At 35.9% G+C, this 576716-nt stretch overlaps 16 protein-coding genes and 1 long non-coding RNA gene across 28 annotated transcripts; 8 read left to right on the forward strand and 9 right to left on the reverse strand.

The window, feature by feature from the left end:
* Nucleotides 1-3702: 3702 nt before the first annotated feature.
* On the reverse strand, nt 3703-8042 carry LOC114932489 (uncharacterized). The gene is made up of 9 exons (XM_029304717.2): nt 7867-8042; nt 7363-7563; nt 6696-6950; nt 6140-6584; nt 5809-5936; nt 5300-5411; nt 4895-5014; nt 4373-4673; nt 3703-4114 (listed from the first exon to the last, which is right to left on the reverse strand). Exons 2-9 carry the CDS (start codon nt 7512-7514, stop codon nt 3954-3956), a joined length of 1674 nt encoding a protein of 557 aa, XP_029160550.2. The 5' UTR covers nt 7515-7563; nt 7867-8042; the 3' UTR covers nt 3703-3953.
* Nucleotides 8043-9159: 1117 nt separating this feature from the next.
* LOC114932543 (uncharacterized) lies at nt 9160-11671 on the forward strand. Its single transcript, XM_085479715.1, has 5 exons — nt 9160-9272; nt 9466-9960; nt 10258-10382; nt 10452-11087; nt 11178-11671. Exons 1-5 carry the CDS (start codon nt 9188-9190, stop codon nt 11649-11651), a joined length of 1815 nt encoding a protein of 604 aa, XP_085335841.1. The 5' UTR covers nt 9160-9187; the 3' UTR covers nt 11652-11671.
* Nucleotides 11672-12224: 553 nt separating this feature from the next.
* Nucleotides 12225-125347, reverse strand: LOC114932392 (serine/threonine-protein phosphatase 4 regulatory subunit 1). Of its 4 annotated transcripts, XM_029304554.2 has the most exons (11): nt 124049-125347; nt 115514-115685; nt 26645-26757; nt 19929-20071; nt 19691-19837; nt 16987-17157; nt 16168-16451; nt 15875-16085; nt 14705-15760; nt 14336-14612; nt 12225-13963 (listed from the first exon to the last, which is right to left on the reverse strand). In XM_029304554.2, the coding sequence occupies exons 1-11, from the start codon at nt 124116-124118 to the stop codon at nt 13752-13754; spliced, it is 2856 nt and encodes a 951-aa protein (XP_029160387.2). In that variant the 5' UTR covers nt 124119-125347; the 3' UTR covers nt 12225-13751. The 4 variants fall into 4 exon arrangements, with proteins under 4 accessions (XP_029160387.2, XP_029160391.2, XP_029160388.2 ...); XM_029304558.2 differs by lacking the exons at nt 115514-115685; nt 124049-125347 and adding an exon at nt 91498-92367; XM_029304555.2 differs by lacking the exons at nt 115514-115685; nt 124049-125347 and adding an exon at nt 46653-47048.
* A 19675-nt stretch (nt 125348-145022) lies between these two features.
* On the reverse strand, nt 145023-149531 carry LOC114932426 (RING finger and SPRY domain-containing protein 1). Of its 4 annotated transcripts, none has more exons than XM_029304616.2 (12): nt 149266-149531; nt 148490-148714; nt 148099-148419; nt 147855-148020; nt 147590-147772; nt 147433-147499; nt 147211-147351; nt 146966-147081; nt 146713-146856; nt 146338-146555; nt 145983-146243; nt 145023-145905 (listed from the first exon to the last, which is right to left on the reverse strand). In XM_029304616.2, the coding sequence occupies exons 3-12, from the start codon at nt 148308-148310 to the stop codon at nt 145818-145820; spliced, it is 1596 nt and encodes a 531-aa protein (XP_029160449.1). In that variant the 5' UTR covers nt 148311-148419; nt 148490-148714; nt 149266-149531; the 3' UTR covers nt 145023-145817. The 4 variants fall into 4 exon arrangements, with proteins under 4 accessions (XP_029160449.1, XP_029160448.1, XP_029160446.1 ...); XM_029304615.2 differs by lacking the exon at nt 149266-149531 and adding an exon at nt 149092-149229; XM_029304613.2 differs by lacking the exon at nt 149266-149531 and adding an exon at nt 149046-149229.
* A 261-nt stretch (nt 149532-149792) lies between these two features.
* hiw (MYC binding protein highwire) lies at nt 149793-333964 on the forward strand. Of its 4 annotated transcripts, XM_085479734.1 has the most exons (40): nt 149793-150226; nt 150848-150911; nt 150998-151237; nt 151328-151481; nt 151562-151764; nt 151848-152165; nt 152251-152418; nt 152509-152727; nt 152829-153030; nt 153099-156613; nt 156709-156976; nt 157070-157356; nt 157480-157805; nt 157892-157998; nt 158088-158297; nt 158545-158689; nt 322629-322851; nt 322923-323285; nt 323395-323601; nt 323813-324018; nt 324090-324240; nt 324313-324664; nt 324761-324941; nt 325292-325482; nt 325895-325960; nt 326342-326431; nt 326866-327095; nt 327190-328734; nt 328803-328974; nt 329087-329472; nt 329590-329719; nt 329786-330192; nt 330271-330385; nt 330484-330674; nt 330759-331184; nt 331282-331650; nt 331740-331964; nt 332054-332826; nt 332916-333283; nt 333367-333964. In XM_085479734.1, the coding sequence occupies exons 1-40, from the start codon at nt 150132-150134 to the stop codon at nt 333480-333482; spliced, it is 14004 nt and encodes a 4667-aa protein (XP_085335860.1). In that variant the 5' UTR covers nt 149793-150131; the 3' UTR covers nt 333483-333964. The 4 variants fall into 4 exon arrangements, with proteins under 4 accessions (XP_085335860.1, XP_085335862.1, XP_085335861.1 ...); XM_085479736.1 differs by lacking the exon at nt 326342-326431; XM_085479735.1 differs by lacking the exon at nt 325895-325960.
* Nucleotides 159671-177089, reverse strand: LOC114932424 (uncharacterized). Of its 2 annotated transcripts, none has more exons than XM_029304611.1 (3): nt 176994-177089; nt 170025-170818; nt 159671-163181 (listed from the first exon to the last, which is right to left on the reverse strand). In XM_029304611.1, the coding sequence occupies exons 2-3, from the start codon at nt 170235-170237 to the stop codon at nt 161730-161732; spliced, it is 1665 nt and encodes a 554-aa protein (XP_029160444.1). In that variant the 5' UTR covers nt 170238-170818; nt 176994-177089; the 3' UTR covers nt 159671-161729. The 2 variants fall into 2 exon arrangements, with proteins under 2 accessions (XP_029160444.1, XP_029160445.1); XM_029304612.2 differs by lacking the exon at nt 176994-177089 and adding an exon at nt 171149-171690.
* LOC146724457 (uncharacterized) lies at nt 217628-262468 on the forward strand. The gene is made up of 3 exons (XR_014924050.1): nt 217628-218265; nt 218699-218732; nt 262451-262468. It is a non-coding gene; the product is annotated as an uncharacterized LOC146724457 (long non-coding RNA).
* Nucleotides 299772-318719, reverse strand: LOC114932423 (uncharacterized). The gene is made up of 4 exons (XM_085479739.1): nt 318019-318719; nt 303712-304131; nt 302453-302745; nt 299772-302243 (listed from the first exon to the last, which is right to left on the reverse strand). Exons 1-4 carry the CDS (start codon nt 318235-318237, stop codon nt 300458-300460), a joined length of 2718 nt encoding a protein of 905 aa, XP_085335865.1. The 5' UTR covers nt 318238-318719; the 3' UTR covers nt 299772-300457.
* Nucleotides 333965-341294: 7330 nt separating the features above from the next.
* LOC114932587 (WD repeat-containing protein 47) lies at nt 341295-401660 on the forward strand. Of its 2 annotated transcripts, none has more exons than XM_029304863.2 (11): nt 341295-341983; nt 355762-356461; nt 356676-357267; nt 357562-357913; nt 364741-364851; nt 365230-365302; nt 392005-392204; nt 397416-397585; nt 397862-398169; nt 398666-398906; nt 399036-401660. In XM_029304863.2, exons 1-11 carry the CDS (start codon nt 341919-341921, stop codon nt 399179-399181), a joined length of 2958 nt encoding a protein of 985 aa, XP_029160696.2. In that variant the 5' UTR covers nt 341295-341918; the 3' UTR covers nt 399182-401660. The 2 variants fall into 2 exon arrangements, with proteins under 2 accessions (XP_029160696.2, XP_029160698.2); XM_029304865.2 differs by lacking the exon at nt 341295-341983 and adding an exon at nt 346375-346558.
* Nucleotides 351153-354604, reverse strand: LOC114932588 (uncharacterized). Its single transcript, XM_029304869.2, has 5 exons — nt 354519-354604; nt 353894-354268; nt 353357-353513; nt 352622-353190; nt 351153-352067 (listed from the first exon to the last, which is right to left on the reverse strand). The coding sequence occupies exons 1-5, from the start codon at nt 354537-354539 to the stop codon at nt 351450-351452; spliced, it is 1740 nt and encodes a 579-aa protein (XP_029160702.2). The 5' UTR covers nt 354540-354604; the 3' UTR covers nt 351153-351449.
* Nucleotides 401661-411564: 9904 nt separating the features above from the next.
* LOC114932544 (glutamyl aminopeptidase-like) lies at nt 411565-420065 on the reverse strand. Its single transcript, XM_085479716.1, has 13 exons — nt 419931-420065; nt 418664-419169; nt 417765-418214; nt 417134-417302; nt 416483-416633; nt 415561-415642; nt 414939-415303; nt 413851-414131; nt 413192-413379; nt 412737-413039; nt 412573-412642; nt 412247-412429; nt 411565-411822 (listed from the first exon to the last, which is right to left on the reverse strand). The coding sequence occupies exons 2-12, from the start codon at nt 419167-419169 to the stop codon at nt 412289-412291; spliced, it is 2706 nt and encodes a 901-aa protein (XP_085335842.1). The 5' UTR covers nt 419931-420065; the 3' UTR covers nt 411565-411822; nt 412247-412288.
* A 960-nt stretch (nt 420066-421025) lies between these two features.
* On the reverse strand, nt 421026-427681 carry LOC146724458 (aminopeptidase N-like). Its single transcript, XM_085479717.1, has 12 exons — nt 427534-427681; nt 426246-426759; nt 425459-425935; nt 424904-425066; nt 424240-424387; nt 423904-423985; nt 423046-423416; nt 422423-422703; nt 422138-422328; nt 421692-421997; nt 421534-421603; nt 421026-421276 (listed from the first exon to the last, which is right to left on the reverse strand). The coding sequence occupies exons 2-12, from the start codon at nt 426737-426739 to the stop codon at nt 421157-421159; spliced, it is 2703 nt and encodes a 900-aa protein (XP_085335843.1). The 5' UTR covers nt 426740-426759; nt 427534-427681; the 3' UTR covers nt 421026-421156.
* Nucleotides 427682-445629: 17948 nt separating this feature from the next.
* Nucleotides 445630-452496, forward strand: LOC114932627 (glutamyl aminopeptidase-like). Its single transcript, XM_085479718.1, has 13 exons — nt 445630-445752; nt 446500-446964; nt 447173-447613; nt 447717-447900; nt 448330-448501; nt 448664-448745; nt 449059-449429; nt 449827-450128; nt 450731-450918; nt 451300-451629; nt 451727-451796; nt 452016-452087; nt 452350-452496. The coding sequence occupies exons 2-13, from the start codon at nt 446522-446524 to the stop codon at nt 452455-452457; spliced, it is 2763 nt and encodes a 920-aa protein (XP_085335844.1). The 5' UTR covers nt 445630-445752; nt 446500-446521; the 3' UTR covers nt 452458-452496.
* A 1405-nt stretch (nt 452497-453901) lies between these two features.
* On the forward strand, nt 453902-460824 carry LOC114932630 (glutamyl aminopeptidase-like). The gene is made up of 13 exons (XM_029304926.2): nt 453902-454026; nt 454759-455226; nt 455435-455875; nt 455983-456166; nt 456567-456738; nt 456901-456982; nt 457299-457669; nt 458081-458388; nt 458942-459126; nt 459452-459781; nt 459881-459950; nt 460180-460254; nt 460475-460824. Exons 2-13 carry the CDS (start codon nt 454781-454783, stop codon nt 460592-460594), a joined length of 2784 nt encoding a protein of 927 aa, XP_029160759.2. The 5' UTR covers nt 453902-454026; nt 454759-454780; the 3' UTR covers nt 460595-460824.
* Nucleotides 460825-461982: 1158 nt separating this feature from the next.
* LOC114932545 (aminopeptidase A-like) lies at nt 461983-469442 on the forward strand. Its single transcript, XM_085479740.1, is given in 15 exon segments — nt 461983-462125; nt 462848-463339; nt 463552-464001; nt 464105-464288; nt 464684-464855; nt 465142-465223; nt 465535-465646; nt 465649-465922; nt 466514-466812; nt 467522-467706; nt 467853-468182; nt 468281-468350; nt 468575-468670; nt 468871-468945; nt 469151-469442. Coding segments are annotated over 14 exon segments (2907 nt in total). The 5' UTR covers nt 461983-462125; nt 462848-462869; the 3' UTR covers nt 469259-469442.
* An 11546-nt stretch (nt 469443-480988) lies between these two features.
* LOC114932628 (glutamyl aminopeptidase-like) lies at nt 480989-488172 on the reverse strand. The gene is made up of 13 exons (XM_029304924.2): nt 488016-488172; nt 486374-486841; nt 485725-486165; nt 485438-485621; nt 484866-485037; nt 484622-484703; nt 483932-484305; nt 483211-483518; nt 482473-482657; nt 481818-482147; nt 481651-481720; nt 481356-481430; nt 480989-481137 (listed from the first exon to the last, which is right to left on the reverse strand). Exons 2-13 carry the CDS (start codon nt 486817-486819, stop codon nt 481030-481032), a joined length of 2775 nt encoding a protein of 924 aa, XP_029160757.2. The 5' UTR covers nt 486820-486841; nt 488016-488172; the 3' UTR covers nt 480989-481029.
* A 50583-nt stretch (nt 488173-538755) lies between these two features.
* On the forward strand, nt 538756-540374 carry LOC114932599 (uncharacterized). The gene is made up of 2 exons (XM_029304886.2): nt 538756-539414; nt 539759-540374. The coding sequence occupies exons 1-2, from the start codon at nt 539274-539276 to the stop codon at nt 540320-540322; spliced, it is 705 nt and encodes a 234-aa protein (XP_029160719.1). The 5' UTR covers nt 538756-539273; the 3' UTR covers nt 540323-540374.
* Nucleotides 540375-576716: the final 36342 nt, after the last annotated feature.

A 576716-nucleotide genomic window follows, 5' to 3' on the forward strand; every position in this document is an offset into this window, starting at 1 on the left:
CAAATCAGCAGTCTTATTAAGAATCGTTTATAGATGTGTGAACTAAATTTCGTTTCGCTTTAAGTCGCACACTTTAAAAAATACAGCAGTTTAAACAAAACTTTAAAAAATGAATTTTTTCAAATTAAAAATAACGCGAATCCAAATCAGCAGTCTTATTAAGAATTGTTTATGGTTGTGTGAACTGAATTTCATTTCGCTTTAAGTCGCACACTTTAAAAAATACAGCAGTTTAAACAAAACTGTCAAAAATGAATTTTTTCAAATTGAAAATAACGCAAATCCAAATCAGCAGTCTTATTAAGAATCGTTTATAGAATTGTGAACTGAATTTCGTTTCGCTTTAAATCGCACACTTTAAAAAATACAGCAGTTTAAACAAAACTGTGAAAAATGAATTTTTTCAAATTGAAAATAACGCAAATTTAAATCAGCAGTCTTATTAAGAATCGTTTATAGATGTGTGAACTGAATTTCATTTCGCTTTAAGTCGCACACTTTAAAAAATACAGCAGTTTAAACAAAACTGTCAAAAATGAATTTTTTCAAATTGAAAATAACGCAAATCCAAATCAGCAGTCTTATTAAGAATCGTTTATAGTTGTGTGAAAAGAATTTCGTTTTGCTTTAAGTCGTACACTTTAAAAAATACAGCAGTTTAAACAAAACTGTGAAAAATGAATTTTTTCAAATTGAAAATAACGCAAATCCATATCAGCAGTCTTATTAAAAATCGTTTATAGATGTTTGAAGTGATTTTCGTTTGCTTGTATTCACACGCCTTAAAAATTACAGTAGTTTAAGAAACCTGTCAAAGATGATTTTTTTCAAATTTCAAGATTTTTAATTTGTTGTATTTTTATTGATACAGGTTTCGATTGCGAACGTTCCAAACAATAAGAATTGATTCTAAATACAACTGAGCATGAGTATTGAAATTTCTTAAAGTCGGTCACTTTTTAAATATTTTGTTTCCAAATCGACAACGATCTATCTCCGCTTAAAATTTATTGGCACTTGCAAATGTCGTGTTTTTAGTGATGTACATGTGGCATCTGAATTTAAAGAATTAATATTTTAATACGAAAACTATATTAATTAACGCTATGTGCGCGCCATTTCTCAATATTATATTAACTTTTAATAATTTTGAACTTAAATAATTTAGATTAAAAATACGTTTGTCCAAATTTTAGAATTAATTTTTTTAATATTAATATTATTATTCTCCTATTATTAATTTTATAGTTTCTAATATTAGTATTATTTTTTCTCAAGTTAGGTTTATTTTTTTCAGATTAGATGTTTTTCGTAATATTTGATTTTTTATATTAGTTAGTCAAAAAAAAATAGAAGTCGCTACAGTAATTCCCTCCCGAAAAATAAAAAAAAATTTCGAATGTAACATAAAGAAAAAATTAACTCACATTGCATTAAGTCGATTATCCAAACCTTTCTCCTTTTATCCATATATCCACTTTTATATTCCACTGCTGCTCTGCTGTCATCCCATATGGTTTGGCACTGATCACTGCACTGTTTTTTCTATTATTTTATATTTGCAATAATTATTTGTCGCACTTCACTACACACAGATGCACTTCGAACTAAACGGACGATACGGACGAAATAAACGGACGAAAAAATATCACTTGCGAATGCATTCGGCACTTTCGAGCATCCCGTTCGATCACGTTCGATATCGCATTCGCGAATAAAAACACGAACAAAATATCTGTTGAAAAAATACTTTTTTGATTCCGGGAAAACGAGCGTCCGAATATTAATCAGATTAAACGCATCGAAATGCCCTTAAATTCACTCGTTATGTCTATAGAGGTCTACGCGACATCTCCTCGCGCGCCGCGTCGTTTCGCGACACCCATAGCGGTATGTCGCGACATCTCCCGGCGCGCCGCGTTATTTCATGGCATCGCGAGAGAAGTCTCACTCAGAGGAAGTAACACTTGCGCGCTACGACCGTTACGCGGTAGCGTCACGAAAGCTCACCTAGAATTTGAATCGACGGATGAAGTCAAGCTTCTTGGACACTCTACAATATTCGGGCACTCCAAAAGATGCTTGAGCACTCGCGAAACTCCTCGTCGGGAGGATGATGCCGAAACACCGCACGATAAATATAGAAATATACTCCAAATACCGTCGAAATGATGTCTCAAGCCACAGTCCCCCTCCCCTTGACCCCACCTGTAGCTTGCAATCCCGCGAATTCGCGATAATCCGACTCCCGGGGCCCCGTCGACGTCGCGGGATACCCTTCGAGACGATGAGGTATCTCCTCGAGGCTCTCGGGCGAGCGAGTAGCGGCGAAATCTACACGAAAATCACGGCGGAACACTCTCAAACGAGAAACGCCCTCCTCCCCCGTCACTCCGATCACCAACTGGTCCCCAAGTCCCCATCGACGCCCGGATGCTCTTCGAGCATATTATTCGGTCCATCACGTCGAAAACCGACACTCCCGGACTTGCACTCCCGTTTATTCGCGTTACTCGCGGACGAAATCCAGACGAGACGCGGAGCATTATCGCGACGCACCTTTGCTCCTCCGCCGCTGGACTCGCACTAACTAATGGCGGCGCTGGCTGAAGTTGGTAACGTCGTGACGTCAGAATCGGCCGATTTCATGTATTACTACGCGCGGGAGTTTTCGACGCGTAAATAATAAATAATATATGATCAGCAAATGTACACAATTTTAATTCGCCAAATATTAATTATGTACATAATTTTATTATGAGGGAGTACATAAATTTAATTCCCGATTTTCTATTATGTACATAATTTTAATTCGTCGAATTTCTATTATGCACACAATTTTAATTTTTCATTTTTTATTATATATACATAATTTTAATTCGCCGTATTTTTATTATGTAAATAATTGAAATTGTACATAATAGAATTTCGATTAGAATTAGCGATTTTTGACAATTCAAATGTGGTTCTTTTTTCTTTTTAGAAAATATCTGGCTTCAAATAAAAATACTTATAAGGATATTTTTTCATAAATTAATTAGTAAAAACTAAGAATTTTTTAACATTATTGTGTTTTTTCAATTATTGCTTTTTTCAACGATTAAATTAACAATTGTAAAATTAATTTTATAATATTATTATTGTTTAAACTTATATTATATATTATAGTTAAGATCTCAAAGAATATTTATGAATTTTGTAACTATTGTAACTAAAAATTGTCGGTTCGATAACAATGCTTGAATAGCTTGCACGATCTTTGGATATCATAATATTTTACTTCAGTTTTTAAAATTTTGCAGAAATTTATGATCAATCAATGATTAATTCTGGAAAATAATTTACATAATTATATACAATAAAATTAACAAAGTTCAATATTGTAAGTATTATTACTATATGATTTTTTTGTAAATAAGATATGTGTAAATTGTGTTTTATATTTATATAATCATGCGTCATTAATTTTTTATGCGATGTATTATAAACTATTAAAAATGACAATTTAAAATGAAATTTGTCGATATGTAAAAGTATAGTTAAATGAATATAAACACATATACACAATATAATAATAAATGTAATATTTAAATGGCAAGATTTTTATTTTATCTATTTTGTATACATTATAGAACTTTATATACCATATACATATAATTGAGTAAAGAGTTTGTTTACCAATTAATGTAAATGAACGTAAAGAAAGTCAAGATGTCTTTATATTATAATGACTATTAAAATTAAATTAATCTTTCTAATATATTTTAATACATATGTATACGTCAAAGAAAATAAGAAAGTTTAATTATAACAAGAAAAATAAAAAAAAACATTTGTATATACAAATATTATATTTCTATAAATAGAATTATAATTATAATTAAATATTAATAAGTTTTGTATAAAAATATTTAAAATGTGAATATATCCTAAATATTTTAATGTTATATAAACTATTGATTACGCCTCATTTCATTAATTATAGCGACATCGGACGGATAATCTTTTGCTAGCGTTTCATTGGGTATATAATAATTGCCTTCATATCTACAAAAAAATCGTCCTATTTCTTGATGATCGATCCATTTTGAGCTATAATATTTCCATATTTTATCTGAAAAAAAATTTAATATTTTATACTGTCCTAATAGAGAGAGATTGTGGAATATATAATTTATAAAAATTTATCTAAAAACTTTTTTTAAATATATAATTAATTGTTTGGTTTCTCTTAATTGTTTATATTTTATACAAGATATTCGGTAATAATGGTCTCATCTCCCGTAAGGTAATATCTTTACAAATGATACTATATATTATATTTTATATATGCATAACACTATAGGTTTTTTATAAATGATAAATAATATACCTTGTTCCATATAACAAGTTATGTTATGCTCACAAAAAATTGCATAATATGGTTTATGCGTAGAACACGTAGAATCTGCACATGCCAAATTTCTGCATATCATGTTTGGACGAAAAGAGCACGTGTTATAACCCTTAATGCCTAATGTTGATGGATTATAATAAAGATTCCAACCAATTATGACACCAATGTGAGTGCCATTATGGATACACTCATGGCTTACAATCGTCCCGATCACAAATTTTAATACTGCCGATCTTTCTTCTAAAAATATTTTTCTCGGGGTTCTTATATTAAACAACTATAAAAAAATGTATCATTAGAGTTTAATTAATAATACTTCTTTTTTCAATTCATTTCCGAATTGATTTGTGTATATCCCTTTAAATTGCAGATAATTATATAACTATAAAATTATTAATAAAATAAGTATTAATCGCAAATAATAATTACATAAACAGTATTCATTCGTGTTATATATATTAATATGTAACAGACATAAATAGTAAAAATAATAATTACCAATATTGTGTCTGAAATATTTATATATTTTCCTGATATCATATCTCTCAGCATAATTAGCTGTTTCTCGTGAAGTGTACGTAACTGCTGATTTAAACAAGTACATAATTTTCTTATTGTCTTAAAAAAAAAAATAAATATTAAAATTATATAAATATTAAATATTAATTATTAAAATAAAGTCAATTAATAGTATTATCTTAAAAAATAGATTTATAAAATTACGATTACAGATGAAGAAATGTGAAAAACTAGCTGTTTTTAATTATCCTCATTTTTTATATGACATATTTTACAAGCAATTTAGATTTAATAAATTTTTATCAATGCTCATAATTGATTGCTATATAGTTATACTAATTGCTAAAATTAGTAGAAATAATATATAAATAGTTGTCAACAAACCAGTAAATAATGTTTTTCATAAATTTGACGATTATCCGTCCTTATCATGTTATTCAAAGTAAATTGGCCTTGTTCCAGTACCAAACTAAAATACTCGTGCTTTACTGTATTACTTAAACATGAACATTAAAATATAAAAAAATGTATACATATACAGACAACATATAAATATATACATATACATATAAGTATATACTCATATATACACTTAATCAATGATAATATAATTTCTAAAAAGGAAGCAATGTAGATAATGCGCATAAAAATTATATTTTCTAAATTATATTTCCGCAAATAATATATGCATGCATATATGCTTCAATATACATATTGAGATTAGAATAAAATAATGTCTAGAAGATAAATTTATAAATTATGTAATTTATTTTACATATAAATTATAATATATTAAATAAAAATTGTGCACGTACTATGTGATAAGAATAAGAATTAAAAGAAAGATTAAAAAGATTATCCTTCTCTCTCAAAAGTTAAACTTATATACTTACTTATTTACTTTTGGCTTTAAAAATATATGGAGCTCTCTCTCGGACATTATGTAAGAGTATATGCCGAATCTGCGCATTAGACTATGATATATTGTTAGTAGTAACATACTTTGGATCCCGGCTTCAACCTATAATATATAATAAGAATAGAAAAATTGATTAAATTTAAAATATTTAATGTGTGTGTATGTGTGTAATTATAGCATAATACAATAAAATTTAACATGCTGTGCAATACTTTTCTTATAACTTTAATAATATAATGTATATAAATAAATATAATATATATATATATATATATATATATATATATATATATATAATAACTTACATGATGGTCATGTTCAAAACTATATTCAGTTAACCATAGTTTATTTAATTTAGAGAAATATTTTTCAGAGAATATAATTTTTTCGATTGCACCTAAAATTGGCAATATTTGTTCGTACATCAAATAACTATGATTGATATTATTCTCTTTCCAATATAAACTACACACAGTCTTCACCGCGAATATACAATGTGTGGGACAGTCTTCGTAAAAACTGTGTAACACTTTTTTTGCAACGTTATCTAATGTTTCTTTTATGCGTGAGTAAGAAATATATTTTTGAGGTATGAACCATTGCACCATAATAGTAACCACTTGTTCTAAAAATTGTTGTTCTTTTGGTCCATTTCTCAATTTTAGATATTTGTACCTCATGCGTTGATGGATCAGTATTCGATAAATGAAAACACCGTAATGTCTTCGTGCTAAATCCTGACCAGATATCCTGATAAAATTTACACTGTTTAATATTTCAATTATTTAAATACATTGTTTTATATAATATTGTATTACACGCGCGCGTAACTATCAATTTAAAAAGTTTATTGAATTGTACCCGTCAGGTTGTGAAAACATTCTTAGAAACTCATTTACTATAAGATAATAGTTCGTTGAATACATGCATATGCGAAGAAACTTTGAAACCAAGTCTCTCTTATCATCATTACTGGTTTCATCCATGTATATACGAGATATTAATTCCCATATTTCTTTCAAAAATTTTAGGTTTATTTTTATTTGTTTCTTAAAATTTATTTGACCGCGATCTTCGTTTTTCATACTGCTATAAATTTTCTCCATAATAGGCCACCTATAAAATTGAAAAGTGAAGATACCTCAATTTTTTTGAAAATATCAAACTTTATTATTGTGCATTAATTTTTAATATTTTAACGTGTATAATATATATTTTACATATAGGAGAAATGTGCGAAGAGTGAAACATTTCGTTATGAATATTTATATGACTAATTAAGTTTTCATTTAACATTAAGATTTTTACGCTAAACTTTTTTGATGAGTATTCTTAAATTGAAAATATAGTTATACATTTTTACTTTTATTTCAATTCAGTCGATCATAACGAAGTGTTTTACTATTAAAAAATGCTTTAATTAAATTATTAAAATAAAAATATGATATCTCTATAATTTCATATTTTATCATATTTTGACAAAGCGCCCTATAAAAAATGTGTAAAAAAATATGTAAATATGACTTACCTGTGATTGAACTTTCGTCTCCAAAGTTGATTGCCCCACGCTGTTTCTCTAAATCTCTTGCACGTGGCAGTAAAATTCTCGATATCCTTGATAGGGAGTTTCATCAGAATAAGAATAATCACTTCGTTAGGCAAACTCATTATTGTAGCCATCGTGATAATAATTAAAAGACGAAACTTTTTTATGTTTTGCAAAATATTCCTATAATGAATCTTTGCAAGAAATTGAACGAATTTATCTCCTGATTTTAGAAAACTAATTCTGATCACTTTATGTCAGCGCACGATGAAATACCGCAACGTATGTTAAATCTGTTTACTTGTAGCTTGCAAATAAAAATGTTCGATTTCAAATTGATCTCTCAATTTTTCAAAATTTATTTTTGTCTTCACTTATACTTAGAAGCACGATGAAGCACTTGTGAACATGTAACATATGTCTTTTCGGAAACAACACATTTGATTAGCTTGCTTAACCGACAAAAATAAAGCAGAGTTTACATACCGTATATGTATACAATCTGTATCGTAAGATATCGATTACAAGCGTTATCTATAAGAACATTCCTCAGCTAATAACATGAAAGCTATATCCATATTAAAAAATCACAAAAAAATGTACTGTAGGGCCACGTGGGCTATGTATAAACGTCACCCGATGTATGCCTGACGTGCCGCAACCTCTTATATACTATACCGAAAAGTAGTTCCGCCGGCGTGGCGAGATATTAATACGTGTACCTGTGATTGGCTGGCAAAACGCAAGCGCTGTAGAGAACACGTGCTCCTCGTAAAATAAAGTCCGTCTTTGTTACATCCGGTCTGTTTTTTGGGCCAGCGATCGTCCGCGGAGACCAACACCACACCTATCCGTTCGGCTATCCATCCTCGATAAGTTCCAATCCTTTAACTTATAGTATATAAAACATTGCAATTGTGGAAATTGCATGAATATGATGACTTCGATTTCAATTATGATAAAATGTTATTATAATAATAATCGATATTCAAAGAAAAAGTATATATTAATTAAAAAACAATAGATTTTTGATAAAATAAGTTTTATATATTCTTTGTCGATAGTGCTAGTCAATTGCATTGCGGTTTTGTGTTGCAGTTTTTTTTTCCAAAAATGACAATTAAGCGAGGGGTTGGCCACTAGTGGTTGTAGTGTACAAAAAATTACCCTTGATATGTATTACCTTTAAATTACCTCAAATTACCTAATACTACTTCAGATTACTTAAGATTACCAACTATTACCTCAAATTACCTAAGATATTATCTTAAAATATTTAAAATTACCTCAATTTTCTAAGAGATTACCCCAGATTTTTCCAAATATCTTCGAGAATCATCGATTTATCAATAATGTTCACTAACTTCAAAAATTAAAGATTACCTTAGATATTACAGACTATCTTAAGAATACCTAGAATTACCCTTAGATTACTTAGATTTCCTATTAGGTTACTCAAGATTACCTAAGATTACTATAGATTATTTAGAATTACCTTGGATTACCCAAAATTTCCTTTGGATTACCGCTGAATTACCCAGCCCTTGTACGAAAAATTATCTCAGTGACCAACCCCTCGCAATTAAGTAAAATTGATATAATTTCATGTGACGTCGAGTGAACTATGTCACTTCATCTTTCTATCAAAAATCGAATTATAAGGAGGATTTAATGTCTCTTGACGTTATGTCTTATATCATTGGAAATATATGATACTCGATTTATAAACAAATTTGAAAACCCTCATGATTTTGAATTGCGAATATTTATTTCGTCCTATTTATCGGTGGCATAAAAATATCGTGTTATGCCGAGATTGTCAATTTACTCGGCAATTTTGATTCTGATGCTCCTCTTTGTCCTAACCGTGACAGAAAAAAAATTATATCCAAGTAAGTATTGAGTTAAATTCAAACTTTTTTCTCCTGCTTTTAAACATAACTGTGTAAATAATTGTCTTAACATCGAAACAACGCGTATATAAATGAATAAATTAATATTATATCATAACGATATTAATTTTTTGACATAAGCGCGATAAAGGGTGGCATTGTGCATTTTTATTTTTTCATTGCATTTTTTTAGAACGGAATATATGTCTCTTGGATCTTCAAAAGGAAGGAGTGACACATTATTCCCCGGAAAAATTTCGGAAAAGAAAATTACTTTCTAAAAATGAACTTGGAAATGTCATGGAGAATACGAAGAGACAGACTCTGATGAATTGTAATGGACCGATAATAATTGGCGAGGCTCTTGATAATAAGAATGATCATATTCGCGTTAAGAGAAACGGACCGATCAAGGATCATTCGATTATTCGTCATCAGTCGAATCATTCCGTGAACGTATTTGACATTTTTCCACGAAATTTTTGGAGCAATCAATCTAATCGAACTGCTTGTGTAAATATGCCGCATTCAAGACACAAAAGAGACATTTTGTCTGCAAACAGGCAACGCGCGAAGAGAAATATCAGACATTCGAAATATCGAGTTAAGACTGAAAATACTGGTGATAAGAAACACGACGCCTTGAGAACTTCCCGCAGATCTGCCATGAAAAATGCACACAATTCGAGTATGTTTCGTAATTTTTATTTTGATTATTTTTTATGTCACGTGTGTCTATTATTGCATCTACCCTGAGAAATATTATTCGATTTTAAATCTAAAGTTACATTATAATTCAAAATTAAATAATTATATATATATATATATATATATATATATATATATATATATATTAATTTATTAAAAGCAGAGAATTACTCTAAGAGAAGTTTACCCATTTTGATATAATAAGGTTATTATTTTTAAAATCAAATTTTTCATTTTCCCGGATCGCTAAGGTTATTTATCTTCTTCCATTTAATAGAAAAGAGAAGTAAAAAAATGGAAATTGTGCCTGCTAAAACAGTCGGTGAATCGTGGATAGAGAAAAGGGAATCCGGAAATGAGGGTTTAAGCACCGCTCTTTCTAGATCTAGCATTGCCGACAAGGTAAAAATCTTAATTATTCCAAGATAATTACACGACGTTAATTAACAATTAAAAAAATTCAATAAATAGGGAGAAGGGAACGCCGTTGCATTACCTTTTGTGCATACCGGAAAAGCGGAATTACGCGTTCGCATCGAAAAAATTCCCAAGAACGAGTCCCTCTTAACTAACAACTGGATAAATAATCATTCTATCGGAACTACTACTTGTCCTTCGACCGTGTTATTAAAATACGGCGACGAAATCGTCGACGACGTCAATGCGACGAATCTGGAACTCGTTCCGAATTTCGACTCCTCGGGGCGGGAAAAAGTTAATAACTTATCCGTGGAAATTATAGTGAAGCAGCTAGATTACGGCGATTCCGGAAATGCATCGTTCTATAACGCGGAGTCTCATCCAGTTGGGTCCGATCTATCGAGGAGCGATCGAGATTTGGAAAGTGGCAAACGCAATCGTGCCGAGATATTCGCGCAATCGTCGGACGAGGATGCAAAATCGCGCGCGAAGAGAAACCAGGAAATTACGTCTAGACGCTATCTACGAAGTGATAAGAATGCAGTGATAGGCTCGAAAAAGACTTTCAAGAACGGACAACAAGGAACATCGATCGAAGGTGTGAAGCGCGAAGAGACAAGGCACAAGTCTCGTGCCGCGAGATCGATCGAAGAAATTAAGGAGCTTGCTGAAAAATTAATCCTCAAGGTAAAGTCATGCACTGTATCGTTTGACGAAAAACTCGCTTCCACGTTGATCGAACCAGAAAGGTAAACTGGACTCCTCTTCTTTCTTCAGGTAAACGAGTTGCAAATGTATGTGAGCGACCGGATTAACGAAAGCCGCTCCACGACGGAGATCTGCGTTGACAGAAAAGCTATCGAAGGGACTCCGCGAAGGATCTCCTCGGCGAGGAAACGCGTTGCGGAAGCCCGAGAGTTCAAGCCCGAAGTCGCTAAGAACACCGATAGTCACCGAGCGAGAAATGGTGAACGGGTGACTTTGACAGGGAAGAGAGCGTCGTCATCCAGAATATCGTCCTTTGGCGGGTCGAGATTTGCAAGAGGAGAGAACCCAATGCAGAAGGGTAAATCGCGCCGCAAATGGGGCAGGTGGATGGACTGGAGCAGCTGCAGCGTCACATGCGGTAAGGGCCGACAGATCAGGTGGAGGCATTGTCTTCGCGATTGTAACGACGCGGAAACCGAGATGGAGGAAAAAGCGTGCCAACTGCCGGCTTGTCCCCCGGGTAAATTCCTGGGAATATTCTGAAAGTCCTCTCTCTTCGCCGAATCGAGTGACAATCGGTGCTTCTGTATATTGTATTGACAAGTTACAATTAATTAATTATATTATAATTAATTATAACTATTATTATTATAATTATATGATTATAATTAATAAATCGAAACAATACGTTGTATGGTGCAGCGATGATGACGAGTCGGTGTGGATGAGAAATTCGAAATTATTCTCGAGAAGGAAAGTTCGCAAAGCGATTTTTGTACATTATTTTTTATCTTTTCTTGTGCGAAAATGCGACAATATAATTTTTTGTGTAATTTTATATATGATTTTGGATCGCGAATTTACATTTTACCGCACAGAAAATTGTTGAATCATTACAAAGATGTAATTAAAGATGAGCAAAATGATACAGTTTGGGAAATAATTTGAGTAAGATATAAATAAAATATAAGCATTACATATATATATATATATATATATATATATATATATATATATATATATATATGCAAAAAAATTTATTTACAGCCTTGAGAACTTTCCTCATCAACTCATATAATACGGTTGTTGATCGCTTGTGTAATAAATAAATTAATGTATTTTTTCTAATTATTTTTTTATGAAATACATATTGTACAGGATAGTTTTTGAACAATGTCTCCACTTTTGCCGGTATTCACAAATAACGAGAGCATTCATTAAGATTTTCTGTCGCATCGTTCTGAATTATCTTTATAAAATTAATGAATGTTGCATAACAAACGTATGCTTCTCGTGCGGATATTTAAGTTTCTATACAACTTTCTTCTATCTCCTTCTCGATCAAACGCAAGGCTCTTTGCTCCATCAGTAGTTTGCACTTCTGCATGTTACAAAATCTGATATCGTACAATATTTATAAAGTTTCCTACGAAGTACATCCTCCTTTCTTACATTCATTTATATGATTTGTTTTAAAGTAAATGACGTAATAAAGAATTGCGTTTTTGTGCAATATTTTTATCTTATTAAATTAGGTATAGAATCAAAGTGTATTGTGAGCAATGTGTATTTTGTGTTTCGCTGAGAAAAATGATACAACAGTACTTTCTATAGGCAGCATAATTTGTTAAAATATTAAAAAAAAAATACAAATATATCATACCTATGTGAATTTTATTATAATTAGAATATTATCACGTTATTAATATAAGCCTTCAACTATCAATTATCAACAATGCAATACCTGTATCGCCTTATAGGACATTTTGCAAAAATATCCATCTTGACATGATCTTTAAATGCAAAATAAAATGCTAATTTATTGCGCATTTATTAATAAAGACTACGAATTTCGACACATGCCGATTTGTCAATATGTTAAGTGACAAATGTCTGTAAAATATTTTCATGCATGGCACCATTTCTAAGTATTATTTATAATTTAAGCAAAATGTGCTTTACATTTGTCTAATTTTTGTTTTGATGCTATGCTGAGTCTAATTCTCAGATTAGGTGCACAATAAAAATGCTACAAAATAACGTGAAACGCGACATAGTGCCGATAAATCGTACAATCGAACATTCGTGAAATGAATCAAGCGAAATAATGCATCGAGATATAACGCCTTGAATTATTTAATATATTCGGGAGATCAGCGTTACAAATTGATCACAATGGTAAAACACGCATTCCTCTGCGCTTACACATCTACATATACACTCATGCGTCAGTTATGTAATCGTATTGGTATACGATTATCGATATTCACAATTCTGTCCTAGATAAGAGGACGTAAAGGATGCATCAGTCATCATTGTATAATTGTATCGTACCCTATTATTCGATTAAATCGCGAACGCTACGTATTTGAGCTTTGTTTTAACACATTGTCAAAGTATTTGCAACTGCAACTATCCACCAAACCTGGTACGTTTGCGATACGAAATTGATACGAAGCTTGATCTTCATAGCCAAGTTAGTACCTAGCATACGTTTTTTTGGCTTATCATTTATACAAAAACTAGTCATTCGTGTGGAAGAACCGAAGTGCATCTTGTGATATATGTATATATATAAAAAAGTCGTTTTCTTTTTATTTGCATATAAAATCGCAACATGATCCACGAGATCGAGATAGATCACTATTTAATAAATTTTTTGAAATATGCTACATCAAATGCTTGTTCGACTTTTTGTTCTCGTCGATTATTTTCGTCGGAGGAACAATAAGCCAGTGCGTCCGGTAGTTGTTCTTTACCTCCAGCTAATATTCGCACATCTCGGTCAACGTCGACGCTCAATTTTAGAAGTACTGTTTCCACTTTCTCCATCGTCTCCATGCCCAAAGTGTCCACTAAAAATACAAATATACGAAATTGTATATTAATGTATCGATCCAGCGTAATGTATATTACAGGGTGTCTACTCAAATTTTATAAAAAAATTCTTTGAAAATTCTCGGTATTTTTGTTTAAATTTCAAGTAAAATAAGAAAATTTGTAGATGCTTGTAACTTTTTAAAAGTTTCTTATTGTCGATAAAAAATTACATAATATTTTAACGAAATATTGCAAAGATATGTTAGACATTTTCTCAAATGCTAAATAAGAGTAAAATTATAAAAGAGGGCAATTTTTTTAAATTCTCTGAGAATAGCAGATTTTTAAGGGTTTTCCTGGGAATATACACCCTGCATTACGACAAGAATATACACACGTATACTTACAACCCATCCCGATGACGTCCGTCGCTATAGTTCTCGCTACAGCTAACCTTACGTTAGGTACTCTGTCGGTGGATAGCTTCATCAAACATGGTAACATCTCTTTAGAAAATTTGCTTCCCGCGATTGCGTTGTTGCGGATCAAATGAGAGCACACAAGCGCATAAGTCTGTCGATGCATCCATCTTTTAGCATTTACAACCAAAGTGTCCCGGAGTTCGTGAATAAGAGACATAACCAGAGCATCCTCGGTGGATAAGTAGATCACAATTCGCGTGATCTGAAAAGATCGAAGCTTACGTTTACAAGATTGAACACGATTGTATAAAGTATAATATACGAAAGAAATCTAAAAAAAAAAAAAAAACTTACCAATTCAACTGCAACCTCCTTAACGGCGAAAACTTTATCTACAAGCAGTTGGAGGGACAGTGGCGCGATACTTTGTGCTACTTCGTTCGGACTGAACAGAGACATCTCTATAATCTCGAGCAATTGCGTACCAAGTTCCTGCTTGAATCTCCAGTTCGATTCGTTGTCCGTGGCGAGAAAGTCGTTCAATCTCGGCAAATATTGGCAGCGAATGTCGGGTTTAAGTATTTTCAAAAAGGTCGCGAGGTGCTTAAGTACACCTATTCTGACCTCGTCCAGATCCTTGATGAAGCCGTCGTAGATCGGCACGAGGTCGGTGGCAGTGAGTTCTTCGCCCAGGATCATGGCAATCTCGTGAATGCTCGACGCCAGACTATGCCTGACCTTCCAGTGCTTCGCACTCGACAACGATTGATAAGCCTTTCTCAAGTAGTGCCAATTTTCCGCGCCCAGCGTGAGAGCGACTGCGGGAAAACTGAAGGCACAATGATGCGTGATATCGGTGCCCACGTCCACACATTGCTCCGGATCGGCCATTGAGACGTAGTAATTGATTAATTTCTGAGGCACGATATCTTGCCCATTATCCTTCGCGTCCAAGTTGCAAGACTTGTCACTCTTGTCCATCGAGTTCAAGAGATATATCTCGAAATCCTGAGTGCCATCCGAATCCGTCGTGTCTTGCGACGACGGTGGACAATCTCCGTCGTCATCGTCATCCTTCTCCTCCTTCTGATTGTCGAGCTTATCGACGTCCGTATTTGAGTCGTCCTCGTCGCTCAAATTTACGACGGGAATGGGAATTTCGGAACAATTATTCTCGGCGTTAAATTTATCCAAGCTTTGTTTCTCAAAAGTTTCGTTATCGATAATCATTACCGTTTTATTAGCGTTATTACGATTCATCGCTGATTGCCTCGCGGCATGAGTAAGCTCGTCATCCAACGGTATACCCGGAGGGATGTAGTAATATAAAAATGGATTGTATTTCTCCGTATCATCCACGTCTTTCTTGAGCAGAGGAAAAGTTCCGCGCTTTTTTCGCAAGCTTCTTTCCTGAAAATCAAATCAGAGAATATCATTAATGTATATATATACACGTACAGTAAGGAGGAGAACAAGGATTACATCTTTAAGTAGCTTCAAAAACTATATTAATTCATTATGTACCTTGTATTTCATTTGCAATTGTCTATCGAAATAGCAGTTGTCTATCTTCTGACAATCATATCCCTCCAAGGAATCCGATGTCTTAACGTTGTCATGTCTCACATTCACCATAGGCAAGTAAAAAGAGCTTTTGGTGTTATCGTCCATATCAGATATTTGATTTTTGATCGCGCCCTTTGTAGGGAAGATTGCTTCATATGAATAACATAAGCTGCAAAAAACGTACAAATTAATTGAGATTAAATACGCAGCGTGAATCATGTCGAAAAACGAAAACGGACGACATATATTACCTGAGATGATTGTTCAGTTTACTGGTGTACACTAACTCGCCGTTCTTATTGTAACAGACGTCGGCGAACTGCTTGGCAAAGAGCGATATAAACGGTCCGAGTATCTGAAAAGCTGATGTTCGCACCCATTTAGAGTCGTCGTTCAAATGTTTGGCTAACATGTCTGCTAGTGCTTTTTGGCGCTCTTCGGGTGACGTACAGCAAGCAACCGGCAATATGACCTCGACGCATGCTTTTCGCACACCCCATACTCTATCACCACACAATTCCATGAACGTAGGAATCTATAATAAGGATAAAAAATAAAATTATTACTCTGTATACTTGATACCAATAAAGGATTTCATATCAAATATATAGGATTTGACTTTCGGTAGAATTGACTGTTTTTTTTCGTATGTTGTAGATAATGTCCTGCTGAATAAAAAATGTAATAGTCTCAAACCTAAATATAATTGGATAGTTATTAAGTTACAGCCAGTCAAACAGCTCGAATCAAAAATCCGAATTTTTTGTATCCGACTAGCTGTAAATCAGTAATTATCTATTATTTAGTTTTGAGCTTATCACGTTTTTTGTTCAACTAATTTTACCAAGATTCAATTTTATATAATTAATACGGGGTTTTTTAACTATATAAAATCTAGTCTTTAACTATATAAAATTCTAGATAAAATACAACATATAAAAAAAGGAAAAAAAAAGAAAAAAAAGAAAAAAAAAAAAAACAGTTGATACCACCGAAAACTAAAATTGGCTCTCTGTTAGTATGCGCCCATAGAATTTAGTGCTCAATTTTCATCATCTATTAATGCTCACCAATTTCGCCTTCACATGATCCTTTCCCACAGCGACGCACATTTCTGCAAAATGTGTGGCGCAGGTTCTCCTCACCATCATATCGTTATCCTCACATAGGTCCAAGTATCGTTTCAAGAAGATCTTCTCTGTAAGTTCGCTATCAATCAGCGGTGCTACTCGACACATGAACTGCGAATCAATATAAAATATAGAATGATTGAAAATCGAACTGTCACAAATATATTGTGAGAAATTCAATAAAAAGACATGCGCGCTCTTATTTATTATTTAATATACTTTTTTATTCAAGTTTTAAACGGAATTCTCTTAATTATGCGATTAAAAAAAAAGAAAGAAAACACTCCAGTTAAGTTAATACAAGTACGATTATATGTAAAAAAATATACAATATTTTTTTAACATTATTAAATAATTTCGAGTGTGTGAGAGATACATCGTTCCGTTCCGCTCATCAAAGCTGGCTGTGATATGAATCAATAACACCACATCACAACCACTCTGATGGGAGGAACAGTCGATTTTATGCAATCAGCCTGCAATCTGTCCTGTAAGAGTGTATATTCATAAATTAGCACTTATTTATATTAGCACGACGAGATATACATTTACATTCTCTTCATCATACGCGACAATATATTCCGATCTCGCTTATATAAAAAAAAGAAGAGAGAATTATTCGAATTATATATAACATACACGATAAATATAAATTATACAATTACAGCTAAATGACGATACGCGTTTCCTGCTTATCGAAATATAGAGAGATTTCTTTGGCACGTTCCGAATTCGTTGAATTTTGAATGCCGCAACGCTCATCAAAGCTGGCTGTGATATGAACCATCGTTACATCAGCATATTACAGCCACTTTGTGAGCAACGCGAACATACTCTCCTTCACCGTCGAAGATGTCAAACTCTGCGCGGAGAGATCTTTACATCCTTTTTCTGCGTTAAATGAACGATGCATAAAACGGCGATCCAAATCGTCAAAAATGGCTGTGATATGAAATTCAGAGCAACACGCCACAACCAATTTGACGATTGGATCGCGTTCCTCCTGTATCTGTTTGCTGGTTCATCAAAGTTTCGGGTAGCGATTCCTAAAGAGAGACTCCTCCTTGTGAAACGCATTTGACGATATAAAACATGTAGATATACAAAGTGTTCAAAAATTTATAATATAAATAAAGAGGGAAAATGCTGAGATTTGAGTGATCTTTCTTCGTCTTTTCCCCATTCTTCGTTCATTTTCATTGCGCGTTATCGATTCAACAGGTATCAGTAATGAAAAGTGAAATCTTCTCGACGATCGATTCTGCGGGCCAGCTCATCAAAATGGCTGTGATATGACTCGAAACATTCCACAACCAATTTGATGTATCGGACCGCAAAAGGTAAAATTTCCGTGTGTGCCCCGAGGAATGTCTCTTCTTCGCAGCCTTTTCTTCTAACGCGCTCGCGCGTTTATCCTTATTTTTTTGACGCTTTCACGACTCCGTTTGTTTTTAACCATCGGAGCGCGTTGAGAACGGACATAATTTTGATCATCAAAGCTGGCTGTGATAGTCGAACTCTATGACAAACCAACTTTGATGGTAAAAGTATGCCCCGTCTTTCGTCAGGATGCCGACATTTGCGATATTTCCCGAATTTCACGTTTCTTTCTTCATGCTTCCTTGTTTTTGTTTATGGAAATCTTCAAGCGATGACGGAGTCAAAGTATTCGCTCGTTCCTTTTTTAATCTTTACCCCCGAACTTCTCCGAAAATTGTCTTCCTTTCTCACTACTCTTTTTTCGCTCTCGATACTCGAGGATGCTCTTCGTTTTCCGCTGACAGATCGTATATATAATTTTCGCCGCATGATTTTCCAATTCCTCGTGCAAGATCGTCGGGACGAAACGAACACCGCATGAAAGACAAGATAGTGAGACGCGATTGCGATGAGAACATCTCACTACCCATGTCTTTCAGGAGGAATCCGTAGTAGATATTCGTAGAAGTTGGCGACCGTTTTCGTTTGCTTGATACGCATACGAAGAATCGCGACGCGTGTACATATTTCTAACCGTAAACTTATAAAGTAGATTGTTTGCCAAAATTTTGTTTCACGAATATCCAATAAAAAAAATAAATAAACATAAAAACAAAACGACATAAGACAAACTGTAAGTGAGACCAAAAATCATCCTTATAATTATATTATTTACTTGAGAATATTTGTAAATATAGAAAATAAAAGTCACAGAAAAGAGGAAAATTATTTCTCTCGATATAACATTTTTATTTACTTAAGAAAAAAAACGATATGTTTTTATTTTTTTAGTGACACGTCATCATTCTTGGTGTATTTTAAAAATGGTTTAACCCTTTGCGGCATAGTGACACTCCTGAGTGTCACCTTTTTCTGTACACTTTTTTACATTTTTGAAACACTATTTAATTAGTTTTAATGACAAAAAGCATATAAAATGTATTAGAGAACATCCCTTCATAGAAATAAAAAAGAAAACAAATGTTATTGTTAATTAATTGAACGTTATAAATAAATTAATAATTAATTTATTTTCCGTGTAAAGAAAAATGTATGCCGCAAAGGGTTAAGCAAAAGTACAAACATCTCGCTTACAACCTTCTTTGTGTCCTTTTCATAAATACACAACAGATTAAAAAAGAATAATAAAGCGAAGGAAACTTACGGAGATGTTCGCATTACGAAGGTGTTCATCGGGCGACATGTAGGACAAAAGTTCTACCGTGAGACAGACGTTTTGCTCGATTGTATCGTTGCTGAGAAGATTCCGCTTCAAGATCGTTATGAGCGCGCTTTGAGCCATTTGTCGTACCTGCGAAGCAAAAAATACTTGATAATGTTTATGTCATATCTCGCGATGTCGCGACCAGAAGACATGTATTTCAAAACAAGCGTCAACTTGCCTGATTGTCTGAATCGTTCAGGTACTGTATTATAATACAGAGCAAGTGGTCGCGGAGAACATGTTCGTAAAAATGCGGCGCCTCGAGACAGATGATCGCCACATTCGGGATTTGTTCGACCAGATCCGACCGGACCAAAGCATCTGCGAACAAAATGGCGCACACATTAGAACGTTCCAACATATGGAGAAATGGCGGAAAAGATCGCGCGCCAACTATTTCGTTGTCATTTTTTTCAGTTCAATCTCGAATGTTATTATATAAAATTATTATAGACATGTAAATATGTTTATTTTTAATACTTATGAGTATAAATAAAAATTTTCAGAGAATTTAACAAGTGTATATAAAATTAGTAATCAAGTTTTTATATTGTGGGAGCTGTATTTTATATCTTTTAAAACTAATGTAACAAGTTAATAATTATATTAATTTTTAAAGTAGTAAGCCAATTTTTAAGCAGCGCAAGAGAGAAGATATCGGATCTGAAGCAAGTTTGCAATATTAAATTAAAATTTCTAAAAAATATCCAACAAACATACATACAGTCGCCGAATAAACAAATTAAATCAATTATTCTCAAGATATTATCTAGAACGCCAAATTATTGGAAATATTTACATTAATTTTGAAGTAGCAAGCAGATTTTTAAAGAGCGCGGGGGAGAAAACATCGGATCTGAAACAAGTTTATAATATTAAATTGAATTTTCTGAGAAATCTAACAGAGATACATACAGCCGCCGAATAAACAAATTAAATCAATTATTTGTTCATTAATTTTATTTATATTTTTTATTAAATTTAAATCAATTATTCTCTAGATATTACCTAGACGCCATATTATTTGTAGTATGCTGTACTAAATAAGACTGACTCCGGCTAATTTTCGGCAAAGTAGACACAAAAATGAAATTCCACGAGAAGACTCCGTTCTTGCGCAGCGGAGGATTTAGAATAGAACGAGAGCACATTTCCACATTCCAATTTCCTGAATAGCCAAAAATTCTCAACAGAAAAATGGACCTGGAAGAGGGATTTGGGTCGGGACGATAGGCCCAGAAAGACCTAGAAGTTCGAAGGAAGGGGAGAAGGGACTTGACTGTGCACATATGCGAGAAGAAAAAGAATGCCAGGAAGAGAGGGCAAAAATGCGCATTTTCGGACTGCAACACTTCGTTCCCTCGGGGTTCTTCCCGCCGGTTTTCTGTAGGGAGGCTGGGAAATTCCTTTTTCTTGATCTCTCTCTCTCTCTCTCGTAACTAGCGACTCACAAACTCTCTTCGTCTCTCATATCTACACATCTTAGAGTCCATTTATCACTAAACTCAATCACCTTTTTCCTCCCTTTTCTGCTTATTTTATATCTTTGCCATCCAATTATGTCAAAAATATCCTGCTGAAAACGGTTCGGTTTGTTAGAGACCTTTATGAGAGAATATAACCTTTCTCAGGTCTCTTCGGAATTTTCAGTTGTTTATCAATAACTTTATAAACACTTTTTACATTATGATTCGTTAAACTGATTATGTTTCTTACATTTCAGGAATATTCTTCTGCGATATACGATTAAGTACTGAAAGAAATTATTTCTCTGCATATATTTATGTTCAAAGATAAAAAGAATCGTATGTAATAAATTTACATTTATAATTGAAAAAGTAAATTCTTAATGACCGTCACACGTAAGTAAAAAGATTACAATCGTCTTCTGCAGCGGCGAAGAGCTCTGAGTCTATCGAGATTTTATCACAGTTTCGAACCCCCTAATTTTCAACTACAGGATCAATGTTCCCGTTAAAAATCGAGGAGTAGGGGAGAGAAAGATTCGACTTTTTCCTCCTTCGGAAGGCGTATCTCGAGCATCCAAAAATACGTAAATCGGTGTCGCGTGCCCCGAATCGTGAACCGGTGTTGCTGCATCGCGGCCCCTTTCGCGTGTCCCCTATAGGAAAAATACGGTGGCACGTGTTACGGACAAGATGTTCCGTGGATCGCCCCTAAAAATAGGACACTGCCGTCTCTCGGGTGGTGCTTCTGCATCGGGATATAGCGCGTCGCATCCCTTATATTTCAAGATTTCCGGATGAATATCCATATGTACGGCGTTCCATCATGTGTAATATTCTTCCAACCATACCTTCTACATTAAACTCGAAGTCAATTTTTTTATAAATATTATATGTGAAAGAAAGAAAATATATTTTTTGTAAATGTATATAATTTTTGTAATTTATAATTTTTAATTTATTGAATATTCTTGGGATTTAATGTTAAATTATTTTCTACTGTATAACGAGATCCAAGAACTATAGGTAATAAAAATTCTATTGTCATCAAAGATTCTTCTTCTTTTATGGTTGAATCCATAAATATCGGATATATAATAATGTTTTATAGTTTAGAAAAATTGTCTCTTTTATTATTAATTTATTCTTTACGTTCTCTAAAATAATATTCATATGTTATCATCAGAGAATGGAATATAATTTATAGCAACTCTTCTCGAGCGACATAAAACGTAGGATGTATCCGATAAACTTTCCGTAAACTTAATTTTTATTTTACATTTATATAATAATTTGAGTTCTTCTTAAAATGTTTAAAATATATAGCTAACTTTTATTACACATATTCTTGATGTGAAATATTGCGTTTTTTGAGGTTTAATGTAAATATCGTATAATTATCGGCAATTAATTTTAATTTGTTAAGCGCGATTTTATTTGCAACAACCTGCTAGAAAAGAAAAGCGATCGAAACTAGTCAACTCTCGAGAAACACGTATTGACATGTTTCGACATGTCAAAATATTTTGTATTTCTTGGAAGCAGGTAAGAATTTTTCTCAAAAAGGCTCAGGAGGATCGATATATATCAAGATATTTATCGATAACCATTAAAGTCTTTTTCACAACTCCGAAAACTGTAAAACCTCGTAAAAACGATTTTTCTCTTCCTTTATACTCATAATCTTCTTACTACTTTAGAATATATTTCTTTTCAAAAATCACGATACTTTAGTCCATCTGATTTTTAATTGAAAATTATTTGACAAAATAGCAATTGATGTAGATAAATTGATATATTTCTTGTTAATCTTTTGCAAGTAATATTCATTTTTCTAACTTAGAAAAATTTTATTTAATATATTGGAAAAATATGCCTATGTTTGTTTTATTCAAAATATTTCGAATTTCGAAATCATTTCTAACTTAATTTATCCCGGAATGCAATTATGTTTTATAAAATTTGCTCTCTCCAAATGTGTTTGGATTTATATCTAGCGCAAAAGATATTCTCTATATTAATACAAACATCAATCGAAGCTTTGTCATCTCGGAACTTTATCACCAACAAATTCTTGTGTAATTTATATTTCATTACAAAAAAAATAATTTTATTTCCGATAAAACTGCAATATTTTCATTCTTCGAATTAATTTTTTTACACGGCTCGATGAGAAACAAAATAAATATTAAATAATTAAATTACATAAAATAAATTTAATTCTGGTTTTTATTATCTACATACAAAGCTGTCAATTTCATTCAATTCCGTCCAAATTTCGTCAATTAATAAATATGTTATAATAAACTTCCTATAATAACCAGTATTCAGAAAATTAGATTCTTCCTAAAATCCGTAATCAACATTGCCTCTCATATTTTTTCATAATCCACGAGGAAGTTTGATCATGTAAGAAATAATGCGTAAAGAGGATTTGCGTATCTCTCAGCTGTCAAAAAAAGTGTCATGCGTCAAAATCCCTTACAAGGGTCTGTGGATCCTGGTACCAGCATACGCCGGCTTTTACGCAAGATTCTTCGTGGCCGGAGATGGCGAGGTTTAAATTAAGAACGGAGAGAGTGAGTGGGTTTACGTCTAAGATCGGGGGTTGTGCCCTTTTGTATAAATATCGCGGCGGCTTAATGTCGTATTCCCGAATCCACGAGCGCGACTTCCGGCATCAACGGCGCGTGCCTTACCGGAAGCGAGGGCACACGTCTCTCTCTTTCTCTCTCTCGTTTTCTCTAAGGATGGAGCTTATTTTTCACTGTAAACCAGCTTTTGCTTCCCGCCCACGCTCGGGACCCCCACAAAAAGGACTCGCGCGCCCTCGAGAAACAACCCCGATGCAGTCGGTCGCTGGATATTTATACGTTTCCTGCGTGGTTACTTAAGCGATCTCCATTTAAGAAGATGCGTTCAATTTTGTAGCGAAACGTAAGATGCTATTTCGGTATAAAAAGGAAAAAAGTTATTCTTGGAAATTTGCTGACAATTGATGACACGTGAATATTTTCCTGTTGAAGTCCGTACAGTCGATTTCTCGCGAAATGCACGATATTATTTTTATAAAAAGCAAGATTTTTGGAGCATTTAAGAGATGTTCTACTATATCTTTTTACACATTCTGTTGAATCTCGGTCAAGAACTCGCTGATATTGCTAATATTAACGTTCCCTTCGGGTCGGCACGTTATTTAAACGAAGCCTGCTCAAAGAAAATTCAATTTCCAGCGAAGTGGATGGCGCGTTTTGATAAAAAGAGGGAATTACATAAGAACAAGCTTTAAAACGTGCAGTCGATAACTGTGCTTATACAGTTTTTATCAAATATTGGTTACGAAAAACGAAGAGAGTAAAACCAGTACGTACGATTTCGTTAGAGAATGTCTAATGGTCTTGACTGCGTTGATGGAAGAGAAAAATTTTAGAAATTTTTTAACATAACCGATAAAACATTATGAACATCGTGGAAATCAATATAATCGATAAAATTCGGAGAACATACACACAATCGAGATGAAAAATCGTGCTGAATTATTATCTCTTTTATTAACTAGATATTACTCGACACATTAACACATTTTTTACCAAAAATAAAATCTTAAAGAACTCCAAAAGATTTTCATAAAAGATTTTGCAGTAAAAATAAATTATGGAAAATATAGTTTCTTATGGTTTTCGATCTTCTGAGTGTTTCAAATTAAATTGTACTGGCCAGTTAGGTCGAAAATTTCATTATTAAACTTGCATCAATAAAAATTAAAGCAGAAAAGCACAAAGTAAAAAATCATAGCAACCAATCACATTTAGGCCAACAACATGATGCAAAGGATTTGACTCGGAATTTTCTCCAATCCTTTCACATTAAGCGATTATAAAAGTGCAAAAAAATGTGCGATAATGAACCTTAATTATATCTTCCTCAAAATTGAGACCATGTTTATATAACTTTTAAATGGCATACGCTATGTCGCTTATTTGCTAATAATATTAATAACAATCTTTGCATGTCTTGTTCGATGTTTTTGCAGTAAAAATAACCTTATTCGTAACATAATCGCCCAACTATCGAAGGAATCCTAACGTTCGTTAATTTTCCAATACAGATATCTATTTCAATAATTATGTAGCTTTATATATATTCGTGCGTAAGTAATTTAATTAATTTATTGAAATTTTCGACCTAACTGGCCAGTATAATTTAATTTGAAACACTCAGAAGATCGAAAACCATAAGAAACTATATTTTCCATAATTTATTTTTACTGCAAAATCTTTTATGAAAATCTTTTGGAGTTCTTTAAGGTTTTATTTTTGGTAAAAAATGTGTTAATGTGTCGAGTAATATCTAGTTTTTCGTGGATCATATATATTTTATTCTTTTCAATGTGTCTAATTTTATGTTCAAGTTACATATCAATCTCATGATCGTGCGCGCGCACAAATGTCCTAATTATATCTTCCTCAAAATTGAGACCATGTTTATATAACTTTTAAATGGCATACGCTATGTCGCTTATTTGTTAATAATATTAATAACAATCTTTGCATGTCTTGTTCGATGTTTTTGCAGTAAAAATAACCTTATTCGTAACATAATCGCCCAACTATCGAAGGAATCCTAACGTTCGTTAATTTTCCAATACAGATATCTATTTCAATAATTATGTAGCTCTATATATATTCGTGCGTAAGTAATTTAATTAATTTATTGAAATTTTCGACCTAACTGGCCAGTATAATTTAATTTGAAACACTCAGAAGATCGAAAACCATAAGAAACTATATTTTCCATAATTTATTTTTACTGCAAAATCTTTTATGAAAATCTTTTAGAGTTCTTTAAGGTTTTATTTTTGGTAAAAAATGTGTTAATGTGTCGAGTAATATCTAGTTTTTCGTGGATCATATATATTTTATTCTTTTCAATGTGTCTAATTTTATGTTCAAGTTACATATCAATCTCATGATCGTGCGCGCGCACAAATGTCCTAATTATATCTTCCTCAAAATTGAGACCATGTTTATATAACTTTTAAATGGCATACGCTATGTCGCTTATTTGCTAATAATATTAATAACAATCTTTGCATGTCTTGTTCGATGTTTTTGCAGTAAAAAATAACCTTATTCGTAACATAATCGCCCTTCGTTGAGTGATGTGGCACATATGAAAAACTTAAAAAAAAATTTGCTTTATACTCGTAAGTTTGCATACAAGCAGTGTCATGAAATTGCATTCTAAAAGTATATTGCTGCGAAAGATACTTTAGAAAAATTCACTACAACATATTTACCGCAATGTCTAAGCAATCGTACCCGATTCGCAATTTGACGTACGTGAGAGACAATTTGAAGATGTGCACTTTAAAAGTGTGCTATTAGTGTTCGCTCTGATGAATAATGGCGATCGATCAGCGACTTACCGTTATCGTCGACGACAAGCTGTACATGATGCATAACTTCATCGACGATCAGTGGTACATTATTGTTGACTGACGTGCGAAACATCTCCACCAATATGCGGCCCACCATTTGTCTGCAACACAGGAAATAAAGACATAAGATAAATACATTAGAACACACGTCACTCTACGCGTCATCTGTTGATTCGGATGTGTCGAGATACAAAATAATAATTATTATTATTCGATTTCTCAGATAGTATAAAACGTGAAGATTAAAAAAAAAACAGGCAAACTCCTTCATTAACGCAACGCTTTCGACGTAAATAAGTAATGATTTTAACGTGTATTACATTCGAGCAACTATCGAAGGAATCCTAACGTTCGTTAATTTTCCAATACAGATATCTATTTCAATAATTATGTAGCTCTATATATATTCGTGCGTAAGTAATTTAATTAAGTTAAAATTAATATACACGATCGCGACGAAGAAGCGACAAATTCAATGGATAATTTTATCCGTTGCTAACAATCTGATAAGATTTTCTCATAAGTTAACTCACAGTCATTTTAGAGGTTTGCATTATTTTCGATATATGTTTGCAGTTATTATACGATCGCTCTTTTACTTTAATATTATCTATTATGCTTTAATATTAGATACATGGGGTATCTCAGAACCTCCATACAAATACTTCACGAACGTGTTCTATACTAAAATATTAACAATTAGAATAAAATATTATCAAAATCACATTCTTTTATTAATTTTCTGTAGTTTATTTTAATAGAATTTTAATTTAAGGCTTAATTACGAAGATACATCATTCGTTATTTCTTATAATTAACAACACATATATCATCCATTCGCTAACAACTTTTATTGCATATATGCTATAAAATACTACGGTTAATTTTTAAGCTGAATTTGTTAGTCAATATAAAAATAAAATAAAATTGCCCTGATCAAAAATTTTTGATATATAATTATATATAACAATATAAAGTTCACATGTATACTTATTATTTATTATAATATATAATTATATATGATTTTATATTAATGGTAATTAGATCAGCTAACATTAATATATAAAATTATATGTGTAATAATATAACAAGTCATATAAAATTATATATAATTTATACAAATAACTTATACAGAGTTTTATATATTTCTGTATAATTATATATTGTTATATATTATATTATACATAAAAAATTTGTTATCGGGTGTTTAAATAGCAAAAGCTTTATATTGTGTATCATGCACACACATACACACATAAAAATTAAAGATATTTAGAAGTAGTTTGTCTTCATTTTAACAATCACAAGTAAAGAAATGTGTTCAATATTAAATTGTTAAAAGAAAGAGGTGCAAATATAAACTTTATACACATATTTTCCTGTATTCTTGGCATTTTTATTTCCGTTTCGTCTACCAACCCTTCACGTTCTTAATTTAAAATTTCAACGGGACTCGATAATTAAACACACAAATATAAGCGTGATTTAATCAGCATCTCTTCACAAACTTCGAGCCCGAAGAAAGAAGATAAAGGAGTCTGAAAGAAGATACCGAGAAGCAACATGTGTCCACCTTAACGATACGGTGTATACCCAGCGGTTAAAGCGCTAAAAGAAAAATATAAGAGCAAACGCCGCGGATTTCGCACACGTACAAACAAGGCGGCAGATTATCTTCATCAATTATTCATACTCGCCGGTTCGCGCGAGTATCTCGGCGCATTCGGCTCCCTGAAATTCCAGCGAACTCGAATAAGTTCGATATAATGAAATACATAAACCGAGTTAGGCTCCGGGATACGGCCGTCCCTCGAAAACTTTGTATTCCTGAAGAAGAAGATGAAGAGAAAAAGAAGAGAGAAACGGAGTATTCGAGGCAAACAAGCGTCAGGATGACGACGAAGACGACGTTTGCGGCCAGCGCACCATCATCGCGGGCCATGAAGGCGGCGGCCGTCCTCCTCGACGAGTGGAATCGAAGACGAAGAGCAGGAAGTGGAAGACGAAGTATCGCCGCCGCCGCCGTAGTTTGATCACGTCGCTACTGCGTTCCCACCACCCTGAGAGAAAGAGAGAGAGAGAGAGCCCATCATCTGTGCCTCCCCATCCGGCGCAACTTTTCCCTCCACTTCGGCATCGACAGGGCGAACTCCCCTCTCGCAGAAGCGCCGAGAAATGCGTGCGAGTGGGATCGCGAGGCCGCGGAAGGGATGGACGGACGGATGGTGGAGGCGACACCAACGGAACATCGTCGACGGTGCCCCACCAGGAACACGACGGCGAGTGGGGCAGAAGCGTTCTCCAAAGCAGTTGGAGAACAAGCGAGCAGACGGTACCGCCTGTGAACGCCTACCATTCTGGCGCAAATATGGCCGCCGACCGCTGCGGCGAAGACGAAGATGAAGAAGTTCGTTCCATGCAGAATTTTCGGGGGCGAGCGAGCGAGCGAGCTTTGCCGCGGCTTTCTTCGCGCTAACTTTCGACTCGGCGCACCAAGTGCGCTTGTTGGACGAAAAACGTCATGCGCGTTCACCACCACCCACCCTCCGACAGTTCCTTATTGTCATCCATACTTATTCTATGTATGTCCGCGGGGCGACGACTTAGGGTTGCTTTCGCTCAGACCCATGTTAGACACCCGCTGGTCCAAAATTGAAGTACACGCCGCTCTGACACTTTCCTAACGGCCTACCACGCGCATGATCGCCGTACTTCGCGAAGATCGATAAAGAACACGGCGTTTTCTTCCTCCCCTTCTGGCGAGATACATATATATATATATATACGATGTATATATTATATATATAATATATATGTACAAAGGAGGGCTGATTTTAGGAACCACTACAGCCGACGAGGATTCCTCTTCATTAATATTGATAGATTGAATATGCCGCAAGATCGAAAGAAACTTGAACGCTAACATCGATAATAGATCGATAATGCGAATCAAAAATCATCGAGTTTTCAAAGACATCGAAGGAAAATCAAGGAGAAAATCGTCTTTTCGTTTTATTTATTCTTGCTGTTTAATTCATCTAATCAGTGAGCGAATGATAAAACTGTATACTAGAACTTCATATTTTTGGTATCAAGGAAATAATTTTTATTATTATTTCGTGCATTAATTCATTCTCAATAGTCGAGACAAATTAAATTTATTTCATCAAGATTAAAATAAAAAGTAAAAGAATTTCTCTGGACCGATCATTCATTATCCTTCATTCCTTTAAATTAAAAATAAATCTATGCCGATTCTTCGATAAAAAAATAATTCCATGACATCTTTATTTTTAGATGTCACAAATATTTATACTTATTCGACTTTTAAAAAATTGTATAATTTTGATGCACTAAAAAAGTCTTTCATTAATTTTGCAAAGAGAACTCTACCGGCGATCGACTTTCTTTTAATAAAAATGTAATATAAAATAAAAGAAAGCAACTTAAGTAAATTTTTTTGTTCACATATGGTTTTTCAGGAATACAAAAAGGTATCATTAATTATAAATATTAATTCAGTTTTCTCGTAAAAATATCAGGTTAAACTAATCAGTCTAAAAACTTTGTAATCTGACATCATAAAAGCTTTATACGTGTTTGAAAAAGTGAGAATAGAATTAAAAATTGGAATAAATCTTTGATTCTTTTCCTTTCAAATTTAAATTTATAATATATAATATAAAGTAAAAGCAATGGTATTTAAAAAACTATTTCAATAAAGCATTTATAGTCTTTTATCGTGTAGATTTATTTGGGTTACTTCACCAACATTTCAAAAAAATCCATTGTTTTATTTAATGCAGTAAAAAAAAAAAAAAAAGGAAAAAAGTGAAATCGGGAAAATATATCTGAGCCAAAGAATTTCCTAACAAAATTAAACATATAAATGTCATAAAAAAGAGAAAGTGCAAGAGTGCAAACTTCAATTTAACTGCCATAAATGGCAAGAAAATAAATGTGGCGGGTACTACCATAAAGAAGACACGAGAAGAATTTCAACAATTTCAAGAGCGAAATATCAAGTTGATTGTGGTTTCTAGTTTTCTGTAGGAACCCAACTCTATAGAAAATCAAATTTTAAAAAAAAGGTATTGTATTTCTGAAATTCCGGAAAATAAACGCTGGAAAAATGGATCCGGAGATCCCTCGTTTTGAGTAATCGGCGAAACTATTCACATTGGAAAACGATCACAAAAAAGGATCAGAGCGCGTTAGTGACTGCGCATCAAATGTTACAAAGAATAATGTCAGTGAACGACAGGGAACTAAAGAAAAGAGCAAGAGCAACTCGCGCTCCTTTTTTATTGCAGCGAACAAATATTTCGTGGCCGATGATCCCGGGTCCCTCCTTAGTCTCTCCAGACACCTGCGTCCTAGCACGTATCTCCCTAAGAACATTCTGCAGGTTTAAGCCTTGTATACAGCCCGATAAGATCGTGCTGTCTTTGAATTCCCGCCTAGAAAGCTGGGCAGGTGCAACCCGTAGCGCGTGGAAGAATTTTTCTGCCCACCGAACGAGAGAAAGAGAAAGAGATAACAATCACGCGATCAATGACAATAAAATCCGTTAATTAATTGAGAGAGAATCTCCGAGCTCTCTAATTAGGATGCAATCGCTCCTTGAGCCACTGATTTGTTTTCACGTCATAATGGGAGATGCTAAACAATACAAGCGCGAGCCATGTTCATTAATTGTTTGCTGAAATATGGGATCAAAGAGAAAAAATTATCCAAGAAATTTAGTTTTCGATATATATATATATATATCTTCTACTTATAATTTTGACATTTTTTTCTAAAATAGATAAAAAATAATTAAAAAATGTAGAATTTTAATAATACAAATTTCTGTTAGAGTTCACTTTTCTTCAATTGAATCCACGTTGAAGGCTTCGCGAAAGGATCATGCGCGGTTGAGAGACCAGATTCGCGTCGCAGTCGAGACTACTTTCGCTGCGTTTTCCCGCCGCGAGTTTTCGAAAGAAAAAAGCTCGAACGATATATCGAACGAGATACGCGGCGAAACTGAGCGCGGCAAAACTTGTCCGATGTGCATCAGGACGGACATGCGATTCGCAGGCGACCAGTTTTGCGGAGCCGTTCACAACACACAGCCGCGGCTTTCCGTCTCTTCCTTTCACCCGCGCGAAGACGCCACGCGAGAAGATGAGGAAGAAGAACACGACGAAGGAAAAACAAGAGGAAAGAGAAGGCAAGAAAAAGAAGACAAAAAAAAAAAAAGACGGGGAAAGAGAGAGAGAGACGAGTCTGGTAGCCGGAGTCTCAGTGCCACGAACGGGCTATGGAGGAGAAGGAATGTTGTTGTTGTGCCGGGAAGCGTTTGCACCGACAGAGGGGGTGAGAAGGGGAGGAGGGGTTCGACGATATGACCGGCGGCATGGAAGAACCCGACGCAAAGGAGAGATAAAGAGAGAAAGAGAGAGAGAGAGAAGGCTCGAACAAGGGAGAGGCGGAGGAAAAAGGATGCAGAACAGGGAGAGAAAGGGAAGGACCGGTGGAATGAGATCAAGGGAGAGGGAAGACGAAGAGGGTGGCGACGCGCTGGCCGAAGCGCTGGAGGGGATGCGAAGTCAATGCACCGCGGGGGAATGCAACGCGCGCGCTGCGCCAGGCAATACGGGGCCCTACGTCAGAGAGTGCATTCTGCCTCACTTATACCGAGACCGCAACGTTCTCTCTCTCCTGGGCACAGGCGCACACACGCTCGCTCGGCCCGTTCGAATTCGTCGATGCGCCACGTTGTATGCAGCGCATCGGTAGCACCGCATTGTCGAGCTCTTTAAGATGCGCGGCCAAAAATCTTCAGGAAAGAAGACATTGACCTACTATATAATCCTTGCATTGTGTTGAACAATTTTTATCAATAATTATAACATTTTTTATATTTTAAGCTCGTGTCATAAATAATTAATATATATATATATATATAAATATACATTTTTTTCTCAATTTCCATTGGATAATTTGTATTGTTTTGTAGCATTAATGCGGAATTCAGCAAAGTGTACATATACGAAATGTTCTCTTAGAATTAACCCTGACAATTTTATAAGTTTCTCTTATTAATATTTAACATTTTAATAAAATTAATCAAACATATTTTATATCTTATTATTGTGGTATAGATATTAATATTTTTATTGTGATAAATAATAATCAGAGAAACTTGTTCTTTCAATTATCTTAGTTTATTCTTGCAATAATAGAATTACGAAATTGCTAATCTAATTTATATAATTTTGATTGTTTATCACTGATGTATTTAATTGAAATTATATTCAAAATTAATGTGGCGCAAATTATTCGATAAAACTGTTTCCTTTGTAAAAATTTTCACTGTTTTTCATTTATAAATTTTATAAATTCACAACTCTATTTAAGTAGAACTCTGATCTGAATTGTCATTATTCGTGATAAGAAGCTTATAGAAAGAAAAAAAAATAGCTCTAGAGCTCGAGAATTTTGTATAACATTTTGCTTTTAAATATTTATTTTATGATACTTCGCGTAATTAATTTTGTTGCCGATTCATGTCTATTTTCGTATCAATCATTTATCTTAATGCTTAAATTACGATTTGCGAATCTTTCACGTATTTATCGTATTACGTGAAATTGGGGAGACCTAATTAATGAATCTGCAGCTGGAGTGTATTATTATTGACATTAATGAATTTGCCTGATATTTGCTTAAAATATACTTAATCATCAGATATTAAGTAGCGTTAATTACTGTCACGCGGATGACTCTTCGCAATTAAAAATAAAGCAAATACATCGAGTCTTAAGACTCTCTGTCTTCCAGAAAAAAAGACAAGGAAGGAACACGGTCATTATACCGAGATAACAATTTTAACAGTTTATCGTTCATCGAATTCCTCCCTCTTTCTAGGTCATCTTCACTACCAATACTACTGTCACTCCTCATTAAAGTAATATCAACGTAAATGGAGCATCGCGATAAAAGCTTTCAATATCTCGACGTATCGCACGTGGCGTCTTATTACAACTGTGTTTATTATTAAAGCGTAATATTAAAATATATTTTTAATTAAACAAAAAACAAAGAGATAGAATTTTCGTTTGCATGATAGCGCAACACGGCGTGTGGTCCTCGCGTTTGACCTCCTCTCACGCGTGCATTCGCTCTCTTTTGCGACGCGCATTCTTTTCTACATAGGCAGATAATACGTACGCGAAGAGATGCAGGAGGAGAGAAAGACACCGCGCGAGCGAAGACGCTACTAGGCGCATTATTCGCGCGTATTCGTGTACATAAACGATATATGTACATACGCGCGCGCGCGCGTGCAAGGGAACATCGCGTCTCCGTGGTCGTCGTCGGAGTGGAAGGGGAGACAGGCAGCGTGAGTAGCGTGTGTACGCGCAGCCGGCGGGCGCATGCGCGTAGCGGCGAGCGAGAGGTGCACTGAATGAAGTCTCCCACCACCATCTCCGCCAGAGACGTCGCCGCCGCGAACGCACGCACACACGTACCGGGATCGGAGGAGTATCGGATAAGCGGCGAGTGCGTCGCGTCGCGCCGAGGGCGCGGTTACACGATGCGGCGCAGAAAACGCGTCTCTACCGCAAACTCAAAATGCACATTCTTTCTTCCGACCGAGCCTTTTTTTATCTAAATTAATATGTCCAAGCATGTGTATTTTTTAATACCTACACGGTGTGTTAGATATTATTTTTTATTGTAATAAATGTTAATCAGAAACTTTTACAAAATTCTTTCAATATCATATTGCCCCACGATTGCAATGATTTTCAGAGTAAATTTTAAAAGAAAATTCTCTCGGTGTAGGTATTAGAAAATGTATTTAGAAGCGATTTGAATGCTAGAAATGCGTGTGGAGATGGATTAAAAAAAGAAAGTATGTTGATGTCATTTAAAATATTTGTAAAAGCATCTGTATTTTTTTTTAGCAGAAATACAGTTTGAGATATATCGATGAATCGATCGATATGACGTCTGCTTCGCGAAGGTGAATCTTCCGTTCGTAATACGACACAATACCGGATGCCCGAGATCGTCGTTCTCGTTACGGCCACCGTCGCCATCATCGTCGTCGTCATTGTCGACCTCGATCCGTGTTACGAAAGCAAATTAGAAATTTGCTCTATGCGGAAGAATCGTTATCGGAATCGTTATTGCACACTATAGTTCGTTCGATGTCGAGGAAGAATACGATTCATTGAAAAATCAACAGAATCTAATGTACACACGTTGATGTGTATAATTAACATTCAATTTTAAATATTAATAATGAAAATAAAATATATAAAAAATTGATACAACTACATATCTTCCCACAGAAAATATTTACTTTAATTTATTCATTATTAAACTGGCCATTTAAATTGCAAGAAAGTCGGGGCAGAATTTCTGCGAGATTGTTTATCGCGCGCTTTACGAAGGGAGACTTTTCTCTTAGAATTTACCCTATAGAAATCATGGTAAAGAATTTCCCTTATTAATATATTTTATATCTTATTGCGTTAGATATTAATCTTTTTTTTTTTGCAATAAATATTAATCGGAGAAACTTTTATAAAATTCTTCCAATACCAATACTTGTCCTATACGATTGCAATGATTTAGAGTAAATTCTAAAAGAAAATTCCGTATATAGGTATCAAACAATACTTGATGACCTGTAAAAAAAAAAAATAAAAAAAAATAAAAAAGAGAGGGATCTAAGATTTGGCGCGATCGCGCGACGACATATGCCGGGCCGCGTGTGCAGCTGCTATGTCGTCCATGGGGTTTGGGTCGGTGGGTGACACGTTTCGTGCGTCGTGCACGGCTGGTACACACGCGGGATTCAGCGTAGGTATTGATTTGTGTAACGCACCCCCTCTGAACCCCGTCGCGCTCTTTCTCTCTTTTTCATGTTTACGCGTGCACACGCGAGCACTATGGCGTGCACACCCTCCTCCTTCCGTTTCCCCCCTCGTGCATGTGTGTGTGCGTGCGTAACATTCGCGTCTCTTTTCCTCCTAGTTACGGACGCGGTTCGGAGACCGCTTCTCCCTTTCTCTCCCCTTCCTCCGGACGCATCCCGTCGGCCATACACGCGGGGTGACTGCATCCTTTGGGTGGGTCAGGGCCAAAGAGACAGACGAGAATAGAGCGGGGATGTGCGAGACGAGGTCGAAAGGGGGAGGAGAGGGGAAAGAGAGAGAGAAAGGGAGTTTGTCAAATCTCTACCGAGGTCTCTGCACCCTGTGATTTCGCGTCAGCTGGCTCCGCCAGATTCTTATTACGGTTCATATTCGCATTCGCGCGACGCGCAGCTTAAGACTCGCCGAAATTTTTGCGCGGTTAATTATAAGGTGCGCCTCGATCGCTAAATTCATTTCGTTTACCTTTGAATGAGAAATTTTTTGTTAATAATTTTTTTCTTCAAGTTTAGAGGAGTTTAGGGAGTAGAGATTATTTAGGTCGCGTGTTTGCGTTATTAATAATTTAACTAAAAAATTGAGAGGTTTGAATATATTCTCTTGTGAATTATAAAAATGTCAGAGAAATTTATGTAATTACAAAATGGAGCAAGGCTTTACATTAAATACACGGACAGAATTTTATAAAAGTTTCTCCGATCAATATTTCCCACGATAAAAAATATTAATAAGAGAAAAAATTATATCAATTACATACGCAGTACTTCTATATAAACCAAAATTCTACAAATTTAGGAAACGAATTTCCGATTAACCGTTAGATTTTTATACGGTAGATAAAAATATGTAGGGAAAAAAAAATAAAGAAATTTTCGAGTAGAAAGTGAAGATGGACTCCGAAACGCAGAAGACCATCCTGATATCAGCAGCATCGAGGCCACGCGGATCGACAATCGATATCTCGCTCGGGTCGCGTTCCCATGAACGGGAGTTCGGGCGTAAAAGGAAGTGCGATCGAAGGACACGTGCAAAGAAGGCCAATGGAGAGTAGACCGATCTCGGTGGACGAGAAGGAAAGAGAAAACGAGAGGGCAACGACAACTGCGTACTTGTTCTGCGTACCGATCCGCACGCATACACGCGTGTATGCGTGCGTATCGCGAGGGCGTGGAGGAGAAAGAAGAGAGAAGACACGCAAAACACGGTGGTAGAGAAACGGACCGTTCCCGGGAGTGGCGGCGGCAGAAACGATGTAAAGGATGCGAGAGAGTGGCCCGCGGAGGCGGAGTAGCCGACCGGAGAAAAAAGAAACGAAGGACCGCGAAGGAGGAACGAAGAGAGAAAGAGAGAGAGAGAGGACTTAGGGAGAGGCAAACGGCCGAAGTAAACAAGTGGAAGCGGTGGAACGGGCATCGGTCAGCGCGGTGCATTTGGTGCATTCCTGCAGTCTGCGCCGAGGTCCGAGGAGAAGAAGAGAGATAGCGGCGAAAGCGATGGAGAACGGGAGGATGAGGAGGGAGTAGCGGTATCCGAGAGGGCAGAAAAGCGAAGGGAGAGCGAGACCGAGAGAGAGAGAGAGATGGATGGAAGGAGAGAGAAAAGAAAGAGCTCCGCAACGCGGCACGCCACTTTGGACCGACGGACGTAAACCGCATTCCCGGCCGTGACCTTCGCTAGGACATCGCCACTGCCCCCACCCCCGACGCCAGCTCCCTCTCCCCTCCTCGCCGTCATCCCCGTTCCGCGTCGTTCGTAGCCCTCAGTTTTCCTCTCGCCCTTCTCTCACTCTCTTGTATAACTACGACGATGCTGCGTGGATCGCACGCAGCATCGTAGAAATCGCTTCTTCTTCTTCCGTCTCTCTTTTTCTACCCTCGAGTATGCAAAAAACCACCCGGATAGCACCGTGTCCAAAATTGGTGCACGATGTCCCAAGATATTTAAAAAAGATCTTGAAGATGTCTTATGCACCAGTTTTGGACACGGCGCGCTGTCTCGGTTACGGATCCTCATTTTTCATGAACATATATCGATTAAAAAAAAAAAAAAAAAAAAAAATACTTGGAAATTGTCTTTCTATGATAACATTATGATGAATTTTTTTTTGAACGATTAATGACTAACACGACGATTGCAGAAAGATAATTTGTTATTACTTTTATTACCCCCAATCGGAAATGATAGATATGGTATAACTTCCCATCATCAAACTCTGGTGACTCATGTACATTACAATATTAAAACTTATGATGCGACAAAACATGGATGAACGAGTCATTTCCTACTGCAAGAGAGTCACTCTTCCATCCATACCGATTTCCGACTGTAAAAATTCGAACGGACGACGTGCGTGAAGATAATTGCGGCCGAAAAATAATCGACTTCGAGAAACTTGGTGTACACTTATCGTTCGCCGCTCGTTAGCTCCTAATCTCGCCCGATTAGGCCCAGTTTCGGCAGGCATCAATTAGCGACGGAATCTAATAAACTCGGGGAGAGAGAGAGAGAGACCCAAGGGCGATCGTGATTCAACGGGCGATGATTCAGAGAACGAATTTCGGAGAACGCGCGACGAGTCACGGAGCAAAGGCGACGCGGATTGATGCCTAATTCGAAGCCTCTGGGCTTCGCTGACGCTGTTTTAATTTTCCGCCATGGGCCGAAACCAAAGACTTCTCGAGAGCGAAGGAGAAGAAAGAAAAAAGTGCCGACGTACGGAGGGTAATGGATGACGGGTCCAAAGGAGGGGGCAACGAGGGCCCAGAGGGTCCAATTCTTTAGGGCGCGGCCCTAAAGAATTTCAAAGCTCTTCTTCTCTCCTCGCTGGTCCTCTAATTTACGAGCGGTCGTGCTCGAATTCGTGCAAATATTTGTCGAGGATCCGGGTGTACGCTCGAGAAGGAAAAATGTTCAAAATTGAAAAGAAGAATAGACGGGCGAGAGAAAAAAAAGAGGAGAACGCGAAATAGGAGGGAAGAAACGCAGAATGAAGATGTCACGAGGAGTCATTCATAGTTTCTTTGTGAGAATCCTTTTCCTCGCATTCTCGTTTTTCCCGCGCAAACCTAAGAACGCGTTTCGGACATTCTCAACCCAAATGGCGCGTTCCACTTCCAAAGGATACCTCTTTGAAAAAGCCGACTTCTAGCCGGAAGCACCTACTACAACAGGCGATATTCGTCCGCGAGGGCTAAGGAGAAAGAGAGAGCACGTTGAATATCTGGAAGTCGTGTTAACACGCGCTGCTGGACGCTACAAGCCCGCTCCAATTAGCATCTTCTTTTTCTTCATCGATCTCCTCTCTCTCTCCTCGTCTTTTCTCGCGCCTGCTCTCTCCTCTCGGCGGTATTCTTCTCGACCGAGAAGCGAGCGAGCACCTGTTGAACGGTCCCTCCCGAGGCGGTTATCGGAGAAAAGTATTGATTCGCGATGCCGAAAGAGCGGGATTTTCGGGGAATCGAGATGAGCGAGAAGCGAAAAGCTGCCAAAAAAATATAATGCCGTAAAAAATAATTACAAATTATATTATGAGAAAATTATACCAAATTCTTTTCATTGGAACCGAGTCGGAATTTTTGACGTTACAGATAGTGGCGATCGTGAATGCATAATTTCGGTTATTAAAATAATGCATCTGTGAGTGCAATAAAATGACGACCAGTTGTAATTGGAAAATATCATCAGTTACGAGCGCCATTCTCATTGATACGTCTATCTTGCATTAGCAGCAAGTTCAAAGAGTCAAGTGTAGGCATTAGTGATTCATAGCTCCAATGACGCAAAATACTGCACCAAATGCACTTCATAAATTATTAAGCGGCGGAAAACGGTGATGTAAATCTATACAGAATCGGTATCTTTGGAGAGAACAACAATTCCTTCTTAAATCTTTTTCCAGATGACACCTTTCACACAAGAAGCTTTTCCCATTAAGAAGAAGAGATATCAATTCGTACGAATAAAAAATTAAAAATTGGCGTCAATGGAACGAAAACAAAGTTTTGATCTTGCAATTCGTTATACCGATGAAAAAAAAAAAAAAATAATAAATAAAGCTCGCGTCGATGACGGTCAACATCATTCACTCGTACGCTCCTGGAACGCGGCGGCATCTTAATAATTCGGGAGAGACGCTCGCGGGAGATATGAATGGGAGAAGTAGGAATGGCGTGGCGCGTTGTTTACCGTCTAGCAGGAACGAAGAAGTGCATGCCGACAGAAAAACGACCGGGGGGAAAGAGCGAGAAGGTAGAAAAGGTACGGCGCGGAAAGAACAGAGAAAGAGAGAAAAAGGGAGGAGGAGACCGCTGCAGGGACGGATTTAGTCGGGAGAGCGTGTGCGAGGAGCAAAGGTATAGAGGATCTGGTACGAGAGACTGTGGGGGCCCCCAGGATTCGAAGAAAGAAGAAACACATAGAGTCAACGACCCAACGAGAGGAGCAGAGAGTATTCCGTCGCCGCGGTATTAAGTCGCGCTCGGGACTTTATTGCACGCTTCTCGCACGGCTTTCCTCTACTATTACCGATGTAGCCCGTTGGCGGTTACGCGCGATTAACGTGAGTCTTTTCATTCGATTACGGGGATCGCGCGAGCCAATAAAGCCGCGGACATTCGTGTAAACCAGCGAGCGATTTCCAAATAATGCCATCGCGCGCGCTCGTCGACTCGATCGAATCGCCTCGTTATTTCGGGAAAAATTGCGAGCAGAGAAAAACATTTTTTTTCTTCGTCATTTTATGTGCGATATATCTTTTTTTCATTTTACGTATTTTATATACGGAGCGAATTTTCTCTTGGAATTTACCCTGAAAATCATGATAATCGTGCGGTACAATACGGTATTTGAAGAATTTTATGAGAGTTTCTCTGATTAATATTTACTATATATTTCAGAAAATATTTTATATATCTAATCAGAGAAACTCATTCTTCTTGCAATACCATATACGGTCCCACGATTTTCACGGTATAAATTCGAAGAGAAATTCCGTGTATAAAAAATACACCGAACCTTACCGATCATATCTACAATATATTTCTAATTTGGTCAAGCTCGAAAGATGCAGCGGCAGTGCATGCGATCGTCCAACTTGTGTAAAAGTCGATATATGAATTTTTGTTGCGCGACACGGCGCGACGACGAGCATGCGACTATTTCCTGTCACATTCCTCGCCTCAGATTCCAGCGCGCGGGCTTCCATCGAGTCGTATGAATGACCGTCGCGGCGACGTGGATACACGGTCGTCGATCTCCTGACGTCATGTCGGCGGCGACAGCGGCGGTCGTGTTACGACCGTGCGACCGTTATGTGACCGATTGGCACACGACAACTACCGACAGAAAATGTCCAATGTGTGCACCTGTATTCGTCGCGTCGCGTCTCGTCTCGTCGAGGCGAGGCGAGTAGCTTTCGCGCTAGTCCTAGTATTAGTTTCAGTACATGTCCACTTGCCGGGGTCGATTTTCTAGAACAATGTCTCGAGAGGTGTTCGTCGAACACCTTCTCCACGAGTCGCAACCTTCAACGTCTGCGAAACGCGTTCTCACGTGAGACTCGACATGCGACTTTATCTCGCGATGAAATGTCAAAAATTTATTATTCACACACTGGACGTACAAGTAAATATATATTTGTGTGTAAATGAAGAAAAATCATGAAACAATTAATATCTACACGATAAGATGTAAAATGTTCCATTAATTTTACCATGTAGATATTAATAATTTTGTTATTAATAAAAATACATTGTATATGTACATATTATAATATTTTTATTATGGTCAACATTAGAGAAACTCCAAAAATTCTTATACCATATATATTGTCCCGCGATTACCACGATTTTCAGGGTAAATTCTAAGAGAAAATTCTCTCCGTGTATAAAATAAAAAAAAATATTCCGATCTTTTTTTAATTATCTTAGTATTATTCTAACGAGTCTTGTGATTAATAAAAAATACCTGTACGAAATCACAGGCAATTTTTCAGGAAAGCATTTATCAAACACATGTATCAAAAAAAGGTTCGGCCGCGGTTGTGCATATATAAAGAAGCAAAAGCATCTCTCGCGTCCCGATCTATCTCTTTCCTTATCTCCGACGACGACGTGCGCTCGCGCGTTACTCGGCCCGTACGAGTCAATTATGTGCGCGCTCGGCCGAATTAACGATACGGAGGGAGAAAGAGAGAGAGAAAGGAAGAATAAGATGCGCGTCAAAAGACGTATCGCGACGCGAACGTGGGATAAGCCGAAGGAACGAGCGCGCTGTCCGGGATAATTCCGAATCGGCGCGATTAAAAGCCCGGATGCGCGGTTTCGGCGAGCGAGAGATTGATACGAGATTAAAGATATACATATAAATAAAAAAAGGGTCGAGAGCGAGACGAAGGAAAACGCAAGGGAGAGAAGGAAGGGGTGAAAGGGGTCTCTGAGGGGTTATGGGATATGAGAGAAGCGTACGCAGGGGAGAGGTGAGGAAGGGGAAGGAGAGAGGGTCAGTAGCTCCGCGTTCTCATGCATTCCGCTCTGTCATGGCGGTCTGCGGCCGCTCAGACGCTCCTCCACGTCCGTCCTCGTCGTGTGCACATGCACACACCGGAGGCACCGGCCCCGTTGCCCTCGCTGAAAAAGGAGCGACCGAGGAAGAAGACGGAGAGGAAACGACGTGTTCCTCGGTGTGCGTGCGTGTACGCGATGTTTATTGAGTATTCGGTTCTCCCCTAAGAACACCGTGCTTTGTGATCATTCGCGACGGATTCTTACCGGCATTGCGGTGCACATACCGGTGCATCTTCGGCAATTTTCAACTAAAAACATCCTTATTTCTATATATATATATATATATTTGTATCACACGTGCAGGGAAAGTGGCACTTTGTGTGCGTGTTTTCTGTGCGGAAAGCGGCCGATTTCCCACGCCGCCATCTAGCGGCGACGCGGTGAGTGAATAAGCCGTGTTCAAAGTCATTGTCCACGGGCGTGGACAATGACTTTGAACACGGCTATTCCCGCACCGTGCCGCCGCTAGATGGATCATTGTTTCTGCAGCAATGTCTAATAATAAATCGCTCTGCACGTCATCATCGATACATATAAGTACGAACGGCTAATCTTCATTTTTACGGAATGTAACGATTTATTGTTAGAAAACACAATAGGACGAAATATATGATAAAGAGCGGGGAAAAAAAAAATTAGAATTCGCCACGCGATAATAAATTACTCGGGCGCGAGAGAGCGACAATGGTGGCGCGCGAGAAAGAGAGAAAGGGAAAGAGACCTCCGGGAGATGGGAGGAGACGGGGGTGCGAGACGGGGAAAGGGAGGGCGAGGAGCGCCCACTGCGCTAAATGCTCCGCGGCGAAGGCGCCCGCTCTCACGCTGCCCGGGCCCCCTTCTGTACCGCGACGTAAACAAGGCACGGGACCGTGGCCCCGAAACGATACGTGTGTGCGCGCACCTATATAACGCGGTCTCCTTTATTCTCCCGCGTTTGATAATTCAGCCGGTAAATGAGCGGGTTTCGCGCGAGTGTGTATATGTATTGTACAATTGCGTTCCCACACACACACACATATATATATTATATATATATATGTACATCTAAAAGGAAAAAATTTAATAAGCAGAAGTCGTTCGGAAAGATACTTTCTTCGCGCAAACTTTTATTTTACGACAGCGACAAAAAGCGGTGGAGATCTTTGTCAAGGTTTGGAGACCGAAATATTGCCAAGGGTGAAAAATTAATTTGTATGTATTTATAGGAAAAGATGTTTCGAACATCGCGTATCTGATATATAATGTAACATTTGAAGCTTGCAACATTTATTCAATGATGCAATCTGGTTTTTGTTTACACCCGAAAATATCTCCGAGATGATTTACGAAGAGTGCGCAGTTCTCGGACGAAAATAAGATTGGCGAAGATGTAAGAAGAATAGAGATTGATACCGATCGTAAATAAAATTTCGATATTGTAATACGAGCCTTCGACTAGTCTCATCAATCGATCATATTGCGATAGAATAGTTTGCAAATAAAATAATTCTCATCTTCTATACATATATATGTATTCATGAAGAGAATTTTCTTTTAGAATTTACCCTATAAAAATATTAAAATATGCACATAGTAAAATTAATCGAGTATATTTTATATCTTATTGCGATAGATATTAATATTTTTATCGTGATAAATATTAATCAGTAAAATTCTTTCAATACCATATTATCAGGGTATAAATCCTATAAGAGAAAAATGTTCTCCGTGTATTAATGCAGATTATTCCGCGATATGCAATCGATGAAAATTCTATAGTTTCGAAGAGTCTTTGATTCGATCGAAGCGCTCAATCTGTCTCGCCGCCTCTCTCATATCGAATTCGATTCGAACGATTTTCGCGAACGACAACGCCTCTTCCGCTTTGTTGTTATTCATAAAGGTCCCAGAGACGGTGCGCGTTCGCGCGGCACGCTACGAGAGTGTTTGGATTGCATCGGGGAGAGGGAGAACACACGGAGGTCGAGACTCTCAGGCGGTCCGAAGACGGCATTCCACTGGTACCTGTCCTTAACTCAGCCTCCTACAGTTCGCATTCACGGCTCACCGGCGAGCCAGAGGGGGAAGAGAAAAAGAGAGAGAGATCTCGGCCCACCTAACCATAATATAACATACGCATAAGAATCTGGAGGATCTCGGGACGCCGGAGCTTTACGAACGAAGGAGGCGAGAACGAACGTCCGAGGTAATAAGGCCCATGGATGAAAGAGAGAAAGAGGACTTTACGCGAAACAAAGGGCTCTTGCGAGTCACGTGTTCGCTCCCACTCGTTAAAGATAGTCGCGACTCGTTTCCAATTACGGGGATTAAATGGAATTCGACGAAACACACGCGGAAAGAAGCAGTTGCGCATAATGCTAATGAGTTCACACACGATCGAAATGAGCTTTAAGCAATTTTTATCACGAGAGAAGAAGCCAGCGAGAGAAGAGAGAAAAAAACAGAGAGTACTTATCCTACTATATATTTATGCCAAGAGACAAATGAGAGAGAAACAAGATAAGTATTCTATCTACACACGTAAACACACAAGCATAAATTTTGAAACCACCACGTAATGTGTCGGTGAGTTCAATGTTCGCGCCCAGATATAGAAAAGAAAGAAGAAATTATATACCTCGCGCAGAGAGATAAACACAGAAAAACAAATGCAGAGATTATTTTGGCGTATCTGCGCAGCATCGCGGAGGATACTATTGCACTCATCGAAATTACACCGGTTTCGATTCCCGCGCAAAGACGTGGACGAGAGAAAAAGAGAGAGAGGTAGTAGTTACGCGGAGCGAATGTGAAAAAAATGCACGGCAATGATATTCAGGAATGCGATGAGCACGATAAGAGAAACACCGCTGCTGAGTCGCCAGGTTGCGAGCGTGGAATTCTTGTTTGCAAATGCACAGAGATTAGTGTTGCTCGACTTACATTTCTTTCAAAAAATTGCATGCAAACGCGCGAATGTCATTCGATGCCTCCCCCTCCTTCCTCATTTGACGGTGATTACCTTTCCTATCGCCTTTTATGTTCACTTCGTACCGTAAACAGCTGTCATCGCGCAGATGCATTTTGATAATTCGACTATTAAGTGGAGTTAATGCGCGTAATAGTGTTAATTTGTATTCAATACGATGACATTTGATATTTACTCATATGGATTTTTTTTGCCTTCGAAGGACGAAGGAGATAACAACATGCTCGTTTTTTTTTTTATTTTTGACAGTTCGACGAAGGTTAAAAAAAACCTGTAAACAAAACTTTCGCTCGTATGGATATCAATTCTCTCCAGTTCCAGTCTCTACACAAAATAATAATTTTTTTCTTAGAATTTACCCTGAAAATCATGCTAATCGCGGGACAATATTGGAAGAATTTTATTCAAATTTTATTATTTCTCTGATTAATATTTACACCGCAATCAAAAATATTAACATCCACAATAACATATAAAATATATTCGATTAATTTACTATGTACATATTAATATTTCTCATCGTGCTAAATATTTAATCAGAGAAACTTATACTAACTCTTGTCCCACGATTACCATGATTTTCAGGGTAAATTTTACGGAAAAAATCTCCGTGTATTTACACGCATTGCCGGAAAAAGAAACGCAGTGTTAAAGAAGCCGTTAGAAAGAGAGAGAGAAGCGAAATGAGATAATGGGAATTGTATAATATACGTACTCGTCCCGACGTGCTATTTTACCAGTTGCAGTAGCGTAGAACATCTTTTCTCATTCGTCGATTCGTTTAACTTCTCTTCACGTCGTTTTTTTTTTTTTCGCCGAAACGTAGGTATAGTATAATACATACGTCGCATATATTTGCGATATACGCTCGCTCATTTTTTTTTCCCCCCCGAGAAAGAGCCATTGAATGTGGAGCGCACTGTAGAAGCAAGAACCGGCGCGGCGCGGCGGGAAGACGAGAAAGAAGCGGGGAAGGGAGCGGCAGCAGATCGTATTATGGGAACACACACGCCCGAACACGTGTGTCTCGCTTCCTGTGGCGGGCCGGAAGTCTCCGCGGCGCACTATGGCGCGCCGTAGTGTAGCGTGACCGAACTACGAGGGCCATTAGCGTACCTCAATGGCAGAGAGAAAAGGAATCCGATTATCGGTCAAAAACCACGCCGCGGTTCTTTTTTTCCTCTTTTGCCCCGTGTGATTTTTTTTTTCCAGAGTTTCGCGGCGATTCCGATTTTTTTTTCCTATTTTTTAAATTTTAATCTCGAGCAAACGAGGAGATATTATCGAGAGAACGATGGCTTGATATACATATAATTACGCCACGGTCCCCCTTCTCGTGAAATTCGCGAGAGCAGAAAGCGAGATATGGACGGACGTTTGCGCGTCGTTTCGTCACCCGCATAGCGTCACGATATCCGATCGTTAACGTTCGGTTTTGATAAAACTTGTACGCGAGGAACCGAAGGAAACCGCGACTTCCGTCGTCGTCGCGAACTCGCTTCTTCTTCTCGAAACCGTCTGGGGCTCACCTATCGTTTTGGCAAACGTAGTATAATTTGAGACAAATTGCCATGAATTGCACGGATTGGTATGTTAACAAGTTGCGCACATGACGCGGCATGGATGTATGACTCCGTCGTCCTCGACGTAGTTTCTTTTTCACTTTTCTCGTCTGCGGTATTATCGCATCACGCGGACAACAATCGTCGATACTCTTATTATTCCTCTTCATTGCGCACTGTATCCAAGTCTTTGCACTCATCGCGACGTGCGTGCAAAAAGCAGCGATAACGAATTGAAAGATATAAATAAATAAAAGCTGATATCTCGACTAGAGGATCGAGCGAAAGAGATGATGACGCGTTACTGTACACATCGAGCAACGATAACACGTCCGATCCACACGACGGACCATGCCACACTGAGGATGATCGCTAGCGCGTCACGCTCGCGCCAATGCGCAGATGCCAGATGCGCACTCGCTACTGCGCACAACGCGGCAAAGCGGCGGCGGCAGCAGCAGCGCCGCGTTCACTCGCTCGCGCGCAGGCGTGATGCGCGGACACAACACACGGGAGAGAAAAGAGAGACCGAGTGTATACAGAGTGGAGGGGAGAGTATGCGATGCCTTGCCCGTAGTAGGGAGAAGAGGGCCATAGGGGAAAGGGGCAGACCCGTTAGTTCTCAGAAGCGGACTGCCGCCAAACAGAGCTGCAACCGCGTACCGGCCTGGTGCTGGCTCCGCTTCTCTCTGTCTTTCTTCTTTTCTCTCTCTTTCTCTTTCCTTCACGAGACCATCGAGTATCGGCGTGCTTTGGGCCTGCTGGCACCGATAGCCTTCTCTCTCTCTCTCTCTCTGTTCTCTCGCGACAGACATATACACACACGACAGAATCGCGAGATGAAGCTTATGAAAAATGTACGAATTGACGCTTCAAATTCCTGCATATATAGTAAAGCGTTTGTCTATAAATAGAAGTTGAGGAATCAATTTTAATGAATGAATAACATAGAGCGGCGATGAAATAAAAAAAAAAAAAAAAAGATAATTTTTATTTTCCTATATAGAATATCCGAGATTTGCATATTATGACCCTCGGTCCTTTTAAAACGCGAAGGTCTCGCGGAATGTCGCGATTTATTTCGATATTTAAAAAATCACGCACGATTTTCGCCTCTTTCGCTCCTAGTCCGAAGGAAGAGGATCCAATCTCGTTCCTTTTCGACGGTCAGTCCGTCTTCCGTCATCCCTTCCTCTCCCTTCGACGACGTCGTCCGATAACACACGGGCGGTCTAAGAAAACTGCAAGACTCATTAACGGTTCCTCAACACGAAGCCCCAGAACGTGTGTGTATGTGTGTGTGTGTGTGTGTGTGCGCGCGTGCTGCGACGCCGGTGCATTCCATCGCTCGTGGCCGTGTGAACGACCGTAAGACATATACACACCGTACGTACACACACGGAGGAATCCACCACACACGGTGCGGTAGAAGGATCGTGCCGAGAATAGGGAATAAGACAACGAGAACGCGACAAAGATAGCCGTACCTTGTACCTGATATGCGCACTTGGACGTCAGACGATAAGCTATCTAGTTCTTGTCTGTCGTCATCAACGAGATACGCGAAAGCCAAGCCGGGATTACTAATCCTGGAGTAGCGCTTACATGCAACGTATGTACACATATACGCTGTATTACATCGGGGATATGCGCCTCGGATGTATCTTTCAAGCGAGATCATTTTTTTAAATGCCGTAAAACGAGGTTTTACGACACCCGCGACGAGTTTTACGAAAAATTAATACTGCTGATTGAAATTCATTAATTACTGGGATTATCACGCGAGAGAGCGACGAAACATATATTTATCATCGTATACATTCGTCTCTAGTATTTCTGATTTTTCAATCTGTCACTCACAGAATTATTACACGCGGAGAGAATTTTCTCTTAGAATTTATCCTGAAAATCACGGTAATCGTGGGACACAGATTTTGGAAGAATTTTACAAGAGTTTCTTTTAATTAATATTTACCACAATAAAAAATATTAATTAGGTAAAATTAATCGAACAATTTCTAAGAAAAAAATCTGTGTCCACATATTTTTCAAATAATTTCTTCAAATAACGCAGGATTTTAAATCTTTAAATTTGACGTCTCGAAGTATGACTATTAATGGGAAATAACATATTTTTTTTTTCTCCCGGGAGAACTCTTTAATTATGGAAAGGGAGTCTTGGGTGACTTTTATCCATGGCGCCTTAATAGGTACTCTTGCTCGCGCGTGGCTCGGGCTTAAGAGGCTGGGGCAGATGCATCCGAAGACGTTCACAACAGGAAATTCTCTTCTCTCGCATCTTGTTCCCCTCCGTGCATCGCTCTTCGTGTGGTATACTCATACGTATATATACGAGAGAGAGAAAAAGTGAGTGGGGACAAAGAAAGACAGTTCCTCCTGCTCCTTCCTCTCCTCTGATCCGTCGCGTTCTACGGTGTTGTTTCTCTCGCTGAAATCGTGCCCCCCTCTATATACATACATATATACACGCATACACATGTGCCATCGGGACACAAGCATACGGAATGCATAAATAGATACTCGAGGTGGCGCGCGTTATTCGGTCGGCAGGATCGGTGAATGGACCACGACGACGGCGAGAGAAGTAGGGTGAAAAAAAAAAGGAGTCAATGAGCCGCATTGCGTGAGCGTATAATTATTGTATGCGTAGTATACGCGACACCGGGACTCGCAAAAGAGCATCGTACTCGTAAAGATGCCATTTATATCATTCGAGAATCGACGAAGGAACGAAGAAATGTTTATGTTGAGAATGGAAGCATTTACTTACGCTGCGAATCAGAATCAAGTTAGAGCTTAAATAAAGTTGTCGACTTAAAATGAGTCGATTATATTCTACGTAAATTGCAAAAGGAAACAAATATAATTGATACTTGTGTAGATTATTGTAATCTTATGTATGAAAATTACTTTGGATTTTCTACATATATAAGAAATTTTCTTTCGAGATATATATAAATTTATTTAAAAAAATATATATTTTAATTATTTCCTTCTTTAATAGCTGAATAAATAAGATTTAAACTATAAAATTATACCTCGATTTTAATAGCAAATATAAACAAACTTGAATGGAGAGACGATAGTCTCTTCTATATAAGCCTTCTAACTAGTTGACGCTATAAACGAGGGTCTTTCCTCGCGTGAGCGATTACGGGAATTTGTGAACACGCGTATGCGTATTGTATAGAATATATACATACTTCGTAAACTGAGGTGAGAGAAGAGAGACAGAATGAGAGAGAGAGAGAGAAGTGAAGTTGACTTGAACGTGATGGAGGGTCGGTTACGAGCGGTGTATAATCAGACGCAACGACGAGAATGAAGCGGAAGCCAGACGTAAATAGTCAGTATATGAATATTTGATTAAGTATCTTAATGTGAACTCGCGTTTTTGAACAACACTGTGGTGCTAAATAAAACGAACGCTAGTATCAAAAATATTATGTGTGACAAAATGTAGACTTGTGTAGTATTTAGAAGCAACGATACAAATATTGAAACGAAAGTTGATGGGATTGGTTGAGCACTTTTTAAATTATGCATTTGTATAAAAATAATACACGCTGTTTTGTATTTCTATATGCTTGACAGGTGCATCGCGAAGAGTGATCTAATTTTCTGTTTCCTCCTTTAACCTTTCGTCGCCTCGATGTCATTCATTATAAAAATATCATTCGTTAAATCGCGCTGTAAATCGAGTAAATGCGTCTTCCCTCTAGGACGTCTAAATTCGAATCGTTAATTAAGCATTTAAATGCAGCGTGCTGTGTATATAAAGCATTGAAAATACCTAGTGTAAAAGGAATGCGCATGTTCGTGTTTAAACGTCGTGCACGGCATGTGTTCTAATAAAGCACGTGGGATCGACGAGGTGCGGCAAGCGACACACCCGCCTTCTGACTCGTCGGGGGTCAACCCTGATGAATGAACCGGAAAAAAATGTCAATGAGCGTAATTATTATTGCACGGGAACGCATGCGCGGGAGGCACGAAACGCGTTACATATATGACAACGAATTGAAAGGTATGCGTTAATATCGGAGCACGACACGATATTTCAAACCAAATTCAATGTGTAAAACATTACTGATGCCAATAAAATATTATGTGTACACAGAGAGAATTTTCTCTTAGAATTTACCCTGAAAATCATGGCAAGCGTGGAACAATATGATGGTATTTGAAGAATATTTACCACAATAAAAATATTAATATCAACCACAATAAGATACATGTTCGATTAATTTTACTATGTATATATTAATATTTTTTATAGTATAAATATTAATCAGAGAAATTCTTATAAAATTATTCCAATACCACATCGTCGCACGATTACTATGATTACCATGATTTTCAGGATAAATTTTAAGAGAAAATTCCCTCCGTGCACGATTCAGTATAATATGTGCATGTATAGAAATACTAACATGTTAAATTCATTAGCTATAATTATATACACGGTCGTAATTGAAGAATTTAATTCCAAACAAAAATTAATTATTAAATCTGAAATCCACATTAGAAAAAAAATTAAATTATATGTTGCTTTCAACTCTTAAAATATAAATGTAAAAGATTGATTTGATAATATATAAGAGATTTCTGCAATCGAAAATAAGATGAGAAATCATGCTTATGATGTAATACAAATAGCTCAACTCAAAAAAGAGCACAGAGGACGTGCTGTCAAATCTTTTTCGCGTATATGTATATATCGATCTCGCGTGTTTTCCGCACCTGTAAATATTGCAAGAGCGCGGAGTAAAAGGCAAGGCCGTGGCCGCAGGCGCAAGACGATTTTCGTTTTAACGATTTTTGCGGGGTGCAACGATATTCTAAGTACATTCATCGACGCCCTCCATTTATCGCGCACGCACGCGTCGCTCGCGTATGGATTACTTACTACGCGACAAATACGCTCGCCGGGCCGCATGAATGTAACGCCGTCCGCCGCCGCCGTACGTAGTACGGCGCGTACACACGCACGCACTCTCACACACGCACGCACACACGGCCGCGCGAGTGCATTCATAAAGTGCCGGACATACGGCGCGCGCGTGCGCCTTTTCCTCGACATCGCGCCACCCCTTTCTAGCCTCGCTCGCTCGCTCACCCTTTTGCTTTCTCCGCAGGATTTGTTCCTTCCTATCATCTGGTAGATGCATTTTTTATTCGCGAAACGAATAGTTTATCTCACCTTCACCTTACGCGAAGACAGTCGGGAATAAATTCTTTCACCTTGCGCCTCAAAGCGCGCTGATGAATATTAACGCGCGTTGGAATAAGTTTATAACATGTCATTTCCCTTCTAATTCACCTTGAATTAAACCATTATTATGTCTAGGACCATTGTCACATTAATAGAAGTCGGTAATGATTAATTTAGCTTAAACATACCTTACATACTTACTACACGGAGAGAATTCTCTCTTAGAATTTCCCCTGAAAATCATGGTAATTGTCGGATTGGAAATTAAATTTTACTGTATAAATATTAATAAAATTAATCGAATATATTTTATTAATATTTTTTATTGTAATAAAAATATTAATCGGAGAAACTTTTATAAAATTGTTCCAATACCATATTATATTATTATCATGATTGTCAGGGTAAATTCTACGAAAAAATTCTCTCTGCGTATATTTATTTATTTTTGACAACGCGTATTATAACGAACTATCCATCACTTTGCACTTATTGTCCACTGAAAATTATGGTGCTTCACATAAACTTGATTATGAATGCACACACACACGCGTAAGATTTGTAATAAGCAATTTAATAGCAACATATAAATTTATAATTCGCAAAAATCATTAGATGTGGACCGGTCCTTTGCGACGAATCGAAATTAATCGTATATAGATTCGCGGATATTTTCTACAATGGGACGACGGTGTTCCTTCGAGGTTGTTCGTTCGAAACTGCGAGTTTCCTACGTGTATAAAGCTCGCCATTCAGAATGCGAGCGTTTGCGTATAAATCGAAGGTATCGCGTGCGTGGACGTTTCACCTCCATTTTCAACACCTCCGCCTTGGTTGTCATTGAACGCGTTCGCGTCGCGCCATATCGGAACGATATTTAAAATAATTTCAAACTTTGCGAAATAATCGATAATCTCCTACATTTTATTGCCGTAAAATTGTACGTGAATTTTTTGTTCGAAATTCCGTATAGAAATAGTCTCTCGAGCCAAGAAACATCTTGATAATTAAATCGAAAGTAAAATTGAATTACATTCAATCGATAAATATATGATTCGATAACCCATTCGGACACTTTCTCGAGATCTAATTTGCTAAAAATTGTTTTCATCCTTATAACGTCGCGGATATCTTCGCGCAGAGCTACTACATCTCTGCCGTTTCATTTTAAAAGACATAAAAAATTCTCCGGAGAGCACCAGTATATATTTCTCTTTTTTTTCCCGTTATTCCTATAAATATAAAATTCAAAGGATCCATCTTTATAAATTAGACGGCCGAAAGGAACATTTTTCAGTCGAATTAAGGCGATGATATTTCATCCGACGCGCGCATTTGGCGGGAGCTCTCGGTTCGAGAGATCAGAGGACTCTTCTTCTCTCTCTCTGAAGAAGAGGGAGACGAACCTAACCGCGGATCGCGAATACACACGTCCGTTCTTTCTGCGTCGCGCACAAGTCAACCGACGAACTTTTGCCGCGAGGTCAACGGAACCGCGCCGCGCCGGAAGTCATCGCCGATTCTCGAATTGCTCCTGCGCCCCCTTTCCCCTTCCAACCCGTTGTTCTCCCTCCTTGCGTGCCCTCTGCCTCGCGTGAACTTTTAACCACTCGCGGAGGCCCCATCGTAAACAGACCGCGTAAAACCTCCGCGCATCCACTTTTTCCTCCTGCCGCAAGTCTAAATTTGTCTCATCGAAAGATCCCGGACGGAAACTCGCGTCGTTAATTTACCCCTCGACTCATAATGAGTCTTCAATATTCCATTTCTCTAGAATTCCATCGCCTCGTAAATTCTCGAAAAGTAATACTACGAGAAAATCGCGATGAGGGGTAAAAAGAGCAAATGTCAAAAGCTCACCGTTGAACTTTTAACAATTAAAATTTGTTCTAAAGAAAGCGAAGAGCTGCTTAAGAGTTTCTCGAGCACAAAAACTCCAATTTAAATGTATCTTTAATATTATAATCTATTATACTTATTTATAGAACGAATAATAAAATACACGTATGAGAAAGTCGGTCGGAAATTTAAATTACATAATAATGAAAGACCGGTCGTATCATTTTTCTTCATCCTACGTAATGAGATAATCTTTTCCCGAGTGTCGCTAAAAGCGTAATTTCAGGTCTCGGGAAAGTATACGAGAACGGACTCGTATGTGGGTGTGCGTATATATGCGTGCGTAGGGTGCCGGCAGCGTGACGTCATTGTAGCAACATCGCCACCGCCGTCGTCGCCAATAGAAAGAGCTAAGTCGGCGTGTGTGACGTACGGTATTGTCTTTCGGTGTGCGTCCATGCGCGCGCACATAAACGCGTATACATGTATATACGCGCACACGCTAATCTTGCTTCTCTCGCGCTGAAGCGAAGGAGAACGACGCCCCGGCTCATGTGTAGGACCGGAAGTGTGAGTATCCGGCCAGACTCGTGTGGGCTTCTCTACGCGCCGCAAGTACTCTCCTTTCTCCATCCTCTCTCTCTCTCTCTCTCCCTCCCTTCATTCTCATCTCACTCTCCTCGCAGCCTTCCATCAGTTCATTCGCTCTTTCTTTCGCTCGCTCCCGTTTTGTGCCTACAAGCACGACGCGCGCACACACACACACACACACACACACACATGATGTAAACCATATACACTCTTCTCTTTCTCCTCCGTGAATTTATTTCGGTGTTAATCTAATGTTATGTTGTTGTGCGTTTCTCGTCATCGTTTGTTGTTTACCGTACGTTATTATTGTTTGTCCGATATATTGTCGCTCTCCGATATTTTAATTTTTATTTGATTCGGAGATACGTGTTTGATTCTCTTTCCAATATAACTCAATAGCAACAAATAAAATGTAAACATACTGAATTTAAATTAAGAGAATTTATTACTATATATATTTGTGTGCGTGCGTGTGTTGTTTCAAACTTTAACTTACCATTCAACATTCAATTAATTAATTTCAATTCTCAATGTTTTTAATTTCAATTTTTGCATTCTTTATGCTTTACACGAATGAGTCGCGCAACTGAATAATATAATTTCTCATATTTTTCCCATTATTCTCCGCGATATTTTTACACGTATTTGTTTATTGTTTGACTAACGGTACAATAAAATTATTTTTCTTTCTTTCTCTTTATTTTCTTGCAACGGTGTCGTTCTCTCGCATTCTATGTATTTCTCGATGTCGCGTCGTAACGTAGATACACACGGAAGGTACGTATGTTTATAAATATACAGATAAGCGGACTCTGAACATTTCAACGTAGGTATCTAGCGATATACGATGCAGTTGGGACTATCAAGTAGTTACAACGTGCTACGATCTTGTAAACACGATTCGATACATAAACTTGTTTCGATAATGGAGGAACTCGATTACGTATATTTCAGTCCAAAGGGCATCGGCTAGAAATCACGCATTGAAACTGATAATCTTATTGAGTAAATCTCATTGAGTTCAATACTCGAGATTGTAAACACAGCAAACTGTACTTCACGTCGATCATCATTGCCTTATTGTAACTTTTAAGAAACATGCAAAAAAGTTAACTTTATTTTCTATATCGAGATATCATCTATTTAATTACAATAATTATAATCTGTAGTTTCAGTAATTGTTTTTTTTGAATTTAATATTTCATTTCTACAAAGAATATAAATTCTATAAGAAAATCAAAATGTGCATGTTTTTTTTTTTTTTTTTTTTTTTTTCATGAAAATGTATACTTTACTCAATACAAAAATTAAGAAAAAACCTGCAGAGAATTGCAATGACTTTTTTGCGCTATCGTAAATTTTCACATAAATTACCGATACGGATGAATCAAAGTAGTACGAAAGAAAGAGAAATTCAAGGTAACCGTAGGATACTTTCAGGAGTGAATCGATCGAGAACGTCCATTCTAAACCGTGGCTTTTTCTTTCAAGAAACCACAGATATATTCGAGATCGGTGTAGAACGCAAGTTCCATAATATTCAATCGATCGAAACGATATCGGTGAATTACATTACTGTTTATTATAGCATTAAAGTTTGAAAAAATTTTCCGTTTCCACATACCTCTTTAAGTGCACAATCAATGATGAAATAGTTCTCTACATATTGAAAATATTCTCACAGTTAAACATTTTATACCGAAATAAAAAAAATATAACGAAGAAACATTTGTATACACTTTTGAGACACTAAATCTTTAACGTGTCGAATATTTTTCGCTCGAAGCAATATAACGCAATTAAAAGATTAACGTCAAGTAGTCGAAAGACTTTGAAAAATATTCTCACATTGGAAACGATCGGAGAGGTAAGAAACGATAAGAGAGGCCGATGACAAAAAAAGGCGCTGAAGTTAAAAGTTGGAGGACGCCGCGGAAAATATATTCCAATATTCGATCGCATAGATAAATAAATACATACGTGAGTTCCTCTTCAGCTCTGGCTCGGAGGTACGCTTCGTTTCTACCCGCCCCGTCGCGGTCATACCCCAACGATCTAAAATCCCCATTCAAGAATCTAATTTATATTGAAGAATTCCCGAAGAGGCCAGACCGAGGCGTCGATCTTTGAGGCGCCGCCGTTTAAGATGCATTATGCTGGCAGGCGGTCGACAATAGCCTGGAGAGACGAGCGAGAGCAAAAGAGAGAGAAAGAGACAGAGAGATAGTCGATCGAACTCGAGGTGGAGAAAGGAGGGATGATCTTGATGGAGAACGTGAGAGAAACACAACGAGCGAAAACGAAACGGAGAAGAGAAAGCTGAAGAAGAAGACGAAGAAGAGGAAGGTGGAAGATACGGGAGAGAAGGAGAGACCGAGATGATACTTCTCGGCCCGGAAAGAAGAACAACGAGACGAATGTCGTGGACGGGAGAGTTACACAGGGCCAGAGGAAACTGGTCCCAAGACCCAATATGATAATCGAGCATGGGGATCGATGTGAACGTAGCACCTTGTAGGCATCCGTGAAACCATTGTGACCTCCCACTATTATCGTAGACTACTACACGGAGAGAATTTACCTTCAAAATCATGCTAATCGTAGAACAATATGGTGTTGCGGAAGAATTTTATTCAGAGTTTCTCTGATTAATATTTAGTACATAGTGAAATTAATCGAACATATTTTATATCTTATTGTGAATATTAATTTTTTATTGTGATGTTAATAAAATAAAACTCTTTCAATACCATATTGTCTCGCAATTAACATGATTTTCAGGGTAAATTCTAAGAGAAAATTCTCTCTGTGTTACAAGACTCGCGCGGTTGATTCGCTAAGTGAAAAGGGCGAGAATCTGCCGTTTATTTTCTCTCTTTTTCTTCCGTTCGAAACTACTTTCCCGAATGCGATATCGAAGGGCACGATAAGTAATTCGACATGTACAGGTCGGGATTTCGCGTCTTAAATTTATGGAAACGATTTTTTACGTTACATTTCAACTTACGGATTTATTCAAACGATTAATGAATAATATATTTTATATATTCATTTATATATAATCCTTTCATGGATATACGTGTATAAATATAACGATGCATATTTTTCTTCAATGGGGACACGATATACTATATAATTTGCAGTTAATTGCACAGCCACGAATTGAAGCGATTATTTACCGTTACCTGAGTATTTGCTTGTGCCCACACACACACGCATTACACGTTTAATATTATTATACGTAATATTATACATCTGATAATTATTGTGTACGTTTAATATTATTTAACAACATTATATTACTTACGTATTAAAATACTGTCGCTTGTTCGTAAATTTAAAAACACGACAATCGCGTTTTCGATATTTGATTAACAAATAGGATAATCGCGCGCGACCTTGTCTCTAATTAAGGAAGAATATATATCGTATAGATACCAATCTGTGCCGTCCTTGCGTTCCTTTTTTTCCGCCCGAAGATCCGCCGTGTCATACATACATGTAAACTAACGCTCGCAGGTTGTGCAAAGCTGAGACATTCTCCTGCCTTCTACAATTGCTCAATGTTGCGTTGAGTAACTCGCCACTGTTTCACTCGCGCGCACGCGAGAACGGTATAATAATCGCATTGGCATTTCTATTTCTACCTATTACGTTTTCCCCGCCACGCTATACATTTCCAATCGTCTTCGTGACGCGCCGCGCGTCGTTCATTACTAGGTCGACGGTTTTATACACAAACGTTTGCCCGTCGAAGTAGCGCGGGTCCGCGCTCTCTCATCACCCGAAGCGGAATGTGTACACGTACAGATGTGTATATATATATATATATATATATATATATATATGCGAGAAAACGGCTGCGCGATTAGCGTATCGCGCGTAACGAACGATTACCATGAACTCGTTTCTCTTTAACGCAAATTCGCGTTAAAGCGCTCCGGTACATCGAAATAATTGTATAGTATCCTTTCATATGTCGCAAAAGTTCATTGCGACGACGATAATTAACATGCGATTAACGTCTCTCTCTTACTCAGAGAGAATTTTCTCTTAGAATTTACTGAAGGAATTTTGTACGAGTTTCTCTGATTAATATTTACACCACAATAAAAATATTAGTATCCATATATGGTACCACAATAAAATATAAAATATGTTTGATTAATTTTACTATGTATGTATTACTTATTAATCAAGCGACGCGGTAGCGTCGCGACGCCAAAACATACTTTTCTTATCAAAATCTTCCGATTTCCATGATTTTCAGGGTAAATTCTGAGAAAATTCTCTCCGCATAAAGGTAACCAGAAAAACATTTATATGAATTAATCTAAATATATTATAATCTAATTAAACAATTTATAATCGAAAATAATACGCCTCTGCACAAAGTTTGACAGAATGCTGAAAAAAAAAAAAAAAAAAAAAAAGTAAAATTTGGTTTGACGTAAAGGGAGAACGATATTTGAATCGATCGATTTTATTAATCGACGCATCTCTATAACGGTGCATACGCGATGACGTTTCTATTACGCGCTTTCCATGTCACTCGCGCATTTGCGAAATGCATAGTTGTTGCTTAATCGCCGTCACTTCCCTTTGTGTATGCCCGGGAATTCGTATATATCGACTCGCGCGATGCTGCGGTGGCAGGCAGGCGTGTGTGCAATCTCGAAACCGTGTCGCGCCGCGATGTGTGCGCCGGATGCAGCCTGATACTGCGTCTGTCTCCATTGGCGGATTAACGCGACTATCGTCGGCGTATTGCCGTCTTATGTCAATATCCTTGGTGAATGGAAACCGCCGATGCGATATATACCGCTTATAAATTATACGTCATTTCAGTGAGATGAACAAACACACACTTTGCGGCGCAGCGTTGAAGAATAATAAATGAGAGAGAAAAAAAACATCGCTTACGTAAATTATATAAAAGAGCGAGTGTTGCGAGAGAGAAATTAAAACTGATCGCGATTATATATATCGAGCGATTGGAATAATCGCGAGGGTTCAAGTGGCGATTAAATTCTCCGATCGATGAAACATTCGGTTTATTTATTCGCGCTGCTGCAACGAGAGTGGGGGCGGCAAATATCGCGATGCACCGACGCGTTGTATGACGCGTGTGCAACGCACAGAGAGACCGCTATAGAGTTTGCCGGCGAGATGTTTAGCGCCGCCACTCTATCATATCGCCGACAGCCGTATATATCTTTTACCTGCATTCATATCCTCTCGCATATAACAACATCCTTCCTCCCGCCAATTCTAGCCTCCTGTCGGGAACGTTATTATCGTCGTCTGCGAGAAGATTGTTTAAGGTGCCGGCGTTTATTCGAGCTCGATATATGAATTTCGATTCTTCCCCGCAATCTCGTTCTAAACTGATAGCGTGAATACAATAAAACTCAAATTAAATTATCGAGATGGGTTACAGTTCGAATCGATGAAAAAATTCCAAGTAGAAAAATTCACGACAGGATTTCCTGTGTCGATTGCGCGTGATTCGTTTGAACAACTTGTCGACTTTCGAGTGCGAAGATAAACAGAAATGGAAATCGCGTCCGATCGACATATTACGCTCTTTCGCGCTCTGTGCTTCGATATCGAGTAATTCAGCTGCGCAATACGTGATTAAACAGAATTGAGATGGACGAGAGTGGGATGGACGTCTTTCAAGGAGGTCGCCTTTGTGCTGATACGGCATGTACAATGTTTTTTTTATGTCATAAACAAACACCGAAGAGGCCAATAACGGTCATGAGCAAGTGAACGGATGTTAATATCGATTTGCGAAATCATTTGTATTATATATAGTATATTTATTTCACGAATATAACGTCTCTGTTTCTCGCAAGTGTAGAAATCCAGTTGATACGATAATTCAATTCTTTTGGAAAAATATATATCGCATATATAAATAATTAACATTCTCCTTCGGTTTAATCCATAAAAAGTTCAAGACTCAATGCAGCAAATACTGTAAAAGACGTGCAGGTAATAGCGATCGAGAATGGCAAGCCAGGAATCTGCGAGTTGCAGCTGAAGGCTGCAGTCATGTATCTCGCAAAGTCTGACGTAGAACGAGCGAAGGCGGAAGATCGTTATAAAAACGGAAGGGGTTAAAGAAGAGGGATGGAATATAGCTTCGAGAAATCCATATACGGTTTCTTCAACTATCCGTTCTACGTACTCTGACGAAAGAAAATCAGCGAGCGAGTCGTGAGAGGAATAAAACTCGAGACGATCGCTCAAGCCCTTTTCTTTCGTATACTTAGGGATTACCTGTCTTTTAGAAACCGATTCCTTCATCTTTAGCGATCGATAACTCTTCTGCTCGCGAACTCGGTGAAATTTTCGCTAAATTTTTATATATAGGTATACTTATAATCAGTGCCTACCGAAAATCATGTGATAGTCGGTATTGGAAGAATTTTATAAGTTTTTCTGATTAAAATATATACATCCATATTTAATATGTACATATACATATATATACATATATATTTAAATTATAACTTTACTTTTTAATTGTGAAGACAGAAAGAATGTGATTTGTATAATAAAAATATTAAAAAATATAATATAAAATAATATCTAATAATAGAAAATATTGAAAAACGCTGTATATAGATATGTGCACACACAAATGCATGATGACAATAAAATTAAAAGACAATGACGTGCAATTTGAAAAATTTTAATTATCTTGACCTTTATCGTATCTTGACCGTAACGTTCATTCCGAATGGCGCATATTACGTATGCACGCAGGGTGCATCAGAGTATCGCGGATGACGAACCCTTGGCTCTTAGATCGAGGCGGGATTTTCTCTCACCGCACGATTTCATCTCGCGACCCCTCGTCGCAAGGTAAATCGAATTAACAGGCGGATCTGATCGGTACGATGGACGGGAATCGGCTTTTACGGAACGTTGCGAGAGCATACGCGCACAAAGTCGAACGTGCGTAAATGCGTACGTGCGTAAATGCGAATGCAGAAACACAAAAACGCGTTTATCGTATTCGTCCTTGGAATTCGCAGCGTCGCGCAAAGCGGTTTACGCCGTCCCGCGTGAAGGTTATTAATTTAACTTTTCCGATTAAACTTCTGAACGATTAAACGAATGGATTGAAATCTACGAATTCGCAATAGCGCGAATTGTAATTTTATCAAAGTTTAATAGGAGATGTAGCACGTCTTTCCTAAAATATCGAAATGAATATACATATGTCCATCCTTCCGTCTAACGCAATAATTAAGAAGAAAGAAGTATGATAATTCCTAGTTTAATGGTAAATTTACTGAATTCACGCGCAATGAGTAATCTCCTCCTAATAGCATTTTCACACAATCCTGTCAATTTCTCGAAATCTCTTGTTACAGGCCGCCCTCTCCTTCTCTCTGCCTTTCCCATGAAAGAGAACGCAGGGTCGTGGATCAAGTGCGGAGACGCGAAGGGCGAGGACTGTTGTGAGAGGAAAACGAGCAGGAGGAGGTGGCGAGATGGGGCTGAGATCTTTGGTTAAAGAAGCATTACAGCAGCGCCCGGGGGCCATCCATCATCCCAATAATTGCTTCCCTTCCCATCATCTAATTCCTATGGAACGCCACTCTCACCCCTGTACGCGCCACGACGTTCTATACAGAATATTATCGCAAAAACATTTCTTATTCTACGAAGGCTCGTGCTCCAGAATTCTCCGTTCTACGCCGAGCTACGCAAAACGGAAACATTAGCAATTCTTAAGCATCGCCTGCGTATGTGCGTGCGTGTACATATGTTACCCGGTATACGAGTATACTCTGTAATGTGCGGTAACGGCGGTTTCACCTCTGTTTCACTCTTTTTTTTTTCTTCGTCCTATCTTACGATGAAATTCGCCGACTTACGCGAACGCAACGTCATGGTATCGTAAACAATGTAAATTAACATTAAATCAGATTTTCGCTTTACTCACTCGGAAAGTCAATGAAGTCGAGATCGGCCGAGATAGAATACATTGAAGCTATGTTTAATTAACAATCTACGTTTCTCAATTATGGTGTCATTATCTGGTATTGTATTCATAACATTTTTTTTTACGCGTACAAACATATAATCAGTCTCCGTGCATTTATTTCCTCGTGAATTACCAACAAAACATGCGCTATCAAGATATCTATTTTTAACCCCACCCATATCCTTATCGCGCAACGTTGCAGTTTCTGCCGCTAAAACTTCCGATCGCGAAAAAGCCCTCGTGAAGACTATCGCTGAAAGCCAATCGGAGAACGAAAAGATCGATAGACGTCAGATCGGCATATTATATATGCACATGCATCCCCTTTCTCGGTGCATCGCACGCGCGTCATCGCGTATGCAAAGGACAAATAGCGTGCCGGGCGTCGTCGTAACAAGACGGACTTTCCGAGAGCGCATCGGAAGGAACGTCACCTTTTACCGAACGTTCCTGCCGAAAGCAACGTGATCGCTGGAAGTCGAAATTATACCTAACGACGCGCGGAAGCTATAAGAAAATCATACGTTGCGGGTGAACGACCGTGTCGCGTGGGTGGAACTGCGCAATTTCGCGGCGTTTACGTAGCTCATAAAACGCGAACCCTCTCGTTTTAACGTTTCTCCTTGCGCTCGAACTTCCGTTTCTTTCTCGGAATTGATATTTACGCGATTACACGTCGCCGCGTTAATTATCACGCGTGGCGCGTCCGACGAAATCCTCGAAAAGAAGCCCCTCAAATATATATTACGAGAGGAGCCACTCCACTATAACTCTATACTATAAAGAGCTCTATTATCGCTTCTCAACCCTTTTGTACGAGACGTAGTAATAGCTAGTAATTTTCGATGCAATTAAATTATTTAATCGATAATATTATTTCGCTATACGACTGATCAAATGTGTGTGTGTGTGATGATCGATTTAGAAATTTAAAAAAAAAGATGACGCGCTGAAGAAACTTTGAATATTTCCGCAAACTGGACGAAGGTCGATGACTAAGTCGGAAATAACGCGTCGCGCGTGAATGGTTGGGAAAAAATCATGAATGACGATGACGTATGCAGCTTAGCTATGCTGATACTCTTCGGGCCGGTTCGACAATCAGAATTTTGCGGAAAAGGTCGATTAAATCTACCGGATATGGAAGTGGTCCAGCGATGATAAACGCGCGGCCTTGTAAAAAGACGGCTGTGCTTTCTCGATAAAATTGCGCGGGATATAAAAAATAAAAAAAAATCCATATGTTATTATCAAGTTGCATATCAATCCAATCTATTTTAATACATTCAAACAGCTGGTGTGCATATTTTTTTCCTTTAAAAAATAATTGCTATATTAAAACAAAAATATATATACATTTTATAAAAAATTTCTTGAAAAGATGTTAGGTCTTTATACTCGTGTCTCTCTAAAAAATGCGACTAAGATAAAGTTAATAATCGTATACATTGCACATATTTGAGCAACTCGAATATTCAAAGCCATGGGGGCTTTGCTCATCAAAAGTTTCTAAAAAAAAAAAGAAAAAAAAAAGAAAAAAAAAGAAAAAAAAAAGAAAAGAAAACATTGCGGAGGCTCGTCACGCGCGGTGAGAGTTAACCTGGGAGATTTTTGTTCGCTACTTTACGAGAAAATCCCGAAAATTCTCGTGGAAGTTGGCGCGAGTGTGTACGTGTGGGTGGCCGTGTAGGAAGAAATTTTTTTTTCCTTTTCTTTTCGCCGCGAGCGACCGGGCGATCTTAAACGGGACCACTCACGAGAACAGTTTCTTGAATCAACTCGTCGAAGTACGGGAACTCCGAAAATGAGTTCGCCGAGTTTGCTCTTCGACGACGACACGGCCGAGCGGAGCTATCAGAGCGGCGACTCGTCTTGAATTTCGTCATGGGAATAGGTTGGAATGCGCATGTGGAATCGTCGGTGTGAAATGTATACGTATACGAGAGTGGCATACAAAGGTATGTAGAACCCATCCTCTCTCACTTCGGCGAGCGAATGTGTGCTGAAGCTGCGCCGCGACGTGCAACGGTGTGCGTGAACGTTGTTCACGAAAGAATCCCATTCATAGACGTAGAAACGAGAGATGAAGAGCGAGAGAGGCCGCGGTCTATCGAGAGTGAGAAAGAGACACGCAGGCGGTAGAGTAGGAGGAAGAGAAATAGGAGGGATTGGGTGAAGAGGGGTCGACGGGAACGAGAGGAGGAGCCATTTGGATTAGGCGCGGGCGCCAGGTAGGAGAGAAAGGCTTAATGAAAAAATTTTCCAACGGTGACGAGGAAGGCGCTGCGGTGGGCCTTTTCTAGGTCGCCTACGTTGTCGTGCCTGCGTGCGCGGTTCTGGAATTCGATCTCCGAATGATCGATTCAGGGGCCTGTCAAAAAAAAAAAAAAAGAAAGAAAAAAAGCGGACATGTATATCCCGGGAACCCCACCCATCCAATTGCGACTGCTACGAAAAATCTGAACTCAATTTTGGCAAGATTTTAATCTCCAATATTTTTGCTGCCCCGACAACTATGTCGTAAATTAAATCGAAATTAAACTTCCATTCGGGTGGAATTGCTCTTCAGGTCAATTGGTTGCCGCGATTTTCTTATTTCGATACTCATATGTTTGCTTGAAAATTTATTTGTCAATTTTTTAATACCGAGTGTAACTGTTATAATATTTCATCGTTTTTTTTTATTCATGTTGCGCTATCCATAGTGAAGACATAAGACAGTAATTGTAGATTCTATCAAATACTGCTTTCGATTGAATAAAGAAAAAAAGTACCGATCGTGTTCGATTCGTGAAAGCGCCTATAGTCGAGTCGAATTTAGCGACCCATCGACCTCTTACGTTCATTCTCGAAGTAGGATGACGTCGATATACGCTGCGAGAGAGAAATATTTAGTTCAGCGCCGTTGGAACGCGATATTGGCAGGGTCAAGACGAAGTCTTGCGGCCGTTTAAAAACATGTTTGAATAAATCTATCACGTGTGCGTCAGACACAAAAATCTCGAGATGATTATCTTAGAAAATCAAAATTTCGTCTTCCTACAAATTTATCACAGCAAATAAATACAGATTCAATTGTAAATAAATAAATAATGTAAGTGTCTAAAGACAGAAAATATTTGAAATAATCTGTTTGTAAAATAAATATATTGGATGTACGGCAATGTGACTATTTCTTTCAACTGTATAGAAAATACAGCAGTCTGTCGCTTATGGATTCTAAAATATTTAGATGTTAACGACCATTGATCGCGTTCCCATGAATCGAGTAGTGGTTGAGTAGTTACAGAATAAAAAAGAGCGATGCAGTAGTTCGTTTCCGCCGTGCCGCGATCATGAATGAAAACCGATTGTTTCGAAATCGGGATGCAGAAAGAGAGAGAGAGAGAGAGAAAGCGAGAAATGCCGGGGGATATGAGGACAGAAAAGAGACGGAAAACCAATAAAACGCTGCGAGACAGAAATAACGTGATAAATGGGAAGACTAAAATAGAGCAAAGAACGCGCGTTCCCCCACGCTCTATCTCCTTTCAGAATATTTTATATAAATAAGTGACGTAATATTATAAACTAAAATTTGAAAATATTATTAGATACATATAAATTTATTTTTGAAAAATATTAAAACTATGAAATTATATATTTAAATCAAATATTACTCAAATTTAAAATATATAATACAGTCAGTAAATTAAAGATAACTAAATAACTATGTAAAAAAAATTTTTTTAAATGTTTAGACGAAGAAGAAAAGTATACCTATGCTATTAATTGGAAAATTAATTCATCACGCAGACGACATAGACTTGCATATAGTAGTTACCACAAAACCCTGGCCGTGTCATGCACGCACTCAATGAAAGGAGCTTTGAACGTAGCAATGAAGTATCGCGTGCGCCTTTTTCTCTTAGAGAGAGGAGGAAAAACAACAACGAGAGGGAAATAATTATACGCGATGCCAAACTGATATTTACGATATCATACTCTTGTATAAAAAAAAAAGCAGAATGGAAAGATGAATGTAATTCTAGCAATTTTAATTTTTTTTCCACGCTATATAAATACAAAGAATGACTATCACGTTTAATTTCCGCCCTTTCTCGCCTTGTCACTACGATATCTCATATATTTTAAGAATTATTTCAATTTTTATTTGATATGTTATTTACGACTTCAAGTCGATTATCAAAGAATTACGTCCAAAGTAGGGCCAGTGTGTCGCGTCGGGTGAAATAAAAAATCCGGACACTTAATTTTTCTACATAAAGAGTAATATCGCGGTCTAAGGTTTTTTTGTCGTATGCGACATACCGCGGCCGCTTATCAGTCGGTGACCCAGTGTACGGAGAGCGATAGCCCTCGTTCTATCTGTTGCTCTTTGTTGGTCACGTGCAACTATAACGTCCTCTTTCACCAGTGGGAAGAGATGTTTTTTTTTTTTTTCGACACATCTTGTTTCCGAAAAGATACAGAGAAGGAAATACACTTTTGCTTCTCGCGCCTACAACGATTTGTATTGATCACGTCAATAAATATAAATTATTATTTTTATTTTTCTATTATACTTAATATGCGCTTTTATTAAAAATGAAAGTGCGCGTCGATTAAACAAATATATCGATTGTTGCGAGATTTAAACGGTATCAATGAAAAGACGGGTATTTTACCGGCAAACTTGGAATTCCATTCTATATAAAGACTCGCGAAATTGATTCCTCGCGAATGTTAATTGGCGGCGAAGGCGATAATAAATGAAAATAAATCGGTTTGTTCGCGATTACGCATCTTATCGCTTTGTCGCGGAAGGAATGCATTGATTAAAGGAAACTCGTGTACTCGCGCCTTTTATATTCAAATCCTCCCGACTTGTCTCTCCCTCTCTCTCTCGCATCCATCGTCGTAAGGATCGTTCTGCTGGGACGAGGATGGAATATAGCCGTTAATTATCGTGGTAACGTGGAATGCGCCTCGGTTTCCCTTTCTCTCTCTCTCTCCCCTACCTGTTCGTTCCGTCTCTCTCTTTCACGCATCTACTCCGCATCCATCGACAGTGGCATGGACCACCTCATTCATCCTATCTGCATTCCTTTAATGCTACCTGTAGACCATGGAATGTCCGCGCCAACCCATCGACCCGCGGGCGTTCAGTGCCGGACCTACGGTATCGTTTATCCCCGTTCGCGTTCGTTCGATACTGTTGGATTTCTACAAAAGCGTACCCCCGTCGAGAGGCCCAATATTTAATTCGCACGCGACGTCGTATCCTCGGCGCGTTTCTTTCGTCCTCGACGATCGCGCTCGGGTGTATAACAGGCTCCGCGTTCCAGCTATCGATTAATTTGTGAATATGCAATTTTCTCAACATAATCATTATTTTTGCAAATTATAATTCCGCTAAGAAAAGAAATCGAGTACAATTTGATTGCAGAAAATGATGGTCTATTTAAAATAATTCGATCGATTATATATACATGTTGTTTTTCTTATAGATACGATATTTATTTCATTTTAATTTCCTGCAGGACGGGATTTCATATTTTCGAATTGACTCGTGTGTTATTAAATCAAGATTTTCTTCCGACAGGTGAAATCTTATAGCGATAGAGGTTTACGTTCGATCTATGAAGAATCTGTCCGGAGTTCTTTCGTGGGATAAACGTCTTTCTGCGACGGGATGTTTTTAAGCGAAATATACCGTTCTCTAGTGTGGATTTTCCACGAGACGTTCGCGCGGGACTCTTTGAGCTTCATTCGATATGCTAATGCCCGGAGTTGAGGATATTCGAGGTAGACCAGGCGTCGCCTATCAAGCCCTCGGGTGCTTCTCCTTGTCGCTTATTTCATTCTTTCGTTGCTCTTTCTTTTTTCCATCAAGCACGTGCGTCTTCTCTCTCTCTCTTTTTCTCGCTGTGCGTCCATAAAGAAACGCCCGATCACCAATTATCGCGGACGGGCGGCATTAAGAGAGCAAAGAAACCCGTTTACCTTGCCGGCTTACAAGATCGTAGATCGCACGCCATCGTCATCTCGCGAGAGGAAAAAAAGAGAGACGTGCGATTGCGAGAAAAAAGTATATATAAAGTGGATTTTAAGAATTTGACTCTTACAGCGCCAGGGTGCCCAACAGACTCGATGCCAAAAATTCCCTCGCTTTTTCAGATTTTCCAAGACCAGAAATTAATTTTTTCCTGACTTTTTATAGTGTTTTTTTTTTCCAAATATATAATTTGCATTATATTTATGATAAATCAATTGAATGTTAAATCATGAAATCTCGAGATATTTTTGTCAACAATGAAAAAGTTCGAAAGTTAAAAGAACAAAAATTTAAATCAATTATACAAACTGCATTATGTACGATCACTTTTTTTATTTATATCATATCAAATTTTTTAGTTTTATCTCTATCATAAACACATTGAAATAAAATAACACGACGATGAATATATAAATATATAAATTGACAAACACGCTGTAGATGTTAAGAAGACGTTTATATTTATTTAATAAAAAATATCAAATTATTGAGACAAATGTAAAATAATGTGAGAAAATCCAGATAAAATTTCCCGACTTTTCCAGATTTATAAAATTGCCTGACAGATTCTCCTGACCGCTAGACACCCTGATGATCTCTACTGAAAGCGCAATACGACGCATTATGAATGAATATTCTTGCAAATTTTTTTTCCCAATTCAGCAGCGCCCGTTCGATATGATTTTCGATGTCGATGTACCTCTCTCTGAATAAGGCCCATAACGGATCCATGGGTGTTTGGATGGAGATAACGGAGGAGAGGAGAAGACGAAGGGAGACGCGAGAATATGGAGCCGCCTCTCATTATCGGCATCTCACGGTCGTTAGGAGCGTATCATAACACGATGTATAACTAGAGGTAGATTCGACGGAACGGAGCCCCGTGTTTCACCTTCGGGGCCTCTAGGCCCCGATAAAACACAATAAGGCCCCGAAGCTCGGCGATCGTGGCCGAGATACCGAGGGGTTCAGGCCGCACTCCTTCCTTTACTTCTCTTCTCTTCCAATCTCTTTCTCTCTCTTTTCCTCCACCGTCCACGTATACGTTTTCCTTTTCCTCCGTCTACTTCGCCCGTATATGTTCTCCTTCTCCTTATAAATTTTTTGTTGCTTTTCCATGCACGATGCTCTCTTTCTCTCTCTGCTTCTGCTTGTTGAGGGAGAAGAGTGCCTCTTACGGCTTCTACTCTTTGGTCGTGCCGCCGTCTCGTATCCCTTTATCTTCACCTTCCAATCAGCCCTTCTTTTTCCTTCTTCCTCTCTCAGTCTCGTCTCCATCCCTTATGCTTCTCCTCGTCTTTCCTTCGTCTTCTCTTCTCCCTCTTGGAGAGCTAGGTTAACGCTCCACGAGGCAAAAGAGCAATCAAATTTCTTTGTTACTTATATATATATATATATATATATATCCTACACGGTAATAAATTTTTCCGCAAAATCGATGGAAGCAAAGAGTAAACGCGAAAGATATTTCTAAATCAGGAGTTATAAATCTATCTCTTTTTATTATACGCTATATATATAAATTCATTGAAAATGTATGTTTTTTATGCAGAAAACACGGAGATAATTTATGAAGAAGCGAACGCGCGCGCGCGATAGTTTCGTCGAATAAAAAAAGAAAAAAAGCGTGATGTTTATCAGACCTTGATGTGCATTTTTAGAGCGAAGAGGGCGTCGGCCATACCGTTTTGTTCGAACAAGTTCGCAGTTTCTCGACGGAAAGAGCCGCCAAAGATCGCCAACCTAGCGGGAGCCGCGGCCGAGGATTCCTTGCCTCGGCACTCGGGCTCCTCCCTTGACGAAGGTCAAGACATACGAAATCTCCATTTTGCCCGAGGTCGCAGAGCGGCACCTTCGAAATTTCGTGCCGGACCTTCCGAGAATCGAGTGTGTCGGAGCCCTCTCGATCGGAAACGACCAAGCTCTCAAGTTTCTCACTTTTTTATGACGGCCGCTCGCGTATGGCGCTAACAAGATACCGTAACTGTTTTCGAGGCTCGCGTTTGTGCGCGGCGTGTTTAACGAAATCCGAGTATTTCGAACAAGGAAAGGTTGTCTTTCCTTCAAACGAGAAGTAGTCGATGGACTTATGGTATATATAAATTTTATTCGAGAAACTTTATTGGAACACGCGTGTCAAATTTTTCGTGTATAAAAATTGCGGCAAAATTTAATTTTAATATTAAATACAAATTATAAGAATTTATTAAATCATTTTATAATCTAGAAAATTTATATTTCCTGGTTGAAAAGTGAACGTATATCCTCTCTCGAAGGAAGTTTCACACGTGGATTAAAAAAATCGGACAAACTTGCGACTGGAATCTTTTTCATTGAAATCTTCATTCAAAAAGCCGTCTTTCTCACGCACCGATATTCTTACGCCTATAGGCAGATCGCCATCGCGGGATAGTTAAAAACTGGCGGCGAATGAAACGGGACGAATCGTCCGCATATATATGAGGATCGACAATGAGATTTCCGAGAAACGCGGACTTCAACATAAATTGTCAAACGCTATTTCATTTCGACAGCTTTCTCTGTGACCTTTCCCTCCCCTTCTTTCACTTTCGGATGTCGCCTTTCCCTTGCTTTTCTCGACGCGTCTCTTTTCCTCACGAGCTGGAAAAACGCGCTTTTTCCTTTTCCCAGGCTCCAGCGCGCGCTTAAGACTCCAGTGCAGTGGATGCATTTTTTTTCTGAAAGGACCTACCCCACGGTTCTCGGAATCGATGAGCCTTTCTCAAGACTGCCCTTTCCTCCATCTCTTTCTCCTCCTCCCACTACTACTACTACTACTACTACTACTACTACCACTACTACCACTACTACCACTACTACTACTACTACTACTACTACTACTACTACTACTACTGCTACTACTACTACTACTGCTGCTACTACTACTACTACTACTACTACTACTACTACTACTACTACTGTTACTACTACTACTGCTACTACTACGTCAAGTTTTAGATTCTTCCTCTCGCCACTCTTATACGAAGCGCCATCGAAATTTTTGGGACGTAACATAAAGTATCTTTACGAATAAAATTATATCAAAATTAACCAATAGCATCGGCCAATTTTTGCGGCTTCAGAAAGAAGGGATTTATTTATTTAAAAATGATTAAGGATATATTTGTGCGAAAAATATAAAATATTAAAAAACGAGAAAATATATGAAAAGGATGAATTTGTATGCGAGATATAAAATATATTATTGGAAAAGAGAGAGAGGAGAGAGCAAGAGGAAGATAAAAAAAGAGTATAATGGATACAAAAGATGTGAAGAATCATGATATCGTCTTTGTACGAGGGAAGAATTGGCGCCATTTCGTTGTCGCTCGTTACGATCCACAAATACGACGTGAGAAACCTGGAATCGTCTACCGGGTCGATCGAGGGTAAGAAAGAAACTAAGCGCCATCCAAGTTTCCCACGCGGCACCCTGCTCTTCGCGTAGGCGCGATGCGCTCGCAGTATCACAATATTCAAGATTATCCGAAAAAAGGTTGGATCACCCTCAGTTTTCATTATTCTATTAAAAAAAAAAGAAAAAAAAACCGACTATTCATAGAGATTTTCCCACGAATTAAAACAAATCAATTTCACGGTATTCTTCAGCATCACGAGAAATCATCAAGAAGTTTTATATAAAAAAATGTTACAATCTTTTGATTAAAACTGAATATCCATCCGTTTTGTGTCTTAATGTTGACAAAAGCGAATGGTATTGCTTTTGATGTTGCCGTTATCGCATAACATTCTGTGAAAGCACGCTGTCAAAACAGTACCCGGAATATCGACATTACGTTTACGATAGAAATATCTTATCATTAGAAATATCAGATTGTGAATAACATGTATTATCTTTCGTACGCGTTTCAATTTGTATCGTATTTTTTAGTTGATTCGCGCACACGATTGTTTTTTTTTTTTTTTATTTACGGTATAGAGAATCTAATCCGACAGATTTTTTTAAAAAAGCCTTTTTTTTTTCATAGGGAAGAAAAAACTAGACATGACTTTTACGTATATTATGCGAATTTATAACTTAACCCGAATAATCAAAAAGCATGTATTAAACATTGTTTTCATGTTTATATCTAGTTATACTGATTATAAGAATAAATACAGAAATCAAAAATATCTAAAAATAAATAAAAATACAAAAATAATTACAGAAAAATAAACAATTACAGATCGATAAAAAATAATATAATAAAAAAATTAATGACAAAAACAATACCGAGGCAGTTTTTTTTTTTTCATACAGATCCACGTGTCGGAATAGATTCGATACGATGATAAAAATCGAAAAAATGTTGCAGTGGCCTATGATTGCAAAGATTTGATCTGCGTCGAGAGGGGACCTAGCGATCGGGGGAAGAAGCGCGGCGAAAAAAAAAAAGGAAGACGAGGTATCTGTCAAGGAATCGAAACTGCGCAGAGCTATCCTCAGGAATTCCAATCCCGATTTTGGTCCCGAGAGAGGCCAAGGAACGCGCTCGGCTCCAAACGTTCGAAACGATGCTGCGTTCGCCCCATCGCTCCCCCTCCCCTCACCAACCCCCTCCCTCTCGCCCTGTTATCTCACTCTTTCTCTCTCCGTCTCTCCTCCGGATTGGTCCGCGAGCCCAGTCATTCACAGAAAACACAGAATGCAGACGGTCACGTGAGTCGTAGGTACCCAAGTGCCGCGAGGAAGGGCCCGAAGAATGAGGGAGAGGAAGGTAAGAATGTAGGTGTGCATGTGTGTGTGTGTGTGTGTGTTTGTGTGTGTATGCGTGTGTTGTGGCGCCAAGCGGTTCACCGCCTTATATTCTTCGTCGCGCTATGCAGAGGGATGGATGCGGCGGAGGTTTCGTTATTTCGACATCGAGCATCTACTTGATCAAGTGTCACCGAATATAGCGATCGAGATCGCTATTAGATAATTCAAAAATTCGGATAACAAAATTAACATTTAAAAATATAAAATTCTATTTTTTATTGCTTTTGCGAAAAATTTGCGCTTTCTTTATTTCTCACCGAACGCGATAGATCCTCACCGCGAACCGGTCGTAAATAAAATTGTGCCATTTTCGTGGGGGATAAATAGCAAAGATATCGCGGTATCGGATACTTTGAGACTTCAAAAAAGGAGATAAAAAAGTAGGTGTCCAAAAATTAACACATTGGAATGCGATTCCGACGAGCGGTTATCCGCGTGAAGAGAGAGAAAAAAGAATCGAGGGAAAAATAGAAATGGTCATCGCGCGTCAGAGAAACCCTTCGCGGGGTAGTTCTCACCCTTCGCATGATTCAGACACTCTGTGTCGGTGGCCCGATTCTCGGAAGGACCTCATTCGTTGCTCTCTCGGTGCTATATATCTCTTCCCACCACTCCCTCTCCCACTTATCCGATCCTTCTCCTTCTTCGAAGAGAGACTCGGGATGTTGGGAATAACTGCATACTTTTGTACACAAAAATATGCGCGCGTTAATCGTGTACGTATATCATCTGCAACGCTCGGACGAAACGTAATATTTCCATTTTCGGAAATCCGGGGCGTGAGAACGAAGATAAAAGAGAGAGTCTGATAAAGAGGGAGGACTTCCCCGGTCCTTCATACGATTATGGAGCGATTATGTGAAGAGGGAACGGAGATAATAGTTTCCCTACGGTTTCCGTTCGTTTACTTATCGCGATATAGAAAAAGGAACTTTGACAATTTTGATGACAAATACGGAGAAAAGAATTTTCTTCAATGTTATCGAAATTTGATAAAACATTCTTTAGATAAAACTATGATGATAAATTATTATTAGAGTTACAAAATCTTGTCACATTTTTTTCTCGATCTACAGCAAGAAAGAAACAATTAAATTTGTAATAATAAAAAAATAATGGCGACAAATAATTTTAAACGAACGTGAATTGAATAAATAATCTAGGATATTTAGGAGCAATGAGAGAAAGAGAACGAGGTAAATAAAATATATTCTTAACCATCGAAGTGAGAAAGCAAATCTAGAGCAGAACGATGATGAAGAGAACGAAGTAATCGCGAAGGAAGATAAAGCAAAATATCGAACGAAGAGGAAGTTGAGACGCCGACCTCCCGAGGGGGAGGTTCACCAGAGAGAACGAGAAAGAGAGAGCCTTTAGCGGGCTAAAAGAGGGATCTACGAAAGCATCCGATGGCGCCGCTCACGAGAGGGTTCGATAGAAAGGGAAATGGAGATCGAGGGCGTGTGAAAGACAAGGAGAGAGGTAAAGAGTCCCGAAGATGGACCTCGCCCGGCATCGTCGGTGGTGATACAGGAGAATACAGGGTGGACGAAGAGTAGAGAGTACGAAAGACGAGGAAGGTGCAGAGGAGAAGCGAGAAGGAAGGGGCCGGGTGTCGTGGAATGCGGCCGTAGTCTCGGTATATACGCGCGTCGATCCCGGCCTACGCCAGGGTATTTGTGTATTTATGTGGAACACCGGAGAATCCCGCCGAGACAGAAAGAGAAGGAGAAAGAGAGGGGGAGGAATAAAAAAAAAAGAAAGAAAGAAGGAACGCGAGAGAATAAGGAGAGCAAGAGAGGAGCCTTCTCCTGTGAAAGGGAAGAACGAGGACGGAGGGAAGAGCCAATGGCCAGCCAAGGTGTGCTGCCCTTTCGTTACGAGGGAGCGAGTAGGTAGGATGTAGGTAGGTAGGTTGGTAGGTAGGTAGGTAGGTAGGTATAGGTATATACACTCGAGAGAGAGAGAGAGAGAGAGCATCCGACTATGCAGCAAGAACACCAGGAAACAAACGACAGCCACCTCACCATCATCACCACATACCGTCGATCCACGCCGCCCATCGCGCGCGTTTCTCTCCTTCCAATCCTTCCTTCTCTCTTTTTTCTCGCGCCATGCCAGCTCTCTTCTCTTTCTCTCTCCTTTTCGCCTTCTCGCGCCGCTCTGTTCCTCGAAATTCCACCACGTCCCTGCTTCCTTTTGGAAGTCTTGGAGACACCGCGAGGTCAAAACACGCGTCACACTGTTCGAATTTCTGCGTAAGCAGTCGTCGATTGCTCGCTCGTGATGTTCGTCAATTTCTGAATCGTTGTTTGAAGAAAAACCAGAAATAGTTGGATACTTTTGTGTATATAATTATAATCAACCTCCGAGAGACACTCGTATATATGCATGTATTGTTATAGTTCGATGAGAGAGATCGCAAAATCAACATCCAACGCAAGGATGTTGATTTTCATACAAGGATGCTAGAAATCTCATCATTTTTTGCGGACTGTTTATCGGAACTGGTAATCTTTATTTACATATATCGATCGATCAGCATGCCTCGCGAAAATGCTATTTTCATAAACTCGTAAACTGAAACTATTTACTCCCTCTTTCTCACTCGTTACCCAGAACGCGAGCGACCGGTACGTGAGAGAATGCCGTCAATGCGACGACGACGACGGTGATTTCGGAAGGGAGCGAACGAGCCAGAGGGACTAGAGCGGGCTAGAGAGAGAAGGGAAATGTCTGGCGCAGGACCCATCGCGGATACTGTATGCGTCGAAGGAGGAGTACGAATCCCGAATACCGGCGCCGCGAACCAGTCTCGGCGAGAGACTGCAGAGCGCCGGTATTCGAACCACGTGGCCGCCTCTCTCTCTCTCAGCAGGTGTCCGCAGCAGCTCGATGAAAAAAATTACCTCACTTTTTCAGATTTTCCAACACGACATTTATTTTTTCCCCCGACTTTTTAGCATTATTTCTTAACCAATTAAATGTTAAATATCATGAAACCCTTGAGATATTTTTGTCAACGATGAAAAGGTTCAAACAAAAATTTAAATCAATTATACAATCTGCATTATTTGTCGCTATCGAACATATCGAAATAAAATAACACGACGATGAAAATGTAGATGTAGAACGAACACGCTGTAGATGACTCGATTTTTAACACAGAAAATTAGCGCGCTGATAAATAGTAAAATTTCCTCACAATTCCAGATTACAAAATTCTCTGCCCGGTTTTCCAGATTTTCCTGACCTGCCTCTGTACCTATCGGCGACGACCTGACTGGACTATGCGGTCGCTCGATCCCATGATCGCGTTGACAGCGAGGCAGGGTCGCGATTACGCGTATACGTTGACGACCGCACGCGTTCGCTTCGTGTGCGTTAATTGTAAATGGGAGTGGCGCGCCATATATTTATATAAAATTATTTTAATTAATTAATTCTCAAATTATGAAGTAAGAAGATATTTTATAGTAAGAGAAATAGCTATAAATTCTTTCGCTCTGTCAAATATTGTATTTCATAAATCTAAAATGAATACACCGATCTCTTAGCGATTGCTTTCTGTTTACGGTTTACGCGATTGTAGAAGGGAATAAAAAAAAAAATGGTCGCACTTCCCTCGAAATATATACACACCCGCGGTGTTTGAACGGGGAAAAGAAGGAAAATAAAGGAAAATATTTCGACGGGACATTCCTCGCGCAAAGCACTCAAAGTCACGACCACGGCGTGAGATTCCGATATGTCGTCGGTGAACGCGCTTTGCCGTAGGAGGAGGAGGAAGAATCTCCTCTCCTTGTCTCCCGCAAATCTCGCTTCTCTCTCCGGCACTCGTATACGTGTATACGAGGAAGACACAGTCACAGAGGTCGCGCCGTTTCTATCTTCTTGAGAGATTCACGGCGCGCAGCGTCTCGGGCGGTCCATCGGCGACGGTGGCTCCCCTCCGTGACACTTGAGCTTTCGGTGGAGGGACACACAGAGTGCGTACACAACGCATATATATACACACACACACATACGCATGCGCGCACGCACGAGTGTGCGTCGGCGCGAGAAGAGAAGAGAGAGGCGTCGCGCGCCGTGGGAACCGAGGAAAACGTTTCCCGCATACCACCCTCTTTCTCTCTCTCTCCTTCACGCCCAACTTGACTCACTCACTCTCTCTTTCTTTCTTTTTCTCTTTCGCCTCCTTCGCCACCAATGACGCGCGCGGAGCAGATACGCACGCATACATATATGCACGATCGTGCACACACCGAAAGAGAACGAGAGAGAAGGAAGGAAGATACGAGACCGAACATAAGACCACGTGATCGGGCCGTAACTTTCACAGACGACGACGTTTCCCGTCTCGCTCCCTTCGCAGAGCAGCGTTCTCCTCCCGCGCAGCCGTCTCTCGCTCGCTTCCTCTTATACTTATTCGAACGACGCAGTTGCTCCCGCGGTAGGTACGCGCAACTGCGTCGTAAGCTTCACCGCCGAGAACGAGATCTGCGTACGACGGAGCCGCTTCCTTATTCGACGCGCACCGCGCAATTCGACGAGAGAATAATCCTTTCTCGACCGCTCTCTCTCTTTCTCGCACTTTATAGTATCGCCTGCGGTGCGCAACACCGTTGTGCCACGTCTTCTCGCGCGGACATGACACGTCGGAAGACGTCAATGAACGAACGTAGAAGCCCTCCTTGTTGTTCGCATACGATAGCGATGGCCGCCGGACAAATAGCATTCGCGCGACTCGAATCGAGTTACAACCGTTTAACCCGTCGACGAGTAATCCAATTTGCAACACCTCGTGTCGAAGTCGCGATAACAAAAAATAATAATAGATGTGGATGTATATGTGTGTGTCGGGTATAATGTATTTCTATTCAATTAATTGGGGATGTATAGCTATATATGTATAAATTATATATCTTAATCTCTTCGTACGTTGCGCGTACGATATATACGATGCGGATAAATGTAGACCCGGGTCTGACGTTCGACGCGTCGATGCGTTTTGCAATCGGGAAAACAAGTCAAAAATATCATGCTGTTAGACACAAGGGGTTTAAAACTCGCGCGTGTAAATAAAATAAACGATTGCAGAACTCACCGCGTATGTGGAGCGTACAATCGCGGAGATAAATCACGCATATACATGTGTCGGGACTTACCTAGAACAAAAAGAACAAATATTTATAAATAATATGATAATAGTAAAGAATAAAGAACAATAGATATAAAATATCAAAGTATTTATGTGATGTTTTCCATACAAGTTTTCTAGAGAAATGTTTTTTTATACACATGTCTTTTACGTCTCATTTTATTATTATTTACGACGAACGATCTCAATGCTCCAAAATCGTTGAGACAGAAGAAAAACAATCCCCGTCAGACTCTGTTCGAAATTTTTTGAAATTGTATTTTCCTTCCTAAAGCTCGTAGGACCTCTTTTCTCTCGGTGGAAAGGAAGCGAAACGAGGGATGGCGATGAGAAGGAAGGGAGAGAACGAAAAGCGAAGAAGAGAAGGATCCTAGAGAATTAAGCGGAAAGAGAGAAAGAAAATATATAAGGGAACTCGAGAAATCGGGGGAGAGGAAGAGATAGAAAGAGAGCGAGATGAAGGGCGGAGAAGGCCGCGGTCCGGATGAAAGGAGACCGAGGGAGGTCGCCGCCCTTCCAGGAACCCTTATAAACCCGGACCCGATCTCTTCGGGCCTTTTTCTCTCCCCGTTTCTCCTACTACACGCCACGCAACAAGAGAGTGATGATTCTCTTGTGTGCGAGCACGAACGAACGCGCACGCAACGCGTGTATGTGCGTATTTTTCTACCACTACCACTTCTGCGGCGTCCTAACGCCGCCGCTTCCTCGCAGATCCCGAGATTTTTCCACCGATTAAACCGGAGCTTTCGTGGTCCATCGCGTGGGAAGCTACGCCGATCGGCATTCGCATATACGTCATTGAAAGGCTTTTAAAGAAATATTTGGCGTATTTTTAATACCGAGCCTGGCTGATTGAAATTTATGGAAACCGGACAAAGTCCGAGGGAAATTACGCGAATCTATATATATACATGTATCTCGTCGATTGGAAATAATATGTAAATAATTAATAAATAGCGCGCGCATCAATAATTTATAAAAATATACCAAACAATTTTTTTTCCTATCTATAACCCCCCAATTGCGTTTATATTTTTCCTTTACTCATTAAATTTTCATCCAGCGCAGCTTTTAATTCGTTAAGCTCAGCGAAAAATTAATTTATTATAATCGACAAAACCTACCTCTCTGTAGCAAAGAAAGCTGTTGATTTGAGCTTAAATCTAATCTAAACGTAATGCTTTTTTTATGGCAGAGAAACATTTCGCTGATAAATTTTTAACCGAAATTTCGAACCGTATACGTATATATATATATATGCCTTTCGTTCTGTTTACTTAATCGTGCAGGCACTTGTAATTGTAGATTGTTCGCATGAATAATAATAACTGTGCATCAAAAGCTTTCTCGCCATCGTCACAAACAATCTGGATCATAAACTTTGATATTTCACTACAATGCGATGTAGGAGAAAAATTGGAGCATTTTTTCCAATAATGTTTATAACAAAGTTATATACATATACATATGCACATATATATATAGAATAACGTTTTCCAGCACGGTCTTATATACCGGTCAGGACACTCAAAATGAAGTGTATAAAAATGCAACCAATATGGCGGCCAACTCAGGCCTGTCATATGATAATAAATTTATTATAATATATTTTACATTTTTTAAATAATAATTTAATAAAAACTATTCTTAATATTTAATATTTATTCCGACGATTTTTTAACCGTGTGTTTATTTTTAACATTTTTTCAATTGTGCACAAGATCTAACACAAAACTGTCAAAATAAATTGCGCTGGCGCACATTGAATAAATCGGCCCGAGTTGGCAGCCATATTAGTTACAGTACATTTTGTTATACGCTTAACAGCATACGTAATCGATATAGAAGTATCCTGACCTGTATATAAAACCGTGCTTTTCAGATATTTAAGAGCTTGCATTTGCAACAGCGGACGCAAGTATCAAAGAGGGTTGATCGTTCGACGAAAACGCGTGAAAAGACGGATTCTTCGAATCCGGCCGCGCGCGAACCTAAGTTAAGAACGTGAGGAAAAAAAAATCATTTGCCAACGACGACGACGACGACGACGACGCCGCGTGCGCCCCCGGGGGCGGATGAGAGAGCAGCGAGTAAAGTAATCACCGGCAAAATTGGTTGACGAGATAGTCAGATTGGCCGCTGGCCACTTGGCTGCTCGATTGTCCAGACACGCCTCCGGCGAAATGAAATTTGATTTTGTCGGGCAATTTCGCGCCCAAATCAACCACCTCTCTCGAACTCCTCCACCGGTCCCTAACCCCTGTCCCACCCCCTCCCACGGAGAAGCCGATCGTCGGGGCCCATGCCGTACCGGAACGAAGGGAACCCGTGGAGAGTCGTATCCTGTAACCTCGTTAAGAGCCGCACTCTCGCGGTATTGGCCTCATTGAACGCACGGGAGCATCTTTCTGAGCGTCGAGTGCACCCTTATGAGTTCAAAGGGTGGATAGCGGAGGGTTAGGTCCCCTTTACGCATCGAGCAGAAAAGGTGGCGGCCGAACACGGTGTGTGAAAGGACTTCTGGAAAACGTATCACCAGCTATGACGGAACACGCGCGAGCCAAACATTGTAAGACTTTGACGGAAAAATTTAAAGGGAGCGAAGAATATATATATATTCCAAGACTGTAGTCCTAAATTAATCTTTTCTGCCTCTATAGTTTCCTCCTTAATATTTTCAAAATATAGAACATTTAAAAATAATAAAATTTAATAAAATTAAGGGTATAATATAAAAACATACATGTATACGCGCATTTTTATTAATTGGATGTTCTTTTTCACTTGAAAAATGTCGAAAAATGTTTCGTATTAGTTATACCTTTGACGAATGATATCGCGAAACGTGCTGCTAAGTAAGTCATCCCAAGAACCGAATAATGCGCGAGAAACAAAAGGAGTTTCCACCCCGCGAGTTCGCGTCTCGGCGGACACGTGTTTCTTGATTAGGCGCCGGAGACTGCTGAGAATTCGATTACAGGAGAAGGTGCGAGTGCGCTTTAAAGGGACGGCGGCCCACGCATTGTGCCGTGCGTTTGGATAATTCAATTTCTTTAAAGTAATTACTTGTTGCTTCCACGTTAAAGTTTGTTTCCATTTCAAAGTGTGCGAGTAACGCGCCGATAACTTTACCTCCTTGTTCGCTGCTTTACTCGAACTTCTCTCTCTCTCCGTCTCTCTTTTCTCCTCCCCCTCTATTTTTTAACAAAATTGATGACGAATTTGTTTCAAAGTATAACAATAAATTTTATAATAATAAATTGGTAAAAAATTATAACGCTCTTGTATATTAAAATAAAATTGTAAAATTAATGTAAGAACAGGCACACTGAAGAGCATAAATTATTAGGATGTTAGTGAATTATATAAATTTTTATTACTTCCCAATTATAACATATTAAAACATATTAATACAATTAAATCAAACGTTTCGACTGTACGCAGTCTTCATCAGTGATGTCATATAGTATTAGTCAATTATAAAATTTTAAAAAAACATTTCGACGATGCGAACGATTGCAATTCATACTATTAATTATAAACATATAAAATAACTTGGATGATGCAAATCGTTCGCATCGTCGAAATGTTTTTTAAAATTTTATAATTGACTAATACTATATAACACCACTGATGAAGAATGCGTACAGTCGAAACGTTTGATTTAATTGTATTAATATGTTTTAATTGTTTTAATATGGTATAATTGGGAAGTAATAAAAATTTATAATATTCACTAACATCCTAATAATTTATGTTCTTGAGTTGGCCTGTTCTTACATTAATTTTACAATTTTATTTTAATAAATTTTATATTATATATATATATATATATAATATTAATATTATTTTATATCGTTATATTTAAGATTATTTACATAATCTTATTATTTATTAAATTCTTATTATTTTGCCATTTTTTCAATCAATTTAAAAACATTAAATTTTATTAATTGCATGTAATTTTATAATTTGCTATAGTTTGATTTAGATTTCGACGATGATGCGAGAGAAAGGAGTAAAGAGACTATATAGTATAGAATGCCGCGCAGAGCCGCCATTAATACGCTGCGCTAATATAAGATGCGTCAAATTTGAAAGCGACACGACGAAAAAAGAGCACACGATAAGATCATCGACAAAGGTCTTCAAAACGAATATTTCGCATGCATATGTTCGCAGAGATGGTTTATAACTTTGTGATTATTACTGGCGTCGTTTAATCGCCGATTGTATTCTGACAATCTAAATTTTACCGTCACGGTTCTAAAAACACGATACCGCTATAAAACGTGGACGGTATTGTATGCAAATCGAGTTTGTCTAAGAAAAGAGATGTTAATAAAGACAAAAGTTAATAACGACAGAATTTCTTAAAATTGACACTTTGCATTCGATATACTTCAACATTTTTTATCACGAGTTACCGTAAGTTTCAAAAATAAACTCGTGGTGCTTTTCAGAACAAGCGGCGCGTATATCTTCTTTGAAAATGCAATGTGCGCTCTTTTTTCAGTTTTATGCGGCGCTTTTCTCAAAACTGATGTTATTAATAAACATAAATTTATAAATGCAAACTTGTCGGCTGAACAAAACGATCGCGCTATTGCGGAAGTATATTCAATTGTCCGTGTACGGTCTGTCCGGTATTTCTTGGACAACTTTGTGACACCGATATGATAATCGCATCGGTATTTCTTGTCTTGTCGGCAGTATCATTAGTAGCAAAAACATCGAGAAAGAGAGAGAATTGATGAACGACACGGCAGTCGGTCGACAGTGGTAAGCAGAAAGTGAGCAGGAAGCGAGCCCTCATGATCTCGGTTGCCTATTTTTGGCCAGACTTCGTAGAATCGTACAGTTTCTCAGCCGAGTTTGTAGGCGCCGTCGTCGTCTATCATGCACTCGATAACACCGAATGGCCTGATAATAACGATATTACGTGCAGGCGCAAATAAATTTTCACGCGAAATCGAAACATTCCCTTCGCCCAAGGCTGACTATTGCGCGAAACTGATCGAAAAGTTTGACAATAAAATTCTATCACGATTCCTATCATCGCGCCGCTGAACTTTATAAGTCTCACTTGGCTTAATCAATCTCTTGTATCTTCTTTTCTGGGTTTTTTTTTAAATTTATAACTCTGTAAAAAAAATGTAATAATTCTACGAAGAAGCAATCAGCTAAATTAGGATTAAAATTGAGTAACATTGATGAAAGCAAGTTTTAAGGCGCACAAGTGAAAACCGTGTGAAAATTAATTTCATCTACATACGTGCAAATTCGATTATCGTCCCAATCAAAAGTTCTCTTTTCAGACATGGTATATAGAAGAAATAAGATTAAAAGTGACAGATTGTTCAAAAGAACGACGTATTACTCATATAAATAACAGATAAACGCTGAAAAATATTTAGAAAATGATGAAAAGCGGTATAACTTCGTGCTGTATCATTCCTAAAATAACAAGTGAGCGATAAAAATATCTGAGATTAATGATATCCTTTTATATCTTTTCCTATTGCTCCAATGTTCTCAATTACTCTAAATTTTTTTGTTCTTTTTTTACCAGCCAATAAGAAACAATAAATCGATTAAATGTTTGAAAAACGACTAAATTGCAATTGTTCAAACTAAACAAAATTGATGATTCAAAGAACAAAAGACATTTAAACAAGTATCAAATCGTTTGAATAATTATACGATTGATGCAACAAACGTATTATTCAACGATTATGCTTATTAACGCTGCTTTAGCGTGTAATTGTATCCGCAAAACCGTTGCATCAACGCGAATAATTTGATGTTTGAACGTGATACATTTGATTTCAAATGACCGAATTATATTTAGAACCTTTTTTTCTCTGTATATATTTCCAGTTTCCGCATTAACGCAAAATTCCATAAAAATTCCAAACAACAAAAAATATTCGGACGATTTCTGTGCATTTAGGGGAAAAGATGGAAGAAGGAGGGGAACGGGGGGAGAGAAAAGGGGGCGAGTTGGGGGTCGACGAACCCTTGTTTCTGAATCGCGGCGCCATAGCGACCCCTAAATCACGACCGCCTAGGACGTGGACGACGGGGCTATCGGTACTCTATCTTTCGTACACAGAGTATAGATGCAGGTGGGCCGCCGCGTGTTTTACGTACACGCACGTAGTAATACTTACGCACGGTTGCGTGCCTGGCACCGGAGCGCGAGAACGCGGGCCACGCGCGCCCTACGCGGCAGTCACGCACCAAAACAAATCCTCCCTTTTCCCGGCCCCAATCGTCGGAGTTTCTCGATGATTCTCCAGCAATTTCGAAGATTATTAATTATAAATACTTAAGAGACAGTTCCGACAGTTTTCCCGATAAAGTATATCGTCGCGATGTCGTAAAAGTTTCTGCGGAAAGCGAGTCAAGAGAAAAAAGGGTAGAAAAATAATACTGCGCCTTAAAACAGAGATGAAGAAAATGTCGACAATTATTTTTTCAAAAATATACAAGTATTCTTAGAAAGAGTTGTATGTAAAGAAATTGATGTCTTTTTAACAATAATGCGCATTAAACAGTAATATATATATTGATTATGTAGAGAAATTGTGAAAAAATCGTCAAAATAATTCTATAATGCAATCGAATTTCTTAAAAGTGTTTAAAGATTTAGAATATTGTATACGCAAAATGAAGTTCGTCAAAAACTATAGTTCGAAGAAATCATGACATCTGTACGGAAGGTAAAACCAAAATAATTCTGAATTTCTCAATGCTGTAGATATAACATACGTACAATTGTCATCGTGCCAATTAGTGTGCTCGTTATCTTAAATAAGTACAGACATTTTCCGTGCATTTTAAATATCGAAAATTCAATGCAACGAAAATTTAATACTACTCTTAATATTTTCATATATGACCAATTTGCCCAAAGTATTATAATTCTACAATCATTCGAGCGGCGACAGTCATCGCACATCTTGCAGAATCGTTTGATTCTTCGGGCACGTGTAAAAAATTTAAAATCCATTCACGTTTTACTCCAAGATAAAACATTTCGAACAGAGCTCCGAGAGCGGAAACGAGACCCACACCTGAATCTCGGGTTCTTTTTCGAGGCTCGCGCTTATGCGGGGGCAATCGTCCTGTGCCTACACGCACGTGTAGAAAACAATAGGACAACATCCATACGATCGGAATGCGCATTACGAATCAACTGCGCCGAGATAATTATGGTAGTAAACGAGAGCCACACAAATGCGATCTCCGACCACACGCTGCACGCTTCGGCGATCGCTGGCTCGCGCGATGCCAACGTTAATTAAGCGATTGGCATCGAGATTCTCGTTCGTAATGCGACTGAATAATTGTCGAACTCGGTAAACTTAATTTCTTGATATAACTTACAGTTCATGCAAATCAAATTCCGTAAAAAGCATGAATTCAATTCATCTTGACGTAGAGATCTTGTGTGTAAAAATTTTTTATATCCGTACATTTAATGTAATATTATAAATTCTTGCGATATTGTGCACCGCAAAATGTGTCAGACATTCTTAAAAGATTAAAAATTTCGAGTTGTAGATACTAGAACATGGAAGCAATAAGAAAAGTGGCAGCTGTTCCAGTGCCAAAGTATATTACAGTAATTTCATATAAATTAAATATTTTAACTAATTAAGTTTAGAAAATATAAACGACAGTAAATTTTAATGCGTTTTTACCGTAGCAGAAATGTAAAATTTAAGGCTGAATATTATAAAGATACACAGCATTACAAATTTAAAACTTGTGACAAAATTCCGTCCGTCAAATTATTTTTAATGTAGGTAGGTATCAAAGTTTATGAATTTCCGAGATTTTTGCTGTACATTACAAAATACTTCGAGTTGATATATTTTCACAGGAAAATTGCAATGTTTTTCAGAATGTTAAAAGCAACAAAGAATAAACTTTGTCTGAATGTAATTTTAATAATCCAAATTTGTCGGTAAATTTTAATAAACCAAGAAAACATTGACTAATTTGTCGTAGACTGTAGCTGAAAAGAGATATTCAGAGTTCTAAAACATTCCTACGTCGAGTTCTACGTTTGTATTTTACGCTCAAAGCAGGTAATGCAGATACGCCAGCGGAACGCGTGCCGTTGACCCGATCGAAGAAATCGCGATAGAGTCGTTAGAGGCACGATAGAACGGCCCGTTCGATGGCATATTACAATTTTAGCCCCCTCTGCCGGGTGCTAATTTACTTTAGCCGCATCGACTTTTCCGCGAAAGCATCCATCAAGTTCCATTACAGCTTCCGACGTCCACCGCTCTCGGACACACCCCTTTCGCATTCGCCCTTAAGCACATAATATCGTTACCCTTCCCTGCCGACAACGGGTTACTACGGAGTTACCCAAGAACGAAGCGACCGGTTCCGGTAGAACGATGTCTCTGAAGAAATTCGCGCTTATATTCCAAGATCGCGATATTATAAGATCTTATACTTGATTCTAATGCGAACATTGCAGATTTAATATAATTAGAGGTGTGCGTTACAAAAAGCTAACATTAAAATATAATCCATTAGAGATCAACGTAATAATGGCATTGCTATTATCTCCATTTAATTTGATAGACGATCATATATGTTAATATACGCATTTATTTAATTATATCTATATAACATTTAGCGTTAAATGTAATTATTTAATTACCATTTTTGTTTGTTATTATCCGAAATTTATCGAACATTATATTTCCTTAATACAATATTAACTGAAAATTGATTCAAGAGAAATTATTTGCTAAATTATTCAAAATTTTGCTACCGATTAGTTTTGCTACATACATTTTGATAAAAAAATGAATGTTTTTTATGTGCAAATATTTGTCAAAATAAGAAAAAACTGCTCTCTAAAAATGTTAGCTGAGCAAAGTATTCGAAAGTTTTGAGACTTCTGAAACGTCTGGGACTTTGAAACAAAAATCGATAGAACTTCACTAACGGTCGCCTACTAGTTTTCTTTAAACCCTCCGACCGGTCGATGCACGTGGTAAAAACATGCGCGTACACGTGTCGCACAACACATACAAGTTAACCGAAAGGGACTTGCTTATCGCGATATTTGTAATTTTTTTTGTGAATATATAAAAAGAAGCATTAATAATTCTGCGATATTATGCGTGTTCAATATTGTTAATATTTATAATTCTTATACGTATCGTTCGAGATACATATGTTATACATATAATGATCTTGCTGCAAAATTATATATTTAAATATATTCGGTAAAACTTGCGGCAAATACTTTGTAATTTATTAAAGAAATGCATATAGAACATCTACAAAATGTCCAAAATAATTTGGTGTTAAAAAAATTATTATCGCAGTGGTACAAAAAGTATTACAACACAATTTTTTAAATTAATATATATTATTTCTAATTATTTTAAATATATTTTATTTCTCAACATTAAATAAATGTTGCAAATTTTACAGCATAAAATATTTTTTTATCTTGGTTTTTTGTGCATAATTTTTTAAATCAATTATGCGTCTTTTGCAGGAAAAAGTCAAGATTATCTCAAGGTTAATAAGAAACATTTTCCAGCTAATTCTTCAGCAAATATTCATTGATTATGTAGATTGTAATATTATTTAATGAAACAGTAAAAAAGCAGAAAAGGCATCGAGATTAATCGGCTCGGAAATCGCGAATAATCATTAATGCTTCTCGAGTTCGATGCCGACGCTTCAAAAGATCACCCACGTGTCTCCCACCGCGCCGCCATTTTGCAGTTCGCCGCCATGCCACACAAGTCTGAATCCCCACCGCCAAATATTCGTCTCTCTCTCTCTCTTTCTCGGGAACGTTCGTCTCGGGCGACGAGAAGGGAAGTTTCCGGATTCACGACTCGAGATAACGCGGGCGAATGAAAAATTCGCCAAGTTCGATTTCGCAATCGTCGCGGACTCGCGCGACGCGTCACTCTCCCGCGAAGGTCTTTTGCATCGCACATCGCGGAGCAATGAATCTCGGCGTCACGCCGAGAGAGTGATTCGTTCTCGCGTTGCGTCGCAACTCGATGAGTCACGGTCTGCTTTCGAGAGCGTTATCGAGGCCTGTACCGATTTTCGAGGCTCGACAACACTATCGATTGACTCAATCCTGCCGAGACGAAGCGCTCCAAAAGAAAAAAACGGGGGAAAATGTGAAGACACAGGAAAAGAAACGAAAATTTCAGTTCATCGACATACAGTTTTGACATTAAAAACAAATATGACATTTGAAGTGTTTTTTAATCTGTCAATAATTACGGAAATTTAGATATGTGTAATAAGGTTGACATGTGATTTATATTTATGTCACACTGCGGAATCAAATTTAAAATATAAACACGAACGAGACGGACGCAAACGTGCGAATTGAACGTGTCTATTTTATACATCGAGAATATAATGATTATCTCATATCTTGACCTTCTCTTCTTTTTCAAATGATACGAAGTATTTCACGGATTTTGGGACGCCGCAGCGTGGGGAGGTTGAGAGGAAGAGACAGAGATAGAGGGATATAGAGGATCGATGGTCCCGACATCCCATTCTTCAAGGAGAACTCCGTTATTTCGCAAACGCGACCTCACCTTCCAGGAATCGCGTCCTTGAATGATGGAGGTCATCGGCTCGGAGAGGAACTCTCGCTTGTCTGCCATTACTCCGCCGTCGTCGTCTTACCTTAGCGAATACGTAGACGATCGATACGGACCGTCGAATCTCGTGTCCGGAGTCTCATAGAGCTAGCAATGACGACGACGACGACGATAACGCGGTTTCGGGAGAACGAGATTTTCAAATACCACGAATACCAGCAATCTAAAACAATCTGCTCTTTATCCGCTATTTAACTACCTTTATTGCTTGTTCAGATTCCCTAAACTCTTTGCAGTCCGAATTATGCAAACTGTTCCATTCCCATCGTTTCGTCTAACCATCTGGTCACCTCCTCACGACTTCGTTTAGTATCGTATAATTTTTTCACTTTAGCATTAGAAAACTCAGCGTGCATGCAAAACGCGAGATAATATACTTATAGAATTATATTTATATTGTTTTAAAATATGCATGTTGAGAAAAATATTCTGTTATTTACAATTTAATTCTTTATACTTTTGTAGATAAATAAATGTTATAAAATTTTGTGCTGCATACAACTCGTTTGTAAAAGCTTAAATAAATTAGAGATGAAAATTCTACTCTCAGAATATCAAAATATCAATGATATATTCGAGTCAAATAAATTCTGAATACCTTTCATAAAGTCAGAAATGCAATGGATATAACAAAACTGTAATTTTTGCACGCAAATATATTTTATAATGCGATATAATCAGTCTAATCTTTTCAAGCTAGCTATTTTTCTATAATATCCGAAGAAAGAGAACTCTCTCGATATTATTTCTCTTCTAACGATAATTTTTCCAATTTTTATTCCAGTATCAAACGACGAAACGACAATGTATTTACATTTTAGGAAAAGGAGAATATGTATGAAAAACGCAGTTCCGCAACAATATACAAAAAAGTAAAAAAAAAAAAGGACAACTCGAAAATTTAAAACACATCCGTTGGACATTTCTGCGACATCTCTCGGATGTTTGCGTCGTCTGGATAAAAGGGGCCAAATCTATTAGGGAACGTCGCGCGAATGTGGCGGACGGCCGCCTATTTTCACGGCTGATCGCGTTCGGCCGACTCGTTACCTCGTGACATTTTTATCGGTGCGGCGGCATTTTCGGACGCGTCGGCGACGGTGAACGACAATAAGTGTGTGACTCGCGCATTCGAAAATAGAGAGGCGCCGCCGCCGCGCCTTCGAAGACGAAGAGAACGAAGACGGCGGCGACGACGACGACGACCACGACGACCACGACGACGACGACGACGACGACGAAGACGACGAAGACGTCGCTTATCATTATTCGCCTTATCGAACATTATGTAAGCGCCGCCCACGTCATTCCGCGGTAGTAAGAGGCTCCGTAAATGCGCTCGCGCGAAAAGAGAATATCATCGAAAAGGTAGACGTGACGCACGCGAATTGTTTACGAATATTTTCGGAATTTTGTACAATGGAATTTAAAATATCGAGAAACACAAGGATCATCTCTTGTCTTTTCATTGGACAATAGAACAGATATACAAGGATTAGTCATTCCGGGATGATACTGCCGGATGGAGAAACCTTACAAATAAAAAAAAAATGGATTAATGTACTCCGTGACGTGAGGGAAACAAAGAGCACTCGGTCCTGCGAGCAATTATGCTCGATTTTCATGAGCTCATATTTCATGTCATGAATGCCGGAGTGTGTAAATTGAAATTTTAAAGCGAAATTAATAGGAGTTGGACGCATACTTAGCACAATCGTGCTTTATTCTGTATTATAATATATAGAAATATATTTTTAATTGAATATGCAAACCCATGAAAATTCATTCAAATATTGTAACGAGTTAATAATAATTAATCTCTGTCGCAACATTATTTTATAAAAGAATTCTAAAGAAATGCATCATTTTCATATTTCAATATTGCAATAAGCTATTAAAGGAGAAGTAAATCGTACTACTATATCGTATAACTTTTTTAATATAAAACTATTAGAAGAAGATTAAATGCGCGAACGCTTTCTTCACTCGCATTCTCAGTGTACTTATTAAAGTGCACATGCGTATATAGGTATATAACAGTACGGCTGAAAAGAACGAAGCGAAGTTTCCGCAACGTCGCAATAATCGGCGCTGAAGAGGATTCGCGCTCGAGTTTGCGATTCTTTCGAGTTATACGAGAAGAGCTCCTCTTTCAGACACACGCGCGCACTTGTATATACATATGCACTCTGTAGAGACGACGACGCTTCTCTCTTCGGCGCCGCCGCCGACGTCGTCGGCGGGATTTCGCGGCGTACCTACTGCGCAGATTCCGTGTCACGCGGTCGCCTCTGTCGCGGCGCGGAAAACTTCGCACAGTCCGCGGCCGCGCGTTCTCGCGCTCTCTTTCATCCGCGCCGAACGGCGGCACGCTCGATGATCGCGAGAGCGAAGCTCTTTCGCTCTTCCTCTCTCTTTTTTCTTTCCGGCGATTAATTCTCGCTTAAATAGGCGCATTTTGTCGCTGCTCACCTTTATCTCGTAATTTCCATTTTCCCGCCTCTATCTCTCGGCCTCCTTCCATTCGTCTCCCCGATGACGATTCCGTATCTTCGTGAATCAGTCCTGTCATCGTGCGTCACTTGGATGATGCCGATTACTGCACTCCGCGTCGCGCGATCGGTACACGTCGTTATTATATACATAGCGATCGCGAAACCGTAGGAATACTCGGGAAAGCTTTCGTTCTCCACAGCATTTCTCTCCGGGCCGACGACGATAACGATACGGAGTACCGCGATCGAAATGCGTCGCGTCGCGTAATTTTCCAAGAGATGACCTTCACTTATTTGGAGCGATTTCAAAGAGCGTGAACGAGCCATCGGGCGAAAAGACGCAAAACGCGGCTTAATGCGCGATACGCGGGCTCGTGTGCGCAGAAGCGAGACGCGCAATTCGGAGTCGACTTGGAGAAGAACGACGACAACGACGATGACGATGACGATGACGACGCCTGGCACACGTAAGACCGTCGTGGTCTCTCTCGCATTACACACTGGGTGGTCCGACTTTGCGTACGCGCGATTAAAATGGCTGCGAGTGTGTGTATCTTGTTTTCTCTCTCTCTCTCTCTGCCCCCTTTTCCCGCCGCGCGCGTACATCACCTATCCTCGCTCGGGCAACGACTCGACACCGTCGTCGTCGTCGTGTTCGTCGCATTGTCCTCGAAATTCGCGGAATCGCGGCACGAAGCAGGTAAAGAGAAGGAACGGGGAATAAAGCGCGCGAGCGCGAACGACGATAAACAACGATATGTAAAACGTAAACGAAGCGGCGGCACACACGAGCATAGAGAGCGGTAGACACGCGCGCGAGAAGCCGCGTGGGACTGCGTCGCGTAAAGCGAACGCCGCGCCGCGGCCGCGCGCGCGTCGACGAAAGCGACGGGATGCGACGCAGTCGAGCGCCGCGCTCGGCCGTCGCCGGAACTACGAGAGTAAATAGCGGACCGACGACGGTGGGCCGCTGGAGGAAAAGGGGTGGGATGGAAGCTCCCCGATCGAGGGAGAGAGAAGGGAACGCCGTGCGTTCTCGACCGAGGAACGCGAAAGGGGAGCGGAGGGGTGGGAAGGGAGAAGCGAGGGAAGGGGGCAGGGAGACATCTCGAGAGTGCGTCGGGCCAAGTGCGCGAGTGTCGTCATATCCGGTATTCGGGGTGGCGCTGTACCGAAGCCGAGGCGCGGACGTATATATATATGAGTGTGCGTCTGTATGTTGCATGTATATGTGCGTGTGTTTATGTGTGCGTGCCGCGATAAAAGCGGCCGTGTTGCACACGTAACCGACGCTCGTGCGTGTCCTATGGACTTGCCGAGGGTAAGGTGGAGAGCGCGGCGACAATGCGATCACGACGACGACGAGGAGTTCCCCTTTGCGAATTCGCGGAAAGTCCGGCTTTGCGAGATTTTTGTCGGCGAATATACACGTTCCGTCTCGAGAAACAGTTGGCCCTTCCTTCCCCTTCCCACGCATCTTTATATGCACACCTTGCCTCGTCATGAATAAAAAAATGCGATATTTACAATCAGAGAACACATTGGCGGAATTCATTATCCCCATGCTTGGAATCCTGTTTCGAAAATATTCGTATGCGAGTATGCGCCGCCAAACATCGCCACAATCGTCGTCTTTATAGAGCAGCGCGAATAAAAAGAGATGCATCAGCGCTTCTTTCGGAATCTTCAATATTAGAAGTGACGTATACTTGAAACTTTCAACGTGGCGCCTTCGTGAATTTCTGTACTGTCTTTTCGGAGCTATCATTCTTGTCAATTGCTCCGAAAACAGGCTTGAATAGAAAGTTCCTTCCTTCTCTTCATTTGATCAGAAATTGTCATTAACATTTAGCGTAATAAATAATAGCTAACTTGGCTATTTATAGTAATAATGGAATTGCAAATTGATGACAATTACGATTATTGGTAATCAACATACGATTGAAAAACTGAATTACCTCGTTTGAAATTATATTGCACGCATTGCTGGCTAAGAAAATGTTGATCATTTTCCTGTTTGGAATTATCGCAGAATTATTGTCGATAAAAGACCTTGAACGTTTCGATGGTCTATATGTGATCACGTGGTTGGCGACATCGCAAGAACGCGGCAGTTACCATTTACGAGAATTGATTCGATTAGAGCAAAACGTTCAACTTTTTTTTCCAATCTTAGGGAAACCTTTTAGTTAGTCAGGGATGTGATTACCGATGTGGCTACCAAAGATATTGATTTTTTTATCTTATACTTGACAAGGTTTACAAGACGAGTTTTCGTACACCAATATTGGCCTCTTTGTGTAGTTTTTTATTTATAATAATAATTAGATTGTTTAGAAAATCAAATTTTTTCTTCATGTACAATTATTTATTATTTTTTAATTATTTATTATAAGTTAAATTTTTTATGACACTTGTGACCCTTTTCCAATATTGTTTACTCACACTCAAAATTTACATTCGCGCTAGGATTAAAATGATTAATCGCTTTGTCGAATCTAGCAAAAGGGTGGACGACATTTCGGAATCATCCGCGTATGATCTTGACGTTTCTCGATGACGTTCATCGACACGATCAATTGTTGACGTCTGAACGACCGCACAGAAATTCGTTTCCCCGTTGATGCCGCTAGTTATTATTGTTCTCGATGAACGACCTCGGTGCTCGTGGCTTCTACGTAGATAGATAGGTAACGTGACGCGTGACGTCGACTCGTGGCCCGTTCGCGCATTGCGTCGCATCATCAGACGTCACGCGTCGCCGTGGCGACTAGAGCGATTCTCGATAATTTAACTTCTTAACGAACTTGATAGAGAGATGCAAGCCAGAATTTACGGCGTTTTTTAGCGGCTGATAGGTACGACGAAAAATGAAGACCGAAATGTAGATGCAAATAAGACGATTCAAATATTTGTTAGCCGATCCAATCATTTTGCTATAAATGGAGAGGACTTTTCTCACACTTATATGTCGTGAGTCTCGGTCACAAGGGTCACAAAAAATTTTAAAATATTAGGTTACTATTATCATAAGAAGAGAATATTATACATTAGAATTGGAAAAAATCACAAAAGAATAAAATATAATTTTAGTAAGAAGTTATAAGTAAAAATTTAATAATTATTGAAAACTGACGTATGATTTTATGTTAAATCAAAGAAAATATTTTACAGAACTACAAAAATAAATATCGATTCATCGGTGCGTGTGTGTGTGTGTGTGTGTGTGTGTTATTCATTAATGTTTCACAAAATAGATATTTGAATTGAAATTATATTTAGTTCGAAAAATTATTATTATTCTGAGCAGCTGTAAATGTTTCACGGATCATAATTAATATTAACGTGAATAAGTAATCGCTAAAAGCGGATGTCGTTTGATTTTATTTAAATGTATGCATGCATAAAATTTTTTGTTTTATAGTACCTCTATATTTCTTCTATTTATTACATATCTTTATGAATAATCTTAAATATAATATGAAACAATCTAAAGTTAATGAGATTTGCAAAACAATTTTTATCCATTAATTTAAGATTGATGTAGCATTGAATTTAAATTTTATTTCTATAAACATGTAAAGTATGTATAGTGTATATATGTATTCTTTTTTTCAGAAACGATACACATGATTCATACTAAGTAATATTTGATAATTAGATAAATTACATAAATTGAAATAATTATTTGCTGGAGATAATGTCCATGCGTTTATTGCCGATTTCGGCAAATTTATATAAAATTTCTCTTTCATTAATAATTTTAAATCAAAAATAAAATTATAGTGAACATTTAATCGAAGCAAAAACTTTTAACCTCTGTAATCTTTTAACGTATGCATTATAACTATAATGCACTTTTATGCACAGCTATATAAATCCTATAACGTATGCGCTGAAAACTGTAGAATAGACTCGCTGAAAGGCAAAACGTATGACGAAAGTAATAGTTTTCACAGTGAAGAAAAAGTTTGAAACATTTAATTATATTCCTTAACCAGACGTTCACTGCTGCATCTCACCTTACACGCGTATGCTCGCTTTTTTGTCTAGAGCTGTCACGCGCGTGACATGACGTTTGCATCGCGTTGACCCGCGACGTGTACGATGTCGTTATAATCGCGACTGTGATAGGTCTACACTGATTAGACAGAAAGTTCCTTCAACTTTGTTCGATAGCCTTACTTTCACTCGTATTTCTCGGCGTTCGAGCTACGCGTTCGCTACAACTTTACACGTAAACACGATTCGCGTGCATATACTTGTCGAAAAACGTGAAATCGACGAAACGATAAATAATTGGCGATTAAGACAATTACGGGATCAAATTCATCGCGATAATATTTCTTTTACATCGTCATATCATCGACTTTAAAGAAACATTTTCAAGATTTCATTTGGACGGAGAGGAGCAAAAAATGTGGAATCTGCAAAAAATCCTTTGATCAGCTCAGCGTGAATAAAGAGAATAATCTTGTATCATATAAAACGAAACTGGTTTCGTAGTTACGACAAGTGAATCAGGAATTTTCTTAAAACCTTGCTCGAATGCGATTCGTAATCTTTCGATGAATTCAAAAAATAATTTATCTCGCACGCACAAACATATAGTAACGAGACTGCGTCACTAAAGAATGAGTCGGTTTATATGCGTGATATAATGTCACAAGATTGCGTTCTGCGAGTGATAAATAGGTGAATGGCGCTTCCAAGTATTTCAGTGATTCAAGAAACTTCTCGTCGCGTACGAAAAGAGCTTCTTGACTAAATTGCTATTGGATGACTGGTAGAAAATTCGACGTACGTTAGCAATTTTATCTTATGAATGGTTACGTGAATGAGACGCTAAATTGTGATCCTGAATAAAACGTAATTGAAGCTACAAATTAAGTTCTTTGTAAATTTCTGATATGCTACTAAATAATATAATATAAATGGTAGTTATAATCCTGATATATCCATTTTTTTAAGATTTAAAGATTTATTTAACTTCCGCATATTTTTTCGAGTTTTTACATGTTTTGCGAATCTACATCTGATAGAGAGATATTATCTCCCTTTTTCTCTCTTGTGAAATAGAGCAATATCATGGTTGGCGCAAACCAATAATTGGCGCAAACGAATAATTCCTCTTATCTGCCACGTACATACTTTTATGACGCGAATGAATCTCGCGATAACGTCAAATCTACGCTCCAAAGGTTCGATGTTATTTGATAACATCGTCATTGACATTAATTACAATTGTCGTCATATCGCATATGTATATGTTTGATAGTTTACAAAAGAAGAACTTTGTATTAGCGATAGCTGCTCGTTATGTTTCAAAAAATAACAAAGTTCGTGCATTATTATAAAAAAGTTTTGTTTTCTCAAACAGTTGCATAATTAAAACAACCTCTTTTCCTTTTCTCGATTTCAAATTTAAGTTTCTGGAAAATAAAATTGTAGCAATTGCGATAGTTTCGAAAGATAATCCATTTTTCCAAGCACCGTCAAATCATCCGAAAAAAATTCAAACACAAAATGTTATTTTCGTAATCGAGGGATTATTTTTACAGCCACGGCTTCCGAACGCGTTGTTTGTCGTAATCAGCTGCGTATACGGTCCAGAACGGATTCGTCTGACGCGAAAACGGTGAGCGCGGCGTGAAGGAAGAAAGACGAAAAGTCATGAACGAAGCCGTATTGAGGAGGACGAAGACGACGGAAAGGAAGAGAGTATTTTTAGCGGTTACACATTTTGTTGTTGACTGCTTCGGGCGCGACATTGAATCGCGCGCTCTCGCCGAGGAGTGCGTACAGTTTAACGCAAGCGATCTCGTGCGTGCGCACGATACTAGTAATCTCGGGAGGGACCTCGACAGAACGAGATTCTTCTCTAAAGTGAAACAGATAGAGCTCGAAAATTCTTGAGAGATTGAGCAAGTTTGTATCGAGTTTTCTAAGATCGACAAATAAAACTAATACCTTGAATGTAGGATAATTTTTTCTTTTATACTAGCTGCATAAAATGCAATTGTGATAATAAATATATTTATCAAGAAACTACTTGGCTCGCAAAGTAAAAAAAATTCGATAATACTTAAGTCACTCCCTCTTATAATCTCTCATATATCGCATACTTTTGTGCGATTAGAATCGTGGTATGACATAATTGATAAAATTGTTCGAGAAATTATCGAAAGGATACGCATCTGCGTAATCCATACGTAAATTCCATGCGTTCGGCTTGTGTCTTCACCCTTTCGTGACGCGACTTATCTCAACACGGTTCACAGCAGAGCAAGGCGAATCGCAACCGTTTCCTCAGATAACGAATTCATTCACAACGGATGATGACGACGACGACGATTCAGGCTCGATCAAGCGGCACGCGCGACCTAACTGCACGAATAAATCGGCGAATCAAGGATGACAGCCGATACTTGACGGAGTATCTACATCCTCTTTCGATACCTTGAGAGTGATAACTAAGCGATAACTAAAGATAGATATATCCCAACATCGATGTGTTTTTCACTATATTCTTTAAATAATTTAAAATTATATTTACCAATTAAATATGTGTCTATATATGCAAAATAAGTCTATCTTTACTTTTGTATCAAAGCATCATTCTTTTGCTGGTTTTGTTTTGGACGACAAATATTATCGGACGTACAATGAATTGAGATATAAAGAAATAGATAGAAAAAATAATGGACACACACAAAAGTGAGAGCAATATATTACGCTTGTGTCGGTGGCGGAGCAGAAAGAAAAGGAAAAAGAGAAAGAGAGAGATAGAAAGAGAGCGGTCGATGCGACCCAAATAACGGGAACTCCCACGTGCAAACCGCGACCAACGCATTCACTTTCGTCAGCGAATAACAGTGGCGAGATCGTCATCTATGGACTGTCAAATAGGACCAAGTGGATCCAGCGAAAAATCGCGCAAGAGACGAAAAAATATATAAATAAAATAAAATAAAAAGTAAAAAATAAATATAAAAAATATTACACACGCACAAAAAATAAAAAATTCTATAAAAGAGCTTGGAAAATTAAATATCGAGAGTTTGAAATAAAATTCGACAATGATAAATGTTCTAATTTAGAACAAAAAAATAGATATAAAAAAATTAATAAAAGTTATAGCAAGTATAATTCGATATTATCGACAAAAAAAAACACGTTAATAATCTTAAAATGCGAAAATTAATACACGCAGCATAAATTAGGATGGGGAAAAATAGAATAGGAAATGCATTTTCTTTAATAGACCAATTACTCACATCTTCCAAATGAAATCACGCTCCTGATGAATATCCGAAAATCCGAAATAATATTGTTCTATTTTGAAAAACTTACCTGCAACAAAAAGAAAGACAAAATCGATTTTAGTCATGCAAAAGAAATGTACTAACAATTCAAAGATCAAAAATTAAAAAAATTAAAGTCTCGTTATATTTCTTTCCATTCATCGTTCGACATAAAAAAAGAAAACAAGAAAAATAAAATATGTGTCATTTCTCGTGTTTCGACAAGAAATAATAAATTCCTATGCTACGGAGAAATGATTCATCTGTCGTTAATATCACTGGCTACTCGCGAAGATATTCTTTTTATTTTGTCGGCCATGTTTGCGGAAGACCGATTTGGCAGGAGGCGTTCTTTGGCATCCACGTCGCAGCCGGCATGCCAGCTTGTCGCGATCGGGACAATGATCTCGTGTCGTTGTATGATAGCTTAATGTCCACCGATCTCTTTTCGATAACTTACAATCTTCGAAAGCGATCGTGTTGTGACGTGCAGTTGCATCTGGCTCGATTTTGAATCAATCGTCGCTTGTGGTTCGTTCCCCTTTCTCTCTTCTTTGCTTTTCAAATTAAATATAAAACCCGCATTTACTATATCTTATCATTATCTATGTCAGTCATCATCACTGTCATTAGTAACGAAAAAAAAAAAAACAGTTGTACGACTGGCCCCTACAATTATTATGTGCATTAAAGCTCTAAATATCATAAATGCGACAGAGAGCGATTAACGAAATCTACAAAGTTCTACATACATATAGCTGCAAGTTTCAATAATCTATCATATCTCACATGCTAATATTTTATCGAGTCAGCATGATTGAAAAAAATGTGCGTATATATGAATGCAAGATCGCAAAAACGCGTGTATGTTCTCGCTTCCGCATAATTTCAAAGATCACCTCAAGATGAATGATTATTGAGAATCCACAAGCGCTAATGGCAAGTTTGATTAAATATTGGTTGAAATTTTTTTCCCGTTATCCTTCCGAGCCGCGTGTGTTACGGATGGATTCGCTCATTACGGGATGCCCTGTAAGTATACAGGAAAGCATCCGAAGACACGCGCATCTGTCACCTGGCGCTGTGCGCTTCCCTCAACGCGCGTCCTGACTCACTCTATAATTGCGCAACACGCTATGGTCGTCATCTTCATTATGAGTCATCGTCATCGTTCTACAAGGAGCTCAATCATCTTTGTAACGCGACGTCTAATTATGCGTTAGATAGAAAAATTCGTGTCTCGCGGCAGCTGATTTAACGTCACGTCCTTCGAGATCTCGAGGCAGGACTGCCTTGTGTCTCTCAGAATCTTTGCCAGAAAATAAATTAATAAATACAATTTGTAGAAGGCCCCAGATGGTTTGATTGAGAAAATGCCATTTTTTTCTTTCATTAGAATTTTATAACTACAATATTAAAAAAAAAATATTTGTCGACAGATTAGTATTTAAATTAATTTTCAGATCAACCGCGTTAGATTATTTAAATAATCTACTAAATGTAGGATGTAAATATGGATCATAATTAAACGTAATATGCGAAAGTGCATTTAATATCGCCTGCCATCCGGGTAGAGAGAGAGAGAGAGAGAGGCGGGGGATGGCTCGCAAGAGGAAAGCTCAACATGCCGAAGGGTTGGGCAGAATCGAAGATGACAGAGTGAGAGGGCAGAGAAGACGAGGATAGACGCGGAGGAGTAGGAGAACGGAGGAGAAGAGGAAGATGGAGACAGGGAGGCTTAAGCAGGGGGCAGCAGGTGATGCGCCAGGTGGAGGACGACGGCGCGTGCGCCGTTTTGCCCCCCGCCTTCCGGTCACGTGCCCGGGCTCCACAACCCCTCGACCCATCATTCTCTCTCTCTCTCTCTTTCCCTTTCGCATCGCGCTATATACTCCTTCTCGTTCGTTTTCTTCCTTTTTCCGGAGAGCCGTTGACTAAGATACTTCGACACTCTCGTTCGGCTGCGGCATAATAAGTGGCAATACGTAAAAAATGTAAATGCGCTACGCATCGAACGGGCACGCGCCTCTTAACGATCGTGTTGAAATTCACGGCGGGTTCGGCAAACGTCCCTACAGCGATTTATTAAAGAATATTATATATAACGTTGTATGAAAAAAAAAAATGGTTAACTATTTAAAGGGACAGAGAAGACATAAATAGAAAAAATGGAAAAATGATTTTTCACGGTGAAAATTATAAAATTGAGGCGCGCTTCTTTTTCCGAATCTTGTCGATTTGACCGTAATATACGTCAAAGTAAACGCGCCGGTAGCGAAACGAGAGGCTTGTTTTCCTGTTGTGCCGTCGCTTTTGGCGGCAATATGCGTTTCTTGCCTCGCCGCGGAGACTCAGCAGAACCGACAGATGCTAGTCGGACGGAAAAAGTAAAAAAGAGTAACCCGGAGAAGATGGGGGATGAGCCTCCGCTGCTCGCACGACTGTCTGCGCGGTGTCGATTATCTTTTGTATTTATTTGGCCGGCTTTTATTGCTCTCGCCGCCGCCGCCTCCTCTCTTTCTCCTGTCGCTCTTTTTCGTTCGACCGCGAAAGCACGTATACGCAGGGCATACGAACGGACAGGAAGTCAGATAACCATCGACCCTTGTGCGCCTGGAGAAGCGAGCCCTTCGCGTACGAGAAAGATTCCTTCTCGCACTATCCGGAATCGTGACATTCTCGCGTATAACGCGTGCTCGTGACATCGAAAATATTGATATCGGACACGCGTTGTCCAGCAATCTCCTTGAAGGTTGGAGCATCTTAACGTTATGACAAACATTATGTACATGTACATATACCTGTATATTGTATTTACATTCGCGTCACGAGTAAAAGCAACCAGTTCTCTCCCGGCACGTCTACCAATATCAAAACAAGTTATTATTGTATACTAATATTTTCTCTTCGGTTTGAGTTTATTATAATCTTCGAGGATAATATAGATAGGAATTGAAATATACAGAATTTATTTATTATTCATTATTTACCCAACGATATCACAAAATCATTCAAAAATAAGAAAAAATTATAAAATAGATTTTAGCGAAATATTGTAGATACCGCGATATATTTCGTTTCCTATCGGCATATCTTTATGAAATTACTACGATGTAAGAAAAGAGAGGAATGAATGCAATAATTAACATATAATAGATATCATGCTACAGAACAATATATTGCCCTAACTTAAGCGCTAGTTTAAGATATTCAGAAATCTATAAAAAAAAAAAAAAATGGCGACAGAGAACATATGTAGCGTCCGCTAAAATTTCGGTAAGAAAATCAACCTTAAATTGTTTGAGAATAATCCGTGGATCAAAGTACCTTGTATACATGCACACATATACGATGCATGGTGCAAAGAGAGCAATGAATGCAATAATTAACATATAATAGATATCATGCCACAGAACAATATATTGCCCTAACTTAAGCGCTAGTTTAAGATATTCAGAAATCTATAAAAAAAAAAAAAAAAAAAAAATGGCGACAGAGAACATATGTAGCGTCCGCTAAAATTTCGGTAAGAAAATCAACCTTAAATTGTTTGAGGATAATCCGTGGATCAAAGTACCTTGTATACATGCACACATATACGATGCATGGTGCCTGCTGGGTAACCACGTGGCGCGTGCGTGTCAGCTGCGATACGAAGGATGGTAACCCGGGTTCCTGTCAATGTCGTTCGTATATACGCGCGTAAAGGAAGCTGCCCGGACGGCTGCTACTTGGTCGATTTCTTCGTCAAGAGAGGGAAAGAAAGAGAGAGGTGGAGAAAATAGGACGGAAAGAGTTCAATGATGAAAAACCGATGTTGGCCGCGTCATAGAAGAGGAGCGGCTCGGAGAGTCAGCAAGATGGAGAAGGCAGAAAAGTAAATGTACCGGCAGCGCACGCACAACCTGGCTACCTGCACCTAATCTAAATTTCTCGGTTCCTCCCATAGGGCCCGTCGGGGCCAGTACCCCGGAGCGATGCACGCGCTGCTGCGAGGAAAAGGAAGAGGGAGGGAAAAGGTGCACTAAGAAATCACTTCATCGAAGACCGCGGCAGATGCTATTGCGAGGTGTAGGGAAGAAGGGGCAGGTAGGAGAGGGAGAGAAAGGTACCGATCTTATTTTTTTTTCTTCTCTCGTAGCACGCTTGCGCGAGGTTCGCCAGAATGCCGGGAAAAAGTGCATTAATTTTTCCGCGTCCGCGAACTTTGTTACCAGATGTCCATGCGAGAAAGGAACGAATTTTCTATCCCGTATATAGAATAAAGCTCATATATGGATAAGATATGTCAAACAAGATGAGTGGTTATGGTACGAGGTATTACGCTCCCTGTGATATAATTTTTAATATTTAAATATCAATTATACGTTCTCTTTTTGCTCGAATTAAAATTCTCGAAAATAAAATCGAACCGCCTCTGTCGAGATATCGATAAGATTTTATTATTTTATCGCGTCCATAAAATTTAATGGGACATAAAAGATATTTCGTTATTCGCGATCGTCCATAAGACTGTGCTTCGAATTAAGAAAAATAATTGCGACGATAATTTTATCGTCAAATTAAAACGGCGATTTTGGGATCGACTGATGCATTTATGTGCGTGAAAAAATTAATTTCTCTCCAGAATATGCATTCGATAATTATTCCTCGTATTAATTGGGAAGTAATCGTCACATTAATCGAATTCCATGACACGTTGATTAGTCGATTGGATATCGGCGGCAGAGTTTCATAATTTGCGGAGTGCAATATGCAGAGATCGGACGCGCCTACTCTCGTCATTATCAATAGGGATCATTAGTTACGCACGAAGGTAGACTCGCGTGTTTGATACCGTCAATCGCGATGGCGTACAAGGTGGTTTCGAGAAGATTACAACGACTAGGTATATTTACGCTCGATTATTCCTGCAAAGAAATATTAAAACGATCTTTCGAGAGAGAGAGACAGCTGATATTCCGTAATTACTGTACTTAAGGATTGTCTTTCTCGGTAGAATAGAATGTGCAATCGTTCGATAGGAATCATACTTTGTTAATTGAATAATGATGTAAGCTAAGAAAAAAAGGGAGATGCGCATAGATATGGATGTGATACTGCGCGATTGTGATACAATAAAGATAGAATTTAATTCAATAAGCCGATTTAATCGACAATGTTATGCAATGTTTCGCAATGAAGTCTTTATTTCCCTCGTAAATTGCGATCATCTCATCAATGACTAACATCGCTGTTCTGAAATGCACATCTTGCGATAGCTTCTTGCATACTGATAAAGTGTAATAATAAAACAATTCCGAGTACAAATAAAGATCATCATATGTAGATATTAATGGGAAAAAAGTACATTTCAAATCTAAATTATATGGGTAAATCATTATTTCAATAATGTTATGTAAGTTATTTATGTTCCGTAATTATATTATGAGATTGGTAGAAATAAATATATTAGGTATATAAAATATTTAAAATGGAATAATCAAAATCACCATCAATTAAATTAATAATTTTGAAACAATTAGCAGAACATTTCTTATTTTAAACAGTATCTATATATGTGTGTGTGTGTATGTGTGTAAAGCAGGTGCATTTCAGGGAAATTAAGAATTGTCTAGCTCCTCGTTTTCAATAATTCTCCGGATGCGATATTCAACAAAATGGTTGCAAACACAATTCGAGAAAAAGAAAAACAAAAACAACATTAGCGAAAGACAGAAGGTAAGAAGGGCGAAGAGACGGGTTGGAATAGCAAAATGCAAGTGGTAGAAAGATCTTTCCACCTCTCGAGTGAGAAAGAAGAGAGAAGCCGAAGAAAACACATGCCGTGAAGAAGGCTCGTGCCACGACGATCTAAGTCGTATCTCGCGAGCGCAGTTGCAGCTGCCCCGTAGCACAAACCGCCCTGTCTAGAGAGAGAGAGAAAGAGAGAGGCCCCTTCCACCCCCTTCTACCCTCTCTCTCACCCTCCCCCGATCCTGCGGCGTGTCTCGTCGCGTCGCGTTTCTCGACCTACAGGGCACCGGAGGGGCCCACTGCGCGTCCTTAAAACGAGCTCTCTCCTTACGAGGTGTCTGTATCTCCTTCCTTTTCTCTATATCTCCCCCGAAACCCCGCTGCCGATCGCGCCACACGAGGTGCCGCAACACTCGAAAGGTGGTTAAGACGCTTCGAGGGAGCGAGGACGGGACGCGCGCACTTCGCACCTGGACTCTCTCTTCCTTCGTGGCGCGTGCACGAACGCACGGCACGTCTCACTCTACCGCACTCTCGTATATACCGTGCCAACGGCAATTAAGAACCTGCTGCGCGATTGTCTTCCCTTCGGGCGCGGCGGACCGACTGGTGTGACCCCGCAATTGCGCGATCAACAGTCACGCGCAGACCGAGAGATCGAGTTTCCCTTTGAAATCGAACAAATGTGTCGCCTAAAGTGCGAATATATTTCTACGTGTATGTTTCGAAAAAAATCTAGGAATAAAAAATAATACCTATACGATAAATTTAAATTATAAAAATAAAAAAGCGGGGTGCGATTTTTTCGATTCCCAAAATCAGTTTTTATATAGGTATACGTTTACACAATACGCTCGAGGCGGTGTGCGTGCAATCGAGTTGAGAACCCGTTCTACTGATATATTTTGGCAGCGGAGTGGCGAACCGAAAAAAAAAAAAGAGAAAGAGAAAGACGGATAAGGGTGAAAGAAAGAGAAAAAAAGAACGCCAGAAGCGGTATGTCTGGCTGGACAAATTCGATCGTTGTCGGACGTTTGACGACTATTGGGCAGAGAGATATATTCAGTTACCGAGTTTAACGCAAGCCTGGCGTTGTAATACGATAGCCAATCGCCTCGCCTCTGTTCTTCGAAGAAGAACTGACCGTGGCGTTGAACTTCATCATCTAATGGATCACCTCTTCGAGTCGATCAACTTACACTATCTGAAAAATCTTTCTTGCCAAACATCTCCAACATTTACCAAAAGTTATTTTTTCGTTATATCGCGAGCTATATACACAAGATCAAGAAACAACCACCCTCAATTGACAGTAAAATATTATTTTTATCTATTAGACTCAATACGTGATGATTAAATATTTTATGCATATATATGTAATTATATAATTTAAATTTATTATTATTAGTAATTTATGTATTTTTTATTAGGGGAAAAATATAATATCTAATATATAGTATATTCTCTTCTACTTTACAATGCAAATTTTCGTTCAGCAAATTAGTCCTCGGGCGCGAATTTTCTAATTAGCAACTCGACGCTTCTCTTTATGTTGTATGGCACTTTTCAGCTTTAAGTGATACTCCAAAAATAATCGCTCAAAGTTTCTCCCGTCCTGGTTTTTCAAACTTCTTTTATCTCCGAAAGCGGCTCTCAAATGCAAAAGAGTACTCGTATCTACCATTCCTCAAGATGATTTTTGATAAAAGATTCGGTCCTCGGTTCTCCCGAAGGATGAAGTAGTCCGATTCTGTCGTCGTAACCGAGAGAGAAAAGCGCAGAAAGAGGTGGCGAAGGATGAACACTTAGTTGCCGTCGTATTTAATGCATGTCAAAAGGCTTTCGTCGCGTTTCTTTCCGAGGGAAGTTCTTTAACGTTGTCCTAATCTACGAGACGTTCACGACGAGATAACCGATGAGAGATGTTGATCCTAGTATCGCGACGGAATTGAAAAGAAAAATACCGCGAATTCGTCGATGTCGGCTTAAGATGAAAGCGAAAGAAAAATGGAGTAAAAGAACGACAAGTTCGGTAAATGCGATGTTAAAGAGAATTTGTCGGAAAATTGCATGGTGAAATTGTTTCTTTTTTACAAATGTTTATCATTTTTCTTACATATCATTATGTGCATCGTCTTATATCACTTTCGCATCATATAACAAATACAGAATCGGAAGCCTTTTATTACGACCATTAACTGATGCACCCTACGATCGCGCGTATTTCGTGAGTCATTTCCGCGATGTTACAATAGCTAGTACATATTATTAGGCAATAATCTGATTAATTGCGTAAAAGGACCTGCATAATTAGATGCACGTATTGAGTGAAATAAATTATTCTCGTTTTCCTAAAAATGCCTTTAATCTTCGAACCAGATGAGGATTCGCGAGGATATGACGAAGGATCGAGAGGAAAATCGGCAGCGTTGCAAGAACGCTCCTCGAATAGATCGTTATTGGGGGTCACGTAGATTACTTTAGGGGCGGGCGTCATTTCCGCGTGGGCGTGTGCCGCTCCGAGGGGGTGAAGCGACGGGGGAAACGACGAAAAGGACGACGAAGGGGAGCGTGATTATCCCCCTCGCCCTCTGCTCTGGGATTAGACTCGTCGATCGCGCCAGACACGACAGCTGGAGTGGATTTTTGAAATTCCAGGTGGTGCCTATTTCCTACGATCTTTCGTCAAAATAATAGAACAATACCGATCTTCTCTCGTTATCGAGTTGCAATCTCGCATGTTAACTACATATTTTGAGAAACATTTCGCTTTATATTCTGGCATCAAATTCAAATTTATATCGTATCTATACTCATTATGTTTATTTTAATTCTATATATGTTAATTATCGCGTGCATTTATTCGTATACTAATTTTCTGAAATATATATATATATATATAATTTTTTTAGAACACAATAATAAATACTTATAATTCATCTGATCGAATTTGTATATTCATCGCCTCAATATAATTAATAAATCAAAATCGTAAAATTCCACACAGCTGTGTAGCCGTGCTAAATCTAAAATCTGTAGAAACTCTCAACGTCTTATACGAATTTGCATAAGATTAACGAATTAAACATGAAAATTTAAATGGGGGAGAAATGAAAACGCACGATGGCACGGGGTTATCGTTCGCGCGCGTGTTTGCGAGGGGCGCGGTGTGTAAATTCGCATCTCGAAGCTAGTGTTCCAAAGGAACGCTGGTCGTTGATCGCTGCAACTTTTCTCTCTCTCTCTCTCTCTCTCCGTTGCTTTTCCCGTACGTTCGCATCGGCCGAAGGGCGCCCCAGAAGCGGCGAGACCCAGAGGGTGCATCGGAATCGTGGAGAGGTCCGAGGGTAACAAACGCGAGTAAAATGGATAAAGGCTACACCTGGCCTCCGGATGGTCGACGGCGGCACGCGCTACTCCTCCTCTCTCTCTCGCTCTCTTTTTCGTCACTCTTCTCTCTCCCCACGGATAAGTCTCGTTTCTACCCGAGTGTACACACCTGCCCCTCACCGACACGCATGCACGTTGTTACGGCCGTGCGCCCGGCGAGGGTCGTAAATGCACACGGATTACTCCCGGCGATGCCGGTGGTGCGGAGGATGTGGAGAGAGAGAGAGAGAGAGAGAGAGAGACAGGCAGCCACTGCCGTAACCGGAGCATCGAGCACCCCAAGCCCCCATTTTGCCGGACAGGAATGACCCATCGCGATAAATGATGCTCACTTATCGATATTAGGAGTGGTATTGATACTTTACGAATAATCCAAACAACTTTTGGAAAGGCATACCATTTTCTTTAATTTTGCAAATTATTTAGAAATAATTTTCGACCTCTATCTTCCTTCGTAATTATTGAAAACATTTATAGAATCATTTAAAAAAATAACGATATATTATTGTTAATATTTATTCGTAACTGTGATTTGCGGAAAAAATTGACAGAAAGAGAGAGAATCTAATATAATTTGTCATTTAATATTAATATTTCTTAACTATAGAAAATATATATCGGTTTTATTTTAAAAAAAATTACCGGTCAGAAATATTTTTCCGTGGATATGGCATATCGCGCAAATCAAAATGGTTGTCAATACGCTGGAACAAATTGAATAGGTATGTGAAAGCTGCGATGAAGTTAGTTCAAAATTTATTGACTGCCGATAATAACTCTTTAGTTTTATCTATCGGATTACATTAATCTTTTACAGTCTGTCTGCAGTCTTATGAAAAAATTAAAAAGAAAAAACATATCGCGCTTATTCGGAATAAATATAGAGAACTTTCTGAATCGAGATTTGTTCGAAACGTAAAAACTTTACTATTAATATTCGACTTTTGCGTATACATATTCGAAACATATATGATGCGATACTAATTGTAAGTAGAAAAATTTTAATTTTATTCGTGCAAAAATAATATTCGATAAATTAATTTTTTTCATCGATATGTTGGTAATTTCCTTATTACGAATTTCAAATGCTTTAATCGACATTTGAAAAAAACACCCGGCCCTGCTGGAACCAGAAGAGACGAACGGGACAGACACAAAGCGAGAAGTTGCGCGAGAGAGCAAAGACCTAAAAGCCGGCTGCTGCCGGTGACGCGACTGTTTTCGTAGCTGTTTCCGTTGGCGCTACCCTCGCCGCAGCTTCCTCTTCGTTAACCTCGTCGATTCCTTAATCCCCCCCTTGGCGCATCACATGGAAGAAATAGCCGCGCGCATTTTTTTCAACATCTTCCTCCGAACATATTTCACAACGCGCAAAATAAAGTTATCGAATTAAAATCTATAAACGAAAAAATTCTCTCATATCTCTACAAATTTTACTTTGAGAAATTAGTTCATAGATCTAATTAAAATAAAAATCGAGTTTAATCTAAATATTTAACTTTTATATGCAATTTTCACTTGTGCATACAACAATTTCGTTTATAATAGTAAAATAGCGATATCCATTTATTTTTGCGAAGAGGTATGTATGCAAAATTTCCATGATGAACGATGCAAGCAATAATCGACGAGAGAACGAGCGCATTATTACAAGTTTACCAGCCTGTATTTTCAACTTTACGTTAATGAGGCGAGGGACCCTTAATGATCATTTTCTGTGGCAGATGTAAGGGCAATAATATATCGTCACATTAAACAACGCTGCTCGTCTCGCGACAGTTTTGAGGAGTTATTAACGTACGACGGTGCGTTACGTTTCCGAATGAAGGTGTAGACAAAAAAAAGAGCGACCCGGCTGAGAAGGTGAGACGAAACACGACCGGTAGAAAGAACGAGACCGGCAGATGGTCATAGGGCGAAAGCGCGTGCCTCGGCTTTACGATTCCTTTCGGGACCCTCTCAATGGAGGCTAATTGTAGATTACCGACACTTCGTAATGTCGAAGCGACTCTCCTTGCGCGCACTTTTTCCCTTCGTCCACGTTCTTGCAATTTTCCAATCAATCACGTCAATCGCGTAATTCGCGAAAAGAAAGCTTTCTCTTTCGCCTTCTTCCTTATCCGCGGCTTCTGAAAAAACAATCCTTCGTAATGCTTTCTATTGTCCGGGCGCGACATGCGATAGTGACGAGCAACCATTTTTCACGCATCACGGGCCATGGTAAATACGCGTTATTTGCGCATGCAAACATATTGACATAGAGTGTGCAACGTTTAGCGTGCTAGAAAATTCGCAGCGGCCAATGTGCTCCGTTTCGTTGCTTTACGTCGCGCAATATCATGCAATCGCGGCGCTATTAAAGGTGACGTTACTGAGTCGTAACCCTTTTCACAATCGCTGTCCTTAAAAATGAGTTAAAGTCTTATCGAGGCGAAATCGCGCAGACCACACATGCCAAAGCATTAAGTATCGATTATCGAGGGGGACGCATCCCCCTTTCCATTTAAGCGCTATATATATATATATATATATATATATATATATATATATGGCGAACGCTTATTTTTGCTAATTGAAGCTGGACGCCCGATGTCATCGTATAAACGACAAAATTGCGCGACTAATATAAAACAGTGATTTCTTGGAACTTTGTAAATAACGTGCGCTCGTTATATCATTTCCGTCTCTTTTTCGAAACCAACTGCACTATTCCCGTAATGGACAAATACATGCGACAATATAACAATATAATAAATAAATGAATAAACGAATAACGTATCTCTCCGTATAATGAATGATCGGCAATTTCTCATCGGGAAACGACGTTGCAAATGAAAAGCGGGAGCGAGCAACAATCAGCGGCGAGTGAACGCAGAAAAAGCAGGGGGTAACGTGCCATCGGAAAATCGTGCCATCTGGCCGAAAGCTGTGTTCACACCGAACAATGTCCGTATTATCTGTTCTACGCAGTAGAGGCAATAGAGAGGCGCGCGACACATAGCAAATATTCGACGACCGGAATCGACCCAGTCATCGTCGAACCAAATTTCGTCGCTTCTGGCTCACATCACTAACAGCGCAAATCGAATTTCGTGGCGTGCACGTTAGAGGGTTATAATCTGCGATAAAGGACTTTCGTGTGGCGTATATACATATACCGACGACGATTTAGAATAAAATTAGAATTCCGGCGTGCACGGCCGGAATAAAGTGTAACGATATTTCTTAATACAGTACAAAAGTTTACCACGGCTTTTTTTTTTTTATATGGAGAAAAAACTACTCGAGGGCGTAATATATACTTCGTAAATTATATGAGAGAGGAATTAATGGATATGGATAAAAAAGTTAAATAAATAAAAAGCCCGGTGCGTCGATTAAATTTACATAAGTGACTTTTACGTAACTTACGGATTCATAGGGGATATGAAAGCTCTAAAGCTCTCTCTGGCAAGCTATTGAATTTCAACAACCGAAGAGCAAAAATAAGTTTCACTTCGTCTCTCCAATAGTGCCATTAAAATAAAATTGTGTAAACGATAAGAAAATATTTGAAAGGTTAAAGAGAATAAAAAAAGAAAATGCAAAAATCAAGATAATGTATGATATAACAGTATTTAATTACATAAAAACGTTTTTTACTTTTTCCTTCTTTTTTCATTTAAAACTTCTTATTATATAAGAAAAATGTTATTTTCAATTTCATATTTCTCCGAGGATTGTTAATATAAAAACGATTCAAAATGTCCCAATTGAAATTTCAGTAATAATATTAATAAATTTTGAAGACCTTGATAATTGATTAATCTAGTTGTTCCAACGAAAAAGAATATTCGGCAATTTTTCTGCCGCGCTGCCTGCAGACGAGCAACAAATCCTGACGTATAGGAAAGGAGCAGATGTTAAATATAGCGGAAAAGAAGGAGCAGAGATACAGTGAAAAGGGAGAAGGAGCGAGTATAGCAGGAAGTCGGAAATGTGTCGAAATACCAGAACTCGTTAAAGTATCTCGCGCCCACACGCTTCGGTCCACTTTGGGCGACTCGCGTCGTCCTCATCGTTCGTCGTCGTCGTTGTCGTCGTCGTCTAGACTCCTTGCAGACATGACCTAAGGCCCGGATTAATTTTAGCAGTATTTTGTTTCGTCTGCCGGTCGATGTCGTGCATACACACCGACACGGAACGACACGGCGTACCATCCGGACAAACCCGTCGTGCCGGCCCGACGACGCGTCCCTCTCTAACTCGTTCGGTATTCCGAAATATTTCCCATGCACGCATGACGCGCGTTTCACGGAACTGCGTCGCGACGCCGAAAGTGTTAGCCGACCGGCTAGAACGATAATGCCGCCGCTAACGATAATTCTACCTGCCATTTACCATCGACAACTGTCATTTCTCGGAACGAGAATCCGCCAGGTCGTCTCCGATATTGCGGATTAATTGGGCAGAACGAATGGCGTAATGCATTAACAACGTATCTAAGAACAAAGGATCTTGTGTGTTCCACGTTTAGGGATAAATTTAGCTTCGGCTTGGAGAACGCCGAATTTTCGTCGTGTCATCTGATGTATATAATCGAGGTAAACACAGAGTTCAAGTCAAACGGTCGCGTGAAGCGACGCGAATAAAGATCAAAGTGTCAAGAGAGGATGTGCTCTCGCGCGCTCAACGTGCTCTCGAAGAATAAAGAGATATTGCCACGGGGTTTAATATTAGCTCGCCATTAATTCTTAATACACGATAAAGCGAGTTTAATAACGTGTATTCCACGTGTATTGCGAAAGAAGTGTGTATACACAGCCGCATTCCTCCTGCCGTCGAGAATATACCGCGAACACGTGAGAACACTCGGTTTCCACGTTCTCCCGGGCTCATTTACACCGGAAGAAACTACACGGTTACACGTGGAATCCCGTAAGCGCGTAATTCGCGCACGTTGTCCCTAACCGTGGGTAATCGGAAACCGTCCGAGAACGTGTGAGTGGTTACGAAACACGCTTTTAATTACACGCTGCAGAATACTAGAGCAACCGGCGACACGCAACTACGATACACGAGAATTACTCTTGTTTCTGCCGACTTCAAGTCGGCACTTTCGATCGATTCGTATCGCCAAATTTCTCATTAGGGCTACAAATATAATTATGCCAAAATGTCGAAATTTAAGAAGCCATATCGCGTATGTACATCTATTATACATCAAATATAAATCTTTTCGTTTATATTTAAATTAAAATTAATTATGGTTCCTTAAATTTTATAGATGATGTAAAAGGACAAAAATGCGTAAACTATCTGGACATCTCCCTGAATATCCTTTCGCGGAAGGCTCGATTATATTCGATCGCGTATGCTAATGTTCTCGGTACGGCATCTCGTGCATCGGCTACTATTTGCAAAAAGAAAAAAAAAGCAACGGCAGTTTTAACGACGACTGGGGCGGCACGCTATTTCCGCTTTTTGCCTAGGTCCACTTAACCGCGAGGCGAATCGAAAATCCTTCTACCGTAGAAGATTTATATTTTTCCTGCAGTTACGCGTAATAATTCCTGAAATTTTTAATAAGGTCGCAAAGATTTTTATAGCGATAATCCAGTCGGTAAAATACTCTAAGATTTAAGATGAAACACATTGCGAACACATTTTATTCACCTTTAATATTATTCTTGTAATGAAAATATATTCACACGTTCGTTTCTTTTATATTTTCGAATGTGTCGAATATATACATTAAATAGTCACTTCTTCGTCGAGTATTTCCAAGAAAATGTTGTAAAAAAAAATGCTATAAAAAATTATATTATACCATTTACGAGAGTATTTATATATAAAATAAAGAATATAAAAAATGTTTATGTTCATAATTTTCATGTCCTTTCAGAATAAAAAAAAATATTAGTAGTTTTTTTATTTGTCCGGCACTTACAGCCGTCAACTCTTCAATTTTGTAACGATAACGGTGACCTCGTGTATTTGCGAGCACAGGAGCGTACCCGCGTATGCTTGTTTCAAAGTTCGCTCATCCGAGACGCGTCCGAATGTCCCGAACGAAGACAAATGAAGAAAACGAAGGAGAGCGAGAAAGAAAGAGAGAGACAGATAGGGGAAGGGACGTTACAAAGGATACCGCAAAGCGAAGGAAGGGAGACAGGGTGAGGACAGTCGCGCGCGTACGGGAAAGAGAGCGAAAGAGAGGCCGGATGACGTTGACCTCAAACGAGGCGCCCGGCAGTTGAAACGGTGCAGGAAGGGAGGACGCGACGCCGCGCGCCGCGACGCTGACGCACCGCGTATATTTGGCCGGTTCGCGCTCGCAATCGTATATACGCGCGCATAGCGCACACATCTTTTCTCCTCTTTTTCTTCCACTCGGTAATAGGTATAGGTAGATAGGTGATACTCTCCGTTCTTTCTCGAGCGTGCGAGTTCTGTCCGCGCGCGATACGAGAGCCGTCTGGCGAGGAAAAAGGGCGTACCGGGAGTGAAAATAGGCGTTTGAGGAAATTTGGGGAAAATACGCGGCGTTCTAGCTAAACGGAAGACGGAAGGGAGTTCGTTAAACTCTCTTGGCAGTCTGGCGGCAGAAACTCGGAAAAGGGCGGAACGATTTCTCGTGCACGCATTACGCGCATCATTTCGTCAGAATCTCCATGAACATGTCGCGATATACATTTTATTTCGGTTTTGATTCACGGGACATTGACTCGTTTGAAATTGTTAAATATTTTTTGAGACGAGAGATGTGTGCTCTTTATCTAATTTCTAGTCGAACAATCATATTTTAGAGTTTATTTTATGCGCGGATATAGCGTAAAAGCTACTTGACAGTTCTACTTAAGTCTGACTAGCAATAAATAATTTACTAATTGCAATTCAATGAATACGACATGCTATTATGTTTCCTAATTCGTCACTAATCGGAGAGTGAGATTTAATCACTGTTTTCGATTAATGTAGCAATAATTCTGTATACATTAATAATGGTAATAATATATCTACTTAAATGTTATGGAATTGCTGTGCATGTTTTTGCACAGCGTTTTATTTATAATCAAGCGCCTGTTTATGCGCTCATTCAGAATATACGATACTGTAAATACTTCCAGCCATGAAAAGGACTACTGGATCAGTACCGAATGAATTTATTCAAAATATGTTGCGAGAGATCGAGAGTAATTCGAGATAGGTAAAGCGCAAAATAATGACGGGCAAAGCGAAAGATACAAATGCTGTTGTTGCATAGCGACACTTCGATTCAATCTTCTTGCGCTATAATATGCGTTTGAAAATTGATCGGCAGCGATCTCTCGCACGATGTACGACACGTTTTCGTACTCTTTGATTTATCCATGCGAACATCACGATCGCTGAGAAAAAGCTCCGTGGTGTCTGTGTATATATGTTCTCGTCTTATGCTCAGTTTATACGGCCAATACTTGTATTTTTTCCGTATATATAATGTGAAGGATTTGCCAAAAGCGAGAGAAGTATGAAACGATACGGCAGACATGGCGAATTTTTTTTAATGACGGACGATAAGAAGAATGTTGCGCTACTCACCGGTTGAAGCTCGTTATCGAGGTGGCGTGCTGCTGCAGCCGGCTGATCTGAAAGAGCTGTTCGTCTCCTCCGCCTTCGTCACCTCCGCCCCCGACACAGTCCCAAACTTCGCTGGATTCGTCGGATCTCTCATTACTGTCACTGACCTCTTCGTCATCCTCGGCTTCCATTGCTGCACACATTCGATAAATACAGAATTAGTAAAATCGCCCCGCGAGAAATATCCGACTACGTCGAATAGAGATGGAATATTGTTGTTTAATGAGATGAAACTATACTGCAATACATGTCGAATCAGTGAGAATTAAAATATTTTCATTATTCGTAAATTGAGAATGTTCTTTACAATATGTCAACAAACTAAATCTCTCTGTTAAATTCGTCATCGAATTAACATTAGTTTGCCGAGCATGTCTTATTCAGAAATAAAAATTGTACAGAATCATATAGCGAGATCAGATTTTTATGCTGTTTAAATAGACGAAAATAATTTCTACGCTTAATTGTATGTACACAGAGAAAATGTTCTCTTAGAATTTACCTTGAAAATCATGATAATCGTGGGACAATATAGTATCAAAAGAATTTAAAAGTTTCTCTGATTAAATATTTAGCACAAAAAATATTAATATCTACCATATAACATATACGTATAAAATATGTTAAAATTCGATTAATTTTATTTCCAATCCCACGATTTTCAGGATAAATTCTAAGAGAAAATTCTCTCCGTATATGCGAATGGAAAGACTGACGTGTCTGTTTTTCTATTTTTCGAAAAATAAACGTTATAAATTTTCTCGAGATAATTCCCCGGAGCGATGAGAAACTATCTGTCGGAAGGAACGATCAGTTTGTAACAAATCGTTCGCATTGACCTCGAGAGAATGACCGAATCGATCGTAGACAGATCGTGTGCGCGTCTTCCGCCCGTAATTCGATTTCTTTTTGTCCGTCCCACGAAAGAAACGAAGCGACGGGAGGGGTTGGCGAATGTAACAAGTACGATGGCAGCGACAGGTGGTGCGATAGCAGCGAGGAAACGATTCAAAGGAAAAGATATCACGGACATCTTCGAGACTTTGAACGAGCTCGTCCCTACTTGGATCTTCTCGCTTTTCCTCGCTCCATCTCGCTTGTTCGATTTTCTTCGCCGTTTTTTTTACATCCCTACTTAGAACGGATTTCTATCTAGATTTTCTTTGCTTTGTTTTTTAAATACTTATTTAAAAAAGTATACGAAAGGCAATAAACAATAATTGTTTGTAGCGCATGATTATATTTCGATATACCATTTAAAAAACATGGACTTTTGTAAATAAATAAATTTGCTAATTTTTAAAGTAAAATTTAATTTTTATTACTTTCAATATTACTTCAATATTTTGAATTCATTATTTCAATATTTTACTAATGTTTTATCAAGTTTTTATATATCTTTTGTACGCAAAGTTTACATATAATAATAGAAAAAAAGAGATGCATTGTAATCACATACTCTTATTATTTCTAGTAAAATATTTGCCAATCATAATACGAAGATAATTCGAGATAAATCTACTCTAATAAAGAAATGAGTTTTATATTACAATACAATGATTGGAGTAAAGAATGTATTTGCAGAAAGAAAAGATAAATTCGTTAAATTACAAATTTTAATCCCTGGTTATTATAGACCAAATATTATGATAAATGAGTAATAATTGATTCAGCTTATAATTTTTCCTCCAATGCGTTTCACCGCGAAACATTTTTATAGTAATTAAATCTTTTTCTTCTTACAATATCTTTAGACGTGCACGAGTTTTCTCGACATAAGATCGAAAAAAAAAAAAAATACAATATGAAAAGAAATTTGATAAAATAAAGATATTAGGAAAGAAATAAATGTATCGATTAATTCATTAAAAAATTTTTTGATTAATTTAGATTTTTTATCGCGAGTAGATCATATTTTATTAGCCCTTAAATTTACAGTTAATAATCGTTCGATTTAAAAGTATTGCTTTCATATTGTCCGCAACATCTTTTGGTATATTTATTTTCTTATTGTTAATTAGAAAATAAATGTTGCCTCCAAAACTTCACTTAAATTACGTTCAATGCGCATCACATACGGCCTCATATACATTTTTTCATTTTTATTTTTTCTTTGCATTATTAATTTTATCTACGATCTATTCCGTCAGGTTTCATCCAACATTTACTTTTGTCAATAATTATGTATAAGTAAACTAGCAAAGAGATCAGAGAGAAGAGATAAATAAAAAATAATAAAAGAAACTTTACGTAATTCTGGAAAATTATTTCGAGTCTGGCAAACGTCAATTTCACTAATATCGATATTCATGCACCGACTGGAATACAGCATTTTATAATTAGAAGTAGTTAAAGTATTACCGTTATAAACAAATAAAAATAATCGAAAAATTAGAAATAAGAGTACAGAATAACAACAATAAAAGGCGCCGTGTCTTTCCATTTCAAGAGGTCGATGAAAACTGATAGCTGCGAGAATATATCATAAGTAGTATCATATGTAAACAATTTCTCTCACATACTTAAGCGTCTTATACAGTTAATAAATACAATAATAACAGTCAATAATACACGTAGTCGGCATAGATTCTATTTTTATATTCCAAATAATTTACTTCAAGAGAGATTTATTTTTATTTTGTCCTTTCGCACATGTGGTATGCGATATTTGACATGTATAATAAATGTAATATTTTTATAAAATGTATCTTTATATTATTTTATCAGGTTATAAAGATCATTAATTCAAAAATGTTACAAGAAAAAAATAAATTTTTAATAAACATATAAATTACACGTCTCGCAATATTTTTCTCGCATGTTAAGTATTTTTCTGCTACAAAATAATGTTCATTTCTAATTGGAAAACAGCATAAATTATGTTTTGTCCGCAATTTTACGAATCTTTTTAAAAACGTTGGGTGTAAATTAATTTTATAAAAAATGATATTAAGCATAGTTTCGAAAAAATATGTTTTCGAATAAAGATAAATGGATATGGATAAAAATTAAAATTAAATTAAAACAATAAAACAATTATTCTTTACAATATGTCTCTTTATCTACAAACTAAATACAGCTTCGAATATGATACACAGATCTAAGAAATTGTCATTTTCCCATAAAACTGTGTATAGTCAATGCGTAGGAAACCGGAGCCACCACCTTATGCGTTATCACGCTCTCTCTCTCTCTCTCTAGATTTCCCTCTCTCCTGCGACCTTCGGAAAGTTCTCTCCCCTTTGCTCCATTCGTATTAGGCGCCACGATTGGGCGCCAAATGACGGCGACCACGACTATAAGGGGTGCCGCTACCAGAGGGATGAAGATCGCGGCACGCGAAGGGTGAGGAAAGGGGAGATAGAGCGAGAGAATGAAAGAGAGAGACCGATGGGGAAAAGGGGATGAACGAAAGGGAACGAGAAAGACGGGGAATGTGTGGAGAGAGCAGAGGGGCGTGGCAAGATGAATGATCGCAAGACGCGGGAGTATTGATCTCGGGAACTGTACTCTCTCTCGACGGCGGAGTCTCTTTCTCTCTCTCTTCTTCGTATATATGGTATATCCTTCCCTCGCCCACCGCGATCTCCTCTCTTTCGCCCTTGCTTCTATCTCGAGTTCTCTCTCCCGAGGCTTCGCACCCCTGTACCGGGGGTTGGGTGCCACGGCGGTTGGGTTCAGGGTCATGCGTGCACCCATCTCTCTCTTTCTCTTTCCGTTCTTCCTTCCTTCCTCCGGCGAGGGAGAGGTCGTCCCCGTCTGGATCGAAGCCGAAGAACCTGAGGAAGACCCTTCTCTCGCCTCGATATATCCAGACTGCCTATACCGGCGACCAGTTCTGTGACCATCGAGACCTACGACATCTTCGTCGCTTGGTAGCATAATACAGAATCTTTCGCTAAACGTTCATCTTATATCCGCGAAATAGTAGCTTCCGCAAATATCGGAAATCCCAAGAGAAATTATTGTAAGTCAAGAATCGTTAATATAGGTTTATATCGCAGTTTTATATTCACGTTCGTATGTATTATGTATAAATCTGAAAGGATAATTTAATTTCGTTATAATTTAGTTAATCGATAATTATAATTCGTTACATCTTTGGAAAAATTTGTACAAGTGTAATTTAGTTTAATTATCGAGAATATGTACGCGTAAAATTGAAAAAGAGAAGCATGACAATGCCGCGCGTGCATTGTCGTGAAAATACTGTTATCATATTATTCCGATGAATATATACAAACGTTATTTTTTACAAAGCATCGAGTATATCGTGAATTGCCATAAGAGGAATTAACGCAGCCGCTGCTATTCGTTGTTAGTAATAACCGAAGCACGGGGAGAGTGAATGGAGAGCGAGTCCGACAAACGTGACAGTTTCACGAAAAGTAATTACTGCCCTCTTATTCCGCAGTTATTATACGATGAAACGGCATCCGAAAGGAAGCCATCCACCGAGCACCTTCATTATTTTTATAAAACGTAGAAATGTAGCTCAAGGATGTAGATTAATATTTTCTCCGTAGTTGGGCGCTTTGTAATGGAGATGGCATTTTATCGAACCGGCGATTACCATTTTAATTACAATCTTGTCATGTCATGCGACGCGAGCAATGATCTGGCTTGTATAATTTCCAGACGTTCTGAGAGAAAATAGACTCTCGTGTATGTATATATCATAAATTTTCGGTAAGTGATTTAAATACAGAGATTAAAATTAGTATAGGTTACACCTGTTCAATTCGTAATAGCTATAAATATGGGATTTATCCTATACTCCAATTATCGCGTTTAACAACACTATCGTCATAAAATGGAAAGATTAAATATTTTCGTACATTAGTAATATTCAACTCTTTGCGAATTTGCCGAAATTTTATGTAATGCAATTGTTGTTTTGATTGATTTTAATTTCTGCTTAGAAAGAAAATCGGTTTTATTAAGTTCGAAACTTACAACTCTGCGACATTGTTATGGCGTTCTACTTGATCGAATCTTTGAGCGTATTTACGGGAAAAAAATTGTTGAAGGAAGTAGCTTAGCATTACATTAGAATGTAGGTATTTCTTCCTCGCATGATTCGTGATTACCCGTGGAGGCACATAATCAGGAAGTACGCGGCAAATATTTCCCTTCCGCAGCGGCGCACGAAACTCGATGGGTGTCGCCACAATGTATCGTAATGACAGGTGGATACCAAGTACCGGGATAATCATAGGTTAAACGAAGAGCGGACAGTTGGCGAGCGAAAGTCCTCCACTCTCGCGAAGAGCGGAATACTTCTTTGCGCCGTTTGACTTCGGCATCGCGTTCTTTCCGCTGAAAAGCTCATATGTGTGTACGAAGTGTATCGATATGCAGCGGCTCGATGGTGGAACATTTATTATTCAGACGGCGTAGAGCGTATTTTCTCTCTCTCGCCCTTCCTGTATCGGCAAATGATAAAATAAAGTCGCTTTTGTAGTTACATTCGCGAATACCGACGACTCTAAGTCGTCATCGACAACGAGCTCGTCCGTCGACTTACGTCAATTTAGAAATAAGGTTTTTAGATCGTGGCGCTGCATGACTTATTCACGCGAGTCGTGTCGTAGCTCGTTGGTTATACCAGGCGCCTAATGTCCTTATATTAACGGTGTATAAGAGACAAACGTATATTTTACGAGGCACATGTAGAGATACGTGGCTGTACGATTATATTAGACGGCACGTGCACCTTCAAATACTGTACTTTTTTCCACATACGACAGGTATAAAACTTTCTCTGCATGATTATGTGTGCAAATTACACGCGACTCTGTCATACAATTAGAATCGTGCTAATTGCTACAAGTTTGCAGGACGGTCTCATTTATGCAATATTAATTGCATTCCGACGGTAGAGTCGTGACGTCAATCATCGCCATTCCGGTTGATCGAATTTCACGGTAACGTCTATATATGAGGTATTAATATCATTCCTAGAGAGACACGTTCGATCTTTTATTCGGAAAACATATTGCGCGCGATGGAAGGAAGATAGATTAAAAAAAAAAAAAAAAAAAAAAAAAATCCGGAATAACATGCACTCGTTCGTGATTAAATATGATAAGGAAGATATACGAAATTAATCTTGTTTAAAGATTTGACGATTATGGTATATAACGAAAACGTTGACAATATGAGAAAATTCGATATCAAATTATAATTACATATATAAAGCTAAATTTATAGTAAACAAAAAATTAAAACTTATAAATGTATACGCACACATACACACAAATACACACACATAAGCAGGAAATAAAATACGCAATAAAAAATAATTCTGCATTGCAGGATATTTCATATATGTTAAAAACTTTATACAGGTTTTCCTTCTATCCGCAACTTTTTCAATTTTGTGTTTATTGCATATATACGTTACAAACATATATATTATCTAATATATAGTAATATTGAAAGAGATGAAATCGATACAAGCGAGATTCGAATCGTAAATCGCTTCTACTTAAAAAATCATTTTACCACGTCTCGTAAAGTTATTATTTTTATATTAATGTAAACTTTCTCAATATAAAAATAATAAACGGGATACGAGGTATTAAGTCAATCTCTCCTTTAGTACGTATTTGATTGAATCGTTTTGTGCTATAAAACTCTTTTTAAAACTAAATAGTCCGTCAATCGATGCAATTGTCCTATATTTAAGAAATATATGAAAAATTGAAAATTTTTTTTACCAAATAAAGTTAATCGGAGTATTAAAGTTAAAAACGTTTATCAAACTCAGTTTAGCACTATATGTATAAAAATAGAATATATTTAGTATACATACATGCAAATAGCATATTTTCTAATGCTCTTTTAGCTTTTTAATGCGCTCTTAGCTATAAAAATATTTATCACACTGTTTAAATTTTAATTGCAACTACAATGTTCTTCAATTATAAAATCGTAGCTTATTGATTGTGCTTGTATAACCGGTATTGGCATTTGTTTATCTTTCGAAAACTGTTCTGATAGTTCATTAAAAACGAGAGTAAACGAGATAAAACAACATTTTATGAAATCAATTATTTTGATTGAGTATTAGATAAAATTGAAATTTGTTCGTTCGCGAAAAATGGAAGCATAATATATTATAATTTTTATTACAGTTTTTTAAATATATTATAATATTAAAGAATGATGGCTGTTTTTTGTAACTTTTATTTTTTACTGTATCGTCAGATTCGAGATATTTTATGCACAATCTTCGAATTTTCATTATTTGTTATATATCTAGATTGATAATTACATTTTTCCATTATGGAGAACACAAAAAGAACAACACGTTACGTCTCATATTTTAACAATTCGAGCTTATCGATTTTATTTCAACCTGGAGGTCCATCTGTCCCGAAATGATCATAATATATTTTATTAAATGCAGTATAAATGTGTAATTGATGAATGAATAATTAAATTCGCAATTCTAAAAAAATGGAAATATTGAAATATTATATAACATATTATACATATGTGCCTCAAACAAAAGCGGTCAAGTTTAATTATAAAAAAAGAAGTATTTCTCTCTATATATATCGAGCTTTGTGACCACGAAACATTTCACAGCGGCTCTTCTCTATTTTTCTCTCACAGAAACTTTTGGCGAGATTCTCGAGAAAAAAAATAAATAAAAATAAATAAAAAATAAAAAAGTCAAAAGAGAGGAAAGGAGGGTGGTTTTTTCTCCCCCAAGTCTCGGGAATTCCTGCGTGGGACTGCCGTGCTCTCCCACCGCGTCCCTCGTGTACCACCCAACGTTCGTCGGCATGGACGAAGGCAGCAGGACGAAGGACGAAAGGAAGAAGAAAAGTGTAAGGAAGGCGCGCGGAGATAGATCAATAACAAACCATTATGGACCCTCCGGGACTGCGAAGCGAACGTCGAGACGATTCGACGCGTGTTTCTCTTTCGTAATGCCCGACTTTACTCGCGAGTTATCTCACCACGCTAATTACGTAACTTATTTTCGCCAATGAGCACAAGGATGGAACAAAACGAGCAACTAGTTTAATTAGATTACATGATTAATAATAAACAAGGAAGTTGACAAATATGAACAAAATGATGATGGTTGTTTTTTGTCATTTTTATTTTCTATACCGTATCGTCAGATTCGAGATATTTTTTGCACAATCTTCGAATTTTCATTATTTGTTATATATCTAGATTGATAATTACATTTTTCCATTATGGAGAAAGATAAAAATATCTAAGAGAGTCAATTTCCTTCAAGATTATGTCCGCAAGAATCTATTTAGTTCCTGAAATTCTTGGAATTACGCTGAAAAAAGGTTCGATAAATTATCGATTAACGTCGTGTTGTAAAAGAATAAAAGTTGTCTGGCTGTCATTACGAATGCCCCACCATTATTCCGCGAAACGAGTAATCAATCGTGACTTTTCTATTGCCGTTCCGTTCGCCGAATTATCCTAACTATACGTACATATAAAAGCGAAAGGTCTTACTAGGAATGGATAATCTCTTCTGTTTCATGTCGAGGGCAAGTGGAAAGAGCTTCTTCAGGTATATCCACATAACGGCGAGCGCCACGAGCACCACGAAACATATTCTACGCCGTATTTCGGGCGCGCACTCTCGAATCACGCACACATCACATTTTCCGCGAATCGATCCGCGCACGTATTGCACGACGAAGATCACTCATTTCAAGCTGAAGGATAGACAGCCGAACGATCACTTTAGCGGTGGATGAGGAGCGGTGACGTGACAACTGTACGCGAAATTCCATCGAAGGTCGCGCGATCAATGACATTTAAAATCTACCCCCAGCGGGGAGAGAGAGAGAGAGAGAGAGAGAGAAAAGAGAGAGATGGCCCAGTTCTTTAATGAAAGGGGGAACTTGTTGATGGTAGATCGAATTTATCTCGAAAAAATCTCGTATTGGCCGGTAACGAAATCGGTGGGTCTCGCGTGGCGGAAAGTGTCGGTGAAACCGGATGCTGGGGATCTCTCGGAGCCGGCATTTTCCGACATCATTTGGCCAAAACGGCCATGCGTGAGCCGGTGAAACACATCTCTCGTCTGCCGCTCGACGTACCTTTTGCGAATTTTAGAAACGTAGAACGAGAGATCTCAGGTCATCTTTAAGGAGATCCCTTCCGTGAGCTATATCGTTCGCACTAGTATTTCACAGGAATTTCTCCCTACGACGTCGCGATGTCAGCCATGCTGAACCGAAATTCTCGTCCACGAGCACCGGGCGCAGTCTTGAGACGACGACTCCACTTCGACATCGCGGATCCGGCGACCGAATTTTTTCGAGTACAGATATTCGTCGTGGATGACAAATTTATCGAAACCTTGCGTTTTCTCCGATCTGCGCAACCGATCTTCTCGATATAATTTAATTCACGCATGATTTCATCCGAAATTACACGCGTCACTATCCATTAGTTACAGGAATTCTCGTGTCGTGTCTAATGTTGAACTTTTCCACTTATCCTCGAACGTTCTCCCAATTACGACGACGACGAGTGTCGTGTCGGCCGAATTTCCACGAACACTTCGCGGATTCCAGTCGCGACACGCCGGTAGGACGAGTATACTCGACGACGACAAGGTTCGCGATTCGCGCGTGTTGCTCGTTTCTCATCACCCCGGCGAGTGGAGAAAAGACAAAAAACGAGAGAATCCCACACACGACCATCGCACACTTTTCACGCGCACTTTACCGATTTTCACGACTCGGTTCTGTTCTCTCTCCCGGCGAAGAGCCGTCGAGCCGAGACTAGACGACGACGACGACGACGACGACTGACGATGACGATGACGACGACGACGACGACGACGAAGACGAGGTCGAGGATGGCAAACCGGACATTTTGTAATACAAAAGAATGCGACCCTACCAACTAATAAATCCGCTTTTAACGTGGCGGCCCGACGTACACGCCGGGTTCTTGCCGGCTCCACCAAAGGCACGGTCGCTCTCTGCGTGTCGATGCCCCCCACCGCACCCCCCGCCCCCCTCCGCCTCCTGCGCACCATCCCCCGCTGCCCCCCAGGGGCGGATGGTAGCGACGCAGAGCGCCGTCGCCGCCGTCCGGAGCTGACGGGGGCGCCACCGAGCGGTACCGACGCCGACGCCCGCGACCGATCGATAGCCGCGACCGACGACGAAGATGAGAACGACGTACAATTCCCGACGATGTACGTGTTCCTGACCCCGTGGACGAGCTCCTTCCGGACAGTTTTTGGCGAATAAGGGAGAACGATTTAAGGAAATCGGTCGTGGGATTCGATCGGGGAGGATCGCATGTGAAATCGAGGACTGCGACACGAGAAAAATTCGATTTCAGTGTTTTTCCGGTCGCGATTTTTAATCTCGCTCGCGATTTATGTGTAGTTCTAAGCGAGAAAGATAGGATCCGCTATATTCCAGAGAGGGAGAGAAAGAAAGAATACGAACTCTCATTTAAGAGTTAAAATAATATTTATGAATAAAATAAAGATTGACATATACATATATAATAATGCAGAAAAAATTGTATACCGTATAAAAGTAGAATATATATCTCTGTTCTTCGTTTTTCAGTTATGTCTTTTAATATTCTCAATGCAAACTGCATGCATTTCGTTTTTGGAATAAAAATTTTTATGTATTTTATCAATATTGTAGCACCATATATATTTAATATATTAGACAATTCGTGTATTTCTCGCAGAGAAAATTTTCTATATATTTTTATAAACGAACTAAAAAAAAAAAAAAAAAAAAAAAGAAGCGTATTACTATTTTTAAAAAACTGTATGTACGTAATTGATCTAGAATTAATATTTTTCCTTCAGATTTGAAACAATTAATCCTAATTGCTAATGAAATATTAATAACATCGTGGCGCACAATGTACAATTGTTCTATAAAAATATACCTCGGTTTCACGCGGAATTTAAATCTGAATTAAACCAGTGAACAGCGCGTTATATCGGGACTTCCTTCTCTTACTCGACAGTATACGCATTGCGAATAACGCAAACCGGACGAAGGAAGTAGGGGAGGGCATACACAAGGAGACGAAAGAGGAGAAAGAGAAGAGCGAGGGAGGGTATAGAGAAAAGAGCTAAGGGAGCGCGAAAATACGAGTGCGTGCGTGCGTGCGTGTGTACCGAGCGGAAAAGAAGCGTATAGTACGAGAGCGGAAAGATCGTGGTGAGCGTGGACGGAAAGACTGACAGAAAGAGCGAGAAAGAGAGAGATCGAGAGGGGAATGGAAAGAGGAAAGAGAACGTTAGATAAGAAAAGTCATCCGGTCACTGTGCGTGCCGCGCTATACCGTCATTCATTGATTGCATCGTACGCGGAGAACGTTGTACGCTCTACGCCGTTAATACGGATAGCGGAGCGCGCGAGTGTGAAAGAGAGAACAGAAATGCCGGAGGAGAGGAAGATAGACAGCGGGGGCGGAGGACATAAAGTATGAGAAAAGTACGCTCGCTCGCGATTACATACATCCGTCTCATTCTCCCCTGTTGCGGCGTCTTTTTTCGCTCGCATTTTTATTTCTCCTTTCTTTCATTCCGCGTTCGTTCCTCGCGTCGCTCCGTCAATTGGAAGCTCGCTTTATCGAACGGCCGTACTTCGCTTTCGTGACGGTGATTGACCGCGGATGTATTATCACGTATAGTAACGACGATTAACTGTGGCGACTATATCAGATGTAATAACGATATATTTAAGAGGGTACAGCGGTTGATCGAGAATCGAGAATTGTGTGTTGAGGTTGGACTCAATTTTTCATTATTAGAGACGCGTTGCTGAATATTTTTCCAAGTATTTAATGAATATATAAGAAAGAAATATATGTATATGAGATGATATATAATTATGATATGTATACATAATAATTTTTCCTAAGTAAATTATCGGTATCGAAATATATTATTTTAAGCTCTTTTGCGATATCAATTTAATTATCAAATCCCATAAAATATTTCCAAAGTGTGTAATCATGTTCGATGCGTAGATATTTTTATCATTTATAATAACATATAAAACTGACAAATTTAATACTTTCGGAAATATTAAATGTCAATTTATTGTTATGACATAAAAAATATGACTAAAAATTATATGGATAAAAAAAATGTGGGCGCTGTGAAAGAAAAGAAGGTAAATGTGAAATAATTTTTTTGAATGAGCAGCAATCTTTTTGATATATCGAGCAACTCCCTTGTATGAGAAAAATGCGTGACGTCACACACGTGCTTGCGTAACAACGACAAACATTCAGGAAAATTTAAAAAAAAAAATGAAAGAGATGGAGTGAGAGACGGAGTGAGAGATAAGTCATTATGGTCAATGTGCGTGGCCACGTCACACACGCCAGACAGTCAGTCATTCATTGATAGTATCATAGTATAGTCTGAGCGTACACGTTGCGCAGCTCGCGGCACGGCACGCACGTAAGTTTGCGTGGTAAGTCACGGGCGGAAAGAGACGTGACGACTACAACGTGCGCAATGTGGGAGGAGGAGAAGCACGGGAACGATCGAAGACAAAAGAGAAAGTACTCGGTATGTATATACGGTAAGAATGAATATCGTACGTAGAGCCCGTGTATATGTGTGTGTGTGGATTAAGTGCCTCGAGATATCCCGTAGCGTTTTTTCTTCTTTTTTTTTGTTTTAATACTGATATAGTAAGACGAAGTTAAACGGGACTGGACGAGGAAATTCGAAAGACGGGTCGAAAAGACCCGAGTGTACAACCGCGACGGATGTAGTGTTCTAAAAGTAGTCGCCGTGTAACTAGCCTCGAGATGCGTAGAGAACGTGTGTATAACGAAACAGTGTAATGAAATACTATTAGCAGCGTGCTTTGATCTTACGAAGAATACTAATTTAGAACTGGTCTCTTTAAATTTAAACCTCGCTCTGTCGCAACATTTATCAAGCATTTTTATCAGACTGAGCAGACTTTTCAATTAAAGCCTAGATTATTTGTTAAAAAGTCAAATAAGGTATTCAGCGATAGGATACTAAATAGAATGAAAGCTTGAGAATGTATTTTTCATGTCATAGTAAAAATTTAAAAAATAGCCTTTTGTCGAATTCAAGAAATAGAATAATAAATAATTTACTTTTCTTTTGATATTGGAATAAATTCCGGCGTTCAAAAGACTCTACGAGAGACATCACAATTAGAAAAATGTACAGTTAAAATTGCAAAAAAATTATTTAATGTATTTTATCATGTTACAGCTATGGCATGAAGAATTTGGAATATGTATTATGTGTGTATGATAGAACATTTTTAATAAAATGATGTCTATATTGAAATCTTGTACACATGTTGGTTATATAAGAGAGCATGACCTCTCGCGATTTACAATAGTTTGCCGATTTATTGCATAAAGGATGTTCATGGCAACGAACGATATACCATGCTTGGACAAGTATAACGTGTTTATAACAAGCCGGAAGGAAGAGAAGCGGAAACTGAAAGACAGAGGCGGAAAATACGGACGGTATGACTTCGATGCGCGTATTAGTATACAAGAAAGAAACGAGCGGAAAAAGCAGAAAAATCGCAACTCATGCAACTTATCACTCGCGATGCATAAACGTGCGTTTGCGAAACGTTTTACGTGTGTTCGTTGTATAAAAATATTTCTATCCTGAAAAATCGTGTTGATTCTTTTCCATCTGGCGGTCTAAAATTAGACAACGATATGCCAAGTGTATACATTCCTGTCTCTATTTTTAAAACATCAAACAATGTTTATAGTGAATTATAATTGTTATGATTGATCAAGGTTTGACTCAAATCTCAAAACTATTATTCTACGTATAATGCGCGCGAAATACTATGAATAAACAGATATAATAATTAATGTTTTGAATTAATTGTACATCATATGGTAAAATTATATATTGTAAACTCATAATATTATTGTATTTCTCTCTCTCTCTCTCTCTCTCTCTCTCTCTCTCTCTCTCCTTTTCTTTCTCCCTCTCTCTTAATTTGTTTGAATTCTATCGTACATTTTGTACAATTATTTCACGTTGAATTGAAAATATTAATTATTGTATATAGTAATTTATAATATATCCATAATCAGAAATTGGCATAGAAAAATTAAAGTGAATGTAAAAAAAACATGAAAACTTTTTTTATTACAATCAATCTTAATCACAAAATTAGGGAATCACGCGATAGCGGACGAGCTGGTTGGTCGGTTAGGCGGATAAAAACGCGGGAGAAGACGCGAGTTAGGAGAAATGTTGCTCTAATTAAGCGACGTAAGTTTATTAAACCCCGGGCTTAAAATAGCGGACGGCGCATTATCCAGGAATGTAAGGGCAGTCCGGTTTTATTGCCGGTCGAGCCCTAAGATTAACTAGCACGAGCCATTTTACTCGGGTCTTGCCTGGAGAATCGTTCGGAGTTATTCGTCAGAAACAATGTGCTCTCATTGAGGAGCCGGGAAACGCGACGTAAAATTGATACCGCGGTCCTGTCTCTCGCGTGAAAGGCGAAAAATTAGGACCGAACGATCGATCGGCGCGCGGTCGCGTCGGACGCCATTTATTCGGCGGCGCGTAAGATGGATGTATATATTCGCGAGAAAATGGGGGTAGCGCCTAAGAAACGATCGATTACCAGTCGTGTCTGAAATTAGGTTGACCGAAGAACCACTAGAAATATCGGAGCGAAGACTCTTCTTGAAGCGTGAGAGAGAAAACAACGCGATAGAAACGCAATTTCGACAATGTACGAGAGATATTTCAAACCGACCTTCTCTTCAATGAAAGAAAAATTAATTCTTTTGAGATATCACAATATCGTAAGCTTGTTGCGGTCTTCTAACGGAGACATACGGTCCTTAATGCAGAGCGATTCATTGAACGTTATATAAATGTGAATATTCATTTCGTAAAATTTTAAAAGAACATTTATTTATTTATTAATAAGCTTTATTTTATTTATTGCGTACACCAAGTTCATGTAATTTGGAATATAAAAATCTATTATACAAAACAAATATACAACAAATTGTAATTCTACTGATTCTTCGACCAATTTGGAGTTAATCTTTTCTAACAAAAATATTGAAATATATAAATTGGTTTTTCAGTTCTAGATAATTAAACCGTTTCTGCAAAAAAATCTAGCAATATAAATAAATAACATAACAAATAATAAAACTTCATTCTTTTTGTTTAATTTTAAATGGATTTTATATTTATATGTATATAAATTTGATTTTGTTAAGATATTTCATACATATAAGATACTTTAAAGATTTAAAAAGATATGAAAAGATATGAAGAGTTTAGTTCAATTTTTGATAAAGAATATTAATTTTGAATTATATAATAAGACTTTGCACGTGAATAAAAAATATGTTACATATTTCCGAATAAAAATATGAATGTTGAAATTTGAAATAAAAGAGATTTAGAGTGTCTCTTGTCTCAATTTTCTCAAGAGTCATAAAAATAAAAAAAAGTATTCAGAGAATCTCTTGTTCTAATTCTTTCGAAGCGTTTCTCTTCAAAATGAAAGAAGGATAAACGGGGATATTGCACTTTTTTTTATTTACGTATACTTCAATCAAGTGTTGAATCGACGTTGACGATGCGAAGTCGAGAGGTATCAACGTGGAAGTTGCACACGATCGCGAGGGTCAGGATTAAATATAACTGTGCTCGGGCTATTTATAAAGATTAACTTGTTGGCGAGATAACGAAGGAGAAGATGGAGACAACGGCGCTAAATTGTCGCAACAATTGCGCGGGAACCGACGCCGCGGATTCCGGGGCGGCCGTTTCTCGTGCCACTTTGAGCTTCGGCCTCATTCTCGTCTCAGTCGTCAATCGTACATATTTCAAGAAAAAATAACCGATTATTATATGTATAATCAATCAATTATCAAATATTGTATGCCGTTTAACGTTTTACATTTCAATTATAATTCAACGTTAAATCATGTCTTTCGCGATTATTACAATAAAATTTTCAACTTTTCACGCTGATTTTGAAAGATGAATTAATTTATGTAAATATTTTATTTTTATAATTTATTATGCCATTTCTCTTACGGTAAGAATGTCATTCGTGAATTTTATTATTCTCTTGTCTGATTAAAATATTTTTAGATGTGGAAGAATATATATATATATATATATATATATGTAGGATAATTAAAAATAAATTCAGCACGATAAAAGATTGCAGAAAAAATGAACTCATTTAAATTTTAAATCAGATTTTAATATAATATATATGTACCTATATTCGCACTATATAATAGCAATATCTCAAATGAGGAGCAATAACTCATAAAAGCAAAAAATCACATATAAAATCCCTATAGAATCATATAATAAATTTTTCATCTCAAGATTTATCCGTTTACGTTTGAAACTACAGAGAGAATAACTTTGTACCGTTAACATATAATATATAAATTGCAGTCTTACGCATCGTATGAAGAATTTTGGCGCTAGTAAATGGCCTACACATCGCCCACGAAGATATGAGAATTGAAAGAAAATATGAAAATGTTTGTCGATAAGCAGCGGTTCTCCGACACTATACTTTATTACTTATGAAATATATGACAGAGCGGGCAGAAACACCATAACGGAAGTTCGTTGTACCTGGAAAGCGCGTTCCACGGCGACACTCGGAGAACACAGAGTGCAGTCTGGAATTTTATTTACACTAGGCATTCGTACACGTGGACTGTTTGCAGCGTGCAGGCGGGATCCACGTCCGCGTTCCCAAAAAGACGGAAAGAATGTTAGGCCCATCCATTCAGAAAGGCCGGTTAGCGCGTTTACGCGGCGCTGCCTAATCGACCAACCAGCCCAAAAGCAGAAAAACAGACAAGAACAAAGCGGAACCGCTAAAGAAGATTAAATAAGATTGATTTTTTGTATATACCAAAGAGAGTGAGATTTTTACTTATTTCAAATTTCCTATATAATATTAACTTTAAAGAAGAAAAATATTAAAAAATAATAGTCTAATTTGTATTGAAATATCGCTGTTTATCGATAATATACATGCCAATATAAATTAACAATATAATTTATAATAAATAAATTCATAATATAATCAACAATATAATTTATATACGTTTATTCATACATATACATATGTATACGTATATCTTGCACGTCGTGAGAAAGAAAAAAAGAGCGTACACGCGGAAAGTAAAGATATGTTACGACATATTCCGCGTCATTATCTTATTCCCCCCTGAGAGCACCTGATAACACACCGGTTACATATATGCGTCTACGACGCATTCGCCTCTTATTCAGATTAGGAGAATCGCACCGTTTGTTTCTGATCTTCATTTTTTTAAAGATCTAATTAATGGAATTATTGGTTGCTTCTCGAACACAAGTTATACGTATATATAATTTGAAACTGTCTTGTAGGTATTGGCTTTTCTTGCAAATATCGCGGATGCAATAAAAAATCACAAAAATTAAAGAATACTAACTAATGTTACATAACTAATATTGTCTAATTCATCTGTAATTTGGAGAAACAAATCTGAAATTTGCAGGATATGTTCGATTGAATCTGTGTCAAACAGAAAGGAATGTCGCAGATCGTAAATTATCCACGAGGGAATGCCGTTGGTATACTCCATGGAGAGGGAGAGGGTTTACGCGGCTCGACGGTTTTAGTCCGTAAACGTTTAAACGTCGAGGCGCACCTTTGATCCGGCGTTCGCTTTGAAGCGCGAATGAGCGACTGAATGCGAAGGTGGGGAAGCGCGTCGATTGTGCAGGGCGGATGTCCCAGTGCCCTTGTACGCGATGGAAAATTAGCGAAATTGTTTTTTTCTCTTTTTTTCTTTCTCCGGTCGAAAAAGGGAGGGGAAGACCACCATGTAGTGGCGGTGGTTTTCCGTCGAATGTTACGTGAAGGCCGTATATATGAAAGAGGGAAAGGAAGAAAGAAAGAGAGATCAACAGGGATGGTCGGAGAACATGGAGGGTACGTTTACATCGAGCTTTTCCGTTTCCGGAATATCCATCGATCCCTCTGTCAGCGGTTCTCGTAACCCAATCAAAACTTTCCCCTTCGAAGCTTACCTATCCTGCTCCCGTCGATCAGGTAAAGTACATCGTATACGTAATACGCGGTTTCGATGTACTCCGCAAAGATCTACGCGAAATCTCGAATTCTATGAATTTATAATGACCGATGAAAATGTCACTTGGTGAACGGAGAAGCTGACAACGTGGAATTTCTGGCGAAGTCGCTTCTACCCTCTTTCACGATTCACGATGCACTTTACGGAGAATGCAAATTATATTAGCGTATCTATATCTTTTTAATTTACTTTTAAACTTAATCAATAGTTTCACAAGTATATGTTTACTTTTAATATATATTTAATATAAAATAAATTTACCGTTTTTTTTTTAATATTTTTAAAAGAGTGGTCGACGCCAATATTTGTAATGTTTAATTTGAATGTGTATAACATTGTATAAAATCAAGATAAATGCGTGACAATAAAAGCTTTTCTTTTTTAAAGAAAATTGAGAAAATATTTATCATTTTCATTTATTTATTCCTATCTATTTATAATTGTAATTATTTTTCTCGATCTCTCTTTGGTTTCATTCTCTCTTATATTGAGTTTATTTTTATCCGATTATTGCATGTAAAATATAACAGATAAAACACGAGAAAGAGAGAATTATGACCTTTTCGTGCTAGAAAATTTCACAGCAGAGTGTGAGATTATACGGTATCGCGAGCGATTCGAGAGACAATGACATCGGCATGATTCCTAAACGGGCGCTTCTAGAAACAGACAGAAGGAGAGATGCAATGTCATCGGCGTTCTTCCCGGAGATCGGTTCACGCGACAGAACGCGGAAGCGTTTCTACCAGAAAGGACCCATGTTCCCTGCTACTTGTCATCGCTCTCGTACGTCCGATCGCGGATCGCGATCATTTCTTGTTCGTGGTCTTTCTTACGAAGAACTACTCGAAAGGAGTAGAACAGGATATACTTCGCCCGAGGAGGAGCAAAATGTTATCTGTACTAAATACGCTTCGATGAGCCTCCAACTGTTCGCGAACAAATGGCAAAAATGCAGAACACGTATTTTAAATTTATTTCGCAAATATATACAGAATCTCTTAGGATATATCTTAGAATTGCTTTACTACTTCCTTCGTTCAAAGGCTATTGAATTAATATTTGCACCGAATATTCCCTTATAGAAATAAATCCGAATGAGCATCATTTAGTTAAGCAATTTTTTTAAGTCTAATTATAAAATAAAAATATATGTTTATAATTTCCATTTTCGTTAAAGAAGCATATTTTACGTCAAACATCGCGTTTCTATCGCGCATAGTAAACAAGAAAATTATTTTATTTATATATTCTGTTTAAATTCATCTAATTGTAAAATTAAAACTAATTTTCGATTCGACAAATTCCTATAAGATTTGCCCAGAAAATTCTATAATTTTTAAATTATTCACACCTATATATGTAAAACAATACGAACGAGTAGAAAGAAGTATCGTTCGATTGACCGGCGTATAAAATAATGACAAAATAATTCTGTACCGAGAAAGAGAGAAGCGAGGATGCGAAAAGAAAGGAGTGAAGATATGGAAGGCAGACAGGGATGGACGGAAGCCGAAGCTGTTTCTCCTTGCTCGTTAGTCACGGTTTCGTCTTTATGAATGGGTTCGCTCTCGTAGCTTTACGAGAAATCGTACTATCTTCACTACCGACGGCCTCTATCCTTTCTCTCCGTCCCTCTTCGCAACAGGGTGTCGGGCAGCGTCCTTCTTCGAGGTTCGCGTCGCGCTATTACAGTCAGAATGGAAGACGGCCGCGAATCGATATTTCTCTCACAGTGTGCTCGTCGTCGTCGACCCCGGGCTGCTCTCGAGAGAACGAATTCGGGATGCTGCCGCCAATATTGTGCGAAAAAGCCGCGAGCTAGACGAGACACGGATCGAATACAGGGCGAATAGAATCGGAATATGTCGATATAATTAATTCGATAACGAAGGAATTAGTTTTAAATCAATTATCGGGATTTAGTTCTATATACGAAGTATTTCCGTATATATATTCCACGCGATAAAGCAAATTACGGCGCGTTCGACACGAAATCTGTTCTGATTTTCGTTTCATTTAACGATGAATATAAGGGAAAACTACATTTCAGGAAATTCTAATTCAATATCAGGTGATCGAATTTAGCAAGAAGTGTGGCGATAAAATTGAAAATGTGATTAGTTTTAAGAAAAATGGATTAATGTAACACAAAATGCATATACATACTAATTCCTTTCAGATTTGTTCCATAATATCTTGTATCGTGCGTTTCTCTCGCAAGGGCGCGGTCAACACCGAATTTCACTTCGTCGGTCATATATATATAAATCGCGAACGTATATAAATGAAAGAGTAAGATATTTTAAATATTCTTCAAATTAATCTTATATCAAATGCTTTACACAATTTTGAGGAAGAAATAAATTTTTTTGTTTTCTTCTAATTACTTTGAGCCGTACGAATTGGTTTTAACCATGTAAAAAAATGCCAATATCTATTTCGAAACTTTTAAACGAGGTTTATTACAATTATATATAAATCTAAATATTGAAAATCGAATACTCGTGTAAAAAAATAAAGACACACAATTATATGTTAGCTACAGATCCCTTTTTTCTAACTAAACGTAATAATAAACTGCTAAAATGTATTAACAACATTTACAAGATTATACATCTGACAAGAATTAACATTCGTCATATTAAATTTTTCACGTATAAAATAAAATTAAAAAAAATTTATTCATATTGAATCATATCGCGAGGATTAATGTAGGATTTCTGAAAGGAAAAAGGAAGAAGTATTTATCGTTTGTATCGTCTACTTCGATGTCGAAGCCACTTGTGCCTGTTAGGAGGCTCGCGCGTCCTCTAGAACGAGAAGACGTAAAAAGGATGAACCCGAGAGAAAGAAGGGGAGAGTAAATCGGGGAAGAGAAACGGAGAGAAGAGGAGAGGGTGGAAGACTCTGGTTGGACCGCGGGAGGAGATGAAGGAGAGATTGGAATGGTATTCGAGGAATGTCATGTAATAATCGGCCGCCATTCGATCGTCCGTTTCGACGAGAGGCGGCGCCACCTCTTGGCTCGGCTCGATTCAACCGTGACGCTGATGGACCACCAAATCGACCATATTGACATACCCTAGTTTTTATATTTAATTCGAAATCGTTCCTATTGAACCAGTTCGGAAACGAGACACCTACGCTTACTTTACGAAAAAAATATAGTTGCGTATTATATAACAGAATACAATTTACAAATGTTTTTATATTTATAAGCATTTTTCTAAGTTGCCGAACGTTATATTTGAAAATTATAAATTTAATAAAATTCTATTTTCACACATATATATGTATAGAAATGTTTAATAATTAAAAAACTAAACTACTGTGTTATTAGTTTTTATAGCTACTTCGTAAAGTGAAATTTCTTTAAATCACGGTTAGCTTAAACTAACTTGTACGAACGGACTTTAAGCAAACATAACAATTAACTTGCTTTTCATTTGTGTTAAAAATAGTTTCTGAAAAGATTAAAACAGGTGTCGACCATGATAACGATCCACCGCGAGATTCCAAGATAAATAAAAAGCGAGAGAAGAGAAAGAAGTGTACAAACGCGTCGCGAAGTTCGTCGTCTCGAAAGGGTGGCAAGAGTCCGGTTTTGCGATACGGCGGGATGTCTACTCCGCATATTTAGCTAGTCTCGAATGCGAATTTAATAAGGTGAATAAATCATTTTAATGTAACGCGCCCATACGTGGGTACAGGAAGGGCGACGGCCGACAACGAATAGAATAGAAAAGGCTGACATAGGCGGGAAAAGAAGAGAAAGAAAGGAGAGAAAAAGGGAAAGAGAGTAGGAAAAGAAAGAGGGAAGAAAACTGGTATTTTTGCGTTCGAGCACGTCAAGGGGTGCGTTTTGTGTTGCGATTATAAAAGCCGAGGTAACCCGCCTCGCTCCTGCGTCTAGACGACGTCGTAGTCTTCCTATCAAAAACAGACCACCGAACCGAAAAGGCTGAAAGGGCAAGGAACTTCACGCAATGCCAAGAAATTAAAGTTTCTTTATACATCCGCCTATACTCGTTCTATACCCCATATACTTCGTCCCCCCCCCCTTCTTCATGTCTGTCGCCCCTCTTATCCGTCCTCATGTCCGGTCGGATAAAGTCGACGTTACGCGGTGGAAAGAAAGAGATATCCCATCCGACGAGACGTTTGAAAGAGGAGCATATATAAAAACTTCATGAATCATATTAAGAAATATTTCGTAAATTAAAATCATGTAGAAACGAGCGAGACAAGATCTCGCGTTGTATAATGATCTCTCGTTGTTGAAAGTCACAATTGATTTTATATCGATTTGTTATCCTATTTTATGGTGACATTTTTTTTACAATTATTCCTTGTGATTTTTGTAAGAAAAGTTCTGCTCAAATATAATTCAATAAATTATCGATTCGTAAAGAATCTATGGAAGTAAAATTAATTGAATCTCTAGAAACGATTTTTTTTTTAAACTTGTTTAAAAATTTTGTCAGAACAAACGAGAAATATAAAAACGCGAACGCTAAAAAAGACTAAAGAAGTAAATGACAATTTCGTTGGAAGGATGCAAAACAAAAGTCATCGATGCCCGAGAAACGTCTAATGTAGTAGCTGTCACGGCCAGTTACCAAATAATTTGCATAATCGCGATCGATTGTCGACAGTTACCATGGCTGCCATATAGTCATTGCCGCACAGTACCATCGAAAAATCCCATAAATTTTCATCCAAATTAAGACATCCCGGCAATTTAAATAATGTACAATTGTACAAAATAAACAATCAAAAATGAGATCGGTAATTTTTAAATAAATTTGTATTATTAATATAATTTTTATTTTTCGCTAAAGTAAAATTTTCTTTTCGTCATATATTTGATGCTTTCAGATATCAACCGCGGAATAAAAAATGTCCACTGTTAATTTAATAAAGTACACAGAGAGAATTTTCTCTCAAAATTTACTCTGAAAATCATGGTAATCGTGAGACAATATAATGCTGAAGAATTTTGTAAGAGTTTCTCTGATTAATATTTACCATAAAAAATATTAATATCTACCACAATAAGATATAAAATAGATTCAATTAATTTTACCATATTACATAGTAAAATTTATGTATACATATTAATATTTTTTATTGTGGTAAATATGAATCAGAGAAACTCTTTTATAAAACTCTTCCAATACCATATTGTCCCACGATTATCATAATTTTTAGGGTAAATTCTAATAAAAAATTCTCTCCGTATATTAGTTTTGACATGAGCATTTCCTAGTATGAGATACACTCATCTATATAATTATATTACATTATATATGAGCGTAGAAATAAAGTTTAGTAGCATTAAATGATTAACGATTGACTCGCAAACGCAATGCCTGTTCTAAATACGAGGAAAAACATCCCGATCTAGATCCGGGCGTGCTCGGGCATCGGAAAAGGTTACTGATCCGAATATATATATACTTCTATCTAGACACGCTTATGTAGAAATATAAGCGGAGCGAAGTTGATAAACGGTCTCTGGAATGTAAGATAAAGGCAGACTAGGACCAGCTCTCGGTCGGCGACGACGGAGAGAAGATACTCGCGAGGATGACGCAAAGAGAAACGGAGAAGGAGAGGATAAATACGACCGGGAGAGAGATAAATACGCGCGTGTGCGCGTGTCTCGAGCGGAACGAACTGGAGTAATTGTCGTTCATTATATTATGCATAATCGTGGGATGAATTATTCGCGCTGTCCGCGGAGTTCGCGAAATTCGCTCTCTTCGGATGCCTTTGACTTCTCTTTCGAATTTCATCTCCCCTTCGAGGAGAGATTCTCGGGATTCGCCGTAGACTCTGGCACCGGGAAAATCGTCGACCTGGTACGGCCCTACTTACGACAGATGGCACTCGCAAATAGACGATAGAAGAGGAAGACCCGGAGATCAGTAACCCCGATAGAGGAAGGAACCGCGCTAACTGCGCCGTTTTCTTTAATCTTTCGAGATGCCGCCACTCTTCGTGACTCCGACTTTTTCGCCTGAACCTAAGTCTCTCGAATACGATATTTTAGTCGGCACGATTATTACGCGTTTTCAGTTATAAATGGCACATGTGTCTTGTTAAATCAATTATACTCACGATTCCAGTTTTTATCTCTAATCTATGACATCGTCGCAACTGTCGGTCGTAAAGACGACATTATAGAAAATATATAATCATGTCATTTTTTCGTTTAGTTAATAATCGCGTCCCACTGCGACAATTATAAATTATAAAACGTTTATCATATCGTTGTCAACGATCGATATCACTTAATAGCGTCATTCAAGATCTTTGTTCATAAAGTTGCATTTCTTGATCATAAATTTTTAATAAATATTAAAATGTCTCATTGTCAGTTAAGGGGTGTGTCTGTTTTATCGACAAATATTATTTTTATTTAATTCTTTATTGGCTATACAGAATGAAAAATCCTTTACTATATATGTATAGGTATGAAAAAAAACCAAGAAAGTTAAATAATTAGTTTCCTTATTGGTTAGAAGACCGAGAAGAAAATAATTATTTAGCTTTCTTGTTAATTTTTATATATATTTTATATATATAGTAACCTAGATTTGTTATTATGAATACTTTAATTCTAGTAAAAGATTTTTCATTCTGTATAGTGTAAAGAATTACATGAAAATAATATTTATCGATAACAGACAGTCAGCATCCCCTTAATAAGTTACATAAGTTTGATAGATTTATATTTTAAAAATGATTCCTACATTTAATGTTGAATAGAAAAAGAAAACAATCACAAAGATGTAAGATGCATCTGGCACTGTAGCATTCAATATTCATCTCTATTCGATTCTTAAGACTATAATTTAAAAAATCTAGATATATGAACAACGGTGCGACGTCTTTCTCATGTGTCATTCAAATGTCAATTTCCACGATAACATTCGAATACTCGACTTGGAATTATTTGTATCAATCAATAGCGTATAAAAATCGAGTGTATCGGCGCCTTTATGCGAAATCTCTCGAGATCGTTATCAATCCGGCGCCACCGCGCGTGTCGCGGTTGATAACGTCCCAAGAACTCATGATACCGAATCGCAGGTGGTTGCTCCGCAAACGTCGCGCCGTTATTCGAGGAACGTTCGGCACGGTCTCGTTTCGTATAAATGTACTCCTCTCGCATTCGTTCTCACCACGACGACGACGAGATACGCGACGCATACTATATATATTCTCTCGTCACCGCCGCCGCAATTCGTCTTACTTTTCTCTCTTTCTCTCTTGCCGCGATCGAGATAAACACCGCGTGCGGCGTGGCGTTTCGTGGCGCCCCCTCGCGCCCGGTAGAACCGCCCCGTGATCTCGCACGCTTTTTAACCACGCGTGTCCAAGTAGCCGATTAAACTCAGACCCGATACCTGTCATCGTCTCGCGAGCGACGACCGAAAATCCTCGCGAACGTCCTTTGCAGCGCGGCCGGTCGCGCGCGCGCCACGACGTAGCGACCTAACCTAAAAAGAGTCATACCGAGAAACCGCGCGTCGGGAAACGGTCTATTCCGCCGCGGTCATCCCGCCGTTGCCGCGCGATCGTCGTGATCACGCGCGCGCGCGCGTGCACGTGACTACACGGAACGCTACTTCCGGGCGGCGTGTATCCGCCGAGATCCGCCGAACGAGGAAACGAGACGAGCCGTGCCGAACGAGCAGAGGTATATCCGTTGCACACGCGTGTGCGAACGACGGTACCTCGGTAAAGCGGAAGGTGCGTTAAAGGACACTCACCCTCGTCCGGATCCTCGAGATCCTCTGTCTGGATGTAGGATATATCTGAAACCCACAAACACCACCGGTTAGCAGAAAATCCCTCGTGTTTTCGACGCAGTCTCGTCCCGTCCACGGGCACTCTCACTCACCCGCCATCTTGTAACAAACTGCGGCGCGCTCTCGCGGTCACGCGCTCAACTTGCTCGACTAGCGTCCGCGATCGATCCTTTCGATACTATCGCGCGCGCGAACTAATGTATCGATAGTGCGGTATGTTTTCAGGATTGGACGGAGTCGCCGAGTCACTACGGTCGCGCGAGAGTTCACTTGAGAATCTTTCGCGTAATCCACCAATGATACGATATTTTGCACTTTCACACAACACTTTATCCGAGAATCTTCTCGGCACTTTTTTCACTTTTAAGAGACGATTAAGAGGCCATATACGCGCACTCGAGCTATAATTTAATTTTCCGATAATATTTTATGTTCGAGACTAGGATTTGCGAGGATTTTGGCGGAATTTTACTTCGCGGCATCGTCGTACATCCGGCGCCATCGACCCGATATACCCGTTTTTTTCGCGTAATAAACGATCGTCCGATAGTTTTCTCGGCACTCCCGACGTATTTTACTCGCGAACGACGTTTATTTTCGGTCAGGTCGACGAGACCATAGAAAGGGAGCGAGCGATCGGACGACTATAATCTTACGACCGCCATATCGCGCCGTATATACGATAATTGTGACCATCTCTACGTTAATCCCGACGAACAATCAACTCTGATTCTCCGACACTCGGTTATATTTCGCGATCAAACCGAAACCGCAATCGACCTGATGCGGATCGCGCGCGATGCATCGTAGACGAAAGCGGAAACACTACTGAACTCAGTTCCGATACCAATTCCGATAGTTCACTGTGGTTCGATTCCGAGGTTCCGCCATTTTACGCGTCATCACGAGGCGCGTCTTTTCAAACGCGTTTTTATTAAACGCGACATAAACGCACATATGTTGAATATAAATTCGTAACATTGATGAAATTAAATATGAACCTGATGTTAAATACAAATGTATGTCAAATATAAAATGCGAATGTCGTATAATAATTTTTATTATTAGTTATTAGCAAATATACTGCAATTTACTATTATAATTGATAATAAAACTGCGTGAGAAGTGTGTTTGTGTGATGGACGCGTTATATTAATATCCTACGCACTAATAATATCATATATATCATATTAATATATTATTGCATTATTTTTATATTTGCATTTTATATTTTATGTGTTTTGCAAATATTATGTTTCAAAATTAGCGCGCAAGCTACGTCATGGCCATATTAGATTCACTTGTTCTGAACTCGGAATTCCGGAATCGGACCACAGTGCCTCGGTACACCCAGTAGCGGAACCGGATATTGAGATATTGTGTTATTGCATTATTTGGCGCGCAAAAGTCTAAGGCGGTTGTCGATGTGACAAAGAGTGAATCGCGATTGAGCATTGTGAGACGATTGTAAGTTGTAGAGAATAAATATCGTTTGATAAGTAAAACGTGTAGACTCGGGAATGTCGAGAAAGTATCAGATTGTTGTATTATTCGCAAATACAATGTACGAGTCCATATTCCGTCAATGCACTCGACGGGGTCATAACTGCAAATATCATTAATAAAACATCACCGACGATAAATATCACCTACAAATGAATTTATAATATCCGAAGTACCGAAAAAAGTATCGGGCGATTGTTATATTGTGCGTAAATACTATAAATCCCCGTGGTAATGCAATAATTCCGACAGTTTCATCAAGTGGACTCCGCGCGACCGTACCTGGAAATTTCTTATTAAAGCAAATATTAATAGAATTACGGGGAAATTAAGTTACTAAGACTAAATATTGTCTGAAAATAAAAATGTAATGACTGTATAAAATTCTATAATTGTCGTATTATACTTAAATACAATAAATTTCATTAGTTTAGTACAACAATTCTCTGTCAAGTAAATTCTGAGTAAGCGTTGCTTTAAATATTTTTATTTTTATATAAAAAAATATCAATATATATATATATATATATATATATGTGTGTGTATATAATTATTTGAGAAATTAGATTACTGAGGGTATAATGGAAATAAGCAAGTAATAGCAACGCTACGAATAATATTAAATAGTATTAAATAATTGATATATACTAATTTAAATAATCAAAATTTATTTAATTCTGAATGAAATATGTAAATTCTGTACAAAAACTAAATATGTATATCTAACTTTAATTCTACAAATTAATACAGAAAATATTGAGTAAAATCTCAATTTTGATCTCAATTTGATAATATCAAATATCTTTTAATTTAATGTTTTAGGAACAGCCACAAGGTGATAAATAATGCAACAGTTATATTATAGCAGTGCAACAGCTGGTGAGTAAATTTATATATTTGTTTATATTCATTCATATTTTAAAAACTATTACTTTTTTATTAGACATAGGACAAATAATGGGAAGAGGTAATTAATAACAAAAATAAGACTTTATAAAAAAATGTTTGAAAAATACATGTATATGATAAAACATTAATTTTTTTATATCATCCCAAGAATATAATATATATGTATGTGAATGTATGTGTTATCTTAATGTAATATATACTATATCAATATTTCACAATTTCTTAAAGATAAATTTACATTGCATTACTATAGTTATGTTCATTTGCGCAACTTATTAAATAAGAATTTAAATAGTTTTGCAAATAATCTGAACTTTTATATATAATTCTAATAGAAGAAATTATTAAATTAGAGAGAGAGAGAGAGAAAGAGAGAGAATGAATGAATAATCTCTTTCAAATTGAATGATTCAGTCATAAGTTTTAAAGTGAGAATCATCATTAGGCACAGATGATAAAAAAACCGTTATTATTTATTTGACATCATGAAAAATATAAAATAAAAGAGTAGTAGACTTAATACAAGCCAATATGCAGATCTTGTGTGTATTGCATAGAATATTGTAATAATAATGCACAATTATAATATTTTAATTGTTTGAATTATCTTCAAATCTTATAAAATTTTATATATTTTTAATATATTTTAGAAATGTGTAAAAAAAAATATATATATATATATATAAAATAATAAAAACTAAAAAATATAAGAAAAAAATAAAAAAAAAACCATGTAACAATTTATTCTACGCATTAAAAACTGCAAATTGGCTCTTATTAAACATATACCGGTAAAATTTTTTTTATATATAACAATATAAAATTATATAATATATAATTATAACATATAGTATATAATTATAACAATATAAAATTATACATATAATTGCAAAATTATATATGAAATATGTCCATATATCATTAGATAAAAGTACTTTTTATATAAATTATATATAAATTTATTAATATATAAATTATATAATATTAATTATATAAATTATATATAATTATATAATAAATATTTTTTATATATATAAATATATATAAATATATTGGTTTCATGTATAATTTGACATGATTATATATAAACCCTTATATTTTATATAAATAAATTTATATAATTATGTATAAAAATGGACATATTTCACATATAATTTTACGATTATATGTATTTTAATAATTATACAATTATTTATATATAATTATATATAAAAAATTTTTTCCTTGATATCTAATTTGAAAATGCCTAGGAGCTTTCTTTCTTTTTTTGTTTTTAAATAAATTAGGAGGACAGATTAAAAAGATCCTGGTCTCTCTGATTTATGCTCTCTGAATTATGCTTCTTATGTATGATTCTCTTTCATTCAATTATTATAGTTTTCTTTCATCTACTTGCTTCCCACTTCATTAATTATTTTCATATAATGTATACTTAATTATATACATCATTTTAATATCTTGATAATAATGTTTAAATCACAAACAATGTTCTTCTATAAATCTATATAGTAGAAAAAGTATGGAGAGAAATATGGAAAAGTGTTTCAAAGAGAATATTTTTTCAGTAAAATATTTGTTTACGCTGTAGTTAGAATTTTTTGTCTTCTAGAACAAAAAATTGTTCAAATCTTTCTTGTAATATATCATCGTGGAATTCTTGCATCTACAATTAATTTGTAATCCATTTTACTAATTAATGCATTGCTTTGTAAGAAAAATATTATGTAACATGTGATGACTGTATACAATATGCAACGCAAACTGTCCAGTATAATTAGTATCTCGAGATGTGAAAATTGCATGATATAAGAGAAGTAATGAAAGAAAACATCATTGATATGATATGATGATCGATGTCATATGTTATCTGAGGCTACTTCTTCAATAGTAGCTCTACACATTGGGCATTCAATTAGCTGTTTTGAACACCTTTGGCAAAATCCTCTGCAAAAAATTAATTATTACATTACATTATCTCTCATAGAAATTAATTCAAATTTAAATATACAATTATATATTACCTATGGTTACATGGCAGTAACCTCACTGATGCCTTTTGATCAAAACATAATGTACAGGAATCTTCCCTAACACTAAGTCTTCGTAATTGGTCTAGGTATATATGTCTGGGAAGTATGATTTTATCTTCTGGTTTCAATGTAGCATAATCATTAAATTTCTGAAATTCTCGATCTGTAGGCGGATATTTAAAAGGTGCATTTCCAAAGTTAAATAGGCATTGTTGGAATGACATGAAACTAGCTGCTGCAAAGAATCCAGATCTAGAAATATCCATTAATATTATCAATAAATACTCTTCTTTGAATCTTTAACAAAAATTGGATAAAATAATTTTAAAGAAAAATAGATACATACCTAACTGTTTTAAAGACTTGAATACATGGTTTAAGTGGTACACCATTGATCGAAAATATTATCTCGAATTTATTTAAATCCAATAAGCAACCCAGAATATCACCAGATTTCCAGCATGGCCTGTCGTGAAATTTTTCACTTCTTGCATTATACCAAATCAGTCTGCGACAGCCATCATAGGCCAAAGAAAACTCATCATCTCCTATACCATATCCCTCCTAATACCGAAAAATAAAAAATAATGTTGTATATTCGCGTACAAAAATGATAAAAATTTTGTTATGTCTAATAATAGAGGCTAAAGTATATATACTATTTTCAACAATTGTGTAAAGAATTAAAAATATTCTGAAAATGTGGATACGAATTATTTACATGATTTAGAAATGTGCTATCCTTCGTGGCCCATCCAATTTGCATTACTCCTGTAGTGATTATCAGTGTTTCATAATACCATATTCCTGAATCTACTTGAAACGTGCATCGTACACTTTCGAATGAATATGCATCACACCGCGCCTGAAATAACAATAGATAATCATTAGATTAAAATGCCTATAATGAAAAAAAAACTAATAAAACATTGAATTGTGCCAGAAGATACAATATAATATTGCAGACTATCTACCTCCAAACCGTTAGGTGATATTTTCAGGTACTCGCTTACATCCTTTGTATTTAACATTACATTAATACCCGTCACATCGACTGAGTCGTGGGAATATTTTCTACCTTCCATTAAGACTAACAAAAATGAATTAAACATTATTGTGGAATTGTACAAATTAATCATAGCACAATCAATTTACAAATCAACAATTAATTTACAAATTAATCACATTTAGAGAAAGAGTTTGATATAATTATACTTACATAAGTTATCTAAACACCACTGTGCACAGAAACCAACTTGACGACGTACATAATGTATTTCTGTGGCCCATTTCTCCAATTCTAGCAATGGATTTTGCTTTTCTGACATAAGGCGTTTCTTAATAGTTACCTTATTTTCACCTGTTAATTTATTGCAAGTATTAATGCACTGATAATTAAAATAAAAAATAGAGACATTTAATTACTTTCTATTTTACTTACTTGTCTGTGCAAATTTCTCTAGAGCTATTAAAGAATATAACATTACATAAGGCTCAACATCCTCTCGCTAGAAAGAAAAGATTATGTTAAAAGTAATTGACATAGGAATAGCATTAGAAATTAAAAAAAAATCAATTAAACATAAAATTTAACATACCAAATTTGAAACAAGATAATCTAAAGTTGCATCAGATAATATTGCTATACTACTAGGGCCAGCAAGTTTTTCTGCAATACAACCAAGTACGACACATATATTGCGTTGCTGTGTAGCTGTAATTTGTATTTGTCCAAGTCTTTGAGATAATTGAAACATATGTGATAATCGTAGTACAGAATCCTATATCATATAAAAGAGACGATTATTTTCATTATTGCTGCTTAAATCTCTATTTTTTGTAGTGTAATAAATAAATGCCAACCTTTGAAGGTAAAGGGCAGTCATCTAATAGTAATATTATAACAGAAGGTCCTAATGGATTGTGCATTGGAATAACATTGACCATAGAGCTAACTACTTGTATCCAACCATCTTCCTTATCCGCAATGGCATTCAATTTTAACATTGCTGGCGGTGGCTCATGATCACTGAATACATATAAATAAATTAACATATTAAGATACAAAACAAATATATTTACGTGTATTAAGATATTTTTTACTTACTTATCTACCAGAGTATCAAGACTTCCGAGTGTCTCTAATACAAGTTTATCAATGTTTGCCGATGTGGGAAACTTAAAGGAAGATGATGCCGAATCGCTAGATGAAACCAAATTTATGCTTGGCTCTGGTATTATGGTATTTTGAGTTTGTGCATGATTGTTACTGCCATATGTCTCAAGCTCTGGGGAATCTTTACACAAACAATTGCCCATTCCCACAATTTTCTTGTGATTTACTTTCGCGAGTTATTGCCTATCTTATTTAAGTTACATTTACAGAACAATGATACAAGCGTACTATCAAATCTTGCATTTGATTAGGCTGAAAAGAAACAACTCATATAACAAATACTGTTTTGCAAAAACACAATTCAAGATTAGGATTCACTCACCGAAAGGATGATATCATGACAAGTCATATCCCTTTACCATAGATACATATGATATTCTGTTATAAGCGTACTTTTATCTGCTCCATGCCACCACTATATGACAGTTTCGTGATTAAATGCAAATTAAACGTAAAGTGTTGCACGATTTAAGTCTTCTTCATTACAATTTTTTCTTTCAGCTTGCAACTATCTGTGTTTAATCATGCATGCTTCTTTCGTGTTAGTCTATCAACAGAAAATTACGAAAGATTTCAGATAAAAACAAGATACATTTCATGAATCACACAATTTAATGTCCAATTAATTTTATTTGCATGTTAATAAAAAAATGAATTGTGCGGATGCTTTAATATTTTTTTGAGGCAGACATTTGTATATCACTTGTTTAAACGACTACAGAATTCTCGAGTATTTAATCAGAAAATGAGAATAGAATCGAGAGAAATTTCTCGTCTTTGAGGTTATGCGTTTCGAATAATCTATCACAACAGTATAATTTCACCATATAGAATACGAAATGCGGAATGTACATATTTTATATCCTATTCGATATTACTCTGTCAGTCTCGCGCTCCACGGTAGTAAGTACTTTCTGCTCATACTTCAATAAGGGTTACACGAATGGCTCCCCTAATCTCGACGTGACACGTTATCGAATTGTTCTCTGGACAATCTCGTGCAGATTGTGCCGTATCGCATTTTGTATTCGGTGCGAGACGCACGCGTACACGAAAGCGTGATATTTCGATATAAACCTTTCATTTTCCCGTCATTACCGTTAATAAAATAGTCGATTTGCGTGTGAGTCCTGTGGAATTGCTCTGGAGAAAAAAACTCATCGATTCTTCTCGTTTTTTATTCATTTAGAATAGACGAAAAAATCGTCCCTAACATTATCGGACACGTGTATAATATATTTTGACATATACGATTGACATTTGCAAAAATCGTCTGCTTCGCGAATTACAGATAAATTATTCCTCGCGAAATTTTTTATTATGTCCTGATTTCGTTGTTTACATTCGTGATATAACAGTTGTAACAAACATTTCTCCGTGAGCTTGTCGTTTACATGTGACGTGAATAATGTACATATATATATATATGTAGTGATTTTTTATATATGCGATATACGCTATCGCAAAATGTTTCGATTTTGTTAAATATATGCATGACGTATGTGTGCGGTATGTATCTGCACATGTTACGGTATATGAACATGCTTGACATTTAGCGTCCACGTTGAAATATTCATCTGTCGCGTGCGTCCCTCGACGTACTTTTATTTCTAAAGTTCGCGCGGAGTCGCGCGGTTATCACAAGTTCGATTATCGAAGTCGCGCCAAGTTGTACTCGCGGTTTCGTCTGTCAACACACGCGAAACGGAGCGAAAGACGTTTCGCTTTTGAATCTCGCTCGCTCGCGATAATTAACCGGGAGTGAAAAATCGCCGGTGGTGCGAAGGAATCGGCGATTCGTCCTCGTCCCGAGACGTTCACCGGAATATCCTCTTTCCAGAATTTCGGGCAGCGTAATGTCATCACATGGGGCAGAAGACGGCTAGACGGAGGTTGTCAACGATCAATAGTATCAGGAAAATGACTTGGTGACTCATTACACGTCGAGGATTTTACGCGGAATCATGGTGTCCGGGGAGAACGAGAGACTGCTGCCCGAGCCCGAGAACTACGCCAAGTGTTTTTACGATCTCTTCAAGAACGTCGCCGAGGCGCAAAGGTACGAATCCTCGAATGCGTGACGTATAACCTCTTTTACGATTTGTTTACTTGACGCGATCAGCGGCGACTTTGACTGCCAATCGGCTTCCCGGTTGTCAAATCACCGGTTCATAATTTAGAATTAAATAATTCTGTTCCAGAATGAATACTATTTTTTATTGACACGGCGGCATCAATTAAACACGTCACAGACGCATTTTATCGATTTAAAACGTAACCTCAAATTTATTGTTTATTAAGGATTCTTTTTTTTATTTTCTTTATTAATTCTTTATTTGATGAGTTTCATTATGTTTTATTATCATGATTATGAATCCTCCTGTTGTTATTTGCTCATATTAAAATTTTTAGTCATATGTACAATATTAATATTTTTGGTCATGTATAGAAAGTTTTATTCAAGTGATTCTAAAGAATAAAAAGATATCTTTATATGTAGTATATATGTAAAATTATTATTATTTTATAATAAAAGACGAATAATTTTATCATAATTATAATAAAATTTTGTGTATATTATTGCTATACATATAATTCAAATATATTTTGATATTTGTGTTTTGAAGGTATAAATAAATTTAAATAAAGAGATTAAATTAATAATAATATTATATTTTAGGAATAAGGGAGAATGGAGAAAATGTAAAAAAAATAAAGCTATTCGTAAACGGGACAAGAAAAAGGTATTAGCAATTATAATAATATATTTTATCTATTATAATATAGCCTAAAATAGATTTTGACATTCTTTATATGTGTGTGTTTCTAGATTGATTTAAATGGAGAATTAAATTATAATAATCCACCAAAGATAGAAACATCTTGCAATGCCTCAGCATTTGCTGTGTTTGCTAGTGTGAGAAGTGGTATTCTAGAGAAACATGCAAAATTGTCAACTGAAGTTTATAGAGCATCAAACTGTAATTCTCCACCACCGGATCTTAGTGATACTATAGATACAGAAAGCGATGATGAAGATAGAATATCAACTATACAAAATTTACCAAAGGTAAAGTTACTTTAAGACTTGTTAAACTTGATTTGTAATATTATAAATAGCATATGTATACCTGTATAATATAAATCTTTTTTCTTACAGATTGTAGGTATCGGTTTAAGGAGTGTTTTTACATTGATGCGTGAGAGTAGAACAATTGATCCAATCTTGTGTACAAAAGCATTATCAGCTTTATTGGATGTTTTACAAGGACAATTACCAGAAGGCCTCAAATCTGAACCAGACGACGTTATTGGTTTGTATCTTTGAATATTAAGATTTTAAAAATTTGATAAATTGATAAATTTTAAATGCTTTTTTAAAATCTGTTTCTAGATCCATTATTTGATTTATTATTGGATCTTGCAACATCTCATGGTCCTGAATCAGCCGCAGCCAATGATGGCAGTCATTTAACAGCTGTTGCTTGCGCATGTTTGTTGAGCCTTGTTGTGGTTAGAGGAGACACTGGACGCTTGTTAGCAGCAATAGCAGCTTTACTTATGTCTCCCAAAGCATTAGCGATACAAAATATTCAGGTATCTTTTACATATGTCATTGTAACATTATTTTGCCATATAATTCAATGCAGTATACTCTAAAGTTTAATTTTGTATTTCAGATGCCATGTGTGCTAACGTCTCTACAGAGAAGTGTTCATGCAGTTTTGTTAGGTAAACTCATGAGACCAGATTGGATTACATATGGAGTTCCTAAGTGTTCCAAGATATATACCTCTACACTTAAGTTACCAAATGAGATGAACAATATGGTATTGAATGAACGTAGTTTTGTGAGTGATGGAAAATACTTATATTTGCATACGTCTCGTGGTTTATTGAAAATTGGAAGTGGCCATGGTGGTACAATATGGGGGCATATATACATACATAAAGCAGATTTTTATCCGACGGAAATAGGATGGCTTGGTTATGCTAATGTTAGTTATGCAATAAAGTGTTTACAACTGTACAATAATAAATATATTAATGTATAATATTACTTATACAAAATTCTATTTACAGAATTCGTTATATTTCAAATGCGCACCGAGGAAGCAGAGTGAGTTATTAATTATTGATGCAGAAACGCTTATAGTAACAGGAATTGCAGTGCTGGAAGGAAAAGATTGGTCATCTTCTGTTATGTTTTCTGATGGTGAAAATTTAGGAATGATAACAGCAGGGAAAGATGTAATTGTTGCAATTTTATATATATATATTATATTATATTATTGTTTGATATATTTATATAATTAATTCATTTTTATCTTTTTTTAACAGGAAGGCTTTGTGGTGCGCACAATAAATACATTAAGTAATCCTGTAACGGTAGCTTCTGAATTGCCACTGAAATTGGCAAGGAAATGCGTAGATATATTTGGTTATGCGTCATTTGACGAAGAACAAACGATACATACGTTGAATCCAGGATGTGATGATGAAATTACAATGGTTACAGCAGGAAAGGAATTTGGTTTACTGAAAACAGTATCTGGAAAAGTAAGTATCACGAGAAATTTTTTATAAAAGCTATTGTTCAATGTATTTAAATATTACATGTTTTATATTTTGCTTATACAATATTTTTTTATTTGTTACAGTTATTATATAGCGGAAAAGGAACTTGTCTAGGCATGAAGAGTAATACAAGACCTAATAGATGGTTGGAGCTTACTTTTGGTAAAGGTCCGAGGATTACACATTTTGCAGCAGGTCATGATGGACAGCATGTTGTAATGGTCATGGAGGATGGTTCTGTATTATTTACTGGCACTGCTAGACGTGGAGAAGACGGAGATAGTAGTAAGTTTAATGTATAAAAATAATTTATTTTAAAACAATTTGTTTTAAAATTACTTATTTTATTCTAGATAAAGCTCGTAGGCAACCAAAACCGGTAAAACCAAAGAAAATGGCGAAAGTGGAAGGTCAATTTATTGTTGACGCCGCTTGTAATAACGGGTCAACCGCTTTAGTCACGAAAGACGGTTCTTTATTAATGTTCGGCAAAGATACACTACATAGCGATCCAGTGACGGGATTAGTTACCGATTTAAAAGACGTGTGTATAGTTCGCGTGTCGTTGGGAAAAGCTCATGCCGCGGCATTAACTAATAAAGGACATTTATATACCTTCGGTATAAATAATAAGGGACAGTGTGGTCGCGACTCCGCGACAGTGCATACCGTGAATAAGGAAATGTCAGTGGTTGCGATGGAAATGGGTACAGGAGAGGATGAATTGATAATAGCGGAGGAAGAGAGTGTGGATCCCGTGGAGGATTGGGAAGAAACGAGAGACATGTGTCCACCGGGACAACATCAGTGGAGACATCGCGTTTGTATGGTATGCACGATATGCAGAGAATGTACCGGCTATAGTATATCGTGTTTGAGTAGCATACGCCCCGATCGGAATCCCGGTCAGGAGTGCGGTTGTGGCGAAGGGGACAGCGGATGTGCGGAGTGCGGATGTTGTCGCACGTGTGCGCGAAAGAGTTGCAGCAATGGCATATCGGGTTCTAATTTTCGTGAATACTTGCAGAGACGATTAGGCGAGATAAAGCAGCGGCAAAGGGGTAAAGCAGGACCGAGTACCGTCAAATATGGAGTAAAGCTCAAGGGATCGAATAATCAGCGTATCGCCGGTCCTAGTGTCGTCGCGCAAAAGGGATTTTTGGAAAAAGTCGCATTGGGATTGAGCGGTAATCTCGCGATCGAGGAAGCTGTCGGCAGTAGTGACGTGGAGCGAGGAGACGCGGCGAGAATCGCTAGTATATCACCGGCCAGAGTTCCCATTCCTAGCGAGAGTCCCGTGATTCAAGTGTCCTGCGGTTTACATCACACAGTGTTACTTTTGCAAAACGGAGAAGTGTATACATTCGGTAGTAATATATACGGTCAATTAGGCGTCGGAGATTTGGTGGCGCATGCGGGACCGGTTCAAGTTAAATTGCCGACTATCGCTACGCAGGTAGCTGCTGGGAGCAATCATACCATTATACTCACGTCGAAGGGCGAAATTTATACATTTGGTGCGTATCAAAAGGGACAACTCGGCATGAATTGGTGGAACGATCAGAACGAATCTACGAACGTTAGTTCTCAGGCGAATCGTCGCGTTGATCGATCCCAACCGTGGCACAGTTTTCCAAACGTAGTTCCGAATATCGGTCCTCGATGGGGTAGACGGGCGACGTGGATCGGGGCCGCCGGGGATCAAACTTACGTTAAGATAGATGAAATTAATTCCATTAGCTTGACGAGAAGTACCGTTATGGCGAATAAGAATTGTATTATCTTAATACCTCATCAGAACGAGCACGCGAATTCTTTCAAGAGTCTAGTGATAAGTAAACGCGATGGCACGTGCAACAGTTACAACGGCGCGGATCAGGTCGATTTCAATAATTGTGCGGCGTGTTTAGATCCCTTGTACAACGTTATTTGGACCTTCAATTCGATAAATAACGAGATAAGCTTGTACAATATAATATCGACGGAAACTCGAACGATACCCAGCTTGGAAGCATCCATACTTAATCCAGGCTTGGCGCTTCCGGTTGTTTCGACTTGCTTTATAACGCGTTCTCAAGCGGCGATGCATTTGTTAGCTTGCTTGGATACACTGACACAGGCTCAGGACGAAAATTTATCGATAGTTGAAGAAAGCGAATGTAATCAGTCAACACACGGTAAAGTTTACAGCCGCGAAGATTACGCTACTGTCAGCAGATTTGAAAGTCACGGAGGAGGATGGGGTTATTCCGCTCATTCGATCGAGGCGATTAGATTTATGCCAGATACGGATATAATATTAGGAGGATACGGTTTATTTGGCGGTCGAGGTGAATATACCGCGAAGATAAAGCTCTTTGATATTGGAATTGACGGTGGAGATCAAGAGAACGACGGGGAACTTCTCGCGGAGACGGAAGAGATCCCGTATGAATGCGGCCCAAGACAGAAGTATTCGATCCTATTCGACGAACCGATTTCCTTGCAAGCAAACAGGTGGTACGTGGCATGGGCTAAAGTCGGCGGGCCTTCGAGCGATTGCGGTTCCGGTGGGCAAGGAATGGTCACGGCCGAAGATCAAGTGATGTTTTATTTTAAATCGTCTAAAAGATCTAACAACGGTACTGACGTTAATGCCGGTCAGATTCCACAATTATTATATCACGTTGTCACACCCGAAAATCAAACATCGAACAGACAGAGAGATCAAATTGAACCGGTTTACGTTCTGAAGAGGGAATTCAGTAGGACTGTTACGAAGGAATGTTTCCAATCCTTGATATCTCTTCTTCAATGGAGCTGGAATACGTTGAAGGCGGCACTGGCCGACGCGGCCGTTCATATCGCGTCGTCGACCCACGCGTTGCTCGAGATGGAGCGATTAGTATACATAAGTAAAGCTAGTCTAAGATTGCTCAGAACGTACACCAATGAAATTTATCCTAATCATGTTGTAAAGAAGAGCCCTCCCGAATCTGTGCGTCTAGCGGAATGTATAGGCGAAGTACGGGCATTATTGCGTCAAATCTTGTCCGATTCCTTACCGATTACTCTGAAGAGTAAAGGAAAGACACGATCTAATAAGAATTCAAGTAGTACTTTGGGAAATAAGATGATGAGCAGCATATTGGATGAATGTCATAAAACGTTTGTCGCGTGTTATCACGCGTTTTATCCTACTGCATATCTCAAATGGACATGCTTGTGCGAATTGTTATCGGAGATCGACAAGGAGCAGGGTACAACTACGAAGGATCGTCTCCTCTCCGCCGTGCTGGCATCGTTGTGCAATTCGGCGATACGACTCAGGTGTACATTTCCAATTTTGAGCAACATCATGGACAACAGCGACAGCGTAAAACGGCAGCTCAGTCCATCCGACAATGCCGGTTTGCTTATGATAAATTCCACGGAGACTCATCAATATCCGATATTAGTTGAGCAAATCAGCTACAAGTCGCAAGTAGAAAGCGCTAGCAAGGAAATCTTGAACTGGTCATTTCGCGAAGTACTCGACAGACTACTGGATCTGATACTGATACCGGCCAAGAGAAGCCTTTGCAGGGAAAAGACGCAATCTCTGTCGGAATTGGTTCTTCATTGCTGTTATTTATTGGCGCGAGTCATCGCCGAATTGGCTGCGCAATCCAGCGGAAACGAAGACGAACTGCAAGCGGCTTGCGGTAGGCTTATGTATACTACACCGTCGAGATTTACGAGGACAAATCAAACCAGATCGTGGAATACGGGAAATGGTTCTCCGGATGCTATTTGCTTTTCCGTTGACAAACCAGGCATCCTTATAGCTGGTGTGGGTATCTATGGAGGTGCAGGAGTATATGATTACGAATTGGAATTGCTAGATGATGTAAGTCTATAAACATTCTATTATTCTATTTTTATTCGTGTATTGTATTCTTGTCTTTCGAATTCTGCAGTGTATCTATTTTTTTTTTATTTTAGCAAAATAATACTGGTAACGATCCGTCGCATGCTCAACGTTGGAGCAGTTTAGACTTCACAAGAGGCTCCTTTGGGCCAGATGACTGTGTTAATGACACCGTAGAATTAAAATTTGACAAACCGGTTCTTATAAAAGAGAATATCAAATATGCTATTAGATTACGGAATCGTGGAGGACGTACTAGCAATGGTGATGGTGGTTTGAGCGTTGTCAAAGGAGCGGATGGCACAACGTTTACCTTTACGGCTTGTTCCCTGAGCTTCAACGGTGCGTTTATAATCATTGCATATGCTTATATTAGAAAAAAAATATGATATTCAATATACGAATTGTAATACGTAATGCTTTCTGTTATTGCAGGCACAACACAAACTAGAGGTCAAATTCCGCATATTTTATATTATTCAAATCCGCAAGATTCCGATGGCCAACACACGAATAAAGCTATGGCAGAAGTACAAGCAAGAAAATGTACCCTCGCTATGACCGCAACAATTATTCAACGGTCAAATGAAATTTTTTCTCTGGCAAGAGAAAGAGCAGAGGAAGTAACAGCTAATGAAGTTCTTGGTAACGCGACTTTTGTAACGACTCTCTTGCCACTAGTAATGGCACATATTAGTCCCTTGGCTACATCAGATCCTAGAGTAAGTGACTTTTTTCTATATAAACGTTTTAAATGAATGAATGAATATATATCTATGTCTTAAAGACAAATATAATGAAAGAAATTTATAATTATTAATATAATTTTTTTCTATGTTTTTCAGAGCAGTGTGCAAATCCTTACCTTGATACAAGAAATGTTACCACACATCGCTGCTCTAAATTTAATGTCTACGATGGGAATATCTCAAATATCCCAAGATAGCGAAACTCAATCACACTTTGCTCCTCCAGTTACCACTAGTCATCATTATACTTGGCTAGAGAGTGAACATCCTTATAAACCAGCGACAGTGTCGTATTACAAAGTCACTTTTCCGGAAACAGTAAAATGGTTGACTGTCGAATTTACACCGGAATGTGGAACATCACAACCCGAGGACTATCTACAGCTTTATATACCAAATATAATCTTCAATTCCTCCGCTGGGTAAATAGAATATTTTCAAGTTTTTATTACGTATAAGCATATTGTATGCACATATTTTTTATATTTATGTTTAATTATTTTTACAGGACAGCTTTGAATATTATGAATGAAGATACTCCTCTGTATTGGCCAGTATTGCATAAGTTGAGCAATGTTCAAAGTCAATGGCCCCAAAATGCCATTGTATTACCAGGTATGTTTATTTCCAGCATTAACTAAAAGTATGTAACAGAGTATATAATTGTAATAAACTATTAATACATTATTCGGTATTGTGTTTAGGAAATGAAGTGGTATTTTCTTTGGAAACCGCATCTGATTATATGAAAAATGAGAGCTCCATTACATACGGCTTCAAATGCTTAGTTATCGGTTATGATTGGATAACGTCTGGCCATGGTCTAAGGAATTTGGAAATTGAGTTGTCCTTTCTTGGAGGAGCATGTGCTGCAAGTCTTATGAAGAAAAATTTATTGTTACCTCCAGTGTCTTGTAAGTATAATAATATGGATGAATTTCTTTTTTTATATTAATAAGTCAATATAAATATAAGTATCATGTTAGTATATAAAATATTATAATGCATGATATATGTATAATTCTCTCATTTTATGTATCTTCATTTCTTGAAAAAAAAAAATGTCTCGGAAAAATATAATTTCTTATCCTATTTTAATTGTGTAAAAAATAATATAATTTTTTAATAAAAAAAGCTAATCTACGGTAATTATAATTTTAGCGGAAGAAGTAGAAGAGGACTTGGAAACGATGCAGGAAACAGCAAAGAGGATTTTCTCTGTACATTCGGCTTTACTTGGACGAGGATTCGCACTTGCGTCACCCCCTACAGTTTCGCAGGCTCTCGACGGCGTGCTCCCGTACAGGTAAGTACCCAACATCAGTTTTAGTACTTAATAATTAAAAAAAGAAACTGTAATTTTCAAATATAATTATATTAATGTGAGAAGTTGTTTACTGATATTATTAATGTTATCTGTTATATTGCGCATAAAGAGAGAAAATTTCATATTTTTTACTTACAATCATTAGAGTCATCAGTCTTTGGTATATACGGTTTCTTTTTTTAATTTAAGAATATGTTGTGATGGAATGATATTTTATTTATTCGTCATGGCATTATAAGTTATCTTGAACAAGGCCATGGCAAATAGGTCACAAAACTGTATAAATATCTGATGCAGTATCTAATTTTGCACACACAGTGTCACATTGTGTGTTGAGTAATATATGCGCAAACATTTTAGAGATATTTACGCGTAATTTCTGGATTATAGTCAATTAGAATTTCAGTCGCAATTATATAATTACAATCGCGATTATATAACTACAATAATTTGATTTGCTATTAACTTGAAAATATGCGCATTCAGGAATGCGATAAAAATTAATTTTAATTAATAAAATATTTTAAATACGTAATACATACCAATTAAAGGAATATTAGCGCGTGTGGCTTCTTGGTTAGTCTTAATATGATTAGCCAATACATTATTGATATTCTCTTTATTATTATCTTTGATTGTTCAATGTGAAACAAATTATATAGTCGGCAGCTGTCGTTATATATCACAGTATCGCGATAATTATAACCATATATATATATAACATTACAAACTGATTCTGTTTACCACAATGGTATAATTGCGCACGTGTACAACACATGTACATGCCTGCGCATGCAGTTTGCACATGTTGCAACGTATTAGACTTCGATCTTTCGATACGCGGGTGCTAATAAGACCTACCTTGGCAGTAATTCAAGATATCGAGTAAGGTAAGAGGCACAAAAAGTTTTCCGAGAATCTTTTATGCGTTCGGAAAGAGCGCGCAAAGAATAATGTTGCTTATCTTCATCTTCTGTTTATTAATAAATCAACTCTGTCGTACGATATATTACAGTTTCTCTCATAAGCTTTATTTTACGTCTTTTTTTTGCAATTGGCGAGATGTCTTTTTATGATTATCAAAATATTAGTTCAATGTGTCCGCGATATACACATCTTCTTTTAATTGAAGAGGGAAAAGGGATAAAAGGTTTATTTTTATTTTCATCATTATGATCTAGAAATACGTTCGCTCATAATCAGGTCCTTAAAAAATCTTTTTGTCGTGTGTAGATTAAATGTGTCGAAAAATAATCAGCGGGATGTACAATACATTCTAAATAAGTTTTTGATTTTTACAAAATAGCTTGTTTCGCTGAAATTTTCCATCGTTTTACATTATTAACATACGGCAAACAATTTTAATGCGTTGATTACAGAGAAACGTACTTAAGATTAAATGTAAATTATAATAACAGTAACAACAATTTTTATTGCCAAGTTATAGCAAAGTTTTATAGCAAATGTTTGCTAAAAATAAATTACATATTGACATTGATAAAACAACATGATAACGAGATGACAAAAGAATTTACAGTACGACGCGGATAATAATTAACTCATTCTAGTTTACCGTCCGGTTAATTTTGCTTTTCTGGAAAGTATGTACGAAACAATGACGGATATACATTTTCGGACACTTGCACTAATATTCCTTGAAGATATTTCCAACAAAAATTTGATTTAAAAATATATAACAAGTATTTCTCATTAACAAAGTGGTAAAAACCATGTTTCAAAAAATACAAGTTTTACTTTAACATAAGTCTATTACTTATAAATAATTAACATATAATTTTTTAAGTTGAGAAAAAATATACATTAATTATAGTTTATAAAGTGACATAAGTCAACTTGTAAATCCGCCACTGATATAAGATATGGGACATTTTTTTATCTTGGTAAGTTGATCCTGCCGATTTATTTTGTGCATTAATTTATTACATTACTGTCAATCTTTTCTATAAAAACGATAGATTTCGGAACGATTTTGATATGAAAACTTAGCGAAAAGTTGCCTTTCGTTCACTTTCTTCCTTCTTCGAGAGATCAGTTTTTCTATGGAGTGGACACGAATCGTGTGCAATGTCACTCCAGGAATGGCACAGCTGTCCGAACAAGCGGTTATTCCATTTTTTTGGTCCTTTGGTACCGTCATTTTCACTTCAACGCGCTCACTAATACGTAATTTTTACGATAACCGAGCTATTATTATCGATCGATAAACTTAAAACAACAAGAAATGCGAAAGATCCGTCTAATCGCGTATCTTACGCAAGACAGCGAGTTTAGGATTTTCTCTACACGCGAGTTATACTCTTTTTCTGCTTTCTAAATCGCGTATTGCTTCGTCTTCTATGACACTGGCCCTCTTTTTTTTCTCTCTTACGCTCTCTCTTTCTATCTCTCTCACGCGAATGTTATTTAATGATAAACTTAACTAGCAGCGGTGACCGATCACCCGAATCCGCGTGACTCGTTTCGAAAAATTTTTTAATCGCCGCGGAGGAACGTGACCGCCTTCGAGAGAGAAAGGACGGTTCGAGGAATGAAAAGAACGCGTGATCGGATAATCGGCGGCCGCTCGTGATATGTAAATGGAAGCTTACGAACTGTATTGTACTAGAGGAGAGATAATCGATTCAATTAAAAACAAAAAAAAAACAAGAACAAGACGTGGGAGAAGGGAAGGGAGATGATTCGGAACTGCGTATTCGCTTTGCGTTCTATTATTCCCCAAGCAGCAACGATTTACACAGTCTATATATTCGAGTCCGAGGAGAATTTCCCTCTGGTCGGGAAAGAGGGTCCTTTTCTATTCGCAACACCGATCTAACTTTTTATTATTTTCTCGAAATGTCACTTTTGTTGAACTGTCACTCGCTGTGGCGCCGATCGCGCGCAGCGTCTCTCATAGCTTGTACACTCGAAAGCGGCTCGACGTTTCCACCCACTCGAGTTCCTCTTCAACGGGAGCGACGATCGCGGGCCTGGCCGTCGAGCCGCCCGGGGCGTCTCGTTACAACTCGGTCGTAAGAGGTTCGGCCTTCTCGACGATTACGTGGAACTCGGTTTCGCGATACAGCCTGCCATCCGGTACGACCATGGTTATCCTGCTGTCAACCGGGGTGCCGGAAGTTGCGGCTTCTCGGCCGATCACCCCATTTTTTTTGGAGACCACGTCGGGCGCGTTAGTGGGTACGCTGATCCATTTCTTCCTGTTGTTCCGTCGGCGCCTTCGGCAGCACCAGACGATGAGGCACACGCTCACCAACAGAGCGAGAACGACGCCTACGATGATCAGAATGAGAATGAGCATGGAACCACCGAGCGAACAATGACGCGTCTCGTAGTCGACGAAGCTTGTAGGTACCCCATCCAGTCCGCCGTCCAGACATAGGAAGGTTTCCGGGGTCTCGTTGATGGGTTCTTGGGGCTGCGACTGTGGGGGCGGCATGAGCGAATTTTGTCTCACGTAGAATCGCGAGTACACATTCGTGTAATTGAGCACGTTGTTCTTCCACACGGGTAACATCTGGCAGTCACAGGCCTGCGCGATAAGTAGATTGTCGATCTCCGGCCGGAAACTCGCGCGATCGAACACGAGCGAACCCTCCTCGAAGCTGCTCACGCTGTTGTTCTTGAAGATGAGACCGTGGACCAGCGACGACGATGACGATGACGACGACGACGACGATGATGATGATGACGATGACGATGACGACGACGACGAGGACGATGACGCTGACGCTGACGATGGCGGTGACGATCTGATCTCGCGATCCGCGCGAATACCCAGGAAAGCGCCCACGCCGATGCTGCCGAAGGTGTTGTTTTTGATGATGACGGCGCCACGCGCCGTCACGTCAAACGCCTCGCTCTCCAAGTTTTCGATCGCGCAGTTCTGTATCGCCACGGTGCGCGGACTCTTCAGGATGAAGGCGTTGCTCCTGACGACGCCGATTCTCACGCCGTCCAGCATAAACTTGTGGTAGACCTCGATGTCGTTCATGGTTCGGCTCGGCAACTGATCGCCGAAACTGCTGCCGATCACGTGCAGATGACCGACGTCGAATTTCTTGAAAGCCTGCGCCTCCGTCGTTTCGACGCGGCAGTTCTCCAGTCGCAGGTTGTCCGTGTGAATCAGATTGGCGAACGAGAAGGCACTCAGCTGGCCGATCCGCACGTTCTCGAACGTGATCGCCTCGACGTCGCCGCGAAACACGAAGCTCGGCAGCACGTCGATGCTGCTGTTCCGCACGGTGATCCGCGTGCGCGTGCTGTGCGATGACAGCTCGAAGCTCTGCTTGACCAAGGTCAGATTCGCCACATTAATCAGATCCACCGACCGTAGCCCGACCATCGAGGCCAGGCTCGAGTTCGCGAGTATCACGGACGAGCAATTGCTCACGAGTATCCTGCTGGTATGGGGGCTCAGCCGTCTGTCGCCCTCCGTGGTCAGGATCAATTCCTGCAAGTTGAAACGACCCTTTATTTCGATATCGCTTCATCTTTTATATTTATAGCTCTACATTTTCTTATTTTTATACTTTTATGCTTATCTATATAATTTAAGAGGAAAATAGTAATTATCTTTAAATTCACTCTATGAATATATATGATACATTATATTATATTATGTGTATATAAGCGCGATCGATTATTTATATATCGAGACTATCTCAGATCATTTTTACCTAAAAATACAGACAAGAGTTCCTAAAATACTTGAAAAATCAGGGCTTTTCAGTCGGGATAATGAGATTTTCTCACCGGTGGATTAATTTCCGATATATCTCCCTCAAGGAGGAAGAATCATAGTAATTTAGTGCAACGCAATGTACCGACAGAGGGAAAGCCCTAATAGAGGTCGAATAGCCGTAATTGCAGGTCTAACTATCCTAATTATTCGCGATGTGCGCGCACAGTTTCGCTAATTACCGCGAATAATGTCGTTATCATAATCATGAGAGAAGGGCCGACAGCTTAATTTCACGACATATCGTATAGTCCTCATTTCTCTGTCTCTTGTTCACGTAATCGTCCTTTCCTTTAATCAAGTCTCTTTTACCTATCGATCGTTTTACGCGAATTTAACATCGAGGCGATCAGTATCGTCGGATTTTCCGCTCCGGCGCGTGTCGACACGCGTTTACCTTTGCATACAAATTAGATAATTGCGCGGATTATCCGCGTCGCTCCGCGCATATATTGTATATACGAACTCGTCACATCTTGCGCATCGTAAACGATATCGAAACACTTTTCGAACAGGAAGAAGGGATCTTTCCGTCCTGCATCCTTGCGCGGCGGATATAAAATCCTGGGAGAAAAGCGAGACGCGGATGACGTTTGCGAAACCCGAAACGCATCGAGCCACTATATTATATCGGTTACGTTGTACCGTGAAAATATATTTATTCGAGTTTGCCTCATTTATTCCGTGATCGCTCTACAACTTTCATTCCGACGTCGGAATGTCGCCCGCGATAAAGCTCGACATCTGGCGTATATGTGTATGTATATGTATGTATATATAATATATGTACACATATATCGAACGAGTCGCGAGAAACCCGCATCGCTTTGATTGCTACAAAGAGGCCGAGATGTGCGTCGCTCCAGGCCAAGTATATGCTGCTCTCATTAATTATGACTCTTCCGTCTAATCGATTCCCTTTAAGCGTTTAAATTCCAAGATACGTAGATAGTAGATACGTACATGTTAATTTCTTAAGAACCATTTTAATATTAATATTAATCGTCATTATTATATCTTTGAAGTAGTTTTATTATGTCATATTAAAATAAATTTTTACTAAATGTAGCCGCTCTCTCTTTTCCATTAAGAAATATGAAGAACTAAAACTGGATGCACAATCTCTCTTTCTCTTTCTCTATGTAGTCGGATCGCGATGAAACAACGCGGAAAGATATGCGAGACAGAGTGTCTGTTGAATGGTAAAAATAGAGAATAGAAAATAAAAAGGCGCGATGCAGAGCGATGAAAAAGAGGAGAAGGGTCTTTATATTATTCTTTTTCAGACTCTGTCGTTCTTACGCATTAACGTCTTTTGCTCCATTCGTCGTGTCCCTTCCTGCTTCTGTTCGAACTTCCTCTTTTGTTCCGGATCCCATTGTTCACGGCTACTTTTGGACGCACGATGTCGAGCCGAGATTATTAACCGACATATTACTTGTCTATCCGAAACGAAAATCTACCTTTATCGCTCGCACGTTTCTGAAAAATTTATTGGCGTTGCCCGGAGATTTATTTGGAAAGTACCGAAGCTCTCAAGTTTTATGTTTCTTCGTGGAACAATATTGTTCGGAAAAATGTATCGACTTTTTTTCAAGTCTCGTATGGGAGACAAAGGAAAAATTATTAGCCTCGAAGAAAAAAAATTTAGCAAAATGTTCCCGGAAATTTAGTACGGAAAAATTCGACATTGCATTTTCCGAGACGTTTGCGTCGAGAAAAATGTAATTGGTTCCTCGTGATAGCTTATCCATCGTAAATGCGTTCGACGTGCATCACATAAAATTCATATAAGTAGGTAGGTAGGTAGGTTGCGGACGGAAATCGAATCGAATCGTAACTCTGCATGATTTCGATGGACACCTGAATTTTCTTTCGCGAAATTTCTTTCACGAAAATTCTACGCGTCTCTAAGAAACGTGAGGGAAGCTACGAGAACCGGAAAGTGGAAGAGATGTTTGTTTTTTTCCTCGAGCGACCTTCAAACAACGCACCTCCATTCCGCTTTTGCTCTTTCTGTCTCTCTCGCCTGCAATTTTTCTCTACAGATGTGGACTTTCTTCCTCTTGTACGCTCTTGGAACATTTTCACGCGTCACGTCTAACTCCGTGTTCTTTTTCGTGCGCCCGTCGATTACCAGGGAAACGATTCCCGTTGGGAATTAAACTCGAGGACGCGCGTTAGTTCGCCTCTCGAACTAGTTTCTCCGGGCTTTTTTGCCCGCAGTTGTTCACCGTGTGACATTTTCCTCGCTGCAAATTTGCGGGGTAATCTGCGTGATTTCGTCGAGCGATAATTCTAGAGAGAGATTGCGATGAATGATATAAACGTCAATTATGGCAGTAATCGAATGTGCCTTACGTTCTTAATTGAACGGGAAAAGGTGCGCGAGGCGAAACTGGAGCCGTCGTTAGATGGACATTTTCCCGGATGAAAATGAAAATGAGATTGGACGGGATTAAGTTTATCGGGAAAACACGCGATTATGTCGGATCTTGTCGCGCGAGAAAAAGAAAGAGAGAGAGAGAGAGAGAGAAATGACAGAAAGAGACAGATGAAGGAAACTCTCGACCCCAAGACCGGAAGCGAGGCAGTGAACGGAAAGTGGCATAGTGCCATGGAAATGGAAACGAAAGCTCTTTTACGATCTATAAAGAATTTATGTGTAACAATTTTACCCGTAGCAGTACCAATTTCTTTCGCAAAAGTCCTCGGCGTTTCGAAAATCCTTCGAAAATTCTTTATTTCGCGTATTTTTATCCGCGCTTAATAATAGAAAAAAAAAAATGATTTCTTCGATGAATTTGACATTCGACGTCGATCAATCGCGACAGATTCTGCTAATCTATCGATGATGGGCGATTATTAGCGTTTTAATTAGCACTTCGCGCGAGGGCAAACGATTCGATTTATCGACAGAAATATTTAATGAAGTATCTTTACACAACCGCACTGGATCAATTTCCTCTCCACATGATTGTGGCTTATTACTATCGGTTTATTATTATTAGCGAAGCCATATTGCTTGCCATATTCGGGAGAGCGATTGCTGCCGTTTACTTAACCGTGCTTTTTTCTCCGCGCCAATTTTCCTCGCACGAGCGCACACATGGAGACTTTCGTATAGCGGCGTTTTTCCATTTTCCGAGTATTTTCATAACCGCGCGCGCCTCTTTCCCGTAAGTGGCATCCTAACGTTTCCAACAGTACTTCTTACGGCCGTTACTTTTACACCCCTGACCGAGGGTGGCCGCTCTCTCTTCTCTTCGTCGTTTCGTGTCTTATTCCATCGTCTCGCTTATTACGGCCAACCGAGTGAGTTTAAAGTCGCGTTCACTAAAAGGCTCTTTCAATTATTTACGCTCGTCTTCAATTATTCAGTTTGCGACCAAAGACTTTGGTGCCCCCTCTTTCTCTTCTCTATCGTTCTGCCCTTCCTCTGCCCTTTGTGTAGGCGGCAGTTTTATTGGTGGTCCCTCGTGATAAAGTGTTTAAATCCGCAACGACACATCAATTAATCATAATAATAATAATAAGCTGAGTTTATGAAATTTATGCATCTCTATTTCCCGTCTTTATCTATTAAGGCCTATATATTTAGGGAAATCATATTCTCCGTGTAAATATTTTCGTGAAAACTATATTAATCGTTCTTTACGATGCAAAACATTTATCTTCCATTGAATAATAAAATTATATAAAATCTTTACAAACTTTTAGAAACACGTGTTTCAACTGAACAAAAATACGTTTTATAAAATATCAAGTTTCTCTTATAAAAATATCAAGTTACTCTTTATTATTCAGTGAAAGATAAATGTTTTGCATCGTGAAGAAATAACGAGACAAAAAAAAAAAAAAATAAGATTGATAAATTTTGATTATATTAAAATATGCGCATTAATTAACGTTAAGATATTTCTTAACGTCGAACCTCGGTTTTTATCGTACTTCCTCTCGTATACTCTCGCGTTTTGCTATAATTACGAGTTCATTTTACACACGTGACATATCATCGATGATGAACGGGCAGCGCGTTCTCGACCAATTAGCCGGGCAACAGAAATTCAATCTCGTTTCGAGCGATTTATATCCCTTATCCATTAGTGCGCCACTTCTTTCCTATAATCCGCGTTATATCTATCGCTCGACGATAAAGTCCGCGCATGCCTTCGCTTTTTTTTTTCCTCGGAGTATACAAGGTCGTGAAAACTTCCACGCGTATATCAGCGACATATCCACATACATATGTACACGTAATAGATGCTACAACTTCTCGCGATGACGTAAACCTGACTCGTTCGTTCTCCGCGCTCCTCCACTTCCGGTCGTTTCGTCACGCGCGCCAATTTTACGGATCGAGTTTACCAAGTATTGTCAGACGCACAAAAAGAATCCGCTTTATCGCGGACAATAATGACTCTCGTTCGCTCTCGCGCCCGGTAACATTATCTTCCTTCTCGCGTTTGGGATTCGCAATTAAAACGCGACGTCGGTTGTGTCGCGAAATATTTGCCCGCGCTTTGGGGGCGACGTTCCCGATTAAATTTCCGCGTATAACTCTCTCTCTCTCTCTCTCTCCACCTCCTACCCTCGCGAATACGAGACTCGTTTACGTTATCCCTCGGTATGTACAGTTCCACCGGTGTCGGAATTATTCCCGCGTGTGAAATTGATAAAATCTCAGGAATTTTAAATCAAATAACGCGAGAGAGGGACTTTAATTGTAGTAACAGGGCTGATTGTTTTATCTCGTCCTGTAATCGTCGAGCGCGATATATAATTCACGCAGGCGGTTCCCTTTCCCTTTTCTCTCCAAATCGCATTCATTACTTTCCTTATCGCGAGCGTCGAGCGCGCTGCGTTGCACTCTTTATCGCGACGGGAAAAGACGGAAGTCGGAAACTTTCGCCAAGTCGAATTTCAAACTCTCATCATCGCGCGAGAGAGAAAGAAAAAAAAATTTCCAAATTTATTCAATAAATTCAGGCGATAGTAGTCGCGTTACCGCGTCGTAGACGTCCGCTATTCGATTCGATTTAACGAAAACCGACGACTTCCGGTTTTGGCGCGGCACGACTCCTCTCCACGTTTATCGCGATATCGTGTCGCGATTATGAATCATTCGTTACGGCCGCATGTAGACGCTCTTCGTCTACCCTTTAATATCGCGGATGGCCGGAAGCGGAAACGCGCTCGCGCCGCAAGAGAAACGAACGTTATAGCAGCGGCTAGCTCGCGTGATCGCGCGAGGAATCGCCGAGGGAACGTTCGCCCATTTTTTCCCCATGTCGGGAAAAAGAAGGGGTGCGTGGCCGCCGGGGGATAAAAACGAAACATTTACGAGGGGATGGAGAATCGACGAATCTCCATCCTTTTTCGCGCACCTACATCTACCTTTCTCGTCCCTACCGATTTGCGTAAATACACTTTAATTTATAGGAGGGAAACTCCCATCCCTCCGTCGCGGTTGGCACCCTCGCGATTTACGAGAACCTCCCTCCGGGAGATTAGTCGGGAGATTAGAGGCTCGTCGTGATCTTTTTTTTTTCTCTCTGTCTTTTCCTTCGGCAACTTCGATGTTGTCCTCGCTCCGTTAGAATCTCAGCGCGATTATTACTTTATCTCGATCTTTGGTGCCGCCGAAACCTCCGGGCGATACCGAAGACGTCACATCGGGATCGCGAGGAAACATTTTCTCTCCCTTTTTCTCGGTGTCTATTTTTTTTTTCTCCTCTCCCTCGATCGCGGGAGAGATCGGGTTTTATGATTTCGCCCTCGCACCAGGCTACCCGCGGGTACCCGCCTCTTTATCTCTCCGTCGGGTAATTCGCAAATGGAATAACGTCCCCCTGCGGGACAAAAGACTGCCAGACAGAGCTCCGTGTCGCATTGTCTGAGATTTTTCGTGCGATAGCGATAGCTAATCCCGCCGCGGTTTCCGCACGAATTCGTTGTTGAGAGAGCGCACACCCTTCCATCGTCATTCACCGGATCGTCCTAATCATTTGAAGTGGAAAGAAAGATCGGGGACGAAGATCGCGGAGAAAAGAACCGATTCTATGAGAATCTATGAGATTTTCGGTCAAAAATTTATTTTTTTTTCCTGTGCAAACAAGAAAAAATTAAGTAGACTAATATTATAATTAAAAAATCCATGTACGTGTAGAGCAAATAATTTTTGTAGAAAGTAATAATTACTTTTCCAGGGCGGAGCTTATTTTCTCTCTCTCTCTCTCCATCGTAATTATGAGTATGATAAATTTAAAACGTGCGCGCGAGGTCATCGTATGAATCCAGGGCTCGGGTTACATCTTTTCGAGTTAAATACGATAAGCTGTCTCGGGACATACGAGAAGAGAAAATATACTCTCTCTTGTCTCTCGCAGCCGAAAGATACGTGCCTAGATATCTACAGTTACAGATTTTTTTCTCCTCGCTTATTCTCTTTCCCTGAACGTCCTCTCGCGGTCTCGAGGCTCGACAGAGATTCGATCGAAAATCGATCGCTAACGCGAATGCTTATCGGGGATATCGGGTTTGTGGCAAACCTACCTCTCCCTCCTCCTTGCAGTCGCAGGTCAAGCGGCCGTAGTGGTCGCAGGAACAGGGCGGGTAGTCGCACCTGCTGGTCGAGTTGGTCAGGACCCCCTTGAGTAAGCTGCTCCAAAACAGTCCTAAGATCGCGCTGCCTAACACATATCTCGTCGCTCCCATTTTGCGCCTCTCGCTCGCTCCCTCGCCCACGCTTCTCTCTCCTTCTGCCATACGCCTCAAAGGGTTTCCTCTTCTTCCTCGCTCTTTATCTTATAACCGACTGTTTTATGCCAAGCTGGCGCCAGGCAATAATTTCGCGTCGAGCCGACCGCGAGATCGTCTCGACATGTCTCCTTCCTGCTTTAAACGCCGCGTCGAGGATCGAACATCCGTCGAGGTTTCTCTTCTCAATTGAGACGTCGCGTTAACTCAGTGTCCGATTAAATCGCCGCCGCCTGCACCGACTAATCTCGCTTGCACCAGGGAAAGCTATCTCGGCCTTGTCGCGACACGTGACACACGCCATGCAATATTACGTGATTCTGCGCCGCGTCTCTTGCTGAATTCATGCTTCTCGACGACGACGACGACGACGACGAGACGACGTCCGACATGAGGTGTCCTCGGCTCGAAGCTCATTCGAATCGCCGATTCGTAGAATCGTCCTCTACTACGACATTCGTCCCGACGCTTCTTCGTTTCTTCGACGGCGCGATCCAATTTTGTCGGTGACAGCGCGCAACGTTCTCCAACATCGCGCCAGGAATTCTTCCTCTCCTCGATCTTAGTTTCCTTCGGAAACGATCGTCCGTCTGTAAGGATAGAGACATTAGGAAATCTCGCGGTTTTCTCACGTAATTCTATCTCAAATCTCTTTCTCCTCCCTCTCAAACTTCCCGAATATATCGGCAATTGTGTTTTCGAGCTACATTCAATAATCATTTTTATGCTAAATTACAATTTCTATAATTTTATTTAATTAATAATTTGTTAGAAAATAATGTTCTTTTTCTCTTTCGGTTAAATTTATCTCGAATCTTTTCACTGAACGCGGAAACACCGCGGAAATTATGTTCACGATTTATCCGAGAAGATATGACATGTCGCTCGATGATATCGCGAACAGTGACGTTTTTCTTTACTTCTTTCAAGGTGATAAGTGCTAGGTTGCGTTATCACGCTCGCTCGTACAGAAACGACAAACTGTTGAAAGTGTCACATGATATATTCCTGCACTAAATGACAGCGTCGCAATATCCGATGATGATAATCCGCGATCTGCCATTCAGCCTACTCTCCCACTGTGTATCGTTGCGTGACTAATCGCGCCTACATTCTTGCGTTATCAAAATGCTCGCTCGATATGACGCGGTACTGTTTATCGTACAAATATGTCAACTGCCGTTACTGTAAACCTTCCATGCTGGTTCCGCGAACACGATTCTCGGTTATTCACGATCGTTTCGCAACGTAACGAGAAGTAGTCTTATTTGCTGATTCTTTAATTCCAAACTCTTGACGAGCTTAAAGAAGCAAATTTAAATTTATGTGTTTAAGGAAAAGTAACACGTAAGTGACAAAAAATTTAAAATTGACGTTATTTTTTGAGATAGAGATAAATCCAGAGATAATTGAGATGAGATAAATTGGAAGAAAATATAATTTAAATTTAAAAAATTTTAAAATACATTTGAAAAACTTATTCTTAAATAAGAAACGACAAGTCAGTATACAGGTCAAAAACTTTCTGTATTTTAGAATGTATTATCAAGTTTAAAATTTACAGTCAAATATTAATGTTTGCCTAATTTAATCCTTGCACTATGATGATGACAGGATACAATATTATTTCATTTCAAAGTCCCGGATACAAAGCTAGATTTCCATCAGCAAATAGTGTTTGTAACTTAGGAAACTGCTGTCACAGAAATGATCAACGAAATGTATCTTTGATATATCTTCATTTTTCGGTGAGGGTAAAGTTTGGTCTATTCGGATAGTAACAAAAAAGTGAAATGGCACACGATAGAAAGCGGGCGGGATCGATCGACGTGAAAAGAGCGTCGTGAATGAAAGGCGGTATCACTCAAAGGATTTGAGAAGAATTTCCCTTTACGATCGGGTCTTTCCAACGACGAAATTTCTTCCGGTCTTCCGTTTTTCAGTCTCCTTCCCGGCTTTTCGCTCTACTTTTAGTACCAATAAAGAAATACCTCACTATTAACGCGTGGCGCTTTTACTAAGCTAATTGCTCGTGGGATTAATTAGAATAATTACGAGGAATTAAAGAATCTCAATTTTGGTTAAAGTTACAATTTGGTTCCGAATTATTGACTTCAAAATATTTAACTGTTTGATTTTTATCTCTATTGAATTTCCATATGTTGTTCGATTAATTTTTGAACAGTTGTAACCTAAATTTAATTATGTTAAAAAAATTCCAAGTAAGATAGTGCCGTTCTTTACATGTGAAAAATTATATATATATTTTCTTTCCATTTTTTATAAATATTTGTACATTGTATGTTATTTTGCCATGTTTTGAATTGATTCTCGCTTTACTTGTTATCGTCATTCGTCTTCAATAACATAGAGATAAATATCGCCCGAGAAAACTCGTATGTCGCTGCATATTGATATGTAAATCATTTTCAATTAACGTATAGTCGTTACTTCTCGACGCAACGATCGATGAAGATTAATTAATCGGTTTCGGGTCACACTGGACGTCGGTTTCGCTGCTGTTCCAACGAACGAGCGAAGCACGGTGGAGAAATGGGATGAAAAAGTGCGCGTTGAAAAAAATTGAGAGAGAGAGAGAACGAAAATGATAGTTCGATAACGGAATCGACGGACGAACAGAGGAGAAGAAGGCGAGAGGAACGTGAATGCGAATTATTCTCGAGCGGTGGATCCGCGCGGTTGGACGATTGAACGTTTCGGTCCGTCTGATTTACACACCTCATTAATGGATATTCATGTATATTCCGAGTCCGAGACTCCAGACCGGACAATCGGAGGGAACGGTCCGCGTATTTATCGTTGCAGAAACAACTGCCCCGGAATGGATGAACAGCCCCCATCGGTCTCCCTCTCTCTTTATATCCCTCGTCTCTTCGACACGCGACACGGAACGATAAGTAAGGCGCGAGTTGGTGAGGAGTACGTGTAGGAGTAAATCGTTTCCGATTACATGACTCTTCCTCCACGTAATACCACGTCGATTCAACCGACGACACATATGTATGCACGATATATATATATGTATATAGGTGCATGTGTATGTGAAATCGTTCGACTTCTCGCGCCTCCGTTAGAATATTGTATGCGATTCCTCGCTGCTGCACGCAATTTGAGGAAAGATGGAGAGAAGAAGCGATCCTTCGCTCGAGCAGTTCACCCCAGCTGAATCAACCAACATCTCTCCACCCCGTTTCGATACATTTCGCCTTTATTCCTTTCGCCAACGTCTTATCTTCCCATCCGCTTTATCGCCGCGACTTGTAAGAATTGTCCGCACCCTCTCGGGAAAGCATTCGCAGTTTCCAGATAGCAATAACGATAAACGAGGTCGGCTTCAAGGGAGGAATGGCGGAGAAGAACACTGAACTCGGATGGAGGAGAATAATTTTTTTCTAACTCGTGGATCAAGGTCGGATTTCGGGGCTGCGAGTCGTGAGACAAGAGATAATCCGGTGATAATTTGGCAAATAATTGGGGAGAAGAAAGGGATTCTTTCTACATTCTCAATTATGTCGATAAATGTTGAAGAAATGCTGCTCGACTTTTCTAATTAAAGAGTATTTTTCGTATTAATAATATTATAAATTGTAGAATTAATATATCGTATAGTTTGCTAAACAGTTTAAAAGCTACAATAATAATCCGATAGCAGAATGTTTATCTGATTATAATGAGGAAATACTCGAATCGAATTTCATCGGTAGTTGCGACCCGTTCCAATCATTTGCGTATTAAAATGATGCGATTTGAATAAAGTCGACCATCATTAGAGGCGCGCATGACGTGCCTGACGAATTAATGTGGTATTATAAGGGGAAACGGGAGGGAATATACATAACTCGGTATGCGTAGCATCGATTATTGATAAACTCCTCTTCAGGTATCGCGTTTAGCTAATTCAACGAGAAACGTGCAAGTATATTTCGCATACGGTATACGACCGCAATTTTAGTCGCAATTTCGGCCTGCATTTTGAAGTTTTGTCGAAACTCCGAAATCACCGAACCCACTTCACCGCACTTTTATTCCGACGAGTAGCGATGTCTGTTTTTTCGGCGCGATTTTTCGACCGTAATCAAAAGTAGAATGGTTGCATCGGGAAGTGCATATATATACATACACACACATATATATATATATATATATATGTTTTAAATAATTGTTTTACACAATTGTTATTCGCGCTGACAATTCGTTATATTCATCGGTACGTAATATAAATATTTGCATTTTGGCAATAACTAATTTCGAATATTCAGTTGATAGTAACTTTTGTTCAACGATTAATATGAATTATATATATATTTCTCTTAGCTAGTTATTCATGACCGATGATTAGTTATTCATGCATATCCAATTGCGTCGCGTCGTTTCGAATGCAGCTGCAGATCTCGCGGTTCGCGTCGACCAAACGTTTACGATGACGAGGCAGTCGAACGCGCCCAGGCTCGAACCCAGTCGGTTGACGCATGTGAAAAATTAAATCACGTACGTATGTCGAGCGATAGTGGTAACGATCCGATGACGATTCCGTTTCAATAGAACGGAGTTCGGAACAGAGGCGAAGTCTCTCTCTCTCTCTCTCTCTCTTGCGCGCGCGCGTCTGCTCATTTCCATGTTTGTTACGATAACGAATGGCGGGTCGGGTCTGCTTTTCGCTGGGCGAAATGAAAAATCGCAATATTGGTTTTGTCCGTTATCGATAGCACGTTTTTAATGCGACACACGACACTGCTATCGGCACCGAGTCGTTCGACGATAACCTACATTAGAGAGAACGTGCTCGACCGCCTTTTCTAAACGACACATTTTTCTTCGTGCCTTGTCCCTTCTCGTCCACGCCTTCTCCCTCTTTTCTCCCTCTGCCCTTCGCCCTCTTTCCACCGAATAATCCGTCGCGTAATGAAAAGACTTTACGCTCGTCAATCTGGAAGATAAATTCTTGTTCGATCTCGCGCTGTGTATAATAATAATAAACGGTATTTGAAGAATTGATTTATTAAAAAGTGCCGCTGAGAGAAAGAGCGAGCAATTTATCATATCGTAATCTTCCACATCGTCGTGTTATACCGAGAAAAGTTACCGTCTAACTTTTTGGATTAGAGATGTCACGGGTATCTCCGATGTTCGATTGGAAAATTGGATCCAAGTGTATAGTGCTATTGTTGGAAGTGTCAAGGAGGAGGTGATAGATTGTGCTCGATCAATTGCATAACTGTGGAAATCGGTAATTTTGTTCTTTCCTTTATTCGCGATACAAGCAACTTTCTTAGCGGTTCGATTCTTCCCTTCTTCGAAGATTGCGATATCTTTCGAGACGACTCTCGGTTCAATTCGGTGCACAAGTTCGCTGCGGCCCTGCAGTCCGTAACTCAAGTAACGTTATGCATGCAACACGCAGAGAGCAACGCCGGGCGGAATGTTTAGTCTCGCGGCATTGTTTTCAATTTCGAGATAACAGCAGGCGAGAAGGGCAACCCCGGGGCCGAGAGTACTTCAACATTGTTACATCACGAGCAGCCCTCAGAGAGATACGAGAGATACCAATTTCTTCTTTCCCAAATTCTCGCGATACGATACGTGAAATTAGTCCCGAAATAACGCGGAACGTGCGTCCACACGAAAATCGATCGAAGCACACTCGATCGTTTGTAAAAGCCTCGCCGATTGGGGGATCAATATTTTACTCGCGTGACTACGAATTTTTTTTTTTTCGAGTAGATTTATTAAAAATGGAAAATATTTTTTCGCGTCCCAAAGTTCTACAAATTCTTCGCGTACATTCCGCGCGTATATTCGTCGTTCCGGGATTTTTCCGATAAGCGAAATCGGATGCGTTTTCGTCGACAAACGCGAGCATATCGCAATTGTTCGCGTGACGCGACAATTGAGTGTCTTCTACTGCGGCGGCGGCGGCGATTCTTTCCTCGAGGGCAGGGCAGAGTCACTGGCGAGAGAAACGAGCGATTAATCGACCCTACAACTGGCGCGGGATTGTAAAAGATAGTACGCCCGCACCACGCCACGTGGGAAATCAAGTATTACGGTCTCGCGATGATCCATCCGACCGAGCCTCTCTCGAGCGCGCGATCGCATGGAATAAACTCTCCTGCTGTCGCTAAGAAGGAACTTCTCTCCCGTCGTCTCCACGCGATCACGACGACGCTGGTGGTCTGGTCTGGTCTGATGGTCGACCTTACGGTTCAATGCCAGTGGACCGAACCGCGTTTTCTTTCACGATCTGTCAAACGAGCGCGTTGTATAGCTTCGACGGGCAGAAGCTGCGTATGTAATATTCGATATACGTGATGCAGCTGCCGTGTGATACGCCGATCGTTACGCAACGATTGAGAGGACGCGTTCACGTGCCACGCCGATTCTTCCGGAAGAAAAACGCACTCGAGCGTGTCGAATGCATTTTTGCATATGCGAGAAGAGCTATCGCGTTCAACCATAGACGACTGACTAGTGGTGTATTATTATATACTATTGTACACCAGTGCTAAAACAGATCCTTATACCAAGGATCTTGAGTGTCTTCATTTGTAAATTTTTGATAAAAATTGGAATGTCGCTATATTAATGTGTAATCAGGTAATTGTATATTTCTCCAGCTCTGACTCCTTTTTTTTATCATCAGATCCGTCACTCGCGACGCTATCGGTATCAGCACAAAAACACTTCCGTGAGGCTCTGCCTAAGCGAATTTAGGACCGTTTCGCGATGAGATTCGGCTTGATGTACCTTAATTCCGTGTTCGAGGTGAACCAGCGACGCGTCGTCGTCGACGCGCCAACAGCGACTGGCCGCCTTTCGAATTCGCGGCTGGTTTGCACCTCGGCGACGGTTATCACACGACACGAGTGTACCTTCCCTCTCTCTCTTCTCCTACGCTTGCTCCCTCCGCTGTCGGAGCAAAACGCATCCCCACCGATCTCGGCAAACTTCCCTCCCTCGACCGGCACTCACAGTGCGATCTCCGCTGCGTTGCGGCGCATCTCGTTCTTGTTCTCTCCTCGTTCTCGTCCGTATATCTCCGTTCTTTTGCGAAAAAAATTCCCTAACGCCTTTTTAATTAGTGTCTTTAATCTTTAAATTCCGCTCCGCGCACGTTATATGTTAATTTCGTATTATTATTATTCAAGCGATCATTGTTATTTGCTTAACGTCGCATATTACTACGAATATTTCTCTTCAAACAGTCTCTTTGCATCGTATCTTTTATATTTATAATGAATAGTTTATTGCATTTTCCGTTCTTTGTATCTATCTCATTTTTACTTATTTTATCGAATTGCATATTAATTTTTTTTTTAAAAGATTGCGCAATAAACTCAAGTTCATTTTCCTAGACAGGAAACAGCCGGAAATTTATATTTCTTTGATTAGCCGAGTCTTTTTCTTTTTCGTTAAGCTTGTCAGTTATCTCTCATGAATATCTAAAGTAATAGATATTTATCGTTTTTTCACCGTAGTCGACATGTCACGGAAACAATGTATTAATTAGTAAAAAAAATATTAACACTTTTTGCATCTGTCTTTTCTTATCTCGCTAGGTATCTACCGTGCGACCCTATTCGACTCTTTCTCGACGTCTTACACATCTTATACTGCAAACTTCTTATCAGTCATGACCGATAAAGCGTGGCAGATAAGGCCGTTAAGTTTCGGCGCTTTTGCCGTTACGATTGCATCTTTCTTTCTTAAATGGCGAAGAATTTATATTTACTATCAACCATCACGTAGAAAAAGCATGGCTATATTTTAATCTATTACAACTGAAAGATTCCTCATTGTGGAGAGAGATATTTTATTTTAAATCTCTCTCTCTCTCTTAAATACCTTTCTTAAATCAAAATTTTATTTTCTATATCTTAATTGTTCGTGTTTTATAGAAAAATGTAAGTTTTGTTCATGTATTGTCATGTAGATTATACTTTTATATTTGTTATCAGGTTGCAGCAAGGTGAGATATTTAAATAAAGTCTAAAACGGAGTTGATCGTTTGAAAAGCTAATAACTGCTTTGAATTATCTAGGTTGACAACCTATGATAAATTGCTTCTGATAAAAGCGTACACTCTCATATTCGTATATTTTGATATTCATTTCCTCTTTTATATTTCGTAAATTTTTAATTACGTTTAAAAATTGATGGAATCCAAGACACGTTACCATTATACTCGATGAATAAATGATATTGTTGTAAACTCGAAAGTTCATTGCGCATATGTTCACAAATTCCGATTGCTTTCTCTCTGAATTATTACTTCGTATCGAGAGAATGATCGTGTGTTTTCTCTTATACAAATTGGAGCACAAAACTTCAGGAAGAAAAATATCAACAACGTTGATTTCTCTTCTTTTTCATTTGTTCGCGTCTAAAAATTGATTTCGCCATTTGCTTTTCTGACATGATGTCACGGCTGACATTACAACGCTTTAAAACGACAGTCTTCAACGAACGTTATTGCCACGCTGTTATATCGATGATATTTGACACGGATTTTTAGGACATTGATTTCTATTCGGCATCGATCCGCTTCGAAAATCTTGTAAAGCAAGGGCTTTACAAAGAAAAATACACGCGACGCGCCATTCATTTTTGTGAGTAATAGTACGACGATTCGCGTTTCGTAACTCGACAACGACGATTTTTCACCATCAATTTTATGCTATAATCTCAAAGGCGCACTGTGTCGAAATCACGACAATTTTTATATAAAAAGTATTTTACAATTGATATGGCTACTGTATTTAATCCAATTTTTGGATTTATCTTTGTAAGGCTTTTTATAAAGTCGTATTATATTTCGCAGGTACAGCACAAATGAATAAACGATGAAACTTAAATTTAGATAATAATTTTGAATTTAAGAGAGAGAAAGTAGAGAGACGTGTAAATTTATTTATCGAATAAATTATTTCGATAGACGTGAATAATTCAATAAATGTGTAATGTGTATACATCGACGATAAGAATGATAACGTTCCGAAAATTTAGGCCATGAATATATAAATCGAAATATAACTGAGTTTGTGATTCTGGAATAATATAACTTTGACGAATTTAAGCTTTGACGCAGGATATTTCTTTGTTTATTCGTAACAATACAACTATGCGATAATTAATCACTACTCCACGAAAGATCAATGTTCATCGAAGATCATGAATATTATGTTAGGTTTCGTGTAAACCCTACCGTTCTCATCGGCAATGTACGTGTTCAACATTCTCATTGAATCATGCGTGTTTGCGAATTTCGTTTAGCGTGACAAGCGTGCTTGCTCAACTCACCATTCATAGCTCGCAAGTCATCGCAGGCTTATCGCCCCGCTAATTGTGCACGCAGCCTTACACTTGTACATAAACCCGATTTCGTTTCTCTCCAGTGCGCGAGGCCATGTCGCGACATTATGTTGCGTCGCTGAAACCTCGGGCCGAAATCTCACGCGAGGGATCGCGCGGATCAACTTTTCACCTTCAAGCTGGTAGGGAGAGACCCTGGACGGCGACCAGCCGATAAGAAACGTATTTCGATGATCGATTTGTCGCAATGCCCGCACGTTCCCCGTTTCCTTCACCCATCAACATTGTTCTCTCTTTCTCTCTCTCTTTCAGTCTTACACACACTTTTTTTTCTCTCTCGGTACAGTCAAATACGGTACGTCATATCGTACGAGTAAAATATCGAGAAGCTTGCGATCTGACTGTCGTTCAAGATTAATCGTGACCGTGGCCACTCTCGATAGGTTTTCCAATTTCGATATGACGTTGAAAAAGTGACCCCCTTCTCGCGATCGGAAATGCACGCTCGCACACGCGCGAACTTGGAGCATTAAGTATTCTAAATTGATATCACATGCTCGCCGATATCAATCTCGATTGATTATCAACCTGTCGTTTTTCGTATGACGCATTACCGCTATCTACTATGCTACGATCGCGCCGTTAATTTTTTGTTTCACCCGAACAGGTGATTAATTACCGGTAGATGTACGGAGACCCGACCTACTTACGACGATGGCTAAGTCTTTACGTGTCGGAAACTATTTCTATAACTATTTCCGTGTAAACGCAAAATCCAATTTTGCAACATGTGAATTTCTATTAGACATTTTGTTTCAGCAATTATGAATGTTTGCTTCAATCTTTCTCTTTGACTTTCGAAGATTGATTTGAAGACCTTGGCATCTCTAATACAGTTTGTTGATAGGTGAAAACTAATTTTATTTATATTTATTAATGTTTCGTGACTTGTACATTTTCTATATTTTTGCGTCATTGAAAATGCAATCGTCTACATAGGAATTGTATTTCCGGAGAAATGCTTTTAGACCGATATGAATGTGCTTTTTTGATGTTCACGTTAACGACTTTTTCCTGAAATGCTTCAAACATTGGTGCGTTTTATACAAACTTTACTTGGGGAGGGAAAAAAAGATGAGCCTGCCATATACCATTCGACGAAGAGATGACTTTTTGCGATTTTCTGGTATCTCCCGAGAAGGAGATGAGAAAACGCGGGATGCGCCTTGTCAAATGGATCGCTCGCTCGCTCAGTACTCTGGAATATATCTGGAAAATTTGTTTTACCGCGCGTGAAAACAAAAGTGAAAACACAAAAATAGCGCACACATCCCTCGCTAAATGGAAAAACGATGCGATGACGAAAAGGATTACGCGTGAACGTTCACATCGTTTCGTATGTATGTACGCATGTCGAATATAGAGACGGAAATTCATCGGAGACCAGGGTCGCGAGCGAAATTTTATCTCGGATAATAAATAAATAATTAAATGGAGAAACGTTTATTTGTGATTCGCGCGACACGCGTTCCTTTGACACAAGAATTCATTCGAATTAATTAGAAAAATATATAAATATATGTATGAAAAATCTCCTTCGTTATTATTATTTCGATCGGAAATAAATCACCAGCGAGGAAATAAACTTCTGCTTCATTAACTTGGCTCAAACGCCCTCCGTCAATTATTCGACATTGTTATTTTAGCTTAGCACGGAGGAAGAGCGCGAAAGCATTAATTATTCACATGTCAGTAGTTTGCACGAAAATAGCTTCGGATCAGCTGACACGAAACAAGAAATCCTATTAAGAGTGCGAAAGGTTAAAGTGAAGGATATTTCTATACGAAGTCAAAGATAGGGAGACCCTCTTGGCTTAGTAGTCCGGATAAGAAGAGGAGATCCGCGTCGAAGCGAACGTGCCGAGGGGAATAAATCGAATCGCGCGCATCGCTAAGAAAGGTAATCGTTGCCGAGGATGGTTGCCGACCGCAACCGGGCACGGTTGAAACTGGAGAAATTCCGAAACCAGAAATTCCGGAGCTCGATAACACCAACGGGACCATAAATGTAGCGTTTCGGAACGACGTGCGCCGGCAGCTCTCTGCGGCGATATATACCGCTGTTTCCCACCGGAAGTTATAATTGTTTGCCGAGTTTCCATGGTGCTCCCGTTGCCCCAGGGGAGAGCAACGTTGTATCTGACTCCACTCTTCCCAGCGTTTTCGATAGAGACGAAGAGAAAGAGAAAGAGAGATAGAAATAGGGATGTACGCGTTATACTTGACTTTATGTATGTGTGTTACTGATGTTATGATACTTTCGTCCGTGTACAACTGCTGCAGTTTTGCTGTCGAAGCGTTTTCGTTACATGCGCTACATGCGCGAGATATAAATTAAAAGATTTGCCCCACGTCGATGGAATGAAATTCTATGGCGAGCGAACGGGAAAAAAAAATGACACTTGGAGAACTTTTCAGGAGTTAAAGCGCACCATTAGCGCATCGATAACCGGTCTCGAGATGATTAACGATGTATCGAAACGTGTAATACCGCGAGCGATTTGCAAGGAGAGAGAGAGAGGTTCAATCTTGAAGATGAAATGAAATTTTATCGCGTACTTTTTGCTTATGTCATGTGTATCATCGGGATAAATTTCAGCTTCTTTCAACGATTCTCGGTACGATTTCCGCGATCCTCTTTAGGGAAGAAAAAAGATATCGCGAAACAACTTTTATCCTCTTTCTCTTTTACGGAAATCCAAGATTCTGTGCATCCACGTGGATTTACGAAAAATATTAACGATAAATTTGCCGTCAACTCCTTCCATACATCTGTACTATTTTTCTTCCTCGCGCTATCTTGAATTATATCTTTGCACATGCGGGAAGACTAATATCTTTTATCATTTTTTATACGCTACTTTGTGATCCGGTTAGTAATCGAAAGGACGGTATAAAGACGATCGTATATAAATAAGGTTTATGTCCTACATAAAACTTGCTCGTGCAATGGTCATATAAAATTTGAACACTTGGCATACATACATTTTTAAACAGTGCGTTCAGGATAACAATATTATATATTTGCAATAGATTTTTATATAAAATAAACCTATGGATAATTTACAAAAGAAGTATTCTTAATTTCTTAAAATTCTAAAATATGATAAATATACATAAATAAAGTAAAGATAAATTTCTTCGTCATGTCCCTTGCATTTCTATTCTATGTTATTTTTATATATCTTGCAGCAAAATTTATGTTTCGTATTATTTTGATAACGTAGTATAACTAGGAATAACTATGTTATAAATCTAGTGCTTGTTATGCATTTATGGTGAATTCTGGTGAATAAAAATGGAAAAAGTTTCTTGCTTTTTTCCGAATCAACCAATTTCTTTATATCTTAGAATGATTTAGTTTTCTCGACCTTTTAGAATACATTACAAACCTACAAGACAAAGTTTGTTCATTACAGTCGTAATATATTTATTTGATTATTCGTATCGCGAGAGAGTAAGGGATACTAAAAAAAAAGTGATATCCCTCACACAACGCGAGTGCACAAAATCCTACCTACCGCGCAAAAAAGTGAATTTCTTTTTTTTTTTTATGTCGACGGAAGAGACGCGAGCGTATATACGCTTACAACGTCGATATGTGAGTGCACATATAAATATTTATCCGCGGATATATCGCAGTGCGTGCACGCGGGTGGCCACCCCTCTTGACTCATGACACGCGTGCGCGCGTGAGCACGGCATATTTTTTCTCCCCCTTGTCTCGAGTCAACTTTACAACGGGTTTACAACGAAGGAAAAAAAAAGGCTTTTCATTCTTTCTTCTTTTTTTTTCGTCGCGCTACACGCGCGGTGCCGCATAAATTTTTATTCACGCCGCAACCCCGCTATAACTTCGTACTTCGTAAATTCGCGGCGCATTTGTGGAAAATAATCAGCGTTCTTCACCTAAAATTGTTTACGCCGCTCGTTTCAGGAATCTCACGTCGGAATATCGCGTTGCATAACGATATGTCTTTTCTTTTTTGCGTTCATGCATTTCCCAAGAAATCTTTTTGCCTTGCAGATCGCCTTGCATCTGTCACTGTCGCCCGATCGCTCCCTAACGTGACTTACATGCTTGCGATAAGAAATTGCGAATCATAGATTGCATTAAATCACTAATAGCTGTTATCGGAGGAAATATAACTTGTTTAATTAATAATTTTCTACGAAATAATTCATCGTAAAATGAATCATGATTCATTCGCTCGTTAGTAAGGTTTTTTTTTACTAATCTAATTAATTTTCTTAATTGTTAATCATTTTTCTTTGTAGGTACTGAAAATATAAAATGTTTATTTCGCGCATATGTTGTGTGTTGAATTAACAAGAAAAACGAGTTCTAGTTATTCGAAATCTGAATATGTAAATAATATTCATTTGCATGCGTCCATATTTTTGACTTCACTTACCATTTAATTTCTCATTTTTTGTACTTATCAACACGCTCGCACGTTGATATCTAGGGTTATAAGAATTAACTAACTACGCGTGTTCGTAAACGTTTTTAACGATTTTTCTGAACAAACCGCGTTGCGAAGGAAACGGAAAGTCAGAACGATTTGTAAGAAATTTATACTTTGCGTTAGTATTTAAATAAGCAAAATGCGAGCGTAAAGTCGGTCATCCAACAAAAGAAAAGCGGGAAATGAATTCTTCGTGCTTTAATATGTATTCTGCAAAAGGAATTTTATTCATCATAAAATATCATGTTATAAAATATCGACTCATTATAAAACTTCGGAAATTAAAAATAGCCATACATAGTAAATTTTAATGAGATATTTTAAAAATTGCGTATAACTTTTTAATATAATAAGAATGGAAAGAAAGAGAGCACACAGATCTGCAAAGTTGTATTCTCGCTCTTTCTCTCTTTGAGTCAAATAATTTTGTGAAATTTTAAAATTATTAATCACGCGTCAAGGCTTGAAAATCTTTTGTAAAATTGAAATAGCACCCAAGATAGCAGAAAAGCGCGAAAGTATACAGAAAAGAAAAAGAGAGCGTCTCTCTTACGGAGTACTTAATTAAAACTCGGAAAGTCTTTAAATCGCGTCAGACTCGCGTAATTTACAATCGTTTTCGTTCGTTCCCTCTCTCGATGGGACGCAATCGAGAAGGACCGACTTTCTTCGCGCGACTATCTCTTTTCCGGTATCTCTTGCGCTATTTTCCGGTGTCGATCGCACTTTTGCTCGTTTCTCGTCATCGTCGTTGGTTTTTTTCGCTCGTAGCGACGATTATCAGGGTGTCTAGCGGTTAAGGGAATTTTATAAATCTGGAATTGTCAGGGAAAAAAATTCTGGATTTTTTCACATTATTCTACATTTGTCTCATTAATTTGAAAGTTTTTATTAAATAAATATAAACTTTTCCTTGATTCCCAGCACGCTAATTTTCTGTGTTGTTAAAAATTGAGTTATCTACAGCGTGTTTGTTAATTTATATTTTCATTGTCCTGTTAATTTATTTTATTTTTATTAAAAAATTTGATATATATAATAGGTATAAATACAAAAGGTGATTATTTAAATAGTTTATAGTGACATGTTTGTTTCGATTATCGTACATAATGCAGATTGTATAATTGATTAAAATTTTTGTTTTAACTTTCGAATCTTTTCATTGTTGACAAAAATATCTCAAGGCTTTCATGATTTAACATTTAATTGATTTATCATATAGATATAGGTATGCAAATTATATATTTGGAAAAATAATTCTAAAAAGTCCGGGAAAAAATAAATTTCTGGTCTTGGAAAATCTGAAAAAGTCAGGGAATGTCTCTTATTGAGTTTGCTGGACACCCTGGATTATAATCCCGGTTTCTTAACTACGTCCGTTCCACACCGCTTTCTCATGGCTCCTTTTTTCTAAATTCTTGCGGTACGTTTGATGTTCCGACGCGACATGCTGTTAGGGTCCCTATAAAAGCGGGCGATAGACTGTGCATGTGCATTTCTACTGGTTTCGACGAAGCAAAAAATAAACTGTGGCCAGAAAGAGGGAGACGGGATGGGGAGTCTCGCCGCAAAACGTTTTGAGGGATGATAGTCGCCCGATGGAGGGTGGGAAGTTGTGTCGTTGCGGTATAGATAGCGGTGGGCGTGAGTTAAAAAAAACGGAGCTCACACGTTGGGAAGCCATTGAAAGGCCGATGTGTGAGGATGCGATCCTTTGAAGCTTGATACATCATATATTGATATACCTATATACGCAGGTGTATATCGCAAATGTGTATTTATCTGTCCTTCTTCTATCAGTCTATCAATGAAGCGTCGAGATAGTCGGTAGTTTGCGGTATGAAATTGTCAGCTTTATTATCACTTTCAAACGATGGATTTGAAACGAACGATAGTGAATAAAATAATACGTTTTAATTTGCGATCAGCTGATTTCTGTCTCGCCTTTTGTGGAATTTGAACTTTCGGAGGTGTATATGCGAAAGTATAAGAGTTAGATGGAGAAGATAATAAACTCGTGATCTTCTGAAGACATGAAATAGGTCACTACATAATTTAAAGATTTTTTTTTTTCGAGATAAGGCGATATCTATATCGCATACGGGGTGACAAACGGACTGAAAAACAAACGCGCGTTGTCGAAAAGAGAATCGCGTCGAAAAGCTCGCGGCTACATCAGGACCGATACATTGTCTCTCTATGTGAGTCCCGTCTAATTAAAGTTATCCGGCGGCTAACGAATAGCGAAGAGAGTCGCGGGAGCTCTTTGCACAGGTCGTCGGATGTGCATGTCCTACACGCGCCCGCGTGCCGACTATATAAACGAAAGAGATACAAAAAAAGGGGAGCAAAAAATATACACTGTCGTCAAAGCTAAATCTCTCGATGCGCGGATTATCGATGCGCGCAGATAGAAGGTGCGCTCCATCGGCGCACAGTGGATGTTTTATGTTCTTTTTTTTTTGCCGTCTCCTCTTTGCCACGCAACATGACGATGATTCGCATGCGTACTAGGTTTATATATATTTTATATATATATATATATATATATATCTTTATATTAATATCGTCGTTATGTATTACGGTGGTGCACAGAGTTGGAAATTTAAGCGTCCTCGCGCGAATGCGAAGAAATGAATTACCGGGACAGGTGCGAGTAAAGCTGCATTTCCGGGTTACGACGCCCGATGCGATCGCCGAGTGAACAATGGGAAGTGAATTTGTCTCTCGTTCCGCGTATGGAAATTTTGCGCTCGCTGCAATGCAGGTGGCTCCAAAATGCCAGGAGAGTGAGTAAATAACTATTCTTTTGCGAAAAGAGATGCGATCTGTACGTGTATTTTAGAAATAGTGTGGTAAATTGATTCTATTCCACAAGATTGTTATATAATCATTGATCTCGCCTTGATTTTTATCAACGTATTTTGTCATTTAACATATTTTATTTATTTATCAATGATAAACACATATCTTATTACTATCGTTCAAGCCAATTTTGTCTCATTACCGTTCATGATTATTATATTAAATAAATAAATATCATTAAAATACCAAAATTGGAGGTATAAATGACTTTTGTTTTATTTACATTTATCTTTCAACAATAAAACGATATTAAAATCATATATTAACTTTAAAACACGGATTGATTCACTGTATATCAAATGTCTAATTTTGAAATTTTGAAACTTTATATAATGCATTTATAAAATAAATTATTTGATTTATATAAAATAAATGTCATTAAAATATATATGATGAAGTGTCATTCTATTATATAGTGACACGATTTTTTAATAAAAGTATGTTACAATTCTGACAAAATATTTGCGGTCTTTTACGTTATAATAAATTTGCATAAATATAAAAAAAAAATCGGAAAATTTTCAAAATATTCTATATGATTTCGAACCAGGACGTGACATTATCTTGTTGAGAGAATTGACATAAAACCGATATTCCGTGTTCAGAGTATTATGATGCACGAATCGGATCAGCAGTTTTTGTAAAGCGTACGTGGCTTTTCTGTGGCTGCGAGAGCGTTGAATTTTCATTTCATTCATATATGCACATCTTAAAAGCAGTTTTCACTGCGATTTTATCAAGGCTTTACCTACGACGTTACAGGAAAGAAGGTTCGCATAGCGCGAAGTATATATCCTACAGGAAAAGAGACTCTTTTAGAGCCTATAACTATAATCTCTTCTCCCTCCACGTTTTTCAAATTCCACGATGAACTTGGAACGGATATACTTTCTTACGCGACGCGGGTTTACTTGCTGATTCTCAACGAGAATCGACGATTATTCGACGAGAGCTGGGAGCTTTTTCTTTTGATATTACGTCGCTGATATCACGCATTTTTTTCTGATTATGCTAATTTTTTTTGCGCATTTCTGTTTTTACGAATCCTTCTGGCTTTGCAATTTCTACTGGTTTTGTTCGCAGGAGCACGATTGTAATAGACGATGTTGATCTGATAACGACGCCAAAGTGTCGATAATCGAATAAAATACGGATGTACATACCACGTTGCGAATGCGGGTTCACATTTTGTGATTTTGCGCGAAGTTTACGAAGTTTGCGCGTTGCTCTCGTTGTCGGGAAAATTTTGCACATTTGTTAGATCGTTGTATCGAAAGTTTTATCACGTTTTATACGACTATACGACGTTACGTTCTTTTTATATGGTGTAATGTCCGAGAAATTCTTGAATTTTTCTCCGTTTCCCGGCTTAGAGTCCTTGAACTTCCGTTATTGTCGGATGCTTGCATCTTTGAACACTCGTATATTGTATTTTGGAAGTTTTATAGTCTCTGAAACCTTGAATTTCCCCCGTCTCTCTTAGTTTGAATTTCTCGTCAAACTTTTATCTTTAGATCCTTGGAATTGTTACATAAATTGCAGCAATGCGTTTCTTTGACAACATGATATTAACTCATCTTTTTTTTTATACCTTCTCTCGTTTATTCCGTTTGATCTTTAAAATTCTGGAATGTTTGATTTATGGAATTACTTCAGATCTATACACACATGTGAGACGATTTATGTTGTCGATTGGCGGAAACGCGAGTTGGTCGACAACTCTCTCTATTTCGTTTCGCCGCAGTTGGATTACATTTCCTTCGAACGAAATCGGATTATCGAACGATTTTCCGAACCGCGAAATCGCCAGTTTGAAATTTATCGAGCGACATACAACATTCACGAGGAATATCAGTTGGCATAAATATATCTCGAGAGTCTCTGTAATTAAATATCGAAGAGCCGCGCATTATGAGAGTGACAATTTAATCGGCTTTAGAACTGTCCACGAATCGGATTCGCCTAAGACCACCCTCTCTCTCTTTATTCTTTTTTTACACGCTATCTCAATTTGATATACCATGCGATATGACATTATATGATGAATTTTGGTGCGTGCTCACTCGAATTTATGAGTGGGACGGGACTTGGAATTTCGATGAAAACTTAATCATGCGCTGCCAACGAGAATCGATCGCGGGATGCTAATAAATTGGGAAACGATCGTCCCTACACTTGTATCCGGATAATATTTCAACAACGGAACGCGCAAGATTTTGTCAAATATTTTTTCCCACATATTCCCGAAAGAGAAAAAGAGAAACTCCCGAAAATTCGTTCCGCGATATAATTTTTTTTTTTCGCACATCGAAGAACGCGAAACGTTATTTATTTTCGCGGCAAGACACGAACGGAGAATTATAGACATCGCCCCTCTGTTGGCTCGTAAACGGAATTTATTAATACACGGTCAGGCTCGTAATAAACCGCGTTACGTCGTGACGTGACGGTGCAATCGGCATTGACGTGGCAATCGCAGATTCGTTTGACAGACTCGTTATGAATCAATTGTTCGCGCGCGTGTTGGCGACGGCCGTTACTTCAATTTTTACGAGACGAAAATATGTATTTTCGACGACAGAGAGAAATGGGCGCCACCACCACCGGTTATTTATTATCCTAGTCGCGATGTGGATTCAACGATAGGTTTGCTTTCGTTACGGTCAATATCCTTCGACCGATACGAGGAAACTCGGCAGAGAGTTTTACAGTTTCGATGGCCATCTCGCACGCGTTATGATTGAGTTATCTACTAATAACGTTACTTTTTGCTCGACTCTCTGAGAGTCCCAGCTCGGTTACACACATCGCCGTAATTTCTTTGCCGTCGTGAAAATTACGATCGTAAACGCCGCCACGTTCGGTTCTGCAGCTTCGAAAGGTTGTTTAACAAGCTCGCGAAAAAAATATATATAAATAAATATGTATTTTTTCTTGAACTTGTTAACAGCCTTTCGAAGCTTTGACAGGACTGAGTGATGTAGTATATGAAGGATCCATAAGTGTCAGTAATCAAAATTACAGGAAAGTTACAGGAATTTTCTATAAATAATATTTATATATTTATAAAATAAAAAAAATCAGTGTGCCTAAAATATACTATATATATATAATATTGATATGTATAAACATGTTTGTCAAGCAATGAAATATTCGTATACCTATTCTTATTTTTTTACTAATTCATCTCGTTATTACGGTCTGCGCCGATTTGATTATTCCGATAATAATAATTCGAAATGAAAATTACGCGACGTCTATCCAAAATTGGAAACGGGTAAGGAGAGGTGTTAAAATTAGAAGACTGCGGAAATTCGATCGGGAATACCTGAGGGTTCGTCGACCGTTAGTTACGCCATTGGTACCGATCGATAAGGAGACTTCCGTTTTACAATTAAGGTCGGCCACTTTCGCGGCTTATATTTTATCCAAGTGCGAGTACACGAGTATCCGTTAAGATTGATAGCAATAATTTTGGCGTGGGCTATCATTTGCCTATCGCGAGGAGAAGGCAAAGCGATCTTCGTTTCTCTGTTCGTAGCGAACGTAAGATGGAAGATTTAAGATAATGATTTCGAACGCAAAGAGTTTGCGTAAAACGGTGCTGTTTGGTTTTTACGGGTCTCTGCCAACACAGCTAGTGGATGGAAAAAGTTTAGTCGTTACAGTTGCGCTTTAATGTTTGATGTTTTCATATTGATGTCAACAGTGCATCGCGTAGATAAAGTTTTTTAATTTATGTGAAAAAGAAGATACATATAATAATATTCTCTGAAAATAATAGCAAGTTTAATAATTTTTATTTAATTCGCAAATTGTATTAAGAATATGGATATTTGTATTAAACAAGTCGCGATTGATTTTCAAGAAATATCTAAATAATCGCGGTATAAAATCTCAATTATTAAGAGCTAATTATTTCTATATCGTACAAACTGTATCTGAGTAGGTAATATTGATGAGTGAAAAATATTATATTCGGTTGACAGATTTATAAAATATTACATTCGTCATATTCGGGCTCGACATATGATAGAGTAATATTTAAACTCGAAATAGCATCGAGAGATCCTTTCTCGTACGTGTTATACGCGACGGATCAATTTTATTACGTCCGATAGGTCTTTCCCGATGGGAGAGGACACATCGCGCGTTATATCCACTTTCCGGGGGGATAACGGTCATTTCTATTACATTCCTGATAGCCGATCCGATGTTGCTAAAGGTGTACCGCCACGAAAAATCCTTGTAACCGTTTTCCGCTAGAGAGACTTATGGTCGCCGTTCGCGGCGATAAATATTACCGTCCGACAACAATGCGCCCTCGAACGTCTATTACTTGCATGCGAAAGAAAGGATTTATCGGTGATATCGTTCCGACTGCGAGGATTCTACCGTCTTTTATTACGACGAGATACGTCTCCTCCCGACGACGACGACGACGACGATGAGAGAGAAGAGCGCGCTCGTCTGCATGACAATATTTACTCGCTCGTCAGTCCTTCACCTGTCTCCGTATGACGCACCTGCCTAAGAAATATATCGCGCGGGATTTTCTCCTATTTCGAGATACAAAATGTAACGTCTCGTTACACGTGTTTCTGCTTTATGCGGTGACTGTGCGATATTTATTTTCAACGAGATGTAAATAACTATTATTCCTATTCTTCTCGTCGCTATTAAAGAAGAGGTACTTTTATCTTTGTGTTTGCGAATTTAAATGGAATAGGAAATGTAGCGCTTATTTTTATGTAAAACAGTTCAACATATCGTTGTATGATAAATGAATTTCTGGGGTAATTTTTTTCGTAATTAAAAGTGCGCGAGGAAGGTCATCATTTTTCAAAGCTTTAGATATATTTTTTAAACCAATTTTTCGAATCAAAATTCATTCCACGGAAAATTAATTGAAAAATACAATTTTATTATACAAATCATCATTATATTGGACTTTTGAAAAATTGACCGAGGAATCTGCAAAGTGTCTACATGCAACATATGTAATTATTCAGAGAAACTCCGATTTCTAAATCGCAGGTATTCTTCGATCCGACAGCTAAATTCACACACGATTATATCTTTCCGATCACGAATCCGAGGCTTCGTAATCGAATATAGTCGTACACGGATCGTCTGCCGCAAACGCGTGTGCGCATGCATAATTTGTATACGCGCGGTGCAAATACCGATTCAAAGAGGAAGAGGGCTGGAGAAGGGATATATAAGCCGCGCGCGCGGGATCGATGAGATTTATCGATCTAGAGATAGAGGCTGCGAGCACCGGGAAGGATCGGCACACATATGCGCGCCGGACAGTACGAATTATGCACCGCGAATGCAAAGTGCATGCGGAACAAACCTCGCGCCCGAATGCCTCCGAATAGACGGAATTGCGCGCTCCTCCTCCTTTCACCCTCTGCCCATTCTCTCCGGCGTATGCGCATCCCGGCCTGATGCATCCGTACATGTGTGCACACCGGAGGTACTCAAAGATACAAAGTACTCGGCGGCGAATGCGCGCGTGTTAACGTCCCACGAGGAAGAGTCTCGTTTCTTTCCTTCATCCCTTATTTTCCGTGCCGGTCTCTCTTTCTTACTCTCTCTCTCTTCTTTCTCTCTTACTGTGCATTATTCCAGTCACTCGTCGTAGCCGTATACTATGCGCGCGCAGGAACACACGCCATTCTCTTTGAGCCTTTTGCATAAAAGAAACTCGGTACTGGCGCAAGGATCGTGAAAGTAACGCGAGATCAAACGCTACGAGGACTTTTATCGCGTGTGCAAAACGGAATTTTCGCGCGACACGTCGCGGTGGGAGACGAGAGAGAAAAAGAGAGAATAATAATGGAGCAGCTGGTCGAGATTTGACAAACGCCGACGGAAGCCGCGTCTTCCCTTATTTCCTCGCACGATTCCGCGTGTATGTCTGTATTAAAGAACAGTAGGAAAGAGGTAGATTCAACGTTGACGGTTATTGCGAGAGGATTTATTTTCGACGTCTCTCTTCTTTTTTTTTTTTTTTTTTATTTGTCTAGTGAGTCGAGCGTAAGTCATCGCAAAGTTTGTTTTCTAGCACAACCCACGCTCTCGTCCGGCACGTCTCCTTTATTCGACGGGCTTCCCTCGTCATGAGTAGCCCGGCCGGATATTCCTTACCGGCGAGATTAATCGCTGATCACACCTCCTACTCTCTATCCGTGTACGCGTTCGTGTTTATGTTCGCGCCTGAAGCTCGCCTGATTACACGCGAGCCTCATAATAGATCACCACCGCCTGCCTTCGCTTCCTCCCCTGGTTCCACGCTAGCAGCAAGTAATATCTCTGACGCTTGTACGCCGACAAGGGACGGCTGCTGTGGCTCCTGACGCTTCTCGAGTCGAAGGTATCCGCCGAGAAACCGATTTTATCGTTATCTCGTCGGCAGCGATGATCGAATCACGTTTATCCTGTTACGGTAGACCGTTATCGTAGACTTTGTAAACGTATTTTTGTCTCGATGATCGACTCCAACTACGATTAATTCTGATTTGAATTCAACATCTGACTCTGTGTTTTTTTTTTGTGTCGGATGTAAAGTCAGAATGGAACGGAGAAAATAAAGCTAAGCTGGGTTAATGAAACCGGAATTAATCTTCCATAAGTAAAGCTGCATTATGCAGTGTTCTATTGCGATGAAGAGAACGAGACGGATTTTTAATTAGCTACACACAGAAAGCCCAAACGATTAAAGCGAAGAGGAAATCATTTTACATGCATGCAGGATGAGATCAAGAATGTGAAATAAAAGTGTTTTTTGTACCGAGGTTTGTTTTTTCAATTTTTCGAGAATTCGGAGATTAAAATGTGAAAAATCGTATTTTCCACTTGTTTTCAAAGTCATGTCAAATGCCATTACTACTTCGTGTCGATTTTTTTTCCTCACTTTACATTTATATAAAATATTCATTATGTAACAATGAATATCCTTGAAGGAAGTGACTTCCGCCGTGAAGTATGATAAGATGAGAACAGAGATCCAAAAATTCAATTCTCCGAGAATTATTCCTCTGGCGTCACGCTCGACTTAATGCTCCTCGCGTCGAAACTTTGGAAAAGTGATTCGGTAATTCGTTTGGAAATAGATTGGTTCCTGCGCGCGTTCCGTTGCACTAATACAATCCGGTAAAACTTTAAGTAATTGCTCGGCATTGGGAACTTCTGACCGGGATATCGATGTCGCTTCTTTGTGCCCACTCCCTTTCTCTCTCTCTCTCTCTCTCTCTCTCTCTTCTGAAATAGAATAGACGTATTCGTTATTCGAGCTCCTCGAGATTTCGCCTCGCGGCGAATTTGGGTTTCGGCGAAATGTCTGGAGACTCCTCTCGGGCATGCGATATCGATGAAAGCCACCTCGAGGAGATTAACCCGTTGTTACGGGGGTTAAGGCTTTCCTCTTTGGGAGGAATCGCGTGATCGAATCGATGATGCTCGACGAGTGGTTGACTTGTCGCAGGTTTCGATGTTCGTACACAAAGATCTCTTGACAAGTGTTCATTGTAATTGCACAAAGAGCTAAACCTCTATCTCTCTCTCTCTCTGCTTCTGCCTCTTGTCTCAATTCTCGGTCTCTCTCTCTCTCTTTATCTTCTCTCTGTTCACAACAGCTCTCTCGATGGGCATCAACATGTATCAGCTGTTTGTTCGTGACACTAGTCCGGGATACAAACTCCTCGAGATAATCTCTTCGGTTAAAGCAGGCAGAGTCAATTTAAAGGATGAAAGCGATCGTTTCTACAATTACATCGAAAGCAGAAAGAGGGATTAAGTAAAAGTATACAAAAGTATTGTTGTATCCGATTCAACCGTTTAGCTTAGAAATAATACTTCTCTCCACTTGTAAAAGTATCAGATTCTTTTTATTTCTCTTTTACTGCGCGTGGAAATATAAATCAATTTTACCATTTTTTTATGTGTAATAATAAATGTGACACGTGTATGAGTAATTAGTATCTCATAGTTAGTGTTGTGTGTGAATAAGTCTTGATTAGACTTTAATCATTATCAGATTTTGTAGTCATCAAGATTTATTATTTGATATTTATATACAAATTTTTTTACTACAAATTATAATCTTAAAATTTGAAAAACGATGTGTGTAAGTAAAAATGGATGTTGCGCGTTTTTTTTTCTTTCGAGTACACGTACATACATATGCGAAGATGCGACGTGCAGGATTAATCCGGAAGTTAATTGCTCTGCTCCACCTCGTTTTAATTCCATTATACCGGCTGAACCCTGTAGATGCAAATTTCCTGCTTTTCCTCGCGCTTTCTTCCCGCTTCTTTTTCTTTCTCGCTCTCTCGCGTCTCTCTTTCTCCATTTCCCTTAACCTTTCCCGATATGATCCACTTCTATATTGTCCCTCCTTGTTTAAACTCCGTTCCCAGTCGCCGCCTCGTTTGCCGAGGGAACTTTCCGAATTATCTTGTCACGCGAGACAGCACCATATACATATACAGATACGCTATGAACGAACAGGGGCGCGTGTAAAATACTGCTTTATCATCACCGTACATATACATAGAATTGAGGGAAACTTAAACACTTATGCGAAGCGAAGATTGAAATTTCTGGCTGCTCCGGCTCAGATTTAATTAAAAGAGAAATCTACGCATATATTAAAGAGGTTTGTTAATTCAAGCGCGGAGGCTTAATGTCATTAATGTGCGTTGAACTTTTTCCGCAAACTATATTCTAATATTAAATATTCTTTTTTCAACTAAATATTCATAAACCGCGATCTTAGTTTTAGATTCATGAGATATTACGGCTAATCCAACTAGAGAGAAAAACTTTGTAATTCTTGCGACATTGAATGAGTTACACTCGCGTTTTGCTACATTCTTAATGAAATACTTTTAATGCTAACATAACGAGATAATCCATCTATTTGAATGAACGAATGAGATTTATTATTACCGCGGTGGTGTAATTTCTCGAGGTACATACAGGACTGATTCACAAGATAATGAAAAGGGGAAAGAAAACCATGAATAAAAGATATGCATAATTGAACGTAATACACGCGTATATACGTTTTATCTTTTTTTTCATATCTGCACGTTCTGATTTTACTAAATCCTATACGATTTAAACGTCGCGTAACAAAAGAATTTCTCGTATGCACGAACGGAAAGCTCAACGAAATCCCCCTCAAGGTAAACGGAAGTCTCCCCGAAGCGCTGCTGTTGACACGAAGTCGGCGGCGGACTCGTCAGAGCCGTTGTGTAATTGTTTAACGATGCGAATACCAAGTAGCGCGATTTGCGCAATGTTTAACTTGTCCGCCTAGAGTCGCCACGGATCGTAAGTTAATTATTGCTAGACGGCTAGTAATTTTCGAAGCCCAGGCTCGTTTTCAAACGTTCGCCGCGCGTAAATACGCTCCGTATTTGCTCGCTCAAGTTCTCGACTACTCCTCCCGTTGTGTTTATCTCTATCGAGAATATATTGGCTTTCTCTTTTCTGAAAAAAAAAAAAAAAAAAAAAAAAAAAAAACGTATTGGTACAACGTGTCATTAATACGGATTTTATTTTTGACTATTAAAATAAAAATAAAACTTTTACATATTATATGTAAAATATATATTTATATAATAAATTAAATAAACAAAGTTTCAATGTGCGTAACACTTTTTTATATTCTCGAAAGATATGTCGTAACGAAGAGAGAATTCGCGATTACATTGCATTCTTAATCACATCCATACAATTTACAGTGACAGCTGTATATTCTGAAAATATTGATTAGAGGAAACGAATGCAATTTCCGTTGCGCTACAAATTTTATATTGTAATAAGAATTACGCAAACAAAAAGAGTTGAATATTTCTGATCTAATAAAATACAGTATAGAAGCTGCATATTTATTCTTTATACATAAATATTATTGCGGTTAAATATTTGCAACCATTTTCCATATTTGCGAGTTTCATAAAAAAGATAAAACAATGTTTAATACTTTTACATTTTAAGAAGATTTTATAATACGCTTTGCAATTTTTATTTTAAAATAAAATTTCAGGAAAACGATATTATTTTTTTTATAATATATTTTTTCACATTTAACCTTAATCATATATATGGGTATATATTCTTTTTCTGTATACATTTGCATTTTTCATGTTTGCGGCAGTTTCGCAGAACGTAATCCTCGCTAATATGCAACTTCTGTACAAACATATATGGTACAAATGACACGACGGTAATATAAATCTATCTGAGATTATTCTAAGAGGTATTTCCTTACCGTTCACAGGTGATTTAGTACCCGTTTTATAAGCGTAGATTCTGGACTAATGACTATAGTTGCCGATGGCGTACGTATATGTGAGAAACATGTGATCACGCGAGAAACGCGTTAGCTTTATTACCGAAGCCGAATATCATAAAAATAAGCTCATGCCATATATGCGGCTTTATTTATTTTCTTATTTTATTTGCTCCTTATTTTTTTATTCTATTTATCTGATTATATTATATATATTTTTTTATTATAATGCCCTATCTGATTATTGTAAATTTTACATTAACAATCTGAGCATAATGAATTCAATAAATACATATAAACGCCAGTTCCTCGAAAATCTTTGAATAATTTAAATTTTCAAAACGTGATATATATATATTACCTATATATGTATCTCCACACTTTGTTTTGATATAACCGAAAATCTAAAAACTACATTGAGGCCAACTGATAATTTATTAATCATTTTAATATTTCAAAATTTGATTTTACTTATTATTCTTAAATAATACCTTTCATGCAATATTAATAATAAGCCAAAAGAGGTTAATATGCTCATTATTTATTGAACTACTTTAGATTCTGTTCCTTAATCGTGAATTCGCTAATGCATCTATTCTAATTCTACGTTCGATATCCCTCATTTAGGGTCACTCTTCTCAGTTTATTTAATGGCGCGGAATTCTTTTGAGCCCTTCGGTAGGGGAAAGCGAGGAAAATGATACGCGACGTATACTCCCCACTGCCTGTCGCGCCGGTAGAAAATCTAATGACCGCGTTATCTATGTACATATTTCTTACGTAATTACCGAGGCGAGTACGCTTCTCGGAACGCAGCGGCCGTTCGCGTTTACGCCGTCAACGCCGAGATATTTATGCGCATTAATCTCGCCTTTTCATCGGATTTCATTAATGCAGCTACGAACAACCGGCGATGATAACGCACGGTTTAATACACACGTTTCGGCCTAAACGCGACTCTCGCGGCGAGCAACAAGGAAGTGGTGATTTTTCTAACTAGGTGCTCGAATGCCACTCACGACGGAGCGAGTATGGGGATTCGTCATCGCGTGTTCGTTCGCTAAGAGTAGGCCGAATATAATATATATATATATATATTTTCTCTCTTTCTCTCCTCTTTTTCGGATTAGGGTGGTGGGCAGAAAAAAAAATGGTCGATTCGCGCGATTTCGATAGGAGAAGTTCGCAGGAAGTAATTTCAATTCGCGCGCCACACACACCGCAGAAATTCGATTCGACGTTCGACAGTGAAACGTGGTACATAACGAGTCTGCGAACTATCCGGAGGGAGGTCCCTCGCTTTCCTGTCTTCTTCGTCGTCGCGTGATTCGTTCGATTAACAATTGATTTTAATATAAACTTGCGCTCTCCCACATCTCCTTGAAAGTACGGCCTTTTTCTCTCTCGATCCATCGATCGTGTTCGACTCGCGTCGCGTTATGCAGATCTCGTGATTGACGCTTGTTTCGCGCTCGATAGAGTACGCCAGGTAAATGCGGCACCTGTTTGTGCGACGCAAACAAATGCGACGCACGCTCACGCCCTGGTACGTAATATGTACGCACATCGAGAGTGTTTCGGCCGTGTACCGCAGCCTCCGACAACGAGCGAAAGCACGGCGATTAATGACCCGCACATATGCGCCGCGTATCCCGAATTTAATTAATTTCTTTTTGCACGCAAAGTTTGAACGATTCGCCAGATGAAAAATCGGACGACCCCACCGCGATATCTATGTGGAAATATATATAGGCACAGAATTTCAGTAAAAATTAAAATTATTCAATATCATTGATTTTATATCCCAAAACTTTTAATAAATGTGCTTGACATCTAAATAGAAAGCCTTGCAAAACTCGGATAATGCAAAATTGGAAAATCGATTTCAACAATTTGAAAATGTATTATTAATAAATTCAATATTTTTAATAATTAATAGTTTGAATACTGTGTGGAAAATTAACTTTAAAGTTTTTCTAAAAATTACTCAAAAGAGAAGTAATTGAAGGTATTGAGAGTATTATAAAATGTTTCAGACTTTTTTTATGTATCAAAGGAAATTAATAATTAAAGAGTATTAAACCATAGTTAATTAAACCAATTGCTTATTGCATTTAAAAAAGATCAATTTTTTCTTATTTTCCTTTGCCAAATTAATGTGAAAGGAGGAGACCGCTTCTGCTTTTAACGCGCATTTGTTAACTGTCGTTTATCTAGCTACCGGCGGTGCTGTCGTGTCAGATATCAAGGAGAAGCGAGACGACCGGAAGTAACCGGAAGTTGTTTTCAACGCTCATGGGCCCTTATCTAGGGCTCCTTGCGGTGCGATCGTTTAATTCAAAGCGTTCGTTCGTTTGACGCAAGTGCACATCGATAGTATCGCATAGACCGCGTCAGTGGCCGCAAAGTGGTCCGTTTCACGAGAGAACCAGGACATATCGAGATTCCTTTGATTATCGGCGACTAAATAACGGCACCCTCATTCGTGAACTGCGTAACGGCTGGACGAGAGTCTACCATATATCGAATACACGGAGTTCGATACATGTGAAAAGTGTCTCCCAAAAAGACTGAGAAATGTCAGGAGTAAAATGATGAAAGTTTACACACGTATAAAATACGTGAAAAATCCGAGAAAATTTTGTTAAATTTATTTTATCGTGGCAATGGTTGTGTAAAAATGAGACAAAAAATCGAGGTTTGTCGACGCTAGCCATATCAAGTATAGGTATATGAGAAAATATGGCAATGGAATAAATGTTTTTTTTTCCTCATTTTTGTAAGAGCCTCATAATGAGATATTACGTTTTTATAGTTTATGAATATTTCAGCTTCTGTCGTTTCCGCATTCGACAGTACTTTATTCAAGATTTTCACTCAACATTCCCTTATTACGGCGAACTTATTAAATCGGTCGTTCTATCATATCCAACTTAACTGGAAAATATTCCAACTTAACTGGAATTATAAAAAGTTATAAAACCGCGGTGAGAAATCACACGGGATCACGAAAGAAATACAACCAAGACAGCTGAGTTAAATGAAAAATCAGATAAAAAATCGACAATTTTCGGCTTCGATCAATCCTGTCCGAGAACTCGAAGGCTTCAATCAACCCTCGTGCGCAGCCCTCGATAAACCCTGGGTTGTTTCGCCCCGGAAACCAACGTTTCACATCAATGACGCTTTTCGCGGTATTACAACGAGGGCGAATACGCAATAGCAAATCCTCCCTCGTCACACATGATACGTACTACCGTAATGCCAGTCGGTCTATAACCCTTATTATGCACCGTCGCTCATCTACCCTCTCTGGGAGCGCGCAACGTTAAGCAGGAAATTTGCAATTCGTACCATCTCGGAGCCACTTTTGATCCTGTCGTCTCTCATTGGCCGGAATATCCGCTTCAAAGTGGCATCCGCCCTCGCGTCGGAGTCTCCCCTGTGGGTGGGTATTTATCGTGCGAGGGCGGGAAAGAAACGGGGATGAAGAGGGTAGAGGCAGGTCATCATCGACAGGGGGTAACTTTGACCGTGGATCCGCACAGAAGGAAGTAGCTATGTACACCGCAGTGCCATAGTTATGTTGCGCATGTGAGGGAGGAGATTTATGTTGATCAGGAATTATAGGCTCGGCCCGCGGTCGGTCCAGTCCGCGACCCCTTTGTGCCGCATTAACCAACCAACCTCTCCCTCTAGTTTTGGTCCCTCGCCATCAACCGATGTTCGCCACTTTATTTAAAGCGCGCGAACCCGTCCGTTTAATGTCCCGAAAAGCCGTATTTTCACGATTATAATTTACGATCGCGGCAATGGGGAGTGGGAGTGCAGGCGGAAAACGCATTGTTTTGGAAAGCACCGGAATGAAATTTTCGATCGCCCTTCGGTAGCGACAGCAGCTTCACTCGTTAAATCAAATCGCTAACATACGCGAGCAGTTCGATAAACTTTTCTCGTTCGTCTCTTTTTTATCTCTCTCTCTCTCTCTTCGTTTGGCGGTACCTCGTTAACCGCGATCGATTTTACGATGTGTGCGCGACGGGGTCAGGAGCTCTGTCTGTATATTTCGCGAGGTTATCGAAAATCGGCCGAAAGATTGAAACTCGACCGGGTCGTCGAGTCGATAAACTTGATCGAGGGAGGAGTTGTCGTTTATTAGTTTTACGATGTCGTCAGGGTCTATCGAAGCTCTCCATGCTTGTGAATAATCGTGACCGGAAAGTAAAAACTTATTGCAGATTTAACGTCTGTATAAGCATACACGTGTTTTTTTTATTGTTGTCGACTAAAAGAAAGAGTATAACTCTACCCGGATCACTTGTCGAATGTTAAACTAGCGCGGTAATATCGATGGTATCGTGATCACTCATGGAATATAAACGGACCTAAAAACAACTCGGCGAGAATAAAAGTGCATTTGCTCGAAGCTACGGACAATATGCATAACCATCCCCCTAGAGCTGCGCAAAGTCCTCGGCAGGTTAGAATCCTGCGGATAAAATAGCAAAACTTTATATATAAAATAAAATTCCTGAGGTAATCCCTTCTCAATATTTCCGCGATGAATTTTTTGATGGATTGATACCGATATAAGATTTCTGCGAATTCAATTTTTAATGCTATAGCTACACGAGAAGAGATCACGCGTATCTGTATATCTCATCGAGATTTGAATTCATTAAAATTATATTTGAATATTTGATTTGAAGCCGCGCGCGCACGATATATATCGAATAAATGAGAGAGACCGGATGTACTTTTCATCAATTTATTTTCCGCCGAGCACAGACTGGCAGACTGAATTTTAAAGAGATATTATACGTCTATACGTTGAATAGGCCTTGTTGTATAAAATTATCGCAAAGCAACCGCGCTCGCAATTACCAAGTAATCGATACAAAATTGCCCGCATGAGTTCCCCTATATATTCTCAATGGTCTAATTCAAGGAGGACTATTATTTTGACATCGCGACTCGAAAGAGAGAGAGAGGCCGGACGCTTATAGTCGTGGATGGATGATGCGAACGCACAGCAGAGACGTGTTATTTTCTCAAGTTTCGATTATGCTTTGATCGCGAGCGCGAGTTATCGAGTTAAATAATCCGGCGCCGTGCTTCACTCGATGGCGCCGCGCTCGATTCAATCAGCGGATTCAGTCACATAGAGCAAAGCGTGCTACTCGAGCGAGCTACTCAAAGCTGGCCGAATGACGTAGCTCGCTAAAAATAGAGCGGAGTAATGTGCGACTCCCGCGAAGCCCAGAAGCGATGAGGGTTCGTCGAGAGAGAGAGAGAGAGAGAGAGAGAGCGCATGTACAGGGTGTCCCAGAAGGAGAACCTCGGAGGAAAGCTTCCAGGAGGGTGTGTTCGATTCGATTCGCCGCGGTTTGTCAGCTGCAGCGATTTCAATCCGGAAATTATGCGAACGTCATTGCGAGTCATTAAAAAGAGCAACGGAGGAAATGTAGGAATGGATTTGCATGTCGTTTGAAATTTTGATTAGTAATATATATAAAAAAAAGAAAAAAAAAAAAACGTATTTTGACGTTTCATCGAGTTTGAAAAATAAATTTTGATCAAATTCCACGTTTGATTTTAATATGAAATATATATTTTTCTATGCAATGTTCAAGTTATTCGGTGCATTTTGTAACTCGCAAATTTCGACACACGCTCGCAAAAACTTTCCCGTGACCGATCACCCGCCAAAGTATTGACCTTTTCTCCTGGGACACCGTGTGCAGTATTGCAAGGTGATGGAAAGAGAAAATGGGGGAATGAAAGCGGGCGTACGAGAGCGCAAGGAAGAGGAACAGAGAGCGATGTACGTGTGTGTGTGAGGTTTGCGAGTGAGAACGAGAACGGAATCGGGGGATGGGAAGCGAATATGACATAAGCCATTGTGCGGAGAGGGTCGGCCTTGTATCTCTGCGTTTGCATACGAAATCGCGCATAGTACCGGAACGTTGTTCGGAACCTGTTTTCTCCCCTATTCCCATCGGCGGGTCGTGACAGGGCGGAGAACAGGACAGGACGAGACATCACAGGTCAACGAGATTTCTCTCGATGATGACTTTGACCTAAGGGAATCGGCCTCGCGAATATAATTAACGCGAAGTTGTACACACGATCGACTTGGATGGATTCTCGTTAGAGAATATCGCGGTAGACTATTTCCGCGGCGAACGTCGGGATTACGTACGCGTATCGTACCGGGGAAAAATGTTGAATAATGCAAATGAGCTGGGAACGTATCGATGGTATTAATGGACGAAAAAAAAAAAAATGTTTTTTTTAACGGTACTTCCACAGGAGGCGGTGTGCGGCCGGATACGATATGCGCTTCGTTTTTACAGCTACGTTTGTTCAAACGCTTGACCGATATAAGGCAGGCACCGTTAAAAAGACATCCTTTGACTGCCGCGGTTCCCTGTTACTTTATTGAACGGAATCGCGATGAAAAGTATCGCGCTTTTGCATTTTATTCCTTTTCCGCTACGCAGAAACTGCGAGATAATGGAGTTCAATCAGGTGTGGAGAGTTGATTTTTCACTACTATCTACCCCTTTATTGTTATAATAAAATTGAATTAAATTATGCTCGCGAAATTAAATGAATAAAAATAAGATTTCACGCGGTTCTTTTGCACCTAAATATTTAAAATTCTTGAGAAAAATTTTTTTTTTTCCAAAATTTTTCGTCTCTGTATTTTATGCATATCGCCGATCATTACATGAAATATACCGTCTGTAACGCTATTGTTCTTGAAACGAGTGCGCGCGGTATCCGTGTCGCGATCAGTGCACGGAATTTTCCGGATGTTCGATCGCGAACATGCTGTTATCGCGCAGCAACAATAAGGTAAGCAGCGATAGCAGCATGCGCTCACTTCCGGGCAAACGGTTTCGCGTAACACGTTTTTCTTTTTTTTTTTTCTCCCCGTCGCATCGAGGTCGATCTTAAAACACGAAAATCAGCTTTTAAGTTTCACACTTATCGCGCGATTCGCGTCGTTCGCGACGAGAATAACATTCAGGTATTAGCTTCCGGTTGGGGGTTTCACGGCGTGCTTAATCGCCGCTTTGGCCGCATTCCATTCTTTTCTCTATAAAATCGCGCGGAGAACATTTGTTTTCCGCAACAGATACATCTCACTCGCAGTAATTCTGTTACACGATTGTTTCGGAATACTATCTCTTATCGAGCCAACGAAGCGTTATAACACTCGCAGCGTTAACCCCTCGTGTTTCTGTATAGTTTCGTCTACGCAGCTGATTGAATTAAAGAGTTCTATTTCACCAACAAGCATCCTGTTTGAGAATTACACGGTAATTAAACATTTAACATAATATATATATATATATATATATATATATATAAAATAATACATATATATATAATAATGTATATTATACATATATAAATACGCATTATTAATTCAAGAAATATCTGGCACAGAGGCAAAATTAATCAGAATAATATGATACTAATTGTAAATACGTGATAAATGCGACATCCAAATATCTTTCCACGATAAATCCGGTATATAATTAAAAATATTTTGGAGGACAAGAACCAGTTATTTAAATATTCGTGTCATTTAATTATCACCAATTACGTGAAAATGCATGCAATTCTTATTAATGTACCCGTTTTTAATATCGTTGGAAAATATTACCGCGATACACATTGAACCTCCACCAGAGAAATCTATCGCGATTATCCTCGATTGCCGCTATAATTTGTTCGCGATTGATGACGCAGCCAATATATATATATATATATATATAAAATAAAGTCTATCCCGGAAAAACTATAAAAGCCCCGGGGCGAAATAACGAGTTGCGAAATCGATAAGTGCGGTTCTTCATCTTCCATCCCTTTCCTGCTCCCTCGAACGACAACGAAACGAGCTGCTCCTCCCGGCCGCATTACCGCTAAATAATTTCTCGCCGTATCCCTCGTTACTTATACGAACGCACGAAGGGGTTTCCTTCTAAATTTCAGCCGAAGCATGAATCTTGGCGGGCCGCGTCGATGGCTAGCGTGGGACTTCGAAGTGTTCGTCGCGTCGGATACATTGCGTGGGCGAACCCTGTTCGGTGGGGGTAGTCTAATTCGGAAAGGCTATTATTTCTACGTCAGGTCGCGGTGAGTACGGCCAATGGGACCCCTCTGTAGATACTTTAGCACGGGGGTCGCAGTCGACCCCCCAACGGGACCATTACCGCATGATATATACCACGGTCTTGAAGCTCTCTCGAGCTTGCAAGAGAACGCGGTAGCTCTTCTCTCTCTCCCGTTATTACCTGTTACCCTGTAACACGGTATATGTATATATATATGTGTATATACACTTTTATATTCCGCTTTTATTTCCAGTTTCTTCTTTCCTCTTGCGCGCGTTTAGTTTCGGAAAATTCATGCGGGTTATTAATTGTTAAAAAGAGCGAGACACGATATTTGCACGAAAGAATGTATCCGGTCTATCCCGTTGCTCGCTGAACAAAGCTTTGCTCTTGTGCTTGTAAGTTTTAAAGTTGTATATGAATCGACTGTGCGCTCTCTATCCGCAGTTTTATGCATCGATTTTCATTCTAACTCTATAGTACAAGTGAACGTAAATGAGAATTGCGAAGTGGAAAGGGCAACAATGAATATATATAATTTGATGCGCGGACGTTTACATTTACGCGCGGAATAAGGATAAAACGAAGATCTTATATACTTGGGTTTTGTCTTGCGCATCTACGAGGCTTGCAGATTATATCTTTAGATTGAATGTAAATTAACGATGTTTTTGCGGTTCCTACGGGAGGGAATTAAGTTGCCGCACGTTTCCCGGGAGAGACGGCGTCTCTTGCGCTCGTCTCGCGTTATTTCCCGTCGCATTTTCCGGATGATACAGCTGAAGTATACGAAATGAGTCCGGCTACTTCCGCTAGATATACAAGAGAGATCCCGAGATTCTCCTGGGGCCAACTGGCTCGTTCCGTAACAGCGTTTCGTGCTGTACCCCGGGTTCGGGCTTTAGGATAGGGTGCTTGCTTATGGACCGGTCGTAGGAGCTCGAGAAGGAAACCAGGAATGTAATATTAAGGCATCCAAAGTCCGCCGAAGTCTCGGTATTCCCTCTTGACGCGCGAGCTGGCTGCCACCGACCGACTTCCCGCATTTCCGACGCTCGCAAATTTACAAGAACGATGGCGGTGCATCGCATATCTAAACAGTTCGAGCGCGATAAGTGGCCCCGAATTTTCCGACGGATCCGTGACTTTCGCTTTTCTCTCGCGCGTCGCGTCGTCGTAATTCGTGCCTCCAAATTCTTGCCAAAGTATTACGTAGTTTAGGGGAATCAATAATAGGAAAATATTCCGACGAAATTGAGTGTAGTTGATTAATCTTCTTATATGTAATTTTGAAGATGATTTTTTATTATGCGCGTTTAATGCGCGGGAAAAATATTCATTTCATTCTTGTAAACGAATTATTCATTTTAGAATAATGATTTCTTATATATTAATTTGTATGATTTAATTAGAGAATGTCTTGAAATTTTTGTGACTTTCGCTTTTCTCTCGCGCGTCGCGTCGTCGTAATTCGTGCCTCCAAATTCTTGCCAAAGTATTACGTAGTTTAGGGGAATCAGTAATAGGAAAATATTCCGACGAAATTGAGTGTAGTTGATTAATCTTCTTATATGTAATTTGAAAGATTATTTTTTACTATGCGCGTTTAATGCGCGAGAAAAATATTCGTTTCATTCTTGTAAACGAATTATTCATTTTAGAATAATGATTTCTTATATATTAATTTGTATGATTTGATTAGAGAATGTCTTGAAATTTTTGCTTCTTTCTCTCGCGCGTCGCGTCGTCGTAATTCGTGCCTCCAAATTCTTGCCAAAGTATTACGTAGTTTAGGGGAATCAATAATAGGGAAATATTCCGACGAAATTGAGTGTAGTTGATTAATCTTCTTATATGTAATTTTGAAGATGATTTTTTATTATGCGCGTTTAATGCGCGAGAAAAATATTCGTTTCATTCTTGCAAACGAATTATTCATTTTAGAATAATGATTTCTTATATATTAATTTGTATGATTTGATTAGAGAATGTCTTGAAATTTTTGTGACTTTTGCTTTTCTCTCGCGCGTCGCGTCGTCGTAATTTGTGCCTCCAAATTCTTGCCAAAGTATTACGTAGTTTAGGGGAATCAATAATAGGGAAATATTCCGACGAAATTGAGTGTAGTTGATTAATCTTCTTATATGTAATTTTGAAGATTATTTTTTACTATGCGCGTTTAATGCGCGGGAAAAATATTCATTTCATTCTTGCAAACGAATTATTCATTTTAGAATAATGATTTCTTATATATTAATTTGTATGATTTAATTAGAGAATTTCTTGAAATTTTTCTTGGAGGTAAAAAACGCATCAGACTTATCTATAATCCGACCATTATAATCGTTCTGGATTTCTTTAATAGAATACCTGAGTAGAGGAAAAACGCGTGGAATTGTGAATATAATGCAGATTCGTAATAAATAATTGCGATTTACTATATGGAAGGAAAATTTTCTTCGTATTAAAACATTCGTGCGTAACGATGGTTAGATGGAAGGGCAAAGTGTATCGCAAAGAAGAAAAGTCACGAGATAATTTTACGAAATTAGGCGATTTAAATTCATCCTAAAAAAGTCTTTAATTAAAAGCCTTTAATTCCTTACGGTCGCGAGGAGAGGAGGACGCTTACTTACTTATTCATACTAATGACCAGACAGCCGCGGATAATTAATGCAGTTTGCGTGCGGGTTTCGCCCTAAACGACGTATCAATTCTACATATTTGCAAAACAATAGATTATAATAAATCATGGTACGAAATTACGAAAAAAACACTCCTTATTAGTTATATCTTTATGAATACTTCTGGCGAAAATCCCTACTTGGAATCCGATTATGCTATGTATATAAATAAGGATTTGTGCAAGGGGAATACCCTTCTATTCTCCCCTTTCTCGTATTTTCTCTTTTCGTGCCGGTTCTTCCAAGATGTTACGTCTGAACCGTGATCCCAATGCGTATAGCGAAGAGGGGAAGTGGCTTTGTTACGCGAAACAATATAGTTTTCCTTGTAGCTGTACTTTGCCGGGAGTCAGGGGCCTGTCTGAATAAGGTTTACGCCATTCAGACATTCCACGTTGTCTCCCAGACACTTTCTTTACGATCTGGCCTAGTGATTCAGCTTTGACATTGAGAGGAGAAATTAAAGGCAATTCGCTAGACGCAAATTTGTTGCGGTTTGTACACAGCATCCAGTTTTGTCGCATACCGTGAATGCGAAGTTATTCTATGCTCTCGCAAGAAAGATTACGAAACTCTGCATTTTTGCTCTTTCTATTCAGAACCTTTGAGGAGATGCATTTTGTTGGCGAGATGTCATTTTCAAATAGCGTAGGCTATTTCGACATTGAGTAATATATAAATAGCATTTATAATGTAAAAAGGATTTTTATTTGCATATATTTTACTAATAATTATAAAATGTTATATTCTATTATTCATTTTTGCTCTTTCTATTCAGAACCTTTGAGGAGATGCATTTTGTTGGTGAGATGTCATTTTCAAATAGCGTAGGCTATTTCGACATTGAGTAATATATAAATAGCATTTATAACGTAAAAATGATTTTTATTTGCATATATTTTACTAATAATTATAAAATGTTATATTCTATTATTCGATTATGTATTATAAGATATATTCTTATTTATTTTATAATATTTTTGTCCGAATAATTTTTACAAAATGTGTTGTATTAAAAGCGGTTTAATAACTTTGATAGTGGATTCGTGCAGTCGATTTGTTCGCGCAGTCAACGAAACGAGCGTGCGGTTTCGGAGACGTAGGTTAACGTGGTTTCGAAACGATCCAGGGTTGGCTGGCTGCTGCGATTGGGTCGATGGGTGTCCGTGGTTTGTCTCAGCGAAAAAGGGAACTCGTAAATACCGAAACGTGACCGTTGCAAGTGATTCTAGACCTCGCTAGACCCATTTAGATGCACCTGGCACTGCGCGTTGTATTGTACATCTTTAGATACATCTTCTCTCGCGGCGAACATGTAAATGCATCGTTCATTAAAATTAGTTGCTTCCTTTAAAAGACAAAAGGGACGTCGTACCTTTTTTCGAAACGACTATTTTATATTTGATATACAAATACAAATATCAATTAAAATTTCTATTCGCTCGTGTATTGTATAAAACAACAAATGTATTCAAAAAAGGCCAACTTATCGAGCAATATTTAAGATGTTGTATCCAATTAAAATTTATTTCATAAACAATATATTAAATTACAAAAAAACCTTTCATAAACGTTTCAACCGCACGCGGTTTTCCTCAGTATAACAGTGTTACGTAATTTATAATTCTTACAAAAAATAGATTATCCTATTCTTAAACTTATTAATAGTCCGTTAATTCGAGTCGAGAATTTATTAGAAGTTTATGCGTGTTACAATTTATCATATTTAATTTATAAAAGTATGTGATCTTATGATGTTGGATCTATTTTTTTGTAAAATTATAAATCACGTAACACTGTTATACTGAAAAAGACCGCGTGCGGTTGAAACGTTTATAAAAGGTTTTTTTGTAATTTAATATATTGTTTATGAAATAAATTTTAATTGGATACAACATCTTAAATATTGCTCGATAAGTTGGCCTTTTTCGAATACATTTGTTGTTTTATACAAATACAAATTTAATTTAATGCCTAGATAAAAGCAATGAATGTTTGGACTTAAAATATTGTTACTGCTGAATAACAGAGTTTATGAACTTTGTCATTTAAAAGCTATTTTCTAAATTTCAAGAATTGTAATTTCCCCGAATTAGGAGACTGGCAGGTGTAGTCTCTAATAAAAGTACGGATAACGAGGGACTATTCTCAAAGATATTTGTTCCAGTGATAAATATCAGAGCGCGCTATCCTCGGTTCGTCGTTGAAGCGATAGCGGCCGGTCATTTTTCTATCCAATTACTTCGCGGATTTAATCCCCCGGAGGCGACGGTGCTTATCGTAACTGGTAGAAAGTTCATCGATCGAACGACCGATTCCTCTATCAATCTTACCGCCTCACCGATAACGGTGGTACCTCTCTCGTGCCCCCCTTTTTTTTTGCTCCTCGACACATCGATCGACGTATACCGGAGAAGTGTGTCGTCGTATGAGAGAAAAACGCGCAAACGTTTCCGTCAACATCCAGCGAAACACCTCGCTCGTTCATCGCGCTCGAAGGCTCCGAAGGTATCGCTCGGAAGGAAGAGCCTCGTAGTCGAGAGAGCCGAGTGGAAGAGTTAAATCGTCGGTCGCGGACCGAGATTGAATTCGCGACCGCTACCTCGTTTCCGCGCTTTCCGAGTGACCGACGTTAGTTTGAAACTTGGACGAATTTTCATCAGAAGATCGACCGCTGCCGCTCTATTTGCGAGAGTCCTTGCTGTATATTCGTCGCGATCGTCGCGCGAACCGAAAGGGTTTCCGTGAGAATTTTTCCACGAGGCGAAACGTGCTGGTTCTCCATCGAGGAGCAATAAAGATCTCTTCCTATGGCGTCATAAAAGTTAAATAGATTCTTGGATCTTCTCTCGCCGCGAGGAGAAGCGGAAAGATATCTGAGAGTTCGCCTGTAGAATAGTTTCACGAATCGTCTGAAAGTGAAGAGTTAGAGTTTCCTCTTGTCTCTCTCCGAGATTTAGTGATTCAACTGAGAATTTTGCGCGATCGATTATCGATAGTTCGTGGTTCATATAATGGAAATTTTCTGATTATAATCATCTCGATATAGTTTTTAAATATCTATGTTGCTGCAATACGATCGTATCCTATATATTTGAATGCACTAAAAATAGTCGATTTTATATCGCTTTGTTGGATAATTTTTCATCGAACTAGTGATTGATATATACAATAGTAATTAGAATTTTTTCCGATATTCAAAGTAAATAGTAAGTAAAGCAACGTCATACGTAAATGTTTATATTCGGTACATTTATTGACATAAAACTTGAAAGATATGTAATAATTATCATCGCGCGAAAGATGAGCACTCAGAAAAATGAAGTACATTTATTCACGCGAATATACATTACATTTATCATTGTTATTATATACGTTTTCACGCGCACACGAGATCACAGTACATTCATGAATCACTGTTAGAGAATCACGTACTTATAAATATATTGCAGTATACATTTTAACGGGATAAATACATTTTTCCAAAGCGGAGAGTTTTGAAAAAGCTCAACCTTTTTTTCCACCGGCCCAGTTTTTCACGCGGGATGATGGTGAATTTTTATCTCGCTCGAGTTTCTCTTTCCCATATGGATATGCGCGGAGAAAACGCCCGGCTGAAAACGCCGAGTTTAATGCGATGCAATTATTCCGCGTTGCTCGGGACGTACCATGCGGAAGCGTAGTCAGAGTAATTTCGAAACTATCCAGAACGCCGAGGTTACTCGAGTAGGCGTTACTTGCTCTCTCTCTCTCTCCTCCGTAGACAGGCAAATACTTCTTGATTTGGTAGTTTCACCCGATTACTCGGTGAGAACGTGTTTGCAACTTTGCCGCAGATACGAGCTTTGTTATCGTCTACGTATGTAAAGTCAAGCAGAAATCAACCGACAACGTTAACGTCTACACGGATACATAAATCTTTACGTATGAGTTGTGGAGAAATGACCCAAGAAAATAGAGCAAATTGTAACTCTTACATCATCTCGTTGTTTATTAATATTTATGTAGAAGAAAATAGATTGGACATTTTGAACCAACATCCTTTTTTTAGCAATTAAGAGTATTGAATTTTACATGTATAAAGAATAAGAAATACATATATATATAGTTTTATTTATTTTTATATTTGAGAAAAATCTAGTTTTATCTTTAAAAAGAATCGATGAATTTATTATATAATTTAATTATTTTTCATTTTTTTTTACAATTATATTTCCGTCGTTTTTAATAAATATATTGGTTTTGCAAACTCATTTCTCATATCTTAATTTTTTCATCCAGTACAAAAAAAAATCTGTTAAAGAAAAATTTGAAACAATATTACTAAAACTGTGACCTGACAGTATAATAGAGAGTTAGATTTCTGTGTCAATTTTGGTATATTTTCTCTATGTTTTTTTTTATTTCAGTTTATGTTTAATTATTCTTTTTTTTTCATTTTTCATAGCAGTGATCTCTCATATCGAAAATGTTATTATGATTCCATGTCAATGTTGATTTTCGTATAATTTTCGAGCTGGATATAGCAGCTATTTTATTACCCTTGTTTCATTATTCCTCGTTAACTTTTTATTCCATATAAATCTAACATTATGAAAGTTGGTGCAATATAGTCGGAGCCTTTTCTTTCTTACTCGCAACTCCGTGCCGCGGAAAGTTGTCCGCGCCCTTTCTTAACCGCTCTTTCGTCCGCTGCTCTGGGAGAGGAGAAGCTCTTGCGAAAGATAGCGTAATTTCGCGGGTCTGTCTATATCGCGGTAAGAAGCAACGCGCGCGGACCTAACCAAATTACGATGGCGGAAGAGAGTCGGAACTTCCGGCCGCGGGGCTTTGCGCCCGTTAAAGTAACTCGGTTTACGAAGTTTACGAAGGAGAGAAGCCAAAGTTTCGACCGTGTCTACTGCGCCGTGACGGCGCCGACAACGGCGACGCCGTCTATATGAAATATTTGCACGCGTTGCGCGCCATGTGCGTACGACAAATGTAGCTTTGAACTTAATTCGCAAAAGAGGTGACGATAAAATGAGATTGCGAGGCTGCAATAGTGATGAATAAATCTGTGCGATTAATTCTGCGATTATATGAAGGAACATAAATATATAGAACGTAATATTTTAGCGAGAAATATAATATTTATACAATTAAATTGATTTAGAATAGTAGAGATAAAAATAATTTACTAGTGACTTTTTATTGTATTTTTTAAACATTTTTAATATTAATTTATCATTTAATAAATAGTATATTTTTTATATAATATCAAATGAAATTAAAAAAAGTAAAATTTAATTTATATAGCTAAAGGATAAATATACATGAAACAAAGATATTCTGGACTGATAGATTTATTTTATAAAAAACATGCATTTATTCGTTTCATTGTTTATTTAAGAATATTTTTTTAATATTGATTTACACATTAAATATATCAGTATAATCTCTTGCATATCCTGAAAAAATTACAACAGCACAAGTTTGTTTAATTTTTGAAGGAAAAAAGAGCAAAGAGAATGAACTGTCATTCGTTGCTCGGGTAGTTGTGCGAAGAGAAAAACTCCATCGAAAATTTCCACCGACTGAAACTCACAGGTCCAATTTTTAGCAGAGTGACGAAACATGGTATGGTTTATTCACGAATACAGAGGAATGTGTATAGGCATGGTTATCGGAAATCAAACGCGATGCTTTCGAGACGCTGCTTTTATATGTTTTAATCGTAGAGCTTGTCCTATTGCGGAATAACGAAGAGCATACGACTTGAATATTTGATTGTACCAGATTTTCGTATTATATTCAAAAAACGAAAAAATAGCAGAGCGATAACAGCCGCCCCCGATCTGATAGAATACATGAATAGAATCTTTCCAAGTCTATTTTTAGCCTTTATAAACATTTAATCTTGCTAGCTCCGTGCGAAGATTCATTTGATCTCGATTTTAATTATTGAAATTTTTTTCCTTTCACTTCTTTTACACATCTTTACTTTTTCATAATTCTAATTTTATTTCCAAGAGTCGTAATTTTTAATTTATATTTTAAACTTTTATATTAAATCTGTTCTATTACATATTAAATCTTCGCTGTCTCATTTAACTTTCTTTAAAATTTTATCATTAACTTGCATCATTCTCAGTTCGCGTATGCGAATTGTATTTTAATGCATTTTATCTAGTTGAACAAGTTGACCGAGTTGCAAACTCGCCGCGATTTTAATTTGTATTTTGTTACCAGGAGTCTCGCAAAAGTTGCGTCCTTTACGAGACTCGGTAAGGTGATCCTGTGCTTTAGCCGTGCGTCTCTCATTGCAACTTTATATATATATATATATACATGAATAGAATATATATATATATATATATATATATATATATATATATTGCGCATAGTCTCGGTGCATTAAGGACCGCAGCGGTGTAGCAATGAAAGAATATTGCATCGCGCACCATCCTCCGACGACGTTTCCACCTCTCTTGCGCGGTGATTACATCCCCGGTCTTAGGTGGCTTTCTTCCTTACCTCGACTAGTACGAGGAGCACTTTGTGGTGAGGGTGTCCTTTAACGAGCGGACGCTTTTTTCGGTGGAGGGTATTAAGGCGAGTTTAATTCGCCGTTCAAGAAGCTTGTTTTACTGCTACGAACATTATTACTTGCCTCGCAATGTTAACCAGAAAACAACGAGAATAAATAAAATGATTTTTATGAACATCCTTTATATACACAATGATTAAAGGAGCTAGATAATCTTACCCTTTTTATTAATTACATTCAAAAGATATGCCCGATATAAAGAAAAGTATTTTGAATATTAGGAGTTTAGAAGTAAAATTTCGTAATTTATCGTTATTTCTAAACAAAAATAAGATCTTTAATTTTATATATTATATAATCACGGCACTTGCGGTGCATATTTGCTATCGCGGAATTTAAATTAAGAAGCGAAACTCTTTTCTATCCGTGCAAAGATGGAAGAGTGAGAAGACCGACCAGGCTGTACAAATCATTCCAAGTTTTCGAACAAGTTCAGTGAGCTTCGAAACGGTTCGTTCGGTCGGGTGTAAAATTGCTATGATATAGGCGAGAGGGATTGACGATAGTATACCAACGAACGGGATTTGTCGCTGAAGTCATAGATTCCTTCCCGCCAATAGCCGGCGTTTGAAATCTCTAAGAACGCGCTTTTCGAAACTTTCGATCGTTCCGAGACTCGCGAAGATTGAATTATTCCTTGAGGAGTTCCTTGTGTAGTAGGAAAGGCGCGTGCCATTGGCATCGCACGATAACTTATTCCTTCTCTTTCGTGTCCGCCACTTTTAGGAGAGCATAATAAAATTCAATATAGTTGAGTTTTTTTGAATAGTTTTGTAGTACTGTATCAAAGAAAACAAGTTAAGAGTTTTTGTTCGTATTTAGGATAATTTACTGTTTACAGGTAATGTAATTAGTTATTAGAATGTTAATATATAGGTGTGTCTGTGTGTGTTATAATTTTCCTAAACTAGTTATTTCAAGATTATAAGATAAAAAATAATATAACACATCATATTAAGCAAAAGGGATGTTATACAATATTGGATGTATAAAAATGTATTCAAATAAAAATACATTCAAATATTATTTATATATGCGTATATACGAAACAGTGTACAAAATAATTAATATTTAAAAAACTAATTGTATGCAATCAAATTTTTTATTTATTTTTTAAACAGATTCTAATAAAATAGAAAATATTGTATAATTTTCGAAAAACATTTATTTTTAAATATCAATTTTCGAAAAAATGTAATATATAAATCTAATTCTTAAATATTCTAAATAATTATGCCTCTTAAATAAAATGTTGAATTATTTTACATGTATCTACATACAAAAATTTTAATTTATTGAAAATATATTTTATTATTGATATTTTGAATTTGAATACTTTAAAGTAAAATTGAGAATATTACATATGGATTATTTATATTATACACGATAATTAAAAATGGATTAATATTATGCAGATAAATACGCAATTTAATACAAGTATAACTAAAATAATAAAAAGTAAAATTATAAAAAATTTATAAATTATTCTCTTTTCGCTTTTCACAGTTGCTCTGCCTTTTCAGGCTTCTTTTTCTCTCATTCAATCCTTTTCTACTTCTGCATAGCACTCACTCACGAAAATACAGTTAATTACGAACAGAATACAATAATTACACGACGCTTTATGCGACACTCCTTAGCGTTAATCGAACGTGCACTTTATGTTTTGCGACGAGAGGACAGTGAAAATTATGATCCGTTCAGCATTCGAAATTCACGCAGCCAAATTCACGTGCCATTTATTGCCAGGTAATATCTTATTGCCACTATAATGTGTATATGTTCGCATATCAGGCCAATTGATTATTTTGACATAAATAAATAAGCAGAGACGAGATAAATTGAAGAAATAATTATCCGCTGTTTATACGATGTTTATAGATCGAATAAATCGCGTGAAGTATACGTTTTTTTTTAAACAAATTACAATATACAGTTACCGAATTATAATACGAGGTTAATATTGAAATACGAAATTAATGATGACCATTTATCAATTAAACATGTCATGACTCAGTTCGAAATTGATCCGTAATGTACGAAATTTTATTAATGATAAAAAAAATACGAAAATGACATTAGGATCTTTATTCTGATATTAAATATATAATATTACGTGAAACGATTTAATGACTAATTAATTAATATATCAATAGAACTAATTAAGTAATATATCAATAGAAAATACACAATTGATATGGTGCATAAATTTCGCGAAATATACATGTACATATATATTATTAATAAATAGTTGAGCGATATCTTGTTTTTTTTTTAATGAAATAACCGCGTAATAATTATACGTGTCATTTATCAGAAATTAATTAATTAGATTGATAATTGTTATAATTATAAAGAATAATATCGTTTTTCGAAATAACAATACGTTTAGAGGAATGCCTTACGTGGTTGCTTTTTCGTTCGAGTCTTATTGTGTAAATGATTACATGTAAATAACAATATATATATAATATGAATAATTTGTTTCACTACGTCACACGGTCCCTTGTCTTTCGTTTTAATACGACCTTGTGACGTAGTGTTGTCATTGAGGCGCACGCTTCACCTTTTGTCATTCGCGCGGCGAGACTCGAAGAAGCAAGTAGTGACGCGGATTGCTCCGTATATTGTATTAACTTTTACATCATACAACTTTTCGAATCGTAATTACTCGTGATAATATTGCACAATTAGCGATTATTACCGGGACACGCGTAATTAACTTGTGCGATAAATGACAGGTAAATTAAAAGTATTGTGATTATGGTTAGTTCAATTAACGAAAGAACTTGATATACATAAATAATATGTGTATTTTGTATATTTATATTGTATTAATATTAAAATTTGTGTATTTTCTCTCGATTCATCGTTTCAATTAATCATTAATTCGATTCTTGTGATATATGTATACATACATATATGTATATATATATATATATATATATATATATGTATATATTGCGCGCAGTATCGGAGTGAAGTTGCTGATGTTCGGTCGCTGCTAATTCGCGCGCAATCCGCGCGGGTAAGATTAGATTAGGTTAAATATCTATCACTGCGGATCGACTTTGTGCCGAGTGGCGTCGCGACTAAGTTTAATCGGTAAATATGATTGTATTTATTAATCCGACATCTTAATATCAATCGTGTATCATTAATTAATTGCCTGTATATTGTAGTAATGTGTCAAGACGTATATTTGCGAGTTTATTCGAGCAAAATCTGTCGTGCAAACTATCGACAAACCTAACCATATTTTCGAATATTACAGTCCGCGCGGGAATATTTATCTTCAATTTTACTCTTGTTTACTTATATCAAAATAATAAAATTGTTTTAAGATACGAACATATAATGTGTACATATCAGAATATTGCGGCGAATTATTTGGCTACATAATGTCTGAGTATCGGACGGATCATATTTTGCGTCCTTTTTCGCCGTAAAAAGTGTCGCGCGATTGTTAGATTAGATTCTGTTGATCGTAATTAACCGTATTTTCGCGAGTGAATATTGTGCAAGTGCTATGAAGATGCAACAAAGGCTAGAGAGGAGGAGCAGGCCGGGGAGGTATCGGGCGATAGCAGAGTAATTGTAAAGTAAGCAATTTATTATTATTTGTAAAATTAATTGTACGCGATAATTTATCTTCGCGAAATTAATCCATTTTAAATTATTATGTAATACAACGTATATAAAATATTCCTGATTTAATTACAAAATATTAAAAAATATTTATGTTAAATATTATAAAACTTTTATAAATACATGTAAAATATTTCAATGTATTTAAAAATTATAATTATTTAGATTATTAGTTCGAAAAGAGAATTAAATATATTTATTTTTCAAAAGTTTATATCTGAAAAAAGTTTTTTTATAGTTTGCGCAATTTATTTTATTAAATATATATGTTTAAGAGACGAATAAAAAATTTGATTGCGCGTAGTTTATTAAATTAATTAATTATTTTAGATGTTTTATGTATGTATACATGTATATACAAATTTTGGATGTATTTTTATTTTACAGATCAACATGCATTCCGCCATTGCGCATCGTAATTGTGAGTTAAATTATGTTTTATTTTATAATTTTTAAATAACGAATTTAAAAAAATTATAATAAATATTTATTATATTTTTGTTTCGCCGTATGTATTAGTACCTACATTTTATCAGCTATGATTCGAGCAGGATTAAATTTGCTCAAGTTACTAATTTCAAATAAAAAATTATCAACGTTACGACATTAATTGCATATACGTATATAAGTAAATTATAATTTAAAAATTTTTAATTTTTAAAATCAAGTATCTTGATAAATCTCGAAAAAATTAAAAGTGTTAAAATTTATTGATAAAATTAATATTTGATAAAATTATTAATTTAAGATTTTTTTATGAATAATATCTATGAAAAGTTCATCATTTTAATTCATTTATTTACAATTAGTTCTACATAGATAATATGTTATAAATACTACGATAAAATTTATAAAATTGTCATTTGTAAAGAAATCTTTTTGGAACGTAAAAGCTTTTTTAAAGTTTCAACAAACTTGACTCCGAAGCAACGAGATAGGAATTTTTTTATGAACTCATTCTCCATAAATATGTATAAAATTCTTCAAAAAAACACGATCATGTTAAACACGAGAAGCTCCATGTATAGCTCTCATGTGTTATTTACCGGAATAATGTTTTAGCGATGCCATTTTTTGTCCGCAATTTTTCGTGGTTGAACTAGCAAAATTCGGATTATGTCAAATTTACAGCATTATTTTTATCACTCATATATTTATCCGTGTGTTTCGCAAATTATACGATCGTGCGAAATATTTAATATATTATCACATGCAAAGTAACAAAATTCGTAGACTGGATCCATTGTGGGGAATGTGAAAAGGTATGTATATATAAAACGAGAAAGACACTATTTAAACTGAATTTGCACAGGAGCATTTCCTATTCTCGCTTCGCATTATTTCACTCCAGTTCCTCGTTCCCCCGTTCTGACATGAATCCTAGGGTCCTATTTTAATTTACCCCTGTGAGTATACTCGCTCGCTCTGGCGATCCGAACTGAACTTGAAACGACGCAAAGTGTTTACGGTCCCGTTTATGTACATGCTTTGGCATATTTTCGCAAGCGATTCCGTCCGATCGATTCCGAGTGTGTATAGTAAAAGATCTTTCTCCCTTTATAGAAGACACTCTGTGTCGTTCCCATGCAATTTTCCGATAGGCATTCCACGATGGTTTCGCTTACTGCAAGTATACTTTGATATCGAAGGTTTAAATGTAGGTATAAAGCAAGTACACCGACTCAATTGAGATTTAATATAAAAGATTCCTTTATATTACAAAGAATATTAGAAAATAACAGTGCGATGCATCTTCCATTTGAATGTATTTAATATACGATAGAGAGAAACTGGAGAATACTATTATGTTTTAATAAATGTGGCTTCTTTTGCGCGCGACTATTTTGCCACTCAGTGAGAATATTCTGTTTGAAAAATGATGCTCATTTACCTTATGCACATTACCCTCGTATATACTGTCGTATAAAGTTACACGAAACGTTACGTATTTCGGGAAGGGTAGAGTAGTTTTTTCACATTAAAATGCTGGTCTTTTCTCTTTCTTTGTTGGTAGGTTGGTCAATTTTCGCTATACTTTTGCTCTCTTTATTGTATAAACGTGTTGTGACGATATATTTTTCAAGCTTTGGGTAAACATATACTGTTGTCGTACATGACGTTGTCACGTCGTTTTCTTTTTTTGTATATGTGTGACATGAGCAAAGGAATGTAATATTAAAAATATCTCTTTCAAAAATATTTTATCGTTTGGCTTTTTCAAACAAAATATTTTATTTACAATCGCGTTATGAAAAATTAATTAATATAAAGAAATAAATAATTTAATACACACACGAGAAATGATTAATTTCATGGAATAATTGATGACATTTTAGAGATATCGGTATATCAGTTGCGAAAGGATTTTAAAAGCGTTTCTAACAGCGGAAATACTGTGAAATGAATATAAATAAATAAATAAATATATATGCAAATACAGAGATAGAGAGAGAGAGAGAGAGAGAGAGAGAGAGAGAGAGAGAGAGAAATACATCTCCGACTGTAATTTAAATGTTTTATTCGAATTTTAATGAGTTTTCGTTACGAATTTATATATAATCAAATAATCCATAGGGAAGCATTGTTTATATACATATATATATATTTCCGGCTGCAAACTTGAGCTCGGCGTCCAGCTTTTTGAAGAGATACATGAGGGATTGTGCGGACACTTGCAAGTGCGACGCAAAGCATTCTTTCGAGGAATTTAATTCCGGCTGCATCGCCGCGACGAATGCGAGAGATGTTGGAGTTCTTGATCTTTTCTTCCCTTACGTTTTGCCACCTTTTTATCCTTGCTCGGTCTCTCTGTGCTTTCTTGCGCTGCCGGTTGCGCCCGCGTTCCATCCAAGAATGTAATTTCCGCGCGCGGTCGAAGAATCCAGCCCGATGCGGGACTCGGCACGTCCGAAACCGATACAATTCGTTCCGATGAAACTGTAGAGGTGCCCTCGCCCTGACTTTCGAACTTGGGGTGCGAAACGTCGCGACCTTATTCCCGCGCGCTCTTCGTCTTTCACCTACATCGATCCCACCCGGATATTTCCGGAGATCTGTCTTCGAATTCCGAAGGGAGCACTTTATTGGGATAATGTCGCGAGGAAAGGATTAAGTTTTGCGGCGAATTTGAAAGGGTTGCGATAACAAGACGTGCGATAACTGTGTATATCCAAGCGAGTAGTGGAAGCTGCTCAAATATTTATGTACCGATTCGTCAAGTAATAATTTTCGCTTTCTCAGTACAGGCTATTTTGTTATAAACGAGAATATTAGGTGTGATCGAATACAGTATGTTGAAATAATAGTTTATTTCAATAATATATTTATATATAATATTAATTAATGCTTTAAACTATACAATTTAGTATACAATTTAACATTTTTTTGTAGCTTATACTGTTTAATTTATAGTAATAAAAAAATTTTATAAAAGGAAATTCAAGATATAAATTACATAGTTAATAAAACTCTTTTAAAGTGATTATATTTTTTTATTTTTATGTTTAATACGATTTTGGTTCCAAACTGCTCTATCACAATTTTATCATAATTTTGAAAGATTTGAAATTAATTATAAATAAAATATTTATTTTTTAATATTTTTAATATTTTATCGCGAAAGTTTTAATAACCTTTACTTTTATTATAGATTCTGTTTGAGAAATGTTTGAATAATGTATTTAATATTGAATGGAAAATAAAATTTTTCCATTATCACAAACAAACTCACTGCAACTGCAATATGATAAAATAGGTTAAAATAGCATTTTACCTCAATTTATTGGAATTGTAAAAATGATAAAATATATACTCTTTTTCATAAACAGAATTACATTCAATATCAAGTTTGAAATATAACCGTTCTTTCCTCTGAATTTGGAAAAAAAATTATATTTTATTTATCTAGAATATTACATATTTGTTCACACAAATTTAAAACAATAACGCGAAATGATTGAACGAAACGTGAAATTAGAATGTGCGAAAATAATGTACGCTTTTTCGATCTATCGAGGATCGATTTCTCCGCTAAAATAGCTCCGTGTCTTTAATCTTTCCACGAGCGAACGAGATGAAGAATTTGAAGAAGGAATCGCGTATACAACAGTTGCAGTGCGGCGCACGCTTCGGGATGAATCGAAATCTCTTGTTTCTCCTCGTACGCGTATACACTATAAAATCGTCTCAAGAGCAGAATTTCAAAAGCTCAGGGCATGTCGATCCGGGTATATCGTCGCTTGCTCCTCCCCTTTTATCACCCTCTTTCTGGACGGGTGGCGAACTCGATAAGAGTTCCTTTCTTCGTTCACTCGCCCGCACTCGCTCGCCCATGCTTTCAAGAAATCCGATACGGGAGGGATGCATCAACTTGTCAAGCTAGGATATCTGACCTATCTGCCTCCCTCCTTCGACTTCCTTTGGGAGTCAGCAACAGTCGCTCACAGTCAGTTACGATATCCTTTCGCTCGTCGCGCGTGCGGGACTTGGAACTTTGACTCGTGACAAAGATTTCGATCTTCGTGTCTCCGCGTGTGTTCGCCCTTTCGAGATCGACAACTCCGTGAACACGAGACGGAAAGTACTTGACCTCGTTCCGCGAGCGACCTTTCCCTACCTCTGTCTCTCTCTCTCTTTTCCTCGTTACTCTTATTTCCCACATATTTACCGGATCTGCCTTCTGGCTAGTTTTGTTAAAAATCACCCTAGTGCACGTACGCCGCTTTCGTAAACATTTTTCCAACCATGTCCGAAGGGACGCGCTGTCTCTCTCTTTGTCCAATCTTCTTTTCGAAAAATGCCGTCCTACCGGTGGTAGATACTCTTTCGCCGCTTCTCTCGTCTTGTATTACCTTCGGGATAGCTCTCTCAGAAGAGGTATCTTGCTCTCTTTCGTCTTTATAATTTTATTTTCAACTCGCGAAGCTGCCATGCAAGTTTGTTTTTTTATTTTATTGTGTCAGATTCAACTTTACGTCTGGTTTAGCAGATGCATTTCAGCGTGTCTAGTCATCCGGTGTTAGCCACTTGTTGCTGTCACGCGGCTTAGTACACAAACATTTATTTCTGATTAAATTCCGATAGTCGCGCCGGACTCGCCGTTCGAAGTTATGACAGAATGTCGTCTCTTTACATGTCGTGTATGCACGCGATATCGCGAACTGACATTGCGCCATCAGCGACGAGATTTCCGAGTCTCCCGAGCGCGCACGTAAGATTTCGAGTTGCGTTAACGGGATAATTATATAGAAGGTATCCCTCTCTCTCTTTCTCGGTTTTTTTTTCTCTTCGTTACCAGAGTACATTGTACGTATCGGCTTTTCATGTATAGACGATACTTGGTACGACCTGCCAACTTGGTCTGCGAGATCTCCCGTTCCCTCTTTGTAAGTCCCCGAGGGCGACGTTTCCGGAAGTACATCGGGCTGGGAGTCGAGAAGTTACAAGTTTGTTTCTGTCTACCTACTCACCCATCTACCTCGGGCCTGGGCAGCAGTTTCTCCCCATCGCCAAGTTACGTTAGATATACCACTCGATAGCTGGGTTAGAACTACAGCCGATCGCTGCCGTAGCTTCTTATTGGTATCGATAAAGCGGTACATATATCGATAAAGGAACGGAGTTCCATTCGCGGACGAGGCAATATAATGGCCGTCGGGCATCTGGTGACCCTCGGTTACGAAAAAATGGAAGGACATAGGAGAGGAGAGGAAATGTACTTCGTGCCTCTATCGTTTTCTCCACCGGCGTGGCGGAAAAAGATCGAGGAAAGGTGTTCGTCGAATCGAGCTGGAGTCTCGATTGGTCATACAACGTGAAACACGTGCGGCATTCCGGACGTTCCTTCGTGTTCCTATCGAGACGGTCGATCGGTTAATCGTACTCCTGCGAGAACATATATTTGTTGGTTTATTTGAAATTTTAAGTCTAGAGATTAGACAACTATTAAGACGAAATGTGTTTTTCTTATATGTTTATTCATTCTTCTGCATTTATTGATTTATTTTTTCATGTATATTTTGATACATCATTTTTATAATTAAATTAATTTGTGAAATATATAAATTTATCTTTGAAGAATTTTTAGAATAATCGTTGCATTTAAAATACATTTCGCGCAGCCATGATTATGAAGCGATAACTCGAAGTTTTTGTTTGAATGCAGCTATTGACATTGTGAAACGCGCTGGTATTTGTTGGTTTATTTGAAATTTTAAGTCTAAAGATTAGACAACTATTAAGACGATATGTGTTTTTCTTATATGTTTATTCATTCTTCTGCATTTATTGATTTATTTTTTCATGTATATTTTGATACATCGTTTTTATAATTAAATTAATTTGTGAAATATATAAATTTATCTTTGAAGAATTTTTAGAATAATCGTTGCATTTAAAATACATTTCGCGCAGCCATGATTATGAAGCGATAACTCGACGTTTTCGTTTGAATGCAGCTATTGACATTGTGAAACGCGCTGGTATTTGTTGGTTTATTTGAAATTTTAAGTCTAGAGATTAGACAACTATTAAGACGACATGTGTTTTTCTTATATGTTTATTCATTCTTCTGCATTTATTGATTTATTTTTTCATGTATATTTTGATACATCATTTTTATAATTAAATTAATTTGTAAAATATATAAATTTATCTTTGAAGAATTTTTAGAATAATCGTTGCATTTAAAATACATTTCGCGCAGCCATGATTATGAAGCGATAACTCGACGTTTTCGTTTGAATGCAGCTATTGACATTGTGAAACGCGCTGGTATTTGTTGGTTTATTTGAAATTTTAAGTCTAGAGATTAGACAACTATTAAGACGACATGTGTTTTTCTTATATGTTTATTCATTCTTCTGCATTTATTGATTTATTTTTTCATGTATATTTTGATACATCATTTTTATAATTAAATTAATTTGTGAAATATATAAATTATCTTTGAAGAATTTTTAGAATAATCGTTGCATTTAAAATACATTTCGCGCAGCCATGATTATGAAGCGATAACTCGACGTTTTCGTTTGAATGCAGCTATTGACATTGTGAAACGCGCTGGTATTTGTTGGTTTATTTGAAATTTTAAGTCTAGAGATTAGACAACTATTAAGACGACATGTGTTTTTTTTTATATGTTTATTTATTCTTCTGCATTTATTGATTTATTTTTTCATGTATATTTTGATACATCGTTTTTATAATTAAATTAATTTGTAAAATATATAAATTTATCTTTGAAGAATTTTTAGAATAATCGTTGCATTTAAAATACATTTCGCGCAGCCATGATTATGAAGCGATAACTCGACGTTTTCGTTTGAATGCAGCTATTGACATTGTGAAACGCGCTGGTATTTGTTGGTTTATTTGAAATTTTAAGTCTAGAGATTAGACAACTATTAAGACGACATGTGTTTTTCTTATATGTTTATTCATTCTTCTGCATTTATTGATTTATTTTTTCATGTATATTTTGATACATCATTTTTATAATTAAATTAATTTGTGAAATATATAAATTTATCTTTGAAGAATTTTTAGAATAATCGTTGTATTTAAAATACATTTCGCGCAGCCATGATTATGAAGCGATAACTCGACGTTTTTGTTTGAATGCAGCTATTGACATTGTGAAACGCGCTGGTATTTGTTGGTTTATTTGAAATTTTAAGTCTAGAGATTAGACAACTATTAAGACGACATGTGTTTTTCTTATATGTTTATTCATTCTTCTGCATTTATTGATTTATTTTTTCATGTATATTTTGATACATCGTTTTTATAATTAAATTAATTTGTGAAATATATAAATTTATCTTTGAAGAATTTTTAGAATAATCGTTGCATTTAAAATACATTTCGCGCAGCCATGATTATGAAGCGATAACTCGACGTTTTCGTTTGAATGCAGCTATTGACATTGTGAAACGCGCTGGTTCGATCATTCAATAAATACATTTCGTCGCGTTCTTTCGAGCGTAACATCCGCGCGTCATCCGAGAGAGAGGAGGAACGATCGTGATGGTAGAGGGACGGTCGAAAGAGATGACGATAATTTAATTGCACAATGCTTCGTTCCTCTCGTTTCCGCTCGCGAGAAAGAGAGGCCGAGTCGCAGCTGGCGAAGACGCGTTTACCCCTGCTTCTTCTCGCGCACCCTCGGGTTGTCATTGTTTTTATTGCCAAGTCAAAGACCGAGTTCCAGCATCCCCGCGGGCTCTGTTTTGCCATCTCGCTAAGACATCTTTGGTAAGAAGGGACGCGGGCAAAGAAAAACGAAATTGTCTGATGGAGTGACACTCGTTTCCGAGCGAAATCGACGCGGCTCCGTATTTTTGATCATTTGCAGACAAGTATATACTTTTGCAATACAAATAAACCATACTGTATTCATATATATGTATTAAAAGAATTTATTGCAAATGGTTATTATATTACAACAAAATTCCATTTTAAAATTAAATTATCAAAATAAAAATGTTGAGCCTTTTGAGAATTTTTCTAATACCACAAAGTTGAAAAATCTAAACGCCTTTTCAGTATTTATATTAAACGTACATGCACAGATGACAAGTGCAAGATGTCACAGTTTATATGCAGCGTTGCTGATCAAAGGTCAGGAATTGCAGATATATCTCACTCGAAAACTGCAAAAGCAAAAGAAAAACTTTGATATGTCCTTGTTCTGTTTTCCCAAGCGTCGATGCATTTTTCATTCTCGCGTTTTGGATTTTATCGATAAATTCGTCACCCTCTCCGGTCCGTCGTTCTCGCATTCGCAACACAGACAGGGCGACGAAAAAAAATACGTTTTGTCGAGCACGCGGCCGAAAAGTTTTCGAAACGAAACGACATGTACGAAGAGGAACAAACGAGTTTTCTGTCCGTGCGTGTCGCGTAAAGTTAAAGTCACATACACTTTCGAGGAATACAGATCTTCGATGTGTCGCAGGAGTCTCGGAAAAAAAAAAAAAAAGAAAAAAAGTGCGTCTCGTGTTTTCAATGGCTTCCTATATCTTCTTATATCTAATTAACGAGATTGATTGTCCGGTGCGGGCTGCCTCATGTCCGTCTGTCGTTTCGCATGTGAACTTTTCTTTTAAACGCACGGCAACTGCAAATTACGGGAAACACGTTCGCGTTTCGTCCGGCTTCTATCAACGCAATTTCAAGCAAGAAAGGCCGGAGCGAGCAATTTCGAACGGACGTTGATGCATTTGTACTGTCTATGTAGGTGGTGGTCGCTTCGCGCGAGATGTGTCCGAAAACCCGATGGCGTTGTAAAATACGTAAAATGTAACGTTAAACTTTCACGGTGGTTGCCGGATGTTGCGGCGTAATGTTTCACGCGTTACCAGTGCGCTATTTTTCATTTTTACTTACAATCGCACGCATATAGGTTTGTCATATAACCAGAGTTTTTTGGGAGGCATATCGCATTTTCGCTGGCTAAAATTATTTGGAGGTGCGCGAAAGTTTGATTTTTTTTCGCAGCGAGCAACGTTCGATGTATGTTTGTCGATCGATGTTCCAATATGAGAAAAATGACCGTGTTATTTTTAGCATGGATTATTTTGGCGCGATCGAAGTGATTTTTCGTAATATTTCGAGAAGGATGAATTTCTTTCCCGCGGCTTCACGAGAGGAAAATTCTCACGTCGCAAACCGTGAACATAGAGACTCTCGCAACTTTATGCAACTTTCCATTATAGTGGAACTTCGTTCGAATATGTGTCACGGATCCTTGACGCGATCATCGTGGATTTCGCGTCGTTTCAGCATATACGGCGTGACATTTGATCGAAGTATCGCTCGGAGAAGCGTGTAATATTCGATCGATTCGATCGGGATCCGAAAGAGAGGCTTCGGGAGATTCGCGCGGTGAATATAAGGAAGACGATATGTGAAACGAGCGACGAGGGGTGGTTAAGTTGGCGGAGATATAGAGAAAGACGAGCGAGAGCGAGAGAGAGCTGTCAGAACGCGGTTCGGAGAATACGAGCTTAAATATTTACCCGACGCAAACGGAAAACTCCGATGTAGCCAGTCTCCTGCGAGCGCTTCCGTAAAATTCGGTGCAAACGACGCTACGGAGAGGAAGGAAATGTTCGCGGGTATTCGTCGGCCCTCGCATCCACGTTCCTGGTGTGTAACGCAACGTTCCCTCTTTTTCACTGACTGACTCGATCTGCTTCCTCGCTATTTTTTTTATGGACCGAAATGAAAAGCGCATTCTCCTTCGATCCAATAGTGACCGCATTTCAAAGGCAAATTATTAAAAACGAGACGGTGTCTCTTTTATTTAAGAACAAAATATTATTTAAAAATATATTTATATATATATATGTTTCTCGCTGTGATGAAAATATAAGTAGGAAATATTTTTATTTGGAATAAAATAATATAATTTGAAAAAATTACCAGGAATTTTTTTAAACTAATATTTTTATTTAACATTTTTAATATGCAATCTGTAGTGATTTCTCTAATAAATAGTTCTCTCTATTTGCGAAGGTGAACTGATTGACAAAATTTTTACAGAAAACACTAATTTTCGAATATAGTTTTCTCAATAATTTTAATTTTCGAACAATAAAAAAGACGCAAGAGAAAATATTAGTGAAATCTCTATTTGTCGAATCGCAATTCACTGCTGAAAGTTTTTTTAATTTAAAGGAAAATGAAACAATTTTTCTCTTTCTTGTTAAACGCAGTTCTCATTAATCAGTATCGGTCATTTTCTAGATGGCATATTTTTGTGGCTTCGAAAGAGAAACACGAATGCGGGAACGATAAAAAACGTGTCACTCTTGCGAGGCTCGAGATGAATGTTTTTACCGGTGGATATATGAGACCGAGGCGAAACGCGCCCACACGAGAGGAAGCCGCAAAATGAGCAAACGAGTGAATCGCTCGCTCTACGGTTCGCGGAGAAAAATAAATAATAATCGCGCGTATATACATATATATCGTTCAGACCGTACAAGAAACATTTACGCGCATCGTCTCTGCTTTTTCAGAAATAAAGCTTTACATTACGCGGAACAATATACCTATCGGTAGCAACGTAAAAATCTGAGATACGACATAAAAATACATCCTCTGCCCGCGGGATAAAAATCGTGACATTTACAGCGGAATGGCTCTTCGATAAAATTACTGTCCATCTATTCGTAAATATTTGTACGCTGTTCGAAAAATAACTACGCGAACGAAAATTTTTCTCATTTCTCGGGGAGAGCAAAGATAAGTAATTCGTTCTGCGGATATATCAGCCAAGAGAAAAATAAACAATAAACTTATTGCTTTGCGATAGGTCAACGTAATAATCAAAATGTATGTATAGACACATGTTGCACGACAAACATAATGAAATAAAAGTAATAATATTAGAACAATTAACTTGGAGAATCACAATTAAAAAAGCAGGGGACGACGCCATTATTCACAGATTTATCCATGAGAAACTGTTAACAAATTGCAGAAAATATAAACAGAATGACAGTAACAAGCTTATTGTTTGAGGATTATGGAAATAATCGTAATGCACTATAATTTATGCATATTTATGTATATTTATGTATATTTGCACGCCACAGGCACAGAGCTAATACGTAGACAAGATTTACGCGCACGCGACGTGGATTTGCGACCATGCGTTTGCTTTACGTTTGTACTCTGTAATTTAGTTCATTTTACAATAGATTGCATTAACGGTTGCATATATAAATATACAATTATAGATATTCCATGGTGCAATCTCCCGTTCGAGAGTTTCAAAACATATATATGTTTGAATAAAATTAATTATATTCTATTTATACATTTTTTTTTCAAATCTACATATTTTCCTGCAAATATTTTTGGAGAGAGAAGCGGTATTTTTTTGCTTGTTTTTTTTATATGTTTAATTAAAATAAAATTAATTATTCAATTTGTACATTTCTGAAATATATTTTTTTTGCAAAAATTGTTGAAAAGACAAGCGGTATTTTAGTTATTTTTTATGTTTAATAAAATTATGGGCATATTATTGCCTTATGGCCACACATCCATCATTTCGCGAAAATGTCATATCCTTCCAATGTAATGCCAACCTCTTTCATATGATTACACGCGGCTCGTAAAGTGCGCGTAGACGACGATCGTAGTAAAAGTCGGATAAAACGTTTATTGATCCGTTCGGAGCTATCGATGGGCATCGCCAGCCGCAGAGAGATAGATAGAGAGAGATCGATTCCTCTTGGTTGAGACGACACGATAACGAAAATGAGATTCGACGTGCGATATGAACAAGCGACGTTCGTTCGTTGACCGCGCGAATCCCCGCGGGACGGATATTTGTCCGAATTATGCAAATAAACGAACCGTGACGAGATGTAATTAAACTAATTGCAGAGAAATATGTGCACAGATTGTCGGGAACAAAAGATAGCAGATGATGTACCTACTCTATCGGACAATGTATATTACGCACGCTTCGTCTCTAACGCGAACCATTTTGTAAAATATATGTTTTCGTCGATATAATTTCGTAATTTCTGGCATGAGCGATCAAGCTAAAAAACGAAGCGAAAGACATAAAATTGCAATTACTGTTCTGGGAAAGCATTTGTATGAACGAAATAAAAATAATTACGCTTCGACGAAGCTCGATTAAATAAGCTACTCATATATCGCCTTGATTTACGTTAATTCCTTTATGGAATTTGTCGTTAATCATCGTTATCCTCCGTTCTGTTGGTTCAAGCTAACGTTATTTTGCAGGAATAATTGTATTACGTATAAAATGTAATGAAATTCACCTACGTTACGTACAAGTATTCGTCGCGATTTTATCCCGAGCTTAGACTAGCTAATGAAATGACGGGAATCCCTGTGAAATTTAACGGATGCTTCGAAAGGAGAGCGCGGTTATTACAATTTTGCATACTGACAAATATGCGTGCTTTGTATGGCGGTATATAATAATTTTTATTATTTTCAATTCGTTTTTGCGGCGCAAATAATGGCAGAAAGAGTACATTCTCTACGGGTTCATCAAGCCGTGGGGCCTTTTGAGGTTCACCGCCGATAGGCGCGCACTGTCGTGTGATTTATGAAATTTTAACGTGGGATTGTAGCTGGCAGTTTGTCCGGTTGCTGCAAAATCCTCCCTTCATCTGCCGACCATCCGCGGTATTCCCTCCGCAGTCGTTTAACATAATCGATCCGACCTTTTCGATATACATATGCCCGTCGTTCGGTCCTCTCGATCCCGAGCCCACTTTTAATCTCTTCCGATTAACCGACCGCAAATTCAATCGGCTGGCAAACGCCAATCAGACCGCAAACATTCGACCGTTTAAACGTTGGACGCTGGATTGAATCTTTGGGCCTTCATTACACATATGTACACGGAGGGAACGTCGTTTGATCCGTTCTACTTTTTTTCATCTTTAAACACCGATGCGACAAATTTAGTTAGAGGAGATTCGGAAATTGTATATTGGAAATTTACAGACATCGTCAATTTTCAGATGTGAATTGGGAAGGGTCGTCGATCATGTGAAACAATTAGGTAGAATATTTTGTACGTAGTGTTTCTTATATCAATTATACGATACTCTTCTGCTTATTCGTTAAACAAATTAATCATTATTTTCGAAAAATATTGAGATTTTTTAAATAAATTTTTTAAATTATAATTAGGTGATTAAAAATTAAAAAAAAAAGTTACAATTAAAGATAATAAATTATAACTAGAAATAACAATTAATTAACGGTAAAATAAATATTATTTGAACTATATGTTTATTACGAACTCAATTGAATATATTTTTTGAACGTTGAATTTTCGAAAAATATTGAGATTTTTTAAATGAATTTTTAAAATTATAATTAGGTGATTAAAAATAAAAAAAAAAGTTACAATTAAAGATAATAATATATAACTAGAAATAACAATTAATTAACGGTAAAATAAATATTATTTGAACTATATGTTTATTATGAACTCAATTGTATATATTTTTTGAACGTTGAAAATTGTTCACACATTTTTTTATACACTTGGACTGAATGCGTGCTCGATGTTCGTCGTCGCGTCTTGTTAGTGAACTAAGAGTGGTCAACGTAAAGGGTCACCCTCGATGGAAGTTCGAGTGGTGCAGCCTGACAAAAGCTGTTTGTAGTAAACAGCTTCGAGCTCTTGATTGTACCTCGGTAAGCCATTGTTGTTTCGTCGTTATGTCGCGTACGAATCGCGAAGTGACTCGCCACCCCGTGAATAAGGAAATTATTTATACAGTTTCTGTGAGACACCGCGAGCGAAATCCGAGAGGCTTTTAGCGCCGCGTCGAATTCTCATGCTTGCCGCGCCACTGTTTCAATTTTTGTCGTTTTCTATTTCATTTGAACTGCTGTCGAGTCACTTGAGAACGGTCGTAGGATAGTACATATGAATTATACAAGATATCTCTCGGGGAGTTGTGGTTATATGAAACTTTATATATTATGAAAGTGCGCCTCTAAGGTCTTGAAAAATATTTCCAAATATTTTATTAAATATAATAACACTTTATATATAAATATTTTGTCATTTAGAACGAGAAGCAAGTATCACATATCTACCTTTGATCGTTTTGCGTATAATATCGAGTCTTTTGTCGACTCGAATAAATTGTCTTGGAATTCGGTCAACAGGATTTACCATCTCAATTTACGCGTTTTGAGTCGCGGGTAATTTTTACGGGCCATCCTTTGAAGGGAAGAGTTTGCGATCGCCGACAGAGCAATAATATGCAGAAAACCGCGGGAAAAACGATCCAAGTGGGGCGAACTCTGTTTCAAACTCAATATTGATAAACTCGCGAACTTCAGCGGTCATTTGCCCCGCGGCGTGAATTTTTTTCCTGAATGAATACGAAATGGATACACCGTATCCATTCTCTCTCTCTCTCTCTAGTGTCCTCCCCTTTCTCTATCTCTCTCACCTTTTCAATGGGGTAAAGAACGCGCCGAATCGCACAACAACCCCTTTCAGGTCAAACGTTCCTCCACGAACGAGCACTCGGGTGCAAACTCGTTTCCACGCCAACGACGTCGACCTCGTTGCACGTTCAGCTGAGCGCGAGCCACGTTACATCCGGCCGAGAGTTTGAAGCTAGCTTTTCCGACTCGAATCGTGTTGAGAGTGAGTTACCGAAACCGAGTTACCAATCCGGCTCTCCTCATGCTACTGAATCTTTCGAACGAATAAGAGTTGCCGTCTTTCCCTCTTTTCCTCGCTCTTCTTCCTGCCACTTCTCTCCATCACCTTCCGATTTCTCGTTCTCTCACTCGAACCTCTTTCATCTTTATTCAAGGATTTTCATTATTTATCCACTTTTATTCTTTTTCAGTTAAATATAGAAATTTTACTTTCGCGACTGAGATATATCAACATTTTATCCCTAATGTAATATTGACAATATAATAAATGGTAATAATTGTAATAATGAATAAAACAATGATAATTCTTGAAGAGAGAAAGAGAGAGAGAGAGAGCACTTTTCGTTGTTAAAATTTCGCTGATTACCACCTCCCTACCGGTTTTTCCTTTATAAGGTCTCTCGTAAGAGAAGAAAGCATTTTGCTCGCTGCTCTTTAAGGCATGAAAAGACCTCCTTTGTTCCTGGGAATTTTCTCTCTCGCGTGACGTACTCCGTTGGTTTTCGAACCGTCGTAGAAATGAGTTTCGCAGCAGCATCCATCAAAAGCGAATTATGGGGGCGCTGGATTTTCTGGTAGGGCGGACCAAGACTTCACCCTCTCGACAAATGAAAGCTTGTTTCCTCTTTCGGCCTAATTTCCGAGTCGCTCACTTTGCCTCTCGCGCGCGACTGGACGACCGATCAAAAATTACTCCGTCATGTGAAGATCAGAGGGAAGGTCGAGATAAAACTTTAAACGACCGTACGACCGGGTTTTATCTCGCCGTTGCGTCGAGTTGACGTTGAAAATCTCCGGAAGAAGGTAAACGAGGTTCTCGAGTCTCCGCGCAGAGAGGAAAAACGTGTCTGCTCGCGTCGCCATAATTAGTCGCGCTTTCGCGTTATTAATTACGCGAACGACGGGGTTCGCGTCTCCCTTAATAAAGCTTGTAACATGGTTGCGGTGAATATCCGAAGACGGTCGCGCACAAAAGATTCTTTTGAGAGTCTCTCGCGATATTGTTTGGAAAATTGCGATCGGCCGAGAGAAGGAATTTACCTTCTTCGTCGCGGATTATCTTCTTTTCCTCTTTCAATAAACCTTGAGCTGTCTCTCGGGGCTGCGACAAAATCTTTGTTTTACAAAGATTCGTTATAATTATTATATCGGAGAGCACGTGATGTGAAACAAAGTCTGTATATGAGAGAAAGAACCGCAGTGAATCCCTTCTGGCGGTGCATCTTTTCTTTTTTCCCTTGTTTTCACTTTGAAGATACTTTATCGTATCATCCAAGGAGGAGGTTTGCGCATGACTTCTTTCCGCATTCCTCGCGAGCAGTTTCAACTTTGATACTCGCGGTAATATCGCTTACATAGTACCTAAGATACTTCGCGAAGGTATGGTGGAGATTAAAAAGCATTAGCGTCGAGAAAACGGCGGAAAATTATATTGTCTCGGTCTCTCTTAAGTCTCCTTATTCTGTTTCTTTTTCTTTTTTTTTTTATATACACATATATATTTCATAATATGTAGTACTCTAGCTTTCGCCTTTTTTATACGGCCTGAATTTGTGCGAGCGACTTTTCCTCTCTCCCGGTATATCGCGGGATCGAAGGGAGAGGAATCACGGATACGGACGCGAAGGCGAATGTCCTGACAAAACGGTACGTGTCCTTGGGAACAAACGGGCGATGCATTTATGAGATTTAAATCGCCTAAGCGGTCCATTTCCTCGGTTATGCATTATTCACCGGTACCTCGCGGCCCTCTGAATGTTTTATGCGCTCGCGCTCCTCTTCTTCTCCTCCACGCGCCATCTTCTTTCCACAGGGCCTCATTCTTTTTCTTCCACCTCTCGTCCTACCTATCCTCCGGCCTCTCGCTATCCGACCAAGTGTTCCAGACGCGTAAGCTTCCAGAGGAGACCCCCACGAGGAGATAGCGAGACGCGCGAGATATAGCGCGCGCGCTTTTTGCCGTTCGCGATTGCGCCGTCTATTACCATTTTCCGTACAATGGAAATCTTTCGGCGAATAGCGAGGCGCATGTCTCCTTAATATTTGCATACATTATGGAGTATTACGTTTTTCTTTTTCTTTTTTCGACGTACGTTACATTTCTCGCCGTTAACGGACCGCCTGGAGGTCTTACGGTCTCTGTGAAAACACCCTGCGTTTACGTAGATGAGAGCGGATCTGGACTTGTTTACGCTACGTTGAGCTAATTTAAATCTTTTTTCGTTTTTTGTTTTTTTCTATAGAAAAAAAGGAAGAGGGAGAGAGAGAATCCTTTCGCGGAATACGGCTTGATTGCAAAAACGATTAAGTTGATGAAAATCTTATCCTGTGGCAAAATACTTTCCTTAGCAATTTTATCAAGTAGCGAACTTAATATCGAAGTGCAATTACGATAATTATATATCATATTGTATATTATCTTTATGCTGCGAGCGCAATATAGCTTTTTCTTTTTATCCGTTACGTAAATAAAAGTCTGCGATGATCTTATTTCCTCGGTCTTTCTTCCTTGTTACTTGCGGAAATGTAAAATTCGTTAGCATGCAGCGCGGACGTCTCGTCGGATCGCGCGATCCAGCGCATCTCGCGTCTTGACGCAACTTTAGTATTCGAGTCGCTCGCCAGCGAATTTACCCCGCCATCCGAGAGGAATTTCAGCGTTCCCAGGCTTTCCTCGAGATGGCCAGTGTCCAGCTTTCTCTCCGCTTGGATTATCCTCTTTAATTATCCGTCGGATTTTTTTTTTACACGTCTTTCATATGTGACGCACGAAGTCGGAGCATCTCTATTATATCCTTCGATTCCCTTAATTGAATAACAATGTTCACTGCTTTTATAAATATAATATTGAATTTAGTGGAATTTTTGTTCCTATTAGTTGTATTATTTACATATTGATACTCGATGATGAACAAAATGTTATTTGAAATAGGAAATAAAAATATTTACGTAAACTACTAAACTTTTTTTTTTTTGCTAACTTATATATGTATATATGAATCGTCATGTATAAAATAATAATTTATTTGTACACGTTAATTAAAATTCTACTCGGAATATTTAGTTGATATCTGCGAATCAAAAATAAATGTTTTGAATATTCTTCTCTCGTTTATATATTCAATTTAAATAATCAATTCTTTCGCCTCGAAATATACATGACAATACTACACTTTCACGAGTTTGTACTCATTTTATTTATTTGTCTCTTAAATTTGATTAATATTTTTTTATTAATATTTTTAAAATTAAATTATGTTAGAAATTTATTTTTGTAAATTACCATTAAATAAGCGACGATTTTTCTTACGAAATCAATATAATTGAACTCGAGTGTAAACGATCCAGTCGCGTATTGACACTTGAGTGAAATAGCGAATAATTTCGATAGAATCTATGATAGAGAATGAACTTGCGCTTATATATATATATATATATATCTCGACTTTTGTCGATTCTCTCTTACGTTCCCCAAAGTCTCTACCCGAGTCACTTCGAGATCTGAAATTCTTACCGTAGCGGAAGCGGGAACAACCGTTCGCGGCTTTTACGACGGTGGCAGTGAGTACGGCCGTAGGACAGCCATAAAAATCGGTCGTGAAACGAAAGAAGTCTGTCCTCCCGACGTGGAACGTTACTCACCATCGCGATCTCTCGCACCTCTGATTCGCCCCTAGTCCCCGTTTCTCTCTCACACTGCGGTGGTGTGCTGGTTCGCGCGTTCAGATTTTACGATCGCCCAAGTGTGATCTGTCCGCGCGCGCATCCGTTTTTTCCTTGGTTCCTCTCGCACGTTTGGATCATCAAACCGTTACGCGACCGCGACGATTTATCGTGATACCGGCTGTAAAATTTTTACATTGATTTCCGGTCGCCGAGCCTCGACTTCATTCGTAACCTTTTCGAGGGCGGAATGGCGATATATTATCATCCTCTTCATCATCGAGCGTAAAAAGAGCGTTTATGAAAATGGATGAATAAGACCAAATGAAAAGGAGGATCTTGATATAATATTACAACAGTAGGAGAAAAGTTAATGAAAACCAATGAGAGTTATCTTTTGGAATTATTGAAGAGGATCTAGAGTGAAATAAAATTGCTGCTTCATAATTTTTACATCTCTTTTTTATGTGATTTTAGCATTATTTTCAGTTAATAAAGTTAATTATGCATCTCTATCATATTTTAGCCTTATTATCATGATGATTTTATATCAAAGAGTTCTTTTAGGCATGAAAATAAATAACGTAAAATTTACAACGACACATAAACGCCAATTTTATGATTCTCTAAAGCGAGAAAATTATAATTATTACTAATATATAAGAATATAATTCCTTTTTTTATTAATTACTCAAAGCATATTTAAATGTGTATTTCTATTTGATGTAATTATTTACGATGAATTAATGAATATTGCAAGCTTATATAATCAAATAATACACTAATTCTGAAAGATTTAATACGCGGAATTGGATGAAATATTTAATTGCATATTAATTGCATTTTTATGTCTGAAAGGGAAAAAAACTTGAATTATTATAAACATTATATGACCGTTAAATGACGTTTGATTGAAAAATTTCTGGACATTGAATGCATTTTAATTCCAATGATACATGTTGCTTAATGCACATCCGATAAACCTGTTTTATTCAATTCGTTAAATTGTGCCGTGGAAATATTAGCAAATATTTGATACTGCAAGCCGCGGAATGTGTGTGCAGAAACGAGACACAAAAATTGGATTAAAAATAACATCAAATAAATATTTAATACAACAAATATAAGAGAAAGAGCCTTTGATCTATATTAACGTATAGCCGCGAAAGAAAAATAACAGCTGGCGGAGATTACATTCGAGCAAAGGGAAGAAAATCGGAGGGACAGGGTGAGAGAAGTACTATTGAAATTATCGGCTCGAAAATATCTCACGAGAGTTTCCATCGTGCGACGAGAGACAGGGAAAGTACGGAAAACGGAAGTGGACGATTAACGAGAGAGTTTCCGCGGACCGACCGATCGATCATTTAAACTGGGGGCTTCCCCATTCTATCCCCGCCATTTCTAACCCTGCGATTATTCGCCGCATAGGGGGTTGAAAAGTCGCGCGCTCGAATTGCACTCTCTGTTTCCCGGGCATGTCATCGATGGAACGTTTCCCTCACGCAGTCAGCAAACATTTTTGTCCCGGTGAAATCGGAAAATGCAAATTGCTATACGATACACTCTGCTATATTTACTCTTTGACTCTTTTTCTCCACCCCTCTCTCTCTCTCTTTCTAAAGAACTAACAACTATAATTACACATTGCACTCGCAATTGATCCAATTAATACGGAAACGCTTAATCAATGATATTATTTGGTATTGCGTGTAATGAAACGTGATTCAAAAGTCTCTACGCGGCGATTGAATTTTTGGCAAAATTTTCACCAAACCCGAATTAATTAGAGAATAAGATCGCGTTACTGTACGTCCACGGGCGTTTCGTTAAATGCGCCGAAATGTTTAATTCGTTGATATCGACGCGCTTATATCGAATAAACGCGTTGATTAAAATTCAGGTGAAATTTTTGAGTGCAAATTATTTAATTAATTAACGTTCGACGCGATGCGCACTGAACGAGCTCGTTCGAAAAGGATACATATATACACATATATGGATCGTATATGTCAAACGCGTTTGACGAAATGTGACGAAAAATATCATCAATTCAAACTTTTCAAATTCCATTGCGTTCTAAATATCTATATAGACTGTGGTTGAGTGTGACGGCTTATCAAACTTTTTCCGGGTTTCGTTTCCTCTGACAAGAGTATTAATTAACATTGCTGATACGCATTTTACATCCTTACGACGGGATTAATTAACGCAACGACAAGGCGAGGATCTTTCTACGTCGCGCGCGGACTCGGAAAATCGGTTTCGCGAAACTTTTGCCGGAATAAGCGAACTGCCTCATCCTCTCACAAGTTTGAGACGAGCGACCGATGGACCGTCCGACCGATCGATCGTTCGAACTTCGCCGAAGCGTGAAACAAAGGTGTCGAGTGATCTCGTTCGGAGGAGAGAGAGAGAGAGAGAGAGAGAGAATGAGGGAACGAACTACGAGAACGAATCCTCTGCGCGTCGTATTCAGATTAAGCCGTAATTTCGCAGTGTAATTGGAACGTTGGACGACAACGGTGGCGCGAGAACGTTGAAAGAGGAAGTTTATACTCCGGCTTGTGTGTGTGTGTGTGTTGAGAGCGTAGCCGCACTTTAAACTCGCTTTTAAACCGCGTGCACGCCTCGTACGGTCGATTACTAATTAGATCTTTGCCAACACTACGTGAGCGAAAGATGTGAAGTGCGTTTACGAAAAGAGAAGAAAAAAAAATGTAAAAAAAGGGGGAGAGAAAGAAGAAAATTCTGCCGTCTTTAATCGGACGGTCGCGATTTTTCTCCGGATTTTCCGCGATAAGACGGATTTTCCCCTTACGACGCGTAATCGAATTAAATTGAGTGCATCGGGCGGCCGGACGATCGCTCTTGATCGCGTCCTCTCGACTGAAGTGCAATTAATTATCGTTAAATTGGATCGACGATATTTCACCAGGAGACAGGAGCATGGGTGGCGGCAGAAGAGGGAGAGGGATGAAAAGAGGGGGAAGAGAGAGAGAGGACGTTTCCACGGATCATTAACTTGTACGAGAATGGACCGCCAAAGAGTGGCACTTATAGTAAATACGTCTAATTATTTCGCCTACACTGATGGCTCATTTGTCGATTGCGAGCTCCTACAATTTTGCAACTTTTTCACGAGATCTGGAGTATTAAAAAAAAAAAAAATGCCGGATTCGATTTTTCCGCGAAAAAAGACGTATATGATTCTATATAACCGTTCTAATTATCGAAAGCGTCAGAGCCCTTTTCATGATTACCGACAAGTACACGCTCGCCCGTTTGCGCCTGGCCAGGGGTTAATGCCGCAGTGGTTTTATGCAATATTCCATTAAGAGGGCGCGCGCTTCACTATCCTTCTATTAAGTCGCCTCTCCGATAGCCTACGACGGGAAATATCGGCGGTTACCTCGCGCGCGTTTATTCCGCTTGAGATGAAGCAGATATTGTAGCTGGCAGGCCGTCTATTCGAATTTAAATCTATATGCCGTGCATGGTTTCTATCGTCGTCTAAAACATTTCTCAGACGCGTTTGTTCCGATGAATTTTCTCTCTTCTTTTCCCCTCCGATCTTTCGGAAACCTTAATGAATCTTCAGAAGTTGGATGGAGTTCTGTGCACATTTTAATTAGAAGGCATTAACTCTGCATGTAAAAATATTTTTAAATGTTTTTAAAAGAAATCTTAAATTATATTACATATGCCTTTACATATAGTTCTTTCTTCTATAAGATTTAAGCAATTTTTTATCATTGTTTGACATACGTTTATACAAAAATTTGTTAGAATCAAAATATTTGTATTGTTAAGCTGCATATCGTTTTCCAACCATCATGTTGGACGAAAGTTCAAGTTTAAATATTTAAACGCATAACCGGACTGAAGCTACATATGTAACGATATTTACCACGCTTTTTACCGACCTCTGCAACTGTTACGTGGTTTTATATCTAAAGATATTAAATTATTCTACAACTTTGGAATTTTTACATGATGAGAATTGTTGATTTATTTATGCATTCAACATAAAAACTCTGTTTATAATCCGTGCAACAATACGAAACACATTACGTTTTGAATTCGAGCGCAGCAAAAACATTATCGCGATTAAAAAGAGTGAGGTGAGTTTCAGTTTTGCGATGAAAAATTCTGTTCCGATTATGGATCTGTAAAATAAGAAGAGACACGCGAGACGATATATAATATAGAGCTCTCGTAATGTGGAAAAAAGAGAAAGAGAGAAATGAGAATCGCATTGAAATCGACACCGCGAAGAAAGCTGACTCCTTGAACGTTACTCTCTTAAGTCTTTAAACACGGTTACGCTGCTGCATTTCGTAGGCGGGAAGTTGAAATCCAACCGCTGCGCCGGAGAGTAGAAAAAGCAACGTGTACAAGTAATCTTAGACTCTCAGGAAGTCGGACAGACCGGAATTACGTCCCACGCGACATATAATTATTCATGCATGCTTCTTTTAATTGGTGAATGATGTAATGGATTTCTCTCTCTTTCTGATTGTTTCTCTTTATCCGTCTATCTTTCTCTCCTTGTTCCTCTTGTCATCGACTATTTCGGTGAATATTGCACGCGTTTTGAATTATTACTCTAGGATCACATCCATGTATGTTATAACGTGATACGTTAATGAGGTCGCGTTCAGATGAACGTGTGTTGACCAAGAAGCATGTTGAATCGTTCAAACTAATGGTAACTAATTAATTCTTTGATACGTATGAGAGATTAAATTACAGTCGGGTAATTATCGTTTAAATCTAATCTCTCAGGGAGTATGTAGTTTGACCACGATCGTTATTTCGCCACTTGATTCGGTAATAACTCGGTAATAACGTTTGAACAGTACGAACGTATCAAAAGGATAACCGATAACGATACGAAATCGGCGCCAAGAGCACGAGAAACAAAAGTTGAGGGAAATGAAAAAATTCAGACTCAAGAAGTATCGTAAAAAAAGTTTGACAAACTGTGCAGAAAACTTTTATATAGTTTCTTTTAGCTTGCGACAAATAAAGAATTATTTAAATTCACTCGATATTTTCTTGATATTTTAATATTATTCCAAAAATTATCCTTTTATGTATTATACTTATAAAAATATATAAATGATCTTTTTTCGCTTTTGTTGAAACGCCATGATTATTATTATAACTTTGACGTGTCTGTATGTGCGAGAAAAACTTTATTAGTTTAGAAAACTTTTCCTCGCCTTTTTCATCTTGTGATGGACGAGTAGGACGTGAATCGAAGAATCGGAAGGCACGCTAGCAGATTATCGCGAATGCAAATCATCGAGAGAGGTGCGATTTAACGAGTTATTCGCCGCCAACTCCACGACAGTTCGCGTTCCCCTATCGAAGATTAGTCTAAGAATCGCGTCTTCGTTCCAGTCGGAATTCCGATAAACCGAGATTGCCGTCGACGTTCTCGGTCACTATTGACAACTCGCCTTAATCTCGAGTCGGCTGTTCCGGTCGGGTGGCTGCCAACCAATCCGCGAATAAATCTCAGAGAGACGGGCTGACTACTACGAGAGTCAATCTTGGTATAGCGAAGGTTGAAACAATTGTCGGATAAAAGCGAATAAATGAAGGAAAATGAGAATCTACCAAGGCACAAATAGTACTTCGATTATTTCGTCAAGCATATGTGCTTTCCGAGTTTCATGGATATTATTTATTTCTATGGTGTTTTCAATGCAATGTTGTTTATAATATGTACATAATCTAATACAAAAGTTCACGTACATTAATTTCGTGATATCTGGATATATTATAGATGGTAATAATATATAATAATCACTGTTAAATGTTAATATTTACTATTATTAGTATGTACATTCTAATAGTAGATATTCTATTAATAATATATTCTATTAATAATATATTCTATTCTATTCATCTTTATTAATCAGTGATTAGCATAAATAAACAAACTACAAAATGTCGAAATAATTTATCTTTTTAATCGATGACAGGCAACAAACTTACATTATTAATGGGTTAGGTTTATACAGACAAATTTTATCAGTACTTTGACAATGAACAGAAATCTCTAGCATTTATCTCTCGATAAAATAACACGATGTCACATGTGTATACATCCATGATAAGGAAGAGCAATTGTATTAAAATATATCTTGATATTAGCAAAAATGCGCGACATTATAATTAATTACCAGACGATGATAGAAAATTCGATCACGCACGTGACTGTTATCGGAGAGCATTATGACATTTTCGGTAGAGGCACGTGTACTATTTATCTCTCGCGTTGACCCAGACCACCACTTGCTCTCCTCCTGTTCCGCCTTGTCCCTTTTATCTCTCTCTCTCATCGTGCCAACATCCTGTCCCAATGCAATCAAATTACTCGATGCTCGACGCGCCAATAGGGAAACGTCGTTAACCGTGGTGGTTATCGCCGGTGCGTGTCGCGCTGTAAATCGAGTTTGTGCCTTCCGTAACGGCAACGATCGGCAGAGCGCATCCGTGCCTGGGGGCGAAACCTGATTTTTGTTTTTGCCCTGAAAAATTTCCCCATGGTCGTCCGCGCACGCGGACTTTCCGACCGTTTCATTTCGACATACCGAGTGCGAGTGCGGCCATTCGTGTCGTGTCCGTGTCGTGTCGTGACGATGATTTTTAGGCCGTTAAAACGTAAATCTCTCTCGACGTTGAGAGACAGTTAATCGCGACGATATTTCCCGAGCGTAAGTTTCGAAAAAAAAGAGAGATCGTAAGAGACAGAGATATCGTCATCGATTGTCGACGCAAGAATTCGTAATACCTTATGTTTTACTTTCTGTTGGTTTTCGAGATACATTTTTTTCGTTAATATGAGCCATTTTTTTTATTGTGAAATTAGATTATTAAATACTATACACTTTAAAAAAATCTCTCTGCACGGAACGTGAAATAAATAATTAGAAATTGGAATTTTGTATTTTTGTAAAATATCGCGACGCAGTTTGTGCAGGAAAAATATTAATAATTGCGCTTTACGTGTGTGCTACGCGAACCATTATTGTTTACGAGTACATTCGTCAAGTTTACGCATTTCGCGGACTGCATGAAAAACGCAATTCCAGCTTTCGCTCGTACAATTCGTGAGATCGGGCTGTCCTGGTTAATATTCGTTTGTTCTTTGATCGTTTCGTCGTCAAGAGAGCGAGATTGCGTTTTCAGTCGACACACGGTGCCAGCAACCATTTTTCGATTCATAGCATGACAAAAAAAACCGAGCGCGACGTTTTAAAAATCTCGAAAGAAAGTTGCACATCTAATAACGTGGAAATTGATTCGTTACAATTGAGCTTGCAATCTGCACTTTCCGACAAATGAATTATTTATGCACGACGATCTAGAAATGGATCATATTGAAGCAATTTTGAGGCCATTTGAAGACTATCCATAAATAATAAAACTTTTAGAATTTGGTACTTTAATTATAACCTTTGACGTTGAATAATTTTAACAATTACATCTTTGAAAGTACGTACGACTGGAAAGTGGGGCAGAAAAGAGCCTGCGAGACTCGGTTCTTTCATTAGTTTTACCAACTCACTTATATATTTTAACCTAGCTTGTCTTACTACTTTTGTTCTTGAAATTTAGTAAGATACTTTATGTGAAAATTGTGAAATCTTCGTTTCTTATAAATTTTGGTAAAAAATGTTCTTTTCATTAAATTTAAAATGTATATGCGTCGTTTTGGAATATAATCTTCCATTCCTTTTACAGAAACTACAGATCTTTATTCGCACAGATTTTTAAACAAGACCGAAAACATATTTACAAATGCAGAACAATCTCAAATAGTATTTCAGACAAATGTTGAAAAACTAAAATAAAAAAATATGCTCTTTATGTAGGTAATTTTGAATCGCTTAATAGAATTTTAAAATACAGAGAGATGTCCGTCGAGTCGACTGACGTCGACAAAAGAATTGCGGCGATGAATTTTTAGAATAGCGTTTTACTCTCTTGCAAGATACGAGAAATAATGCTTGTCATCGTGCTCGGTGTCTTTCTGTGTACTTTCGCTCTTATTATTTTCCCACCGCGATAGATGGAGGATGCGTTGGTATCGGAAAGGTTGCGATTTCGCGTTTCAATCATCCGGAGAACGAATTTTTGTCTACGTCGTCGTGTTGTGTCCTCACGGTTAAAGCATCCGCGCCCGTTGAGGCTTAGCCGAACACGGCGCTTTATCAACGTTGTAACGAGCTGTCGGCGTTATTGCCGAGGTGTCTCCGTTACCGCGGAAGCTGACGCGGCGTTTCTAATAAAACGATTGCGCCCGCCTGGCAAGGTAGCCTGCATTGTGTCAGGATCTAAAGGGGCGGTCTCCGAGAATGTTGGTACAGGGCTGGTGTTAACGACCTAACCAGGCTGCTACTCTTGCGGCGAGACTATCCGCTCGTAGTTCCGGAGGAGATCCGAGGAAGATACTTTATAACCGTGCAGTCGGTCGCTTCTCCTCGTGCTTTTAATTGAATGGCCTTCTTCTCGCCGTGTCTCTTCTCTCGCCTTTTTCCGCTCTTACGCGATAAATTTCATATATATTTTATTAACTACGACAAGTCACTTATTTATTTATCAATTTATCAACTTGGATGAGTTAATGTTTGATCAGTTAGGAAATTTTATCAATTCTGAAAATATATCTTGTTGAATATAACTTTGGATATATATTATAAATACTTAACGTTAAACGTTAATGTTTTTCTCTTGCAAAAATAAATATATAGTTGCGTAAGATTAAAGTAAATATACATATAGATTAAAATAAATATCTAATAAATACATTATGCATAAAGCATATGTTATGTATTTACATAAAATTAGGACAATCGACAACATATAATTGTATAAATCACCATGTATGCCAATATTTGTGTTCGAATTATTGCTAAATATTGTCAATAGAACACTAGAGTAATACGTTAAATATAACATATGTCAATATAGTTGCTCATATATATTTATCACGAATTTAATTCCAACTGTTTGAGATCGGAACGAGATATTTGTCGATATTTCATTATAAGCATAATCGTATAAAGCTACTGCAACGTTTGCTCCCCACAGTATCAAGTTGGTAATAGAGACAGGTTGACGGCCAATTTTCAATTCTCGTACAAGCCGGAGAATAATGCACCTAACGTATTAATCACTCTAATAAAGCTCGAGTACTTTGATCGTTGGTCCGCGTCTAATTTCGCGTAACACGAATCTTTGTTATTTGAGCTACAGTTCCTACTCTAGCGTCGCTTTATGTTCGCATTTGCATCATCCTTTCACATGCAATGTATGAACGTGCACTCCTAGTTGTGTCACACAAGTCCCGCGGGGCTTTAATAATTGATTCGCTCATAACGAGCGAAACCGCAACCCCAAAAAGCTTTAGCGTAGAAAAATATTGCTATATATGTCTTACATACTATAATACGCTTTTAAAGAAACTGGGTCTTAAAACGTGCCATAAAACTATGCCAGTGTGTTGAATTATTTTTAGGAGATGCTCCTGGAGATTCTCAGTGCATTGTCATTGAATAAATTTCTTTACAAAAAATTCAGTCTTTATAAAGTAAATTATATTTCTATAATAGCAAATTTGTGAATTGGATGCACTAATGTGCAGTGGTGCATATAAAGGTTATCATACACAAACAGTGGCATAAATAATTAACGAAGTAAAATGATTAATAGTAAGAGCTATTATTATTATTTAATACAAATAATTATAATAACTCGTACCATTATAATTATCTTACTATTTTAATTATCTACGCCAAATTTGTGTATGCTAACCTTTAATGTGCACTAGTGCATCCAACCGAATTTCTCTATAAGAGATGAGAATATGATACTGTTTTTAGTTGTGCAATTATGAACTAAAGCACTTATTTATTATGTAACATTCTGTTCTCATACGTTTTTGTATTAAATATTTCTTTAGTATAAAGTAAATAACATTTAGAACTATGCTAACTATTATAAATTTCAAATCATACGCCGAGAAGCAAATATATACATATAACGAAATTAATATTCTATTTAGCAAATATACATATATCTAATAAAATATAATATGTACAATGTATTAGTCGATACATCTGTTTCGCGATGTGTTATTATAAATATCGATATCGAAACTCTACGCCTAGAAACGGTTATAAACTATCGATTATGAACTAGCAGCTGTGCGCAAATCTAATTTTACTCCGCGATTAATTTCACATGTGTGTGACGCATTCCGACACGGGTGTAACTTTACTCCCGCCGTCACCGCGGTATTTGCGTTTGTATGCAACGTGGAAGGAAGGCGTGCAAGTTGTCACATATGGCGCGTCGTGCCACGGACACGAAACAATGGGGGCAAACTCTGTAGACCTCTGCAGAGAGACAAGAAACCCGGCGGCCGACATTAGAGACGCGTCGCGGTTGATGTCGTCTGGCGCGTGCACGCGGTACGTTCATTAACATTCTGCATTTACATGCGCGCCTGTGTATGTGTGAATGTACATGTAGGGGGCGTAGGGCGAAGGGCGGGCATATATACGCGCGAGATATACCCGGATTATGTGTTTTTGGCAAGTATCACGAAACACACTTACTTATCTCACTTTGCTCGACCTAAGTATCTTTCGCGACACTTAACTAACGTTTTGCCCTGAGCAGGGTCATACTCCCGTCCCTCTTAACTTAGCTTTTATTCTTAATTATGATGTATCGCGCTTTGCAATTATCATTAATAAAGTGTTACAATATTTGGAGTTTCTGTCTATATATATGGTATATATATATATATATTTGGATCGTATGAGTGCAGTCATACTGCATCAATATTGAGTGCATCAATAAAGTAGAGAAATAAAGTGAAGAAAAAAGAATGTTGAGTTTACAACTAGTTCAGTGCATTTTATAATATAACTGTATTTCATATAATTAAACAAAAATAATATTTGAGGTGGACAAAAATAATATTTGAGGTCAAATATTGAAATATTTACGTTATGTCTTCTACTGTAAACTATAAATGGTTAATGTGAAATAATAATTTATATGTGTATGTTAATTGAAATTTATTTCAAATATTTAGTTGATTTTACGAATCAGAAATAAATATTTGAAATATGTCATATTTTCTCAATAATATCTATAAATAATCAATTGGAAATATTTCTCTGGTTATATGAATAGTAAAATATGTGAATATTTTCAGATTTTTTAATTTTTTAATTTTTTTTTTATTTTAATATTCCTATTTAATATTTTTTATATATATTCCTGTTTTATATGTTTCCTATTTTTACTTTTCTTTTATAATTTTTTAAATCCATTTATATTTAGTCTTATTAAATTATATTAATTTTTCCTTTTGAACTAAATGTGTGCTCTTATTTGGTCATTTTCCTAATTATTTTTTATTTATTTTTCTTAATATTTTTATAATATATAATATTTAAAATAATTCAAAAAAATTACATTTAGAATGGGCAGTGCAAGTTTGAAAATTTCAAATTTTAATAATTATTTAGAATTTATTTGATGATTAATTTAAATTATCTTTTAAATAATTCTAATATATTTGGATTTGTAGACATCTCGTATTTTTGCAAATAATTAAAAAAATTATTCATTTTAGACAAAATATACAAATATTTTCAATAATCCACACTTAAAATGTATTTATCACTGAATGTAGAAGACATAATTATATTTATAACATATAATTATTTAATTTATAGAAAAATTGTTTGAATATATTATCTTGAAATATTTAAATGTAAAATAGAATTATTTTGAACACTCAAAAGAGTTTGTTCGTTGTTTATCCATAATATTTACCGAATAAAATTAATCTCGAAAGTGGTATGCGTATAAGTATATAGCAAGTGTGCTTCTTCGTCAACGTACGTTTCGTCTTATACGTGTCAGACGATGGTGAAACTTGGTGACAAGAACGCGAGTGTTGCGCGGCATGTACGTGTCGTGAGCCGCGTCGGCTTTTCGGGGTAGAAGCTTAATTTATGATCACGAACCATCCATCATCGAAAACCCCAAAGCCTGTCTGCCGACTCCCATATCCTACGAGAACTTTTGCCGCGGCTCGGAGTCTGCCTCTGGTTTTCTCTCTTGCTTAACCTCGACGTAGAAGCGTTGACACGTGACGAGAAACAATGCTGCGTACAACGATTCGTGCTCTCATAATGGAACTCCTTAAAATGTCAGTGTGTTATATTTTTATATAATACTATATGTATCTTTATAAAAAGTATACACACAAGTATGTGTTCTCTGGCGAATTCGCGCCACTTATAGATAACTTTGTTTTACTTTGCCGTAGTAGTTTGATAAATTTTCGCAAAGTTTAATTCTCTCGTAAGTGAGCTCGATGTTGAAACACGAAAAGTCGATAATTGAAATTGAATTAATTTCTCATAATTGCATTTATATTTCTCTATGTTTTACTAATACCCACATCTTTCTTCCCATCCTCCACTTCTCTTGATGAGATGAATATGCGCGCTCGTTAAATATTATAACGTTTTTATAAATCGTTGACGCGTCTCTGTCGATCGAACAAGCGCGGATAATGCGATTTCCAGCTCAGTCAGCTCGTTCGAACGAAGTGATAATTACGCATTGTTTCGCTTCGTGTCACAGTCGATAATTGGATCTGTAGTGCATTACGTAGAACATTGGGAAAAGTTTTTTTTTGTGGACGACGGTTGTAGCAGATGTCTGTAATATTCATCGCGTTAAACACGTTTGTATCCGATTCGACGTTGCAATTACGGTATTGCGTTTAATCGGTTATCCGGCAAACCCGGCATGCCGTTTTCCATCAATGAAGCATTACGTTTGCTTGTCGGATCACACGAGAGTCATGCGTGCACATGTAATATTTTGATCGTTTGTAACGTCACATTCCGTGCGATAAAACTTTCATGTACTTGACTACCAAATAGTGAAAAGTGCATTTTATAAGATAATAGTTGATTTAATGTATTAAATAATTTAATGATTGTACGATTTATTTTAGAAGAAAATATATGATTCTTTTGGAGAATTGGAAGCTGAAGATTTACAATTTGCTTAACTAAATAATTTCTAAATAATTTTGCTAATTATTAATGCATAATAATTAACATCTTATATAGTACTTCTTTTTGTCTCTTTTACTGAGAAAGATCTCATATTATAGAATTATAGTTTTATATATATGGCTGTAAAAATAAATGCAGATGCGGCGTGTCAGATGTTACAACTCGAGTTGAACGACCTGTCGATTAATATCGAACTGCAGAGCAAAAGAAATCGAATCGCTGAATTGATGAAGATAGAAATATCGAAAGGGAAGTCCGGAGGTGTAGAGATAGAAAGTACGTTTTTCTCCTTTCGGTTCGCGACATTCTTAGAGGGGATGATAAATCGCTGCATCCTCCTTTCGAGCGCGAGCGTCCGCGCGGACTCGAGTATCTTTAATGTCTCGGGAAGTTCTTTTACGAATGCGGCAGGGAAGAAGCTAAGGCAGACGAACTTTACGTCAAGATAATCCTGTTCTTCGACGGGGCGGCCAATAGAAAGAGAGAGAGAGAGAGAAAGACCTTCGTACGGTACGAAGAGACTTCGGAACTATCAAAGTCGTCAACTATCGTGCGCTCCCTTTTTTCCTCGCTCATCCTCCGTGATTGTTGCTACGGGGCAGCTACGTTATATTAACCGTGATAGCATCTTGCGCCAAGGATATCCCTGGAAGATGCCATCGGGTGTCTTTCCCGGAGCGAGTTTCTCGAGCACGATCCTAAAAGAAAGGGATTTGTGCATTAGGATTAACGGATTAAGATGGGATCTATTTATTTTACAGATTGTAAGTTTTTTAAAAAAGTACATAAATTTTTTTTGAAAAGATTAAATGCTCTTTGTAATAACGTAACATATTTCATTGACTTTGACCGCATCTGATTAAACTAAATATTGGGATATTAATAATCGCGCAGTTCCGAGCGATAATTTGACAGTACGTCTAACAGTTAAATTATTTGCGTAAATTTGCACATTTGGAAGTTACATCTCGGGGTTAGATCTCCAGTAGATTCCGGCCGCGATTCGGTTAAGCTATCAATTCCAGGTGGTTTACAGTTACAAGGCTAGTAGCTATTTAGTAACTGTATATGGCGCTCGCGCAGAGACGTCCATTTAAATACGGTATTCCATCGGTTAAACAGAGTTAGTGGCGTTGTTTGAAATAATTGTGCGATGGTAATAATAATAATAATAATAATAATAATGTGGGAACGACGATTTATCAAAATCTTGGATAAACAATTCATTGTGTATGTCGTCCGGCAAGAAATAAATCTCAATCTGGTAGACGAAATTATGCGGGGGATAAATATGATTCCAGGCGGAGATATACTTTAATAACTGTCTTCAATTTATGTTGTTTCCTTCTTCTGGTATCGCATTATATTTGTAACATTTCGTGCTATGAATATTAATTTTTCATATTTATTAGCGACTGTATTTTCTATCGTGAGATTACGAGAATTACTGTCGAAGAATCTCACTGCGCGAGTATAATAATATTTATACATAAATATTCTTAACACAAATCTCGCGCCTGAAATTAATATATGCGTTTCCCGTCAAGAGCGCTTTTTAATAATGCAAGAGCATATTTAAGGCAACGCAAATTTCCTTGTTTGTTCGCGTTTGGTCAATGGCTCTCGCGTACATTATTCGTGGCGATTCGAGCCGAAACGCGGCTCCCTCGCGACGGTTTCCGCACCAGGTCTCCGCATAAAACGCGGAGAGCATTTTGATTCATTTTGCTCCTCGATTTCCGGTCAATTATCGAAACTGCGCGAGGTGGGGGTGGAATAGATCGCGCTCGAATTGGATTTTCAAAGCGGTCGGCGTGTATTACTGCCTACCTCTGTCCCCTATCACCTCCAAGTCCCAATGGGTATTCGGGTACGAATCGAGAGGAGGAGGCATCTGGTACCAGCGATCGTTCCCATTTGTTATAGCCGGATCTAATTGCCGGGACGAAATGACGTCGCGGCCAGAAATTACGCCATATATCCGCTACGTATCTCTCTAGTGATTGCTTTACACCGTCGAACTCTCGGGCTAGCCGATGCGTGTACGTTCGATAAAACTGAAGTGTACACACTCTCGCGTCTCTACGAAGATATCCATAATTCCGTAGCGAGATTCGCCAAACGACGGAGCGTGCCAATTTCCTCTCGCGCGCACGTGATGCGCGCGATTGATGGTCGCGGAATTCAGAACGTTAGAATATTAGTATCGGACGGAATCGACATTGACGAGCGTAAAGCGGCTGTGCTGTGCGATATCTATCTAGATATATGTCTCTCCTCGATGTATCCTTCGATACTTGATGACTGAGCAATATGAGCTATATGACTGAGCAAAGAGTAGGGCAAGTAGAAGTAATTTTATTCGTATGTTTTTATAAAATTATCGTGCTATTTAATTTTGCTTACAGAAGTTTATAGTGACTTTAATAATTTGTTTGCGATAATTAATTTAATAGGAGTTACGTCACTCAAAATTGATATTATTAAAGAAAATATGTGAAAATTATTTTTAAAGATCTTTTATAAAAAAATTGATTATCAATTTTTTTTCTTAACAAGCTTTAGAATCGCATTTACTTAATATTTTTTCCTGCGTAAGTTCTGCGAAAATTCACTGCATCTAAACGCACATGGCACTAGCTTGTAACGACAATGTGCGACCGTCGCGACAGACATGGAGAAAATTGGTACAGGCGGCCAAGAGGTATTTCGTACCGTGCACATATTTGAGATTTGCATAAACATTGACAGTGTTCACTGAGTGGTTTGCGAGCTCATGCAAAGTGGATGGATACCGTGTCCGGTCCAGACTAGTTAAATTAGAGAGGCATTTTAACACAAGAACATCAGGACTATAATTACACATTTTCCGCGTGTAAGACGTCATATGGAAAGATTACTCTATGTACCACTACAAATTAATTAACTGTAGAGTACTAACAGAAATGATAAACAGGCAAAATGTAATTTATTTAAAATTAATTATAGATTAAGATTCAAAAGATTTTCTTAAAAATGGAAAAATAATCGTAAATACAATGATTACATAAAAAGGTGTAATTTGACAAATTAATTGTATAATATATATTTAGTGTTACATTTAGTAATGAATTATATATAATTTTAATATAGATATTTTTATATAAAAATAATTATAAATATGTTAAAATTAGATAACATCTCTTTTAAAATCATAACGAGATAGTATCATAATAAAAGTAATTATAATATTGCTAGATTATTTTTTATAAATTATCTCATATTTTTAATCCAAAGTCGAAGTAACTTCTCATGCAAGAAAAGGGATTCTGAATTTATTGTTATGAATGCATTTTATAAATTTAATTCAATTATGGATAATGCATCATGAAAGCACGTATATTATTACAGTCACGTGACACAGAGATAGGCTGGAAATCGTAATTGACACATTTCTGCCAAATTGGCAGTGACAGTTCAGAAATTTGTACGGATATTGAACGCCGTTACCAATAGTACTGACAGTTCATGAGCGCATCATTCGCGAAGGGGTAGTGGTTACACATGGAGAACGGAAGCAAGATAGATAGAGAGAGAGGACGAATCGTAGTATCCGGCCGCCGTGGAAGCAAACGTGACCTCAAAATCAGCATGCAAATTCGCCAAATAATTATTCCGACTGTCCGTCTCGCCCCAGGCTGCTACGGAGTTCTCTTGATTTAGGACTACGGCGCGTTAGGTCGTATATCGCATTCAGCATTAGCCATGTACGACGGTACGGTGTATATACGAGGGCGCGCCGCGACTGGGTTACGTCTTACGGGCCCATAGAGGCGGATCTAAACTGGCGGAATCCAAAGGGCCGCAGGGTGTCCTTACAGCGAGCTCTGGGAGACATTTAACTTCGTTAAATATGGACTACGACGGTCGTGACTATCCTGCCGTAGCTCGCATGATATATGTACACACGTAGCTGCAAACGGTTACTATTATGCTCACGCCCTTCAACTAGGTGCAATCGTATTTCGCCTTTCTCGATATGAGTATTTAAACATTTATCAAACTCTCGACTTTATACGTGACGTCAAAATAATAAAAGCGATAAGGGTTTCGCGTACACGCGTGTACACAATTACAATTGCTTTCAAACGCGTGGAATGATTAACAAAAAAAAGTAGTGGAATATGTGTATGTAATTCTCTTTACAACTGATATGTTACTTATATATTGATTGGAAAATGTAATATGTAAGAGCAACTTCTTACAGTAACACTTCTCTCGCACGTGACCTGTTTTAAACATAAATAATTTAAAGATGAAATTGTTGGAAGAGGAGAGAATATTGCTTCAAATAGATTTGTTTTGGAACGAGAAATTATGATTATATCCATGTTGATGTACAAATAGATCGCGAGGAATGTCGTCGATATTTGTAATGAAGCTGGCAAAAACGTGATTTATCGATTGTTTCGTGTCGTGTTGGCCGAGCAGGAGGGAAAATATTTGGAAGATCGCCAAGTCGTGTTTAATTAATCCGCTGGCCATTAGCGGCTACGGCAATTGCTGCATTGTCTTTTAACCGGTCTGTGTAGCATGAGAAGTAGTGCAGCGTCGCTTTAGCGAGACCGGAATAAACAGGGAATTGAAGTATATATTCTCTTTAATGTGAAAGGCACAGAGAAGTTTATCGTGTGTGTCGGTGAATTTTGTTTTCCCGTGCAATAAACGATGCGCTTATTAGCAGTAAACATGCTTACAGTAGAAGTTCATTATAAATATAAGCTTCCTTGATTAATCCAAGTTCTTTTTGTATCATTATTAATGAAGGAAATACCCGTTAATCCCCATAGTTTTTAACGAGATATTCTGTATTAAGCGAAAAGCGAGCTTTTTCGGCATTTGTAAAAACCGAGGAGCAGTAATGTTTACTGAATAGGGTTGGAAGTTTTTTCCGCAGGAACGGGTTCGCCTTCTCGTCCCGAAGAGAAGACCCTTGCTCGAAAGAATACTTGCGAGAGTCGAGCACGTACTACTTGCCAATCGCCAGGAAAGGGTCTTTCTCCTTCTGCCTGTGGCCGAATGTGTATCGACAGATATCCTTTTCTCTCAATACTTCTCGACCATCTAAACAATCTTCTTTGTTACAGTTTAGTTATCTGACGGAACTTGATCGCCTAACAATATTAAGTATCGACTGAAACTTTTTCTTTCAACAATTTTTTAGTTAGGTTATTATCAGTTTGTTGTGCCAGAGCTCAAAATTATAACAATTATCGATTATGTAATATTTTACGATTAAATTAGAAATAAAAATTGTGAATTTGTGAAAATTGTGAGGAAGAGACGAGACGTATTTGAAATCAGTAAATTGGATTATTAAACAACAGACAGCTTTTTATCGGAAAGCTTGCGAAAACTTTATATAATAATAGTACAAATCGAATAGCCAAATCACACACTGAGTCGTTTCTCATCCATATTTTGTATGAGCTTTTTGCTGAAAAGAAAAGCCGGAATTGGGGTTGAGTAAAGAAGGTTCGACGAATAAACGTCGAACCCACGGCATTCTTGAAGAACGAATATAGCGAACGAACACGAATAGCAAGGGGTGAAGACTGAGAAATATGTGAAGGTAAATCCCTGTTTATGAGGGTGATAAGGACCGTCATTAGAGGCATCACAAAGGGGAAAGAATGCTTTGCCGACGAGGGATGGTTTATCGACCACAGGGATACATATTTGAGCACCTATATACGAAGTTCAATGGGGAAAGGAAACCTATAAGTTACACGGTCAATGTGCTTTGACGTCAGAAAATCATAATTTCCATTCACAATTTTCCTCAAATTTTTATTAAATCGTTACGTATAATGTAATGATTAATATTGAAAATATTACATAAATAATAAGATATATGTATAAAACGACTTTCGGAACTCTTATTAAAGCGTGCAAAGATTTTTTTTACGGCGATCAAATATCATAAATTATTTATTTAAATTCTTTGCTCGAATTTTTTACACAGTCTCTTAATATTTAAGAAAATATATACGCTTTCTTGTGCGGGATTATCTGTCGGGCGCGGGTGATAATCCCGCGTGTCAGAAAAGTCTTGCGCCTTATATCCTCTCTAGAGATGACAAACGGCAATTGCGGCTGCGTTCTTTCCTCTTTTCATGGTTTCTCTGCCGTTCCTTCGCGAATACGGTGGGTTAGGGCGTTGAGCTTAGCCGTAAATTTATTTTCCGGAGAGCCCGTCGGAAGTCTTGTCCTCTACTCTTCTTCCCGACTCCGCCAGGAAAGCCGGACACTCCGGGTTTCATTGTTTACCGTTGGCCAAAGGCTTGACGCCAACGGGCGGATATGGCGGCCCGTCTGAGAGAGGAGTTTAGTTTGACCAATACTCTTTTCGTCCGAACTGTTCTGTGCCGGACTCGACCTCGTTCCGTGTACTTTTCTAGCCGGCCACTCTTCTTACAGTGTGCAGTTACGTACTTCGGCGCGGCGTAATCCTTCTTGTCTGCCTTCTCACATCCTGATCGATTAGCGATTGGGAAAATCTAAAGATGCAGCAGGATTGAGGCAATTTGTGGTTTTGTCAAGAAGAATTTTTTTTTAAACTTTGAAAATATCGCTTCTTTTTCTTTTTGAATAGAAAGTTTTGTTAGAAATATCGAGGATTTTTAGAAATTAAATGAAGACTTTGTGATACATTTTTATATGTATCTCTTACTCAAATTTTTATTAGGCTATTTTATATAATGTATAATGATAATAAATAATATTACACATGAATAATTTTGTATAAAACATGTTTATTGACGATTGAGGTTTATATATTTTGAATCTGCAACAGCATCAATCACACATGTAAATATATTTGAAAAAAAAAACAGAATTATAAAAATATACAAACGTATCTTTTATTATTTAGCATCGTGACAGTTAGTTTTGCATCGCGCGAATTCTTCTTATTTTGTTTCATGGAAGAGAAAAAATGTCAACTTTGATATCTTGAAATATTTAATTGACAAATCATTTATATTTCATAATTTTTCAAGTTGATTCTCTCTGTTCTAAAGGATCTCATAATTTCCAAAGTCCAAAAAAAGAATACATCAATGGCCCCGTTTTCCTCCGACAACAATGGCTCGGGGCGTCGTCACTTCTTCTGTGTTGGAAAAATTTCATACGTCTACTTTATATCGCAGAAGTATCTCCTCGTACATACTACGTTACCTCTCGCGCGTGAGACAGAAGAAAAATATCCCGGGATCTCTCGGGAAACTTACGCGCCCCTTGTTTCGAGGTGAAAGTTTTCGCGAAAACGGAGAAAAATTGACGTCGTGCATCCAGGGTAAAGCGGTCGTTGCAGCGCACTTGATCTTCGTCGAGCGAGTGTGTTTCGGTCTCTCGCTGAGTTCTCGCTTCTCTGTGAGCTATTGGCGTCTCACTTTTCGCATACAATAACGTACAAAATAATTAATGTACTAATTTCCACAATTATTGTGCGTAACAAAGAGTCGCAAAATGATGACAATTCGTGGATTTATAAGCCTCGGGCTGCGGGACTATCGCAATCATGCGATTATCAAACCCGTTCGTATAAAGACGTTTGTCGATTGTGGTATCGCGCAACAACGGATGTTCACGGAATTCCCCGGATTCGGCGGGAACACCGGGCGGAAATCACCGGTACTATGATTTCTATGCTCGGCGGCGATCCACGTTAATCCATGGCCAGGTCTGACGGGATAATGGAATCGTTTAACGCCGGAATTTGGGCGATACTCGAGACAAGCGGCTTCTCATACCCTTGCCCATCTCTCCCTTGGTTCGTTCCCTCTAACCTAGCCTCCCTTGTCCTCCCACCCGCTGTGTTAGGCCACACGCGCGTTGCAGAAAGCCCCGGTCGATCTATTGGAACGCGCGCCAGGCTTTGTTCGCGTGCCAATTGCAGCCGTTAATTGGCTATAGCCAATAAAGCCCTGATTAGCACAGCTCGGGAGATCCGTAGATCCACTGTCTATCCATCTGGATGCGTGCGTTAAGCTCTATACATCGCCAAAATGGTATCCGCCTCATCGGCGACTGCTTATCAGAAGCAGCGAACGTCTAGCGTCTATCAAACGGATATATTGATAATCCCTTTATCTTGCATAGGTGAATCGTGTTTCCGATACACGTAATATCTCTCGTTCGAAGAATACTTTATTTGTTTAGATATTTATTAACGTGAACATTTAATTTGCTGTCATTAATTAACGCGCTGTTGTTGCATTAAAATATTTAATTTGCAATTAAATGAAATGGATGTTACATTTTGCACACACGGATGCTTTGCTTTCAGAGTACATTTTTAAACGGACGACGCTGTGTTGTCTGTTAGGAAATGCAACGTCGGTTCTATGGCTATGATTTTCACGGATTTAGGGATTCAGAGTTTTCGAAGATCCCTGGCGGCAATGATAAACATTGTAGTTTATTCTCAGGTGTCTCGAATTATTTTGGGGGAATTTTCATCGAGCGAGAAATTGTAACGTAATATACGAGCTTTGTTTTACGTATATCCGAGACGATTTGAAAAAGTAGAAAAATTCAGAAATACGATACAAAAATAGAAAACTTTAGAAAGTTAAATTAGATCCGTCAAAATCAATTTTGATGAATAGAAGACGCAATAAAAGATGGAAATTTCAAACTTAATATAGGAAGACAAAAAGCTCGATAAACAGAAAATTGAGATAAATATCGAGAGAAGGTAAAATATCTGTATTTAATTCGTCTGTCAAAATTGATTTGTTGAAACCTGTATGTTTTAAAAATTTTTTGGTCCAATTTTGCGAGTAATATACTTCATGTATACACATTTCTCGATTTTTTTTTCTCGAAAATATCATACGTTGCGTACTCTTTATAGGAGCGTATATATTTATGAAATTTTGATACAGAGAAATAGTTGCTCTACATATCTCGCCGGCGAGAGAGATGGATTTTATCTCTAAAAATATTTATTGCCGGATACGACAGACTTTCGTACGGCGCATTTACCTCGGAATATTTCCGCGTCGGGCGGCCAAACTCCCTCTTTTTTTTTCATCGGTACGTGATGCCGGTCGCGTATCCCGGCGCCCACGAAAGACAGAAAGGTGCGCGTGACCGTCATGAGAACGATCTTCTCTCTGTCGAGTGCATCCGCTGGCTGATCTCTGCTATCATATGGCACTATTGCGCCAGCCAGAGCGGGGAAATCGACGTGGAAAATATTTTACCCTTTCAACACCTTCGTGTCCTTTCGTCCCGTCGACGCTCTCTCGTTTCACTCTCTGTCTCTCACTCGCTCTTTCACGTCGCGCATGTAAGTACATACATATATATATATATATATATATATATATATATATATGTATATATATATATATGTACATGTGAGTGTAGCAAATGGTACTTTGCTCACGTTCTTTTTTCACTTTGCACGCGACGACACGAGAAAGAGCTTATATACCTTGTTCGCGCCAACCCTTAGCGCGAAACTCTACTCGTGGCAGTACCCATTCATTTGCGCCGGATTTTTCGCGTTCGCATACATATGTTATATATACAGTATACTTTGCTGCGGCCTGATGTCTTCTTTCCAGGAACTGCATTTTATTTCGGTAAGGTTTGGTGTTTCATTCACCATATATGTGCACGCGCTTTCAGCGCGGAATTTCCCGAAATATTGTGAAACAGCGATATCGATTTTGTATTATTGATGCTGTTTACGAAATTATTGTACATTTTGAAAATACAGAGTGCCCGCCGCGGTTATTCTTTTATATTGCGATTACATTAATACACGTCCATTTTATTACGGCTTGTAAAATCGCGCGAATTAAAGATAAAACGTATTTTGCGGTTAAACGATAAAATAAATGTTGAATAACGCTTGTAAAGCGGTAAATAAACGAGTCATTAGCGTGAATGTTAACGGAGATAATTGATTGCAGAATGACTGAAATATATCGCGCTAATTGCGTGCAAGTGGTTCTCAATTAATGCCGGACTAGCGGTTTTTTTCTGTTTTTTTCCTTCGGGTCGCAAAAAAATTTGGATCGTCGCGCGTGAGAAACTTTTGCGAGAAAATCCGTCTTTATTCTTTTCGCGAGACGCAAACGCGGTGTAACATAGGGAAAAGAGATAAAGGAGTGAATGAATTAGAGACACAGGGGCGGTTCGTGGCACGCGAGTTCTGTGAAGATTCTCGGCCAAACGAAAATGAGATCGAGTCCGAGAGTCGAGGCATACGTAAGTAAGACGACGTGTTTAATGGTTTCATTATAGTATAAGAAAGAAAAAAGGGCAAACGCGAGAGACCGCACGCGGGAAAGGGCGAAGCCCTCTTTCTGATAGGATTTTTCCACCCTCTATGGCTCTTTTTGAATTTCCTTTTACCTCGTTGCCATTAAAACCGGAGCGTATATTTCCTTTCTCGTCGCGAAACCGCGGCGGTCCTTTTGTCATTCTCGCGTTGCGCGAAAAGCGATTTGTTCCACCGAGTTGTTCGATTCGTCGTTTCAAGCCTTGGCTTTAAGGGACTTTCGGTTGACGTAAATTACAAACACATTGAGCCAATCCTGTGGAATATTTTATACGCGCGCGTTTATTCTCAAATTGATAGAAATCTCAAATATATTGTAATTATCCTGTAAAATATTGCATTACACTCTATACGTAATTGTCTTTTAAAATATCGTATATTATTTATTTTAATTAATAATAAGTGAAAAACCTAACGCGCCGAGTATTGACTTTAGCGAAGTTTGTGCATTTTCGTGCATATCAAAACAAGCGTACGTAAATTTATATAACGCGTAATATTAATATTTCGATAAACTTGAGAGATTTGTTGATTTATCACTGTCTGGCGTAGGAAACAGAGAGAGAGAGAGCCGTAACTGATCCAGAGTGCTTTATGTCGCACCGTGCACGATGGTAGTAACAAGTGTATTTAACGAGGCGATTGCATTAAAAGGGGGATAGAGAGGGAAGTCGAAAAAGAGACAAATCGAAGCGTTCCATGAGTAAAACACATTTTCTCGTTTACGAATTGAAAACATCGCGCTTGATTGTTCAGGCGTTGATTCAATTTTGTATGCTGATTGTAATTTCACATATGTACGCGTTAGATCGTTAGTACGGTCGCAATGGCCTCCGATTTTACAGTGGAGCTTAAGAATTTTTTTTTCGATCGACGTTGCAACTGTAAATAAATACATAATGGATATAATGTTCGGAAAATGTGTACCGTTTTGAGGATCAATGCGTTGACATTTTGTGAATTGGCCGGGCAGTATATCACTTAAAACAATATGCGCATTGTGCGCTTGTGCATTGTAAGCATCCGTGTTCGGGGAACAAATACAAAAAAAGTCACTTTCCCGCGTTAATCTCCCATGTCGATGGGCGTCGGGATTTACGAGAGCTTTACCATAACGGAACAGTTGTGTCCTGATTAAAAAATCGAGAAAAAGATAAATATTCGTGAAATATCGAGTTCGTGGGGGGATATTTTTCCCATCGAACCTCGGGGGCTCTCTTATCATCGAAATGCAAATATTTATGAACGCGTTATTCTGATTCGAGCGAAGTACGTAAGAGATCGGAATCGAGACCATCCGAATGCGAAGCGTCGAGTAAAAAATGTTCGCTAATGCAATTAAAATAGTTTTGGAACCCTCTTCGCGCGCGCCGAGTTTCTTTTTGCAGTTGTTCGGTATGTCGCTCGTGCGAGTAATTTCGCGAGATGCTTTCCCCGGGCAACGTTTAGAGACATTCCATCGGATTATAAGAAGCGAGAAAGAAGAAATTGCGCGCGCAATTCGGAACAAACGGGTTTGAGCGTCGGGCAGTTGTCGCTACGAGTTTTGGCAGCGATTAAGGCCGGACAAACTTTTCCCGGTTAGTGGTGGAGTCTCTCTCTACACAATAGAAAAAGGAACAATCTAATGGAAATACGATTAAACTCGTCGCGGATGGCCAACTTTTCGGGTGCGCGACTTGTTCCGGAAACTCGTGCGGAAACTCGCGTAGTGAAACCGATATGTTCCTTAAAATGTGTGTGTGTGTGTGTTTATGTGCACACCGAACTGTCCTTTTAAAAGACACTTCTTTTCGTCTGTTTCAGGTAAGAGACATAAGCGACGATTCGCCTTGAGCTTGCGTTTTCCTTCTCACGGTGAGTCTTGCAATCTTAGAAATATATATAGGTTTGTATACGTGTTGCATCGGGATTTTTTGCGCGGTTGCTATTTTCGCGCACATTCGCGGTTTATTTCAACGGTTGGAATCGATTCCGGCGCTCATTGTATTGATCTTCGGAAAGTAGTTTGATTTCAAGTGCATCAGCGTGAACGTCATTATTTCGAATTTGGTACGCGAATCGAGTTTAAATGAATTTCGTGGCTTTCAACCGTCGGGGAAAATTCATGTTGCGGCATGGATATTGCGTTATAGAACGACCTATATGGGCGCGTTCTCTCCCTCTATATATACATATATATATATATATATATATATATATATATATATATATATATATGCGGAAGCGACTAAAAAGCTATAATATGCGCGTAGCGGTTGAAGAAAAATAAATGCGAAATAAACGCGGAGGCCCTGGCAAAAATTTGCGTTGGCTTGCGCGATGCATAAAACATCGTTAATTACTTTCTGCAAAATTAATTATCGTTTTCGCAGCGCATTTCTCTCGAGACAGGTTGGAATATAAACGCGCGGCAACTAAGAAAGCGGGAAGAGGATTCGGTGGAAAATCTAAAGACGCGCGCAGAGTAAAGAAAAGTTACGCCCTTCCGCTGTTTCTCGCGCAGTGGCTGTATTTTTCTGTCTCTCGCGACAAACCTTTCTTCCCGCCGTTTCTCCAACTCCCGGCCCATAAATTCACAATGCTTTCGTAACGCTAGTTTGTTGTCTTTACGTCTACGCGCAGTAATTTACATATCGCACACCATTGTGTATTTTCGTAATTGTTTGACGTATAAAATGCATACGCGTGCCGCGGAATTAATATCAGGTTTTGATCAAATAAGTGTTCCCGAGAAGTTGGATGAAAATTATCAATTAAACGTTCGCGCGCTTTTCACGCCAAGATTTAGGTCGCGCGATTCTTCCGCGGAGTCACAACGTGCAAATTTTCTGCAATTGTTCTCGATCTTTCCCGCAGGCATTTATCTCTTTCTTCTCGCTTTTTTTATAATCTTCTTTTATTTCAACTTCTCGTTTTCCATCGTCATTTCCGCGAGAGGCTTTCGAAATATTTTATGTAAAACATGTATCGTTCCCATCAGGATGTTGTGAACGCGTACGCGGACGTGCGCATTATAAAACATTTTAAAATCTCTTGTTTTTTCCATATTTATTTTATCTAGAATCAACTTTTTGAGGAAAATATTGGAGCACTTAAAAGTCAAGTAAGTAACGATCGATTATTAATAATAAGGAACTTTCGACAAAGTTTAAGTTTCAGGAAAGAAAGAAGATGCAATCTTCTGTTAGTTTTAAGGAAAATAAATTAATTTTTGAAGCTTAATTACAAATAAACAATGTACTCTCAATCGATATTTTTGCTTCGTTAAAATTTACTATCAAATTGAGCCAAAAATTGCTGCAGTTAAAAAGTATCGATTTGGAAACGATCAATATATTATGCGTATATTGTGCTGAACAAAAATATTGGAGTACCTACTTAAAAGTTGAGAATTAACAATCGATTAATAATAAGGATCTTTCGACATATTAAATTTTGGGGAGGAAACACGATGCAATCTTCAGATACATTTAAGAAAAATAGAACACATTACTTTTTGAAGCTTAAAATCACGAATAAACAATGACTTAATCGACATTTCTGCTGATTAAAATTTACCATCAAATTAGTCAAAAAAATTGCTGCAGGTAAAAAAAAATATCGATAATTTGGGAACAACGCGTATACATTACGTGTTTTAATCGCGATCTGGTCGAACAATTTTCGTAATTACTTCTGCCCTTTCGTGCAAACGATCTTTTCCTCTCTCGCGTACATTATTTTTTTGTCTTATATTATAGTTTATTTTTGGAATTTAAATTTAAAATTTAAAATGTCATATTTAAATTTTTGTTAATATCGAGATTGTTCTAAAATATCCATCGCGATAGTAGTTGACGGCTCTTTTTCAGAGATAGGATTATACGCTATATTAAATGGTTTAACAGAGTCGCTTTTATTATAATATTGATAATGTATTATCGGGTAATATGAATGCAACAGTGGTGTTCTTTGCGAGAGACGCGGCGTGTCAATTAATATCGGCGGGTTGCAGGTGTACCAGATGTATGCTAATACCGTTGAAAATCATATCCGCACTATGCCAGGATCGTGATTACTGGAAAATGTAAATTACCACGAGCACGATGCGGATTGTCTGACTAATATTTACGCGCTCGCGCCCATCGTCCAATTTATTATCGCGACCGCACGTTGCTCTTATAAATTAGAGAGTTTGTCGATACGTGCTCGTGGAACCGTCCTAAATTATATTCTCTTTTTGGACATTTCTCTCCGTGTTACGTTTAATTCCTGACGAAAAGAGTAATAGTTTCCATACACGAAATAAAATATCTCAAAAAAATATGAGTAGAGATAATAGAGAATTTTTTCACTCTTGACAGATATTTTTTAGAATTTTTTCGAGATGATAATAAGCAAAAAATTATGAAATAAAAATTATATGATGATATTATTAAGATAAATAGAACTCTGCAACGTATATTATATAATGATTTCTCGGTGCTTGATAATTTTAAATAATTCTCCAAGTTCGTGAAATGAATAGGTCATTATTACGAACGATTTTATAATGCTATTATGTCTATTAATTTTATATTAGGAAATTACTACGTCGCGTCTCGCGCGCTCGATGTGCCTGCATTATTTCGCCCGATAATGACAATAACAGCATTAACGGTAATAGGAATGATAAAACGCTTCCTGCTTGCGATTTTCGATCGAATGGTCCCGGTGCGGCTGAAATCGTGACACATTTCGAAATGCTGCAAATTGCAATTGCATTGCTCATTCATGGACCTGTATTTCTCATTTGACTTGTTGTAACTTTTGTTAACACTATTATTTACGGCGAGTATTCACACTCTCGTCGAAATAGTTGGTATAAACGCTACTGCGTCGATTATCTCGCTCGAGTATTTGAAGTAGTCGAAGAGAGGTAGCTCGAGTAGGCGAGTTTATCGACTCGGAGTATCTTGGCCGTATTGTGCGAAAGGGAGTGAGTTTTCTAGGGGAAGAAGAAGAGGAAAAGGGGTGGGGATTGCATAGGGAGAGGGTGGCCGACCGCAGGGTGTTATTTGCGTTATTTATGCGTCCCACGAGCATCGCTGTGTTTATAATCGGGGGTACCCGCTCTCGACAGCCGTGATTACACATCGTTATCCTAGTTAACCCGCCGGAAATGACAGGCCTCGGAATCGCTCCCGAGTGCTCACGACGGAGCTCGATATGACGAAGAGAGAAAGTTCAAGTTGTACGATCTTCGTGGTTATTTCCGAGCTTTCGAAAAAAGTTTGATCTTCTCGATTGCGATTTCGGTTTGGCATCGATCGACCATTTTTATTATTTGTTCGCCAACGATGAGATCGAGGCAGTTTCATTTCAGTTTCGTCTATATTTTGAAAAAAATATATATGTATATGTATATATATATATATATATATATATACACTGAAAAAAAATTTTATTGAATTCGAATAAATATCTATTTCAATATTGCCTAATAAATCATTCATTTGAAACTAATAATATTGATTTGATGTGAAAAACATTTATTTTTGATACAAAAGAATCCTTTTCAAAACAGATGAATATTTTTTGTCAAAAAAATCATTTATTAGGCAGTATTGAAATAAATATTTATAAATTTAATAATTTTTTTCAGTTAAAAATATATATACATATATGTATGTGATCACTTGCTTTGAATACCTACAATTATTATTCCGCTTTGGCGCACCGATGACGTTATAGTAATCGCGTTGCTAATAACGGCCCCGACCTGTTTATTCGTGTAATTATTACGTTCGCTGTGAAAAAAAGAGAATAGCGTAATATGTGTAATTACACCGCGGCAGAACGATCTGCCATGGCTCGATTGTGGCTTGGTTGTGCTCTCGGATATTTATATTTGCAATTTCCCCTAATTGTTTTTCGTCTTGCCACGTGCAGGGACGATTTCCCGCATCTGTGACTGCATCCAAGCTATCTTCTCTCTCCCTTTTGCTTTCTCTCTCGTTTTGCACTGCATATGCTCGTTTATATTGCGCTTTTTGGAACAACGTGTTTACGACGTTATTAAGATAATACGATCGTTCCCTTATCTGCAATTCCGTTAGCTGCAAGCGCTGTGTTTCGTGAAGTGCAACGATTAATACGCGAATAAATAATCGAATTTATATAGTACATTGAATAATAATATAACACTTGAGAAGTCGGTTGACCTTAAAAATTTGTTACGCCTAAAAATGGTATAAAATAAATGAGCGAAATAAATTGACAATATATATCATCGCGAGATAAATCGCCATTCTAAATATCACGACGACCTACGAGCGATTACCCCGGTGGTATTTAATTCGCGGGTTAATCACCTCGATTAATATTCCAGTATCGGTCGGCGTCAGACAGATGTATATATGTATGTATGTATATATGCGCTTTGCATTTTCCATAATGTGTATAGGGATAAACAGCCCCCTTGGGCTTTGTCAGGAAGGGCTGGATGGGAGGAGTGTGACAGAGATTCCGTCTACTCGTTAGCCGTGCTACACACGGTAAGTGTTAATTTGCTCGGAAAATGTCGGATTGGCTCACAGTGCTGCACGACGTCTCGCATTTGTGCTAACGAACCCGGAGATCCGTTACTCGAGACGAGACACTTTGTTTTACTTGGCCGACTTTGAAACGCGTTGGCGTAATTCTTTCGAATAATATTCCTCTATTATGTTCGTATTCAATTACTCTCGTAACGATGCGTAATTCAGGATTTGATATTACAAAAATAATATTGAGATTATTACTATATAGTATAAAAAAATAAATAAAATCTTAGTTATTTCATACATATTTAAAAATATCTAGCGTTGCACATGTTTATATATATTAATTGCAATTAGCTATCTTGAAAATTTCTCTTTGATATAAAACTCGTAAAATTTTTTGGTAAGGAAAAAAATTGGCACACTGCACTGGATGGGTTAAATTCGCGACGTTTAACAATATAGGAGATTTCACATCAATATTCGACGTTTTCTTTATGAGGAGAGGACCATTTAATTTAACGTGTTTATATATATTAATTGCAATTAGCTATCTTGAAAATTTCTCTTCGATATAAAACTCGTAAAATTTTTCGGTTAAGAAAAAAATTGGCACACTGCAACTGGATGGGTTAAATTCGCGACGTTTAACAATATAGGAAATTTCACATCAATATTCGACGTTTTCTTTATGAGAAGAGGACCGTGTAATTTAGTATATCGGATAATATTTTCGGTGGAGCGAATCGAGGGAACTTTTTATTTCATTGTGTTCAATTTGTGAAAATGGAGATTTATTTTTGTAGTCGGCGATTTATACATGACTGCTTTTTTCGGTAACCGTCTTCGGTCGCGACTTCTATTTTAACGCAAAATGTGTCGAATCATGCATGCGCACATCTTGAACGCGCGACGGCCTCTCGATGTCCGATTAATAGTCTGCGATCGATCGTTATATCTCTGCATTCCGCTCGCGCGCTGCCAAAGTATATAGGGAATTTCCCGATTAGAATGCCTAAAATTCCACGAGTTGAGCCGTCATTGGCGTTATTCGTTCGCCGGATATGCGAGTCTCGGCTTTTCGCCGTAAAATCGCCGTTCGGGCATTCCCTCGAACGCAGATCGGTCACGTTCGATCATCTTCATTAAATCCAATCGCTGTGCTTTGCAGCGGATTGTTGAAATTGCTCGAGACTATAGTACAATGCAACACATATACGTCATAGTGTGTTTCGCCTTCCGGTTCGGTATTTGGCGATACAATCGTATTAATGCGCGTGGTCGGTCGTTTCTATATTAGATTATATCCTGGATACACAGAAGAGAAAGAGATCCGATATCTCCGACATTCCTTCTTCCATTTTCTTTATCGAAGATCCAGAAAGTCTGTTAATTTGGACGCGTAACGTAAATTTCGTCGTTTTCAGGCGGGATTCTCTCGAATGCCCAGCCTTTCGAAGACCGTTATTGGATTTCGTGCCATGCCAATCAACAAGTGTCCACTTAATTAACGCCAATGTATTCCCTTCGCCGTTGTCATCGATTTGCTAGTCAATCTGATTTAACGACTATGGCATACGAACTATTCACGACATATACGCACAAACGTAATTATAACGAGGTCATCAGATTTTTGCATTACGAGTACTAGACACGATTATTATTCGATCTGGAGAGAATGAATGCTACTGGAAATATCATAGAATTACCATGAGATTACCATTAGAATGGCATAGAATTATTGGGTCGTTGCATACGAAATGTCGAGTCCTCAAAGCTTTCATTTTATAGAACGCTTTTATAAAGTAAATATAGTACAATTTTATAAAAGTTTATATTCGGTTCGAGCGAAGTGTTTATTAAATTACGATAAACTCGTAGAAACGAAAAAAAAATTTATACATTTACATTCGTAATTTTAAAGTCAAATAATTACAGGAACAAATAAAGTTATACATTTTTTAGAGAAAAATTTATGTGAATCGGAATATAAAATTTTTAACGTATATACGCACACGAGATATAAAAGGATTTTTTTATGATTCAGCTTTTTATATAATTGTATTTTTCTAATTTTTTAAAATAATTTATACGTTTATGCGAAAATATATAAGCTCATAAAAGTGTCTTCTTATTTTTAAAAATTAGCAAAACTATATTAATTGTTATAATTACATAAGTATAAACATATAATGATGTAAAAATTGATATTCAGCGATCTTTTCTTTCTTAAGGGGTTACACTTACTTATGAGGTCGAAAAAAATGTATGTTTAGGAGAATGTTTTTTAAACTGCAAGATTTTTTAAAATAAATGATTAATTATTCAAATGTATATACACTTTGAAGATTCTATAATATTTTTTTATTACAAAATATTAAAAAACAAAAAAGATATCAACAAGAGCTGTTCTTCAAAATGTATACATTCGAATAATTAATCATTTATTTAAAAAAATCTTTGTTTAAAAAAAAATCCTAAAAATACATGTTTTTTACGACCTTACAGGTAGGTATAACCCCTTAAATATTATAGCTAAAACAGTTTACTCCACTTTTGTTATGATATTTTTATCGAGGACAAATCAATCAGAATATCCTGCGATTCTTTCGCTGATATTACGTGACCAGGCGAAAAGCTTTATCCGCCAACCTCTTCCGCCCTTCGCGTTGTTATACAATTAGTGCAGTCGGGGGGATTCCCTCAAGAGATTTAGAGTTTCCTCTCTGTGTCGGAGGCTGCATTGCTCTCCATCTCTCCGAGAGAGAGAGAGAGAGAGAGAGAGAGAGGAACCGGCCTGCTCTTTACTCGTTTACCTGGCCTGTCGCTTTCCGTTTCGCAATTGAATAACGCGAACAATGGTTTACTTCTGCTCGAATATCTCGTCCCCAATTGCGGTTGCCACGCTAATGCCGGGAGCTACCCCGGGATTCTTAGACGATTGCGTTCTCGCCGTAGAAACAAATTCCATGACAATGCGCCCGCGATCGCGCGTTAATGGCTGTTGCTGATCCGATTATGTCCTTAAATATTATACGCGATGGCCTCGTGAATCGCGGTGTACCTCAAATTCAAACATCCGGCGCGTGCTGAAAGTAATTTCGGTATTATAACCCATTTTAACCGGAAAATTTGTCCGCTATATACATACACGCAGGCATGCGTCTACGCTAAAGAAATTGCGCTGCGTGAAATATATTGAAATATGTATAACATGATTTGCTCATATATCATTAAATATTAATTTGCTGACATTTATCACGTTTATCATGATTTATCATATTTTCGTATTACTCTAATAAACCACAAGCTATATCGAATATTATTTTATTAATTTCTATGAATATAAAGACGTGGAAAAATTATATCGTTGAAATTATAATAGTAAAAGAAAAATAAAATCAATAAGACTGATATAAATATTTGAGATAAAAAATTAAAAAATATTGACTTATAAATTTTTTTTCTAATCATTAGATTAAGGATGAAAGGATAAAATATTATAAATTATTTAAAGATGACTCTTCTTCGTGGAATAATAACGTCGAGACATCCGTTTCCAATGTCTCGACGAGATGTTCGAAAACTGCGTTTCAGGCTGAGCGATACGTGTCATCAATAAGCAAGTCGACACAATATTATACAACGTACGATAGATATACGACGTATTTTCACCATATCTTTTATTCACCCTTCATGCGAATGTGTACCTGCCCGTTCCTTTCACGCCCGTTCCTTATTCGTGCGGTCACATATTTGATGAAATAAAATATAATGCGAGTGAATATTTGTAGAAAGTAGAACGGGAATATAGAGAGAAAGTCTCTTTCCTTTTGAGGCGAGTCGCGGCAATGTCGCTGCTTCCCTCGTGTTTTCTCGCTTCGATTGGAAATAGGGATAAAAGAAGGTAGTCAAAATGCATGCAGGAATGATCTTTTCTGGGAAGGCAGAGCGGAGGAAAAAGGAAAAATCGTAGCCCGATATAGGGACGGCGAGCAGAAGAAGGAGCGCGAAAAACCGGGAAAAGGGAATTTTCCAGCAAAGAGGAGAAGAAGATCCACTCTTTCTCCCTTCGATGCACTCGCGAGTTCTGCGAAGACGCGAGCAATAAAGTCGGTAATCCTACGATAAACACGTCCGAGATGCTAATCCTCGTCTGCCGCGGTAAATAGGCGATTACCCGTTGCAGCACTTGGAATAATTCGCGACAGCCGCTTTGTGCAATGGGTAAAGCGCTGCCACGTACAATGATAATCGTTGCGATGTCTGAGAGGCCGAGAGTTTAGAGTTTGGACTTTTACCTGATTAATATGCAACGCGTGCGTTGCGCATTCGACGCAATTGCAGATTAAAGTTCGTTCGAATCGTTTTATACCGTGTAGTATATTGATATAAATCATTATCTGGAAGTTACAAGTTTGGAAACACATATGAATATATCGTAACATATTTAAAGTCAAGATATAAAAACGTCATTTAAAAATAATAAAAAATTCGAATAAAAGTATTGGAGATTTCGGCTCTTAAATATCATCATTTAAATATCTTACGATATATTCATACGAAAAATCTACACGGATGTGATTGTTTAACTGTATTACTGTATGTGCAAAACTATTTTGTGCCTGAAAATTGTCTAATACGAAATTCAATTTTAACTTGAGCCGCTCTTTTAATAATTTTGTATAAAAGTGAATTCAATACTTCATTTTACGCTATAGAGAAAAAGTGAAAGAAGGAAAGTTGGGTTGTTATCTCTACTTACTAACGCCATTATACAGGATGTTCTCCAAGTGAGGTAGATCAGGTTGTAGTTTTAAATAGGTTTTTACGACATATTTCATAATTAATTTTGACGGAAAATATGAAATGTATCTCGTAAAGTATTCATTCTTCGATGATTTAATCTTTAATACTTTCATACATAAAATAATGAGACGAATGAAAGAAGGGTGCAAGAGAAAATTCTCAATTAGGTTTTATAAAAATGCCAATTAATGAGATATTTTTCATTTTCCATCGATTCAAAGCTACGATACAGAGAGACCGAAACATCCAGTGAGGTAGATCAGGTTGTAGTTTTAAATAGTTTCTTACGACATATTTCATAATTAATTTTGACGGAAAATATGAAATGTATCTCGTAAAGTATTCATTCTTCGATGATTTAATCTTTAATACTTTCATACATAAAATAATGAGACGAATGAAAGAAGGATGCAAGAGAAAATTCTCAATTGGGTTTTATAAAAATGCCAATTAACGAGATATTTTTCATTTTCCATCGATTCAAAGCTACGATACAGAGAGACCGAAACATCCTGTCAAAGCGTCTTTTATTTCGATCTTTGGTGGATATCGCGTTCTCGCGGGGACATCGCGAGAACCGATAAGGATTTCGTTTCGCCCGGGAGTTTCATTAAGCGGTAATTAAGTTCCGCGCGCGCAAGTCCGTTCGTTCAGAGACATTATAAACCGATGCATCTTAATCATTCTTCACCCCGACGCGTATCTGCCTTCCAAACGACGTCTTTTACTCGCTCGTCCCTTTTATCCCCCTTTCGCTTTCTCTCCCGTTTTCCTCCTCCGTTTCGTCCCCTTTCGGGAGCTACTCGACTCTCCCTTTCTCACTCCTTCCGTCTCCCTCTTCGTTTACAGCCTTATTACGTGGGATTAGATTAACTTTCGAGCGCAACCCACCTTGTTTATCCTGCTACTCGGCAGGTATTCCCCGGCCTGTACTCTTGATAACCGGGGATGATCTCCGGTAACAGCCTTAAGGTAATAGCCTTAAAGAGTAGGTAGATCCGTCCCCGGGCCTTGTTCCTTTTAGACACGGATTTAGGAAGAGAGTAGTTGCAATTCGATCTTGGAAAGTTAGCGTTATTTAATATCTAGAGGAGGTTTCCGAAATAGCACTCGAAAGTGAATTGTCCTCCCATTTGCATATACGATACCATTGGGAATTTCATTTCTCGCTTTAGCAAGCGATAGCATCAATATGATAATCATTTTATTTTGGTATGATTATTATAGAAATTAATCATTTTTTTTATTTACACATTATGTTTTATACATTTATAAAAAATGAGACTAATTAATCTCTCTTTTTTAAATATAATTTTAATAATAATTTAGTATTGAAAATGTAGCATAATTTAATGAGCGCATAATCCAAGTGCATCTGTTGGAAACGTTCGTGCAACAGTGGTTTTTGTATATTCTGGACACGAGTTCCGTCCGGAGTCGCATCGATATTAACGTCGCGTACAATATATCGGGTATTGTTTTCGCGCCGGGTGTTCGCAGGGGTTAATATTCAGCGAGTCGTCGGGTTGCGGCAATCGAGGAACGGTAACAGGAAAATTTAACGGCCTGAACGAAGTCAGAGCCGCGAACGTGATCGAGGACGATTCCGAATGGTGGACGCGCGATACGTGAAAGATGAAAATGCGCCACGCGGCTCTAATACATGTAGAGGCGATCTTTAATAATAAACTATTAAATTACCGGCGAATGAGAGTTTGAAACTTCATGACGCACGACGCTCTCTTTCTCTCGCTCGCATTCTCGACTGTCGTTCATTCTTAACTTTTTCTCTAGCATTTCTTCCGCTCGACCTCTTTCTAGATGTCTACGAATAGCTCATAACTTTGCGGTTCTAGCGCCATCTCTCTTATTTCCATCCCTTGTTCACCGTTCAACCTGTCCTGTTTCCTTCCTCTCTCAACTTCTTGGTTCTGTCTCGCTTGCTTCTTATAGCCTTCGTTCTTACTTCGGGTATTCTTATCCCAGGGACCCCTTTATATCGTAATTACCATTTTTATCCTCCTTCTTACTTCCTTCTTCCCTACTGCTAACCCGACCTTTCTCCTCCTCGCCGTTTGGTCCTCCCATCGGAATTCATTAAAGTCTCGGGAGTATTCTCGCGTAACTAGGGGACTTCTCTTCTCTCGCGATGGAGAAGAGACTCTTTCTTCCATCCGGCGAGGAGGAAAAAAATTCAAAGAGGAGATCGGGTCACGTTCTCCGACGTGGGAGAAAATCTCTCGGCAGTTTCCGATAGACGACGACGACGACGACAAAGTAGACGAAGTAATCTTGTGGAAGTTACTTTGCGTCGAGGAGTTTCCGGGGTAATGGGCGCGATTGGTACCGATTTCGTTAGGAGTATATTTAATTTAATAAAAGAAGCCGTCGCGAGAGAACGCGGCAGACGAGACAATAACGCGCCGTTTCCTCTTTCTTTTTTGTCAACGATCCTACGTAAACTAATTAAGCCTTAATTGATTTATCGATGCGACCCTATTTACATCTCAGAGGAAGCCGACGCACAAGGAAAGTTTTGTCAAATACGCTTTATCCCGAGAGGATAAAGATAATCCCCAGTTAAGTTCTTGCGAGAAGAGTCATCCTTTCTGTCAAGCACAGCTATACTTATGTCCTTACATAAGTCTCGTCGTCTTAATTCTAAACTTGCCGGTCCCTTTGAAATATAGCTCTGTTTTTCATAGTCTAGCTCTCTCGCTCGAAATTCTTAATTCTCGTTAAAATATATATCAAATTTTTTTCAAAGGTATCTCCATTTTATAAAAGTAAACAAAAGTTATCTCTCTTAAAAAGAAAAATTAAACGTAAACGTTTTTCATTTATTAGCGAAATAGATCAATTCTACATTTTATATATTTATTTGATTTTATATTATATAATTTTAAGTTTTTTTTATATATTTCTACAGTTATATATTACATTTATAATCCAACAATATGCGCTTTTACAACTTGCAGTGTTTACCACGAAATTCCAATTTTGTAACGTAGCGAAAATATTTTTCACGCGAAAGATAAACAAGTTTTCCGCAATCCAATTAATGCATTTTACTATAAAAAAAGAGGGAACAATAACGCGGGTCAGTATCTCGTTCATGATCTATATGATGGTCTGTATCGTCAATATTGAAAGAAGAGTCTGATTGTTGTTGACACGAGGCTAATTTTTATTGTAGTGTGACAGTAATGGAATCAAGAAGAGCTAATGAGGATCGATAGCCGAGATAAGGCAATCATATCGATGAATTTTATTCGATGTTCGAGGAAGGAAGAGATATGACAGAATATCTCCGTATCCGCGTTTACGTCCACGTGGCGGCTCCTCTCAGCCATAAATGCGCCTTTTGTTGGATGACAGTATGCGACAGAGTTATGCACCATGTTATCGCGAATTTACGCGGACGATAAAGCGGCAAGACTTACGGCGCGCAGTAAACTGAGGCTCTTTGTGACTCTTTGAGGCTCGTCTTAAACATTATGTGTTTCGTCATATTGCGAATAGCGTCGTATCGTATTGTTAAAATTGCGGATTCGAATGCAATTTGCGCGCCACCGAGTCAAGTTTCGCGCGAGAAAGGGAAGATCGCGTAAGAAAACAGGTTATTCCGAGCGAAAACCAAAAGGGGGCGAGTACCAAAAGCGATCGTTTCATTTTTAGACTCTTGTCTGAGCTGAAAGTTTTTACACGAAAACTTCTACCCGGGAATATTTGCTACATTATTTCGAAATCTTCTTTTAAAACGAACGAAATATTGGAAATTGATTCTCTGAATTGGTACACTTAATGAAAACTATATATATACTAGAATACCAATAAAAATCGTGATGAGAAAGATAAAAATGAAAATCGAATAATTTAGAAATTTTCACTCGTGTAAAATAAATGTTATTAGAAACGATATTTTTTGATAAAACGCAGCTAATTTTTTTTTAAAGATTTGTAATCTTTAAAAAAAAAATTAGACAAATAACTATATATGAACTAAATTTATATCGCTTTTGATATACACATTTGATCGCTGAGAAATAAAAGTTTACGAAATTGATGTTGATTTTGGTGTCTTTTTTTATATTTACACAAGCTTATTTGACGGAAAGATCTATAAGAAAAGACGGGAAAGGAAGTGACAAAGTGGATGCGGAAAACTTGCTCGTTTCGTTTCGTCTTCGTTTGCGTTGTGTGGACGCAGCCTGTGATCAATCTCGCAAAAGAATAACATCCTTCTCATGACGGAACACGAATCAAGGCGTGGCTGCGCGAATCTCCTCATGGGAATTTTCGACCTCGCGATATTCCGCGCGGGAGATATTTCTTCCTTAATGGCAGGTTGCTCTCTCGCACGTTCTCTTCTTTAATAGACGCCTGTGTTAAAAAAAAAAAAAAAAAAAAAGAATGATTTGTGCAGAACGCGTTTATGCCACGTAAGGGATGGCGATCGACTCTTCTGAATACATGTATTATACATGCACGTTTAATAGGAGAGAATATCAGTAAATGTTATTTTTTTCAATATCTTTGATATTATATAATTGGAATTTTGAATCGGACAATGTTTATTTATTTAACTTTTCCTCTAAAATTGCAATTTTAAATTTATTTTTCATCGATATATATGTATTCAAAACAAAAATATAGAGAGAAATTGTTTCACACATAACGTAAAACATAGTGACCCAATTTTCTATCTTAAAAGAGAATTTTTTTTATCAATTTTGATTTTATTTATCGAATAGCAATTTTAGTATGACATAGATTCGATTTTTCAATAGAACGGTGATAGAAAAATAAAATACAACTTTTTTCATAAATTTAACTGTCGCGTTCTCTGTCAAATTAGATAAATAAAATTTCCATTATTGTAGATTGTAGAAAATAGACACTATATATATATATATATATACCTAGTTTTCCGAAAAGTGAAAAACTTAGATTTTTCTATCGGTGCGAATTTGCACCGGAAAGTGGAAAAATTCCAGCAGCGAGTTATTCTTTTCTTTCGTCTTTTTCCCTTTTCGTATATATGAGCAAACGACCGGTATGCAAGAGAAGCTTCTTTGTAATGGATTAACATCTCGTGCCCTCGTTTACTTTATTTGCCGTTGCCTCGCCGAGGAAACGCGGGATGCTTTTAGAAGTTTGTCCGAGTTAACCGGAATGCTTAACTGGAATAACTTTGCAGATAATTCTGAAACCGAAGTTGGCCTCGTCGGGTCAAAAGCGTTGGCTGTATCGGATCGATTTATCAGGACTTGCGTAGCTTCCTCTGTTCGCTGAAGCTTTCGACATGCGGCACATAAGCCTCGATGATCCCGTCTCCGTTTATCGCTTTCACTCTCGTAAGCGAAGTGATGAAATACGAGGATGAAGCGCCGAATAAAGCGATATCCCGCGTATAAAAGCGTTACGTACAAATCCCATGAGCGTTTCCAGTTTTAATTACTTTAATGGTGACTACACTGTGTGATGTTGCAGAAACATAAAAAAGAAAATTGAGCCACGTGCATCAATGCATCTCCTCGCGCTTCGAGAGAATTTGCAAGAGATATATATATGTTATATATACTCGGTTGCTTTTTTTCTCGTTTGGTTTTGTAACATTATTTTCCACGCCCTGATAAGCGGCAATTTCGGATGCAACCATTGTGAAAAATTTGCTGAAATGGAGTTTAATAATATTTGCGAGCTCGCGAAATAAATCCGTGACAAAAGGTAATGTCAGATATCCCGCGAGACTCGGATCGGAACGATCTGGCGATATGAAATTAATACGCTGTTAATAATTTATTTAATCACCCGTGGATGTTTATATCGAAGTGTTTGCAGAACGTTCTGATATATGCGCGACGACATTCCGACGTTATTTATTAATCCGGAGAGAGATTTACGAGATGGATGTTTAGGAAAATGGCAGAGACACGCTCATCGCATCGAGATGACGTGGATATTTTTTTTTTGCCGTGTCACAGCGCGAGAAATACTTGGAAATTCATCTCATAGATGACGACGTGACTTAACAACTGTTCGGTCGACTGTGAACTCGAACTCGAACTCGAACGCGAGCGTGTCTCAAGCTCGGAATGCAGAACGCGTGTTTACGTTCCCTCCAAAATCTGGTGTCTTATCTGGCGGATCCCTCGTTCGTTCCGCGTCGCTCTCTCGCTCCCAGGACGATCTCTCTCGTCCTTTTCCGCTCCGTCAACGTCACGGCAACGTATTCGTTAACCGTGGAACAGGAATTGATGCTGTGATTCGGATTTAGAGCGAATATTCGGCCCGGCAAATGCGAGCGACGCGAATATCGACGGAAGACTGATTTCTCCCGTCGCGAAATTGGGTCTTTAGAAGAAAACTCGCGATCCGACTCTGTCGCGCGATTGGAAAAACAAGCATTTTCCTCCCTTATATATTCGTTTCATCTACATTCCACGTTCTGGCGTTGAATAAAAATAACGCGGTAAAGGTATTCCTTTATGTATACACGGGAGAGCTTGTAGGAATGTTGTTGAATAATTTAATTTCTTGATTAAATAGCGTTTTCATTATGTACTTAACTGTGACGGTTTAATTTCTGTGTATTATGTCATTTATTACTTATTCATTCAGAGAGAAATTCATTTTGTAAAATTACTATTTTTACATAGAAGAGTACTTGAAATAATCGCGCTAATAAATATGTAAAATTTATAACTGTTCCCGTGTATAATATATAATTATCATATCTAAAGAAAACAAAGGATACCATTTTTTACAATCCAAGAGAAAGAGAATAAAATATCATTCTCTTTCATAATATTTTTAAAGACTACATGTAATTGAGGCTGTTTTCAAAGTGCTCCGTTATATCATAAAAATTTATATGTAAAAGTTTCTTGTAAACAAGTTATTGGATATAAATCCGATTAAAAAATTTATGAATGCAATACGATTTAACATGTGACAACTATAGAATAGATAATTTATTATAATCTTTCTGCGATGTAACAGATTATGAGAATCATATTAACTTTAATCTCTGCAATAAATTTCCTTTGAAGGTTAAAATTCTAAGGGATATATAATATATAATTTTGAATAAAACTTTTCTAGCACATTATAGAGAAGTCACAGTTGTAAGCATGATAAATTATGTTAAAATGTTAGCTATGCTAGCTTTTTTATATAACTTGCTTAATTTTCTGAAAATTATGACGTAAAGCATCTCCGAAGCTAACTCTTGAGTGCAAGAAAGAAAATTATAAAGAATGATTTTCTTTTGCTCGGCTCCTTTTTTATCGAACACTATATCTGGAAGAACCAGAAGAAAAGAAGTTTAAGTATTCGGTGATACGTTTGACGCCAGAAACAAAAAAATTACCTATGATTAATGATCTAACCAGGAATTTAACGCTCGAAACTTAACGCCTGCACATCTGTTTTCCTTATCCCATATCCTAGCATCGAATCCTCCCTACATACAAGAAGGAGCGTTACATTACCATTAGGTTTCTAAACTTGGGCGATTACGTCGGATCCCGATGGCTCAAGTCGATGATATTAAACGATTTCCTTTCGCGGCTAAATACTTGCGGGTATATAATCGGGCTCTCTCTCTCTCTCTCTCTCCGAACTCGATTAAAATGTTCGGAAACTTTGCTGGAAGGGTTTAGCTCTTCCCTCCTTCTCTACCCTTCTGGCCGTGAGGTTCGATTCGAATAGGGGCCGCGATGCGGCCGTAGGAAATTCAGCAGGATGGTGATCCGCGCTTGGCGATCACGCGGGTCCGCGAGGAGTTTCCGTTCCGCCGCGGGCCGAGCGGCCAACTTGGCTTTTATAATGAAACTCTTCGTGGGGGAAGAGCCGCCGCAAGAGTAGCTCGCAGCGTGCCAAGATTTAGAGCGATAGTTGTTACGATGAAGTTCTCTCCTTCCGGGTTTTCTCAGAGTCTGTGCGCTTGTCTTTCGCTCTCTCTCTGTCTTCCTTCCTCGTCTCGACCCGTTTCCTCGGCAACTTCCCTATGCGATTCCCAGCATCGAATCCGACGTGGCACAAAGAGCCACTTTCTGGTAACATTCGTATACGCCCCCAGGGAGACCGTGTAAGAGTCCTTCGAAAGCGGGTTAACTGTTGCTCGCCTTCAATTGCCGCTTTGTAATTGAACGCTAATAGAATACTGTCAAAATAATCCACGAGTTATTTGATCTCGCTATTTCCCAGGTAGAGATGTGTTCTGCGGTTTCGTGTTGAATTTCAAGCTTGCCGATTAAACCATTACACTCGCGTTTCATTTTTGTTTATATTCATTCGCAATTATCTGTATAATAATATTATTCCATTTGATAATGATATTATTTTCCTCGTGGAGGTTTAATTATAGGTCGATTAATTTCCCAAAATATATAATGGATGAAAAAAATAGTTTTAATAATTAAAGAAAAAATGTTAGAGCTATCCGTCTACTATCTGCCGCTTTTAGGAACTGATAAAGCGAATCCTTAAGTGGCCACCATCTGTATAATAATATTACTTGATTTGATAATGATATTATTTTCCTCGTGGAGGTTTAATTATAGGTCGATTAATTTCCCAAAATATATAATGGATGAAAAAAATAGTTTTAATAATTAAAGAAAAAATGTTAGAGCTATTCGTCTATTATCTGCCGCTTTTTAGGAACTGATAAAGCGAATCCTTAAGTGGCCACCATCTGTATAATAATATTACTTGATTTGATAATGATATTATTTTCCTCGTGGAGGTTTAATTATAGGTCGATTAATTTCCCAAAATATATAATGGATGAAAAAAAATAGTTTTAATAATTAAAGAAAAATGTTAGAGCTATCCGTCTACTATCTGCCGCTGTTTAGGAACTGATAAAGCGAATCCTTAAGTGGCCACCATCTGTATAATAATATTACTTGATTTGATAATGATATTATTTTCCTCGTGGAGGTTTAATTATAGGTCGATTAATTTCCCAAAATATATAATGGATGAAAAAAATAGTTTTAATAATTAAAGAAAAAATGTTAGAGCTATTCGTCTATTATCTGCCGCTTTTTAGGAGCTGATAAAGCGAATCCTTAAGTGGCCACCGCTATGCAAAGCATCTCTCGCTCGTGTTTGCGCGTCGTGATAGAGATACTTTATGCGACGGGGTAAGGCTCCGTAATATAGTAAAGACCGTGCGTTTAATTAGGCGGGCGCGATACACAATCAGAATTATGTGCGGCCAACGGCGCGACGTGTAAACATGTGTTTGCATAAATCAGAACACTGAAGAGATTAACCACGTGTCGGGTCACGCGCGAGACGGTCCACCGAGAGAGAAGAGAGATAACACGCTGCTCCGCCCTCGGGCGGAAAAGAATGCGCTGGAAAATGACTGGAGCTACTGGCGGCTTTCGTGCAAAGCAAACTTTCGGTCGTTACTGCCCTTCTCGCTACATAACTTTCGGATTTCGCGGCGTGCGGAATCTTGCGGAAGCCGCGAATTGTCTCGCCGACAGACGTTCGCCTCGAACTTCGGATATTCCGGGACATACTTCCTGTGAGATATGTCCCGCGATCTGATTTGCGGTCTGTCGCTCGTGGGGCTAGTTTGCGACATCGACTCGCCATTGTGATGTTAGTTTGTCCGATTCGGATCCTTACACGACGCGGAATGTTGCTGCATTCTACGCCCGCTATTTTTCAATTATTTTTGTCTGGATTTTTTATAATCGAATTTCATCTTATTGATAAAAAAATATACATCTTTACTGCACAGCTTTCATGCATTCATATCGAATTTATTTCATATTAATAATAATTTATTATTGTAGAATTAAAACAAAGTAATATTAAATTTTCAATATCTCCCTTTAAGATCCTTACGCGATGCGGAATGTTGCATCCTACGCCCGCTATTTTTCAATTATTTTTGTCTGGATTTTTTATAATCGAATTTCATCTTATTGATAAAAAAAATATACATCTTTACTGCACAGCTTTCATGCATTCATATCGAATTTATTTCATACTAATAATAATTTATTATTGTAGAATTAAAACAAAGTGTAATATTAAATTTTTCAATATCTTCCTTTAATAAGGCTTTATGTCAAATTTTGGAGAAACCATTTATTCCGCCGCAGACTCTAAGAGAAATTGATCAATCAGACGTTTTCCGATAAAAACAAGGCAGCCTGTTTTCATCTCACGATTGTTTAATTTTGCGAGGAGGGAGCTGGCTATTAATCTTTGGAAATATTTGACGGCGGTGAAGTTCTGATCGAAGAAACGTCGTCGTCGTCGGCGCGCCGACGACGGTCTCTAAAATACACGCGCGTTGTGTGTTCCGCGAGTAATACTGATTGGCACTTAACTACGCACGAGTTCGTCTCGCTCTCGGGAAAGACTCGGCGAGAGAGTGTGTCTGCGCGACAAGTTTGGCGCTTCGACGAGAAGACGCGGTGAAGTTTGGATCGAAACTTCCGGGGGAACATCTAAGAACGCGTCTTGGCTTCCGCCAAATTCGCCGTGGCGTAGGGCTCCATCGACAGTATCCTACTTGGAAACGAGACGAAGTGAAGATTGACAGAGCATACACCGTTGATAACGCGTAATTTTCGCGGCCCGCGAGAGGGAAAGTTATGTCCTGTCGAAGACAGAGGATCGTAAATGTCGGCATCGGCCATCTTCGCGCGGAATAATGGAAATATTTCTGTTTAAAACTCGCGTAGCGAGAAGCAAGCTCATATTGTCCCTCTGTAGATTTTTTGCTTGCTTTTTTCATAGTTTCTTTCTTCGAGCACATTCATATATTTTTCATAATTTAATAAATAATTCAAATAAAAGTACAGATGAATTTGAAAATAATTTTGTTGCACCTATATCTGTAAATGTATGACTCTTACTAACTCTCTTCGTACCTGAATTTGTATTTCTACCATTTTGTAATCGCTCAATTAATTGCTCTATAATTATACGAATTCTCGATAGTATCGATTATTTAATAATTCGTGTATTTATTTTCATAGCTGTTTTCTTCGAGTCGGTGAATATACATTTGATAAGATAATAAATAAGAAAGGCTCTGCTATATTTAAACACAAATTTATATATTTTTAATAAATTCCAATAGGAACAGATAAATTTAAAAATAATTTTATTGCATCTATACCCACAAATGTCTCTTAGTTCTTTTCGTACCTGAATTCTCGATAGTATTCGGTTATCTAATAATTCCTATATTAATCACGCGAATATTCCATTCTTCGTATGCGCGTTAAAAAGAATCGCATTTCGTTCAAACGAATAAATGAGAAATAATTTTTCTGAGATTGTCAAGCGAGCGTTTACTCTTTCGTCTGTGCGATGTGCTCGTCTTCAAACGTCCGCTACGCCTTTGAAGCCAAGGCTACGCCTTTCTCGCAGGTAAATTTTAATGAGCGAGCGTGCAATCTACCTCGCACTGCTGCGTGCGTCTCCTTAACTCGCGCGACGAACTTTACGCGCATTTACTGACTGAGCTCGGAAAGGAACGGTAAGGTTAAACTTCGCGTCGGAATTGTTATTTATCGTGCTTTAATTTCTCGGAGTCGAGTATTATTTCCGACGGCACTGTATTGCGAGAAGAAAAAGTATTGGCTTATATAAAATTGTAGCGCGCACGTATACACGCACACAGATCACATTTAACTGAGCTCGCTTGTATAGCGTTTGAAGTCTCCTGGTCGTTTCAATGAGAGGTAAACGCGCGTGCATGTTTCATCGTCCCTAATGGGCAAAGCTTTTCGCTTGAAATTGTCGTCAACAGCTTCCGACTTCAAAGATGTAAAGACATAACGGTGAACGCGAGGTAGTTTGCAAAAAATCACATCTAAGAGAGAGAGAGAGGAGAGTGTTTGCGATTTATCGCGTACGGCTCGCGTTATCTGTCAACTTTGCGGAGCTGTCTGTAGCGATTGTCCCCGTCATTATCGTCCGCGAAGGGGTGCTTTAGCAGCGGCGAAGACATTTCGGGAAGCGACGAAACGTTTCTGTGTATCCTGGGTGGCTGTTAACTCTTCGAGTTAGCGAGCGAGATAAAGGCCCCGGGTATGGTCGAATGGCACTTAGGTTCGCCTCTCTCACGACAGAGTCACCGTGCAAATGTCTCTCGTTTCTATGGTGATCGCTTCCCATTAGCGTGTACTTAGGAAAATAGCTAGGGGCTAGTATATAATAAGGAATAATCTATGCTATGTATATATACGGCATGAGGCGCGTTAAAGACTCGCGCGGTAATCACGCGGATCGATATAATCGGCTCGAAATTATGTAACTTCTGATTCGATAACCAACGTATGCGTAAACGCCATTTATTGCGGCATTATAATAAAATGATGATTAATAGAGAGAGAGCGCGTGCGCCGCATATGCATTCGATTAATAATTCGTTATTTGCGCGCGTATGTATATCAACTGATATTGTAATTACTGGGCAAATAGTGGAACGCAAATACACACCGATTACCCATTCGATAGAAACTTGGCTATACGCACGATTCGGGACGACCTGCAATTATTCGGTCAACCGACGAGATAAATTATTCAGCGCGCGCGGAAGAGTCCTTATCACACGCGAAACCATTTGTCAGATACACAACGAGTGGCGTGGCGTAAAATCCGTTAACTCCGTGTTTTGCAAGCGTATATATATGTATATAACGTGTGTCACATAATGACTCCAAATTGATGTCGCTAAAGTGTCGGACTTTTCACTCCGTGTGAATTATTTTATTTATTTACGACTCTCCGGGCGTGTGCGTTATACGGAATAAATTTTGACATATAAATGAATATTCATGAAAACAAATATGAAGCATATTTCAAAAATTTCCAATAAAATAATTTCACGAATAAGATAATTTTGTGCGTTACAAAAGTTGGAAATATTTTAATTATTCTTTTGTATACAATGAGAGGATTTTCTATATAATGGGACGCTCACGTCTACTATGTATATGGTAAATATTTTCCAAATTTATGCGCGCGCGTTGTATAACGGAACGTGCATGTGGGATATAAAATCAATCGAGAATGGGGTATAGAAGGGAGTTGGATGTGACACGAGCAACGGAGAATGTCTGAAAAAGCCGCGATACCGATCGTGATTTCTCTTTGAATTTCGTTCTGCTGAAAGTGCAGCTTATCGTCCTCGTCGGCATCTCGAATCCATTAAGGGTTATTTCACATCGTGGAGACTCTTTGAAGAATAATCGTGTCAAGTGAGTTACGTAACTTCTATATCCCTCTATATACATACATATACATATATGTATATGTCGACTCGGACCGGCGAATCGAGATCAAAATTGCGTTCACGTATAACCGAGCTTAATGCCGGGAGGGTTAGTTTTAATCCTCTCGACCTTCGTGATATCATTATGTCGTCGTAATACATATAATGCGAGCTTTTGCATTTAAATGAGGTGGCGGGATATCCGTCGTTTCATTTGTTCTATTATTTCCTACGGCGATTATTTCCATTTTTTTGCGAAGCGCGCGATGAGCGTAATAATCATTTTCTCCCTAAATTGTATTTATAATTTTGTACAATCTCTCCGAAAAGATTTCTCCAATTTTTTCCATTTATTCCCCTGAAATCCGAAGGTTCTTCCGCGTACTGATTATTTGCGTTAAATAAGAAACGATACAAAAATTAGCCCGAACACACACTTAATTCGCACGCAGGGCGATCGGGGTTGAATTTACGCTGGGCCAATTAATTACCCTACATAAATAAGTCAGACGATTAAGCCTCCTAGCAAGGAGCGCGTACCTCCCGGCATGTTTATCCCGCTCGGAAGATTGCAATTTGCAAAGCGGGTGTGGTTAAGACTTAGGTGGATCGCGGCGAATTAATTTTAAACGTCGTACAAGTCGGCGAGCTACATAATAATTAAAAACAATCTGGTAATTAATTCATTACCCTCAGAGATACGACGATCCATAGCAGTGGTAGATATATATATATACGTACGTCGAAAGATTATGCCGACTGACCTATAATTTTCGTGAGTTATAAATTTCCTATATAAATATCGGAGACTCGACAACCGTTTGCCGCGGGACTTTTGGCGAGAACAATAATTTTTAGAATGCTTCATCGGTTTACGAAGTTAATCAGCGAATTGTCATATATGATTAAAGAAAGATGTTATTTCGGAGCGTATAAAGAATATCCTTTGAAAATAACTACGACTTTCGAAAATCAAATGTTTTACTGCCAATAATTCGTACAGAAATGATTGTTGTGAAATAAAAAATATAAATGGGAGAAAGATTCGGATAATCTCGATTTGATCGCGTTATCGATGCTCTTAAAATTAAAACCCGCCGCGTTTATTCAGCCCGCGTCGAAACGCTGCGAGAAAACAGTCGTTCGCGACGAACAGAAAAAGGAAATTTCCCATTAAGCTGACTTTGTTAAAGCCGAAACAAAATTAGCCCCTTAAAACAACGGGATTCTATCGTCGATAAACCAGCCCGTCGTGCGCTTCCACCGCGATCCCGTCGTATTTTTATTCCGTCTTTAAACTCGTAACTGGGAAAGATTGTCGAAAGAGAACCGGGAAACAGAGAGAAAGAATCGTGAATGAGAGAGAGAAAAAGGGAGGAAACATTCGGTGCGCCATCGCATCGGTCGTCCGTTTTCAAAGCGTCCGGGCTACAACGCCAAAGAACGTTCGTTAATTTTAACAAGATCCCGGGCGAACGAATGGCGCTCGTTAAACAACGCCGGTAATTCAACTTAAGAAGCCGCGCGCATGCAACAATAGTAGGTATCTGCCGGCGTTACGGAGAGCGAATCCGTATACTGCGCGCGGCTTTCAAGCGAGACTATTTGTAATTAAACGCCGCGGACAAACGGCGGTATCGATCGGAACGGTACCGCGAGACTAATTAGAAAATTAATCGGTAACTTTCGCGCGGATACCGATTTATCAGAGGCGCGAGCGTCGCCGTGTAACGTGGAGAATGGAATGGTGTCGGAGGAAGAAGAGAGAGCTTGCGCGAATTCTCGCTACCCAACGGCTAATATACCCTACGTGGAAAATTATTGGCCTCGAGCGTGTTGGAGTTTATTCGATTTAAACGCCCGCCTCGCGCGAAAGCCCGTAAAACATCCGCGGCTCGACGCGATAGTAATTAGAGCGGTAATTAATATAGTTTTTCTCTTCGCGCGCGCGCGCGAGAAGCTGCCTCTTGTACGGCGGCGAACTTCTACGTTAATCGGCGAAATAGGGAAAAGGGCGAGAGCGAGGGATGTTAGCGAACCGTGAAGACAATATGGAAATTTTATATTTTTCTGGACCATTTTTTTCCCTTCGCTAGCTTAGCGCATTACATAATTGCTTCCTTAACAAATGTATGTACAAAGCTAGTTATCGAAACAGCTATTATTATTTTTTTTCTTTTTTTAAGGAAAAAATATTTCCTGTTGCTACAATTTTAGCTTGGGCAACTAATATTTTTGAGTTATAGCTTAACGGAGAATTCTAAAAATATATTAGCTATATATATAATAGTAAAATTTAACTATATAATAATGAGATACATGAAGAAAATCTCTTTAATATTTCTGAAATTGTATTATCTTAGGAAATACTAGAGAGAAAATGTTTAAATGTGTGATATTTCACGAAGAAAATTTATCGAGTTAAAAGAAATCCAGTAAAAGAACTCCTAAATATAGCTGCATTACCGCTAAAAATTTATATAATCTTTCATCAGTGGTTCAGAAAAAAACGCGGAAAAAGAGAAGAATAAGAGATTGCATTTTTAAGTTAGGAGGAAAAAAAATAGCCGGTTCATGAATTTTATTGTTCAATCACGCTTCATTGTAAACCCTTCGCAGTTTTTATATTGCCAGTGTTCATTCGAAATAGGAGGTTACGTTGAGCGGTGTAATTGGCTTATTCATTTTTAATAGCGATTCGTACATTGATGCGGTGCATAAATAACTCTGGCGAAAAGAAGCCATTGAATATCGAAAGGGAGAAATAGGCTGTTATCGTCGTTAATAATCGAGAATCGAGATTCAACGCTTGGTGAAAAGTATACCGGCAATACGGTATTTGGTACACGAGTATTTCGGCTTTTCATACTCCACGGAATAACGAGATCGCCATTTTCATCGACTATTTATTTCTCTTTTATTTTTTTCTCTCCCTCTCCTCGAACGCGCACGCTTCTGTGAACCCGGACATTTGCGTGAATTTCGCTTAAGCGAATTGCATCCGACGACGAAACAATCGTCACTGACGTTATCACTGCTCTCGTTGCTGTTGACATTATTCTTTTTAACTAATACGAGAGAGAGGGCCATTCGAATTCGGCTCGATAGCGACAGGGGGTTAATAGTTGGCGGTGATACCCGCGCTCTTTTCCCCTTTGTTATATTTCTCTGTTCGCATTTTTTTTTAAATCCCATTTTCTGCCACACACACACGTACATGTTACGTTAATAAAAAAATTTGCACAGACGGAACGGACGGACGGACGAACGAACGAACGAACGAACGAACGAACGAATGAATTGACGCGATAATTAATGACTGAAATAAAGAGGGAGAGGGAGAGAATTTTTATTCGAAAAAATATACGCGATTGCTAAACGTTATTACTCGTGTAACGATGTAGGAGCTATAGCTGTAGTAAGTTAACGATCGCGCAGTAGTTGCGGATATTAATTCTATAATTGAATGGATATTACGCGGCGATATTTTCCGCGCGGCCGGTGATTTTGGAATTTTACTTCGCGCGATGTTTATTATTTATGGCGCTATATTACGTTACCGGTTTAATCATTATGACGTTAATAATGAATGATTTTTCGGTCCGACGGCTTATACCGAATATCGCTCGTAATATAAACGAATGCGCGTATCGCGAGTGTTGTTCTTTTGATCGTGTCACGGATATTTTATTAATATATATATATATATATATATATATATTTTGGACGATGAACGACGGGGACGCGTTTTGAAGATTAATATTATATTCAAATACACACATCCGGCGTGTTGCAGAAATGAATTTACAGAATTCAATGTCCGTTGAAGGTACGTAGCCCGAATTGTAAACCGGCTCGACATTAAATTTGTATCGCACTCGTTACCGGGCGCGTATACTTGCGCAAAACTCCATTGTATTTCGCATTCGTAATAAATGATCCGCGCTGCGACGATAAACACACGGTTCCCGCGCGTTTATTCTCGTTACAAATACGTCCGTCTGTTTAGAGATAACATCGTCCCTCGCGTCTCTTTCTCTCTCGTGTGTTGCTATAATAACGTATATCCAAAATTGCGCAAGAATCTATTTAGCGGTGGACAATCATCGCGACGTGGTGTAATTAAAAATAAAAGAGAGAGAGAGAGAGAAATGCGCGATTCTCGCAAACTCTCTCTCGATAATTGGAATTTGTCCCGTGTGCGGCTTTTACGTCTGTCTCGTCTCTTTTGATCCTTTTTGGTCGAAAAATTTCGAGACAACCTGATAAAAGATTCTCGGCCAATTACGCGGATTCAACGTGTAGGAGAGAGAGAGAGAGAGAGAGAGCCGTGTCCCTTTGAACGGATAATTAGTACGATGATAACCCGGTGAAGCATGGTATAATGAAACGAAAACAGCAGCGCCTGGGGTGCGTCGCCTCGCGGCTACGAAATTACACGGCCACCCCGATATAATATTCCCTCTTTCGGTCACGGTGGGATTGATTGTGTTTATCTTTCATTAGGAAACGCCGGAGCGAACCCCGGAGGTTCCACCAAAGCCGTGTGAATAATGAATCGCGATTCTCGGACGTGCGTCGAATCGCTTGGAAAATCATAGGGAAGAAGACGAGATCCGAATTGTCATTTGGACATCTCATTGTTTCGATTTCACGTATATTTTTGTGCGGAATGAACGACAAATAACCGGCTACACTGCGTCATGTAACGAACATATCACGCCTCTTCCGATTCCCGCGTTATTTCGTTATCGGAAATTGTGGATTTGTTCTTGTGCGCGAAACAAAAAATTTTCTCTTTCTCTCTCTTTCTCTCTCTCTTTTGTATATGTCGGTTTATTTTCTAAAATAATTTTCAGTTGTGATGGACAGTTTGCAGTTGGTTTTATATCTGTTAATTTATTCATTGCACTAAATGATTCAGTATTCGATATATTTTCTTTCTGCATTGAAACGATAACTTTATCATCTTTTTTTTTTTTATTTTTTTTAATCTTCTAAATCTTTTAAATTTTCACATTCTTCAGAGGAAAATTCGTAAATAACAAATTACACGTCATGCTCATTTGATTGTAATTTCGGAATTTACTTATTGAATAGTGAATTATAAAAAGGTTCATCTAAATATGCAAAGTATCAGCAATAGTAGCTGCTTAGAATTTCAGGTTTAATATCAAATCTGGTTTATTTTATGAGGTCACATATTTTTTGATATTTGCATGGCTTTTATTCTCATTCCATTGGCATTATTTTGATATGATATTGACGTTAGTGTAGATTGTAATTTATTTGTACTCATATATTTCGATACGCGTCTAAATAAATTTCTCTTTTAATTTTTGAATTATATCGTATTTTTTATTCGTATTTTATCAATAAATTCTTTAGTTACGAGATGTATAATATGATATAGAAAATCGATTATTTATTTAAATCATATATACTATTATTACTTTTTATTTGAACGTATACTTTTTGTATACTATCCAGAATAGTCGAAGAGGATGAAATTATTTTGATATAAGGTTTGCGTTACTATGGATTTATTATGAAATTATTATCAATATTATACAACATTAATGTAAGAACTATTAAATTTCATAATTAACAAACAGTCAACAAATAATTTTAATGAGATAAATTATATTCATCTCCATATAGTTAGTTAGTTGTCTTTATTATAAATATGCAAGATATAAAATGATAATGTACAATTAGTTTGCAGATATGTGTATTTCATCTTCTGGTAACTAATGTAATATTTATTTTTCTATTTTTATTTTGATAGAGATTCGTGCAAGCGATTTCGATCGTTATAAACCCTATGTTTTTTTTTCCATTTTGACGCTTCACAATTTCTCTTTGCAAAAACAGAAAAACACGACTCATCGCGTGAATTCTTTAAAAAAAATTCCAAATATAAATTCTGACATTATACTAGTTTTACTCTCTCTTATGTTTCATTAAATCGGAATTCCTATATCGTTAACACTGGCGCGTGCTGAAAACTTGGGAAACAGATTTGATACGATGGGCAAAAAATTGCGTCTCATCCAATTTTCCGTTCATGTAACTGAACACAGAGTTGTTTCCCGTGTTCGATCTACCTAGAATATTCGCGCACCAAAAATTTCATTTCGATTTTATTACACTCTTTTTTTAAACTCGCAAGAGAGGGAAATGACATCAAAATCTGTCCGCCTTGGGCCATGTTAAAATACGGAAAGAGAGAAAGAGAAAAATTTCAGCGGCCAAACTTCAATTTCGACATCAATCCGGATGATTTGTACGACGAAACAAGAGTGCACTGTTCAAATTAAACATTATTGTAAATCCGTTTACTTTCATAGCGAAATTTTCCGAGATTTTCTGGTTTAATCGCGGAAATGCATGCGCAAAAGTGCATTACTATCATGATTATTACATAGAAAGATACGATATTATACCGAACAATGTACAATATAGTTCTTAACTTTCGAATCTCGCGAGCAAACAAACCATTTTATGATTATATTACCATAATTTGTTAATTACTGATTCATCATTAATCTCGGCTTTCATAACAATTAACCAATTAATTTTCCCGTTAATTAATCGCGAAACATAGATCGTACGTAGCGTTGAGTGAAAAAGAGAATAAATATGAAATATTAGAAGAGCCGCCGTGATATGGTAAACATCGACGGGGCAAATTTACGATGCATTTGCGTCGCCGTGACTCCCACAGTTGGCTTAAATTCTTCAGCGGTCGCGCGCGAATTCTTTATGAGGACCCGCCGTCCGAGTTTATCGGATGACCTAGTGGCCCTTTGACCTCGAACGCCCTGCTTGCATAGCCCCGTTGACTTGATGCATTGCCGACCTCGGAGAGGTTCTCGTTTGCGCAGCGTGCAGCCATCTAGGCCGAGGAGTACCAACCTCCGAGAATGAATTTTTCTCCACTGGTATGCCGTTGTAATAAATCCTTCATTCTGACGTGACGTCAGTTCCGAGGCGCGGTCACCACTCATTGTCAATTGAGACGTTTTATTAGTTCTACGGCTTTCGATGTGCCCTCATTCGTGATATTTGGTCTCGATATGCAGCTTCAATATGCAGAGAGTATAGAATAGGCACTTCGATAAATGAATCATCTCTTGGCACTGTAATAAAAGGAACATCATTTTTGGAAAATTGCTTTCAAATTATTCGCAGGAATTATTGCTTCCTCTCGCGTAAAACGTGAAGATGAAATATTTATTTTGTAGGATTTTGTTCAAGTTTTAGTAAATTAAATTTACATAAAGATGTAATTTGTAAAAAAGAAGCTGATAAAGTTCTCATCTTCAAACATTATTTAATTGCAATAAAAGATTGGTATAAGATATAAAGAAGACGTTTCTTTAGAACCAAAGCACATTTTTCTTATTGAAGATTATTAGTGGAGGAAAATTTAATACACGCCATAAAAAGCGAGAGTTTAACACTATGAAATTTTTCTGCCAAGAGTGTTTCTGTTTTATAGAACATATAAAATAAGATCTTTGAAACGTTATTCTCCAAAATATGCTTTCTCAGCTTATAGAGTTTTTGTGGCCACTCTGTCTATCTCCAATATGAGTGATATCGCTTTTCCAGGTACAGACATATTTTCTTTTACAACCAAGTTCCATTTTAATATTACTCAATTATGCGTGGAAATAGAGCGAAATAAAATATTCAAATCGAACAATTTCTATAGATACATGTAATCCCTCGCGTTGTATTTAATATTTCCTTTGCGAGCGTTTAAAGTTTTCCAAGATTATCCGAGCTTTAATCGAGATGTAAAAGTACAAGTTTTTTGCGCCCTTGTTCAAAGATGAAGTTTAACGTTAACATCACGTTTCCCTCGAAACGTTGATAATCGTCGTGTTGATCATAATACATTTTACTTTTAATCGCGTCCTTCCGCGCCCGCTCAGGGTGGAGGTGGGCGCTTCTCTCGTGGCGTTTAATCCGACGAAATTGCCACTTTGTCCGCCCGTAATGAGTTCTCACGTCGCGACGGGGCATTATGATCGACGAGGGCGGCGGCGACGGCGAAAAGGAGAGAGAGATAAAGAATGCCGAGAGCGAGACGAATTAAGTTCTCAACTCCATTCAAACATCACTTCCGCCCCGATGATCTCATCGCGCTCCTCCTACAATTTTGATCGGCGCGCACGTTATTATTATAAGGAATTATTCCCTCCTCTTTTTTTTTTTCTCTCATTGAGGAAAGCCACTAAGCCACGCATTTTTCGCGACGGTAATCGATGATATCAAATAAGTAGGAAATGAATAATCGCGGAGGAGCGTTTCTAGTGGAAATCGAGTGCTACGATAACTCTTCCAGACTGAATCGAGCGGTCGATAACTCTTCTGGATGACCGGGCGATCAATCAGGAACGAAATATAGGCGTCCATAGCTCACGCGTTATCGATATCGCGAGAAGAGACGTGTTATTGACCTCCACCTAACGTGATCCTAGTATTATTTCACACACACATACGTACGCAAACGTCAATCGTTAATAATGCTGACAGACTGGCACACATAAGTGAATAGTATGTATGTCCAGTCATTTTCTCTGATTTATATGAATGGCCCGAGTTTACGAGCGTCGTATGAACGAAATAATCTTCATGAATTAAAGAAGAAGCTTCACCTCGAATTACGCAGCCTGAAAAATGTAAAACGCGCCAATTACATGTTCCTACATTTCATTTTCAAAAGAACCTCTCTTTTTTTAACTCTCATTTTTTTACACTACCTACCGTGCACACATTTTATTTTTTTTTCTCTCTCATAAGAGAATGCGGCGTTTAAAATGTTTAAATCTCTTTCCGGAAATATCATCATTAGCGTTCCTTTTTTGGGAACGAATCCCTCAATTACGAATGCAAGCGTTGCACTTGACGCATACATCGTCGCCACTCTGCGGAACTCGCAGGGTCGCATTGTCGGCCAGTTTGCACACAACCTCGGGCAGAATGCGCTCCTTTCTGCACCGAGGACCGCATCATGGATGTATGAAACGGTTCTTCTGCCACCGCCGCACCATACGCTATTAATATCATGAGGTATATTTAGATTTCAATGGGGAAGAGGACGCGAAAGACTACGAATCGCTCGTTCGATATGCCGTCTGCAAGGCGCAATCGCGCGGACAAATTGCGAGATAAAGAAGTGCTCTTATCCCAAAGTCCTTTATCTACACATTAGGGAAAGATTTAGCGCGGATAAAAAAATGATAAAGCTCGCCTTCATTTTTAATAGATCGGATAAATGTATCTTTGTTTCGTCAGAATTTTGAAGGTGTCGACTTGAAATTCCACACAGGCGAAAACGATGTAAAATATTTGTCTCGTTCACTTGCATCTGTGTATCATTTGCCTTCGCAAATGCAATATTATTATTGCGCGTGTAGCACATTTTCGTCAAGCGATATTTCAACGAGCGAATTTAGCCGCGACCGGCGAATCGCATTATTTCTGGAGCACGCAAAGAGAAGCGCCTCGAACGGAATGCACTTTCTGGTTTATATTTATAATTATCGCGACGGCGGAGTTTCCGCGCGCGGCGCGTCTACCGCGACATCCTGTTTCTTGTTTCTGTCTCCTCTGTTTTTGTTTTTCTCGCGCGCGAGAAGGTCTCGAGATCTAGACACGTGACTGGCAAACGACCGGCGCTTTTCACGGATGCACACAGACTCGCCGTCGCGGCAACCCCTTGGAAAAAGCTTCTTAGAATGATAAGTATGCGTCCGCGGTTTTCCGGTAAATCCTTAAAATATTTAAGGATTTATTCGACGTTTCATGAATATCCGAGAAGAGAAGGGGCGAAAGCAGCCCTCCTATGTGTCGCCGAATCTCCATCGACGTGATTTAACCCCGGATCGCTCGCGAATCTCATGATTTGAATTTTTTATGAAAAGAGAAATAAGGGAATTATGTCAAAATATATTTTTGCAATTCAATCTCCAGACGTACAAATAAATCTGTGTAATATAAAGACGTAATTGGAAATCTCTCTATATAAAAATGCTGTAAACAACATTTTTTTAAATTTATTTTCTTAAAAATAAAGTTTTTAATGCTAACATGGACAGAATTTTCTCTTAGAATTTACCCTGAAAATCATTATAATTGTAGGACAATATGGTATTGGAAGAATGTTATAAGAGTTTCTCTGATTAATTTACCACAATAAAAAATATTAATCGAACATATTTTGTATCTTATTGTGGTAGATATTAATATTTGTATTGTGATAAATATTAATCAGAGAAACTTAATAAGATAGAAAATTCTCTCTGTGTTTTAGTGATGAAAAAAAAACAGAAATTAATCAAACTGCATTTTCAAGTTAATTCCCATTTAAAATGTTTTGCTTAAAGTATAAAGATGCAATATTCAATCGGAAGACGTAAGAAGTTTTTCGTTTCCGTTCAGGGGTTATCAATTTCCGCAAAATTGCAAGAGACAGCCGTTGCTCACAAATTTTTTTGGAGGTCATTTTCTATTCCCGAGAGAAGATATCTCATTTTCCAGGCACAACTTGTTCGAACTGTGTCGAATATCTTGCTCTCTTGAGGAGAGGTCGATGACACGGGTTAGCTTATATAGAGAGAGAGACGTTCGGTTTAAAGGTCCATTAGATCCCCGAATGCAATATCGTTGCGACAGGTGACACACACCGGATCGTAAGTCGCAGACGGCGTATATTAAGGACCGTGCCACCCGGTATATCGTCAGGATCAAGTAGAAACCTGGACACACGCGGAAACACGTTTACGTTTCGATTGCTCAGAGAGGGATAATATTATTTCACCTGAGCGTTCGCGCAAATATATCCCCGTCGTGTTGTAATATTCAAATAAACAAATCGCTTTTAAGCGCTACGTGTATACGTGAACTAACGAGCTAATGTACATGATCGCAGCTCTCAGCACGTATTTATTTGATTTCTATCGAGATGGAAAATTTTTTGCCATTTGTTTGCGTGGAATTAAACAATCGCAATTGTGTCGTCTAACAATTAATAATATCGAGCTAAAAATACTTGGGATGAAAAACAACGCTTTACGTTCGAAATGAATGTTATTGGCAAAATTCGACGGGAACGTCACTGACAAATACGAGTTAGAATTTCCTCTTTCCTTCGATCATGTGTCGGTCGACATTATACCTTCTAATGCGTGGGCAAGAATGTTGCAGTAATTACGATAGTTTGTTATAACGAGAGCTGTTTTCACCGACTCCGGACGCATCGAGTCGCGAAATGTAAAATCCATTTACGATCTAAGCTCCGGCTTAGGGTAAGCCGCTGCCCTAGATCGTCCCCCCATGATTTTGGTACTTCGATAACCCGGTCGTGCTGGAGCGAGATGTCCGCCGGCGATTCTCGATCGATTTTCCCGGTATCTCTACAAGGGATTAGGTCAGGGGCCAGAGAAACGGGTTAGAGCGCGGTAGAATCGGATGCTAGGACGGTCATCCGAGTGATGAGATGATTGGCACGCTGATGAAACCTGATAGAGCTGCCTGCTGCTACTCGGCTCGGCTTGGCGGATTATGTTCTACCGTGCGAGAGCACGCTGGAATCATAGCCGCTCTGTGATCTCATCCACTTCCGCCTTGGGACACCTATTCTGCATCGCGAACCTTTGACCCTTTCGGGACCATCTACTTGTGAAATCGAGATCAGATTTTCACAAAACCCATTTCCACCAACTCGGAAACCTAGAATTTATTTTGACGAGTTTAGCTTCGGTGCGAGAATACGGGAGCAAACGTATCTTATAATCGTCATATATAAGTTTCATATATCTGTTTTCCGTCTGAAATCTTTAAAACAGATTTTATTTTAGTAGGATTTTAATTTAAAAAAATGGCCTGTCGGAGATGTTTTTAAGTGATATTTACAAAAGAATAATTTTCACAATTTTGTATATATATTTTTTATAGAAAGAGAAATAGATAGAATATTAAAAATATTTTGTTTTCTATCTGGAATCTTTAAAAAAGATTTTATTTTAGTTGCATTTTAATTTTAAAAAATGGGCTGTCAGAGATATTTTTAAGCGATATTTACAAAAAAATAATTTTCACGATATTGTATATATATTTTTTTTCATAGAAAGAGAAATAGAAAGATAGAAGAAATTCCTATATATATATATATATTTCAGAACATGTACGTCGGCAGATTCGTATATTTTCTCCAGAACGAATACAGATATATATATATATGGCTGTAAATTAAATAAAGTTTAAGTATCCATAAATTCGTGCCAGAGAACATTGTCTGTGCCGGGAGCATGGGTTGAAGGTAGAAGAGAAAGCAACAAATTGCGTCTAGTTGAAAACTCGTTGGGCCATCTCTCTTGATTTTTCCACGACGAGCAGCCAGTCTCGAGAAAAATGACACTCTTATCTAAAAAATGGCCGGCCATAAACAATCCCGCGAATCGGTGCGCGATAGCAGGCAACTCGTATAGCTGCCTTCACACATGTCTTGGTATCGCTCTTTAACCTGTCGACGAAGCACCGCGTGATAAAACGCGCGAAAAATCGCGATTTTGGAAAGAAGTCACATGGACATGCTTCCGGCTCGGTCTGTGTATTTTTTCAGATAAGATAATATTCAATTAGCTTGCAAATATTCGCGTATCACATGTCATTAAATATTGTTTCGTCTCGTTCGTCGAAAACGAAATTTTTCGTGATCTTTACTTTTATTCTATTCTTTGATCTCAAATTTTTTTCAATGGAAGAACTCACAATTTTCTTTGATATCCACGAACGTTTTCTCATTTTGTCTATGTGAGAGATAGTCGACACAATGACTCAAACCATGTGCAAATATTGATAGAGAGCTCTTTATCTCGATGGAAAGAGTAGGGATTCTCAGAAATATGATTTATTATTACAGTTATGTAAAATAATTTAGAATATACGAGGATAATTTAATTAATTAACTATAAATGATAGCCAGACGCTCGTTCGCAAAGCATCTGTTCATATGTAAAATATATGTATAGAAATATGTTGATGGATAGCATTCATTCTATAAAGAATGCAATTTTAATTTCTATAAGTGGGATATACAAATTAAATTTATGATTGAAAATCTTGATTTCATACACAGCATAGGTGCATTGTTCAGTTTTTAATATCAAATTATTCAGCAATATTCCTAGTAAATGAATTTTTTACTGCGGTAACATTTAATTTCAAATTAATTGGAAAGTAAGAAAGTAAGTCCGTCTCATCATTCATTTTACGTTCCTGACATTTAATTTGTCCTGGCGCTTTAATTTTCAACGTTAAATAGCGCGATAATTAGCTCGTAGATTAAATTCGCAAGAGGGAAAAATCGACTGTGAATTACTAAGTGACGAGAGCGAATACTCTATAACTTTGCCCCTCGATTGAGAGACGTGAAAAAAGTATGATGAAAGAATACAATTGAGACGCGAAGAATTAGGAAGATTGATTGTCGTTGGAAAGAGACATATTTCGTCCTCTCTCTTTCTCTTTCTCTCTCGCGGATTTTCTCCATCATTTCTATCATCGAGCGTTCTTTGTTGCCTCTCTGGTTTTCTCTGGGTTTTACCGTCCGTGGAACAGCGACCGTTTAAACGTCAACAGCTGCGTCGCAGGCCGCCCCGGCTGCTATAGCCGGCTCTATTTGCTCCTCTTACATTCTTCATGAAATAGTTTGGTCTCGCCGTGGATATACACCGACTGACTGCGCCCCCGAGAGGGATTAAGAATATTTTCGCTTCGAGGATGAATCTCGTGCTGGTTCCAGGACGACTAGGTTCCCTCGAAAGGAGCACCACTGCTCGAAAAAACGAAAAAGGATACCGAGTAGCCGTGACGACCCCTGAACTCTGAATGTGTTCTCGTGGAGCGAGCGAGACGCCGCGTCTACAGGGAACTACTCGAATCGTAAAATTCTTGGAGATAAGACAACGACGGGTGCTTGGAATGCGAGAGATTTAGATAGAGGAGTAATCGATGCGCGCTCGGTGAACTTACGACTAACTAAGTACTTTGTGAATTGGAATACGGTCTCTCTCTCTCTATCTCTCTCTCTCTCTTTCTCGCGTCGGACATCGGGTGTTATCTGAAGCGGGAGATACTTGTTCGAGAGCAGCTGGAGAGGGAGAGATCCGTGATTGTTGGACCTACGCGGTGTTTTATTGCCCATTCAAGCGGATTGATTGAGGAAACGAAGAGAAATATTCCGTATGTCGATGCGAGTTTTCGTATTGTTGATGTGGAAGACGTGATATTATATATAAATAGATTGATCTAAAAATTAAAATAAAATTATATAGTAAAATATAATTTAAATTCGTACGCGTATAAATTTTTTATTAGATTTTTTGAAAAAATCAAATTGCGTGTGTATCGATGAAGTTTCTCAAGTATTTAAATGAAACAAATTTTAAATATATTAAAGAAAAAAATTTTTTAAATATATTTATTTATTAATTTAAATGTCTTAACATGGGGATTGATTAACTTCTCTCAATTGTCAGATGCAAAATACTTATTTAATAATACCTGAAGCAAATATACATATATATATTATAACTTTATGTTACATTTTCTTTGTCACGGATAAATAAATCCTTGGATTTCTCTCGCGGTATTTTTCGACGATTCACTAATCGGACGTGTAGCAGTAGCAGATAAGTCCATGAACTATTATTGCGTTAGGCGCGCCGGTATGTACAGCCATACGTGAGATGCATTAATAATTTTGGCACGAATTTCGCCGCGGCTTTTGGCGTATAAACGTGGCACTTTGGTCGATATTCGGACCTGTCCCCTTCCCTTCCCAAGAAAATGAAATCATCTGAATGATAAGACTGGCTGCGCGCGCAATTGTTCTAAACAAGGGCTCATTCATGCACGCACAGTTTGAAAGTAAGAACACACTTCGTCATCCGACACGCGCGTCTAGCTCGCTCGAGCCTTGTATACGCATGAATTGCACTAATTTCCGACGTATTTCCTCCCGCTATTGTGACACAGGCGTACACATTATCCCAGTCGAGAGAGAGGCTTCACGTGTCTCGCCTGCAAACTCTCTTACGTAATCGCTCCGAGCGCGAAAATATACGAACACTTTCTTCATACAATCGAGGCGGAAAGGACACTTTATACAGTCTTCGCGACAACACGTAACACTTATATCACAGATAATGAACGTCGCTACGCTTTAGCCGCGTTCGCGACGACGGAATCCTGATCGGGCTTGGTAGGAAGCGGCCTGTTCGCCATCTTGCTGGTGGACGCGGACGTTTGGGGTTGCGACAGTTCAGAGTACAGGTGAGCAGTTGCGTCCGTCGGTTCAGCATACTCGCATAGCAGCGAGTTTGGCCTCTTGTTGTTCATCTTGTTGCTCGTGCCTAGGATGCTTTCGCCGAGTACCTTGAGGAAATTCGTCGGCGGCCTGGTAGGTTGATCCCTGTAGGTGGAATCCAGGTTTAGACTCCTCGGTGGTCCCTTATCGTCCGCACCGTAGCCCAAGTTCTTCGGCGGACCATTAATGCTGACGATATGATCGTTAACCACGTCCGGTGGTAGCGGCTGCGGCGCTCGACCAATCAGACTCTCTAGAATCGGTTGCGACAGTCGACTGGTGCTGGGTACCGTTTCATCTCCCGGCAACTCGGCGTACAGATGATTCTGATCGCTAGTCTGCTGATCGCGTGGTTGCGCGTATTCCGTAATGAGCGGTCTGATTCGTATCCCGCTCGGCAGTAATTTCTCCAAGGACGGCGCTTTGGTACCGATGTTGACGGATGGTCTCGAGGTCCCGCGAGGTCTCTTGATCCTCGGCCGGATCACGTCGTAGGCGTTCTCCTCCTGATCGGCGACTGTTTGCTGATCGTTATTGTTATTGCAACTCTCCTCGACCTTGATGAGATCGTACAGGTGCTCGATCATGTCCCTCGCCTGGCTATAATTGTCGGGATCGTTCAGTCGCAGTCGAAGATCCCTCAAATATTCCTCCGTGAGCTCTTCCGGTAACGTCTGCGTGGCTTTGTTCTCCGCATAAGGATAAAGCTCGCCGTTCTCGTCGTCCTCGTACTCCCGAACACTCGCCTGAGGTTCCAGCTGGATGATCCTAGTTTCCGGCTGGAGACCGACGTATTCGTGCACGCTTAATCGCGAAATTGATCTGGCGGACGTCGCGGCGGTCATGCCGTTGTTGGACGAGAACCAGCCCGTTAGATTCGTCAGCGGGCTGGATGTCACTTTGGGACAGACTCCGCGACGACGCACGAAGAGGATTCCCGAGGTCAGGATCGCCACAACTACGATGAAGACCGCCACGACGCAGACGATGACTATAATCCTCTTCTCACGTTCCGTCTGCTCCAACTCGTTCATTTCCATGTCGAAGAATCCTTTCTGCCTCGGATAAACGTGCGGGCCTACGCTGGGCGGGCTGATACTCGGCTTAGGTTTCGACGACTCTTTCTCGCAGTCGACGACGTGACTCCGTTGTGTGCACATGAGTTCGGTGAAGTTTCGCATGGTCATGGAGCTCGCGGACAGATTCAAGCATTTATCCAGGAACTTATCGACTTCGCAGTAGCTGGAATCCATCATCCAGAGCGCGAAGTTCTCGTGCCCCGTCACTCGGCGCACCCAGTCCTCGAGATTGCAGTTGCACTTCTCCTTGAAGTAATTATTGCCGACGCGCGCCTCGTTCACGCTTTGAGAGATTGCCACGAACTTGAGCGCATCCGCCTGCGTCTTTTGTATGTGATTGCCGGTAAAGGAGAATTCGAAATTGGGCCCGGAAGTGGTGCTCACTTCCGCTTTAATAGCCTCGCTCTCGAGATCGACGAAGACATTATGGTCGATCGCTATGTGGCTCCACTGGTGCAGCGCGATCGAACCCGAGCGCAGATGTTGAAATTCGTTGTGGCTGAAGGTGACTGTTGCCGCCGACGTGTTGATGGCACCGGTGTCCACCTCGAGTAATCTAAAGGACAGCGAAAATCAAAACGTGTATTAAAGTGTAATAAATTTCGAGAATTAAAGAATCCTAAAATCGAAGACAAAATATTAAGAAATGTTGAGAAAATTAATAAACGTCAAATTAATAAACGTCATATAAAGAGAAAGTATCTATAAATTTTTGCTGTGACCTATTGATAAGAATCTTTGTGAAATAAATTTAATGTCTCGAACCTTGAATATTGAATGGTCAGGTTGTCATGACCGGCTCTGAAGGCCGCCGTGTTGATATTTTTAAGTTGCACATCGACGAATTCGAGGCTGTGGATGAGGGCTCTGTCGCTGAAGGCGCCGGATTGAATTTCTTGGATCGACGCGTTGCTGATGATCACTTTTAAGATGGTCATGGCACAGAATGCATCCTTGCGTATAATCTTTGTCGAGATGTCGTCCATTTTGATTTCTGCTACGGCCGAGGGAAATACCGCCTTGGGCAATTCCGCGATCCTCACGTTTTGGAACATTATCTATATTACAAAGAGCGCACCATAATCTCAAAATTTGTAATTAAATTGCTGAAATTTTGTCGGCTTAGTCTAAAGGTTACTTACTGCTCCTGACATTTAATCGAGTAATAATTAGTGCAAATTAGTGTATTATTGCTCTGAGCTTTGTTTAGTGACATTCAAAACGGAGGATGTTTCAAATTATATTATTGAAAATATTCGTATCGATGTGTTATTCGATATCAGATATAAATAACATAATGTGCTCGTAATTGGGATACGAGTATCGCATACATGTATTAAATTAATACATTATTAGAGTGCGCAAATATATGTAATTATTAATACATTAGAGAAACATTATACATGGAAAGATATTTACGATTTTTTATCTTATGAATGAATTTCTGTTTTTTTTTTTTTTTATAATCGTACTTATTTTCGTAAAATAACGTTAGTATTAATTCGATAATTTGCATCTGATCATGCATACACTAGTACAATATATAGAAAAAATAAAAATGTAAAAATTAGATACAATTACATCTATCAAAAAATTTCAGTTATTGAAGATAATAAATTAATTTTCACTTAATTATATTATCAGAAAACTAAATAACACATATGACTTGTGTGATTGCATTAAATGACAAATGCGACTTGTGTTCATTTACATTATAACAAACATGCACGATTTATGGATTTAAATTTTCCACATAAAATACGATATAAAATTATTCACGAAGCTTATTGTAAGATAGTCTCGGTCGAAGTATCAAGTTTAAATTTTCTCAAAATTTTAGATTAGACAATGCGTTTATTCAGAAGCTTCTAAAGAAATAAGAACAATGACTTATTTATCTTTATCAATGGAACCAAATTCATTCAGGGCGATAATCGCGACAAACTGGAAATTAATATCAGCATAGATACGCGCTCATTGTCTAACAGAGAATAAAAGAACACGTGTTATAAGATATATCCAACCTGGGTCGCTGGTCCGTGTCGTCCGTGTTGAGGTGCTTCGAATTTGAAGGCGTTGCTGGAGAGCTCCAGGGACGGCACTTCCTTCACCGTGATCCGCAGCAGCCACGAGAAGGCGTTCGGTTTGATCTCCACGTGTTTGCAGCGCGATATCAAGACGCTGAGCGTTCCGCGCGTGTTCCGGAAGGCGTGACTCTCCAGGAAGACGCTGTCGCACTCGGACACCTCGAGATGCGTGTTGGGTGCGCTGATGTTTTGAAAGGCCTGCCTCTTGGCAACCACGCTGTAGATCCCGGAAACGTGGACGCGTTTTATAGGCACGCCTCCGTTAAATGCGCCCGACTGTATCCTCAGCTCTCGACAGTGCGAGACCTCGACGTCCGTCGCCTCCGGCGGAATCGTTCCTTCCAGCAGATCCACATTCTAGAAAGAAAAGAAAAAATTGAGACGTGAGATGAAAAGTAGTGTTATTGAGTCTTCTATTATTTGTGATTCGCGAGTTCGAGGTTAGCAGGTTGTAATTAAAGAAGCCGGTGTGCGCGATCGACATCTCGAGGCACCGCCAAGGCCGTGTGCCTCGTCATTTACTTTTCTATTCAGATTTACATCTTGCTTACGTAACGAGCGGATATCATAATAACGCGACTGACTAAGAAGCCGTTTTCTGGAATCATAATAAACGCGTATGCATTTTCTTTATAATTTATGGCATTTTTTATAAGGAGAGAAAAATAACATTTTAATTGCTTTATTATAATTATAGTTTCGCAAATCGTTGAAAAGATAAATAATATTTTTGTTTCAAAGTTTCTAAATTTATTTTGTTATAAATAATAAATAGTGTTATGTCAGATTATTCAGAACGGTTATATATATACAGATAATTATATTTAGGAGATAAAATAAGTTGTAAAGTAATAATTTACTTTTCAAATGAAACAATAGAATTTCCGAGGAGGATATTTGAAATATTTTCGCTGAACTCTACGTCGACTTCCTTTAAAGCTATTTATACGTTTATCTCGGCGCCAAGTTTGTGCCGAGATATATTTCCTGTGTTGACTTAATCATAGATGTCATTCAGGCTTCTTTACCGATTAGTTCAGCTTTTCTTGTTGTATTAGTAGAAAGGACGGATTACAGTTTTACGACAAATTATGTAGAATAAATACTCTAACCCCTAAATATTTTCGGAAATGGCCTTGCGCTGTTGAAAAGCGCTGAAAAATGTAAGATAGGAAGATATTCAGCTGTCAACTTGTGTAAAAGATCATCCGAGGTCCGTGAAATTTCATACAATCATTCATACAAAATCTGATTCCGAAAAATCCCATTCTTGTAGAAATGAAAATTTTTGACAATTTGTAAATAAATATCCAAAACGATCGGAGAAGGAAAGCTTATCCTTCTGTTTCTCACATTGTCATTTATGGAAATAACTATTCTTCATTTCTATTTTTTTATCGCACGGCTTTACTTTCATAATGTATGTAAGCGCATCCGGTTTCTTGCGGCACCTTTGATCCATTCGATGACTACATCTGTTATCTACGAAATATTTTTGTTACGAGATAGTACAAGACAACTATTATACTTACACGCGTGACTTAAACCTACCTCGAAGATACGATGTATTAAACGGTCTTAACTGCGTGTTGACTTGAAACATGTAATACATTTCGCGTAGGTAAAAATACAACTTTAAATTATTTTGTACATGATATGCGCGATTAATCTTTTTGCATGTCCGATTATTATCTGCTTGCCTTTTTTAATATTTAACATATTTTTAAAAATTATCTTTTTCTTACAAATTCCTCTTTCTCTCTCTGTCATTGGGAATAGAATTATAAAGTTATAAATGTCACTCTTGTGAGAAAAATATATTCTATATAACCATTAAAAAAAGAATTTTTTTAAATATATTTTCTCCAATTTGAAATCTCTTTCATAAGTTACCGAATACCTGAAATGGAATTATTACTCTCTTCCCGTTTGGATTTCTTCGGATGTTTGCTTTTCGCACGAAGTCATTTTTCCGTGTATCCTGGTTTATTTTTATGTTCGCTTAGGTCTACGAAAAGGTAGACGAAAAGGTTCAATAAACGTGGACCACATAATGCGGCATTCGAGCGTCGTGCTGGTTCCTTCAAAGCACCGGAAAATCGTTTTAAGAGTTCATTAGAACTCGGATGAGTCACTATTCGTCGCGACGAAGTAACGCGTACGGTTCGACTTTCGCATCCCGTCTCTTGGTTACACGGTAACGCGAGGCTCCGGTTTTCTCTTGCTTGTTTTGTCGTCTCATCGTGGTCGGGCTGATATAAGTCGCGGTTTGATTTCAACAAATAAGTTTACCCTTGAAGGCTCACTTGTCAGAAAAGGAAGGGAAAAAATGTTTCCCGTATCGATTTCGTCGTGTATTCTAGATTAATGCGAGGGACGGAAAGAGAGTGAGAAATAAAAATAAGATATCGATTAAAATATCGAATGCGTAGTAGTATCGTCTAATATTATGTTAGACGATCTTGTTGGACTATGGCGATTGTAGTTTCAGTATACGACTCGAATCACTAGACAGTTACGATCTTTGATAGTATCGAAGGTACTTTGGTTTCATGACAGCGTCACATGCATCTAGATAAAGTTTAGAAATTTATTACGCGAAGTAGAAGTAAATTCGCAATAATAATATAGATTTATTGTCGTGTATATTCAGATATTATATTACGAAAAGACATAGTCACGGAATCTATTTAAAGTTCGTTTATTGCCCAAGATTATTAATTTTTTCGTTTCTGATTTATGACAGTATCATATGCATCTAGATAAAACTGAAATTTATTACGCGAAATAGAAGTATATTCGCAATAATAATACAGATTTATCGTCACATATGTATTCAGATATTCTATTATGAAAAGACAGTCACGAAATTTATTTAAAATCAGTGTTTCGCATGAGATTATTAATTTTTTCATTTCTATGATTTATTTTTTTTAATAATAATAATAATTAATTTTATTTTAATATGGTTGACGTTTTACTTTCTTTCTAAGTTTTTCCTGAAATAATATATTATTTTCTGATATTTATTTTTTGCTGCAGCAAAATGCGCACAATGCGATCCTGTTCCGTATGATGAGATATGCGCTGCTCCGGTTGATAACGCCGGCTAAAGTAAAGCAGCAGCACTATAGCAACAGGGAATGTAGTTCGCGCCCTAATTAAAAATATGCGCAGCTTCCTTGTAATTCAACGCGGAAAGTTTCACGTGGAAAGAATTAATTAGTAAAATAGAGAGAAAGAGAGATAAAGGAAAATCCACGATGTCGCTCAACTAAAATCATCGCGATACATCAACTATATAGCTTCTTTGCGCACTGCATCGGTTCTGTTTTCATTATGCAGCATCGATGACATCACTTCGCATGCATCATGCGGCGAAGCCCAGCTGTTGCTGCTGCTCGATATAAAGGGAAACCCGGTCAGGGAAGAGAGTGCAGGTCGGAAAATGCGTCGCCCATTCCTTTTTGCTTCTCGATGAATGACTAAGACTGTTCTTAAAAGTCGCACGATGTGACTCAAGGGCTGGGATAACACCGGTTATTTTGGCGTCGCGGTCCTTGGGCACAAAGAACATTTTCTATCTTTCTCTCTTTCTCTTTCTCGAGCTCTCTCGCGAATGGAACTGTTGGTGCAAATTAATTTTCGCCGCACCGGGATCACGAGCTGGCCTGCAGCCATCGTAGAATTTTCTATGAATCGCCGCGTATTTCTAGACGACGATTTAATGTCATTCCTTAATTTGTTTCTCTACGATACGCTCGATGGGTTAACGTAACAGCCATATATTTAAATTTATGCTATAAGATCAATTCAAATCTTAATCAAAGCGTTGAGATTTTTTTCGATCGAGTTTTAAATTTACAATTATTGAAGGACACCCTTTTCCATTGTTGCACTGTAAAGTGATTCTTAAAATGACATTTTTTCGCGATGGGAGACTATATATGTTACGGATAAAGAAACCCGTGTCAAAATCAATTCAAACTTTCAAAATTTTCTGCCATGCAGCTGAAGATATCCGGTTACGTACCCAAAATTTGTTCCAGAACACCCGGAAACTTTAGAGCGGAATTTTTTTGTAACATCTCTCCACACGTTTCGCTTTTATCCGCAACGGAGCGTATCGAATCGTTTCCGTTTAAATTATTGTTTCGATTTAGTTAGATTCCGTATGTTCGGTTTAGTTTCGATTTTATGTGAGAAAAATTTTTTTATAAAAGTTTTCCTGTATAAAAGATTTTTTTATAAAAGTCTTTAAAAAAGATTTAAAGATCTCTTTCAAGTTCCCGCTTCGATACTTTTACGACACATTTAGCCAATGACATTTTTAGTATTATATATTTAACACATGAGAATTATTTAATCACATGTACCTATCGCTGATTATACAAGAAATTAAAAATCTCAATTCGTATATAATTTTTTTAAATTTGTATTTATAAGATTATATATATATATAACTATATTGTATTTGAAGTAAAATAATACTTTGCGATTTGCGCATATAAAGAATAATAATTAAGGCAGTTTTTCGTTATTTGATCGGTGCTATTTATAAAAACATATACGTGGCGATATGGTAACGTAATATCGAAAGAGCATTTCTGGCGAGAAACTTGCAACGTCTATTGCAAGCGACGGAGGTTGCAGTGCATAAGTTTACCGTTAGCGAAGGGAATCTTAAGAAAGCTGACTGTCCGGAATATCGATGAATCGCAAGGGTCACATCGTCGGCTCTTTTGTAACGAGGAAACATTATTTCAACTTATAGAACACGAATGGTGGGTCTAGTCGTGCGATGCATCGAGCCAGAAATAAAGAGAACAGGCCACTTAAGCCGGATTGCGCGACCACCACAACCGGATATCGCGGAATTCGCGAATCCGCGAATTATGAGAATCGATATAGTTTTGGCCGGCCGCCACGTTCGCAACGAATAAAACGATCGGGTAGAAATCCTGTTTATTATAATGGCCTAATGGAGCTCGCGAAGGTTTATACCGACGTTAAAATATGTTTTCGCACACGCGCTGCTTTCGCTAGAGCAAATCCGGAAAAGAACGATATTGAATAAGAAATATTTCTCGAAAATATTTTGCGATACAAAATTTTATTTCGACAAATAAGCCAATGGATTTTATTTCATTTTTATGTTATTAATGTAATACACACGCGCGGAGAGAATTTTCTTTTAGAATCATTAATATTTACCACAGTAAAAAATATTAATATATACATAGTAAAATTAATTGAATATATTTTATCTTATTGCGGTAAATATTAATTAGAGAAACTCTTATAAAATTCTTCCAATATCATATTGTCCCACGATTACCATCATTTTTCAGGGTAAGTTCTAAGAGAAATTTCTCTCTGTGTATAAATTTAAAATCATCAATTTTGTTAGAATTTACAAAGATCCTTAAAATTGCATTAAATAGTTTTCTCTGCAATAAAGATAAATTATAAATCCTGCCACGCGATGCAATTAATATAGTCCGGTATTAGGAGAGATTCGATCTTGTTTAAAAAATTATAGAAAAATATGATGAGAGAGAGAGAGAGAAAGAGAGATAATTATGCGCGAACGTATTACGGCTGATACACGGATGACGGATGGATGAAAATAAAATGCGAAAAACTGGAGAAGTTACGTAAGATGAATTACGCGCGATGATGAGAATAAAACCGCGAAGCGTCTTTCTATTAAATTTCTCCGCATAAAGCCTTTTCTGCGAAAGCGAGGTCTCCGTCTCGGTTATTATCCGGCCGACTGTCCAAATTATATGCGACGAGAGGCATCCATCCGTATGGATAAATAATTAAACGGCATTGGAGATACGCGTCGCGCATGTCGATCTCGCTCTCGCGCGTCGAGAGGGTTTACGGCAGCCAAGTCACGCGTGTCAAAGAAGATTCGCCGTCTGAATTGAAATCGGCAGAGGCGAATCGACGGGGCCGTATATCATCAGTTCGGCGTATTAACTGCTGGTAGACGGCGATTTAATCGAAACGCGGATGACGTTCTCTCTCCCGCATTCAATTCGTCGCGACAATTCTCGTCATCCAGACGTGCGAATCCATATCGTGTCGGCGGGATGAGAGATGATAGATCAGCGAGATGAATGAACCGGATAAGTGGGAAATGTCGAGTCTGCGTGGAAAGTTTCGAGTTTCCGTTTTCGTCAACTGTGGCGAAGTTGTTGCTATAGTCTCTCTCGGCTAATTGACGTTAGTCGGGGAAACAGAGAGGCCCCGGGGCGTCTCCGATGCGTAAAAATAACCCGATTCACTGTCTAGTTCTAGTTCGAGGTGAACGCGAGGAAGACAATCGAGTTATTCTAAACTCTGAGAAAGAGAGAGAGAGAGAGAGTTCCCTTAGGTGCCGTCTGCTCTCGTCTTCGAAATTAATCAGCCGTGACAAATCTCGACTTTAATTTAAAAAGCGGAGAACAGTCGTCATGTCTTCTTTTAGTTGATTGACACGATATGTCTACGCTTTTCTAAATGTATAATAAACATAAAATCATAGCAAATGAAATTAGATGAGAAGGTACGTTTATAGAATAATATAACGTTATATTTTCCGAGATATAGCATTACATTGATATACTCACCGATAATTTCGCGCAATATGAGACTGAATATTTAATACTATACGTTGGCATAACGAAATTATAATTACATGTTTCCCTCGTATCCTCTAGCTGTTAAACCATTCTGTTAAACAATTCCGATTTAATTACCCGGTTCGTTAATATGTTATCATAAGATCATAAGAGCCATTCTAGCAAAAGAGAGAAAGAGACAAGTTGTGAGATTGGATTTTCAGCGAGTTTATGTTACATCATTTTAATTGTTTCCAATCGATGCGCCGCGAACTTAATTTAAATTATCGAAAAAAATTATTAGGTAGCAATTTGATCGTCAAACATATGCGAATTGATTGGTATCAGAATACGCATGATATGCGTGCCAATTAATACCTTAATTTAAATTATCAACAAATTACTTGATTTAGAAAGATAGAAATTTGAAATTTTCGCGATCGTTCCTCAACACATGTAGATGCTTACATGTGCGATTCGACTTGGACAAGATATACGCACGATATGCGTGCCAGTCAACATCTGCCTTTTATGGCCGACTTTTTATCGTGTGACTAATGTACTAATATTCGGCGACAAACGTGGGCGTTTTCTAACCGGAATGCAACGCGGGCGTATCTCCGCTCCGGGTACATCATAGAGGATATCATCTCGTTCCCTCGCGTGAAATTCGCGAGGCGATCGTCACCGGGAATGCCGGAAGTTAATTCGCGGAAATGGTACGCTGACACTCGACGCCGCATCGCACACACGGGATGAAATTACTCTACTCGCCCTCGCATAACGCGGCCCCGGTAGAACACGCTTGCCTTTGCCGACACATGCGAGCGCCATTATGCCGCCAGGGGGTCCTCGAACCGGGGGTCGCATCAAGGGATAATTCGGTTAATTGTTGCAGCGCACCCGGACGGCGGCCTGCGATCTGCTAAGTGCGCTCGCGTTTTCCATGTGTTTTTTTCCCCATCGCTTTAATCTTCCCCAATCGATACCTCCCTATTTCTGTCCTTTCATTACGCCTACGAGAGATTTTTATCAATCGTCTAGAGATAAACGCTATACTCTCTTTTCTTCTCTCGTATTAATTAGAGTATATAGAATATAAAATATACACAGAGAATTTTCTCTTAGAATTTGCCCTGAAAAGTAATCGTGGGAATATGATATCGGAAGAATTTTTCAAGAGTTTCTATGATTATTTACCAGAATAAAAAGTATTAATATTTACTACAATAAGATGTAAAATATGGTCGATTAATTTTATTATGTACATATTAATATTTTTTATTGTGTTTATATTGTTTTACGATTACCACGATTTTCGGGGTAGATTCTAAAAGAAAATTTTCTCCGTGTAGTATATATTGTGTATAATTAATAAGATGTTATAAACATTTTTTTCCTAAATTTATATATATATAAAATTTGAAGTTTTTTGGGGGACATGTTTCTTTATAAATTTATAATTTTTTTCTTTGTGAAGAGAGAAGTAACCGTGTAGTTATACGTCGAGTAGTGAAGAGACTTAATTCAACATCAATGTTGTTTCAAGCGGTGAATCTTCCGGTTAGAACAACGTCATTCTAAATTAAACGCTTGGCAAGACCGGAAAGGCTGTTCTAACGTTATCATCACAGTTGCGTGCATAGGTCCAGATTATAGAACCATTTCGTGGACTGTAACGCGGAAGACACACAGGGCGAGTGATTTGGATCGGGGGAGCGTAAATGCACACATATTTACGCGATTGTTGGTCTCCCATTCGAGCACATATATGCATACATATATACATAATATATACATATATATGTGTATATATAAGCTTAATATACACAGAGACGTATTCGCGCAGATAGGCGAGGCACTTCGCACGTGTGGTTAATCGCGATAACTAGAGAGAACCCGTGGCAGAGGAGGCGTTGGAGAAAGCGAGAAAGAGAGTTATCGTTGCGAATAAATGAAGCAGGATGTCGGGCTATATCTACGCCTCCGGAGCAAATTCTCCAGACAAAGCCGGCAAACCCGCAATCGGCTCTGGGATGCGCGCGTGCACGTATTGTATGTGCTCGGAGAGAACTGGGAGGGATAGGAGGGACGTTCTAAAATAATTTATCATCCCGTGGGGTTGCGCGAGAAGTCGAGGATGGCGAGAAGTCGAGAGTGATAATAGCGTGTTCCGCGATCGAGATAGCGCCGGATAGATCTCTTCCCTTTCTCTTCGAGCCGTTTTATTGGGTTATCGAAGTTATCGGGAAACTCTGCTGGGGAAGAGAAAGAGAGATTCACGAGCACGATAAAGGATCCTTCCCTCTTCGTCCGTGCGGTTAGAGAAGTGTTCTCGAGTTCATATGTTCGCCGATTTTAATTGTGAAATATTGCGCTGGGTAAACACAAAGGTGGGTCGGATTTGTAGTAGATAACGTATGACAGCATGAGTAATGAATCGCTGAATTTTCGCTGGCGAGAGTTATATCGTTTTGCCAGATGAATTTCAATTTCAATATAGGAAATACAAAGAATTGAAATCAATATTTATAAGAAATATTTAAGGAAAAATTCTCTCGGATAATTCCATAAGAGAATCACAAAAGAGGATGTTGACCAAATATGGTAGTTGTGGTATCGTGCAAGCTTAAAATGGTATTTTAAAAGAGCAGCCCTGTGAAATCAAGGGTCGGAGGAAACCCTCGTGGGTCTCGATTTATGTCAACATTATCTCGGATACTTCTAGCCTCGCAAGAACCTGCCCGCATCATCATCGCGATGACGCCTCCAACCGACCGTAGAGGGTGATTCGTTGAAAAGGTCTATTGTGAATAAATTGAGGTTCTGTCGCGGCGCACGAAAATTCCCAGTCGACCATTTCTTTCCCAGAAAACGGCCCATGAGCCACGTCATTATTCGACTTATTAATCCATAGGCAGATGCAGACCATATGTAGAGAACAAAAGGGGTTGAGGTGCGACGACATGTGTTCCTGCCTCGTAAAATTTAACGACACATTCCGCGACCTCGAATGGGTGGTTTCAAGAGGAAAAGCGACCCTTTATTTTCACGAATGTAACGAGATGTAATTGCGCGCGGGTAACAATGTTACATCTCTGCAGAGATGTCGGGGTCGTCGAACGTATCGCACGCACGCGTGTGTTGTATCTGGTGGCGTCGTTTCCGTTTTAAGTGCCACTATCGTTCTCGCACGATTTCGCGCGACGTGTTATTTTCCAGTTCCGATTGTTAGGTTTTATTCGCTCCACTCGAGATGATTACGGTAACGAGAGAGAGAGAGAGAGAGAAATATATATATGAAAATGAAGACAGAGAGAAATTACAAAAGCAGCGTTGCGAGACGACGTTGCGGCACGCGATCGCGCTTTAATCGGCGGGTCGTATTGTTTTCGTCGGTTTGCGTTAGCGGATTCCATCGTCCCAACCTCTCTCTTCTCCATTTTCCCGCATAATCGCAATCGGTTTGTAATCGAGTTAGTCGGGAAGAGCGCCGCTTATTAACGGATTCGTGAGCGTTAAATCGCGCGCCTAAACTGGCGCCGGGCGCGAAATTGTTTCGGTGTGCAACACGGCTAGCACGTGGCGTTAATTATTGTTTCCACCTGTAATTTCGAATCGACGACCCTCGCGGATAGCGAAGCACTCGAATTAAATCTCGCGTAACAACGGGTTACATGATGCACTTGAGGGCGAAAATTAGCCGCACGATGAGGATCCAATTAGGGAATCGCTTTTAATTTTCTCGACTCTTCGGTGTTCCTCCGTAAATTCGGAATGGAAGGGAAGAGAAGAGAGAGAGAAGAAATTCTTCCCCTTCAAATATTCGATTCTAAAATTAGAACTGGGACGCGGCAAGGAAACGATTACATTACTGTCAAACTTAAGCGCCGATATACTGAAATAGTTTTCAAGTTGTCGAAGACGAACGGGTTATAGAGAAAATATTCGTGAAGCAGCTGGCTCGGACAATGCATCTCGACTTCGCTCGTAGTGAACCCTCCGGCCGGAAATTACATGCGGCGGAAGTCGACCTAGGTTCGACGGAATGCATGAGGACGATTTCCAGGGAGATATCGAGACCGATATCTATTCTATTCCAAGCGAGTTGGCTATTGTTGTAAATCTTTTCAGATATCTAAATTGCGTGTAGATGTGATCATTGTGAGAGATTATTTTTCTTTAAATTATATAATCGAATTATAAACAAGTTATATGCCGATACGTTACTCCATTGAGTCTTTTACTCTAATCAATTGTACTTCTTTTAGATCTCGTAAAACACACAAAGATTTCCTCGTAATTTAGATTAGATAAAGTATAAACGAAATAAAGTATATCAATGAACAGATGAACAGATCAATGAACTTTGGATAAATAAAGCTGGATTTTGTACACACGTGTCCCACGTGTGTATATAAAATATTTTCGTATATTTTTAGCCAATGTAATAAAAATAAAGTGCTAATAATAAAAGCATAATAAAATGAATTAAAAACGAACAATGATATTTTGTTCACGTGTAGACCATGAATTTTACTATTTGACCTGACTCAATCATTTTTTATTATCGAAATCGTTGCGTACATGCGAGAGGAAATCTCGTATTATTTCCCCATAAGAGAGAGATCCGCGCGTTTCTACACTCTTCGACACTCGGCATGATTTCAGTATTTGATCGCCGCTTGATTTGCCATTTCCGCCGATCAAATTAGAGTGTCCTTGTTTCGATACGAGTGAACTTGCATGAGCCAGCAAGGAGTAAGCCCAGTCAGTTATACAGCGCACAGCGATGCTGGCAGTACGATAAATGGAATTAATGGCGTTGGAATGATAAGTGACGATGTGGCTGAATCTGATTTGATTACCAAGTATTTGCCGTCAGGCTGTATAATAGCGGCTTCCAACGCTGCCAATTGATGTTTCGGACTTGTCACTGTTAAGCAAATACGAAACACTGTCATGGCTTGCTTGGTCAATGCACCCGGTTTTTTTATCATATTATTATCTCTGAAAACGCGACCGCGCGTATCTATATTTTTACGTACTTTGTTACTTTCGTGCGACGTATTCGTTATTTTATTCTCGGGGATGAAGCGAGGACGGTCTATCGACTTTATTCATCGACACCAGTCACTTTGCTGTCTGTCAATTGTTAAGGACATTCTGGGTACACGTTGTACTGCGCGTCACGCCTACGCGTAATGTGACAGGCGTCTATCGGCCTGACAGTAATCGCTCTCAATGATTTAGAAATTATTTGACACTGCGTGAAAAATCACGAAGAAACCGTGAAAATTATATATTTTACACGAATTTTAATATTTGCAATCAATTTTGAATTATTTATAATTAAATATCAATAAATTCTTTTTAGATGATTATGAGAATATTTATTATATATTTTTGACAATGAGTGATTCGCGTTAATCGCTCAGGTATTTTATTAGTACACAAAGAAAAATTTTCTCATAGAATTTACTCTGAAAATCAGGGTAATTGTGAGACAAATGCTATTGAAAGAATTTTATAAGAGTTTCTCTAATTAATATTTATCATAATAAAAAATATTAATATGTATACAATAAAATTAATCGAACATCTCTCCGTGTAATTTTCTCTTTAATTAATATTTTTTTAAATATTAAAAAAAACTTTTTCTATATTATTGTATCATAATGATGATTTTATTTGGAACAGTTTAAAGATTGGAATAGTGAATGGCAACAAAATAAGGGAAACGCAACGTCCTTAGACTGCATGTCGGGCTACTATAAAAGAGAAGGCAGTGCTGTGAATGCCGCTTAAAACTGGTTTCCGTTGCGTTTCTATGCAAGCGGTTGATCGTACCATAGATAGGGAATAGGCTTACTCCAGTTTGTGGTCAAGAAGCATAACAGAAATTCAACCTCGCTATTCGAGGAAGAATTATAAATTAATCAATGTTTTTTTTGCTTGTGTAACACTAATCAATTATGTATTATTTAAAGATTTTTATTATACACACTGAAGTAAATAATTGATTTGAATTCATTATTTCCATATAATGAATCAAGTGTAGAGTCCTTAATAAAATATCGCTAATATCCAAAAGAGAGGACAATTAGCTGTCATAAAATATTAAATATTATTGTATTATTAATCTTCTGTAGAAAACATAATTTTTTGTGTCATATATGAATCATAGATTTATATTATAACGTAATGCATCGAGATGAGTTTTATTAATTATGATCGGAGCTCTACATCGAGGATACGATTCGTATTACGTGATGTATCTCAAAGAGATTTTTGCGGTTTTTGGATGTTTCAAGATTTCATATCTCTTTTAAAATCTCAAATCTGCCAGAGATCTCGCTCCTTATACCGCATTATTTGAACAAGTTATCGCGAGTGGCGGTTGCACGTGATAGTTTTATCGCGTTTTCTACCCCTCCGAGTTTCTCACGCTGAAAACTTTGCGCGAAGCGCATCACATCCCGCTGCATCGGTTGCGGCTGGTATTCAGCTTGAGTGCAGCTGACAACGAGAGCGGCAAGTGAAGCTGCGGCTGTTGCATGTTATACCATACAGAAACGTGCTGGTGCAAGTTATAGCTTGTTTCGTGCCTGCCTGTACACAGGGACGATCGTAAAATTTCCAAATGGGCGTTTTTATATTCTGTCAGTGATGTTTTTATCATCAATGCTTTCTATTATAATTTTTTTACATATTTATTATTAACGCAATTATTATTATGCAAAAGAGGCATTTAGTGTAAAAAATGGCATATTTTTTTAAATGTATATTAAAAATACTGTCATATGAACGTGTTATATCTTTATCGATCAAATAAGAGTTTGTTTAGCAATAATAAATTTTGCATGTATTGGAAAAGCTCAAGTCTTGGTCTCATTTTCTATTCAAAAGTTAGACTTCTCTCGCAGGTCTATGCTAATTTCAACGTACTTGCGTGCGCTTGCAGGCATCGAACGTGCGTGTGCGTGCACGCGATACCTTCCGTATTTACCGGGCCAATGATTTATATGCTAATCTCGCGTGGAAGGCGAATCCGAAACTCTGGTAAACTTTCACCGTCGTGCTTTAACGACTTCTCTTTCATGAAATCGGCGGATGCAGTATGAAATTGATTTCATTTCGCATAACGTCGTAAAAATTGCATGTCAATTAAAAGTGAAAAATTATCCGCAGATTCGATAAGTTTAAAAGTTACTTCTAAGAACGAAAGAATCGATAATCAAAGAGCATTAATTTTCAATTCGATATAAATAAGAAAGAATCGATAGAAATCTTCAATTAAGAATCTCTATCTAAGAAAATTGATTAAGAATAAATTTAAGAATCTTTATTTTCCAGAACCGGACTGTGTCGAACTGTGTTATTGGACGATTATTGTATATTTTAATTAAGCAGCGATATATTTATACATATTGACAAAATATAGAATCTACAGTCTGCAAATTTACTTTGCTAAAATCTTTGAAATCTTTTTTTAAAATCTTAAAAAATAATAAAGAGAGAGAAATAACGGTGTGTATGTAATTTTGATTAAATTGATTTTTTTTCTGCTTGGTTTCGTTATTTTTAGCGCATATATCAACGTAAAATTAATCACGTCGGTTCTTGCATTCACCTGTTCTTTGGAGAAGACGCACTTGACGTTAATCCAACGATGCGCCTTGACGGTGCAGTTGCAGCCTTTCATGGCGCATATCCCCGGTGGCCTGTTGGCTTGGACGACGCATGGTAGGAAGGCGAGATACCACAGGAGGAACACCAAGCATACGATCCCACGATCACACTTAATAACAAGCCCATCCAGGGCGCTCAACACTCTTCGCTTGGCGCTCATCGCGATGATCTTCGATCGAACGCAAAACGATCATTAGATCACCATCACCTGTCGATTTCCTCCCACGATCGCCTCTCTCATAACGATCCGATCACTCGTTTCGTCGTTGAACGATCATGCACTCGCGCAAAGCAAAGACCGGTATCATTATTGATTCTCGAATCGATCTAGATCGCCTAGATCGATCGATCGATCGATCGATCGATCGGAAGACACTGTATTCCGTATACTTTCGCGATTTCTTCGACACTGATCAATTCGCGTCCGAACCGAGAAAGAGATACATCTCCCTCTTTATTCTCTATCGATCTTTGATCGACATTCCACTATGTGTAGAAAGAGAAATTAACGATCGATGTAATAATAATTAATTGTTTCTCGATACGCGGCTTCGTTGCCGGAGGGAACGAAGATGTGTGGCGACTAGAGGCCAGCTGATGCGATCGTGACGAAGGTTGCTTTTAAACTGGTCGGTAGCATGCACGATCGGTGTCTGCTCCCCACTTTAGATCTCTACACAGCTCGACTCGCCTTGCCGCTCTCTTTCTCTCTCTTTCCATCTCCCATCATTGCGCCGGTCTCTCTCTCTCTCTCTTTCTGTCTACGGCCTTTTGAGATAAATGCCGGCCATGACTCGTCGTCGACTTGCTCGGGTTCGAAGAAACGGGCTCCGTGCTTCTTTCATCGGTGCACCGCCCTTGCCAAGACGATCGACATCGACTTTTGCGGGAGCAAACGCGTTGATTTTCGTCGCACCATGATCGGTGCGCACCTGTCACAGGACGACCTTGACCAACTTGCTGGCCGGAGAACCCTCGATTTGCATCGCGATGCGGTGACCGATGTTCATCGCGGATGCTAATTGCGTAAACCTTGTTCAGGGCTTGTAACCCCGGTCAATGGGTTTTAATCGGCGTGTCGTTCTTGTGCAAAGTCGCGTTTTCATTCACAATTCGTTTTGGATTGAGATATCGATCGAATTTTGCATCGCACTTAATCATTGACGAAACTGTTGAAATGTTGGCTGCTTCTGGCTTTAAACATTAGCAGACGATAAGATAATCAGGTACACATACTAATTACTTTCTACATTTCGTGTAAATGTGTTGGTTTTTTTTCAAAATTTATACACGTAAGTAGAATTGAACAACATTAAAATTCTTGAAATTTAATCGTTATCTATCTTTAACAAGGATACTTTGTAAAATAAAGAGATATGTTATCTACGATGATAAAATTTTAAGTGTTAATGGTTATACGCTGAGAAAAATATGTAAAAAATATTTGTATTTTATTTTACAAATCAAAATTAATAAGCTGATCAAAATAAAATTTAAATTCCATAAATAAAATAGCGAAAGGACTGATTATTATGCATAAATACTGCATAGATTTTATTGGACGAGTTTGGTAACCATTGCGGATTTTCTACTCACAAGCGTTAGTCATTTTCACGATTACACGTTCTTACTGACAATCAAAGATAGATACACGGGGTTTATGATAAAAAGTAATGTGAACCACTGTCGTATCCGATAGATTTTCCCAGAACTAGTTTCTACGACAAGGAAACCCTAGAGGTATATCATAAAAACGAGACACTGACCTGAAAGACGGCGGTGTGTCCTTTTCCATAATAGGAAAAAGCGTTTCCCTATTAAAGTTCGAGATTTTCACATGAGAAAATTATTCTGGAAAATACTTCAAACATTTAATTTTTTATATACAGTACTCTCCACAAATTTGGAAACACCTTACATTTTACAGTTAAACAATCGCACAATGACGATATAAAAACGCCATTTAAATATCTTACACAGATCGCTGCCATGCGATTGTGTAACTGTAAAATGTAAAGTGTTTTCAAACTTGTGGAGGGTAATGTATATAAATTCCATAAATAAAACAGAGAGAGAGAGAGAACTAATTATTATACATAAATACCGCATAGATTTTATTGAACGAGTTCGATAACCCCTGCGGATTTTTCTGTAACTCACAAGCGTTAGTCATTTTCACGATTGCGCTTTCTTGCTGACAATTAAAGAAAGATACACGAGGTATGTGATAAAAAGCAACGTGAACCACATCGTCTCTGACAGATTGTTCCGGAACTAGTTTCCGCGACAAGGGAAACTCAGAGATACGCCGTAAAAACGAGACAGTGGCCTGAAAGACGCTGCCACATCGCTTTTCATAATAGCAAATAGCGTTTCCCTAAAGCTCGACATACCGTCGTAAGCTCTTCGCTTTATGAGCGGAAACCTGCCCATTTAATTTCCCATGAGAAATTGCTTGCGCCCTTCCTCCTCTTGGGCTGAGCACTGCAACTCCTCCTTCTCCTTTTCCCTGTCACGCATGAAACGTTGTTCCATTCATTCATAACGCGTTTCTCAAACTGAAAGGAGTCGCGAAGTGCCCATTTCCGAAATGGTCACGTACGGGCTGTACGTCACGTGGATACTGATCTTTAAAGCCACATGCTTCCGATTCCCTCTCTCTTCATCTCCATCTCTCTTTCCCTTTCGCGTATTATGCACCGGTGTCTATTATCTTTAGCATGCCGCTCGTTCATCTTTTTCGTCATGACTATGATCGATGGCGAAAGCGCGCCCGTTCCTCGGCGCTTATATCTGACTCGCGAAAATTACATTTGTTACATGGTTTGATACGCGCGCGATACCGCAGACTTGGATCGAGGTTCCAACATAACTCTCATTCTGACTCGGAGGTATCATCGGAGTTTAATTTCTCCTAATCTAGAATTCGCGTTAAAATGGTCTCTCCCAAAATTAAATTAACGAACGAAACGTTGCTGGAATGGTCTATTTCCCAAAATTAAATTAACCATTAAAACTAATGTTAATTTCAGAGATTTTATTCTACTCAAAATAGTTTGTGCATAAATAGTTTAAAACTTTTGGTCTCTCTTTCAAAAGTTCTGTCAAAGTTCGAAGAATTATTCATTAAAAAATATTTTTTTATATTTTTAAAAAATATAGATTTGAAAGGAAGATCAATCGTCACATTAATAATTTCATATTATACAATATGTTGATTAAATTCTTGCAGTACTGCAAGATTTATATATTATAGATTTATTGATCGTGACGTCGTCGAAGAAAATCAATTTTGAGGATTTTCTACGCGGAAATACCGTATAATCGATCGATACACGCGAATTCCAACAAGATCTCTCACGCATGATTTTTCCGGAATACCGGTTCTCGCGACGATAAAACACGGAATCTATTCGTGAGAAAATCATATATCTATATAAGTACGTCTAACTTTATTAACGATTTGATCAAAATGATTGTAGTATTAAATTTATTGGAAAAGAAAAATTGAAATATATATATATATATATATATCATTTAAAATTAAAAAAATTCAAAATAACTCAGCTCACGCACAGAACATATTTTTCCATAATCTAGAAGCTGAGGAGCTACTGTGCGTGTCTTTTTAGAATCTCGGAAACTTCCGTTCTTTCAAATGCTCTTTAAATGTCAGATACAGTTCGCTCACGTTATATAATATAATATGGTATATAGGTAGCGAAGCTCGGATCACGTTGACGAGCCTCGAGGAGAAGAACCGCGATGTGATTGTGCCTTATTAGGGATGAGTCCGAGCGGAGTCCGAAGCGACGATTGTCTGGCTGGTAGAGGAGCATCGTCCTCTATTCGTGATGTCGGGATCCGCGCACTAACCAATTAGGGGTATCACGACTGTCTCAAACTCGCTTTAATGAACTGTGTGTTTCTCTCTACCTGCGCTGGTACATAATAGACTTAGCTCGATTTTATAATAAAAGTACGTGAACCGTTCGCAAACCCGCGAACTTTTGCGACGTTTATATCCCGGTGTATCTCATCGCACAATGATCTTATATTCTCGGCGTTGCGGCTCTCCCTGACGTGACTAACGAAGGATTAAAAGTTTCCATGGAAAATCTCCATTTCCTACTTCCTGCGCGTAATTTTATATCATGCTATATTAATTAGAACGTACAAGTACGAGCTATGCGAAGTTTCTGCACTTTATACATTCATTAATAAAAGATTTTTCCTCAACTTTGATCGAAAAATCGAAAAATCTGACGTTTGCTTGTATATCTCGTATCAAATTCCAAACCACGATATTATAATAGAAAGAGCTTTCGAATATGAATTAAAATTTATGCGCAGTTTTCTAGCTGCGCAAATAAATAATGATTTAAGAAATAAATTAGAGAAAATGTAGATGTTATTTATTCTCTACATACTTATATATCAAATTAAATATATGTATACGTAGCTAGAAGATTAGGAGATTATTGCGAAGTATACTGTAATAAGAAACACTTTGCTAACAAACTAAATTTGGAATGTTTGTTTTGTTATTAGTTGTCACTCGAACGAGCGTCTCTTCCTGCGCGATTTCGTCTCCTGCTCAGCTGGCACCAGCGGTGGCAGGCTAGCACGATGGCTGCAACCGGATAGCTTCGTCGATCCCTCCCAATGTGAGGCGTTATATTCTCGTGAAGAAATGAGATGCGGATGGCCGGCCATCGTCACCGTGCTCACGAGAGATCAATACGGCGAAGTCGTGCACGTATCCGGATTAAAGGTACCTGTATTTCTCCGCTTTCAGGATCGCTGGAGCGAATATCTCGAATGTCAAATTGTCATTCTTCGCAGATCGAAGTGAAGGCGGTGCCGATCGACAAGACAGACATCACGGAATCCGATCAGAGCAGGAAGATCCGCCGTGTCTCTCAACCGGATCCCATGACTTTTGGCGGTCATCCACAACCATCCCTGGACGTTTCTTATGAGGTTACCATCAACAACAAAATGTGCTTCTACGCTATTACCATCATGAAAGCCTATCAGAATTACTCGTTCGAGGAACTGAGGTTCATGTCACCTACTGTCAAGAGATCGAGCGAGAGTATGCTGGTCAGACCCAACGGAGATGGCAGTTACAGTGCCACGTGGACACCGGCCTCGGTTGGCTGGTACTCGCTGATGATCACGGTGGATGGTTATAGCATGGAAGATGTGCGTAGACTATTTATTTTTTGATTGGATTCTCAATTTTAATCGCACTGTCCCCGCTTTACAAGTCGGGAAGTGAGGCTTAAAGTTAATTTAATTTCGTCGTGTTTAGAATTACAAAGTCGAAGTGAAGGAGCCTCCACAAGGTATGCAACCGCCCACTCAGAACATTGTCAAAAAGCCTCAGCTTCAGCCGAGCAGACTCAGGAAATTCGTCGCGAAGAATAGCGCGGGCTTGAGAATACGTGCCCATCCGTCGCTGCAAAGCGAACAAATCGGATTCGTTTCGGTTAATGGCACTATAGCTTTCATCGATGAGGTAAGACTCTTTAATTTTTTTTCCAATTTACTGTAAGGAATAAATGAAAATAATATAATTTTTTGTCAAATCTGAAGATAAAAAAATAACACTGGCAAAATTATTAGCGTGTCCTTATCTTTGTACAATTTTAATTTAAATTTTTTTATATACTCCAAAGATTAAAAAGAAATTTAAACGAGAATAAAGCTTTACTTTTCTGCTTGATTAGATCCATAACGATGACGGCGTCTGGCTACGTTTAAACGCGGAGACAATCAAGGAATATTGTAACAGTAGTCATCTCGAAGCCTGGTGCTTGCAGTACAATCAGCATTTAGGGAAAACTCTACTTCTATCAGTAGAAGAGCCAAAGTCTATTCTAGATCAAGTTATTAAGGAAACCATTCTGCGAAAGCGACCTGACGCTGGTGACGAGTACGTAAACAAATCTTTCTTTCATTATCTATTTCCATTTCGTATTTTAATACGCTCGTCTTTTTTTACAGTAAAAGGAAGACGGTGACTTTTGATGCCGGAAGAAGTATGATAGTTGTGAAATGTGGCGCTTCCGGGCACAATATTAGAAGCAAACCGAGTTTAAAGGGAGCGCCGATCGGAATGTTAGCGCTTGGAAATACAGTGACTATTCAAGAATATGTAAGTTAATTGTTAATGCATTAACAAGTAGTCACTTACACAATATGGTGCTTCACGATTCACCTGTTACAGTGCGTGAATCACGAAGGAACTTGGGTGCGTATCGATGAAGATTCAGTGGCGAAATATTGTTTTGACAAGAGTCGAAACGTAGAGGCATGGTCGCTCGCGATCAACAAACAAACTGGCGTAATTTATATGAAACTCGAGCAAGATTTAGAAAACGATCCGATCGACAAAAAGTCAATACCGGATCCCGCCATTTCACCGAGTTATAAAGGTTTCGATTTTTCGGTACCTTCCGTTAGCCACGAGGGCTTCAATTTTACCACACAAAATTACACGCCGGAGACGGCCGAGTCTATTGAGGGGTGTAACACAAATCCATTTGTTTTTGGTTCGTACAATCAACATGATTCGCCAGGTAGATAATTGTAAAACAAATTTGAATAAATAATATTGTGTGTGTAAATATTTATTAAATATATATATATATATATATATATATATATATTTTTAGGGAGTGAACGCTTTGTATCGGAAAAAGCTGATGGTACTCCAAAATTTTCGAAGCCTCATTCGAAAGAAAGAGTAGCTAAAGAGCGAGAAAGGGAAGGGGGCGGAGGAAAATTTAGCGTTCTTCAGAAATGGCTGCGAGGTGATGATAAATGTCATGGAGAGAAAAGAAGTTCTCCGGGCAGGTATGTATTTTCGTATATATAATATTCTTGTGATAAATCTTTAATTGCAATATTTAATAAATATTAATTTGTACCAATATTTTATAATTTTTTTTCATCAGTTTTAAAAATTATTTACGTAATTATATCTTTCCCTTTGAATTGTATATCATTAAACTTTGAAGTTATCGAATCTATTTGTGAACATAAAAAATCTAATTATGTTAATCTTTATGATGTTATCTATTTCTTTTTGCATAACACATTTCATAGCAAATTTAAAAAAAAATGGTAACTTTCAAAGTGTTAGAAATCCTATGTTCCATATATAATTAATCTATATAATATTAATATATATAATAATTTTTCAGAGATTTTTCCGAATTCGTTGGCGTATCTGTGAAGGAGTTGGTAAAAGCGATGGGGGAAAGCCGCGTTAATGGCAACGGAGCGACACCGCCGGAAACACCGCGACGTACATCAAGAAGTTCCTCGCCGAAAAATCCCCAAGGTGGATCGCCTAGATTTCACAGCCCATCGTCTAGTCCAGTCCCAATACCTGGTATATATTCGCCACACTTTGTTAAATTATAAATTTTCTAGTCATTTCTCTCTATCGAACAGACTTATTTCATGACTCATTTCTCTATAACATTGTACACCCATGTGTATACTCTTGTGTAATTTGGCACTATTTGGCAATTGCTTTAAAAATGAAATTATTTCAGAAGCTGTGAGAACGGACGCTGATACTTGTAAGGCAGCAATGCAAAATATTTTACGTATTTATTATATTTCATTTTTTTATCGCGTATTAGAATATGAAAGAATAACGACATTTGATCTAGTGATATTACGATAAATATGATAGATGTGATAGAAAAAAATTAGATATTTATATTAACTATTAATAAATATACAAATAATATATGCTGTTTGGATTAGTTATAACAAATTAGTCATGTTGATCTTAGCTGGGTCCAGTCGACAGCCAGCCGTTTCTGGCAATTGCCTCTTCCCTCCTGCTGCTAACGCACCAGGTACTCTCTCCTATCCTATTGAATTACTAAAGTTGTAAATTATCGAATAGTGCACAGAATCTCTCTGTATCATTGAAATTTGTTTTAATTATATATTATTTATTTTATATATATATATATATATATATATATATATATATATATATTGATGGCGCACACAGTATATAGAATCCCTCACTTCACATATTAATCAGTGAATATTACGATATTACTATGCATGCGAAATAGCATTCGGTATGGCACGCGACATTTTATTCTTTAGTTGATGCATGATTGATTACATCATACGCATAAATTTTGTATACGATTCAGAAGCCGAGAGCATAATTAAATTATTAAGACGTACTTAATAAACATGCTACAATTAATCAAAATTATTAGGTGGGAGAAGCGCGATAGGAGGGGGAGAGAGTATGAGTAGCAGCCCTGTACTCTGCGGCTCCCCCCGAAGTGTCGGCCTCTCCCTATTAGGTAAGATTATTAATATACACGCTAATATACAATATTTACAACCTAATCCTAATTTACATTACGTTTAAATTTATATAATGAGCAATCGGTCATCAGAATTCGTACTATTGTAATATATATTCTACACTTTAATACAAAAGCAAAATATGTATATATATATGTGTGTGTGTGTGTTTTTTTTTTTTTTAGAAACTTTTAATTTTCAACACGGTCGCACGAAATTAATCTGCACGACTTAAATTTACCGAATGAATTGTGTAATGTAAGCGAATGTGATAAGCGTCTTGCTCTATCGCTGTCCATGCGTTTTACCAGTAAGGTGAGAAAGTAAATACCACTTCGCCATCACAGAATTGAATATTCGAATGTATTTTACGGATTTCGAGATGCACACAACTTGCGATTATTATTATATTATTATTTCTTGTTTCAAGTGTCAGGAGGGATGATCGACAGCATAACGTCGCAACGTCGCGGTTCAACGCAGAGCGACACAAGTGCCTTGGTTAGCAGCTTAACGAGAGATCCATCTCAGTCACCGAGCGGTATCAGTACTACTGCCAATACGCGTGATCTATCACCGAGTCCAAGTTGCAGTTCCCTACACATGAGATCCGAAGGCAGCATAGCTAGTCCACCCGATACTCCGAAGAAGGAGTGTGCCGTAAGCAGCTTGATATAAAAGCCTTTGCACTTTAATTACTTTCTTCATCAAGATAAAATATCTATATCAATCATTACTTCTTAATTTTCTATAGGATCCTCAGGAAAGTCCGCGCAAAGTGTCTCAAGCGCAAACGCAGACGAGTCCCGAAAGCGCTGCTACAGCTATGAAGGGTCACTTCAGCATTGGTTCTTCCGGAGTAAAGGACGAGCGACACTCGCCGAAAATGAGTAGAAGGGATCACATGAAGGTTGTGAAAACTAGAGCAAAACGCGCCATGTCGCCCGCCAACGCGCAGCAAAGTCCCAATCCTAATCGTGCTCTTAATTTGAGTAAAGACAAAGTGAAGGAAGCGATCAGTCCTTCCGTAGCGGAATGTTTGAGAGCTGTTTTCGCGGCCTTTCTGTGGCACGAGGGGATCGTGCACGATGCCATGGCTTGCGCGAGTTTTCTCAAGTTCCACCCGAGTTTACCGAAACAAGGTGCATTGGTTGTGACCAGACATACAGTTGTACAATCCAGTGACAAACAGCAACAGGAGCAAAAGGCACGACAGAGACATTCTGTTGAAGTGACAAATGCCGGCAATTACTTGCACATTCAACCTAGCACGTTGGAGACACTCACGCGTTCAGCCGCGAACGCTAATGCCAATAGGAGCAGGAAGAAACAGGAGAATACGATCAAAGAAGAGATTCAAGCGGATTCGGGCAAGCTCAGTTCCCTGCCCGAATTTCATACAGTCGCGGTGCTGCCACCCGCGTTGAAGAGCTTGGTTTTTCTGTGGGAAGAACTCAGCACGAATTGTCTGCAGGCCATCGAACAACAGTCAATTTTACCTAGTCCTATATCGCAGATACAGACGATGAAGCTGGTGAAACGACCGATACCAGAGAAACGTCCCAGAGAGGATAAAGTGAAGGAACGTGAAAAGAAGAGTAATCGGAAAAAGAAGGAATGGAAACCCATTGGTAGAGCGAATGCATCTGAAGTTTTGACGGGAATCGAGCGCGAGACTATCTGCGAACTTTGTGGCCTGATGTTTCCACATCCAGTAACTTATCATATGAAAATGATGCATCCTGGTTGCGGTTGGCATGCGGGCGGAAAAGGATATAACAGCGGTGGAAACTATTGCGTAGGGTGGGCAGGCAACTGCGGAGATGGCGGCGTCGGTGGTAGTTCGTGGTACTTGATCTGCGACACATGTAGAGATAAGTATTTGAAGGCCAGAAAGAGCAAGTTTGCGAAGAAATTGGTAAGCGGGATTTCCAAGAGAAAAAACGGTACGAGCAAAACTCTATCTCCGATTAATAGTCCCAGTGGAAATGAAACTCATATTATCATGAAAAACAATGCGATGTTTTTGCTGGATTTGGCTAGCGCTTCTGGCTTTAATATCCCGAAACAGCAGAGACGACCTTCGCAGACTTTATCGTCTGTAGCAGAAAATTATAGTCCTCCAGAGGCCGCCGGACCATTTCCGCCAACTGGACCATTCCAGTGTTTGCAAGCATTAGGTGTTCATCACTCACAAAGTCACGACGAAAGATATTACGAAGAAACTCTAAGACGTGAAAATGGACAACAAAATAATTATGAAGGAAGCAGTAGCGCATTCAATAACGCGAATGGCAGGGTAAGAAAATACTTTTTCTATTTTTAATATTTAAACATTGCTTCAATTAACGTTGTCTCATTTTACAGCCTCTGTCGGAGTATCCAATGAGTGACAGTGATAATGAAAGCAGCAAAAATCGTAGCACGTTCCATAGATCGGTATCTATGTCTACCGGTGCACCTTGGGCTAGAAACAGTAATGATGGCAGAGTGGTTATGATGAGAAAACGTAACAATAGCAGTAGCGAAATGAATAACGGTACGTTTGTATTCTATATTTTAAGCAACATTTTGTTATCGTATATTATAAATAATCACGAAATTTTCTTTCCTGAATAAATATTAATAAAATATTTTCTATTATTTTTTAGAAGCCGGATCTTCCCTTTTATGTTATCCATCTGCTGCACTGCAGAAATTAGTACCATCGATGGATCAATCCGCCATAGTATCCACTAGTCAAACCGAAGTAGCGAGTAACGATCGAATTGAGATTCTCATGAGACCTGTGATGTTATTCGTTCTTCAACAACACAACTTACAACATTTACAACTTGCGATGAAGCAAGCATTGCGCCGCGCCGCTTGTCGAGTTTACGCGATGCAGGCGTTAAATTGGCTTTTAAGAAGCGTAACACAACCAATTTGTTTACACGACTTACTGTGGTGGTTCGTCTCGTCTCTTACGCCGATTGTTCCTTCTGACAATACAGACGCGAATGATGATGATAATAAAACAGAAAAGAAAGAAGATCATGTAAGTGATATTTTTAACAAGAAATTGATTTGTATAAATTTTATATGTTTATTTATTTATTTTATTTATTATTTAACGTTGATATGAATGTGATGTAGTTATTGCTTTAATTTTCAGGATACGATCGGTATCAGTGAGCATCCTTTGTGTGATTTAGTGATAGCTGGAGAATCTGTCAATCCATTACCTTCTGTATTTCACACTTTATTGCAAACAATTGCGGACTTAATGCTATTGCCACCACTTGGTAAGTAACTCGCAACAAATTTAAATTAATATTTAATAGATATATTGTAATTATATTAACTTGCAGGATCTCCGTTACAACAAGCTGCAATTCGATGCTGGGGTATTCGATTCACACCAGCAGATCATATGTTTCTGCATAGAAGTCACGTATTTAGTAATATTAGCAAAATTCTTTCACGTTCCGAAGAAGAAGAAGATGTGACAATGAGTATGCATGAGAGTCATCAATCGACAACTTCGCAACAGATAAGCAGTTGTGTGGAAGCTTTAAAGGATTTGACGTCTAGCGTCGAGATTAAAGCTTCCAGTCGCCAAGCTATGATTGGTAGTTTAACTGACAATTCGACAGAAACATTTTGGGAATCCGGAGATGAAGATCGTAACAAAACTAAAGTGATTACTATTATCTGTGGCGCTCATGCCTTGCCTAGAATGTTGTACGTACATATCGATAATTGCCGCGATTTAACAGTAAGTTTCTTTCATAACAATTGAATTATTCAAATTATACAATTAATATGTATCTAATTGAATATTTTTATTTAAAAGCACAAAGTGTCAAGCGTAACTTTCCTATCTGGTATTAACGCCGATGAGATGACAAAGCTAAGATCAGTAGAGATTGAGAGCAGATCTGCTGGATGGATTAATTGTCCAATCACTGGTAATATAAAATATTGTTTATTACTATGCATTTTAAAACAAAGTGGGTTTCAAAATTTTGATTTGTATCATTATAACTATATATATATTTCTTTACAGATCAACGTCATATAGTCGTAGGTATGGAATTGAAGGGTCCAGATAATTCTTTGAGAGTTCGTCAAATCAGAGTACTTGGTGAGATCGAAGGAGGATCTTTAAAAATAGGAAAACAATTAAGCGCACAGACTATTCAGCAAAGAAATTGCGAGGCAGAAACTTTGAAAGTGTTTCGTCTAATCACTTCTCAAGTAAATTTGATTTCTCGACGAATTTGACTTATTTTTTTCGTTTAAAGCCATTCCATTCTCACAATGTATCGTGTTGTATTGCAGGTATTTGGCAAACTTATACAAGGGGAAAAGCAACAACAGACGGAATTGACAGAAGGTGTTAACGAAGATTTAGAGGACAGTAATGATCTCCGAGAACATATGGTCGGAATATTATTTAGCAGAAGTAACTTAACACACTTACAAAAACAAGTGTGTACTCATATCGTGCAAGCGATTAGAAAAGAGACTATTCGTTTGAGAGAAGAATGGGAGACGCTTTTGTGTTCACCGACACCTGTTAATAGTCTGTTAAGCGACAACAGCGATTTACCAAAAGCGGCTGATACTTATTGCTTCGAAATGCTTTCAATGGTTCTTGCTTTAAGCGGAAGTTCTGTAGGACAATATTATTTATCACACCAGACAGGCTTACTAAAGGATTTACTAAGTTTATTGCATACAGGATCAGCAAGGGTGCAGCGTCAGGTACATTTTTCATATTAGCGCTTGAAAAATTATGCGTAAAATTAAAAAAAATCTTTATCATATTTTATTCTATTCTATTTTATTTTATTTTTTTCAGGTAACATCTCTTCTAAGACGTATATTACCCGAAATTAAACCCGAAACATTAGCAAGCGTTACAAACGTTGAACGATTACCACCTACCGACTTCAGTATCGTATCCGCGGCGAATAGCGGCTTCACTCACGTTTCGGACTTCAATGAACATTCTGCCGGGATTCTCGACGTATTTTTAAGCTGTATCGCGAAAGCATTGACGGTGCAAGTTAAAGTAAAAGGGAAAGAAAATGGTAAAGCGCTTCAATGCGTTTCATTAGCTACCAGCATTCACCCAAAAAGTTATGTTGGAACGAGATGGTGGTTGAGAGGTTGTATGACGCGTAAACTGGCAGAAGTGATAATCCAACTTTTGAAGGACATGGCATCGGTGAGTATTATGATTTAATTAATTTATTTAAAATATATCTATTAAATTATTTAAAATATATAAACGAATGTTTTTTCCTCATATTACAGGGCAAGTTGTCGGAGGAATGGGCATCTATAACGAAAGCGGCTGTAGCCGAGAATATTTTAAATTTAACTAGATTGGACGAAAAAAGTCGCGATCCTACAGAATGTCTTCGATCTCCGACACTGTGGTTAGCTCTCGCTTCTTTATGCGTTTTGGATTCGGATCACGTTGAAAGATTGTCATCTGGTCAATGGAGCGGTTCTGAAGGACAACCCTTACCACCTAGAGTAAGATTATTACTGCTACTAGATTTCTTTCTGTGTGCATATAACGTATAGTAACGTTTTAACTGACATTATTTTTCTCGCTTTTCTAGCCAAAGTGTAGTAATCACGATGACGACGAGACCACGGCCATTATTCAATGTAACGCTTGCGGTAATTTGTGCGCGGAATGCGACAAAATTTTACATCTTCATAGAAGAACTAGAACGCATATCAGACAAGTGTGCAAAGAAGAAGAGGAAGCGATACGAGTGGATCTTCACGAAGGTTGCGGTAGAACGAAACTCTTTTGGATCTTGGCTCTGGCAGACAGCAGAACATTGAAGGCACTGGTAGAATTTCGCGACGGTTCGCCGAGAAAACCCGTTGGTGCTACTACTGGTATTTGCCGATTTTGCGGCACCACGGGAAATACGGGCTTGCTAGCGATAGGCAACATTTGCGCCGATCACGATTGTCAGGAACACTCGAAGAATGCTTGTAACAAGGTTCACACTTGCGGTCACATTTGCGGGGGTGTTAGAAACGAGAGAACTTGCTTACCTTGCTTGCATCGTTGCTTACCGGGAACGGATTTAAAACAGGACGCTGATGACATGTGCATGATCTGCTTCACTGAGGCCTTGTCCTGTGCGCCGGCGATTCAGTTGCAGTGCGGTCACGTGTTCCACCTGCATTGTTGCCGACACGTCCTGATGAAGCGCTGGGTGGGACCTCGGATCACCTTCGGTTTCTCTCTCTGCCCGATCTGCAAAGTACCGATGGATCATCCAACATTGTCTGAGCAGTTAGCAAGCGTGAAAGAGCTCTATGAGGATGTACGAAGGAAGGCTCTAATGCGCTTGGAATACGAAGGCTTGCACAAGTAATATTTTCTTTTACACATTTGATGTGTATAATACATTTAATTTTATTCTATCGCGAAAAATGTATACGAAAAATTATTTTCTGCAGGGCCGAAGGAGTTTTTGCACCCGGTGGTCGTTATCAGGACTCCGCTGCTTACGCGATGGAACGATACGCGTACTACGTATGTTACAAATGTCAGAAGGCTTATTATGGTGGTGAGGCGCGTTGTGATGCACAACTAGGCGGAGAGTCGTTTGACCCTGCAGAACTAGTGTGCGGTGGCTGTAGCGACGTGGCAAGGGCGCAGATGTGTCCGAAGCACGGAGCGGACTTCCTCGAGTATAAATGTCGGTACTGCTGTTCGGTGGCAGTCTTCTTCTGCTTCGGAACCACGCATTTCTGCAAACCCTGTCACGACGACTTTCAGCGTGTTACTACCATCCCGAAGAGCGAATTGCCTATATGCCCCGCCGGTACGTATACGCTTTTCCAATTTTCAATACAATACTGAATTTTAGACAATAATGTCTTATCAATCTTGTTTTTTTTCTTCAAGGCCCCAAAGCTAAGCAATTAGAGGGAGACGAATGTCCATTACACGTGAAGCATCCACCGACTGGAGAAGAGTTCGCTCTAGGTTGCGGCATTTGTCGCAACGCACATACATTCTAAGCTTCCAATGCTGTCTTGTGATTTTTAATGAAATCGGAATTGACGCAGTTTATAGCAAAATATAAGAATGAATTCGTGATTACGAGTTTGTGATGCGAAGAGAGAAGTATACTTGTTAAGTAATGGATAAGTCGTTTTTATCAGTAATTTTAATATTTAGATCCCGAGAAAAAGGTTCGTCAACTTGCTTATCATACTTCTATACATGGATGAAAGGAAAATAATTTCATGCAGTATGTAACAGATAGAAGAAAAAGATATTCATAATATGTAGCTTAAGCATTTTGACATACTATAATGCTCTCTATCATTTATATAAGAAATGATTGACATTTGAGTATCAATAAGTAATACACAAGTTTATTATATGTGACGAAAGTGTATATTTACGACAGTACACTAAATTATCGTAAATATCATTTAGATATTAGAAATATATGAAAAAGATGATATATGTATATACACACATACGTGTATACACATATGTAAAATATATATACATATATAAAACTTTATTATATGAATTATATATGTATATATATATATATAATAATTATAATATATAATTTATAATATATAATAATTATAATATATAATTTATAATATATAATAAAATTATAATATATAATTTATAATAATATATAAATATATAGATAATATATATAATAAATTACTAATATATTCTTTATGTCTAAGCATTTTAATGAAATAATCAATAAGTCACTAAATGCTACATTTTGCGTTTTTTTGTTTGTTTTTAGATTTTCATCACATAAATACGTATATATTGACTATTGACACGTCTTTCTATTAATGCGCAGTAATGTTTCTTATTGGATACATTATTTATGGAAATAACAGCATCACTATATTGTCTTGTTACGTATATGAATGTTGTGTGCGAATGATATTATACTGTATGCGTGTCAATTATTATTTATACTTTTAAGCTTATAAGAATTAACTGAAGACTACTGTTTCATCAATACGTTCCAATTATTCATTTATACATACGATCTCGCTGTTTTTGTATTTTGCCAATGATTTGCCAATCTGACAAGTTACACATGTAATGTGTATCAGTTGTGTTTTAAGTAAGAACAGGATAACATTACTTTATATATACAAATTATAATAAACTTATTGTAAAAGAGATATATAAATGGCAAAGAATCAAACGAGTCGTTTCATTTCATGAAACTTCCAATTCAAGTCCAATCAAAATTAGATAGCATTAAAAAACAATACAATTTGTATCTATACTTATTATATAATAATTATATTATTATTGATCTAAAAATCAAATAGACTGAGCATAAATATTGTTATAAATGTTGTCAAAATCAAAGACATAAGTCAATATTAATAATGATTGTTATAAATCATATTCATTGCATGTTGAAATTATGATAATCAGATCCGAATTTAATGCAATAAAGCAATAAAGTCATGGGGACACTTGCCCTCTTCCCTTGGAATCAGTAAAAAAATTAATTATGTAAGTAATTATTAACTTCTTTTGAATAAAGAAATTTATTTATATATTTAATATAAAAAAATGAAAATAAAAAATTAAATTTAGAAAAATTAAGAACGAAAAAATAAGCAAAATTTTGATCATGCCCCTCCTTCCCCCGGAAAAAATTCTATGGATTCCATGAATAAAGTGGAATATATTTGAGAAATCAAACATTTTGGCGCGAATGTCAGAATATATAATGAATAATAATTTATAGCATCGTCTAATTTATAGCGTGACATGACAAATTCTATCAAATTCATGCAAGTTTAATATGAATAGATCGTTCTACATATTGTCTTATCGCACATCTCGCACGGAGAGGTGAGAAAATTCGCGCCGCTGCTCGGCGACTATCGATCCAAGATGGCGGCGGCGCGCGAGCGCCATCGCGCGGCAGTGCGCCGCAAGCAGTCCCCGCAGAAACGTAACAACGCGAGTGTGTGTGTGAGTGCGCGCGATCCTGACGTTTTTCGCCTCGATCAGTGGTAAGTAGCCTTTATTTACGTGCAACAATAGTTACATAATTGGCGAGACGCGCGTCGTACGTCGGCTGGCGGCAGATATGAGTTTTTCCGCGCGCGCGGCAAAACGCGGCACCGAGTCAACGTCTTCGTTGGAGAAGTAAAGCTCCAACGCGTGCTTCATCGTGCCACCCCGCTGTGTATACCACCGCTGTCAACCGGGGGCATCGCGTTTATTTTTACCGTGAATTGCAGCCAATTGCGGCGACCCGGCGCCGCTTCAATTCAGAGCGAAATTATACTCGCGCGTTTCGTCATCACTCGCGCGAATCCGCCAGTCGGGAAGTCGTGCGAGAAAAAGTCTGCCGCGAGGCGACGAAAATGTTACGAAAAATTTAGCGGGGCTCTCGATCGAGGGGCTCCCGTCGCGAACTTCGGACCAGTCGCGAAAACGGCGTCAACTTCTCGTCGCTCGACGACACGCGGCGATCACTTCACGTTGTGTTTTCCTTTCGCGAGCATCCACGGTCCCTTAACCTCACTTCCCTGGAGCGGTCTGTCACTTTGGAGGATGCGCGCGACACGTCAGTTCATCCTTGTTTCCTGTGAGTGACATTGTACTAGTTCATTCATAACATTCTCGTAATTGCGCTTTTGACATATTGCACAAGGCGCGCTGTCAGTCGCTGTCAGATGCTCGCGGCGCGTCGCTTTATTTATGATTCTTCTCGACGACAACATACCAGTTCTGTCTTGATCCTTTCAGTTAACTGGTTTACTTATTTAATACTCGATTCATGAATATATAACTGTCAAAGGCATATGTGTCACTATATATATTATGTGAATGTATATATAACATGAATATATTAACTGTCAAAGGCATGTGCTACTGTGTGGCATAACTACATATTTATATGTGTTACATTTCCAAAGAAAAATTATTTTTTAATGTTCTATATATGTATAACATTAGAACCAATTTCTGTCGTATAATCTGTGAAGTAAATATATTTAATATAAATATCTTTATAAGTAATTTTTCACTTATACATATTTTTACAAAAGAAAAAAATTGTTACATAATTTGCAAAATTTCTTGCACGATTTGATCTGAAATTTCTTATATATTTTCCTATTTTTCTTTTTTTAAATAAATATTATTTTTATTTATCGACGCACAACTATATACACTGAGAAAAATGTTGTTAATATAACTAAATTATTCAACTATTTACTATTTTGTTAATTGAATATATACAAGTATATTTAAGTCAAATGCACGTTATATTATATTTAATATGTTGTACTTTAATTTAAATGTTTCTATATGTTCAGTTAACAAAATAGTATTAGTTGAATGATTTAATTAACTTAACCACTTTTTTCTCAGTGCATAGTTATGCATCGATAAATAAAAATATTTATTTAAAAAAAGAGATGAAAAATGTATATAAGAAATTTCGGAGTAAATCATGCAAAAAATTCTGAAGCGAGGACAAATACCAAAGCAGTGGACATCTGAAATATTTATTTACATGCTTATTGTCGAATAATGGCATTCCGCATGGTTAATATGAATTCGCTGTATCTTGATGTATCTTTAAAGAACCGCACAGAAGGTGTCCCGCAGAAGTTTTATCCTCGCTGTCTTTTCTTACGCTCGCTGCAAACGAACGGGTAAAACGGTAAATCAGGCGCCGTCTCGAGATTCAAATCGATTTTGCTTATGGTCCGACTGCGTATCGCGATCAAGATTAACGTGGTCGAAATAGGATGTTTTTATTACGGTTTTCGTCGGCCTAGCATTAACGAGGCTATTAACGAGAACAGCAGTTCCTACAACTTCCACATTCATAAGAGAAGTGAATAAGAGAAGGATATGGTTCGAAGCAACGGCGATTCCGCTGCCTCGCCAAAGGAAATTAAAGTTTTATTATCAAAAAATAATATTCACAATTGAATCAAAAATGTCTGAGTTCATTAATTGGATATGTTCGGAAGGATACTCGAATGAAACGGGTAATTACGAGATCTACGATAATGATGAATAGAGGCTCTTCCTCCTCTCTCAAGGATCTCTTCGGGAGCATTTCACGCGAAACTGGTTTCCGACACGTGAGTAGCACGCGTCGAATCGTCGAGCACGCGCCTGTCGTTTCGTCTCCGAAAGAAACGCTAGATGCACACAATCTATCTATCTTCTCACAGTTGTGTGCATGCCAGAGAGCGTGCACTCGCCATATGCCTTCGAAATAAATTTGCTGTCGCGGAAATGTATCCATAGGCGTCCACAGGAGGGGGCAAAAAACAGGCACTTGCTTCCTTCTAGAAAATAAAAACAATTTTTTTAATAAAAAAAAATAAATGTTGGCATGGGCGTCCGAAAGAAGGGGGAGGCAAGAGGAGGCATTTATTCCTCTTTGGAATCAATAAAAATTAAGAATTTGCTCTGCTTTTGAATAAACACTGGAATTTATTTGCATATTTAATATTAACAAAAATGAACATAAAAAAATTAAATTTAATTTGAAAAATTGAAAACAACAAAAAATAAGAAACAAAAGAATTGTAATTATGCTCCCCCTTGGAAAAAATCCTCCAGACGCCCATGAATGCATCGCACAAGCGAGATGCGTCTTATGTCGATCTGGAATTATACGGGGACGCACCGTTTTATTTGCATATAAAAACGATCTATGAGCATTAGTGGTATGTTCCAGCCGTAGTTGTTTTAACGCCATATGGACCGTCTCTCTCTCTCAATCGAGAGACTACTCGTCGGAGTATTCCGGGAACCAGTTTCGGTGATGAGAGATCACCCCGTACCGTTATTTTTACCTCATGTTCACGTACGTTGCAATCACAAACACATGTCGCGATTGCCGGTGGTAGACCTGCCTGATAATTTGGGCAACGGTATTGACACGCGAAACACATTTGAAAAATATTGCTTTCATGGAGATACGTTTCGCACGCGAAGACATTATCGTTATGTTACAGATCGCTTGCGAGATGCACGAACTGAACATATTTCTACAAATAATAACTGCTTATATTTGATTATTTTTCTTTGATTCTTAAATTATTTATATGTATATGTAATCAAGTGCATTGACCTTTTAAAATTTATGCGCTGAAGATTAGTACACTGAAAACATTTGTGAACTTGACTAAACTTTTCAACTAAATATTATTTTGTTAATTGAACATATAAATATATTTAAATTAAATATAATACATTAAATCTAACAAAACGTATATATATTTAAATTAAATACTAATATATATTCAACTAACAAAATAGTAATTTGGTTGAAAGTTTTAATCAAGTTAATAAATTGTTTTTTTCAGTGTATATAGTGTATAATAAGGAGATGCTGAATATATAAATATGAAATATAAATACATGAACACATATGGCTCATTTTGCTATATATATAGCATTTTTAGCAATGATGAAATAATTAATAAATATTTAATTAATATAATTAATATATTTAATATAATATAATTGTTTTTATTTATATTTAATTAATATATTATTTATATTAAGAAGTGCAATAAACTGTCTTAATAAAAATAAATGTCTTAACAGAAGTGAGTTCAGCCTTCGTAACTAATGTATTTGTATTCGTCATTGAGCGCGAAAGATGTCCTCGTGCTGTTTGCTTTAAATTAGCTCCAATCAATTCTCGTTGCTGAGCTTCAGCGATGGCATTAATTAACGATTGTATGTTATATGTAGATCATTGCATCGAAGATGCGTTATTTGCGCGTGCTTATACAATTTTCACGCGCGTGCACTTGAAAGCGTAAAGTCTGTAAATTTTACAATTTCTCTTGGTTCGATCTTTCTTTTTTTCTTCTCTTTTCTGTCCGCTGTTATGATATAGAATATAGAAAGTTGAAAACGTGTCGAACTTGTCGCTATATCAAAGAGTACGTGAGATGCATTAATTAGGTAAATATACTTGAGAGTGCACATCTTTTATACGCTTTTTCTTCCTCGAAGATCCGGTTCATGAAAGATGAATGGTAAATTAATCATTAGCTGAATAAAGTGTTATAAATAATTTCTCTCATTCGTAGATATTAGAAAAAATACAACTTATCAAAGTGCACAAGGTAAAGTGCAATTATTTTATGTAGTAGTTTTATAAACAAGAAGTTTATATGATCCTGGAATAAACAGAAATTTATATATATGTAAAATTTTTATTTTTGCTAATATATATGTATACGTATACTGAAAAAAATTATTAAATTATATAATAAACATTTATTTCAATACTGCCAAATAAATCATTTATTTGAAACAAATAAATATTTCAAATAAATATTTTTTACATCAAATCAATATTATTATCAGTATATTAGTTTCAGTTAAATGATTATTTGGCAGTACTGAAATAAATACTTATTCGAATTCAATAAATGTTTTTTCAGTGTAAGAGAGATTATAATCTAGATTTTCTATGAATCGTTTAAGCACGTCATCCATTACATTAATTTTATTTATACGTTTTCATTATACGTTTTCGATTGAGCAGTCTAATCTTAGCACGCAATTATTTTTACGGAGATGTAGAGTAGAAACTCATCGCTAATGTGCGCTGTTCGGTGAATCTGTGACTTACTACAAGACGTGTTTTTGCATAAGGAGATTCCTTTCACGCGGATTTTCTTGTCGTTTGTAATCATCCAGTAGAGCGGCTCGCGATATTTAAATATCACGTTTCGTCGTATTCAGAGTGTGACCACAGGGTGCGTACACAGTGCATTTTAAACACGTTAAGTTCCGTCAAAGCGCGTCTCTCATTAGCGCGATTAACGGCATTATAATCGCCTTAAAGTAATTGCGCGTGCGTTCCTGCCTTCTGTTCGTTTTTTTTCGGACATCGCCGTAAGCGATTTCCTCTGGCAATCTCTTCTTCGCAAGTAATCGAGAACAAAGGATTCCCATCCTTTCGATCTTGTCGATCCCGGTTCCTAACAAAGGGTTTCTTCACTTAATTGCCCTTTGACGTACGAAATGAGGCGTGCTACGTGTTCTCGCTTCTTATCTGTGATTTTCTTCGGCATGCCTATTTATATTCAACTATTTTCTTTTATTTTTACAGATATTTTATTACAATATACATTAAATAATATTAGGTAAACTAAGATATCTTTATCCTACTTTCACCTACGTAAATTAAAAGTTGAGTGATCTTTTTCTTCGTAGCAGCTAAGAATAGTTGAAAATAAAGACTTCGGTTGGTATCGATTTTGGCTTTAACAGACGAGCGGTTTCTAATAAAACGCAACGACTTCTGAAGCGCATTGTATAACAATTTTTCCAACTTCTTGGTAAGCCGACAGATAAGTTAAAAAAAGCTTTTTCAGACGAGTTAAAGAAAAGAGACAAAGATATGCTACCTGTCGGGTAAAACTTGCCAAGAAGTTGAAACAGCCGGCTGTAAAACGAAGCGACGTCTTCGTGACGTAAGGGGTTCGCAAGATCAAGGTTGTGGAGGTTCGGTGCGTTTCTCGATTTCCGTTTACACACGGAGAAACTCCGGTCATTCACGTGAGAGTAAATCGGGTATGTACGCGGATTCGCGATATATGCATCTATGCATGCGTATATGCATACAGCGCAGAGCAACAGACGCAGACCGAGAGTCGCTTACGCGTATGCACACAGATTGCCCGGCAAGGTGAATGTGCCTCGGAACCGGCGCGAGCACCTTCCCAGTCAGTCGTACACCCGCTTCCTCTTCTCCTCGGCATTACGGCGCAGCGCACCGACTGGCACTTCGCGATCTCGCGTGCACTCGCCATCCGTTGCTCGCCGAAACCATAACCGATCGACGACGGGACGCTTCCGACGTCGATAAATTTGGATTATCGTTATATTTTGACGTTCATAAAAGCGCGCGAATGATATTCGGGAATAGTGAAATTGCGTATGTGCATCGGGTGCATCGAAGAACTTTGATTCGATCGGTACAGCTGATGAGATATAGAGATTCGATACGATCGCGCGGGTATATTATAGTCGTTAACTCGCGAAACGCGGCGTGTCGTGTACGATCTGAAGGAATATTATAATTCATCGCGTGTCCAGCTGCTGGTCTGTGCGTGACTATATGTACTGCATTATGCGGTGCATCGCCGAGTGCATCCTCGGATTCTCGTCGTTTGCCGGGCTTTTGAGGCGCGCGTCGACCGAGTACGTCTGTTGGCGGCTCATGCTTTAAGAAAATCGACCAGGTGATCTTAGATCGTAATTGAAGACAACTTGAGTGAAAAGAACTGTTTTTCGAGAAAAATTGGACTATGCAAAATTGTCGTGAATGTTTCATGCAGTGAGTTGAACTATTGGTGTGGTGATTTTATTTTTTTCTAATTACGCGTTAAGAACCTGTAAATTTTTTTTATCAAGAGATATGGGATACGAGTCTTATCATGATCATTGTGACATCATCGGCGGTCGCTTCGATTGAGGATTTTTCGAAGGATACATTAGGAAGGTACGAATAGAACGTGCTTTTACATTGTTCTATTTTCTTCCTTCATCCATGTTTCAAACAATTATATTAATTTTATTAATTATTCTGGGTATTTAAAGTTGACACGTGCTATTATATTACACATAAAATTTAGTTATTAGGTCTAAATTTTAGCTACGATAGCTAATATTTTTTAGCTATAGCATTCTCCGTTAAAAATGTTAATTACCATAGCTAAAATTTAGGCATAATAACTAAATTTCAGGTTGGAATATATGGAAAACTAAAATGTTATTATGGTAGCTAATTTTTTTCCGCGATAGAATGTTATAAAATATAAAATATGATATCTTAGTATATAGAGTTGAGGGATGAGGGATGATTTCGATCTTCGAGACATTGGATTACGCTAATTCTGTCAGAACAACGGTAGTAAATTTGGAGCCGTTACGTTATTCAAGTCCCACGATACGCATTGACCGGACGCAAATTACCTGCAAGTGGCTTCTCGCCTCGAGTTCCGAAGGATGATTCCTGTGATAATGCGCGGCATTTTTCTTATTTTTCAAGCGGTTTCAGATCGATCGCTTTTTGCAGACAATATCGCGACTGTTCCGATTCATCGCGCACTCTAAAGGAGTTGCTGCTCTCTTTACCGTCGATCGTAAAAACATTCGTAGAAAGGAAAAAAATATATATTGCATGAGAGGAAGGAATTCGTACAACTAGCTCGTTTTTTGGGGTCGGTGAAATCCTCCCGGATCGTTTCTCCTCTCGAGAGATTTGAACGCACCATGTCGTTCGCTAAAACGCGATCGACGGATCGAAAGTACATTTAGCTCTCCGATCGTGATGGACGCATTATGTAGTCGGACATCGGCACGAACTTGACCTCGATTGTATACGATGAATTTTCTCTAGTCTTCGATGAAAGGTGCACCAAATGATCACGTGGGAATAAGTAATTTTATATTAATCAAGTGTTACATGTGTCGTGTTAAAATCTTTTATTTTGAACGCGAAAATATATTAATATATAGATTGACAGATACTTAATATCACTGACAATATATTGTTTTATGTCAAAAACAGAAATCGACAATTTCGTTTAAAAAATAAGAATTTTATAGAAATTAGAAATAAAAACTTCGAAAGATAAATGTTGTATTATTTTAATAGAAACTCTTTGAAAAATTGATAAAATTATTAAAGATTATATATATTTTTGCAACATATAAATGAATTAAAATCAATGAAAAATGAATCTGACAATAAGAACGTATATATGCAACATTGTACATTCAAACTTTATTTTATATGAATTCTCGTTTATGCATAAATGCTGAATTATATGTCGATCATTTTTTGTCGATATCATCTAATACTAAAAAAAAAGAGAGAAAACCGCGAATGCAGTCAATCGACTCGATACGACCTTGTGGTTTATAAGAAATTCAGAATGAAGACCTGCGGCGATGAATCACACTGATAAACAGGTCTACTCCGAGATTACATGATATGCACGATACCTGGCAATATTTGTGCTGATATGTACTGATTGCAGATTCGTATCATGTCATTATAAACGGTATGAGTTACGTTGGGAATGATATCTGAATTATTTTTTAATAAAAACGTCATATTTAATTATATGCGTGACTATTTAAGGAGACAATTCTTAACGTGACTCGCTTCTTTGAGCAGATTTTACTACGATTGACAAATCGCGACGTTGATAAATGAGTTTTTTTATGCTAATTATGAGTGCGAGAACTTAAGGTGAATATCATGTATCGATTGTTCGTGCTAAAATAGCTTCCTTGTTATAGAATACCTTGAACTTGACACACCACACATCTTTCCATACGATCGTCTCGTGAGTAAAACCTATTTTAGATGATTTATAATTTGTGATAAAATTTGGAATAGAATTCTTCTTGATTATAATGTTATATATCCACATGTTATCTAGAAGATATTTAAAGAATTCAAAAGAATATGTAGATAAATTAAATGTCTATCAGAATATACACAAATATTAAAGATATATAGTACATAAAACTATAAATAGAAGTTTGTCACAAATAATCTAAAATTAAGTTTTACAATAATCTATTTTTGCTTTTCTTTAATAAAAATTTAGTGTACACTTACTATATTTTAATAGAATTTTAATCTTCAAAATGTTTTGTCATTTCTATAGAGAACAATTAACATAATTTGGACTTTAACATAAGAGGAACACATTGACATAAAAATTTAATTTTTTTTTAAAATTTTTAAATCTATATCTATGTTATTCAGAATCATCTCTATATTTTCTTTTTTATAATATTTAATACATTTTATAAGCCTGGATCGATTTTATTGGAGAAAAGTAATTGGCGTGGGTGTGAAATGCAAAAATTATTCACGTATTTTTTTCTCGTTTCTGACGTCATAATTCAAGATAACTATATAGAGATTTCTTTATTAGGATCTTTAACCTTTCACGTTTTCGTAATATACCTACGAAATAAAAATGGATGTTTTAACTCGAGTGTCACACTAAACTAAATTACGCGAAGTTAATCGGATTCTTCGCGGTTACACTCTTCCTCCCTGAAACCGCCAACAATGCTATTTCCGAAAGTGCACGACTCCAATTTATTATGCGTGTACGTGAGCACGGTTTAATGTCGAGACGCGTAAGAAGGAACGGCGAGGAAGATGCGAAAAGAATTGTCTGACTCGTGGTGGGCGCACGCTCAATTAAGGCGTGATTGTATGTGGGGAACCATGCCGGCACCCAGGTCGAAGACGACGAAGGAAAAGAGGGGCTCAGTGCACGCTCAATTAAGAGGAATACGTAGCCCGGAACGGACATTGCTCCAGAACACGTCGCGCTGCGCCGACTTCGTCAAGTCCATTCTCATATACTTCGCTCGACATTCGTCGAGGCGCACGAGCGAAGCTGCATTTAAGAACGTTTAACTCGATGCTTAACTTAATCTCGACAACCTACTTTCTATACTTAAACAGATCGATGTTACTTTATGAAGGTATATTAAAATTTTATATTAATTTTTTTACACTAACGAAGCTTCTAAGATTCTAAGAAAAGAAAATTTATAAAAATATACATATCCTATGTGTGTATTTATTTTTATAAATTTACATGCTAAAGATTATTAAATTTTTTTAGAATTTTTTATTTATAAATATAATTAAAAGGAAAAGATGCAGATAAAAAATACAATGCAATAAAAAAGTATTAAAGGATATATATTGAACGCGGAGAATATTATTATTCCTTAAATATAAATTTCTGTCTCTTAGCTCCGTATTAATTCTCCAGTTATTTCTTCCGGGATTCGAATTTTATTCCTGTAATATCAGTAAAATATTGTTAAATTAATTCTGACATAAACGTATACTTTTTTCGAGGCATCTTACGTGATGGAATTCAATTAAGTTTACATTACTGTACGCGGGTAGCAATATTAATTTGCTGTTAATTGCAGCTATGGTGTACTTGTCCCCGATTTTTTGGCTTAATACGCTCGCAGGATTTCGTCGCATCTTTGCAGATTCGCCGTTATTCGCTTCGTTCGCTGTTTCTTTATCGTTGCGATTCCGCAAAAATCTCGTACCGGCAAAAACCGACCCGCGGCAATAAGATATCCCGTGACTACATGAAGATATATTTCTTGGACGCGGAAGTCGACTTGCTTGTAGGTATTCCGAAGAAGGTGGCTGCGTAGGTGAAGGTCATGAAAAGGTTACGGAAGACTGGTACTTCTTGACGATCGGGTTTGTAAGATTTATCGAGTAGTTTACTCGTTAAAATTTCTTCGTAGTGATGCCGTTAATGCCCGATATTCACAGAGATTTTCTCGTCGCGATCGGCTTCTCTTTGAATATAATTGTATTTAATTGGAGAGGCCGACCTATCTCCGAATATAATTATATTTAATTGTACTAAAACATGCATGGTCACATCACTGCTGAGACGTTTTACGGCATCAGTTTCTTCAATCCCTTATGCTTCAGCTGATTCGATTAACTTGGATGAAATTATTAATTAAAATACCGAAAAAAATCTTACAATAGAATTGAAACGCTGCGGCGTGAATTATTCACCATAATTTTGCATACCAATTTTTTTCTTACACCTTGACCTTACGCACAATGAAATTTATTGCTTGCATAACGGATTTAAATGTTCACCAATATATGATGTCATCGTCGGATCTCTTCTCTTGTCTCGTGACGTCGATGAGGTTACTCACCCGAGATTCCTGATCGATCTCCTTGCATGGTGACTATTGCACATGCGACGCAATCCTGGTGCGCGCCGCTCTTGTTCGCGGCACGTTATTGCGAGGGTGTCACTTCCGGCGCCGTCGTAGCGGCGTCGGGACGCTCGACGAGATCGAGTCAGTGCGTCGCGAGACGTCACTCGTATACGTCACGTGCTCCGTTTTCATTTTAATTTTGCATCCTTTTTTTAAAGGTTTACATATCGCATGCGCGTGTGTGATATGCTACGGAATTCTTGACTTACTTTTATTTTGCGTGAATGTCCGCCACGTACAAACGTCCGCCTCAAAAGAAGTAAATATATTATTTGTGTTTGTGAAATATATAATAATAATAATTTCATCATTATTTGTAATTTACGCGTAAACGTGCGATGTAATATAAACATAATTATTCCAACAAATATTGCTATTAGTGTTTGTGATATGCGTGATCAGTTTTTGTATTGACATATTAAATTATATTCTAGTAATTTTTGTTTTTATCTTTTATCCAATTTGTAGCAATTATCAAAAATTATTGAAATAATTTGTGGAAGCAGCTGCTGTTTTTTACTTTGACAAAATAGATTGCACACCATATATATATAATTTCTCTTGATTTTAATGTCTCTTCCGCTTTTCTTATCGTTATCTATAATATTTTTGTTCCGAAGATAGGAATCTAGTCCAAGCCAAGTGACTCATACAGTGATGTGAAGTCTTCTAGTCTGAATCATAACGTTTTATGTGTCGAGTAGTTCCAATAATTTCTTATAACTTTTTTTTCTCGATTTCACTCATTTGCAATTTAAATAGACTTTTCAAACAGTTTGATTTGCACATGTAGACATCGATAGCGAAGATCTTAATAATTCAATTTCACTTTTTCTCTACAATACAATTTAAAGCTTCTCGATTAGTCGTCCGATCGCCTGTTAATTTTCTCTCTCCCATTATATTCTCTGTTATATCGCACGGATTTTCCGTCCTAATAGTCAGAGGTTTCACATATATAACGACATACGCCGCCAACGATTATCTACAATATAAGAGAAGATCGTCGTCAGTAATTTCGTTTCTGCACACGAGACTAAAACGCACGGAGATGAATCATCGTGAGATATATAACAAGATTTAACTTTGTGCGAAGAAACGACATTATTAATGGCGCTTTTACTCTGTTAATAAATTTTACGCTTATATGTGCGACATTCATTGCAATTGGTTTTTCAAGAATGCATAAACGCTACGAGTTTTGGGATTTATTGCACACACATATATATACTATAACCGAAATATTAATTCTCAGAATTTAGTGAAGTGCTCAGTGTCGAAAAATTTTGTGCGGCGAGGACGGGAGATTTAATTTAACGACGCATTTAGCACCGAGAAATTTAATCTAGCGAGCAATTAACGTTGGCAGATTTAATTTAGCAAGTATTCACATGTTAATATTAATTCTTAGTATACGGTGTTAGAGATTCGGTAGTGCGGTACGTTGAACCTGCGATAGCGAAAAGGGCAAACACACTTCACGAGGAAGCGCGAGCTTCTTGTTTTTCCTTTTTTATTAATCAGAAGCAAGACTCTTTCAGAGAGGACTATCTTCGCGGTACCGTGTAAAGGAACTATTAGCTATCCCGTAATGGAGGTATTCAGAGGGTCAGCTTTGACCCTGTAAGTCGAGACCGGTACTGGTATTCGAAGCTTGATTTACCCACGAGATAGGCATCACGCGACAATATTCTCCAGACTTTTTTCTGTAGGCAATGTAAATTCTTAGACGGTTTCCATCAAATCGCGAGTTCCGGTTTTTCCTTAGAAAATCTCTGCTTGCGTCAGTGCATATATTAATATGTAGGTCATATCTTTTTCTTTTATTGTGTGAAAAATAATTTCTTCAGACATTTAAAATAAAAATATAATATAAAAAATATAATATAAAAAATATAATATAAGAAATATAATACTGATATTTAATTAAAAATTAAATATTGGCTTATTATAGGGCATAGGGCTAAGAGATTGCATGTGCTAAGATAATGATGCACGAAAATTATGTGATGAACAAATAAAAAATGAAAGATATTTTGTCGCGCTTTTAATGATGCAAATTTAGGAAAAAAACGTAATATGTATAAGTATTTGCTGGATGTATATGTAGCTTATTACATGCTTATAACTTTTATTTTTGTGTAATTTAATTTCCGATTTATATCTCTTGCACTCCTTATCATACATTATTATTATAATTAATATCTTCAAATTTTTTAAAAAGCTATTGCTGGAGTATTTGCAAATAGAATCTAATTTTTTTTGTCATGATATAACCCTGATGCAATAATTTAATATTAATAATTTTCTATTATTTTAAAATAATTGAAGTTTTAATTTTTTTATAATGAATAAGAAACTTTTACATTCATTTTTATAAACTTTTATCGTGCAGTGAACCGGAGAAATCGATTGATGTGAAAAAGTAAAGTGACCCACGCGAAAACGATATCTCGTCTCTCGTTTGTATGCACGATTAATTCAGTCCTGCGCCAAAGGCAGGACAGGATGCGCCGTTATATTGGATTGCTTAAGAGTTACGGTATAAATTAACTCTAGAATGCTAACAGGAAAAATTCCGAAGAAAGTTTAAAATTGTCGTAACTTTGTGTTTAATTTTTAATTTTAATTTTTTACTTTCCTTCTCTTGCATTTATTTAATTATTTATTGCATTTATTTAATTATTTATTCCATTTTTTTTTATTGCATTTATTTCATTATGAAATATGATGATAATTAAAAAAAATAAAACCAAATGTAAGTAATAGCGATCATCAAAATTAGATTAGTACTTTAAGATTGGTATGTGAATGTTGGAAAGCTGGCATTAAAAAGCAACGTGAGAAATGGGGACATCAAGGACGTGGCAAAGAGTCAAGGAGATGTCAAAGTTGAAGTTGGGGGCGACAAAACGCACTCAGAGCGAATTCTCGTAATTGTAACTCACGAGCAATCTTTTTGTTTGCTCGAATGATATTTTTTGTGTTTAAAATTGTTTCTCTTTCGCGAACTGAGTTGTAGAAGAAATATCGAAGTAAAGTACAAAAATCTTTAAGTTCTTGAACAAGATATTTAAAAAATTCGAAGATTATAAGGCAGTGAAATTTAAGATCTAAATATTCAAGATCATAAATAAACTTTCTATAAGAATATATTTTAAATTCTATTTTATTACATTCTTTGTATTTTTTCTAAGTTTATTTTTTATAAAATAATTTTTTTTTTAATTTTGTGTAGTTGATAATTCAAGGATGGGGGTTCTTTAATCTTGTTAATATTATTAAATTTGGTAGGCCAATATATATTATCTAGTACATAGTGATAATGGATTTTATATATATTTTGGTATATAATTAAGATTCTTGTTGGCTAATTAATGTGTAATTAAACCAGATTAACTCACCTGTTACGAGTGTAATGGGTAATGGTCGATTCCCAGCCCCGGTTATTACGTCAAACGTTGTGGAACGTTTATACCAACAATTCATAACTTCCGCCTGGTGAATGCACTTCCTCTTAAATTTTGAGTCGATCAATTAATCGCATTTGCTAGGAATATTACGCTATTATGCAAATGTGTAGCACAAATAGAACCTCTCACAATTGTTTTATTACGTTTTCAAAACCTGTTATTAAAACTTTTTGCCGTATTGTGTGTCGTAACGAGAGATTTAAAATTAAGAAAAGAAATTTTCGCGAATCAACATACTAAAGATTGAAATTTTATTTCACGATAATGACATTAGGCGATACCTAATTAGATCGCTATAAACACAGATGGGTATATCTTCTACATCTCGTTTTATAACTTTCAGCAAACTTTAAACGCCTCAGTGCTTCGTTACCTCGAGATACATTATTATACGACAAGTTTACGACTTGTTACACAATTGCCAGCCACCAGGCTCACATGTGTGTTTGAAGTAATCAACGATGCGTCTCGCTCAATGAATATCGCGATTGATTCCGTATACATATAATAATGTTGATGACAGATATTATTTACATCAACCATAACAAGTTACGTCATCTATATACATATATAGATATCAGAATCTGTCATTAAACTCCCTCGAGTCGGGAAAATATTTAATATAATAATTCTCTGTCCGATCAAAACTTGCTTTCCAACGCGTTTCGAATTTTATGACGTTTTACTCTCCCGGAAGATATAATGAAAAATTAATATTCGCGTATCCCATCAGGAATTGAAGAAATTGCATTTCATCGCAGAGAGATGCGCCCCGGGGGCGAATCAGAAATTGCTCTCGATCGGTGTTTGCCCTCCTTTTCCGGTTGGTACTCGCGCATTTTGCAGACGGACGACGCCTCGACTACCTGTGTTCTCTCATCGGCTCAATTAACGGTCTCGGCAAATTGTCTGAAATTGAATTTTCCTTCCATCACTGCGTACATTTATACCAGGTATTACATTCAAAGTTAAGTTTTAGTTGGTGAAAGTATTTTCAGTTTATACACTGTAATAAAATCATTTCGCGAACATACAATCGGCAGATATTGTTGAAATATTAGATATTTTATTTAATCGTGCGTTAAATATCTCTTAATTTAGATATCTGTCAATAAGATATACATAGAATATTATAGATTAATATTTTCACACATTACTATTAACTTTATTAACACGCTATTACATTTACATTTATAAATTGTCTTAATTTATTTTAAAAGTACATATATTGAGAAACCTAATTAAGATTAAGAGTTTTATTATAAAATTGATATTTTATTATAAATGCAAATGATTCTAAATACTAATTAAGATTATCTTTTATGCTGCGATCAGTTTTACATCATATCAAATAAATGTAGCGAAGAAGATATAACGATCTCCTTTAAATACATATTTATTTAAAAACTTATTACATATAAAACTTAAAATATCGAATTAACATATTTTATTCTTTATAAAAAATAATACGTAAACATTTATTTATACTGATAAAATGAGTGGACGGAATATGATGAGGGAAATATGCGTGCTTATCTAAATAAAGTTGTGTGTACACGGCATGATAGAGTAATTATAATAAATGGATCATGAAAAATCATTACGGTCAATCGACTCGTTGCTTCAAGGTAACATGGTACGAATCGATAACAACGTCGTATCTGTAACAACGCTTTACTAATAATAATAAGAAGAAGAAATCGGTGACGAAAGTGCGCGGTAATATACGTTTGGTACGTTTTGATAATTTGGATAAATCGTATTATAATAATATTTGTAATTGTAATAGTACGGTCTGTAAGTCGCGTACGTCTTTGTTGTCGGATAATAATATGGATATGCGTATGTGTTTAAATGTGGCTGTACATCCGGTGAAGTTGAAACGACGTACGTCACCGGTGCATTACTTTGAGCATTCGCGTAATTGTCATAAACTTTATTTGACGGAACATTTCTTGAATACGCGAAATTTTTATTTAGATATCTATGGAAATTATTGGTCACATATGATGTAAGATCGTTGTCATAATCATCCTCGTCAGAGTCGTCATTATAGTCGTCATTATAGTCGTCATTATAGTCGTCATCATCTTCGATATCTATCTTGTTATTCTGATAATTTTTTACATATTCACCGAAATACTGGTTTGCGAGGGTGTAAGGATATGTGTAAAAAGGTTGTATGAGAGGATTTGGCGCACTGATTATCTCATTTTTCGAAGACTTCGGGTTGCTTGTCGGACTTGTCGTATCCTGTTTTAGCTGGGTGTTGGTTGTGTCAATATATATAGTTTTCTGCAAAAAATAAGAAATGGGATATTAATTTTTATAAAGATATGTCTTTGCTTTTCTAAAAAAAATTATGTATTGTATTATATATCTTGTAAACTATACGAGTTATAATATTACGAACACAAATACGAATAATTTATTTGCAAAAAATATGAATTATTTTCAAAAATTTCTACTTGTTTAAAAGCGAGAAACTACATTTAAAAGTGTGATAAATTAATCAATCAATATAATTTTCATTGATTGACGATTATTATAAATATTATAGAAACTAGTATATTAGACAGAAGCATGAATTTTGATTTACATATTGTATATAGCTTTTTAAAAGAGATCAATATAGTCTGAAAATATCCGATGCATTTTTAATCAAGATTTCAGATAAACTTATTAATTATTTTTATTGAATTAAGTTAGAATTTAACTGAAAATATCTGCACAAAAAATATCTCTATTATTAATTGCAATAGTTAATTAAATCTTTATGGATCGGACGAAAATTAAAAAATTCTAAAGATATGAGATGAATTAAAGATCGGTATATAGAATTTTCTCACCTGTAAAGTTGCTTGATCGATTTGTTGCATGAGTGGATATTGCTCGCCATTACTTGGACGCGTTTCGGCATTGGATATAAAATTGGGCCAAACCCAATATGTGTATGGATATTTTATTGACATTGGCGAAGCGTACGGGTATGTGGTGCCATAGTTATAGTATTTACTATCCTCATGCGATTCCTTTTCTGACGACTGCGTCTGGGATATAGTTATCGGGTTCGAAGGTTGCTCGAAATTTTTTGTAGTAGAAGGTACACTGGGAGTGGGTTGTGGATTTTCGTAATTAGTACTAGATGCTTCTCGACTTTGTCCTTTATCCGAATAAGTTGTCAACATTTCGTGCGCCGGTTCGGTTACTGTTGTTGTTTTAATAGACTCTGGTGTATGTTGGTGGGACAGAAATACTGGCGTAATTAGAGTAGCGGGATGACGTTTGGAAAGCGAATGTTGTGTTTCGTCCTCTGTTTTGCCCTTAATTTCGGAGTGCATTTTATTCGGATCCAAGCCGAATAAAAATGATTTCGTTGCAAAATCGGCGTCGCGTCGACGATTCTTCACATGTTTATCTGTAATAAAATAATTTATTTTGAAAAAAAATTATATTAAAATTAATATATACCGCATAGTTTATGTCCGCATTTCATACTCGAATGCAAGATTTTTTAATTGAGCTGACTGTCAGGTTATTTCCATGAAAATATAAATCTCTGTCATAATTTGTTACATATTTACCATTAGTATCGGTAGATTCATTTTCTGGAAGTAGCGAGTCGATGGCTGTAGGATGTTTAGTGTCGATTAAGGCCGACTTCGTGGCCACATTAGGGACCGCGGGTTTGTCAGATGTGCTTGTAAGATCGGTTGATCTTTTACGCCGGTAGTGTGCTGCCTGAAAAAAATGTTGTACTTAAGGAATCTTCAATAAATTGCAAACTTATATAAAATATAATAAAAATACTTAAAGCTTAAAGAGAGAAATTATTTAAAAACACGACATGCATATATTTACCATATAAATTGATTTTATATGTGTATTAAATATTATACAAATATTACATTGATTTAAAATATCAAATATCATAAAATGATATTAATATAAAATTTTGCAAAATTAAAATTAAATTGATGAGAAAAATAAAAATATTATTTTGTTAGTGATTATAAAATTAACAATGTTTCTCTCTAATTCTTTCTTATATTCTTTTATAATATCATGATTTAATATTATTTTTATTTTGTTACAAATAATTAAGCGTAATGAATATTTACCAAAGGATTGGCATAGCCGACAAATATTGAGGGCCGCACATGGTCTCGGCTTCCTAGCTTCACGTAATGATACTTGTTTGGTCTTGTAAATAGGTGGTTATGATAAGGATGGTGATAATATCTTGAATGGTATGGATATCCTATCAAATTTGATCGAGCTTGAGGCGCTGTCTGAACTTCCAAAGATTGTTTCGGAGGTTGGACCGTTATTTGCTTTGCATATTGCACGACTGCAGATGGCACCTTGTAATGCGGAATTTCAATTACAGATTGAGGTTGTTGATAAGACGGATTATTGCTATATTGAAGTTTGTAATTGGGAACGAGGATGTCGGCGAATATGATTTTTGCCGACAAGATTATCGCCGCTAGAATCTGTAACGTTTAAATAAATTCATGCAATTTAGTCTCTTGAGCAAATATTCGATGGCAGAAGTTTATTTCCTTATTTTTAAATTATTTTTAATTAATCTAAAATTTTGTCGATGTATCGTAGATATTTAATTAGAATTCTGAGATTCTATTATGCACTTAATTTTTATAAAATTTTGTATTAGCGCTAATTTAAATAATTGAGAGGCTGAGTTAAAAAAATATAAAATAAATGTAAGAAAAATTCACTCACTAATAGTCGATATGTGAACATCGCGATTCCGTGTTGCTCTTGCAGTAGTTTGGTCGAGACTGATACGAATCTTCGGTCTGTCGCTGAGCGTAAATAGCCAATGAAATTGCTGATGATACGAATTTCGTGTTCTTTGTAATTCGATTAGTTTGCACATTGCGGAATGAAACCGTTCGCGGCGGAAATATGAACGCCATCAAATATTAAAAGAAACGTATTGTGAATCATTCTAAAAAATCGTTGGTGTGGAACAGTACGTCACTACAGTTGACCATAAAAGATGCATTGTATCACGAACGCTTCGGCAAGCGTTTTTGCTTAACGACTGGCTTGTGAAAGCCCTTACTAATGATCATCGTATTGACAAGAGAGGTTTGATTCCGAGTTCGCCGATTTCCGAGTTCGTTGTGCGATTGCAAAATCCGGCAATGATATGCACGTATGGAATGCGCGAAAATGCACTTCCTCGCGGGAGTTCGTTGCACTTTGGGGCCAGCGCACCCACAGACGTGCCCTGATTATCGCGTAAGTGGGTGGCTGGATGCCGAGACGTTGATCTAGACTTCTCTCTCGTTGTATATTATAGGCACCAAACCTCCGAATATAGATCCGAACATCGTTTAGAAATTTTTCATTTGCATCACTGTTCTTGCGTTCTTCGCATCGCACGCGAAAGTTGAAACCAAGAATAAAATCGCCGACATATTCAGTAACTTAATACGACATCAAATTACTCTATATATTTATGATAATTTCAGTCCTTTCTTTAGAATAAGTATTTTTATTTTTTATCCCTTTTCTAAGTGTATAGAATTTTATTATATTATCTATTTTTTGTATTATAGACAGTTTCTATATAATATCTCATCATTTTTGAAAATTATAGAAGAATGTTATACAAATGTTCTAATTTTTAAAATGGTCACAAATTTTAAAGCATTAGAAATAAAAATTGAAATTATGCATATTTTCATGTTGCTTTAGTATGACATATGCTTGATTATCAAACATTAAAAATATTAAAAAACATTTGTTACGAGCGTTTTTATAAAACTTTTAAAAATATATAGTTTTTTTTTTCTAAACAACGGTTCAATATTAATGCGCTCCAACCAACCATATTATAAAATTTCTCTGTAATTTATTTCTTGATGAAAGATACTTTCTTACAAAGAGCGATGTCTCTTTCGCGATTCTTGGCGACTATCGAGGCATGTGCCAATTTATTCTGTAAATTGTCTAGGTTGCGTATTCGGTACGTGATGCCGGCGGCGCATCTGACGCTGCGCGAGGAGGACGTGGTGCGACTGACCTTGGAGTTTCTCCACAGCCGTGACCTTCACATCTCGCAGCTCTCACTCGAGCGCGAGACCGGCGTGATAAACGGCCAATACAGCGACGACGTGCTCTTTCTACGCCAGCTGATTCTCGACGGGCAATGGGACGACGTGCTCGAGTTCATCCAGCCGCTGGAGGCGCTCTCGGACTTCGACATGAGGAAGTTCACGTATTCGATCCTGCGTCACAAGTATGTCGAGCTGCTGTGCATCAAGTCCGAAGCGAACGTCATCGCCGCCGGTACCAACGGCAGCGTCGACAACGCCGTCGAGGAGGTCGTCAAGGTGTTGAGCGATCTTGAGAAGGTCGCGCCTTCCAAAGAAGAGTACAGCAGTCTATGTCTGCTGCTCACTTTGCCGCGACTGACGGATCATTTGCAGTACAAGGACTGGAATCCCAGCAACGCCAGGGTACAATGTTTCCGCGAGGTTCATCCCTTGGTGGAGAAGTTTCTGCCGAGTGACAGGAAGAGCCTCGACTCCGCGCATCCGGTTACCTCGGCGAAAAATGATCGACTCATTCAGCTTATTATCAAGGGCATCTTGTACGAGTCCTGCGTTAATTACTGCCAAGCGAAAGCTACCGGGTCGAAAGAGAGTGAACAGGTAATTTTTATTTTTTACTTTTTTATATTTGTATTTTATTACATTATAAGGAATTTTTAGTAGAAATTTGACGGAATTAATTCTGAAATTACAATTATTTTCCTGTTATTAAAAGGATAATTTCAGATATCTTTTTCGAAATATTTTCTAAATGTTAATATACAATGTTTTGTACATTTAATTTAATTTTCTTCTACACATTCTCATGTTACAGGTGGAGATGAGTTTCTCGAGGCTGCTGGACGGATCCGTGGGTTTCAGCGATTCGGACTTAAGTTTACTTTCATGGCTTCAAAGTATACCTCCCGAGACATTCGCTGTACCCTTCGCGCAAAGAACTCTGAATGTCGACGTGGAGCGTCTGGAAAGACCCTCTCTAGAGACCTCGTGGACGGAACACATGCTGATAACGCCGATAAAACCGAAAACCTTTCCGCACAGCGCCATGCCGTTCACCAGGCCGAGATCCGCCGCGGACATGATGTCTCGTAGTTTAGTGCCGGCTCTCGAGGCCGGTCTCGGACCCAGGAGTCCTGGATCCAAGAACACAGCCATACCATCCGCGGCACTCATGGCGCTGTCTATCGGCGATGTGAACCCGATGTCCAGGTCGTCCTTTGCTAGCTTTCATCTGACTGGCTTCAAGAATAACAAATTGATGAATACTAGCGTCGATAGGCTCTTCGAGAACGAGGGTGACGTCTTTCTTAGCTCGAATTACGCCGAATTTCAACAGCTACCTTCGATACAAGAGACCACTCCTAAAGCTCCACCGAGGACGAGAGGACACTCAAAGAGTCCCGATGGTAAGATCATAAAGTACATAATATCGTAGCATCTTTTTAAAGATTTTAAATTACTTGGTTACATATATAATAGAATATTATTTATTAAAAGATTTTAAGAAAATTATAGATTTTTTATTCTAATCATAATTATATTTAATAACAGAAATCTAAATTTATAAAATTCTAATTTATGATTTTAATTAATTTAGCATTAATTAGCTATATTAATTTCTGAAATTAATGAACTTGTTCTGTTAAATGAAGTTCTATAACACACATTATAAAGGCTTTTAAATCATTTCTTAATAACAGGTATGGAAGCAGACCCTTCAGCAACATCCACGCCAGAACGTAGAGTAGCTGGCAGGGAATCGCCAGCTCTCTCGACCGCCAGGAGTTCTAGAAGAGACTCTTTGGCGGAAAAGCCTACTGGAGTCGCGGCCAAAATTGCGGAACCGACCGCGATCCCGGTTAGAGCGGTGATGGCTCCTGGCGATCATCTCGAACAAAGTTACAACGGTGGCCTGTTTAAAGAGTACCAGAAGCAGAAGCAGAGATTGCAGGAAACTATTCAGCAAAAGGAAAGGGAGAGAGACGAATTAGTTAGGCAATTATCGGCGCCGTTACCGATGCAAGTAGCCGATAATAGACTGCAAGGAGAAGGGTGAGTGATTTTATTAATTTCATATTTCTCTGATATTTTATTTTTATTACGAATTGCAACAAAGTTATTCAATATATAAGATGAAGAGACATTAGTTACTGTTGGTAGAATTATTGTGGTTTTAATATTAATTTTTATCTAAAAAAATTATTTCAAAGACGGAAAAATGAAACGAATTTGCTATTCATGATTTCTATAAACTGTCAGGTAGGAATTTATTTCTAATTAATAGAATATTAAAAAATGCATAGTTAAAAAATTGTACAATAATGTTTAAAGATTCAAAATTTTTGTATTATAAAATTGCGGATTTACATAACTTAGATTAATTTAAAAAAACTTTTTTAAATTTAAATTAATTATATTAATACATAGATATATACAATCTATATCGATGAAATAACTCTGTTGCATTAAGTGCATTCAATCAAGGTGAAGTTCATTGCATTCTCTAATAGATGGCGATAGCAGAATATCTTTGTCGCATTTATTATGATAAAATATGTTCGAAGAAAAGTATAGCTTAGGTTTAGATAAATTGAAATCATAATGCGATATATCCAAGGTGATATCGATAAAAGACGTCATTTTTCGAGTAAACTGATTATTTTGACTATTTAGTATTGACTTTCCACGCTATTTATCACGCTGTTTCAATCTTATTTTTTTTACTTCTTAAAATTTTAAATTTTGACATGAGTATTATGAAATTAATTTTATTAAAAAAATTTATTGATTTAAAAATATTTGAATATTTAAATATTTATATATATAATATTCGATATACGATATATATATATATTTTTTTCATAAAATATTTGAAATAATTAAACAAAAAAATTTATTGATTCAATATCTTTAGTTAAACATATATATAAATCTGAAATTTTATTTTAATTATTTTATTTAAAAAACTAAACGGCTAAGTAAAATTAATTAGGTCATTTAGAAATTTCATAATTCTATTTTAAAGATAGGGCATAACTCAAACAGTAAAATTTTGATTAAAAAATGATTTCAAAATATGTTCAATGACATGCTGTTTCTCAATCGAGGTAATCTTCGAGAATGCGAACATTCACCGAAAGATTGAATTAAATGCGTCACAATCGAAATTAGAATTCGATCACGGTTCATTGGCATCGACCGTAACATTATGTCTGAACCGGATACCGGATACATATAAATACATGCAAAGTCATGACCCTATACAATCTCGTCCTATCTGTGATTCACGCGTATACCTCCATTATACATATTTATGGTTGCATTGTTCCATTCAAACGCGTAATTGTATTCTGTAATACATGAAACGTGCAAATTTTAGACTTAGACTTGATTTGAATTTATGTTCATTACATATGTATTTATATCAATTAAATAGCTCTGAATTTTTCACAAAAATATTGCGTTTAAAATTGAACACGATGCACATGATATAGAAAGTTCAGAAATCAAATAGTATAAATATAATATAGATCAGAAATAATATAAATTAAAGTAATATTTGCATATTGTATATGTATATATTTATGGATATCAATGCTTATATTATTTTAACATTTTATTTATATATAATTAAAATTAAAATTTTAATTTAAAATGCTTACAATTTCTAGTAGTATAAAATTAGTATTAATTATTCATTTGCAATTTATGATAGCTTTATAATTAGATTGATAGAGCTACCTTAAAATATTCGTGCATTACGGGATGTTTTCCGAGTATTTACTATTTAATCGTGTTTCTAGATAAATAGTATAAAATACATTTCCATGAACGTACCAATGAGACCGGCTAGCAGTCGCATTGACGTTTTCGAGGAATGAGTCGAGAAATTAACTCGCTCCAAAGAAGCCTCGAGTGTCAGGCACTTCGTTAGCAGCGAAATACGGCGTATTTAGACGGCGGTGTTTCGCATTCGAGATAGAGGCCAAACGGAAGCCCTTGATCCTTTAGCGAGTTCAACAAACGTAGTTATTCTTGATGATTTGCTAGATTTATTGCACGATGGGTTCCGTTTTCAATGATGAATATATAAAGTTACTCTTATATCTCGGTTTTTTTTCGAAATATTAATTGCAAAATTATTTAAAAAATTATAACAAAATTTAAAATATATATTTAAACAGTCCTTCAAAACAGAGATGTATATATTTTTTAGAAAATATTTTTTAATACTGTTGCTTTGTAAATTTATTCACAAATTTTTAATAATTAGAAAATTTTTAAATATAAATATAATATATTTAAAAATATTCTAATTACTTAAAATTAGTGAATAAATGTAAGTAAGTAACAACACAAAAAAGTATTTTCAAGAATATCTATAAAAGTCTGAAAATAAAATATACCTATTAGAAAATTGAAAGCTATTACATACGAACAACGTTGCTTGTTAAAAAATATCAGTCTTCCTATATTAATTAAATTTTCACTGATCGCAACTAAGCATTACCATATCCGGAAATATGGTAAATGTACTTTTACCGTCGATCGTTCACGGAGGTGTAACGCGTCGAATTTCTACAACGAGAAGAGAAATGACTTACTTGGTTTGTTGGAATCGAATGACGCCAAAGAGATGGATTTTCTTGACATATCAGTGAGACTTTGCGCAGTTGATTCGCAGTCACCTACTTGCGCGTATACGGCGAGATGCAGCACGTAATTAGAACGCGCGAGTGGCCGTCATTGGTAACAAACGAGGCTTTGTTGAAACATCATCGGAATACGAAGTATAATCGCGATACAGTCTCTCTCCTTCTCTCGAATTGAAGCGTCTCGTTTAACATTGAATACTGTGCAGGTGTTGTGGGTTAAAGATGAATAAAAATCTCAAGTAATCGTTTCGCGGCGATGAATTTATTTATTATATAAGTTTTAATTGCGTGTTATTGAGCGCGATTACGTAATTATATATAATTAATTTCCTTTAATGGTCTACAAACTTATGTAATAACTCATCGATGTGAAACAATTCTTTTTACAGAATAAAATATTATCAGGGATATGTTGCTTTATTTATATTCAGGAATGTCCAACTAATTGATTAATAGAAAGTGTAGAAATTTTAAATAAGTAGTATAACGCGTTGTAATTTCCCGATAAAATTATATAACTTTTAATTAATATTAATAATTAATATAATTATTAAAATTTGATAACTTTATTTAATGATTATGAAAAATAATTGTCGAATTTTTTATCGTTCAAAATTCATTGCATTGGCATATTTAAACAAAGATGTCAATTAATATTTTGTTTGATTTTTATAGCAGTATGGTTATTTCTTTTTTAAGGTAAATTGTTGTGTAGGTCATGTTCACTAATATATAGCGCATTTATAGCGATTGCATTATTAGAAATTTCCTATTTACAAAAGCTTTCTCAGTTACACATTCCGCGAACGAAGCGAGTGAAAACTCGTTGATTGCGAGCGAATAGAAAAAACTGTAGAAAGGAAAAGATGTTTAAATATCAGGAATATTATTTAATGCATTGACACCAAAATATTTCCCGTCGACAATAAGAAATCCTACGAAAATCCTACGCGCGGACGCGATTTCAAGAAAGCAGAACGGAAAAGTTCTTTGTCGATTGTATGAACAAACAACGACGATTGAAAATTCATAGGAATTCGTGTTTGTTTCTGGATGTAAGGCAGAAAGTGTAGCGATATATACGTGCAGACTGTTGTGTAAAATAGAATATAATTCGCGTGTATCACTTCAACTGCGAGAAATAACTGTGAGGCGCTCGTTTCCTATGTCTCTTGAAGCGGGACATCTGCCAGATGTTCCTTCTTGAAAGCGATTGTTCGTGCGATTGTACTTACTGTTCTTTCTCTCGAAAGTTATTCAATGCAACCGAAAGTAGTAGATTGTTGAAAAAATTTTATTAACATTGATCTTCTCTCTTACATTTAAACAAATGTGCATTTATGTATTTTATCGTAAGATTTTCGAATATAATGTTGGGTTTTAAATATCTTTATTTGAAAGTATTTAATTTTTCCAAATTTATTAAAAAGCAAATGACAATTTAAATACTTTTAATATCGTAAAAATGATTATATCGCTTTAGATATCAATGAAAAATTCTGAAATAATTCGTCCAATGTCTTTAATATGATATTCGTCAGATTTGAATAAGCTATATTGAAATCGGATTTTTGACGTGACCTTGTTACTTAATCGTATAACGTCTCCTATAGCGTAATTTCCGCTCGCCTCTAATCGCACTCGATTGCTCTTTTCCTTAACTTTCTATTGATTAAAATGCGCGAAAGAGAGCGAAAGATATCGACACGCTATTTTACTCGTGAAAATAACGGGCTGGGTGCGTTTTTCCTCTTATCCTCCACCTATCTCCGCATTTGCGTTTTGCGAGCTCTTCCTTTAAAGAGCTCGCAAAACTTTCTACGCTTCTCGCCGCCCGCTCCAGCGACAGCTGATCGCCGGGAATGCACCGCGTGTAAACCCACAAAACCGCCGCGCGCGAATCAAAGCGGCCCCTGATAGGCTTTGTTATTGCTCCGGAGCGGAGTCGGAGCCGACAGCTCGGACGAGCTCACTCAGTCAGAGTCGCGGACGCCACCGTCGTCGGATCTCCTAGTCGGCCAGCATCCAGTCCGGAATCGTCTGCAATTGCAACTGTGCCTCTGTGCAACAAACATACCGTTCGCATCTCTCGGGCGCGAATTCCGCGGCTTCCTGAGCGGTCAAGTCGGACCTGTTTTTTTTTTTTTTTTTCGTGCGTTTTGCAGTGCCGAGAGTTTGATCGCCAATATAAGTGCGTCCGATTTAGTAGTGCGAGAGAGAGAGACTCTTCCGACTCGCATTCGTTGGCGGAGTCGCTCGCGCGAAGGGAGTCTCTCGTGATGAAGGTGTGAAGTCGCGATTTGCGACGGCGAGGAAGCATGATTTATCACAAACCGACGACGCCGCGATTCCGTATCGCTGAACGGATCTGCGTAGAGTCTCCTAACAATCGGCCAATTTATAGTAAACAAAACAGTCACAGCAGCACGTGCAGCCTCAAGAGCGTCAGTTCCACACCGCCATGCATAAGCCGGTAAATATTGCGTGTAATTCGCTGATATTTGCCGTTATATCGTTATTTTATAGAATTAGACACTCCAGTGATTCGAACAATATTCAATAAATTATCTTGAAATTTTAATCTCAGAAATTTAGTAAAACTCAAAGATAAGTCACAGTTTCAATATTTCGCATTTTATTATAATTCAATTTTAATTTAACATTTAACATCGAGAAGTAATATTTAAAAAATTGTCTGAAATAATTCATGCTCGGATATATTTAGGGCTGCCAATTGAATAGTTTGAAATCTTGTCTAAAAATAACGAGCTTTAAATATATCTGCTTGTGTGTATAGCTTATTCAAGAAATAATTTTGAAATATTTAATAATAATACAACATTCGAGAAATCACGCGATTTTTAAGTTGGTAAATGATAAATGTAATTTATGCGATATTATATTAATTTCTTAATTCATTAAATATGTTAATAAAGAACAGAAATAGTAAGTATACTTAGTGATTCTAAATATTAACTATACCGTCACGATTTCCACGAATATTTAATGTTAGATTGTTGTACTGTATAATAAGAGAACCGCGCGCACTTAAAGTAAAAACTTGAAATTGCATTAAGAGCTCATGTCGCATCGGAAAACGTTACCTCGATTGAGAACGCAGCACGCGCCATGATGCAGCGCGATTTTGTATAACGGTAACGAAAACTGAGCCATGATCGACTGGAGATTGTTTCAGTCAGCGATTTACAGAATATGTCGGTAAATCAAACCGTTATATCCAAAAATTTGACAGCTGTTTCATACGTCAAAAGCTATCATACGGGAGCAATGGGATCTCTGGTTTGCTTTTAGGCAACGTGAATAATTATATTACTTTGTATATAACTAATAAAAAGTACGAGATTTCGAGAAAATTAAGACATCAGTTTTCTTTTTGCAAAATTTACATACATTTAACTTCAGAATGAATAGAGCATTTCGCGAATTCACACGCTACTTATCTATAAATCATTTAAGAGATTCTTAATCCCTTGCATATGCATCGGAAGGTGCAAGTTCTCGAAGAGGTCGAGACAACTATGTTAAAAGTCGGAGGATGATAAGGAATCCCGATAAATCACGTCTCGCTTGAATAATCGAGGAGGTTTCGCGATTTCTCGGGCTTCTTTATTTCTGTTTGATGTACGAAAATCGCGGTCATGGTTCATTCCCAGGCCCATTCTTCAGAAGCGCAAAAGAATAAATGCTTTAAGAGGATATAGCGAATTATCTCATAATGATTGATAGAGAAAGTCTTTGTATTCTAAGAAGTAGGAAGGAATTATCTATAATAATTTAATGTTACAGCAAGAAAATATTTTTATTTTCTCAAACAATATATGTATATTATTTTATATGTAAATTCCGATAATTTACACGCAATTTACTTTTATTTTATCATTTGTCTTGAAAGTTATCCATGTATTTCGAATTTTTTCTGGACAAAAGTTAATTTTCGAGCTTACATACGTGTATTTAGCAATTATACGGAGTTATTGCGTGTAACATGTGATCGTATGTTGGATTTACGCCGGTTTGACAGCATGATTGCTCGGGATGGAAAATGTCAACAGAAACGGGAGGGACGGGGGTTAATAAGTGACAGACGCGATTGTAGCAGTTCCGGCTGTAAATTCCTCACGCTTTTAAGAGAATTTATGATCGCGTGTTACGAGACTTGACTGCCATCCAGAATTATCGTTCCATCCATTCTGACATTTGCAGCATAAAGCAGCCGTTGAGTAGCAAAGGACCATCGCCGGTTCACACGAGTACACCTGTCCGGTCTGGAATCCAGTCACCGAAGCCTACAATCAATGGATCAGACCCAGTCGCGTAAGTTTTCACATGCATCGTCGTTAAAATCTTCCTATAATCCTGTCGTGAAGCGTAAAGTGAAAATTTATGGCCTCTGTCAGAGGCGTTGCGTCATTTAATATATCGGTAGTGCTTTATAGTGAATGGCTTTCTTTCCGATCTCCCGCGGCGCTAAATTTTTAATTTTTTTTCCACTTTTTTACTTTCTCATATTTTGTGTTTCTTAATGAATATATTTAATTTTTGTTATTTTTTATTATTGTATTTTTCTTACAAGTCCATATATATTTATTTTATCTTTCTCTTTTTTTATATATTACATATTTATATCTTTCTATTTTTATCATATATTGTGCAATTTTTTAATTTTACAACGTGAATATTTAATTGTTACAGAAGGCAAAATTCGATGTCAGGCGGTTATGACTCAAGGGTGTCGGAGGGACATTATGATATCATCAAATCAAAGGTAAGTCAATTGCTAAATATTGCGTCATGTTGCTTTTTGCAACACTATTTTCTATTCACGAATCTCTTGCTACTCTTATTTCCAAGAGTGTAATATTGCATTTATTACGTTAAATATTATTTAATATGCTAAAATTATTCATTCGATTATCATGGGCATAAATCGATGCATCGCATCGCTTCAACTTATATGATCATTTTGTCACCATATTTATCATAATATTGCCACATCGTTATAAAAATTGCACAGTAACTCGTCGCTAACGCAAACTTTCTAAATATCCGTCCTTCTTTATTTCCGTAGACTTTGACGTAAAACCTATAACCCGTTTATATAGTATGTCGTTCACTAGAGAAACCGGCTTTCGCACACATTTTCCGCGAATCGATTGAAATACCGGCCGCGTAAAGTCATTCTACGTCTCCCTGTGTTTACTGTTTCCGGTGTAAAAAATGTTAAGCTTGTTACCGCACCCTCTGTATTTTTGCGTTGAGCAAGAGTTTTATGTTCAATAGAAAAGATTGGTGTATCAATAAATATCGCATATAAATCTGAATATTCGTGATTAAGGATTGTCCAATTTTTTTAATATGTTGAAATTATTGAAAACTTATAATTATCTTACTTTATAAATTGGATATCACAAAATAAAACATTTTTCATGCATATACATATATAACAGATAGTATTTTTTAATAGATTATTTCGACAAACGCGCGTTATTAAAATTTTGGAATTTATGATCTCTTATAAACTGATACGAATTTTTAATTGTTAACAAGAAATATATAGATCCTCCATCTTATTGCCAATTAGATGTATTCATGGCTTCATGCTCTTCTCGTTATTGATTAGTCGTGGCTATTAAGAAATTGTCAATTAAACATCGTAATTGCCTCAACTGTCAATTAATTAGAGGATAATCTTTCTTATCCTCTTTTTTGACTAGATGGAACTTATTCCTTGTGTCACACTTTTTATTATATTCTGTTTATCTATCTATTTTCTCTATTGAAGCGTATTTTGGTATCGAACATTTGATGATTTTTTTAAGTATATGTTATTAATACGTAATACTATGTAAATTTTTTTATATTGCTTTAAAATCTATGTACAATATTGATATAAATTTTCTCATTTTTGATACTGCGATTTATTGTGTGAATGTTGTCTTTTGAATACGAGATATTCGATTCACGTCCATACGCAATATGAAATTGTACGTTTCCGCGCGATATAATACAACAATAGCGTGGTGTTAGCCAAAAATTTGCATATCAATTGCCGTTTCTATCCTCGACATGTCGGATACGTAGTGATGAAAAAGAGCCAAAAATAACGGCTTATTTACTACGAATATATAAAAGTAACAAATGAATAAGTGAGTCAACGTACAGCTACAAATTTCCGCGAATGTGACTTTTCGAAGGAATAATGACGAATGTTTACATTTTACTTCTATTTATATCATATTTTTCTTTTATCCTTGCACCGCGAGGGTATGTATATTATTTCTTTGCTGTCTGTTTAAATCTTGAAAATAAAAATACATAGAGCATGACTGAAGAATTCATATGAGAAACTGATTTCAAATCATTTACACTTTTAATAATTTCACTCTTTTATTTAAAAAACAATTTTATAACGCGCGGATTTTGATAATTTTTTCTTTTGTAAAAGAGAAAATTATTAAAGATATATAAATGATTCGAAATCGGTTTCTTATATATGAATGACTAACTGCATTGATGAGAGAAGCAACTTTATGATCAAGCAATAATTAAATGATAAGATCAAAAAGTTTATCTTTTCGCAAAAGAAGCATTAAATGCTCTGAAATAGCGGCCTCGATATCGACACGATTGCATTATGTAACGTAATAATTCCGCGGAAGTGTCGTGACGTCAGCTAGGTGTGGGTAAGCTCGGTGGCTATAAACAATGCGTTTTATTAATTCCCGGTCATCACCTGACTTCTTAAACATCCAAGATGAATTATTACGATTCCGGCTTCCTTTGATGTGTATTTATCAATTTTTTTCCGCTGCCAGATCTTACTTTAGACCATTTATTTGTCATTTATGAGCTGCGAGAGGACCTGGTTGGTCCAAGCTACGCGCATTTTTTCTTTCATTCGCACATAGAAAACGCGATGCATCGTCAGCAACAACGGTGCAATATATCAAACTGTCGGAGAACAGCGGAAGTTGCGGTAAACTATAACGAAGATTGAAACGTTGTGTTTCCATAAGTGTGTCGCAACTTACCGGTTCTTCAGTTTCATCCGTTTGTCTTTGTACGATCGATCTAACGAATTGCGAATCGCCTATGAAAGTTCATGTTGACATCGCGGAACATTCATTCGCGTTCTACATTCGCCAGTCTTGTACGCATCTAAGATTTTTGCGTCATAAATGCAACAGCGTGTGCTCGATTCTCGAATTAATAAAGATAACAGTTGCAGGCGGTTTCTCTTTAGTGAAAATTTAATTATTCATTCAAGAGACTACACGTCTCAATATTATATTCTCACAACAGCTGACTTTTTACATTTTAATTTACTCAAGTTTTAATATTATTTGAACACAATTATTGTTTTTTAATATAATGGTTTTAATTTAAAATTAATTTGGGAAGTAGATTCTTTCCGCGTAAAATCAATAACGCGGTTCATGAATAACGCAATAATCTGACGAGACCTTTGAACACCTACACTCGAAATTCTAATGCCCATTCTCGTCTGATGTTGAACGCTAATGACGCAGCCGCGGAATGCAAATGCACGTAAATACATATACGTAAGAGCGAGATGTTATCATCGTGCTGCCGCGTACACAATTAGAAGATCGCGCAATTAGCGCATCGCGTTATTGACAAAAATGGCATTCCGTGGGCGCTCTTCCGAGATTTTTCGAGCGTCATCCCACAATTACGACTTCACGGTCGTTAGTATTTATAAGAGAAAAGCCATGAAATAAAGTCGAGTATTTTTTTTTTAAATTAGACGAGTAGACTAATCGCACGAGTCGTAAGTACGAGCGTACGTGCTCTTCCAAAATTTTCAACCTTTGACAAACATAATACGTAAACACTCACGATTGTAACGTGACACGAGTGTTTGTGCAAGCGTGTCGCTTTTTCAAGGGGGTATACCCTTTCCTGACGTATGCAGTCGCTATTTATCTTCGGCCGTCAAGGTGAACGGGCCACCACTTCTTCGTGTAGGTGTCAAAGAGAAGCCGGGTAACTCGATAACCCGCAAACATACGAGCGTTTCCTTCTTACAATACGTGACTTGCAACCGAGTGGCGGTTGCAATTTGCGCGATAAAATTTTACGATTGCGGCACTATATTCCGCGACGGTTCTATTCTCCAAAGGATGAACATACATCAGATCGTATCTCATGATATATTAAGTGCAACATCCTTCAAAGAGGTTACATTGTAGATTGCATTTTAAAGATTATATTTTAAAAAATACGATAAAATATAAAGTAAAATAATATAAAATAAAATATTAATTACATAAAATATAAAAATATGTATATAATATTTATATAGGATATAAATTAAAAAATATAGATATTTTTATGTGATTAACAATTTATATTTTGTAGCAACTTTATTAATTCAATTATTCATATATTTAATAATTTTTTTTTTCAAATAAATTATTTTCGTGTGCAATCATAAATTAACTCGCTTTTATATATAGAGTGTTGAATTTATAGCATTGCAGTTTTAATTTATAAAAATTTTATTTGCGTAACGGTATGCAAATGCAGGTGCAATCTAATCCATGCATGTTGTCTCTGTCTGGTATGCAACGCAATTGCAGCTCCATCTTGATGGATATATGAAAGAATGTTTCTACACATTCGCTGAAGAGATACCATTCTCTTAAATCTCCTCGGCCTTCCCGTTAATCAAGAGTAGATGGCGCCAGTCAATTACAGTTACTAATAAAAGCATTCTAAAATAAGCGTAATTAATCATATATTTGATGATGAATTCTATATGAAAAAAGAAAATCTTTTTGTTTTCCAACTTTATTCGATAAAAACATAATTAACTTTGAATTTGTATTTCATATTGAGATTTTATTTAAAAAATTTAAATAATAAGAATATAATAAAAATTTATTATTTTTAAATAAAATATAATATATAAAACGCACTTTATATTTTAAACAAATTATTTTTTTATTTTTGCGGTTTTCTGTTTTATCTGTATATGTTCTCTTGGATTATATATTTTATAAATTGATGTTTATTTGTTTTAGTTTTTAACAAGCAGTTTATGACATTTCTATAATTGGTCTGGGTTTTTTATATGTGATACTCTTTTTCCCTGAAAGGTATGCGAACCGGTGTTTGCATGAATGAGTCATTTGCCATTCTAGTTCGCAGCAATTTGCAACACAAATGTTTTCTTCTTGCACATCCAGATGAGGCATTCAGCATTGCTGATAAAGATCAAAATCGTACACCTCGCCAAAAAGAGATGTTTAACCAGCTTAAGCTCTTATTTCAAGATTGCGATTTATATTTTATTCCATGACGTATTATAACTGTACTATATTTATGACCCAGTTTAATGAAGTGTTACACGTTCGATTAATTGCGCGGAGGAAATATTAGTACTTATAATTTAATTGCACTATGTTTAATATAAATGATTTTTTTTTTAATTCTACTTATTTGGTTTTTTATCTGTTTAACCTTGCTCCAAACGTTTAAGAAATAATTGCTCTATAATTTTCTCTTCTTTACTCGACCAATTAATTATCTTAGGATTACAAAGATTTTGCATATGATACATTGTGTATATATACATATATATATTTTTCAAACATTTACTATGTAATTTATGATTTTTTCAAAATCACACTTTGAACGCGAACGTATTCGCTCTTTTCCTCAATTGCGGAGGAAAGTTTTATCGAAGATATATTGAATTTAATCCCTTGTCAAGATTTTTGACATATTACCGTTGTGGGCGCGAAAATCGCGACAGTGCAGAGTTCATCGATTTGTGATGTATCGAGCATCGTCGCGGTGACAAACCGGGTCTGATAATCGCGCTTTCGTTGGTGACCTGATTCGACCAGGGTCATATCGATGGCTCTTTCGCAGTTTCTCGCGACAAACCAAACCCATAAGGTTTGACCTAATATGGATACTTCGCCTTTGAACGAATGGCATACACACACACACATACATCCACAAATATCGGGTCTGGTGGGGATCTCTGCATGACGGAGAGCTCCTTCGAGAGGCATCGGGTCTCTCACGTATCGCGGTACCCCAGTACCTCATCGGACGTGTATTACGACGCACACGCGTTTCCATACGAGTCAGGATCGCGATCCCATCACGTTGCGCGCATGCCGGTCGCTTAACGAACCGCGAAGGTAGGACCGAAAAAAATACCCGGTCCCTTCACTCTGGTGTCGAATTGTAGGTGAGTACGGAAGCGTGTCGAATGGATCGGACATCGGAGAATTAAATTTATCTCGTGACACCATCTTCACGTGACGTTGTAACGTTGACTTTTTAGCGATTCCATATATAAAATTGTTAACAAGGCACAATATACAGGAGCAATTGTCAACGCTAAAGTATAATTAGAAAATTATAATTAGAGGGAGGTTGTAAATTAGATATGCTTTGAAAAATTTTGGAAAAAAGACGATGAACAGTGTGGAAATTTCTTCTGTTATGGAATAATAATTTGAAGCACTTGAAAGATTATTGCTATTACGGTTATGCGGAAGTATTATCGTATTACGACGGAATACATGGTCGATGAGCATTAGGATCAAGACGAGCTATCTACCGTCTTGACTTATCGAGAGGTGTTTCTGCGAGCTAATTAGCATCCTGTAGCCGTAAAAGTCACTAAGCGAAACAATTCCGAACAAATTCCTGCGTAAGTGTTCGGAGCAATTATGTGATGCATATGAGCGAGGCGCGGAATCTTTGGACTTGCAGGGTCGGATGTTAGACACTTCCGAGAATATAAATCCAAAAAGAATTGGAGAACGAGACAGTGATCTCTAATTGATTTCACGAGAAGCGAGCGTTTTCTCTTTGAAATTGCACGATGTCGACGCATCAACAAGCGGCCATACGTCGCCTCGAGGAGCTCTTCAGGGACGTCAAGTTGGATCAACTGCACAATAATCCCGAGTTGATCAAGCACGAGATCAAGATCGACAAGTGTTGCGAAGTGCACGGCAAACACGCCAAGGAGAATTGCTGGACTCGTAGAGGATCTTTCGGCACCACGAGCAGAAAGGATTCCTTCGCGCGCCACGACGTTTACAATTATTCCGCCACGTCTCCCAGAAGGGGCTCCCTCGGGATGCCGATGTCGCCGCCCAAGAAAGAGTTGCACCCTTCGACTTTCCCGAGCACTCTCAGGAAGAATCCTTTGGGCTCGTCTATGAGCGCCATCAACAACACCAGGAAGGACATTTTTTCGCACACCATCGGCGCCTCGCCTCTGCGAAGAGACCCCATTGGTCGCTCCATGGGTTGCCTGAGAAAGGACACCACGTTCAATTACAATTCGCCTCTGAGACGAGATTACGTGGCCAAATCGATGACGAATCTTCAGCGGCCGGCGACGACGCGACGCGATCCTGCCTCCCCGAATTTAGCCAGTCTGTTCGTCACTTCCGGGGATTATCGCGCGAATATGAGATCTGGACTTGGCTCGTCGAACGGGAACCTGAGGAGCTGCTTGGCCGGCTTGAGCGGAAACGCGAAGGGCAACTTGAACGTGACTCTGAGCGACGAGCCGTCGTCGACGACTTCGGGCAGCCTGAAAAAGCCGGCGATGCCGCTTTCTAGTGGCCGAAGGGGCTCGTACGATCGGCGACGGCTCTCGACGGATTCTCTGGATAACTTGAAGAGAAACTCGTGGGATCCGGGTCGCAGAGGCTCCTCGGGCTCCTCGGGCGGATGGGACGATCCGATTTGGGAGGAAGGAAGCTTCGCTGCCCAGGTAATGACGAGTTCTGTTTACCCGTCTCGAGTAAGAAAGAGAGAGAATCATGTGAAAGGCCGATGATGCCATCGATAAATAGAAGAGCTAAGTTGTGTGTGCGCTGTAATATCGCTTCTATAATCGTGATTGTATAGATAGGATTATGAAAGTCGATCAGCGAATGTCGTCGTTCGCGTGAAAAGGATTTGTACGAGTCAAACTATTATTGCCGCGATATAAAGCTAGGGATCTCATTAGTCCGAGACTGATGGATATGAAATATGTTTCTGTTGTTCCTGTAAATGCGTCTTGAATTGTTTTTCATTCCCACGAGTGACAGGAGAAAATGTGTCGGCTTGTTGGCTGGAGAAAACCGACCGGATTGTTACACGGGAACGAATAAAAATTTATCAGTCCTTGTTAAGGCGATCCTACGCTAGTACAACTCGCATTAACGCGTGGGAAATACCGGGATCCGTTAATGCGTACGCTAAATATTGGGTTGCTGTCGAGATATGGAATGTATTTACTGGAACAGTTATGTGGTGTAATCCACTCTTCGGCATTGTAGCGACTGTAATTTGCGTAGAAAGTGGGAGAAAACCTGTCGAATTTCGCAGATTAATCGCACGACGGTGTGGTTCAAATTTATAATTTTCATTTATATTCCTATGGAGGGAGGGATACAAAATTGTGCCATTAGCACATTAGCATGAATAAATATATTATGAAGTCATTTTTATATAATTTATAGCGTCAACATTTATCGAAATTATATGCATTTTAATATCTGCTGCTATATTTGCATATGCAATTTTTTCAACAATTTTATTTATATCGAAGCATTTTCTTCCCTTCTTGTTTGTATTATTAAATGACTTCGAGTTTCATCGGTCAGATTAATTTCATGTTACATCGAGGGGGTCAAACATTTCTGGCACGTGCTTACGTCACCGACATGCCTTGCATGGTATGAGAGTGTCGCGTTAGTCATCGAGACGTTATGATACTCCAGCTAACAAATAAGGGAAATACATCACTGCTCCATTCGCTCAGGCCTCTACATTTATCTAAGATCTATTTATTCTCCTAGAATTACGCACACACATTAATCGTATTTTATTTTTTAATAATCAATCATACGATAAATTATGCTAACTGATAAATCACTCTCTCTTAAATGATAGAGTTAATATCAATTATATATATCGTATATAAGTATTTATTATTTTATTCAAAAATTATGCAATTAAAAAAGTGTCAACATGTGCTGCATGATTTATGAATCTATTTGGACTATATTTTGTTCAAGAAAAATTATATTTTTTTATACAATCAGTAACACATTTTTTTCTATAAATTAATATTTTTGATCATGAAAATAAGAAAAACGAATCTATAAGATTCTATTATGTGGTTCACGTGTGGCAAGTGATAGATAAAAAATGTTTTATAGTCGACTGCCGTTATTTCACCTTTGTTCGGCAAACGTTGGCTCTTACATTGTTACGGTACAACATGTGTTCTCTCTGGTTATTTGCCCTGTAGGCTATGGTTCTGCGCATTTCCTGAAACAAGCTCCCCGCAAAAAAGAGAAAAGGGGAGGTACATGCAACCTACGCACAGTGTTCGGCCCTGAGCGGTAGCCTACGCGCTTCCATCAGTGAGATTGATAGTTTACATTTTTGCGGATGGAACCTCTCTCCTGTTCTCTGCTTCCTTTTTCTATGCTCGGTTTTTCTATATAATACAAGAGTTACACGAGATTCACGTCGGCGGACTCGATATGGTCGCTTCCGAATACGAGAATTTTAAATCACCTTATTGCATCACTAAATTTATCATGAGAGAATTTATACATTTTAAATTTGTTCTCAATTTTTTTATTACATTCCATATATATGAAATGCATTTTCAATTTTTTTTTCACTAGGCTCATTCATTTTACAATATATTTTCGTATCATTTTAAATGGTTGTCATGCATATTTTTATTACTCTCTTAGTCACACACGAAATATGCAGCGTTGGGATTCTACGTGGGGTGCCGAAATTCCTGAATCCGGTCTGCGGCGCACGTGCTTTCATGCACGATGCGCTTTACCTACATGCGACTTCACGGTCGGCGAGCACGCGCGATTTTCCGCGTGTCATACGGCTCCGGAACGGTTCTGTCCCACGGTACGGCGACATCCGAGATGATTGACCGATCGTCGTCGGTACCGTTATCAAAAATTGACGTTTATTGGCACACAAAACCGACCAAAATTGACCCGCGGAAATAAGGATGCTTTGCGTGTCACCCCGATACTGCGATAGTTTCTAGCGATCGTTGACCGGAAACGAGCAACTAGGATTGAATTGTAATATAATTTTGCCGAGCGAAAACTGACTACACATAAAAATTAGAGCCGATTTAAAATCATTAATTTTCAACTTCGATGATTTAGATATCGTGCAGCGCTGATAGCAAAGAGCTTAACAAGAACACGCGAGAGCACTTTAAATTATCTGCGGAGAGGAACATAAGTGCAGGATACTTAAAATGACGTTTTTTCGCACAACAAAGAGATTAGTTATCAAAGGTTGAAAGTATAAAACTAATCTTGAGATATGTCAATAACAATTAATGACAATGATATTTTGAACTATTTCTGTAATGGTTCATTCAGAGAATTATTTAAGTCTCAAGTACATGCTTATATATTGATGTAAAAGTATTTAAGAAAATTTCTATAAATAAATATTGATTTGATAATATTATTATTTTTAGAAATTAACATTTGGCGAGAGATTTTTTGAAATTCAAATTTGTCTGTTCTGGACACAAATATATCGTGTAAATATTAATTTACGAAAGTCATTGACGCGATCGATTTAATGGAGGAGTAGGTTTTAGGTGCAGGTTTTCAAATTGTCGGAACAATTTGTTGAAGATATCCGAATTTGCGAGTTTTTAAAAAAGTCTTTTGAAGAGAATTGAATGTTTAATTCGATTAATTTAATATGGTTGTTTACTCTGTTATTCACTTGTTAGACGTGTAGTTATTTATCACCGGTGTTAATTTTCAAAAAGTTCGAATGTAATTTTATTATTTATTTTAAAAGATACCGCACTTTTTAATTGAATTATGCGAAAACTTTTTTATGTCGAAAAAAAATTGTTCCCATATCTGGAGAAGAGTCGAGTGAACTCTGAAATTCTCTTGAATAGTTCGACAAATTCTTTGAAGTTTTAGGTGAAAAATTTGCCTGAAAAGTACTTTACGTGTAAATATTTTTTAAAAATTAATTAGAACCGCCAAATAAAAAAAATTTATATACGATTTTTTTATACAATAAACAATTATAAAATCATTCAAAATTGTTAAAAATTTGTTGCATGCAAACAGATTATAAAGATCTCTTGTATATAACGAGTATCATATTTATTCTACAATTAAAAAAAAGTGATAGCTCTTGGCATATTTATCTTAATCGTAATATTTTTCTGTTTTTGTTATCAATAGCAAATATAATTAAAATGATATAAATAAATGGTGTATCGAGGCTCCTATACTCATTTAAATTCGTGCAGTAATAGAAGCGACGAGAAAAATATTTGCGTGGTTAGTGAATCCGTTTGTTTTGTACACGAATGAAAAAGCGCTTTATTATCTGTTTTTAGTATGTAAATCAGATTTACCGATGTTTACAGTTCACTTGTTTAAATATAATTTTGACGTTTTAATTTGCTGTTGAAAATTCTTTCTATAAATATTAATATTATTTTTACAAATATATAATATTATTCACTGTTAATTAAACATCTTCATGCATAGTTGTAGCTAAATTGTAAAGTGTATATATCGAGATGTATTTAAATTTGCCTTTTGAACATATAATAGATGATTTGCGATCCGATAAACAATCTTGCAATTCAATCTCGTGTACAAATGTCTCGAGAAAGCATGAGATCTTGTGCTCGCGTCACGTACGAGCTTCGAGACTTGTCGAAACACAATGCAAGGAAATCTGCGCGACATAAAATGTTTTTTAATTTGGTGAAAGTCTTCAATGTTACAATCATTCGTTCATCTTGTATTTTAGTGAAATCGAGCGTACCTTTCTTCGCGACACATGACCTTTTTGCTGGTAACGTAAATCGTGGTCTGTTAGAATCATCCTTGAACATTCTCTTTGCCAAGTGAAACAATCTGGTTGCATTTGCTTAAGGCATTACGATAAGACGTCGTTAAATCATTCGGAACAAATACATCCATCACTTGTTTAATATTAATCGATTTTTAATATGTCTCTCTTATATAAGTTGAATTATTTGTAACGTTATGTTTTTCTTCGAAAGAATTGGAGTAAAAAATATTAAAATCTTTAAAAAATCATACAATTAATTTTATGATCAAACGTTCATGAGTTTCTCCCCGAAGCTAAAGATATAAATAAGAATTACGTGAATAATTGATTTAATAGGAAACTGAATAAAGATTTTTTTGTTGCAATGGTCGGCTCTTACATGCAATAAAATTAGACGCACGCTATTCTTTTCGTCATCAGTAATATAACTTGCTGGTCAGTCGGATTTCCATATATGGTATGATCCGTGTGGGTCGTCGTTGCACTTTTACGCTCGCCAACGTGTTCGACAACGCCCATCTATTTTTTTTCGCAATTCTTTTTACCTTCGTAAGTGTATTTCACTATAATATAATTCCGTTTATCGTGCATAGTAGAGTTCCAGCTATTTTAACCGAGAGTTTAGAGAGGCGAATATATATTTTTAGTTTTTAAAATTATTTTTCGAAATAAAGGAATTGGACTAAATTATAAGAATACAAGATCTGTGATTAAATTTTTTTAATGAAAAGTAAATAACTTACGGACATACAAATTGCTTTTATTTGACAAGTTTCGAAGTACGCATTAATCTCATGAAATGACGATTATTCTTTCTTTAATAAACATACGCGTAGAAACGAGGTATATAATTTACATTGCTAATGATGCTGTATTCAATCATCCGCTTGTCGCTGCCGAAACGATTATTCAGTTTGCTCGATCATTGTGGGTGGTATCGAAGTAGGAATACACAGTCATCTTCATTTGAATAATGATGTTTCGGTTATTCTTTAATATATATCGCATATATTCGAGAATAATAACAACGCATTTGATTGTGCGAATGTTTGATAAAATAGATATGTTGCAGATTCTCTTTGTAAATAAAGTCGTTTATAAGACCGATTAGGTTTTAACCTCCTTTATAAAAAGCCATATTTAAAAGACTAAACGTAGAAAGAGCCTTTGTGTGACAGATATATACAATGTATGAAGAAAATGACAAGAATACTTATTTATTGACATTTTTAATCTCTAAAAAATGAGAAGCTCATTTTCGATCTCCTGTTGACATTGAAAGAGCACATTTTCAAATATTGGAATCATTTTGCATTGCTCTTTTTCTCAGTTTTTTAATTTGTAATATATCGAGTGCCATTTATAAATACTGATTTGAATATTGTGGATAAAGGAGAAACCTAAGTTAGCTTGGTGAATGTATAAAACTGACTGGTAAAGGATTTCACCAGAGTCTCTACCTCGTCGATTCTTGGTCAGAACTTCTCTTCGAACATCTCGAAGAGTTCTGCATTATCGGTATTCCAGTTCCCCCTCTCTGTCTCTTTATTTTTTATTGTTTTTTAGTATTTCATTTTTTTTACTATAATAATTTAGAGGCTGTAACAATGCATTTTCACCATTTTTATGCGAAAAAAATTTTTTATGCGAATAAATATATTCATCATGACTCGAAATGTAGCCTAATACTATGACGGATATTATTGTCGAGAAAATGTAGGTCGCGATCTTCATGCTGATGGATGTAAGCTTGACCAGGCGCATCTAATATCATCTACTTTCTTGTAAATCCCTTGTGATTGCTACAGACCAACGCGATGTTTTCTCCCAATCGAGCCTTACGAAGCTCATAATTTAAAACACGACATACCGTAGTATTTATGTACGTTGATTACATCAGTAATTAATTTATACGACATGATTGACGGATTGATGACGGATTGTTAGATGTCTTAATTTAATTCAAGCATCACATAAAATTAAAAACCTTGTCATACGTTTACACTGTTTTACACATGTTTAGTAATTAACTATTATTACGTACATGTAGCTAATTTAAAATTCTATTTCGTTTGATGAGTAGTTATTTTCACATTGTGATAATGAAAGAAAATAATTACATTAATTAGAAAGCAAGTAGTTTAATTAGTTGACAAAATCATTTATTTTCTCTGATAATATAATTATAAATTTATACATATTATTTCAAATGTTAAACAAATTATAAGTACAAATTAAATATAATAACATTTCAGTTAGATACATATAATAACAGTCTGATAATAATTTATATCATTTATATGCAAGTTTTTTTTAACTTTCACGACCGTGTGACTTTTATTCCCTTGTTTTTACATGCTTTGAGCTATCATTTTCTATAGTATTTTTTCGGCGTAGCGGGTTAAGTCATGGTCTATATATCAAAATCAAAGATTATAATTACAGTGCAACGCAGTAAATAGCGGTAAATATATGGTTTATATTTCGTTGTGCCGGTTATTATGCTTTCATGACAGATACCAGTCAACCTGTTATTAATATTTTTTAGCGGTATATGTACATATTTCCATTGCCGGTCATATCCAATATGGTAATTTTTATTTTTGTGCTGAGGTCCGTTTCTAATTCTTAAAGAAGTCTCAGTTGTTTGGTTTCAACGTATTACGCAAACGCTTTTTCAAGAAAACTGGTTTCTTTTTTTTCTTTCTTTCGCGTAATTTCCCGCGAATAAGAAAATACATGCACGAATATGAGTCGAAATCCTATTTACGGAGCGCAATAAATTAGCAAGCTAATAAGGTATTTCTTAATCATATAAGTCGTTGATAGCTTTTCAGAATGAAAAGGTCGAATCGATTGATTTATAGACACGCACACATAAGAAAATTAAATGATTTTCATATTTGCACTTAAGGCAGTTAAGCCAGCTCGTGAAAGGATTGATAATCGGTACAGAATATAGAATTATGTAGTTTATTTTGAATGCGTTGAACTTTTCAAGATTGACAATAAAAGGTATAAGTCAATTTGAGGAAGAGAAGCACAAATGTGTACCGTGAGAAAAAATTAAATATGTATGTATATTTCTTGTGTGACTGGTAGATATACATATATATAATGCAGAATCATTGCGCGAAGTAGGAAATTTGGTAACCGGTAATAAACCGGTACTGAAAACTCGGTCAACAAGTGCCTTGTCTCTATGACAATTTTGACCTCTGCGATATTCATCGTTCGATTTATCATGTCTGCAAGTCATGATGTTTTTCTTCTGAAGACGAAGAAATCGCATCGGACACACACGTAATGGCGCCATTATTACCATAGATGATCAATGATTGTCTATTGACCCTATATTTATGTTTCGAAAAGAGTGCTACAGCTATATTTTTTAATGAAAAAATAATATATTGTTTCCAAAATATTGATTGATTTATAATGTATCTATAGTGTTATTTAAAATTATCTAATATGCATTTTATAACCAATCTACTGATGAGCTACTCTAAAGAATCTTTCTTTAACCAGAAAACGTAATTTTTCTACCTAATTAGAATTGTTTCGCGGCTTACACGGATCACCGTCGATTTCGTTATCAGATAACTTCCCTACTGTTATTGTCCCCGAAACAAATGCTCGCTCCAGATTTCGTTTTCTCGCGATCTACATCCATATGGAAAGTCAACCAATTTTAATAACGACGCGCGATAGCTCGCACGCGACTCAACGTCACTCAAACGTACTGGAACGAACTTTTCTAACGGCAGCCGACCGTGATAATTGTCCAAGGATCCACAAAATGACAAAAAAATATCCGAAACATCCTCTTTTCGTACGCCGAGATAAATTGTGCACACGCGTGTCACCGGACCATGGCAATTTATTTTTTGCGTTACTTTACTTTCTCTAGAACGCAGATGTCTTATAAGAATGATGTGCATCGACAGCTTCGTGTCTATATATTTATTTTCATTTTCGACCGATGCTGAAATGTTTCGGAGAAATTTCCAATTTCTATCTGTATCCCATCATTGTTCCCAAATTGCACTCTGTTCGGACCAAAGTATCTTATAATCGGGGAACATTATATAATGATATACATTATATCACATAGACGAAACGATCAATCTCAAATTTAATACATCTAGCTGTAAAAAGTTTCAACGGTGATTAAACTTAATTGACATTTGTTACTTGTTCATCGAGAAAAACAGTTTTTTTATAGGCGCCAGGATTGCCCGATCGATCAATCGAGATATTAATTAGCGGGCGTGACTTTATCCGCTATGTTAATCGATCAAGTGAGTTTTGGAACACGGCGATAAAAAGATCGATCCACTTTCATTCTCGCGCACTCTTAATAATTACGGGCACTCGTGGTTTTCCTGAATGCATTAATGCAAATCTCGGATAGTGAAATTAATGCGGCGCGCATAAGTAAAACGTGATATTAATAATTGGTTGACGCTCGATCGAAGGATTTACGATCCACGTCTGTCGGTTCTTATCGCGGCGAAAAGAAATTTCGCGCGAGAAGAACGATCGGTGCAATTTTGCAACGCGAGAAAGGAAGAGAGAGAGAGACCGGAATGAAAACTGGAGGAGGATTATTGCCGCACATATCGCGACTGATTATTAACGGAGCGTATCGGAGAAAGCAGCGATGGAAAATCGAATTGACGGGATCGCACGGCAGAGTTGAAGGAAACGACAATTTTTTGTAAGGTTTTTCCCGAGATATGAATCTATTTAAATAAAAATACATTTTCCAATTGCCGAGAGATCTTAATGCGGGATACAGCTAGATTGTCAATGTTTTTTTGTTGAATTACATATGTATCGCCTTGGAAATTTTTCTCGCACTTGTTTACCAGATTTTTCTTGCGAGACGAGTCTGATAATGCAGTAATTTATGTCGTGGCATAAGATATATGTACATTGCTGGTCGTCGGAAAACCTAAATCCGCGATGAACGTATAAAGCGCGCGTTGAAATCAGCCAACCGAGAAAATTTATGAGACACGCACGATAACATTGATAGAACTCTCAGCGGTGGGCGCATTAACAGCATCGATCACAATGCAGGAAAGTGCAACGGTCCATATACAGTGCTTGTAAGGCTAAAATCGTTGTGATCGCGACGACTCTTGGAAATAAGTAGCGCGCATCTGTACGTTGTCAGTAAATAAATACATGGATATTAAATTAATTTCTCTTTTCACATTTTTTTCTGAAATATATATCACGTTAATCATGCTAATTATTGTTACTACAGCGTGCATTTACACACATGCGAGAATTAAACGATTTTTCAAATGAAAATCACCGAGCATAATTAATATAATAATATTATAATACATGTATTATATGTAATTATACATTTTTTATTTACATACATCACAATTTTTGGGAGTATATATTATGATATTTTATAATTGTACGTATAATATTATGGAGAAAAATATATTAGAAGATATACAATTAGAAAATATAATAATACTAAAAAATTTGCTATATGGAAGAATTTTGAAATTAAAAAAAAATTAAAATTAAATCGAATATATGTAACTTTAGTTGCAGGGTTAATCGTAATAATAATAAATCTAAAGGAAAGAATACGCGAACAAGAAAAATAGCATAAACTATCACTCGCGCCTGTTTCTCACACTTTATCGCGATACATACGAGTACATCTTGATCGAATTCTGCAGCAACCTTTAATTCTGACGCATTGCAAATCATTACGACACAATTCGCAATTGAATTCGCGAAGGCAACGCGTTTTACGATCTGAAAACGATCGGGCCAACAAGTTGGTCCGCGACGCCCATCTTCGTTCTCACTTCCTGCAAATAATGACGCGATTTCTATCTCGAAACAAGATTAATACGGGCGGATGGGCTCGGCGGTTGTCGCTGGAAAAGATGATTGCGCAGTGAAAGCGAGAGAGGGTGAAAAATGAATGTTGCAAGTCGCTCCTCTTTTCTTTTTTTTTCGTCCGTCGTGTAGGTATATCATCACTCTCTCGATACGTGCGATTATCCCTCTTTTCGGTTCGTGGCTCGCGAAGATGATCTCCCGAAGATCTCATTTGCAAGACTTCGAACACGAATTTTCACGCGAGCATCTCTTATTCTGCGTATTCATGGCGAATCGCTGAGAGAAACATCATCTTTTCAGACATCGACATTGGCATTTTCTTAATAAGTATCTTTTATTGTGCGATCTCTTCTCCCAACTTTATTCCTGGTGCGCGATTTTTCTTCGCGTGCTGTGTTTGCAACGAAGCTATCCCTCGCTGAGTCTTTTAAATGAGATCACGCGCATATTGCGGGACTATCGTGCAATCGCTATTGTTCTTTACGATATAATTGTCTTCATATATAGTTACTCTAGCACTCTAATTTTCTATTCTTGTTATATCAATTACAATTTGCAAATTAGATTTCACTTATATACGGGAGCCTTGACCGCTACAGAGATTATTTTCCCATCATCTATTATTGCTTGTTGCATATCGTATTGCTTTTTTGTAATTTTAATTTTCTAATAGCATTACATATTCAAATCGTGGAAAGAGTAAGTAATACATATATCGGAATATAAGATGAGGAAAGGTGAAACTTTTTTTAAATATAATAAATATTAAACTTTGATTAATCAGAAATTTATTATTATACAGACCTTCTTTCTGACGTATATATGAATTAATTAAATTTCTTTTATTTAAAAAAAATGTCAGGCAATTTTCATATTCTTGTAATTTTGTAGATGATAAAATTTCAGAAGATGTTGAATTAAATATTTTGCAAAACTTTTATTCAAATAAAATTTTACAATAATATTAAAAATTAAAGAACTGAGGAATTTTTTAAATCGTTTAAAATAAGATTTGAAGTAATATGACTAAACTGTGACAAGGAGAAATCTTGAAGATTTATATTTATGAATTTTATTTCGATCCTCTAATCATTTTACTTTTTACTTGGCGGGGTAACATGGTAGAACGCGATTTGATATATTTTTTTATTTACAGTCCGAGCCATTTTTCTCGGCGGAATTGCAAACTACTCTCGCTTCGCACGATACGCGCGAAGAAAGGGGGATGGATGAGTTTTGCGGCGGTAGGGAGTCGAAGTCTTTCGCGTTCGAACGAGGAGAAGTGGGTCGTTTCTCAACAGACCATAGTAGCTCGACGTGAACGCGGTCTACGCACTTCTCCGTCGTACTCAGCTGAGCGCGGGCCGCGAAAACTCGCGATCCGCGAAACGTCGTTTCCGATCACCTTCTCTCGGTGCTGTTTCTCGAGTGTGGATAAGAGACTTCAATTGTTTCGACAAATCTCGGACAGGTAAAGAATTGAAAGATCCGACGATAAGGGAAGACACGATGATGGGTGGAAGAAAATCGGTTCGAATTCGATTATCGGGGTGACAGTACGAAATTGAGAATCCGATAGAAAGTGAAGTGAAGTGTTGAGTCGAATTACGAAACGTTTAAAAGTGATTTTCGATCTTTTTTTTTTTTTCTCTCAAGAACACTGGAAAGTGATAAGATTCAAATCTTTCGTCACGCATGATCGAACTGTTCTCTCGATCCTTGTCTCGCCATTTTATAAAAGAGAGAGAGATACGTTTCTAATTTAGAATCTCTCTCCCGATTACTCGACCGAGCGTGCCAAACTCTCTAAACGCGCGATCATCAGACATTGCTAAGCGCTTTCGTCTACATCGGCTTTTGACGACTTCATTATACCGATTTTCTCGAGGCTTTCGACGATCAGTCGTCGAAGTTATTTTCACGACTTTAAAAAACATTTATATTTCACACAAATTTCGTTCCCTCAAAATTACAAAAGCTATTTAAGCAAAACCTTGCTTGAACCTTTCCTATGCAACCAATTAATAATATTATATTACTGAAATCATAAAGTATCTTTGATATAAGAGCACACGCATCAGAAGAGAAATATGACAATATATATAAACTCGCTCTGAGGTGATCGGCCTCCAGACCTCGTACAAGGACAGAGATCGAGTTTACGATGGGCGACATTCGAGTCCTGGATCCCCGCATGGATCCGCGTTTCGATCTCAAGCATCGGCCTTGGCCGCCGATGTATCGAAATCACCCGAACAGCCGGGCGCCGTCTTACTGTTACCGGCCAGTTCCGCTGGACACCCTGACCCAATGGATCACTCCCCACATCCCCGATTACAATTACGTGCCCGCGCCCAGGATCCCTGGCAACCCCAACAAGGCCCGGGACTACTATTACCTCGCGCCCTTATATCGGAACGCGATGCCGCCTCCGCCGCAGGCGATGTCGCCGGTCGCGATGCCGCCTCCGCCGCCACCGGGAGTGATGATGATGGAACGGCCGCGAGGGCGAGCCAAGAGCTCGGGCGGCCTTGCCAGGAGCAGCGCGCCACCCTGCACGTGCGCGATCGGCCGCACCAGGTCCTTGGAGGACGTCAGGAGCGAGATGAGCGAATGGGAGGACTATCACGACGAGAATGGGAATCATCTGCAGAGGAACAGTCCGAAGAGCGTGAATGTGTGTCGGCAGGTTCGCAGATCTATGGAGAATCTGTTGGATGTCGATACGGAGGAACGTGCGTTAAACACCTTCGAGAGGATTGGGAAGATTTGCAGGAGGTCCGAGGAGAGAAGGAATGACAAGTCCGGGAAACGACGAGGAAGCTATCTGGTGTGTTGAAGGATTCTTTATAAATTGGTTTTTATTAAGAAGGTATACGGGTCAATTTTGGTGATATAAGGAAAGATTTCTTTCTGCGATATATGCAGAATATTATTTTTATAATAAGCTCTTATCGAACGAAAATCTTACACATATGTAAGAAAAATATTTAATACGTTTTTTATTACATGATGATATTCTTTTATGTGTAATAAAAAATATATTATAATATTTTTCAAGATTTCTTGTATCAAATTCTCTTATAAATAAGCGGTTAAACGCTTTTAGCAATTTTATTGCTCAGCCTATCCCTATTTTCTTGGTGTGCATATATTATACGCAGCTAAATAAGAGTTTATTTTACATTGTAAAAAAGGCAATTCGTAACTGTATATCCTTACGTCACATTCTAAGCCGTGTAACAGGCCATTCATTCTTGATATGATTTTCGCGATCGTATCTTGTATAATGTGTTGAACTACGTGACTAATCTACTTTTTCGCATACATGCACGCACACGCAAACATTGTTGGAACAACTTATAATCGAGATTTACAGATCAGTGGATTTGTTAATCAAGTCTAATGATAGACTGGTTGCGCAAAATCTGCTTTTAGTTCCGGAAACGTTTCTCACGTTTGTAAACGCACGTTGTAAATTGCTACATTAGCCAAATCATTCGGCAAGTAATGAGCCAAATTCGAAAAGGAACCAACGTTTTGTAGTCATTTTATTGCAATTATATTGTATTGTACAATCTAGAACTTTGTTCCTCGATTCGCTGACAGATGCATAAAGGACTTTTCCTCACGTTTGTCGCGACTCGCAAATATGGGTCGAAGAAAGTGTTTCGTGGAATTTGACTCTGCTTATTTCTGCAAGTAATGTAATAAGCAGTAAATTGTTTATGGATGGGCTAAAATATCTGATGCTGCAACTATACTTAATGTCAGATTATATACGACAAGCTATATTAGATTATATATTTCTGAGCTGCTATAAGACGTTATAAACATCAGTTTGCGTCTCTTTGTGCGAATATATGCACTAAATAAAAAAAAGGATATCGAAAATTATATAAATTTTTGGGTGAAGAAAATTTTATTTTTTTATTAATTCTAAAATATAGCTTTTAATTTGATTTTTTCCTTTTCTTTTTTTTTTTATTAAAATTTTTCCTATACATCTATAAATGGGAGAATATCCTGTTTTATTGGTGATATATGATTCGGTCCATATCCTTCTTCAAATTATGCATCTTTAATGAACAGTAGTCTGGATTAGAAAGTGTTCCCGATAGGTTTGGAGTTAATCAACCGTTATTCCTTTATTAGAAAAAGTAGTTTGCCCCATCGAAAATAATCGCTAATCAACGCGAATGATTTTAACATTTTACTCCACGCTCTGCGGAGTTACGAGGAGATTATCTGAAGATTATAATTGTATTTCATTATTTTTCGCAAGTGTCATTAGCCAGATGCCGATTATTAAATCGTTATATTATTATCACGTTGCTATTAATTACAATTCTGTTGCTAATTAAGATACGTTGACGAATCGACAGGTCGACAGGTCGATAAACCATTAATCGAAAACGAAATGTCCCTTCTACCACCGGTTATGTTATGGCATATTATCGATAAATCTTAATTACGCACACGGAAAGATATATATCTGTTCTATACGAGAGATCGACGACGTCGATTAGTTTTTGTTGTTCGCTCATCAGGTTTCGATTTCCTGCTCTTTTCGCCGAATCATATCGCGAGAAAACAATCGTCTAAAAAATTGAATGGACTTTATAGCGGATTAAATGATCGATACAGTAATCCCGGTCTCTTCGGCGAAAGTGAAGTATGTTTTTCGCGTTGCGCAATTAATCATCGTACACGTGGACGATGAACGTGGGGAGAAAATAATGTCGACGTCGACGACGGGGCGGTTTTGTTCCCGGTGAATGGACATGAATTGCGCATGTATGTCGAAAGCGTAAACGGCGTAATTTTCGAGTTCCTCTCCCGAGTCCATCATTATCCGAGCGTGCGTTTTGCGTCACGTCGTAATCGACCGCTTAATTACAACGTTCGTCGCGTGCGTTTCGTACATACGGTAGAAAGTTTACGGGAGGCTTCCTTGAGGCACTATGCGGCTATGTAAGAAAATTAATTGCGTTGTTGCTTGTAATTTTTTAAGAACGAAAAGTTTTAAGTCATACTTGGTTAGTTTCACCCGGAATAAAAAAAAATGTATTTCAATAACAGCTGAGTAATTGCAGTCGCATTAATAATCGGTATAATAAGCCGATATCTCTTTGGACACCAGTCGATAAGGATTACATATATCTGTATATAATACTTTCGCTTTGCTTCCTAAATGATTCAATGTCACCGTCTGAACTATTGCGTCGACGAGCGGCCAGTCAACTTTCAATGTTTCTAGCCGAGAAATGTCACTGGAATATATCAGGGATCTGTCAGAGGTTCGTTAGAGACAAACGTCATATCTTGTTCATGAATGAAAAACTCTGTGAAAACTCGTTTCCAAGTAACCTTTCACGAAATGTCACCAGAGTTCTTTTCTTTTGAAGCCACTTCATATTCCATTTTGCAAATTTAGTTGACGCGATTTTTTCTCCTTAACTCATTTTAATTTCCTAGGAATATATTTCGCGAATTCGCTACTATTTCTCAAAAGTTTTCTCCATTCTCTCGGGAATACCAGCTGGTTTGCATGATATCCGTGATAATTTAATTCACTTCCGCATTTGTTTAATATTATATATAATAAATTTCTAGGCTGTTATTCTCAATTAATTTAAGAGAAATGATTTATTAATCTTATAAAAAAAAGAACCTCTAACGTTAAAGAGTGTAACGACAATTAATCACATTAATGGAATGTAACGCGCTAATTATGTAGCTGAGCACATTAATTATACATAATATAAAAATAAGAGAAGCGCGGCGCGAACGTTCCCTTTCCGGTTGCAAAGTGTCTGCAATTTCACGAGTTTAAAAAATCTCGCGCTAAAATTATATACGGTGAAATTTGTGCGTCCAAATCTCGAATGTCCTTAAAACCCACGCATTATATATGTGCACCTTCGATTTCTGTCTGAATGACCGAGCAGCGACTCAAAAGTGTGTCGCAACCTAAAAAACGTCTGATTTCACCGAGTTTTATTTTGTTTTATCTTAAATATATCAAATTATATATAGATCGAACTATATACGATTTTACATCAACGATTGCATTTTGCATCAACAATTTTTTCGTCTTGTGATTAATGTATGTATATCAAATGTTTCTACGGATATCTAGGCTCATCTGAGATTGTAAATGATCGTTGTTAGATTCGGTTTAACCGGTTTTCCAGAGAAGAGTGAAAATTTTGATAATCATCATCGAATGATCATCGATAATTGAGACTTACGGGATAAAAAATATCGCACGTGACAGCGCGAAATTGAATCGTTGCAATTTTCTTCGCGGACTCGTGTCGATCGCGATTTGCATTTAGGACGAAAATAAATTTGTAATTGGCGTCGCGCTAATATTTATGAGGTCGCGTTCCATCGTTTTCTAATGCCGTGACGATGAAGGAAAGTAAAAAGCGACAATCGGGTCAGGGTCTCTTTATTTGTTGCTTTTTGCCGCTGTCACGCGTCGTTGGATACCATCCTGCCAATCTTTGATAGAAGATGTGTATTCGAAGGCCTTCGAGGCATCCGGCGGATCCTTCGCGATCCACCCTTCCTTTCTGGAAAAGGAGATGACCGTTTATAAAAGAATTAGGGTCGCGGATATTAATTGTTATTAACGACCTAGATGCATCTCAATGTCTTTAATTTCTGCTTTCACATTATTACATACTTATGCTATTAGATTTTTATAAGAGATCCTGTATAATTTTAATCAATAAATTATATTTTATTTCAGGACATTTTAGTATGTGTAATACACTCTATATAATATGTTATTTATATATATTATTTTTTATTATATAATTTTAATATTTATATTAAATACTTAAATAAAGATATTAATATATATACTATATATATATATATATATATATATATATATATATATATATATTAATATATATTAATTGATCTATATTTTTTAAAAGTATTATTTTGTTTGTCATTATTACTGTTATAAGATGACAGTTTTATTTATCAATAATATTATCAAGCGAGTGGCGAATTAATCGAATGCAAAATCATGGGGCGCTCGGAAGAAGATTTGCATAATCCTCGTCCTGCTTTGGTGCACGGGACCTCAAGTATCTGTGATATGATGATTCTGTATACATTCACATACATCACCGCTAGCAGACGCTTTCGCAAGATTGCGGAGCTATTAAGATCGAACGTCCATAACGATGGCCGACGATGGGTGATTGACCGATCGCTAAACTAGGCTTCGGCTGTATCTCGCCCGATGTTTCATCCGCTTTTCCCGGCCGAACACATTCACAATCGAGAATCGCTTCCGGTTCGTTAAATCGCCCGGAAGAATGCGAGAATTTCCGCGAAATCGGTATTCTTTCTCTCTCTCGCGGATCTCTATACGTACAATTGATTCTTTTTCATGGCCCGATTCTCACTCATAAATTGCATCGTAAAAAAGCGATCATGTATTATTCGCGCGATTATTCGCCGTTTCACTTTTCGCGTTACAATAATAAGAATAATAGTCATAATAATAATAATGCCGACGACGATACATTAGGACCGAGGGCGGATTAGAGTCCGATGTTCCAGAGAAAGTACAACGATTGGTCATAGGAATAAATTGCTTCTTAACAAATAGCGTAGAGTGATTAGAACAACTTGAAGTGAAAGGAAATGAGTTAGCAAGAGAGCGAGATTATAATTAAAAATCCAGTTTGAATTCATCTTTCAATTCCGTTCGGCTATTGTTCCGATGACTGACTCACCGAGAATAAGGTGAAAAAAAATTCTTATCGAAAGAAATCAATGAATCATACATATATCGATTTTATTTTACACGGTATACTGATTCATGCTGAAAGTAGAATTGTGAAACAGGATATTTCGAATGCTTTTCTCAAAAGCAATCTCTCAGTTTTATTATTTTCTCTACTCTTTTTTCAGTTACATTAAAATTCCTTGCGTAGCATTTACATTTACACAAATATCAGCGAAATAATTATAGAAATAATCATTCTGCTTAAAATATTCTCGTTTTAATTGTATACAAACAATTAAACTCAATTTCTCGTTGATTCGCGTAGCTTCAGATTTTTTATCTCTTTGAAAAATCTGAGATGCGTGAGTCGTGCACGATGAATCCGAGATCTAATTGCGTGTGCGTAAGTCCATCACCAATTGGCAAGAAGTTAAGCACCGTTAGATATACGTCGGCGCGTGAAGAAAAAAAAACGCGCACGCGTTCGCTCATAATTCCGTTCGCGTTGCACGTTCTTGTTTGCCAAGGAGAGGATCAACAGCAAACGGATAGAGTGGCATTTGCTTTGCTAATTTATCCATCTAGATAAACGGTCGCCGCCGATCTCGGCTCGAAAGTAAAAGCGTGGCGAAGCGCGCCGTTGCGCAAACGCAAATCGCGAAACGATTCTGGATCTGCAGTGTCAGAAAAAAAAAATCACAAAAATGCGCTCAAATGCGGCAAGAAGTGTTGGCCAGGTGCGCTTAGGTGATTCCTAACTGTTGCCTCGTCATTTGTTCGATGTTGGAGCGCAGAATTATTATGTCGGTTTTATTACGCGTGGAAAATCGCCGCATCTGAAATTATCGGTGTGTGGATTTAGTTTTATTTTTTTTCTAATAAAGATTGATTTATATTGAAGATAATTTGAAGAAGAGAAAATTATTGTTTTTTTTTTTCGAATGATAATTATTTCATGAATATTGAAATCGACAAACTGGAAAATCCGGCGAGAAATCCATTTGGAGTTTAACTTTCTAACACTTTTGAATTTTTTACTTTTTTTGTTTGTGATTTGCTGCGCGAGCTGGTTTGGCGACTTTGGGAGTAATAAACTGTCTCGCAACAAGATGAAGAGCTCATCTTCCCATCTCGAAGAGAGGCGAGAAAGTGAAATTTCTTGATACATAAAACATGAATATCTCCATTTCAAGGATATTAATTAATTTAAGAGAAAAATTAACAGCTGCAAAAAAGAATTAAATGAAAACACGACTGCCAGGCTATTATGAAGCTATTAAAGCGAATGTAATGAATAAATTATTTTTCGCGAAAAAATACGAGAATAAATTCTCGTAAAAACCCGATCCGTTATTTAAACAATTTTTATTAGTGCTGATCTCCGATCCGATATTTATCTACACTTTTCTTTGCATTAGGCCGTATTTTATCGTACATATTATTCTTAACACTGATTGTCTGAACATTTTATGAATCTTAAGGTTACTCTCTCTTTGCAATTAATACATACGATTATATATTGTATTCCGTTGCCGTATAATTTTATCACTTTCAATTAAATGGAAAATAATTCAACGTGTGAACATCAAACGCAGTGATATTATTGTTGAAATGTTGCATTTATTTCACCGCGATGGAATATTTTCATATATATTCATCGCGCAGCCGGATGCAGCAGAAGCGCATCCGGAACTTGCGGCGCGATACTTGTCCCTTCCGCGAGAATACATAGTGGAATACATATAGAAGCAATGTTGCGCCGGTACAGAGGCATTCATTAGATATCTCGTTAAAGCACAGCGCACCGCGCCTTTTCCGCATGCGTTTTTTTTTTGTAACGGCGAGCGTATTATTAGTTGCGCGTGCTCGCTCGCGCGATGATAATTGCGTATTAATGCCAGATCGAGTAACGATCGCGCGTATTACCGTTTCTGTAGCAGGAGCCGAGACCGGAACTCGACACCAGCAACGGAAGCAGCAACGGCGGCGGCAGGCCGCGATTCGTTCCCGTCACTGCTTTGGAGGACGTGCAGGCGGTGCGTTGCGCCGAATTCCACCCTCACGGAAAACTCTACGCCGTAGGATCCAATTCGAAGACGCTGCGGATATGCGCCTACCCGAAGCTGCACGATGTCAGGTGAGAATTATATTATTTATTTACGAAATTCAGGAAAACAAATATTTATAGAAATAATAAATATATTTGTAATTATGAAATTTATTCCATAAATCGAACGAAGATATCAAAATTGTGATATAAGGGTCTTTAAAGAAAAGAAATTTAAATATGTTCCACTTTATCAAAACTGATATCAATTTGATTTGTTTCATCGAGAGAAAGAGAGAGATTTATTTATCAGAAGTTCAATTTTTGCATTTATTTATGTGTGTAATTGATTTTTTGGATTTTTAGAAAAAACCATTTTTGCTCCAAAAACAGATTTGAAACAATATCAAAACTGTAATGTAATCTGACAATTTTTGAAAAAATTTATAAACAAATTTTTGAGCTATACAGATACCTGCTAGAGTACAAAATATTACCATATATCAGAGTTTTTTAATATCTTTTTTCTAAATGAACAAAAGTAACCCTGGACATGAATCAGCTTTCATCCACAAATTTTGGAGACAATGTTTTCTTAATTCTATTTTAGAATCGTTATTTAAAACCCACAAAATAATTTTAATTATGTACATTAATATTACTTACACGCGATAATTTTACGTTATTTTTTTACTACTTGTGTCCGTGTGATCTTAATTTATACTTTCATCGAACTCTTACTAATTAAATATTTCAAAGTTAAATAAAGCGATTTCACTAAATGATTTTTTTTTAAATATGCGTTAGTAATAAATTTATAATATTGAACTTTCTACAAAGTGCACCTTATATCAACTATGCGGAAATTCAAAATAGGTGGAACCTGCTTTCGTAATCTAACGTTCGAAAAATTAGTAAATTATGATTGTGAATTGCGGAAATAACGGGATAATCTTTTTTCTTTCATCCATAAAACGTGCAATATTTCGATGCAAGATATTTCGAGATAGCATGTCTAATAATATCTACTTCGCGTTAGCAGTTTCTTAACAAATTTTATTATACGGTATCACTGTATCGCTACCTGCGGTCTTACGCAAAAATAATAAATGAGTCGCTTTCAATTAAATTCGATTATTGAAAAATTCAGTTTCCGAGACGGTCATCGAGACGCGGGAGAGAAATCGAATGAATTTATATTCACGCGCTTCCGCAAAAAGCGGGAGAGAGTCGTGATACATTTAGTGTGGTCGAGGCGAAAATAACCATAAATTATAATAATAATTCGAAGGTCAATTCGCGATCGTTATTGAAAATAGAGGAGAAATTTATCGATGACAAAATAATTTCGCGTTTTGCAGAGCAGAGTTTGCGGTCCAAACGATAAATCCGGCGTAGTCAGATTCGGTGCTATTTTTATTTTTCATCGCGGATATATTTTGGATCCTTTATGTAGGCTCGTCTACAAAAAAAGATTATGTACGAAACACGAGAGAAATCACGGCTCTTACAGCGGAACGCGTCACGCTATTCAATGAGCTCGGCTTATCTATTATCTAGGCGCGATGATATCAACGCAACTTCGCTGCTCGGAGTAATTAGAACAGAGATTGTGAATAATCTAATGCGTTCTTCTACGTTGCTTTCTTGGCGCGAACTATATAATTTCAGACGAATATTACAATTTTAATAAAGTCTATGTACGTAATAACACGTTTAGATATAATAATACACGTGCTAAAGATATATATTTTTTGTTGAGATTATTACTGAATGGCTTTCGAATTTACGTTAGATAAAGAATTACTTTATCTCTACAAATATTTTAATAAAGAATTTTTTTTTTCAGATTTTTATCAAGTTAGGTATTTACGTAATAAATATTATCAAACGAATCAGGAAATATTATCAATGGTATTTTAGCTTTTCGAAAAAAATGACTAGTGAGAAATAAATTCTTATTTTTTAATCGCATGTTTTTTAAGAAATTAAAAAAAAATAACGCTATTTAAGAAAACGATAACAATAATCTTCATTATGTAAATCGACTGTGTAATTGACGAGACATGATTGTCACTCACGCTTGACAAAAAAGCTTTGCCATCAAATTTGAGACAAATCGTGTAATCGGTTTGCGTCTGCTAAATTAATTTTACGCGAACATGCCGGCTTAATGAGCGGCAGAGACCTTTATGCCAAACGGAGCATTTCTACGTGTATAGCGTAAACGTGAAGCTTACTACTGGTACAGTAAGTACCATTTTTTCCATTAGCGGTGTTTCCACGCTACATCATATTTCTGTTTACATCGTTCGTGATTTACAATATTTTATTTTGTATGTCGCATTTCTAGAGCGAATCTTCATAATTTTTAAACGGGAATTTTATTTATAAGAAATCCGATTCTTAATTAAAAGAATAAAAGAATCCGATTCTTAAAACTCTTCTTTCAGAATACAATCTGAAAAAATTCTATAAAGATTAAGCGAAATTCTTGTTGCACGGTTGAGTGACATCTGAATCACAGCTGATGGAGATTCATGAAATATGAAGAGCAATTAGCTGCTTTACGGTTTATAGCAATAACAACCGAAGAATATAAAGTAATCGAAAGTGTGAATAAGTAACCGAGTAACAATTCCATGAACAAAGAAAAGGCAAAAGTTTTATTCATATAAATAAAACGTGAACTGGAGAATTGCGATGTACTTTCATTTTTGGAAGATAATATTTTATTTTAATTCGAGATATATTGTGTCGACTTTGCATTACAAGGAGGGATAATAAACAGTCCCCTTTCACTCGCAGAATTACGTCTATAGAATTCAGTCGGGATTGCTCGTTTTACATGACGCTGTTCCGGTAAATTCAACGAGCTGTAATTGGTGTCCAAAGTCAATAACATAACGCGCGCACAGTAATTTCTATTCATCCGTTTGTAACAAAGGATCCTAAAAGTGCCGCGTTCGCGATGTTGCTTTATTCGCGCGAAACGACTCTCCTCGTCGAGAAAGTTCGAGAACTCGAGAATTTATATTCGAATTAGCGGAAAGTGGATAAAGCGTGCGACGTACTCGTTACGCACATCTTGCGTAACTGTATTATGTACTTTCGAAATTACTATTTGATACTATAGGTAGGTATATATGAACAATCATCAAACGCAAGGATCATTTCTCGAATATTTCCGCGTGCGTTTATTTTAGACCGTAATCATGAGGTGTGAACAGTAAAATTCATACTGTTGCAATTACGAGTGGCAACGCAATTAAGTAAAATTATTAGTGCTGAAGAAGGTCTAAAAATAGACTGAAATGTTTGCTTCATATTATTTAAAATTATTTAATAAATTTAATTAGTTTTTGCGCCTTAATTACTGCGCATGGCTCTTGTTGCCATTTATTCATGTATCTTATTTAATTAAAATTATTAGTCTCCAGAGAAAATTGTTTCTAGTATCATGACACTTTTATGTTGCAAAAAAAAATCAAAATCAGTGACATTATTTACGAGAACTCGATTATTAAGTAATTCTATCTATATGATTATTCTATCTCTAAATCAGGATTCTATTGTTTGATGAAATTACCCCGAAGTTAATGATATTTACGTCATTGTACTCTGATGATAAAAATCTAGGATTTCGTTACGTCTATTGTCAAAGCAATATCTTGTTGGCAGTAGATAGTACACTATAACATATACTATTGACACTAGAGAGAAAAGATATTTGTTTAACTATTGTGTAAAGTAGAACGGATACATGGATCGCTCATTAAACACTCTAGCTTATGAATTATATGAAGAAACAGAAATGTGTTAAAAGATATAAGAACGAATAATGATAGTCGTTAGTAGCATCGTTAAATTAGGTGTACATGATGAGTACGTACGTGACACATCCATCATTTGATGGATAAGCGAGAGTGCATCTCTACATCTGTCACTTGAAACGTAAGAACGAAAATTTTTCTATATCTTTTTTATATTGGCATATTAATTTTTTTCGCACAACTTTCACGTCAACTTTCAAAATATGAAGAATTACGTAGCTGTCTCGAATGTTATAGATAATAATGCTCCAGCATAAGATTTCTACGTAGCGATATACAGTAGCTTATGAAGCATCGTTTGAAATCCGACAGTCATCTTCCTTGATTTTAATTAAACGAGATACAGGATATCTCAAAAGTAAAATAGCTACATTTAGCGATTAGAGATTTCATACTTAATCATTTGCAAATCTGATTTTTTGAATTTTTTTATTTAATTAATATTATAATTAATTGATTAATTTAAAAATATAAAATAATTATTTTAATCGATTAAAATTATGATTTAAAAAAATTGCCATTTTTCTGCGATCTTAGGTGCGCGCATGCATTTTAGTCTTTATTTTTTTATATTTATAATTTTTTATCAAAGATATAAATTTTTAATTATAATTATTATAATATGAATTATATGTAATAATTTGTATAAATTTTTTTATATTTGATATTAGAAGATTGCTTATAAGTATCAGGGCGGAGAAATTTCCAATATCCTTACATGTTCCTCGAATATTGTACGCCGTAATTTACTTGTATTACTCTTATCACTTAATACGAGTATCTTCAACTATGTTGTTATTGTCCATGGAGAAACTGCCTTGAGGAATAATTGTATCGTCACTTTCGAAAGTCGTTTCCCTTCGGCGCTCGCTGGAAATTGCGGCAAACAGGAGTGACGTTAATTTCGCGCATCATATTCCGAATAGACTCAAGGGGGCTAATAATAATTAACAGGGAAGATTTTGCAGGGAACGTTTCTTTCTCTCTCTCTCTCTCTTTCTTTTGATCGGTAGACACGGAGGGAAGTAAAATACTACGATCTCACATGCATCAGTCTGGCGCAAAGAGCTGGGAAAGAGCTGTGCTTAATTAAAATCTGCGTAAAAACCAGTGTCGTGAAAGTGGTAATACATCTCTTCTCTCTCTCTAAAATTGTCGAACCTCTCCCTCGTTTCCACGGTCCGACAATATACCGCGATATATCGACTACGATTAGAGATGACGCGGCTGATGAGGGCTGGGAACGAAGAAGAAGAAAAAACAGCTCGATGAAAGTGATGCCTGGTGCGAGAACTCGAGCATTTTTCCTTCTCTATCGGATAGATTGATGACTCGGGCGGAATAGAATCTCCTTTTCAAACGAATGATTTATGTATATCGTTGCGAATCGGCGAAATTATATGTTTATTACTTATCATTCCAGGTGCTAATGATAATAATGAGTAATGATATCGCGTGTGTTTTCAAGGGAGGATCATCAGACGTATCAACCCACTGTTCTCTTCAAGCGAACGAAGCATCACAAGGGCTCCATATATTGTCTTGCGTGGACACCGGATGGTCGACTGATGGCAACCGGAAGCAACGACAAGACCGTGAAATTGATGCGATTCAACGCCGATACTTCGAACCTTGAAGGTAATCGCAGAAATCAGATGTAATCTTGGTATTCATACGTGTCTTAAAAATCTTAGAATGAGCCTTACAAATTATAGCTTCAATTCATTTCCATATCAAATTCTATAGACATTGAGATGTCTATTAATCATTGTTCTTTTGCATTATTTTCTTGAATCTTGAAAGAAACATTTGTTTACTTTTACTGCAATATTTTATTATTCTCGAGCAGATTCATTGAAAATTGATATTCCTCTAATCTTGCAAATAAAATAAAAAATTAATTTTAATTTCCAGGACAAGAGGTCGAATTGACTATGCACGACGGTACAGTGCGTGATCTGTGCTTCCTCGAAGACACGTCGAACAAGTCGAGTCTTCTGATCAGCGGCGGTGCTGGCGATTGTAAGATTTACGTTACCGATTGCACGACCGGTACACCTTTCCAAGCCTTAAGCGGCCACAGTGGCCATGTGCTAACACTTTACAACTGGGGTGGAGCGATGTTCGTCAGCGGATCGCAGGATAAAACAGTCAGATTCTGGGACTTGAGAACGAGAGGCTGCGTCAACATGGTCACACCTGCAACGGTACCTGGCAGTCGGGTTAGTTGGTTTCCTCGTTGATATTCCCGTTCAATTTTTTACCGATCGTTACGAACTGTAGATAGCGGAAAAACATTGTTTTTCGAAAAGAAAGCTCGAAGAGAGAAGAGTAAAATTTTCTAAATTTATTGATTATATTAAAAATTATTAATGGAAAAATATAGTTTATATTATTTTCGTTATACTTGTCTATCTACATGTATCAATCGTACAGATCGAAAATCTCTACACGACCATTTCAAATGGAAATTAGAATAAATAGGAATTAGAAAAAATTGTCCTATCATTTTAAATCGGTATGGGTCGCGCCAACATCTATTTTCTGTTCTGTACTAGTTTCGTATTGAGTTCTAAGTCCGATAAATATTCGATTTAGTTTTAAATCGCACTATCATCTCTCCCGATCGCAGAATATTGATCACCTCTTTAAAATTGAATTTTTATCGGACATTTTAACAGTACTGAAGAGTGGAAGCAGTATTGTTTGTCTGATCAGCATTTGATTCCGTTGCAGGTCGGCAGCCCCGTAGCCGCGCTATGCGTGGATCCGTCTGGTCGGCTTTTGGTGTCCGGTCACGAGGACAGCAGTTGCGTTCTCTTCGACATTCGCGGCGGCAGAACGGTGCAGTGTTTCAAACCTCACGCGGCGGATATTAGGAGCATACGATTCTCACCGTCGGCGTATTACTTATTAACGGCGGGATACGACAACAAACTGGTGCTTACAGATTTGCAAGGTGGGTCTCTTAATGAGTCTCTCTTTGAAACGCTTTTCGTAACGCTGAAATGATCCAGCAGTAACATAATGTAAATAAGAGTCATGATGATAGAGTAATCACAATGAAATGCACTAAACTATGTTGCAGGTGATCTTACGATGCCTCTACCTAGCGTTGTGGTTGCTCAACATCAGGATAAAGTCATCTCAGGACGTTGGCATCCGACGGAATTTTCGTTCCTCAGCACTTCCGCTGATAAAACTGCAACTCTTTGGGCCTTGCCGCCTGTTTAAAGATCCAGCATGATAACGCGCGCATTGCTATTTATTAATCCGTTTTTTAAAAGAGTATTTTGATTCATCTACGTTGTTTAGACGTGTTGATTTATATCGAATCGATCGCGTAAAAAAATTCATTTTTTCAAATTCTACGACGGACATTATGACGGTAAAACAAAATGAACAATTTCGAGCGATATCAATATTCTAACGTATCTATGTATCAGCGCTTAATTTAACTATGACCACAATTCAAACTTCTTTAATATATGACAGCGCCATTAACTCGCAGTGAGGTATTGCGAAAATTAAGCATTTAAACGATTTAAATCTAATGATTTAAAGACTCAGCTGAAAAAAAAGGATAAAAAAACGTTAACCAGATATGTATTGTAAAAGTATAGGATTGTTTTTATAGTTATAAATTTGATACCGGAAATCACAAGACTGCAAATGAATAATTGCTTCGACATTGCTTTATAGCTATACGAAGCATATATTGCGAGTTTGAAATATTTTCTTTTTACATAATATCGGGATAGGTTTTCAGAGATTTTAACAGATGTTCTTTCCACGAATAATAACGCACGCGTACTTATCAAAACCGCGCGATGCGATATATCCTTCCCTCCCTTTTTAAATATAATTTTGTTATAATCAGAGATGCCTGATATTTTGTAAATACACGTTAAAGTAAGTTAAAAAAATTTCGTAACACGATATTCGCACATCTGTGCAAAGGACGTACTAATTTCTTATTGAATTCTCTCTTACTTTTGCTCAGTAGCACGTTATCTGCATCTGCGTTTTATAACGTTTAGAGAGATTTGATAGATTGTCCTATTTGTTATTTGATTCTTGTTTTACTAAAAAAAAGCGTTGCTTTTTTACGTAATTTGCGTGCGCATACGTTCAACTCATAGATGCTCCTACTTCCATCTCCATGTTATCGACTCACAAGCCAAATATACACACGCGTTCTAGTATACATAGATATATTATACTTATATTATATCCGCATTTTCGCGAAGAAATTATATACGTATGCTCATATTAATCGCTATTTTTTACGGATTAAGATAATTAATATAAAACGAGAGAGAATTTATTCGGAGCATCGAACAATTTGTCGCGATACATGAGTACGTTTACACAAATCGAAGGAAGATAGTATTCTTTAGTAATATAAAGTCATAAGGACTAACAATTAGAGTTTTAAGTTGCTTGTCGCAATCGTCAAAGTTTGTAGTAGCAGCGAAACTAAAACAGATAGAAGGAGAAATGTTACGTTTCGAACTGTTGATAGCAATTTTTTTCTTACAATTATAGCAATTTGATGGGACGAAGTTTTTCTGTAAATATATATAGTTGGCAATTGAACTCGCTAATCCTTCGACTTTATCATTAATCTGTCGATGCACGCAATCATATCATTGCTTATTTTTTATCCCTATTTCGACATCGACGCTCTTAAGAGCGAGTTTCACTTTGTCCTATTAGCGTATGTTTTTCGGCGTACGGACAAATCATATCTTAAGATCGCGTATGTATTCGAAGAGAATGGAAAAGTGATTTATAAGATATATTAAAAGCAAAGGAATGATAAAGGAAAAACGGGTGAATGATACGCAAGTAGAGTTAATCGCTCGCCAAATAAATTTCACGATTTTTCGCCTTCAATTATTCGCAAGATCGCGCGAAGTGTGATTTTGTGTGATTCAAATTGATTAAAGTTATTCAATGAGTTATCTGTCTTTTATAAAATAATTTATAAAATTAATGTGTTTTATAAAATCTTTTATAAAATTAATTATCACGAACGTTTCATTCTGCATAAATTTCTTAAATATTGTCGCGAATTTTAAAAATTTATTATTCTTACAGAAATTCGAAACTTTGCGAATATATAGATAATCAATACAGATAACCGAGTAATAGGCGAATGTTTGCATTTATTCTGATATAATTGCAATTTTTACAGTAATTCTGCGTGTTTCGTCATTCATTTAGTCTTGCTATTTAATAGATTTGTCTTCCCGCTTCGCGCATATTTTGCGATGATTGACAGAAGAGATCAGAGAATAACGTTGGCGAGCAAACGGAATAGAATGAAAGCAATTATTTGTAATTCAACGCAAGCATCTGCTTCCATGTAGCAATTTATCGTGCCTTCCTGTCGTGGCTGCTTTCGGCGATTCACACATTTATTTTTGTATTTTTTTGTGAACTCTTTTTTCTCCTCCACCCTCGCATTTTCACATCCCTACAATAATATTCTTCCTCTTCCTCCCTCCTCCCATCTCGTCTCACAATTTATTCAAACGAGTTCGTAAACGTCTAAAGTAAAAAAAAAAAGTCTCTCACTATCTCGTACTCGAGTATTACCGCATAACGCACTATATACGTATAGTATATAACTTATAACTTTGTACTTTTCTTGTAGATACGATTATATGTCACGTTTAATTTAAACAATAAAATTTACGTTATTAAACCGGTTGTATTGATAATAATGCCTGAAGAACCCATCAAAGTTCCATCAGAAGGTCCGCCGCTAATTTTATTCGGGCCAGTTTTTTTCAAAAGTTCCGGTAATCGGCTCGATTAGGCCCCCGTAAGAGAGAAATTACGTCGGATCCGTATATATATACCAAAGGCGTATACAATATACAGAGCTCGATCGACTTTTTATAAATTTCCCATAATAACTGTAATCATGCAATCATCCACCCGCATGTATTACCCATGGCGCCGAATTCGGGCCCAGTTTCCGTGAAATAGAAAGTATATCGCGAATGAAACCGTGACCAGTCTCGAAAGTTTTAATGAGAATCGTTTAATAGAGACCATCGGCAATTTTTCGACGCTTAGGGGTAGAGACGCTTGTTTTCATCGATTATTATGGAAAAACTGCCCTTGTAATATATCACGTTTAGAGCGCGACTGTATTAAAACAGGTCAAAATTTTTGATTGGACGGCTTTCGCGGAATTGAACAAATAATTTGCTCTAAAGAAAGAAGTATAATGATGCAATCGCATCAGAAAAAAATTATCAAAATAATAATGTAATATAACATTTTATATTATAAATAAAAAATATATTATTTTATACAATATTTTATATCATCAATACATGATATATCATTTTGTAGTATCGAGACTTGCATACAGATGCAAGAAAAAAAAAGACACAAAGCGAAAAACTGTCAAAATAATATATTTTCTATTGAACTCCTCCTCTTAAAAATAAATGTCTCGTTTATTAACTAACGAGCTACATCGAAGTCAGCAAGAAGAGAAGAGGAATGAAAGACAAGCGTCGCGGCGACCGACTCGTTGATCTCCAGATCTTAACTCTCGGTGTCCCGAGAAGCATACAACATTTTATATTATAAATAAAAATTATATTATTTTATACAATATTTTATATCATCAATACATGATATATCATTTTGTAGTATCGAGACTTGCATACAGATGCAAGAAAAAAAAAGACAAAGCGGAAAACTGTCAAAATAATATATTTTCTATCGGACTCGTCCTCTTAAAAATAAATGTCTCGTTTATTAACTAACGAGCTACATCGAAGTCAGCAAGAAGAGAAGAGGAATGAAAGACAAGCGTCGCGGCGACCGGCTCGTTGATCTCCAGATCTTAACTCTCGGTGTCCCGAGAAGCATACAACATTTTATATTATAAATAAAAAATATATTATTTTATACAATATTTTATATCATCAATACATGATATATCATTTTGTAGTATCGAGACTTGCATACAGATGCAAGAAAAAAAAAAGACACAAAGCGAAAAACTGTCAAAATAATATATTTTCTATTGGACTCGTCCTCTTAAAAATAAATGTCTCGTTTATTAATTAACGAGCTACATCGAAGTCAGCAAGAAGAGAAGAGGAATGAAAGACAAGCGTCGCGGCGACCGACTCGTTGATCTCCAGATCTTAACTCTCGGTGTCCCGAGAAGCATACAACATTTTATATTATAAATAAAAAATATATTATTTTATACAATATTTTATATCATCAATACATGATATATCATTTTGTAGTATCGAGACTTGCATACAGATGCAAGAAAAAAAAAAGACACAAAGCGAAAAACTGTCAAAATAATATATTTTCTATTGGACTCGTCCTCTTAAAAATAAATGTCTCGTTTATTAATTAACGAGCTACATCGAAGTCAGCAAGAAGAGAAGAGGAATGAAAGACAAGCGTCGCGGCGACCGACTCGTTGATCTCCAGATCTTAACTCTCGGTGTCCCGAGAAGCATACAACATTTTATATTATAAATAAAAATTATATTATTTTATACAATATTTTATATCATCAATACATGATATATCATTTTGTAGTATCGAGACTTGCATACAGATGCAAGAAAAAAAAAAGACAAAGCGAAAAACTGTCAAAATAATATATTTTCTATTGGACTCGTCCTCTTAAAAATAAATGTCTCGTTTATTAACTAACGAGCTACATCGAAGTCAGCAAGAAGAGAAGAGGAATGAAAGACAAGCGTCGCGGCGACCGACTCGTTGATCTCCAGATCTTAACTCTCGGTGTCCCGAGAAGCATCCCCGGGGCGAGGACCCACCCACGAAATTCCTGCGCGTCTGTCGAGAGCCCATCTGTCGATTCGACGAATTCGGTTGGTTTGCGTTTCGGGATTTTTCGAAATCCTCACCGCGGGCCAAACGATGAGCTCTAATTACCTTCGGTGCGCGATGATGGACTCGAGAAGCACGGACACATTTCTCGAGTCCCTGGGGATAAATGTGGTTTCTATTGACCTTACCTATCTACTCAAATCGGATACTACACGTCTTCAGGAATGCCCTCCAAGGTGCGACGCCTCCTCGCTAATTTCACGTTCTTACTGCGGTTTATTCGACGGTCTTCAGCAATTCGCATTTTTAGAATTCCAGATAACTATTAACTTGTATATGGTAATGTTTGCTAATGCCGAAAAGAAAGTGAGTTCTTTAATATATACCTTGCGAAACATCTTTGGCATTTTTGATCATTCTATGGCTTTGGAATTTCAATATTGTGTGTGTACGTGTCGTATATGAAAGATATAATTTTTAAGATTAGATTGCACGTAGAAAATACTAATTTTATATTCTACTTTCATAGTACTTGTCAAGAGGAATAAAATCAATTCAGAACGATTTAAGTAGAATATAAGGAAAAATTAATAAGGCACTTTGCGTTGAACGTATAATTTTTTTCCACAGAAAAGGCGACACATCATTGGGAGACGTGATAAAAATAATGAAGCAAATATTTTTCCGAGAAGAATCCCAAAGAATATTTTCTTAATATCCTCGCTAAACCGCTCGATTAAAAGAATTAGCCGCTTAGAGCTAGGTATAGGGATTTGTGGTCGGCATCACGAACAAGTGATTTTGCGCTTACGAGCAAGAAACAAGGAACTTAGGAAGAAGAGGCGCGCGATGATGCATTAGGCTAATCGCGCCGTTAAATAATTCATCACGCACGAAGCATTCAAATTAATAACGTATTAGGAGAATCACCTCCAATCGAGAGCTCGAGCGCACGAATTGCTTTGTATACTCTATCATTTCCACAGAGGTTCTCATATACTTCTTTACCTCATCGTGACAGTCTCTTCGACATCATTGACTTGTTTCAAAATTCTATTATCTAATATTACATTATTTATTATTTTTCTTACATTATTCGGAACTTAATTAAAACGATATATACGGGAATTCAATGTGAAAAGCACCTAAATCTATTAAAATAATTCGTCTTTCTGCAATTAATTGTAATGTAAAATGTACAAGAAAAATTAACTTATCTTTTACATAAAGTAATTTAAAGACTAACATGAAATAATTAATTGATATTTTAATGTTTGACAAAATATTTAAATATTTTTCATCTATGTAAGAAATAAATATTTTAATCTTTAATTTTTATACAAGTGAAGAAAGTGAAAATTATAAAACATAAATACTTATAAAAATAAAACTTTTTATTATACGTTTATTACATTTATTAAGGAAGATCTTGATACATATGAGAAAAATTCTGACATATTGCACGATGCTAAAATAATATTAATATCTTTATATAACTTTCCTCGTAAAATAAAATAAAAATAACATTTATACCAAGTTTATTTTTTCTATATAGGACGAATTCTAAATTTGTCGCACAGCTATCGATCAGAATTAGAATCACTTTTGATACTCTTTCATTGCACAACACATTTAATGTTATTCATTCGCATCATCATAATATTCTATATCTCTTTTATTTTTTACATGACAAATTTACTTGATCAATGATTAAATATCTAAAACATTCTTTCTCTCATTGTTTAATCTCGTTGCTAACATATGATATTCACTTCATTTGATATCCAAGCTATTCTATATCTCTCTTATTTTTTACATGACAAATCTTGGTCAAATTTATTTGATCAATGATTAAATATCTAAAACATTCTTTCTCTCATTGTTTATTCTTGTTGCTAACATATCGAGGTATACATCTCTCTTATTTTTTATATCTTTCTTATTTTTTACATGACAAATTCACTTGATCAATGATTAAATATCTAAAACATTTTTTCTCTCATTATTCAATCTCGTTGCTAACATATGATATTCACTTCATATGATATCCAAGCTATTCTATATCTCTCTTATTTTTTACATGACAAATCTTGGTCAAATTTATTTAATCAATGATTAAATATCTAAAACATTCTTTCTCTCATTGTTTATTCTTGTTGCTAACATATCGAGGTATACATCTCTCTTATTTTTTATATCTTTCTTATTTTTTACATAACAAATTCACTTGATCAATGATTAAATATCTAAAACATTCTTTCTCTCATTATTCAATCTCGTTGCTAACATATGATATTCACTTCATATGATATCCAAGCTATTCTATATCTCTTATTTGTTACATGACAAATCTTGGTCAAATTTATTTGATCAATGATTAAATATCTAAAACATTCTTTCTCTCATTGTTTATTCTTGTTGCTAACATATCGAGGTATACATCTCTCTTATTTTTTATATCTTTCTTATTTTTTACATAACAAATTCACTTGATCAATGATTAAATATCTAAAACATTCTTTCTCTCATTATTCAATCTCGTTGCTAACATATGATATTCACTTCATATGATATCCAAGCTATTCTATATCTCTTATTTTTTACATGACAAATCTTGGTCAAATTTATTTGATCAATGATTAAATATCTAAAACATTCTTTCTCTCATTGTTTAATCTCGTTGCTAACATATCGAGGTATACATATACGACTGCGCACCCCTGGCAGTCCAAATCGCATTCAAATGAGGAAAGGAAGGGCGGCTCTCGTCGTAGGGCCCCCAAAAGCGAAACGATACACGCGGCGCATCTCTGACCGCCGCGTGTAATCATTCTCGGAAGGGCGATTCCCGTGGTCGGGAGATGATAATAATAATTTGAATCGCGGCCACTTAGCATACGTGCAATTTGGCGCTTAAGACGATTCCGTCCTCCTTCTCGACGGCGCAGTCGTCGTCCCTTTCGAATATGCCGAAGAGCACAGAGACGTGCCCTAGCTCCGGCCTGGCCATCATTCGGACCCAGAAATTCGTAATCACCGACCCGGGATTGAACCCGGGGGCCTGCCCAGAGACACGATCCTTACGGGACCCGAATCAAGTGCGACGAAACGCGCGTCATTTACGGGATTCCTCTATTCTCCGACAGAGAAGTCGTTCTTTCCTGCTTTAGGTCGTAAATTATTGCGTTAGACAACGTTGTTATTCTCGTGGCTATTTAAGGCTATATTTGATTTGTGGGAGATCAAGACGGTAGACACCTACACTTGATGTGTTATTAACACCTAAATAATAGTGTCCAAGTAACGGACTTGACTTATGACAGAAGCAAAAATAATTATAATAGAGTTAGATAGTTGAAAAAAATGAGATAGTCTATAAATTGTGTATTTATAAGTATAAGAATTTCTTGTGCGTGTGTGTGTTGTGTGTCACGTGTTATATATTGTAGAATAAAAAAAAACGGTAATTTATTTTCATCTAAATATAGTCTTTAAGGCTTCAGCTCGTGGCATTAATGCAACTTTGCGTGACAGAAAATGTCGAGCAAAACACAATTTTATGCAAAAAACATGGAGTGAGAGAATTTGTCTAACCGGAAAGTTCGAGTTTATTATAGGTATTGGCTCCAAAATATTTGCATGAATCTGGATGGCATGTCTGTCTAGTCGTTGATTATAACCAGCATGTTCATAAGAGAAAAAAAAACAGATTTAAAGACTAAATAATGAGCCTCAAAATTCATTTCGATGTTACAATAAAAAATAGCGTATCAAAACACATTTCATTTTTGAGTTTTAATCCTTGAATGTTGAAAATAAAAATTCACATCTCTAGATATATTTATTACAGTTTTTTTTATTACAACAAATATTTTGCAAATCGTTAAACTATCAATACTTTTGTCCATATTATTTACATGATAAAAATCACAGACATCTGCTATTGTACTCTGTTAGAAGATCCCGTTAGATTTGTGTTCTCGTTAAATTTTGAAAAAATTTGTCGATATTATTAAATATGAGAGACATTTTTAATTCTGTATTAATTCGGTCACCTTTTTCTTGTGATATAACTTGACAGATGTATTGCAAAATGTATTTTTTCCCCCGATGAGCTTGCAAAAGACTATTTAGAGTCATTCGCGTCTTCTTAGCTAACGGGTGGAGATCGGTCGCACATTCTCGCCATAACTCCACATAATAGCCAATATCTCACAAGAGTTGTACAAACGCGAATCGGTTACTAGTTACTACTTACGTGAGTTAACATGATTTATCGCTCAACGTTAGCCGCTTACCGAGCTTGGTGAGAAGAAGCGAGAAGAATGGAGACCAAGGGAAAGAAAGAAAGAGAAACAGCGAGAAAGAGAAACGAACGCGCAAGGAGGGATGAAGAGCGCAAATCTCTCTTGGGAGGTTTCACTGCAGCCAATTAAGGCCCTGTTTTAATCGTTCGCGCCTAATTGCAGACTCATTACTTTGTCTCTCGAGGGTAAATACGTCGAGCTAAGTACCCATGTCCAAATAAAGAATACGCGCACTCTTGAAATCATCAGGAGAAACGTAATATTTCGAGATAGAAAAACATTTTTAACATATGTAACATACATTCCCCAAAATAATTAAGAAATAAAAAAATTGTCCAGAAAATAGGCAAATTTTAAATGGCTGTAACTTTGTTTTGAAAAATGAGAATTTAAATTTTAACAAAGGATTTTAAAGCTTGAAATCTTTTTTTTCATTTTCTTCGATTGTGATATTTTTTACATACAGAAAACACAACGAAATTGAAAATGTTTTCTCACTTTGTAGACTTTTTTTAAAGTTTAAATAAAAAGGAAAAAACTCGCGAATTTCTTCGTTATTTTCACCTATTTGTAAAGAGTTCACAAGTTTAAAAAAATTTATTCACTATATCATACTATAGAGTAAAGATTTAGCTTTAAGAATCCATTCTCAAAATTGCTGTACGATAATTTTTAATGGAGTTATAACCGTTTAAAGTGAAAATGACCATTTCTCTTCAATTTGCGATAACTTGATAAGGAAAGATCGAAATTTAAATTTTAAAAAACGATTTTGCAGGGAAAACTTTAGACTTTAAACGTAAAAATGTCAAAACATTTTTGCAAATCTTCTTATGCATGCGACACGTTTACAAAGTGAGAAGAAAATTTCAATTTTGTTATGTTCATCGTTTTCTGTATGTAAGAAAATTTCAAAATCGAAGAAAATGAAAAAAGCTGTGATCTTTTGAAAATAGAAATTTCAAGCTTTAAAATCCCTTTTTAAAATTTAAATTCTCATTTTTCGAAACAAAGTTACAGCTATTTAAAGTTTGCCTATTTTTGGACAATTTTTTGATCTCTTATTTATTTTGAAGGGTGCATCTTTTTAAAAGTACTCGATTTTGGAATTCCAAAAATGAATTTTAAAATAAAGATTAAAACCGAAAATGTAGACATATAAAACAGAAAAAATAGTGTATCCAAAGGCGATAAATTTGCTTCTATATGACTTGCCCCTGTTGACAATTTGTTGCACATCTTCCATTTCATCCAAACATAACATCGGATGCTGAACTTTAGCATCAGACTCGATTGCCGGACCGTTTCTCGCATAGATTCGCCGTCAGTGATGCATCTGAAAATCGAAGGGCTTTCTGCTTCTCTTCTAAGCCCGGTCCTCTCACGAGATGGAACCGGTCGTTCTTAATAACCACCCTCGCAAGGCGCATGGCCTAAGGATCAACGGCGCGACCTGCAATCACGCCATAGACAACTCGCAGCGACTCGATCATTATCACGGCCAATAATCACCGGGAGACGTATTCCTCTAAGTGTTCTCCCTCCGTTAAAACGCACTTCGGACGCCGAACGCCGATCCGGTCCACCACCGGCGGCTTCTCGATCAGCAAGAGAGCGACTCCTCGTTCTCCACGATATTTGCCCGTCTCTTGGTCTCTCTTTAGCTCACTGTTATTTTCTCCGACCATCGGCGATAATCAAGGACCGCAGCCCGTCGCTGGATGGACGGCATCTCTAATCCGCGGCAATTACGCTGAGCGATTAAAAAGATTTAATTGTCCGACGCGCCACTCTAGGACGGAACGTTTCTTCGCCTTTCTTCGTGAGAAGGGCGGAGTGATCACCATGAAGTGGAGATAGAGCTCGCTAGGATTTTTCGTCGTCATTGTGACTCGACAAAGGATTTTTTATTATTATTATTATTACGACGGAAGCGACGACAAAATCGGACGAGCGAAAAATTTATACCTAATTCGAAAGATGTTGGTGATGACTTTCGCGGTAACTTGATGAGGAGAAGGTAGACAAAGCTATAATAATGATAGCTTGCGATGGCAAGTAAAATCAATGACGAAGGATATGCAAAGATGCACTTACAAATCAAGAAATTAGTTCTACGAGGAGGCAATTATTCTGTATGATCAAAGAATTTAAGTGGTAGCTGCACAAGAGATCAAGCGCGCGCGCTTTTATATTACAACGATAACTGATGATGATAACTTAGCGACGCGAGTAGAGAGTAGAGAATTTATTTAGAGAAGTACTTAATTATGGAAACTCCACCGTCGAAGTAATATAATTAATTATGGAAACGGCATAACGATGTTTTAATTACATTTAATCATCTATCGTATCATCATATTTACTTATCCATTTAGCAACAAGTATGTTAAATAACAATAACGATCTTTTTTTTAGCTTTTTCATCCTTGGAATGGAGAAACATTCTATCTATGTCGAAATCGAATATTTATTCTTACAATCGAAAGATCGCTTTCCTTATGTTTTGGTAAAATTAGCTTATAATTGATAAATAGTCAAATGCATTCAATAATCACTCAAAAAAATATTTCGCTGATATATTTAGATGTTTAAATGTTTTTTGTATCTGTTAAAACTGTTGTTTGTCACGTATAGAATTTATAGCAGGAATATATATTCTGTCTCTGTTATTTAGGCAAATTAAGTAAATTACATATGCAATATTACAATACTTGTCAATTACTTAGCTGTTTTAGTTAATTTTTTATACCTAGAAAATTTTTGCTGTACTTGCAATATCATTTTTTTGAGTGCGTGAATTTTAATTGAATATTTCATAATTATTATCATAATAATAATAGTTACTAAATACATTTAATTCGAATTTTGTTCGTAACTATTAAGGCAATTAAATAATTTAGCAGAAATATTAAATATTTATAATATTCACTATTAAATATTTAATTAATATTTGATAATTTAATCAATATGTTTAACAATAAAAATTATATTAATTAAAATATTTAAAAATTACTGCATTTGTTGATTATATTTTTTATTTGTTTATTATATATTAAATAGTACAAATTTTATTTGTTCATTTTAGCAAATTATAATAAAATTAAATAAACTTTTTGAAAATAGTACGCTGTGTATTTTAATTTTAATATTTATCTGATAATATACAATAGTGTAAAATAATATAGAATTTATTATAAATTTAATGAGGCAAATATCACAAGTTATATATAATAAAAATATTAAATAATAATAAATATAGAAAACATTAATATATAAAAATAATTATAAATGTACACTTTTTATATATTATATTGTATTATATTATTAGAGCTTATATTATATACCACATAATATTAACATATTAATTTTTATTTATCATTAATATTTCTAATATATTTATAAATATTTATATATTTTTTATAATAAATATTAGAGATATTAATTATATATTAAAATGCAATATAATATAAATATTTATTATTATATAAGTGGATGTAGATATATTATGTTGATTATTATGTAGAACATAATAATATATTAATAATATATTAACATTTATTATTATACTTTCTTCAAAGAGCAGAGGAAAAGATAATAGAGATTTTGTGATCAAGACTTATTGTTATGGTCTTCTCAATAAATAGTCATTCTGTCACTGAGCTTTTTCATGGCCTCATTCCCAATACTCCTCTTGTCTACATATTCTTTTGATTACTACAATTAATAATAAAAATAATAATAAATGCTAATTTATTAAATATAAATTTATATAAGATATAATATAAATTATTATTTTAATACCTATTTATATCATACCATTTATATTATACCATTAAATTACTCTAATATAAATTTTATTATTTATATTATATTATTAATTAGTATAATTTAAATTAATATTAAATAAAATTAATAATTTAATATAATTTATAATTAATAAATTAAAGCTATTGAAATTAATTATGTTAAACATAATATTAAAAAAATTATATTAAATAAAAATTTAATTATTATAGATAAAAAAAATAAAGAAAAAATAAGATAGATAAGAAATTAACCGTGGATAAATAACACAAAATTAAAAATAAAATAATATAAATAGTAATAATCTCTAGCCAAAATATAAATAAATATGTACAAATTGTATAGTGCTATCTTTTCCATTGATTCAGATGATTGATCAGTCACGCTTGATTTGATCGAATTTTGAAAGTTTTTGAAGACAGTTCAACTGACTTTTGATTTGAGATAATCGTATTTTTATCTTACGTTCGACATCCAACTCTATTGGTTTTAAGTAGCTTTTTACGAATTGGCGTATCTAAAATAAATTATATTATTTCAATATTTTTTTCCGCGTGAGAATAAGTTGTTTTACATAATAAATAACAATCTTTTAAATAAAAATAAAGTTAATTAAAAACGACTAATAAAATTAAAGATAATTTAATTATAAAAATTTACCTTATAAAGTTGTTCTTCAGAGTATACATGATTAATAATATCAATTAATATTGCAACTGTACTGATTTCTCTAGATAGATATAAAATAGTACGTTTTCAATTAATATATATGAAAAAAATATATTACTAGCAGAATATATTTATGAAGAAAGATATATAATTACCTCGGTGCTATTGTCTCAAATTTCGATAATATAAAATCAAGTATTACGCTATTCTTCGCATATTTGGCAACAATGAAATGAAAACTGTCAATACGATCCTCGTCTTTTATTCTTCCATTATGATTTTCAGATATCATTAGCATATAATTCTTAATAATAGCAATATTTTCAGAGCAAGTAAGAAATTTTAAATATTTATTATCAGATTTTTTCATATATATATTAAATATTTTGTGCCAAGTATCATCGCTCAACATCACCAAACCATTACAATATGTCCATTCTTCCCACCACGGCAGAAGTCTATGAAAAAGAACATAAAAATGTATTATAAAAATTTAGTTTTTTTATTTTATCTCCAAATCATTAAATAGTATATGAATCACGTCATATAAAAGATACAAAAAATATTACTATCTTTCTATTTAAGAATCATATATGATAAGAAAAATTACATATTTATTTTAGGATTTATGAGATGTCGTTTTAATTTAGAAGCTGCTACTTGTTTGCAATTAGGTTCATCAAAAATGCATGCCCATTTTATAACTTCTTGTTTTAGACAATTAATAAGATAATCTTCATTAGATTCTTCATATCCAATATTCTCAAGAAGTCCGTTCAATATATTTTGCATTTTTTCCTAAAAATTATACAATTATTATCTTTTAGATTCTACAAATTAAAATTGAAAATTGAAAAATTTTAGTTATTCCAAAAATGTATATATAGCATAGGTATAAGAAAAAATATGTTAAACATTGTTCTATGATTCCAAAGTTTATCGACTTTAGCATTACGTTGAATTAATTATTAATAAATTTGTAATTTAATAACGATTTAGTTACGAATAAAATATATATATAGGTTAATATTCAACGTACATTAATATTCAACGTACAAGAAATATAATATAAAATTAGCAATAATGAAAAATTTCCGTTTTTAAATTTTGCATCTTTTAACCAAATAAAATTATAAGAAAAAACTGAATTATTTTTTTATTTTATCTTTTTGGAGATTATATGTAAATATAATTTATATAAAATTAATGTATTTTATACGTAACAATTTAATACGGATTATACATATTATTTATGAAGTTTATTATTACTTTAATATGGTAAACTCTTATATCTGATAATGGTAAAACACTTGACATGTGCTCAAGAGCTTTGATCATAGGATACCATGCTATATAATCTCTCTCTTGAGATAGATAATTCATGAGTTTCCAAAATATAGAAGAATCAATTTGATTAGTCGTGAAGAAATAATATGCATCATCAATGATTTGTGCACGATTGAGAACATGTATGTTCGTATATTCCTTAGAGTTTAGATATTCCGCAATTTTGTTCCAGTTCTCATTTTCATAATTGACACGATAGTATCCTGTCATAAAGTATAAATAAATTTTATCATTATACATAATAATCAGAAATGCGACAGTTAAATCGACGATGCGATAATCAGAAATGCGACAGTCGAATCGACGTCGAATAGATGCCGAATTGATCGAATCGATATCGATTCGACGTCTTTTCGATTGATCATTTTTGATTGAGAAAACATTTGAAAGATCAGAAGTTTTGTATAAAGAAAATTACAAGAATTTTTTTAAATTTATAGTAGATTCGTAACAAGAAGTTATTTTTTAGTTAATTGTAAACTATATGGTTAATTATAGAATTATTTTATATTTAGTATTGTGTAATATTTTGTAGAATAAAACTGCATAAGAAATTATATACTTAAATTGATTTTAGTTACACAAGTAATGACTAGATCATGCATAGTGACATGTATATTTAGTGGAATTTAATTTATTGTTAATTTTTAAAAAATGGCAATAATGCCGTATAATTCATATAACATTTTACTCAACATTACACAATTATTATACATATTTACATTTACTGTAATATATAATTATGTAATATACATATTGAATGTACTAGTAATACTTCGTATTTAAAGTAATATATTTTTTACGTTTGATATGTATAATATATAATTACATATGTATATGTATAGTATTTATTAAATACTTTAATAATATGTATATATTTTTAAAAAAATAACGCATAATAGTTTTTAATGTATATTAATACAACAGAAATATAAATAAAACAATAGAATAAAATCAAATTTTAATTATGTGGAATAAAACATTTAAGAGCATAATGGATTAATATTTACCAGCTTGTTGTAAATTGACTATAATCCATTCATCTTCATTAAAATTGGATACATGCAAGGCTAAATTTTGCGACGTAAATTTCAACCATATGACATTATGAAGTGAAATATTAAAATCAAAATTGTTCTGTGTAGTATAAGTTATAGGTATCCACAAATTACTATCAATTGAATCGAAATTTTCTAGCGATATAACTGTATATGTAGCTTTAAAATACTGTGCTATTTTCAATATAGGATAATGTTTTAGTTTCATCCAACCATCCATTCTTTCTGTTAAGTTATATTTGTTGTTAATCTTTTCATCAAGAGCATCTTGCATAGCGATCCAAAATTGATTAGGTTTTATCTGATTAGCAGACGCACTAAATTTATTAAATTTAATATTATTAGAAATTAGTACACACACATACACTGTAATAAATTTTATTAGAAAAGATAAATTTAGTACTTATACATGCTTGTGTCAACACATATCTATATAAGTTTAATTGTTATAATAGCCAAATATATAGCGCATATTTATTGCGCAGCATATTTATACATAAGTATTTAATTTTCTATGCATGTGTGTTGGCACATATTTATTAATTATTATATTTATTAAAATAATAATACTTACATTTTGTTTAAATACGTTAGGGTACCATTTTGAAACACCTTATTAGTAAGTAGATATTGCAGCATACGTAATATAGAAGATGCTACGAATTATATTACACAATATATTTAAAATAATGTTTGGAATAAATTTATGTAATAAGACGTTCATGAATTCGTGAACTTATAGAGAAAAATTAAATTTTTAAAAACTACATATATACATATGCACGCACATATTATCTCTTCCTGTTTTTCTCTCTTTCTCTCTGCCTTTTTGTGCGTGTATATATATATATATATATATATATATATATGTATATATGTATACAGAGTGTTCCATAATTCGCGAATTACCTTTCATGGGCAGATAGAGCGTGTTAAACTGAATAGAAAATTCATGTATCATTTTGCGATATTCGCAATAATTATTGAGTTATTTATTAAAATATCTAAACGAATAAGCAGGTAGAAAGCATTATTTAATCAAGAGGCAGTGTCATGCAGCGAGCGGCGACCAATGTAATAACGCCGAAAAGTAAGATGATACTTTTGATACTAAGCGGCATATAACAAATAAGTCATCCGACATGCACACCGAGTCCGGCCTACCGCTATCTACCCGCTCATTCGTTTAGATATTTTAGTTAATAACTCAATAATTATTGCGAATATCGCAAAATGATACAGGACTTTCTATTCAGTTTAACACGCTCTATCTGCCCATGAAAGGTGATTCGCGAATTATGGGACACCCTGTATATATGTATATACAATAATATACATTACATAAAATTTTTTTTTTACATTTTTTTCTAGTAAACATGAATTAAACATTAAACAAAATTTATTGTTTAGCTTTTAAATTTTTTACATATCACGTTCCAGACTTTATGGAGAATAATCGCGCATTTAAATAGTTTAATATATCTATTCAATCTTACCTTTGTGATAACGAAGAGAAGGAGGAAGTGAATTGATTTCAGACAAATTGTAATTTTGTAAGAGGCTTTCATAGAAATAGGAATTTAAACGAAAAGAGTCGTGTTGATCTTGCACTACGAACAAGTCCATCATTCGACAAAATTTGAAGTTCTAAAAACAGAAATTTTAATGTGCGAAATAAATGTTTAAACAAATACTTGATCAAAAGAAATTGTTGGATATTAGTAATATATATTAGTAAAGCTTGTTATTTTATTTAAAAATTTTGTTATGGTTTATAAGAATAAGTTATATAATAAAAACATAATAAATTATGTCTGAAATAATATGTTATGTGTATATATAATTTAGATTTAATATTGAAATATTTTGAACAAGAAAAAAAGAGAGAAAAAATAAATGTGTATTCTTTTTTTATATTATTTTAATTTTTAATACTATTTTATGCTATGCACCATTTTCTGATAGAGAATTTTTTTATGATTAAAATTTTATAAGAAGTTAAAAAATTCGAACAATTTGCTTTCTAACTTTGTCATACAAAAGATTTAAAAATCTATTTTATATTATATTATAATAACTATAATAGATATTTTATTTATAATTATTTAGGACGTAGATAAACTAGTGCTAAGAATATATTGACTAACCTCATCAATGATAAAAAGTTCTAAGAACCTAGAAAATCCTTCATTTAACCACGGTAATAAATTATCGACAGATTCTTGTGCTATATTATGTGCTATTAAGCGGATTATTTTCATTATGTTATGCGTCATGCCTAATAACGGTGGTTCTTTATTGATAACATTTGTTTCTCTGAAAATAATTAATGCATAATTAATGCACATTATTAGACAATCTATTTTATGTATTTTAAATATATAATTAATTTTTTAAAATATTAATTATATTGGAGACATAAGTATTAGTTTGATCGTAAATTCCAAATAATTTAAACAAGCCGATTCTTATTTTTAATAAATGTAAGAGAGAAAAAAGTATATTTATGATAAACTTTAATTAATAATAAATGAATTTTTTAAAATAAAATACAAGATATGTTATGGTTTTATTACAGCACACACAGCACACACACACACATACACACACACACACACAAAATATATATGTATATACATATATGTAAGTATATGTATTATCGATTAAAATTAATGAGCAAGCATAAAAAATATATATTTCGAATTTTGAAATGTAAAGTAAAATAATTTTGTTCTTTCGCAGTTTAATTTTGATTTTTATTATACATTTATAAATTACCTGTAAAGAACGAGACCCCAAGTTTCTAAAGCTTCTTCCGGAAAATCCGGGATTGCAACATAATCCACTTTTGGAGACATTTTCAAAGTTATCATGGACCATTTATCTTCCAAAATCATTGTAAAATAATAAGTAAAAAGATATATATATGATGCATCTATTATGTTTTCTCTATGCCATATTTTAATCTTGTTATTATCAGAGATACTTATAAAATTGATCACTGCTATCGCTATGTAATTAGGAGACATTTCAGGACTCGTATTAAATTGTGTCCACATCATGTCGTTTTCAACTTTCTGTACTTTTTGCAACGGCATATTTGACAAAGCTGTGTATTTTGTCGGATGCTTTACGGAAATGTTAAATTTAGCCTTTAGTTCTGGTTTGTTCCAACATGGAAATAATTGCTGTGCCCCAATTGTTTTAAGATATGTTGCGATCAACCACCTGTTACATTTTGATAAGAAATATAATAAAAGATATTAAAAATAACACATTTTTATTTTTTATTATTATTATAAATATTAGAGAAGTATTATTAGAGATTGTTTAAATACAATTTATAAAAATAGTGCTTGAAACATAATATTTAAATATATAATTATTCTTACTTATTATATCGTTGACATTTTAATTCGTTCGCATTATGTAAAGAAATAAAATTCATATGTAACAAAAATGCAAATATAAAAAAGATTTTGCTTATCATTTAGAAGCGATTCAAGTTATGTAATTGTAAGTGATAACATTCGATTAAGTGTTACACAATAAATAGTTTAAAACTTTTAAGCACACACATGTGACGATTTATAAAGAATAATAATAAATAATATATATGTATATATATAAGTATCAAAATATATATATTCTCTTTTAATATTTTAACAATTACTTACACTTTCTCTCCCTTTATATTGTTGTAAGAAGTTCTAAAGAGACCTTTAGTATTATTAGTTATTTTACCGAAGAATTCTATGTTTAAGGTGTAATTTCCGGGTATTAGTTGATTAGTAAAATCAATTGTAATAATGTTTTTCTCATGATCATATAAATATTCCGTTGGTTTATAGACCAATTGTTTGTTCTTTCTAGACTGTACATTTTTATTAATTAATGTGGTTTCGGTAATAGCTAAATTCACTGAGTGCAATATTATATATTGCGTTGCATTATTAATCGCAATGTTGATGTTTGATTCACCGCGGTATAAACCTTCTTCAATATTTAATATCAACTTGATCTTATAATCCACCGGTTTTATATTATCCGATAAATAATCAATTGTAGTAGACACATTATTTTCCAAATTTTTATATTCTGTAGAAAGAGCCGCCACGGCGATGATTATGCCAAGATTCAATAACAATTTTAGAAATGCCATGTCAATTTTTGCTCTAAACATCTGCAAAATTATTTTCTTTGTTAGAAGAAGACAAATATAAATAAAATATTATATATTTAATATAACAATCATATAATTATTATATTAAAGACAAATAACGGTTAAGAGTGATTATGTGTATAATTCTGATATTTTTGTAGAAAATCTTGATATTGATTATGTTATTCTATTGCAATAAAAATATTTGAAGCATATTACTGTTGCGATAAAAGTATTTTCATTTAAATAAAAATGTAATGTTTGATTAGAAAGCGTTCGATTATTTTTGAATCATAAATTGAATTAGATGGATGTACAATATATAATAAAAATCGATATATATAACGTGATTTAAATATTAACAGATGCTTTGTTTGTATTTTTTATGATATACAAATTTTTATTAGCGACGAAAATTGATATTTGTTGTTTGTTCGCTCAGTATGTCCATCTCAATGTAACTTTGGAGAATATTTATAATAACAAACAAGACATATGAGGTAAAGCATGTACTAAAGCATATATAATGTATTGTATAAAATTTACTACTGCAATAAATAAAATATGTTAACTTTAAACCCTAAAGAACTGTTTACATTAGTTTTCCGAATTTATATTTTTGATATATAGATAATATCATGCATACTTGAAACTTAGATACTTCGAACTGTGTGCTCATTGTACTTGTACAATGTAGAATCATTTTAAATTGCGTTCTATACCATTTTTTCAACTTAAAAAAGAATAATATATATTAACTTGCTTCATTTCTAATAACTTACCTTGTATACTAAAAATTAAGAAATGATTTTTGTAATACTTATAAATACTAGCTGCATTATAACAGCAACTAACGTATTATTTCCACAACCTTTTAATATCGAAGATGTACCTATATACGTCTTATCACTTTGAGAGGTCACCGAAAACTAACTTCGATGCCGGTAACCGAAATAATAAATACATGTAATATTATATATAAACAACTTCTACAATATTGTATACACAGATATATTGTATATACAGATATATTATATGTATAGCTTTATCATCGATATATTATATAGCTTTATCATCGATATATTATATAGCTTTTGCAAAATTAATACAAAATTTTCAAAATTATTAAATATTTCTATTTGTTAGTGTAATAATAAGCTATAAATTTTTGTAAGTTATAAATCTTTTAGAATTTTAAATTAAATAACATTTTTTTTAGTTTAAAACAATATTCAAGTTATTAAAACTTTGAGTGCGAATTTCTTAAATTACAGTGATTTGTAGTTCTGCGGTTTATGGTAAAGCTGGTAAACTCAATATTCTCTATCAAAATAGAACCAATTTCTTCTTTCAGAAGAGTATGAATATAATTATCTCATTATTATTAGGATAAATTACATCAAAGAGGTAGTGTTATCAGAAACTTTTTTTATTAGACATTTTTTTATTATACCCAATACATGATAAATTGTACAGGCAGCATATTTATTATACATCCATTTATTAAAAATGTTAACATATTATAAGTTTACTATATCTATTAAACAATAATATAAATATTATAAATATTGATATATGCATAAAAATAAACATTAATATTGTATTAATATTAAAATTTAAAAAATATCACAATTTAATATTAATATTATATATTAATGCTATAAATCTCTGTTCTTAACATTAATAATAATAATTTTTATTATTTATAAGAAATTAATAATTAATGTTAACCTTAATTATAACATGTTAATTATATAATAAATTTTGTTTGTTTTTAGTATTAACAACTAAAAATAATATTAAAAAGAAAAAAAATGTAATAGAAAAGTAATGGAATTATTAATAATAGATGGATAAAATATAATATTAAAAATATATAAATAATATAAAAATTTAATAATAAAGTTAAATTAAATTAATTTCTAAACATAAAATAAATGCCTACAAACAATGTATAAGATTATCAGTTTCTATTGATTTAGTTAATTAGTTGATTTGTAAGTTAAACTTAATTTGTAAGTATTTGCAGATAGTTCATTTGATCCTTGATTTCGGATAAACGTTTCTCAATTTTGCGTTCAACATCCGAAATCAGCTCTTTTGCAAAATTTTTCGCGAATTTGCGTATCTAAAAAAAATTAATTTAAACATTTTTTATGAATAGTTAATTTATTCTCTTACATTATAAGAGTTTCATTTTTATTTGAACATTTTCGAATATCTGACGCGTCATTATATATATATATATATATATATATATATATATATATATTGTATATGAAAACAGATAAAATAGAAATAGTATAATTATAAATAAGTATAGTTGAAAAATACTAATTATTAAGAATAAAGATTTTATTATTATTATTAATTTGCAAAATTTACCGCATCGAGGTGTTCCTCAGAATACACATGATTAATAATCTCAATTAGTGCTGCAGCTTTACTGATTTCTCTACAGATAAAAATAGCAAATTTATAATTAATAAAAAACTTTTATGATATTACTAACAGAATTTATTTATGAAGAAAGATATAAATACTTTGGCATTTTCTCAAAATGTGATGAAATAAAATCAAGCATGCTGTTATTCTTTGTATGCTTAGAAATAATGGAATGAAAACTGTGGAGACGGTCCTTGTCTGTTATTTTTTTTCCATTATATTTTTCAGATATCATCAGTTTAATATAGTTTTGAATGATATTAATATTTTCAGAGCAAGACAAAAATTTTAAATATTTATCATTAGACTCTTTTGTGTGTATCTTAAAAACATTGTTCCAAGTAGTATCGCCCGACATCGCTAAACCATTACAATATGTCCATTCTTCCCACCACGGCAAAAGTCTACGATATTGAGAAAAAAAAATAAAAAATTATAAAAATTTAGTTTACTTATCTTGATCAAATATCACATAAATCATGTTGCATGAAAGATGTAATAGAAAAATGGTATTTTCTTTATTTAAGAATTTAAAAAAAATTACTTATTTATTGTTCGATTTTCGAGATGCTGTTGCAATTTAGAAGTTGCTGTTTGTTGGCAGTTAGGATTACCGAGAACACATGACCATTTTGCTGCTTCTTGTCTTAGATAGTTAGTAAAATAATGGTCCGTAATATTTTCGTCGTATCCTATATTCTGAAGAAGCTCATCCAGTATATTTCGTATTTTTGTCTACAAAAATTATTAAATAATATAAAATATGAATTTAATATGTATATAATTATTACACACCATATATAGTCTCATTTATGACATTAATTATTACCTTGAGATTATAAACTCTTCTATCTGGTAATGGAAAAACACTCGACATATACTCAATAGCTTTGATCATAGGATACCATGCTATATAATCTTTATCTTGCGGTAGGTAATTCGCGAGTTTCCAAAATATAGAAGAATCGATTTGACCGGTCGTTAAGAAATGATATGCATCATCGATGATTTGTGCTCGATTGAGAACATGTATGTTCGTATATTCCATAGAGTTTAGATATTTTGCAATTTTGTTCCAGTTCTCAGTATCATAATTGACACGATAGTACCCTGTTATATAATAAATATAAATAAATTTTATTATTATACATTATTATAACAGAATATTTAAAAGATCAGAATTTTTTTAGCGTATTAAGCAGAAAATTACATTGCATTTTAGTATAAAAAATGATAAGAAATTTAAGAATTAAGTATATTTAATATATTTAATGTAATATATCATATATTTAAAGTGATATATTATTATGTTTATTTAATTATAACACATTATTTTAAATTTACATTAGTTAGAAGTAAAAGAGATATATGAATAAAAATATAGAATAAAATAAAATTTCAATTACATAAAATAAACATAGAAGTATAATAAATTTATTGATTAATATTTACCAGCTTGTTGTAAATTGATTATAATCCAATCATTCATTTCAAAATATTTGAGTTCATCAATACATAATATTTTTTGCGACGTAGAGAACCACATGACATCACGATATGAAGTCTTATCAAAATCGGGATTTTTCTGTGTAGTATAAGTTATAGGTATCCATAAATTATATTTGTTACTATCAACTGAATCAAAATTTTCTAACGATATATTTATGCAACCAGCATAATTGGGTATTATTTTTAATATAGGATAATTTTTATGATTCATCCAACCATTCATTTTTTCTGTTAAATTACATTTGTTTTCTTTATCCCATTCATTAAGAGTTTTTTCCATAGATTGCCAGAAGTCTTTGGGTTTCGTAAAGTGTCTATAAAATAAAAATAAACTATATAAATTTGTAAAATAATATTATTACAATATTGTAATAAATTGAATTAGGAAAGAAAGTTAATAGTTATATATATTTAAACATATAACATATATATGTACGTTATATAAATGCATATATATAAAGAATATATAAGAAATGTATTACACATTAACTCTTTGTCCACATACACACATCCAAAATAACTTGCTTTAAACTTGTTTTAAATTTGTTTTAAACAAAAAAAAAATACAAATATTGGGTTTTGATTTTGAAATACGCGTAATAATAATTTTATTGTAAAAAAATTACGTAAAAAAATTTCAACATTAATCTCGTTTTTTTAATAAAATATTTATAATAAAATTTGGATGAATTTTAAGAATAAAGATATTACAGAGCAAATGTAATTTAAAACTAATATTATAGGATAAATATGCTTGATAATTTATGTGTAATACATACTGAAATAAATAATTTTACTTACTTTAATTTTAAATACATACTCATACCCTTTTGGAACACATTTTCGGTAAGTAAATGTTGCAACATCCGCAATATAGGAATTACTACAATTCACATTAAATGATGTTATTAAATAAGCTTAACTATAAATTTATTATAATATTCATAAGTTTATTAACTAATTGATTTTGCATAGACAAACTAAATTAAATTAATTAGAAAAGTGTTTTTTAACATTAATAATGTATAACTGATGTAGTAAAAATTGCTTTTTTCTTATTTTGTTCTTTTGCAAACTTAATATTTATATTTTAAAATTTATAGAATTTATTGTTTAATTATATTCAGTTAGCCTTACCATTATTGTAACGAAAAGAAGGAATTGAATTAATTTCAAGCAGCTTGCTGGTTTGTAAGAAATTTCTATTAAAATAAAAGTTTAATCGGAGAGATTCATGTTGATTTTCGACTACGAGTAAATCCATTCTCCGAGAATTTTTGTACATCTAAAGACAAAATTTTATATTTTTTAAATAAAATAAACCTTTAATATCAAAGATTTTAATATAATAAATAAATATTTAATCAAGAGATAACTCGCATTAGCAATATCTTTTTGAAGCAAATGCAAATTATGTCTAAAAATTATTTCGAAATTAAATATTTGTTGTAAGATTTTAATAAAGAAGCAGAAAAAATGAAAAAGAATAATTGCATTCTTTTTCTACTAACAATAAGTACTTTAACTTTAAACATACATACTATTTTTTAATAGATATTTTTTTTTTAGAAAGTATTAACAAATCAATATTTTTTTTTTATATTTTAAAATTATATTTGGAAATTTTTTATAAAAAATTAAAAAGTTAAATAATCAACACTTTGATCTTACCAAAACAAAAACGTAAAAAACATATATAAAAATATAAAAAAACATAAACATTTTTTATTTCATAACAATTGCAACAAGCATTCTTTTAACTGCCTAAGTGAATTAGCACTAAGAATATAATAAATATTACCTTATCGTAAGTATATGCGAGAGCGAAACTTCCAAATTCCTCCTTTAAGTAAGATGGAATATCAATGAGATATTCATTTATCATGTTACGTGCTATTAAGTACTCCATCTTTATTCTGCTCGTAATGTCTACGTTGTTTGGTTCATAAAAAATATCTGCTTCTCTAAAAATTATTAAAATCGGTTAAAAATTCCCAAAAATTTTGGTAAAACATTATAATATACATTATATTGTATAATATAATAAACATAAAATTTAAATTCTAACGCGATTAATTTTATTAGATTTATTAGTTTCATTAATCGCTTGAAAAAGTATAGATTATTTAAATAAGTCAGCATTTGCTTTTCTATATTTTAGAGATTTATGTGATAAGTTTGCTAGATGTATGTGATTTATAATTAATGTAAACATATGTCATATTTAAATATTATTATATTTGAAAATTTTAAAATGTAAAATGTAAAAATAGCTTTTCGACTCTTTATATAAAGAAAAAAAAGAGAAAAAAGGAAAAGGGGGATAGAGAAAATTTTATACTTTTCTATTTATTACCTGTAAACTGCAAGTCCCCAAGTTGCCATAACTTTTTCCGGGAAATCCGGAATTGCAATATAATCTACTTTTGGAATTATACTCAAATCTGACATATTCCAATTATGTTGCAAATTGAAAGTGAAAGAGATAAAGTTGTAATATGTAAATAATTTATATATTATTTTCTCTCTAAACCATAATTTGGAATAATGAGAATTAGGTGTACCAATGTCATCCCAAAGCTTAGTTTTTCTTTTATAACCGATTATCGCAATCGCTACAAGATGAGGAGACATTATAGGAGTGCTTTTAAAGTGTGTCCATTTCATGCCATTTTCAACGTTATATTCGTTTCGTATCGGCATATTCGACAAAGCCGTGTACTTTTGAGGGTACTTTACGGCAATCGTAAATTTGGCCTCTAATTTCGGTTCGTCCCAACATGGAAATAAATATCGTGCTCCAGTTTTCTGTAGATATGTTGCGAATAACCATCTGTCACAATTTGATGAGAACAATTTTTTAAATAATAAAATTGCGATTATTATTAGGACAAAGATATTTCGATTGGAGATCGCGTATGTTTTATGAATATTTAAATAATCTAATATTAATCTTATAAGAAAACATCTCTTTTCATATATGAAAATATTTGTTTAAATATATATAATTTTAAAATAAATGCAATAATTAAAGCGCTAAATAAATGCAAATATAAATGCTTAAAATAAATTCAATGATAAATCACTATAAATAGTGATTACAAATATAAAAGTGTTCTAAATATTTAAACACATATACTAACATTGTATTTCCTTCATCATTTTTGTAGGAAGTTCTAAAGAGACCTTTGGTATTATTAGTTGCTTTACCAAGGAATTCTATGCTCAAATTATAATTTCCTGGTAATATTTTATCGTTAAAATAAATCATAAAAATATTTGTCTCATGAGTATATGAATATTGTATTGGTTTATAAGCCGATTTTTTAATATTATTCTTGGAGTCTTGTAACTCATCTTTGTTAATTACTAATGTAGCTTCGATAACAACCAGATTTACTAAATGCAGTTCTATATGTTGTGTTTCTCCATAAATATCGATATTGATGTTTGATTCACCGCGGTATATATCTTCTTCGATAGGTAATATCAATTCAATGTTATAATAATTCGGTTTTATATTATCTGATAAAGGATATTTAATTGCGGTTTGTGCCTCATCTGTCCAAATTTCATCTGAGAAAGCCACCGCAGCAATAATTATACAAAGGCTTATTAATAATTTTAGGATTGCCATGCCAATATTGATTAAGGTATCTGCAAAATTATATTCTCTGTTAGAAAAAGACAAATACAAATAAAATGCAGCATGTATATGCTTTTATTGCGTAATTATTAGAAAAAAGGAAAGATCAATTACATATAGCAATTATATTATACAATCAATCTTGATATACTATGCGTGTATGTGTGTGTGTGTGTGTGTTGTATACACACGCATGTAATTTTTATACTGTGCTATAATAAAATTATCTTAAAGATTATAATACAATTTTTTATTTTCATCACGCATTATAATGTAATTTATCACATGTTGCTTGCTCTTCGCGTTTTATCAAGGAGAATATAACTAAACAAACAATTGAAAATAAACCAGAAATTTAAATTTAAATTTTCTTAGATATTTTATCTTACACAAATAAATCGAACGCAGTTCAAATAACTAACAAATATTCTGTACTTATTTCTTATGACATTATACATTTTTCTTAATAATACAAATTGACATTTTTTATTTGTAATTGTTTGTTTGCTCAATAAAATCAGTTTAATATAATTTTGAATAATTTTGAAGAACATTTATTATAACTACTTATTATAGGAAAAAATGTGGATAATGCAAAACGTTTCTAAACTTGCTAATAAATATATATATATACGTAATTTTTTGAAAAAATAGAATTGTGGAAATAGAACTATGTGCCTATCATATTCGCGTTTTGGAACAATTAAAATTATATTGTGCACATATTTCTTTTATATTAAAAGAAAAAAATGTATTTCTAATATATTTTATTTCTAATAACTCACCTTGTACCTCACCCTGTTAAAATTGTCTGCCAATCTAGAAAAAGTTTCTCGTAACAATTAGCAGTAATTAACGTCCCCACAACCTTTTACTGTCGCGAATATATTTGTACGATTGCCATGTCACTACCTCGAAAGGTTATCGAACACTGACAAGGATACCGGTAACATGTGACTTATAAACATGTAGTATTATGTAAACACAGCTTTTGTGATTGTACTTATTCTTATAGATAATATCACAATTTCAATAACATTATTTCAAAATTTAGAGCAAAAGGTTTTTAGAACCAATAACAACTGAAATTTAAAAAGTTAATTAAAAATGTATTAAATATACCTATATGAAAAGTACAGCAAAATATATAAACATATACATGTATATATATTTATATTATTAAAAATACATATACCTATATACAATGTTATAAACATTTATAGATACCTATTGTTTTAAAATCAAATACATTTCTGATTATTTTTTTCTCTTTCTCTCTCTTTTTTTATCTAATTATATTCATTATATTAAAATGAAAGTACAATTTGTTTACAACAAGGCTTGTGCAGATCACATGAATGATGTAAAATAAATTACATTTAAAAATATGTATATTCTATGCGGATCTTGAGAAAAACAAACTGAACGATGTCAGCGAGAATTTCGTTCTCCAAAGAGAGATTAATAAGACACGATCATAAAGATCTGAAAAATACATGTGTGATCATCAATAATTCTCTAGTTTCGAGATGTGTAACAAAGCTAGGCTTTTTTTTCATTTTGCAAAAATTTCAAGTATGAAATTAATTTTAAATTCTAATGAAATCTCTTTTGGCAATAGGGCGTTCGAGACTGACATTCCAATCGGGCGATATATCGCACAACGGCGAACACGTGGCGCCTGAAAGCAACAGGTTGTCGAACGGAGCCGAGAGACTGTCCGGCTTGGCTGGTCGCGGCTGGTCGATTTGACTGCCGGTAGTCCTAGCAAGGCCGGTCAAGACGACGCTAGAAAGTCTTACACGACATGTAGCAGCGACGGTATGCGATTGTTCGGTACGATTGTGTCTTATTTAGATGCCGACCGCATTCTCGCAAGCGACCGACTGGATCGGACCGATCCGGTTGCTGGAATTATCGGAAGTATGACCTCATTCACCGCTCGATTGACTCGCGACGTTTATGCTTCACGTGATATGGACCCGCTTGATTGGTTATGAGAGGGCGTAGTGTTTCCAAAAATTATCATCGTGGATACTTGAAAAAATACATAATCTGCAAGATCGTTTGACGTCAAAATTGTCAGTCTACGACCCTATATGCATTAGAAAAACCAAGAAACGTGGATCTATATAATTTTATATAAAACAAAAATATAATCTAAAAAGTTGCAGAGAAATTCCTTCATAATGATCACTTTTTATTTGACTTTATATTGGCGATAATGAAGCATTAACCAAGTTACCGAATGCTCACACAATGGTGATATTGACATGTTATGTTTCGCACATAAATCTTTGTCGAGGGTTGCATGTGCATAAGAATACATGCATATTCGCCAATCGCGAATCGCGCGACTTATCTTACTATTCTATCACGGCATCTAAATATGTTATAAATTTTGCGGTGAAATATTAAGAGATGTTTTGAATGTGGCCTAAATTTTTAACATCTAAGTGTTCTATTGGCAGAACTATATAGAGAATAACAAAAAGAAAAAAATAACGCTGTTTTGATAATTCCTACTTTTGATAACATATTACAGCTATTATATATACATATTTTAAAAGATTTTCTAACTACTGTTATGTCAGATGTTTATTATTAAATTTAATGTTAATGACAATAAGATTAAAATATTTAAAAATATCAGATTTTATATTTAAATATATATATTATTTATATTTAACATGTAATATTTTAAAATTATATTTTGTAAATGGATGTTAAACATATTCTTAGACTTTCTTTTAAAATAATATATTGGAGTTCAAAGAGCACAATCTTTTTAAAAATTAATAACAGAAGACTAAACATTTTTTTTTTACTAATTATTTTTAATTCGTACTCTCTATAAAATTTCTATTTAATATTAAAGCCATGTTATTAATGTAAAATTTTAATCAATAAATCCGTAGAGAATAAGTACATTTCCCATTTCTTCAGTAGGTAACCCATAGAATTATATGTACATTCCATTGCATCATTCGACTTACGTCATTCTTATGGTAAAGATTATAATCAAACACATAAATAAACGAATAACCATATGTATATGTGCGCCACGTATATTCATATTTATTTACATTGCATAATAGTTACAACTTTCTCGATACGCGAATTTAGATATTATTAGAGATTTGCATTGGTCATCGATGTAATAGCCAGTTGCATTGACGTGCTTTTTCTAATCCGCGACTAAGCATGACGTATTACAGCATGTCGCGAAACGATCTGCAGGCTGATGGAGCGTTTCTATTTTCAGGCGGCAAATGGTATGCGTGAGTTGGTGAATCAACTTGAGAAAAATTCTCTTTTAACTGTCGGTTCCACGTGCTAAACTACCAAGTAGCAACTGGCAGCAAGTAGTTGCTCGTATACAATGAGGACCCCGCAACATCGTCCACGATTTATTTGTGACGTTTCGCGAGGTATTATGTCATTCATTAGTTTTGTCGGTGTTGTGTGTGTATATGTGTGTATAAGAGATATATATGTATTATATATTTAAAACTTAGCAGAAATTTATAATCTGCGGCAGCGCTGTATCAAAATGACAGCGAACTTAGCGTAAATCATCGTGTCTCACGTGGAAACTAATGGCATTTCATTATATTTCAAGCAATGAAAAAAGTTTTCGGTTTGTTCTTCTGAGAGAATTAATTGTGTTAAAAATATCTCTGTTTTTTAAAACAAGTTATTTTTGAAGATAAATCAATGTGATACAAATTTAATATCTAGATAATTCTTAATAGATCTCATATAGAAACCATTGTAATAAAATTAAATTGAAAATACTTATAATATACTTAGATAAGATTGAATTAAATTAAATATTAAAATATGTTAAATTAATATTTAATTAACGTTTAAATTATTGAATATTATAGATCATACTATTATAGATTGTAAGTACAAACAAAAAAAGGGTGCTTCGAAATAGTATGTACAAAATAAATATATTTATAAATATAAACTATTTTTTATTATACAGAATGTTCTAAAATGAACAAAACAAAACATAATAATAATAATATAATTCTTGAACAATGAAGTATATAAAAGTATTTGCGCGATTTTTTTATTTCAAACAAAAATTTTTAATAAAGATTTGAATGGTTAATCATCATTGATTATCCTAAATTACGTTTAAATTCACCTGTCCATTAATCACAAATCAATAACGTAACGAATAAAATAAATCTATAAATCATTAAATTTATATTTCTAATATCTTGTATATTTCAAAGCAACATTAACTGCATGTTGTCATTGACGTTTTCTCGAATCTTTTTCCTCTTCTTTTCATCCTTGATTGCTTCTTGATGACACTAATGTAATATTTAATCACAAAATACATATACTTGCCAAATGTATTTGTAATTTTTTCTTTTTCAACTTCTCTATCTCTATTGTCCTCACAAAGAATAATTTTTGAAATAATATTTTATTTAAACAAAATTATTTAAATATTTTTTTTCGATAATCTATATTTAAATGATCACCACTGAAAGTGTTAAATAAAGTGTTAAGTTTAATTTTTTAACAATCTTAATGCAATGATAATCTAATTTTTATTTTTGTCGTCACACCAAGTTCCTTCTTTTCTATGCATATGATCAAAGAAGTGCATTTTCAAAATTCCTTTGCTCTGGTGTCTACGACGCGTGTCGTCGAGAGGCGGTTCGCGCACGTTGTGTCTTCCTTTCTCGTCTCGGTTGTCCCATGACTATAATGGGCTGTAAATAACCGTTTTCTCGGATCCGAGCGCCGCGGAATATTGTTTGCGATGGTAATTGTAATGTTTCCCGGATCTCATTTGCTGGCTTTCAGCCGTTAATATACGACGGCTCCGTGGCGCGAGGCCGCGATCCGCTCGTAAATTTATTGAAACATACAAACAGTTCATCTGGACTGGCTGGTCGCGTGGGTGCTTGAAACGTTTCACTTTGTAGTCCTCTGTATTGTCGCCGTTTTCTTCTCCTTTTTCCGTACCTTTTTCCAATCCACTCACTTGTAAGGATCTTTTTCACGAATCCCTTTCTTTCGATTATGATGGAATTTGCTAGGAAATGTAGGAAAAATATTTAAAAGTTTTTTCTTAATTACACGAAGACCCGATGACGCATTTTGGGTACTTGGTTTCCCATTCAGAATAATCCTTCAAGATAAATCATAAAGAATTGTTCATTATAATTTTTTAATATAATACAATACAATAACTTGTGTAAAATCGAAAGATTAATATAAAAATTCGTGATAAAGCAATTGTTAATTTTATAATTTATTTTTGCTTATATTATTAGGAAAACTTAGATTGTCGAATGAAATATATATATGACTCTTAATATTTGTAAATCGATAAATAGAAAAGGATAATTTCTAATTTTTATTCCCGTTGTTTCTATTTTTACTTGCAATAATAAATAATTGCTAAGACAAAAATTTTTCCTTATAGTAGTTTCGTATCGATTATCAATAATTTAATCGTTACAATGTAATAATTATAGCGAATTATATTTTGATACTAGTATTCTACAATAAAACAAGCAACAAATTCAATTTCTTACATATTTTGATAGTATAGGTATATTGTCTACAAATTATTGATACAAAACAATAAAAAACATACAAGCGTACAAATTATTTTAATTGGTTAACTTATATAATTCGTATCTGCGGTGACAAAGTATCGAATTTTAAAACAGGCATCAAACTCGAATCGTTTTGCATCATAAGCCATATAAACTATTTTATTTTAAGCTGAAAGTTGCACGTTTTCAATATTTAAAAAATAAATAAAAAATGATATTTAAGACTTATTTTTTTCAAAAAATCTATTTTTTCAAATCCTATTTTACCAAAAGATTTTCAAGAAATTTTGGGCCGTAACCTTTTCATTTAAGCGTTTTCCGCGGTTAATCGAGACTGGATGAAAGCACATTAATAGCACCGCTGCCACTATACTGTTCCCTATCTATAATTTACAATCGTACGGGGAATGAAGTCAATTAAGCTGCGCGAGGTTTGTTAATATTGAAACAAATCGCGGATGATGGCATCTTTATTGCCTTAGATCGGCACTCGCTCGCTCGCTCGCTCGCACGTTCAATATTCCTTTCGCATAATCCGCCGAGTCGCGCGCGAGCTCGCTCGTTCTATTCGTTTCCTCCACCTTCGTGCCGCGGAGTGATTGCAATCATGTTTTCCAATCCGCCGATGGTTGTTGAATTAACCACCGAGTTACGCGCGCACGGGCATCCGTCCCGAGGGCATGCAAAGAAGGTGCGAGCAGGAGAGAGAAAGGGAGAAAGAGATAGACAGATGTAGTCCCTTGTGTAGAGTTCTTTAAGATCCATGCGAGCACCACAATTATCCGCGTCATTACCGGCATGAATATTCATGACTGCACCTCCGCTCGGCGAGAGAGACAGCCGCGGGCGAAAGCAATATTTACATTGCGAGTTCTCTTCTAGCTATGCCAAGTAAAATCGATCGCGCGAAATATCGTGACAGGATGTGCAAAAAGCGCAGCATCATTAGATACACGTAGTAGTGGACGCACATTTCAAATAAAGGTTATTACAATCGTACTAAATTGCATTGTTTAAATAAAATATTTTAAGAAATTAATTTTCTATAAGACTATAATAAATGCAAAAACGTGAGAAATGTTTATTTATAATATGTAGAGGTATTAAAGTTATTATAATATAAAAAATATAATAGTTTTGAAAGCTAGTCAAAAATTTAAAATAAAACTAATAATATTTGAAGTTAAGTGCATTATACTGTCCGTACTATACATTATTTCAATTGATTATTGGAAATCTTTAATAAGATATACATTAAAGGTATTTATTGTAATTCATAAAATATCAATCAAACATGTTTTAAATATAATTTTAGTTAACAATAAATAAATTGTTGCTTTATATTAATATATAATTTAAATTAATATTAAAACAATATTAGTATTTATGCAATTTAATCAAAAAGAATGGCTTTAAATAAATATTTTCATTTTTTAAATTTATATTACTAATGCTAATCTTTATATAATATGTAAATGAGCGGTACAAATATTAATAAATTCTTATTTTACCTCTGCTTTGCACAACATTAATAGTTGCGCTGGCTTTTCCAGTAACAAACTTTAGATTATTAAGCCACGTTATTAAAAATTGCAACTTTTGGTTTTACGATCTCGCTGGACTTATCAATATCAGTAATCAGAATAATTAAGATGATATAATTAAAGAGACGTAATTTACATCGTTAATTATCTCTCCGTCACTTTTTGTAGTCACATGGAAAAGATGATATTTGTACGAAAAGTTGACACTTTTACTGTAATATAAAAAACATTTACGAGAAATCTCATAAATGTATATATAAAAAAATTACAAATTTATGTCATTGCCGAGAAACATTAATTACAACTAACCCGATAATTATTGACCTCTCATGAGGCAGTGGCTATAAATTTTTTATCGAAGGACAAGACATTTATGAACATTTGCAGACTTTATTGAGCAGCAGATTTGAAGACAAGTGAATACCGAAAATGATATAAGCCACACATCAATTAAACATTTAATGATTTAATTGTTAATCTTCGCGATGACAGTTGCTTGATGTTATAAATATGATCATAATTTTAATTCGCCGAATTTCAATTATGTACATAATTTTAATTCGCCGAATTCTTATTTTAATAATTATTTTGTATATATGTATCTTTTTATATATTTTTTATTTTGTTTAATTTAATCGAATATAATAACGTGCTCGAAACAAAGTTATATTATTCTTTGATAATAAAACTTTAAAAATTGCAACGCAATAAAACTATTATTGCAATGCATGCATAGAAATATATTTATTAATTACGTGATTCATAAAAATTCAGTATATACATTTTTAACTGAAAACAAAAAATATAATTTAATACAAGAATCTTTCGATCAAAATATCCGCGCTTCCATTAGATTCATGCGTTTGTACGCGTCCGCTACGTTGCGCGTCTCGTGCGAAACTGATCACGTGATCAGATTAGCACACCCCACATATCCATCACACTGCGCGGTTCGCGCAGGATTGATTCTCGTACGAGGTATCGCGAGCGCGGGACCGATGGTCACATGATCAGTAGTCACGTGATCAGTGGTCACGTGACTAGTCGATCCACTAGTCACGTGACTTCGGTCTTGCGCTCGCGATATCTCGAACGAGAATCAGTGTCGCGTGAACCGCGCAGCGTGATGGATATATGGAGTGTAGAGTTTTGCGCGAGTCTAATAAAAGCGTAGATATTTGATCACAAAAGATTTTTATAAAAAATTTTATTTCTTTGTTCGTATTTTCTGTTAAAGATTTAAATAAATTTTTATGCGTTGCATAATTAATGATATATTTTTTATGCATTGATTGCAATAATAATTTTTGCATGCATGCGTCGTAATATTTTAGATTTTATTATCGAAGAATATAATATAACTTCGCTTTGCATGCGTAATTATATTCGGTTAGATTAAACAAAATGATATATATATATATACACACACATATATATATATATATGCTATATAAATTTAATATTTATGAGCAAATTTGTTAATACAATAGGAAGTTACAAGTAAAAGTAATTGTGTCGATTCATAAATTAAACTCACAATCAGTTTTATTACCAAGTTTAATTATGATAGCAAATTATTATTAGTGTAGTAAACTATTATAGAATACTGATAGTAGAATATTAATACAAATTTGAGAAATATAATTCAATAATTTTTATTAAAAAATAATGAGATATAATATTAGATATGATTAAACTAAAATCGTTCACTGTAATAATCATAGCAAATTAAATTGTTGGTGTCGTATACCTTTAACCGAATAAGATAAATTAATAATACATAATTAATTAATGCTGCTAATAATTTTTCAGAAATAAAATAATATGTTTAGAACTATATAAAAACTGTAATCAAGAAACACAGTAGTATTTGACGTCAAGTTCATAACGAGATCGAGTCTGTATTTATATGCAAATCGCTCAATTGACAGCAACGTCGAATAATAGATCCGGAATATCATTGGAATATACGACAAGAAGAAATCCTGTCAATGAAGAGTGCTCTGTGATTCGAATATATGCAGAGAATGCAAATTATGAATTTCTCAACGATCTGCATAAACTAACCAAGTATTTTGTTTTAAGAATAAAGATAAAGCAAATAATTATTTTGTAATTGATATGAACGAACGAGAACAAAATATGCAGTGTATTCTTGGTAAAGGCAATTTTATTATCTACCGACAATTTCATTGCATTACACACACACACACACACACACACAGAGACATAAAAAACGCAACAATGGATTTATTCGGCGCCTTTCATTCCTGCTGGGCGCTATCTCACGACCTTAAAAGCGGCTAAACGATTCAATTTGTAGTAATTATAATGCAACTGTCGGGGACCTCGGACCCCGGGAATGGGACGCGCGCTTTTTTCATTGAAACCACTTAAGACGCGACGCGGCATTGCACGTGTGGGTGTCATTTCTCGTCCGACACGATCGAGAAAGTAGTGCCCGAGCTGGACAATTTCGAGCTAATCTAAATGATATTGGACACGTCTGACATTAATAACTCTAGACGGCGACTATGAAAGTCCGCAACTATGATTTATTGAATTAACGATCGGCACAAGTTTGTCGTAAATAATAAATAAATTTGCAATATACTTGGGATTTTTTTAAATAAAGATTTATTATTTTTACTTAATATGTTATTTAATATATTTATTTTAATATAGTTATCTCTTATATAATTTTTAATATAGATATTTTATATAATTTTTTTTACTTAATTTTTTAATTAATTTTATTAGTAGAGAGAAAATATCTGTTATCACAATTTGATATGTGCAAGTTAACATGCAACTAGCTAGCATATGGAAGGCATGAAGTTCACCAATAAATAATCACGATATCTAAATAATTTATTATATACCTATGTATGTAAAAGAGAAAAAAAACACATAATAAGCATAATAAACATATTAAAATCTACAAAAGAATTTACATAATATACTGTGTGAGAAAACTATTATTACTCCTATAAAAAAGTTATAAATTTAATTTTTTTAAATCTTAAAATGCTGATAATGATATGAAGAGAAATTAAATAATATAAAGTTTATTTATTATTTATTTTTTGTGTATCGATTATTTCGATACATTTTAATTTCTTTTACAGAGTTTTGTGTTATAAGCTATAATAAAGCCGCATTTATAATATATAGATAAATAAATTTTATTTAAATATTAAACCTCGCAATGTCACGCAACACACGAAAGGGAAATAAATACGATATGAAAGACGTGATGTCAGATCATGCAATAAAACGCTATGAGATATAGTAGCGAAATATCGCAAATAGAGAAAACCTACATATCAATGCACGTCATCGTTTACCCGTCGTTTCCTTGGACTTGGCGAATTGTCGTAGATACATCTCTTAAAATAGTTTTCCCAGAATAACGAAGAATTTAGACCACCAACGCGCGGCTCTTGTCTCAATTAATGCTTAAAGACTTATCCACACGAAACCCACCACCCACTACGCTATTTAAGTACTATATTTGTGCGTAACAAGACTGACTTGTTATTTTATAAGAAGGGAAGAGGGAAAGGCTGTGATAACAATCTTAATTTTTGCGTGACGTCAGTGGAGATGAATTTAATGTCGAGAAATTAATATACGTGCAATGCTACAAAGCCTTTGTGAAAGCCCTCTTATCGAACTTCCTTTTATAAAATAAGTCATTAATTATCTAAACATGATAAATAATGTCACAAATGTAAATTTTAATTTAAAATATATTTTACTATGTATGAGACAATTTTTAAGCTAAAAATTCTTTCGAAAACTTGTTTGTGCAACATTATACATAATAGCAATATTTATAAATAAAACACGCGTTATCAATTGGTATATAATTTTGAAAAATTAGCTTTCTTTTAAGCTTTTGGTATCCCTTTGGGCGAGTGTGTAGCTTAGCTCGATAATTATTGTTCTATCAATATCGCGAATCGGGAGAGGATCGTTAAGACGGAATAGTTATTAGGTGTTATAATTATATTGTCTTTCACTGCGTTTATTCGGATTATATCAAATACAGACTTTAACTCTCCACCGAGGTAAACCGTGTATCGCGAGCGCGAGTCAAAATCTATCTGCCCTTCGAGGCCGCGTATTGTCTTGCTTCTTTCGATTTTTCCACGACCTTATTTTTATTTTTAGGTGATTAGCCTATCTATTATTTTGAAGACTTTCGCTTTTTATTCTGTTCGGAAATCACAATCTACCTTCGTCATGCTAGACGCTTATTTATTTATTTATTATTTTGTGTCACCGGTCGCGATATCCTTAACACTCGTCGCTTGTCATATATTTTTATTTCGTGTACATTTTATTTTATATATATTTTAATATTCTTGTGGCATTTATCGCCACATCCCAATCTGTGTACTCGGAAACAACTTGAAAATATTCGTCTCGCTCACATCCGCAAATATTTCAATAAAATTTCCAACTGCAGTTGCTTGATTCCTTGAATCTCTCCGCAAATTCCTGTAATTTGAATGAGTAACGAGGAGTAACACTGATGATTTATTTTGTCATATAACAGACAATAAGTGAATTTCATCGAATTGTTTCGCAAATATAATTTTCATTCGCGTTAATCTTAATTTCAACAATGTATTCTAATAATACGTAATATAACATGTAATACACACTTACTTACAAAAAAGCGGTACACTTAAAATTTGGAAAAAAATTACCAAATTTTAAATGACGATAACTGCGTAAATAATAAAGATAGAAAGGTTTCTAAAAAATAAAAATAAAGCTTGGAATCTTTAAAAATCTATAATTTCAATGTTGTGAGATAAATTTATTAAAAATGACGGATGACAAAACAAGACCATGCAAAATTGAAAATTAATGGTCCGAGTTTGCCAAGATACATGACGTGAGTCAAACGTCGCAACTTAATGGGATAAAATGCATAAGATAGTACTTATAGAGCCTCCTCTTTAAAATGCTTTTTTATTCATCTCGATACGATGATTTTTCGTAGAGTTATTTGCATTTAAAGTAAAAAGCAGCCTTTTTATTCAAATGCAAATATCTTGGCGAAAAATCATTATATCGAGATGAAAATAAAAAAGCGTTTTAAAGAGGAAACTCTGTACTATCGTATGCTTTTTATCTCATTGAGTTGCACTTTGTTTTGTTATTCGACATTTTTAATATCTTACAACATTGAAATAAATAGATTCTTAAAGTAAAGATTCCAAGCTTTATTTTCATTTTTTAGAAACCTTTCTATTTTTATTATATACGAAATTATCATTATTTAAAATTTGACTTTTTTCCAAATTTTAAGTGTACCGCTTTTTTTGGAGTAAGTATAATATATAATATAACATCTATATATTTTCTTTAAAATCTAAATTTGTTCTTGCACAAAATTTATTGAATTTTTTGTGCTTGCAAATAAAAAGTAACTTATATTTTTTTCTATTAATAACACTATTATTTTTGAAATTTTATACTATTAATTTTATTATTTTCTTGTTGTACAGAGCACTGGAGCTCTATCATATTGATGTCATAATTTTTTAAATAAATTTTCTTTATTTTCTAACAAACGCACGAAGAATCCATTTAATTGGAATGATCTACGATGCTTCACCTGTGCGAAATCTAAGCGAAAATCTAGGCATGTACTTGCGTATACTGAAATCTGCCCGCGTAGTCGCTTGAATTTTACAGCAAAGTGGGGTCAATTGGAGACGAGGACCTCGGTCGCTTCGCTCCCACACTCCGCAGAAATTTATTCTGTGGGCCTAATCGAGGCCGACCGCTCGGACGACGTGATGGGCTAACGAGGAATGACGAAGGGAGCTACTTTTCTCTTTGAAAGAGAGTGTGACACCTCATTAGAGATAGATATTTGTAACTGTTCTTTAATTATTATATCTCTGCTGGGCATTTTTGCAGAAAGCTACAAGTTCCTCGATAATTTTAATGTGATTTCTTTTAATAAATTAATATATAAAAATATGCATTTTTCTTATAAACATTCAAGAAATAATTTATATATGTTATTTATTTCTTCTTATTAATATATATTATTTATTATTTTTTAAATTTTTGACAAAAATACGATATCTTAATGTATTCATAAAATCAACAAATTATCGTAATAAATGTTTATAATACAAAAAAAGGAGTTGTAATTTTCCGATAGAAGAAGAATACAAATTATGTACGTACATATATATATATATATATATATATATAATATATTGAAATGTCTCTTCTCTCTTACTTTTCCAAATACTTGCAATTAGTAAAAGAATTTTACTTCAATATTTCATAACAAAATGTTCCTAAATTATCTGATAGCATTTGGTTTTAATTTTAATATGTAATAATGCAATTTAATAATTTACAGATTAAAAATTCTCTTGTCAAATAAACAATGAACCCCTATGTTTATTTCTGTTTCACGACAAAGTGGCTTACCTGCTTCTGTCGAGAGTGCACTTCTTTTAATATATGAAGCGCGTATGATGCGTAAGAAGGCATGTGGGAGAATCGCCCACGCATAGCACTATTCTTGGAGTTAATGCTGCTTATGCCCAGCGAATGCAAAATATGCTTCTGTTGACCTGCCGGAGTGCTGCCTATATATCCCTTAAGTCGCTTCTACACGAGAGTCTTAAAAGAAAGCTAATTTTTCAAAATTATATATCAATTGATAACGCGTGTTTTATTTGTAATAATATAATTATAAATTCTAATTGCATTCAATGATTGCGTTGAAATTTCACGCGCTCCTGCGTTGCATTCCATAAAATGAAGATGCGTTTCTGCGCATTCATGGAATCAGAAAGTAATAAATTAATTGAGGTTACAGCGACTTCAATGCCTGATTTTATATGATTAAAAACTACTTCATCCTCTTTTCCTTTTGCACTCTTATAAAATTTTACTAATTCTCGCTTAATTAATTCTGACGGAATCCACATATATGCAGTTATCATCGATCTGCAATGGCGGACCGTAAGCGCCGACTCGAGATGGCAAAAGCGTCTCTTCGGCTTAATCTTCGCCGCGATCGGTATAAGCCGGTACCCACGTGATAGCCTTCGATGGAAAACAACCTGCGACTGTTCACCATTCGCGGTATGCCATCACGCACACCGATCGCCGAAGTATTTCGCGCGCAATTAATTGGATGAGCGAACGAGCGAGCGAGAGATTTTAACAACGATGTGGAAATCGAGTCGAGAGCCGGCATAAACGATTATCGGGCCCCGACTAAAGGACAGATATCGTTGTTCGAACATTTAGATACCACTATCTCATTTTAGTTTAAATTTTAATTTTCATTTTATCCATTTCTACAACTAATGTGATTTTTCTTATTTACCTGTTCTTTGCTCTCAATGCTTCAATTAATTTTTTATAGCTGTCAAAATAATGTTATTCTTATTATTTCAGTTCTTTAATTTAATAGTAATTTTGATACTTAAAATATTTTTTGTCTTTAAAATAAAATTAATAATATCTAAAAATGGTAAAGCTTAATAATCAGATGATATTTATGATAAATTATAAATTAAAAGGCCAATTTAACGAACTAATTAATTAGGTGTTAACAATTTATTCTACGTCATAAAAAATACAAATAATAATTAGTAAACGTTTCAACTGTACGACAGTCTTTATCAATACCAATATTGCTTTGCTAACATATCCATAAATCAAATAATTTGGAAAGGCAGAACTTATATCATACATGTAAAATATATAGACTTATAATATGAAAAACGCATTATAATTGTTGGCTTGAATTACGGCTGATCGTTCAAATTAGTCGTTAAAGAGCCTAACCCCGAACATCAGATTTCTGTAGTTCTTTTTAAATAAACGTCTAATTTTGTAATCCATGATGTAATAATGATATGTAATGAGATCTATGTCGAGACGATAAAAATTCTTTAAAATATTTCTTGTTGAAAAACGTTATAAACAATGTATACTTTGTAAGAAGCAAACTCAATATCTGTCAAAGTGTTAAGTTGGTCTTTTAATTTATAAATTATTTTAATTTTACACGAGCCGAATTTTATTTTTCATTATAGATATTTATGATATTAACATTGTTAATTATTTTTGTAAATTATCTATGTTTTAAACTAATGAATTCACGTTTCCTCGATAAATTTAATGAACGGTATAAAAAATTCAATAAAGATATTTAAAATATTTCATTCTTATCTTGCATTAGGATCTTTAAGTGGCGATTGACCGCGTTACTTTTGACCTCATCGCCGAGCTTGGAGCTTCTCATATTTGCTTCTAATAAAGACGAACACCCTGTATAACATAATATCGCGCTCGCAAGTCTTACGCGGGGACCATTAACGCTTTTTGCCGGCGGCCGTGTGTCATTGACGATGCTTTTTATTGACCAGGCGCATAACTTTCTTTAGTGTCGCTCGTTTATGAGCGAGTAATTGCACGGTTTTGGTATCCCAATCTGTGTACTCGGAGGCGGCGGAGAAAGGCAGAAAAATATGAAACATCGATATAATGGGTGCATCGAGTCTTCTCTTGATTACCTGGCTGATGTCGCTGTTAAACCGATCCCCAGAAATTTCTTTTAAATTAAATCCGAATTACTCGTCGTATTCATGAACGTAATTTTGTTAGCTGCAAAAAGAAGAATTGCAATATCATAACAAAGACGCGTCGTTTCTTGATTTGTTTTTCTAACTAATCAACTAATCATTGGATAAATCATCCCTCCATCGTTCGTAGAATTTAAATAAAGTTATATAACATTAATCAGAATATAATAATAATTATAATAATATATGATAATAATTTAATTTTTTAATTGTTATAACAACGTGAAAGAAATCGTTGTTTACAGGTTTAGTGACGATTCTGCGCTATAAGAATATGCATCACATTTATGCACAAACGTGCAGTTAGTATGTCCATAAATGAAGGAAGTGAATACGTGGGTGTTGTCATTTGCCGATCATAAGATAAATAAATTTCCATAGAACTCTTGTCGGCATCGTAGATCGAGATGAATAAATGACGAGACGGGATCGATTCATTCTTGCTGCATCATCATTCTTCGCTTTAACATTCACGATCTCTATACATTAAAATATTTCTACTTATCTAGACGTATGACAGACAGCGTTAAAAACATACACACATTTTCATAAACAATTACTATGCAACATTACGTTGTTTTATAATTACTGTAGCTGTGTTTTATTTTGGAAAGTTAATTATTACTATTAATTTAATAATATTTTAATTTTTCCATAATGCTATGTCTAATATTTTTGTATAATTGATTTTTGCAATAAAATAGGATAAGTAGAGATAAAATATATTTTTAATATTTGATATAAAATTATTTATGACAGCGCATCTATTTTTGGTAATTACTCTGTTACCGATTATTTTCTTAAACATTTCTATCATAGAAATATAAAAAAGAGAAATTTCATAAAAATATCGTGATAATACTTTTCTAGCCCAAGAGAAGTATTTAGAAATTGGCTTCTTGTTGCATTTTAGTCATCGATAAATTTTCAATCACTCTTTCAACTTGTAAGTAGAAAGGGAGAAAGCTGTAGCGAAGAGAGCAAAAGAGAAGGAAACGAGCTACGAACATATGCTTTGATCTAGTCTTAAATTATGTAAAACATAAATTATATAAAATTGTATATTTTCGAAAACAAAACACGATAAAAATAAAATAAATATTAAAGCATGAACAATGCTTCTTTGTGAATATGAGTCACCCATCTTATTATACATACTCAAGCATATACAATATAAAATAAATTGGAAAATATGCACAGAGATGCTATTATTTTACAATTGAACAAGATTTTATTATTGGACAAGTTTGTGACAGCTTAAAATAAAACTGACGATTGTATAATTGATTGAAGTGCGATATTATACAATATAAAAATCTTCAATTATATTTAAACAATCTTTTATATACTTATATAATATAATTCTTTTAAATAACATATAGTATTATATTTCTTAAAAATTTTTATAAATGATTGCAGATACTATAAAATTGCGAAAATAACGACAGATGACGAATCTCCATACAAATGAGCCGCGTTTAAGAGGCTTTTATTTTCGGATCTCCGAGAATGTGACGTGGTGTTGCGTCGGTTTCGTTATTTCGAACCCGCGATCAGGACTCCAGCTGGAACAACCATAACACCAACCTCGTTATTCGGTGCTAATGACGCTACGCGGCCTGAATTTATGGTGTTGAGAGTTAAGGTTCCCTCGCGATTTCCCTTGGGGATTATGCGAGGGAGAAATGCGCTACATATAAATCGAGCTTTCGCGGAAGCTTTTACGCGCCTCTGATAAACACATGAAAAGTAGCGTGATTATAAATTAACTTAATTAAGAACCATCAATGTTATTGAACCATATAACAAAAAATGTAAGAGTATGTTTGCCAAACACACATTAGACATATAATTTTATCAATTCTTTATCAATTTTAAGGATAAAAAACCATGAAAATATAAAATAATTTTTCTCGAATTGAATTGCAATACCAAATATATTTATACTTAAGTTATTATTACAAAACAATTCCATTAATATTTACAAAATAAAATATTATAACAAATAAAATAACTTAAATATCCCCGGAAACTTATATTATTAATTAAAAAAAAAAGCGCGCGCAGAGAAAATGGCTGTGCAATAAAAATCAAAAATAGACTCATACAATATATTTATTATATATTTGCGTTCTAGATAATTCTATCGGGATTTTATATATTTTTATTCATTTGTTTAACTGATTTTCATCATGACACAACGATTCTCTCATGTATTGAGGGATTGTGCCGCTAACATTATATTGCATTGGAACTTACACTTAAAAAGGACCTAAACCGATAGTCGAAACGTCGTAACAAATAAATAATTTATAGCTAGTGTGTGTGTATTGGTCGAATTTATATAAAAGAACCTTGATTTATATATTTTATATTATATAATTAGAGCGGTATTTATCATAATATTACCTAAAGGATATCTAGAAAATAAAACATATATAGGTAAATACTTCCAAAACAATCACATGTTCTTTTCATCACTTTTATGATTAAATTAAAAGCCGTCTTTCTTAAGCAAAATTAGCGAAAAATATATTTTAATTTTGATAATATACATCCCATTATCATTAAGTTTAAGTCAAAATATTATTTAAATCTATTAGATATTAATCGAAGACTATTACATTGTTATTATCTATATTGTGTTAAAATCTTTTATTTTTAATTTAGTTTAATTACACATTGTAAGTAACCATATGTTATTCATTAATAAAATATTAAAAACTGTAATGTGTGCATACATAAGCATTATTACTGTAATGTATGCATAAAAATTATTATTGCAATGTATCATATATTATATTCATTAATATATGATATATATATATATATATATATATATATATAAATATAAACATAAATGAACGATAAAGAGTTAAAAAGTAAAGAAAGTTAAAATATAAAATAAAATTTTTAAATTGTTTATGCGCATTGCAAAGAACAATAGTAAACTATTAAAGTAATATGAAAATATATTTCATGTATTAATATTTGATTGTGTTAAAAAGATAGGAAAACAACTGACGATCTTGTTTACATGAATTTACATACTTATTATAGTATCGAGATTGTCATCAGTTTCGGTGATCTTTCGGAACGGAAAGATTGTAATTGTGTGACATATACTTCCCGCAATAAGGACGTGTCGTATATATTACTGTGCTAATTACAGTTTATTTAATAAAAAATTATTTTAATTTGCATAAGTATTAATATAAGAGGTAAGTCATTACAAAAATATATAAATATATTTCATTTTGAAGATAAAGAATAAACAAAACACAATTTAATTATATATAAAATACAAACAATGCATGAGCACAAATTTAATTTTAAAAGTCATAATTTTCAGAATTAACATTATCATTAATACAAATATTGTATATATTATTTCAAACATATATAATATATATTGAAATCTAAAAATTAAGTTTAGGATTGAAATAAAATATTTAAGAAAACAATTATCACAAAAATTTTGTTGCTCAATAATATTTCAGAAATTGTGGTAACTTAAGATTACAAATGCAAAAAGTTACAAAATGAGTTATATATATAAATATTTAATATAAATCTATATTACAAAATAAACATTTTATTAAATATAATATATTTACGAAATATAATATAAATTCGTTTGTTTAACCTTTTTCTGTAATCACAGAAAGTATGGCAAAATCATTCTTATGTCATTACAACACATATGCTGAACATAAATTATTTAATATCAAAAATATCATTATAATTATGTAAATATAGTTGAATTCATAAGACTGAAATACACAATACATGACGATGAGTACAATAATAAATCTATATTAAACTTTTATATAATTATCTCAGCTTAATAAAAATTAATCTTATTGTATTTATTTTCTGTTCTTTTTCGAAAAAAACACATACAAGAGAGAAAGCTTTACAGTATATTTTATGTATATTTTTTAAAATAAGAAATTACTTTATAATAGATATTCCAACGAGAGATTTGACATGGAGAGACTGTTGTTAAAGCTGTTATTATACAATCTAATATTTATAAACGCAACAGCTTTTTTATCGGATAACTTCGATGTTATACCACAGCATTATAACCTCAAGTTGGACCCATATTTTGATGTAGAAGGAAAAAGTTTTAACTTTTTCGGTAGATGCGAGGCCTACGTCGAGATTACCTTTCCAATATACAACATAAGTTTGCACGCACAAAAACCGCAGATAGACATACAAAATATTATTGTTACCAATAGAAAGTCATTCGAAATTTATAAGCCGATATTTATTACGTACAAAAATGAATCTCATATTCTCAGGTTTCACTTCGATTATTTATTATTAAAAGGACATTATTTATTAAACATGAGCTTTATCGGACTCTCAGATAATCATGGACACGCTTTCTTCAGAACTTACACACATTTTAATATACAAAAAAGGTGAGTAAATGTTGAAAATATTGTAAAATACATGTAATAATATACGAGATATTATTCTTTAAGCACGATTCATAAAACATGTGTACATATACATTTGTATATAATATATTATCTAACCTGGTACTTTATTATAACTTTTAATGTCACTAACTTTTAATGTTGATTAACCATTTCTTGTTCGATGAAATATTCTATTAAAATATGATAGGTGGTTTGTGGCAACACAACTCAGGGCAATTGGGGCGCGACAATTGTTTCCATGCTGGGACGAGCCTGCATTTAAGGCTACGTTTAATATTAGTGTTAGACATCATAAGTCGTATTATGTTTGGTCAACTATGCCGATACGAAAAAAAACTGCCGATACAAAAGACGTGGTGTGGACTCACTTCAAAATCACTTGTTTAATGCCTACTTATCTCATATCGGTTTTACTATATGATACGCATTCGTTCCCGATTAATGACTATGACAAAGTGTACGATACAATATTTCATATAAACACATATTTTGCAAGAAGAATCATTATAAATGTTACAAGACGCTTCGAAATCGAATGGATGGCATATTCTCAGAACCTTTCATTAACAAATCATCATATAATGCCCGCGGGTCCTCAGCATAATAGCATGAGACAAATTATTTATAGGTAATATATATAACTGGAGTTTGATAATTGGCATATGAAAAACCATTAAACATCGTGTTTGTCATAAAACTTGTATAATCACATTATTTACAATAATTTTTAGAATATCAAATGTTATCTATGTTAAAGAGTTAGATCCTGTTTCGATTAAAATAAGATCAGCGTGTTTAATAGCGCACGAAGTGGCACGTCAATGGATTAATAATCTGGTTAGCCCATTCTCGTGGTCTGATTTTTGGTTAAACGATGGTATTGCTAGGCTGTTAGGAATGGATATGATCAACAAGGTTATTTTTTTATTTAATTACATATATAGTGCTGTCTTAATTATACGCAGTTAAAAAAATTTTCTAATAAAATAATTATAAAGAAAAAGTCTTTTATAAATGCACTGACGGATCACTAATTAAATTTTTGAATTATAAAAAATTTAAAATATAAAAAATGATTTAATTAATAAAATATATTTCGTGTTAATTTAAATACAAAAAAAAACAATTGCAATAATATCTATTTTTAAACAAATAGTCGCACACATCATCAAGTAAAATATCACACTTATAAGAAATAAGAAAGCTATTTGTTTTGTAATGAACAATAATAAACAGTTATAAACAATTATTGTCGCTTAATGTCAAGAATTCGTGCATGAGCTTATTTCACTGAAAATATTTATTGATTATTTAATTTCACATTAAACTTTTATTTATTTACAGATTTTTCAAGATGCAAATTACACAAGTATATTAGATCTGTTTGCAGTACAAAGTAAATTAGAATCTCTTCAGTTGGATCATTATCTTTTGGGTATTATGGATCCTCTTATACCAAAAATCAACAAAACCTCGGAAATTGAATCACTTTTCTCTTTTTCTTATTACATCAAAGGTAAGACAAAACAACTTTTCTATATCACATAATTAAATTGTCCATAAATTCCTGAACATTTCTTTGCGTAATTATGGATGTTTTCATGCATTTATTGGACACTAGAATATATAAATTTAAATGTATTTAATTTGCACGCTTTTTATAATGTTATTATCGCAGCACCTGTTATATTGCGTATTTTACGACAGCATCTCTCGGCTGAAGTGTACCTACATGGTATTGAGATATTTCTCAATGAACAGTGAGTAACATCATTTTATAAAATATTTTTAATTTTTCTGTTTTATAATAATTTTTTCTTATTTAATTATCTTTCCATTTTACTATTATATTATTTTTTTCCGATCAATAATCTCTCTATTTTTATTATTTTAGTTTCAATATCTCGAATTTTTCTATCCCGAATAATTCATGTTTTATTAAATTATAGTTTAACTAATTTACATCAAATTATGTTCCAAAATTACATACACGTATTAAAATGCAATTGCAATAATACAATTTATATGGTGTCTTTTAGTCAATAATTAATCAATAATTTTTTACAAATTTAGTATGTTTAGTTCAGTAACTATTGATGATTTCTGGGGTGCTATGCAAGCTGCTCTAAATACAGCTAAACTGCGCAATAGATTTCATGTAAAATGGATGATGAATACTTGGACAAATCAAAAACATTATCCTATACTGAAAGTTGAATACTCTAACTGTACATCTTTGAGAATATCGATAGAAAATTTTTACCAGTTGGTTAACGATGGCTGGTTATTACCTATTATTATAATTAGTATAAAATGGAAAGAAAATATTATAATATCAATTAAAAGACGTTATACCTACAATAAAGTACAAGATGATATACCATACATAGAAATTGATGGATTTTGTAAAAAGGATGAATTGTTAATAATTGACTTACAACAAGGTTGGTAAATATTAAGGAGTTAATTTTTCATTTTTCAATGTTTATATATATATATATGGTTTTATGTACGAATTATTTTTATACGCGTATATTTATATATTTTAACAAAAATAGAAGATATTTCTCGGACATTAAATAAACGCGATAGTATGCAATAAATTATAATGTAAATTATTATTAACTATAGGAAGACATTGAATTCAAATTTTATTTTAAATAGAATACTAATATAATGCTAATATAATACTATACAAGTTATTTTAAATATATTTCTACAGAATATCAGTATTTTCCTTACTTTGAACATAAAAGAAAGAAAAAAAACGGATATTTAAAGATAATTTTTAATATCTTCCATCATAAAAATTTAATAATATTATGAATATATTTACTGTAGGATATTATCGTGTCAATTACGAACCTCATAACTGGCGAAACATTGCTAGATATTTGAACTCTGGAAACTATTTAGAAATAGATGTTCATAATCGTGCACAAATCATCGATGACGCGTTTTATTTCTTTTCGATGCAACAACTCGATATGTATTCATTTTTACAACTTATAAAATTCTTATCGCAAGAGACAAATTATGTGGTATGGTATCCTATGATCAAAGCTCTTGAAAGTATGTCAAAATCCTTTCCAATTTACAATTCAGAGGAAAAAACCAAATTCGTCCATTTAGGCTATTTCAAGGTAAATAATAAGATTTTTCGTCAATGAAAGTGATATGAATTAGATTGTTGCATATAAAATATATAATAATCAAGATTTTCAGAAAAATTTCGAGGATAATGAAATATATTCGAGAAAATAGAGTTATGTTTTTCCTTAATCTTATTTAGATAAAGAATTCGAAATTTGTAAAAGAAGGACTTGCGTATTCTCAATTTTGCGATTTAAATGTTAAACATTCTATGTTAGAAACAATCAATGGTTTTCACGTTACCGTTAATATTATTTTAATTGTACATACAAAAAAAAATATACTGATTTTTAAATGTTACAAATAAAGTTTGAAGATAGAGCAATCTAATGAAAGCATTTATTGAAAACGATATAACTTTTGTTACAAATATGTGTTATTATTTAGAAAATTGTCAAAATACTTTACAAAATTGTGACATAAATTTGTAAAATTTAAATATTTTTTAGAACATTAGCTTATTATCATTTCCCTAGTATTGAAAACAAATTTTCTTTATTGTTTATATTACATTTTATTTATCATAAATAAAATATAATGTACAATATTTTCTAAATGTCTTCTTAATTTTAATTATTTTAAAAACTGTTAGGAAAAAATATTGAAAATATTGAATAATGTTCTTGAACGCATTGGATACGAAGAAGAAGATTCTGAAGAAGACGATCTTATTAAATGTTTAAGACAAGAAGTCGTCAAATGGGCATGTACTCTCGAGGACTTCGAATGCCTACAAAAGGCGAAATATGATTTAGAAGATCATTTCTTCCGACATAAACGGTAAATTTTTATAATTATTTTGTTATAATCATATATTCTTGTATCTTGTAACTTACTATGTAAATATTTTGTAACTTATGAAATTTACTAAATAATGTTAAAAATAATTGGTTATATGCCTTAAATATTTTTGTGCAACCGGCGCGCGAAAAGTCGCCCTTTACACACATGATAGAATTTTAGAAAGAGCTTTTTTTCCACGCATCGGTCACACAAAATATTGTAGCCAACATGTGCGGGTCATAAATCGGCCGATCGTGCGGATTGTCACACTCGGCTTCCCCTCGTGCGCCAAACTTTCGCACTCTCTGCCGATTTACGATCCCCCGAACTTGTTAGCTAATATGCTGTTATAATATATATTTTTGACATATTGTATAGAATTTTAGCGTGGTGGACGGAATGGACATACTGTAAAGGTATACAGACAGAGACAACTTTAACTGGTGTTTGGAAGATAGTACTTCAAGAATGGATAGTAACCTCTAATAATAGAATTTGGGAATTTCTAACTTGCATTACACATCCTAATTCTATTAAAGAGTATTTGAACGATAAATATCTAGAAGTACTTTTTTCTTGGAAAAATGCATCTTCAAAGTTTCGAAACATTGATCGTGTTAATAGATTTCTTTTCACAATGACAAAGCATGCTAAGAACAGTGAAATACTTGATTATATTTTAAATAATTTTGACAAATTAAAACCCAGGTAAAATAATAGTTTTCTTTTAGTATAAATATATTCTACATATACTATTTTTGCACTTCATGTAAATATGTATCTACTTATTGTTCCGGTTTTATAGAGAAGTCAATATAAATGCAGCATTGATCACTTTAATTAATAATGTGTATTCTGAGGTATACTTGCAGAAGGTAAATTTGAAACACTTTGTACTTTGTACATTCATTTATTAGTATTATGATATTAATCCGCGCGATATTATCTATGTTTACTTCCTATATTACACAAAATTTCTGTAATACTTATGCTAGAAACATGAAATTATGTGGAAATTATGACTTAAAAATTAGGTAGACTTTTGTGCAAAAATAAATTATATTTTATACGGTAAATATTTTAATTCGTTTTAGATTAAAGCGTTTGTAGAAAAACGGATTGCTGCTAAATATTTTTTACAATGGACGTTGCTTATTTCTGAGAAGGTACATATAGTGATTTCAGATATAATAATCATATATATTGTTTTTATATTTAACACATTTTTTATTTTTCTAAATACACTTATATGAATAATTTATTTTAATCATCTTAAATAAATAGTTTGTTTATAATAAATAATTTGTTTTTAACGATAGAAATTAGAAATTATATTATATTCTTATAATGCGAAAAAAGTGTTATTTATTGACAGTAGATATATATATATATATATATATATATATATATATAAATAATTAATTTTAGATACGTAAAGAGACGAAAAAGTTGGGAAATCAACAAATTGAGTTTATCTATTACAAAATACGAAAACGCGCCAGTGAAATCCATTCCTTTACAATGACTAATCGTTAAATAATTGTTCTATAAAATATATATGTAGTATAAAATGTACTTTTTACACACATATTTATCTCAATGATAATTAACTTTCTGTATTACTCTTATTTATTCTAAAAACTTTTAAAAATATTAAGTATTTTAATGAAATTTAAAAAAAAATTAATCAATTTTAATTATTATTGTAGAGTATAAAACTATTTGAAAAAGTTCTAAGCTTTGAAAATATAATAACGCAAAAAAAATTTATAGAGGTAAAACGTATTACCATTGCTATATAAAAACAAAATAAATTATAATGCTGTCAAATATACATATTTTTAGTCAAATATATTCAGTTAAATATACATAAAATATGTATGTATATACATATATTTAACATACATATATACATATATTTAATGTTTATTAAATGTAGACTTAAAAATATTTCTCTACGGTGTTTTTTACTTTAAATAATTATACAACTGCAAAAATATTTTGCACGCTGTAATCTAAACAATAATATTTTTGAATAAATACAAATTTAACAACATAAATGTATACATATACAATATAAGTACTAAAAAAAATTTTTAAGATGTCTTTTATTCTGAAAGATATATATTTATTCTTATGGGTGTATCTTCGTAATTACATATCGGTTTTAATTACTTTTATTACACTTCTTTTATTTGTATTATAATTAAAATTATTGGTAAATGTTTGTATCTCTCATTTATAATACACAAATTATGCAGTACAATTTTTTATATTGTTATCTTTTTCTGTACATTTATATAATCCAAAAATTCCTGTTTTATTATTGCAAAAATAAAATCAATTTTATAATAAGACTGTCACAATGAGCAACATTTTTATATTTTATAATACATTGTATAAATTTTGATAAAATGCAACAGTATTTCATTGCTAAAAAATAAAAGATATATATCAGTTTAAGAGATTTATTTTTATATAGCACATATATATTTATATCATTTCGTATAATCGATCGAATATAATCACGCGCGCAAAACGAAATTATATTACTCATTAATAATATATTAAAAACTGTAAGGTGTGCATACATGAACATTATTATTGTAATATATGCATAAAAATTATTATTGCAATATACATATATGTATACATGTATACATATATATTATTCATTATCATATAATATATATATATAACATAATATAAGCATAAATGAACGATAAAGAGTTAAAAAGTAAAGAAAGTTAAAAAATAAAATAAAATTTTTAAATTGTTTATGCGCATTGCAAAAGAACAATAGTAATATGAAATATTACTATTGTTTTTTGTTATTAAAGTAATATGAAAATATATTTCATGTATTAATATTTGATTGTGTTAAAAAGATATGAAAACAACTGACGACCTTGTTTACATGACATTACATATTTATTATAGCACCAAGTATCAGATTGTCATCAGTTTCGATGATCTTTTGGAACGGAAAGATTGTAATTGTGTGACATACTTCCCGCAATAAGGACGTGTCGTATATATTACTGTGCTAATTACAGTTTATTTATAAAAAAATTATTTTAATTTGCATACGTATTAATATAACAGGTAAGTCATTAGAAAAAAATATGAATATATTTAATTTTGACGATAAAGAATAAACAAAACACAATTTAATTATATATAAAATACAAACAATAAGCACAAATTTAATTTTCAAAAGTCATAATTTTCAGAATTAACATTATTATTAATACAAGTACTATATATTATTTTAAACATATATAATATATATTAAAGTCTAAAAATTAAGTTTAGGATTGAACTAGAATATTTAAGAAAACAAAAATTTTTTTGTTCAATATTTATTTCAGAAATTATGATGACTTAAGATAACAAATGCAAGAAATTACACAAAATGAGTTATATATAAATATTTCATATAAATCTACTACAAATAAATATTTTATTAAATATAATATATTTACGAAATATAATATAAATTCGTTTGTTTAACTTTTTTTTTAATAACAGAAAGTATAGCAAGATCGTACTTATGTCATCGCTAAACATATGCTGAACATAAATTACAATATCGAAAATATCATTACAATGTAAATATAGTTAAATTTATAAGACTGAAATATACAATACATGTCGATGCGTACAATAATAAATCATATTAAACTTTTATATAATTATCTATGCTTAATAATAATTAATCTTATTGTATTTATTTTCTGCTTTTTTTCGAAAAAAAAGAATACATACAAAAGAGAGCTTTGCATTGCATTTTATTTATATTTATATTTTTTTAAATAAGAAATTACTTTATTATAGATACTCCAACAAGAGAATTGACATGGAAAGATTGTTGGTAAAGTTGTTATTATACAATCTAATATTTATAAATGCAACAGCTTTTTTATCGGATTATAATCTCGATGTTATACCAGAGCATTATAACCTCAAGTTGGAACCATATTTTGAAGTAGAAAAGGAAAGTTTTAAATTTTTCGGTAGATGCGAGGCCTACGTCAATATTTCCATTCCAACGTACAGCATAAGTTTGAACGCACAAAAACCGCAAATACAAATACTAAATACTATTGTCACCAATAGAGAGTCATTCAAAATTTATGAGCCGTCAGATATTACGTACAAAAATGAATCTCATACTCTCACGTTTCACTTCGATGATATATTATCAAAAGGACATTATTTATTAAACATGAGCTTTATCGGACTCACAAATAATCATGGAATCGTTTTCTTCAGAACTTACACACATTTTAATACAGATAAAAGGTGAGTAAATGTTGAAAATATTGTAAAATACCTGTAATAAAATACGAGATATTATTCTTTAAGCACGATTTATAAAACATGTGTACATATACATTTGTATATAATATATTATCTAACCTGGTACTTTATTATAACTTTTAATGTCACTAACTTTTAATGTTGATTAACCATTTCTTGTTCGATGAAATATTCTATTAAAATATGATAGGTTGTTTGTCGCAACACAACTCGGGGCAATTGGGGCGCGACAATTGTTTCCATGCTGGGACGAGCCTGCATTTAAGGCTACGTTTAATATTAGTGTTAGACATCATAAGCCGTATTATGTTTGGTCAACTATGCCGATACGAGAAGAAACTGAAGATACAAAAGACGTGGTGTGGACTCACTTCAAAATCACTCGTTTAATGCCTACTTATCTCATATCGCTCCTACTATATGATTCACATTCGTTCCCGATCATTGAGTATGACAGAATATACAATCTGTTATTCCATTTGAACACAAAATTTGCAAGAAGAATCATTCAAAATGTTACAAGACGCTTCGAAATCGAATGGATAGCATATTCTCAGAACCTTTCATTAACAAATCATCTTATAGTTCCCGCGGGTCCTCAGCATAATAGCATGGGACTTATTCTTTATAGGTAATATATACATATAATTGGAGTATGATAATTGGAACATGAAAAACCATTAAATATCGTGTTCGTCATAAAACTTGTATAATCAGATTATTTACAAAAATTTTTAGAGCCTCAAATGTTTTCTATATTAATACGTTAGATCCTATTTCGAATAAAATAAAAACAGCGTGCTTAATAGCACACGAAGTGGCACTTCAATGGATTAATAATCTGGTTAGCCCATCCTCGTGGTCTGATTTTTGGTTGAATGAGGGTATTGCTAGGCTGTTAGGAATGGATATGATCGACAAGGTTGTTTTTTTATTTAATTACATATATAGTGCTGTTTTAATTATACGCAGTTAAAAAAATTTCTTAATAAAATAATTATAAAGAAAACGTCTTTTATAAATGCACTGACGGATCACTAATTAACTTTCTGAATTATAAAAAATTTAAAATATAAAAAATGATTTAAATACGAAAAAAAACAATTGCAATAATATCTATTTTTAAGCAAATAGTCGCACACATCATCAAGTAAAATATCACACTTATAAGAAATAAGAAAGCTATTTGTTTAGTAATGAACAATAATAAACAGTTATAAACAATTATTGTCGCTTAATGTCAAGAATTCGTGCATGAGCTTATTTCACTGAAAATATTTATTGATTATTTAATTTCACATTAAATTTTTATTTATTTACAGATTTTTCAAGATTCAAATTACACAAGTATATTAGATCTGTTTGCAGTACAAAGTAAATTAGAATCTCTTCAGTTGGATCATTATCTTTTGGGTATTATGGATCCTCTTATACCAAAAATCAACAAAACCTCGGAAATTGAATCACTTTTCTCTTTTTCTTATTACATCAAAGGTAAAACAAAACAACTTTTCTATATCACATAATTAAATTGTCCATAAATTCTTGAACATTTCTTTGCGTAATTATGGATGTTTTCATGCATTTATTGGACACTAGAATATATAAATTTAAATGTATTTAATTTGCACGCTTTTTATAATGTTATTATCGCAGCACCTGTTATATTGCGTATTTTACGACAGCATCTCTCGGCTGAAGTGTACCTACATGGTATTGAGATTTTTCTTAATGAACAGTGAGTAACATCATTTTATAAAATATTTTTAATTTTTCTGTTTTATATTAATTTTTTCTTTATTTAATTATCTTTCTCCATTTTACTATTATATTATTTTTTTCCGACCAAAAATCTTTCTATTTTTATTATTTTAGTTTCAATATCTCGATTTTTTCTATCTCGAATAATTCATGTTTTATTAAATTATAGTTTAACTAATTTACATCAAATTATGTTCCAAAATTACATACACGTATTAAAATGCAATTGCAATAATACAATTTATATGGTGTCTATTAGTCAATAATTAATCAATAATTTTTTACAAATTTAGTATGTTTAGTTCAGTAACTATTGATGATTTCTGGGGTGCTATGCAAGATGCTCTATATACAGCTGAACGCAATATATTTCATGTAAAATGGTTGATGAATGCCTGGACAAATCAAAAACATTATCCTATGCTGAAGGTTGAATACTCTAACTGTACATCTTTGAGAATATCGATAGATAATTTTTACCAGTTAGTTAAGGATGACTGGTTATTACCTATAATTATAATTACTATAAAATGGAAAGAAAATATTTTAAAATCATTTAAATTGCGTTATACTTACAATAAAGTACAAAATAATATTTCATACATAGAAATTGATGAATTTTATTGTGAAGAGAATGAATTGTTAATAATTGACTTACAACAAGGTTGGTAAATATTAAGGGGTTACTTTTTTATTTTTTAAGGTTTATATATATATATATATATATATATATATATGTTTTTATGTACGGATTAATTTTATACGCATATATTTATATATTTTAACAAAAATAGAAGATATTTCTCGGACATTAAATGAACGCGATAGTATGCGATGATTTTAATGTAAATTATTATTAACCATAGTAAGACACTGAATTCAAACTCTATTTTAAATAGAATACTAATATAATACTAATATAATACTATATAAGTTATTTTAAATATATTACTACAGAATATCAGTATTTTCCTTATTTTGAACATAAAAGAAAGGAAAAAACGGATATTTAAAGATATTTTCTAATAACCTTCATCATAAAAATTTAAGAATATTATGAATATATTTACTATAGGATATCATCGTGTCAATTACGAACCTCAAAACTGGCAAATCATTGCCAGATATTTGAACTCTGGAAACTATGCAAATTCAGGCATAAATGTTCATAATCGTGCTCAATTAATCGATGACGCGTTTTATTTCTTTTCGATGCAACAACTCGATATGTATTCATTTTTGGAACTTATAAAATTCTTATCGCAAGAGACAAATTATGTGGTATGGTATCCTATGATCAAAGCTCTTGAAAGTATGTCAAAATTATTTCCAATTTACAATTCAGAGGAAAATACCAAATTTGGCCATTTAGGCCATTTCAAGGTAAATGATAAGATTTTTCATTAATAAAAGTAGTATGTATTACATTGTTGCATATAAAATATATAATAACCAAGATTTTCAGAAAAATTTCGAAGATAATGAAGTATACCCGAGAAAATTCAGTCATGTTTTACTTTAATATTATTTAGATAAAGAAATATTTGTAAAGAAAATACTTGCGTATACCCAGTTTTACGTTTTAAATGTTAAACATTCAATTTTAAAAACAATCAATTGTTTTCATGTTACCGTTAATATTATTTTAATTATAGATACAAGCAATCTAATGAAAACATTCATTGAAAAAAAACGATATAACTTTTGTTACAAATATGTGTTATTATTTAGTAAATTGTGAAAATACTTTACAAAATTGTGACATAAATTCGTAAAATTTAAATAATTTTTAGGACATTAGCTTATTATCATTTTTCTAGTATTGAAAACAAATTTTCTTTATTGTTTATATTACATTTTATTTATCATAAATAAAATATAACGTACAATATTTTCTAAATGTCTTCTTAATTCTAATTATTTCAAAAACTTTTAGGAAAACATACTGAAAATATTGAATGATGTTCTTGAACGCATTGGATACGAAGAACATTCTAAAGAAGACGATCTTATTAAATGTTTAAGACAAGAAGTCGCCAAATGGGCATGTACTCTCGAGCATCTCAAATGCCTACAAATGGCGAAATATCAATTAGAAGATTATCTCTTCCAAAATAAAAAGTAATTTTTTATAATTATTTTGTTATAATCATATATTCTTGTATCTTGTAACTTACTAAATATTTTGTAACTTATAAAATTTACTGAATAATGTTAAAAATAATTGGTTATATGCTCTAAATATTTTTGTACAACCGGCGCGCGAAAAGTCGCCCTTTACGCACATAATGAGATTTTAGAAAGGGCTCTCTTTCCACGCAACGGACACACAAAATATCGTAGCCAACATGTGCGGGTCATAAATCGGCCGATCATGCGATTTACAATCCCCCGAACTTGTTAGCTAATATACTATTATAATATATATTTTTAACATATTGTATAGACTTTTACCGTGGTGGAAGGAATGGACATACTGTAAAGGTATACAGACAGAGACAAATTTAACTGGTGTTTGGAAGACAGTACTTAAAGAATGGATAGTAACCTCTGATAATAGAATTTGGGAATTTCTAACTTGCATTACACATCCTAATTCTATTAAAGAGTATTTGAACGATAAAAATCTAGAAGTAGCTATTTCTTGGAAAAATGTATCTTTAAAATTTCGAAACATTGATCGTGTTAATAGATTTCTTTTCACAATTACAAAGCATGCTATGGACAGTGAAGTACTTGATTATATTTTAAATAATTTTGACGAATTAAAACCCAGGTAAAATAATAGTTTTCTTTTAGTATAAATATATCCTACATATACTATTTTTGCACTTTATGTAAATATATATGTATATTTATTGTTCCGGTTTTATAGAGAAGTCAGTATGAATGCAGCATTGATCACTTTAATTAATAATGTGTATTCTGAGGTACACCTGCAGAAGGTAAATTTGAAACATATTGTACTCTGTACATTCATTTATTAGTATTATGATATTAATCCGTGCTTATTATATGATATTATGTACATTTACATACTATATTACACAAAATTTCTGGATATAATTATGCTAAAAACATGAAATTATGTGGAAATTATGACTTAGAAATTAGGTAGACTTTTGTGCAAAAATAAATTATATTTTATACTGTAAATATTTTAATTTGTTTTAGATTAAAGTGTTTCTAGAAGAACGGATTGTTGCTGCTGAAAATTTTTTTAAATGGAAGTTGATCTTTTCTGAGGAGGTAAATATTGTGATTTCAGATATGAGATTCATATATATTTTTTTTTTATTTAACATAATTTTTATTTTTGTAAATATACTTATATGAATAATTTATTTTAATCATCTTAAATAAATAGTTTGTTTTTAATGATAGAAATTAGAAATTATATTTTATTCTTATAATGCGAAAAAAGTGTTATTTATTGACAGTAAATATATATATAAATAATTAATTTTAGATACGTAAAGAGACGAAAAAGTTGGTAAATCAACAACGTGAGTTTATCGATTACAAAATACGAAAACGCGCCAGTAAAATCTATTCCTTTACACTGCTATACCACATTTATTTCTTATGACTAATCGTTATATAATTGTTTTATAAAATCTATAAATTATACTTTTTGCACACATATTTATCTTAATGATATAAGTAACTTTTTGTACTCTTATTTATTTTAAGAACTTTTAGAAGAATAAGGATTATTAACAAAGTTATAAAAAAAATTAATTAATTTTAGTTATTATTGGAGAATATAAAACTATTCGAAAAAATTCTAAGCTTTGAAAATATAATAACAAAAAAGAATTTATGGATGTAAAACATATTAACATTGCTATATAAAAACAAAATAAAGTATAATTCTGTCTTTTATATATTTATTTAAATATATTTAGTTAAATATATAAATAAATAAATAAATATATATATATATATATATATATATATTTAATGTATATTAAATATAGACTTAAGTATTTCTCTAGGGTGTTTTTACTCTAAGTAATTATACTATATCGCATTTTTAAAAATACATAAATAATAATTTTTTTTATTAAATACGAATTTAAAAGTTTATACATATACATATATATAATATAATATAAGTACTGAAAAAAATTGTTAAGATGTCTTTTATTCCGAAAGATATATTTTATTCTTATGTGTAGCGCCATAATTATCATATACCAGTTTTAATTACTTTTTTTACACTTTTTTTATTTGTATTAATATTAAAATTATTGTTATATTTTTGTATCACTCATTTATAATAAATTATGCAATACAATTTTTTATATTGTTTTCTTTTTCTGTACATTTTCATAATCCAAAAAATTCCTGTTTTGTTATTACAAACATAAAATTAATTTCCTATAATAAGCGATTGTTATAATAAGCAACATTTTTATATTTTATAATAGATTGTATAAATTTTGATAAAATGCATCAGTATTTCATTGCTAGAAAATAAAAGATATATATCAGTTTAAGAGATTTATATTTATATAGCACATATATACCTATGTCATTTCGTTTTATTTATCAAATGTAGTTACGCGGCGAAACGAAATTAATAAAATGTTTATAAAATATTAAAAACTGTAATGTGTGCATACATAAGCATTATTACTGTAATGTATGCATAAAAATTATTATTGCAATGTATGTATATATATATTATTCATTATCATATAACATATACATCATATATATATATACGTCATATACATTATAATATAAGCATAAGCGAAAGATAAAGAGTAAAAAAGTAATAAACAGTTAAAATATAAAATATAGTTTTTAAATTTTTTATGCACATTGCCAAGTTAAATAGGTAACTTTTAAAGTAATATGAGAATATATTTCACACATATATTGATATTTGAGCGTGTTAATAAGTTAGGAAAACAGTTGACGACCTTGTTTACGTGACATTATACATACTTATTATAGCAGTATCGAGATTCGTCAGTTTTCGGTGGTCTGTCGGAACGGTAAGAGTGTAATTGTGTGGCATATACTTCTGGCAATAAGGACGTAATACTGCGCTAATTACAGTTTATTCAATAAAAAATTATTTCAATTTGTATGGAATTTCAATAAAAGAGGTAAGTCATTAGAAAAAAATATCAATATGTTTATTCAATATGTTTTGAAGATAAAAGAATAAATAGAACACAATTTAATTATAAGATACAAACAACGAGCACAGGTTTAATTTTTAAAAGTCACATTTCTTAGAATTAAAAGTATTATTAATATAAGTAACATTTAGAATTTCAAACATGTAATATATACTGAATAAGTCTTAAATTTAAGCAGTTAGGTTTGAATTAAAATATTTAAGGAAACAATAATTTTGTTGTTTTATAATTATTTCAAAAATTATTGCCATCAGATAACAAATGTAAAATGTTACAAAATGAGATATATATAAATAATTAATATAAATCTACTATAATAAAATATTTTATTAAATATAATATATTGACTAAATATAAGATAAATTCGTATGTTTAATCTTTTTCTCTAATCGCAGAAAGTATGGCAAAATCATTTTCATGTCATTATAACACATATGCTGAACATAAATTATAATAACGAGAATTCATAAGACTGATATACACATAGTACAGGTCGATGTGTACAATGATAAATCATATTAATCATTTTTTTAATTATCTCTGCTTAATAAAAATTAATCTTGTATACATTTTCTGTTCTTTTTCGTAAATAAACATACATACAAAAACATACATACAAAAGAAAGCTTAACAGTATATTTTATTTGTATTTATATTTTTTTAAATAAGAAATTACTTTGTTACAGATATTCTAACAAAAGATTTGACATGGAGAGATTGTTGTTAAAGCTTTTTTTATACAATCTAATATTTATAAATGCAACATTTATAAATGCACAATTTTCAACAGGATCTACTTTACCGCGTTACATTATACCAGAGCATTATAATCTTAAGTTAGAACCAAATTTCGAAGTAGAAAAGAAAAATTTTAAGATTTTCGGTAGATGTGAGGCCTACGTCAAGATTATCCTTGTATCGTGGTGCATAGCTGTGCACGCACAAAAACCGCAGATAAAAATAGAAAATTTTACTGTCACCAATACGGAGTCATTAAAAGTTTATAGCCCGGTAATTCATCCGTATAAGGGAAACACTCATATTGTCAACTTTTGCTTCCCTGAACTATTGCAAAAAGGATATTATTTATTAAACATAAGTTTCATCGGACGCTCAGACAATGATGGAAACGCTTTTTTCAAAACTTATACACGTACACGGTTTAATAGAAAAAAAAGGTGAGTAAATGTTGAAAATACTGTAAAATACGTGTAATGAAATACGAGATATTAATATTCTTCAAGCACGTTTCATAAAACTTATATATCTATACATATTGTATATAATATATTCTCTAATATTGTACCCTATTATAACTTTTAATGTCAGCAATTTTTAATGCTGGTTAACCATTTCTTGTTCTATGAAATATTTTATTAAAATATGGTAGGTGGTTTCTCGCAACACAACTCGGGGCAATTGGGGCTCGACAATTTTTTCCATGTTTGGATGAACCTAAATTTAAGGCGACGTTTAATATTAGTGTGAAGCATCATACGCAGTATTCTGTGCGGTCAACTATGCCGATACTAAAAGAAATTGTCGGTGAAAATAACATGGTGTGGACACATTTCAAAACCACTCGTTTAATGCCTACTTATCTCATATCGCTCCTATTATATGATACTCTTAATTTCCCGATCATTGAGTATAACATACTACGCCAAGTGTTGTTCCGTACAGACACACATTTTGTAATAGATAATTTATTATTCATTAAAAACGTTACAAAACGCTTCGAAATCGAATGGATGGCATATTCTCAGAACCTTTCATCTACATATCATCTTATAACTTCCGCGGGTCCTCAGCATAATAGCATGGGCCTTATTCTTTATAGGTAATATATATAATTAGAGTATGATAATTAAAATATGAAAAACCATTAAACATCATGTTTGTCATGAAACTTATATAGTTACATTATTTACAATACTTTTTAGGGCATCAAATGTTTTATATGATAAAAAGTTCGATCCTGTTTCCAAAAAAATAAAAACAGCATGTTTCATAGCGCATGAAGTGGCACGTCAATGGATTAATAATCTGATCACTCCATCCTGGTTTTTTCATTTTTGGTTGAACGAAGGTATTGCTAGACTGTTAGGAATGGATATCATCCACAAGGTTATTTTTGTAATTAATTTTATATATAGTGCTGTTTTAATTATACACAGTTAAAAAAACATTTGTTAATAAAAAATAATAAAAAAATGCTTTTTATAAATGTACTAATAAACGAATCACTGATAAAATTTCTGAATTATAAAAAATCTAGAATATAAAGAATGTTTTAATCCAATTTAAAATATGTCACGTGTTAATTAAAATATGAAAAGAGATAATTGTAATAATATCTAATCTTAAATAAATAGTCGCACATATAAATAAGTTAAAAACCATACTTAACAAGAAATAGAAAAGTTATTTGTTTAGTAATAAACAATAATATGCATGAGCTCATTTCATTGAAAATATGTATTGATTATTTAATTTTACACTAAACTTTTATTTATTTATAGATTTTTCAAGATTCAAATTCCACAAGTATATTGGATCTGTTTGCAGTACAAAGTAAACTAGAATCTCTTCAGTTGGATTATTTTGAGTGGGGTATTATGGATCCAGTTATATTCAAAATCAACAAAACAAAAGAAGTCAAATCACTTTTCTCTTTTTCTTATTACATCAAGGGTAAGACAAAACAACTTTTCTATATCATATAATTAAATTGTCCATAAATTCTTGAAATATTACAAAAGAAAGTTAGAAAGAATAAACACAAATTTGTTTCGCCGCAGTTTATTTATTAACCTTTTAGAAAAAAAATTTTCAAAATTTAATTTGAGATTAAAAACATTAAAACATTAAAAACATTTCTTTATGCAATTATAGATGCTTTCATGAATTTATTGGACACTAGAATATATAAATTTAAATGTTTTTAATTTACACGCTCTTTATAATGTGATTATCGCAGGACCTGTTATATTGCGTATGTTACGACAGCATCTTTCGGATGAAGTATTTCTACGTGGTATTGAGATGTTTCTTAATGAACAGTGAGTAACATAATTTTATAAAATATTTCTAATTTTTCTGTTTTATATTAATTTTTTCGTTATTTTCTAATTTTTCAATTTTACTATTATATTATTTCCTTTTCCGAGCAATAATCTCTCTGTTTTTATTATTTCAATTTCTATATCTCGAATTCTATCCCGCATCATTCATTTTTTATTAAATTATAGTTTAATTAATTTACATCAAATTATGTTCCAAAATTACATACACGTATTAAAATGTAATTGCAATAATATAATTTATGTGGTGTCTATTTGTCAATAATTTATCAATAATTTTTTACATTTAGTATGTTTAGTTTGGTAACTACTGATGATTTCTGGAGGTCTATGCAAGCTGCTCTAAATACAACAAAACTACTTGATAGTAATTCTACCAAAATATTTAATGTAAAGAAATGATGAATGCTTGGACCAATCAAAGACATTATGCTGTGCTGAAGGTTAAAATTATGAACTGTACACCTTTAAGATTAACGATAGAAAATTTTTACCGCTTGGTTGGCGATGACTGGTTATTACCTATTACTATAATTAATATAAAACGGATACAAAATATTGAGATATCAACTACATGGCGTTATTACTTGAGTAAAAAACAACTAGGTAATACTTCATACATAGAATTTGAACCTCACTGTAAAAAGGATGAATTGGTGATAATTGATTTACAACAAGGTTGGTAAATATTAAGGCGTTAATTTTTCATTTTTTAATGTTTATATATAAGGTTTTATGTACAAATTATTTTTATACGCATATATTTATATATTTTGACAAAAATACAAGGTATTTCTCGGTCATTAAACACGATAGTATGCGATAAATTATAATGTAAAATATTATTAACTAATAATTCAGTGAGAAATGATGGTCGAATCGACGTTGGTTCGCTGTCGAATCGATGTCAAATTGATCGAATCGATGTCTAATCGATATCGATTCGACCAATCATTTCTCACTGGGTAAGTCACTGCCCAGGGAGAAATAATGGTCAAATCGACATCGAATTCGACGTCGAATCGATGTTAAATTGATTGAATCGACGTCGAATCGATGTCAATTTGACCATCATTTCTTCCTAGGTGAATTCAAAGTCTTTTAAGTAGAATACTAATATAATGCTATAAAAGTTATTTAAAATATAATACTATAGAATATCAATATTTTCTACACTTTGAACATAGAAGGCAAAAAACGGATATTTAAAGATTTTTCCAATAAATTCCATAAAAAGATCTAATAATATTATAAATATATTTAACATAGGATATTATCGTGTCAATTACGAATCTGAATACTGGCGAATAATTGCGAGATATTTGAATTCTGCAAACTATTCCGGCATAGAGGTTCTTAATCGTGCTCAAATCATTGATGACGCCTTTCACTTCTTTTCGACTTTCCAACTCGATGCGTATTCATTTTTGGAACTTATAAAATTCTTATCACAAGAGACAAATTATGTGGTATGGTATCCTATGATCAAAGCTCTTGAAAGTATGTCAAAATTCTTTCCAATCTACAATCCAGATGAAAAAACCCAATTCAATTTAGGCCATTTCAAGGTAAATAATAAGAAATTTTTAAAGTCTTATGCTTTAGATTGTTTTGCATATAAAATATATTATAATCAAAATTTTCAGATAAATTTCGAAGATAACGAAGTATATCCGAAATAATTCAGTTCTGTTCTTCCTTAATTTTATTTAGATAAAAAATTGAAAATTTGTAAAGAAAATACTTTCCAGCGAGAAATGATTGGTCCAATCGACATCTATTCAACATCGATTCGATCAATTTGACATCGATTCGACGTCGAACCGACGTCAATTCGACCATCATTTCTCCCTGGGATTGCGTATTCTTAATTTTACGATTTAGATGTTAAATATTCTATGTTAATAATAAATTGTTTTCATGTTACTGTTAATATTATTTTAATTATGGTATAAAAATTAATATACTAATTTTTAAAAGTTATATATAAAGTTTTAAGATAAAGCAATCCAATCAAAATCTGTATTGAAAGGAAAATTGATATTATTTTTGGTACAAATATGTGTTATTAATTTAAAATTTCCAAAAAATTTTACAACATTGTAACATAAATTTGTAATATTTGAATATCTTTTAGTACATTAGCGTATTATCACTTACCTATTGAAAACAAATTTTCTTTATAATTAATATTATATTTTATTTATCATGAATAAAATATAACGTACAATATTTTCTAAATGTCTTTCTAATTCTAAATATTTTAAAAATTTTTAGAAAAACATACTGAAAATATTGAATGATGTTCTTGAACGCATTGGATACGAAGAACATTCTGAAGAAGACGATCTTATTAAATGTTTAAGAGAAGAGGTCGTCAAATGGGCATGTACTTTCAAACACCCCAAATGCCTACAAATGGCGAAATATAAATTAGAGCAACATCTCTTTCATCATAAAGAGTAACTTTTTATAATTATTTTGTTAAAATCATATTTTCTTGTATCTTGTACGAGATTTGTTAAATAATGTTAAAATAATCGGTTATATAGATGTATGTACATGCTCTAAATACTTTCATAATATATATTTTTGACATATTGTATAGAATTTTACCGTGGTGGAAGGAATGGACATACTGTAAAGGTTTAATGACAGAGAAAAATTTAACTGGTATTTGGAAGACAGTACTTGAAGAATGGATGTCAGACTCTGATAATAGAATTTGGGAATTTCTAACTTGCATTGCACATCCTAATTCCATTAAAGAGTATTTGGACGATAAAAATCTAGAAGTAGCTGTTTCTTTGAAAAATGTATCTTTAAAAGTTCGAAACATTGATCGTGTTAATAGATTTCTTTTCACAATCACGAAACATGCAAAGAACAATGAAATACTTGATTATATATTAAATAATTTTGACAAATTAAAACCCAGGTAAAATAATGGTTTTTTTAGTATAAAAGATATCCTACATATACTATTTTTGCACTTCATGTAAATATCTATGTATACCTATTGTTCTGGTTTTATAGAGAAGTCAGTACGGTTGCAGCATTGATTATTTTAATTAATAATGTGTATTCTAAGGTACAACTGCAAAAGGTAAATTTTGAGACATTTTGTACTCTGTACACTCATTTATTTGTATCAGGATATTGATCCGTGCAATATTATCTATTTGTACATATAATATTATTACATAAAATTTTTTTATTTAATTATGCTAGAAATACGAAATTATGTGGAAATTATGATTTAGAAAATAGATAGATTTTTGTGCATAGCTAAATTATATTTCATACGGTAAATATTTTAATTCGTTTTAGATTACAGCATTTGTGAAATATAGTCTAGACAAAGGGTCAGTTGCTGCTCAAAAAATTTTAAAAGGGAATTTGTTCTTTCTTGACGAGTTTGTTAAGGTAAATATGTGACTTCAGATATGATATTCATATTAATTGGTTTTTTATTTAAAATATTTTTTATTTTTGTAAATATATTTATATGAATAATTTATTTTAATTATCTTAAATAGATAGTTTGTTTTTAATGATAAAAATTAGTAACTATATTATATTCTCATAAAGCGAAAAAATTGTTATTTATTATTACACATATTTAGATTACAGCGTTTGTGACAAAAGCTGTTCAAAATATTTTAAAACCGAATTTGTTCTTTCTTGACATGCTTGACATGGTAAATATTGTGATTTCAGATATGATATATATATCAATTATTTTTTTGTGTAACATATTTTTTATTGAATAATGTATTTTAATCATCTTATATAAATAGATAGTTTGTTTTTAACGATAGAAATTAGAAATTATATTATATTCTTATAATGCGGAAAAAGTGTTATTTATTGACAGTAGATATATATAAAAATAATTTATTTTAGATACGTGAAAAGGTGACAAAGTTGGGAAATCAACAAATTGAGTTTATCAATCACAAAATACAAAAACGCGCCAGTGAAATTCATTCCTTTACAATGACCAATCGTTAAATATAATTGTTCTATAAAATATATATATATATATATAGTATAAATTGGTTATTATTGTAAAATATAAAACTATTCGAAAAATTTTAGCTTTAAAAATATAATAACGCAAATAAAAATTTATAGATGTAAAACATATTACCATTGCTATATAAAGACAGAATAAATTATAATGCTGTCAAATATACATATATTTAGTCAAATATATTCAGTTAAATATACATAAAATATGTATGTATATACATATATTTAACATACATATATACATATATTTAATGTATATTAAATGTAGACTTAAAAATATTTCTCTACGGTGTTTTTTACTTTAAATAATTATACTACTGCAAAAATACCTAAACAATAATATTTTCGAATAAATACAAATTTAACAATATAAATGTATACATATATAATATAAGTACTGAAAAAAAATTTTAAGATGTCTTTTATTCTGAAAGATATATATTTATTCTTATGTGTGTATCTTCGTAATTACATATCGGTTTTAATTACTTTTTTTATACTTTTTTTATTTGTATTAATATTAAAATTATTGGTATATGTTTGTATCTCTCATTTATAATACACAAATTATGCAGTACAATTTTTTATATTGTTATCTTTTTCTGTACATTTTCATAATCCAAAAATTGTTGTTTTATTATTATAAACAAAATTATTTTCTTAATGCAATTGTTACATATGTAATGCAACATTTTTATATTTTATAATACATTGTAAAAATTTTAATAAAATGCATCAGTATTTCATTGCTAAAAAATAAATATATCATTTCGTTTATTTTATCGAATAGTGTTATAAAATAGTTAACTTTTAAAGTAATATGAAAATATATTTTATATATTGATATTTGATTGTGTTAATAAGTTAGGAAAACAACTGACGACTTTGTTTACGTGACATTACATACTTATTATAGTATCAAGTATCGAGATTGTCGTCAGTTTTCAGTGATCTCTCGGAACAATAAGAGTGTAATTATGTGGTATATACTTCTGGATATAAGGACGTGTCGTAATACTGTGCTTATTATAGTTTATTCAATAAAGAATTATTTTAATTTGTATAGAATTTTGATATAAAAGGTAAGTCATTAGAAAAAAATATCAATAAGTTTCTTCAATATGTTTTAAAGATAAAGAATAAATAGAACACAATTTAATTATAAGATACAAACAATGAGCACATGTTTAGTTCGTAAAAGTAATATTTTTTAGAATTAACAGTATTATTAATATAAGTAACATTTATGTTTTCAATCATGTAATATATATACTGAAATTTTTAATTTAAGCGTTTAGGATTAAACTAAAATATTTAAGAAGACAATAATTTGTTGCTCTATTATTATTTCAAAAATTATTGCCATTAGATCACAAATCCAAAATGTTACAAAATAAGTTATATATATAATTAATATAAATCTACTATAATAAAATATTTTATTAAACAAAATATATTTACAAAATAAAATATAAATTCGTTTGTTTAATCTTCTTCTGTAATCGCACAAAATATGACAAGATCATTCTTATGTTATCACAACACATATGCTGAACATGAATTTTATGTCATATCGAGAATATATAAGACTGATATACACAGTACATATCAATGTGGATAATTATGATGTAGCGTACTGATGATCACGTGACCAGTCTCGCTTGAGCCGTGCAGCGTAGCAGAGGTATAGAGACGCGCAAGTCTAATAAAAGCGTAAATATTTCAATTAAAAGATTCTTGCAGAAAATTCTATTTTTTTGTTCGTATTTTCCATTAAAGATTTAAATATTAAATTTTGTGCATTGTATAATTAATATATTTTTTATGTAGTCGAGTCCGGTAAAATCTCTTACACGATCGAAGCTTAAATCTTTTTTTTCTCTTTAAATATCAAATGCTAGAACCTATTACTGACAATGAGTTATAAAAATTGTAGGTAATATGTGTGTATATACTTTTATAATGTTGTTAGCATACATACATTCTAGAAATAAAGTATGATTTGACAAATATGAAATACTTATATATAAAAATATTTTGTTAAAACAAATACTGTCTTAACAAGTAGTTTCATCGATATAAAAAAATTAATTTTTATTTATAAAATTATATATAAAACATATAATAATAAAATAGATATTAAAACATACTAATTAAAATATGTGTCAATCAATTTAATTTAATGATATTTTATGCACATAATATATATAACAAATAAAATCGATTAATGACTTGATAAAAATGAATTTTTTTCTCATTAAAATTATTGCTAAAAGCTAAAAGAGATTTCAATTTTAAGCCATCGTTGTCAAATTTTTCAATTTTCTTGGCATTAAAAAAACGATAATTATATTTATAAAAATACATACATAACTAATCTTTGATATTTGTTACTTTTGTTATAAATAATTCCTTGATTGATTTCTTGAATATAAGTCGTCATTTTATCGCTGCAAAAGAAACTTGGATTCAGACATCACAAAATTAAAAAAAAAAGATAAAAAGATAGATGAGATCAAAAAAATCTTTTTCTACTTTTTTGTTAAAAAACAAGTCGATCAAAAATTTGTGTGTACACTTTTTTTTTACTAATTATAAAAATCCTTATATTTCACGAAAAAGAAAATTTATAAACAGAATAAAATAAGAAAATATAAAATAAATCTGATGTCTTCCACACTACGTATGCATACCTGAACACGTGCGTCGCGATGAAATTAACATTCCATCGGTAGAAGTTTCGCGGTTCTTCGTGGAGTTCTTTTAACGATGGCCGTGACACGATAATAATATGTCGTCGAGCTACGAAATCGGGCGGTGTCTTTGAGGGCTTTAACATAATAAATTAATCTATTAACGCCACGGTCGTCTGCATTCCGACGGTGAGGAAGAGACGGGTTTCGAGAGAGATCCCCGAGCCGTTCGTCGTAATCCTCAATTAGGCCTAAATTGATTATCCTGAATTAATGTGATCGACATTGCTTGCGCAGGCTTCGTAACGCGCCAAACCGAAAAAAAGTTTATAGAAAATAAGTCTCTGTTCTGCTTGTTTTCTCGCTGGGCGGTCATTTCTCTCGTCGATATACGTAACTCGCATTAGAGAGACGAGAAGCTGCTAAATAACTTTAAACTACATAATTATTCAGCGATATCGAAGATGAAATGATCAGCATTTTACCGAATATATCTATGATAATTTCAATATTACAAATGTCAATAATTAACGATTGAATTAATCGTATGCCGATGGATATTGAATACATTGCGATGACCAAATTTTCGCAAGATTTTCTTTATCATCTATCGAATACTGATATATTTTACAATCGCACGCGCAACGAGCGAATATTTTTTCTTAATCGGAAGATTGCAAGAAATCATCGACATCGCGGAATTTTTATCGATAACTAAATTTATGCCATAGTATATTCAACATTGAATCGATATATAAAAACCTGCTCGAGAAAAACAGAGAAGAGGGTTGGAGAACGAAGGCGTATTACACACGGAAAGCCACGGAAGAACCCCCAGTATTCCAGACTTTCAGATCCGCGCCGAGAAGTCAGGTGAGCCAAGGCGCCCGGAGCGCCGCTGATCACTTTGACCTACGACCCCATCAATCATCGCCAAATCATACACCACTTATCTCGGCGTGGCACGAAAGCCGGCGCACGTTCTCTCGTAACGGGCAAAAGCGCACATATTCGCCTCCACCTTCGTTTTCTCCTCCCATCGTGCTGCTGCTCGTTTCTTTCGTACACCCCCGATTTCTCTCGACTATAAAAATGAATGTTTACGACGGTTTTCTGGAGAATAATTGATTTATTTTTATTATTATTATTATGTGACTTTGTACGTATGTTGTGAAAAAAAAGTTATTCATAAGAATGAATACGATTAAAATATAATATGCTTTTTTTAGCGTTTCTTTCTCTTGCATTTAGATATGCAAATTGAATACTTTTAAATGTTTTCATGACTTATAAACTTATGATGGATCATTAGATAAAATTCTTTTACAAATCTAGATAACGAATTTTTTTGATAAAGATATCAATAGAATCTTATGATGCTAAAAATAATACTTATTAATATTTCGAATAACAAACATATTATATATAAAAAGTATATGTAAAATTATGAACTAAAAATATTATATGTTAAAATCTAAAAATTTTTAAAAATTTTGAATTAAAGAAATATAAATGTAATTTTAATGGAAAAAAGTAGAAGTTATTTAATAACATTTACGATTAGCATTTTATCGATATAAAATTATCGTTAATATCGATCCATTTAATCGTGTTTACGTTAACTTAATAAAGACGCAGTCTACAACAGAACTATATAGCAAAAGGTTGAACTGCTTGGATAACTTGTCTTTCGTGGTGCTGTGACATAAATCAAATGAAACATGTGCGCTCTCTCTCTTCGTGCGACAGTTACTAATCTGAAATTAGGTCAACGTCATTCTCCGCTGCTACTTTACTCTCTTCATCGCGTATAACCGATATTTATATTCATACCGATATTTAAGCCAAGTTTTACAAGTAACATTTTCAAGATATTTTCTATAAATATTAAATACACACACATACACAGGTATTTGATATTTTTCAATAATATTAATGACATTATTGGAATTGAATCTGACTCGAAGAGAGCGTGAAAATGTTAGATATTTGCTTGAAAATTTTAGATTCCTATATGAATAGATTTTCGCAATCGTTTTTAAATTCAGCTAGTTAATGTTCTCGATTACAATAATTGTTGACTTTTAACGCGGGATTAATAAAAAACAAAATAATATACGGTCTCTCTTTTTCCCGGGTCGCGGTGTGAAGAAGTTCAGGTCAAAGTTCAGAGATGCCCAGATGCCTCCCATCGTCGTCTCTCCTCGTTCTTGTTGTTTCCCGAGCCCACAACTGCAGCGTATCTTCGTGACCTTCCCGATTGCAGCAAGCAAGAGACGAGGAAGGAGAAGAACGGGAAGAACCATAGAGGAAAGCAGCTTCTCTCGTAATTGGTGGGCACAAGTGCCTCTCGGGAATGGGGCAAACGTGATTCAAGAATTCTCAATGAACTCGCTTTAATCTCATACCCGGTAGTTTAGATGAAAAGGATTCGCCGAGAAGAGAGAATGAGAAAGAGAGAAAGAAAGTGAAAGAGAACAGACCTTCTTGATATTTTATTAAGTCGCGACTCAACAAAATTGATACCTTCGCTTGCGACGCTACTATCGATATATCGTAATTTTTTAAGCACACGTGTTCTGGACAAGCGAAGCTGCAATTAGTGACAAAAAGTGATATTTTGAAGTGTACATGAAATGTTCTATAAAAATTATAATGTTTTCTATCACTTTATTGAAATTTAACCGACAGGTGGGCAAAAATATTAAATGATATATCGCGGGCATAATTAAAATTATATCTAACAAATGACAAAGATTTAGTATTATTGAAATATAGTCGCATAATAAGGAGAAGGTGTAAAGACCAGCTGCTGTTTGGCTCTACTATATACATATAATATCAATTTATACAACGCGATCGGGCCCCAATATGGATATGTTAAAGAAGAAAAAGGCGGAAACGCAAGCTGGAGCGCAGAACCAGACAAGACCTGAAATATTCGCATAGATCGCGATCACAGTCTTGCGCTAAAAAACGAATAAATCGTTCATAACGAGGGACGTATTACACCTGCAATTACCAGTTCTCCTTCTCTTTCTCGTGTACACGCCAATAATGACGTCGATTTAATGAGAGAAAATATGAAATTGCCGCCGCGAACTATACGAGAAGCTATAGTGGACGGCATGCTGCGCTTTATTTGGAAATACGGCAAGAATAAATAATGAGAAGTCGAAATTAGGAGGATACGAATTATGCTCTGTGTGAATTAAGTGCCGCTCCGTTATATTTGTACGAGAGAGAAGAACGTGAACGGAAATTGTTCACGCGCGGCCACATTGTGCCGCTCTAATGAAACGTCGACGATTACGTCTCAAGATTGATAGCATGTGGGTTCACCGAACCCCCTCGATACATGCGCGTTGTAGAGAGGTGGTTTAATGCGGTGACCTTACTCTTCAGGTAATTAGAGTCCGATTTCGGCGAGCGTTTAATCTTTTTCCATCGCTGCTATTTGCTACGTGACTTGATTATTAAGTTATCGAGATTGCTCTTGACACAATAAAATATGAGTATTTCAATTTGCTAGTACAATCCAATAGCATATACTCGGGAAGCCTATTTCAAATTTAAATTTTACGCGAGCAAAAAAGTCCGAAATACTGTGGTAAAGATTTTTCTTCGAGCGTCTTCATAATAAATCTCATATAATGTCACGTTGAAAAGGATCCAAAGCGCGAATTGGAAACTATTCAACTTGACCGACATTCGTGCACGTATAATAATATACGTTTAACGTTACTTCGGATCTCCGAATAAACCAAATGCAATAAATTCTTCTGCAAAAACAAAATGCGACATATTACAGACTGGTATTACCGAATTGTTCGATGGAAATGACTCAAAGAAATCGAAGGATGGCCCGAATGACAATGGCGCTGCAAACATTTTAATTCGTACGCACCCTTTTCTCTCGAGTGTTATACTCGACGTCGGATCTTCCTCGTCTCGTCCCTTTTTTTTCCAAGCAGAAACTTGCTTGCGCATCTTCCCGTACGTCAGCTTCGTCTTGCACGCTTGTTTCCAATTGTTTATTTCTCTTAGTGGTGCTTGATTTACATGTGAATGCCCGGCGCTAACAGATGCTTCTTCGGCTACTAACTACCAACCCTCCCACCATCGAGGCTGTCGCGAGAGGGTTCTTCGACCGTCTTTTGATAGACCATTGACCTTCTCCTTCTTACGAGATAGAAAGAGATCTTTCTCTCTCTCTCTCTCGTTTAATCAAGGAACTGATCATCATTTCGATTAACATCTGATCGATCGCTTAAGTAATTGTATAATATAAAGAAATGGATATATAAAGTGCGCTTAAGGTTTCGTTAAGATGTATGATTTTTTCTTCCAGCAAAGTATGATACATGTGTATGTATGTATGATAAATGTATAATATATTAAATTTTATTAAACAGGACATGTGTGTGATTTATATCATTTAATTCTCAATCTCATTTTTAATACGGCTTATGTAGATAATTTATGACTTAATGTATAAAACACATAGAAACCTTTTGTACAAAAAGAGAAAATTTAGTTTGTCTCTTTTTCTGTTTAAATTGTTTTTAAATTAGAAAGTACAAAAAAGTACAAAAAGTCAGAAAAAATAAAAAAGCTTGCCAAAGAGGAAATGTTAAAACAATGCTATTGTAATTTGAGGTGACATATTGAAATGCAATTTGAGTTCCCTGCAAGGCGAGAGATGTTTATGCACATCGACGAGGAGCCAAATTAAAAGTTATCAAACCCGACATACACTGAGAGAGGCCACGCGAGAAGTCCACACAGTTTCCAATTATCGGATAAAACATTATTCCCCTTCCATTATCCGCGATAAAACCGGCCAGGGATGACTTGGATTCGCGCCAAAAATATATATTTAGGTACAGGATACCTACCGCATGGTATTAATAACTTGATATCACTTAAAATATCGTACAACGAGACTTCGTCTGTAGTCTGGCTACTATTTCCGTCAGAGATTGCGGCAGATGCATTCTTATTTCCTCAACCGCTGGCCAGCAGAGCCGAGAGACGCCGTCGTAGACGACTTTTCGCACGTACTCGCACATCGTCGATCCTGTTCGCGCGATTTCTTCGACTACCTCTGTAATTCTTCCGTGACTAACGGCTGAACGACGCTGCTGAAATCTAAACTGCATGAATTAGCTTTCACGCTCTGCTACACGCGTATATTTTATGATAGTAATACGAACAGAAGTGGGCAAAAAATTAGTAAATAAAAATATCCACAAGCTTCGTTTCTTCTCTACTGAATTATACATAATTAATGTGAGACTTAATAACTCATTTGTATGCTAATTAAAATTCTATTTAAAATAGTTCAATTTTATGGATCAGAAATAAATATGTCAAATATATATTTTTTGTTAAAAAAATTTTAAGAGCATATTTATATCTATAATTATTTTTGAATTATTTCTAATAATTATAAAATAATAACTTCTCTCGTTATATATATAAGTAATAAAATATTCGTATGTTTTAATTATTTAGAATAAAAATTATTATAAAAAGTTATTTAGTATTATTTTGGTAAAAAATCTATATCAAGATTTGTGTTGTGATGCCAAAGGTAAAATATTTTGCAAAGACGTATGCTCAACAGTCGCGTGTTATTTACGAGGCGCCGTTATTTCTTAATGTCATCTCGGCGTCGAAATGCCGGAACATTATGGGGCGTTTACTGAGGGAATCAATGAGTACGGTAGCCAAAGTGACGTGAGGTGGGGAAACCAGAGCGGAGGTCCTCTTGAAATTTCCGCATTGCATTCTCGTGTGAGAGATTCATTCTCGTCACGCGAAATATTTTCAACACGCAGCGCGTGAAACCATACTAATTTGCTACTACGATACTATGGCAAACGAAAATAATAAAAGTAAAATCACGCATTGCTGGATAAAATAGTAGCTTACTTGAACCATCATGCGAGTCTTATTTTAGCATCAAGCAAGAACACCAATTGGCGAACCTGAACTCTACGTTACATTTGGCCAACGCATTATTACGTGATGTTGATTTTGGACAATGGTACGCAAATATTGGGCGGGAATGGCGAAAGTATCCTTTCATCACCACGGAACTCTAGATATTTTCTCGGTCTAACTTTCAGTTTCCTTCTTTTTCTTTCTCTTTCCATTTCTGGTTCCGACAGTCACTTCAGAGTGTCAGGAATGCTTGACTCGAGGCATGGCATCCCGCAGAGTTGGCAGAGTCTGACGATTAAAGGTGCATCCACAGTAATCATTAATTCCAAATATATATCCTTCGAAATTTTCCATATTGAAAGAAATTTTGAATAAAAATATTCGCAAAAATATTTCGCATTGTACTCATTTGCAATCGTAAGCCTATATCCATCAACAATACTTTTTAATTATATTATCGTAATAATTTTAAAAATAAAAAAGATGTACATTCTAGTTTATACACTTTAATTATAAGTCTGAGATTTAATATGTGATCATATGGTGATCATATATAAATTGATTATTATTCATTCTCTCAGTAATCAAAATAGTCGAAAGTGATTTTTTAAACATAATAATATTATGAGCAGATGATCTACATTTTCAAGTCTATAAAAAAAAATAATATAAATTATTTTTACAAAAACATCAATAACCAGCATATCAAAAATGAAATATTAATCTCAAAATTTAATTCAAAGTTCGTTTTCGTAGACAATCCGAAAAGGATTATGAATTTCCATTCTATGCGCAAATTGAATGCAATTTGAAGAATTTTGAATGCCACTTAATCTTGACGGGAGGCCTCTATCAAGGTGATAGCATGGTCTCGCACATGTCAGTAAACAAATTGGAGCACTCAAAGACAGTCGAGTGCTATTCAGATAGTCATCGACATGTATTGCCGACCCTCGAATACGATCGGTGCCGCCGCGCATTACACGTCGTTGTTATCTCGCGACAATAAAAGATCGTGACTAAGATGTACAAGTATAATGTGTGTAAACATAGTCCGAGGATCATCGATAAAATCAGAAGATAATATCTATCAGCTGGACCACACAACAATATTGTACAAATTCGTCAAACTTCTTTCCGAAAAAATATATCTATGAAAAAAAATTATTAAAACATGAGACAATGATCATTATATTTGTGTTATGATTATCCAGATATATTGTTGCGCGGTAAATTGATGCAGGACACGTGTTTTTTGCCGCGGCGAATTTTTAAACTACTTTTTAAATTTATCGAACTTGCTTATAACAGTTCTCGCAGTTTTTCATTACGAAGCCATCCGTTCGAAGATTAATGTAACGATTCTTCCGCCACTTGAGAGATTCCCATGTTTGAAAAATGCAGTACGCTACATCATAACGCCGAAAATCGTCCAGATAATATCCGTATTCGGACGAGTGCTAATAGCCATGGACCACGCAGGGAGAGAAATTATTTATTCATGCAAAACTTTCGGCGTGGAAATTGATTAAGGCCGATAAATCAATCACCGGAGAAATGGTGGCCAATGCCGTGCGATTTCTGCGTCAAAATTAATAAATCGATTTAATTGATTTAATAAGTCGATCGATTTATGGACGTAATCAGTGTCGACCTGACAGATTTATAGCTATTTCTTCGCGTAACGGTCCTCGAACGTGAACTCCTCCAAGACGCATCATCGATGCGATCGATTCGTCGATCTGATCTTGAAAAAAAGAGGGCTACTCTGATCGATCTATCATAATGTAGGTAACACATAATTTCGGACGCGCTGATAGCTATCTTTGAAACTACCGAGAGAGACCCGAAAATTTATTTTTTAACTTATATATATTTGTTGCTTATATTAAAGTTGCTCTCATTTATACATATATTTACATAAAGTGCGAAAATAGTATATGTAAGATATATTTATACTAAAAGAAAACTATTATTTTACCTGGGATTTAATTCGTCAAAATTATTTAAAATATAATCAAGTATTTCACTGTCCTTAGCATGCTTTGTAATTGTGAAAAGAAATCTATTAACACGATCAATGTTTCGAAATTTTGAAGATACATTTTTCAAACAAATAGCTACTTCTAAATTTTAATCGTTCAAATACTCTTTAATAGAATTAGAATGTGTAATGCAAATTAGAAATTCCCAAATTCTATTATCAGAGTTTAACATCCATTCTTCAAGTACTATCTTCCAAAAACCAGTTAAATTTGTCTCTGTCTGTATACCTTTACAGTATGTCCATTCCTTCCACCACGGTAAAATTCTACACAATATCTCATTGTAACAGTTTTATTAGAAAATTGATTTTATTTTTGCAATAATAAAACAGGAATTTTTGCATAATTTGTGTATTATAAATGAGAGATACAAACATATAACAATAATTTTAATATTAATACAAATAAAAGAAGTGTAAAAAAAGTAATTAAAACCGATATGTAATTACGAAGATACACCCATAAGAATAAATATATATCTTTCAGAATAAAAGACATCTTAAAAATTTTTTTTAGTACTTATATTGTATATGTATACATTTATATTGTTAAATTTGTATTTATTCAAAAATATTATTGTTTAGATTACAGCGTGCAAAATATTTTTGCAGTTGTATAATTATTTAAAGTAAAAAACACCGTAGAGAAATATTTTTAAGTCTACATTTAATAAACATTAAATATATGTATATATGTATGTTAAATATATGTATATACATACATATTTTATGTATATTTAACTGAATATATTTGACTAAAAATATGTATATTTGACAGCATTATAATTTATTTTGTTTTTATATAGCAATGATAATACGTTTTACCTCTATAAATTTTTTTTGCGTTATTATATTTTCAAAGCTTAGAACTTTTTCAAATAGTTTTATACTCTACAATAATAATTAAAATTGATTAATTTTTTTTAAGATTTCGTTAAAATACTTAATATTTTTTAAAGTTTTTAGAATGAATAAGAGTAATACAGAAAGTTAATTATCATTAAGATAAATATGTGTGTAAAAAGTACATTTTATACTACATATATATTTTATAGAACAATTATTTAACGATTAGTCATTGTAAAGGAATGGATTTCATTGGCGCGTTTTCGTATTTTGTAATAGATAAACTCAATTTGTTGATTTACGAACTTTTTCACCTTTTCACGTATCTAAAATTAATTATTTATATATATCTACTGTCAATAAATAACACTTTTTCCGCATTATAAGAATATAATTTAATTTCTAATTTCTATCGTTAAAAACAAACTATCTATTTAAGATGATTAAAATAAATTATTCATATAAATATATTTACAAAAATTAAAATTATGTTAAATAAAAAAACAATATATATGAATATCATATCTGAAATCACAATATTTACCTCTTCAGAAGAGATCAACTTCCATTTAAAAAAATTTTCAGCAGCAACAATCCGTTCTTCTACAAACGCTTTAATCTAAAACGAATTAAAATATTTACAGTATGAAATATAATTTATTTTTGCACAAAAGTCTACGTAATTTCTAAGTCATAATTTCCACATAATTTCATGTTTCTAGCATAATTATATCCAGAAATTTTGTGTAATATAGTATGTAAACATAGATAATATCGCGCGGATTAATATCATAATACTAATAAATGAGTGTACAGAGTACAAAATGTTTTACATTTACCTTCTGCAGGTGTACCTCAGAATACACATTATTAATTAAAGTGATCAATGCTGCACCCGTACTGACTTCTCTATAAAACCGGAATAATAAGTAGGTACATATTTACATGAAGTGCGAAAATAGTATATGTAGGATATATTTATACTAAAAGAAAACTATTATTTTACCTGGGTTTTAATTCGTCAAAATTATTTAAAATATAATCAAGTACTTCACTGTCCATAGCATGCTTTGTAATTGTGAAAAGAAATCTATTAACACGATCAATGTTTCGAAATTTTAAAGATACATTTTTCCAAGAAATAGCTACTTCTAGATTTTTATCGTCCAAATACTCTTTAATAGAATTAGGATGTGTAATGCAAGTTAGAAATTCCCAAATTCTATTATCAGAGGTTACTATCCATTCTTTAAGTACTGTCTTCCAAACACCAGTTAAATTTGTCTCTGTCTGTATACCTTTACAGTATGTCCATTCCTTCCACCACGGTAAAAGTCTATACAATATGTTAAAAATATATATTATAATAGTATATTAGCTAACAAGTTTAGGGGATTGTAAATCGCATGATCGGCCGATTTATGACCCGCACATGTTGGCTACGATATTTTGTGTGTCCGGTGCGTGGAAAGAGAGCCCTTTCTAAAATCTCATTATGTGCGTAAAGGGCGACTTTTCGCGCGCCGGTTGTACAAAAGTATTTAGAGCATATAACCAATTATTTTTAACATTATTCAGTAAATTTCATAAGTTACAAAATATTTAGTAAGTTACAAGATACAAGAATATATGATTATAACAAAATAATTATAAAAAATTACTTTTTATTTTGGAAGAGATAATCTTCTAATTGATATTTCGCCATTTGTAGGCATTTGAGATGCTCGAGAGTACATGCCCATTTGGCGACTTCTTGTCTTAAACATTTAATAAGATCGTCTTCTTTAGAATGTTCTTTGTATCCAATGCGTTCAAGAACATCATTCAATATTTTCAGTATGTTTTCCTAAAAGTTTTTGAAATAATTAGAATTAAGAAGACATTTAGAATATATTGTACGTTATATTTTATTTATGATAAATAAAATGTAATATAAACAATAAAGAAAATTTGTTTTCAATACCAGAAAAATGATAATAAGCTAATGTCCTAAAAATTATTTAAATTTTACGAATTTATGTCACAATTTTGTAAAGTATTTTCACAATTTACTAAATAATAACACATATTTGTAACAAAAGTTATATCGTTTTTTTTCAATAAATGTTTTCATTAGATTGCTTGTATCTATAATTAAAATAATATTAACGGTAACATGAAAACAATTGATTGTTTTTAAAATTGAATGTTTAACATTTAAAACGTAAAACTGGGAATACGCAAGTATTTTCTTTACAAATAATTCTTTATCTAAATAAAATTAAGGTAAAACATGACTGAATTTTCTCGGGTATACTTCATTATCTTCGAAACTTTTTTGAAAATCTTGGTTATTATATATTTTATATGCAACAATGTAATACATACTACTTTTATTGATGAAAAATCTTATCATTTACCTTGAAATCGCCTAAATGGCCAAATTTGGTATTTTCCTCTGAATTGTAAATTGGAAATAATTTTGACATACTTTCAAGAGCTTTGATCATAGGATACCATACCACATAATTTGTCTCTTGCGATAAGAATTTTATAAGTTCCAAAAATGAATACATATCGAGTTGTTGCATCGAAAAGAAATAAAACGCGTCATCGATTAATTGAGCACGATTATGAACATTTATGCCTGGATTTGCATAGTTTCCAGAGTTCAAATATTTGGCAATGATTTGCCAGTTTTGAGGTTCGTAATTGACACGATGATATCCTATAGTAAATATATTCATAATATTCTTAAATTTTTATGATGAAGGTTATTAGAAAATATCTTTAAATATCCGTTTTTTCCTTTCTTTTATGTTCAAAATAAGGAAAATACTGATATTCTGTAGTAATATATTTAAAATAACTTATATAGTATTATATTAGTATTATATTAGTATTCTATTTAAAATAGAGTTTGAATTCAGTGATTTACTATGGTTAATAATAATTTACATTAAAATCATCGCATACTATCGCGTTCATTTAATGTCCGAGAAATATCTTCTATTTTTGTTAAAATATATAAATATATGCGTATAAAATTAATCCGTACATAAAAGCATATATATATATATATATATATATATATATATAAACCTTAAAAAATAAAAAAGTAACCCCTTAATATTTACCAACCTTGTTGCAAGTCAATTATTAACAATTCATTCTCTTCACAATAAGATTCATCAATTTCTATGTATGAAATATTATTTTGTACTTTATTGTAGGTATAACGCCATTTAATTGATTTTAAAATATTTTCTTTCCATTTTATAGTAATTATAATTATAGGTAATAACCAGTCATCGTTAACTAACTGGTAAAAATTATCTATCGATATTCTCAAAGATGTACAGTTATAGTATTTAACCATCAGCATAGGATAATGTTTTTGATATGTCCAAGCATTCATCATCTTTTTTACATCAAATCTACTGCGCACTTTTGCTGTATTTAGAGCAGCTTGCATAGCACTCCAGAAATCATCAATAGTTACTGAACTAAACATACTAAATTTGTAAAAAATTATTGATTAATTATTGACTAAAAGACACCATATAAATTGTATTATTGCAATTGCATTTTAATACGTGTATGTAATTTTGGAACATAATTTGATGTAAATTAGTTAAACTATAATTTAATAAAACATGAATTATTCGGGATAGAAAAATTCGAGATATTGAAACTAAAATAATAAAAATAGAGAGATTTTTGGCCGGAAAAAAATAATATAATAGTAAAATGGAGAAAGATAATTAAATAAAGAAAAAATTAATATAAAACAGAAAAATTAAAAATATTTTATAAAATGATGTTACTCACTGTACATTAAGAAAAATCTCAATACCATGTAAGAACAATTCATCCAAAAGATGCTGTCGTAAAATACGCAATATAACAGGTGCTGCGATAATAACATTATAAAGAGCGTACAAATTAAATACATTTAAATTTATATATTCTAGTGTTCAATAAATGCATGAAAACATCCATAATTACGCAAAAAAATGTTCAGGAATTTATGAACAATTTAATTATGTGATATAGAAAAGTTGTTTTGTCTTACCCTTGATGTAATAAGAAAAAGAGAAAAGTGATTCAATTTCCGAGGTTTTGTTGATTTTTGGTATAAGAGGATCCATAATACCCAAAAGATAATGATCCAACTGAAGAGATTCTAATTTACTTTGTACTGCAAACAGATCTAATATACTTGTGTAATTTGAATCTTGAAAAATCTGTAAATAAATAAAAGTTTAATGTGAAATTAAATAATCAATAAATATTTTCAGTGAAATGAGCTCATGCACGAATTCTTGACATTAAGCGACAATAATTGTTTATAACTGTTTATTATTGTTCATTACTAAACAAATAGCTTTCTTATTTCTTATAAGTGTGATATTTTACTTGATGATGTGTGCGACTATTTGCTTAAAAATAGATATTATTGCAATTGTTTTTTTTCGTATTTAAATCATTTTTTATATTTTAAATTTTTTATAATTCAGAAATTTAATTAGTGATCCGTCAGTGCATTTATAAAAGACGTTTTCTTTATAATTATTTTATTAAGAAATTTTTTTAACTGCGTATAATTAAGACGGCATTATATATGTAATTAAATAAAAAAACAACCTTGTCGATCATATCCATTCCTAACAGCCTAGCAATACCCTCATTCAACCAAAAATCAGACCACGAGGATGGGCTAACCAGATTATTAATCCATTGAAGTGCCACTTCGTGTGCTATTAAGCACGCTGTTTTTATTTTATTCGAAATAGGATCTAACGTATTAATATAGAAAACATTTGAGGCTCTAAAAATTATTGTAAATAATGTGATTATACAAGTTTTATGACAAACACGATGTTTAATGGTTTTTCATATGCCAATTATCATACTCCAATTATATATATTACCTATAAAGAATATGTCCCATGCTATTATGCTGAGGACCCGCGGGAATTATAAGATGATTTGTTGATGAAAGGTTCTGAGAATATGCCATCCATTCGATTTCGAAGCGTCTTGTAACATTTTGAATGATTCTTCTTGCAAATTTTGTGTTCAAATGGAATAACATATTGTATATTCTGTCATACTCAATGATCGGGAACGAATATGAATCATATAGTAGGAGCGATATGAGATAAGTAGGCATTGAACGAGTGATTTTGAAGTGAGTCCACACCATGTCATTTTTATCGACAGTTTCTTCTCGTATCGGCATAGTTGACCAAACAGAATACCCCATATAATGTCTAACACTAATATTAAACGTAGCCTTAAATGCAGGCTCGTCCCAGCATGGAAACAATTGTCGCGCCCCAATTGCCCCGAGTTGTATTGCGACAAACAACCTATCATATTTTAATAAAATATTTCATCAAACAAGAAATGGTTAATCAACATTAAAAGTTAGTGACATTAAAAGTTATAATAAAGTACCAGGTTAGATAATATATTATATACAAATGTATATGTACACATGTTTTATAAATCGTGCTAAAAGAATAATATCTCGTATTTTATTACAGGTATTTTACAATATTTTCAACATTTACTCACCTTTTATCTGTATTAAAATGTGTGTAAGTTCTGAAGAAAACGATTCCATAATTATCTGTGAGTCCGATAAAGCTCATGTTTAATAAATAATGTCCTTTTGATAATATATCATCGAAGTGAAACGTGAGAATATGAGATTCATTTTTGTACGTAATATCTGACGGCTCATAAATTTTGAATGACTCTCTATTGGTGACAATAGTATTTAGTATTTCTATTTGCGGTTTTTGTGCGTTCAAACTTATGCTGTACGTTGGAATGGAAATATTGACGTAGGCTTCGCATCTACCGAAAAAGTTAAAACTTTCCATTTTTACTTCAAAATATGGTTCCAACTTGAGGTTATAATGCTCTGGTATAACATCGAGATTATAATCCGATAAAAAAGCTGTTGCATTTATAAATATTAAATTGTATAATAACAACTTTACCAACAATCTTTTCATGTCAAATCTCTCGTTGGAATATCTATAATAAAGTAATTTCTTATTTAAAAAAATATAAATATAAATAAAATGCAATGCAAAACTCTCTTTTGTATGTATTCTTTTTTTACGAAAAAAAGCAGAAAATAAATACAATAAGGAATATAAATATGCTGTCTTCTAAGCCGGGCAATAGAGCCAAGGAAACGAAAAATTAATTACTCGGAACTGTATCTCAATTTGAGATCCCAAAGTTCCACATATAAATTAATTTCGAAACTTACATATGGAGAAATAAGCGAGAAAAATATAGGTCCGAAAAGTCGCTGAAGCGGGAAGAGCAGTCGCCCGGAAAGTGAAAGACGCGGGTTCGTTTCCCGCTTCAGCGACTTTTCGGACCTATATTTTTCTCGCTTATTTCTCCATATGTAAGTTTAGAAATTAATTTATATGTGGAACTTTGGGATCTCAAATTGAGATACAGTTCCGAGTAATTAATTTTTCGTTTCCTTGGCTCTATTGCCCGGCTTAGAAGACAGCATATTTATATTCTTTATATTGAGAGCCGATAAAAATATTTATTTCTGAGTAAATACAATAAGATTAATTATTATTAAGCATAGATAATTATATAAAAGTTTAATATGATTTATTATTGTACGCATCGACATGTATTGTATATTTCAGTCTTATAAATTTAACTATATTTACATTGTAATGATATTTTCGATATTGTAATTTATGTTCAGCATATGTTTAGCGATGACATAAGTACGATCTTGCTATACTTTCTGTTATTAAAAAAAAAGTTAAACAAACGAATTTATATTATATTTCGTAAATATATTATATTTAATAAAATATTTATTTGTAGTAGATTTATATGAAATATTTATATATAACTCATTTTGTGTAATTTCTTGCATTTGTTATCTTAAGTCATCATAATTTCTGAAATAAATATTGAACAAAAAAATTTTTGTTTTCTTAAACATTCTAGTTCAATCCTAAACTTAATTTTTAGACTTTAATATATATTATATATGTTTAAAATAATATATAGTACTTGTATTAATAATAATGTTAATTCTGAAAATTATGACTTTTGAAAATTAAATTTGTGCTTATTGTTTGTATTTTATATATAATTAAATTGTGTTTTGTTTATTCTTTATCGTCAAAATTAAATATATTCATATTTTTTTCTAATGACTTACCTGTTATATTAATACGTATGCAAATTAAAATAATTTTTTTATAAATAAACTGTAATTAGCACAGTAATATATACGACACGTCCTTATTGCGGGAAGTATATGTCACACAATTACAATCTTTCCGTTCCAAAAGATCATCGAAACTGATGACAATCTGATACTTGGTGCTATAATAAATATGTAATGTCATGTAAACAAGGTCGTCAGTTGTTTTCATATTTTTTTAACACAATCAAATATTAATACATGAAATATATTTTCATATTACTTTAATAACAAAAAACAATAGTAATATTTCATATTACTATTGTTCTTTTGCAATGCGCATAAACAATTTAAAAATTTTATTTTATTTTTTAACTTTCTTTACTTTTTAACTCTTTATCGTTCATTTATGCTTATATTATGTTATATATATATTATATGATAATGAATAATATATATATGTATACATTGCAATAATAATTTTTATGCATATATTACAATAATAATGTTCATGTATGCACACCTTACAGTTTTTAATATATTATTAATGAGTAATATAATTTCGTTTTGCGCGCGGGATTATATTCGATCGATTATACAAAATGATATAAATATATATGTGCTATATAAAAATAAATCTCTTAAACTGATATATATTTTTTATTTTTTAGCAATGAAATACTGTTGCATTTTATCAAAATTTATACAATGTATTATAAAATATAAAAATGTTGCTCATTGTAACTGTTTTATTATAAAATTGATTTAATTTTTGCAATAATAAAACAGGAATTTTTGGATTATGAAAATGTACAAAAAAAGATAACAATATAAAAAATTGTACTGCATAATTTGTGTATTATAAATGAAAGATACAAACATATAACAATAATTTTAATATTAATACAAATAAAAGAAGTGTAAAAAAAGTAATTAAAACCGATATGTAATTACGAAGATACACCCATAAGAATAAATATATATCTTTCAGAATAAAAGAGATCTTAATGTTCATTCCTTCCACCACGGTAAAATTCTATACAATATGTCAAAAATATATATTATAATAGTATATTAGCTAACAAGTTCGGGGGATGGTAAAATCTGCCGAGAGTGCGGAAGTTTGGCGCACGAAACGAAGCCGAGTGTGACAATCCGCACGATCGGCCGATTTATGACCCGCACATGTTGGCTACGATATTTTGTGTGACCAGTCCGTGGAAAGAAAGTGTCTGTGAACATTTATGCTTGAATCTGAATAGTTTCCAGAGTTCAATAATCTCGCAATGTTTCGCCAGTTTTGAGGTTCGTAATTGACACGATAATATCCTACACTAAATATATTTATAATATTATTTAATTTTTATGGTGGAAGTTATTAGAAATTATCTTTAAATATCCGTTTTCTCTTTTCTTTTATGTTTAAAATAAGGAAAATACTGATATTCTGTAGTAATATATTTAAAATAACTTGTATAGTATTATATTAGCATTATATTAGTATTCTATTTAAAATAGAGTTTGAATTCAATGTCTTACTATAGTTAATAATAATTTACATTATAATTCATCGCATATATACTATCGCGTTTATTTAATGTCCGAAAAATATCTTCTATTTTTGTTAAAATATATAAATATATGCGTATAAAAATAATTCGTACATAAAACCATATATATATATATATATATATATATATATATATAAACATTAAAAAATGAAAAATTAACTTTTTAATATTTACCAACTTTGTTGTAAGTCAATTATTAACAATTCATTATCTTCACAATAAATAATTAATACATTAATTAATTCTCTTAAATATTCTTAAATTGTTATATATGTGTGTATTGAAATTTAAAATAATATTCAAATATGACAAAAAAATCTTTTCTTTTCCATATCTACGACGATATATACATATATCTTTTTGTCTCATTTGTGATATGTAAATATAGTCTTAAAACATTCATATGCGTAAAACTCTCATGTATATTTTCGTAAGAAGAATAATTCGGGATTGAAAGGAGGCTAATCGTTGAATTGTATATGAGCTAATGCAGTAAATGTCACCGACTTTAAGAAATTGATCCATGACATAAACGTAGCATCTAAAACTGCGAGAAATTCTACGTTAAGTCGTGCAAGGCGATTGTATGCAAATTGTCATCATTGCATTCGCAGTAGTGCAAGTCGCCTTGCAACGCGGTTCGTAACTCGATCGACCGATTATTTTTAAACAAATGATACGACTGGAAAACGCATTAATGGCGTTTATGACGCTGCAAAATCTCTATAAATTTAATGCAAACTAAAAATAAAAAAATTTTAAATAAAAATATATTTGTTTCCACTTTTCTTATTATTTTTTTTCTTATTGGAAATAATATTTAAATTAACATGAAAAGAATAAATTTTTGGAAATAATATTTAAATCTTTAAAAATCGAATAAAAAATCATCAATATCAGTAAAGAATCAACGTCGAAAAAATTTCTGACAAATTCTTTTAAAAGGCGTATACTAAATTTGATAATTACTTTTTTGTATTTGTAATTATTTTATAATCACGAAAAATAAATTTTTAGATAATTAAATGATTATGTTCAATAATCTGCATTTGAATCTATTTATCGCTCGAAAAGACAAGCTACAAGATTATTTAATCCATTCTATAATATGTCAATACGAACTGTCAGAGTCGGGCAATAACCGTCTACTTGTAAAATTCATTAATAAAAATTGATTCTAATCTCGCTCGCAAAGCCACCTGTGGTTGCAATTATCCGGTTGTTCGATATTTCAAAACGGCTTTTAACGTCACACCCCTAGGCCGCGATCTAGTTGCGATCGTTATTATTGGATCTGTTTGTTACAGTGCACAAGTCGGTATATAACCGGCTCTTTTTAATCGTATTAGAAAACAGTCGCGAGAAAAAAAGGCGCGCTATATCGATAGGGCGGCGAGAAAATAGCTGACGGCGATCGCAACATCGGCAACCGGAAACGCGTCGACATCTAATTCGCGAGAGACCAGATATCGATCTCGATATCGCACGCCGCGCCGGCCCGTTTCCGCCATCACCATTCGCGAGATCCTTTCTCCTCGTTCCATAAATTGCTCGTCCTGATTTCGCGTCTCTTATTTTTCTGAGAGACGTCCTGTCCTAAACTTTCAATCGCGGAAACTCCATTTCATCGTCTGGCGATCGTTCAGTTTTGACGGATAGAATACTTTCTCGCCCGTCGAGATGACGAATCGACCGCGATTGGCTACGATCCAATTATGTCTCTGATGAAAGTTTCCCAAGAGCGATTTATGTCACCCGTTCTCTCCTTGCTGTATGTCCTGCCTTTCGCCTCCACCGTTAAAAACATCGATCTGTGAATTCTGTTTCGACTTTACCACCCACGCGAGTATATCGCGCGCGAGCGAGACGAATTCCTTTTCTTATAACGTTGCTTTCACTGCATTTCGGCGATTATTTCTTCTCTCAAAAAATACAAGAGTGTGTGGAAAAACATTTTAATTAATAAAATAATGACAATGTGTCGAGATTGTTTTATTATTCGAAAGATATCATTGAAAGGATTTCCAATATTCTATTGTCATTTAATGACAATTTGACGATTGTAATTTTATATTCTACTGTGAGTCAGCTTGTTATCAATTTAATTGTCGTTATAAAATAATAGAGTAAAATAAGAAAAAACATTTTTAATGACAATTGAATTACATATTTTTAATTATTTCATAAAAGTATAGTCTTCTTTTCTTCGAGTGGGAGTAGACATTTGTCAAGTGTGTCAGTTGTTCGTATTTTGAATTATAATGCGTAGGTGTAACAAGTCAAAACTGTATGTCGGTGACAAGTAAAAATTTATTCGACAAGCGCGATTTTTACACAAGAACGAAAACAGAGCAAAAGAATTATAAATAATATTGTCACACGGTGCAGTTGCATATTGCAAGGAAGAAGATAAATTCAGAAAATGAAAACCCGCGTCACATAGTTGATTGTTATTTGGATTAAGACTTGAATAGCGGACAGCCTTGCTGGCAATGCGCCTAATAATCGTGTAATTAATGAGCGCTAAATGAAATCCGCTAACAGAAATATTTATCGCAAGAATCACGTAAAATTCGTTTAAAAAAAATTCACTTTGAGCGCAGGGCAAATTCGTGTTTCCTTTTCCGTGTAAAATTTTCAGTAAGTCAACAAAATTCAATTACTTTTAGGATACATGTACACTCTGACTGTTCAGAACATAATAACATGTATTTATATCAATAACATAATATAGAGAGAGAGAATATAATAACCTACATTTATATCAATAAAAGTAACGTGGGACACACAAAAAATACAGTTGTCATATGATCTTATAGTTTGATAATAGGCGCTATCGATGACAAAAACTCTGATAACGCATTATTCCAGATGCAGCAACATCGTGAGATATATCATTACCTTTTACCCGCCACATATTGTGTTATATTATTGTTGCCGAAAACGTTAATGAACATATGCCTGCGCGATTAAAATGATCATGTAACTTTCGAATTTTGATGATTCCATCTGGCTAACTATAGGGCGCGCGCGCACCCTGCTTGATCGAGCTTCGGCAAAAATTTGAATTACTGCTTGTTCGCTCCATATAAAATTACCAGACTGTCGCTTAAATTGGATTCTCTTATCGCGCAAGACTGCGGTGCGTGCTTACAGTGTAGTGCGTGCAAGGAAGAAGCAGGTGCGCTTTACATTGTGCGTGGCGTTAAGAAATAATTTCCGTTGCAACTTTATTGTCGGGTTAGGAATCACTTGTTGCGATCACAATTTATAATAATTTATGAGATTATTCAAATTCTATATGCACGGCTATAATGTTCATTTAACGACTGTACAATTACTTTATTTTTTTTAACGACACGACACGCAGCTACTGCTCATGTAAATAAGCATGTGGGTCATCTTTGATTCTCAAAAATTGACGTGTTGTGTGCTTGATTTTAATATTTTATCGCATTATACATTGTATATATAATATTACGCATATTTAATATTATATAAATAAATTATATATATACAATATGTATATAATTAAAGGTATTATATAATATGTATATTATTAATATATAAATTATATATATATATATATATATATATATATATATAATTTACATGTATAATATATTACAAAATTGAAATATTTAATTAATTGATAAATGTTGAATAAAAAAATCTTTATATCGCACGAAAAAGTCCTGCGTCTTTGGTTATTTATCGCAAAAATATTTCCAATTAAGCAAGTCAATTGGTTTGAAAAATCTCGTGATTACAGACGCGTTTATCAAGGTTCTGAGATATACTTCGATGCCCGTTGTTCTCGCCTAGGTTACTGCGCGCGTACTGCATTTTTCTTCCCTCGACGAGGGCTCGCTGCAATTATCGGCGCTAATAGGAACGCGCTCGCGGTCTCTAGGGCGAGCGCCGCATCTCTCGGCGCTATCGGGCCCCTTTTAATTGAACGAAATTACAAGGTGTGTAATGTGCGGGCAACTTATGGGACGGCGCGGCGTGGCGCGGCGCGAGAGAGGTTGCACTGCCTTCGGATACAGAATATACGGTACGCTGTACCGCGCCGGCCTGAAATATCGTACTTTACCGTTAAGTGAGCAGAGACGGTTAATTATCCCGTTTAAGGTGAAGGTGAAAAGCTACAGCCGCCTTATCTGGCGCCGCGTTTAATCGAGAAAAGCTGTTCGATCTGACAGTCTCAACGATATGTCAAAAACAGCTGATAGATGCAAAAGCGGCTGATTTGAAAATTCAAAGAATGTTCTAAAATTCTAATGTCAAAAATGAGATCTTTAAAATTCAATAAAATAATTTTCTTATAAATTTTAATAATATTCAATATACAAGTTGAAAGGAATAAAAGAAGAAATAGATATAAATAGCACATTATTTCTTACTACGATAAATTCGAAAAGAGAACAAGAAAGCGAGAGAAGAAAATATCAGCGTCTTATAATACAGAAAAATCATCTGTTTGCTTCTTCCAACTTATTCGCGTAATTTCATTGAATCGCAGATTATGAGAAAGTCACAATAGCCTCTGTATAGCAACATCTATTGCGCTTCAATTGAATCGCAAAGCTGGGCTTATATCGTTATTCTTTATCTCATCCCACGCATATCTTTTACAATAATGTGTAAGAATGCATAAGCGATTGATTCTTACGATAATGCGCATAAGGATGCGTAAGCGTTCAATCTTAACGTTAGAATTAGAGGTGCCTAAAGGATTATAATCTTTGTCCTCCAAAAGATAGAATTAGTAATATCGTTGAAAATTGTTAAGTATATCATGAAAAATTGGAACGCGCTTTAAGAATATTTTAAAAAATTTTACAGTTGTATTAATCTTTATAGGAAGCTCAGATCATGTTATTCCTCTATAGCTCTAAAAAAATTAAAAATAAAAATTTGCATTTATAAATATATTCACTAAGAATTATATTTCCTGTTAAATTGTACTACAATGTTGAATAATATTATTTCAAACTTTTTTTCACGGATCATTCTTTTTTTTAAGCAAATAAAAATTAAGATCTGAGCAAATAATTAATTGTCAAACTTGATGTGTAATTTACAGTAATATAGTATATAATTTTTATTCTTCTTAGAGAAAATAATTTCTTGAAGAAATTAATTTCAGAATATTAAATGACTTCAGCAACCTTTCTGTAAGATTTATGACATACTCTTTTTGCACGGGTATGATATAAGTGACGACAGCGAGATAGGCGCAGACGCCGAGAAATGGCAAAGTGACAAGGAGTCGAGGACTTACCGATTGTAAAGGCATGCAAGAGTGTATCGGTTACATTCTCGTGGATGCAGCCGAATGTAGGAGCCGTCACGCAGCGTCCATTCTTGCGTCGGATTAAGATGTTTTTACGTCTCATTTGAAATAAGAAGAAACGCACGTCGGATCGTGTCGTTCTCTTCGGGTCGATTGCCGGATTAGTATCACACTCGCGAAGCTTGACGGGAATTAACAGCGATCGTATAATCGTCGAATCGATTCCCACGAAACGCAACCTTCACATCCTTTAGTCCCGGTCTCGCGATCGCGAGAGATAAGAATTATATGCATTCTGATATGCGATCAAGTAATTAAGCTTTTCAGCGAAAGTTATATTGCATTGAAGAGAACTTTGCGTCTCATCTACTGACTTGATCTCCTTTGAAATTCGTAATAAAAATATAATTTATAGAAATATCTATAATATTATATACAATATATTCTCCTTATACATAATATAATATTATAGATTCCCTTTACACCAACACAGAGAAAGAGATTTCTTTCTAATAATAATTATATTCTATAAAATATCCTGTTATAAAAAAATTTAAATATATTATATAGAATTATATTATATAAAATAAATATTATTAAAAAAAAATTCAGATTCTTTGGCGGAAATTGCGAGAATTAAATTATCTTGAGATTTAATTTGGCTTTTTCTAATATCTGCGAAAACTAAATATCCTCGAGACAAAATTAAAATAATACCTAATCTTTTTTTTTAATTCAGATTATAGTGTTCCTTTCAATTTAATTTATTTACGCATAAATGCTCGTCTAATTTTCCTTTTACTCTCCCAGTTTTAATCTACGAATATATAAAATTATTTCTTTTTCACAATCCTTCTCTTAATATGTCATAAATAAAAATCATTTTAAACAAATATTTAAAAAAATGTTTAATTTATTGACTTTTGGCGTCTCCTTAAACAGGGCCCCAGTTATCTCACGCCTATTGAGAAATCCGCAGAAACCGACGCGTGCCAATTGGACATGGAAATCGGCACGTCAACGAAATTCGTTGCGCTTCGATCGATTTCGCCAGCCGCGTGTAAGGGCGTAGGTGTCATTCCGGACCTATCGCGGGGACCGGTTTCAAAATGCCGGTGGGCCCGGTTTCCCGTTGAATCCATGCCGCCCATGTGCCTGCAGCATTCTGCTGCGAGGGGACCGACTCTATATCGAGTCTCTCTTTAACGTGTCGGTCGTGTCGTGCCTGTTACAGCGATAGACGTATAAACTTGGCATAACTACGCAACGCCAATCGGCGTGACAATACACGTAATCTCGACACCGGGTAGGGTGCGGCGAAATCTATCATTCGCGCCTTCCCAAGTCGCAATATCTCGGTCATTTGTAAAAAAAAAAAAAACCGAATGTCGATGTCAGCAAATTAATTTTTCTTAAAAGGCAAATTGTACAAAGGACCAGGTGTTTTATCATACGCGTTAATCGTTAAAATAATTATAATTTTTCGCGTAAACTTCCATAAAAAAAGTAATATTTCCTTTCCCAGATCGAAGAGATAAAAAGCGTCAAAGTGACAGTGACTCGTCCAAGAATAATGTTGAAAATGAACACGTAACACCACCTGTTCAGATTGACAATCGATTGTGTATACATCAATCTCGTATCGGTGTAACGGAAAGCTTTTCGCACATGCTTCAATCTGTTTTTAATTAAGATTACGACACTACTCTTTCGAGAGAGCCGCGCATTGGCGCGGCTTGTCCGTCTGCGTGACATTTGGCGCGCGGAACAAAATTGGCGACGCATAAAACCGTCGCGCGCACCTATATACGCGCGTCATGTGACACGCGGTAGTACGTAAATCAGTACGTAAATCAGTGGTGGAATTAAGCGACGTGTTCGACGCAACACGCATGCACGCGACTTGTCCGCCCTTTCGCGCGCGGCCAGGCCTACGTTAGGTACGCGGCTTCGCCAACTGTCTCTTATAGCCGCGAGCGAACCGAGCTATTTTCATTTTTGCCGCGAGCGATCTAGGCGCAAAAAGAGACACGGACAGACAATCGCTCGCGCCCACGCACGCACGCACGCACGCACGCACGCAAGCTAGCAAGTGTGACTATGTTGTAGCGCGAATTGCAACCCTTGTCCTTTATAAATTATGCAAACGATCAACTTTCCAATTTTTTCTCGGATAAAATGATTTAAATTATAAGCATATAAACAATTAATTACACAATTTTGAAAAAAAATAGTAATAAATTTACTATGTTTATCAGTTTCTAGAAAATTTTTATTTTTTATATAAAATTAAATATATCGTTCTTCTCGAAATAAATTTTAAATTTCTTAAAATTATGTGATAAAATAGTGAAACATTTTTAAAATCAAAATTGCCACGGAAAAAATAATTATTTTTCTTGTATTTAAAAAAATTTCCTGTAGAACTATATGTTACAAAAAGAGAGTGTAAAATAACGACGTTAAAGAACACTTGTGAAGGCAAATGATAGAACAGCAAGAGGCATTATTATTCGTCACGTATGTAAATAGCTGCAAGGAACGTTCGCTTATACACGTATCTCCACCCGTCATTTCACTATCAAACTAGAACTTTCACGCGAGACCTTTCGAGCGAGCCAATTTGCGATATATACTTCCGTATCGAACGAATGTAAACGAGAGGAACGTGTATAATCACGAGGACGTACACAAGCTCAAAGTCCCGGAGTAATTTGCGATTATGGCCGTGTTACCTGTTTGCGAAAAGAGGCACGGCCCCGGATGGTACCGCGAGTGCCGAGAGACAGGCTGTAACGTACCGCGGAACACGTGTTTAGCGGCATTTTATTGTTGTAACACGGCCGGGCGTTGAATATGCAAATTCGAGCGCTTCTCCACGGCCGGCCTCTTCGTTTTTATCTGCCGCTGGTCGCGCGCGGATCTTCGATTTTTATTTCGGCGCCATTCTGACGTCTCCTCTCATGCTACATCAGCGAGTATCCCGACGGGGTGTCCTAAAGTTCGCGAGTTTTAATAACAGACGGACGAAATTAAGAGTAGTAGTTGAAACATTAATCGGTCTTCACACCTCTGATATCAAAACAGATATTGAGAAAAAGACTGCAGGTCTAATAATTCATTAAGGAAGGAATGTATAGGTATTTTCGTTCACTTGTCACATCCATGCACTCTGTGATAAAATGACGAATCAAATGCAACATTATTTGAGATAGGATCACACAAAAATAAAATGATAAGTTAAATAATATTTATGATATATGCAAATATAATCTTGTAGATTTCTCTGCGTTCGACATCTGATTGCATCTTTTTGCAGAATAATTAGACGATAAAAACGTGGAAAAAATCACTGCCTTCAACTCATCATCGAGATTATTGTTCCGTAACGTTCTCTCGTACGTGTGTATGAATTTACACGATCATCGCGTGGAACGATAACACAATTAACATGATTGATTCGCCGGCGTTCAAGAGTGCGAGCAAAGTTGTGAATATGTGCGCGAGAACGATGTCGTAAAAGAGATTGTTAATATACCTGCACAATACTCATTCTTCTTTACGCGCGCGCACGTGATTATTATCCCGCTTTTTCATCGTCGTAGCGCGCGAACTATCATTTAGCGCAATATAATCGATTAATATTATTATTATCGTACCGTTTTATATATAAACGCGGCGGTCGGGACGAGATATCAGGTACGTTCTGTTAAAAGTTATTAAATGCAATAACGTGGCATGCCACTTTCAGAAGCACAGGTGTCGGTTTCTCTCGTCAATTATGTATGGCCGATGTGAAAATTCGCCATTTTCGCAATTCGATATAGCTCTCGGTTAAACTGGATCATAAATCAACGTCGAGCTAGTCGAACGAAAAGGAACTGTGTGACAAAGAATTGTTATAAATCTGTTGAGAATTCGGAAAGTCTAGAAATCGCAACCACAGAACCAAATCTTTTATTTTTCACAATGAATAATAATCATGAAGAATCGCGCACAAAAGCGAAATAAAAATAACGATGTAGTATATCTGTAGAAATATTTCTTGTTGATCTATAATAATTAATTTTATTTCCTGAATCAAATGCAACATTATTCGAGATAAAATCACACAATTAAAAACAAAATAATGAGATATGCAAATACAATCTTGTAGATTTCTCCATATCTGTGTTCGACGTCTTATTGCACTTTTTTGTAGAAGAATTAAACGAAAAAACTTGCAAATACGTAATTATGGCCACCGCATTTTAAACGAGGGACGATGTACCCTCTTCCCGAATTTAAATGTCGCAGTCATTTGAATGTCCGCAAATTGCAGCCGAGCTTAATGTAGCTGGTCGCTACATTAAGAACACGCGGGCTCGCGGATGAATTAGGAAAATTGCGGTAATTGATATTGCAGAATTCGATAAGTACCGCCGAGCAAGAAGGTAGACATCTCTCTCTCTCTCGCTCTCTCTCGGTAGAACGAGAGAAAATAATATATCAGAAGCGCGCGGCTACCGGGATCCGGATCTCGACTGCGACGCCTCAGGGAGTATCGGGAATGATTTGGGGTACGAGAGATGAGTAGGTGCGCATCATTGTGCAACGAAGGTATCATCAGCCGGCAGATAAGCTAGTGTGTACGAGCGACCTTCGTTATGCAGGTGCACCCATGCACTCATCCCACACGATGCAGACTCACGAAGAAGATAAGAGAGTGAAATTTTATAATCGCAGATATGGGAATATACCATACTTATGTATCTTGTAAAGTAATCTGGGGACTTTAATTTCAAAGTGCGAATGATTTCAAACTCCTTTTATAGTTTAGCGATATTGTAAAAATTTTAGTATAAAAATGTGAATGAAAATTCATGTTTCAAGATATGTGCTTTTTTCTTCTTAAATATTATACTTTAACACACTATGACAAATGTCCGAATTTTTTATATGCGTAACATGAGGATTAAAACATTTTTTCAGGTATAGTAAAATATCCAAATACTAATTAATACAAAATTATTTTCGCATCAGGCATGGCAAGATATCCTGAAATATATTTAATGTCGAGATTCGTACAGCAACTTTATTTCCAAATTTCTTACAACGTTTATCGACGAAAAACACAAATTTTACCAAAGAGAAAGTCGTTCTCGTCCGAAAGTAAATATGTTAGGAAGGAAACGCGCGAGACTTTTGATTAATAAATCCAAGAACGATAAGACAGGGATGGATGTAAACTGCGGTGGAAATTACCACCGAAAGAAATTACAGCATCGAAGGGCACGGGAGCCCTTAAAAAGGAAGAAACTTACGGGTGTCAGAGACGAAAGGGAGAAAGAGCGGGGGCGAAGAGGAGAGGCTTATATACGCTGATAAACACGTGTAGCTTTTAGCGAGGCATCCTAAAGATTGTATCTGCCATAAAATATGCCCCCAGGAGACAATATTAACTGCTTCGTGCTTCTGCAGCTATCTGTGCCTCTTTCGCGCTCTCTCGTCCCTTTCTCATTCTCTCTGTTCCTGCCAGCGGTCCTGTCCGGCCGAAAAGGATCCACTCTAATGAACTGCGCACACTCTCGCGCAATATCCTACCAAATGCTTTTCGGTCGGCCATTCTCCCGCCGACTGAGAGTTATCGCCCGTCCGAATCCTACGCGGCGCGACTCGCCGGTAATTAAGCGCGTTTAATTATTATTATTTCTTGCACGCGGGTGGCGAACCCGCGTCCGCTTTACGGCTCGCGCATGCCTTTGACCTTCCTTGCTTTGACCTGAGGACGAACGAACGTGGGTAGTCCAGAGGGATGCGCGTCGCTGCCGGACATCATCGCGCGGATGTTTCAAAATATTCGAAAGTCTGTTATTTTTCGATCGCAGAAAAAAAATTGTTATATCTTAATAATACCTATATAAATTATTTGCAAATTACTCATCGTTATATATCGATGTGAGAGCAATTTTGATGCGCGTTTTCCCCAACGCGACGTTTATTTATGCTAATTAATGTATAGATATTATCTATGCATATATAAGAATATTGAGACGAGTTAAAGATAATCATTTGGAGTTTCCCTATATCGCCATCGTTGACACCGTATGCCTTTGAGGCATGAGATGCGTGATAATCCGAGAAAAGGGAGAAAGAGGGAGAGAGAAAGACCACAAAACGAGGCAGCATCTAGAGAGCGTATCTCGAGATAAGGATACTGCCATCGAAATAAGAAGTTAACACGACAGCGGTGTACCGATGTTCTGCCGATTCTCACTGGCGATTACGCGCCAAAGTATAAGAACCTTATCGATTTAGCGACGTTCACTTCTTAACAAAGTTGTTACTGAAAGAGGATTTCGCTTTCGACATCATTCTCTTTTACGGGACAGATAATTAATGCGAGAGATGTTAAACAAGATAAAGCCCTATTTAAGTGCACAAGTTTCTGCATATGTCGAATTACGTATTAAAATAAAATTTCTTCCGTTATGGCAGAAGAAAATGTCTCATTTTATTAAGAAATTGTGAAAGGAATTTAATTAGCTTTTAATTAACATTCCGTATACCATTTGGCACAAATTATTTAAATTATTCTCATTATTTTCAGCAAAACCGTCCTATTTTTCTTGGTTTCTTTTCACTCTTTTCTCCATTTCACTCTAATTGATATATTCTCGATATCGGTCCGCTGGTATTTTTACAAACATTAAATAACGTCTCAAAGAAACTCCAATTATAAATAATTAAATAAACAAATAAGTAATAACTTTGATCGAAATCTCTCGAATATATAAGCGACGAAAACAAGCGTCACGTTGTGCGAAGATAAGCAGTGTTGCATTAATAAGAGCATATCAACCGCTCATCTATGGAATCTTCGGTACGTACCAATGAGATACGGACTCGTCCCGCCTTACTAATGTCATTACACGGCGCCGCCATAAGTTCCTTCGCTGTTTCGTTCTCGGAGAAGACCAGAATGCTGATTATGCCTCCTGATATCGGGCCCGGTAGCGCGGCGCCGTAAGGATATTCTCCTGGCCTCCCAAAAAATATTGTCCTTTACGTGAGCCGGCGGCATCTCGGATGAGAAATAATCGCGGCGCAAGTCGCCAAAAAACCTTCAAAAAAAACCCGGATCAAGACCCTAACGGCCCTTAACCGTTACGACGCGATTTTTTGCGCCTCGGAAACGGCTCGATTCGCGCGTTTTATCGCCGATTGCCGACTTCCTCGCTTCGAAAGGCTCGAAATCATCAAGACAGAATAAGAGGAGTGGAGCAATTAGCTGATATATACGAATAAATGATGAACGAAAAATTATATCAAAATTAATAGACACTCGTCGTAAAATATTTCTTGTGCGATGAGGAATTTTTACACAGAATGTGCACTCTTAATTTTTGTATATAAGCGGTTGGATAAATTGAAATTTAATCGTGTTTTTTATTTTATTTTATTTTTTTCTAACTTTGGAAATTAATGTCTGAAAAATAAACTTATATAAACGATTTTTAATAGTAAGTCTCATGTTGCCGCAAATTGCACGAAGTAAGCAATTTCTGAACTAAAGGAGGCTAAAGAGGAAATCTTTCAATGTGTTGTATGAAGGTACGAGTTAAGGTTCTTCGTTTTTTACAACGTCTCGATTCATCCTCGAGTAGCAGGTGGAGGCGTATACTAAGTTCACGCGCATGCAACACATTTAAAATGCATGCGGCATGAAAAAGGAAGGAAGATAAGAGTGAAAATAAGAGAAGAAGAAGAAGAGGATGTAGAAGAAAGAAGAAGAAGCGAAGAGGGAAAATGAAAGAAGGAAACCAGAAGAGAAGAGGAAGAAAGAGGGTAAAGAAAAGTGCGAGATACAAAAGAAAGGAAATAGCGAAGGAAAGAGAGATAGAGAATTTATACTTATTATATTTATGCATACAGATACAAAAGATATTGCAAAATAATACTCTTTCGATTAGGATGATTAAACGAATTGACGTGAATCTGTCTTTCTTTCATAAGTTTATAGTTGAGATAATTTTTACTAGAAAAGAACAATCAACTTTTTCGGTCTCTCCGTAAATCCAACAACAAACATTTCAATAGATTAAAATTTTTAATTTTAAAGACAACTCTCTCTTCTATGCACAGAATAGGCGCAACATTTTGTGTTAAAAATCATTGAAGGTGATTCTGAGCTACGTTATTTAAGGTGCAGCTTCCGCACCACCAACGCGACCGCGTCGTTTTATGTAGAAATAATTTAAAGAAAATAACTATTTCAAGAAAACAGTAAAGTGCCAATAAATATAATATTTCAGTTATGATTTTTTGTTGCTAAGAACTTTCATCAAACATTAATCAAGCAAGAGTGATCACTCTCTCTCTCTGTTTGCGAGGAATCTCTTCAAACAGTGACTTCTTGTCTGTCGAAGCATTTGACTGATGCTTCGACAAATTGTTGAAGAGAAGATCGCGAATTTCAAAGGTTCAAAGACAGATCTCTCATCATTTATCAATGCATAATACTTGCGGCAGTAATATTAAATAAAAAATATACAAATAAGTTTAACATAAATCAGATATTTTTCAAAATAAGTTTTCGATGCATTAAAAATTTGCTTCAAGATAATAAGAAAAACATGACAATATTTTCACGTCACGGTCTCTTTCGAATCGATAAAAGTCGTGGCTTAAAGCTGCTTTCGTCGTAGACGAAAAGAAACATCGTAGGCGTCATTAACAGCTTCACAGCTTAAAGTATATAACCAACCAACACCTACCTTTTCTACTGCCCACTCGCTCTTCATCTATGCTACATTGTGCAACTACGAGGAAACAGTAGTATCATAAATATTTTCAGTAGTTTAAAACGAGTTGTGTGACGAATCATACACACGATGACATTTCAAATTTTCGAATAGATCATAAATATCGCAGACGCTATAAGCCATGAAAAATAAGCGGGCTTTAACGAGTTGCTGATTATAATGTTGCTTACCAATTTTTCATGCAATAATTGTGTTGTTGTTCGCATATATATGCGAAATGGATGTTGTTTTATCTTTACTCGAATTCAATCGATATTCTTATCCGTCGTTCCATCGACTTGTATAAGAGTTACGTGTAGGCAAGGAGGCGAGGCAGCTGCCCTCGGAGATGCGACGTGGCTCCTGTAGGTGCAACCAACCAGCAACTCTCATTCGGATCCTGGAAAACAAGAAGAAATAGGGAATCGGGGCTGTACAGGGCGATTAAAGTCGACGGCGCGCGTGGCAGAAAACATAGTGCGAATGAAAGCGTGTATGATTGCGGAAGTCAAAAAAAAATCTTCGTAAATCATCGAGAGTATAATCTTCAGTGCAATCTTCATAATCTTAATAGTTCCGTACAATCTTAATAATGTTTAGCGGAACTTTCAAAGTGGCGTGTATAATAAATAATAAGCGTACCGGCATTTTTTCATAGCTCATAATTTAAAAATAATTAGAAAGCTCAGTTATGTGTGTCTGTATTATTATAGATTAACATGAAAGAGTTTAAAGAGGTGCATCATCGCGGAATATAGCGTATAAAATACGTGAGTAATAAATTTTAAAAACAGTTCTTGTAAGATGATCTCGGTATACGATAAAATAGACTTGCAAAAGTCTTCTCTATATCATAATTTAATCTTTTTTTTTTTTTAATGACTTGTCTTTTTCTGTACAAACGAGTTCATAAGTGACTCCTTTAATTTCTTATAATTTTGCGATTTACAAGAATCTCTTCCGCTCACGCGAGCTGTCACGTTCACGCAGATTTACAGGATCTTGACAGGTGTGCCGTGTGAAAATTACGATGATTGGGTGCAATTATCCTTGGCTCGTCAAGTGCTTAGAATACTTTGTAGCAAAATATGACACACATTCGATCACAAAATGTTCCAAACGCATCTTCGCTATTCTTCGTCCAATTATTATCAATTTATAATCGAGAAGCAATTTAACTCTACAATTGCTTCTAATTATATGCTATTCTTTACATGAATGTAAACGTATGTTCACTATGTATAATTGTCATACACGACTTGATTACCACCCCTATGATTCTACATCTTCGAGCGTACTAAAACTCGAAGCTACTAATTTTCGCGGGTGTATCGATCGATCTACGAGACCTTAGAAAGAATTCTCTCGCATGAGAACCACGATGATTGGACCCAATTACAGGTGGTGCGGGCGTGTTCGGGATATTTCTGTGTCCCCGTCCAACCTCGCGCGCTTCACTCGTTTCTTTCCTCTCTTTTCTCCCTCCTGCCCTTTTCTGTCGACGAGAGTCCGCACAAGGTCCGCCTATGTTGTGTACAAGCCTGCGTGTTTCTTGGCAGATGTATACACGCATTTTCCTCCTTCTTTCCTCTCCATGCGTCCCACATTCTCTTTCTCTGTTCTTCTCCACCTTCGCTCCTGCGCCCAAAGAAAATTAAACCCCACCTTAACTCGCTGATTATCGTTGTCACACACGACCCATCGTGTTATGCGGCGAGAGCTCATGGAGTAAAAACTCCGCCCGAAGAGGGAAGGAATGCGAAAAAAATGAAGATAGTGGAGGAAGCAAGGCAGGTTCGCAAAGTGGAGAATGAACATCAAGAATAACGAAAGAATTGCTTCCCGTGCGTGCGCAATTGAATTTCAATTTCGCGCTCGACATCGGCAAAGCCAATGTTGTAATGTAAGTCAATGCATTTTGTATTACACGTGCAGGCAAAGTGGCACTTTGTGTGCGTGTTTTCTGTGCGGAAAGTGGCCGATTTCCCACGCCGCCATTTAGCGGCGACGCGGTGAGTGAATAAGTCGCGTTCAAAGTCATTGCCCACGGCTTCAGTCGTGGACAATGACTTTGAACGCGGCTATTCCCGCACCGTGCCGTCGCAAGATGGCGGTGTGCGATCGGCCACCTCGCGCACAGAAAACGCGCACAAAGCCACTTGGCCTGCACTTGTAATACAAAATATCGTGTGTATCAAGTGCGGATTGACAATTGTTCACTCGCCTTCGGCTCGTGCGTTCATCCCCCGCACTCGTGACCAATTGTCAACTTTCCGCACTTGATACACAATATACTATTGTACGAGACTCTATATGCGTTTCCGGTGCTATCGATACTATTTCAGCCTGGGATGGCTATCCCGTATAATAACGTAAAAAGAAATATTTAATATAGACATTGAATAGAAATGATTAAATTATTAGAAACACGCGTGTGCAATTTCTTACATTTACGTCTGCAGTATCTTGTCAAGTTTATCTTATCGGTGTTTCCTGTCAGAAAGAACAGAGCGGAAAATTATAATTGAAAGATTACATCTTTAATAAAAACATTTATATTAGATCTGTACAAAAAATATCCAGATGAAATCTCATTATTCACACATTATTCTGAGAATCATGTCACCGATTAAAATATTATACAAAATGCTGCACAAATGTTACGTTAAGTTACACATTCGAGTCTACTTGCGGAAGTGTGTACGCAGGAAATTAAATCGTGAATTGCGCGCGAAATTATCCCGGTAGCCCGCAAATTAGATATTGAACCGCATTCAGCTTGAATATATATTTGAGGCCGTGGTGTGTGTAAATTGCACGATTATATCGTTTCGTACGTAAGCGCCTTTTCTTGTTTCGGTATGTGTCCGTTATCCGAGCGTGTTTCGCGCGTAGACAGCGTCTGGCGGTAAATGCGCCAATTACCGCCGGATAAGTCGACACACACGCGTTGAATTGAAATTCAACTTTATAGAAAGGAAGACAAATTGCACGGTCTCAGTCGGCGAGGTCACATCTCTCGGTCGAGCTCGGCTTCCACTCGGTCGCTTTGAAGGTTCCGTTTTGCCGCGTTCGCCCACAGCTAACAAGATGTGACAGGATAATTTAATATCGGGATAAAAAAATACAATTTAGAGAAACGACATGACAAAATATATCTATGTTCACGTTTCGACATTAAAATCGAAATCGAAGCATTCTTTTAATTTTGAAAAGAATATAAGTTGAGATCCAAGAGTTCAACTGGAACTCGTTAAAAACTGAATAATCCCCGAGTATAGAAAATAATGTATAGGAATTACAAAAAAAAAAAAAAATAAATATACTCTCTTATAGTGCGGCGAGGAACACCGGCGTGTCCGCACAATTATCTCCGTAATTAAAGCTCCCTATATCCCTTTCGCGCGAGAAGAAAGGGAGGCGAAGAAACGGAAGGCAGCCAGAACAAAAGGAGAGATGGAGAAAAAGCGGCGAGCGTATCAAAATGGATTTCGCTATAATGAATTCCACCCTCAATAGGTAATCACAGCTCGATTACCCTGTCCTCTCCTCTCGATCCCGTGATAGCGGCAAGAACGAGCGAAGGGTAGCACTGACGGTGTGTTCGGGGGCCCCGGAATAGCACTTAGGGCCCCTCTATACATATCCTCGGATGATACCCTACAAGGTAGCGAGAGCAACGGCAGCGTCGGCCGCCGCTGGTAATGTTTTAGTGCACGGAGGCGTGCTCTGGTAGTTAGGTTCGCCATCACCGGCCGTCGTGTTCTTCTCTCAGCTCTGTATATATTCCGGTGTTGCTGCGTTGTTGCTGCTGCTGCTGGTGCCGAGCGCGATGCATCCGAGAGGGCAACGTGCACGCTATCATTAGGAGAGGCAAGAACGAGAGGACGGCAGAAGGATGGATAAGATGAACGTTCCTCTTTCTCTCCCTTGCTCTTCCTCCGGTTCACTCCCTCTCTACTTTCATCCCGTTCGCCTCGAATATCTTGCTTCCTCGCTTTTGCCCACCTCCTTTCGAATCTTCGTCGGTAGCCGAATCGCGCCTCGGGCTATACGGCTCTCTTATATGTAGAGCAACCCTCTTCTCCCTCGCTTCGACTTGTTCTCCCGCGAATCGTTCTTCTTTCTTCGATCCGGTCCTCCCCCGAGGCTCCGGTGAGGCTTCTTCGTCGACGTTTACACGGGCCCGATCATAACGGAATCCTCTTCCGAATAGATAACGAAATCCTTCTCGAGATTATCGGCTTTCGGAGATGGGAGATATCTCAGGATTTAATTAATATTATTTTTTTTCCGCCGCGTCGGATGCATATCTGTGTTACTCGGATCGATCTTGCATTTATTTTCTCTTCGAATTCGAACTTGATCTTTGCATTTTGTATAGTTTTTTTCTTATTTGAAATAAGAGATATAATCACTTATCAGACGTTACATAAATTGTATTTATTAATATTTTTATTATATAAAAACAAGAAATTTTCTTAAGGATTTGTATTTATCTTGTAAACTGATGTCTTTATTGTTTAAAAAGCATACAAACAATTGTTTTTATTAATTTTGTTATATAAAAATATAATAAAATATGAAGCTGTGTAAAAGTGCCGGTGTTTAAACGATAAAAACGCGTTTGTCCTAATGGTTGAACGAAGCTGTCCCAATATTTGAACATAGCAAAGTTATAATTGTAGAAATAATTTGTCTATACAGAAGTTTTTTCTTGTTCTTTCTTTCGGCATTATCTTCGAAATTATCTAAAATATAACAAGAAATGAAAAATAAAACGAATGTTCACATACAATTTTTGGTTAACAAAAATTATCTGTCATAATATTTTCCTCGTTCATTATGATATAAATATATATTAAGTTTTTTTAATTCTTTAAATTTTATTACTAAATTAATTGTAGATTTTTTAAAAATATCAAAATACTTACATTTTTAATGAAATTGAAACGAAAAAATTATGATTCAAACGAAAAAAACAATGAATAAACAAGCAGTCGATAACTAGGCAATATTGAATTTTTGAGTACCAGTAAATAAACACTAAATTTATCATATTTAAATGAAATTATTTAATAAAATAAAAATTTTAATTTAATAGTAACTTCTTTTACGAATCAAAATAACTTTTACTTGTTATAATAGCGTTTATATAAAAAATACACACACTTAAGTACTAAATGACGTTTCTTAACTGGATACTTAAGAAGCTATTGAAAGAATGATTAAAAGTAAGCCGTCATTTAAAAAATAATTTTTTTCTCATAAATCTTTTTTTCTTCAATCCGTTTTCTTTTTAATAAATATCTATTAAGAAACGTTAATTTTAAATTTTAATATAATATTTGTAACTGTAATTAAGACGCATCATTCAACCACTGGGACATTTACCTTATGCACATCTCAAATATATAATTGGTGAAATGTATAATAATTTAATCAAAATAAGATTTATACTTCGCTGACATATTCTCCTGAATTGATTTGCACAAAATAGCACTTCTCTTCTTTACAAAATCAAATTAAAATATTGATAGAAAAAAAAACACACACATTCTTAACAATAAATACAGATATTTGTGTATGAATGAATTTTGCTCCAACACTCAAAGAAACGCTTCGTCGTATATATAAATGATCACTATTTGCAGAAAGACGCAAGTCTTTACACGCGCGACGCGATATCAGCGTCCAAAGAGTTCCTCGCACATTCTTCATCGTTATTCCCTCAGTATGCTATAAGGATACGAAGATATGACGAAATTGTTTACCGCCGCGCCGAGGCGAAGCGAGGCCCAGATGTGATCGCGCGTGACGCCTCTGCACGCATCGTGAAAACAGTAAGATCGGAGGTGGTACCAGCGGATCTCGACGACGGCACGAAGTGCAGATATATCCCGTTTTAAAGCGTCGTTTGCATATTTTGCGCCTCGAGGCGGCGCGTTTTCGGTCGCGCCGCTAACGGTGGCCTGCCACTCTCCACTTGGCTATTTCTCTTTCTTCTTCCATCCCTTTCTCTCGGTAGCTCTCGTTCCCTCCTTCCTCATCTTTCTTTCTCTCTTTATTTCATTCTTCTCCGTCTCTCCTTCTCTATGCGCCCTCCGAAAGTGCGTGTGCATCACGAGAGGATTATTCCTCATTTCGCTGATCTCCCTGAAGCAAGCGAGCTACAAGAATCGCAAGAAGCTTGCTTCAGAGATTCGCTCGATCATTCTCAATCACGCATACCGGATCGCCGCTGCTCATTCTGCCTCTCTCGATCACCCGAAGGCGATCCTCGCTCATTCACGCGATTTCCATTCATCCGGCGAGAGCATAGTTTACTCGCGCGTCGGGAATCTCGAGAGAAGCTGAATATAGTAGCGCCAGATCATGAATCCGCGAATACACACACGCTGTTTTTTTTGGAAAAATAAAATTTCAAATCTTCTTCTTCAAAATTTGATATGAACATGGGAAAAATTGACCAAAAATTTTTATGACTGTTATTTTTCAAATATATAATTAAATACTGACAAAAATTTAACAGTTTATATGGAATATTTTATTGTCTAGATTTACCCGACATTTTTTTCGCGTATCTTCTCCAAGATTATGATGGTTTTTCGTGTTTTATTTTCACGTGTCAAAAATCATTTCTGAATACACAGTCATCAGAATATACGCACAGTTTGTAAATCTCTTCGCATTATTTCTAAGTGTTATCCCGGCAACGTTGCGTTTATTCTTTCTTAGTTTTTGCCGTTAGTTGATGGGGGTTTAAACGATGAAATGCGAGCGTTAAGAGCGACGGAAGAAAAATCGGCCGACTCTTAACGACCGTCAACCCTTCTCGATCCGAAACGTACGAGCGGGCGTGGCGCGAGGCAATTTGGGGAAAACATAATTTAGCGGGCGTGGCAACCACTACGTGCAAGGTGCAACGAAAATGAGATTTTTTATCGTACGTCATCGCGATGCACGCGAGTGCTCACCCCCTCCTCAAGTGTCGATCTCTTTGCTGCCTTTCTCTTATATATACATATATATATATATACACGGTTCCTTAATCGCGAAGCGTGTTTCGAATCTACTGTAATTATTGATTTATAAAACTGGTAATTATTTTTCACTAGACTCTACGAGGGTGTGTTAGATGATTCGAATCATATAAAAGGAAGAAGATTTATGCCAGAAGAAATTCCTCTCTATTTCTTATTATATAACATATCGCTTGCCATTTCCTTTTTCCTTTTTCGGAAATTGCGTTTTGATAACTTCATCCGCTTTATGCATCGCGCGATGAAACGCGAGAAACATTCGCTATCTCCCCTGCAAAGATCCTACATCCTCTATTACAGCTGCCACATAAAATAATTGCAGCTTGTAACGTAAAACGAACTCCGCTCTCTCTTCCGCGTCTTTATCGCTCGGTATATACGCACTCTCTTCGTATATCCGAACACTAAAGGCATAACGCACGAGGGACCGAGCGACTCCTCCTCGCAGTCAGATCGGCGAGATGCGAAAGAAGATGAAAGAAACTCCAAGAGAGAGAGAAAGAAGAGAGAGACCGCGAACGAATTCGCACTCTCACCGGAGATATATCAATCCGAGTACATATGAATCTCGCTGACAGGCTTAAGGCTCGCGGCACGAACGAGTCTCGGACAGGTGCGATTCTCGTGACAGAAGCGCGATTTGCGTATATATACACACATACATATACACACATACATATATATATATATATATATATATAATATATATATATATATATATACATATATGTGTTTGTATATATATATATATATGCGTATACTTGTGCGCATTACATTCGAGACCCAGCGTGTTGAATTAGGTGGAAAGGCAAACAAGACGCGTACGCCTTCCTTTAGCGCGCTCTCGAACGACGGCCATTAATAAGTCGAGCTGTGAATCGAGGCTTTTTCTTTCTCATTTTTATTCCGCTTTTGCATTGCGTGAACATCCTCGTATTCGTTTCGATTCTATTCTTCCGCCGAAGAAATGAAAGATGCGAATGCAAATTGTGTTAATTGGAGAGACGACGCTTCCTTATTCTTATTAGAAAGAATGTTGCAAATGTCAAACTACAAGAATTACAGAGAGAGTCTTATTTGGAAATCTATACTTGCAAATTATGATAAATTCAATGATAATGATGTATAATTTAAAAAATCTTAATAATTTCTGAAATCTCTGTTATTTACACAATCACTGCCACTTGTGTTAAAATATTGTTATAATTATTATAATATATATAATTGTAATAAATTGTCACTTGACACATTATTGTTCAATTCCACGTCTTTTAACTACAGTATTATATTATTTAAATTTCATGATTACACAATCATTTTTATCATGTTCTCTTGCTTATTTTCTCAGATATTAAATTTAATTTTCCGATATTTCATTAGACAACTGATTTGAAATTATAATAGTGACAAAGTATAATATTACATAAGAATCTAAATCTTGCGTAATTTATAGCAAATCTTTTTTTATCTCATTAAACATTTATTATCAGAAAAAGTGGCTATAAATTCACATGTTACAAGTTATGAAAGAAAAAAAGTAACAATTCTCTTCTCCTTTAACGCAAGATGTTGAAAATTATTTATAATATAATAATTGTATTAATAAGAAATGATAGCAACTTCTTTTTTCAGACCAACGAGACAGTGTCAAAAAAATCTTATTTTGTTGAAGTGAAAATGTGTATTTTAATTAAGAGTTTAAATTAAGAGTTTAACAAGGCTCTGTAATATAAATATAAATTTAAAGTGTAAGACAGGCAATAAGAGCCAAATCGCGGATAACAGTGCGTTATCCCAACGAAACTAAAATTTTTTCCGTTAGAATTAATTACCTGTGCACAAGGCACCAAATTTTACTTGGTCACGGCCAAGATTTAAAATTGGAATAATCTCTACAAGAGATTTAATTCCATACATCCTCTCTTCCCCCTTAAGAAAATAAATGCGAGAGAAAAAGTGTATTTTAATATTTGAAATATTGTAATTATAGACGGCGTAATACGCAAAATATATATTGTCAAACACTGGTGAACATATTGATCTCTCTGTCTCCACAATAATATATTAATTGCATAGGGAAACGTACACATAATATTGTACGAAACCTTATTCTTTCCAATATAATTTAGACAAATTTTTAAATGATACTACTCTATAAATTAGCCATAATATTTTTCTAAATATTCTCTATATATGTATATATATATATCAAATGACATCACTATTTAAGATCCGCTTTAAGATTCGTTTAAATCGCACAAAACACAATTACGGATTAAAGTACTTTCAAAAGAATAAAATACGATGCGTCGCACAAAATTATAATTCAGAATGCGGCGTATAAAAAAAAACCTTCAAAGTTCTTCCATCGATAAACGTGCATGATTGATTGGAAATATCGCAAATACTTGCAACCGATTATTTTAGCGCCGGTGATCTGGATCGCAGATATTCAGGCTTCGCGCATTTTTTTTACGCGCACGATCGGATGGCTTTTATTGGCGAAGATACACGCACGCACGCATGCACGCAGACAACACACACATGTGCGCAAAGCGCAACGTAAGGATTTTTTTTTACGACATACGAGCTTTTACATACTCGCGCAACGCTGCGCCGGCCCGCTTCGACGACGTTGACGCTAATTAATGCCGAGTCGCTCATTTGCATGCATGAAAACGATTTTTGCCGCGCTCGCGCTTATATCACGCCGATATTAATTGCAAGAGTATATTAATCGGTTGAAAGAGAGAGATGCGGCGAGAGAATACAAAATATCTATGTGATTCACCGCACGAAAACCGCAATTTATTGCTATTGCAGTAAAATCAGTCGTGTCAATCGAGACCGACCGATAGATCGATCTGTCTCTTGAGCGTTCAGATTTATCACTAGTGAACGATATATCTTTGCTTAGACTTTGAATTTTCTTCGTGATCGACGATCTCGTCGAGTTATCGTCGAGCGACTAGTTATAGAACGCAAGGATTTTAATTGATAGAAGTTAATCGGTGATGCACGCGAATCTCTTAAAACGTGCAATATCATCGCAACATATCGATTTATCACTGTCATTGTGGTGCATTTAATTAATCTTCGTTAAAGACGTCATACGTCTTGGTCCGCCGTAATAACTTACAAGTACTTAGGCATTTAATGACCAGCGAAAATTGAAAATCGTTCTTACAACGCTAATCGCACTCGACTTGCATGCAGAATCGATTAATTGCTCGATGTTTTAGTTGTGTTCCTTTTCTTTTCTTTAGAATAATATTTGCTAATTTTTTGTAATAATGTGTCTATATATATATAGTATGGAACATAATAAAAATTTTAATATTCTGATAATAATATTATAATTAAACATTTATCATATGTGCAAACATGATGAAATGCTTGTTCACGCAAACTAATATAATATAAAGATGGAAGCAGACGTGAAATATCTTCCTAACGATGATATATTGCTACGCCGAAGCAAGGTCGAGGTTCCAACAATATTTGGAACCAACAAGCGGGGGTGTTTCTATTTCCGTTGCAACATGTCATCGTCTAATAATACTTACTTTGATGTACTGCGCATCGTTCAGCATTTAATAAATCCACATGTTCCTCTTTCAAAGCGACCCGGTTTGAAACCGAGCTGACTTGTTCGTTCAACGTGTAATCCTGTTGACACTCTGTCCGTTTCAAAAGTTTTCAGGATATGTGGTTGAAGAAATTTGACACTGAAATATGGCAGATCGTGTTCATAGAGCTAAATATTCATCTTTTCGCGATTTTAAAAGACCAAATAATGCAATTATTTATGAATGAAATAATTTTTAATATAATTCTAACATTTCTTTTCACGAAAAACGTTATTTTGTACTGTTTTTTAAGACTATTGAAATTAGTTTAGTCGATTAACAAATTTCGAAGATAAATCTATATAATTTATAAATAAAATGTTTATATACAGAAAATCGAATTTACAATTATAATTTTATTTCATATTATCGTATTAAATTTTAGAGACAAATCATAGATTTTCCATCCGCGGAAGCAATATGCCGCGAGTTGAACTTGATCAAATTGTCAAACTATATAATTGTCTGTATGATGATCTTTCGATATCTTGTAAACACTTGAGAAGTTTATTATAATTTTTTCTATTCTCTAATATAGCACTATTAAACTCGCATCAAACGAATAAAATTACACACTATTAACTCTTCTTCAATATTCGAGCTGTCAAATTAAAATCTTCATCGCTCAATCACAAATCCTCATCAATATAAAATAACGTACAGTACGTATTAAGATAATCGCATTACGAAAAAGAAGCAATAATAACTTTCGATTTATCTTTGAATAATTGACTTTACATTTTTAAGAAAGGATAGATTAATATATCACATTAAATTATTATTCACTGCGTAAGCACAAATTTGAATATTTAGAAAAAGTGTAATTGGAACAACTAATTTGCGCTTTTCGATAAATTCTCAAGTGTCAAATATCCATTACGTTTGTATTTAAAAAAGTTGACGTGCTGTAATATAAGATCACGCAGATTATGTATTGCAAGGTAAGAAATTGTATAACTACAGAGGCGGCAGAGCGTCAAAGGATCGGTCCGAAGTGTCCGAATAATTTGATTGCCGGCGTCTTAATTGCCTTTAAGACCTTAACATATAGGTGTGATTTTATAATCGTAATGACAAGCAGTGATGAGGGATAATTGCGATAAGAAATCATGTTTTCTCGAGATGAAAAGAAAAGAAACAAAAATTATAAATTTTAATTTTTTTCATAGAACCATCACGAGCCTCTGCTTACATCGGAGGATGCCGATAAAATGATGGTTAATGATCTCGTAATCTCGAATCGCGAAAGGTAGATGAGATGCGAGGAAATCTTGCTACGGAAATCTTACAGACATATAACGACCGCGATTCTCGCGCGCGAAAAATCGTCTTCCATTTTCTCGCGGCGCAAAATCTCTCAATTTATTATTTTACTTTCGTTTATTAACTTCCTCACGGTTTCTTCCTGTTCGCGATACTACGAGCTCTCATAGTCGATCTTCCTGCCTTGGTCTTGGCCTCGCACCCAATGAGATACGCTAGGAGAGAGAAGAGAGAGAAAGAGAGAGATAGATGAGAGGGAGGGAAAGAGAGAGAAATTTTTTCCCGAAGAGGCAATTTACGGTAAAATTGCTTGGCGAGGCGTGAAGAATTTTGAGAGGCGTGCAACAAGTGGTTGGGTGCAACAAGTTATTGCCGGCGACGCGTCTGGCTCTTTCCATGCCTCGTCGTATCTCCTCTGTTCGTATGACTCTCTCCTTGCTTTTGTGCTCATCGCGAGATTCTCGGATTCAACATGCTGCACACGGTACATTTTGCGACAATCTCGTTTAAACTCGACAGGATGTTTGATCTCTCAAACTGTGGGTGCAACTTATACAAAATCCGTGTTGCAATCAGCGGACGACAATATTCGAACGTAGATTTAACTTCTCGAATTCAAATATGCTATTTATTATTTTTCCATGTTTGATTCCAGTTCGATGGAAACATCAAAAAATGTCAATTTAAACTTAGAAAAAAATATTATTTAAAAATATATAAACTTGACGTGTTATATTCTCTGATAAAAGAGAAATGAAAAATTCAAACCCGATAAAGCTGATTATGCAAGTGCATTTTCGGGTGCAATTGATTTTTTTATATACTATAAGTAAACATAAATTGATTTTATATCTTTAATATAATCAAATATTTATTTTTGTATCTTTTCCTTTTGTTTCTAATAGATAACTGTACTTAATATCCAATTTTATTAAATTTTCTAATATATTTCTTTTGTTAATGTATCGCAAGAAAATTGTATTAGAGGTCTTCCCCGTTTATAAATAACTAAATAAATGGATGTCAAAAGTATATGTATCAATATGAAGCGACGCGCTAAGAATGTTCAGCGACGATTGAAATATTTAAGCCCGACGATCCCGATAATAAATCGTTTATTACCCTTCCTTTACAAGTCAGTTGATTTATATCTGACGCTTCGCGCTTGCTGTTACATCATCGGTGTCGCGGAATCGATGTCCAGCGACAATCGAATAACTACATGCGCCCGCTAATAATCTCCGCGGGCAATTGGACGATCGCCCTGGACAAGGTCCAACGCGACGCGACGCGTAGACTCGTACGCTTGAAATAGTAGCGAAGAATCGTCTCGCAGCCGCGTGCGCGCGTCCGCGGTCTCTCCACGTGCGTCTAAAGCAGACGACGACCGCGGAGATGATGAAGAGGAGGGAATGGACCACGGCAGCATCCCGAGTCTCCGCGGAATGAGCGATGATTGTAACGTTTCACGCGGTCCGCGTCGTTGCCGCGAAACGACATATACGTCGTCGGCGACGACGATGACGACGACGACGACGACGACGAGGGGCTAGAGCCGCGTGTCGGTCACGCCATTCCGCGATTGGCAAGACGGACGACAGGGTGGATAGACAAATGGAGAACGCCGCCGACTCGCGTGGGTGGTAAGTTCGTCGCGTCTGAGTCTGAGCCCGTCTGAGCGGCCGTCTCGTTGCATGACACGTACAGAAATGTTCCTCTCTTACGAAAGAGAGAGAGAGAGGGAGCGCACGAGCGCTTACGTAAGTCATAATCGAGTTGTACAAAGTGCATCGGAACTTTTTTGCATCTGCGCTTGAGCGTTTATACGACGCATGAGTGTTTCTTTGCTGTTAACCCTCTTCTCTTTTAACCTCTCCGATTTTATCTGATATCAGTGTGAACAATAGTTATTCTAATTGAAGAAGAAGATGTAAGGATAAATTATATTATATTGTGTAAGAACAAAATAAAAAGGATGACTTTCTTTATCGAGTTATATTGCATTTAATAGGAAAAATTCATAATTATTTGGAGGCTGTTTTGAAAAAAATTTATATGCTTGTTAAAATTGATGCAAGATAAATTCGTGCATCAAGAGATTACTGCTCTCTGGTGTTCAGTTGAGACATTATAATCAATAGTTATATATTTAATAATTTGCCTAAAAAGAGGAATTTTGTAATTTTTAGCAAAAATCGCGTTTATTCATTTTTGCATAGATAATATAAGTGCTGTAATTTTTAAAATCAGATTATTTAAATAAATGAAAATGATACAATATAAAAGATCTCTGTAACAATCTAAACAGGGCTCATATTTTTGTACTATTAATGATTTATCGAATCACCATATAAGATGCAAGTTTCTATGATTTTATTATCTAGTGGATAAATTATACCTCTTTGTTTCAAAGTGCGCCCACACGCGAGATTCATCTAGCGATCGTGAAATCGGAATTGCATGTTCAAATTAGCGACGCGACAGCTTCGCTTTCAACACCACGACCGAGATACCTATTCTCAAATGACAGTGGTTCGTCTCAGTCAGCGATCACGTTAACCGGGTGCCGTTTTACAATACGATATCACTGTCATCGGTGTCATCGGCGACTCGGATTGCAGCTAAAGTCGCATTTAAAGAGGCAGCGGTATCGCGAATCTTACGCGAGATATCTTGCCAGACAAATGCAATGGAGAAGTTGCATCGTGCAAAAACTGCATCGGTGCCGCACCAAAGAGTTCGCAAATTTCTAGGCTCTGAAACGAAAACGTAGCTAGCTGTGTGATCGAAGGAAAAAAACTAAATTTATAATAAAAGTTTTGGCTCGTATGAATTCAACAAATTGATAAAAGAAAGGCCACCTAAGACGAGATACTTTAATTTAGGATGTCAAACGAAATTTATTATTACGAACAGCAGTCTTTCTCAATATATTAAATTTTACAATCGATGCATAATAAATCAAATAAACAATAAACATTTGAAAATGAAAGATTGAAAAACCCAAGATTAAAACATCTATGTTTAAAAGTATATGTTAATTCGCATATTGATAATTAGTCTATGTTATCTAAAATGTTTTGCAATGTTACAAATATAATTAATTATTAGGACCATGTTCCAAAGAAAGAAAAAATTGTCAGCTCAAATTTGTCGTTAGTAAGCGAAAAGTGAGGCAGTCCGATTTCTTTAGGAGTCAATTTTTTAAAATTCTTAGCTCGGTGCGTGGTTGAAATATATTACTATTGATGTTTATTGTTATATTTATTTAAACCGTTTTTAGTCTTAATTATGTTTAAGAGACAGATAAAACTAACCCTAAGTTGCAAAAACTCGTTTCATGTGTTTCTATTCGTAATAAATTTTGTTCGACACCCTGAATTAAGGTAGCTCGTTTTGTTGGCCTTTCTTTTATCAATTTGAAGGAAAAAAACATTGAAGAAATTATTCAAGGGAAAAAATGAAAAGTGACATTTGCTTGCATCTTGCATTAAGCGAACAAGTTGTAAGAAGGGAAGATAGTGGCTGTACCGGCGCCTCGAACATAATCCTGGACAACACTCTCATTGTTCCGTTCACGTGGAACATAATTTATGAGTTATGACGTTCCTCTTTCCAGAACACGTTACTCATCTTTCTCTCCCCCGTACTTGCTCGTCTAAACAAAGCAGTCAAATGAAAGGAGTTTCTCCCGTGTCGGACATTGTCCCGCGACAAGTCGCGTTTGCGAGACGGTGGCTAATAAGCGCGCGATGGGATCACCAAAATTACCGTTTGCTTGACAAGTTGGATGATGAGTGAGTCACATGCGCGCGCACGTAGACAAATGCATATAAAGCCACTACGTTGTCCGACGACAAAGTGTCAAGTACCGCATAATTTCGTCGCGTGCGAGATGCAACACGGCTCGCGAAACATATCGCAAATCCACGAGATTCTCGGATAATCATGTGAGAAATTCTTGAACGATCGTGAAATTGTCGGCGACAAAGCATGGGGCAAAATATAATTGTCCATCGCGATAAAACATTCGGCATGTTGACAGCTCGACATGTGCGTCAGTACGCGAACGCATTGCACGTACAGGTAAATCCACGTTGAGCATCGTGCTCGCAAACGTAATGCTCCCACGTCAATTTGATGTCTATGTTGTCACTCGCTCGCACTGACAATGAGAGAATAAACACGTGATATTTTGCGCACATAGATCGACGACTCTTAATCTCTATACGGAGTAAGAAATCTAAATTCATAAATTACATAATGTGCTTGTTATTTTTTAATTACTTTAATTAATTTTTTTCTGTAGATAACTATTCAATACGTATGATTTTAAAAATATATATTTTTTGTAATGTGCACCAGAAAACAGATTCACCAGTAAATATAAATGTTTATGCTTCTTTTTATTAAAAATACATTTATAAAGAATAATAAATTTTTTTAAGTAAAATAAAAAATAAAAAAGTATTAATTTTGAGTTCTAATAAATGAAAGCATTTAAAATTGTCAGCTAATTAATGAATTTATTAATTTAACAATTATTTTCATTATTATGTTTATATTATTATTTTGGATATTTCTTACGTAAAATTAATTGCGTCTAAAATGCTGAATAAAAATAGCATTATCTAATAAACAAGTTAATTTATCCGACAATATTTTTCTCATTCATGCATCTACTGATGCATCTATGGTTTAATTATGGGCATACATATTCGAGACAATTATTATACCTTCTAATTAAATCTGACACGAGTTAAGAAACATCGACCATGCATATTTTATTAATAATTAGAATGTCGTACGCGTGGGCATCGTGATTCTACCGGTTACTGAAGAAGCGAGAGTAATAGTGGAGAAGAGACGGAACGAGAAAGAAATAGGGAAAGAGAATGAAAGAGAAAGGGAGAGAGAGAGCTGTCTGTCACACTGTCCGTCAAGAGGGATGTCGGGGGTGGTGAAGGAATAATAATAGCGACGATAATACATGGCTCACCTCTGAGGATCTGGACGTACCGAATCGTCCTCCATCTCTTACATGGTGAACATCGTCGCTTTTTCCTCGAGTTCTCTCTCTCTCTCTCTCTCGCCATCTCTTACATTGCACGTCTGTCTCTCTGATCTCCGCGTTCCGTCTTTAAACCCGTTCTTGTGTGTGTAACACATTTGAGGTGGGTGGCAACGGGTTAAACGAACAATAGTACACGTGTAGCCATCATGTCAAACTGTCATGTTGCCTCAAACAAAACAACAAAATACATCTCGACATCTCCCGCTACCTTCTATTCTAGGAGATCATTATTTGCGATTAACTTAAATGAAAAGGGACGTTTCCCGCAAATTATGATTGATACAAACATTATTCGCAAAAAAATTTAATTATTCTTTAAATTATTTTTATAATTTTTTTGCATGAAAAGACTGATGGATATGTGTATTTGTGTGTTATTTCACAGAGTTACAGATTTAAATATGTATCAAAAATTATATAGAGGACGTAGTAAAGTTATATTATTTTCATATTTTTTCATTTCTTATTGAGTTTATAAGATTCTATATGAGCATACGAACAATGTTCTACAAGTATCAGACAAGCCAAGCTGTCATGTTGTATTTGTAGAAACAACAGTATTTATTTGCTCCGCGTACATATTTCTCTTTGATTCATATTTGTTCTTCAGACACAGATTGCTTCAGAGATTCTTTATTTGGAATGAGTATTGTGTGTGTGTTTTGCATTATATTCTTGTTATCAAAATTTTCAAAGATTTATGTCTGTTTTTCTTTTAATGTCACACTGAAAAAAATTTGTTAACTTTATTAAACCTTTCAACTATAAATATTATTTTGTTAATTGAAGATATAAATATATTTAAATTAAATAAAACATATTAAATCTAACAAAACATATATTTGATTTAAATACTAATATATGTTCAATTAACAAAATAGTAATTATAGTTGAAAGGTAAAATTAACAAATTTTTTTTCAGTGTAGGTGGAAGACATTGCAATTTTACTAATTACATAGCTTTAATACTATATACAATTTCTATTAAAATAAATGTATATTCTTGTATATACAATATATCTTGAAATATTTTCAAAAATATTTTATTTTTATATACTCTTTAAAAATACTAAGAAAGCAATCGAAATTAATACTTTTTTTAAAATTATATATACATCTCGCATTTAAATTATATACATCTCTCGACACTAATTAGTGAAATTGACGAACCTTCAGGATTGCCGATATTTTGGTATTAGCAAACGCTAATTGAAAGCTATCATGAGTTATAAAATAGAGAGAATTCACGAAGACAGTATCTATCAAAATCCTGACGGAGAATTACTAAGGGCATCGTATAGTACTACACATGTGTATTCCGGTGAGACACAACGACGCCAGTAGAATTCAGACCCTAGAGGAAGACGACAAAGACGACCACGACGACGACGACGAGGCAGTAGACGACGACGAAGACCACGTCGACGCCTCGTCCGCGGCGACAGTGCCTGACGTCGGGTATGCGAGGAGAGCCGAAGAACTCTCGTGTGCTCGGTTATGTAACCACGCATGAAACTAATATATCAGAGTTGTCCGGCGTTTGTGGCAAACTTAGACCGCGCGTCTCGAGCCAAAGGCTTCCTCTATTTCTTTCTCTCTTTCTTGACGTTCTGGGCAAACAAGAAACATCCGATGACTAAAAGTTCGATAGTTTTTCAACTATTGTTGCACTTTTGCGTTTGTAAATGACAGTTATATTTGTATTTCTTTATTAATAACTTCGATCATATGCAATGCGATAAATATGTTCTTAAAAATCTATGTGAATAATGAATAAATAATATTTATTATTATTCATCAATTCAGAAATATATTAATCAAATCGAGAACAACGTTTCATTTAAATAAATCGTTGGATAGAATTCGTTAGTGGCACAATGAGAAACTGTACGAGGCACTAATAAATAAGATCTTTCCTCCCGGCGATTTTGACTGAAGTCCGGAGAGAGGAAGAATTTTTTCGTATTCAGACTGATGAAAAAGAGCGCGAACATCTGTTACTTCCAAAAAGTCCTGGTTGCTCCAGACATGGTTCTCCTTACCTTTTTCTGCCATTCCCTATACTTTTTCATTCTTTCGACTCGAGTCAACCGATATTATTCGCACGAAACTTGTTCTTTTTTTGCGATATACAAGATAAGATATTTAGTTTAACGAAACGCGAATTCGCAAAACATTATAAAATAAAATTAAAAAAAAATAGAAAAGAAAAAGAAAGGAGCGTGCACTCATGTGTTATCCAAGTGGAATTATCGCAATCTAGTCACAAAAATATAATAATAAAATTAATAACATTTAGATAGAAAATAGCCCCTCTTTAGTTTTAAAATTATCCTTCCATAGTGATTAAAAAAATCTCATTAGTAAAATGGAAATAGTAAAGTGTTGTGTGATAATTATTAAAATAGAAACTAGTATATCAGACAGAATGGCGCGATTAATAATAAGTTCTAACTATATCATCGTGAGATCTATATTACATTGCCTTAGAATGTGCAATGGAGAACTTTACCATATATGTAATGACTAGATTACATTATATAGAAAACTATATAATAGACTCACGTATTGCGTAATGCAATATTGTGCGAGACTGCGAGACGTTAGCGTATCGTAGCAGCAAAGCATGATGACAACTTCCGCGCATATATTTCGAGTGTCGTATAGCATACCGACGAGTTCAAAGAAGCGCAGAAGTCGTCGCGGAAAGCGAGATTGACTCTGCTTTCTCGATTTTAGGGTGTGCCTGATGGTGTGTCATCATAATGTTCGGGCTGTAGTATACACGTGCAACGCGTTGCGTATACTTATACACGCGCGTACGCAGCTTGAGAGACGCGCACGTCACCTTCATTGTCGATAGAACGTACGCGTGACACAGGCGTGTCATAATATGTGACATGTTACATGCGCGAGATTTACCGACGACACCCACGCGGCAGATGGACCGCGTGATACGATTGTCGCAAATCATTTCCGGTCCGCGACTGTCCTGCAGCTTCGGATGCAGATGGAATAATTTATTCGTACGCGATAATTAAAATTCGAATTGAAATATACACATATTTAGTTGATTTTACAAATTAAAAATAAATATTTCCGATATATGTGTTTTTCTTGTTAAAAGTAAACATGATTTTGAAATGATATTTTGTTCATATTATAAAATATGTGAAAAAGATTTTGCATAACGTGTAAAGATTAAAGATTTACATAAACTTGTATACTAATTGTATTTATTTATTTTTTATGTATCGTATATTATTTTTTGTTCATGTTTAGTTAAAATATTTTAATCGTGTGTTTCTGTGTGTGTGTGTAAATTAACATTAAAAATAGAAGAGCCTTTTTAAATAAATATGTAATTGTTTCGTCGTTTTTTAAAATATTTTTTAACGAAGTAATATTTGACATTTAAGATTGTATTATACTATAAAAAATAATATATTTACAATGATTGCAAAAACTAAAACTCTAAATATTAAATAAGATCTTCTGATAATTCTTTTTAAAAATTATTATCACATTAATAATCTCAATTATATATTGCTTTCAATTAAATATATATAGATTATTCTAAAAATTGTCTGAAAAAAATTTGAAATAATGTTTAATTTAAACGAAACTAAATAATTATTTCGAATAACCTGTACAGGAAATATATCCATTACACTGACGAGAGAGGTGCGGCTAATCAGCAAAGATTGTCACATCGGCATTTTCATTGGACATGCATGTTCGGTGGACACAATGGTAACCGTGAACGCAATGTAATTAACGTGGCGTTGCATGATGCGCATACGACAATGTCAGAGAATCGTCAGAGTTAGTAAACAGCGCGGAGAGAAACTTCACCGAGACGAGGCAACACCCACATGGCAGACGCGCTTAACCGCGCGAAGCGCGTCGCGCTGTCCCGAAATAAACTACGTTAAATGGATCGTAGCCGCTTGGACAATGAGAACGCAAAGTCAATTAACTCGGTGTCACTGGAATTCATGAAATGACTCCCACTGATCACGTCCGAACAAAATAGTTTCACGTAAATCGAAGATCTTACGAAACGTCGCTGGATATATAGCGTCATACCCAACTTTAAACTTGTAAAATAATATTGCCTGAATTTTGTATGATTGACAATTTGAAAAATTGCTAATATTTAACAAAAACTAAAGCGTATTAGTGTTTTATAAAATTGAACTTTCGGAATTTGATATTTTAAAAGATTGAAAAGAGAATAGGATATAATAAGAGCCAGTACGTCGGAAATAAGAATAAAAAAATTTTTTACACTTATTCTTTATTTTTTAAGAAATGCTTCTTTATATTTCTTAAGAAATAAAAAATAAGTATAAAAATTTATGCGTTCTTATTTTCGAAGCGTCGGCTCTTATTAACCCATTCTTTTTAATCCTTATTTATTTGAATATATTAGAGCTCTCTATCGTAATAATTTGATATTTTATATACACTAATATAACTTTTAGATAGAAAAAATATATATTACACAAGAATGAAAAAGAAAATATATTATAGAACTGATAATAAAATCTGCGCCACATGCACATTATCCTCTTATCGCGGAAAGAGTCAAAGATGCGTCGATGATATATAATATCAATGATTAGCGTCATAATAAGGCGAGATGTTTAGCATAATTAACGGCTCATCAGCGCAATAAATAATGTATCAACGCGTTGCCGTTAACGTCACATTAAAAGTGTCCGTTACGTGATGTAGTTTCTAACCAAAAATAAAAAAAAGCATTCGGAACGAAACAGTAAATTATGCAGAGTGTCTCGTTTAGTCGGAAGATCGTTAGATCGCGGTTAAATTTAGGCTAATCTGCGAAATTATAGATAAAAGAATTACACATCTAGAGAACGCGGAACGTTCACCGTTCACTTTTTTAGCCCTGTACCAGTCTGTCAGATCCTGTGCGGAAATATCATGCGAGCGAATGGCATTTAAAATCCGATTTAATTGAGCGCAAAAAATACACTCGGGTATATTAAATCTGGTAGTCATGTGCGTCGCGCATTTATATGATCCTTAAAAACTTCCTTGACGCCTTTCTTGGTACGACGATTCGAGTTAAGTATCAATCAATGGGGAAAACAAATGTTCGCTAAATGGAACAAAATTTATATCTTTAAATAACGAGTCACGGATCATCGACGTTGCGATTAAAAGTTCGCGTTACATAGCGATAGTCTCGCGGAATAAAAGAATACGGAGCCGCATAAAAATCGCAGAACCGCGGAACCTGTTTCAAACGGGGCTACGCACAGTTCGACTCAAAGGGGGTAAGAGAAAAAAAGCGTCCCCGCGAACGCGACTCGCTTAGAAAGCCGACGTTCGCTGGAAGTTGACAAATGCGCGTTAAAACCGCGATCTTGCACGGTATAATTACGCGATATAAGGAAAATCACACAAAACGACCGTTTCCATAATGGGATTATAATCGCGCGCCTTGAATTTTCGACCCCGGCAATCGATGGGTTAAACACGGGTTCCCGATCGCGCTCAATGATACACATTAAGTCCGGACATCGTTTAGACGTCGTCGCGACCGCTAAGGAAGAAACACTCGTCGCGTTGAATACGGTTTACGTTATAAAACCGATCGACCAGCGAGCGCGGTGCCATTATCTTCGCTATCGCCTCTCAATGAGAGAGGCGCCTTTTAAATGTCTCAATCTCTATTTTTCTTTTTCAGAGAGTACTTATGCCTTGTGCGAGAGAACGACAACGCTTTAATGCGATTGAACGATAAATTATCATGTAGAGCGTAGCGAAATAGAGCAGGTAGGTCATTACTTAGTCTAATTAGCGAAAACTGTCGCACGATTAACGACGTGAAATCGACGAGGAACGTTAAGTTTGTATCTTTATCGCGTTAATAATCGAGTAACAGGGTAAACGCTTTACGGCGCAATGACAATATTTTTAGAAAGAACAGCATTAAAGTTAAGATATTTCGAGACGCGCGTAGGTTGAATATCGCACGTAAAATATATGTAGATATATATCAATTTGCAAATACTTACTGCATTTTTCACAATCCTAAATTTTATAACAGATATATATATATATATATATATATATATATATATATATAAATTTAGGATTATGAAAAATGCAGTAAGCATTTGCAAATTGTTCCTGATTTAAAATTCGTTTAATTGCACTATTTTTTTAGATAGAGATAGGATGATTAGATGTGCAAGATTGCAGAAAATTAATTTATCAATCGCTTCTATTTTTATTATCACAGTGAAATAATGATAAATTGACTCGCTCTCTCTCTACGCGGTAAATTGTATCCGTGAATTATTGAACGGTGACAAATATCGCTTTTTTTTATTCGACTTTCAGCATTTTATTTTATTATAGACATCATCGTGTGCTCTTCTTGTCATCCAAGTCTTGTGGCAACGTCGTTAAAGCGACGTTTAAAAAATTGCTTTTTAAACATTGATTTTTGGCGCGATATAAACAAGATTTATGCGGCACGCCGTGCCTTGATGTATCACATGTTGCAAACCGGCCCGATCCCTATCCTTTCGTTCATTTTCAAGCCTTTGATTTATGACCGTCTCTTATGTGCACTCGTAAACGTTATATTGGTTTCCCGCGGTAGCATTTACGCCTGCGTCTTCAGGAACCAATTAACGCCGTATCAAGTGCGCCAAAAAAAAGTGTAAACGACGGACGGACAGCGACGATCATGCGCTCAGACTCAGAAAGGCCCTTTCAACTTTTCCGTTCTGCATCATGTATAACGCGCAAAATTGTATTGCGAGAGAAAGATCTCTATTTGCGATTAAAGTGACATGTGAAGAAAAGGCTGGACTTTTTTTTTTAAATTTGATTACAATTTATACGTAAAATGTTATCCAATCGTTTCGAGATATTCGCTGAGAATCTCTACATTGCAAATTACGCGAGGGAGCGTTAATTTTTTCCACATGCGAATCGTTAACCGTATTTGGATTAAACTACAAATGTATATTTTTGACATCATCGTCCGAGACAGAGTTTAGACTCTGTTGTTGGCACTTTTTGCTAACATCTAGACGCTGGTGGCTTGAGCGAGGGCGTGCTGACGTGAGACGCCATGACGCTGAGTGCGTTCCAAAAATACGACGGCACTTTGGCACAGAATACTGCGCCCAGTGAGTTTAGCGGTTGTTTACATCGATAAAGAAGCTGTTGCGAGTGCCATTCCGCGCCATTAGTGATCTCTTATGTTGTCTATAATTCTGACGGCATCTCATTTACTGTTTCGAGTCGTCTGTCTTTAGTGCTTTCAATCACAAACGTCATTGCGTTACTCCGGCATCTCCGGCGGACTAAAGCGAGATGCAAATCTCTAAGGATCGATATTTCTCGTCTTTCATCAGTTACTGATATTATAACATGATATTATAATTTAAAAAAAAAAAATAAATTTTACAAGCATGAGTTTTTGATATAAATAAGATGGACATTTTTTAAATTTTAATTTAAATCTTTACAACTTATCCCTAATCATTTTATAAAAAATAAATGTAAGAATTTTATGTAATTATTATGATATGTAATTTATGTGACATCTCCTTCTACGAAATATTGATAATTTGTTATCACAGCTTCGAATACTGATTTAATATCTCGCGTGACTTCCAGTATATTAATGATATCGCTAGCTTTGTGTTAGTCGCGAGAAACTTCGCGTTGATTTATCGTGTTGAATTTTCGAGACAATTTGGTAAGATCGTTCTTCGCGGACACGCGCGAGTCGCGAGTCGACCATTCGCAGCTGGCTATTATTGTCACACAGTGTTCACAATACGAGGGCGACGACGAGTCCTCCTCGCGCGGGAGAGACATGAGTACATTCATCCGCGTTCACAGACCGCATCAGCGAGACTTGGGTCCGTTCAGAGCGCGGTTCCACCATGACTACGATTCATAGTCCCGCGGGTGTACCATTAATGAGAGTTTCTCCTTGCGGCAACTGGCCACTGTTATTATAGCTGCTCATAACAGTCAAGCATCGCGCCGGCAGTCGTGCTGGCAGCCGCGACTGTGAGGCATTGAGCGTCTATTTTCACGCGCGTCGCAAACAGCCTCCTTGTTGCACGATTTCAAGCGAGTGTCCAGCCGTGGACTGCCACCCCCTCGTACATGTCTAGTCAATTAGAGTCGACGAGGCGGAAAGATTTCGCGCTGGAACGGCGGCATACTTGGAACCAAGTCAATCGTTAACGCGGAATTGAAACACGAAAACAGTGAAAAAATAGAAACTCCTTTGGATTATCTAATTCTCATATTGAATGAAGCCTATCGTTTCCGATAATACCAAAATATTATATAGCTTATACATTTTTCTTTATATATAATAATTATAAGAGAAAAAAAGTTATTTTTAAATTTATTTTTTAGTATTAATTACGTATATTATATGTAATATTTATTTTTTTTTGTCGTACCTTTACTTATCTTTTTTTTTAATCAAATTTTAATAGAATTATATCAAAATGAATTTTAATGCGAAATGTGATATTCATCAGTGCTCTTTTATACATGCGAGCTATTAATCTTGATATAATGATAATTAAGAGAAATATGATAATTATGATAATTAAAAGAAACAATGTAGGACTCTTTCATGGAACGTTAAATCATTATAATAAGAAATATATATTTTCTTCACTTGAGTTATTTTGCCACTTTCAAGACGATAAATGATGTCTTTTATGTAGAGATTGTCATAATGTCATTACTTGATCATTAGCGGACATGAGATTCGATTGTTATCTCCTAACATAAATGATAGAATGTAGACACAATTATAAAATACATCGTGTCAATATCCTTCCTTAAGTACATCAATTATTATTTTAATAATTAATATTGCTATTCAAATATGCGTGTTTTAATCTTTTCTAAGTGACTATTATATTTTAAACATGACGTTGCAAAATTTATTTAAATTGCGCAGGTACGTAAAATTTCCTACCTTTTTAATTCAACATAATAGATAATTGACTAATGCTAGATTTATTTAAATATGTTATTTTGATTTTATTATTTTATTATTGTTTCAATTATTGTACTATTATATTTCCATTAATAATATATATATTATAATTTATAAGAGGAGGAATAATAAAAATCGATATTTCCATATCCGTCGTTAATGTATTTAATATCAAATTTTAATTGAAAAGTCTAGTATAAATAGAAGGACAGTTTATAAATTAATAATCTGCAGAGATAAGTTTTTTTTACATTTATATAGAACTCGTGCAAAAATATAATCTTCATGAAATATTTGAAACAATAAAATTTTTATTTCTCTCTCATGAGAGAAAAATAATTTATTAAGATTATATCTTAATTTTTTTTTTCCATTAAATATTTCAGTTTCACGTATATAAGATATTTTTTTTCGCAATGTGAAATAATTCCCTGACTAGATATCGCGGAGCATCTAAGAAACAACCAAATTAATTTTCCTTTCCAAGATGTTCACACATAATATACACGAGAGAGCAAAAGGCTTCGCGGGTCGTGAGCGGGTGTTGGAAAGAATACAAAAAGAGAAGTTTGGCCAGACAGTGGAGGGCGTGGGAGATACATTTATAAACTCGCATCTGTGAGCTTAGAATCGCGTGATTTAGTGGCTACGGAAGGAGATCGTCGCGTCCGCTTTAAGCGGCTCTTCAGCCGCCCTCATTCGCGAGAAACGGCATTTTGCCGAGTTAAAATGTTACGAAGTAACATCTCATCGATCATAAGCAAAATGGATAGCGGGATTATCGGACAGGTGGTCAAGCACTTTTAACCTTCTTAATAATTTAATTCTGCGACTTATTAAAGCTTTTGGATGTCTGTCCAATAGAATATGATTGTATTAAATATCTCAGCAATTCTAAGCTCGTTTTACTTAACAAAAAAATAGTTATTTTTCTAAACTAAGATAGTCTTCCTAAGCTAAAACGTTATTCTTTATTAATTGTGTAATTTGATGTAAATGCTATTTAAATTACTTAATAACTTTCTATTGTAAATTATAATATCAAGCTTCTAAGATGTAAAGATAAAATATGTTTCACAATTAATTTTTTTTACAGAATTTTATCCTAATAGAATTTTAATATCAAGGTTTAAATACAGCGTAAGATAATTAATAATAAAATTAAAATTAAAAGATTTTTTTCATAGAGTTCTTATTAAGAAAAAATCATTACGAAATTTTTCAGGTAATTTATGACTGGCAAAGTACCAAAAATTCTCTTCTATAGAATCTCTTCTATAAATCTCATCAAGTAATTAGAAACTAATATTTGATGTCTGTTTTGTTTCGCTTGCAATCGGAATTGTCAAGGCACATTCCAACTTGCAGATATCATTATTTCTATATGCATTGCATCATCGCGGTCGCACAGATTCAATTAATCTAACAAATGTTTGCCTACATGATGAAGAGGGAATTACGTGTGCAAAGTGCACTTACTACCGACACGCCGTCCTTCTAATTGTAAGCTACGGCTCGATCGATTGTTTGATCCGAACGATTTTACATAATATAATCTTTCGCATCTACTATATATACTTATGTCAAATTAAGTGTTTGTTTTTATATATTGAATAATATCCCCAGCGTCGTTAAAATAAATGATTAATCACACATGTCTCAAGAAGATACATATCTATTTTAAGAATATATTATATATATATTTTTTGTGTGCTTAAAAAAAAATAAATTTCCATTAATAATTCTGTACAATGTGACAAATGTTACGTTGCATATAAAATAAAAAAATTTCGTATATCTAAATATATAAAGTCCATCATAATTTGTCTCAAAATATGATTTCTTTTATCGTACATTGGATATATATTTGTCTAACATTTTTAAAATAAATTAATCAATAGTTATTAATTTTTCCGAAAGAATTGTGATCGCTTTATTAAACTGATTACTTCTCAACTTGTTAGAAAGCATGTACACATATTCTCTTGAATTTCAAGATTACGTCTCAATGCAAACGTATATATGTCTAACAAAATTAGCTCCGCTTTAGTTACCCGACGGTATTCTCGACTTCGGTCGATACTCTGCACGATCTCCAACGTCACCGCAGAGCATCGCAAACGTGCTGAATTTAGCTTGCTATCGTCGGTACGCGATCCGTTCTGCATTGTCGGCAACGACAACGATCTTTTTCCGTATTATTAATTATCCTCGGACCGCGCGATTTCCGAGGGCGCGACTAATTGGAGGCGATCGGCGACGTCGAGCTACAAATTCCTACGATGATGACTAGACCGCGTACGTGGATCTCAGCCGAAATCACGGCCGTTTTGCTCGTATTACGCTAGCACCGCGGGAACGTAAGCGTCTGACACAAGCGAGTGTCGCAAATAGCCGAAATAGCTATGGTCCGTGAAATATGTGTCGTTATGATGTCGAAGATATCTTTACGACTTTCGGGACCCTTTCAAGATTCCAATGCCGTTTGTGTCGTGTCCACTTAACCACTTTTACGGCAACTCTGCCGGAATCTACACAGGTGTAATTCATTTGGTTGCGTCACGTATTTAAATTACTATCTTACATCGATAGTTTCGAATGTTCTTTTCGATATCAAATGCCTCAATAAATTATATTTATTTTTGGGATTTGTTGGGGTTTTTCCTAAAAATACTATAATAATTTTGTTGATCAAACCATTATATCCAAATAAGCAACAAGTTATCAAAAATGTTGACTTTGTATATATGTATTTTATCTGCTGAATATTTTCTCTTTTTCATACATCTAATATTTTTAAAGTATTACCTGATAAATATATAATATTTTCAATGTTACACAGTGTCATTAAATCACAACAAAATCATGTTCCTAATTTTTTGTTTGCTAGATTAATTTTTTATTCTTTAAATTGCTTTCTCCCATTTAAAATAATTTCGCGAATCGTACAATCTTATATTTCAGCAAAAAAAAAAAAAAAAAAAAAGAAACAAAAAGACGCGATGACTTCGACAAAGTTCGGTGTTAATGTGTAACGAAATCCTCCATCATGTTTCTCCTATTCGCAATAATGTGCGAAAGTGACAGACCCAGATATAATATTGCTCGAGCATCTCTAGCTAGACGGAACGTTCTGGGAATCATCGGTAATGCCTAACCAGGCGCGGGCCGCTCAACCTCGTTATTACATCTCTCGCCGAATTCCTTTCCGCGTTCAAGAGAACGTCTTCTCTCTCGAATGCCCACTCGCTTAGCCATCACGGTGCGCGTAAATCTCTCGCTGTGGTTACAGCCGCCGAGCATTACGTTGATGCACTATTTATAAACACGTGACATCGAGACGAGTGGTAGGTGCGGGTGGGCCAAGAAAACCTATGTCGCTCCCGCGGCCGAGTACTTTCGTGTTCTCGCCTTCTCCACCTGCTCTCGCGTAGTCAGGCGTGCTATCTCCTCGCTCCCTCATCTTTCCTCATCTCGCTCCTTTCTCCCGATTCATCTCTAGAGACACTCTATCTTATACTCTCCGTCGCATTAAATTCCTCGCGCCAACGGCGAGGAGATTCCCCTGATCGTTCTTAACTACTTTTCCACGAAAATCATCATGAAACTTCTACGAGTAATTTTGATCGAGCAATATACCTACTGTGAATTTGCGCGAAAAATTATTACGCTAATTAAAACGATTTAATGCGACCGAATAAAAATGATGTTGAAGAGGAAACGTGATAATCAGAAATATTCTATAAATAATAGATGATGCTAAATAGATTGAATAATAATTAAAAATATGTGATACTAGTTTCGAGTTTGTAAAAAAATAAATCATATAACGTGAATTATGAATAATATGCATTAAATGAAAACAAACTGAAATAAATTAAATCTGGTTTATTGTTAATTGATGCAAACAGCTCATAATGTTATTCGGCGTCATTGAATCTGTCCCCGTTTACTTTTTTAAATTAATGTATACCTTTAACGGTATAAACACACACACACAGACACACACAGTCGACCATTGTACTCCATCCTTCGAATTCCACGGTTCTATTTATCACGGCTGTCTTTGCGATGCGTCTCGCCCTAATTAAACCGACGTTAAAGGAGCTCGCTTTATTTCGATTCGCCCGACTTACCGCTCGAACTTTAGCCTTTTGCAAAAATGATGATCGGTCGTGGCCGTAATTATCTTAAAGCTACTGCGGTGCAGCGGTGCCCACATCGCGTAGATCATATTTCTTGTCGGCTTCTGCCTTTCCTCGCGAATAAGACGTTCGAGTGCCGCGAGTGCATTAATCTCCGCCGATGGCTACGCTAATGTAATCGTTTAATAAATCCGGTTTATTAATTGCGCCCCTTCCCATCGGCGCATTAATTCGCCCTCCATCGCGAATCCTATGCAAACCGAACGAAAACTCGACACGCAAACGAAAATAAAGAAAGGAGAAGAAAGAGAAAAGAAAAATGCATTCCGGGAAGTTCGCCGTGCTCTCACGTGAAACGCCTATAAATTCCGATTCGGCGAATCAAAGGATGCGTATAATTGGAGGAAACAGATTTATTGCATCGAAATTGTTTCTATAATTGTTATATCACAATGTTTAGAACTTGGTATTCTAATGATGAATTTTTATAGTAAACGGATCACAAGAGATGAAGAAAATGATATATAAATCATGCGTATGTGATGAAAGAGTAAGAATGTTATTTGTTTTATATAAATATATGAAAAAAATAAAATAAGTAACATAATAAAAAAAAAAAACATGAATCAACGACTTTTAATTAAGTCAACTTTTTTTCTTTTGAAATCAATGTTCTGGTAAAGTTATATTACAAAAGCGAGACCACATCCGATAAATGGAAAAAATGACGCCAACAAATCTATGATTGTGGATAATACTCACTTTCCCTAAAGTATAAGCGACACATAAGCCGCAAGATAATATAATATAAGAAAAGATTATAAGTTTGTGTAGTAATAATTAAAACCTGCTGCGCCGTCGCGCTGATAGATAGGCGAGTCGGACAAATTATGATAATAAAATCGTCAACACGCGCCCCGATCTCCCTCCGTTCCGAGAATACAAATTATTTATTACGCGCGTAATATTTATATCCGATCGCGTTATGCCGCAAGCCACGCACTCGATGATTGGTCGATCGAAATAATTTGTACATTGCGCCACCGAGGACAACGTTAATGTGATGCGCGCTCGAAGCAGACCGATAATTAATACAAAATGGCGATTCGCGTGGCAAAAACGCATTTATGACGGATAATGAACGGCGTTGGGCGCCGCCGGTCAAGTATGCAAAGCGAATAACACGTTATGTTCGACTTGCGCGCGATTGTCAGTCGTCGAAGATAGAAAGGTGCTTCGATCAACCAATCGCCGTCATCGTGCTACATGAGCCTAACGTATGGATCGATGTGTCGATTGGTCGATCGGACAATATCGTGTCGCGAAGGCTGTCTTTCCGTCGTGCAAAGAATCGTTTAATAAACGTCGTTTAATGCTCCGGGTATATACACTTGCAACGCGATCGATTTGTGTCCTCGAACTGTGACACCTCTAAGATCGTAGCCTTAGGTCTTTATCGGATTATTATGGACAATTAACCCGCGGTCATTGAAAAAATTATAGAATTTCTATTATAAAGTAAGTAAGTAGTTTCTCAATCTAGATTTTAATAACAAGCGATGGAAATAATCTCAAAGATTATCTTTTCTTTATTAGAAATGTATCGAAACATTAATAATACTTCTCCACTTATAAATAATTGAAAAAAATAAGAACGATGCAATTATCTTCCTAAAAGAGATCGAATTTTCTATTGCTTACCATTCAACTGACGTAAATAAATTTGCAATGAAATAAGTAGGACATGTGATTGACGGGTTTTATTCGTCCAGCAAAGTGTCCTGGAAGTAACAGCGCGTTGCAATCGTAAAAGGCGCAAGATCCACGACGATTGTCAGGACTTCTTGCGAACGGCACCGCGTTCCTCTGGCAATGCCCTAACGACTTGTCCGAGGGAGACAAGAAGCAGACCACGCCGAGTAAAATCGCGAACGTACGTGCGCGCTCCCCGGGTAGTCCCCGACATTGTCTTAGTCGGAGAAAGAAATTCCGCCGGTGCGCAGTCACGGTTAGACGGCCGCGAGGTGTGGAGGATCGGGATCGATGGATTCCTGGAAAGAGCGGGCGTAGGTGTAAAAATGTCTCGGTGGGCAATCGTCACGCTCAGTTTACCGCATTCTGTCCGGCCGGACATCCCGTGGCGAAGGGGGTGATGGGTACACACGCATATATATATATATATATGTGTGTGTGTGTATATACGCACGCATGCTTTCGTACAAATGTACGAAGCGTGGAATCTCTGCGGTTCTGTCGGCGCGGCGTGAGAAATGACAGAGAGTGGACACATTTCAAATGCAGATTATTGAAAATAATTATGCAAATAGGTTCCTTGAAATAAAATATTAATGGAAAAGATACTCATTTTTTTCTTAATTATAATTGAGACTTAAATATTAGTTTAAAATAGTAGTTTTCTAAAAACTCAAAAAAGTTCTCATTTAAAATAACATTTCTTGTATTATGAGAAATTTAAAATATTATACATATGTGATAAGAATACAATTATTGACAAAACAAATACGTGTGTATTTATAAAATATAACCGATTTTTTAAGATTAATTTACTAAAACAATTAATAAATATATTTAATAGAATGATAATCATAAATGGATTTAAGAAACAGAGAATAAAGTACAAATTCGCACGTAGTTAATATTAATAATAATAATCATTTCATATCTTTATACACAATCAGAAATACTTTTTAAATATTCGCAAAAATAAATTATTTTTAGTAGAAGAGAAATTGAATAATACAAACATTGTTATATCCTACTTTGAATATTATTTTTTGCTCATCTTTGGGGAGGAACCTTATCCTATCTAAAACTTTTTGTTCTCCTACGGCGTTAGAAACAACACGTTCGAATTCCGCGCGCAATTATCCTGACATAGTGCGACATTTGTTAAGGTCCTGTCGCCTGGTTGGAATCCCGACCGACGTGGTGGATACAACAATTCTGCAACAAAGCGCGGTTTCGTTCGCATCGAGCCGTGCCGGGCAACAAAGTTACAAAGTTACGTTCCTAGAGTTCCTCGAGGATCAGCTTTTTTGCCCGCGTCTTCTCGACACGAAAAGTCGATGAAGCAATATCTCGCGACATCAACTCGGATAATGCGCGGTGATTTTATCGATCAATGCGGCGCGGGATCGAGTGAAATATCAAAGACACGTTCGAAGCAAGAATTGAAATCAGTATATATGTAATTACATGTTAAATATGTAATTAAATTTAATCTTCAGGAAGGACCAAAATGCAAATTAAATCTAGATATAAGATAGGGGAATAAAATCATCGCTTTACTGCTGCAAATGATATATTATTACGGATTATGTTTGCGAGGCACGTTCAATCAGACTTAATTGTGAAAATGCACCCGCTCTCGCGGAACTGTTTTTAAAGCGCGTTTCGCGAGAATAAGAAGCTGCGGGTGAAAATAAACGAAGAAGAGATCTAAAGGGCGATGCGAATAATAAAATGCGGGCCCACCTCGCCGACTCGTGCCTCCGCGTTCTCCAAATGACATTGATAAATAATAATTGGAGTATAGACGCGCAGGCATTTACACAAGCAGGTGCGCATTCGAAAAGAGAGGCGGCTACTTGGCGACACCTGGTACTGATTAACGAACGAATCGTCGTCGAGTGAGCGAAAGCGCGCACGTTAGCGTATTAAACGGCCCCTGAGCTAAATTGCCATGTTATTCTTGTATAAACCGCGGAATCCCCACACGGCTGTCCAATTACCGGACGAGGTGGCAAGCGTCGTCGTTTCGCGTCCGGTATACACGCGTTCCGCGCGCGAGTTGCGACTTTTTTTTTTTTTTTTTTTTTTTATTTCGTTCGCTCATTTCTTTCTTCTCGTCGCCGGCACCGTTAAAGATGGATAATGAGAGACGATCCGCGGGTAGAGAAGAAAGGAAACTCTCTCCTCTCTATACCGCAATGCGGTATATACGCGCGGTATAAGCATAATTTCGTATACAAAGCTCGTGAACCGACGAGACCTACGAACCTCCATTAGATTTATGCAGTTACACAATGTTGCGAGAGTCGCGATTCCGAGATACACGCGCGGGATTGCGCATCCTGGAAGCGCATTTGCATTCAACGAGCGAGAGACGCGGTTATGTGAGGCACGGCTCTCTTATCTTACGAGCGAGAAACATTTTGTTGCCATTAATATTACTTATGTTCAAGCTTATGTTACATTCATCGGCGACACTTCAAAGATTATAAACGACGATTAATCGAAGTCGCGTGCGGATCGTCGCCGATCGCAAATTTCCTTCATTTTTTCATAATCTTAATTATGCGTGTCGCGGTTATTATAAATATGAAAATGAGCGTATTAATTAAGGCGATCTCAATATGGGAGCCATGCATCTCTCGATTACATGACGTTTACTCGAACGGCGGTACCATCTTGTATCGCATAAAGCGACTAGTAAATTATGTGAGAAAACGTAAAAAAGAATCGCGTCACACACTTTCTCTCTTCTTTTAGAAAAATATGAATGAGCAAGAAACGAGAGTATTTAATAAAAAATCAACATTGATAATCGTATAATTTAATACGTCTTCTTATATTCTGTTATTGCTGTCAAAATATATTCTTCGAGAGAAAGATAATACTCAATCGTGCCAAATCTATCGATTCTCTTAGAATTTTTCTTTTCAGATACGTTGGATTATATATATATATATATATGCGTCGTAATTATTATACTAACTATAAATTTTAAATATCTCAATTAAATGAAAAAAATTTCAAAATGATAAAAATAAAAAATGCTTCATAATCTGATTTGCTCGAGTTAATTCAATTTTTTTCCAAGTATCAAATTTATGCTAATTAATAAGAATGACATTTTTCAAGTAATTTTTTATGTCATCGCCCGGTATTATCGAAAGATCTTCATTTTACGAGCGATTTGAATCTAGATCTCGTGGCTTCTTCTTAGCAACGCGTATTTGACAAAATAACGCATCAAATAACAACAGCTCAGTTATCTCCGGACTCGCCATTGACGAGCAACACTTTCCATCCTCTCTCTACAAAATTATATTTGGCACATAGTTATGACCGATTTATCGGTTAATTAAATCTTCTTAGTGATTGTTTGCGCGTGCCGTAAATGCGCCATTTCCAAGTTTATATATTTGCCGAGTCCAAGTTGCTTTAGCGTCGTCGCACATTTCGGGAAGTCGCAAAAGGAAGCCACCGCGAGAGAGATTATTCGAGATCATCCAGATCATTGCGGATTTACGAAATTGATGTCGGCAACGATCTGCTTCTCAAGATCTCTTCCTGCTCTTCGTATCTGACCTCCGAAAGTCTCGGCGATCGAGAACTGCTCATGAGACGACACATAGCATTGACATCCTAGAATATTTCTCAACGAGGAACGAGGAGACAAGAAGAGCTAAAATATGACGAAGCCGAAGATGTCGGCCCTTGTGGCCTCTGCCATTCGCAATCTGCGAGAGGTCCGCGGATCCACGTCCAAGGAAATCATGAATTACATCAGGTCGCAATACACTAATGCATCGGATTCCACTGTTCAGAAGCAGGTGATCTTAATTTGCCTAATAAATTTTAGATTAATTCAATTCTCTCTTTTTTTTGGACAAAAATTATATATATATATATATATATATATATATATATATTATGTATATCACTTTTAATGACATTTTTTTCCGATTTTTAATATTGATAATCAATATTCAATTTCTTCATAATTTTCGAAAATTTGGAAAAATACGTTTCGTCAAAAAATATCCTAATTCTCTATTTCTTTGTTATAAAAATTTGATATTTTTCGATAAAAAAATTCACAAAAAAATAATAAATATATACTGTTTAAAAATAAAAAAATAAAGCTCGACAGAAAAATGCTTTTCTTTTGTTGCAGATATACACCGCCTTGAAACGTGGCTTGGACTATGGTATTCTAAAAAGGGATCGCGGTTATTACAGCCTGAATATTAATCCCGACATGCTGTACAAAGCGGACACCGTAGCACCCTTGGAACAAGGCAGAAGAGGAAGAAGACGAGGAAGAAGGCGAGGACGTCGCCGTGGAGTATCGCGACGAGGGCGAAGACGAGGACGAGGTCGAGGCCGTCGTGCAGCTAGAGCCGGAAGGGGAGGGAGGAGGAGGAGGAGGAGGAGGAGGAGGAGGCGAAGCAGAAAGGGAAGGGGAAGAGGAAGAGGAAGTCCTCCACCTACGAGAACGAGATCCCTCGCGACCAGATGCAACAAGTGCTCGCTCAGGAAACGCACGGAGGATACCTTGAGGAAGACTCCGATGGAGAGCCTTAGGAAGGATATGACTTACTCTTTCAAAAAGGACATCGACAACAAAACACCATCTAGACAACAGAGCCGTAGCCGGGATCGAAGTCCGACTCACAGCCTCGAATCGAGCATCAGCGAAAAGGGGATGATTGATGACCGAGATTGCGATCAGCTGTGATCTGCGTACGAAGATACTCCGAAAATTGATCCTTTGCAGTCGCGCGTATATATCGTGGAAAAAATATCATAAAATATGATATTAAAATTTTATAGAAAATTGAAAAAAAATTGTTAAGTATACAGCAAGAATTATATGTCGTTGAACATTATGAGAATATCGCGCGATTTCGAAATCGAAAGCAAACTTTTCTAATCTTTCGATCGCGACTGCAAAAGATCGATTGTTGGACGCGGTGGTTACCGATCAGTGACGCGGGGATAACTCTTTTTTTTTTAATGAATCTACACATTTTGTCTTATTGACGATAAATTGCAGTGGCGGTCCGAAATGTACGTCGACAGCGCAAGTCTTGTTTTGTAGTCTTTGACTTCTTGCAAATTTTGTACATGTTCTTTTTACACTGCCAATTATATACTATTATATTTCATCGATCATTTTTATTCCTTATTTTAAAATTTAATTTAATTTCCCTCTATTCGCTCGCTTACTAATATAGCTGATTGTTTTTGAATAATATCCAAGGATGCAGAATCAAGTGTGTCGTATCTTCGCTCGAATTCGCGATGTATTCTTGGCACAATTTTCAGATGCGAACGTGGCACGAGGTAATAAAACCAACTGCTACAACTCTTGCCGTGGTCGGTTCAGGAAGTAGGATCGAGAAGTGATTAGTGATGTTTACCGGTCCACGGCGAGAAAGCGAAAGAGAGAAGAGGATTTTGCTGATTCCCGGTACCGTTTAGACATCTCGCAACAACGCCGCAATCCTAACTGCTCTCTATTCTCCGACAGGACTCTCTCTCCCGGAGGTTGACGCTACCGGTGGATCTATCAAGCGATATTAATGCGGTTCTAACGGTGACTCTTTTTATCCTATAAGATCCTCTTTATAGCCGGAGAACCGTTCGCTGTTCTTTCGTTCAAGAAACTCTTTCTCTCCTTGGTGGTCCATCTGGATTTTAATTTCGATGTAAAAAAGCGTATTGTTAAATCTAAAGATGCTATCTCGACTTGTTCGTTCTCGTCGTCTCTCACATCCGTAAGCTTCCGGCAAGATTTCAAGGTAATAATAAATAGGTAATATTAATATAAATATAATATAATTAATATAATTAATATAATTAATATAAATAATATAAATATAATATAAATTAATATAATTAATATTAATATAAATAGGTAATATTCTATATTATTTTCTGTTATGCTCTAATTGACAGAATATTATAACCTATTTAAAGGTAATTTTTTAAGTATATAGAAAAAAAAAACTTTCCTCGAAATGTTATATTTCATGATAGGTATCTCATGGTAGAATATAAATTTACTTTTATATATTTCTAAAAAAATCATTTGTGCGTAATTTATCAAAATCTTTTGTACGCAAATAATTATAAATAATAATTATAAATTAAAATAATGAAATACGTGACAGACATTTATTAATTCATGATTATGATATCGAAAAATTAAAATAGCAGTAAAGTAATGCATATCGGCTTTTTTTTCAGGTAATCCTTTCGTTTCACTGTGAGAAGAAACGAAAGCTACTCGCGGTCGTTGACAGGCATAACCATTGTCCCGAATGGGGTTTCACGCCGCTCCTTCCACGGATCTACTTAAATGACGTGAGGGACGGACAGGAAGAAGTCCGGACACAGAAAACCTCGCACGATCGCGATACTATCTCTTCTCTCAACGCGCGCGATTGCTCGTACGTGAAACTGTGCGGATACTGAGGTGTCAGTGGGTTCTCACTGGCCGAGATAGCGTCACTCCGGCATTATCCACGTGATATCATTAAGGTAAATTTATGTTACCATCATCCGCCGGCAGAATCTCTCCGGGAGAATCTCTCCAGATTAGGAGGTTGACCGGAGGCTTACGCCCTGCGGAAATATACCTCCGACTTAACTTACATCCCAAGTTATGTCGGTGTGCAAGAAATGCATATGCATTCTGCGAGCGCGATTAGCAAATCGATTAGCAAAGGAAAGATAAAATCAAAACGATTTTATCCCGGAAAACGGAAATAATTTAGCCTTTTTGTGTAATGCAGATAGATTTCCTCATTTAGATTTGTTTAGTTATTTTTACTATAGAAAACTAAGTAGAGAAAAGAATTGACTACTTTTTATTTTCAATTTACGAAGATTGCTTTCTCAATAAAATTTTTATAAATATTAAAAATATATAATTTAATTTTATATACAGCATAATAATATATGTTTAAACATTGCACACATAAAAATGTCAAGATGAAAGCAAAACAAAGATAAGGTCAGTGTGATAGTGATCTAATTATTCGAGTAAAATAAAATGCAATATATAATATGTGGCGAGGTCGAAAAGTGAGATGAGGAGAATAAGATCATCGCGCTTCAATTCGTGTAAAAACGCACGTGTAACGCAATCTACATTCCAGAAATTTAATAGCTTCGCCACCTTCATGGCTAATTATACCTGGACAACGTGAGAGAAATTTTAATTGATACGATCTGAGCGGTTGATAATCAATTGTAAACTACTAGGTACTCGAATTAGGCTGCGCAAACGATATGGAAACAGCAGATGGCATTTCTACAGCATCCGATTCTACATCGAAGTATTATTAACGATCGATACGCAATACGGTTCGCGTACTTAACTAGCAGCCAAGTATGCTGCATCATCTCTAGCACTCTCCTGTTCGACTGTCTTATATTATGCGTGATGGTACTTCCTCTATGTGATGGACGTCCACATACCTAATCAATTTCAACCTCGATACATGTTTCATTCTCGCTCAAGGGTACTTAACATTTTTTTTTAATTCTCTAAAAATGATTATGATGCAAATCGCTTAAGTTTCAATACTACAAACGAAAGAATATACTTGACAATAATTGTGCCTTCGTCACGAATAAATTTAGCTAATCGTCAAATTTTCGTTTTGACAGAACTTTAAATTATTACAGAAAAATGATATATGTTAGAAGTATTAAAATTGCTTTTATTTCTTCCGAATGAGTATTGTATAAGTTTAAACAGATGTAAATATGTTAGAAATTTTTTAAATTAATTTTTTCGAAAAAAAGCTGCGTACGAAAAATGTTCTCTCACAATGTCGACTTATTTTTGCACGAAGAATTATCTTCAATTTTAATTACAACTATTATTTCCGTATGAGAATTAAATTTCGCGTATTTTAGCACATATATTATCGTCGAATTCGTGACAAAAATAACAGATCTAATCTCCGAATAACAAAGAAGGGTCGGAAGTAATAAGTCTATTATTGTAATAAGGATAGGACGATAGGATTGATTAACGATGTAACTGCGAATTACGTTGCTACTACCGTTCCTCCCTGACGGGAGATTTAGCGCGTGTTCTGCCGGACTTCTTTTCGCCGACATTTCGCTTCGCTCGACCGGCGTTCATTACCGCGGCCGTTCTCTATAGCCGCTTAACTGTTTTGTGCCGACTGATGGATAGCGCGTTCGCACGTTATTACCGGACACTCGGCCAGTTTTATGGGTCTAGATTGGTACACGGCTCTCTTAGCCCTGGTCTGGGTCCGATCAACGGCAGCGCTAATAGCGTGTTTACCGATAATGGTCCTCGGCAGTCGCGAGGAGGAAAATATCATGCGCGTAAGTTCGATGTAATTTATAGGGACGTTTCTTTTTGCCCAACGAATTCAGTTGGAAGTTGTAGGTGCAACGATCAAACCGGTCCGACTTTTCGATCCTTGGAAAATCTAAGTAAGCGCGAGAGAAACGATCGCGGAAATGAATATGACAGCTCTTATTATTTCAGAGTTTAACAATAGTCGATTGACTGGTTGTCTACCGCGCGCAAAAAATATTATTACATGCTTTAACGTAATTATCCATTGTGAATTTCGTTCCTCGTACATCGTATCGCACCTATGATGGAAAAAAATGTGCAAAGTGCGGTAATTTTTGCGTTAGAAAGGTGTCGCGAGCGTTTCCAATGACCGAATGACTTCAAGTGGAAATGCGGATCTGAACACAACGGTGTCGTTGCTGCGGGCTAGAAAGCAGTAGTATTACTTCTCCACCAAGCCACATTTGCGTAATCTAAAGTATTCCTTTTTCCCCCCTGATTGTAATCTCTTGAAATCAATTATAGCAGTTGTGACATTAAAGATAGTGGTCGTAGCACAATTTTTTGTCTTCGTAAATTATTGAATTATAAAAGTTACATCACGTTTACGATGTAAAGTGATAAAACGTCGCGAAGGAAATATAAATTACATACTTATTTATTGAGCATTAAACGGCGAAAGATCCAAATTAAGAAAAAAATAGACTTGTCGTATGAAAATCTTGGAAAAGCAATAAATGTTTAGTTCCAGTTTAATTAATTCTGTTTTGACAAATTTTGAGAAAGACTGAATATCAACCTGTCAAAGGTGTGAGCCAAAAGTACGGCGAGTTAACGAAAGAGTTTGGACGTTACACCTGCAACGCGCCTTCCATAAACATGCTATATGAATCTTTTGTGACTTCTTAGAGACAAGATGACTGCATCGGTCCTATCGCCTGTTTACAACGTTGCAACTCGCATTTGCATCACTAATTAACAGGATTCCGCGCGGTCGATGTCGGCTTCGATAGCGTTGATCGGTTTGTTTTTCGTTGAAATCGCATGGCGAATTTTAATTATCCCCTTCGTCCGTCGATCGCTCGTATTAGTATCTTCGATTAATCCCGTCGCGATAATCTACACGTATTATAGGGAACTATACACATACGAAATATCTTCCCAAATACTTTGTTAGGAGCTCCACTGTGTATAAATAAAAATGAGGATACTTGGTTAAATTATCTTGAAAATGAGCGAAAAATAGAACGCTCGAATTTTCATGCCAAATGGAGTTATCTTACATAAATTGCGCAGACATTTAAATCTCAGTCTATAAATACGTAAAATTGATAAATTTAATTCAAATAATATATTTAATGTTTGTTACTGTGCAACTTATATTATTCAGTACTAAAACGAAAATAATGTGAGTTTACAATTTGAACTCAAGAGTAAATTTTGATGAGAAAGTTGCTCAATCTCTTGTATCTCCGTTGCGATAATATCTGCTTTTTAAATCCTTGCGCGATCAACCACGGAGATATTAAAGAAGCATCGTGATGCGAAACAAAGGCCCTTTGCGCACGTGCTATATAATTTTGGGGAGGTTGTCGAGAACGTCACTCGAATCGACAGACGTCCGATCGATCGTTACGCTGTTTCCTGATCGGCTCTTGATCGCACTTTCTCGATTATAACGAGGTAGACGTGCGAGCCGTGCATTATACACGCGGCGAGGAAGTTAACGTGATGCGTTGGTGACAACCGGTAATTTTTTTTACCGAGAGATGTTCGCGCATCGCTGTTTAATTGATTTTAAGATACATCGTAATTATGACAGACACGAGAGATTGTGTGGCTCTCGCGGCCGAATATTATTTTTTTTACCGGTGAGATTAACGCATCGCTGCCTCTCTTATAGCTGGTTAACTGTAAAATAATCACATCGTATCGCCGCGAGTGGAATCTTCGTTTTGTGTATGATTGCCGCACCGTTGTCGTAACTCAATGACATAATTTTTAATCGAGGCGCAGCTGTATCTAAAAGAACACCTTCCGGTATATGTAGAACCGGTAAACGGTCGTGCGCGCGTTCTTGTATTTATATGAAGTATAAACCAACATAGATACGGTTGGGAAAAAGGAGGGAAAAAGAAGAGAGAGGGAAAGAGAGATATACCAAGGAAGAGACTGCGGAACGAGCAGGTTCTCCAAGTGCTTACAATGGTCGGTTGCGTGCTCATGCGCGGACGGCTCTATTCAGCTCCAAACAATGTAATCACAACTCAGCGCTTTCCGCGACGTTCGCGACGCTCTCTTATCGATTGGCGAAATCGACCGTCGATCAACGCATCCTCGTTTAAGTTTAACGGCGTGATGAAGCCCGGCGTTAATTAATTAAAGACTTGTCCATCGTTTATCGTTGCGGATCCCAAGTACGATCGTGATTACTCAAGCGTAAGAATCGCAATGATTATTTTAACAAGGAGAATGCGAACTAGCTGATATAGTTTGCAGTTTATTTATATGCGGAAAAGAATTCAATCAAGAGTTCAGAATTTTAACTTTAAAATCAGTTATTTGTTTAAAAAAATTTATATTATACCTTTCCGAAACTTAGATTTATCAAAATTTAAACACCCTAAAATTGAAATTTAAATGATAACTTTTTACTGAAAAGTAATTGATATTTGTTACATAGCATTGTAGAGAACTTCCTTGAGAGAGAGGTTCTTTTTTTTTTTTTTTTTATAAAAGTCCATTTATCATAACCGAGCGTCGCGTGAGCGATTGCAAGAAATTAATTGGAGAATTCTCGCCACGCAATTCCGAGATGAAATTAGGAGCAATTTTGCGAAGCTGCTGCATCTCGTTCTTGTAATTCCGCCTTGTAACCCAAGCGAAAGATTCGCTCGAAATGAAGGAGACGAGAAAAGGAGCAGAAAACGATGAATTTATATTTCGAGCTTGTGGTAAGTCCCGGCACGCAACGCGCATTTACACATGTGGAAACCCCTTCTCGATCTTCGCTTTCGAATTTGAAATACTGAACAAGCCAGGTGGAACCGTTGTTAATCGAGCAGGTAGTGGCGTGTGAGTTTCGGAGTTAGTTGACCACAGATTAGTCTATCTGACAGAAAGAATCGATGCATGCAGGAAGTCATATATATCGGATATAATCGCAGCATCATTGATATCTGGCAAAACTTGATTTCATCCAGAAATTAGAATTCGCTAATTACACGCTTGTCAAAGTAAAGTCAAGCTGCGACGAAGCTGAACGATTTAATCTTAAATTCGATAAGTTTATCACTTTCATAAATAATTATTCAGAAATGTTGTAAAACGAGTTATACGTATGTATAAATTTTTGTGAAAAATTTTTCTAATAATACATACACGATTACATATGTACAATAATTCATACAACTTCACAAATTAAATTATATCATGATTTACCGATTTAGAAATGTAAAAAGATTTACCCATTTTCTGTACATAATTGATTTGTCAGTTTTCATAGGTTTATACATGCATATAATTTAGTTTTTACCTCATTCTCGAAAAAAATATTTATGATCAGTCGTCTTTAGTGATTGCACCGTGGCTCGGTTCTCGATGGGTGAGTTGGCGTGATCGAAATCAATTACTCATTAATCGTCCTCGTTCGCCGAGTCTGCCCCCGCGCTCGTAATTAACAGTGATTAATTGGATCCGATGCTCGACCGGTATATTTTATCGCATATGAAAATCGCCGTGGGTCTTCCGCAGGATGCCGAACACCGAAAGGAAGGTGAAAGAGCGAAGAATTTTTGAACGCCAAAGGTGACGCAAGGGGAGGATTTGAGTAATCATCGATTCTCATGCGATCGCGCTTTCGAAAAAAATATTTCTTCTTCCCGTTCGAGGAGAGCTCGCGCAATGATATGTTGCCCGTTTCAGACTTTATAGAAATATCCCGACGAATATCACTGCGTATATACATTAGACGAAAGTCGGAATGATATCATCTGTACATCGTTGGAGCAATTACAGCGAAAGAAGCAGAAGAGAAAGAAGCTTAAGAGAGAAAAGCTTCCAATCGTCCTGATTTATCGCGATGCGCGGCGTAATGAGACGTCCCGCGTCCGAAAGGAATGACAATTAAGTCGCCGATAATCTTAACAATGTTCTACATTCGTATTACGACCGCCGTAAATTAACCGTATCTTAATGACACCGCGCGAGAGGAAGACTCGCTTCAAGGACTCGCCGCCCACGCGAGTCGTGCAAGACATCTTCGATCGGTCCAGCCACTCGCTCGCGCGAAACCGGAATGCCAGGTGCGTAGGTCCTGCGAGGACCTCTCATCCTCTCGTCGCGGAACGCGACGCATGCAAATTGTCCGGAATGGTTTTCTTTTTTTTTTTTATTTTTTACGCACGTCGGATAGATCGGCCGATCAAGAGGCAATTCGCGAAACGCCGAATAATCTACTGCGAATGATCGCGAAGGACGAGTAGACACGCGACATGACGTACGATCTTTGCGAAGGATGTGCGCGCGATGGAAAAAACAATTAGTCCATCTCGGCGTTGAACCAGGGCATAAATTAGCGCGAGGGAGCCGGCGAAAGCTCGATGAATACATTTGAGATTGAGTTCAGGATTAATTTTAAGAGGAATTATTTTATATGCAATTTTTGAAGTACGATTTATCTTTCTCTTCCACATGTTCATCTATCTTGTAACACAAGGTCCGATCATTCTTATTTCTTTTCTATATTAACAAAAAGATTAATATGTCATATACGAATAAAATACAATCAATTAAATATTTTATTTATTTCCAATAGATATTAAAATATGAAAAATAATTTAAAATACATTCGTCTTCTTACTTTCTATGATATTTTTTGAAGGAAAACAGTTTAGAGCTTGTGTCGGAGTTGTTCTAATCGAGGTCGTATGTCGTCGAGAGATGACGGAACACCCTAATCGCCGGCGAAAGCTCGATGAATACATTTGAGGTCGAGTTCAGGATTAATTTTAAGAGGAATTATTTTATATGCAATTTTTGAAGTACGATTTATCTTTCTCTTCCACATATTCACCTATCTTGTAACACAAGGTCCGATCATTCTTATTTCTTTTCTATATTAACAAAAAAATTAATATGTCATATACGAATAAAATACAATAAATTAAATATTTTATTTATTTCCAATAGATATTAAAATATGAAAAATAATTTAAAATACATTCGTCTTTTTACTTTCTATGATATTTTTTGAAGGAAAACAGTTTACTTGTGTCGGAGTTGTTCTAATCGAGGTCGTATGTCGTCGAGAGATGACGGAACACCCTAATCGCATCAAATCACCGGTTTAGGACAACAACAATAGTGCGCGCGCCCGATGGTATTTATGAAGGCTTGTGCAGAAAGATCGTGGATGGTGTCGGGAATGCGTGCCACGAGAGGATATGGTGGACTGGTGCGGAGGAATTCCCAGGGCGGTCGACGGAAGACAGAGGATTTCAGATCGTGTGGGCACAAAGCATTGTTTGTAATGCGATTCAATGTTTGCCTTTCATCGACCTAGTCCGCGTTCGAGACGTAAAAGGAGGATCCGGAATCGTACACGGAAATCGCAATACGCATCAGAGAATTCGCGCGATAACGATATTTAGCTATGTTTCATCACGGGAGATCGTGTCAGACGTGATCTGTCAGATTCAATCGGATTAAAATTATGGTTTATACATTCTCGAAACTCAAACGCGTCTAACGATTTGTTAAAACGTCACTCGATATTTTTTCCCGACCTTGTAAACGATTTTCCTCTATATCGATCGAAGAAAACGGTAGCGTCCGAGCGCGATGGCGTAACAACAAGAACAGCTGAATTTGCGAAGGATGAATGACAAGTTACCGCGATTTCGCTTCACGCTCGTTAATCCCACGGAATCGACGAATAATCCGCGAGTCGGTATCCGATAAAACCGACAATTAGTAGCGACATAAACGATGCGTTCCACGAGTTACGAACGCGTTTGCAATAACTTATAATTTCACGCACGCTTAACCACGTACTTAGTTATCTCGGCGGCGGTGTGTTCGATTACCCCGTTTCTCGTATATATACATACATACATACATATATATATATATACGTTCTATTTATTCCGGAACATTTCATCGCGCGTCGTGAAGCGGATAAGACCGCGAGGCATATTTCCTCCCGCATCGGGATATCGCAATTAGAGATTGAGTTTCTTTCTCCATTCTCTCCCTGCGTAGCGCCGCGAGAACACGCGCTATGATGATACTCCTCCGACAAAAATATCCGGCACGCTCTCGCCGAGATTCCGCGGCGAATAGAATTACCCGGGTCTAGGCACTTCGTGAACTTCTGACCCAGAATCTCGCACAGCGCGATGGAGTTCCGCGGGATATATATTAATCATCCTAAATATCCCAAACTCGCAAGTTTTTGCATTATCGGTTTACGGGTTTACTTTCGTGCACGTACACTATCTCGTATAAGATATTCAACGAGCTCGGAGTAAGAGATTTGGAAAAATTATTTACTGGAAAATTAGAGCAACATATTTGTTTAACATTGAAAAATAAAATATATTAGTATAGAATGTGTGATGGTTAATAAAAGTAATGTATCTTGGAAATATTGAAATATCTAGTTCTCTCTTTCGCGAGATATCCTGATGGCGGAATTTCATATCTCGCGTCGGAATGCGAGCGGAATCGATGCAAGTCGCCAATTTGATAAATACACTCGACAACTATGTATGTGATTCACTATTAAGCGGATTAATCAGCCGATAATGCACGGTGTATATGTTGCACAATGACGGGGACGATTCACGAGCGATAATCTGGGATCGAGAAAATCGCCGAGACACTTAAATCATGCGACACCCACATGCGTCTCTTTCGCGGACACGTGCGGAATGGAAACGCATGTCGATTTGAATGAGCGAGAGGCGAGGCTCGCTTTCGACGGGATGCATTTTTATCGCGCCGCTATAATAGATCCGGAGAACAATAACACACGTACGACAATGTCTATTATCGGCAGCGTATTATCGGATAATTAGTTTCTCCATTTGGTCGAGAGATACGAGGAAAAAAAAAGGCAACAATTGACCGGTTCGCGGATCGATCTACGCAAATACAATCGGGCGAATTAATTATACGTGGTGGTTTTATTTAATGAAATGTCATATCGAAATTTTATAAGAAACTTGTATTATTAATGCGATCCGAAGAATATTATCGCGTGAGGAAGAGTTTACGATCGACGAGGCGTAAAATGATAAAAATTCAGCCATTCGGAATTTATCGGCCGAAACGATTACAGCTGCAATTACGACGATGAGCGATTCGCGAGCGGAATTCTTCAGCGTATCCGAGAGATTTATCCAAGACTAATTCGAGGTATCCAATATTGGAATTTGAAAAAGTGTGTCGGATTAAAGTCCAAAGGCTAAGTGAATAACAGTACTACATTTGTTAACATATTTTGCCACGACCACCGTAGAGCTCGTCCGGAGAGGCGCCGAAGCACGGAATCATCTCCTCTGTAAAACGTCGTCACGGTGCATACAACCGTGAATCCGTGCTTCTAGATTTCCGCGACAACCAGTGGCGGCATCGGGGCGTTAAAGCGCCGTAAAACGCGCTCTTGTATGTGTCGCATGTGTGTATTTGTGTGGTCGCGCTATCACGCGACGAAATACGCAGAAAAACGGGGAAAAGACACGAGGTAGAGAAGCGAAGTGAGAAAGAGAAAGAGAGAAACAGCCATAGATAACACTGCACCTGTGATAAAACCGACGTACCTATATATGCGCGCGCGCGCGCGCGCTTTGTTTCTTCTTGGTGTCGGCGACTAATGACAGAATATTATACGTAAGAAAACGATCTCTCGTGTCGGTGCATTTTATCGCGTTGGAGAGAGAAGAGGGCCGTTTTGATTTAATGTCCGCGAAGAAAATTCTTGTTTTGCGGCAAAAAGCACAGTGTCACCTTTGTTGGAAGAGGTAGGAAAATATGATTTCTTCGCGGAGAAATCAGGCAGCCGGGATGCAAAAAGAGGAAGAGACGTAAAGAGAGGAGGAAGAGAAGATCAAGATCGCCTCCGCATGCCGCTTAAGTGCGCTCATAAAACGACTCTAGCATTTTATCTGTTCTTATTTAGCGACGGATTACGCGCGCTTCGCCGGACAGTGCGAATTAAATATAATAAATACCAAGATTTCTCTCTCTTCTCTTTCTATCTCTCTTTCTCTTCTCTCGCTCTTAATCGTGTCCGATCCGTTAATTAAGCGACAAATTATCGTCCGATGAAGTTCCACGCCGTTCCCTCAAAGGAATCGACCGAACGGTCGTAAACTGCTGCGAAGGCGACTTCGAAGTTGCAAGAGCGTACAAAGTGTAGCGAGCAAGCTTACGTCCGGTTTATCAATATTTTTGTACCGCATTTACGACAAGTGTTCGCCAAGAGAGAAGCGCATTTTGCGAGACGTGCGGCTGCAGTGGTTGCGAGCTTCTCTTTCTCTCTCCTCGTCTTCTTCCGACCGTGTAACGAAGTAATGGCTCGCAGAAACTTTCATAGTAAAAACCGCGTAATGAGAATGCGCGCGAGCGTTCGCACTCTGGTCCATTTGACGAAGTCGCGATTTACTTCTTGACGAAACGATCGCATAACATTCGCGCACGTAATTATATTCAAGAACATGAGCTTGAGCTTTGCAATGTGCTACGGAGTGAGTGGAAATTGTTCAAATCTTGTTAATCTTTATCTTATCGTCAACGTATACATTTAGTAAAATGCAAATACATTTGCATAAATTTAATATTAATTCAATATAAATTATATACGTATATCTTATATTTGCATGATATATTCAAATGATGTAACAAAAATATAAAGATAAATATATAATCAAGCATATAACTAATGATTTTTTATTATATTAAACGTTTATCAATTATTATGTGATTACTATGTATTGAAGTATCATTATATATATTAATTATTAATATATTAATATATACATATATTAATAATTAATATATATAATGATACTTCAATACATAGTAATCACATAATAATTGATAAACGTTTAATATAATAAAATCATTACTAATATTATATATATAATATATATATATAATAATAATATATATAATAATAATATATATACTATAAATATATATATATATATATAATATATATGTATATTATGATAATAATAATTATATAGAATATCGTATAAAGACAATATATTTAGCTCTCAAACCGTACCACCTACAGTCGCACGTCATTGCGCGCGGCTCCCGAGGCGATGCACATTAATTAATATGTTTGGCATTGTGTGGTCGCTCGTCGAGATCCTATCTCGCGCTGCGGGTTCCCGCCCGTTCCTCGATGTTCCGCGATCGCAGCCTCGCGATCGTACGATGTGACAAGATTGCGGAGCGATATCGCGCCGAGGGAAGCCCTTTGTCCTCGCGTATCTTGTAGTGTCTCCTTTGACGAGACTAGATCCCCAGATTAATGAGAGCCAAGCCCACCCTTACTTCGTACTGTTCTAACTGTAAGGAGAAATCCCGTGGATTCTTACGGCGCGCGATTTCCATTCACCCTTTTCTCCCAATCTTATGTCCCTCGTCTCTTCTAATCAGAAAGTTCATGTCGTGTGAACGCGGTTGAGTCATTTCGACGTTTCGCCCCCGGCGTGTTTTTTATTCCGGGAACAGCTGATCTTGACAGGGAATCTATTTTTTTTTTTTTTTTTAACCCTTGGAAGAATTCCTTTCTCTGGCTTTCTCTCCCTCTTTTTTTCGCGAGTTCTACCTCTGAATACGAGTGAATATATCTAAAAGTCACGATGAGATACACGCAATGTGAAATTGTCATATCGCAAAGAGAATTCTAACTTTGTAAGTTAGAGGTGTCAAACATCCGACGTATTAGCACATGGCAATGTCACTTGATAATCGCACACTCTTGCATCTTTCCGGCCCTCCGGGTCAGGAATGCCGATGGAAGGGATCGTGGCGGAAGAAAAGCGCATATTGCGGGTGTACCGTGCGGTAAGTTGTAGCCAGCAGGGTCGTGGGTCGTCCAGCATCATGAGAACACGGCTTAAACCCAGAGAGAAAAGCCCGGGCCTCTCTTACACGCGGCGACTAGCTGATGACCATCGTCCACCTGACTCCGTGAGATTTATCGCGCTCACGATGGGTAGATATAAGGTGTATGCCTACCTACGGTAATACACATTGGTACTACACAAACACTGCGTAAACCCGAACGCGTCTACACGCGCGCACACACATTGAAATATGCCGGGACCAATAGATCCTCAGCGCGGCCCGGAACTCCGCTTTGCGTGAATAATTAAACTCTTATCTTCCTTCTCCGAATGTTATTAGAATTTCCTTCTTCCTTCCCGGCCGCGCAAACGCCGTTGCCCTATGAACTCGGACGATGTTTCAACGGTTGATACGAATAATACGGCTGACGTAACAATCGGACAAGATGAAAGATGCTCGTGGTAATTTCATTTATACATTCGTACTTCTACTCGCGCGGCCGAATAAAATCTCTGCTTAAGAAAACATTGTATAACGATTAAAATGTATAATGCATATTCGCTTTCACTTATGTAAAACAATTCGACGGTGATATATTTAATTAAGTCTTATTAAATATAACGCTAATAAACCGCAATAATCGCGCGACAACATCGCACTTATCGTTCTTGCGTTCTACATTCGAGCGACATTGATCGATCGCTGTCGTTTTCTGCGCATTATCAACGTAAGGACTATACATCATCCCTCTGTGTAGGCGATATCTAATATGTAAAAAGATTTTACGTAATTCACGCGGCGGTGTTTGTCGACCTCTATACGAGTTGTTTTGTCCGATTCTCGACTTGGTCGCAACCGATTTGTACATTCGTCAGAGAGAGAGAGAGAGAGAGCACTTCTGTTTGCGATTATCACGTGACAAACTCCGATAGGAGAACTGTCGACGGAGCGAAATAATTTATGGCGGAGATCCACGGTACGCTTTGCTGGCGCAACATAGTCACACACGTCCTGTGCGAGCTAGGTGATGCGGATTCGTGCACACGCGTGGTAGGCATCCTGATATACATAAACACGAATACTTGATGCACGCGACGCGTCATAGGGCGGGAAGCGAGATTTACAACGTATAAAATTAGACGACTCAATGGACACTTCTTCAATGCATGCCTGAGAAGGATGACCTCCTCCTTGTCGTTCACGCTCGAACAACTTTGTTTGCTCGAAGAATCTCTCGCTACGTGAACAGATTAAAAGTTGCGTTTCCGCGACGAAGCATATAGAACGCGTGGCGACCTGTAGAAACGAAGCCACAAGTTCAATATCGTATTATGAATGATTGATTTTATTCTTTGCTTTGAAATGAACTGAATCAAATTTTTGTAAAAATATTACAAAACCAATATTTATCATTGATAAAAAATTATTTCAAAAAAAATCTTCAAGTGACGCCAAATTGTTTTATTTTGTATAACACTGATTGTGTGTGTAATTTCATTTTTATAAATGTAGATCTTTTGAAATCTCCGTTCTTCAAATTATTTATTTGTTTCCAATCGTTATCTTTAGCTTAAAATACAATTCTTGTTTTAAATAATACTATAAATATATATCCGGTCTACCGAAATTTGTTAATCGATTAGAATTGAGTCTGTATCGTGTAATTTTAGCACGTTTTTATATACGCATCCCGGCAAGATAATTCTGGTTCGTGCGTGTAATTTGCAAACCGCGTAGACCTGAGAAGGGGTACACGAACTCGTTTGGTGTAAATGTGCCGGTGGCTATTAGATATAATGAGTTCATAAGTTATAGTCTTTAACCGCCATTAGTTTTTATAAATAGTCGTGACGTATACGCGAGACTTTTCTTTCCGGTCGAAACGTTCTCCACACCTGTACGATATTGCAACAGGAGGTAATAATATGTTTGAAATTCGTAATGTGTCGCTGAATATAAATTACTAATGCTTGGCATCCTGTTGGAAAATCCTCTTTTCTTGCTTATAAATCGGATCCATGTGCGATTTATGCGAATCGGCCGTCATGTAAATTTACAAGTGTTCAATATATTACAGCAAAAAATCATAAAACTTGTAATTTATAGCAGCATGAAATATTAAATAGCTATTAATCAATATTTTTAATAACATTGTTTATTTATTATAATAATAGATGAAACTCTTTATATAACTTAGATTTTTCTTTAAAATTCTTTTTATAAATAATCTTAACTCTTTTTATTAAAAATCTTTTTCTTTTACAAAGCAACTATTTTTAATATATACAAATAATACTTACTTGCATCTAGAACAAATTCATTAAACGAGAAATTTGACGGGATTGAAAGAGAGAAAATTATAATAAGATTCCATAAGAAATTCGATTTTTTGAAGAATAAGTAGATATAATTTTCAAGATAGCTACTATTAAATGTAAATAATGACAAACGCAATGCACAAGAATAATAAACCAAGATGACACGTGCTTTATTCGAATGAATTATTTTTCAAAAGGAAAACAAATATCTATATTTCTGATTTAAATAATTCACTCAATAAAAATTTTAAGTATTGACAGAAAAAAATAATGTTATCAATGACAGTTATAAAAATGTCTATGAAAAAATTGTCGCAATATGATATTATAATTTAATATATATTATATGCGTATATATGTCACTTGAGTTATGAGATGAAGGAGTTGAAATACTGAGGTTTTGACCTCAGAATTTCACGAGCCGCGAGGAACGCGCACCGCTACGGTGATTTAACGCAGTTTACGAAATGTAATCCCCGCACGTATCAACGCAACACGCGTGACTGTCGTGCCCGCAAAACGTGAGAGAAGACGCACGACTGTCGCTCACCGAGCTGGCAGACTGGATTATTTAAGACGCCACCCGTTATACGGTTCAGCGTATTTCGCGAGTGGTAGAAACGCGATGTTTTCGTCCCGCGACGAGACACGAGTTATGTTAAGTTTTCCGCAAAACACCCACGAGAAGTCTTCGTTTTTGCGCATAGATCCGCGACGTTCGTCAAGCGAAAGTTTGAGTCACGACACACGCGCGTTTGAAATTTATGATTACGATTCATAACGCACATTGTGCAAAATAACGGACTCGAGGTTGTAACAACCTCTCCGGAACATATGATATCTTAAGCTAGACCAACGTTATAAGTGGAGCAGATACATCCGTAAATGATGGTTAAAATTTGTCAAATAAACATGAAAATTTATGCAACAATATTAATTTTTTATATGTTTATTATTTAATCATCAATAAATTTTTGAATGCTCTAATTATTTTTTAGTTAAAGTAAATAATAAAATAAATGTCAACAGACTAAAAAATAAATATAAAATATTAATAAATTAATAGTAAAATAATTAACTTCTTTCACACATAATTTTAGAAATAAAAATATGGATGTAATTATTTCCATTTGCAGCAATCATAAAAATGATATATTGAATTTAAGTAATTTTAATTGTTTAATGTCACTAGTCACAGTAGAAATAATATATATATTAAAAAATTTATATTCATTATAAAAAGCGCGATTACTTTCACTCAATCGAAAGCAATTTTTCTCGCGTTTCATTATACACACGAAGATTAGCTGACCTGGTTTTTTTCATTTACCTCTGGGCAACAGCAGCAAGAACGACTGCGACGACTGTCGATTGCACTCGAAGCATAATGTTCGGTGCGATTAAGAAACGCGCCCGACTAATCGGCAATTTCCCTCTCCCTGCATTCGAATTACGCGCATGATTACACGCTACTACCATCGTCCGAGCAGAAACAGATGTATCCTGTAATAAACCGGAGAGATACGGACGATGCTCGCATTTTCTCGCGAAAGAGAGAGCGACGCAAGAAGGTGTATGTATGTATTTCTGACTCACGGTCATTTCTTTGTCGAGCAAAATTCCGAGCGGATTAAAGGGTATGTCCTGCCAAGAACGGAGACAGCAAAATTGCGGATGACAAAGATTAAAGATCTTTCTAACGATGCGCGACAGCTTTAACGAATTGACCGATAGGCAATTACGTGACGCATAGGAGGATTAACGCGAAATGCAATTGCGAGTAATGCCTTCGTCGCCTTCGGGATAACTTTCTGACAATGTAACACGATACACCCGCTATAATAATACCTTTAATCGAGATACTGCTTTCCATTGACAGCCTTATTCAATGCAGGACTGTTCAACATCTTTTTGGTAAAATGTCAGTTATAAAAATAAAAGGTATCTCTTTAAAAATCGCGGCAAAACAAATCAGATGCATAAAGAGATGTTGAACAAAAATGGTGTTTTCTTCAATTCTAAATATTATATTTTTTTTAGAGAGAAATCCTTTTTAGATCAATCATTTCCAATAAAAAAAAAGACATTTTTCATAATTATATTTGAAACAGAAATATTTTCCTTTCTGGAAATAAATATTCTTGACAGAAAACCACTGACAATGGGAACCTGAAATTAAAATTCCATTATACCTTTCGCGTAAATCCGTCTCTTTGTGTACTAGTCAAATTTTTGTTGCCTCCGGCAGTTACTAACTGTTAAAATTTTTAGACATCGTTAAAGAAATATCACGCTTCGGTATCTGCTTTGCATATTTCTGACACAATTTATTCTAATATACCTATTTATGTATTGCTTTCTCGAAATCGATCTCCGGTATCGCACTCAGATCTCATCTTGCGATAGGATTAAATAGAGAAAGGGTTTATTTATATAAAACATAGAATATATGATATGAACGGTAAATATTGCGGCACGCCAATCCAACGGCGTTTCGCCGACAATATCCAGAGCATATTTCATGCTTTATTGCCGACTTCTTGTTTTCGCATCGTTCCTCATTACATTGTCGCTTTAGGGATACATTTCCTGGTAGGGATACAATTTCTGCAGCATTGTTGCTGTCGGAGCGATCTCTCCGAACGATCACAATAATCTCCGCCCACAATCTCTCACGATATCCGTCAGAGCCGAAACGCGATTGTGCGAGGTCTCGCGTTCCTGTCGCTCCCGGGCGAAATATTCTTCGCAATCCAACGGACACAATATGTTGAACATCACGATAGGAGAACGAGGAATTCCACATTGTCCGCAGCTTTCGGTCAGTTTGCCGCACGGATGGCTTTTTGACAATAGCCTGTAGCATCGGGCGCGGTTTCCGCTATAGTAAATGTTTTACTTTATAAACTGAATGCTCACATTTATCAAGAGTCATTTGCAAATTTATATTTTTTTATTTATAATAAATCGAAGTCTTTGAGATAAAAATATAAATTCAAGATAGATACAGGCCAATCGCGGAAATTAAGCGTAACAATTTTCTTGTAAAATATTTTTCTATTTAAATTGAACGTTTCGATCCTTTCTTTGAATCGTCTTCAGTTGATTGAAAAAAATTCGAGTGACTTGTCCTGAGTTCAGTGACATAAAATAATATTTCTACCGATTCTACCACTCGAATTTTTCTTAATAAACCTGTAGATGGACCACAACGTTCAATTAAAATAAAGAAATATTTTATAACAAGATTGTTCACTTAATTTCTTGGCTCTTATTAGTTTTTATCTATCTTAAATTTATTCTTCTTATTTATATGTCAATGCTAATAAAAAAAAGTTTTTAAGATTAACAATTTAATTTTCGAAAACCATGATAAATTCTAGAACACTCTTTAAAAAGATACGAAGGAAAAGTTTTACGGATGCCTGACTTTATTACGCAAGAATGATAACGCTACGACTGTGCTTTGCATTAAATATTCTAAGCAAGCAAATGCTTAGCGAGATCGCGTATGCGCGAATTAACGAAGCGTTCGTAATTTGCAAATAACTGCGTTTATTAGAAGCGCGCTTCACCAAAGTACGATTTTTTTAGAACAGTATACTTCCTTAGATCTACAATAATTTTTACCGGACCACCCGCTCGTTCGCGATGTTCAAGATAAAAACGAAAAATCGATTCTATTCTCGCCGCTAATAATATTAATTTGTTGCGGGATCGGTGCACATTCGATCGGCATTCGGAGCCGTATAAAGAGACGCGATAATTTCAAGAATCTTAATCCCCAGAGACCTTGTATAATAAAAAAAAGAGGCAATCAGCTAAATTATCGCGCGGGTGCTGCATCAGATCGAAATAATAGCCTTTCCCTTAAGATAATTATATCAGTACATGTTCGTACATCAGCTGGCTGTCGCGTGAATGTTTCTTGCACTATGTTTCTTGTACATATGCATATGTACGAATATATTCTCAAGCAAGCAAGTTTATCGTACATATAAGTAAAGATAGATTTATCTGCGCTTTAAACTAATGGATGCTATAAATGTTAAATGTTACTCATTTTGTTAAAATCCTCCTCTAATCATCTTCGCGCTTCCCTTCTTAGATACGCAAAGAGGAGAAGTAGGCGACAGAAGATAGAAAAGGTAGCCGTAAGTAGCCATAAAGAAAGCGGTGGAGATACAGCGTGTTTATAGATTACGAGACGATACCGAGTGGCGAATAAATAACTGTATTAGAAACAGCGGGAGGCGAAGAGGAAGCAGAAGGAAGCGATAACATCCGGTGGCAATGCAGCAACAACTGCAGCGATGCAAGGAGTCCTTGGTCCGACAAGAGGCGGTACGCATCAACGCGCATATTTCTATAATTATTGCCGGCGTTCTTTGATCTACCTCAAACCGACCGCTTTCTCCTTCTCTCTCTGTCTCTCCCTCATTCTTCCTTCCGTTTCTCTCATCCGCGCATTCGCTCGATGCTTTTACCTTCTCGCAAAAGGCGAATGGTATCGTTGCCAGCGTGCAAGCGCGATTGCCAATAAGCTGATAATGAGATGCCGGCGCGCGTTTACGCAGCGCCATGTGCGTACATTTTATGCGTACGCTTGCCTCCGATATGTATCGGCAGCAAAAGACAATCGAGTGAGAAATTAGCCCCTAATGTTAGAATTTATTAATTCTTTTACATGAATTATCAATTGCATATATTGTTTGCACATTTTTTATTCTTGTTTTTTCTACTCTCTAAATTTCTCAGAGTAATGTCTCACTCCAAAAAAGTGGAACCTGGGTATCGATTCTGTAACTTTTTTTAAAGTGAAAATGTAAAAAGTGAAAAATTCTCGCTAATCACGCATTGATTTTAAAATGAAATCGATGTGCGATTGGCGGAAATTTTTCACTTTTCACGTTTTCACTTTAGAAAAAGCTACAGAATCGATACTCTAATTCGATAAACGATAAACACTATTTTAAAGTGAGATCCCATTCTTTTGGAATGAGATTCTATTATAAGAAATTTAGAGAGTAGTACAGAAGTTATTCAAAAAAAACTTTTAGGGGACCAAATTCACATTAGTTTCTTATTTTGTGCAAAAATGATTTTTAATTAATCTAATCAATAGATTTTTGTTTACACATCTTTAGAAAAAAATTATTTAGAAAATATGTATTAGGAGGGCTAACTTCACATTTAAAATTACTCTAATTTCGCGAAAGTCTTTTCGTAATCAGTTTAATCAATAGGTTTTTGTTTGTATATTTCAAAACAATTCGAATTTATTGTTTGCATATCTATAGAAAAAAAAATTATAAAGAAGAACATATTGGGCAGCTAATTTCACATTCAAAAATATTCAAATTTTGCAAAAATCTTTTCGTAATAAGCTTAATTGATTAATTTTCATTTGCACACTTCAAAACAATTTAAATTTTCGGTTGCACATCTCTAGAAAAAAAAATTATTAAAAGAAAAACTTTGGAAACCTCCAAAGTGTTTTTTTGAAACTTCTTTCAAGAGATGTGCAAATAACAATTCAAATTGTATCGAAATGTGCAAACGAAAATCTATTGATTAAGCTTGTTACAAAAGGATTTTTGCGAAATTTGAGTATTTTTGAATGTAAAGTTAGCCAATATGTTTTTTTTCATATCTGTTTTTTCTAGAGATGTGCAAACGAAAATTCAAATTGTTTTGAAATATGCGAATGAAAATTGAGATTAGACTTATTGTAAAAAAATTTCCGCGAAATTTGAGTACTTTTGTACGAAAAATAATCTTTAAAATGTTTTTTTTTAAATAACTTTTTCTAGAGATGTATATACAAACGAAAATCTCTATTCATTATAGGTTGATTAAAACCAATTTTGCACAAAATAAAGGGCTAATGTAAATTTGTCCTTTTCAAAAGTTTTGTTTGAATAACTTTTGTACTAGAAGTGTGGAAAAAAAATAAAAAATGTGCAAACATGTGCACTTGAATCATAAAAAAGTTAATAAATTCTAATATTGGAGCTAACTTTTCATCTAACTGAAAAAGAGGGTAGAACGGTGTCCATTCGAAATATTCTATACCCAAAAATTTTTTTTAATTGGCAAAAATTGAATTTTACGATTTTAATTAATTTAAACTTCCTTTAAAATTCTCTTTCACTTTGTCGAATAAAATATTTATTCAGAAATAAATATTTTTATATTTTTATTGTTACTACATACAAAATATTTATTGTTACTACATATCTTTTTTTTCGGGAAGAATATATGCAATATGCAATCTAAAAATCTATTTAAATCAAACAATATTTTATACGATATTATCCGATTTCGATTAAATTATGAAAGTAATAAAAAAATAATTTTTTTACACGGCTATAACAATGAACAAATCAAGACAAGAAACTTTACAAAAAAAACTTTTTGCGTATCAAGTTATATTAATCTCAATGACGGATATATATTTTAAATGCAGAAAATCTATCGAAAATTATTAGGTATTTCAATAGTTCCGTCTAGTAATTAAGATTTATTCTCCGACTCATGGGCGTCGTAGAATTTTTTTCAGAGAGGAAAACATGATTAAAATTTTTTTATTTTTTGTTTTTTCTTAATTTTTAAAAATTCAATTTATTTTTATTTGTATTTTTTTTTATATTAAATATGCAAATAAATTCCAGTATTTATTCAAAAGAAGAGCAAATGCTTAATTTTTTTACGAATTTTAAGAGGAACAAATGACCCTTTCTTGCCTCCCCTTGCGGACGATCATTTATTTTTCGCAAGAATATGATGCATACATTCATATACATATGTACAAAGTACTTACACATACATACATGCTGCAATAGCCGCTGCATCGACGACTCCTGGTTAACCGCCAATCGTGAAAAATGATCCTGTTCGATGTCTCCTAACCCTGTCACAATCACACTTCCACGGATGATACTAGCGCACGAAGGAATTTACGACACTATTTCGCGTTCTCGAGTCACAGTATATATGACGCGAAGATAACCGCGTATAAACAACAATGCTCGACGTGCCGTAAAATTTGTACGAAAACACACGATCGAATATTTGTGATGTGTACATATCGCGCTATTGTTTACAGTTTACGTTGCGTCGTCTGCGCGCCAAAAAACCGGAGTCGCCTCGAACCGACCCATACAGCACACAAGTTTGCAGCAATATTGCAACAACATTGCAATATTGTACATTGCATAGCAATATTGCAGAAATATTATATAGGCATGATTTGCAATATAGTTTAAACAACGTTGCAATAACATTTCAGAAATATTATGAAAATAAAATTCACGCAATAAATATTAGGTACAGACCATTTAGTCCAAACATGTATTTGACACATTTCCAATAATCCAATAGTAATATTACATATATATTTTATTGCATTATTGCTGCAATGTTATAGAACAATATTTTTGAAAGCGGACATTTTACCGTTGCTGCAACTTTGCAGCAAGATTGTTGCAACATTTCACAATGTTTATGCAATGTTGTAATATTGCAATGAAATATTGCCACAATGCTGCTGCAATCTTCTTGCGTTTGGAGAACAGCAGCGAGAGACAAAATAAGACGCGCGCGATGTCATTGTCTCCCGAAGCGTTGACAAGTGGTTGAAGAATGAAGAAAACGCGATCGCGTGTTCCTATTACGATTCACAATTGTCAAGTCGTATGACCCATTAATATTCGCGCGTATCGATTAACTATTAATTTGATGTACGTACGTACCGTGTCGAAGTTAAGTTGCCGCGAGGCACAAAGTGTTGCGAATATTGAGCGCCACCCTCGCACGGCGCCGTAATTCGATAGTTCTCGATTGTGACGTAATTCGATATTTCTCGACTGTGAGGCGATTCGATACTCCTCGACGCATAGGAGAAATTGGCGTTGACCTAAAAAGAAAATGTATGTTTAAAAGATGAATAATAAATTTATTTGCACACACAATAATGATATTCTTTAAAATATCAACTATTAAAATATTAAATTTTTATTTATCATACTTTGTAAAAATTATATCTAAAAAGATCTTCGGAAATTAATTCTTTTTTATTAAATATATATTTAAAGGATAAATAATACATTTATTCTTATTTATTACGTGTACAATAATTATATGCTATGAAATCTCACCTATTTGTGATCTATTTTATATGGTGTATGTATTTGCATTTTTGTGTATATTTGCACAACTCTGTTGATCTGACATAAATGTCACTTACTTTATTAACATCGACAATTTTCTATCATGTACATAGAACAATTAAATAATTAATTGTTAATGTAAATTGTTTGCTTAATGCATAAGTCGCGCGATCGTTTAACAAGCACGTTGATGTTCATAACAAATATTAAACATTTAAAATTAATATTCATAAAATTATCACAACATTAAGTTATCGAAAATAAATATCACATGCGATCATTAAGTATGCAATATCGAAGAAATTGCCGATGCTACCGGTTCAGATAAAATTAGACCGATTTGAAAAATCTAACCAGTTCCGTCAACAGGCCATTACGGCGTTAAAAGACAGCGCCATTGGCGATAGTGTGGCGCAATAAATAACCAGGCCCAATTAAGCGAATTTCGGAAGGAAAGACAGTTTGGACGAAGGGGTTGGACGTCATTAGGGGCGCGATGGCGATTAGGTCGACGTCGCCGAGAGCTCGTCGAGTTGTAGCGCGAGTTGTAGTGAATACAGTAGCGAGATTCACCTGCTCACCACGAAACAGCTGCTACCATTTCGTGCACTTTTAAAGTACCGCGATGCACAGCTAATTAGTCCCATCGATGGTCCCAACGTTAATGACTTAGGGCCTCCTCCGCAACCGCCTTATAGTCTTTGTGAATTAATCGGAGCTTCGCTCTGCTTCTAGCAACGCGATAATAAAGTACGGAGATAAGCGCGCGGGATAAAATTGTGAGATTATCGCGTTCGGTTTTAAATGAAATAATTAAGATACATCGCGTGCTACGTTCTATGTGCAAATACATATATAGAATATTGCTTGGAAATATAATTGTGTGATATAAAATTAATATAATTATATAAATTATATTAATTATTATATAAATTATATGATTATATTAATGTATCTAATATTAATTAATTATAAATTAACATATATCAATCAGAGATGCTGATTAATTAATCACTTTTTAAATCAATTATGACATTTAATTACAAACAGATGTAATCAAATGTAATTAAAATATTTTGAATTGACGATTAATTTTAGAAAAATTAATCGTCAATTCAAAATATTTTAATTAAATCTGTTCATATCATTTGTTCAATTTTAAAAAATTTAATTGATATTTTGCCAACTCTGATATCAATATATAATTAATGTATGTCAGATATATTAATATAATGTTAAATGCAAATTTTATCTAGGCAATATTTTGCTAAAAATATGCTTTTTAGATGTACTCATATTTTTTATTAAATATTAGATTAGGCTGAAGTTCTGAATATTTATCAAATTAAGGATATAAGTGTTTGTATAGGATTAGTACTATTATTTTTATTTTCACCAGTATGAGACATTTATCCGGTTTAATGTGCGTATAGCGTGAATTTTAATTTCATGCATATTAATTATTTTCTAAATGGATTATTAGTAAAAAGTGGAATTCTTACGCACTGATAGAGATATAAATCGAGCGATGTACGCGGGTTCATTCGTGCGTTAAGTTTCGATACATCGCGCGCAGTAGCATAGCGAGAGGAAAAAGGAGGGAAAGAAAGAGAAAGCAAAACGGCGCTCACAAAAGATCGATTGCGAGATGATCTCGAGTAAATAGGCGCGGGTACAACATCCGTTCAGTTTATCATCACGCAGGCTCGCGTGATCCGGTTGCATCCTTGCACCACGTTTGTGAATGCACGTCTAGAAAGAGGGAAGAAAAGTAGAAGGGGACGCGTTGATGTATGAGAATGGCAAAAAAAAAATTTATATATATATATATATATATTAAAAAATAAATTCTCTATCTTTTGTTGTCGCGAACTATATCTCAACGTCGCGTAATGCAGGCGCATAATAAGTAGAAAAACTAAATCGATTAGCTTCGGCCGTGAATTAAAAAGTAAAAAGTATATGTTTGTTGCGTAACATTTCTATCCGGAATGTTAGAACGATATTTCTCCATTCAGCCTGTTTGATACAATGTATTTAATATAATCATTTATAAACGTGCAACTATCGCGCGCGCGCATTATATATATAATGTATAAAACTTCCCTTTTTTTCACAACTTGTTACACGTCAGACGGGCTTTTCGTATACATGAATGCGAAATGCATGCCGAACGCGAGATTCTTAAGAGCGTGTCGAACCTACGACCCGCAAATCAATTAATCAAATTCCTCCGATGGAATTTTACGCGTTCCCTCTGCGTGTACGTCGGCTTTTTGCTAACCACACGTCGATGATTAAAAAGCGGCGGCGTCAACAAGTTAAATTAGTAATTTTTTTTCACAGTTCTCTATGTATATAAATCGACTTTGAATTGTTTTTGTCTATACGTATCATATATCATCGGTACGTAAACGATACACACGTTGACACCCTGTCTCTCGGGTAGACAAGGATTTATTAAGACTAGAGTAATTAATTTCACACGCGCTTGTTTGTAAAGAAAATATTTTTACTGTCAGATTCGTGAGTTTGTCTATAATTGTAAAGTACGACGAATGATAATCGCGCGCAGGTGAAATCATTAAAATAGTATCCTTTCAAAGGGCTTCCGCCCTTTTCTCAGGCATCTTTCAAGTATATTCTATAAACTCGGCCGAAGAACACTCGAGATCGTCCCACACCTGTGAAGAGATGTCTGCTCGTCGTGTCGAGTGTGGACGCATATTTTCAAAGCGGCTTCGGAAGGAGCGTCCCGTAGACACCTACGCGTTTATGGGCCGGTTCTAGATCGATTAAAGTGCCCGACGGTGTAACATTTTGTCGAAGATAGTTTCTCACGGTAGAATCCGGGTACCGGGCACCGTCCAGACGTGATTAACTATCCCGGCAATTCATAATTATCTATCGGAAAAGAGGAAAAGATTATTTTTAGACATTTTTTTTTATTGTCATACGTATACATCGTCAACTTGATGACATAGGCAATTACGGGAGCTTAAAATCTATATATCTACAAAATCGCGTCAACTTATATTGTTATACACAAAATGAGACATTTTATCGGAAACGCGATTATATTATGCACAATCTTGGCTACATTTTAATTTGAAACAATTATTTAAATAATCTCTCTAAAATTCATATATATATATACTTACAATAAATATAGCATACGATATAATTTTAATGAATATATGAATAATTTATAATAGTGCTGCACATAATATATGTTCACGTAAAATAAATTAAAATAAATCACTGTGTGTACGTAATATTTTAATAGGTATACGTATAAAATAATATGACAAAATAATAAATAAAAAATATCACAAATTCATCATTCATCATTACGATGAATTGCGAGTGATTATTTAGGCAGCTCATTATAATATTCATGCAATTTATTATGCTATAAATTATAACGCGTATAAGGCTCTCTAGTATCTGATTCATCACAGAATGTGTTCAAAAAACCGCAAGATTACTGCTACTCTGTGCATGCACTAGATTTATCCATGCATCCCGTCGCGAAGATCGGAAAAAAATCTTTTATTAGCCATATTAATCGCTATAGGGCAGCATCGTTGGCGGATCGATGGAGCATATACGGGACGATGAAAAGAGGGAGGACAGATATTGAATGCGTACTAAATAAAGTTATCCAAAGAGAGATGCAGAGACGCGGAAGGGCGCGGCTTTCGAAGCGAGTTCTGATTTCACCGCGGTTTATACGGCCAGGTATGCATGCATACTAATATGTAATGTAACTATCGGTTACAACGAATCGGTAAAACCTATGTCCTGTTGTTGCTCGCTATTACGGAGCCAATAAACGATTCTACCCAGAAACCGTGCGGAAATCGTCGATTGAGAGCCTTGCGTAGTCGGCATCGCGTTACCGCCGGCAACGGCAGCCATACGTCACAATAATGAGCCAACACATCTCGATTAGTATTGGTGCCGACTTCCATACGCTACTCTTTCCGTAGTCACCTCGGGCGGACATACGCGGCCGAGGCCGCTTGCCACGTGGTGTAATGATTTACGCGCCGCTGTCCCGCGGGGACAACCGTCAAATATCGAGGATTATTTAAAAAAAAAAAAAGAGTGACAAAAAAGTTGCGTGTGTCGTGCCGAGAATTGATACCGCGCACGTGAAACGAATACAATTTCGATGTCTTCGATATAGGTATACCTATGGCAGCTTTATTCAAATTCGCCGTGCTTAAAGAACATTCTATCGGAATAATTAATTAATTATTGTCAGATTTGTGGTACATATATATAATATTTTGTTACAATTGAAATACATAGCTTCGATCATTTTACAGGGTGTAGCGATCAGGGAAATCTAGAAAATTGGGCATTGTCAGGGAATTTTATAAACCTGGAATTGTCAGTGAACAGTCAGGAAATTTGATTATTTATCCGGATTTTTTCACATTATTCTACATTTGTCTCAATAATTTGAAATTTTTTATTAAATAAATATAAACTTTTCTTTGACTCCCGGTATGCTAATTTTCTGTATTGTTAAAAATCGATTCATCTACAGCGTGTTCGTTAATTTATATTTCCATCGTCGTGTTATTTTATTTCAATGTGTTTAATAGAGATAAAACTAAAAAATGTGATATAAGATAAATAAAAAAGATGATTATTTAAATAGTTTATAATGACATGTTTGTTTCGATTATCGTACATAATGCAGATGATATAATTGATTCAAATTTTTGTTTTAACTTCCGAACCTTTTCATTGTTGAAAAAAATATCTCAAGGATTTCATGATTTAACATTTAATTAATTTATCATATAGATATATGCAAATTATATATTTGGAAAAAATAATACTAAAAAAATCAGGGAAAAAATTAATTTCTGGTCTTGGAAAATCTGAAAAAGTCAGGGAATTTTTTTCATTGAGTCTGCTGAACACCCTGTATATCCTGAACACCCTAATAAATGATTGCCAGTTTGGTCGACTTTTACCATTGAGGAAAGATTTTTATAAATCATTTTTTTCTAAGTATTTAATGTTTTTCTTCGACGCGTTATATCTTTTCTTCGTATATAAAACAGGGTGTTCAGCAGACTCAATAAAAAAAATTCCCTTTAGTAAAATTCCCTTTAGTTAAAATACCAATGTGTATTTTAACTGTAATTATCTATAATAAATGATTGCCAGTTTGGTCGACTTTTACCATTGAGGAAAGATTTTTATTAATTATTACTAGCGAACCTTAAAAAATGATTTAGTCCTTCACACAAAAGGATAAAAATACCCGAACAATTAGCAAGTAATCAAACAAATAATTAGAAGAGAAAACATCGCGATAAACTTGGGGTGGTCTCGTTGAATGCAAGCGCAATTCCCGTCACGTGACGCGCCGTCGGCGTGACGCGGCCTCGATCGTGCAGCTCTTCACGGGCACGCTTCTCTACCTTCGGGGCCGTTCCGGGGTACGCGACCCCTTGACCCAGCAAGGTGGACGCGCCCTGCGGGAACTCTCCCACCCCTTCGTGTTGGATAATATATTCCGGGTGTATTCCAGGCAATTTTCGCGGGGCGGTGTTGCGTTGATTGCGGTCGTTCATCGCGGGTTCGCCTCCGTACCACCTTTCTCCCTCGCTTCTTTCTTTTCGCGGCCCTTCGTCCTTGTCCTCTCGCGCGCGGCCATTCTCTCTCCACCGGGAACCTCTTCGTTCCGCGCCGCGAGAAACGCTGCGCACCGCTACACTCTCGGCTCTAATTTGCGCACAGCGGGAGCGACGCGAAACTAATGCACGTTGCGCACGCCGGGAGGGAGTCCGCAGGATCTTTGTCTTCGCGCACTCCCGCGCTAACGCGCATCCATCATCGTGCGGCCGGACCCTCTGAGAGAGAGAGAGAGAGAAAGAGAGAGCGGAAGATTGTGTCCGCGCTCCACCGGAACGAGAGCCGTCTTTTCCTCGCGGAAGACTCCCGACGGAGTTCGCGTTAGCAATTGGAACATCGCTATCTCATAATCATCCTATGTGGACCGCGAGATATTCTGCGCAAATACATTTCGCGTTTGACCAAGCGAGCGGTCATTTGTGTAGCTAGGAAATTTTAAGGGTTAACAAATAAAATAGATACACTGGAAAGAAATTGTTCGCTTCGCTAAACTTTTCAACTAAATTACTATTTTGTTAATTGAACATATATATTAGCGTTTAAGTCAAATACACGTTTTGTTAGATTGTATGATTTAATATAGTCGATTTTTTTTTTCAGTGTACGTTTTAAATAATTTAATTTTCTTACTTATTATTCTTTGATTTTCTTCGATAACAGAAGAAATTTATTCTCAAGAAAATATTAAAAAGAAACATTTTTCTGTTATTATTATAATTGGATTCTGAACTAGAATAATTCGAATTTGAATGGTTATATGTGTTTTATCTCTTTCTGTTTTTCTTTCCTATATATATATATGTGTGTGAGGGCCTCTTAAAAAATAGCAATGCAAAATAAATAGAAATGTTTTAAAAACTATATCTTGCAATGAAAAAGTTATATTTGAAGTACAATACTTGTTAATGCTTCTGAAGAATGAGGAATTGTGTAGAAGATATGAATGTGAACAAGCGTGCATAATACAAAAATCAAATATTATAAATATTGCAACACATTATCTCAATCTCACCAACTTAATTAATTGAAAAATACGATATCACAAGTACAATCCGTTTAATTGCTAACGAGGATATTACATATTATGTGTCATTTGTCAATCTGGACACGATGTGCAAAATTACGATCATCTTGAAGTATAGGTATTTATTTATCGAAATAATTTTGATATTTCGGAAAAATAGGTGATGTTGAAGTTTACAATGCAATTGCATTAAATAAATAGTTTTATAAATATTAAAATTATTATTAGCAAAAAAATGGAAATGACAAGGATGCAGGCAAGGATTTTCTTAGCATATGTATTAATATGAATTAATTAATTTTTCATAATCATAATCATTTTATTCTCATAATAATAATTTAAAAAATTATGGTTTAGGAGATGCATTGTGATCCGCATAGCACGTGTGATTTATCAATGATATGTCGAATTTTCTGACTTACATAATCCATGTGGAATTGATCTAAATAATCTGCGCGGATCGAACGATGACCAATTAATCCAAAGTCATCGAGTCTCAATCTAATAAGAAAATCGAAATGTATTGACTCTCAAACCATCTCGTTCTATTGGCGAAATATCGTGTCTTATTGATGTTTCAAATTTTCTTCTAGCATTCTTTTCATCCCTTCTTGTGTCTCATTCTTTTTTATTCAAGTCCACGCGAAGTCGAGCGATTTTTTCCCACATTTTTCTCTATTCTTTTCTCCTATCATTTTCGCATTTATCTTATATCTTATTCCTCGGCTTCCTCGGTTCCTCGGTTAGGCAAACAAAAACTGAAACTAGAGGTGCCGACACTTTTTCTTGACCACTTTCAATTGTTAAGGTGTCGCACATCACATCTCGAGGTGTGAAATCGTTTAGCTACTACATGTCGAGCTGTCATCGAGTTCTTCTCGCGAAGATTTATATCTTAATTTAGTTAGGTCGTACAAATTCCTTTCATACTTGTACTTACACACGCGAATATCGTCGGAATAGTTTCGAGCATTGATATTTCAGGTTTTCTATTTGCGTCTTTTTCTTATTCTCTTCGTCCTTCTCGCTTTATCTCTCATTCTTTAAAAGGCATGCTCGAGTATGCTCGATCTTGTCAAACTCAATATGTAAAAAAAAAAACAAAACAAAAATTGAAACAAAAGATGCCGATACTTTTTTTTACCACTTTAAATTTATTTTGACATCGAACCGTTTAAAGTATCACATTACATGTTCATCTATCATCGAATTTCTTATCTATGTAGTACACATGATTTGTGTCTTTCAATTCAGTTACGCTCTTTATTTCATTCATTTCAGTTACACACGCGATTGTAACATCGATGTAATTCCGAGCATTTCTACCACCGTAAAAATAAATATATACACATCATTAAATAATGTTTTAATTGATATATATTAATGTTAATTTACTAATTATTTTTATTCGCTATCTTTTAAAAAATATTAATTGTTGATTAATTAAAATTATTTATTATCAATATTCTATAATTAAAAATTTTGAAAATAATGTATTGGCAAAAATCAAATTATAGATTTGATATTATACAGAGACATTAAAGAAGTTTAGGAGTAGGCAAATTTTAAATACTGATGAAAAAAGAAGTACATGCAATGAAAATGACAATTCTTATTATAACTTCCATTCGTGTGCATTTAGATATATCAGACGTAGCAAACATATACTAGTTCAAACAGATGAGATCGCGAGAGAGCAAGGACATTAATAATATCGGGAAATAATAGCCGTCAACAATCTATTATTATTTATCGGATCGGTAGTTGTATGGTGCGTGGCGTTGGTGATAATTATTCAGAAAACCATATAAATTATTATGTCCTTCGATAAATCATCGTTGAATAATAACGTTTTGTTCTTTGACGAGCAAACAAGTCTTAAAAATTTCGACCTGTCTTCCATACGGAATAAAAAAGTTGTTAAGAACGATAGCTTTCTCTATCCAATCAAGCGCACCGCCGACCTTGAACAGAGACATTCACAGAAGAGTCCTAAGAGAGAAGCCTCTCTCCGCGGACAAATCTCCAGTTTCAGGGCCAGAAGACGATGGCCCCGAAGGCAGTCTACTACATCGGAGATCCTCGTTCTCCGGCTTTTGAATCTCGAGTATTCAAGGTTCGGGTAGACAACCACCTGACTCGAAGCTCGAGGGAATAATCAAACGCACGCAAGCCGAGTAATTTAACTTTGTTTTCGATTTTCTCCCAAGTTTACTTGTCCGTAGTTGACAGAGATCGAGGATGGATCAATAACGCGATTATCCTTATTATTTCGTATCCCCTTTTCTTCTCTATGAGAGAATCATTCTACTTATTTTCAGAACAATCTTTTCAAATATTACGACGCTCGCGAGGTATAGAACATCATATCGTGTACGCAAAAAGATTATATCCCGAAAGGAAACACGTATCGCACATTGTGCACAATTTGACGTAAAGCGAAAAGCGATGAAGATATAAAGGATGATTCGAAATTTCTCACGCGATTTAATGACCGTCCTTGTCATTGAGACGACCGCGAGGCAAACCGAGGATACGAGCCCGAGTTCGCGTCGCTTTGTAGAAGCTCAGATCTACGATCTATAATGATATGCATATGAATCAACCATATGTTCGCGGCCTCATTTGTGTCAGTCCTCGCACATGCTGGCGCTGGCGCATGCATCGTTTTTCTTTCGACGCAAAAGTCACGCATGCAGCCCGGCACGGTCGGACTTCTAGAGCACGCCGATCTCTTGCAGATTTAACTAAACCCTCGAGGTAAAACCCCTCGAAAACGCTTCGCTTTCTTCCGAAGAAGTGCTGCTTGACCCGCTCATTATACCTTCTGTTATTTGACAGCCGGTTCGTCAATAAATCCTGTTTCGTTCAAAATAGTGTTCTGTGTGCATATGTGCGAATTGTTATTATATCTAATTATATTAACGATTCCCCATACACACACAAACATATTTAAAGATATTTATTAGCGAAAAAAAGATATTAACGAAATATGGCTGCTAAAGATATTGTTAGAGGAAGCGATGGGCGATAAAGCATGACGATATAATGCATATATAGTGGCGTGAAATTTTCTCACAAATCGCACGTTGCTTTCAAACGATTTCTCCTTAACATATTGGATTTTTTGGCTTTCAATTTTGAACCGCATCCGCTTATCGGCTTCATTTGCTCAAATACCCGGCGGCATCCACGCGATCTTCTTGATAGTCAGCATAGTCACTTTCGTCGATCAACGGTACCAGCTGCGCGGCGATATTAAAGTCATCATTCTTTAACACTCCGGCTCTCATTAAATCGATTTTTCTCATTAAACGTAATCGGACGTATTCGCGCGCGAAAGGGATACACGTAGCGATTCATTACGACTATTTCTTCTCGTATATGCCCCGAGGCGGGCACGTGCGACGAAGGGGAAAAAAAGAATGAAAATACTAAATATCGATACACGTAATTTGCGGGAATTCAGCGGGATAATTACGTGGCGTTGATAATACAAATGGCTTTTTCTCTGCCTTCTCCGTCGCGAATGACAAGACAGCTGCCGCTATCCTTGCGCGGCGAAAAGAGAGAGAGAGAGAGAGAAGTGCGTGTGCACGCGCACGCACTCGACGCTTCGTGTGCATTCCGTTTGATCGATCGATTCGCGGATCGATGGATCTTGCGTACGCGCGAGAAACCATATTTACGAGCGCGCGTGCGCGCGCGTTGACGATCCGAGTCGCGATAATTAATTATGCCACTCTGAAAGAAAATGAATTGCCGTACGAGTAATGATAACAATGCTTAATGTCCCGCGACTCGTTTATCGATGCTCCTGCAGAATAAATATCCCTTGTCGAAGGGATCATTTATCGAAGATTGATAATTGGCAGATTCGCTCAAGAGTCAATCCTAGGGTCTTTAATTATCCTGGTCTCGTCGGGTATCTCATTAACATGTTTTATTTTCCCTCGTTTATATTCAATCATCATCTTGCGATTTTATCACGTGTAACTTGATTCCATCTAAATCTCCGTACGAATCTTTGTTGACAATGTACTGTTATTCTCCTCTTTTTCTTGAATAATTATGCGTTCTAAAATTAACTCCATATGTGTAGGTTTATATGGATATTTGATAATCATCTTAAAAATATATTCTTCTAAAATATCGTATTTTTTAAGTCTATTATTATACATTATTATATAAACATGAAAAATAATTAAATTATTAAATCTGAAAAATTCTTAATACCGGGTTGGTATTAGCAACGCGAAGAATTATATAATTAATGGAATAATTATATACACTGAAAAAAAACCATGTACTTTTACATAGAAATTACTAGCTCAGAACTGGAAAAGTTACTTGCTTATTATTGTAATTTTTTTTCCATTTGTTTTAAAGTGAAAATACATATTAATGTAAAAATACATGTAAAATATAGATAAAATTACTATTTTTATGCAAAAATCATATGTAATTTTAAATTTACCATTTTTACTTTATTAGAATTTTATTTTATAAGTATTTATCTATTTTATTTATAACATTATTTTATAGCATTTATACATTCCTAACATTTCCTATATGTAATTACATGTTCAGTGAAATATTTTTAATCTTGAAAATATTTAAGAATATATTTCATATAAAATTACATACAATCTGTAATCTTCCATGTAAGTATCAATATTGCATGATTATGCTGGGTTGGAAAAAAACCTAGCTTAATCATGTAATTTTACATAAATATTTTTTTCAGTGTATAAAATAATTAAAATGTAATTTTTAGATAAAATTATGAAATATAATGAAAATATCAAGTTGTAGGAAAATATAAATACCTATATATACTAATGCAATCAGTGCAAATAAGCGAGAAGAAGATTGCTCGTTTACGTAGGATGTGAGATTGTCTTGGCAATAACGCGAGACGGAACAAATAAACTAGCTGCCCACGCGTATAAACGTCACTGCTAATCGCGTGAAACGGACGTGCGAGTAAGTCGCTAATTAATACGTGAAAGTCATAAGCCGTGGACAGAGAGAAAGAGAGAGAAAGGAAATAGATCCCACGGATAATCCGTCTGATTAAGATACCAGCGGTTAATATTCCTAGAAATTCAGAAAGATGGAAGAAAGACAGGAAATATATACCGGCGTATTTAACGTGTCACACGCTCCTCTTCGCGACGGTGACATGCGCGCGCGCGCGCGCGCGACTTTAGATCGTAGATTAGATCTCTCGCGCGCAAACGAATCATTATCGAAGATCCCAGGACGAGGCTTCCGCTTCTCGATGACACGCGGCTACGTATTCGTTCGATCCACGTCGCGTCTCTCCAATTACTGGCCTTTGACATTAATTTGTCGACCGGCTGACCAACGGTGGCTGCGCGCTGCAACATCATGCGAGAAGGTAGAGATGGAGAAAAATTGTGTTTGTGAAGTAGGAAATAAAAACATATACATATAGGAATTTTATTTCTCCGAGTGGACACTTATAAATTTGATTAATGCGAGATATAATCAAT

The sequence above is a fragment of the Nylanderia fulva genome, unplaced genomic scaffold (genome assembly GCF_048542155.1).
Source record: "Nylanderia fulva isolate GAGA-0341 unplaced genomic scaffold, ASM4854215v1 Scaffold13, whole genome shotgun sequence".
Lineage (NCBI taxonomy): Eukaryota > Metazoa > Arthropoda > Insecta > Hymenoptera > Formicidae > Nylanderia > Nylanderia fulva.

Excerpts from the sequence above, each read along its gene's own strand:
- LOC114932423 (XM_085479739.1), bottom strand. The coding sequence starts at position 318,237 with ATGAGCGCCAAGCGAAGAGTGTTGAGCGCCCTGGATGGGCTTGTTATT. Across the intron at positions 304,132-318,018 it reads GCGTCTTCTCCAAAGAACAG|AATGTGGATCTGCTGGAAGG; the intron begins GTGAATGCAAGA and ends TTTTCTTTCTAG. Across the intron at positions 302,746-303,711 it reads GACACGGACCAGCGACCCAG|ATAATGTTCCAAAACGTGAG; the intron begins GTTGGATATATC and ends TTTGTAATATAG.
- LOC114932628 (XM_029304924.2), bottom strand. The coding sequence starts at position 486,819 with ATGAAAAGATTGTTGGTAAAGTTGTTATTATACAATTTAATATTTATA. Across the intron at positions 481,431-481,650 it reads CTGAGGTACACCTGCAGAAG|ATTAAAGCGTTTGTAGAAGA; the intron begins GTAAATGTAAAA and ends AATTCGTTTTAG. Across the intron at positions 481,138-481,355 it reads AGTTGATCTCTTCTGAAGAG|ATACGTGAAAAGGTGAAAAA; the intron begins GTAAATATTGTG and ends AATTAATTTTAG.
- LOC114932627 (XM_085479718.1), top strand. The coding sequence starts at position 446,522 with ATGGAGAGACTGTTGTTAAAGCTGTTATTATACAATCTAATATTTATA. Across the intron at positions 448,746-449,058 it reads GAGATATTTCTCAATGAACA|TATGTTTAGTTCAGTAACTA; the intron begins GTGAGTAACATC and ends TTACAAATTTAG. Across the intron at positions 451,797-452,015 it reads CTGAGGTATACTTGCAGAAG|ATTAAAGCGTTTGTAGAAAA; the intron begins GTAAATTTGAAA and ends AATTCGTTTTAG.
- LOC114932424 (XM_029304611.1), bottom strand. The coding sequence starts at position 170,237 with ATGGCAGAAGGAGAGAGAAGCGTGGGCGAGGGAGCGAGCGAGAGGCGC. Across the intron at positions 163,182-170,024 it reads ACTGCAAGGAGGAGGGAGAG|GAATTGATCCTGACCACGGA; the intron begins GTAGGTTTGCCA and ends TTCAACTTGCAG.
- LOC114932426 (XM_029304616.2), bottom strand. The coding sequence starts at position 148,310 with ATGGGCAATTGTTTGTGTAAAGATTCCCCAGAGCTTGAGACATATGGC. Across the intron at positions 147,352-147,432 it reads AGAGAAATTTGCACAGACAA|GTGAAAATAAGGTAACTATT; the intron begins GTAAGTAAAATA and ends ATAAATTAACAG. Across the intron at positions 146,244-146,337 it reads CAAGTCTTTAAAACAGTTAG|ATCTGGATTCTTTGCAGCAG; the intron begins GTATGTATCTAT and ends GGATATTTCTAG.
- LOC114932630 (XM_029304926.2), top strand. The coding sequence starts at position 454,781 with ATGGAAAGATTGTTGGTAAAGTTGTTATTATACAATCTAATATTTATA. Across the intron at positions 457,670-458,080 it reads AATAATTGACTTACAACAAG|GATATCATCGTGTCAATTAC; the intron begins GTTGGTAAATAT and ends TATTTACTATAG. Across the intron at positions 459,782-459,880 it reads TTTGACGAATTAAAACCCAG|AGAAGTCAGTATGAATGCAG; the intron begins GTAAAATAATAG and ends CCGGTTTTATAG.
- LOC114932588 (XM_029304869.2), bottom strand. The coding sequence starts at position 354,539 with ATGTTCACATATCGACTATTA. Across the intron at positions 353,514-353,893 it reads TCGGCTATGCCAATCCTTTG|GCAGCACACTACCGGCGTAA; the intron begins GTAAATATTCAT and ends CATTTTTTTCAG. Across the intron at positions 353,191-353,356 it reads TGAATCTACCGATACTAATG|ATAAACATGTGAAGAATCGT; the intron begins GTAAATATGTAA and ends ATTTTATTACAG.
- LOC114932587 (XM_029304863.2), top strand. The coding sequence starts at position 341,919 with ATGATCATTGTGACATCATCGGCGGTCGCTTCGATTGAGGATTTTTCG. Across the intron at positions 341,984-355,761 it reads TCGAAGGATACATTAGGAAG|GTTGCGTATTCGGTACGTGA; the intron begins GTACGAATAGAA and ends TAAATTGTCTAG. Across the intron at positions 398,170-398,665 it reads CAACGGTACCTGGCAGTCGG|CATTTGATTCCGTTGCAGGT; the intron begins GTTAGTTGGTTT and ends TTGTCTGATCAG.
- LOC114932599 (XM_029304886.2), top strand. The coding sequence starts at position 539,274 with ATGACGAAGCCGAAGATGTCGGCCCTTGTGGCCTCTGCCATTCGCAAT. Across the intron at positions 539,415-539,758 it reads ATTCCACTGTTCAGAAGCAG|ATATACACCGCCTTGAAACG; the intron begins GTGATCTTAATT and ends CTTTTGTTGCAG.
- LOC114932543 (XM_085479715.1), top strand. The coding sequence starts at position 9,188 with ATGCCGAGATTGTCAATTTACTCGGCAATTTTGATTCTGATGCTCCTC. Across the intron at positions 10,383-10,451 it reads GATCTAGCATTGCCGACAAG|GGAGAAGGGAACGCCGTTGC; the intron begins GTAAAAATCTTA and ends TTCAATAAATAG. Across the intron at positions 11,088-11,177 it reads CTGAAAAATTAATCCTCAAG|GTAAACGAGTTGCAAATGTA; the intron begins GTAAAGTCATGC and ends TTCTTTCTTCAG.
- LOC114932489 (XM_029304717.2), bottom strand. The coding sequence starts at position 7,514 with ATGGCTACAATAATGAGTTTGCCTAACGAAGTGATTATTCTTATTCTG. Across the intron at positions 4,674-4,894 it reads ATATTTCAGACACAATATTG|TTGTTTAATATAAGAACCCC; the intron begins GTAATTATTATT and ends ATTTTTTTATAG. Across the intron at positions 4,115-4,372 it reads AACTTGTTATATGGAACAAG|ATAAAATATGGAAATATTAT; the intron begins GTATATTATTTA and ends ATTTTTTTTCAG.
- LOC114932392 (XM_029304554.2), bottom strand. The coding sequence starts at position 124,118 with ATGTGGATATACCTGAAGAAGCTCTTTCCACTTGCCCTCGACATGAAA. Across the intron at positions 16,086-16,167 it reads AAACTGAACAATCATCTCAG|CTTATGTTATTCATATGAAG; the intron begins GTAATATATGTC and ends CGTTTTTTGCAG. Across the intron at positions 15,761-15,874 it reads AATTGCAAATGAAATACAAG|GAAAGAAGCTTGCGAAAAAA; the intron begins GTACATAATGAA and ends TTTGATTTTCAG.
- LOC146724458 (XM_085479717.1), bottom strand. The coding sequence starts at position 426,739 with ATGGCAATCCTAAAATTATTAATAAGCCTTTGTATAATTATTGCTGCG. Across the intron at positions 422,704-423,045 it reads AATCAATTTACAACAAGCTG|GGTACTATCGTGTCAATTAT; the intron begins GTAAATATTAAT and ends ATTATATAACAG. Across the intron at positions 421,604-421,691 it reads CATTTTGAGAAAATGCCAAA|AGAAATCAGTAAAGCTGCAG; the intron begins GTATTTATATCT and ends TTTTATCTGTAG.
- hiw (XM_085479734.1), top strand. The coding sequence starts at position 150,132 with ATGGTGTCCGGGGAGAACGAGAGACTGCTGCCCGAGCCCGAGAACTAC. Across the intron at positions 326,432-326,865 it reads TGTCGGCCTCTCCCTATTAG|TGTCAGGAGGGATGATCGAC; the intron begins GTAAGATTATTA and ends TCTTGTTTCAAG. Across the intron at positions 332,827-332,915 it reads GAATACGAAGGCTTGCACAA|GGCCGAAGGAGTTTTTGCAC; the intron begins GTAATATTTTCT and ends TATTTTCTGCAG.
- LOC114932544 (XM_085479716.1), bottom strand. The coding sequence starts at position 419,169 with ATGTTTAGAGCAAAAATTGACATGGCATTTCTAAAATTGTTATTGAAT. Across the intron at positions 414,132-414,938 it reads AGTCAATTTACAACAAGCTG|GATACTATCGTGTCAATTAT; the intron begins GTAAATATTAAT and ends ACTTTATGACAG. Across the intron at positions 412,430-412,572 it reads CTGAAGAACAACTTTATAAG|ATACGCCAATTCGTAAAAAG; the intron begins GTAAATTTTTAT and ends AATTTATTTTAG.